The sequence below is a fragment of the Canis lupus genome, chromosome 12 (genome assembly GCF_003254725.2).
Source record: "Canis lupus dingo isolate Sandy chromosome 12, ASM325472v2, whole genome shotgun sequence".
NCBI classification, from domain to species: Eukaryota; Metazoa; Chordata; class Mammalia; order Carnivora; family Canidae; genus Canis; species Canis lupus.
In genome coordinates, this window is record NC_064254.1 from 70326651 (window position 1) to 70903366 (window position 576716).

General features: G+C 44.1%; 3 protein-coding genes and 3 long non-coding RNA genes across 14 annotated transcripts; 2 read left to right on the top strand and 4 right to left on the bottom strand.

The window, feature by feature from the left end:
* Positions 1 to 705: 705 nt before the first annotated feature.
* LOC112658552 (uncharacterized) lies at positions 706 to 12716 on the bottom strand. Of its 2 annotated transcripts, none has more exons than XR_007401399.1 (5): positions 11601 to 12716; positions 10621 to 10991; positions 9949 to 10337; positions 8473 to 9420; positions 706 to 5915 (listed from the first exon to the last, which is right to left on the bottom strand). It is a non-coding gene; the product is annotated as an uncharacterized LOC112658552 (long non-coding RNA). The 2 variants fall into 2 exon arrangements; XR_007401398.1 differs by having other exon boundaries at positions 10699 to 10991; positions 11601 to 12714.
* Positions 12717 to 15248: 2532 nt separating this feature from the next.
* HDAC2 (histone deacetylase 2) lies at positions 15249 to 43712 on the bottom strand. Of its 2 annotated transcripts, none has more exons than XM_025444512.3 (14): positions 43553 to 43712; positions 34069 to 34181; positions 32910 to 33027; positions 30868 to 30942; positions 30128 to 30266; positions 27387 to 27528; positions 23860 to 23952; positions 23668 to 23776; positions 20235 to 20375; positions 19903 to 20011; positions 18949 to 19079; positions 17732 to 17887; positions 16281 to 16338; positions 15249 to 15619 (listed from the first exon to the last, which is right to left on the bottom strand). In XM_025444512.3, the coding sequence occupies exons 1-14, from the start codon at positions 43602 to 43604 to the stop codon at positions 15589 to 15591; spliced, it is 1467 nt and encodes a 488-aa protein (XP_025300297.1). In that variant the 5' UTR covers positions 43605 to 43712; the 3' UTR covers positions 15249 to 15588. The 2 variants fall into 2 exon arrangements, with proteins under 2 accessions (XP_025300297.1, XP_025300296.1); XM_025444511.3 differs by lacking the exon at positions 43553 to 43712 and adding an exon at positions 42641 to 42761.
* On the bottom strand, positions 43706 to 46204 carry LOC125752249 (translation initiation factor IF-2-like). The gene is made up of 2 exons (XM_049092291.1): positions 46196 to 46204; positions 43706 to 44713 (listed from the first exon to the last, which is right to left on the bottom strand). The coding sequence occupies exons 1-2, from the start codon at positions 46202 to 46204 to the stop codon at positions 43706 to 43708; spliced, it is 1017 nt and encodes a 338-aa protein (XP_048948248.1).
* A 51101-nt stretch (positions 46205 to 97305) lies between these two features.
* On the bottom strand, positions 97306 to 351785 carry HS3ST5 (heparan sulfate-glucosamine 3-sulfotransferase 5). 7 transcript variants are annotated; one of them, XM_025444530.3, is made up of 7 exons: positions 351698 to 351779; positions 350203 to 350298; positions 349214 to 349264; positions 251462 to 251652; positions 199262 to 199370; positions 109698 to 109836; positions 97306 to 103411 (listed from the first exon to the last, which is right to left on the bottom strand). In XM_025444530.3, exons 6-7 carry the CDS (start codon positions 109802 to 109804, stop codon positions 102481 to 102483), a joined length of 1038 nt encoding a protein of 345 aa, XP_025300315.1. In that variant the 5' UTR covers positions 109805 to 109836; positions 199262 to 199370; positions 251462 to 251652; positions 349214 to 349264; positions 350203 to 350298; positions 351698 to 351779; the 3' UTR covers positions 97306 to 102480. The 7 variants fall into 7 exon arrangements, with proteins under 7 accessions (XP_025300315.1, XP_025300316.1, XP_025300320.1 ...); XM_025444531.3 differs by lacking the exon at positions 349214 to 349264 and having other exon boundaries at positions 350260 to 350298; positions 351698 to 351785; XM_025444535.3 differs by lacking the exon at positions 349214 to 349264 and having other exon boundaries at positions 199266 to 199370.
* Positions 214180 to 220088, top strand: LOC125752282 (uncharacterized). The gene is made up of 2 exons (XR_007401400.1): positions 214180 to 214307; positions 219888 to 220088. It is a non-coding gene; the product is annotated as an uncharacterized LOC125752282 (long non-coding RNA).
* LOC112658389 (uncharacterized) lies at positions 263611 to 274998 on the top strand. Its single transcript, XR_003135663.3, has 4 exons — positions 263611 to 263844; positions 270685 to 270745; positions 271521 to 271570; positions 274501 to 274998. It is a non-coding gene; the product is annotated as an uncharacterized LOC112658389 (long non-coding RNA).
* Positions 351786 to 576716: the final 224931 nt, after the last annotated feature.

Sequence of the window (576716 nt, forward strand, 5' to 3'; positions counted from 1 at the left end):
GAGGCCAAATACGTGATCATCTCCACACTTTGTTGGAGCCATCTAGGTAAAGTTGGCCCAAAAAATCTACAGTAAACTAGAGTAAGTAATAATCTCCACATGGAACGCCTGGGTGGCTCAGTGGTTGAGTATCTGTCTTTGGCTCAGGTCATGACCCCAGGGTCCTGGAATTGAGTCCCACATCAGGCTCCCTGCATGGAGCCTGCTTCTCCCTCTGCCTGGGTCTCTGCCTCTCTCTCTCTGTGTGTGTCTCTCATGAATAAGTAAGTAAAATCTTTTTCTGAAGAAAGTAACAATCTCCACATGTATTTTATTTTGTAACCCCAAGTCTCAAAGAATTTTAGAAAGAAACACTATTGAATGTTTATTTTTAATGGGAAAAAGAAAATAACCACAGGAAATGAGGGCAATCTAAATAATATCCAATAAAAAGTTAGTAGATTATGGTAATTGATAAAATGGTATACTACATAGTCATTAAAATTATATTTCTCTATATTAATAGCACACTATCCTTGAAGAACTTTTTATTTAAAAAAAACAAAAGCAGCTTAAAATATGTAAAATATAGTATCTTTTTGTGAAAATATGTATGGGTATATGTGAAAAAATATGTATGGGTAGGTGTGTGTTTGTAAATAGGAAAGTAATTAAAAGGTATTTAACATTGGTTTTCTACCATGGATGGGGAAACATTACAACTGATTCTTATTTTTACAGTTTATATATCACCACATTTTCTGTTTTTTATAACAATGAAGAAGCATTACTTTACACACAGAAAAAAAATACAGCCAATTTCAATGAATATGCAGCAACAATCTAAAACATTTTTTAATCACCCCAAATCTCATCACTAATAATTGTTTAAAAATTTTTTCATGCTACATGTAATGTTTTGTAGCAAAGCACACCAAAATTCAAAATTCACTGTCTTAAAATTCTGATTTTTATTATTATAGCTGATGAATCTGTTTGCCACTTGAGTTTGGTTGTTGTAATGCATCCCCCTAAAATCCATATGTGTAAGTCCTAACCCCTACTACCTCAGAATGTGACTGTATGTGGAGAGAGGCTCTTCAAGGAAGTAATTAAGTTAAAATTAGGTCATTATGGTAGGTCTAATCCAGGATGACTGGTGTCCTTACAAGAGAAAATTTGGACACAGACACACTTTGAGAGAGAATATTATGTGAACAGGAAGACGGCTAACCTGTAAGCCAAGAAGAGAAGCCTCAGAAGAAACCAAATCTGTCAACCTGCCTTGATCTCAGACTTCCAGCCTCCAGGACTATAAAAAAATAATTTTTTTTCTGTTGTGTAAGCCCTGTAGTCTGTGGTATTCTGTTGTGACAGGCCTGGCAAACTAATATAGCTGATGGGAGCTGGGCTGCAGCTCTAGGGTGGCTGGGAGCTCTGGTCTCGGCCAAGTCTGGCTAGGTTGCCTTGCAGGGAGGGCAACTCTCCTCCACTTGTCTAAATTCCTTTTTCTGGCAACCGGCTAGCCCCAGCCTTACCTCCTTCATGGATGCTGGAAACATGAGAGACAAAGTGGAATCATGCAAAATCCCTAAGGGCTTAATTCTGGATCTAGCACACCATCCCTTCTGCCCCATTCTGTTGACCAAGGCAACTCACGTGACTAAGCCAATGGTAGAGATCAAACAGCATAAACCATAGGAAGAAGCACTGCAGAGTGGCATGGCATCGAGTGTGGGTATGGCTGGAGGGAAGGCGGGTGGGGGGAATTGGGGCAACTAATGTAATCTATCATAGCTTTAGGTGTTCACCTAAATGTTTATATGGTCTTAAATTGCATACTATATCTCTATATTTCCAATTTTATTTCAGCTCCATTCCACATTTTTAAGTAGGATTAATAATTTTAAATTGATTGGATGTATAATATACCATATTAAACCCACTCTTTATTAATTGGGACTACACAGATACATACAAGTCCATTGTAGAGTAGGTTAGTGAGGAACTAGGATAAGGGAAAGCAAATTGAAAATTTGCTTCCCAACATCAGTCTAAGAAATTAACATGCAAGTCAACCTCTATCCAAGTTTAATTCAAATGGAAGGTTCATAACAACACAGTATAATGTTTTGTACGTAGTGAGCATTCAATATATATTTGCAGAGTAGAGTCTATGTAAATCTATTTTGAATGTGAGAACTGTTGCTAAAGCAACACATTAAAAAATGTGAGAAATCTCATTTGTTAAACAAAGGAAAACCAAAAAAAAAAAAAAACATACAAAATACTGATGACAGTAGTAACTGCAAAACATTACAATTTGGGATCCGCCATCAACTTTCTGGGTAGAAATTCGTGGAGGCATTTTATAGGCCTGCTAAAACTTTGTATTCACTTGGACGGAAGATTGACTATATCTTAGCCATCCTGACTGCAATCGTTTTTAACTACAATATTATTTTGCACTCCAGGCACGCTCCTACCTTTATTCAGAAGCAATACAAGAAATTGTCAGGGAATTTTGTTTTCCGAAGACTAATCAAAGCCTCACTTTTCTAAAAGGATCAAAGGACAACAGAACTTTATTGAAGTTTCCCTTCTAAGAGAGAGTAAATCCTGGTTCCAAGTTCATTTTCCAAATCAGGAAGCAGAAATTTTTTTTTTTAGGAAAATACTGAACTTGAGAAGTAGGAAAAAATGTTCTTCCCACTGGTTAATTAATTTTATATTTGGTTCTAAAACCGTTACCACCATATGTATTCCTGCCAAAAGAGTTGAGTTATGGGATGAGTCAAGCAGTCACTGACAAAGCTCTGAAACGGCAGAGCCAAAGAGCAGGCATGTATTTGTTACACGTGGTACATGGGCAGGCTCTCGGGGGGCTCACTGGGCATCCATGGTGCTCCCTGGTGCTCCCTGGTCTCCTCTTCCAGAACCCTCCAGAGCCCCGTGATGAATCACATTGTTTCAACGTGTCCACACTCAGTTTCGGGAAGGTTATTCCCAAGTCACTTTCAAACCGAACACATGCTGCATCTGCTTTCTGTTCGTGGACACTGAATGCCTGGCACTTTAATTGGGATATTTTTCTTTGGAATGAAATCATTTCAAATATTCGCTGAATCAAAACCATCGGTTTCCTCTTCCAGTTTCCATCCTGGATTGTTGGGAGGCTTCCCAGACCTGGAGTCCGGTGCAGCGAAGAGGGGGCCACCTCCCCTTGGTGTGGAGGGGGCAACATGGGGAAAGCAGGCCACAGAGCCCCTCTCTGTCCCTGCTCCTGGCCGGGCTCCACCTGCCTCGTACTCGAACACCGTGAAAGTTAGACCCGTCCCCCTTCTTCTGATCATTTATCATCTTTTTCCTCTTTGGAAGTTTTAACGGCAGCAGAAAAATTTTTCGCACAAGTGAAGGTCTGTGAAGTCACTGGAAACTCACAGTTCCTCCCCTGCCGGGTTCAGCCCGAAGCATTGGGGAGCCCCTGATCTTGGGGTGACAGGGAGCAGGGACACGACAGAGCTGGGTGGATGGAAGCAGAAGGTGCCTGGAGGGAAGGAAGACAAACTGTGCCGTTGTCCTTGGGGGGAACGACAAAGGTCACTGAAGTAGGCCTGAAATGCGCTCCCGGAAGAACCACTTCAAGGACTCGAATCAAAGCTCAGTCTCTTAGGAGCCCCTTGACCTAATGTCTCTATGCCTCAGTTTCTCTACTTGGAAGACAGAGGTGAAATTAGCATACACGGTTGTTCTAAAAGCTAAATTATAAAGCTCTTTAAATGCGTCGTGTTTAGTAGACACTCAATGTTAATATATAATTTTAAATGGACACACTTGAAAAATATGGTGAAGGGAGCAACAAATAAATGCTAGTGGACCGAACACAGCAAAGGAAAAAAGATGTACAAAGATGAGATGGTATCTAGACCATCTTTAAAAATAACTTTGATACAGTTATTTGAGAGAGACAGTGAGCGCGAGAGAGCAGGAGCCAGGGGAGGGGCAAGAAGCAGAACCCCCCTCCAGGGAGCCCGATGCGGGACTCGATCCGGGACCCCAGGATCATGACCTGTGCCCGAGGCAGACGCTCGGCCAACTGAGCCACCCAGGAGCCCTGATTTCTCTTTGACCACAGGACACTTTTGGTTTGTTTTCCCCACGAGGACCCTGAGAGGACACCAGTCAGAGAAGCGAGGACCGTGCCTCCCTGGAGCCACTGGCCCAGCCTCCCACTCCAGGTCTGCGCAGGAGCTCCTGAAATAAGGCTGCGGCATTTACTACGTAGGAATGCTCCCCCAACTGAGCGTGGAACCTTCGTCGGGTTTTATCCACTGCTAATACTCCATGGAACTAGGCCCTGGAGGACAGACTACGGGAGACGCGAGGTTAAATGTGGGTCCTGAGCTTTGTTACGGATTTTCAGCTTGTCTTAAAGGAAATTCAGATGGACTCCCGGGGTCCAGGGGGCTCTCGGCCTCTCCAAAGGGCAGGTCAGTGCTCGGCCCGTCCCTTCTTCCGCGGCAAGTCTTCCTCGGGCCCGCTCAACGAGAGGTTCTGGATTCTCTGTACACGTTCTTTAGGATTTCTTTAAGATTTTAGTTGAAAATAAAACACAGGGCATCTCAAAGTTTGCTTCTCTGTCAGGAATTTTTTTTTTTTTTTTTTAACCTCTAGCTTTTCCTCCATTAACTGAGAGCTAGAGAATGTTAACAATATTTCAGTGATAGAAAGTTAAATTAGTCACATTTTGGAGTCAGTGAGTTCCTGTGAGAAATTATTTTATCAAAGTAACATGTATCTTTGTTGTGGACACGTTCAAAAATAGAACTAAACACGCAGAAGAAATTTAAAAGCACATTAAACGCACTATACAGAGACAGTCACTTAATATTTTCACTTTGGTCCCTCTAAATCCGTACACGTGTATTTATCACTTGAACAAAAAGGTAGTGAGATTATGTGTTTGTTATGTAACTTGTTTTTCTGTCACCAATTAATATCTCTAAATATATGTCCCCGTTAAAATATAGACTTATATAATCATTTTCATGGAATACTTCATATTCCAGGGAATTAATAAACTATAATTCCTTACAGAAACTTACAAGAATGACCACTTAGGTTGTTATTATAAACAACACCAAAATGAACATCTTGGAACTAATTTTCTTATGTTTGCCAATAACTTTTTTTTATAATAAATTTATTTTTTTATTGGTGTTCAATTTGACCAATAACTTTTTTAAATCAGTCCTAAAACCACTTATAAAAGTGTACGGATTCACACATTCTTCATATTTACCAGCACCACTCTTGGAGAGCGTGACACAAGAAGAGTCTTCACACTTATGATCAAGGAAGGAAAAGGGATGAGCCTTCTCCTTCTCCTGAGCGGCGCTCTCCTTGGATATTTAAGGCTCCCCGGAGCCAGGGTCATTGGGAAGGATGATGCGGAAGGGCCGAAATGCTGTCATCAAGCTGTCATCAAAACCGTGCAGCTGGCTTCCAAGTACCTTCCCATCTTCATTCGCTAACTCTTGCTTCACTCCCACCTACAGTTTTAGTTGTTTATTTTCATACCTGCAAAACGTTGGGAGTTAAGATTATTTTGACCCATGACGAGATGTGCAAATTTCCCAATCACGACGTGTTTCATTTTTAAAAGTATGTTCTAGCAGCCAGGAATGTCTACACTGTTACACGACAGAAAAACTACCCGCACCTGGAAATCACAGATTAACCTCAATCGCCAAATTCTATTCTGATTTACAGACTAGAAAACAAGTATTCATAATAAGGAACAGAACAGCGGGGCGCCTGGGGGGCTCATCCCTTAGCATCTGCCTTCAGCTCGGGCCATGGTCGCAAGGTCCTCGGATCAAGCCCTGTGGGTTCCAGCCGGGAGTCTGCTGCAGCCTCTCCCCACCATGTTCTCCCTCAAATAAACAAATAATAAGTAAGTAAGTAAATAAATAAAATCTTTAAAAAGAAAGTAATGGAAACTATGCACCTCAAACACGCCGGGCACCCGTGGGCACTTTGTATGCATTGTCTTAGGCCTCCTGGCCGTGAACCTGTGGGGTCAGCACCCTTCCCTCCTCATCCCCTCTCCTCCTTCCGCACCCGAGGCAGCCGGAGGCTCAGTGACGCGCCTTGACTCGGCCCGTAGTGGCAGCGATAGGATCTCAGTTTTGGTCTTTCACTCCCTTCTTTTCTTCCTTTACCTTTTTTTTTTTTTTTTTTTTATGAAAAAATGGATGGAGACCCAGATTGGCTGGGGCGGCCGCCGGTGCCCACCGCCCAGGGGCTTCCCCGCAGAAGGCCAGGGGGGCAGAGGGCCGGGGGGAGGGGGCCGCAGGGCTGAGCCGCGACCTTTCTGCCCCTGGAGGTCACCGTGGGGCAGGCGCCCACCGGGCCGCGGGTCCTACAGGCCGCGACCCCTGCCTGGAAGGCCGGGCTGGCAGGTGGCGCGGGGGCCCCGGGAGCCTCTGCGACCGATCCGGGTGCGGGGCCCTCACGTGCGGGCCGGGGCACCAGGAGGAGGGGGAGGGGCCGAGTGGGCCGCGGAGGCCGTGGGGGGGGGCCGCAGGGGCCGCGGCCAGGGCCAGGGCGGGACGGCAGCCTCGGGGCGTGCGGGACCTGCTGAAGCTCGGCCGCGACCCAGCCACCCGCTCGCTCGGCCTCAGGCGCCCGCAGCCAGTCCGCGGGGGAGAGGAGCCCCCGACCCCTGGGACCCGGCCGCGGCCCTTCCTCACCCCCCGTGCCCAGCCCGTCCGCGGCCCTCCCGCCCCCACCCTGAGCCCAGCCCCTCGGTGGCCCTCCCGCACCCCGTGCCCAGCCCGTCCGGGGCCCTCCCAACCCACCCGGTGCCCAGCCCGTCCGCGGCCCTCCCACCCCGCCCCGTGCCCAGCCCGTCCGCGGCCCTCCCGCTCCCCCCGTGCCCAGCCCGTCTGTGGCCCTCCCGCCCCGACCCGGTGCCCAGCCAGTCCGCGGCCCTCCCGCCCCCACCCTGAGCCCAGCCCCTCGGCGGCCCTCCCACACCCCGTGCCCAGCCCGTGCAGGGCCCTCCCACCCCACCCCGTGCCCAGCCCGTCCGCGGCTCTCCCGCCCCCCCCCCGTGCCCAGCCCGTGCGCGGCCCTCCCGCCCCCACCCCGTGCCCAGCCCCTGCGCGGCCCTCCCGCCCCCACCCGGTGCCCAGCCCGTCCGCGGCCCTCCCGCCCCCACCCTGAGCCCAGCCCCTCGGCGGCCCTCCCGCACCCCGTGCCCAGCCCGTCCGGGGCCCTCCCACCCCCACCCGGTGCCCAGCCCGTCCGCGGCCCTCCCGCCCCCCGTGCCAAGCCCGTCTGCGGCCCTCCCGCCCCCACCCTGAGCCCAGCCCCTCGGCGGCCCTCCCGCACCCCGTGCCCAGCCCGTGCAGGGCCCTCCCACCCCACCCCGTGCCCAGCCCGTCCGCGGCCCTCCCGCCCCGCCCCGTGCCCAGCCCGTGCGCGGCCCTCCCGCCCCCACCCCGTGCCCAGCCCCTGCGCGGCCCTCCCGCCCCCCCACCCGTGCCCAGCCCGTCCGCGGCCCTCCCGCCCCCACCCGGTGCCCAGCCCGTCCGCGGCCCTCCCGCCCCCACCCTGATCCCAGCCCCTCGGCGGCCCTCCCGCACCCCGTGCCCAGCCCGTCCGGGGCCCTCCCACCCCCACCCGGTGCCCAGCCCGTCCGCGGCCCTCCCACCCCGCCCCGTGCCCAGCCCGTCCGCGGCCCTCCCGCCCCCCGTGCCAAGCCCGTCTGCGGCCCTCCCGCCCCCACCCCGAGCCCAGCCTGTCCACGGCCCTCCCCACCCCCCGTGCCCAGCCCGTCCGCGGCCCTCCCGCCCCCCACCCTGATCCCAGCCCGTCCGCGGCCCTCCCGCCCCCCCGTGCCAGCCCGTCCGCGGCCCTCCCGCCCCCACCCTGAGCCCAGCCCCTCGGCGGCCCTCCCGCACCCCGTGCCCAGCCCGTCCGGGGCCCTCCCACCCCCACCCGGTGCTCAGCCCGTCCGCGGCCCTCCCACCCCGCCCCGTGCCCAGCCCGTCCGCGGCCCTCCCGCACCCCGTGCCCAGCCCGTCTGCGGCCCTCCCGCCCCCACCCCGAGCCCAGCCTGTCCACGGCCCTCCCCACCCCCCGTGCCCAGCCCGTCCGCGGCCCTCCCGCCCCCACCCGGTGCCCAGCCCGTCCACGGCCCTCCCGCCCCCACCCGGTGCCCAGCCCGTCCGCGGCCCTCCCGCCCCCACCCTGAGCCCAGCCCCTCGGCGGCCCTCCCGCACCCCGTGCCCAGCCCGTCCGCAGCCCTCCCACCCCGCCCCGTGCCCAGCCCGTCCGCGGCCCTCCCGCCCCCACCCTGAGCCCAGCCCGTCCGCGGCCCTCCCGCCCCCCAACCCGTGCCCCGGCCGTGCCCCCCCAGGCCCCCAGCCCTCGGAGCTCCGCGGCTGCTCCCCGTGCCCCCAGCGTGTGGCCGCAGCTCCTCACCGGGCAGATCACCGCGGAGACCACACTGGCTCAGCTACAGGCCCACACCACCTGCTCTCTCACTATGTGCTCCTCCCCCGCCTTCTTTTCCTGAGTGGAGCCGCCGGCCCTTGGCACTCTGCGGGTGTGGGCAAGGTTGCTGTGTGATGCCCATCTCCTTCCTTATGTTGGAATAGCTTCGGCCCTGCTCCAACAGCGCGGTAAAGGCCGTACCCAGGAGGGGGCCTAACACAAGCAATTTTTTAGAGGCGATATTGACATAAAATGGACCGCTGAGAAGGGGGCAGCTGGGGGGGGGGCACCCACAGTATTGTGCAAACCCCCCCTCCATCTACTTTCAGAACACTTTCACCATCCCAGGAGGAAACTTTGTACCCATTAACCAATACCTACTATTTGACCTTTGCACCAGGCCCTGGCAACTGCCAATCTAAATTCCTGGTTAAGAACTTACCTATTCTGGGGTCCCTGGGGGGCTCAGCAGTTAAGCATCTGCTTTGGGCTCAGGATGTAACCCCGGGGTCCCAGGATCGGGTCCCACATCGGGATCCCTGCATGGAGCCTGCTTCTCCCTCTGCCTGTGTCTCTGCCTCTCTCTCTGGGTCTCTCATGAATAAATAAATAAAATTAAAAAAAAAAAAAGAATTTACCCCATTCTGGGGGCATGTGGGTGGTTCAGTCAGTTATACACCTGCCTGTGGCTTAGGTCAGGATCCCAGGGTCCTGGGGTTGGGCCTCCCTGCTCAGAGGGTAGTCTGCTTCTCCCTCTCTCTCTGCTCCAATCCCTACTCCTGAGCTCTCACTTCCTCTTTCAACTAAATACATAGTATCTTTAAAAAACAAACAAACAAAAACCCAAAGAATTTACCTCTGGCTTCTTTAACTTAGTGCAATGTTTCCATTACGTAAATAAAACCAGCAGTGGTAGTGGAGACGTTACTACCAATCCTACAGAAATAGAGGAAAATAAGAGAATAAGAATAATAATCCTATGACGGATTGTGTGCCAGCAACTTGATAACCTGGATGAAATGGAGAAACTCTTAGGAATACACAAATGACCAAAGCTGACTCAAAAAGAAATAGGAAAATCTCCATATACCTATAACAAGAAAAGACACTGAATCTTTAATAAAAAACCTCCCAACAAAGAAAAGCCCAGGACGAGATGGCTTCACTAATGAATTCTATCCGTCATTTAAAGGACTAACACCAATCCTCAAGCTCTTCCAAAAAAGTAGATGAGGAAGGAACACTCTTACCTTGTCTTGCACAGCCAGTCTTTCCTGTCGCCAAAGCCAGAGGAAGGTGCTACAGGAAAAAACCATGGACCCCAAGTAGTGTGTATATACACGCATTACTCAGCCACAAAGAGGAATGAAATGCTGATACCCGCTCCAGCGCAGATTCTAAAAATGAACCTCTGTGGTAAGTGGTCACATGTGAGGACAATAGTGACTTAAAGATAATTCCTACCGTGGTCCAGCAGCAGGAAATGCACTGCGCGTTGGTGCACAGCGGTGCGAGCTCCCCGCTGACCCAGACGTGTCCTGTGTCACAGCGCGACCCTAATGCCAGCTCTGAGTCACTGCTGCGGCTCTCCGCCCTGAGCATGTTAAGGCCCATGAGCACCGATCGGTTTGTGGCAGAGGAAGGGTGGAGAAGCGTGGTTATTTGCCAGCTGTTAGCTGACCCGCTTTACAGATTGGTAAACTGAGGCACGGCGCTCAAAGCAAAACGTGACCAAAAGCAAAACGATAGGATGTCAAGGCCGCGGCTAACTTCCTGTTTATGATTTTTAGCTGTGCCCCAGCCTGTTCAGTGTAGGGCCACACGGCTGGAGGTCACCCCGGAAATGTTGATTTCTGGAAAGACAAAGGTAACGAGTTGAATGATCCATGACACAAGCCAGAAGCTTCTGCTTTATCCAGAGAACCCAAAGTTTCCAGCCCAGAGGGATCAGAGTTTGGATCACAGCTGTCGGACTCACCCCTAAACACACACCAGTTGTCGCCGGGTGAGCTTCCCCCAAAACCTCCCCGGTCCCGCCGTCTAGTAGTAACAGAATGTAAGCGAGGAAGCGGCTCTCTCTGGTAATCTGTCCCACCAGGATCCCCCCATAATCCTGATCCCAGCCCTGGGAAGTACCGGGGGGCAGGGTTGCGGGCCTGGTTTGGTGACCGAGGCCGAGGGCAGGAAGCCACTGCCCCTGCACTTCACCCTCACCGTGCTGGGCTGCAACCCCGAGGACGAGATCTCAATTCTCCTTTTCCATGGTGGATAGTAAATGATCAAAGCCCCAGGAAAAGGGGGACGCTCTTCTTCTTCTCATATTCATTTCTCTTCTGCCTTTCATGAGAAAGCTCACAGTTCACCACCCGGTCCGCGCTCTCGTGTGGATAGAAAGCTCAGGCCCGCGGGAGTGCGGCCCCCTGAAGCGTGGTTCCCAGAGGCCTGGATCCAGTGCTGCGCCCCCAAAGCCTGTTCGCGTTGCTCTACTGCTTCAACAGGTCAAGCGTCTACAGGAAAAAATTAAAAAGCAGAAAAGGAAAACCGTGCAAGCAATGGAACACATGCCATCTGGTGGCGAGCTGGGGCAGCGCGGCGGCTCCTCCAGGACAGTGCTCCCTGGGAGGGGGGGAGCCACAGCAGGGGGAGCCCCGTTTCCCAGGGCCCGCTCGCCACTGTGCTTGGCAGGTCATCCTCAAGCAAACTGCGGGGCATCACGGTCCTGCTGCAGCTGCCGTCACCAGCCTCGTGGCTCAGACCCGCTCCCCGATTGCTCCCGGGCCCCGCAGAGCTGGCTCTGCCCCCCAATCACCCGAGCGCCGTCTGCGCCCCTTGGCCCACGCGGAGGGTGCATTTCTCTTCTCTCTCTGAGAAGCCATCTGACCCGACACGGGCCGCGGGCTCCAGGACCCCCGGACCCAGCAAGTCGTGTGCTCCCCGGCCGGAGCCCGCCGGGCTCCCTGGGCAGTGGGTCCCTGTGGGTAGGGCCTCGCAGTGTGGCCCGACCGGAGAGCCAGCATCACCTTCCTGTTAAGTCCGAGAGGAAGGGAGGCACGGGGGTAGGGGCTCACGCGGGATCGGGGCGAGAGAAAGGGTCTCAGGCCGTGCAGGTGTCCTACCTGTGGTGCTACACGCGCCCAGGGTTTTTGTTTAGACCTTGCCGACGCATGTTGTCTGTGTCACCGTGGAGGGTGGGGACCGCAGAGAACCGAGAGGCTTCAGCGAGACTCCGCTGCACGCGCTGGAGCCAGAAGGTGCGGGGAAGGGCCTTCGGCAGAAGAGCTTCCAGAACTCCCAGTGGCAGGACGCCGGGCCTTGGCGGCAGGACCAAGACTAGTCATCGCACGGCCGCCTGATGACACTGGGGCTTAGGTCCACACGCTCGCCTCTCGGGCCACCGTGGGCCTGGCACCCGTGGCCTGAGGGATGCGAAGAAAGGACAGGGCACACCGTCATTCCAGGCCCACTCTTCTGTTTTCCCCGAGGTGAGGCCTCAGTTTCAAAGTGCATTTTTTAAAAAACAAAATGCTGGGCAGCCCGGGTGGCCTAGGGGTTGAGGGCCACCTTCGGCCCAGGACGTGATCCCGGGGTCCTGGGATCGTGTCCCACGTCGGGCTCCCTGCATGGAGCCTGCTCCTCCCTCTGCTGTGTCCCTGCCTCTCTGTGTCTCTGTGTCTCATGAATAAATGCTAGTGACCGTTGAGTCTGGCAGGCGCCGCACACCTTCGTCCCCGGGAAGAAGCGAGGCTGAGACCATCCCTGTGGCCCGGCCACCAGCTGTGTGGACCCGCCAGTCATTCCAGAAGCTAAGTTGAGACCTGGAAAGGGAGGCCATAGGGTCGTGTAAAGTGTCTACCCCTTTGACGACAAACCATCCGCTGGTTTTTTAATGGACTTTTTGCACGACGTTCACCGGCCGGACGCTGGAAGCCCGTGAAAGCAGCCAGGGCGGCACCTCCTATAGTTCTAGGCATTGTTTGTAGGATCAGTTTGGTCGGCCCTGCTCTCTGCACACGAGGAAAGGTCGCCCCTTAGAGGTGCTCCCGGGAACCGACTCCACTTGCCCGCTGGCGTGCCCCGCGGCTCCTCCTCCGCAGGACATGCCCTTCTGACCCCTCCCAACCGTGCTGCACAGGGATTCCTGAAAGTCGTTTGCACAAGGCTGTGGAGCTTCTCAAAATGGAATTTTGGATCAGATTTTTATCTGTAATTTTAAGAAAAAAGATGTGAAAGTGCACGCGAGCAGGGTAGGAAGAGGCGGGGGAGAATCGTAAGCGGCCTCCCCGCAGAGCCCGGACCTCATCTCCCCCCCCCCCCGCCCCACCCGACACCAGGACCATGACCGGAGCCCAAACCCAGTCGGTCGCTTAAGCAACTGTGCCACCCAGGCCCCCAGATTCTTACTGGTCATTTTGACGGACGCTGTTACATTAAGTCACCATACGTTAGCGACTCACGCTCTACTACGGTATGAACCAACTTCCTCATCCTCTTGCCAACACTTGTTTTTCAAATTTAGGATAGGTGTAAAAAAATCAGGTCAAAAAGTTAAATCTTCGGGTTTTTTTTTTTTTTTTTCAAGATTTTATTTATTCACGAGAGACACAGAGAGGCAGAGACACGGGCAGAGAGAGAAGCAGGCTCCCTGCGAGAAGCCCGATGCGGGACTCGATCCCGGGACTCCAGGGTCACAGCCTGGGCTGAGGCCCCAGGGATCCCAAATCTTCATAGTTTTTATTTTGTATTTCCTAATTAGTTCAAGATGTTTGGATTTATAACCGTTTGTATTTTTCCCGCTGTTCGTATCCTCCCTGCGCCTCTTCGGTCTTTCTCTACTAGCTTTCGGTGCCACCTTCTGAACCGTGACCAAGTCCTAATTCTTTCTGCACGCGGCTGCCTCCTGCCGGTTGTCATTTCCCTCAACTTAGTCCTGTTGGCCTACCTTTTTTTAAATCAAAATACACCAATTGTTTCTTCTATAGTTGGGAGTCAGACCTTCTCCAATTACTTTTTTAAGTCTCTTGGATGGTTTCTAGTACGTATGGTCTCATTTTCCCTAATTTGAACTTGAATCTTCTGGTGGGAGGTGTAAACCTTTCCCCATTTGATTATCCACTATCCCAACAGTCCTTAGGGAATAAGCCTTCTCCCCTCCCCAGCCTATTTATCCATGATTAATTTCTAAATACATTGATCTTGACATCCTGTTACACTGCTCTTGTTACACACCAGACCCGTACCTTCTCTGTTTTTATTTCCAGAAAATGTTGTCATTGCTATTGTAAATGAGGCCTTTTTCTTCCAGCAGTTGTTTGTAGGTTGTACCAAGTCACAATTGGTTGTAACCAAGTCACAATTGGTTGTACCAATTCACAGGGTGAACTTGCTTGGTTTCCTAATTCTCTTGAAGCTTCAGTTTTACGTAACGCTTAAACTTGGATAGGAAAACGAGGTAAATACACCAAGGAGGTTCACTACAGTATTGAAACGCACGTTTGGTACGTCCTCACAATAGAGCAGTAATCCACAGCCGTTACAATGGACACTCGCTCAACAGGGTAAACCAAGTCACAGAAGCGAATGTATGGGATACTTTGTGCTTCACAAACTAAATGAAGAAATGAGTTAATACTTAGCGTCATAAAGTCTTGGATGTTGACAGATTTGCAGCAGTGGGTGAAATATCCACAAACTTCAGAGTAATGGTTACTTCCGTAAAGCGGGAAAGGGGAGTTAAATTAAATGGCCAAGCGTATAAACTCTTCAAACTGGTGTAATATATTTAAAGTAAAAAAAAAAAAAAAAAAAAACTTAGTAAATATGGCAAAAGCGAAGTCTGTTGAATCAGAGCAAGTACGTGGCTGCTCATTACCTACATCCAGGTGTTTCTGTGAACGTCTCAAGTACTTCTCAACATAGGGGCTTACAGAGAAATAGTTTTCACTTATCTTCCAGAATTTTATGATTTTTGTCTCAAAACAATTACTTCAGGATAGGCAAAAAAGTTTGACAAGTTAAAATGTTTTATTTTTTTCTATTGCACACCCTGGAATAAGTATAAATTACCCATTTGTCTGCTTTTTACCACTAGAATGTAAGCTCTGGGTGCATTTTCTCATTATCTTCAGTTGCATACCCAGGACAGACATGAAAGTGAACAGATAAACAAATTAAGTGTTTCTTTCTTTGGTTTGGAGACTTGTGTGCAATAGTGGAACCTGGATGCTCTACAAAATGCAGTAAAAGGACCAGGTTTTGTCTAAATAGGTTTTATTTTAGACTTAGTATGAATACAGGAAAATTCTGGTCAAGCACAGCCATACAATCCTTGTCTACTTGGTACACAGTGGGGGTGGGCAACAAAGTCACATATTGCTCAGTATGGAAGACAAGTTTCCTTCCCTTCTCTGAGTATGGTTTTAATTCAGAAATTTTCATTTCCAATTTTTGGGAATCTTTGGTTCAGCTCAAATATAATTCCTGTATTTCAATCACATAGCTTATATTGTTAATTTAGAGATAAACTATTAAAATAAGATGCCAATCTTCACTGGTAGTAACTAGCCAAACTATAAAAAGAAGATGCTAGAAGAGGAACTGCTATCACATTAAGAAAGAAGTACCGTAAAACAGCCTTTCCTGAACAGTTAAACGGATGTCCTTAAAGTCATGATCAGTTATCTTTCACTCCTCGTGTATTCTAATTGTACAAAGTCCTGTTATTAGCCCCCGAAAAAAGATTTGTTGTAATAAACAGACAAAGACAATCCAAGTACAATTTTTTAATAAAGATAATTACAAAAGATGGAAAAATCAGCTCAGAAAGGCCAATTACTTCTTTAATAGATCAGTTTTTGACATAATAACTCACATCAATTTTAAATACTATCACATAAAGCATGGTGGAGAAAAGAAATTTTGCTTCATAATTAGAAAACTCACAATAAAACTTGCCAAGAAAAACAAAAACAAAGCCATTTTGAAAATAAATACAGTCCATGCCAAAGTAGTATAAAATGAAGCCGGAAGTCTTCAAAAAGAAAAAATTTTTCTTCCCAATATTTTCTCACTCGTTTATGGTTTCTGAACTTGGTGAGACATTCAAATTCAAGGGTTGCTGAGCTGTTCTGATTTGGCTCTGTTAAGAGACAACATAAAACATTAAGGCCCCGTAGGGTCACGGCCCAAACACACAGTGTCCTGACTGTTCCCGGAGTACTGACTACCTTACATCTTCCCAGTGATTTTACAATCTAGTCCACGTTATCCTATAAAGGCTAACACAAAATCAGACGAGGTCAGGGATTTATATGCTTTCTGACGATAAAAACCTCAATTATGATTCTGCTAAATGTAACTGCATCAACTGTTTTATGCTAGCCCCGTGTTTCAATTTATCCACTACCCAAAACTAACAAAATTCGTATACACAAAGAAATAAGAGCACCATGAAAAGATCACATAAAGTTAATAGCAAAAGGTCCGAGATACATTACATACGAGAGTACAATCCGATTTATGTTCAGTTATACAGTATTAGGACTACCCTTTACCATCTTCTAAGGCAAGCTACGTGAGTAACAGACGAACAGACAACACAAACGGACGGTTAAGACGGCATATGTTACAGATTACCTTAGGTACCAATACGGACTAAAATTTAGAGCACTTCATACAACTGATGCTCTCAGTCAAGTTCAGTCCAGCACTTCTCAAAAGAATACGATACATCCACACCCAAAGTCAATGTATTTATTTTTACAGCACAGAAAAGTTACTCGATACGGAACATAATTTACCCTTTGGTATCTGTTTTTTCACCACTACTGTCCTTGGATTTATCTTCTTCCTTAACATCTAAAAACATAAATTGGGAAGAGAAATTGGGAAGAGATTGAAGCCTATTTTTAAATATAAGATATGTAACTTTAAAATAAAATATAAAAAGCTGCCATATACAATCTTACTATTCATGAACTCAGTAACCATCTATTTACACTTTGCTGAAAGACAGAGGTTCAAGGGGCCGATGTAACACAGGCCCTGCCCCCGTCAAGGTGCTTCCCCTCGACACCATCTCAGCGGGTACGGGTACGCTGTGGACAGGTCGGCCTACAGACCCGAGCGCAGCACCGAGCGACGGTGCTGGGAGAGGCTACCACAGAAAAGTGACATTTGGGAGGTGTCCTAAGAATGAAGAGCTTTTGGGTGGTAAAAGGGATGAAGTATCCAGAACAGAGAAAAACTTAAGAAGACTTTGAGGCAAGGCAGACTGAATAGGTTAGGAGGGAGAACTGAAAGACCACCGGGACTGAAGTATGTGAGAAGAGGGGAGAATCAGGTAAGATAAGCAGGCCAAGTCCCGAGAAACTCGACCATTGTCATAAAGAGCAGTGAGACAGCAACAGGAACACTGCGAACGCAGGTGTGTTAAGTGTTCGGAATACAGGTATTTAGGATACCACGGCGTTCCCTAGCCAGGAGCGGCTCAATCTAGCGTGCAGGCACGTAAAAACCCTGTAATGAGGCATTATAATGTATGTTAAATAAAATGACCAAAGTGTGTTTAAGTGCTCTGCGAACTCAGATAAAAGATAATATATTCTGGTAGTAAATTTACTGCCTAAACCATCGTTTTGTCAAAAGACAAGCTAACAGCATTTTTAAGTTAAGGTATCAAAGTATTATACCTCGCCTCCAACCTAGCTTCCAAATCCCTTCCGATTTTCCCTCAGTTTTTATATTCTCATCAAATAATTTGTTTTTTTTGTTTTGTTTTGTTTTTTTTTGTTCTCATCAAATAATTTCTGAGCAAAGTCCACTCTCTCAGCTTTTTCACAATGGTGAAATTGGTCTAAGGATGTTTTATTCCCATCAAATAAACTTTTAGATAGTTAAAGACTATCATAGAATTTCAGCTCTGCTCAGAATACAAATGGATCTATAGAACCCCTCTGTCTTCTTACCGGATCTCTATCATAGTGTGATGTTCATCATTTTGTGCCTCTGTCAGCAAGAGACGGTAAGAAGGTTTTCTATATTATAAAAGCAAACGTAACTAGTAACACGGACAGAGCTCTAAATAAAAGATTTAAAAGGTAAGCACCATTTACCTGTGACACAGGGGACAGAGGTCATCTACCCAGCAAAACCACCCCCTTTAATACTTGTGTAACTGGCTTCAGATTTCATAAAAAGTTGAAGTGAAGCTCATTTTTAAAACTTATATTTAACAAGAAATAAATCTGACCTGCTTTTTTGTCCTCTGTTTCCTTCTTGTCTTCTTCAATTCTAGCTTTCTTTGCTCCTTTCTTATGATCGGCCACATTTCTACGTCCTCCTTCACCTTCATCCTCAGAATCTGAGAATTCTTCATCACAAGCTATCCGTTTGTCTGATGCTCGAACTGATTATATAAGGATTTTAAGAAAAGTTGACAAAGACGGTCAGAGGTTTAATTGTTGTTAGCACACTCAGGTACAAATGCACCAACCAATTTCTACATCTAAAAGTACAGGGTAACAGATACTTAATATTTTTAAGATTAGAACTGAATGCATGGTTTGTTCAATACTGAAAATTTAGATCGGAGGCTAGGAAGAAATAATTCAAAGCAACATGAAAAACATTTGGGGATCTCACCAAGAAAAATTTGGAGGGGAAAACTATGTTTTACTACTAGGAGGTGGGGATAACGTCTTTTTCAAAGGACTAACCGTTCATTTTATTTATTTTTAAATATTTATTATTTATTTATTTATTTATTAATTATAGACATAGAGAGAGAGAGAGAGGCAGAGACACAGGAGGAGGGAGAAGCAGGCTCCATGCCGGGAGCCCGATGCGGGACTCGATCCCAGGACTCCAGGATCGCGCCCTGGAACAAAGGCGGGCGCTAAACCGCTGAGCCACCCAGGGATCCCTAACCATTCGTTTTACAGCTAAAATGAGACATAGACAATATTAAAAATATCATTACTACCAAGTATGTTAGAAGGCCTACACCACAATAGCATACCATTGTGCTAGAACTCTAGCAGGCAATATTAAGTGGAATGGGAGGCTAGAGACTCAAACGGAAGGTGCTTGATGTTAGTCAACTCATCCTACTTTGGATAAATGGTATTACTTTTCATTTCATTCCCAAATATACAGGATTTTTTTTTTTTTTTTTTGAGAAAGCATGTTTACATGTATGCACATGGATGGGGAGTGGGGGCCGGGGGGGTGGTGGTGGGAGGGAGAGAGGATCCCAAGCAGACTCCACAGCCAGTGTGGGGCTTGGTCTCACAACCCTGAGATCATGACCTGGGCCAAAATCAAGAGGTCAGATACTCAACCGATTGAGCCACCCAGGCACCCCCTTGATCACACAGAGTCACATGAACTAAAAACACTGACATTCAAATCAGGTTTTAAGACATAAGAAAGTTGAATGTAACAATACACATCAAGGCATTATCTTACTAGAAATTCTCTTGTCTGGATCTTCTCCATCTTCATCTCCACTGTCTTCATGAACAGCGTCTTCTGGGATTGCTTGCATCTGGACGCCAGGTGCATGAGGTAACATGCGTAAATTTTCAAATAAACGCTGTCTAAATTACACATGCAAATTTATTAGATAAAATTCATTTCTTTTCATGTTCCTCTTAAATGTAAGAGGAAATATTAAGCAAACATTTCATCTTTTACCTGACTTAAAACCTATGAGTTAAATAATAATATAAAAGCATGACATTCAGACTATCATTAACCCATTTAATCCTCAAAATTTACAACACAGATACTATTTCATCCCCCATTTCAAAAATGAGAAAATATAAGCCTAAAGGCAAATTAACCTGCCAAATGTCACAAAAATTAGTGTGTTGGCAGAGAAAAGACACAAACTTGGGTCTGTATAGCACAACAGATCTCTAAACACTTTGTTCATGGAGATAAAGTTCTACCAAAAAGTTTCTTTTTTTTTTTTTTAAAGATTTTATTTTTATTTATTCGTAAGAAACACACAGAGAGAGGCAGAGACACAGGCAGAGGGAGAAACAGGTTCTACGCAGGGAGTCCGACGTGGGACTCAATCCTAGGACCCCGGGATCGTGCCCTGAGCCAAAGACACACGCTCAACCCCTGAACCACCCAGGTGCTCCTACCAAAATGTTTCAAAAAGGAAAATTTCATTTTTTCGTAAGGCAAAAAAGTATACAATTTACAGTGCCTTTTGAAATTTAAAAATCCATTTTGGTAGAAAATGGAAATATTTTTGAGCTACGAAGCACATACGTTTTCATGATCTCAAAAAAATTAAAAGAAATCAGTCATCTTAACGTTTCAAAAATGCTTCTGAAAAAGACAAAGGAAACATCTGATATATAAAAATAAAGATGAAATATTTATCAAATTAACTCAATGGTCTCTTACTTTATCTTTTCCATATATTCTGGAGTGTTCTGGTTTGTCATATTTGAAGGACTAATATGCAGTTTGAAGTCCGGGCCAAAATACTCAAAGTAATCATTATATGGCAGTTCTATTAAAAACAATAAAATAAAGTAACATATTAAAAGCTCAGTTTTCCACACAAATCCACGCACAAAACCCAGATTCAAGCTGTGAAACATTCCCCAAGAAAACGTTTAAAAGTGAACACAAAGGGCATTTATTTAGTGACTGCTCTCCTGTTCACATGGCTCTAGAAGCTCATCATCCACCCACCCACATTTGTACGTATGGGTCTTAATAAGAATGCTTACCGTTGGGAATCTCACAATCAAGGGCAACCGCAGTCTCGTACGTCCAACATCGAGCAACATTACGAATTGTGTATCCACCTCCCCCAAGCATCAGTAATGGTAAATTGAAAGTTTTCACAACTTCTACACATTTAGCATGACCTGAGACAAAAAAGATTTGGCTAACAGCAAATCTAAATATTTTAGCAGTTTGAAAAATAAGTTTTAAAAAGATAATAAATGCAAACAGTTTTACATAAACCAAAATGGCTTTTCTAAGTATTTAAAGAATATGCAAAAATTTCAAGGAATTTTTAGTCTAAGATTTTTTAATCAAATACCTTTCATACAATGATATATACAACTCAGATACAATTGGCTATTTTAACAAGTGTCCCTGACAGAAAAGCAAATTATACCATTAAGATTAAAAATATGAACAGAACTTTATGCAGATATCCATGGATAATCTTAGCTAAGATTATAAAATTACTACCTATTACATGAGGAACACTTCAACAAATTTCTACGTGTAGAAACTTGAACAGAAAAGTAAACCGAATATAAAAACAAAATATTTTCTTTGCATAAATGTGATTATTTAATAATCAATTATAAGCTAGTTACCAGTATTATGGATATATCAAAAATTCAGGCATACAGATCAATCTTTAAAGAAAAAAACTCTTCGATTACAGAAAAAAATCATGCTTACTAAAGAGTATTTGGTATAATCAAGTACACAAAAAAAGCTATCTGAAACTCCATCATCCAAAGATAGTACATTTCCATTAAGTATTCTTTAACTGCTGCACTATGAAACTCATAACCCAATTTCTATTGCTGCTATTGAAAAAACACAGTCTTCTTAGATAAAAACCACTTCGGTATTTTTAAAGACAAAGTAAACAGAAAGTTACTTTATAGACCTCTGAGTAAAAAAAAGTTGGCTAAACAAAACCACTTTTCCTTCTTCTCAAAACCTGATAAAAAGGACTATAAAGCAATTTTTTTTAAAGGCTAAAACTAAAACCTATAAAAAATGAAGAATGGCAGAAACACAACAGTAACAACATAAATGAAGATAGGAAGGAGATGGACAAGAGGTAACGGACTTCAAAAGACCTGAGAAACCTAAATTGAAGCTGGCAGTAGAGAAAACTTAGAATCTAAGATCTAGGATTACAGGGATCCCTGGGTGGCGCAGCGGTTTGGCGCCTGCCTTTGGCCCAGGGCGCGATCCCGGAGATCCGGGATCGAATCCCACATCGGGCTCCCGGTGCATGGAGCCTGCTTCTCCCTCTGCCTGTGTCTCTGCCTCTCTCTCTCTCTCTCTCTGTGACTATCATAAATAAATAAAAAAATTAAAAAAAAAAAAGATCTAGGATTACAAATACCCTTATGCTTTGTACAACTGAAATTCTAACAATTGAAATGTAGATTATTGTAAAACACTACAGTATAGGATTTATGAATGCTATTACTTTTAAGCATGAAAGCATTAAAGCATTTTCAAAGAGCCAGGACATGAAAACGGACAGTTAGTACCCATTGTGTACATTAGGAAGATCATGTCCATTTTGAGACCAAGAGGTGGTTATCAACACATTAAGTTGAACGATAGAAAACTGCTATTTGACTGCCATTGATCTACCAAGAAAAGGGGGAATCAAGTTTGTACTGGTTCAACCTAAGAGAGGCAGAACAGATTATACCATAATTCTAATGCTAACTGGGTACAGAAGCAATCCTAACATTAAGTAAAAGAATTAAATATCTGGGTTTAGTTATGTAATTCCATTTAAGCCAAGAGTCATTTTTAAAAAGTTACAGCTGAGAATTCTTCACATCTTACGAGGTAATTAAGAATAGCCATTTGTTAACTCAAAGTTCAAAAGGAAAACAACTATAAAACCATATACAACATTCATCATTACTGACTCTCATATAACAAATTTTAAGAACTTATTAAATAAAATTCAGGATTTTTCCTCCTACCCTAGAAGTTCCCTCCATGATGGTGATCTTTCACTTTGGTCTGGACTCCTAGTACACGTTAATTCCAACACTTGATCAAATATAAATTTTGGGTGCTGCACTCCTAATCCCCCACACATCTTTTCTCAGAAAGCTACTTGAGAATGTGCTCTACCAAAATTAAGATGAAGACAGAGGAAAAAGTAATGCGGGAGGGAAGGCAGGCACACAGAAGGGAAGCAAAGAGCTCCTTGTTCTACCAAGCCTATAGGGAGGGGATACTCATCCAACAGTAACAGGTCAGAAGGCTATTCTTCAAGAAGGTCAACATAATGGAATACTTGATGCACCTGAACTTCTGAAGCTACTTAGTTTAATAATGAGTAAAGAGAAAGCTAAGTAATGAAAAAAATCAGGCAAGAAAGGTCATACAATAAAGAAAAATGTGTTAAGCTGAACATGCTTTAATGTTGATGACACTAAACACTAAATGCCACAACCACAATCAGATTTAAACTGTAAAAATTAAGATACTGGAAGAGTGTGTGCATGTGTTGGAGACAAAGTGGTGAAAAAGACCTGAATCCCTCCCTCTTCTTCCATGATGGGAAGTGAATAAACAAAGCTGAAATTGAAAGTAACAAAGTTTAGGGATCCCTGGGTGGCGCAGCGGTTTGGCGCCTGCCTTTGGCCCAGGGCGCGATCCTGGAGACCCGGGATCGAGTCCCACATCGGGCGCCCTGCATGGAGCCTGCTTCTCCCTCTGCCTGTGTCTCTGCCTCTCTCTCTCTGTGATTATCATGAATAAATAAATTAAAAAAAAAAAAAAAAAGAAAGTTTGGGGCACCTGGCTGGCTCAGCTGGATGAGCATGCAACTTTTAAAGATTTTATTTATTTTAGACAGAGATAGAGACGTCAGCAGCAGGAGGAGCAGGGGGAGACTAAGAGAGAGAATCTCAAGCAGAGTCCCTCACAAAGGGCTCAACCTCATGACCTGAGCTGAAATCAACGGTCAGACGTTCAACATCCTGAGCCACTCAGGAGCCTTGAGGAGCGTGAGACTCTTGATCTTGGGGTTTTGAGTTAAAGCTCCATGTTGGGTACAGAGATTGCTTAAAAATAAAATCTTAGAAAGAAAGAGAGGAAGGAGGGGAAGGAAGGAAGGAAGAAGAGAGTCTGCGTGTTATTTGGAAAAAGATTGACAATGGCTGCCTTGGTTGGGACTTCAAGCAGCTTTATAAAACTATTCATGTATGAATGTACCGACATAAAGACCACCTAATTTACTGAAACAAGACTATAGTTATGAAAATCAATTCCAAATGCATACATACATTCAACAACAACAACAACAAAACAAAACATAGGGTTCTGGGTTAATACAATAGGCAAAAAATTAAAATAACAACTTTTATGAGAAGTTCTTGGAAAGAAAAAAAAAATTTTCCTGGGACTATCACCCAGGAAATAGCTTACCTTTGACTGTCAGATTGAAGCAACCAAGCCTATCACCAGACAGTGAGTCTGCACCACACTGTAGCACCACAGCACTGGGTTGATACATCTCCATCACTTTTGAGATAATCTATGTACAAAATAACAAATGTTACCACCTTCTCTAAAAATCTTTTAAAATTCCATTTTCATTTTGAAAAGAATAATACTTACAGGCTTAAATATTTGCCCATAGGATTCATCATCTATACCATCTCTCATTGGAAAATTGACAGCATAGTATTTGCCTTTTCCTGCACCAATATCCTAAAATGCATGAATAAACAGCTCTTAGTGCGTTTCATAGTAAACATGTTTGCGTGTTAATATTTTTTTACAGGATTAAAAAACTAGGTAACAATATCAAATTCTGAATTCATCTGTTAGGTTAAGAAAGGAAATAATAGGGACCCCTGGGTGGCTCAACTGTTGAGCATCTGCCTTCGGCTCAGGGGTGATCCTGGGGTACCAGGATCAAGTCCCACACAGGCTCCCTGCAGAGAGCCTGCTTCTCCCTCTGCCTGTGTCTCTAAATAAATAAAAATAAAATAAAAATAAATAAATAAATTAAATAAAAAAATAAAAATAAAATAAATAAAAAAATCTTTAAAAAAGATTAAAAAAAGGAAATAATACAGAGTAAGTCTATATTTCAATATTAATGGATTGCTTTATTAAGCTGGAAAGAATCAATTCCAATTAATTTGTAATGGTTATTTTGGGGAAAAAGAAACTTAACAATTAAAGGCAGTATTCTATTTGACCAAGAAATTAATCATGAACAGAATATTTAAGACATTATGGAAAACAGATACCCTGAGCCAAAGAACTGTGCAGGACAATTGTCTCTATAATGCAGAATCCTCCTTTGAAGCTCACTTCATGGTATAAGTTTATTTATGATGAAAGAAAAGTTCCAACTGTCCTCAAGTTTTGACAAATGCAGACTGAAGCACCAAAATCTGCTCTATAATTGGGCTTGAAATAAAGTCTTATTTCTACTTGTTGAATAAATACCACTCTTGATATTAATATTCCCCAAAGTAAGAGAAACTGAGAGCTGGGTCCAGCAACATATACACACACACGCATTTACCCTAACACTGCATGTACTATGCATATACATTATGGACGTGCAGATGCGTGTAAATCTACCTATATGCGCTCACACACACACAGAATTCCTAGAAGAAATGGTACAATACAAAAACTGCTACAAAGTAAGTTCTTTTTCTAAAAAAACATATTTTATTTATTTATTTGAGATAGAGCAAGAGAGAATGTACTGGGTGGGGGAGGAGGAGTAGGAGAGAAAGAAAGAGAAGCAGGCTTCCCGCAGAGCAGGGAGCCCGACACGGGGCTTGACCCTAGGACCCCAGGATCATGACCTGAGCCTAAGGCAGAAGCTTAACCAACTAGGCCACTCAGGTGCCCCCAAACAGTTCTTTAACTGCAACACGAAAGGACTGGTGGTGGCTGATTCTTACATTCTTAAATTAAGTCTCAATATATGTGAATCTTTAGGATTACTAATGCTTTTTTACAAGTCTCCCCTTCTCTCTCATATAATGATTGAGTTTGATTCATTTTTAAAAAGCATAGTTTAGGGACGCCTGGGTGGCTCAGCGGCTGAGCCTCTGCCTTCAGCTCAGGACATGACCTCGGGGTCCTGGGATTGAGTCCCACGTCGGGCTCCCTGCATGGAGCCTGCTTCTCCCTCTGCCTGGGTCTCTGCCTCTCTCTGTGTCTCTCATGAATAAATAAATAAAATCTTAAAAAAAAAAAAGCATAGTTTATCCTTCAACATTAGAGTTATGATCCAAATTCCAATGAAGAAAAAGTAAGTGGAATTACATATCTCCCGCAACAATTTTTCTTGAAGAAACCTAAAATGTTTAACTAAATACAAACCATTTAGATGTTGATAAACTAAAGCACCGTGAATCCGTAAAATTCTGCACTTTAAAAAACTAAACTCCTGGGACATACTTTGACAGTAAGATTTCAGAATACAGAAAGTTGGTCAGCACTTCTCACTCTAACCAAAACCTGGCGCCTCAGCTGCTCCCTTGTTGCACCAAGCTTTCTCCCTTCCATTTCTTATTCCTCAACTGCTGCTTTACCATATCTTTTTCTTCTACTTAAAGACTCCCAATCTAATCGATACAAGCAATGTTAACAATGATCTAAGCTCAGAGTAGCTTTCTTTTCTAATTTAGAATGAACCGGAAGGTAGAAAAGGGAATGTTTATTAACATCCAGAGATACACACAAGTTTTATGAAATTCCAAATAGAACTCCATGCATAATAGTTTTGATTTCCTTATAAAATTTTAGGGACACCTTTATAATAACTAAAGAGAAAATATGCTGACATTTCCCATAGTAAGTACAAAATCTTTAGTGAATAAAAGAAATATTGAAAGTCATTCTATAATCTTTAAAAGATACCCGCTCTCCAATATGTTCCAACAACTTTAAACAATAAGAACACTGTCAGAAATTAAAACAGAGGCCATGTTTTGCCATTTTTGATTATACTTAAAAGACTTAGTTTAAGCTTAAAACTGCGAAGGTTTTTGCTGAATTTCTACCGGGTGCAACGGCTACAGACAAAGGAATTCTACTGGTTAGGGTAGTGAGTGGTTCTCAAAGTTTAGTGCGCAGAATCAGTTCCCGAGGCCTGACAGGATGTCCCCAGGAGATGCCGATTCCGCTTGCCTAAGGCTCATACTCTAAGAATCACTGGTATGTAAGTTAGGGCCAAGCGGAGAAACGCACTGACGGAGCTAGCAGGCATGGAACTGAATATACAAATTTGCAATTTTAGAAGCCACATAATTTAAACTTCAACAAATTAAACGACTGACCTTCTACTCATTTTAAGATTTCACCATCATGACTGTTACTGAAAGAGCACCATCTTGTGGTCAAATAAAGAAAGCACATATTTGAAAAATAAGGCTACTCTTCAAAATATTAGTTGCTAAAATAAGCTGTAATACATACCACAGATCTGAAAAATAACCTTAATTAGAAAACTCTGAACTAATATTGAATGCCACGATAAGAGAAATTTCCTATACAATCCAGGATGAATTTAAAAAGTCATTTAAATCTTTGAATAAATTTTCAACATGCAGGTAGGTTGGGTCAAGAAAAGCCAGTGAAGCAAAACTACCGGAGGAACTTTGTACAAACAAGATGTGACCAGTGGTTTTATACTCATAAAATAAAAGAGCACTAAATGGGGGGGGGGGGGGAAGATTAAAGTAAGACCTATTAAAGCAAGACTAATCATAAAAGGGGGGGGGGTAAATACAAGAACCTAAAATAAAATAGACTTAGTTCTATTTTCATCCACCAATCTTTACAATCAACAGCAATGCTGGCTACTGTGAAGTAGGTTTTGAAGATCCAAATAAACATCAAGAAAACTGCTTCTGTGCTTCAAGGATGTTCAAAAATAATTATTCGACCAAAGAAAATGGCTGAGCAAAAGTCCTCTCAGTTCTCACTAAATTTTTGCCTATAGTCAACAAAAGTGAATTCTAGCAAATGTTATATAGCATATAAAATGACTCAATTCTGCATATAAATTTTAAATGACTCTAGAACAGTATTAGTTTAGATATAGGATTATTATCTTCTTCAGTTCTAATATTTATATCATATTTATTCAGATAGAAATTCAGTCTTACCCTCAAGTCTCCTGTTCCAGGAAAGTACTCCCCATATTTATGGAATGATACAGTCATTACACGATCTGTTGTGTAAAAAGCTTCTTCAACACCATCACCATGATGGATATCAATATCAATATATAACACTCTCTGATGATACCTGAAAATAAAGCATCGGTTAAGTTTTTTTTAAAAGGTTTTAAATGAGAACCAGGTTCTTCTGAAATGGGTTCAGAAATATTTTCGAGCTCTTCCATTTCAGAATGTTGAATCCTTTCTCTTAATTTCCAGCCTAAGAGACCATTCAAACATCTAAAGTTACAAGACTGAGCCTCCGATCTTCAAATCCTCTCTTTAGCCCCAATCTAGGTAAGAAAAATGTACTTACTCTCTGTGAAATCTGTCCAGTTCTATATGTTCTAGAAACATACTACCAGTTCCTATAATATTAACAACTGAAGATTATACTGCACTTACAGGATGGATGATTACTTTAAAACGTCTAATAAATTTTCAGTATTATAAAACAGTGGTTGGCAATCTACAGTTCATAGCCCAAATCTGACCAATGGAGTCTTTTTGTAAACCTTGAGATTAAAACAGTTTTTACATTTTTAAATCACTGAAAAATAAAATTAGAAGAATATTTCGTATGTGACAATTTAGGGAAATTCAAATTCCAATGTCCATAAATAACGTGTTACTAAAACACAGCCATGCTTATTTGATTATAAATGATCTATGGCTTCTTTTGTGCTTGCAACTGCAAGTAGTAGTTGTGACAGAAACCATCTGGTACTCTCGTCCCTTCACGGTGCTGCCTGGAGCACTAAACACTGCAGCGGTGCAGTTACAACTCAAATACATTTTAAGGCCATGTAGATCACCATACCGTGACATCCCATTACCAATACATACCCATATCAAAACAAAAGGAAATGAATTCTGAATTTCATCCTTCTATGGCATAATAATGGAGTATTATTTTGTTATTGAATAAAATGGCAGAGCATTGCATGTTTATTATAGAAGGATACCACCACTATGCTAAAAGAAAATAAACAAACTGATATCAGACTAAGGACCCTGATAATATCCTCAACTCACAGGAAAGCACCATTCAGTAAAGAAAAAGAAAAAAGCACGGGCCACCTGAGTGGCTCAGTGGTTGGGTGTCTGCCTTGGGCTCACGGTGTCACCCCGGGGTCCCGGGATCGAGTCCCACACTGGGGTCCCCGCAGGGAGCCTGCTTCTCCCTCTCCCTATGTCTCTGCCCCTCTCATGAATAAATAAAATCTTTTTAAAGCAGAATGTCTCATTATAGATTTTCTTCACAAAAATAAGAGGTGTTAGCCAAGTAAATTTCTGAGTGGTTCATAAGTGGCTTATCAACAGCCAATTAAATCATGATAGATCACGTCAGTTAAAGAAATATGTCTAGAGGGATCCCTGGGTGGCGCAGCGGTTTGGCGCCTGCCTTTGGCTCAGGGCGCGATCCTGGAGACCCGGGATCGAATCCCACATCGGGCTCCCTGCATGGAGCCTGCTTTTCCCTCTGCCTGTGTCGCTGCCCCTCTCTCTCTCTCTCTCTCTGAGATTATCATGAATAAATAAATAAAATCTTAAAAAAAAAAAAGAAATATGTCTAGACAAATTAGGTTAAGCTTGTTTAAGGGTCTACGCAGTCAAGAACCACTGCTCAGAGACGGAGACACAGGAACCACACCAACAGTTGGTTGAATTAAAAACCAAGCAAATAGGGGATCCCTGGGTGGCTCAGCAGTTTAGCGCCTGCCTTGGGTACAGGGCGTGATCCTGGAGACCGGGGATCAAGACCCGCATCGGGCTCTCTGCATGGAGCCTGCTTCTCCCTCTGCCTGTGAATCTGTCTATCATGAATAAATAAATAAAACCTTAAAAAAAAAAAAAACAAGCAAATAATTTCAAGTGGTTTTCCTTGGCTCTCAAGGAGTTAACTGAAACATTTTAGCTGTTTATCTGAGGCGGTAATACCAAATTTTACACTAAGAAATTAGCCTCAAAAAAAAAAAAAAGAAATTAGCCTCAATAAACAATATGCATGGAATAACTACAGGCAAGAATATTTTTTGATACTGACAAAAAACTCCTTCACTACAATCTGAAGTGGAATCTATTAAGACATGTTACAACTGATAATGGTTAAAAAAAAAGAGAAACACCTTTGTAAATTTCCAAATTCTAATGTTCCTCTATAGATCTCTCCTTCAAACTGCAGTCGGGGATCACTGTAAATCTAACTCCTTTAGTAATTTAGAGATAATTATACCCATTAGTAAAGAACAAAGCCCCATTCCATGTGGAAGCTAGGCAATTAGCTAGATTCATCAATAAACAAATTTCCTTTAACACAAGTTTCAAATTTCTGCCTTCAAAAGTTAAAACTTAGAAAATGTTAGAGCATAAACTTCCAGAGTCATGTCATCTTTCATTAGGTGAAACTGTAACTCAAATCTAAAACACTGAACGACTCTTAGGTTTTTTTAAAAGGGTATATTTAATATGAGTTTTATAGACATGTATGTGCATTTCTCATGCTTATTAATTCAAGGAATGGGAAAATGCTCTGTATTTCTACATTGGTTTGTAACGAATCCATAGAAAACTCAGCACTGAACTATTTTTCACCCACCATTTCCTTGATATTTTTTAAGTCATAGATTTATATCATTTTAATTAAAACTTTTCCATAAGGAAAATATCAACATAAATTAACTTACTTTAGTAATTCAAGGATGGCAAGTACAATATCATTAACATAACAGAATCCTGATGCTTCTGATTTCTTAGCATGATGTAATCCTCCAGCCCAGTTAACAGCCATATCAGTTTGTTGTCGGTTTAACTTCACAGCACCAGCTAAAAAAAATACAGGGTAGACTTCAAAAGTGTTTAAAATAAAAAAATTAATATAACAAGACAAAAGCCCTATAGCAAAGAGTATGCCACGTATAAGTAAGAGTTTAAAATTACAAAAAGGATCATTGTCTAGGACACTAACAACAGTTTCTCCTTAGGTAAGTATTATCCTATAGCGGTGATCTGATTAAATAAGAGTATATATGGAAAGTGGTAGCCAGAAGAGAGGTAGAGGAGAGAAATCTCTAAGTGAAAATACAAAAGTAAGGAACCTAAAAAAAGTTCAAGTCATTACGATCATAAAACATGGGGTTTATTTTTAAAGAAAGAAATCATTACTTTATTTCGTTTTTAAAAAGTGAGCTCTGTGCCCAACATGAGACTTGAATTCACGACTCCCAAATTGAGGCATAAGCTCTACCACTGAGCCAGCCAGGTGCCCCAAAGATGGGGATTTCTAAAGACAACTGTACTAAAAACATACAGATCACTTTTTAGTATCAAAATCCATCATCACTAAAACGCTTTGCTTTAAACAGGTAAACCAGGAAGATTAATACCAAGTTTAAATCAATCTTTAGATCTGAATCAGGACACTTACCAACTGAGCCACCCGTTGAGAGCTGGCAAAACTCAAAGAGTCCATCAAACACTGGACAGTCTTCTCCAACATTAACTGTGAAAGACGGATTTCAGTTACAATCCATTCTACGAATTAATGAAGTTTTTTCTTACAAAAACTATTCCTTACAAATATTTTTATATGATGTAATCACGGATCACACATCACAGTATAAATCTAAAGTTTGCTATTTAAAAATATAATTAATCATTTTATCCAAGGTAATTTCAAGGGTTATATGTAAAACATCACCACCAAATCCTACCAGGATAATTTGTAGAAAATCTCAGCTCTATTATCAGAAGATCAATAGCCACCAAAATATAAAAGGTATTTGAATTATTTAAATTAAAACACGCACTTAAATATTAGGCATTTCTCCTAAAACATACAACAAATTAATCAAGGTTCTAAAAAACTTAAAAAACTTTAATTCCTTTATGATTTACTTTTTCTAAAACTCCTTAAATGCACAGAACATCCATAACTTTGAAATATATTTTAGTGAGTACTAAAAAGACAAAGCAGCTGGCTGCCTACCCAATCTTAAAGGATGGTAAGAATTAACTAGGTTCGGAGCAGCCAAGACATAGAAGGAAGGGGTAAAGCACAAGGAAACAACACGGGTACATGACACATTGCAATATATTTAGTTCCTCAGTACTGACAGGATTAAAGGGACATATTATTTATGTACATGACCCATTCGCAGCCTCTTCCCACCCCAATTATAACCTCTTCAAAAATAAGGGTAATTATTTTACATAGCTTTGTATACCTTTAGTTTATTAGCATGATAATGAACAGCTTTTAGTTTCTTACTATTTAAATATAATCATAATCTTAATATAATTCAGTATTATGTATTAAATCAATCCTGTTAATTCATTTGCCCTATCTACACAGGACTTTTAATCTAAGCCTGAACCTGTATCCAAAAAAAAGGTATAAAAAATATGTTCTACATGCATTATAGCATTTTATTGAGTAAATGAAATAATCTAAGGTAGAAATGGGTACAAAGTTCTATGAATGTATAACTTATCAAGCCACTACACCTAATTTAGTATCTGAAATTGTTCTTCTCAAAAAAAATCACTGAAGTGATTTTAAAATCATTGTTATTTAAACATTTTACAGCAAATATTGCTTTTTTTTAAAAGATTTTATTTATTTATTCATGAGAGAACAGAACTGCTGATGAGAATGAACTTCAGTATCATGCTTTAAAAAAAAAAACTGTTTCAATCATTTTAAGACATTTCTCATTCCACTTTCAAGCCAGGCAACCGCTAATAACAAAACACGTATCTATAAAAGAGAGTATCACGTAGAAGAAAATCAAAATCAAAATCACGTAGAAGAAGCTTCACTAACAAATGGAACAGATTATGTATTAACAATCCAGATTAACTAAAACACACAAAGAGAGGTAAGAGATCCGTACATACACCAAGCTAAGGCCAATCCAAGTAGACTTTTTTTTTTTTTAAAAAGGCAGGGAAGTAAGGTCTCCCCACCAATACCCATCATCCCCAAGGTAACATGGGACCAAAACAAAGACTAGAGGAACATCCAGACAGCTCTTGGGCCGTCTGGCAGATGGATATCTTAATTATCCTTATTCCCAAGAGCTCAGGCTTCGGGTAGATTTTGTTTTGGGTTTTACGATTTTCTTTCCTTCTTTCTGGGAGAGAAAGTGCTCAGGTCCGCGTGAGGGCGCACCCACAAGCAGGGGGAGAGAGGGACCTGACTGTGCTAGGTGCGGAGGCCGACGCAAGCCTCGAGCTCAGCATCAGTGAGTCAACTGAGCTACCCAGGCGCCTGGTTTTTTTTGTTGTTTTTTTTAAAGCAGTTTTAGTATTTTTAATTTTTACATTGACTTTTCAAACCAGTAATTAACTAAGGAAGTATCTTCCTCAGGCGGAACACCTACATGTGGATATTCTAATGATATGCTTCTAGAAAATACTCACTGATCCTTAGTAAGATTAACATAGACTTTTAACATAGAAACGTACATCTCTGCATCTGCTTACTATACTCAGACATGTTATCTGGTCTTATTGAACGTAGAAATTTGATGTACTCATCACTGTGGTATTTTGTCATTTCTTCAGCAGTGGCTTTGTGGGGCCTCTGTGAAGAAAAACAAATGTCAGAATGGTGGAGCCACAACTGGTTACATCAGAGTCATCAAACACCACGTACACAATTTCCCCTAACAATCCTCTCAGAAGAACTAGCTCTGCCAGAAAATAAATTCCAAAGTGAATCCAAATTTATACGTGTATTTCTTAGAAATGAGTAATCAATTCCAAAGCTAATTCCTACTCCTTTAAAGCCATTAGACAGGTCTGACCCCAATTATACATTCCTTTTATTGCAGTGGAAATGGGTCAATGCTTATAAAGTTGAATCTGTTCAGGAACTCTCACTTTCCATCATAAACCGTCTGCTCTGTATCAAGTGAGACTGAGACTCAAGCTCAATTTTAAGTCTTTGTTCACAATCTCTTCCTTTCCTTTGCCTATCCTAATTATCCTTATTCCCAAGAGCTCAATTTCATTTTTAACACACTTTTCCCAGGAGGCTTCCAGAAAGTATATAATCCAACCCCTCCTTTCCTGTAAATATTTGTTATCTGAAAAAAGTAACTCATATATACTCAATACTAGTAACTGTTTCAAGTCTTTCTTTTCTCCCCAAACAGGCAAGAACTGTGTCTTGCATTTGTTTACATATACTTCCACATTAGTGCAAAAGCACTTAAGGTAGGTGTATCCTAAATGTTAGCTGTACTGTACACATCCACTAATACACTGCTCCATATGTCAGTAAGTATTTGTAGAATTTCCTACATAATTCTTCTGTAATAGTCAACTCTTCAGCAGCACAGCCAAGTAAACCACTATTGCAACAAAGATATTTAGTTTGCTAAACTGAGTTGTTGGCCAAAATGTGAAAAGGTGGGATATGAGAAACTTTTGAAAAATGGTCGAGTAAGAGGGTTAAAAACCATTCCCACACTGTTTTCTCTGAAGATTAAAACAAAAAGAGTTTGTTTTCTTCCAGAGTTTGTTTTCATCTGCTAAACGCCATTTAAGGGGATTAATAATTTCAAAGTAGATTAAAAAAAAAAAAAAACAACACTGAATATTTACCAAAAGGTATACTTACGTATATTTCCATTTTTCTATATAAGCCATAATTTAGCAGCAAGTTATGGGTCATGCGGATTCTATGAGGTTTCATGGGATGACCCTGTCCATAATAGTAATTTCCAATATCACCTAAAATAGAAAAAAGACAACTGAATAGAGAATCTTTACAGTCTAAATTTATGTGTGTTCATCATCACAAGGCACTTACCACCTAATCAAGATTTAAAACTTGAAATGATCTCAGATCTTTCAATTTTCAAACTGTACTAGAAAGCCAAGATACTGGGTTACGTTAACTGTGGTAACTTCATTAATACACGTTTATTAGAGATTAAAAGCAAGCAAGCTTTTCAGATTTTCAGTTTGCCAAAATTTATTTAGGATTAGCCCTAATAAAATACTTATAACAGTAGTTTTAGTTACTTAAATTTGAAAATTAATTTTTTGTATTTATGGACAAATTCAGACGCCTAAAGCAAATTCTGAGTTTCATTGTTATTTAAACATTTTACAGCAAATATTGCTTTTTTTTTAAAAGATTTTATTTATTTATTCATGAGAGAGAGAGAGAGAGAGGCAGAGACACAGGCAGAGGGAGAAGCAGGCTCCACGCAGGAAGCCTGACGTGGGTCGCGATCCGGGGTCTCCAGGATCACACCCTGGGTTGAAGGCAGGCGCTAAACCGCTGAGCCACCTGGGCTGCCCGCAAATATTGCTTCTTGATATTTACTGGCATCCCAGAAATATTTTACAGTTGGCATTACGGGAGTTAAAATGTTCTACATATCCATATTACAGTCTATAAATTTTTGCTAAATAAAATTTAGGTCCTAAATAAAGTTTTGCTCTAATAAGACATACTTGTGACATTTTTTTTAAGATAGTAAGAATATTTTTGTCTCCTTCTTCATGATTAAAAGTCGTTAAGTGCCAGCCTATCTGTCACATCTTATGTACCAATGTATTAATACTCATGCATTAAGATTTAATTCAAAATGAACAGACATAACACCAAAACCACAAATTTTCATCTATTGAATTTCAATGAAATCAATACTTTTGGGTACAGATCCAGTGTTTTTATAATAAACAAAGGTTACCTTGGGGTTAAGGAAACCCCTAAAAACATACTATTTTTAAAATGTAACAAGCACCTTTTGCAACAGCTTGTATTAAATTAGAAGTCACTTTTAGTATTAATTCTAGTCTTTAAATAAGTAAGTCCGAAATTTTATTAGGACAGTCAAGTTGATTTTAATGGCTCAAAGTCAGTCATTTCAACACAAGTTTATATAAAAGCTAGAGCTAAAGAACGCTATTTCCTTACCTTCATGATAAAAAAAAAAAAAAATCTTTCAAAATCCTGCCTAAATACACACTTTTTTTGTTTAATAAAAACTGAGAACTCAGAAACTTGTGTTTCTCATCTCACTCTTCCATATATTTGATCATGGTTCAGGATGCACATTCCTGCTTTCTTACAGGCTTATTTTATAACTTACCTATTTCTAAATGCCACCATTGCTTGATTTTGTTGGTATACCACTAATTTACCTAATTCTTCACTTCCAACACCAACTGTTCTGAAAACAATATATACACAGCCATTTAAAGTGAAGTCACCTTTCTTAAAACAAGAGCCAACAGGACTAAGACAATATACATAAGTAGGTAAGCAGGGCTAAAGGGATGTGCAACATTCCTCGCACTTACCACAATTCAGAGTCTATGCATGAAACAAACTCCCTTTATAAGGGTCTGCTGTAAAGCTAGCTTGTCTCTACGTGGCTGGCACTACACAGAGGTCCTTGAAAGCAGCCTGGTCTCAAATTCTTAAGGTACAGAAAGTCCACTAGAATTACAAGTTACTGCAAGGAAGGTATTTCTAATCATCACTACCAGAAGAGATCAAGAGAGTAAGAATAAAAAAATTAGTCTTCAAAGAACTTCCAAATGCCTCTAAGATTTACTAATACAAAATGTCTCTAACACCTATCACATTTTAAGATCAAATATGCTAGTTATAGACATACTTAGAATCCAATGGAAAGTCACCAATAATCTAAAAACAGGAAGGATACCAATAACCTACAGAAGGGAGACTACCGTTACATTTCTCAGCAAGTCTGTTTAAAAAAAAAAAATGAAAAAAAAATAAAATAAAAAATAAAAAAAAATGATAGCAGTAATTAACATTTTTCTGAGTGCTCACTAGGAGGTACTACTCTAAGCACTTCACATATATGTTAATCTTCTCAATTAACCCCATGATGTAGGTATTATTACTATTATTCCTATAGTGAAGAAAGGTGAAATGCAGCTAAGTAAGGTAATATCGCCAAAGTAAGCTAGCTAGCAAGCCAGAGGAGCTAGATTCAAACACGTGCCGAGCAACGCAGACAATCTTTAGCAGCAGCTACTAGGAGAGCAATGGCACTACAGTCACTAACAAGAAATGGTAGGGGAAAGCCTGGCAAGAAAATGATATATTATGGAATACAAATATTTAAATAAAGGCTTAGAGTCTTTGTTAATTTACAGAAAATGAATATAAGAAACTACTTATCCAATTAATCAAAGTTAAAAAAAAAAAAAAACAATTGGCTTCTGGATTTTTGTAAGATTATATATAACTTTCAACAAGTTTCTCTGCTTACAATTTAGGGGCCCCAGTCCTTTCATAAGTATGTGCACTACCTAAATGACATATGTCTACAGGGGAGCTAAGCCAAAGATAAGTGCTATTTTGTTTATCAAAAATTCCTCCAAAATGTAAGGTTATAAAAAAAAAAAAAAAATCTCCCAATGCTCTCTGGCTTAATCCTATTATATCTCAAAATTCTCTACAAGATTGCTTTGTAGCCATCCAATTCTTATTAAACATAAAATGTCTTTTCTTAGTTTCAAGAACCTACAAATTCCATTCATGATTTAAGCGGTTAGGAACATAATGGGCATTTTAAATGTTATCTTGATTTTCAACCAAATACACAAAAATGCATTACCAATGAAGCAAACATCCAGAAAAACTAGCATAAGGTGGTTCCTTGAATGCAACAAACTTTGTCACTATGAAGAAATAACCATAAAGAATTAGTTATTTGTAAAATTTGAGAAAATTGCTTATTCTTCAAAAGAAGCTATCAGAATGAAATGGCTACTAAGGTCCACACTCTTATCCAAAGTACCTGGGGGACTAGGTGCATTTTAGGTTTTTTTTTTTTTTTCAGGTTTTATAAATGTAGCATGTTACATCTGCTATATATTATGTGATACCCTGCGGTCTGTCTGCACACCATTCTATAATCAAACATTAATATTTTTTGCAGCGGGGATCCCTGGGTGGCTCAGTGGTTGAATGCCTGCCTTTGGCCCAGGGCGTGATCCTGGAGTCCCAGGATTGAGTCCCGCATTGGGCTCCCTGCATGGAGCCTGCTTCTCCTCCTCCCTCTGCCTGTGTCTCTGCCTCTCTCTCTCTGTGTCTCTCACGAATAAATAAAAACTTAAAAAAAAAAAAACATAAAAAAATTTTTTGCAGCAAAATGTGTGAATATTCACAGTAAGGAGAATAAAGATCATAAATATTAATTCAGATAAGCTTGATTCCAAAGGAGTTGCAGATTTTTCTTCCCGTTTTCAGAACATTTTGAATTTTAAGATTGTAAAATATGCCTTTATTCTTTTTTTAAAAAATTTTTATTTATTTATGATAGTCACACACACACAGAGAGAGAGAGAGGGAGACAGAGACACAGGCAGAGGGAGAAGCAGGCTCCATGCACCGGGAGCCCGACGTGGGATTCGATCCCGGGTCTCCAGGATCGCGCCCTGGGCCAAAGGCAGGCACCAAACCACTGCGCCACCCAGGGATCCCGCCTTTATTCCTAAAGATAAGTGGACTACAAAAATTATCCAGAAAAAAAAAAAAAAGAAAAAAGAAAAAGCTACAGTATTATTTTCATCTTCCACACACTATTTGGTCCACTACTAGCTAAACACTCTCCCACAGGGTTCCATATACCACTCCCCTGGATTTTATTTCTACCCCTTAGCCTCTGTACACAACAACCTTTACACATCAGCGGTTTCCCACGTTCGTTCATTCACTTAACAGATCAAGAGACTACTGTGAGCCGCGCACTATTCTAGGTGCCTGGGTAAGTCAGTGAACAGGAGTGCTGCCCTAAAAATCCCCATCTCTCAGGAATAAGTCACCTAATTATTTAATCTGCAAACTGAGGGGTCATCCTTTATTCTTTAACAACACCAACCAGTTCCAGCTCCATTTCTAACCCAACAAGTTCTATTTGTTGTACTCCCCAAACCGCTCTTAAATGTGACCATTTCCGTCAGCCACAACCATTATATTTTATATGGACCAATATGCATTCAATTCTTGCTTTCAATCTTCTATTCATCACTCTTCACCATCCTTTCTCCACCTGAGTTCTATTTAAAAATCTTGCAGTGGTTTTTCCACTCCCTCAATCAAGTTCAAATATCTTCCTACAAAGTTTCTGTGGCCTGGCCCTTTACTACCTAGCCTGGCATCCCACTGTTCCCCCCCCCCCCCCCCCCCCCCCCCCCCCGTGTCTATCTTTTTGCTTAGTGGGCCAAATCCTAACCCCGTGACCTTTGCAGTTTGCAATATCTTACAGGAAAACTCTTTTAAGGCTGACCCATTCTCTTCCTTCAGGTCTTCCCTGACTGGAGTACCCTACAAAGGTCTCAAATCTTACTATCTAGCATAGAGATTTTTATTTCCTTCTTAGGACTTAAATAATCTTTTGTCTACCTGGCACACAGTAGGGGCTTTAAGCCCATTTGATATTTCTAAACCGAAAGTTGATTTCATAAACAAGTATAAACTGCTATTGAAACAGAGAAATGAGACTTCTTAACCAGTACAAAGATCCTTATACTGTAACTTTTAAATCTGAGCTCATCCATGTTTCAATGCTATTATCATTCCCTAAGAGATTACCAGTTCCAATTGTTTCCTTAAACATTTGTCAACAAAAACATTTACATGTTTTTGTTAGGAAAAAGAAGTAACTACTAATATCTCTTTTGGAGGGAGGTGGGTAGCAGCAGAAGAGTTTCACTCTTGTCACCAAAGGAAAGAAGAAAAATCTTTAGGTGTGAGGTACTGGCTTCTTAGGCCATTAAAACCAGTCAAGGGCAGCTGGGGTGGCTCGGCGGTTTAGCGCCGCCTTCAGCCCAGGGCCTGATCCTGGAGACCTGGGATCGAGTCCCGCGTCAGGCTCCCTGCATGGAGCCCGCTTCTCCCTCTGCCTGTGTCTCTGCCCCTCTGTGTCTCTCGTGAGTAAATAAATAAAAATCTTAAAAAAAAAAAAAAGAAAAAGCTGTTTTAGGTAAGTGTTACACTCTCCTATGTTTTACATAATGATGTGCAATTAAGACTATTGGTATTTAGGGGGGCACCTGGGTGACTCAGTCCACCGTCAACTCTTGATTTCGGCTCAGGTCATAATCTCAGGTTATGGTGGGATGGAGCCTCACATTGGGCTCTGCGGTCAGTGCAGAATCTGCTCCTTCCACCCTGCCCATTCTCTCTCAGATAAATCAATAAAATCTTTTTTAAAAAAATACTGGTATTTATGAATTACTGCTATAATTCATTTAGCATTCTGATTTGCTGATTACCTATTTTGGAAAAAATGATTACTTATTTTTATGGATAATATTTATCCTACAGCTAGGAACCCGTGCTATTTTATTAAAGGCTATCTACCAAAAGACTTTGGCACCACTGTTACAAATAAGTCTAAGAAAATCTATCCATTTTAGTTGGTTGCCAAATAAATTCTTATAATCTCCTAGAGTAAACTACAAGTATACTGGAAGGCATGTTCTTGGTAACTTTTATATTTCTATCTCTGTATAGTGCTGAGTGCTTTTCACGGAACCACTCGCCTCCAAACACTTTGATGCACCCTATCAAAGGAGGATGAAACAGCACAGAGCAGTGTCTAAACAATCATGTAAACCCTGTCTATGTATACAGCCCGACTATATGTTATAAAACAAGCACTCAGTGTGACTGGCTTGAAGCTTAGTTAGAAACAAAGTACACTTAACACTTCTACATAAAGTATTATAAATTAATCAATCAAGAGTTTGATGCTTAACGGACTGCTCCACCCAGGCGCCCCCTAGATAGAGTATTATACATGTGAGTATTGTAATAGGAGCCTACCACGGGTTGGTTTGCTAATCACATTTAAGTAGAGAAATCACATCATCTTAAAGTCAGCAGGGATCTCAGACACCAGGTACGTCATTTTACAGAGTATTGATAGTCGTGCGATACGTACAAGACGACCAAGATTTAAAATTAAGTTTTTGGAAACTCTGGAGGGATGGGTCAACCTCTACAGCAAGAGAAGTGACCTCTTACTTCTCCCCAAACGTTTAATGGATACGTGATCCATCAATGCCCAAAGGTCAGCTGGACCCAGCATGCCAGTTGTCTGAGGGGTATAATGCTGAACACTGTAAAACTCAGAGAAAAATGCAGATCTTTAGAAGTCCCTTTCCTTTGCTACAGTGTCCTCAAGAGTGTGCCTCATGGTCCCCCTAAGCCTAAAGGTAGGATCCCCATGGCTACAGAATCTACTACTGCATCTCTGTCTTCACCTTTCTTCCTTCTACTTGATCAGCAAGTTAAAACCAGCTGATTTAGGCTGGCAGATTTTTAGTTCCAATCCCATCTACACTGTATACCTTCAAGTCTCCCAATTCTTTGGTGCAGAAGCTGCTTTACTTGCATCTTTCCTCACACACACACACACACACACAAACACCACTACCTTTTTAGGCTGACAAACTAGGGTTTTTTGAGTAATGAAATGCAAGCTTTTGGGATTAATTGTTCAAAGCTTGATAGCTATACTGCAGCACACTAATCATCAACACAATGATACCCGACCCACTTGACAATTTTAACATTTTATTAGCCTCCCCCCAAACCAAAAAATATTCCAAATGAAAGCAACTAAAAATTCCATTCTGAAAATGAGGCATGAGCCTCAGACAAAAGGCAGATGACCTAATGAGAGATATCCAAACGTTCAGTTATACACGGTGTCGGCCGTGGGTGAAACAGCTGGATGGTCTACGGTAAAGTATTAGGCAACAATCACGACACCTGATATTTCCACTTTTCCGCTCTCCCTATCACGTCGGCATCCTGCCCTGGGCATCCCCCCATCCCTCAGCAAAGGCTCATCATAAAGGGGCCCAGAAACACAGCTGTTCCTACAACCGCTGCTGAGTGCACCTCCAGGTTCCACAGTGCCAGTCTGTGCCCAGCGGCTACAAGCGGCGTGTACTTCATGGGAGCCTATCCCTGTCGCTAGCAGCCAACAGCTGCGGGAAGGGCCCGAAGAGTTTCCCCAACTTTTTAAGCCTCCCTCCTTTACCCAACCCCTGACAAGCACAAGTCTCTAAACCTTAGGAACTACTAGCGTCATTTTAAAAATGAACCCATACCCATGGTTATTAACTTTCCAATTTCATCAGGGAATGCGGGGCTTGGGTTTTACCGCTGCCTCGAAATGTGAATGAATCCTTAAAGAATGATCTCTAAGAAACAGAATTCCTATTAACACTAAAAGGTATTCCTGTCCTTGCTCCTCCAGGGCGGCACGATGTCGACTTGGACTACACGTGTCTGCAGCGCTCTCAGAAGCGGTTTTTAAAACGCAGCTGTGAACTGTTGGGCACCGGCCGTCAACTACCAAACTATCTAGGTTTCTTATGTATCGTTTTTAAGTTTTTCCATAAGTGCCGCAGGTGGTCATTTTACATAATCGGGCGTCGAGATTCAGCCTTGCGGACCGACCTGACGCGACCCGGCCACTTTCAAGGTAGAATCGCACGTCTGGTGACCTGGGCCTGGAAGGTGCGCCCCCTCCCCGCGCAGGGGCCTCGGACGGACCGCGGGGCTCGCAGGTCGCCGGGCCGCGGCATCTCTGCTTCCACACGGCGGGGCAGCCGACTTCGCCGCGGGCCGCATGGCTGGAGCCCACCTGCTCACCTGTCACCTGCTCACCGGTCGGTCACCTGCTCACCTGCTCACCCGCTCACTGGCCACCTGCCCACCAGCTTACCTGCCCACTGGTCACCTGCCCACCAGCTCACGGTCACCTGCCCACCGGTTCATCTGCCCCTTGGTCACCTGCCCACCGGCTCACCTGTCTGCCTGCTGCTCACTGGTCACCTGCCCCCCCAGGCTCACCTGCCTACCTGCTCATCGGTCAGCTGCCCCCTGGCTCACCTTCCCACTGGCTCACCTGTCTGCCTGCTCGCCTGCTCACCGGTTCACTTGCCCATTGGTCACCTGCCCACCAGCTCACCTGTCCGCCTGCTCGCCTGACCATCGGTCACCTGCCCACCGGTTCACCTGCTCACTGGTCACCTGCCCACCGGTTCACTTGCCCATTGGTCACCTGCCCACTGGCTCACCTGTCAGCCTGCTCACCTGCCCATTGGTCACCTGCCCACCGGCTCACCTGTCCGCCGGCTCACCTGTCCACCATCTGCTCACCCGCGCCCCGGCTCACCTGTCCACCACCTGCTCACGGCTCACCTGCCCACCTGCTCACCCGGCCCTCCTCGAACTTTTCCCACCCGAAACTCCCAGCGCCCGGCAGCGGCTTTCGCAAGCCCGACGCCCGGGTGTTATTTCCTGACCGAACAAAGAGCAACAAAGAGGTGGGTGGTGACCGCGCCTGGGCGGGCCCGCGGGGGGCACCTGCGCCCCCGCCCCGCCCCGCCCCGCCCGCCGAGCCAGGGCGGCCTCACGCCTCCCAGTCGGAGCGAGGGGCGCCCGAAGGGGCCGGCGGCGGACAAAGGAGCGGGACGGGGCCGGGGCGCGGGAGCCGGGGAGCGGGGAGCGGGGGCCCGGGGCCGCCCTGCAGCCCGACCCGGGGCGGGGACCGGGGCGGGGGGCCCGGCCGACGCTGGGGGCGGAGCGCGGAGCCGAGCGCGGCGGCGGCCCCCGCCCGGGAGGGGAGGAGGGAGGGGCGGGGCCCTCGGGGCCGCGGGGCTTTGTGCGGAGCCCGGGCCGGGGGAGCTGCCCTGACCCGGGGGGAGGGGTCGGGCCGGAGCGGGGCCCACACGGCCGCGGCGGGCAGGGGGGAGGCCGGGGGGGGAGGCAGAGAGGACGCAGGGGGGAGGCCGGGGGGGGGGGGGAGGCGGGGAGGCCGGGCGGGCGGGAAGGAGGCGGCGGCAGGGGGAGGCAGGGGGGGCGCGCAGGGGGGAGGCCGGGCGGGCGGGAAGGGGGCGTCGGCAGGGGGAGGCCTGGCGGGCGGGCGGGCGGGCGGGCCGTCCCGGGGCGTCCCCGGCCCCGTCCCTCCGCTCCCCTCCCCTGCCCTCCGCGGTCCCCGGCCCCGTCCCTCCGCGGTCCCCGTCCCTCCCGGCCCCGTCCCTCCGCTCCCCTGCCCCGCCGCCCCCTCGCCCGCCCCGGCGCTCACCGTCGTAGTAGTAGCACACTTTCTTCTTGCCGCCTCCCTGACTGTACGCCATGGGCTCCCGCCGCCGCCTCGGGCTCGGGCTCGGGCTCGGGCTCGGGCTCGGGCCGCTCCGCCTGCTGCTGCTGCCGCCGGGCCGCCCGGTCGGCGGGGACACTAGCGCCGCGGCGGGCGGGGGCGGGGGCGGCTGCGGGCGGAGCTGGGCGCGGAGGCCGCGGGGCGGGAGCGGGCCGAGCGGGCCGAGCGGGCCGAGCGGGCCGGAGCGGAGCCGAGCGGGGGAGGCAGCGGCGCCGACGCGCGACACTGGGGAGGGGGAGGGGCGGGGGCGGCCAAACCACCTCCGGGGGCCGAGGGGCGGCGGGCGCGTCCACGGCGGCCTCGCGGGGGGGGGGCGGCCGGGCGGGGGCGGCCGGGCGGGGAGCGGCCCTCGGCCCGGACGCGGGGGGCCTGCGGTCGACCGGCGACGCGGCCGGGCAGCGGCGGAGGCAGCGGCGGAGGCAGACGCGGCAGGCCGGGCCGGTCGACGGAGGAGCGCGGCGCCGCGGGCCGCCCCCCCCCGCCCGCGCACGGTGGTTGCGCCCGGCCGGAGCCTGCGCAGTGGCGGCCGCCGGGCTGCAGCGGCCGCCGGGCCCCTCGGCGCCGGCCCACGCGCTCCCCTCCCCCACGGCGCGGAGCTCCCGCGCGGGCCGACCACGTGCCGCCGCCGCCGGGGGGGGGGGGGAGCCCCGCCTGCACCCCTCGGGCCCCCTCGGCCGCCCGGCCCGCCGCGCCTGCCCCTGCGCTCGTTCTCTCTTCCCTTTTCCTTTTTGCTAGTTGCTCCGGGGCCCCGACCCCATAGGGGGACCTAATAGGGCCAGTCGGCTGCAGGCCGTACTTCCTGGGTTTGAAGGGGTGTCGAGGGCACGCATGTGCACTGGGGCGCACGGCCCAGCCCTCAGCCTGTGCACTGGCAGCATTTGCACGGAGCCCGTCCCGTGCACGACACAGACCTGCCGAGACCCCAGCGAGCGCGGGGCGCAGGCGCGGTCGCCGCCCCCTCTGTGGGCCGGAGCGCGGATGGGGGGACCCGGGCCTGCCGGCTGCAGGACCCGGGTCCCGGTGCATTCCGTCTGGCTCCCGGACCTGCACGCCCTCGTGCAGCTGCTGCAGCTGCTGCAGCTGCTCCTGGCCGGGCGCCCGAAGGTTGGAGCAGGAACCCCAAAGACAGCGCTTGCAAAACTCATGGAAGTTGCAAATACTGATGCCCGATTAGCGAATCCACAAACATGCATCAAGCATGCACTTAGTCTAAGCCAACACCTTGCACGTGAGGCCTGGGGGCACTGACAATCTGCAAAGTAGCGCTCTCATCCCAACTGTATCTTTCACAGTCCCCCCCCCCAAGTACCCAAATACCCCCAAAACACACTCTTCCAGGTACCCATCCAAAAAAAAAAAAAAAAAAAAAGCCTTATTGGAGCAGGAGCTATTTAGAGCCACTACCAAAAATGTCTTCTTTATTTTGCTCTTTGGCTTCAGAATCCCCAAGGTGTTTATATTTAAAGCAGTAATTTTCCTGGATCTCACCCCAAAAGGTTTCTAGAAAACTCCAAAGTAATCCCTTCCCAAATACCCCAAATACACTTTTCCAGGTACTCATCCAAAAAAAAAAAAAAAGCCTTATTGGAGCAGAAGCCATTTAGAGCCACTACCAAAAATGTCTTCTTTATTTTGCTATTTGACTTCAGAATCCCCAAGGTGTTTATACTTAAAGCAGTAATTTTCCTGGATCTCACCCCAAAAAGTTTCTAGAAAACTCCAAAGTAATCCCTTCCCCACCCCTCCTGCCAAGTCTGTATTTTGAACAAGCGCTCCATGCAACCCACGCGGCTGGTAGGGGGGCAGCAGGGTGGGAAACATGGGCTCAAGGTTAATTACAAGATACTGACGTTCACAGTTTTATTCAAGTCCCAAAGCAGTTTGGTAGATTCTAAGTAGAAACCTCTATTCTCAGGACCAACAGAGTGAAGGCTGAAATGGGACTTTATGGTCCTCAAGAAAATCTCCCTGACTTCACCTACCTCCCGGGCTGGGGCCTGCCTCTCTGCCCTTCCCATCGTCTGTCCTGGGGCCTCCTAGCGCCCTGGCTCCATACCATGCGGAGGTTGCTCACGACTTCTCTGAACTTCTCTGAACTTCTCTGAACTTCTCATCAGAATAGAGTTTAACAAGACTAAGGACTATGTCTGTTTTGAATGTAATTACATCTCTATGCTCGCGACATGGGGCGAGTCGCTTAAACATTTTTTGGTCTAATTTGCCTTATCTGTAAAATGAGGCAGTATTACTTGAATAATTCCCCATGTGAATATTGAGTCCCTCGAATAAGAAAACATGGAATCATTTTTAAACATTAAAGAACTGTGTGAATATAAGGGATTATTACAGGGATCCCTGGGTGGCTCAGTGGTTTGGCGCCTGCCTTTGGCCCAGGGCGTGATCTTGGAGTCCCGGGATCGAGTCCCGCATCAGGCTCCCTGCATGGAGCCTGCTTCTCCCTCTGTCTGTGTCTCTCATGAATAAATAAATAAAATATTCTTTTAAAAAAAGGGATTATTACAATACAAGTAATAATAATGATCATTCTTTGCATGTACAGTAGCTCACCTCCGACATGTGGGAAGAGCCTGAGCATACGTTTTTATTGTTGAGGAACTTGTTATCTATCATTTAATAATTTCAAACTAATAGACGCAATTATTTTACCCTGAGAAACTGGCATTAGAGAAGGATATCTTACTGGTAATAGGAGCAGGCCAAGAGAAGTATGCGCCTAAACATCTATAATGAACTTTAGATGATCAGAACTAACATACAGTCAGTTATTGAAACTTTGACAAGCGCAAATTTCATTTACCATATTCAGACTCCTCTCTATCAAACGTTTTACCCTTAGGGAAAAAAGAGAGTTTTAGACAACATATAGGAGAAGGAAACAAGTTGAGAATATGGTTATTTCATAGGATGCATAATTGAGGATTGACTTTATCCTCAAACTATTTTTCTTTAGTTTCTTCTCTGTCTATATGAATTTATCTTTACAATCTTAATTTTTTTTTTTAATTCATGAGAGACACACACAGAGAGAGGCAGAGACACAGGCAGAGGGAGAAGCAGGCTCCATGCAGGGAGCCCGACGTGGAACTCAATCCCAGGTCTCCAGGATCAGGCCCTGGACTGAAGGCGGCGCTAAACCGCTGAGCCCCCCTCCCCCCCCAGGGCTGCCCTATCCTTACAATCTTGAAGATACCTAGTGCTTTGGGGTTATACACTGAAAGGATCTGTTGAGCGTAAATGGATTATTTAGACTATTCAGAACTGATTATTTAGAAACTAGAAACCGATTGCCTCAGCATGTGCTAAAAATGAATCCCTGATACCAACTGTAGCAGATTGTCTGATTTTCAGTTACTATAAAAGAATTGTTCATATAAGCTTATTTCTACTCTAAGGAAATATAGATTTTTTTGGTGTTAAAATTCTATGTAGCAATTCCATAAGGTAATACAGAAGGTAGAGAAGTATAGTAACTAACACTAGGGTGTTGTCACAAACTGAGCCAGCCTCAAGCTGCATTCTGATTTCCTATTTTTACCTAGTACTAGAAGCCATAACTCATTCATCTGAACAGTAGCACCAAACAAGGAAAGATTACAGTGCTGTTTGAGCTGTGCATTTGTGTAATTTAAAACGTTTAGGGATCCCTGGGTGGCGCAGCGGTTTGGCGCCTGCCTTTGGCCCAGGGTGCGATCCTGGAGATCCGGGATCGAATCCCACGTCGGGCTCCTGGTGCATGGAGCCTGCTTCTCCCTCTGCCTGTGTCTCTGCCTCTCTCTCTCTCTGTGTGACTATCATTAAAAAATAAAACTTTTAATTTTTATTAAAAACACTTTTTTAGAAAAAGATTTTATTTATTTATTTGAGAGAGAGAGAGTGAGCACATATGGGGGGACTAGGAGAAGACGGACTCCCCGCTGAGCAGGAGCACAATGCGTGGGGCTCGATCCCAGACCCTGAGATCATTATGTGAGCCAAAGGCAGAAGCTTAACTGATTGAGCCACCCAGGTGCCCTGGCTTTTTTGTTTTTTAATATTTATTTATTTGAGAGAGAGAGAGAGAGAGACTGTGTGTGTCCATGTGTGCATGCAGGAGAGACGGTGGTAGGGGAGAAGGATTCACAAGCAGCCTCTCCTGACCTGAGGCAAAACAAGAGTCAGACACTTAACCAACTGAGCCACCCAGGCGCCCCCATTTTTTTGTCTTTTTCTGAGATTTATTTATTTGAGACCACGCATGTGCGCATGTGCCTGCATGCATGGGTGTGGGGAGAGGGAGCCTCAAGCAGACTCTTCTGACCTGAGACTAACTCAAGAGTCAGACGTGTACCCACTGAACCACCCAGGTGCCCCAAAACACATTTTTGAATCATAGGTTATTTACTAAATTATTCAGTTACATTTAACCTTTCAAGTCACCCCTGTTAGCTTGTTCACTGATTAATACTTTGCTCCTGTGCCTTAAAACAAAGTATTGCTTTGACTCAGTCCATCTACTTACATAAATTTTCTAGTAAAATTCGACACCATTCCATGTCTGGGAACATCTACTTCACTTGTGTTTCCAAGGCACCCTAATATGTATCTTAATTCTTCATCTATCCTCTCTTAAAGTTTTCAACTTTCCTTCAAATGTGATAGTTACTCCTCTCAACTGAGCTCCAGAATGGTACAAATGGAGGGAGAGTGTGCATGTTGGGACCATCAAGTGAAAAACCAAATGATGAAGAGAGTGGAGCAGGAGGATAGGGAGCTGAGTCCTTGAAGACCTTGATTATATCTATACTAGACCTGGACTGTCCACCTCTGGTTACATGCAGGAGAAAACAAACAAACAAACAAATCAAAGCAAACATTTGGTTAAACCACTGTAGTCAGAATTTTGTTAAATGCAGTTGAGTGCAATCCTACCTCATGTGAAATATGAATTAGAGATTAGTGGCTTCTGGCAATTACCACTAAGAAATTAGAGATTTCTTTTGAGAGATAGCTCTCCGTGGGTTTCTGAATATCCTGAGAGTGGAGGTACTGAATGTGGTTTTCTCCCCCAAGCAATTTGTTCAAAGATGTTTGTATAGTGAACAGCTTTGGGAGATAGAGAAGATGACTTCCTCTGCAACAAAAGGAGCGCATGCTTACTACCCATTATGATTCAGGTTCTCTGAATTCAGGATTCATCTCCTATAATGCAATGCACTACAAGTGTAGGTGTCATTGGCCCCCTTCCTCATGACCTGTAGGAAATGGGGCTTGGCAGCACACACACAAAAAATAATAATACTTATACTCTGGTCACTGCTACTGCTGTGAATTATAAATTATCTTTGTCCTTAGCACAGGAGTCTTGTGTCTTATACGAGCATCTATGAAACTATAGTTGGCTAGCTTGTTAGCCTGCAAATAGGGTAAAATCTCAGACCCTTCACACTTCTTCATAGTTTTTGGTGATGAGGTTAGAATACTGAGAAATGTAACTTTCTAAAAAAAAAAAAAAAAAAAAAAGGAAAGACAAGAGCCTTGTCAGTCAACAGAAGTTGAGGCAAGTCCATGGGAATTGGTGGCAAACATTTGACCAGATTGTATAATCAGCTGGAAATTAAATGGCCCTACACTATATTGCCTGTTAATGAGCAATTGAGGGGTTGCAGGCTAAATACCAGGGACTAGGTTTTTTTGTTTTGTTTTGTTTTTTTTAAGACTTATTTCTATTAAAGGAGGAGGAGGGGCAGTGGGAGAGGGAGAGGGAGAGAGAATCCCAAGTAGACTCCGTGCAACTCGCAACCCATAGGTCATGACCTGAGACAAAACCAAGAGACGGAAAAACAAAACAAAACAAAAAACAAAAACCAAGAGTCGGGTGCTTAACCAACTGTGCCACCCAAGCGCCCCAACCAGGTAATAGGATTAAACACGGACGGCAGGACAGTATCCTGCTTGTGTAACTTTCCTCCTGGAGGGGTCCTTCTTCACCACGCTGGAGACCCTGTCAACCTGACCTGTGCTTTGACACTTAGGTTGGTCCCACTAGGGATCCTCAACAATGGTAATCAACACTTTCTTTCTGGGGATACCCTGTTCACTCCCAGGACCGTGCTGCTTGTATGGAAGCCCCGCATTAATTTTACTGCTTCCAGGATCGCAGTAACTGGCACCTTACCTGTAGTCCTAAGAGCTTTTCAAGCATTTAAGGACCCTCCAATGGATTGCATAGGCTTCAGATGACAGTGGAGATCTCTGAGACTGGGCCACCCTTAGTTACTTGGAGGAACTTCCTAGAGAGATAACGGACTCACGTACGTGCACTCTGTGGTTGGTTATCCTGATGATGTGAGCCAGTTAGAAAAGATGGTAGGACATTTTTCCCTGAGTTTAGCTAGAGTGATCACTGATGCCACCTCGGCCTTAGAGGGCAGTCGGGTCGGCCTCAACTCACTGGCCAGAGTTGTTATAGGTGATAGAATTGCCCTAGATGGCAGATTTTGAACCATCCTTAAAACATGAGCTGAACCGAGATTAATGCCTCAGACCAGATAGGAAGGTGAAATCAGAGCCATAAGGAGAACGCCGGTGGCTTTCAAAGGTAGACCCTGATGGTTTATGGGATTCCAGGAACCGGGGGGCACGATTGAGGTCAATACGACAGATGGGTCTCATCCTGCCACTTAGCTATTGGTGACAGGGCCTTAATTAAACGCTGTACGAGACAAATTGAATGAAGCCTCTGCCAGTCAGATTAATCAGGGCAGTCAACGGGGTTATACATCCATGTGAAAATTTCCGTTCTGTCAAGAACGTGTAGGGTGGATTGTTAGGAGAGCCTGGTCCCTGTGCATTCTTGCCGAGGGTGCTAGATCGCAAGGCTTCTCTGTCTCCTGAGACTGAGCAGTTTCCCTAACTAGTCACAGGCCCAGCGAGGAAGGCGACCACATCACGACTAATGGGGAACTACTAACTACTCACTCTCGGGGTGGGGGAGGCTGGCTGCTTGCTGCCAGCTAAGAAATCTGGGGCCTTGGTCCTGGGTTTCCTTTTTGCCGTGCAAGCCCCTCCGTGTGGACATTGTCATCTGGGTCCATTACGTATTCTTTCTGGGACTTAGGGGGCAAGAGCAACTGATCCAAATAGGTTGATGCTCATGCAGCCTGCTGTGCCGAGAGCAGTGGAGTACTTTGTCTGTGACCCAGGCATCGCCTGCTTTTAGCTAGAGCCCCCGAAACTGTAATAGGCTAACTTACTAGCTTGCAGGAGGGGATAAAATCTCAAAGGTTTGACAGTTCATGACCCTATAATGCCGAAGTATTGTCAGCAATGAGAAATTGCTTCTTATACTGTGAACCCACAGGTATACCCAGTTTAGGGTGAATTCTAGATTCTTCTTTCCGATCATGGGGGGAGAAATGCAAAACTTCCTAGAAAACTGCACATTAGGGCAGCCCCGGTGGCGCAGTGGTTTAGCGCCGTCTGCCGCCCAGGGCGTGACCCTGGGGTCCCAGGATCGAGTCCCACGTCGGGCTCCCTGCATGGAGCCTGCTTCTCCCTCTGCCTGTGTCTCTGCCTCTCTCTCTCTCACTCTCTCTGTCGCTCATGAATAAATATATAAAATCTTTAAAAAAAAAAAAGAAGAAAGAAGAAAACTGCACATTAGCTTTAGATGGATTTAATTGGGAAACTGCATCAGATCGATAGTTAGCAGAGGAAAATTGATGTGCTTTTATCCCATTTGTGTTAATGTGAATACCAAGAAGTTGAGGTATTAAACAAAAGCACTTAAATAGAATCACAAATTACTGAAGATTCAGTATCATTTTCATATGAACATGGACAGGGGATGCTGATAATCTAGAGCAGCATTATGCAGTAGCACTGAAGTTTAGATCATGCCAATTGAGTTTTTTGTCACTTTCTCTTGCTCTTTTGTTTTTCTTTTAAAGATTTTATTTATTTGAGAGAGACAGGGAGAGAGATGTCAAGAGAAGGGAGGAAGGGCAGAGGGAGAAATGGGATGTGGGGCTCTGTCCCAAGATCCTGGGATCATGACCTGAGGCAAAGGCAGACACTTAATGGACAGAACCACCCAGGTGCCCCTCTTGCTCTTTTCTAACCTTTTTATCTTTCTTCAGTTTTATTGAGATATAATGGGCCTATGACCTTTTCCATCCAAATGCATTGCCCCGCCCCAAGAGATCACCACACCTTCCTTAGGACAACAATGACCTCCCCCTGAGTGTGCACGATGGCGGAGGCTGCATTCATTAGTGCTGTCCTTTTGTCTACAATGAAGTCTTCTCATTTTCTAAAACATTAAACTGTCGCTGTAGGCTCTGGTCTTAGCTGTAGGCTCTGGTCTTAGTTGAGATAGTGGCAGATTTGCTTCACAGGATGTTCATAGTTGATGGCCCGGTATCATAATTTTGCCACCTTGCTTCACAGGGATAATTTGATACTAGTTTTATAGCTTATCTGTTGATATGTTGATATTTACATTTGTTGGTATTTTAGTATGTTAAAAAAATTCATCAGGCAAAATGTTAAAAACAGGATATTAAGGCTTGGGGTGTTTTTTTTTTTTTTCCTTCTTCTTCTTTGCCCTCCATCAGTTGCTTTATAATTTGCTTTTATTGCATTTCGTTTGTGATGGTAGGCTAATTAGCCAAACACATTCTCATTGCTTAAGCAACCGGTATTTATATATGGTTTGGCTCAAGAAAAGATCTTGCTTAAAAATAAGACAAATAATATCTAAATTCTTACGGCCTTTTCCTAGCCCTTCTTCCCTAACCCTCCGCCTTCATCCTCCACTATCCTATGTGCAATTTATATCTTAGCATCTGTATTTTTTCTTATCCATATTTATCTCTCTTAAAAATTATAAGATCCTTCAGGGCATATATATGTTAGTTTACTAGGGCTGCCATAACAAAATACCATGGACTAGGTGGTTTAAACAGTAGAAGTTTATTTTCTCATAGTTTTGGAGTCTGGAAGTCCAAAATTACGGTGTTGGCAGGTTTGGTTTCTTCTGGAGCCTCTCTCTTTGGCTTGCAGATGGCGGCCTTCTTGCTGTGTCCTCACATGGTCATCCCTTTGTTTTGCTCATGTCCTAACCTCTTCTTTTGTAAGGACACCAGTCATATCGAATTAGGACCAACCCTGACAGTCCCATTTTAACTCCATCACCTCTCTATTTTTTTTTTAATTTATTTATTCATGATAGTCACACGGAGAGAGAGAGAGAGAGGCAGAGACACAGGCAGAGGGAGAAGCAGGCTCCAAGCACCGGGAGCCCGATGTGGGATTCGATCCCGAGTCTCCAGGATCATGCCCTGGGCCAAAGGCAGGCGCCAAACCGCTGCGCCACCCAGGGATCCCTCCATCACCTCTCTAAGGGCTTAATTCCAAATACAGTCGCATTTAGAGTTTCTAGGGATTAAGGCCTCGACATAGGAATTTTAGGGAACACAAGTCCGCTTATAACAGGAGGGTAACTTGTCTCATAGGTCTTCGGATTTTGGATGACTGACGTAAATGTACACATCACTATGTTCTAAAATTAATCCAGGCTTTGTAGTGTGTTAGAACGGTCCCCCTTATGCTATATCCACTCTATAAAACATATCAAAACAATTTCCTTTGAAGCTTCCTAGACAAGAGTATTAGATTGGTCAGAGTTGTTGGCTGACCATTCTGTTTACAATAAGCAAAAAGAAATGTACTAGAAGGGTATAGATACTTCAGAAAGTTGATGGGAAAGCCAAAGGACAGGCTTGGAAGATTGGCAGGGATCAACCAGTCAGGCAGATGATGAAACATGGCTAACTATCTTCATGGGAGGGGTCTGGTTATGATGTTCTTCCTCGGTGGGCATTGGAAACTGTCATTGCTAGCATCACCAACCCCAGCTCAAGTCCCTGGAGCCAGCTGCCACTGTGGAGCCAGTGCCTCTTTGTGTGTTTACTTCAGTTCAAAAGTCATGAGCAGGAACGTCTAATAAATGGTTCAGCTGGAGCTGTCAGGAATCAATGGGAGCCAGGTGTGTGGCGTTTGTGATAGAAGATGGGAGCTTGGCGCCCACTAAATTGCACCAATGGCAGACAGCCCAAACCTGAGAAGAGGGTCAAGATGCTCGTGGCCCAAAAGTGTCCACCTCAGATGTTCACCTCTTGATAACAAATGACGTAAAATTAACTCTTGGTTTTCTCTGTCTTATACCGAAGGTCTCATCCTTCTCTCCATAAAATAACCTGGAAAACTTAAGTTTCCTTATATTCAATGAGAAAATGAGCCATTTGAATAGAAGGTAAAGAAAAACTACTGTTTATCTCAGATGTCAGATCTCACTTAGGTCATTGTGATGGTTAATTTTATGTGTCAGCGCTCAGGTATGTGGTCAAACAATATTTTGGACGTTTCTGAGTGATGGTTAGTTTTATGTGTCAACTTAACTGGGCCACGGGGTGCCGAGATATTTGGTTAAACGTTATTCTGGGTCTTTCTGTGAGGGTGTTTCTATGCGGGATTAACACTTGAATCGGTCGATTGGGTAAAGCAGATTGCCCTCCATAATGTGGGTGGGCCTCATCCAATTAGTTGAAGTTTCTAAATGGAAGTAAAGACTGACTTCCTCCTGACAAGAGGGATTTCTGCCAGCAGGTGGCCTTTGGACTCAAACTTCTCCCGGATCTCAAGCCTGATGGCCTTTAGACTTGAAATACAGCATCACCTCTTCCCTGAGTCTCCAGCCAGCTGACCCACCCTGGAGATTTGAGATGTGCCAGCCTCCATGATTGCAGGAGCTAATTTCTTAATGTAAATCTCTTTTTACAGATATGCACATCTTATTGATTTTGTTTCTCTGGAGAACCTGGACTAATAAAATCATAAAGATAGAATGAGTACTATGTCACTGAAGAATAAACTGTGTGTTACATGGCTGAAATCTGGCACACCATAGCTCTCTGATGTTGATGCTTTCTCTAAGCTATTAGGACACCATAGAAACTAAAGAAGAAAATAACTGAAAAGATAATAATTCAGTTTTTATATTTTGCTGAGTTTCCCTCTGCACTGTATTTCCAAGTACTTTAAAAGTACTTTTAATAGGCAATAAAGATTTTTGTTACTCCCAGTGGAAAATCATTCAGTATCTTTAAAATAAGGGTTTATCAGAATTTAGCTTAGCTCATTTTATTCTATGAATCACTTTTTTCCTTTTTTTTTTTTTAAGACTTATTTATTTATTCATGACAGACACAGAGGCAGAGACACAGGCAGAGGGAGAAGCAGGCTCCATGCAGGGAGCTCAATGTGGGACTCGACCCTGAATCACGACCTGAGCTGAAGGCAGATGCTCAACCACTGAGCCACCCGGGCATCCCAATCACTTTTTTTCCATGAAATTATTTCTTTATTACTCACTGCTTTCTGTTACATTATTTGCAAACACTCATTGGCTAGGTAGAATGGAAGCAGGGTTAATTATTCACCTTGCTTTTATTTCCTCATTTATTCTACTAAAATTTTAATATAATAGGAAATATCTAAAATTGTAGATTCCCAAAAGTTAATTTGCAAATTGAACTTTGGTATATTAAAGTTGTATATTAAATAATTTAAAAAGCAACCCTGATGGAATTTTCTGATTATAGAAGTACTTTGCCCTAGGAACTTAGTTGGTGCCCAACAAAAATTTTTTTTTAAAGATTTTATATATTTATTCATGAGAGACACAGAGAGAGAGAGAGAGAGAGAGGCAGAGACACAGGCAGAGGGAGAAGCAGGCTCCATGCAGGGAGCCCGAGGTGGGACTCATCCTGGACCCCGGCACCACACCCTGGGCCGAAAGCGGTGCTAAACCACAGAGCCACCCGGGGCTGCCCTACGCCCAACAAAATTCTAATGAATTTTTCTTTCCCTCTTTGTCCCTTCCTCCTTTCTTTCTGTTTCTATTTCTTTTTGAACTATCTATTCTTTCAAGGCTGTTTTGTTAACATCATAGTTATGATCTTAGAGTGGTTTCTATACTGTGAATTTTTGTGCATTTTATGAATTTTTGATCCCTAAAAATTTGGAATGTATTCTACTGGGAAAAAATGTTGAAGCCCTCTATGTAATACGGTTATTCTATCTTTCAAATAAATCAAAGATGCCTAATGACGACTTTTTAATTTTCTGATTAGTGTTCATGTTAGACAAAAGAACTAGGCTATTGATAGTAATCACAATATGAAGGCCCTGGGAAGTATGGCAGTCCTCTCTTGTCAGCACAATTACCATTTCTTATTGACCAAACCACTTAGTTCAAATTAACTAGGTAAGCTGGTGAGGCCTGACACCTACCTGTTACCACTATTGTAAAACCGACTGCTTGCAGGCTCCGTGCTAGTCTGAAATGGATTAGCACCTGCAACTAAAGTTGTTGCACAAAACTTTGAATTACATAGAATTTGAGCTTTGTTTTATATGTAGTTCTATAGAAGAATAAAATACAAATAGGCCAAAAAAAAAAAAAATCATCTATCATCCATCTCTTTCTAGCCTGAAATAACCCGGGGTGACATTTTGTTGCATATACTATCCTACTTTTTGAATGCACGTAAAGCTATGTAAGCAGGTAAGGATAATACATTATGAAACACAAATAATTTTATCAAATAAAAGGGTTAATATACTGTTTCATAATTATATACTGTTTTAAATGTACCTTCTCCCTCTCAAGAATACATTTGTATATAAGTAAATGCAAAACTACTTCAGGAATAAAGTAAGACTTTTTTGAAATTTAAATTCAATTGGGATGCCTGGGGGGGCTCAGCAGTTGATGCCTGCCTTCGGCCCAGGGTGTGACCCCAGAGTCCCAGGATGGAGTCCCACGTCCTGCTTCTCCCTCTGCCTGTGTCTCTGCCTCTCTCTCTCTGTGTCTCATGAATAAATAAATAAAATCTTTTAAAAAAATTTAAATTCAATTAATTAATATATTTAGTTCCAGAGGTAGAGTTCAGTGCTTCATCAGTCTTATATAACACCCAAGGGTCATTATTTCATGTGCCCTCCTTAATGTCCATCACCCAGTTACCCCCTCCCTCCACCCTTTCCCCTCCAGCGACCCTCACTTTGTTGCCTATGATTAAGAGTCTCTTAGGGTTTGTTTCTCTGATTTTCACTTGTTTTCTTTTTCTCTCCCTTCCTCTATGACCCTTTCTTTGTTTTGTTTCTTAAATTCCACATGAGTGGGATCATGTGATAATTTTCTTTCTCTGATTGACTTATTTCGCTTAGCATAAAGTAAGATTTGTTTAACCAAACCTCTATTAGATTTTTAAAAACCTTTGGCTCTTATAAGATGGTGTAGATCCTTGTGCATTCGTCCCATATTTACCTTAAAGAGCTTTTGATGTATGGTTATCTGTGTCTAGGCCCATTAGAATTATCTTGTAAAACTGCCTTTATCCAGCATGGGGGAAATTTTAGCTATGGTTTTTATATGGACCACATTTTTCCTTTTTTCTTCTGGTTCTTCAAGTGAGCTACACCTTGTAGCATCCTACTCTGCCCCCCATGTTGGGCCATGATCCTGGAAGGTTGTAAGTCGCATGGTTTCCCTCCTCCCCTCCCAGGCATCTGCTTGTGATCCAAACTGGACCAGACTGTTCCCCCAGACATTGCTGATGGAGCAGATTGAGAGACTTACTCTCTCCACTCTTGGCTGTCTTCCCTGGCATTAAGGAGAAGGCTGTTTGTACAAAGAGTGATTGGGAGGAAGAAAGAGGGAATTAGAAAAGTGAGAGATGATAGGAAGGAAGGAAAGGAGGCAGGCAAGGTGGAAGGGAGGAAGGAAGAAGGAAATATTTGAGCTTCTGTATCTAGCCATGCCTGAGAGTTAGAGCTACCTCTTGGATTCCCCAGTCGTATAAGCCAACAAATTCCGTTTTTTTTTTGTTTGTTTTGTTTTGTTTTTTTGCTTAGACTAGTTGATTTGGATCTCTGTCACTTATAACCAAAACCGTCTTGACAATACATGTAGCATCATAAAAAAATGAAAATTATAAAGATTTATCGGTCTTATCGATAAATTATCTTAATAGCTATCCACACATGCATTTCCTATCATGTGGCCCACTATTTTTTTTAATAATAAATTTATTTTTTGTTGGTGTTCAATTTGCCATCATACAGAATAACACCCAGTGCTCATCCCGTCAAGTGCTCCCCTTGGCCCACTATTGTAAAACACAGAACTTTTGCTCCCAAGCTTACATGACTTATCACCAGTCTCTATCTATTTTAAACACCCAACTTTGAAGGAATGCTGCCCTTTACAGGAATGTGATTTTTTTTTTCCAGAGACTAAAAATTTGGCTTAGAAAACGAAAAAAGTGTGTATGTTTTCACGTTTCAGAATGTTATTCTATAATATTCTTTTAAGTGCCTCTCGGTGCGATGAAAATATGATTTCAGTTATAAACATTCAGTTTACTCCTAACTTTTCAAGGACACAAAATCATGCGAAGGGACTATCACATCACTTTGTTTTGCAGTTGTGTTTCTCCCATTCATGAGAACTTCTCCGACTGTATTTTCATCACTTTCTCTTGGCGTTGGCTTCGGTTTTGACACAGTGGTTGCACAGGAGCATATGAGGCTGTGGACTGGCATCCCCTTAAGTCGGGATGCAGACACTGTGACATCCCTTTTCTTCCCACCTACTAGTTTGAAAGCTCACCGACCATATTTAATAGGAAGTGTGATGTCTCCTTACGGTCTTTTCTCCCAGATTGCTCAAGAATGGGGAGATGACTGAGTTCAAAGGTTAATCCCTGCAAGTAGGGATGGCACTGAAGTCTGCAATAGCCCTTTATCGCCACAGGGTGTCACAGGAGGAAGAGCTTGCGCTCACTGATCACTTTGCTCCGGGAGCCCCTTGCTGGTCCAAAGTCCTGTCCAGGATCCCTGACATCCTCTGTAGTCCCCCCGTCCCTGCCCATCCCCCAGCCCGTTGTTTCCCGAAGCGCAACCAGCCTGTAAGTGTTGTTGGATTCAGAGACGCTTCTAGACGCTTCTGTGCCCAAACCTAGCCCCAGCCCCTAAACACACGTACGTCCTTTACTTCTTTTGGGGGGATTTTCCCAAGAAGAGCCTTTTACTTTGACATGATTTTAAATTTTCAGAATAGTTGCAAGGATATAAGGAGAACCTTCTCTTTACCGTTTTTCCAGACTTGCCAATTATTCCCACATACATTTTTCTTTTTCTGAACCATTTAAAAGTAGGTTGGAAACTTTCCCGTCTGTATTTTCTAAGGACTAAGAATTCCCTTCTATAACTAAAGTAGAATTATCAAAATTAGCAGACATAATAGTTATGTAATGCTATTATCTAATCCGGGGTCTATGTTAACATTTCTACAGCTACCCCAGCAATATTTTTATAGTTACTCCCCCACCCCTCCCTGCCCCAGCTTAAGACGCGATCCAGGATCATATATAACATTTAGTTGAAATACCTGTTTAATTTCCTTTACTTTGAAACAGTTCTTCAGCCTTTTTTTTTTTTTTTTTTTTTTTTTTTGGTCTTTCTTCATCTTGCCATTTTTGAGTACAGGCCAGTTATTTTATAGAATGTCTTTCTCTTTGTGTTAATCTGATGTTTCTTGTTATCAAATTTGTTTTTCTTTTCTTTTCTTTTCTTTTCTTTTCTTTTTTCTTTTCTTTTCTTTCTTTTTTCTTTTCTTTCTTTTCTTTTCCAGAAATACCCCTGAGATGATGCTGTGTCTTTCTCAGTGTGTTATATCTGGAGACACATCATCTCTATTTTCCTCATTACTGGTCATGTTAACTGGTCTGTTAACTCGGCTAAGGTAACATCCACCAGGCTTCTCCACCGTAGAGTTTTTATTTTTCCCCTTGTAAGTAAGTTATCAGTGAGGAGATACTCTGAGATTCTCCGTGGGGCTGCTTGGTGTTTCTCGTAGGGCAGCGGCTGAGTTCTGGGAATGAACATACCCAGAGGACAAAGGAAAGAACACGACCTTTTGGTGATCTCGCCTCAGAAATCACATACCTTCACTCCTATGGCAGTTTCTTAGATGAGACAGCCACAAAGGTGCACCCCAACTCAAGGTGGGGGGCTCTGAAACTCACGACCACACAACGCGTGGGGTGTCAAGGTCACCTGTAAGAACAAATGGGATTGACTCCTTAATTTCTCTTTCTTCAAGGGATGCTTGGGTGGCTCAGCGGTTGAGCGCCTGCCTTCGACCCAGGGCCTGATCCTGGAGTCCCAGGATCGAGTTCCCATCGGGCTCCCTGCATGGAGCCTGCTTCTCCCTCTGCCTGTGTCTCTCATGAATAAATGAATAAAATCTTATAGAAAAAAAAAAAGAAAAAAAGAACGAGCTGCAAGTGTTGGCCTCTATTTTTGAGAGATGCCGCCTGGCGCTAGGCAGCAGTAGGGCGCCCACGGACTCGAGCCCTTTCGTCCCCCCTCCCACCGTGTGGTCAGCCTGTTTGATCGTAGGCCTCTGAGAAGCCTGTTCTCAACGCCCAGTGGATTTTTGGACACCCGGTCGTCTTGCTGCCCCCCAGCGCAGCCCTCCAGATGACAGGGGACATACTCCTATGAGCCACGTTGGGAGAGGAGAACACAGACAGAAGAGGACCCTCACTTGCCTTCTGTGCCTCAGCCACGTACGAAGAACGGTTGGTCTTAAAATCTCCTTGCTCTTCAGCCCTCCCTGGATGTCACTTTTAGGCTCCGGGGCTAGGATCTGCGCATGTCTTCCTGCGCCGAGGCCCTCTGACTTCCATACTGTGAGATTCCTAACGCAGTGGAGACTTTTGGAGGAAATTTGAAAAGTCTCATCCCATTCAAGGAGTCGTAGGTCAAAACCCGTCCGATAGTATACTTTGAACACACATCGTTTGTTGTACAGTGATTAATATCTCCGTTAGGTGTAGATGCTTGTAATATGCTTACAGCACAGATAGGTCTTAATTCACATGCTTATAATATGAATAGGTTTTAATGCACTGTTTGGGGGTAAAAGTGATTTCATTTCTTTTTTTTTAAAGATTTTATTTATTTATTCATGAGAAACATGCAGAGAGAGGCAGAGACACAGGCAGAGGGAGAAGCAGGCTCCATGCAGGGAGCTTGATGCGGGACTCGATCCTAGGACCCCGAGATCACGCCCTGAGCCGAGGGCAGACGCTCAGCCCCTGAGTCCTCCAGGCATCCCAATTTCGTTTCTTTTTAAGGGACTCCCATTCCCTGTATCCTCTGATGTCTTTAGAATCCTCATTGTGATAAATTTAAGAATACTGAGGGTCCTTTGTCCACAAGGGCCATAGTTACCCATGTGAGGTCTGTTAGATGAAGCCCTTTTGTTCCTGTTCCTGCCAATGGATCCTCAAGGTGCTGGGTAAGGAAGGCTCCAGCATCAGCCACACATTGTGCCCCAAATGAGCCTTTCCTCAGTTTACCCCCAAGTGTGCACATATGCTATTTCCCTCAACTCTATACAGATTTTTTTGCTCCATATAAACAACCGAGGATACTAATGACCTAGAAAAGCATTGCTGTTAATTGATAATATAACTCAGTATTAAATAACCCTAAAAGAGGGCCACCACCTAAATTTCCTTTTACTGAAAACTTTTTCTCCTCTATTTTTTTTTTTTTTTTTTTGAGGGAAGGTTCTGACCAACTCTACACTCAATAGATGTTCATTGTTCTCTATAATCCTTGAACTCCTGGGCTGTAGCATCAGTCACAGATTCCAGGTGACCTCAAACTAATCTCCAAGGACAGTGAATGGTTACTAGCTAGCTTTATCTTTGTGTGAACAATTCCCTTAAGTTTTCCAAAACAAATGGCAGCAAACCCAAATGTAGCGGTGTCTCCATCTCTAGGAAGTAAAACTGCCACTAACTGCACAAAAGACCATTCCCTTGCTGATAAGTAAACGTTTTAACAAGTTGTCCTTGAAGAAGCATCACGGGCCACAGGAGCAGAAATTGGAACTGGCCTTGGGATTGGCAGAGGATGGAGCTGCACGTGTCTTCAAGTGATGGAATTTGGAGGCCCCCGTGAAGCTCCCCAGAACCCGGCCCATCCCAGTCACCCTCCCCCAGGGGAAGATGCTGTGGGGATGCTAGATTCCCAGTGCTGCTCAGCAGTGGAGCAGAACCTAGTTCATGGGAAAGGGAAGCCCAGTGGTCGGCAGCCAGAGCTCTTCCGACCTTAAATGTTTCTAAGACTAAAAGTAAAGGCAAACAAAGGCAGGAGGGAGAGTTTGTAAGGATGAGCAAGCCGTTGCAGGGAGTCCCTCTCATGCCTTAGTGGGCTGCTTCCAGATAAATTCGACTGGCGGAGAAGAGGTAGGGGGTCCCCTTTGGTGGTTGCAGGGCTGGAGATGCATGTGCGCCACCGTGTGTCCTCTAGGGTCGCCTAAAATTAAGGGGCCAGGGTGAAGGCTACTTCAAAACTGCTTTGCTATTGTCCCAGCCACTCTTCGGTCGTCCGTGTAAACTCTGGGCAGCCCCCCTCCTGGCACACAGTCCCCTGCTCGGGCAGTACTGGAGCCGGGGCCCCCCACCTCTCCTGTCACTGGCGAGAGGCCTGACGTGGTGGTGGCGATAAGGCGGTTCTCAGGGCTTCCCCGGCTGCCTGTTCCCTGGATTCATCTTCCATATGTACCAATGCATTTGGAGGACGACGCCGGGCAGCGGCCTGAGAAGAGTCGGGAGGGCCCGGGCAGCTTGCGAAGCCGCCCCCACGGGCCTGCCTGGCTTCTCCCCGCCTGCCTTGGACACCTGCAAGGGGGAAGCGCAGTCGGTCCCGGGCCGTCCAGAGGGCAGCGACTCCTATGTCCTCACAGTTGTTGAGTTCCGTGAACTTCACTCTTTTTACAGCACGTATGGAATTCCCACGAGGGAGTGTCCGTGGGCTCCCCGGAGGAGCAACTACACCCAAGTCGCGCTGTGGCTTCCAGCAGGTTACGCGCCGGAGTCACCCAGGCCCACGGAAGTGCACTGACTCCACCGAGGAGAAACGAAAAGTCTAATGAGGTAAAGACGGAACAGTCTTCAGTGAGCGGGAAGCTTTGTCAGGGGAGGGCTACTGTGGATCCGAGAAGAACCTCCAAACCCACATGCAGGCACCTGCAGTGTCTGAGTTCTGCGGCCCGTGACACGGGCTACTTAGCCCTTTGCATTTGACGCGCGGTATTCACGAATCAGTGCTCGAAAACCCATGAAACAGGGTGAGACGCTGAGTCACCTACGATGCTTTGTGTTGGATTCATTGAAACCCTAACTCAAAAATGGTGCCTCCCTATACAGGGAATCTGGAACGGGGCACGCTTAAGGGTTGGCTGATGCAGCAGCTCAGGCATTTTGTGGGCGGCCGGGCTCCTTAGCTCGCTTTCTGCGCCCCCCGTCGAGTCAGCCCCATCCTAAGGCTGCCATCAGCTTGGGCTTCCTTCTTCTCAGCCGGGGGAGGCAGGAAGACAGCGGGGTATAAATCTTTCTCATCCGTTTTCTTGGCCAGACTTGATCACGGGCCCACCCTGAACTGGTAACCATAGCCATGGGAACGACACACACGTCTTGGTTTAGAGCCCAGAGCGTCTCACTTTGTGCTGAGAATGGGTCGGGTCGATCCCTTCGGGCCCTGGGGCTGCCATTTGTTCCTGTCCAGAAGCCACTGTCACATCTGGCCAGTCGTCTCCAGCCAGAGCCGACTATTCCCGTTATCCCACAGTGGCAAACACTCTCATTTTCCATATTTGTCATGTCATGAAAAAAATGAAACAATCGGATGAGTTTGTCTATTTCCACATTATATAAGATGGGCCTATATGGGGCCACCTCTCGCACACGTCCGTACGTTTAATATCTCTGATCTTTAGATTTTCATGGTTTAGGAATCGTTAATACTTAAAAGCACTCATCCGTGTCAGGCAACAACTGTATTAATTCATTTAATCTTCACAATGGGCCCATGGGGAGTTACTATTTTTATACCCATTTCAGAGATGAAGAAATTGAGAAGATAAAGTAATTTGTCCATGAAACACTAGTCGGCACAGGAGCTTGTGGTTGAACCCAGGGTAATTCCCAAATCCTTCGTCTGAAAGTTTGATTTGGGATTCTCTGGAAGAGACTGCGATCTATTCCAATGGGTATTCCGCTTTTGTCGATGATATATCTATCGGCTCATAATTAAAAAAAAAATAAAATTTTTGGTGTGACCCAGTGCTCACACGGTGAACAGAGCATCTTCATACTTGCTCTTACTAGGAGGCGAGCATTCTGCTATTTCTACTCCTTTCTATGTTCTTCCATTTTTTTCTTTTTTCTTTTTCTTAAGAGAGGGAAGGGGAGGCACAGAAGGAGAGGGAGAGAGGGGGAGAGAATCTCAAGCAGGCTCCGTATCCAGCATGGGGCCCAACTAGGGCTCGATCTCACACCCGGGAGGTCCTGCCATGAGCTGCAGAGTCAGGCGCTTAACCCATACGGTTAAGGAGGGCAGCGTGATTCAGATGCCCCTATGTTCTATGCTTGAAGAAGCTAGTTGTGACTCTCAAAGTTAATTCTAGTCCTAATAATAGGTCACGATCCGTGTTTAACGCTCTGGTAACAGAATGGGATTGATTAGAGCGATGCCTTGAAGATGCCCAGTAATCACTCCTGAGCCAGAGCTCCAGTTCCTTAGGAAAGATGGGGGGACACAGGCAGAAGGGCAAAGGGCTCGCTGCGGCTCGGTGCCAAGTGACCTCGAGGCTGCCCGGTAGTGGGGAGGCTCCCTCGTGGGTGCAGAGCTGGAGACTCGGAGTGGGGTCCGCAGCAGCCAGGAGAAAGCCGGTCAAAGCCACAGGGTGAGGTCACCGGGGACAACCTGCAAAGTGAGGAGACAGAGGCCCGGGGGTGGGGGGGCTGACGCTGTGGGACGGAGCCACCACATATGACAGGCGCCAACGACGTCCAGAGGCTCCGGGTTTAGGGTTCAATAGCAGGCGGGAGCTGCCGTGCTTCTCCTGACCTACATCTTCCACCCGAGTCGCTAACCCTTGCCGTTCACACCATGACCCGGCTCGCGGCCTAGCCCGACCCGTCTGCTAGCCGGGGCCCCCGGCGGCCAGCCCGCCCTCGCCCGCGCAGGCCGCCAAGCTGACGGACACGGACGCGGGCATTCGGGGCGGCCGCGGGCCACACTCCGTCAGCCCCTTCGGGAATCTCACCACTATTCTGTGAAAAGCCCGAATATTTTCCCTCATGTTCCAGATTGGGAAACTGAGGCTCACAGGGGCAGAGTCCCTTGCACGGGGAGTCGCGGGGCAGAGCTGACCGGGGCGGCCCCGGGGCCTGGGGCTTGCTGAGCTCAAGGCCCTGCGCACCGTGGCCAGCATCTCTGGGCCCTGCTGGCTGCCCGCTAGGCCCGCCGCGGACTCGAGTGGGGTTCGCTGCCGGAGCGGGGCAGTTACCTGCTGCAGTTGTTCTCGAAGTCCGTCCCATGCTGACACGACTGAAGCCAGGTTTCCTGTGCTCTGCTCCCGTGCCCACTGCCGTCTGTCCCCCACCCGACGTCCGCTCTCTCACCAGCCTGCCCATGATGTGTAGCGTTATCCTGGGCTAAAATCCTCAAGGGGTATGACCTTGGCTGTCTACACTGACCACAAAAGCGGTGGAGCGCCTGCCTTCGGCCCAGGGCGTGACCCCAGGGTCCCGGGATCGAGTCCTCCATCAGGCTCCCTGCAGGGAGCCTGCTTCTCCCTCTGCCTGTGTCTCTGCCTCTCTCTGTGTGTCTCTCATGAATAAATAAATAAAATCTTAAAAAAAGAAAAAAGGCACAAAGCCTGGGCAGTGCTAGGCCTTGGAAACGGGTCCTACAGTGTTGTTAGAACTGATTGGCGGAGGTGAAGTCCGACACTCCAGGCTGAGTTAACGGTAGGAGCAAAGACATAGAGGAAAAATTCATGGCATGTGTGTGCAACAGAAAGTGGGATGCGTGGGAGGAAGTCGAGGCTTAATTAAAAAAAAAAAAGTGAGGTCAGGTCATTACAGAATTGCATGCCACCAGCGTTTACTAGGTAGGCGATGCAGAGCTGGGCCCGCCGCCCCTCCTTGCTGAGAACCAACATCCGGGCGGTTGGAAGGTTGGCTCAGCCCTCGGGGACCCGGGGCCGGGTGAGCGAGGCTGAGGGGCAGAGCAGGCCGCGTGGTGGCCCCGGGGACGGTCCTCCCGCTGCAGGTCAGCTGCGAGGGCCTCGGGAAGTCGGCGAGCCCCCCTGCTTTCCCAGCTGGGGCTAGCTGCGTGCAAGGGGCGCCATACCCAAGCCCCACTAGGCTCAGCCTCCCTTACCACCTGCCCCCATCGGAGTTGCTAGCGGAGCCTGGGGGGTTTCGGAGGCTGAAGGGCCCGAGGCAGGCCCGTCCTAGGACATGGCGGGGAGGTCAGGGGCCGGGAGCCTGGAGCAGGCCTTTCTCTCCTGGCTGTGCCCGGGGACACCGGGGACACTGGGGACACCGACACCCCGTTCTTGGCCAGCATCCAGGGCAGGGCTCTGGCTGCCCACTTTGGGGCGCCGCCGGGTCACCCCAGCTTTAACAGCCAGCCACTCAGCCCCCGAGTGCACAGCCCCTGAGCAGGCCTGCGGAGGGACAGAGGCCCGCGAGGACACGGTCGCCCCCCAGGGCCACGCCGTCTAGCATGTGGATCCCGGATCCCGGCCCCGGGGGCTTAACTGTGACCCGGAACGTCTCTGAATTAAATAAAATTAAAAATCCAGGTCTGCGGTCGCACCAGCCTCGTGTCAAGGGCTCGACAGCCTCGCCGGGTGGGGGCGACTGTCCCCGGTGCACAGATGTGGCCTTTGCCATCGATGCACACATTTGTGTCCTTCCTCCCGCTCTCGCCTAGACTCCAGCCGTTTCTGCTCCCACCAGCAAAAGCCTTGGGCGCTCCAGCGACTGCAAACGGTGCTTTTTTCCCCCCTCAGGACATGAACAATTCAAAAGCAGGTGACCCTCTCCTCTTATAACCTGGGAAGCAGCTCAGTGGAGACGCCGGCACTAGTTCTGGGCCGCATTGCGTTTGCTCGCCTAGCCACGTCTCCTAAACCTCGTCACACCTAAATTCTTAATCTGTCTCGGCCCCAAAACGTCCACGGCAACTCATTGAATCGTGCGTCTCATCTTTGTTATGAAAAGCCCCCGGGGAAATGGCCTTCCGTTCAGTTAAGCGTCCTGCCCGGTCCCCCAACAGCCTCTGCTCTGCTGGTGGCTGGTTCCCGGCCCACGCCTGCCCGCTGTGCCCTCTCCAACCTTCGGGCGGTGCAGGTGGCCTGCTGCTGCCCCACGTAGGGTACAGATGTCACGGGGAGGCGGCTGTCCAGCCAGGGACTGTATCCCCCAGCCCTCCCTGCACCCCGGGTTTGGCACTGACCTTGTTATACCATCTGCTGGCGTCAGGGAAGGAATTTGAGGATGAAAAGGGAATCAGCACTGGGCAGTGTCTATGGCAACCGTAAGAAACGTGCGGGTGCACACCAAATTCTCTGACTTCCGGAGGGCAAACTCGAGTTCCCTCCCACACCCATCTCCCTCGTGAGTCTCACTACTTTTCTCTCCCCTGACCAGCTGCTCCAGCTATCCCGCTGCCACGGAGCCAGCCCAGGGGCCTGCAGCGTAAGACATCAGGGTGGAGAAGCCGGCCCGGTGTAGCAGGAATCTCCGATGTTTACAAATTATCCAAGGTGTAATGTTTGTGCTTAAGCTGCCCGGTTATGGGCTGATTTGCTGATGATCCACTTTAGAGCTTTGAAAAATAGGTACTTTCATATTTCTGTACTTGTGTTTCGGGAAAGCCCTAAAATTCAATAGTCCTCTTGCATATCTCAAAGACTAGTAACTGCTGGTTTTAGGTCAGCACATTTTTTTTGCAGACTGTCTAAAAAAACAAAAAACAAAACAAAACAAAAAAACAACCCTTACTTTTCTATAAAACTAAGTTTCTTTGCCACTTATTAGATTTGTAGCTGATTCTTTCAGAGCTGACTTTCACCTTGACCCGTAACAATAGAAGAATATGAATTTTTTGGAAGGCGGTAGCACTGCCTTTCCTGGACAGAGCCTAGCTCTTCCACCAAGAACAATCTAAGAAATATTGCAAATCTGATGCATATGATTAAAGTAACTCCCCTACAACCTTTTCTTTCTTTCTTTCTTTTGATTTATTTTTCTAGGTTTGAGTGCACCTGCCTCTGGCAGTTATTAAATCTGGTGCCACTCATATCCTCCATCTGATCACAAAAAAAGTGCATCGCAAGACGGTGTCCTTGTGCTCTGGTGAGACCCATCTTCAGACGGACACTCGGGTCCATGGCGAGGCAAGGGACGGGACGGGATGGATGCCAACTGGGGTGGGCCTTCCTGTGGCAGAAAGCACGTGGGGCACGGCAGTCACCACATATAGTGGGTCCCCTGGTGATTTCCGCAGGGTCCTGAGCAGCCATTTCAGACAGTGGCTATGGAGCAGGCTCGTCCCAGCTCAGGCTCAATTATAGCTCAGATTATTTTTATTTCTAAGCAACCAAGAGAAGCAGGACCTGGGTCTCTCTCTTCATGTGGATTTTATTTTTTCCAAAATGGAATAGCCACGAAGATAAGTAAGTGCTGTAACAGCAAGAGAGCATGGTTTCTTCCAAAATGAGGATCATATTCAGAGCATCCCACATCAAGACACCTGGGGTCTGGCAAAAGGTCAGAGTTCCAGAAAACGGAAGCGACCTAATTAAATAGCCCCTAAATAATTCAATTTCATGGGTAAGCGGTATAGTTTTTAAAGGGTTCCAAGGAAGCCAGATCCCTCTGTAGACATGCTGAGTCTTGTCGCTTGCCTGGTTGTCCCCATCGTCGTGTTCCGGATGGTCCTGGATGCTGCACCCCAGCCGGGGGTTCTTAACGTGTGGCTCCCGGCACAGCTGCATCACGGTCACTTGTGTGGATGATATAAAATTAGGATTCCCGGGCCCCACGAGTCTGAGGGTGTGGGACAGGGGATCTGAGTTTCCAAGCGGGGGACCTGATTCTTCTGCTCACTGACGCCTGCGATCACCTGCCCTCGGCGCTCCCTGGAAAGGCCCAGGTGCTCTTCAGAGCAGGGCACTGCAGCCCCCCCGCCGCCGAGGCCCCCCGCCGCCTGTGGCTTGTAACCGCTGGCTCCACAGTGGGGTCCTGCGGGGGCACCTGTGGGCCCCAGCTCCCCGGCCGTGGGGCCAAGCCACCGTCCTGCATTTACGTTTTGACAAGCGCACCCTCTTTTTCTCTGCAACCCCTGCAGATCTCACGTGAAAATGAAAAAATCACCGGCGCTGAACTTTACCAAAGCAGGTTGCAAGCAGCTTTTTTAGCCACTGATTCAGACGCCACAAAGGTCAGCGGCGGCGGCTGGGTGCTGGGCCAGTGGGGCTCCCCTGTCCTTTCACCCTTAAAGGGAAACACCATTGAGCTAACCTGATGACGTATCTGTCTTTATTTTTAAAAAAAGAAAAAAGAAAGCTCTATCTTGTTAACAGAACTGAACTACTCTTGAGCTTGGAGCCTCATTCTTCCAGCTTGTACACGAATCTGTTGAGAACTTCGTACTCAATGGTAAGGTCGACCGACTGGTTATCGTCGTGGCACAGTTTGCTTTGTGACGCATGTATACTTGAGAAACCTGATTTGATTTTAGCTCCCGAAAATAATTAATGAGGGCCCCTGGGTTCTGGATCTACATCCATGTCTAACGTGGTTCACTAAAAATAGACCACAGTCCAGGTGTTGGGATTTCTGGACCCGCTTCCACTGATTACCTGTATTTTGATATTTATGGGACTAGGCAATTCCCAGATATTTCAGCTCCACTCTTCCAGTCTTTGGAAGAAAAAAAGAAACTAACGACGACGATGATAGAATCTCCTCCCCTCCAGAGAATTAGCGGGGAGACGAGAGATGGAAGAAAGCAAATGGAAATGTTCGAATTAGGGAAGATGTAATGAAAAGCCAGGTGTGAATCGGAACAGCAGTTGGCGAGATAGGGGGGACGGTGGTGAAGAGGACACGTGTGTGGCTAGGGAGCACGTAAACCGAGCGGCACGCAGCCTTTCAAGAAAAGTTTTAAGCCCGTTTCCACAGTGGATAAGGCCAGAATGTTGGCACGTTACAGAAAGGGACGTGCCAAGACTCTGAATAAATTCTAATGGAAATAGCAATGGATCACCTTCTAGGATCATCTCAGAGGCCACGGCACTACAGGCAGCAGACTCCTCACAGCCCCTCTAGAGATGACACACACGTCCTTCAGCCAGACACAAAAACAAATCAGAACGAGATTCGTTTCTATACTCACAACCTAACACCCTTCGGGATCTGAATGCTATGCCCGCCTAGAGCAAAGAGCGAAACTGGAAAACTGTAGAGCGTGAAAGGACTCTGAGGAAAGAAGACCAAACAGGGTCCCCAGGAGGGCCGAGAAGCTCTGGTGTACGTATGGTGACGCCGTTTAAGCCCTCGTCTATGCTAACCACCATCTGTAAGTGGAGACCCCAGTCTGGTGGACGTGGTGATAGTTCTCACCAGCAGCACCTTGCTCTTCTTTTCTTTCTCTTCTCTTTCTTTTCTTTTTTCTTTTCTTTTTTTTTTTGCTAGACATGTCATGTCTTTCTTTTCTACTTATAGAGTGAAAAGGAAGCCTGCTAATGGAACGAGTCTTTCCCCCCTGGCTCTGACACTGTAGTCTGCATTGCCCAGCTTGCACCCTGCTCCTTGAGTCATCTCTCAGCGCATTCCGGAGACAGGAGACCCTGGATTAATCCGTAGAGACCCAACGTGGTGGCAGGCCGCCTCCTCTGGGACTTGCAGTTCCATCTCCCATAACCCACGGGGTGGTGCCAACAAGACACCTGGCCAGCACGTGGGAGACACCCTGCGGGCATGTCTGTCTCTTCGCCTTTGCATTGTGCTGTGCCTGTTGTTACTCATGGAAGGAGTGTGGTGGGATGAGGACACCACACTGGCTGGGGGTGCTGCCAGCAGGGAAAATGTTGGATCTTGAGCCTCGCTGCCCCATTTATATCACTGGACACCCTCTACTGTTATCTCAATTTTGCCACCTGGGGGTGGAGGGAGCAGTGTTTGCTACACGGGAGGTGGCTGTTGCAACCATTTGGATGTGACCTGGGGCCGCCAGGGACACATGCATGAGTGAATCCCGTGGAAGCAAGGACCGTGAATGGAGGCAGCGGCTCCGACGGGGTGTGCCTTAGAATAGGTGCTGGAGTGGCCGAGTCTTCCCGGTGGTGACACAGACCTGGGCGGTGCCGGTATCCAGTGACCGAGTGAGGGACACACGGGGCTTTGTCTTCGCAGCCTTTTTCTGTCGTGGCTCACTGCAGTGGCTTGAACGGCATGGATTCTTTTTTTCTGTTTTTTTTTTTTTTTTAAAGATTTTATTTAGAGAGAGAGATTTTTATTAGAGAGAGAGAGAGGCAGAGACACAGGCAGAGGGAGAAGCAGGCTCCATGCACCGGGAGCCTGATGTGGGATTCGATCCAGGGTCTCCAGGATCGCGCCCTGGGCCAAAGGCAGGCGCCAAACCGCTGCGCCACCCAGGGATCCCTTTTCTGTTCTTTTAAAGAGAATTTAGCAATTTGTGGAATTTCTTTAGTATCAAGCACTTCGGTAATAGCTCATCGACAAAGGGAAAGTTCCATTGTGAGTCGTTTCGTTTTTGTAGGAAAGCAGAACAGCATCGATTTGTTCTTTTGCTCTATTTTCAGGATACTCCCTCCCTAGAGATTCGTTTTTAGGTGTCACGCTTCCCCTCCCTCCCTCTCTCTGGGGTGTGAGGGAAGCTCTGCATATGCGCCCGAGAGACTTCTCGGAGGTGATAAATGCGAGCTTCAGTCTCCCATTCACAGGCAGCGGCTGAGAAGCCAAGAAGCGGGCGAGGGGGCGGAGCTGAAGGTGACAGATTGATGGAGATAAGGAGAAATGCACTTGGAAAGGAAGGGAGGAGCGAACCAGGCAAGAGTTGTAAGAACTGGGGAAGCAGGTCTAAATTGGATCTCGAGGTGGCGGGGTGACAGCCAAGTTTCCTATGGGGGAGTGAGTCGCTAGGCTGCCACGTTTGAGGCAGCCTGGAAATTCTGAAACATGAGAATCCAAAAAAGCCAGAGAAGGGGGATAATCTCCAAAGGGGCAGGAGGCGAGGCTGGGCCTCCTCTGGAGCCGTTTGCTGGGTTCCTGTTGTGATTTGATCAGAACCGTCGGTTTGTCTGCAGAGGATTAGTTGCATGTCAGCCCCGTGAGGGATACCTGGTCTCAGAGAGCTGACCGCCGGGCCCCGGCGTGAATCTGGGGTTTCCAAGGCCCCTCCTTGTCTTCCACAGGGTGCCTGTTTTCGGGCTCCATGGCTTACGTCAGCTCAGCCTCCACTGGCTCCTGGAAGTTGCTAGAAAGGGATGATGCAAGTGATCTACCCCCTTCAAATGTCACTGCCTCACAAAGACATCCTTCTCTTCACCCCAACCCACGTGGGCTTAAAGGAACACCAATCGGCAATCTCCACGGACACCTGGTACCCCTGGTCTCCAGGTTCACTGGCTCTCTGGGCTTCCATGGGCTCTGTCCTTGTGTCCCCCACGGGAGACACCCGCTGTTCCGGCACCTGCTGTCCCCTGGGCTGTGTCGCCCTCTGGGTAGTCAGAGGCTCCAAGCAGGGGAGCCGGCCCAACAGCTCAGCACTCCGCCTAGCTCCAAGGTTCCTAGTAGGACCCAAACGAAATATCCAAAGTGCCCTGGAAAGCAATACAAGCACAACCCAGATGCAGAACTGGTCTTAAAAAAATTTAAAAAAGCACCTCTTCTTGCTTTTGCATGTCTCTACGCCATGTGTGTATATTTAGCTGCACGAGCCCTTGAGTGCATCTCACCACGCAGATCTGCAGAGTTCCTGATGCCTCGTCTTTTGAATAGTTCTTTCTCTGCCACCCTGAAAGTGTCATAGTGTTCAGACCCCAATTAGTACGATTGTGCGTTTACACATGGTGGTCAGCTCTTCCCTGTAAACAGAAGTTAAGAGCAGCACGTATTGAACCGAACAGGAGCTGGAGAACGTGCTTCTGTAACGAGTACCTTGTATCATCAGCCTTAGCATCCTCGGAACAAATTGAATCCACTAATCCCCACAAGGCCAAAAGATGAACTATCTTATTTTTTAAGACAAAGATGAACTCAGTGTCAGGGTAGTGCAAGAATATTATTGCCATTTCTTTTATTATCATATATAATACCTTTCCGCTGAAAAGCCGAGAGACATTTTACAAAATCTGACAGTGATCCTCACAACATCCCTCCGGGCCGAGTAGGCTTCATTACAAACAATAAATAATAACCGCCCTTTATTTTGAAACGTCTCCCGCAGAAGTGATTACCAGCAGGATGGAGAGTCCTGATGCGTGGGTTCTGAAGGGCGTCTGTTTCCCGGGAGTTGGAGACGACAGCAGGTTCCCGCGGGTCTCTGTCAAAGTTGTTTTGATTCAAAAAGCTGGTTGCATCGGGACGACTCCAGTGCACCGGAAAAGTATCTGTCGTAATTACCAGGCATTTACTCTCAGGTCGAAAGAAGTTTAGACCATGGTTATATTACCTAAGGTAGATACGGGAGGTGACCCAGTTCACTGACTCCCGGGAGATCTGCCACCTGCTAAGAACCACCTACCGGCCTGTCTTCCAACTGAGTTCTCCTGGTTTAGGGTCTGGTTGTTGTTGTTGTTGTTGTTGACTAGTGTTGTCAGTCACACTGCCTGGCCTCCTTTCAGAGCTTCCTCAGGCAGGCACCTCATCGTAAGGCCCCCGTGGGGAACGGGCCCTGGGCACGTCATATTTGATACCAGGCGTCCTCCTCTCCCCGGCATCAGAGGCTGCACACCCTGCTGGACGCCTGGCCCAAAGGCAGTCAGCGACTGAGGCGCGAGCTGGGCACAGAAGCATAACCTGAGCCAAGTCAACGGTGTCTCCTGGGCACTGCAGGTGGGAGGTGCCAAGGGAATAAGGGGTCAGCGATGGGGCAAGAAGATGCCGGGGTCGGGTTGGGATGGGGCTAGGTCACGAGTGACTGTAAAACGATCCGTGAGCTGTGGCTGTGAGTGAGCAGACGCTTCAAGACGGAGAAAGACGCGGAGATTAGAGAGCAAAGAAGCCAGTTCCGAAGAGGAGACAACAGAGGCGAGTGGAGAAGAGGTGGTGCCCCATAGACTGTGGCGAAGATGCACCATGGCCAAAGACTCCAGAGAAATCTTGGGTTAAGACCCACCCTTCTGCTTGGGCTCCAAGGCTTGAGCTTGAACCCCACTCTGGCTCCTCTTTCTGTATCCCTGGGGCCATTTCTTTGTCCTTTATCCCACTTGTATGTCCCCAGTACCTGGACCAGAGAGTTCCTTAGGACGGTGGCCTTTCCAGTCTGAGATGGAGAATCAGATTTGTTGCTGCATCCACTTCCCCGGGCACGGATACAGCCACAGTCATTCACTTACAAAAAGAAAAAAACAAACCCTTCTTCGAGTATATTGTTCAACAATCTTTGAGGTCAGTGCTCGGTAGATAACTCCTCAACGGGCGCATTGCGAGCTGCCCAACAAGCTTAGTTGTACCTGATGTAAACGGTAGGAGGATGGGGGTGGAGTGTGCAATCCCAGTGCACGCTCTTCCCAAGCGCTTGTTTCTGTCCTACCCAGTTACGTTAGCGTCCGAACTCACACTCAGAACAAGTCTGTTATATGTTACTCTTCTCCTCAAACGCCCCTTCCAGGATCACTTATTTTCTTTGGCCGTCTAACATTCCAGAGCCATGGGACTATCTCTCTCATTGTCGTTCTCTGGCTTTGATCAATTTGTTTTTTAATTGCTGAATATAGCTGTCACTTTTGAGAAATAAAACTGGAAGGACTCCTATAAAGTGTTCACCATTTCATTCATGTTTATTCTCCTTCACAGTATTTTGTTAAACAATTAAATTACTGTTAGCAAATGGCAATTGCGGGGCATAAAATGCAAATGTCTATGATATCAAAGAAGTTTATCTTGCTGATAGATTTTAAGTGCTTATTGTCGATCGGTCCTTTTCTTCTAGAAACAAAAAGATAATAAGGGTGCCTATTACGTTCCACTTAGATTAATTAATGCGTTTATTCAAGAAATTCTGGTGGTGTCATGAGTTAATGATACGGAAAGATGGTGATTTGGGAGCATATGGTCAGTGTGAAAGATAGCTGCCCAGGCACAGAGCGGGCTAAGATTGAGTGGCCCAATGTCTGGGAACCATTACTTCTTGTCTCTTTAGAGAGGGAAGCCCTCTTGAGCCATGACTAGTTGAAATCCCTCACATTTCCTTGAGGAAAGGAATAGTTTGGGCATCCGTGAGCTCTCATGTTTTTCTCAGCAATAACCTGAGAAACTTATTCTTCCTTCATGTCTTCCTTGTTTTACCAGTGTCTATTTTTCAAAGATGTTTTAGTTCTTAATTTATTGAAAACTTTTATTAAATACATACTTAATGAGCCATTGGAGCTCCTGATGAGCACGAGAGAACAATCCTTAGCACACAGGCTTTAAAGAATTTCAGTTAGTTAAAAAAAAAAAAAAAAAGTAATATTTCAGCCATTTTGTACACATTTTTCTCCTGGGGTGTTTGAGATATTGAAAATTTCTGTCCCTACCTTCTGATATTTCTAGAGACTACCAGGGTGGGAACAACTGTCTCTGTGTTCTTTCAGATTTCTCAGGGCGGCCTTGGTATCAAATATGCAGGCCCACAGTCAGCTCCGGTGTGGGATGGCAGTAATGTGGTCATTACATCTTAGATCTTCGTGTCCTTTCTTGCTCGTGGAATCTTGACTTGATTGGTTCTTCTCCAGGGCACATTGTTCCAGCAGAGGCTGACCTCTCATCAACTCCAAGGAAGTTGGAAAAAAAATTAATCAAAGCCAGAGAACGATAATGAGCGGTAGTTCCATGGATCTTGAATGTTAGACAGCCAAAGAAAGGACGTAATCCTGGAAGGGGTGTTGGAGGGGAAGAGTAACATATAACAGACCTGTTCTGAGTGTGAGTTCGGACGCTAATGTAACTGGCTGGGACAGAAACAACTTCAATTTGTGTGAAATTTAAGAAACAGTGAAAAGGACTATAAGGGAATGAAGTGAAACTGAATGGGGAAAATCAGAGAGGAAGATAAACCATGGGAGTCTCTTAACTCTGGGGAAAAAAACTGAGGATTGCAGAGGGAAGGTAGGTGGAGGGATGGGTTACTGGGTGACAGGCATTAAGGAGGGCACATGGTATGATGAGCACTGGCTGTTACACACGACTAATGAATTACTGAAAACTACATCTGAAACTAATGATGTATATTATATGTTGCAAAATCGATTTAAAATTTTAAAAAATTCTAAAAATAAACTAGCTTAGGCCTCATCCCCCTTTGCTTTTTTTCTTTTTAAATATTTTAAAGTTCATTTACTTGTTTTTAGTAATCTCCGTAGTTAATGTGGGGCTTGAGGCCACCACCATGAGATCAAGAGTCACACACGCTTCTGACTGGGCCAGCCAGATGCCCCCGCCCCACTGTGCTTTTAAATGATTTGGCGTGGTTGCTTCCTGCCTCTATCAAGGAGAAATGAGGGGAAGCCTGCCAACTTAGACCAATCATGGTAAGTTTGCGACAGAGGTTGGCCTAGCAAGAGGCTAATAGGGAAACTTTATGGAATTCTTTCTTCGTTCTTAAAATAAAATGGAAAGAAGAGAAGATATTTTTCTTTCTCCTCGTCTTGCTTATGGGGGTGCTATATAATGATCTGATAGCTGGAGCTGCTGCAGTCATTTTGTGACCATAGGGGGACTGCTAACACATTGGCAACTGGCAGGCTGGACGGATGGAAGGAATCTTGGCCCTGATTGATCATTTATTAAGCAACTTTATTAACTCATTCTGGAACTTCTCTGCCTCTGGATTATTTTCTTTTTTTGGATGATGCATCTTAAGTTCCTTCTAGCTGCATTTTTCTAGATATTTCTGTTCCTTGAAGCTGAAAGTACGTGATGATAGTTTTCAAAATATTAGCAATAAACGTACTCATGGAATCTCAGAGTTGGGAGCAGCTTGAAAAATAATCTATCCAATTATACAAATTAAAAGTTTGAGGGGGCAACCTATAATTGCCATCAGATGCTGTGACAGTAGGCTTGCACTGACACCCCGAGATTATCACAATGACCTAAGAGGAGGTATATTATCTCTAAGAGGAGACCTGTTATGAACTGAATTGTACCACCCCACACCTTCTCCCGCATTTACACATTGAAGCTCTAACCCCAAATGTGATTAGATTTGGAGACAGGACTTCTAAAGAGGTAATTGCAGTTAAATAAGGTCATCACAATGGGGCCTGAACCCAATATGACTGGTGTCCTTACAAGAAAAGGAAGAGACACCATGGATGCCCATGCAGAGGAATGCCCAGTGAGGACGCACAAGAAGGTGGCCATCTACAAGCTTAAGAAAGAGGCCTCCTCAGACCCGCCATCATGTCGATGTTGGACTTCTAGACTCTAGAACTGTGAAAAAATTAATTTCTGTTGTTTAAGCCACTTGGTCTGCAGTGTATTATTATGAGAGCCCCAGCAAACTAATATAAGATCCAAACAAGATTGCTTTAAATAAAAGGCACCTTTATTATCCCATATGACATAGACAGTTCTAGACTTAGGACATTTCCAAGGCTGATTAATTAACAGCTCAGTAATGTGAACAAAGACCCAAACTCTTTCCATTTTCCAATTCTGTCATCTTCAGCACCCTGACTTTTAACCCCTAGGGTGTCCATGCCCAGATGCAAGAGAGCTGTATCAGCTCCCGTGCTGCTGCCACTCACAGCTGTTTAAGAAGCAGAAAAACCAGCTTCGCCTCATGCAAATCTATTTGGGTGAAGAAGCTTCTCCAGAGCTCCCCCCTCCCCATAGTCCTTTGGTTATGTCTTGTTAGTCAGAATTGTGTCATGGGCTTTTGCCTAAGTAACCCCTTCAAGGAGAATGGGGTCACTGTGATGGCTTTAGATCCATTGTGAATCTCTCCTGGGGGGCGGGAGGGGGCTCAGCCTCCCCCGAAGCATGTGGCTCCTTGGTGTCTGCTAGCTACGAATTATGGGATGGGAAGAGGGGACAAGTCTTGGACAACAACCAACAAGGTCCCTGTTGTGTGTGTGTTCCATTTCCCGTTTTGATCCCAAGTACTCGCCCGACACATCATGTGGTTTGTAAACTTGCCAGGGCAGGGAGGACCACAAGGGACACCCCCCAGGCTTCCCCAGCTCTCTTTGACCTTATTCCATGCTTACTAAGCAGTTTTCTCATGATTGATTAGGCTACCTAACTACCTGGATGTCTGGTAGGAAGTGTCCTGGGTAGCGGCTGATGTAATCCGTGGAGGAGAGGGGTGTATCACATGTTTTAAATTAATAGCTTCATGTTCTGACCTCACGTCACAGTCCTAGGTGTGTCACGACGGTAAATACTTTGTTCTTGTGTGCTGGGCACTCCAGGAGATGCGAGATATTCAGAAATGAAGAGGATGCTGCTCCGAGGGCCTCTCTCGGTTGGAAGCTCAGAGTCCCAGAGGTGGCTGTTGGGGTCACCTTTGAGGGAGCACATGCCAGACACGGGGTCAAGTGCTCTCCAGGTTGCATGGCTGTGCTCACTGTCACTTTCTGATTTCATTACCTAGGATTCCTCTTCTCACTCCTTCTGCTCCTGCCACTCTGGTCCACGAACTCTCGAAGTAACACTTTTGGGAGTAATTTCTAACCTGGAATACGTTTCCCCCAGGGATCCTTGTGGCTAATTCTCTTATCCCTTTTCAAAAATTGGCTCACAGGTTACCTTCACAGAGAGGCTATGGAAGCTTCCAGTGTCCCGACGCTTCCCATCGCCCTTTTCTGCCTAGCCTTTTGCCACAGCCGATGTGACCACAGGGCATGCTGTGTACTTCACACACGGCTTTTATTTATCGCCAGTCTCCCCCTACCAGAATATAAGGTCCTTGAGGGCAGGGATTTCTGTCTGTTTCCCTAATGTCTACAGTAGCACCTGACACATAGTGGGATCCCCAAAAAACACATTTATTAATAAATGAATCATCTCCAATACGTAGAATTGTTACTCATACGAATTGCTCTTGATTACAGAGCAAGGACACGGTGGAGCTAAGACTTGATTCCAAGGCTTTCCAATGGTAGAGCACACCTGAAATGCCCCATATCCTTTTGAGTCCATAAATCTGCAAAGACACATAGCAGACCCTGGGTCATGGTAACCCTTGGAGACCCGGCTTCCACGGAGACCTCATGGAGGTAGAAATCACACCAGCAAAGTGAAGAGGGAACATTTAATATGAAGAATCGTAAGCTTGCAAAAGGTAATCAACAACTAAAAGGTGTAAAAAGGGCCCCCGAGAGGTAGAGAGGCACTAAGTAGAGAAAACACTGCTTCCCCTAGGCTGAGAGAGAGCGTCCAAGAAGGCACTTCCAGGCACCAAGGAGCAGCTCCCCCGTCACCCCCCGGGCCGAGTGGCTCCCTGGCGCCCCCCAGTCTTGCAGGAGGTGGCTGAGGCCGGCCACTGGTCACCGCAGGTGCCAAGCGGGTTGATGGCCTAGTGGAAACCTCACACCAGGAGTGAAGTAAGGAAGATCTCTGCCTCCTGTTCTGGCCCTTGCGGAGCCCCTCTAGTACCCTCGGTTGGCAGAGCGGCCGTGGTCTAGCCCGCAGAGGAGAAGGGTTCACAGGGACCTGCTCCAGCATCACGACACAGCAAAGAAGGGCGCACCGGGAACCGTGAGGCGATCCACGAGTGACCGGCCCACCAGCCAAAGATCGCCCGAGAGGCGGTGGGGGGCAGCCCTGGCCCTCCCGTCATTCCTCTCCACGACGTGGGAAGTTCACGGTCTATGACCTGCCTTAGCCGCTCGTGTACATTTTCTTCCCATGTAAGTTGGAGAACGGATGCTGCGGTCCTTGTCGGTCCGCTCAGGATTTTCACGTCACCAGGTGGGGAGGCAGATGATTCGGCCGAGGAAAGCAAGATTTTGGTGAATACAGCCTACCCTTGTTTTCTTCCACAATTAATGTCTTGTCGGTCTCTTCGTGCACTTGAAGGAAGGACTGGAGAGCTCCCATTTCTGCTGCTCACACCGCCGCGCCCTCTGTGACCTCCTAGGCCCTGGGATTCGTGGGTGGGCCCAGCGTATCCCTGCATCTCCTGTCGGAAAATAGAGACTGTTTCCTTCTGTGTGTGGACATACAGAGACTTGTGCTTTCCTCCTGGAGAGGGCTAGAAAACCTGCCTGAAACTCCTCAGTATTCTTTTAAGAAATATCAGTTTATTAAAGCTTCTCGTTCCTCAGCTCTGCGGGTCTTTCGCCTGAAAATATCGTGCCACGCTTCCTCCACGACGGTGGTTTCCTCGTGCTCAGGGTAAGGGTTCAGGATGTCATTTCCACGTCTGCTCCTCGTAGGCAGGCCGTTCATGATCTTGCTGCCCGGGCATCATCGTAACCTTTTCGAAAGCAGCAGAGCTTGTTTCAGGGGAGAGGTGAAGTCCATTAAAGACAACAGCTTCTCGCAGAGTCGGAGCTGGACTACAGTTTGGCTCAGACGGTCTTCTCATTGGTTTGGGGTTTTGGTCCATTGAAGGAAAGCTCTGATTACATCTTACAGCAGGCCCCTAGGCAAAAAATGTGCTTTATCTGCACAATGACGGTGGTTCCCTTTCCTTTGACCATGTCCCTGAAAGACACTGTACGCTAGGGAGCAGATGCTTCCTCTGGGGCGCCCCATCCTCCCACCTGCATCAGAGCACTTTGTACATCACAGAACTGCGAGGGAGGACGCTCGGGTGCCCTGTCTGATGTTCACGTATCCACTTCAGTACCTTCAGCAACAGCCTTGGATTTTGCAAACCCCAGGGTGGTCTCTGTATTAAGCACTTACAGACTCCAGATCCCAAAGTGAGGTGACGCCCCCAGAAATCCCTGCCCCATGCAGGGAAGGCCAGGTCTTTTGACTTTTTTTTTTTTTTTTTTTTTGGTCTTTTGACTTTAAAAGCTAGTTGAGGGATCCCTGGGTGGTGCAGCGGTTTGGCGCCTGCCTTTGGCCCAGGGCGCGATCCTGGAGACCCGGGATCGAATCCCACGTTGGGCTCCCGGTGCATGGAGCCTGCTTCTCCCTCTGCCTATGTCTCTGCCTCTCTCTCTCTCTCTGTGACTATCATAAAAAAAAAAAAAAAAAGCTAGTTGAGGAATAAGAAGGGAAACCATAGCCCGCGAATGTCGCAGGGCCCATTAGAAGGAAAGTAGGCTTGCTAGTGTCTGTGATTTGTTATCTGAAATAGTCTTAGAATGAGCCCCCCTCAATAAATGAGGGGAGAGGAGGTAAATAACTTGGATTTTTAAAACCATATACCTGTGAGCCTGGGGTTTGAGAAGGGCACACTGAAATGTTCTTTGCATGCATCCATATCACTAAAAATAATTTAAAAAGATTTTTTAAAATTTATTTATGATAGTCACACACACAGAGAGAGAGAGAGGCAGAGACACAGGCAGAGGGAGAAGCAGGCTCCACGCACTGGGAGCCCGATGTGGGATTCGATCCCGGGTCTCCAGGATCGTGCCCTGGGCCAAAGGCAGGCACCAAACCGCTGCACCACCCAGGGATCCCACTAAAAATAATTATATTGAAAAGTCACGCCCAGCCTTGGGAAAACATCATCCAAAAGTAAAGCAGACTTCCTTTGCCCTTTCATCTTTTGGGAGAGGGATTTGTCTACTGGAAGACCAGTCCAAGAGGACGGACCACTCTTAAGATGCCACTCTGTCAGTGTTTGAAGATTTCAAGACAAACTGAGAGTTTCCTGGTCAAACAAAAGAGTCCACGTGCTTTGTGGGCAAAACCATTGTACAAGGCAAGTCTTTTCCTTGATGAAAATGTAAGTTCCTTACTAAACTCCGATCTCCTCGAGGGTGGGCGCCGTAAACCCGTTTGCGTTGGTGTCCCTGATGCCGGCTCGGTGCGATCTACAGCCAAGCGATCAGCCAAGGACAGGGAGGAGGAGAAGGGAAAAGAAAGAACATGAAAGGAGGGGAGTGGAGGCAGGGAGAGGGAAGGGGAGGAAATTTCAGGCAGGTGCAGAGACGGAATGCAGCAGAAGGGAAGCCCTTCAGACAGGGGCGACCATGGCCAAGGGGGATTGTTTGCCCTTTCTCCCTCCAGTGTGTTTCTTCCTTCTTTGGGGTGATTTTTCTTGTCCTCCCAACACATTTTAGGGGGCCCCATCTGCTTTTCATAGCTTCCAAGCATACATTTTTACTGTAGTGAAAGCAGCAACGGGGGGTACCAGGCGGGGTCTCCTGACTCGTCCCTGCCTGACTGCGCCACCTCGCTGTCACGACACGGCTGGAGGGGAAGGTGGGCATCTTCGTGTCATGTAATCTCTCAGAGAATGAGGTACATGAGAGCTGGATAAATGTCTGTAAAGAAATTAAAGCTTTTCGGATGAAAAAAAAAAGGAGTCAAGTAAAGGTGAAGTTTTCTTAGAGACGATGCCCTCGATGCTCTTGACTGACAACAGGGTCTTTTGTGGGGATGCAAGTGACTTTTGAACTACTAACATTTGCAGGATGCTCACTTAAAACATTCTTAAGGCCTCCATTAAAAACAAATGCATTTCTTTGACTTTTATGTTTTAAAAAAAGCCTCAGTTTTAAGACTGTAATTGAGGATTAATTACACTGCCCTTTTCCATAGATCTCAAAATACCGTGCAGTTTTCCACATTTAGAGAAAGAATCTCAGTATTTGATTTTTTTTTAAAGATTTTATTTATTTATTCATGAGAGACACAGAGAGAGAGGCAGGGACACAGGCAGAGGGAGAAGCAGGCTCCATGCAGGGATCCCAACGCGGGACTCGATCTCGGGAACCTGGGATCATGCCCTGGGCCTAAGGCAGATGCTCCACCGCGGAGCCACCCAGGCGTCCCTCAGTATTTGATTTGAGTGGGTTTTCCTAGACCTTCTCTGATACTTCTGGTACAACCATCAGTGTATGACATTTATCAGTCAGGACTACCTCTTAGGAGTGACACTTCCTCGTGTGGCTTCAGAGAATAATAGATTGATTATTTTTAGGTGCTGACTCTATACCACGGGGTTATGATTGTGAGTGAAATGAAAATAGCGCACATGTCGTGTTCTGAATGTACCTTCTTCACACCCACTGTCACTGTGGGTTTCCACTCATGGCGCGAGGCACTGTCAACCTCCAAAAGCCCAAGCTAAAACCCAGACTGGACCTGGGAGCCACCAGGGACCCCTCTTCCTTTGCAAATCCCACAGTCCTGCCAGTTATCAGTCTTGCAGATCCCGTCTCCTTGCACCTCCAGCCCCCTACCCCCCGCCGTCCCTGGGGCACTGGGAGTTCACGCTCTCAGCAACTTTGGCCTGCAGGCCTGCTGAGATCCTTTATGGCATCTCCCCATCGCGACACTGATGCATCTGTCTCCCCAGTGTATCATGGTTTATACTTGATGAAATGGAATCCAGGCACTATTTGTCTAACATTTTATACCTTATGAAGGTACGTTTTAGATATGGATGGACGGAACAATTTTTAAAAATTGAATTTATTAACGGCACAAAAGCAATTTTCTCACCAATTATAGGAACGCGTTTGCTTTTGTTCAACCTCTTCAAAAAAGTTTTGCGGGTGAACTTTTTTATTTAGTTTTATTTAACCTATGTGGAGAAAAGGAGACAAATCATTATATTTCCAGCTTGATGAATTTTTGCAAAGTGGACCTTGGCGTGTGACCCTGTAATTTAAATTAGACCCAGGAAATTGAACATTATCAGTCTCCAGAAGCTTCCCTGTCCCCTCCCCTAGGCCACATAGTGCCCTTCTCCTCTGCCAAGGACGTCCCCTCTGCCAAGGACGACCGCCTGCCTGACCTCGGCCACCACAGGCCGTTTCCTGGCTTTGCACTTTACGTGGTAGTCAAATAGCGCATCCTCCCTGCGTCCGGCCTCCTTTGCTCACTGCAAAGTTCCTGAGATCTGCTCACGTTGTGATGCTATGTGTTTTCATTCTCAGCGCTGAAACATCTGACTACTTTTGACGACATCATCCTATCAATAGGTCACATCTCAGAGCACGACATACAACCTAGGTAAGGCTTTCTTTATTGTTATAAAGTAATATTTCAAGTATTATGGACGCCTTGAAGCATTTTGGCCAGCGTCTCCTCCGATCTTTGCCTCCAAGGGGGTTGAGGGAGACTCTGGGCTAGGAGGAGAGGACTGAGCTGTGCCATTTCCTTGTGCTTGAATTGTTCGTATCATCTACAATCTGATGTCTCTGCAGGAATCTTTTAAAACCCGTGTGTTAAAAACAACAACAACAACAACAAAAAAAAACCCGTGTGTTAAAAAAATAAAATAAAAAATAAATAATAAATAATAAAATAAATAAATAAATAAATAAATAAATAAATAAATAAATAAAACCCGTGTGCTCATTTTGCCAGGGCTAGTTTAGCTGAAATTAGGTAACATAAGCCATAAATCCACTTGACTGCGCACACGGTGGGTACAAAGCGTCTGAGACGAGAAGCGCCCTGCCAGGAACCCTCTCCGCTTTGACTAGGGTAAGTAACACACGGGCCTCTGGCACATGGGAAAAGTGAAGGTCTTCACATTAATTCATGTATTAATTGCTAGTAAAACTTAATTTTTTAGATGACAAATATAATGAATACCTATCAACAAGTTCCGATACTCCCTTTCCTACCGTAGTGGGTCAGCTTGCCGCCCTCCCGAACATCCTCCCACTTTGGAAACCGCTGATGGAATAAATGGCTTCAGGAGCACCCGCCCAGCTCCGTGCTCACCTCCTACCTCACTGATCTACCCTCCAAATAGCTGCTACGTCATGTTTTTTGAATGCATATCTAAGTAAGGCATTTCCATGCTTGAGACCACACTCGCCGCCCCCCTCCCTTCATTAGCTCTGCAAATTGCCTCCAGCCTACACGGCCAAGCTGTTCATCCCGCCCTCCGGACTGAGCCGTCCCCTCTGCCCACCTTCTCCGGGCTGTCCCCTGGTCATGCTGAACTGCTTGTTGTTGTCCTATCATGAGCCACGCTGACGCGGGCCTGCGTAACTTTGGCTGGTTTGGCGTCCTTGCCCAGAAGGCATCTTGCCACTTGTATGCAGGACTAATGCTCTTCCATTTTTGCAACTTCTCCTAAGCATCGCCTTTTCCACGGACTTTCTCTTGTCCAGCAGTGGGATTTTTGCAGCCATCCTCTGCAACAGGGCTCTGCCCTCCACTCCTGCCCCAGCCTCTGGTGCCGGCACCTTCCCAAAAGGAACCCTCTCAGCAGACAGTGATGGTCTACAAATGACCAAATTCATCAGACTTGTATAAAAAAAAAAGTTACTGGTTCTCAAACTTCAGAGTGTAGCACAATCATCTGGAAGGATTTGAAAGCACAGATGGTTGGGCCTTACTCCTAGAGTTTCTAATTCAGTCGCTTGCGCTACACAGAAAACATATTCTAGAAACTTCCGTCATAGCTCCCTTACTGTAATGTTGGCAGTAGTGGAGCAACCTGGCTGAGGTGTGGGTGCAGTGGTGCTGTGGGAAGATTCTACACCGTATTTCAGACTAGATGCTAAATAAGGTTTCTCTGCAGCAGCGCTATTGATATTTGGAGCCAAGTAATTCTTTGTTGTGGGGGCTGTTCTCTGTCCCGTGCCTTCAGGATATCTAGCACCATCCTCGGCCTCTATCCACTCGCTGCCCTCGTCCCCTCTCCGACTTCTCCCCACAAGCCCCCACCCCAGGCTGTGACAACCCCAAATTCCTTCAGACATTGCCAACTGTCCAGGTGGGGGAAAAAATCACTCCTAGTTGAGAAACACTGTGCTAGATTCATCGCTTCTTAGCTGTGTGATTTTGGGCTAATTAGGAAATCTCTGTATTTTGGTGTTATCCGTCCAATGGGTATAATGACCCATCTTGAAAGGCCGCCACGTAGCTTATATAAGCTACTGTGCCTCGCTGACCCAGGCTCGGTTGGCTTTGCCCTGAAACTCAGTATTCTCCTGGCTTCTAAACCCTAGACAATTACGATGCTTCATTTTCCTTTTTCTCCTTTTCCTTGACGTCCGTTGCCTTCAGCCCGCTAATCCTCATGTTCTCTCCAAGGATCGTTTTTAATGATTCCCGTGGTTATTTTTGGGTAAGTGACTATAAAATCTAAATCTCTAGGCCCCATCTCTTTCAAGATCCAATTGTGTGTCAGCAATGGCCTGTTGGATATTTGGACTTTGATATTTTCTTGCTGATACCTCAAATTCAACATGTGTAAAATGATTCATTCTATTCCTTTTTTCTTTCTGATTTCCTACTTAAATGAAAGGCATCATTACTTTTTTTATTTTTAAGATTTATTTATTTATTTATTTACTTATTTGAGAGAGAGCACCTGTATGAGTAGGGGGGAGGGCAGCGGGAAAGGGACAAGCAGACTCCCCACTGAGCCTGGAGCCCACCTTGGGGCTCGATCCCAGAACCCTAAGATCATGACCTGAGCAGAAGTCAGACACTCAATTGACTTGAGCCACCCAGGTGCCCCAAGGTTTTGACTTGAAAAACAAAACTGCATATTAAAATCAATAAGTATTTTAATTAAATATCTGCAAAACCTGACATGCTATCAACTAATCTAATGCAAGTCAACTTTTAGACAAGTAGGTATAGATTATATTTAATGTGGGATTTGGGTTCACTTGGATATGTTTGATAGAAGATGGGTTTGGGTCGCCAAATTCAGTGCCTCGGCCCTAGGGACTTAGGAGAGTCTTGAACAGTCCTTCTGGAGAAGTTGGTGGTTCAGGTTGTAATGGGAAATGTTCTCATTTTAAATGTTGGCGACTGATTTAATTTGAATTTTTTAAAAAGTATATAGGCATTTGTGACGCTATGGGTAGACCTTGAAGGTGCCACGCTAAGGGAGAGAAATCCGAGAGGGGACGGTAAATACTGTATGACCTCACTTCTATGTAGAAGCTCAAAAAAGCTGAACTCATAAAAACAGAATAGAATGGCGATTGCCAAGGGCTAGGGGTCGGGGAATTGGGGAGATTTCGGTCAAAGGGTACAAACCTGCAACTAGAAGATGAGTAAGGTCCGGAGAGCTGACGCACAGTGTAGTGATGGTCGTCCACACTATCATAGACTTCAGCGTCGCTAAGAGCCTAGGTCATACGTGTTCTCACCACAAAAAAGGAGTGATAGTTATGTGACGTGCTAGAGATGTTAACTACCACTGCTACGGTGGTAATCACACCGCAGTAGGTAAAGGTGCCAAATCACTTTGGACCGTCTTAAACCTACACAATATTATGTGCCAATTATATCTCAATTAAAAAAAAATAGTACAGTACGTAAGCTAAATAGAACCTGCTGTGGGCCAGGCTGGGCCCTTGGGCTACCAGGGGATGAATTTGGTTTGATTGGCTTGGATTAGTGAAACCGTCTTAACTGATTTTTCGACCCTCATTCTTTTGGCCCATCTTGCTCACCGATCTCCCTTCGAACTTTCTAAGTCATCAATCCATTTATCTGCAGATTAAGCACAAATCGCTAGCCCTGACTTTCAAAAAAGCTACATCATTTTGCTCTTAATTATCTTTCCAACTTTATTTCTCATTGCACCTGCTACAGGAATTCTGCACTGTATTCAGATTGGACGAGCCAGGTGAGTTACAACCCTTAGGTTTTTGCTGACACATTTTCCTTACCCTCGATGTCTGGGTTGCTCTTCTCCATTTATTTAATTCTTCCAGGACTTTCTAACTTGCTTCATGTCTGCATTCTCTGTAAATTCTTCCCTGACCTTTCCAAACCAGTGTTACCTCATTCTGTGGCATTTGTTGTCCTTAGCAGTCCCGTGGTAGGTAGTTTACGCCACTTTGTTATTTTAATTCATGTTCCTGTGCCTTTTGGTTTTTGTCTCCTCAGTCAATGTTGGTGATGTGGATCAATCTGGAGTAGTCTATGCTGCTTCAAAGTCTAGAAAATTAAAAAGTTAACGCATCCATCAAAGAGCCCACTCTCATAAGGAGTAACTTATGTCCTTGAATAATATCATACGGTGACACCAAAATGGAGAGTCCGTACGTAAAAAAGGTCATGAATCCAGCTGCTTGAGACTATTCCTAAAACCAATGGGATTTTGGACCAAACTGGCCAGATGTTCTGCTCAGAATTAAAAAAAAAATTTTTTTTTAAAGTGAAAGTCGACAAAGAAATAGAAGGCATTTATTTTTGTTCACAAGCTTCTGTGTACGTACTTTTGGCTGCTTGTGCCTTCTCGAGAAGGCAGCACAGATGAAATATAGCCCCAACGTACCAAGCTTTGTGTTGGGTTGAATTTTCATTACTCAGTGACGGTTTTACTTAGTGTCCTATTGGCTATTACACCCTATAATAGGATGGTCCTTAGTCTCATGCTGTCCCTCACATTGTAATGGGCTTTAAGGCACGTTGTAATCTATTATTTATATTTAATAAAAAACGGATCCTCCATACATGACGGGGTCACATGTCAGGTACTGCCATCCAGACCTTCCAAGCATGGGAGGTTACAGAATCTTTTTATCTGGCATCTGAGGGTTGACGTTGAGCGCTGGCAGTGTCCCCACCAGCGGGCCGCTGACTTTGCCCTTCATGCCCTGAGCTCGGAGTGTGAAATGCTCTCACGCTCCTTGTGGCAATCCAATTATGATGTCGGCCTTCCCTTTTTGTCTTCCTCAGCTCTGCTATCTTCAAACGGCATCTCGTGTTACCTCCGCCAGTGAGGGTGGTGAGGGTGGCCGTATTTTCCTGCAACCAGGTTAGTTCCCCTCCACGAAGGGAGGCTTTGTCCGTCAGTATTCCCAATTGGTTTCTAAAAATAAAGCCTAATACTTTCTCTAGGACAGAAGTTAAACCAGCCAGACAATGATCGTCTGGACCTGGGGCATCCCTGGATCTTTAGGATTGTCACTTGATTTCAATTCCTCGAGAATCTCTCCTGAATCTTGACTGATAGGACTCCAGTTAATCACCTTGATGTTCCAATGTTGTGCTGTAAGTTTGGCCAATCAGGACTTTTTAAAACGAGTCAACGCGAATGTGGACCAGGCGACCAGTGAGTGTTGATGCTTCAGTCTTGTTCATTCTTTTGTTTTATGAGCAAATGAGCCTTGCGAGGAACACAAAGACGGTTTCGACTGCCTGCTCGCAGAAGCTGATGTACTTCTGATCCCCTAAAGAGCAGTTTGAAGTAAAATCAGGGACAAAACATTGAAAGTAGCTAGCTTGTTTATTTCTTTCGTTGTGAGTTAAACATTTTTTCCCCTTTTTCTTTCTCATCCTTGGCCTAATGGTCCATTTCCAAACTGGAGTTAAGTAGCTGTGTGCTCACTCTCATCTTCCACCCATCTGCTCTTTGTCTGCTTGGGGCAAGTTTTCTAAAAACAATTCCATTTTGTCAGTTTCCACCTCATTTAAATACATTCAAAAAGCTGTGAATTACTGCCCCGAACAGTCTTCCAAACTTTCAAATTAATCTGCCGTTTAAAAACCCTTTCTTCTTCATTTTAACTTTTGCAACTTTTCTTTATCCAAGGATCCTTGAAGTTGCTGAAAACAACTCCAGTAGAGTGCGGCGCTCTACCTCTGACACCTGCCTTCTTTTCGGTCTTGTCCATTTTTAAAAGAAATTTAATTTCTTGTTTCTTGCCTCAGCTGCAAGTTTTTCCAATGTTACTCTAACCAGTTTGCTTAAGGTGGTAATTTGTTCTAATATTCTATTTTTATGGCATATAAAAATAAAGTAAAAAAATATGAGCTTGGGGCAGCAAGTATCCTGATTAATGGAGAACTCTCACCGATTCTCTTTTACCAAAATGGATGCAATCTTCAGGCATATAAATATTTTTCATGCCAAAGATGTGTGAGGTGTGGGTCCAAAAACAGAGTACCCTTCTGATAAAAAGAAGAGCCTCTGCATAAACCATAGAATACACTGATGCAAACGGCATTGAGGGGTTCTCTGGTTGGCTCAGTCGGTGGACCTTGGGACTCGATCTCAGGGCCTTATGAGTTTTGGGCCCTACATTGGGTGCCTAGAGCTTACTTAAGAAAAAAAAAAGGCATCGAGGAAACTGTGTACTTAGAACTGCGCTAGGCACCGCGGAGGTACGATTTACGGCACATTAGCATGCTAGCTGGAGGATAAGACTCTGATGTGGACGCTTAGATGACAATATAAGACAATAGGTCAAGAGAAGTGACAAGGTACTATTATTGGCAAGAGCAGGTTGTGAGTGTCATTGGGTGAGAAGGGTCAGAGACGTCTCCACGGAAGAGCCAACACTAGAGCAGAGTTTTGTGTGATGGGAGGATCCAGACAAAGGGCAAGGAAGAGGGCATCTTGGATGGGGACGGTAGTGGGACCGAGGCTAGCGGGCAAGAAGCAGAAGATGTGGCGGGTCCTAATGAGCACCAGCGTCAATGAGGAATGGGCTCTCACTTTGGAGAGGCATTTGGGGCCAAATTATGGAGGGCCTCGATGGAGAACCTAAGGAGTCTGGAGCTTGTCTTTAGACCAGTAAAATGCTATTAGAGAAATTATTATTATTATTTTTTTTAGAAATTATTAATCTCCCTCTATTTCAGTCTACTATAAAGTTAGGAGAAGAATACTTCCTACTGCGGAGGATTATTGTGGGAAATAATTGAATTCATGATTTAAAATTATTTTGTTCCTAGGGGCTCCTATTGCAACTTCGCAGTGATGTTGCTTATTACAAAGGAAACACCGTCAGATTCTGTTTTCACGAGAAAAAATAACTCCGACTCCCCAAAATCACAACCGTAGCAAATGTTGTGAATCGGTTGAAAACAGTGGCCGAAATGTTATCGGACACTCCTCTTTAGGTTCACCGTGTAAGACGTCGACTTGATTAAAAAAGAATTCGTTCTGTGAGCTGGAATTAATTTAGGGAAGAGAAAGGAAAAGAGAGGAGAGCCTGAGGTGATTCCCACTGTTTCTGGAAAGACTTCTTGCCAGGAAACCGGGGCTGCCCTCCTCCTCTGGTGGACTGCCACACCGGCCAAGCTCGGCCTCACTCGCCCATCCTATCCAGCTTACCGGCACTCTCTGAGACCAAACTGACTCCGCGCCAGTGACCTTACACACACACCCGTGCTCACAAACCCAGTGAATTCAGTGGACCCCGGCGTCTGTGGAGCACCGTCGGCTCTCTTAAAGAATAAAACACTTTATTCATTTTTTAAAAAGATTATTTATTTGAGAGAGAGAGAGAGAGAGAACGAGCAGGGGGGAGGAATAGAGGGGCAGGGAGAAGCAGGCTCCCCGCTGAGCAGGGACCCCGACGCGGGGCTCGATCCCCGGACCCTGAGATCATGACCTGAGCTGAGGGCAGACGCCTAACTGACTGAGCCACCCGGGCGCCCCAAGAATAAGACGCTGTAAAATCAAATGTTTGCAACCGGAGTGACGGTGTCGTATAATAGAATACACGGATTTGGCGGGTGGAGGCCACATCACCATGGTTCGGCTGTGTGACCCCAAGAAAGTTTTTCGACCTTTCTAGAGATCCTCTTATTCATCAGTGAAATAGTAACTACTTCAGAAGATCACAGTGAGGATCGATGAAAGCGCGCATCTCAAATAACAATGTTGGCACCCGGCACACAGTAAGTGATAAGGAGCGGCGTGCGGCAGGTGGCCCCGACCAGCTCTCAGGAGCTGACTGATAAATCATTAGAAATTTCGAGAGCTGGTTGTTAAACACAGGCATTATTGACTTAAAACTAAATAAGCTCTATTAAAAACAACTGTATACTCCAAACATATCACTTCCTAGTCATTTTATTATATTTTGTTCTATCTCCACTCTGAGGCTACTCACATCTGTAGCTGTAGGATGGAAATGCCAGTTAACAGTGTCCCATCGCACATTTCTTCCCAACTCCGCGTTCAAGGACTACTTGGTGGTAACTTGAAGTCTTTTTTTTTTTTTTTTTTTAAGATTTTATTTATTCATGAGAGACACAGAGAGAGGCGGAGACATAGGCAGAGGGAGAAGCAGTCTTCCTGTGGGAAGCCTGATGCCGGACCCAATCCCAGGACTCCGGGATCACGACCTGGTCCAAAGGCAGATGCTCAACCACTGAGCCACCCAGGCGTCCCTACTCAAAGTCTTGGTACCACAGATACTGGCAAAAGCCACAGATCAGGGCTTCGCATCCCCTCCTCCACCCTTCTCCAGAGAGCTGGTTGTTAAACATTTCCCAACACACCACTGGTGACAAAATCCCATTAGTTTTCTTCCTTTTAAGGTACGTCAAGCGTCTGGCAGAGTGCATGCCTGGTGCACAGAATGTGCTGGTAAAGTAGAAGTCTTCGTGGGCTGTTTTTTTTTTTTTTTTTTTAAAGACTTATTTATTTATTAGAGAGCGAGCGAGAGCGAGAGAGCGCACGTGCATACACGGGCACGAGTGGGGCAGGTGCAGAGGGAGAGAAGCTTCAAGGAGACTCCACGGGTGCCGAGCCCAGCCCGGGACTCTGTCCCACCACCCATGAGCTCACAACCTGAGCCAGAGCCAAAGTCGGACTCGGAACCGAACGAGCTGCCGAGGCTCCCGAGTCCTCAGTGCTCTTGACCACGCTGATTAGATGGAGACGTGGAAGGAATCGGAGACTTCGTCTCATCAAGTCCCGAGGCCACCGGGCCGGGGCCCTTAGGAGCCCAGTGCGACCTCTGGGGCTCACCTGAGTCCCGCTGAGGCCTCGTGGGCTCTGTGCTGGGCTCCCGGTCGGGCTCACTCACCCCGGGCCTCCCTGTCCTCGGCGGACACGTGGCAGCACTGCCCGGGGGTCCGTCTCGGGTCCCTGAGCCCCTACAGTCGGGCCACCACCCTGTCCCTGCAGGGCCAGCCACCCCCCGGAGCAGAGCCTTGCGGCCTGCCGCCCAGCCCCCCGGCCGGGTCTCCGGATTCCCCTGGCACCTGCCTCACTGGCCCGGGGCCTGCCGTCACCCCCTCCCGGACTCACCTCCGGGGCCGCACATGCCGGGGCCCAGGCTCGAGCCCTTGTCCAGCTACTGATGCCCACGGTCCGCCTCCCGCCTCCGCCCGGGGCCTGTGGGCAAGCCCGCCTCTGGCTCGCGCATCCTGGCGGCCTTCTCTGTCTTTCCGTGGTTGGTGGAGGCGGCGAAGATCCTGGGGCAAAATCTGAAAAAGGTAAAACTACGAAGGGAAACTAGTTGTGTCGCCCATTAGCGCGGGCCGAGGGGCCTGTACAGGGAGAGACGTGGGTGCTGAGTCCTCGGAGAAGCGGCGGCCGGCACCGGGCCACCGACCATTCGAGGCCAAGCTGCGATGCCCTGGGACCCCCTCCAATGCGGAGGCCCCGCAGACTTTTCCACTGAGACCAGGCGCAGGTGTGTTTCTACCCGACTTCCCAAGGCCACAGGGTCCGTGTGTCCTGTAGACGAACAGGGGGCAGTACACCCAGGCCCGCGGATCCCATCTGGCGGCCGCCGGCTGTTTCGTAGGTGAAGTCTACCTGCACGGTCCCCAGTCCCGGCTCGTCCCCTTGTTGTCCCCTTGTTGTCTCGGGCTGCTTTGGGGACTGGGCGAGCAGCTGCCACCGAGGCGGCGTGGGCCACAAAGCCTACAGAACTCACTATCCACCCGTTGGGGAAAAAGTGCTGATGCCGGAGCCGGCACTGAGGAGGGGGTGAGCTCCTGAGGCCTTTCTGCAACGACTCTAAGCCTGATGGGTCAACGGGACAGGGACGGGTAAGGGCGACAGCTGCGGACCCGTGTCACTCGCTCACGCACGCGGGAGCCCGAGCCCAGGGCCCCTTCTGAGCCCCTGGAGCGGCCTGGAGCGACCTGGCCTGGCCTCCGTGGGGTCCCCGCGGCCTGGGGCCTCGGAGGCCGGCGCGTCCCTGGCGGGGATGCAGGTGCGCGACCCCGCGTCACCCCGAGGGCCTCCCCGGGCTCGGCTCACGGCCGCCGCCTGCCCCGGGGGGTGCCCCGCCCCGACCCGCCCCGCCGCCCTCCTGCCTGCGGAGCGCACGCTGGGGGCGGCCCCTGGGGCTCAGGCTCGGCTGGGCTCGGGGCTGGCTCAGCGCCTGCGCGGTGCGCCCGGGTCCCCCCGCCTGGTGCCCCCCGCGACCCTCCGCGGCCTCCGGGGAAACGCGGCAGGACGGGCTCCGCGGACCGGGAGGCGGGGCGGGGCTGGGCGGGGGGCGCCGGGCCCCCCCACCCCTTCCCCCAGCCTCTGACCGCGGGGCGGGGGCGCGACTGTGGCACCTGCCGAGGGGCCTTGGGAGACACCTGCGAGGGACCCGGCTGCGCCCGCCGGCATCGGGGCTGGGTGGGGCGGGGGGCGAGGCCAGGCAGCTTTCTCGGCGATGGTTAGGCTCCGCAAGAACACACGCGCACACACGTGCACACACATGCACCCCGCACCGCCCCACACGCGCACACATGCACACACGCACAGTGCACATGCATGCACCCATGCACACCACACATGCACACACGTGCACACGCATGCACCCCGCACCCTCCCACACGCACACACATGCACACACACGCACACACACGCGCGCACACATGCACACCCACACACGTGCACATGCATGCACCCATGCACACCACACATGCACACACGTGCACACACACGCGCGCACACATGCACACCCACACACGTGCACATGCATGCACCCATGCACACCACCCATGTACACACATGCACCCACACGTGCACACACATGCACCCCCGCACCCTCCCACACGCGCACACATGCACATACGCACGCACACATGCACACCCACACACGTGCACACACTCATACACATGCAGACCCACACATACACGCACACACATGCATACACACACGCACACCCACTCACTTCTGCACCCACACATGTACACACCCCCACACGCGCACCCATGCACATACACACATGCACACACAACGCACATACGCACACACATGCACACCAACGTGCACACATGCATGCACACACGTGCACACCCACATGCACAACCACACGTGTGCACACACATGCACACCCACACACATGCATGCACACATGCTCACACATGTACACACGCGCACACCCACACACGCACACAAGAATCAGAACCAGAAGCAACTTATTTTAACGGGCTTTCACATTCCCCCCTCCCGCCCCACCTAGAAAGAGCTTTTTGTTATTTCATGGTTTTCTGCTGAAAGATGTCACGGGTGGGAAACTCTCCAGCAGCTCCCCGGGTGTCAGAAACGTTCAAAGAGGAGGGCGAGCATGCTCTGAAAGCTGAATTAAAATCCTTCCCTCCTCCGAATGCCCTTCCCAGCCTCGGGTCTGGGCTTTTCAGTTGGGCTTTTGAAGTTCTGTTATCTTTCGAGCTTAATTCCTCTCGGAGTGTGACCACCTCACTAGAGAAATTACGTTTTTCAAAGGGAATATGGAAACCGGAGCATTTCCGCAGGACTGCGGGTTAGCCTTCCCGCACTTGCCCCGGTTAGCATCTGCTCCGTGCCGGGCGCGTTCCCGAGCTGGCCTGGGAGCCCACGCTCTTGCTTCCCAGACAGATGGACGAGGCCGGGCGATGCGGGTAGGCTAGAGGGCTCCGCTCCAGCCCACCGTCCCGTTGGAAGGGGTAGGTCCCGATGCATGGGGCTCTCGCTTCTCAGAGTCACGGGGCCTACCCCCGTTTTCTGAGGTTTGGGTGTACGAGAGGCATGAAGTATGTCAAATCATGATGTGTGCCGGAGTTTTTAGGGACCGGCCTCTCATCTCGTTTGGAGGCAATGGCCCTTGTCTGGCTTTGACCTCTTTGCCAGCGTGAGGCTGGGAGCCAGTGGCCCTTCTTGTTCCTCGTGATGCTCGTGAGGAGCCCTCCCCTGAACGCGTGTATCTAGGAGCACCCGTGTTTGGTGGTCCCTGAGTGGCCGTGGGCATCAGAAGCTACTTTTCAGCAAACAATGGTCCTTTGGTGTTCTCGACATTATTTAAATACATTTTTTCATTCACAACTTTTAAAAAAAATCATTTGTTATGGCGTAAAGCATGTCTCGGGCCTGCATGGGATGGGAGGCCTAGATGACGTAATCCTTGTCCTAAGTTGCTTATTGACCCCGGAGAAGCGTCCAGCAAAGTGGCTGTGGCACCGCGAGACGGCCGTACCTGACAGGTGCGCCGTGGTGCTGGCCTGTCCCTGCGGAGCTGACGCTCTGGAGGACTCCGGGGCGGGGGGCGGGGCGGTTGAGAGCACGTCACTCAGGCTGGGGCCCATGTAGGGCACGAGCCAACCAAAGAGACGGAAAAATAATTGATATTATGTGAATATTTTCTAAGTTATTTCTCCAAATGTTTCAGAGACAGTGTCAGAAGGACAACTTGAAAAGATTCAAGTGACTTATTTGGAAGATGATCCCCTAATGACCAATACTTTGGCCAATTTAATGGACTGTTCAAAATAAGGGTTTGTGGGGCTAATTCAGCTGGTTGGTCTGTGTGTGTAAACACCCAATGGGTGTCCGGTCCCTTTGCAGCCTTTCTCATGAGGGGGCTCGGGGCGACAAGCCGGGCACCAGGGCAATTATGCTTCTGACCACTCACCTCAAACCCTCTTGTTTTTCGTGATGTTGGAGTCTGGAGTCTTCAGCATAGAATTCCCAGAGACGTTGGAGGGTCCCAGAGGGGGTTATCAATTCCGTGATCTCAGAGCTGGAGGCGTGGGCCTGTGTACCTACTAATTTCCCACTAGTTTTGCATTAGCGCCTCAGACCCCACAGGTACGGGTAATAATGCCAGGTAAGCATGTTGTTCTTAAACTTATCTTTAAATTTAATTGTGCTTTCAGAGAAACGTGCTACAGTTCCAAGGTGGAAGCCTCAGGGTGGCGATCAAGCCGAAGTAATGCAGTAGTGCCACGGGGATGGGCCACTTACAGAACCGCCGAGAATCACACTCATGCACACACGCGCCCACGCACACGCACACAGTGGTGGCACGTGTACTACCTCCCGTGTGAGCGCCTCCCGTGCCCTTGAATCAGCAACACATACGTCTTTTTACCATTAAAACTCCTTATCCCAGATGTAGCGTCACTCCGATTAGGTAAATTGTATTCTTGTATCAAAGCCTGTTTGCTTCCAGGTCAGTTGATGCGCTTTTGAAATATTAATTTATTGAGTTTTTCTTTTCTTCACGTCTGTTCACTTTGGCTGGCTGGACTGACTGTGACCCCTTCGGAATGTCATTCTTAAAAGGCCGCTGTGCCGATGCGATAGGTGATCGCTAACCAAAGAATGGTTTTGATTAGCCCCGTAACGAACCGTGATCATTAGCTCCTTTCAACAGGTTTACAAGTACAAATATGCCCATACATATTACAGGTGTACTAAATGTGTGTACATTTTAATTTTAATGCTAATTCATACTTTTATACAGACCCGATACACGTTACTATTCAAGGTTAAGTACAAGAGGGTTGAAATGCAGCCAATAAAGCAAGATTAGAAAGAGATTAGAAACAAATTTTAATTAGAAAATCACCACCTCAAATCCTTGTAGGAAGTAGGCGGACGTAAATAATAAAGAGAACCATTTAGAGACTTCTTGACAAGCAGGCCCGGGCTGCAACTCGGGGGGGCTGCATTCTGGTCACACCTCCGACGCTGCCTTTTTCTAGTGACCTTTAGTAATTGTTTGTTGGATCTCCCAGAAGCTGGAAACATACTAGGTGATCAATAAATGCCTCTGAATTTCATTGATCCCAGGAGAAAGAATCTCAGGTCTTTGTTATCCTCACAGGACAGTTTCTCAGGCCATTTGGAGGAGGCCCTGGGACCTATTCGAAAAAGACCAAATCTCTTGGCTCCGATCTTTGGAGACTTCACTTCTTCTGGGTGGAGGCTAGATTCTATGGACGTGTAAAAATGACCGGAAACATCTCTTTTTAGTGTAAAAACCTTTAAAGATATTGAAAACTGTCACACAATCTCTACCTTGTCATAAGCTTATCTGCAAGTTACCATTAAACTGTGTTTTTGTGTTTTTATTTTTATTTTTTTTAATTTTTTATTTTACCCTTTGAACTTCGGTGGAAGTGTCCCAGGAGAAATGAGACTTGCCCTGGTTTCTGTCCCTGGGGCTGGTCTCCTCCAGGGCGACCCTGCCTGGCTTCGCCTCTAGGGATGTCAAGGGCCCAGCGGTCCTCAGGCCTTCTGCCCGCGGCCCGTGCAGGTGCGGTCACTGCCCAGGCCCGCCAGCCTGGGGGTGGAGGCCTGGACGGTGGCCCTCGGGGGCCTGCGGTTCCCTTCACCCCTGGTGGCTGTTTCCTGCGGCCGCTGTCCCAAGTGACCGCCAAGTTAGAGGCCCCAAATGACACAAAGTTCTTCCCACATGCCCGCAGGCCTAGAAATCCAGCGCAGGCCTCGCTGGGCTGCGGTGCAGGTGCCGGGGCCTCCCGGGGATGCATCCTGCCGTGGGGTCAGCTCGGCCGCCGTGGCCCCGACCCACCGGGAACCTCGGGGGTAGCGTGCTTCTAACCACGAGGGGCCATAGAAGGAACTGGGAAAGGCGCCCCTGGGAGTGCACGTGCGCGTGCCTGCCACGTGTGCAGGGAGGCTCCCTCCACCAGAGCCTTCCCAAATGCTCCTCCTTCGGCCTAAATTTCATCCTGGGCCTCTCTACAAGGGAAAGGTTTGCTATGAAAATTGATAAACAGATGCCAGGGGGCCTCAGGAACCTGCTTAGGAGAACAGACTGTTTTGAAAATTCTTGAGTAACACCAATTTGGGAAAAAAATTGGGCCAATTAAGAGGCTCTTATTTAGTAAAGTGGATGCAACGAGATATTTTCCAGTATATGGTCAGGATCGTTCTGCACGTTATCCATTTGGGAATACGTTGTGGTGAATTTGCTTGAAGGTAGTCTATATTTTCACCTGGTTAGCCCGAATTGCTAAGGTTTTGCTGTATTTAGCCTTTTTTAGGGGGAATGTTTTCGGCAGGTTTTTTTTTTTTTTTTTTTTTTTTTTTGCTTACGCTGGAGACCGTTCTCCTGAGTGGAGAACGGCTGCTGAGTGCGCCAAAAGAGTACAAAAGACTTCAGCAGGAAGACACTGCTCATATGATCATTTGAAATTTCTCCATTTCTGGAAAATTCTCAAATTAGGCTTATGAAGGCAATCCAATTTAGCTAACTGCTAATTGGAGAAAGCAAAAGCTTATTGGCAGGGCTGGCACTTGGACTTCCCTTGTCTTTGGCAGCCACCTTCCCTTGGCAGCAGCACAACGCCTCTCAGGGCTCCTCACACGGCCTTGTAGGCCCGGCAGGGCCCTTCAACCAGGTGGGGCCTCCAAACAGTGCCATCGGGAGGCTGTCAGCCCTAGTAGCAAGTAGTGACTGTTCCCACTGGTCCCTCAGCATGGGAGGTGCCAACTCCAAGATCAGATGTGACTCTGATGGCTCACATGCCTTTGCTCTATCATATGTGAGGAAGGACCCTCACGTCCTAGATGTTTCCTATAGGACAGTGTGAAGGGAGTAGGAAAAGTGAGCACCTTCATCAAATGAGGGCTTCTGTGGGGGTGATTTCAGGGGAGTAGGTGATGGACTTGGACTTGGAACTGGCATGTGTATCTATGGGTTTGTAGTCTGTCTGTCTGTCTCTCTCTCTCTGATCCCCTGGGACTCTGGTTCCTGTTCGAATACGTATAATTGGAATTTTTTGGCTTCCAAAATGGTGTCATTTCAGTTTGGGTCCCGCAGAAACATCACCCTTGCTTAAAGTTTTTTTTTTTCTCTTTGCAGTCAGGGCTGTTTCACAAAGCCGTATGGTGCCACCAAGCCTCCAGGAGGAATGCAGAGATTTCATGATGTAAAAAGGAATAACTTATTCAAGAGAGCCCTGGTGGAGCTAACGTAATGAGCTGAGGATTTCTCTAGAGATGTGCTGCCTCTTTGATGACAACAGGAAACATTTTTCTAAACAAGGAGGTTGAAAACCTCCAGTGGAAGCATGCTATTAAGTTATAGGGTTTTTACTTCTCTCTGGGCTGCTCAGTCAGCAGTGGCTGTGGCTGGTTTTATTTCGGTGAAATGAAACCTGCCCCCAACACGTCCTCCTAAGCCAGGCCTTCTGCTTTAGGTCCCTGTGGGGGAGGCCCTGGGGTCTAAAACAATCCTCAAACTTATTCAGGAAGCAGAACTATTGGCAATCAGTTGTTTTTTTTTTTTTTTTTTCTGAGTGTGGTGAAGAAATAAATGCTGGCTTATTGAGCTCAAAATAACCAACTGGAAAAGTCAGTATGAGTCAAATAGAGTCTCTGAATAAACTCTGATAATACACACTGTTGGTAGCAGCAGCAAAATTTAAGACACAGTCTGGAATATAAGCTCATCACTGATAAACTTCACTATTTTAAAAACATGTCTCGATTTGTCTCGGAAAAGACTGCCGTCTCTCAATTTTATTGGGGGGGGGTACTCAGGCTGAGGTTTTGAGACATCAGGGTCCCAACGTGGGGGGTAATTTTTACAGTCACTGGTGTAAAACTGTATGAGCTGCCACCGCTCTCGAAAGACTTACAATAGAATCCGTGACAGCGGGTGATCGTGCCCTGGAAGGTGGCGTATTCAGAGTCCAGGCTGAGGGCTAGTGGAGAGCAGAGGCCCGAGGAAGTCTAACGCGGCTCGGCTCCTTGGGTTCGATTTCACCCGTGGCTTAGAGGGCCTGGCGTTGAGACCCGCGACCCCTCCCCAGGTCCCGGCGGGGCGAGCTGCTGCGTCGCCTATTCCGTGCTGGGGGATCGGCAGAGATGGTCACTAAGGCTGCGGCCTGAGAAGCAATATATACCGACACCAGAGGGGAAAGGGCTATTTATTTAGCAAAGTTCACCATCAAATCACTGGACAGGAGAAACAACTCATGGAGAGAACCAACACTTAGCACAAGCAAGAGGGGGAATCCGCTGTACTCGGCTGGGACTTCTCTGGGCACCCTCAGTGTGACGCTGAGCAAAACTCCCTCAGACGTCTTCTAACTGGATCAGCAGCCACGACTGCGAAAAATCCATCTTTTTGTTGTTGTTGTTGACACCTCTCTCCGCGGCTTTCTGAATTATATTTAAGAGCGCGATACAGTGTATCTGATGTTAGCAAGCACCCAATTTAGCATTAATTTCTCTGGATGGAAACACGAGCCATATGTTTATGTCAGTAATAGCAGCACTATGCATTTGATCATTTCTGAGCAGACTGACTTATTTTTTTTTTTTTCCATCTCAAAGAGGGAGTTCTGAGAGTTTGTATTCATTTTTGTAGCATCAGCAGCTTTCAGTACAGAGGCCACACAAGTTCCCTAATCTGATTTTATTTAATTTCTCGACTGGTCTGACTCTGATTAGAGGTTCAAATAAAATCGTGATTCTTCTAGGCCTTGATTATGGGAAAATATTTCTCTCTCCTGGCACAGCAGCCATCGCAAGTAAGTTAATTGTTACGCAGTTGTCGCAGAGTAAGCTAGTGTTCTTTGAAGTGGCTCTATTACTAGATTTCCAGATGGTTGAGATTTTTTTTTTTTTTTTTGTAATATACTCAACCTCACTTCATAAAAACATTTTCACAAGGGTACAGAAATCCAACGGAGACGCGCATCTTTCCAGGCGCGCTCTTATGCGCATAAACAGCTTCGGTTTGGGGAGCCAGCAAGGGGGGGGGGGCGTGTAAAACAAAGTGAGTAAAAAAAAAAAAAAAGGTTGCACATAGAGTAATTTTAATCCATTCCGTTTTTAAATACCACAATAAATTTAATTTTCACAATAAATTAAATAGCCATATTCAGTTTACAAAATAGAATTACTTAGTGTGAAACCAGTATTTACAACAATATACACTATGTACATGACGTTTCTCTTTGTTGACACAGAACATGGACGTAAAAGGACCTCGACTTTCAGATGTGTGGCTGACATGCTACAAGTGACACCATGGTCTGTACGAGAAAACAATAGTGCAAAATCACCACAGGAACTTTGGGACAATGTCAGTTCTATGAGACGAGACAGTCTTTTAAATGATAAGAAAATAGCGTTTTCTGTTTTCGCGGCACCAGTTCAGTCTCTGGATTACAGAGCCGGCTTTCCCTTGGAAGAGAATGCGCGACTGAATCCTCTACTTCCCGAAGCTTCACAGCCATCCGTACCGTCTTCACGCATAATCTTTTGGCTTAACTCTATGAAAATAGCGGGCACAAATTCTGACTCCAAGGAAGACTAACTCTTTGAGAACAGCTGACGCCACTGTCCCCCCCAAGACCACCACCTTTTCTTTCTGTATATAGCTCCAAAGATGCAACTACTCAGACAGCAAATCATTTTTTCTTTTTTTTTTTTTTTGTGGATTTTCAATAGAAAAAGAATCCATCTTCTATTTGGTCGCCCACGGTGTATGTACAAGTGCACGTGGAAAAATGACTTGGATAGTTGTGTCTAAGAAAAGTGCATGTTATAAGCTAGAGGGAGACCTTGTGTGCCTCCACCAGCCACAACACACAGTGTTATGGGGCTTGTCCTGTTAGGGCCAGTTCAATGTCCTCCCAGTGATCTGGTAAAATTTTTGATTGAAAGGGTGAAAAAATTTGCGCAATTTGGTAATGACAGAGGGGTCCACCTCCGGATGAATGCGCCCCTTGCTGCCCGCCAGGCACTTATTAAAGATAATGTTAAATCGCAAGCAGTAAAACCCTCTGGTAGCATTGAAATATAAGTTGTATTGACTTATCCTCGGGGGAAGATTTAAGAACTTCTCCACGAGCTGAAGTTCTGGCAGAGGTTCCGTGATGAGGCGATCTCCGTCGACAATGTGGAACTGCTCAATGGGAAAGTATTTTAACCACCTTTCCAGATGTTTGGTGTAGATGCTGGTTCTTACCGCCTTGTACTTGGTGTTCACTTCACAGGTATTAGGGTCTATTGCCAGCTTCTCAAACTTGTAGTAAGTTTTGTTCTTCCTCTCCTTCCCCTCTAGCACCTGAGTGTAATCAGAAATAGCTCTTGTGGTTGGCTCCCTGACAATGATCAACAACTTGATGGATGAGTTCATTTTGTAAATCCTCTCCGGAACCTCCTCCGTGATAAAATACGCGGGGCTCTTTTCGATTGTGATTTGCTGTGGGTAGGAAAAGGGCATCTTTTTCCTGTACCACTCGATGCCCTTGGCATAATTCTCGTCATTGTCAAAAAAGTGGATTTCTTGAGAGGCTTTGACCACAGCGGGATGGAGGTTCAGCATCTCAAGCAGAGCCCTGGTGCCTCCTTTCCTCACCCCAATGATAATGGCCTTGGGCAGCTGCTGGACCAGGTCATGGAGGCGAACCTGGTCCTTGGAAGTATTGCCCTTCCGGAACTCGTGCAGCAGGCCACGCTTGAACTGCAGGGCGCGGAGAGGGAACTCGGCCTGACTTCGCGCTCCGAATCGGCCTTCGATGGGGCAAATGGGTTGTAGCCTGAAAGCAACAGAGAGAGGCCTTTAGAAGCTCGTGGCAGCTGACTTGTCATTTTTCTGCTTCCCTAGTTGGAGCAAGACTTTAAATGCATAAATAAAACCACTGGTTCCCAGCCTGCTGCCATCCGTAATGAACATATGTTTGGGAAATTTTATTTTAAGCAACCCTGTATTAAATGGAGCACACATAATTGATGGGATTATTTTTATTAGTGCTCCTTAAAAATTTTTATTCACCAAGCACTTAATTGACTACAGCGTGTACTTATGTTCGCAGCACAGGACAGACAAGTGACACCAGCCATACTAATAGCCTTTTAACAGCTCACCAGTTAACTTCATTTAGAAATCGTGAAAGGCAGAAGAAGATCATCTTGCGCTGCGAGGCCGAAGGCTGGCGGGGAGGCCATGTCTTCTGGGTTTCGTGTGGTACTGTTTTCTTGCAGCTTAGCAGCACTCCTGTGGGTCTCAGAAATCTCTGAGACCTACTCTGAATAGAGGTCCCAGTCTCCGCCTGTGCCTAGTTGGATCACTAACCTGCAAACATCCAATCTTGGCGCTTGCTGAGCTTTTCATTCTATGAGAATTTCTGCCGCTGGCCTTGGGGACAGCTAGGCAAATACTATATTTCCTCTGCCTCTCTCTCTCTCTCCTCTCTCTTTCTATCTAAAGGGGTCGAGATTATGTTTTTACTTCGCTGAATGTAGGAACAAAGCCAATGCCATCAGCAAGCGCTGTCTATCACCTCCCACTCTTGGGACCAGAAATCAACCAGACCTCGGCAGAGCCAGAAGCTTCGGGTCCTCAGCGCCAAGCCCGTGGAAATCAGGGACTCCGGCGTAGGAAGGAAGGAATGCAATGGACGGAGCCAGAAAGGAGGATCTGTACTGCAGCACTGCCCTAAGTAATGAACCACCACCAGCGCTTTTGTCAGAGAGAAAGGCGTGGTAATGATCATAATGACATCAGACTAGAGTTGCTGCTCGATTTGGCATGGCCAACGTCTATGGGTGGCAAATGCAGTTTCCTTTTGGGTAATAGTCTGGAACCTAACTGAAATTCATTATCACTTCCCTAAGTTTCTCTGAAAAGGCATTTTAGCCTTCTTGCTGAAGGGTGTAGCATCAGTCAAAATGGCTGTTAAGCCAATCCTCCAACTGAAGCTTCTAGCGATCCTAATTACTTGGAGTCTCCGAGGCAATGAGGCTGTCTCGTGCTTTTCCCAAGAGAACCTACTGTACCATTCTCATCTCCTGTAATGTATACAACTAAACGGAGAAGGGGAAAACTTTGTCACACCAAGACTGTTCTGCAGAACTAAGGGAGAAGAGTATGGCCTGTTTGAACATCTATCGTGGTGCTTGTGGAAAACGATATTCATATATTCTCGTTCATGGTGTTTGTTTCTTGTTATTTCATAGACAACTCATGCTCATTGTGGAAACCATGAAAATATGGAATAGTGTAAAAATAATGAGGTTTACATTTAATATTTTAGAAAAACTTGAATTTTGTTTTTATAAATTTGTTAACAAGATTAATACTGCTAGAGTTCTAAATGGAAAGCTACATCCAAACTCGTTCTGTGAGGCCAGCATCACCTTAATTCCAAAACCAGACAAAGATCCCACCAAAAAGGAGAATTATAGACCAATATCCCTGATGAACACAGATGCAAAAATCCTCAACAAGATACTAGCCAATAGGATCCAACACTTCATTAAGAGGATTATTCACCATGACCAAGTGGGATTTATCCTCGGGATGCAAGGCTGGTTCAACACTCGTAAAGCAATCAGTGTGATAGATCATATCAACAAGAGGAAAAACAAGAACCATATGATCCTCTCAACAGATGCAGAGAAAGCATTTGGCAAAATACAGCATCCATTCCTGATCAAAACTCTTCAGAGTGTAGGGATAGAGGGAACATTCCTCAGCATCTTAAAAGCCATCTATGAAAAGCCCACAGCAAATATCATTCTCAATGGGGAAGCACTGGGAGCCTTTCCCCGAAGATCAGGAACACAACAGGAATGTCCACTCTCACCACTGCCACTCAACATAGTACTGGAAGTCCTAGCCTCAGCAATCAGGCAACAAAAAGACATTAAAGGCATTCGAATTGGCAAAGAAGTCAAACTCTCCCTCTTCACAGATGACATGGTACTGTACACAGAAAGACTCCACCCCAAGATTGCTAGAACTCATACAGCAATTCGGCCGTGTGGCAGGGTACAAAATCAATGCCCAGAAATCTGTGGCATTTCTATATGCTAACAATAGAACTGAAGAAAGAAAAAATTTTTAAAAAGATTTTATTTATTTATTTATGAGAGATACAGAGAGAGAGAGAGAGAGAAATGCAGAGATGCAGGAGGAGGGAGAAGCAGGCTCCATGCAGGGAGCCCAATGCGGGACTCGATCCCTGGTCTCCAGGATCACGCCCTGGGCCGAAGGCAGGCACTAAACTGCTGAGCCACCCAGGGATCCCCTTAAGAAAGAGAAATTAAGGAGTCAATCCCATTTACAATTGCACTCAAAAGCATAAGATACTTAGGAATAAACCTAACCAAAGAGGTAAAGGGTCTATACCCTAAAAACTACAGAACACTTCTGAAAGAAATTGAGGAAGACACAGAGAGATGGAAAAATATTCCATGCTCATGGATTGGAAGAATTAATATTGTGAAAATGACTATGCTACCCAGGGCAATTTACACATTTAATGCAATCCCTATCACAATACCATGGACTTTCTTCAGAGAGTTGGAATGAATCATCTTAAGATTTGTGTGGAATCAGAAAAGACCCCGAATAGCCAGGGGAATTTTAAAAAAAGAAAACCACAGCTGGGGGCATCACAATGCCAGATTCCAGGCTGTACTACAAAGCTGTGGTCATCAAGACAGTGTGGTACTGGCATCAAAACAGACACACAGATCAATGGAACAGAATAGAGAATCCAGAAGTGGACCCTCAACTCTCTGGTTAACTAATATTTGACAAAGCAGGAAAGACTATCCACTGATAAAAGGACAGTCTCTTCAATAAATGGTGCTGGGAAAATTGGACAGCCACGTGCAGAAGAATGAAACTGGACCGCTCTCTTGCACCATACACAAACATAAACTCAAAATGGATGAAAGATCTAAATGTGAGGCAAGAATCCATCAAAATCCTAGAGGAGAACACAGGCAACACCCTTTTTGAACTTGGCCACAGCAACTCCTTGCAAGATACATCCATGAAGGCAAAGGAAACAAAAGCAAAAAATGAACTATTGGGACTTCATCAAGATAAAAAGCTTCTGCACAGCAAAGGAAACAGTCAACAAAACTACAAGACAACCTACAGAATGGGAGAGGATATTTGCAAATGACCCATCAGATAAAGAGCTAGCTTCCAAGATCTGTAAAGAACCTATTAAACTCAATAGCAAAGAAACAAACAATCCAATCATGAAATGGGCAAAAGGCATGAACAGAAATCTCACGGAGGAAGACACAGACATGCTCAACAAGCACATGAGGAAATGCTCCGCGTCACGGGCCATCAGGGAAATACAAATCAAAACCACAATGAGATCCCACCTCACACCAGTGAGAATGGGGAAAATTAACAAGGCAGGAAACCACAAATGTTGGAGAGGATGCGGAGAAAGGGGGACCCTCCTGCACTGTTGGTGGGAATGTGACCTGGTGCAGCCACTCTGGGAAACTGTGTGGAGGTTCCTCAAAGAGTTAGAAATAGACCTGCCCTACGACCCAGCAATTGCACTGCTGGGGATTTACCCCAAAGATACAGATGCAGTGAAACGCTGGGACACCTGCACTCCGATGTTTCTAGCAGCAATGTCCACAATAGCCCAACTGTGGGAGGAGCCTCGGTGTCCATCGACAGATGAATGGATAAAGAAGCTGTGGTTTATGTATACACTGGAATATTCCTCAGCCATTAGAAACGACAAATACCCACCATTTGCTTTGACGTGGATGGAACTGGAAGGTATTATGCTGAGTGAAGTAAGTCAATCGGAGGACAAACATATATGGTCTCATTCATTTGGGGAATATAAAAAATAGTGAAAGGTAATAAAGGGGAAAGGAGAGAAAATGAGTGGGAAATATCAGAGAGGGAGACAGACCATGAGAGACTCCTAACTCTAAGAAACGAACAAGGGGTAGTGGAAGGGGAGGAGGGCGGGGAGTGGGGGTGACTGGGTGATGGGCACTGAGGGGGGCACTTGGTGGGATGAGCGCTGGGTGTTATGCTATATGTTGGCAAATTGAACTCCAATAAAAAATATATATACAAAAAAAAAAAAGAAGCTACAGAAGTAGCAACACATACATTAGTCAAAGATATTTTCAATTGTGACATTGATTGGAATATCACAAATCCATCTTTTAGCTCTTTTTGGGTTCTGGTCGAGAACTAAGCCCTGATTCCCTACAGCATCCACTGAATGGAATGGAGAGACTTCTCTCCTGTGCATCTAGATGCGAGTGCCATCCTTGGGAGAACTGAGGAAGTAGTCAGCCAAATCCTTTTCTGTAAGGACTTGATTCTCTTGCACAGTTCTGGCCGAGAAAGGCTGAAACAGACCGTCTCGGGGCCGTTCCTTCTTTTCCTTGCTTCCACTTTCTACTTTCCACCGTGGGAGCGCATACCCTATGGAACAATTGCCTTTTTGACTTCCTAACTCATGAGAGGAGAAAATATATTATTTCCATTTCCTGAAGAGTAAATTCTGGGCATGGGCCTCAGACATGGGAAAAAAAACATGGAATCTTAGGACTGGAAGGGACAGTAGAAGGAACTGGGCTCAGTCTCCCACCCAGAGAGCAGGGTCCTCAGTGACTAAAGGATAGGCCTGAGTGTGTGTCAACGTCAGACATAATTTTGTTCATCAAACTCTCAAATGAGAGGTTTTAGGAAAGAAAGCCCAAAAGCTATCCCATTAGAGACTGGACACCGAAAAAATGAAAAGGATCCTCGACTGAATGGCTACTGTGTTAAGGATCATTGGATCAATCGCTCAGTTAAAAGCAAACGACTGGAAGCTAATGAAAGGTATTGGGAAGAACTTGACACAAAAGTTCCATTAGGGACACAGGACAGTGGTGCCCACCTCAAAGCTTTTCACGAATAACTAAGTACCACTCTAGGGAAACTACCTGAAGTCAGTGATAAGCTCTGGATTAGGCCATTTCCCAGAGTTAGCAACCAGTGAGCGCGAAGTTGACTTCAGAATTTCGGATTGAAAAGCATCCGAGGGGTTCCCTTGACCGGTCAAAACGGACACTGGCTGAAGGAAAATGAAAACCGCTGCCATAGGATTTGTTAAATAACCCAGTGAAAAGATCTCTATATTAGAACACTGAACGGAAGATACTTTCATTTTAAGCGTGGCTGCGTTTTCACGGAGAATGGGAACGGAATTCATAGAGAACACACTTCAGTCTTTCCCACGTGAGGATTCATTTTAAAGGGCAAAGAAGGGGGCTTCCCATTGCAGAGATGAACTTCACTGTCTTTTCCAACCACCCCAAATGTGGGACGGTCCAGAGATACGCAAGGTGCAGCCAGCTGGTGTTTGCCGGGCCTGCCCCAAGCTGGTACCTCGCCACCGTGCGCCTATTGAGAGCCCGGGGTGGCTCCGTAAATTCCCCCTCCCTGGATTTTCGGTTGTTTTCTGGGCAATTCCTCTGAGCGACGGCCTCCTCAGCTTGGTGCTACTCTCAGCTCCTGGAAACCAGACCTGATTAACACGGTTAAAACTCCCCCGGCCTGCAGCCTTCCTTCCAGGGCACTGGGTTCCCAACTTGAGGAGCTCCTTCACAGGCTCACACGGAATCCTCACTCTCACGGCAGCACGTTAATTGCTCACTCATAAATTCCAACAATGAAGGGAAATAAATACAACATCACTACTTTGCCCCGGCTAGGAGGCAACAGCCAGGCGCACGCAGACCACACGGAGCTCCAGTAAATGACATTTGTACCGTAGATGGCTTTGTCCCTTCTCTGAAAACAAACGTCAACGCACACAGAATACCAATGGATCCCGACGAACGCCTTGGTTTGAGCAACCAGGATCTCTTTCTCTTAAAGGCTCAATAAATCAAAATCAATACGGCAGAAAACCATGTTTCTTGGCAATTTTGAGAGAGGAAAATAAATGGGTAGGTCTAAGATGATGTCCTAAGGAAGTTTAAATCGAGAGACCCCTGAAGTCACACGGGCTTGGGTGTAATTACCTACCTCCGTGTTTAAGTACCTACCTATCCAAGCTCCCAACTCTGGCGACTAGATACAGGAGACTCCCAACGGCAAGGCTTCCCAGCACCAGGAGCTTCTGTCTCAGCCACGCCTGCTGTTTGAATAGCATGGCCCTCCATCAACCTTCAGGACTCCTGCGGCCTGAGAGACAGGGATAGGAGGCACCCATCAGCAGTCATGTCTCAGAGGCTCCGGGACTAGTCACAGAGCCACGGACGGGGGGTACGGGTGATCAAGTGATGCTTCGTGAGGAAGAGACCCCATGTGGACCTCGACAATGTGGAGGGTGTGACAGGTATTTGCCAAAGCTTGCCTTCCTCTCCCTGACCCATGTTATAACATCAAAGACTAAACCAGGGGAAGCTCCCAACTAGATGGAACCTGTTGGACAATTGTCAAAGTGAATTAAGATGCACACATACATGTATATAAAGAGAGAGAGAGAGAGAACACGCACACATATTTGTTATTATTAGTCATTCAAAGGACACTGATAAAATGAGCAACTGGGTAACCTGAGGTGTGCCAGTGGGGCAGGCAGTAAGCTGAAGGTCCTGCTCCGGAACAACACGACAAACGTAGAAATTCCGGTTCAGCGAGTGATCCTCTGGGGCACTGCAGTGACATATGTTACTTGCATGTTTTTTGGTTTTGTTTAGTTCTAATTGCGAAGGGAGGAAAGATCAAAGGCTGGTTCTTTACCTTCCGAGGTTATCAGCGGTAACTATCAGGCCCTCAGATGTTGGAGGCCAGTGGCTCAAGGTGACCCGATGCTGCCCTTCACCTCCTCTGCCCGGTGCCGTAACTGGACGGTGGGACTCTGGAGACATGCTGGGACAGGCTCCCCTGCTGTGGGGACCCCCCCTTGGCTCTCGATGGATTTAAACAGATTTGCCGATACGGGTCTCACTCTCCTGTCATGACGGAAGCTTACCTGGAAGCTCTGGACTCTTATTCATGAAATAAGGCTGGCGGAGGAATGTAAGGCTCTATTAGTGCCGTTATTAAATTTTTGGGAAAAAAAAATGCAAGCTCCGATTCAGCCTTCCTTATTAAAAATAAATCCAATCGCCCTTTCAAGATAAGATTGTTTGTTTCTTATTGAGACTCAAAGTAGTAACCCAAGAAGAGGGACTGCAGCAGTGGGTCATGGGTAGAAGTTATTTTCTTGCAATGGTATTTCCATGTTTGCTAGGTGGCAAGGGGTACACTAGGGTGGACTGATGGGTCTATTCATTCATTCATCGAGATTAGGAGCCCCAAGAACATTCCCAGCTATTCTACTGGGTTTATGGAGGATTCCAGATAACACCCTGAGTGAGTTTTAGCTCTTGAACAAGTAATAATGCGAGACGAAATCGCAAAACGACCAGAGGATGCAACCTAATTCATGTTAATGTAGAAATAAATATCGAGGAAAGAAAATAAAAAAATAAAAAAATAAAAAAAAAAAGAAAGAAAGAAACGTCAGAGATGTGGGCTTCTTAGATTGCGGGGGCCTCTCCCTCCCCATCTGTAAAATGGGGACGATCTCTGACGTCCCCACTCCGGCCCCCACGCCGAGAACGGGGTGAGCTTTGTACCAGTAACGTCGCGGCACAAAGGTGCATTGCTGGGGGCCTGGCGTGGCTGAGGCTCCTCTGCGCCTCGGGCGGCTGAGTTCGCGGGAACCCAGAGCGAGGCAGAGGGCGCCGAGCCTACGAGAGCCCCGACGGGCAGCCGCCCCGGGAGCGGCCAGCGGTGGCGCCTTGCCTGGCCCCCGGTGGCCCTCCTGCTTCCCACCGGCCGCGGGCTCTGCCCACCGCCCCAGCTGCGGAGCCCGCTGCCGAGGGGGGCACGGCCGCCTCCCCGGGGAAGGCCACCCGGCTGCCCGCCCCGGCCGTCTCCCTCCACCTCCGGGGGCCGGGTCTCCAGTGGCCAAAGTCTCCAAGTGCTGGGTCTCTGGGGGTCAGGGTCTCCGAGGTGCCAGGTCTGTTGGGGTCAGGGTCTCCAGGGGCCAGGTCTCCCGAGTCCCGGGTCTCCAGGGATCAGGGTCTCTGGGGGTCACAGTCTCTGAGGTGCAGGGTCTCTGGAGGTCATGGTCTCCGGGGGATCTCCTGGGTGCTAGGTCTTTGAGGGGCCAGGTCTCCGGGGATCAAGGTTTCTGGGGTCAGGATCTCCGAGGTGCTGTGTCTCCAAGGGGCCGGGTCTCTGGGCACTGCATCTCTGGGGGGGTCAGGGTTTCCGGGGGCCAGGTCTGCGGGGGTCAAGGTCTCCCAAGTGCCGGGTCTCCAAGGGTCATGGTCTCCGGAGGTCACGGTCTCCAGGGGTCAAGGTCTCCCGGGTGCCGGGTCTTTGAGGGGCCGGGTCTCCGGGGATCAAGGTCTCCAGGGGCTGGTTCTTAGGGTCAGGGTCTCCAAGGTGCTGGGTCTCCGGGGGGCCAGGTTAGAGGCAGCGCCTGCCCCGCTATGGCAGCAGTGTAGCTCCGGGCCACGGCTGAGCGTGCTCCTGGCTCACAGGTCCCAGGAAGCCAGCCGAGGGGAGAGCCCCGATCCTGTGTGCCTTGCTGGACGGGCCGGGTCCCCTACGGTGAGCGCGCACCCACCGCCCTCAGAGATCCCAGGCCAACGAGCCAGAATTAACCTTGCACCATTGCTGTTGTGGTGGTTTTGTTCTCACAGTGGAATCAATGACATACACACCTTAATCACAGTCATTGTCTATTTTTTTTTTTTAAGTGAAAATCCCAGATTTTCTTTTCTTTTCTTTCTTTCTTTCTTTCTTTCTTTCTTTCTTTCTTTCTTTCTTTCTTTCTTTCTTTCTTCTTTCTTTCTGTATCTATTTATTCATGAGAGACACAGAGAGAGGCAGAGACCCAGGCAGAGGGAGAAGCAGGTTCCCTGCGGGGAGCCCGATGCGGACTCGATCCCGGGACTCTAGGATCACACGCCACGCTGAAGGCAGACGCCCAACCGCTGAGCCACCCGGGCGGCCCCATTGTCTACTTTTTATGTTTCTCTTGAGTCACCAATTTTGTCAAACTCCTCCTTAATTTCTTCCTGCCTCAACACTTCCTGTTGAGGCACTTCCTACCCCCCTCATCTCTTACCATCTGGGGACGTGCTCCTATGGCCTGTGTGTCCTGAGTTTCCTTCCTCTGTCCCCAGTTGATTTTCATCTATTCGCTGGATCAAGTCCAATCTCTTCCGGGCGCCTGGGTGGCTCAGCAGTTGAGCATCTGCCTTCGTTCAGCTCAGGGCCTGGTCCCAGGGGGTCCCCGCGGGGAGCCTGCTTCTCCCTCTGCCTGTGTCTCTGCCTCTCTCTCTCCCTGTGTCTCTCATGAATAAATAAATACAATCTTAAAAAAAAAAAAAGTCCAATCTCTTCTTGAAAGCACAGGCCCTTCGGTCCGAGGGCCCAGCCCAGACAGCCAGCCTCCCTCCTTCCTTTTTGAAACTCCCCAACTCCAGCCTGTGTCCCCCCAGGTCAGCCTCATTCCTGCTTTTTAGACCTGTCCACTCTCGTCTCTCTGCTTCCGTCAGCGTCCTCACTGGCCAGCACGGCTCTCGCACTTTTCCTTCTTCAGGATTCCCAGGTCCTGTTAGTGTCTCCCTGGAGAGGGCGATCGTGGCTGATGGGCAGTTTGGGCGGGAAATCCCAGTGCACTGCCATTCGGGGGTGGGAGGGGCTCCACCCTGGGGAGACGCTTGCACGCAGGGGGAAATGACCGGAGCTGGGAAGGCTGTGGAGGGATGGGCCCAAGACCCAGGGGAATGTCACAACCAAGTTTTCGAGCCTTCAACGGCGACGCACAGATGCACACGTCATCTGGGAAATGGTGGATCACGACACCTTACTGCACACGAGGCCGAGGCTCTGTCTACAGCCACTGAGGATCTCTCCTGGTCAAAAGCTCCACTGCCCCCCCCCCCCATGGCCCTTTATGGCCAGTCCGGTTGTCACCATGAGGGTTTTGCCCTGTGGGACGAACGGCTGCAGCCAGTCCAGCTCATGTCTGAGATACCTTGAATCGCCCACTGGGGCTTCTCCAAATGCCTGCCTGCCCTGCCTCCCCTCCGGACGGCAGGCCCGCTGCACCTCCAAAGCACCCCCGTGTCTACTAGGAGGCCGAGGAGAACTAGAGCTTTTATTCGAGGGCTCAGCTACTGTGAACGGAGCATCCGTGGTGAAGTGCAGAGAGCCCTGGGTTAGGAGTCCGAGACCCTGATTAACATCCTGGTTTACTTTTAGAATGGAAGCTCGCTGAATTTTGGCATCCTCATCTGCACAGTGAGGCTCACAATGCTTATCTCACGGCGTTCTTATGACGTGAGCCTTGGGTAAGACGATGCGAGATAAAACTGTGAATATATGGGCACTTTGCAAAAATGGGGCATGACAGAGCTCGGGAGGCTGATATGTTTGTTCTCACAATGCACTTTAAGGAGGGAGAGAGTGAAATAAATGCAGTTCTCATTAATAATATAATTAGACTGCAAAAAATGTAAGCCCCCCCTCTTTTTTTTATACATAAATAACTTTTAATGGAAACGACTGTTACCTACGAGAACGCTAACGCTGGAATTCCCTCTTCAAAGCAAGACGGCAAAGGGCGGCAAAGCAAAGAAACACCAAAGACAAGGACGAGAAGTCAACGCTTACTTTGTTAGGCTGAAATCTCTTGGGATTTGTCAGAAATGAGGAAGCCAGGCCAGTGATTGCTAATAAGTGTCTCTAGGGTGCAGGAAGCGAAATCTCATCCTGTTCTGAGGTTAGTCTCTGACAGGACATCCTAAGAGGCAGGGTCCTCGCAGCCCCCCAGGATGGCCTGCCCAGGGGACACCAAAGGCGCTCGGCTGCTGTAACCCTGAAGGTGCCCCTCAGTCTCTATCATCCGAGGACCCTGCCAGGCGGGGTCTTAGGAGCGGGGGAGTCATTGCTCTTGCTCGGAGCGTATCCGCCGGAGAGAAGCCTCACCATCCGAGGTTCACTGAACATGGTATTAAACTGGGGAGAAGGTCAACTGCTCCTCCAACCCCCAAGTTCCTTCCCCTTAGCTCTACCGGCTTTAATGGCTATTTTAAAAATTTTTCATCACATCAATCATACTGGTAATAGGCAATTTATATAAAGTTAAGTTTTTTTTTTTTTTTGAAGCTTATTATTTCTTTTTACGCCTTATCAAAAAAAGGTTAGAGACCAAACCGTGACACTTGAGCCCCCCTTCATTTCCGGTTTTTAAGCTCTCAGCGTTTTGCATCTGGTGTGCCAAGAACAGCACAATTACAGTTTCTCCAGATTCCTAAAGCTTTAATAGGCCCGGTATCTTAGCCCAACAGAGCAGAGTATCTAAATAACAGAGTCCGCGGCCAGAAACAACACATCGTGCAGACATCTGGCTGTTTCTTGAGAGCGGCACCAAGCAAAGAGAGAAGTGATTCCCAAGCTGAAGCAAAGAAATAAGGGAACTCAAAAATAATCATAATAAAGCCATGTCTAAGTGCTGCTCCAAAGCCTGTAGACATGGTTACCGCAAGCCCCTGGTAGCAGTAAAGACAGTAACAGAGACAAGAGCAGCAGAGTTCATTAGAGACGGCAGGACTTGCAGAGCAGAATTATTCCAAGGAAATCATTAAGGGTCTGCTGCGTGATAGCTCATTTAGCGGCAGCCTTATGGAGTGGACAGGAACCACATTTATTGAGCAATCCGCTCTCTGTTCCTTTCTTTCACATTTATTATCTCATGTTGTTATGCAAGGGAGCTGTGAAGTGTTCTCTTTGATTTCCTCTGATGGGAATCAAAGAGCAGAGAGATGAGCAGGTTATTTACCCGAGGGCGTGGGCGTGTAGCTGATAACTGCGGAAGGAGAATTTAAATTCAGACTTATCTGACCCCAAAGAACGTGGCCCCTTGATTGCAATGCCACTCGTAGAGCTCCCCTGGGACACCCTTAACTAATACTTGTTTGTTGATTGATGAGAGCGGACGCAACCGGTTAACGCCACCCAAATTACCTGCCATTGAACCTTGTGGTAGAAGATGGGAAGGTGAGAAAAAGTAAAAGAGGAACAGAGATTCCATGGAGGGGCAAGCGACAGGGGCATTTTGGATGATTTGAACCTGATAAAATCAAGGGAAAATATTAATAAGTGATGACGATGATGACGAAAATGAAAGGTGCTGTTCTTACGGAAAAATTATGTTTTTAGTATGTTACAAAGTGGTTTTCATACCGTTTCTCTTACTTTTGCTTCTTCCGTTGTTTTGGTTGCTATGTTACAACATTTTTTTAATTCACATATAGTCCTTTCAGGTTTTTTTTTTTTTTCTTGCATTGATGGAGAGGTCATTTGTGACATATCAACCAATCCTTGGTTGATTGCTTATTCCTTTTAGCTTATTTATTTATTTATTTATTTCCTGTATAGTTAACATCTAGTGTTACATTAGTTGAAGCGTATAACATAGTGATTCAACAATTCCACATATTTCTCGGTGCTCATCAGGATACGTGTACTCTTAATCCCCGTCACCTATTTCATGCATTTTTCCCCCCTCCTCCACCTCTCCTCTGGTAACCACCAGTCTGTTCTCTCTATTTAAGAATCTATTTTTTTGGATGTCTCTTCGTCTCTTTGTTTTCTTAAGTTCTATGTATGAGTGAAATCATCTGGTATTTGTCTTTCTCTGAATGATGGTTTTCACTTAGCATTATACTTATGAGGTCCATTCACATTATTGCAAATGACAAGATTTCATTCATTTTATGATTAAATAATATTCCACTGTGTATATACACACACACACACACACACGTACACCCACCCCACTTCTTCTTTATTCACTCATCTATGGATAGACACTTGGGTTGCTTCCAACTACATCCTAGCTATTGTAAATCATGCTGCAATAAACATAGGGGTGCATATAACTTTTCAAATTACTGATTTCATTTTCTTTGGGTAAATACTCTGTAGGGGAATTACTGGATCACATGGTAATTCTATTTTTTTATTTTTTTTTTGAGGAACCTCCATAAAGATTTTGCACGGTGAAGGAAACCATCAATGAAACAAAAATACAACCCATTAAATGGGAGAAGATATTTGCACATGATATATCCAATAAGGGGTTAATGCCCCAAATATATAAAGAACTTACAGAAGTCAACGCCCAATAATCCAATTAAAAAATGGGCAGAATGCATGAACAGACATTTTTCCAAAGATGACATCTGGATGGCCAGCAGACACATGAAAAGTTGCTCAACATCACTCATCATCAGGGAAATGCAAGTCAAAAGCACCATGAAATATCATCTCACACCTGTCAGGATGACTAAAATCAAAGCCACAAGAAACAATAGGTGTTGGCGGGGATTTGAAGAAGAAGGAATCCTAATGCACTATTGGTGGGAACGCAACCTGATGCAGTCGCTGCGGAAAATGGTATGGAGGTTCCTTTCCTTATCATTTCTAATTAAGACCAACCAGAGTCTTTGGAACCCCATCTGTCCTCCCCATAATTCCAGAACTGACTTACTTTTTGATAAGTTTTATAGTCGACTATCAAAATAACATTGCTTTTTACTGCTGTTTGATTCAGACTCTTCTGTGCTCATCTCTGTAAGACCTTGATTAAGTCTGTTGGTGACCTCTCGTGATCACCCCATCCCTTTCCCACCTTTCTCAGCTCTTCCCCTCTCTATCTCAGTGAGCAGCACCCCCTCTGCCCACGGGGTTGCCCACACTGAAAACCCTGGGGTTCCTTCTGGGCTCCAATCAGCCAGTGAAATTCTACCTCCAAGATACTACAAGAATCAACCTACTTCTCTGCATGGTCATTTGTGAGTGCCTTGCTTCAAGCCATGTTCTCTTTTCCTTAGAGTATTATGGGCTCCTCACTGGTCTCCTCACCATTACTTTTTTTTCCTGCCTCAAATTATTCTCCATAGTGATGCAAGAGTGGTCTTTCTTTTTTTTAAAAGATTTTATTTATTTTTATTTATTTATGAGAGAGAGAGAGAGAGAGAGAGAGAGAGAGAGAGAAGCAGAGGGAGAAGCAGACTCCATGCAAGGAGCCCGATGTGGGATCCAATCCCGGGAGCCTGATGTGGAATCCAATCCCGGGACCCCAGAATCATACCCTGGCCCAAAGGCTGGCGCTAAACCACTGAGCCACCCAGGGATCCCCTTTCTTTTAAGATTGTATTTATTTATTCATGAGAGACACAGAGAGAGAGGCAGAGACACAGGCAGAGGGAGAGGCAGGCTCCCTGGGGGGAGCCCGATGTGGGACTCGATCCTGGGACCCCAGAATCATGACCTGAGCCGAAGGCAGACGCTCAATCATGAAGCCACCCAGGCGTCCTGCTAGAGTGGTCTTTCCAAACAGAAATTTGATCATGTTGCCTTCAGACTTAATGCACTTTAGTGTGTCCCTATCATCCACATGGTTTCAAAAGACCCCAAGCTCCTTTTCACTGCAGCTCCACACAACCCCCAACGCCTGTATCTACAAACTTCAGCACACAAAACAACTTACATTTCCTTACTTATCCTGTCTCGTATTTTACTTTTCTTTTCTCAGTTCCTTTAAAGAAATAAGAATTGGAAAAGTGCTCTCTACATAACATCAGTAGCGTCCTGTGAGGGCCCATCCATTGGAGTGCTCGAGCTGGGTCGTACTTGGCAAGCCAGTTGTTAATGCCATGGTTAAGAATTACCTTATAGAAATTCACGATTAAATAAATTAAAACAAAGGCAATAAATATTTAAAACCTCATTATTTCCTAATTATCTTACTACATCTTCCTATTTATCTATGCCTTGGGATGAAGTCTATTGTGTCTGTACAGAGAGGATACTACTGTGCATCTCTAAGTCCACATTCAGTGAATTCATGGTGGAATTGGACGTCAAAACTGGAGGGAGAAGGGATTTAATTACTAGGAATCATCGCTGTCCCCACGAGCTGGTTGTTAAGGATTTCCCAGCACTCTGCTGGTCATGCTCCAATCATTTCTCCCGTGTACATTCATCAAGTTGTTCCTGAGTGCCCACCATGTGTGCAGCATGTAACCAGGCGCAGTTGGGGACAGAGTGAGCCCCCCTCTCAGGTTCCCCTTCTCTTTTAGCCTCCTCCACTGCCCCTGCCTTCTGTAGGGGTCTGTTTTCATTTCTGAGGCCCCTGTAGCTCTTTTCTGTTCTCATTTTCCTAGGTATTTCTCCCCAGCTTCCGGTGCCTCCTTTCAGTTCCTCCCCGCACCAAGCCCCTGCCTATGTTCTCTAAATACCAGGGCTTAAAAAGAAAGAATGCAGTGCTATTATCCATCGTAACGTTGATGGTGAAAGAACAGTACAGCAAAAGGTATTAAAAAAATCTTATAAAGGTTGAGCAAATCCATAAAATAATCTACAATTAGTTTGTATGCAAAATAATACCAAAAGCTGTCCATTCTTGGCAGGCTAACATTTTCTTAAATTGCAGTATTAGTCACATGCTTTAAAAATTTCCTCTTTTTATTACCAGGGGCACCGCTTTCCTTTGCCACTCGGATCTTTCTTTCAAGGGCAGAGGGGCTCCACCAAATTCTGACACTAAGATAACCCCCTATGTCCCTGGTCCTCCACGGATGTTTACTGGCCTACCACGCGCTAGCCACTGCAGACACCACGGAGAATATGAAGAACCAAAGACACACGCATCATGTCTGTTGCCGTCTTCTAGTATTCAAGGCCAGGTTCTTAATAAAAGTGTAAGAAAACTGCATCTTCTCTTACGCAAGAGCCCAGATCCGCTTGGAGGGCAGAGAACAAAGACTTCCCACAAGCTCAGGGTCTGCTGGACCTCCCAGACTCGTCTCTTGGCCCTAAGATCCACTTTCCCCATGGAAGGTCCCTGCCTGCTATCCAAGTAGCTACAGGCAAACCAACTCTCTAAAAGGTACTATTCTTCCTCTAACAAGACTCTTTTCAAAGCCCTTTGCCGAGTGAAGACTTCGCTGAGCATGTTTAGACCAGACTTTGCCAAGTTAAGTGCTTGTGACCAAACAGGACTAGCATCGTGGGTATGTGACCCGCGCGTTTGTATGGGGCTCTGTACTCAGAAGGATCCCATGCTTGGTTTAATGCTTTCTTGTCACGGTCTTCAAATTCTCTGTAATTTCTGAACAAGAGGCCCCACATTTTCATTCTGCACTGGGCTGTACAAATCATGTGCACAGTCCTGCAGTGAGACCTTCCGCCTTCCGGGAAGGCCTTCCACTTGTATGTTGGCTGTAACTCTTCATAGTCAGCGGCACCTCCTCCTCTTTCCAGACGCTTGGCCTCAAGAGGTGGACATTGTCTTAAGACCCGTCACACAAGAACACAGCCTTTCACGTCTTCTTAGAGAGCTGGGAATTCCGCTCCCCTTCATTCCTTCCACTTCTGTGGCCTTCCCTGAGGCTCATATCTTCCCTGGATCCCCAATACTAAAAATGGCATCAGCCTTCAGGACGCAGTTTTACCGTCCTACAGCCAACGACATCTACAGGAGAGCAAGTGCCACACAAGGATGATGTTGACACACACAAGCACACACAACAGCATGGGGGTTTCATTACAATAATTTAGTGGGCAGAAATCCTGTGGGAGGAAGAAGTGTCATCATCCCTGTCACACAGATGGGAAAACAGACCTAAGGACTATAGGCATCTGCTCCTTCCGTGGCCTGAAAACTATCTCCCCACCCCCTCCACTCTTCAAGGCAAAAAACCGAGGGAGTTTAAGTTACTCACCTGCTATGTGACTGTGGGTAAGTCTCTTAACCTCCCAGATTTTTTTTTTTTTTTAACCCAAGAAAGAAAGGGTGTTGAAGGGATGTGTTCAGCAGGGCCTTCTGGGGCTAATGTTCTCTTACTCTAAGGGATGCCCCCAGATGAGCACCACATGAGCTTTCCTACAATGACAGATTCGTGGATAAGGAAGTAAGGACAACTGCAGCGGGGGGGAAATTAGTGCCTGAGGTAAATCTCAATTTTTCTTGTTATCCCCCAGGGTTGAACAGTTTGACCCCTTTCAAGACGGCTCCATCCCATTATACTGCTTATTCCTGTGAAAAACAATCCTCTCATTCTCAGACATGAAATTTCTTTGAAAAGATACCGACACTTAAGGAAGATTCTACTGATTAGCTTTCAATTTGCCCAGCTGCCAGAGAACCCGCAGGAATCACATTTTGAAAAAAAAATTAGCCAAGGGCAGCAGAGGAAAATGGTCATAAAGAACTCGCTTTTCTTCTATTACAATGATCAAATAAGAGAACTGTAATGAGAAAGCAACCAATGAAGAGGGGCGCAGGAACAAGGGCACGGAAAGCAGTGTTCTGCGTGTGTCAAGTCGAATGTGGAGCCAGGGTGTAGACTGAGGGAAATGGACACCATTTGTTAGCAGATTAAGCAGAAAATGCATCAGTCAGGATGCTCATAATTGCTCTATCAAACAGCTACGGAAGCTATTTAGCTCTTTGTTTCTTCAGTTAACCATGAAGGGTCAATGTTAGAAATGAAAAGGAAAAAAGCTGATGAATTATACAGAACTGTGGAGTTGATTACTGCGCTGAGCTTTAGTGCTTATCCTCCTGGGAAATCCTGCAGGAGCGGCGCTGAGCAAATTCCACATTTTCAAATGGGTTCTCCGCTGCCTCCCTCCACTCAGCTTTTGGTATCACGCACACATAACTGATCCCGCACAGCTACCACGACTGTGTTAGCTTGGCCGGTCCTCTGGGCCTCCCCCTGCAGGAAGACACTCCCTTCGCATTCGTACCCTCGGAACTTAGAAGAAGCCGGTCCTTTCTGCTTCTGTTCAGGGGTCTCATTGAGTAGATCGACGTCCTAAGGAAAGAGACGGGAACCGAACTGTGTTTCGGCACAGAGTTCCGATTACTCTTACTCTCCAGGACCTCGTGGCTAGATGTAGCTAACGTTTACGGAAGAAGGGTGCCGTTCCCAGGGGGAACCTCGAGCTTCTCTTCACTCCATTGAGCAGTTGTCGGGGTTCCGTAAATCGTCCTGCTGGTGAGTTTAGAAGGAGAGTCTTTCCTTCTCTGATCCTCTGTGTATCTAGGAAAGTGCGAGCTGGAGAGGAAACAAGAATCCAGGTATTTAAGTTCACCTGTCGCGGCCCAGGGAGGTCATTCCAGTAATTCAGGCGCAGGCTGTACAAAAGGTCAAGTTACCTGGATAAGCTCTTCCCTCCACCCTTGCACAGCGAACGTCAACTTTATTGTGAAATGCTGCTTGTCACACGCGGTAAAATCAAGTGTGATAGTCACTACCAGACAGAAAGTCAATTTTCACGTCTTATTTCCTCTCTCACAAATGTTTTGTTTTTGGTGAGGATCAAAGAAACGGCGTCTTTTAACACCATATATAAGTGAAAAGCATGGTGGTATTTTTATCACTGATTTTTTTTTATTTGATTGCAGTTCTCATTATCCTTTCTCCGCAGTGACTTTCTCCTTTTAATCTTAGTAAGACTAAGCTATATATTTCTCTTACAATGACTGAAAATGATGCCGATTTAACATTAACCATTTTAAGTGAAGAATCAAACCATTAGTAGACTATACATAAATATGAACGCACATGTTTAAGTTACCAAGTTGGATTGAGAAAATTCAATCTGTTTAATGTAAAATTTATGGGAATTTGAATGGGTACTCCTGAATCCTTTACAGACAGACTTCTTATTTTCCACTTAATCATCACAAAAGCACAATTCAGAATACCAATATCTATTTGTGTGGCATTTTTATAGCTTTTCAAGTTCTAGTTCAAACATTATTTTACTGGATTTTCACAACAAACACACGAGGGTCACAATACCTACATTATTCTCCATTTACTGTTAGATAAGAAAGCCAATGCCTGGCGTAGGGATGGTACTCATGTCCACCTGGCTGATGATGGGCAGAGTTCAAAATAAAATACAGCTGTAGTGACTTTATATTTGTGCTGGGAAAACTCATCCTCTTTCCATGAAGATGTGGCATTAGTTTTACTATAAGGATCTAATGTTCACTCATTAGTGCACATCTAATCCTTGGATGCTCTGTGTTTTGAAAGACTGATAAAATACTTTTTGTTAAGGTATGAGACTTGGAAAAGAGGAAAGAGATATTATGTAATTTCGACTGAATAATATGCTTTCTGTGTCTTTCTGGCTGGATCATCCGTTCCTCTTGGAAAAATATTCCAGTAGGATAAGGATTGTGACAGATTCACCAGGAAGAGCAAAAGAGGAAATAAACCAGTTAATCGAATAATTCCCAAGTATAATGATCATTATGCCAATTGTGAATTTAGAACATGAACTCCAATCACCTTCTCCCAACTCATATGTATACTTTTGGTCGGGATTTCCATTCCAGCTTGATTCCTCAACCCCTTGTAATTTACACAGTATTTTTGTTATTACTGTTTTGCACAATTATTTTTGGTTTAGATTTATCCATATTTAGTATTGTCATCAGACACTATTCTTTTTGTCATCAGCTTTATTTTTTTTAAATGCATTATTTTCGTTATCAGCTTTATTGACGTATAATTCACATACCATGAAATCCACCCATTTAAAAGTATAAATTCAGTGGATTTTAGTATACTTAGAGTTGCATGGTTACACTACAATCAATTTTAGAACATTTCCCCCACCCTGAAAGGAAACACTACTCTTGAGTAGCCCCCTTCCCCACCTCTCCCCCTAGTCCTAGGCAACCACTGATCCACTTTTTTAAAAAAAGACTATATTTATTTATTTACGAGACACACACACACACACAAACACACACACACACACACACACAGAGGCAGAGACACAGGCAGAGGGAGAAGCAGGCTCCACACCGGGAGCCTCGATGTGGGACTCGATCCTGGGACTCCAGGATTATGCCCTGGGCCGAAGGCAGGCACTAAACCACTGAGCCACCCAGGGACCCCCTCACTTTTTACCTTAGACTGACCATCTTGCATTTCATTTTCCTTTTGCCAGAGGTACGATTTCTTCCCATTCAGCAGACAAAAGTTGGGGCATATATATCATACCGAATGCAGAAATATTTTCCTCCATTTTTTCTTTCCAAAGGGAAAAACAGGTAGTCCTCCTTTCTTTCGTTTATCTGTTTATTCCATTAGGATGATCTCATTCCTGAAGGATTTGTTAGCTGTTGAACTAGTAGTGAGCTGAAACTTATTTTAAAATAATAGAGTGCTAAAATGGGCTCTTCCAAAATCAGCCTTTTTTGAACAACGGGTTTTAAGATGCTTAGTGTTCCTTAAGGCCTTTCAGGCTAGTAATTACCTCCAGAACATAAAGAAAATAGGGGCCGGTGAAGCAGGCAGCACGAGGAAGCAAACAACTTTACTGGGACCGGGGAATGCGCTGAGATGTCATGATAAAGCTCTCGTTCATCGAGTGGTGTTAAAGGGAAACAAAATTGGACACTTGCTAATGGTGGTAAAGACAGATTTTTTCCAGTACTACTACTGCACCAGGGGAGAGATTTCAGTATAGAGCTGAGCTCACCTCTGGGGGACAAAGATGACTGAGAGTTTTAAATAAAAAAGGGAGAATGAGGGAGTGGGCAGGGAACGGAGGGAGGCTCTAGTAGGGTTGGGAAAGTAAAAAAATTAGAGTGGGAGGAGGGGGTTGGTCACTGTGATTAAACCATCTGGGTTTGTTAATTGGTCCTCAACTGGAGGAAAAACAATCTTTTTATATCTTCAGAACAGGAAGCAGTTTTTATAAATTGGAGCAAGGCACCCAACAAATTAGGCCCTTACTCTCCCCCAGGACTCGGAGGCGTGAGAGCTCCCTCCCTGGAGAGGTTTGCATTCATGGGCCTATGTCAGGTTTTGGCTGGAATAAACAGTAAATTCCTTTGACAGCACTGAGAACAGGCAGGCATTTTAAGGAGGGCTGGGTGATCCCCGGGATATGTCCTTATGTGGCCTGAAGCCATGCTTGTCTGTGCGAGTGTGTGTGTGTGTGTGTGTGTGTGTGTGTGTGTGTGTGTGGCGGGGTGGTGGGGTGACGGGGGAGGGTGGACAAAATTGTGCTGAGTGTCTGCAATGCTTATCGACTAAGGTTGAGGCCTCACTGAGAAGAGGGTCCAAAGGAACCTGACTGGAGTTGTCACGGGAGAGAGTCCTCGGCAGCGCCTTCCATGTGGGAGGTCACAGGTCCTGCATGAGCTCTTGTTTGAAAACTGTTTTTTTTTTTTTTTTCCTTGACCAGCAAATCAAAAGGTCTCAATTTGTCTCAGAGAATCATGATGAGCAATAGTGACAGATATTACTTATTGGCCACTTAGTGTAGCCACTTACACTAAGTCAATATGTGAAGTATGAAGTACTTAGCATACATGAGTACTTAGCACTCCTTTTCATGGCTCTGGGAGGTTGGTCACTGTCATAACCATTTAAAGAAACTTGCCCAAGTGGCAGAGTCAAGGATCTTATTATTTCTAAGGCTGGGCTCTTAACAGTTATGTTGAGTTTGAGCCTGACTTACCATCTTAGCTTGAATTCTCCCCCTACTAACTGGACACTTTTATTATTGTTATTGTTTAATACAATAAACATTTGGATCATTACCTTTTATTTGAGACAGAATTTGCCTTTAGGAAAAGCAATTTAGGTGAAAATTCACTGACCCCGTGTTGAAATATAAACGTCTTTTCTCACATTCATTTTTATAAGGAAGCCTGGGTATAGACTTCAAGGAAGTGGTTATTTTCTCGAAGCACATTCTATTAAATATATTATACCAACTGTCTTGCAGTTTCCACTGGTGCCCATTCAAAGTTGATAATCAAGCTGTTGGTTCTTTCAAAGAAATGCCTCTTTTCACTCCACTTTTAAGATCTTCTCCTTCACTTTGGTGACCTGTGGTTTTTTTCTAGGTCCTCGTGTAGAAGAAACCTTTTATTTACCCTATTTGGGATTCACTAGGTTTTCTGGTTCTCAGGATTCATATGTTTTAGTAAATTTGGAAAAAATAGGAATCATCAGCTTATTGAGTTTTCTTTTTTCTGTTACTTCTACTGCCTTCTAAAACTGATGAAATTTATGTTAAAACTTCTCATTCTATTCTCTATAACCCTTAACCTATGTTTTCTATTTTCTACTTGTCTTGACCTAATCTTAGTTCATTTCTTTTTTTTTTAAAGATTTTTTAAAAAGATTTTATTTATTTATTTATCAGAGAGAGAGAGAGAGAGAGAGAGAGAGAAAGGCAGAGACACAGGCAGAGGGAGAAGCAGGCTCCATGCAGGGAGCACGTTGTGGGACCCGATCCCAGGACTCCAGGATCACACCCTGGGCCGAAGGCAGGCGGTGAACCGCTGAGCCGCCCAGGGATCCCTTTTTAAGATTTTTTATTTGTTAATCTAGAGAGGGGGAAGGGGCAGAGGTAGCGAGAGAATCTCAAGTAGACTCCCCCCATGAGCACGGAGCCTGATGCAGGGCTCCATGTCACAACCCTAAGATCATGACCTGAGCCAAAATCAAGAATCGCTTAGCTGATTTAACCACCCAGGGGCCCCTCTAGTTCATTTCTTAAGATTTATCTTCCGGTTCACTATCTTTACTATATCTAATCTTTTGGATAGTACATTCATTGCATTTTAAATTTCAATGATTATATATTATTTTCTAGAATCTAATATTGTTCAAATAGGGTTGGTCATTTTTTATGGTCTCAAGGTCCCTGGTCATATTTCCAAGCTTTTGGTAAATTTCATTAAATATAGCTATTTTATACTCAGTGTCAAAAATCTCATTATCTGAGACCTTTGGGCTTGTTGTTTTACTCACAATGTCTTATTTCCTTGTTTGTTCTGTAATTCTCTCTGGGTTGTTCATTTTTCAAGGAGCTTTATTTTTTGGTATTCTTTGAAGCCTGGGTTGAGGTTGAATTTTCCAAAGGAGTTACAAATTTGCTGCTGTCAATTGCCTGGGGGTGCGGTCCTCTGGGATCAAGGTTGAGGTTTGTTTTTTTTTGTTTTTTTTTTTTTTTTTTTTTTTGACCATACATGTAGGATGAATTAGAACTCCACCCTCAAGAGAGAACAAATTTGTGATTATGAATCTTCAGGGAATTTTGTCCTTTTATTCTGTGTCTACATTGATTTCTTTATAGAATTAGGTTTTATTTCTAATTCATTCTTAACAATGACAGTATAATCCTCTAGAATACTATTTTTATGAGTGTCTCTGTTTAGATTCTTTGCACTGACCAGGTCCTGTGCTTTTTTTCTCACAGCTGAGCTGGTAAAATCATCAAAGTGGACGCTAAAGGATTTTAGAATTTGGCAGAAATTCTCAGAGTAATCCTCATTTTGGAACTTACTTGCCAATCATGTTTCCTGATTTTATCTCATGTTGGGCCTCTGTTGATTCCTTACTTTCAAGCAGCCTTATAGATATATATTTATAGAGATTGACATACAGTTTAGTCATTTCACCATACATTTTAGTTATTTCAGTAGCAAGTGTGACACAGACTATCTGACCACTCTGCCAGAAATGAAGGTGTCTTTTATTTTATTCCGTTTCCCAAAAACTCACACAAATTTCTTGCTCACCTACTTAATCACTTAGCCGGGAGAAGATCTCTCCCTTTATAGACATTCAAAGGAATGTTATCTCTTTGTTTCATCTTGTAAAGTGGCCAACAATTTATTTCAATTTACAAAGAAAAGAAAATGAATCCATTTGATATGTGGTCTGACAACATGGCAAAGGGCACTGTAGGCAGGGAAGGATTTCTCATGTCTCCCACGACCTTTGCCCCTGATGTTATTGCTCTGATCCTATTACAGAGCAAAGGGATTCTGTGGATTGTAATTAAGGTTGCTAATCAGTTGATCTCAAGGTAAGGAAATCATCTAGGTGAGCCTAATCTAATCAGAGGAACTCTTGAAAAGCAGGAAGTTCTCTTCAGCTGGCAGCTCAGCGTCAAGCAAGACAAGAATTCATTATGCTGTTTCGAGCTCCGAGGTGCAAGGACCTGGAGAGCAGCCTCCGATCTGGAGCAACCTCTGGCCAGTAGCCAGGAAGGACAGGTGACCTCATTCCTACAACCACAAGGATCTGGATGCTGCCAACTGCGACAATGAACTTGCACACAGATTCCTCCCTGCAGTCTCCAGATAAGAGCCTGGTCAAGCTGATGGCTTGATTTCAGCCTAGGAGACTCTCCACAGACACTCCAGTTGAACCCACTGGCACTTCTTCTTCTTCTTCTTCTTTTTTTTTAAGATTTATTTACTTTTAATTTAGAGAGAGAAGAGTGTGTGCCAAGTGTGGAGGGGAGAGGCAGAGAGAGAGGGAGAGAGAGAATCCCCAGGTAGACTCCTGCTGATGGTGGAGCCCAACATGGGAATTGATCCCACAACCCTGAGGTCATGACCCGAGTCAAAATCAAGTCAGATGCCCAACTGACTGAGCTACCCAGGCCCCCCTACAACCTGCACATCTGACCTCTGGGACTGTGAGCTAATAAATGGCTGCTGGTTTATGTCACTGTGTTTGTAGTCACTTGTTATGACTAGTAGAGGCATATTTCTCCATCATCTGTAGCTTTGAGGGGCAAAAAAAAGTAGTGGTGATTTTTCCCTGGAGCTCTCTCCTCACAGCGTACTGAGCACCAAATAGCAAAAGCTCAGCTTCAAGAGATCTATAGGAAGTGCCCTAACAACGCTAGCTCTTGTGCTCAAACTTTGAACGGAGACGGTAATGCAATTGTGTTCGCTATTGGCAAGAAAAGGTCAATTTAGTGAAATGTCGAACAGTTTTCAGTGAAAAGGCAGATCCTTACATCTGACACCAAGTCAGTACCCTGAGTTGCAACGTGCAAGCTACTGTCTTCATATTACTCCCTTAGACACTGAGCCCTCTGTGTCTTTTTCTCAAGCAAAATCCACGTTCCCCAACACCCCTGTGGGCTCTGAAGTGGCTTCCCTCCCAGACGATGCTCCAGGTCTCTGCAGCACACAGTGGAACATTGTGCATTTAACCAAATGTTGACCTTCCCTGCCCTCAACTTCCCTTTCACCTTTCCTGCTTCATTTCTTACGCTGTGCCCACACAGGCCCTGACTTGGACGAGTATTCATTGTTTCCAAGACCTGCCAGATACCTTCCTAATTTTCCTCATCGCTCTTCCTTCCCTCTTCTGTTTCTACTTGCAGAAACTGTATTTATCTTTCCATATTCAGCTCAGATGTCACTTCCCCCAAGAATCTCTTCTAGATTCTTCCAAGCAGATTTATATATTCCCTCTTTTGTGTTCCCAAAGCTTTTGCTCTTTGTTGTGCAAATGTCCACTTTTCCTATGTTATTGCTAAATTACTAATTTTAGGAACTGTCCATATATATATATACACCTCCAAAGCTGGTACAGTTCATTAACAGATGTCTGAGCCACACCATAAATCTGAGGCTGGGTCTAGTGAGGTAAGCAAGATAATCAGGTGATGCAAAAAAAACATATCTGTTTTTCTTTGTATGAATTGGCTTGTTGCTCATTACTGTATTCTTCAGTTGGATTGTGTAGACTTGACATTTCTCTCAAACTCGTGTAATCTGCGAGTTGACCACCGCAGTCCATCTCCAACACTTCAAACCCAGATAACGTTAACAGGATCATCTCCCCATCTTGTGTCTACTTCTACATACTAAAACTTTATTCAGCTGCCAAAAAATTGCTTGAACTGAACCACTCTCCATCTCAAAACCCAGCAGTGTCTCCCTGTAGCCTGAAGCTGCACTGCACAGTGTGGCAGTTACTAGTCAATGGCCATAAAGACAACATGAGATGTGATGAAAGTATTAAATGCCCATGGGTTTCAAAGGCATAGTATGAACAGAATACAAACTATCACATTAATAATGTTTTGCATTGTTTATGTGTTAAGATATTTTGCTTGCCCTGGGTGAAAGGAAACGTATTGCTAAAACTAATTTCCCCTGTTCATTTTATCTTTGTTAATGAGGCCACTAAAGTTTAAAGATTATATAGATGGCTTGCGATATACCCTTTTAGTCAGTGCTAGCCAAGGGCATAAAGTTCAGCACCTGAGCTTGGCACTGGGATTCACATGTAGCCTCAATTTCCTCTAAGAACCTCATCTCTTATGTCTCACACATGAAACGTCCATCAAGACCAGTGTTTTTTCAGAAACCCTGTCCTTATTTTCTTCTGCTCATACTATTTCCTTCTTATCTTTCCTTTTGATTATAAAAATACTATTTGTCCTTCCAGGCTCATGTTAGCTCCACTGCCTATAAGAAACCTTCTCCCGGGGTCCCCTGGGTGGCTCAGCCGGTTAAGCATCTGCCCTCGGCTCAGGTCATGATCCCGGGGTCCTAGGGATCAAGCCCTGCATTTGGCTCCCTGCTTAGCAAGGAGTCTGCTTCTCCTTCTCCTTCTGCTGCTCCTCCTCCTTTGCTTACTCTCTCTCTCTGTTAAATGTATGTATAAACATGTGTATGTGTTATGCTATAAATATACATACTTATAAATATTTCCTAATTTAATGGAAAGGGAAAGGATCACCATGAAGACTCTGAGTCTTGGGAGAAGAATAAAGAACAAAATCCACAGGGAGGAAAACAAAGACTCAGAACATCAGCACTGGAAGAGACTGTAGAGAGCACTACGTCCGTTTCCGTCGTCTCACAGATGAAGGAGCGCCAGCTGGAGAAGTGGAGTGATGGGGCTGGATGAAAGCCACGTGCGAGGTAGACCGCTGGGTCTCCTGTGCTTGGTGCGGGACCTGACCCTTGGAAGTCAATGAACAGTAGGCCAGCGAATGAATGAATAATGCAAGGTAAGCACACTTGGTGAAGTGCAACTAGACTATCCACTGCCTGGTTCAGCGTAGCGAGATTTCCCCTCTAGCACACAGAGGGGAGAAGGCAAGTTGGGAAGCAATGGCGAGGTATGTTCAAAACATTCGTCTTAGTCAACCATTAGATGAATCGTTTAACGGTTTGTCTGACAAGAGCATCTAAGCATATGTGGATTTATAAGAGTAAATGCTATCTGTCCTTCCATTCACTTCCAAGTGGGTGGTGCTTATCTTGCTCCTCCTCATCTGTGCAGAAGAAAGTTTGTGCACTTGGTACCCACGCATCTTGGAATTGCTTTCAGCAATTTCCACAAGAGCAATGATGGATTTTCATTGATTTCCCTGATTCTTTCTTGTCCTGGTCCCTATTGTGCATTTGTTTGTTGCCTGGTGTTTCATGGAGCACTCCTCTCACATATATCCTAAAATTCTCAAAGCGAACTCACTAGGTATTGTTAGTACCATCACTTTGACATGCGGAGCTAAGAGAAGTTAACTTAAGCCAGTCAAACATCATACAGCTAAGATGTGATGAGGCTATATGTGTCTTCTGTATTGTTTCCCAATATTCTCAATGCACCCCCTACTATTTTCCGAGTTACTTATGAATGAGAACACCTATGGCTGGGGCAGGAGGTTATTGTTTGAGGCATGAACAGAGGGAAGAAATTGGTCAACCTCATGACCTTAGCTTGCTTCACCAGTTAATTTCTTATTCTTCATAATTGTTTGTTTATTTACTTATTCAGGCGGGGGGTGGAGGGGAGAGAATCTTCAGCGGGTTCCATGCCCAGCACAGAGCTTGACGCAGGGGCCCGTCTCACAACCCTGAGATCATGACCTGAGCTGAAACCAAGAGTTGGACTCTTAGCCAACTGAGCCACCCAGGTGCCCCCAGAATATTCTCTTTAAAACACAACTTTCAGGGTTTAGTATGCGTGCAGAGAAAATAACCTTTCTCTTAATAACTTCATCTAACATAACAATAACCAGAATAACTGCTAAATTGGCTCCCTGACACTTTATATTGGGGGTCCGCTTGCTCTATTTCTGAAACTCCAGTGATGGGGAGAGAGTTGGTGACATTTTTTTGGGAGCCTGTACTTGTGGAATTCCCCCTTCTGCTAAAGATTAGGAGACTTGTGAAAGCTTGAAGCTTTTGAAATGTGAGGCTTAGGCTTTAATGATTTTTCTTTTTTCAAAAAAAGAAGGTGAAATGAATGTAAGCTATGCTTTTAAAGAGAATAGATAAGTAGGACAAAAGTAATCAATAGATCTTAGTTGAGGTTGTTTTTACACAGGAGATCTGTGCGTCTTGCACATTTTCAATCTGTGTAAGGCAATTTGCTTGTTGTTGTTTAGATGTGATTGACACAATCTGACAATCTGGCTTATTAGTCTAGTTTGTAAGTAATTGTATGTAAAATGCCAACGACATTTTTCCCACCTAGATCTCAGCCAGGAGACTTATTCTAAAGCAGTAGACCAATGACCCAAGGGTTCTCCCTCCTTTCTGCCCTCCTTCTCTCCTCCCTTTTCTTCCTTTCCAGGCTCATCATGAACTTACTCACGAAAAACAGTTTAGAATATCACATATTATGGGAATGTTTGGTACCCATGCATCTTACCAAGGGTAGGCTATGTTCTACCATTTTGTTTGGGGAGCGGGAGTAAACGTCTCCTATCCCCTTGGGGGTGCAGCCCTGCTCCTCCCACCCCCCCCTTCCCTTTTGGGTCTGATGGACAGACTGAAAAAAGTGCCAACGAAATACAGTGACACAGCTCCAAAACACGCGGGCTTGTGCTATGAAACCCTCGGTGTCTCTTAATAGGAAGAAACTAGCCAACGTACAAGAAGTAAATGACAAGTCATCTTGCTAACTGGCCTGGACATGATGAACATCGCTGCAGCTGAAAGTCAGCAGTAAACCTGGAGTTCTGTTGAGTCATAATCTGCTATTTCCCTAATGCCCACATGTCTGGCTATTTCAAGAGTGTTTGTGGCAAATTTTTGTTAAAAATGCTAATACTGAGTTATTTAGGGGAAACAAGTCACAGATACTTTCCGTGTGGGAGAAAGTAAGCATTGCTTTCATTTCAGGGCGCCTAATTGTAACACCACTTTCTATTTTAGTCCTTATTTATTTTCCAATCCTTCAGGGATTGGGTAGTATTTAACAATGAAATAAGCAGTGCTCCAATGTCTAATTAAGATTTTCTTGTCGGATTAATAAGTCATGTCTCATTAGCCCCCCTGTACTAGAGGTGCTAATCTTCACCTTGGCATTCTAATCTTGAAATAAGTTTGTGGATCAAGTATTGAGGTATTGAAGGCAGTTGAACAAACAGTTTGATTAAAGCCACCAAGTCTTCAGATGCCAGTCTCGTAGTATTGATTCAAAGGCATCTCTTTATATAAACGCGTCGATATGTCTTTTCAAACGTACTAAGCAATGGTCTAGATTGACCACTGGGGGAGGCCCCCATCTTGGCCCTCCCCAGCAAAGAAAGTAAAAAAACGTCTTTGCATATTCCAGAACGGCCTCTGTTTCTATGATGGATTTTTCTTTTCTCCCCCCCCCCCTCCCCGCACGCTGGGGCAAAAGCAAAGAAGCCAGAGCGCGGCATCCCTAGAGAGCTCTTGTCAGTGTTCTGGTGGATCTGTGCAGGTTATGCCATGCGTGTCCTCGTTCCGAGAGGAGTGGGCTCACTGACACGGCAACCCGGCAGACGGCAAAACAATTTACTTGCTAACTCTTACTCGGTTAAAAACATCCTACAGTTTTCTCTTCATTTTTTTAGAACTATAGTGACTGTACAGGCAAAGAAGTAGGTAGTGAAGAAGAAATCAAAAGCCAAGTGTCGTCTCTTTGATCCTCAATCGCATCTTTGTAAAATTAGAGAGTCGGGCTAGACCATCTCATAGGTCCTTCCGTTTTTAAGATATAATCCATGCCCTGGTGATATACTCCATGCCTCCTTCCAGGAAACCAAGCCTTTATTTTTGTTAGCGAATCACACATAGTACATCACACATAGTGGGTGCTCAATAAATAGTTGTTGAAAGAATGCATGAAGTGGGCCTTGAAATGCTCTGTAATAGCAACTGCTGTCTGAGTCTTTCTAACGAGCTTAGCAGTGGGAAGCCTCTCCGCAAGGAATTCATAATATCATTGGGGAAATTAGCTTAAATAATTGAAACTTAGCGAACCCACAGAGCATTCTGTGACAAATGGCACAATGCGTAAGGCTGACTGAATGCATCGCGAGAGAAGGTTCTGGATCACTTGAAGAAGGTCCTGCGGATCTCAGAGACGATTTTGTAGCCATTTCGGTTTTGGCAGATGGCAAATAAAAATAAATGATAAAAATCAATATGTATACACTTGTGAGATGTCAGATATTTCATACGTATGTACATTTAATATATAATGTATATATTTAATCCTTCTAAAAACCCTAAGATTGGTATGTTCATCCACATTTTGCTGATAAATGAACTAACGCTTGAGTAAGCTCAATAACTAGCCCAAGGTCGCACAGCTAACAAATGACAGAAGAAGAATTTGAACTGGGGATGCCCGGGTGGCTCAGCGGTTTAGTGCCTGCCTTCGGCCCAGGGCGTGATCCTGGAGACCAGGGATTGAGTCCCACATCAGGCTCCCTGCAGGGAGCCTGCTTCTCCCTCTGCCTGTGTCTCTGCCCCCACCCCTGTGTCTCTCATGAATAAATAAATAAATAAAACCTTCAAAAAAAAAAAAGAAGAAGAATTTGAACCCAGGACTGATAGAAAGACCATGATCCTCCATGTGCACCCAGCTGCCTGGGCGGGAAGTACACGGGGTCATGGAGATCCTGGGTCACTGCATTTCTTACCAAGCGGTTGCCTGCCTTATCAAGCAGATGACTATGCATCTGCCTACCCTCTTTGCTTACCCCATCCCTCCAGAGCCCGAAAAAATCCTTGCACACGACCTCTTTTGTCCTCTGGGATTTTGTTTTCTTGGATATTTCTTGTCTGCCCGGGGACCCACGACTTGCTTCCAATCACAAGAATATGGTGATGATGATGGGTTATCACCCTTGTGGTCTTGTTACTTGACATGAGACTGTCTTGCTCTCAGACTTGCTCTAAGCGACTGTCGCTGGCTTTGGAGGAGGAACCATGAACCCTCAGCTGCAAGAAACCGGATGCCGGCAACAATCACGTGGGCAGGAAAGCTCACACGTCTCTAAGTGAGCCTCCAGAGGAGAACCACGCTCTGCTGGCACCTTGATCGAAGCCCGTAGGACCGGAGCGCCCAGCTAAGCCATGCTCAGGCTCCTTACCCAAAGGAAGGATGGGATAATAAATGTGTGTTGTTTTGAGCTGCCAAGTAGGAGGCACACCCTACAAGATGGGTACAGGTCCTTTTGCTCCTTCTCTCTTATTGGCTCTGCAAACCAGTGAGGAGTGCTCCCATCTTCCCAGTCCCCTGCTGGAGGCCGAGGACTCCTGGCCTTCTCTCCATCGTTTATGCCCAACATCTAACATCTGACCGTTAGGCACAATCCGTGATCCAACTCTTCCTCGGGTCTTCTCCGGGCTTCACACCTTCCAAAGTAGTGCATTCTAGACTGTGTGTGTCTTGGGGCTGGAGGCGATGAGACGGTCACTTGAGCTCACTCTCCGAGAGAGAACCGAGGCAGTGGTATTGCCAAGAGCAAGGGGTGAACAACCAAAGATAAAACCGACGGGTTGTCGCGCTGAGCAGGGAGGTGCCAGGGCCTTTGCTCAGATCCCAGTTAATGCCACTGTTGCCTGGGGCATCAGAAGCCCAGAAGTGACCTCGCTTCATTGCAGAGGCGCGTTCACAACTCATTCTACCAACTTTCATCATTTCCGGCCTGGACCAAATATTCACTCTTAGATCTTACTGCTCCTTAAATTTATCCTCCTCTATCCTCCTAGACTCCGTTCCTAAAACAAACCTGATTATCTCACAACATTCTCCTCTGTGTTCAGGATAAATTCCAACCCCGTAGTGCAGCCCCTAACCCTCCCATAGTCTGGCCGGGCCTGCTGCATCTCTGGATACGCCTCCTGTGACCCCACCACCTCTCCCTCAGGGTTTCGATGACATTGGCCATTTATAGCGTAGTTCCCAGTGCAGAGGCATGCTGTTGTCACCTCCAGATCCCCGCGGCAGTTGTCCTCACTCTGAGGAATGCTCTCCACAAAGTTCTGAGACTGACTTCACCCCACCGTCTAAGATTCTGTGGAAACAGTATGACCTCCAGGAGGCCTTCAGTTGCCTGTCGAGGAGGATCGGGCTGGAAGAGAGGCCTTGGGGGGTGTGGTTAGAAAGGCGTCAGAACTATTGCAAAGTATTCATTTGCTCCAAGGGGACATCACTCTCCAGCTCATCATTCAGTCTTCATGATGATACTAATGTTAGAAAGCTCTAAGGATGCTGTCCGGCTGGCCCGGTGACCATGCAGTCTAGGTGTCATTGTGTGTCCCTCTGTCTTCAGCTAGACGGAAGTATAACGAAGATCCGCCTCGGAACCACGATGACATTAAAACACGCATCTATTCGGGGGGATGTATGTTTTTATCATGTGATATAGGAATTTTATTTCCCATGAAAATGTTTTTTCATGTGGAATCTCTAACTGGCTTCTGAGATGACTGGAAAGGTCACACAAGACGAGAAAAAAAATGAGAAGGGGTTTTAGCAGTTGTGCATTTGAGTAACAGGAGATGAGAATTATTATGATTGCATTTTTGATGCCAGGGGTGTGCGCAACGTATGTGGGACGTGAAACGAAGTCCACTGGGGTTTAAAAACTGGGGGTGGGGGTCGGGGGGTGGGAAGTCAGCAAAACATGTTTAGGTACCAGCACTGGTCTAAGTAGTTAGTGAAGAAAAAAAACTAACTTTATTCTTTAGTTTGTAAATTTACCAGGAACACAGGTGCCACTAGGGGGCCCCCTAATATCCTAAAATTGTTGGGAGGCCCGACTAACGCAGCAGGGGCAATAGAATAATGAATAAAAATGCTCTGTAATTTAAAGGATATTCCTCACTAACATTAGCATTTGCATGTTTGCATAAAGCCTGAAAGTGGAACTTTATTATTTTAAGGTTTGCTAGCGTTAAAAATGTATTTATGGTAAATAATTTAGCGATGCAAATGTAAATGTGCACCTGATAGGGAAAGGCATGATGTGCTTGGCTGAACTCAATTTCTTTGGTGTAATAAAAGGGAGAAAAATAGAACTTCATCTAGCTACCTGATTACTTTTCATCCTGAGGATTACATAATAAAAAGATTAAAATTTTTACCACCTGAATTAGCCTACCAATTAATAGATCACTATTCATTGATTTAAAATAAATATCTCTCTATGCAGATGCATAGGGAACTGGATATTAGATTGTTGAACTCTATTTAACAGGATACGCAGAACAGAAATTTTAAATTACAAATACTGATATATTACCAATAAGAGGAATCTATGAAAGGCTTGATCTTACGTAGATGTATTTAAGATAAAAGTTCACCTTTCTTATTAGGATATATTTGATTTATTGTTCTAGGGCATGTAAAATGCAAAAATCATTTAAGAACTTTTTTCCCAGTCATATTAAATCATATTTATGACACAAAGTGTTACTACTAGAAAAGGAAATACTGGATATTTAACATCCTATGATATATCGTGATTCATGCTTGTTTCCACAGATTGTCAGATGCGTTCAAATCATGAGCACTGCGTTATGTATTTCTTGTTCGTTCCCATTCTTGTCAAATATTGCGGCATGAATATCTGAAAATTCCACGCAGAACTGTATTTGGAGTATATTTTGTGCCTCGGAAAATATGGACTCTTTGCCCTACAGCCACACCACCCTGAAAGTGCCCCACCTCGCCTGGAAAATACGTACCCTTCAAATCCAAGTAATCAGAAATATTTTGGGGGTGGTAGTTGTGGGGGATGCGAAAGGGAAGGGGAGCGTCCTTAGCTTTCCTTCCTTAACTATTTTCTTTGTATCAGAGTTTACTCCATATTCTCATTCTTTTCTGTTTCCCCTCTCGGATCCTTATTTCCCCACTCAAAATTCAAATACAGATTTTAAAAACTAACCGTATCCTTAGAGGGGTGGAAAAAAAGAGCAGTGACAAAATTTTGTGGGCTGGAAAATAATTCATGCTTATTTTTAGGTTTAATGTTTACTTTGAATGTTTTAGTAGGCTCTTCACTCAGAAACAAATCTGAATTAGCATGTGTTCGTACGTAATTCCCACCCTTTCCATTTTTTTTTTCTATTTCTTTTCTACAAACAAAAACAAATGCGTGACTTATGTATAGACATTTACTCATCTGCCCCTTTTGGCAGTACTTGAAAAAAAGCAGACAGTCTGTGAACGGAAACATTCATGATAAAGTTACGATCTTTTGCTTGATCTGGAAGTTTCTGACTGTGAGAGTCTTTTTGCTAATTTTTTTTTTCTTTGAAACTTAAAACTTGATCAACCAAGTGGAAACCTCCAGTTTGGTAACCAAAGTCAAAATCAGAAGATCTAATAGTTTGTTAAATGCAACACTTCCAGACAATCTTATTTGAACATACTGGGTGGTCATTAATTCTGGAAACAGGCAAACCTATAATAAACGATTTACTGATATTATACAGATAGCAAATTAATATTATCTTATGTTTCCAGACTTCATAGCCACTCTCAAATCATTTTACCTCATTGTCTCAAGTATATATATATTTGAAAATAATATTTATATGCCTGAGCAAGAGAGGAAGGCCACTTGGAATTACTTGGTGAAGGTTTGTATTAAGCAGCTGTATAAACCACAAGGAAGGAGACACATTTTTCATTCTGAATAACATTTTTTGAGTGGATTTGAGCTTATCCTAGAATGAATGTGCAAAGCTTGGGTATGTATACAGCTTTTTTATTTCAATGTGCAAAGTGGCTAGGTAATTCAACATCGCAGGGGTGGCTAGCTCAGCTTGCATTTAAACACACACACATATTTAAATAAATATCTGCATACATGCACCTGTGTGTCCGTAGATGTATGGATGTGTGTATATTTGCAGAGTTTCTTCCTCGAGTGGCTATGAAGTGATGCATTGCTGGCAGCACCATGACCAATAATGCATGTGTCTGTCTTTACTGAGCTTCCTGTGCTGGCAGAGACACTTAATAAACATATATCCTAAGTTAAATGACAGTACAAGTCAGGACTAGGGATGGCAGGAGGCGAAACAATCAAGAGCTGGCCTTGAACCATCGCGGGCTAAGGTCCCGGGTCTGCACTGCTTTTCCCAGCTGCAGGGGGTGCTGCTCTTGCAGCCTCTTCGGGGGAAACTCTGGAGGATCAGTCACGAGCCTCAGTTGGTTAAGCTACAGGTCCAGCAGGCCACCTGTTTCAAGAGCTGCAGATTAATTCCAACTGTTTTAAGACAGTGGCCTAAACAGAAAAGCCCCATCTACTCAGATCGCCCGTTACCTGCACGGTAATGAACTGTCTTCTGCAAATTTTCCCTACACATTCCTGAATTTTAATGCAGGACAATCGGGTATATAGAATGATCTCATCATCGTGATCCTCCTTCCTTAAGGTCTACTTCAGATTATTGTTTTTCCTGTCGTCTCAAAGGCAAAGTATATAGAGCATAAAATCTAGGATATTTCAAAGGTCAGTGAGTAATCAACAGAAGTTAATCAATTTGCAATGTGGAGTTTTTATCACAGGTCTGTGCCTAAGGCCAGTGAATCAAACTAAGTGGCTTTAGCTCTTTAAGCTTCCTTGGAGGGAATGGCCTTTCCCTTATCAGTTTATTAGGGTTTTCTCTAATCTCAATAGTTGATTCCAAATAATCCACATATATTGGCCGACGATGACCCCTCTCCCCTTCCATACTAATTTTCCATTTTAATTGCCCAATATTAGAGTCCATGCCTTCCCCCAGCTGGATCATGACGTGCAGCCTTAGCGAGGCAGCTGAAACCCCCACAGATCTGACCCAAAGCGGCATGATTATTAGGACTCTTGGCCTTTTCTTATATTGTTCATCAATATTTACAAGCACCGTGGCCTATGGATAAAGCACGGCTCGGGAAGTTATTCCAACGGGCTGAGGGGTGGGGGGAGTGGGCAGTGGGAGGTGGCTAGTTAAGGCTCCAACTTCATGGTTCGTACCCTAACACAGTTCACTTCCTACCCTATTTTATGGTTAACTTCACATAGAATTAAAAAATAAATAAACCTATCCTCCTGAAATGATTTCTTTTGGGACACCCGGGGTAAGAATCCCTCGCTTCAGCACACGTGTGTGTTACGGGCCAACTGGTAGGTAGGTGTGCATGGATCCCCACACCTTCCCACTCACACATCCCTCTTAAACTTTATATTCTTTCTTATTTTAGCCCTGGGTATAGGGACTCTAGGCCTTTTTTTTTTTTTTTTTCCCCAAGCAGAGATTGCAGACGATAGACTAGCATCCTACCCTACCTCAGTTAAAGAGGAAAATTTGATGTCTGGACATGTGTAGTCTTGTGGAAAGGAACCTTATTTCACTCATAGACAAGAGCAGTAGTATGGCTAGCAGTATTTCCCCAGAGATCGTCTGATTTAAAAAAAAATCGATATCAACTCTTGACACATTTTCATTTACATCAGTGCATGGCTTTCAGTTGGGGCACAAATCAATAGGCAGCTTTTAACACTGCCCAACTATTTCTTCCTACTGGGCTGCAGGCAGGCCATTTGCTGTTAACATACCACGTTTCTCGGGGAGGAAGTTTAACTGGTTTTCCCGGGACTAAATCACAACAGCCTAAACTGTAGCATTAATCACATGACATCTTCTTCGTCACCACTTACCGCCAATTGACTTTTTACTTAGTGGAAGTGTTTGAAGGAGGCGACAGTTGTTCTAAGGGGGTCAAGAGTCAATGGGAAGAAGAAATATTCGCTTCCAACACATAGATGGCACACGGCTCCTGGGGCTGCCACCCGCCACACGGTCCTTCCCAAAGCTGTAGGTAGGGCCTCGGACGCAAGGTGGGAGTAGGATTTGTTTAAGATTAAAATGCTCCCGAAGAGTCTTAGCATTTGGGTTGAAAGACAATTAACCTGTGCCTTTCTATAGACTAGAAGTCAGGCCCGGGGTCACGAGCAATTGGCAAAGTGTTTTTCTCTGACTTTTGAAAGTGAATTCTCTCTCTCTCTCTCTCTCTTTTTGAGCCAGCATGAAAATTCAGTTGGGTTTGATGCCATGTGAGATTGGCAGTCTCCGCAGTTTGGCAGTCTCGATTAAATGTGATATCTACTTCATTACTGCAGCGACTCGGATTTCTAAATAATGAATCAAATTCTTACATTATTCAGAAGCCACGAAGAAAGAGGTTATTAAGCCGAATACGCAGAGACTCACAAGGGCTTACGGTATATTTATCCAGGGCAATTCCAAAGCACGAAAACGACGTGTTCAAGAAAACATATGAAAAGGTAACCTCCGCGATCACACTGCACTATTTTTATGTTATCCCCAAATAACAATGGTATCCTTTTAGAGCAGCGCTCCCCTGAGACCCTGGTCTCCTCACGCACTCCCTGAAAAAGGAGTATGTCGCAAAACCAGTTTGAGGATCGATACACCCCATCTTAGTGGTTTATAGGGCCTGGTGGTATATCCAAGGCTCCAAAAAGACCTTCGGCAAAAGAGACTCTATTTCCCGTAGCATCTCCTCCACCGCCTAACCATCCTGGTATGTGGTATGGAACTCCTGGCTCAGAAACGGTCGCACGTGACCCCTCTACCCGGGGACGTCGGGCATTTCCCTTGGAGCTGGTTCTGGAACCTCTACACTGGTGCTGAACTGGGAGCAGATCTGTAGACGTGCAGGACCTGCCACGTTTGTCTCTTCACCCTGACCCTCCAGAGCATGACGACAACTGGTGTTCCCAGCACTTTGGACATGGCAGGGAAACGGGCCCTGTGCGTCTTCGGTGCCTAGGAAACACCTTGCAGTGAAGGGCGAGGGTGCAGACCTGGGGAATTTGCAAGGTGGTAATAAATCTTGAAGATAGGGGGATTTGCAAGGGGGTAATAAATCTTGGCTCGGTGGTGGAGCGTCTGCCTTCGGCTCAGGGTGTGACCCCAGGGTCCCGGGATCGAGTCCCACATCGGGCTCCCTGCAGGGAGCCTGCCTCTCCCTCTGCCTGTGTCTCTGCCTCTCTCTCTGTGTCGCTCATGGATAAATAAATACAATCTTTAAAAACAACAACAAAACCCCCCGAAGAAACAAAAAACCCCTTGATGATAATAATTATACCCCAGGAAGGAGGTGGGAAGCACTCCGGCCCGAATGGATTTACATGGTCTTGGTTTCCCCTTTCACAACACTCAGTGCATTGAATGCTTGAGCCAAACAGTCACACAGTATAACCCTACTTCAAATTCTATCATTACGATTACATTGTAAGGCCAGCAGGTGGAACTACAGCTAGGACTGTGTGAAGAAATGCAAAATCTGGCTTTCCAAGCGTGCATTTCAGAAAAGCCCAGCCTTCTGGACTGCAGGGTGTGACTCTGTGCCCTTCCTCGGGCGGACAGAAGTAGCTCGACCAAGACAGAATTTTAAAGACCCAAGTAAGTTTTCTTGGGACTCTATGCTTCTGATGACTTAGTTATCATAAATACATCTCAAAATAAAATTCCGACTCACTATACGTTAAAAACCAATACCCCACACTTTTTAGGAGGAGAGTGATTATATTTGAAAAAGCATCAAAAAACAATTGCCAGGACCCTTGATAGCTTCCATGTTGTACTTTGTTCGAACAGTTTTAACTTCTTGCCTGAATTTTGAAGCCTTCTTCTCTAGCAATGTTAATGAAAGCATACTATAGAGAACTTAATATGTTTTAATAAGTTTGCATTTCTTTTAATATGTATTACAACTATATAAGGAGCACACCAACCTCTGAAAACTAATGAATGTTACCTATAGGGTGAGACTTCCGTAAGCACAAAAAAAAAAAAAAAATTAAAAAGTGACCTGTTTTATGGGAAACATATATGTAAATAATAGTATAGGTGGTAGGAGGATTAAAAAAGCTCATGAAAATGGGTTGCAAATGGTGTTTGCGTCTGAGAACTGCGATCGCACAGCCCTAGCTGGCTTCGGAGAGCAGTTAGCAAGTCCTTACTGCTTGACTGACTGTATTCTTAGCATCTTACCCAGTGTCCTCATTTCCAAAGCACTCCTACACCGTGTATCCCCTTTGATATTTAAAACAATCCTGAGGGATCCCTGGGTGGCGCAGCGGTTTGGTGCCTGCCTTTGGCCCGGGGCGCGATCCTGGAGACCCGGGATCGAATCCCACGTTGGGCTCCCAGCATGGAGCCTGCTTCTCCCTCTGCCTGTGTCTCTGCCTCTCTGTCTCTCTCTGTGTGACTATCATGAATAAATAAATAAAATATTAAAAAAAAAATAAAAAAAATAAAAATAAAACAATCCTGAGATCCAAAGGAGAGAAGCATTTGACTCGCATCTTAAAACTGCTTAAACCACAGAGATTTGTATGAATTCTAAGAACCCCGTGACAAGCTAGCGACAAGGCTGGGATCGTACTCACTTCCTCTGGTACCGGGTCTGGGTGGTGTATTCGTAGAAAGTGCCAACAGCTGAGGACCTGCGTGCATTCAGGTTTCCAGACACGTGGGCTCCCCTGCCCCTTCCCGCTGTTGACTAGGGGCAGCTTGGATTTACAGCCTGGGAGCTTCGCATCCGCACTCATCACCTCCTCGGAGCATCAGCAACCGTGTCCATCAGTGGGGCCGGGTCTGTCGGTCCAGGTCCCCTGCTGCCATTTTACGTTGCGTTTTCTCCAACTTGTTCAGTTTGGGGTTTTTCCAGGACTGGTCCTAGTTCCCTAGACTCCCCTGAACCACGCAGGACCCTGCACTTCACCTGCTCTCGAAAGCCACGCTCGGCACCACTTGAACGGGGCGGACTCTGTCCTGACACGGCTTGATGCTGTTCAGCTCTCGATGAGACCTCAGCTAGGCAGGCCGTGGTCTTGAAAAGTTGGTGCAGCTTCGCCCACAGCTGGACCTGGCTTCTTTACCCTTCCTTAGAAAGTTTTGCAGGATGAGGATGTGGGACCAAATGCGAAGGGAACAGGAGAACGCTTCTGGCCCAAGTTCCCCAAGGATGTACCCGAGCCACAACACGGGACATTTCTGTGGCTTTGAATATCCTCCTCCTCGATTCAGGCTTCATGAAAACCTCAGTTTTTGGTTCCCTTTATCCATTCACTTAAAACTCAAGATTTTGCAGCCAGTGCTGGTGCTCTGCGACACCTCTCACGCCCCACCCCCTCAGTTCCTTCAGAGCACTTTCAAAGCTCCGAAAACCTCCCGGAAAAAGCCTAGAAAGTTTATGTTTTGGACCTGGTGATTTTTTTTTTTTAATTTTTTATGGGCTCCCAGTGAAGGGTGAACCACTCTCACAGCTGTTAACAGTGACTACGTAATACTGAGGTGATTTTAAGGTTAAGGGGATAACTGTGAACGAGAAGTTTTGCTTTGTCGAGGGAAAGACGTGTTAGGTCAAAGAAGGCTGCAACCCAACAGCTATGGATAGCTTTAGGAGAGTTGAAAAAGCCACACAATCCCTCAACAGTCTTCCTAAATCTTAAGCCAAAGACATTTTAGGACAATTTTAACTAAAGCATGTGTTAGCCGGTGTGCTGCTTCAGGAGGCCGCGTGGCGGGGGCTGTCGCTTGGTACTGCGAGCTAGGACTCCGGCGTCCACGAGGGGCTGGCCAGCGGCCCACCTGTCCCGTCCTACACACGGGGCAGCCTAGTTTACTATCCTACCGGATGGAAGTTTCTGTTTGTGGCGTCTTTGCTACTGTGATATACTACTGATCACACCTTTCATTCACCACCAGTTTCCCCTGGGCGAGAAATACCATTGTCAGCTTCCAAGTAATTTTCCAGAGTTAAATTTGGTGAAGAGTGTGGACTCCTTAGTCTCCTGACCACTACGGTCTCCACTTGTCCTTCGGATGGAACGCAGATGGACGCTGCTAGAACTAGCCGGTCGGGTTTTACATTCCCAACAGCTCAGGCGGTTTCCATGTCAACTAATGTTTCCGTGTGATCGCGCACACGTCTCCTCCCGCATTTGGACACATCTCATGTTACACAACTCGAGTATTTTGAGAAGACAGTCTACTCTGTCTTACGAAACTACCTGGGTGAGATCAAATTAACAGTGCACACGAGAGACGGATGCGCGCAATGGGTTGGGCCCGTGTTCCTGTATAAATGGACTTGACTCCTCGTGGCATGAGCAAGATTCACATTGATTAACCAGTAAGCTGTAAGGTTGTTTTCGATCTGAACTGAACGAATCAATTTTATTTAACGCTCTAAGTTTTCTTGACTTTGGGGTGTTTAGGGTAAGTAGATATTATATTGCCTGTGGGAAAACACTACACTTGTAATTAAGCTAGGGAGGTAATTTCATGAAAAGGAGAAAATAGGGCAAAGTTTTAAAGATAATGGGATTTCCAGAAAGGCAAAAATTCTCCTTACTTGAATGAAATAAATCACACTATCATCCCTCATATGACTAATCTTGCAGTAGCCATCTCCCTGTTAGAACAGACCTACCGAATGAAATGCTAAAATACCATCATTTAGGAGAGGGATAACAAATTAAGAAATACTATTAACAGAAGAACCCTGTGTGGAGTTGGCATTTCCCAGAAGTTCCTTGAATCGAATAAACAAAGACTTGCAAAAAAGACACTCATCCTTTTCCGTTCGTAGTATGTTCTATTTGTATTTCTCCATGAACAACAGCACAGTCAAAGCTATATGTACAGGGGCCATAGATCCATATTCTAAACACATTACCTAGAACTACCTCTTTTATCCAGTATAAAAAATATTGTCCTGATATGAGACAACTACGGCTAAAATGACTGCCCAGGAGCGGCGCCCAAATAGTAAGGGAGATTGCTTAGGATGAAATTGAAAGTCTCCCCTTGACAAAACTTCCTTGCTACTTTAGAGTTGAAGCTTATACCTGAATAAGGTTGAGGCTGATGCAAGAATTCACTTGTTCCTGATAATTATGATATGCCAGGTGCGTTGTGAAAGTTGGAAATGAAGATAAGGTTCTGAGAAAATATACAATCATCTATTCTTAGAAAATAATGCAGAAAAGCTACTTGAACATTACTTCTGTTGTGGAAAACTTACAAGATACCAATTTTATAAGGTTTGTTATGTATTTTTACCAAATCTTAGTTTCTGTTACTGGTGCTAAAATTAGAAGACGAGCAGATGGCATATTAAAAATAATTCCATTAACTACATCTCAGAAATTGCGCAAAAAGACTCGTGTTAGAAATCATATTGAGAAGTAATTGGCAGCAAACATAAATTATAGTCTTCCCCAATGCCCAAATTACTGACTAAAATTGAGTAAGGAATTAAAAAGAAAACACCATATTTTTCTGGCTGTTTTCTTTTTTTCCTTCTTGTGAGTTTCAATTTCTGCCTTTTTGGGAAGAAAAATAGCAAAATATTAAAAAAAAATCATGACCAAGTGGGGTTTATCCTAAGAATGCAAGACTGTTAACATGTGAAAATCAAATAATGTGATTCACCATAGTAAGAGACTAAAAAAGAAAAACCATATGTTTGCCTCAATAGATACTATAAGAGCATGTGACAAAATCCAATGTCCATTCCTGATGAAAGCTCCCAGTAAATGAGGAACTGAAGGAACTTTCTCAAACTGATAAAGCTCATCTATGAAAAAACATCATATTTAATGATGAAAGATTTAATGCTTTCCCCCTAAAATCAAGAACAGGACAAGGATGTTTCCCTTCACCTTTCCTGCTCATCATTGTTTGGGAAGTTCTAGCGATGATAATAAAGCAAGAAAAAGAAAAGATAGACTGAAAAGGCAAAGGTAAAATTGTCACTATTTGTAGACTACATGATGATGGAGATGATGTAATCTATACAAATGCTATCAGAATAAGTGAATTTACTAAGGCTTACGAATATAAATTCAATATACAAAAATCCATTCTATTTCTATAGACTAGCAGTGATCGTTGTGAATTCAATGCCACTGCAATACCATGCACATACGGGGTATTTGGGAAATAAATGTGATAAAAGATACACAAACCTGTAGACCAAAAATCATAAAATGTTGCTGAGGGAGATTAAAGAAGACCCCGTAGTAAATGGGGTCATGGGTCTTGCTCATGGGTTGGAAAACCCAATATTACCAAGCTGCCAATTCTGAAATTGATTTATAAATTCAACATAATCCCAATCAAAACCTCAGTATGCTTTTTTTTTGGTGGGGGGGAAGGGGTAGAAATTTCCAAGAGGATTCTAAAATTCATATAGAAATTCACTGGCTTGCAATGATCCAAGCAAATTTGACAAATTAGAACAAAGCTAGAGGACTAGCACCACCTGATTTCAAAACTTATTATAAAGCTGTATTAATAAACTATGTATAATTCTATATATAGTGTGGCGCTGGGATACAGATGGGCATACAGATCAATGGAAGAGAGCAAGCCCACAAGTACACTCACATGTATATGGACGACTGCTTTTTGATGAAGGTACAAGGCAATTTAGTGGAGAAATGATCATCTTCTCAATAAGCCGTGCGGGGACAACTGGGTATCCATATGCAAAGAACTGGGATCCATATCTTGCACCATATATACATACCAACTCAGAACAGATCAGAGACCTCATGTGTGACCTAAAATCATAAAATTCGTAGACAAAAACACAGGAGGAAATCTTCGGGTTCCATCTATATGAAATTCGAGAAAATGAATCTATAGTGACAAAGAGCACATCAGTGTTTTCCTGGGTGAGAGGAGTAGCAGAAAGGGGATAGTTAGGAGGTTATATAAATACACAGGTGTAGCTATAGAGGAAGGTGGGTGGATGACAGACAGATGGACAGAGAAATGACCGATGATCAATCGACAGATACATAGGTAGATGGTCCAGGTCCAACCAGGAGACAGAAGTAAGACGGCACGTCAAACAGAGAAAAGTCTAATACTCAGAGTTAAGTCCACCAGGAGACTGGAGTAGCCGGGGGTGCCTGGTAAGAGGCGAAGCCCCGGGGCCGCCCCCCTCCTGCCAAGGTTGAGGTAGAGACCTTCCCCGAGAGGGTGCAGAGAGGGTGCGGCGGTGGCTCCCGGGCTCACTAAGCAGGCGGCTGTGTGCAGCCCTGTGCAACGGGACCCGGATCCATCCTCTGGGGTGCAGGGGCTTCCCGGAGGCCCTCAACCAGGAAGGAGCCCACGGGAGCATGGGGCGAAGCTTCTGCCCCCCGGGCCGCTGGCTGCTCGCTCTGCAGACGTGGCCCAATCCAGTAGCAAACCCCTTCCCTCCTGCGGTAGCTCCCCAGCACCCCCCACGGACAAAGCTAAACGAGGTGCCAGCTGCCAAACTGGCCCCGGTCCATTTTCACGGAGCAGACAAAAAAAAGATGCATTTGGAGCGGTGAGGCAATAAATCAATAATAGCACAAAGGGATTACAAAGAATCACGAGGAAATCTTTTTTTTTTTTCTTTGCACGGGGTGTGTGTGTGTGTGTGTGATAGGTTTGTTACCTTGATTGGGGTGACGGTTCCACAGGTACAGACGTATGTCAGAACTAATCAAATTGCACGTTACGCCATGAGCAATTTACTGTATGTCGATTATGGATCAATAAAGCTAATATGCAGCGTTGTTCTACTGCTCCCCCAGTAGAAGTGACCTTCGCATTTATTAGAAGCTTAAGTGGAAGGTGTCTGTGTGCATTTATTCTTTTTTTACACAAGGAAGACAAAGCTGCTGACGGTGAAGGGCCCCCTGCTTCATGAGGAGGGGAATCCTCCAGAGGCCCTACCTGTAGATCCATCTGACTTGAGTCCGGGGGATTGAGAAAATTCACCCCACTTGCCTGTCCGGGGGGCCAGGGATGAAACAAATCTCCTTTGCATGAATTCAGGGCTGGCCTCACCTGAGACTTGGTTCCCACAGGCACCTACCGGCTGCCCCCCATCCCTCCCCGCTCAGGTCTTGCTTCCTGGTGTGGCCGGATACCCCTGGATCCTGGAGGCCCCTCTCTCCTGGGGGACGGCGTCCACGGCTGCTGCTCATTCAAAGATTTAGACCACACACTGAGGTACAGCTGTGCTTGCTGCCTTTGCAGACTGGGAAAGTACTGCGTGCCTTCCCCTCACTCCCTGTGTCCCAAAAGTCAGGCAACAATCCTGCATTAATTTAATTTAATTTAATTTAGTGACCGCTATATGCGCGTGCTGTGTTAACGATGAGGGCTAAAACAAGGAACAATCCGGACATAGTCTTTGCCCCGATGGAGTGTACGTAGAGTGGGAATCGTAGAAAGGAGAAGCAGAAACTCTCTCGACATGCCATGCCATTCCTCAAGCTAGGATTATTGTGAGCCTCTCAAGGGCAGGGACTCAGAAGCGGTGCATTATAGAGACCGTGCTTCCATATACACCACCTACCTGCAGAACACTCACCTTTTTGGACGACCTTTTGCTACATGAGCGCTTACTGAGGAGTTGGGCTGTTTTTCCCCTTAGTCTACTCTACATTAATCTGTCTAAAGGCATTAAAATTGTTTATGAAATATAGGACTGTGACCCTGACACTGCACCCACTGCCGTCCCTACATGACCCATAAGCGAGCGGCTGGGGTGGGTTAGGGCACCATGGGGAGTTGAGGCATGCTTCAGTTACTCCCTAAATCGAAAAAAAACATAAAACATGCTTTTGCGCATGACGCTGTGCCCACGGCCAGGCTGGTTCTGCAGGGACGTGGTCTGATTCGTCCTTACAGACGGGACGTTGTTAAATGTTAAAACTGGTCAACAGAGACCGTTCGACTTGAGAACAGGGTTACTAAGCCCAGGCCCAAAGCAAGTCTGAGAGGAGCGGTGTGCGGGTCTTAGGGTCAAAGAGGTCTCTGTGGAACAGCTGCGCTTTGCCAGACGTTCGGAAAATGAAGAAGGTGAAAGAAGGGGGGGTGGAGTGAGAGTGTGGGCAAATGTGCGACGTGGGATGAGACACGTGAGGCTATTAGAAGTGTCACGGAAATAATCAGATGAGTTTTTTGACACTGCAGCTTGTATTTGCACACTCCATAATGTAGTGGCATTTATTATTTTAGTGACATATTTAGCAAGACGTGGTGTCTACTTAAAACAGCAATTGGTTTCTGAATTCTCTTCAAAAGGCACAAGGTAAATCCTTATTATCTAATAATATTGTTGTGGTCGTCACATTTCACTACGTGTTGACCCCAGAACACATAACGTGCCGTTCCATTTATTCTCCAATTTCGTTCGGTAGCTTTTTCATCCAATTCAGATTCACCTCCAAATTATAGAGCGCGTGCAGACCTGGCCTCCCGGATCGGTAAGCTGTCATTTTCTTTTCTTTTCTTTTTTTTTTTTTTTTTTAATGTTTTTTATTTTACTTTTTATTTTTTTATTTTTTTTAAGCTGTCATTTTCTACTGGCCTTGGAAGAATGTATATACGGAGACCGGGAAGAAATTAATGATATTTTAATAAAGTGACACGGAAACCAGGCTCTTTGCCGGTGATTTTGTACTGGTTTCAACAGAGCAGAACTCACTGTGTGCCCTCCGGGCAGAGCACACGAGAGGGGTCTCTCCGTGAAGACGGCAATGACGAGGCCCATGAAACAGGTTTAAGTTAAAAATAGAAACATCCTTAGCAATTTAGATGCAGGAGCCCCCCTGGTCCCACGGAGGGCATCCCAAATAACCCTGCTGCACTTGAGGGGAAGCAGGCCCCCGTGATTTTCCAAGCCATGGACTAGCCCCTAAAAAGAATGACTACCCTCCTCACACAGAATGAGGGGCCTTCTGCATTGCTGTTCTGGTCCCCGCTGCCCTGAGTGACAAGCCCCTCTCTTCCTACCCCCACCCACCTGAGGCTGGACGAGAGGCTTCCCCTTGGCAGGCCCAGGGGCAGGGATGGAACGTGAAACTGGGTTTTCTAAATGGATACATGGCGCTTAATCTTTTGAGCAATAAGCACCCTGAAACCTTCCTGGCTCCTTGGGTCAACACCATGTATCTGACCTACCTGGGGGGACACCACTCGTGAGGAGTGTGTTTGGGTCCTTCACTTTCATAACTCATCAACTTTGCCATTTCCAATAAGCCCAAGTCTCTGAAACCCCATTTTAAATCTGCTGCTCTCTGGCCATCGCCTCTTGTCCTTCCAGCTTAATGATTCCAGTTCTCGCCTCCAGAAATTTCCTGATCTCATGGAGATCCATCACTAGTCTGTCACCTTGTAACCATCCATTGGAAACTATGGCTCTCTGCCTACAGATGGGATTCACTGGTTCGGCCCTATAACCATTCCTCACTCTCCTTCCTTCTCTTCATCATCCTTCATCTGGCCAAACTCCAACCAAGGTGCATGCTGTGGACTGATCTGTGCCCCCTCCTAATCCGTATGTTGAAATCCTAGCCTCCATTGCAACTGTATTTAGATGTGGGGCCTATATGGGGTAACTAAGGTTAAATGAGGGCATGAGGGTGGGGCCCTGATCCCATACCATTGGTGTTCTTATAAGCAGAGACACCAGAGAGCCCCACTCTCAACCTCCCCATGTGAAGACATAGCAAGAAGGCAGTTGTCTACCGGCCGGGCTGGCATCCCCATCTCAGACTTCCGGCTTCCAGAACTGTGAGAAAACAAATTTCTATTGTTTAAGACACCTTGTTTATGGTATTTTGTTATGGCAGCCGCAGCCGACAGACAGCGTGAGGCAGACACACAGACATCCGCAGCCTGCTCCCTGACAGCGTGCATACATCAGGACACACGGCAAAGGGGGCTCACAGTCGCAGATGTCCTGATGTTGTCAAGGGGAGGGCCTTGAGGCGGAAAGCCTATCTTGCATTACCCGGCGGGCCCAAGGTAGTCACACTGGAGGCACAAGGGGGAGACGCAGAGGGCCGGCCGCATGGGAAGGACGCAGCCACGCATCGCTGCTTCCAGGACTCAAGGGAGCAGTAAGACAAGAAATGTGCTCAGGAAGCTGGAAAAGGCAAAGACATGGGTTTTTCCTGAGGGTCCCCAGAAGACATGCAGCCCTACTGACATTTCAAATTTAGCCCAGTGAGACTCAGCTTTTGAACTCTGACCTCTGGCAATAATAGTAACTTTGTGTTGCTCAAAGGCACTGGTTTGTGGTTGGTTACGTGTGAGTTCGTGGTATGTTATAGCAGCAACAGCAAACTAATACCCGGGTGAAAACCAACAACCATCCACTTACTCAGTCCATGCCGGCGCCCAGAGCTGATCACTAGGAACACCACGCAGCCAGGCCTACCCGCCCCACTGCAGAAATGACCATGGGGCCCCGGGCGGCTCCGTCATTAAGCATTTGACTCTTGATTTCAGCCCCAGTCATGCCCTCTGGGTCAGCCCCAGGCCGGGCTCCAAGCTCAGCACAGGGTCTGCTTGAGATTCTCTCCCTCTCTCTCTGCCCCTCCCCACACTCGCATATTCTCTCTCTGAAATAAATAAATAAACCTTGAAAAAAAAGTATGACTAGATGTCAAAAGCGACCTCTTTACATTTTGAGACAATCTGATCATATGCTTCTGTAAGTTCACTTTCTCCCCAAGATGATCATTTCCTACCTTTTCTTTCTTCACCTCTCTAACTCTATCTTTCCTCACAGAAAAACAAAAAACAAAAAACAACAACAACAAAAAAACGATAGATAGTTAGGAAACAGCATCTTTCCACCATTTCCCTAATCTGCTTCCACTGCTACAGGTGCATTTTGTCTTCCACACGCTGAATGGATAAACTGTCCATGAGCCCCATCGGAAAACCAATCTCCTCCGCTGAGGCCTGGATCCCAACCCTCCTGACTTCTCAGGGGCCCCCTTAGTGGCAGTGACACTCACTAGCCCAGGCAAAACTTGTAGAAGTCTTAATTGCACAATGCCCATCACCGACCACACCTAGACGTGTAAGTAGTATCTGTGTGCCCCTCGCTCAATGACTTCTCACATCCCTACTGCGAGGGTCTAGTCTAGTTCCCCTCTACCTCTCACCTGGACGGATGCAATGACCTCCCTGTCTTCACCTCCCAAGGCACGATAGCCTTCATGATTTTTCTAAAGTAAAGACTAAATTGAATGATTTCCCCACTTAGAATCCTCAAAAGTCTCTCCACTGCACCCAATAAAATATCCAGACGCTACCCTGGGCTACAGAAATCTATGTAATTGGACACCTGTTGACTTTCCCATCTCTCCTTTTATAATTCTTCTCTTCATTTGCTCCTGTCATGCTGACCTTCTGTCTTCCTTCTTTTGCCCTCAACGAAAACAAGCTTGTTCCTACTTCAGGGCTCTTGCATTTGTTGTTCCTTCTGCTTAGAATCATCCTCGTTGGGCAGCCCAGGTGGCTCAGCGGTTTAGTGCCTGCCTTCAGCCCAGGGAGTGATCCTGGAGACCCAGGATCAAGTCCCACGTCGGGCTCCCTGCATGGAGCCTGCTTCTCCCTCTGCCTGTGTCTCTGCCTCTCTTTCTCTCTCTGTCTCTAATGAATAAATAAAATCTTAAAAAAAAAAAAAAAGAATCATCCTCCTCCACCTCACTGGAGGGCTGCCTTCTCCTCGTTGATGTCTTGATTCAAATGTTATCCCTTTTAAGAAGGCTTTACTGACCCTGGCCAAACAAACCGGAAGTTGTTCTATTACATCATGCCTAAGAAAACTCTTCATGGCATACATCGGTACCCAAACTCCCATTCATCCATTTACTCTTTTGTTCATTTATTCAATTTTTTTAATTATTCTTTTATTCTGTGTGCCCCCATCAGAATGCATGCATGGCATATAGTCTTTCAATGAAATTTTTATGACTCTTATGTTCTAAATTTTACTCCAGAGTTAACTTGGTTGAAGCAAAATTTGGGCAGGCCAAAGTCTTTTTTACATGACTGTTTTCTTAGAAGTGGTATGGACATAGCCTTCCCACCAGGCCTGGTGGCCAAAGTTGGCATCATTAGATGTCAGGCTGGGTGGCTGCAGCACCCTCTGTTGGCTTGTTTCTATGTTGATTCTATGACGAACTATTGACAGTGATAAGTATCTCAAAGGAACAGCTTATACCTCACTGAGAACACCTGTATTTTAATTTTGTCCTGCCGTTGCAGTGATGAGTGCTGGCTGTCTCTGCATTCATTGCTCGTGCACTGACTTGGCTTCTCAGATTATAATAGAATGATCTTGACGGTGGAATCAATTTATAGTTCTTTAAATCACTGAAGCAAGTATGTACTAGGTTCTCTGTGAATAGTTAGATTCATTGGTGGATTTTCAATGGAATCAGGAAATCTGTTTGCCTTATTGGGGCTTTCCTTTCCTCCACACCTCACAGCACATCCACATCCTACCTTATTCACTATACTGTTGTTTTTGAGTGTCAGCCACGAGCCTTGGCATAAGCATTCCCACTTGTGATTTACAGAAAATAATGTTACTGAAGTTTATTGGATGGTAATGATATAAACTCTTTTTTAAAAAAAGAGCACTTAAAAAAAGATTAAAAAAATTAAAAAAAAAAGATTTTATTTATTTATTCATGAGAGATACACAGAGAGAGGCAGAGACACAGGAAGGCAGAGGAAGAGGCAGGGTCCCTGTAGGGAGCCTGATGCAGGACTTGATCCCGGGGTCCTGGAATCATGCCCTGAACTGAAGGCAGAAGCTCAACTACTGACCACCTGGGTTTTCCATGATATAAGCTCTTAAGAGCTTTTCAACAAAGGCTTAGTGGTTGAAGATCCAACGATAAAGTGATCTCCCACAGAATGGGATGCAAAGGCAGGAATGCGTAAGACTTCATTATGTCGTTTGGTATCACATAAAGTCCTACATTCTCCCATTTAGAAAACTTTAAATGCCTTAAAATCTGACCACGTGCAGATTATAGGTCATTTTGTTATTATACATGTGCTTTTCTGATTGGTGCAATATTCATGCTTTGATTTCTCTTTTTCTTGACTAAATTAACCGTAGAATAATATAGAAGACAAGTGATAAATACTATCAAGGAAATGGCAAAAAGCTTTTAAAGGAAAAGCTGAAAAAAAATAAAGGAAAAGTTGAAGTTAAAAATAGAACAGATAGCTGTTTTTTTTTTTTTTTTAAATTCCACTGATCAGCTGTTTTGTCGTAACTCAGGCTCAGCCATATAGGAAAATATAGCTTTTCTGTGTTCAAATGAACATACAAACAACAAGAAAAACAGAGAGAGAGAAAGAGAAAGAGACTCAGAAATTTGGAAAACAAACTAGTGGCTGCTAGTGGAGGGGGGCGTTGATGAGGGGACCGGAGAAATAGGTGCAGGGGATTAAGAGGTACAAACTTTCAGTTACAACATAAATAAATGATCCGAAGAGAAGTACAGCATAGGGAATACAGTCAATAATATTGTAATAACTTTGTATGATGACAGATGGGGACTAGCCTCACCTGGTGAGCACTCATGATGTATATAACTGTTGAATCACTATATTGTAACCTAAAACTAACACAGGATATGTCACCTCTACTTCAATTAAAAATAAAAGGTTGTGTGGAGCCAGGGGCCATTCATTCATTCAGCAAGTCATCCTCGCTATTCCCCTTGTAAGCTTAACAAACGCAAGGACATTGTCTGCCTGGTTCGGTGCTGTTTCTCAGGATAGCCGAACTGCCTGTCCCACAGTCGAATGCATAAATGCTCTATATGAAATCGCAACTAGGACCCCCCGACAAACTATGAAGTTCAACCATCTATGTGAGGATGCATTTTCATTTTTATGCCTTCCCAAATATTTCCCTCTCCTATTAAAAATATATGAAAACGACACAGGAGTATTAGAATGATTAAAGAGTGTATTTATTTCCTTGAGTATAATATATTTAAAATCTCGATTTTCTAAGTACTTTGGAAAAGTCTCTTGCTGACACATTCAGGATGGGGAACAATGATGTTTATTGGAAGTTGGGGATGAGGCGTGTGCAGTGTGTAGAACGTGAACCTGGCCATCCTAGAACTGCTTGGCTGAATCACACTATTGTCTCAAAAAGCTTAACTACATCTTTATTAGCTGGGTCCAGTTCTGCTGTTAAGAAAGGAGTAACGTCATACATCCGTCCTATCATTATAGCAGGGAGACGACGGTAGCCCCTCATGGAAGGGGTAACCCACCGACTCTAAAACCTTATTCTTTCCCCGACACCACAATCCCTCTACAAATGCAAAAAGCACAGTGTAACTAGCTGGGATCTTTCTCCACGTTATTGCAAAAGTCCAAAGAGACGTGAAATCGAATCAGAAGTTGAACGATTTGAAGGAAGTTGTCACTCCGTTTATTTTTTGTTTGAAATTCTGTTTAGCACGGAAGCTGGCTTCTGTGATTGAAGGTGGTAAATGATAGATAGGGTTCAACAGAGCTCCACGGTGAAGGGTAAGTATTTTAGTGTGCCCATGACCTGATCCAAAGGCTATTTCTAGCAGTTTGTCATCTAGTACAGAGAAGGTGAGGGAGGTCATGTTGATATATGATCTTTTATGCTCTGAACATATCATTGCAGTCGACCTGGCCCTACAATTCTCATTAACATTGAACAGTTATTTTTGATACTAAAGAATAAAATAAAACAACGGCTTTGTTTTATCCTCAAACTCTAATATAAAGAAAAGCCAAAGCTTAAAGTTTAAATTATTTAGTTAGAGAAATCTAGAGCATTTTTATTTTTACCCATCGAAGTAAAGATAGCTTTGGCATTCCAGAAGAAAATCAAATAAGATCACATAGATGGGATTGCTGGTGGGAAGTGTCTGAATGTTAACATCATCATGATAAATATTTAGTTCTACCAGAGAATGAGATTACCTTAAAAATGTTCTAGCATCTTAGCACACATTCCAAAAGGAACAGAGTTCTCTAAAGAAAGGAAATGCCAAAGACATGGGAAGGCACTGTAGGATGAGAGAAAGAACTGTCAGCCATGGCATTAGAAAAGCTGAGTTCTAGCCTCTGACTTGCTCCAGCTCGAGGTCGATGACATTCAGCAAAGACTATATCTCTTTTCACCCAGTCGTTTCTTGCTTGGGTTTCATGAACCACCTCCTCGAATGTTTCTGGGTCAGCCAGCAGACCTGCTACCAGGTCCCTAAATCCATCTGCCCCACAGATCTTTCTAATTTTGTCAGATTCAGCAGTGACTCCAACAGCATTAAGAATAAAGTTAAAAAGTCTTAGCAGGCTACACCAGGCCTTTCAAGGTCCAACCTGTGCATACCTCTTTGGCCCATCTCCCTCCACTTCCCATGTCCTTCCCCATCCTCCTACCATGCAGAGCCACAGGCGCTGCTGCTCTTTCAATCAGAACTCCATTTCCCCTACCGTTGATCCTAGTAACTCTCACTTCATGAGATTAAGTAATGGCTTCATTCACCTTAACGGTTGACTTTTCCAAGAAAAAGTCTTGACTTCTCCTTCTGGGTTTGGGGCCATCCTTTGTTATATTAGCGCTTACTATATTATATGAATCCCTGTACTTCTCTGTTCTCCCCCTCCCTTCACCTGTTAGACTAAAACTTGTTGGCAAATGGTATTAAATAAGTGCATAATAAATGAATGAAAATCAACTCTCCTTATCGCTATTATTTTCTGGGAGTTGGGGAATGGAGTTGAATCACTGGTTGATACCACCATTACGAAATCAAGTCATCATTTTCACTGGGAATTAAAAATATCTCTCCCTCCCCAATTCTGGCTGAATGTTCCAGCAGAGAATAACTAGTGAAGTAACTACATTGATTTGATCTCAATAGAATAGTAAAATTAGTCCTGAAGAAAGGGTTAGTTCCTTTTACTTCCTAAGCAAAAGAATCTTAAATTTGGCTCCAGATGATCAGCTCCTTTCTGTTTCTTTAATCAATTCCCTCCTTGCCTACTGCTTGACGTCGGTAGGTTCCAGCTGATCATGGTTTAAAGCTGAGTGTCACCTGTCTCTGCCAGAAAACACAGAGGCAGGCTAGAATGATGGAGCAAAAGATCACTCCGTGTAGAATCAGAAAAATCTGGGAGTTTGTCATTTCTTAGTGTGGCAGCTCTGGCCACATACTGAATGCTTTAGACCTCTGTCTCCTCTTCTGTAAATTAGGCTGATGCCCACCTTACCGAGCAACAGCAAGGCTCACATACGATTTTACAGGCTGTGAATGCACTTTGCAAAGAGTTAGATGCTAAATAAATATGTCATTACTCTAACGCTAAGACCAAAGCATCAGTATTATTTATAAACCAGCTCTCCAATCCAACTTTTTCCTAGAGTTACTATACCAGGAAAAAATTGAATTTTATCTCTTTTGCCAAGTGGTTAGGATAGAAACCAGGAAAATGCCTCAAAAAAGGAGGAAGATCACATCAGCCCGTCAAGCAGCCCAAATATGATCAACAACACAGATAAATGACTCTGCCTAATTGGGAATTCAGGGACAGACGCCTCTGCCCTATAGAAACACCCCTGGCTTCAGACATTTCTCTCTCTGGCCAGACATTCTCCTCGAGAAGGGGAACTGTTGGGCATCCAGAGGACATCAAACGTCTACAGTGTCTCAGATTCTGAAAAATGCCTTTGCTATCAATTCTACGCATTGTGCCTCACAAGGACCTAGAGAAATATGTTAGTATTATCCTTGGACCAGAAAAGGAAGACAGCTAGTGTCTAAGTGACTTGCCTCATGTCGGAGAAGGAAATCGAGCTCATGCTCACATTCACAGGACCTTCTCCTGGTGGCAAGGGGGATTCCTTTGTTCCTCTGGTTATGGGTTTTCTGGATATGACCAGATTTACCAGTCTCTAAGCAGGTAATTTTAAGGTTCTGTTGAGGGCTTGATGGGACAAGTATACAATTCTCGCTGGCTCAGCCGTTCCCATATGTCACCAGAGGGAGTCACAATTTTCAGTGTCAAAATGATGTCCAGAAAGAGACTGATCTATAGTCGGGCAGGAAATACAGTGATGAAACAGGACTGCAACCGTGTTTTGTCTTAAGAGTTTGATGTCTAGTAAACTCGTGATTCTCGAAGTTTTGATGCCTTAAGGATGATAATTTTATTTATTTATTTATTTATTTATTTATTTATTTATTTATTTATTTAAAAGATTTTATTTATTTATTCATGAGAGACACAGAGAGAGAGAGAGGCAGGGAGCCTGATGTGGGACTCGATCCCAGAACTCCGGGATCATGCCCTGGGTGGAAGACAGACGCTCAACCGCTGAGCCACCCAGGCGTCCCTTAATTGTATTTAGAACAGTATTTATGCAATAAAACAATTACACGGCGTTATTACCATTGTCTACCATTATCTTGACTACCGGTTTCCATTTCTCTGTTCCAGGAAAGTTTCCACTCTAGTTAATAAGTGAACTCGAGATTTTAAAATGTGGAAGTAAATATGAGCTCCGGGGGGTGGGACAAGACTCAAAATCAGAATGAATTGGTAGAAAGTTCTACGTCTCAGGCATCGATCTCTTCACCTGCGATTTCTGGTTTTTCTTTTAGACAAGATGGTAGGAGGGCAATGCCTCATCTGCTTTTAAGACAGGCACGGTGTAGGGCTTTTTCAGGCCATTGACCTACGAGCAGAAATGACACGTGGCCTGTACAGGCGAAAGCTTTCAGAGCCTGTGTGCCCCACAGGAAGTGTCCTTCTGCCGTCGTGCCTAGTGTTGGACTATGTTCCAGATAGTAGCTGGTCTGTTTGCCTGGTACTAAACGGAGGCCAAATGGAACTGAAGAGCACCCAACCCATGGTGAGTTGCAAGGGGGAAAAAAATTAACCATTTATGTTTGTGAATTGTTTGTAATGAAAAGGCAAGATAGACGGTGATAACTGAAAAGTCCGCCTTATTCCAAAGGAACCGATACCCTATAGGGAATAAGCGATTAACAAAGCACCTGAAAAGGTTTATAATGAGGGGTACCCGCAGACCTAAAGGGAAAAGTAGAATGCAACGTGTCTGATGGAAGATAAATGAAGCAGTAGAGGAGTGAGGTCATTGGGATGCTTCAGCCAAACGTCTTCCTAACACAGATGGCGAAGCTGGCGTGATGGTCAGACCACCACGACTCCACCCATTTGATGCATGTTGTTCTGGTAAAATGGCAGGATCCGATAGATTCTGGACTCACCCGGAAAATAAAGTGATCTTTCAAGAGCAGCACTTGTGGGATCTTCCAAAGCGGAGGAGGCAGCCGGGAGAACTGTAAATTGGAATTAAGCTGGCTCAATAAGGAGCCACTTCGTGTTAGGGAAGTAGTGAAAAACACGGGAGATTACATAGCAACCCGAATAGGGAGCACTGGACAGAAAAAAAAAAAGTACTCTAGCTTGTAGAGAAGTGAATCCAAAAGATGTAGAAAAAGATACTTAGGAAACTGAAACCATCACATGTAAAAGGGATCGGAAATCCGGCAAGAGCTAGCATGTTACATTATGATAAAGTCACAAATGATCCTAGTGAGGAACCCTCAGTCGTTGAAAAATACTATATTGCTCCATTAATTTAGTCAGCAAATGTTTGCTGAAGGACTACTAGGAGTTAGAAATTGTGCTAAAATGTTGAGGGTCCAGAGGATGTGGTTCCTGCCCGCAAGGAGCGTGCAGTGTAGTCAAATAAGCAGATAAGAAACCCACAAGCCCCCAGCTAGCATTTACTAAATACTTAGTATTTGTTAGTGATTATGACACGGTCTTTATATAATTCCCGCCCCCCCTCAGGTTTACAAGCTTGCTGTGTAGGGGTTATTTGCTGAAGCTCAGAGAGACGAAATAATTCGGCCTTAGTATATTCATACCGAAATCGACGAAACTGGGACTTGAAATCCATTTTCTGTGATTTCAACATCTTGTTCTTTCAAACATACCCTGATGCCTTTCATATCTAAGATGATGTGATTTTTAAAAAAGATTTTATTTATTTCAGAGCGAGAGAGAGAGGGCGCAGGGGGAGGGGCAGATGGAGAGGGAGAGAATCTCAAGCAGACTCATGCCGAGCGCAGAGCCCGATGTGGCGCTGGATCTCAACACCCTGGAATCAGGATCTGAGCCCAAACCAAGAGTCGATGCTTAACCCACTGAGCCGTCCAGGTGCCCCCAAATTATGTGATTTTTTTTTAAAGTGTTTTTGAAATGTTAGTGTGCTGTGTGTGCGTGTGCGCATGCCTGCTGTAATGGACAGTGGAATTATTGAAGGGAAGAAAGAACAGAACAACTGCCTTTCAAAATGTGATTATATTTTGGTTTTTTTTTTTTTTCAGTTCAACTGGAAGATGGTTTTAGAAACTCCTAGGACATTAATGATTTATAAGCCGTATTCTGAGAATCTTTTTACTCAGTCACATGCAAAATGCTACGTTGCCTTTCAGCAAAGCATCTAGAAATCATACTTAATACAGAAAAAAGGCTATTCTTAGGTAAAGTAATAAAATCTTGTCTAAAGAAGACAAGCAACGATCACACTGGTTTTACAGATTTATAGCTGGAGGTTGTAATTTCTGTCTAGGAGTGATCAGTTCTTTTTCTTTGGAACTTGAATTCTAGGAATTAAAAGAGGGAAGTCTTAATACACTTTTTTTTTTTTTAGAAGTCTCAGTAATGTACACCTATAATTGGAGGGAAATTTGCCATCAGAGACTACAACTCACCGTTTAGCACACGCCAAACAGCTAAATTGATTTTAGCATTCTGTAAGAAAAATTGCACCTCTGGTGCTGAATTGCTTCCCTATGAGCACTGAGCCAAATATTAATGTATATTTGAAAGGAAACAAAAAGCATTCAAACTCTAATGGACCTCAGGCTTATAAATTGGAATTCAGTCACCTTAAATTAAGTTGGATTTCTTGAAGCAAAACTACTCTTATTATTTTTGTATTACGGCCCCGGCCAACAGTTTACATGCCCCACGACAATGTCCCACGGTCTTCGGATGTAACAGACGTGGAGACATCTATGCCGGAGGCTTCCGTGCTAGTGCTTCCTCCAGAGAACACGCGCGCGGCAGGGTGTGGGCCCATTTCTCAGGACTCGTAAAGACACACGACAGTCCACCTAGATGCCTTTCCGTAAGCCGGGGCATCAGGCACAGATTTCCTGCTTGCTATGTTTTTACAAATGTTTGCTGCTTTTCTAAGAATTTAAAAAGTAGATCCTGTTCACTGTCTATCAATTAAGAATTCTAGATGGACAAGCAAAACACGGAGTCCAGTTCCTGAACAAAAACCACTAGTAATACCTTAGCTTGTATCTTCTTAAATCTTCCTAAATTCTTTGCTTTGTAGATGAATTATATTTTCTTTTTTTAAACAAATTACATTTTCTTTTTTTTCTTTTTTTAAACAATACTAGTTTTTTAAACTTATTTTTTCATTTAATGACATGATAAAAAATTATTTAATGACATGATAAAAAATTATTTATAGATCATTCTACATAGTTACATAGTATTAGTGTATAATTATCCCATATATATATATATTTAAATCAAACCACTGGATTTGAATACTAAGGTTGTCTCCAATATTGGGTTATTATAATACCATTCCTTAAAGATATTTGCCAGGACACCTGGGGGGCTCAGCAGTTGAGCATCTGCCTTCAGCCCAGGGTGTGACCCCGGGGTCCTGGGATCGAGTCCCACATCAGGCTCCCTGCATGGCGCCAGCTTCTCCCTCTGCCTGTGTCTCAGCCCCTCTCATGAATAAATAAAATCTTAAATCTTAAAAAAAAAAAAAAAGATATTTGCCACAGTCTTTGGGAAAAAAAATGGAATGTTTTTAAAAAGTTGTTATTGTTTTAAATAATTGATATCAGTACATTTGTTTATGTTTAGCATATGTTAAAAAATAATATTTTGGAGGTGGGAATACAGTTACGGGTTACGAGTAAGAAGCAAGTGCTAGATCTTAGTCTGAGAGCTTATCCTACCATCTAACGCCCTGCAAGTCCTGTCCCAGGCCCAGCCTGAGAGCTGGATGCCAGGGCCTGCTGACTCCTCTGTCCTTATCTCCCTCTTAATGAGATGAGGGTTCCTCCCTGGTCCAGCGTAGACACCAGCCCCGTCCCCGGGGAGGAGCCTGGTTTGGGTAATGCCGACACAAAGGTCCAGCCGGGGTCTGCTGCCCTCTGCTTAGCCACCTTGCTACTGACCACGTCACATCCAAGACGTATGACGAGCTCCTGGGAGTCATGCCTTCACTGCCAGGATCCCTCAGGAATCACATAGGTGGGGTCCATGCCATCCCCTGATGCTGACCTTTGGGGTTATGCCTAAGCCTTTCCCCGTGTCACATCAACACTCTTTCCTTCACCTACCACACAACTGAGTGAGCCCCTCCCGTCTGGAAGATTGGGCCTGGGGATGCGGCTGTGAATAACACAATCGCCACCTTCACGGAGTGGGTCCGTGTTTCAGAGGTTCTGGGGAATTATGAGAAGAGAGGGAGAGAGCGAGAGACAGAGACAGGGAGAGGCCGAGAGCAAGCACATTTATCACATCCAGTTGGAAAATCTCTGGAATTCACCTTCATCTTGAGCAGGGAGGTGGATTATGTTTGGTTTGGAATGATTGCGGCTTCGGCTATTTCTGGTTATCTTTAGCCCTGTGTGCTTTAGGTCTACAGTTTTCCCTTTAAACTCGTGATAATCCTTGTTAACCTAAGCTTGGATGAAAAGAAATCGGCTAGGACATCGAAACTACACGTTAGCTAACAGATGCTACCACTATGTCACCGTCCATACAGCCAATGAGGCCTCTACCCCCTATACATCCCTCACCTTTCGAGGAGTGTGTGTTGAACGGGAACGTGCGGGGCACAGAAACAAAGAAATGGGGGTGACTCATGGGTCGTATTATCATCATTCACACAAGACTGTAGCATGTGGTCCATCAAACTCCCAATCTGCAGGTAGCTATTTTTAGAAATGGGATCATTAAGCAGGTGAAAGCAACTTTTTTTCCTATTTCAGTGTCAAGTGTCTCCAGCATTTCTTTTTAACACTGTCTAGACTCACCACTGTAAGTCGAAAGAGATCTAAGAAATATTCTCGCCTAAGACCTCCACCGTGGAAATGAGGAAAAGTCAACCAAGGTTAAATGGCTCGAGCTTCTCTCATTTCAGAGATGGAACATCCAAAGACAATTAAAAGTGTATCTGAAAAAAAAAAAAAGTGGACAGAGCAAGGTCTATACCCAAGGGGAAAATTCTTCAAAAAGTGCCAAAGAAATGAAAATAAAGATTAGTTAATAGTTGTCCAATCAAATCAAATCCAAATTCCTTAGCTTGACAGTCAAGGTCCATTTCCGGTTTCCAACTAACCGAGGTCTCCTGTCCAGCCAACTCAGGTTTTGAACACAATCAACACGTTACCACGAGCACACGGATGCCTTACGCCTCGCAGCAGGCTCATCCGCGGCCTGACCTTCTTCGCACCTGGCCCCGACCTCCAGCCCCCGTGCTCCCCGGACAAACGGGTCCTTCTTAGGCCACGGGTCCTTGGCTCGCATGTACTCCGTAGGGACACATTCACTTGCAAGTACAAAATGTCACTTTAGAAATGTGATGACTCTTTGCATACGTTGACATTTGATGTCTCCAAATGCTTCATCCCCTCCTCCCCAATTTTTTTTTTTTTTTTTTATAACTTGCTAGAATGCACCGGGGAGAAGAGAACGTGTTGCTGCGGTCGGTCTGGATTTCTTTTTCGAGCATCACACGAGGATACCAGCTGCCTCCCTTCTGCTCTTTCCACGGTCACCGTCACATCCACTCCCTGAGGTGGAGGTCGGAGCTGGCCTTCACAGCTCCCCCCCAGCCAGAGGAAGCTCCCACAGATAGCATCCTCCTCCGGCTTCCAGTCACCTGGCTTTCTGAACTCCCCAGCTTTGCTTTGTCTGATCGCTGTCCCTGCTTTTTTGTCTCGTCCTCCCCATGACAGGGTTGTCCACTGTGGACCTAAAACCTCAGATACCCGTCCTTCCTGGGGCTACCCAGGCGTCTCAGGGCTGCCATCCCTTTCCATCCCAGCTCTAAGCTGAACAGGACGGGGCCGCCTGCCTCCGGCCTGCAGGAAACCAGGAACCTGGGAATGCAGGTCACACCGAAGAGACACGTTGGGCCCGGCTGTTTCCCCGGGGGTGGAGTCAACGATTTCCTACTGTCCTTATTCTAGAAGCGCTTCAACTAACCAAAGCCCACTCCCTGGGCCCACTCACATCTGAGGCTGGAAGACTGGGTTAGGTTTTATTTTTATCTTTGCTTTTATTGTCCTGTATCAGACAGATATTTTGATTTAGGTAAATGGGCTTTGGAAAGGTTTTTGGCTTATACTTTCCTACTCCTACGGCTCAGTTGGCTGCCCAAGATCAGCCTTAAAAAAAAAAAAAGAAAAAAATCGAACGGTACCGGATGATGAGAACTCAACCCTGAGAATGGCCAAAAAAAGAACAACACAAAGGATTGAAGTTTCTCATCCTTCCTTCTTGGTACATTTGAAACCGTGTAATTGAGATGCGTCTCCTCTTTCAAAGACACAGACAAAGGAACCACATTATTAACAATCAACTCCCGATGTTCAGATTTACACTGTTTGGGATCATTTAGTGTATTTTTCTCCAGCAACATGCTTGATGGTGGTAAGGAAAATGTACGAGACCAGCAAGTAAGATGCGAGATTTCCGAGCGCGCTCCGTGGGGCGATGCTAGCCGTGTGGTGTTAGACCTGTGCCAGGGGTGGCTGCTTCTGCTAGAAATTTCTTCAGAGAGGCAGCCAAGACGCAGGTTTATTTCTCTCAGATTGGCATTGAAATCAGTCTGGGGAAAGTAAATAGGACGGGATTGATTTTCCCCTGGAAGATACGATATTCTACTGAAATATGGAAGATGGAATACGGTCAATGATTTTTTTTTTCTTTCTTAAAAAACAAAACACTACTGAAGTTGAAATATCTTTAGAAGCAATTAGTACTTTAGCTTTTCTAGCATCATCTATGAAGAGCAATCTAACACGTCCTTCTCAACTGGGAATAGTGCACCCCACTTGGAAACCACGGTTTTCGGCAGAAATTCCCTTACCCGGTGCCTACGAGGTTGGAGAGGGGCCTTCTAGGGGTCACTGGAAGTGTCTGAATGTTCTGAGAAAGTGAGCTCTAACATTTAGGGCAACATACAAAAATAGCTTTATTTTTTATTTTTATTTTTTTTTTAAATTTTATTTATTCACTCATGAGAGAGAGAGAGGCAGAGACACAGGCAGAGGGAGAAGCAGGCTCCATGCAGGGAGCCCAATGCGAGACCTGATTCCAGGACCCCGGGGTCACAGCCTGGGCCGGAGGCAGGTGCTCCACCGGTGAGCCTCCCTTCGGGCATCCAGGAGCTTCCAGGGACCCGGGATGCAAGACCACGGAGACGCGCCCTGCGGCAGGCGGGACTCGAACGTCCAGCCTCCAGCCCAGGGAGGCCCACAAACGAGCCTTCTCACTGCTCTAGCAGGAACCGTCGCTCCGTCTGCGTGAAGCGTGGCCGTGGGCACACCGATCACTACGGCCGTGAATGAAACTCCGTCGAGGGCCGTCCCCACCGACGCTACCGAAGGCTCACGTCCTGACATCTGAGGTTAAGGCCGCGATAAAACTAAAGCTGCGTGTAAAGAGTGGGGTTTTCGAGACGGACGCGACAGCCAGACAGCTCTGCACCCCCGAGAGCGGCCCAGGGCGCGCGGTCTATGCTCCCGATCGCGGGGCAGCCGGGGGGCACCGGGGCACGGTGGGCACGGGAGCGGCCGGCCCCACCTGAGGCTCTGTGCTCGCCACCTGCTGTCCCCTGCCCGCGGGCGGCTACTCACATTGAAAATATTGGCCGTGGAATCAAAGGAGACCTGCAGTTCCCAGCTGACCTGGGGACCCTACACGGGCTCGGGGGGCGGGGGCGAGCCAGCTCTCCTAGCAGACGACCCTCCCATCGGCCTGAGACGGTGTCCCGGGCCGCCCGGCATGAGCCTTCCGCAGGGAGAGAGAAACACCACGTTTAGTTATAAAAAGCATTTTACAATGAAGGAACAGCTCGACAGCACGACCGGATTTTCCAAAAGCCCTTCTAGAATCACCTCTGCGATGGCGAGCCTCTAGAAAGATCTGCCCCGGCTCGCGGGTGTGTCACAGGAAACACTGGGCGGCCGTCATCAGAGGACGGTCAAGGTTGCACGTGCAGTTCTGGAAATGGGGTGGAGGCCACTCGAATGCTCCGACTGCCGTACAAGCTGATGCAAACACCCACTACGGAGACGATCCAAAGGGAAAGCACGGGCAGCCCCGGTGGCTCAGGGTGGAGGTGGCCGCCTTGGGCCCAGGCCGTGACCCCGGGGTCCTGGGATCGAGTCCTGCGTCGGGCTCCCTGCATGGAGCCTGCTTCTCCCTCTGCCTGGGTCTCTCTCTCTCTCTCTCTCTGGGTCTCTCATGAATAAATAAATAAAATCTTTTTTTTTTTTTTAAAGGAAAAGCAGGAGGAGGTCAGTGAGATTCAAGTAGACCAGATTTGAAGAGACACCGTCTTAAATAGGGACCAAAGTAGAAAATACACGTTGTTCTTAAAATGTCGCAGAAAGTAAAGTCTGAGAAAACCAGCGACGTTCCCTATACAGTAGGGGAGGGAGTGACAAACTGTAAAGCGTCTTTTCCTGCTTTTGGCAGTAACTTTTCAAGTATAAAAATACATTAAGATACGAGCTCGTAAGAAATACAGCTTAGAAGAATTTTGTTGAGTGGAGAGAAAACGTTCTTAAAGTTCTTAGGGGACAACATAATTTTTATGTGACGATTGGAAACCGGGGGGTTGGATAATTTAACATTAAAAAAAATTTTTTTTGAATCTTTCAGGAAGCTGACGTTTGAAAGACTTTAACATCCTTGTTTAAAGTTTGCTCGGAAAAAAAAAAAAACTAAATAAAGTCTGCTCGGAAGCCTAAGAAGTCAGGAAGCTACCAAATACCTCCGTCCAATTCAGTTTCTTTTCATGTATAAAAATCCATAAATTTCACTTCTGCAAAATCGCTCTGCCATTTTTTTCCCCTCTACGTTGCTCTTTCTGACTAATCGAATTTATTACCGGCGCTCACCGTCCGCTCTGGCCTCAGTCCCGTGAATATTCGATATTCCAGTATGTGCCCTTTCTCCGACGCCAAGGGAGTGAGCGGCGGGGCTTCCACTGGGAAATTGCCTCCTCTACCATTTGGTGTGTTTTTCCCCCCCTTCGGCTTAATATTTCTGTATTTTATCTTGTAAGTACGTTGGGTCTTTATCTTACTTGTGCCCTGTCTTTTAAATTTTCTTCTGCTTACTAACGAGTCCCTTCTCAGAAGCCTCGAGCCACCCCGTCCCAAGGCAGAGGCTCTGGGACGCGAGTCCGCCAACCGATGCCACGGGGCAGTGACAAGAAGGACCCAACGGGTCCCACACGCGCGCACGGGACGGTACAGACCTCGGATCCGTAACAAAGCCCCCGCGTGATTTTATGAATTCCCAGCAACACTGTGCAGACGCGCCCTTCATTTCCCCGCTCGCTCCGCCAAGGGGTTAAAACCCATTAGCAGCTGTGATTTTTGTTTTCAGACCCGTCACGCGTCAGTGTTGGACGCCAGTCTGTCCGCGGCGCTTGCGGTGCAGCCGGCCCGGCCGGCCTTGCTGGGCATGCGGAGAGGTCACCCTCTGGCTGTCCGGGCAGCGGGCCGGCCACTTAGGAGGAGAGCGCCCCGGAACCCCGCCCGGCGCCGGGCATCTCCTAAGAAGGTGCTCGTGCTCGCAGCAGGGCCCGGCCCGGCGGCCCACCCAGAGCTCGGGCGCGGGCGCAGGAGAAGAGGCGCCCCGGGAAGGGGGTACAGGCTCCGACGGCGTGACATACGGTGCGCACCACGCGGGCCGGGGCTGGGGTGGCTGGATCCCGACCACGGGCTACGCGCCGGACTTTGGGCTCCTGGCCCCTTCGCCACCTGGGCCCCGGACCACCTGAGCTGTGACCTTGTTCTGGGGCGTGTTCAGGCCAAGGAGTCGGTGCATGAAATGCCATTTTCCCTGCTCTGTCCTCCTCGATCTTGCCTCTGTTTTACTTTGCGTCAACTTAGCTTCCAGCCGACCCTCCAACGTCGTCTCTCTCCCCCAGGCCCTCTCGTTTGATTTTTTTTGGGGGGAGGGGGGTGTGGTGGGGAGATGTCAGAAAAATTAAGTCAGGGGAGAAACCTGAGAACCTGCGTGCCCACACCTCCCTCGGGCTGCGGCCTGCTCACGCGGGGCCTCTGCACGTGCGCCCTCCCGTACTCCTCACTCCGCCCTCGCTCTTCCCCTGCCCGGATCCATCTCCCCCTGATGCCTCCTCCAGGGCTTCACTCAAATGCCACCTTCTCCATCAAGACTTCCCCGGGGACCTCGTTGGTCACCGAAGCCAACACCGGACCCTCCGTCTCTGGTTGTCTTTCTCCACGTCGGTCAGGATTGTTCCGGCATTCCGTACGTTGGCACCTCGACCTGGAGGGCAGAGATACTTGTCTTCGCTTCACCTCCAGCATCTGGACCAGAGAGCGACACGTAGCCAGTGTCTGGTGACCGCTGGCCGGATGGATGGCGGGTTCCTGCCTTGCGCGACGTCGGCCGGAGCAGCTGTCCCGAGTCTACACCCCGAGGAGCAAGCGCGGTTTCCGTATCCCCCTCGTGCCCCTTGCCACGTCTATACACAAAAGTTCGCCTCTGTCTGTGTGTTGAATGGAACTGGGCATTTGCTTGAAACCCTTCGGGGCCCAGTTTGTTTGGCTGTTGGCTCTGGGGACACGCTGTCCTTGTCATACGGTTCGGGCACTGACTCGCTCGCTCACGAAAATACAATTCAGGGAATTTATGGCAATTTGAAAGCCTTGTGTAGTTCAAGAGGAGGTCACTGTAGAAAATTCCTCATTCCATTTGCATAATCCGAGCACTTAAAAATCATTCTGGACATTTTCATGGGGTAAGACACGGGGATAGGTTTCCTATTGAGCTCCACATGCTTGTGGCCTCATTTTAGTTCTTTTAATGATAATAGTCAGGAAAATGGTATTTATGGAGTACCAGAAGTCCTGGTCTTTTTCTTTTTTCTTTCTTTCTTTCTTTCCTTTTTTTTTTTTTTTTTTCTAAGAATTACTTTTGGAGAGAATATCATTCTTCAATATTTTGCCTCCTCGATCTTACTCATTCGGAGAACATAATCTGTTCTGCTGAGGAACTGTTACCAGAGTATTTTTTTTCCTCCTAAATGGATATGTGGATATGACAATATGATGCATCACAGCAATCTGATTTCAGTGATTTTCTGGATAATGGCTGTTTCCAAAGTAGCAAGCGGAGAATGATCTCTTCTTCCAGTAGGTTATCTGGAAAAGGTATTTTTCTCTCTTAATGAGAACAATTCCCATTTCTCCCTTTCTCCTCACAGATCCTATCTGTAATTTCTTTCTTTTTTTTTTTTTCCATTTGTAATTTCAAAGTAGGAAAGTAGCGGCACGCTGGCTGTAACTCTTGGATATGAGAAAATTATCCCTGCATACGACGCAGCCACTTATTTTTATTAAAGTGACCAGAGAAATGCGCACCAATGGATGCCTCGGAGAGAAGACCGTCTGCCGTCCTGGATTAAAAATGTTGAGTGTCTCACTGTAGAGTGCCAGCTACTAGGTTTAGGACTTTGAATTGCTCCACAAATACCTGCTAACCTGACATACCCAGCAAATACCAGGTTGGCCATACCAGAGAGCGAAACACAAAATGGTGGCAAAAAAGAACATGTTTTCCAGGTGACCATTCAAATATCGCCAGGTTCGGTCTCTCCTGTCGTCTGAGTGGATGCTCTAAGGAGAAGTGAGAGGGGGGAGCTCCTCTGTCCCCGGCGCTAATGACGCAGGCATTGTTGGCCGGTCACTCTGCTCCTCCACTTGACTTCCTTTTCTTTGTCGGCCTTTTATATTCGATTCTTTTATCCTCATGACATCTCTCCCACTTTTCTCATTTTCCACTGTGCAGGACTCCCTTTGGCACCCAACACGACATCCTATTGGCGGCGCTGGCTAAGAACAGTTGAATCTTTGAGGGAAAAGACATTTTTTAGATTTCCTGAAAACTCCCAAATAATAAGCACGCAGCTCAGATGCACTTAGCTCCCACTGGTTACATTTCTTCTCTGGGCTAGATCCTGTGACAGGTGCTCCACGCACTTTATCCCTCATCTTGAAAGTACTGCCAGCATCTTATACGTGAGGAAATGGAGGCTCAGCGAGCTGGGGACCTTGCCTAAGGTCACACCGACAGTAAGCGGCAAACATCCTCATTTGATCCCAACTCACTAAATGCCCAAATGTACAGTCGTTCATTTGACCAGCACCCGCTGAGCATCTCTTATACTCCAGGGCAGGCTCTATGTACGGGGACAGGGCAGTCACTGGCTTCATGAAATGAAGGGCACATTGCCTTCAGCTACTGAATTAAACCTAAAAATTCTTTTCACAAATTCACTTTTCAGGTTTCCTTTATTCTCCAAAAGGGGGGACTCGTACAGTTATCTGTGCAGTTAGAAGTAGAAGGTATTTGGGTTAATAGGATCTTCTCTGTCATTGCTGCTAGACCAACTGCTGCTTAAAATGACAGAATGTGGGACGCCTGGGGGGCTCAGCGGTGGGGTGTCTGCCTTCGGTTCAGGGCGTGATCCTGGGGTCTGGGATTGGGTCCCATATCGGGCTCCTTGCAGGAAGCCTACTTCTCCCTCTGCCTATGTCTCTGTCCCTCTCTCTCTCTCTGTGTTTCTCATGAATAAATAAATCTTTAAAAAAAATGACAATGTTGGAGAGGGCCAAAGGTCTCGACTTTGGGAGAGGTTGGATAAAAGCAGAAGACAGGGTTAGGAGAAACTGGGTTGGACTAAACAAGGGGCCATTTAGGAATATCCTCTATTTTATTTTATTTTATTTTATTTTATTTTTATTTTTATTTTATTATTTTAATTTAATTTAATTATTTTATTTTATTTTATTTTATTTTATTTTATTTTACTTATTTTATTATTTATTTGACAGAGAGAGCACAGGCAGGCAGAGTGGCAGGCAAAGGGAGAGGGAGAAGCAGGGAGCCTGATGTGGGGCTCGATCCCAGGACCCGGGGATCGTGACGTGAGCTAAAGGCAGATGCTCAGCCGATGGAGCCCCCCCGGCTCCCCCAGCGATGTTCTAAATACACTTAAACTTCTTTCCTAGCACTCGCCCCACCCTCCCACCTGCCCCATGCTTATGAGGTTGAATGGCCGAAAACACCACAATTCAGAGTCCATCTGTGACCCATTTATGTGGCTCTTCTGGTAAATTCCAGAGTGGGCATTTAGAGGAGACCCTCCTGCAGGCTCCACTCTCCAAAGGCAGAGCCGGGCTGTGCAGACCAGCAAACACGGCGGCGGGGAGAGGACCCCCCAGGGGCAGCACCATCTAGCCCGGCGCAACAGTTTTGCCCTCCGCCTGGATCTCCTCCCCACTTTCCTCTCAGGAGCACACCTTTTGTCTTTGCTGCGGTGCCTGCAACTTTTAGCCTCCCCTTAGCCCTGAGCTGTGGTGTTGAACAACCAGGCCATTTGGAATGAAGTAACGCAACTGCTTATGGCGGCCGCTCTTGGGCGCGTGTGGGTGAGGAGGTTGAAGGAGGCAGGAAAAGCAGCCGGGAAGGTGTGCGAAGAACTCAGGCTATAAAACTCTTCCCAATGGCTTGAAGCACAGACGGGGAAAGAATGGGCGAGGCAGGCTTCTGTAGGCCACGTCCCCTCCCGGGTGGTGGCTCAGCATGAGTAATCCCACCTTTCCAATTTTTTTTTAAGATTTTATTTATTTAGTCTGAGTCAGAGCGAGAGCGATAGAGAGAGAGAGAGAGAGAGAGAGAGAGAGGGAGATTGAGAGCATGCAAGCGGGGAGAGGGGCAGAAGGAGAGAAAAATCTCAAGCAGGCCCCCAACTCAATCAATGGAGCCACTCAGGTTCCCCTCATTTATCTTTAATTCTGATTTATATGGGTAAATACAGAAGATGCCCAATCAATTAACGATGAATTTAATTGCTGAATGCAGGATGAAGGATACCAGATTCCTGTCCACCTAAAGATTCCTATACTATTACTTATTTAAGACCCCTTGGAATTTATTTATTTCATTTATCTGTCTGTCTGTCTATCTATCCATCCCCTTGGCTTCTCAACACCGTGCTAAGCTTTCCCTTGCAGAACTTGGATCTGTGGCAAAATCTGCATCCGCCTCTTTTACCTTTAGGTGTCTTTCTGACTTTTTAGGACTTTATTTATGTGTCATCTTCAACCTGTGAGGCAGCATGCGGCATTAACAAGAACACTGCTGGGAGTCAAGAGGCCAACTGGGTTTTGATCACACTGGCAATAGGGACAGGATTAGAATCCACATTTGATTCTAAAGTCTACCTATGTCCAAATAGTTCATTCATTCATTCATTCATTCATTCATTGACATCTACTGAATGCCAGGTATCAGATATGTGAGCACGGAAAATCATTTTGCCTTTCTGGACCTTAGTTTCTCTTTTTTGGAAAACGTGGGGTATACACAACCACGGGGTTTTCCAAGTGATGCACACCAAGTACTGTTCATGCTAGAGATGACGGTAGGTAACGCACAGACATAGCGTCAAGCAATCCCGAACTACCTCGAGAGGAGATCGATCTCCTTCCAAAGCCTTTTTTCTCATCCTCCTATTTATTCAAGGAGAGAAGTCTCAGTGTGATGCCACAGGGTCTTTAATATCCCCCAAACCATTTCTAATATGCGCCAGACGAAAGACCGTGCTATCAATTCCAGAGTTCGGGCAATATTCGGCTACAATTCAATAACGTGACTTTGGTTTGCCTGTATATTAATGACTAACTTCAATTTGTGGAAAGTGATACTGGTTTTCCATTTATAACCGTGATGTCAAAATTCCCTTTATAAAAACTACATTTAAGGTAAAAAACAAAAAAACAAAAAAACGTTTATTTAAGCAGTAGTTTCAATGATGATAAAAGTGGTGGGGTGAGCTGGCTGACGTCATGACGGTGGTGGGCGACCGACCGACCGGCTGAAACCGAGACGCACTGGGTGTTGAGCTGAATGAGAAAACATCTGAGAACATCCTACGACTCCTCTGTAAGCCCCACGTGGATGTGGAAAGCAGCGCGGCCTCGCGTGGCTGTGGGCCGCACACAGGGCGCTGGGGTCACGAGCACACGTGCTCCCAGGGCGTGCGGAAGAGCAACTCGGACCTGGAGGGCGCCGAGGAGCCCCGCGAGGGCTGCTCGGGGACCGGGCCACCAGGAAGAAGCGCCCCCCTGTGAGACAGGCCAAGTTTGCTACTTCCCTCCCAAGTGGGAAGCGCACAGGGCCGCGTGAGGGCGCAGCGTCTCTAGGCTGGGAGCTCTTTGCATTTCCTCCCCGAACCGATTGCAAGTTACTCAGCGTCTACGTTTCAATTTCCTCATTTGTAAGATGGGGGCGATGCCCACAAGGTTGTTCTAAGGATCAAGTAAGACAGAGTGAGCAACGATGCCTGCAACAGATCCAGCAATAAATGGCAGCTGTTATTTTTATTCATTTGGGAACCAAAATGGCATTTGGAAAATACATGAAGTATATGATTTTAACATTAGAAGGACAGGGAACTGGGTGTCAGGCTTTACTACCTCTTTAAAGTCTTAGTTATTACTTTTTAAGATTTTACTTATTTATTCATGAGAGATACTGAGAGAGGCAGAGACACAGGCAGAGGGAGAAGCAGGCTCCATGCACCGGGAGCCCGACGTAGGACTCGATCCCAGGACCCTAGGGTCACGCCCTGAACCCCAGGCAGATGCTCAACCGCTGAGCCCCCAGCTCCCCCTTTACTACCTCCTTAAAATGTACTCGTCTCCTCTACCACTGGAAGTCCAGGTCTCCTGCTGCCTCCTCAAACGCAGAGAATCTCCATTTACCCACGAACCAAGGACAGAAACCTGGGATCACTCCCAACGGATTCCTTTTTCTCCCTTTTCACTCTAGGATTGAAATGTAATCATAGCACTGCCACGGATGGCTAAAAACGGCCTGTGTATTAACCGAAAAATTTTTTATCACGTAAATATAGATACTAAACTTGTTCTGCGGCGTATCAGTAAATCAGTGACGAAGAAGTTATTTTTCAGATCTCAAAATTCCATGTAATATTTATAGCCTCTGAATATATTTAAAGCTAAGCATACCCGGGGATGAGAAGAAGTTCCATAAGGGGAGAAATAAATATGCTAAATGTGTGCAGTATATCTGTCCTACGAGGCCCAAGCATGCTTTACGCAGTGCTGAGAGTTTGTGAGCGAGGGCTAAGCTGCATCTCCCTGGTTGTCCTTTTTAACTATAAAGGAAAGTGATAAATTATAAATGTGCACCAGCCACCCAAGGATGACAGTTTTAATTTTCATTTTAATACCATGTACGATACCAAACGCGTGATGCTCAGCTGGGCTGTACCAAGGAAGCCGAGGGTATTTGGCAGGTGAGGCTGGGAAGGTGAGCTTGACCTTCCCGCCCAGGAGCTCCTGCCCGGCAGCCACCTGCTGCAGCCTGAAGGCCCGCCCCGCCCTCGGCCTCCTCCCTGGGGCTCCACCTGCTGTGATCGTTCCCCTGTGACTTCCAAGGTGGGCTTGTACGCTAAGGGCTACCAGAATATTCTATTGGCCTTCAGATGCTTACATTACCTGAATAAAACGAACACTTCCCTGCTTCATTTTTTTTTAATCCCACATTTTTAACCTTCATTATCTACAGCCAGTCATCTGGAATGTTCATGAGACACTTCTTGGCTTCCATGTCGTCTCTCTTTTCTCTCTCACAACGTAACGCCCTCCCCTTCGATGTTTGGAGACTTGCCCTGCCTTTCTGTCGTCCGCATTCTTATTTATTAAGCTTTTCTCTTTGAGCATCGCTGCCTGGTTAATGCCAAGGGTGACGGACCTCCCACCTCTGTATGGAATCCTCCGAAGAGGAGGAGAGGAAAGTGCCACTTACAGACACTGTTAGGAATTAAGAAAAAAAAAAAAAAACACCAAAAAAAAAGTTCTAGTTCAGAGAAGGTGTCAAGTTTGGGACTGGCAACCAACGAAAGGAACTGGTCCAAAGGAGTAACAGCGGAAAGGAATGCCATCGACCTTCTTTTAGAGTCCACTCCAGGTGGAAACACCGCACGCGGTCACGGGGCACGGGGGGCTGGCAGGAGGGAGGGCCCGTAAGCCCAAGCAGGTGTGGATGATGCAGACCTTGGCAGGCGAGGAGAATTTCAATGCGGCCAGTTTGGAAGACATTTGTCCGGGTGAATAATTGTATCACCGCGAAGTCTGATAAATTTTTTTGCCCTTGCACGTGCAATCGCATCACAGTAAATGCCATTACGGAAAAGTCTCCTGTATAACAAAACTACTTCAAAGTCTCCGAAGAGGGGCTAAAATAACCACATTTAACCACATTTAAGTGATCCGAGGCTGATGAACTGTATGCAAAGAATCATCCCACGTCAAGGCTTCCCTAGGTGTCTGTTCACAGGGGCAAGGAAGGGGGGAGAGAGGAGGGCTGCGCAGAATGGCATCATTTCCCTTGAACTGTTTTTAGGTAAAAGTCATCCTCCCACCTCACCCATCATTTCCTGCCTCATTATCACAGCTTTGTCTCCTACATATATTCGCAAAGAAAAGCGGCCAGGCTTCTGCGGTAGGAGAGATGCAGGTGGTGGACGGGGCCACAGCAAGGAGCATGGGGATGTAACCAGCGCTGGCTACGTGGGTAAGGGTCCCGAGGTCACCTTCTCCCTGCAGTGATTCTAAGGTGGCTGTTACCCAGTACACCTGTCCCCTCGCCATTCCCTCCAGCAAGGAGCATGATTTCCGTAGCTGCTGAAAAGTGGCGACAAAGTCCAAACGAGGTATGTGGTCTTGGGCAAGTCGGGTAATGGGCCAACGCCTTAGTTTCCTCACCCTCGGTGGTGGCATAATATCAGGACCCACTTCTGAAGACTGTTGGGAAGATTAAACGAGTTACTGTCCATACAGCGCACAGAAAGGTAGGCAGCGTGCACGGAGCGGTGCATAAATCCCTGACGCGTAAGAGCGGTCATCGTCGCTGGACACATGCGTTGTGCTCAGGGGGAGGTCACTGTGCACAGTTATCGGCTCGCCCCTCTTCTAGACCTGTGCTTCCCTAGGAGCTGTTCCCATGTCCGAGGCAGGAGAGGAGGGGCCTCGGTGTACAGCGTCGTCGCCGCTCCAGCGTCAGGGTTTGGCAGGAATGCAGATGCACTCGGGGTGTCCCCAGGGGCAGTGTGTTCACGACCCTCCGGTCTGCAGCCTGAGCTGACCGGCGCACAACTGCTCCTGACAGGATGGATGATCTGAGAGTCGGGAAGACTGTCTCCCTGTATTTTGAGGCCGAAGGACGTCCGTTCGGTTTTGGACTACACAAAGACATGCATGCGGGGCTCCCCAACCCCGGCAGCGGACACCCGCAGACCTCTCACCGCTTTTGGGTGACCTAAGACCACTACATTTAATGAAATGATTACATTATTAACGTGATTTCCCACCACTCATGGGTCAAAGACTGGAATTTCACACACAAAATCAAAGGCCCATGAAGGTCTTCTTTCTTACATCACAAAGAAAGAAATCTGTTCCAGCCTTGGGACTGTCTTTGATAAAAGGAGATTTGTACAAGGACTATGCATTAAAACATTAAAACTCTCTGAAAGGTCCTACGGTCTGACCATCAGGACCATTTAACGGCGGCCCAACTCCCTGACCAAGATCGCCCGCACGCCCACACATCTATGGTACCCGGGTGGAGAAATGGAAACCGAATGTGGCAGGCCCAGAAAATCCATGGACTGTCTTACACGTGTTCCAGCCCCGGTAGATGGAAAATGCAAAGCCTGGGGCATCTGGTAGACCTGGACACTGGTCCTCGGCCGGGCTCTCGCCAGCTGTGGGATCTGACCCACGCGTTGGTTTCCTCACCTGGAAAATGTTGAGTTGACGTAGACTTCAAAGTGGTGTCAAAAGAATCCAAAGAATTCAAAGGAATCAAATGGGCAACTTTTAAATAGCTCCTACGACACAGTGGTCCAGCCAACCTGAGTCTCTCCGGCTCCCCGCTCTGTGGTTAGCGAGGCCCTGAAGAGTGCCAACCTTCAGCAGGTAAAGTCTCACCTGTGCCCATACAGTCTGTGTCCTTCTAGACCTACAGTTTGGCTTTGAACTTCTAGGCTGTTCCGGATAGTGCATTCCAGTCCTGGCTCACACAAAGTTCAAAGACTGTCTCACTAAAACAAAACAATACAAAACAAAACAAAAAAAAGAACAACCCAAAGCAACAACAAAATAATAGGACACAACACAACAAAACACTTCATATTGACCCTTCACCATCTTTATAGGAATAGAGTTTCTTTATAATGGGAGGTTCTTTCTCAAAGGGCTTAGTGTGCTTCTAGCTCCATCTCCGGTGTGATGTGTGGTGGTCCCAGCTGTAGGCCTGGCCTACATGGACCCTGGTTTAAGGCAAGGCTGAAACGAAATGACACTTTTAGGCTCAGAAAGGCAGATTCCATAGTAGGAAAGATGAGGGTGCTCACACGGAGCCCCGGAGCCTGCTTGATTTGGAGGAGGGAAACCAGAGAGAGGCGCCAAGGTGGTTTCTATGGACGGGAAATGACAGCTGCCCAAGCAGTGGAGGTTGGGTGGGAGGGGCCAAGTATGTGCAGCAGGTAGGGTCAAGGACACCAAGGCAAGCGATGACAGCAGATGCAGAAGTGAGAGGTCTGGGAAATGGCAAGTGTGAGTGAGGGAGGGCTCGTCTGGGTGTGGCATGGGAGGGCCCTGGCTTTCCTCAGCAGGAGCAGGATTTCTGCCTCCTGGGCTGACCATCCCTGCAGCTTTGTACTCACCATAGCTGAATTTAGAGACTTTGTAGGAAGTGACATTGACTAAGTTGTGACCATCCCGTCTCATCCCCTCTAAGCCACTGGACAACTGAAGGGAAGGTACATCTTCCTAAGGTCACACTGAAGTGAACTGTTATTAGACACTGGCTAACAAAATGGGTCCAAAGCCTCATCGTTTTCAATAGAAGGACTGTCCGACTTGGCAACGAGACTGCCTACGGTTATTTCCATTAGAAAGGACAAAAATAACCTAATCTAGCTGCTTCTGCAAGTAACTCTTCTCTTTAAACCAGAGTTCTAGAAGAAGCATTCCCCGAGAGTAGAGCTTTATCCTGATGACCAGCTACAAAGATAGCGAAGTGCGATATCCGAGACAGCAAACTGTGAGCGTTGTGAGAATAACTGCTTTTAAAAAAAAAAACAAAAAAACAAAACAAAAAGTAACTAACTTTGTCCCTCTCTTATGGCAGAGACTGGGCCTAACTTGACTAATATTTGAGAGAAAGCAGAAATCTGGCCTATGAAAGACTGTGATCATTTGATCCCTACACTGGACCCCAAAGAAGGTATCCCGTCTCAGCTCGGATGTGGCTAAGGACAATCATGGATAAGAAAGGACCTCACGGGGCGGCCCTGATGGTTCAGAGGTTTAGTGACACCTTTGGCCCAGGGCCTGATCCTGGAGTCTTGGGATCAAGTCCCACATCGGGCTCCCTGCATGGAGCCTGCTCCTCCTTCTGCCTGTGTCTCTGCCTCTCTCTCTCTCTCTCTTTCTAATAAATAAATAAAATCTTAAAAAAAAAAAAAAGAAAAAAGAAAGGACCTCGCAGAGGGAAATGTCTGAGGCCATGGAGGTTGATGATCAAGTTGACCCTACGGGGTCTACCCAAGGGGACACGTCTAGGAGGGCAGGTGGCCTCTGATGTTCCTGCCTTGGCACTTCAGCCCTGGCATGGACCAGGGATGGCTTATTTCATTTCTGAATGGGAGATGTCACTGTAGTTGTCTCATTCCCACATCAACACTATACAGAGATGGTCACTGGGTAGAGCCAGACAACTCGACTGTTTATAGGTCACCAGAAAATGGCAAATGTCTCTGATCCTAATGGAAAAACTTGTGTAAAATGCCTCTGCTGGATGCAAGAGACTGGGTGGGACTTTGACAGCACGTGGAGACTCGGCTACCCAGGGACATGAAGTCGGGTGAGGACTCCACAGACTACGTCTTCCAGCCTTCCCTGTGGCTAGAAGTGGCCATATGGCTGGTATCTCACTAACAGAATGTGAATGGAAGCGACAGGTGCCTCTTCCAAATCACTTACTTAAGAGAAAGTTGCCTGCACCTCACTTCCGATCCTCCACGGGTGGGAGCGACGTCAGCTTCAATTATGAAGATGAAGGTGGTTGGAAACGACACAAAGGAACCTGGGGCTTAGAATAACCTATTGGAACAGAGTCACCCTACCAGCCTGGACTGGTGACGCCAAACTGTGAGGAAGGTGAGAAATAAGCCCCGTAGTGGATGTAAGCTTCTGTCGTTTGGGGTCTCCTTGTCACGGCAAATATATCCTCCTTTGTCCCAGCGCATGACATCACAATTCCAGAATGATTTTATAGAAGAACAAATACAAGCACTGCCTCTAGGGGCACCTGGGGGGCTCAGCAGTTGAGCATCTGCCTTCGGCTCAAGGCGAAACCCCGGGGTCCCGGGATCGAGTTCCACATGGAGCCTGCTTCTCCCTCTGCCTGTGTCTCTGCCTCTCTCTGTGTCTCTCATGAATAAATAAGTAAAATCTTAAAAAAAAAAAGCATCGCCTCTAAAGGAATTTGAATTTGAAATTTTAATTCCAGGTACCACAAAATAATTTTTTTTTTTTTTGCAGACATTATTATAAATTCTTAGGTCAGCAGGAGTTTAGTATCTGGGGTATGTCACCAACCTGAAATCACATGTAAGGAAGTCCCAGTTTCATCAAGTATTCAAAGGTAGCCCCAAACGAGCTACATACAGCCTGCTTCTAGATCCTGGTACTTCTGCACCCTCTAGTCTCAAACAGAGACGTTTCTCCTTTGCCGGCTAGAGGAGCGTGTCGGCTCAAAGAGAAAGGAGACTCCTCGTGCCAGGAGGATGCTCTGGCCCTGCAGGCCTAGGGTTACCTCTGGAGACTAGACTTTATATTCTACAGGGAGCAGGGAACAGCTAATTACGGTTTTCGTGGCTGCCATCAATTACCCTTGTTGAAAACTAGCCTCTTGCTCATTATTATTAGCTAAATAGAAGGAATTTAACAATAGTTCCAACACCACGAGCTGCTTTGGACGTCCAAGCACACCGCAGGATTCACGTGCATCTGGGTGTCACACAGCCCACGTCCACACAACCACGGCCATAAAAACACCAGTCAGTTCCATTAGGCTCCAGGTGCCCACAGTGTTATTGCCTGACTGTTGTTCTGTGTTTGCCTTCCTAAGGTTTTCTAAGACAGGCAATCTCTTTTTTTTTTTTTTTAATTCTGTACCACAACCCCCTTTCTCTCTCTCTCTCTTTTTTTTAAGATTTTATTTATTTATTCATGAGACACAGAGAGAAAGAGAGAGAGAGAGAGAAAGAGAGAGAGAGAGACAGACCCAGGCAGAGGGAGAAGGAGGCTCCATGCAGGGAGCCCGACGTGGGACTCGATCCCGGGACCCCGGGGTCACGACCTGGGCCAAAGGCAGGCGCTAAACCGCTGAGCCACCCAGGGATCCCCCCTAAGACAGGCAATCTCACAAGCAAATATAGGGAGACCGAGGAGCTCTTCAGACTGAGAACATCAAACTAAGTATTTACTTCATATATGCGAAATTATACAAGGACCCTTTTATAGAAGAGAGAACGTGGGAAAAGCTGTAACTGGACCTATAGAGAGGACTGGAGTAAAAGCCCATTCCAGGTCCATTCAGGGAAGGTTTTATAAAGAATATGGGGGTTTACAGGCATGTAGGTTCACTAGGAGAAGGTAAGGGGCTTCCATGCTGTAGTGTATAGTGCAATAAATAATAATAAAAAAGACCCACAGGAGAAGGTGACACCTGAGTGTAGGAGACGTATTCAGACTTAGATCAATACCCCGGAAGAGGGGTGCTCAGGTGGCTCAGGTCACCACTCAAGGTGGGGAGATGGAGCCCAGAGTAGAGCTCCCTGCTCAGCTCAGCAGAGACTCTGCTTTCCCCTCCCTCCCTCTGTATCTCCCCTTGCTCACGCTCTCTCTTTCTCTCTCAAATAAATAAATCTTTAAAAGAAAAAAAAAAAAAAACGCTGGAAGAAAGCATTGTTATTTGTGATCGTATTTATTTATTCATGGAGGAAAAGAAAACCCCAAAAGGGACACTCGAGGTGTCTTATGTGAATTACAGTGGAAAACTTCTATTTGGGATATTTTCAAAGATCAAAGTATTTTGCTTGTTGTTGACAGCGGAGATTCTAGTGTAACCGGGGAGATAAACATCCTTAATACCTTTTCATCTTGCATCTGTTACTGCTTTTTCATTTTTTATTTTATTTTTATTTTTGTTACTGCTTTTTTAAAGCAGGAAACACATATTCTGGTGCCCCTATAAATTTTAGACGACCATTTTCCGAGTCATTCAAATGAAGGCTGATTGAGAGAGCATGAGGCACCTAAAAATGTTGGTGATGAAGTACAGGCCTTAGGCATTCACCATGTCCAGTCAGGAGTTCTGGTATTGTTTATTTTGGGTGCTAGGATTTGACCCACAGAACAGCTATCTGAAACCACGTAATAAAAACCTTTTCCGAAATGGGGTTCCGCCGTATTGGTTTTAGGATCAGATGTCAGTGTTCTTTGATCTTTGTTGCTCAGATGTTCTCATTATGTGGGACAGAATTCAGCAGGTGTTTGGCGGTTTATCCAGTAAAGGGGAAGGTGAGCTGGGATTAAATTGTTATGACATCGCTTTGTTTTAGCCCTGCTGAGTCTCACTGAATTCGGAATAATGGTGTTGCTGCAATAGCAATTTTGCTAAGTACAATAGGACACGGGAAAGCTTGGCTCGCAAACTAATGGGCTGCAGCCACCATCTGTGGGATTGAAACGGAATGCCTCTAAAAGAAATACTCATGAACGTAACTGGCCATCTTGTTGATTAGCTTTCTGGTGGACGGGATTCCAGTCGCCCACGTGAACCAGCACAACCCCTCTCTGGAAGCCAATAAGGAGACGAATAACCATTTGCTCCTGAATAAGCATTTGCCCAATAGATCCCAATATATCCAAAGCCCCTCTGCAAGAAGACACTTATAATCAAATTACGTAAAATGTAGGAAATCATATCAACACTTTGCGAACTGTAAATTAAAAGAGAAAAACATAAGTTCTCGCGCCAGCGTTTATAAGGTCATTCTTTTCCCATTCAACGCGTTCCGCTCTATTTCTATGTCCTATACTCTGTGGCCGGGTTAACTGTTAAGCTAGCAAGCTCGAGTTTACGTTCCTTAATTCACCCAAAGGAAAATTTGGGCCTCGGTTGTCAACGTCAGCACACAAGATTCTACTTTTAAAGAAAAAAATAAAATAAAATCCGTCTTTGCGAGAGCCCAGGTGCGTCTCCCTGAGTGTGCACGCACGCCTGGCACACATGGCTCGGAGCCTTCATGAACTGGGAGTAAAACACCTGCACTATCAATGTGTTTACTTTCAACTCCAGAGCTTTACGTTTTTGAGGACACCGGTCTTCACTGAAATCCAGTGAGGGTCGACATTTTAGACGATGAAAAATAATTCTGAACCTCCATGAGCTACGGGAGGGCCGGTGGTCGGGAAGAAGGAAGCGCTCGCAACTCAGCAGCAGCTTCCACATGGACCTCCCTCATCTCTCTTCTCCCTCTTCTCTCTTCTCATCTTGCAGCCCAAGGAAATCCAGGGGATTTTTCTGAGACTGTCAGGTGAGAGGGGCGAGCGCTGGCTCCCTCCCCTGCCGCTCCCCACTGCCTTCAGGTGCCCCCCCCCACCATGCGGGTGGAATAATCGCCCCTTGACCAGGGAGCCCCCATCTCGGCCAGGAGGGAGGTAGGAGCTCAGCACCCCGGGCCCCTCTGCGGCCACGCACTCTGGCCTGCGCTTTCGACTGTGATGCCGAAATGTCCGCCTTCCCTTGAGTGGGTCACAGTTTTGTTCACTGAATCTCCTGGGAACCTGCCTTATAATTCCCACGCTCCCGGGTTCGCCCCATGTTAGTTCTCATCTCCCCCGACCCTTCTGGTTCCGCCGCACCAGGAGTAGAAGTCCTGCCTCTGAGCCCCCCGCCAATGGTCGAGGTCCCCTGCGCTGGCTGCAATATTTGCGGTGGCTCTATTCAAGTCGTCCCCCTCGACACACCTTGCTGCCCGACGTCCACGGTGGTGGGAACGTGGTGACTGTCGTCACTCAGGTACTGGACTTGGCTCCTAGTCTAGACTTTCTCAGCGAACTTACGGCCGCTCTGCGCCTTCCTGACGGTGTTCTTTGGTGGTGGGGGAGCGCCAGGCCCCGGCCCGGGTCGGCCCTGCTTCAGGAGAGCTAAATGAATAATGTTCAACGATCCCCATGAATTGACGATAGGTTGGAATCCTTATGTATGCAATTGGAATTCCGCTGCACTTCCTAATTTTCCAAATGCTGTCTGTCTCCATGTTTTCATTGACGTGCGCATCCTTCCCATCCACCGGTTGAAACCTCTGTCCTCTCTCGATGGCAGCAATTATCCGATGATCATCTTCACGTTCATGTTCTCAGCGGGGCCGATTCCCATCCCATCGTATTGATGGAGACACCAAGCTTCTGTCCTGGACCACGTGTGCCGTCTTCTCTCACTCTAGGTAACTCTCCTGTGCTCAGACAGGACAGGTGCAGCAGTAAAGCTACGAGGCCAGTAGAAAACATAAGTAACTTTCACCCCTGTTTCTTCTATTTCAAGTTTCTGGGACCCACTTCTCCCTTCCTTTCTTCTTCTATCAGATCAAGAATGCAACTGGAGCCAGCCGTCGTCACTTCATTCATAGCTGCCTCGTCACACTCCCCACACTCCCGCTAGTCCTGCAGGCCCGGCAAGATCAGATCCGTTTTGCAAATGAGGGAGCTCAGACCTAGAAAGGTCAACATGATTTTGCCTTCAGCTCTTTGCTGTTCAGGTGCCTTCAAGTGGGCAACAGTGAGGAGTGAGGACTCACCTCAGGGGCCAAGGGCACACAGGGTCGGTCAATGTGGAGCAGAGAGGATCCCAGGGCATTTTAATTTCTGGGTCAGGCAACTGGGCTGAAGAAAAGGCCAATCTCGCTGCTGGAGGCTGAGACCTTGGCCATCAGTCTACTAATGAGGCAGGGCAGGTGAGGGGCAGGGATGGAAAGATGCGCACGTGAAGGGCTGGGATGGCTCATCTCTTGGCTGGCTCTGACCTTTTGCAGAGGACTAGAGAACTCTGTGACCACTAATTGCTTCCTGCCCCGAGGGAGGAGAAGGGAGTGGCAGCCTGCTTAATTTCTGATCCGCTCCTTTTGGATTTGGGACAAATAATCCAACCGGAACTATTCAAAACCAAAAAGAAATACAAAAGAGGGGCTAATGTGTAAAATTCGGATTGCAAGTATCAAAGCAGTATTACTTGTAAATGTGGCTTCTTTACTGTATTCGAATCCGACTGCAGTGGCTTAGGGACCCTACCAAATAGCCCTGTCCCGTTACCCTGCCCATTGATTTAGGAACATGCCATTCTCCCTTCCCCGGGCCTGCTCTACTCCGGCGGCACTGGGGAAAGGCAGGGGTGGGGACACACACACACTTAGCGAGTTTGCGTGGCTGGGTCTCCTCTTCCTAGGATGCACCTCACCCTTAGGTGGCCAGGCTTTGCTCCCTGTGGCCTCCATCAAACATGACCTTCCCTGAAAAAGCCTCCCGTGACCATGTGCATCAGAACACACCTTTTCCTGCCCTCCCCTGAGCCCCCCTCCCCTCATCACTGCCTCCCCAGTCCCCCAGCACCCCCCTAGAATGACAGCTCCAGGAGGGCAGGCCCTCTGTTTTGGTCACTGCCATTGGCCCAGCAGCTGGGGGAGCCCCTAGAGAGCAGGGGGTGCTCAAGAAGTTATTTGTTGCATGAATTTATGCTAATTACTTCATGGAATAATCTCACTCACGCTTAACCCTTAATGTATTTGGCTCGATCTCTGATGCCTCATTTTATCATACTACATTTTAATAATGCTTTAGCTTGCGGCTTCATAACGTATCTCCTTTGTCATCTTCTTTTCGATTTTAAGTGACTACAGTGATATAAATAGAATATAAATAAGTGGGATATAAACATGTAAAGAATAAAGAATAAAAAAAAGGATAGGATAGCAAAGTGAGGGCAGCCCGGTTGGCTCAGCGGTTTAGCATCTGCCTTCCGCCCAGGGCCTGATCCTGGAGACCCCGGATCGAGGTCTGCATTGGGCTCCCTGCATGGAGCCTGCTTCTCCCTCTGCCTGTGTTTCTGCCTCTCTCTCTCTCTCTGTGTCTCTCACTAATAAAAAAAAAAAAAAGAAAAAGAAAAAAGAAAAAAAAAGGATAGCAAAGTGAAGCTTGCAGAGTTAGAAGACAAAATAATTCGTCTTCCGTTAACCAAGCCAGTGGACTCTATTCAGCAAAATAAAAAGAAAAAACACACAAAAAGCAAAACAACAACAACAGAAACACCCCACAACTCCCCCCTCCCAAAAAAAAAGCCCCTAGACCCCTCTGTAGTTCCATTAGGCCACTGCGGGAAAACGTGGGTTTGAATTCAGCTCCTATTACTTACTGGTTGTCTACTTGGGCAAATGGCTTGATGTTGCGGGTTCCGGCTTCCATCGGGGAAACGGAGGCTATTCTGGTGTTACCTCATGGTAACTAGAGGATGGTCACCGGGAAGCCAGAGGAGGGGTGAAGGGCGCCTGCCACCCTCCGGCCACCACACCCTGCTGTCGGCTCCCCTGGACAGGGGAGCACTTGTGCCAACAGAGCTACGGTGAGGAGACGCCATGTCCAAGGAAGGGCTGAGGGTATCACATCATCACGTAAGTGACCTTCCGTCTTCCTAAGAGGAAGGAAGCTACCCCACACACGATCCTCCCCAACGCTCTTTTAAACACGAACCTCACGTACCCAGCTGGGCTTGGGCCTTGGTGTGAAACGAGCGGGTCAACACAGCCCACGTGTATAGACCAAACGGGAGGCACCACCCAGGATCCCTACCACCCCCCGACCACTTTGCCATGCTTTACCCCCCGGTGCACCAGCAGGACCTGCCTATGTAGATGGATGAGCTGGTCTGGCCGGACAACACTGTAAATAACAGCCACCAGGAAAAAAATCCTGAGCAAAATTAATTCTCCACAGCAGAACCGAGCAGGGAAAACAGAACTGTACTTTTCCTGCTTGTGATTTATCACATGTCCCCTCTTAACTCACAACAATGAATCACTGACTTTTCCTCCAGGACTTCATCCTCTCCCTGAGTCTGAGTCTGCACAGATGCACATGCAAGGATGGGACCTGTTTTTCCACTTGGAATTCTCTACGCTGCGCTTTCACATCCTATTCTCCCCAACACTAAGGAGAAGTGTTCAAAGGGGACTTATCCCACGAGACAGTTCCTCCTCACCCCATTCATTCCTGTTTCTTCCAAATCTACAGCTGAGCTTCATTAAGACGCAAATTTCTAACAATGCGATTAGGGCGTAAAATTCATACTCTTCTACAGGACATTTCTATATTCAAAGGTAGATGTCTAACCAGTGATGCCCACTCGTTGAGAAAAAAAATTAAACATGATCAAAAGTGGTCTGTGTTTTGTAGCTGTTGTGCTTTGTAATTCTGGTATTTACGTTTTAAGGCCCATGTTTCACAGGCCTTAGTGCAGCCGCCTTACTCCTAGAGTCGCGTAACATGCTCTCTAGTAATGCGTTCTCTGGAATTCCATCAACTCTTAGCCATGCTTCTATTTATTATTTCACCCTAACTTGCTCAAAGCCAGCCTCTTCTTAGCCCAGTTTCTGCGGATCTCCTTGTTGCTAAATCTGGTGGTTACACTTCTCGGTCCCCAGCTTACGTCACAGCCTTGGCAAGATCTGGCACTACTGACCACACGCTCCTTCTTCTGAAAACGTTTTATCCTCTTGGTCATCACGAGACCCGCCAGTCTTCACATCTTCCCACCACCTCCGTGGCTCTTCTTTCTCAGCGTCTCTTGAAGTCTCTCTTCCATCTGTATCTTACCTAATGGCTCTTCCTCAGGCCCTGTTCCTGGCCACTCTCTCCTCCCTGTGAACCCTGCTGACGCAGCCTGCCCTACGTCCATGGCTGCTGTAAGCACCCGTGTTAGTCACGTCGTCATTTAAGATCTCTCTCCGCAACTCAGCACCACGCAGTCAACACCTCCTGCCCTTGGCACTTAGATAAGAGCACTTCCATCTTCATGTGCCCCGTGGTGCACATCCACCTTCCACCTCCGCCCTCTCTTCCTTCTGCATCCTTTCCTTCGGTAACTTCCGTGACTCTTCATCCCGTTGTCCAAGCTACGTTTGTGGGGATGATACTAGATTTCCAAGCATGATTCTTAGTATCTACTTTCTTGTCCCTGTTCCTACTGTGGAGCCCTCAGACCATGGTCACCCTCTTCCCTGTTCACTCCCTTGACCTCCTAACTGGCCTCCTGCCTCCTGTCCTGTCCCCATCTAATCCCTTCTTCACTGTGCACCAACAATGCTGTGTCTATTATACAAATCTGATCTTGATACTCACACTGAAAGTCTGACACTCAATATAAAATCATTGGATAGTTTCTCATTAGCCTCAGGACTTTGGTCCCAAATCCAAAGATCAGTTTATATGGCCTCAAAGGACTGGTCCCTCCCTGCCTTTTTGGCCTTCTCTCTTTCTTCCTGACACTTTTTCTCTTCTTTTCCCCACACGTAGCCTTCTAAGCTTCAGTCTTTCTGAAAATCTTCCAGTCCTCTAACACTATTTCTACGCCTGGTAGGCCCTTGTCCCGGTACAATTCTTACTCCTCCCTCGCCTCCCTGGTTCGCTCCTATGCATCCGTCAGCTGTCACTGGAGTGTCACTTCCTCCAGGAAGTCTTCATGGGGCCACGTGCTCTGCTATGCCATCTCCTGTCTGAACCTCCCACTCCTGCCTCATCCTACCGCTTTAACCACCCGAGGCCTTGCAAGCCATGTCAGCTCTGTGTGCCCCGGGGTGGTGTCTGACCTGTTTGTGGTGGATCACCTGTGTCTTGTGTAGTACATCACACATAACAGGTGCTCAAAAATATTTGTGGAAACACTGATAACAGAAAGGATAAAATCTAGTTGTCAAGTTCTCATTGACGTTGTGGCATGTCTGTCTACTTTCTGAAAACATGAGCAACAGAACCTTTACTATCTTTAGGCAGAAGTTGGAAGAATGCTCATCTTAAAAAGAAAAAAAACCAACAGCAAAACCCAATAGTTATGGAGTATCGTGTGTGGGTACTGTGCAAGGTGCTTCGCACACCCCGTCATCTTGTTGCCACCATGATCTATGAGGTGGGAGCCATTATTTTCTCCACATTACAGATGAAGAAAATAAGGCAAAAGGAGATCAACAATTTGGCCAAAGTCAGTTGGCAGAGTCAAGATTATATGAAAGCCCCAAGGCTCCCCACCAAAAAAAAACCCCAAAAAACAAACAAAAAAACCCAACGCATCCAACAAAATGGATAAATGTGTTCAACAAAATGTATGGAATACTTGTTTTGTGTAAAGTACCATGAGGGATGCATCCACACAATCCCTGCGCCACTTAACTCCAGTGAAAATAACCAGAAACGTTCAAGAGTGGTACTGTTTTGCATTTGGCCAGTTATTACCATCAGCCTGGCAAGAAATATGCTATATTACAAAAAGAATGTGATTTGGCACACCAGAAAACTTTCCAGCTTTTCTGCACCAGATACTGTAATTTCATTATTTAGCATAAAATGTGAATGCTCAGGTTCATTAACAGTCAAATCCAGATGCAAATGCAAATCACGAAATATAATGGAAAACCAAATAGCAGATTCTCATTATCTGCCTTTTGTTAAAATCTATGTCAGCGCTCTCCTCTGTAAACAAGTACCGAATTACAGTATTTTAGGCCTGATAGAAACCTAGAAATTATTTACTTCAATTCTCCCCCAAGTATTCTTAAGCTTCAGGTCCAAAGGAAAATAAGTAGTAAGCGTAAGAGATAGCCAGGACTCAGGCGGACTGGTCGGCAGTATCTACAAAAGCTGAACCTGTACCTATCCTGAGGCCCAGCATTACGACTCCAAGAAATATACTCAATAGAAATGCTTTTATTTTTTTCAGCAAATTATATAGATGATCATGCTAACAGCATATTGTTTTTTGCAATAACTCCATACTGGAATCAGCCTCGTGAACATCAGTAGTAGACCAGGCAACCCTGTCCTGAAGAAAACAAAGTACAGCCACATACAACCACGTGGCTAAATCTCAAAATCACGATGCTGAGCAGAGGAAGTCATAATTTTGTCATGGTTTTGCTCATACAAATTTACTCAAAAAACCGTCCAGCCTAATCCACGATGTCAAAAATAAGAAGAACGGTTCCAGGTTCAGGGGCACTGGGGAGTGATCAACTCGAAGCGGACGGAGGGGTGTGGGCTGACATGCTGGTGATTCCTGCCTCTCCCTCTGAGTGCTGATGACACAGGTACGTTCGCTTTGCGACAATCCACTGAGCTGCCTACTTAGCAGGTGCATCTTTTTCCGTATGTATATTTCAGTAGAAATCACACCCTTTTCCCCCCAAAAGGAGACACTTTGGCACTTCCTGTTATCCGTCTCCTCCGTTATCAAGAAAAATCTCAGACACAATGGGAAACACTTGTCAGTGTTGCAAATCTTAATTCTGCTAAAACTAACATTTGCTTCAGTCCTGTCAACAAAAATAAATATTTCAATATTGAACACGTTTGCTAAAGAAACAAATGTGTTTGATGAGAAGACAAAAAAAAAAAAAAACAGTATTTCCTTTGGCAAGCATTTGTTGGATTGGAGGTAGCAAATGTAAAACTTCCAACTTCTTATTGAATTTGCTTACAACGCTCAGTTTACTCAAGACTCAGGATTTTTGAGGAGTTGTATTTTTAAAAAAACAAACCGTAGGGATAAAAATAATTGTAATGGAAATAAAAAAGACTGGATTTCTAAACTGTTGCTCTGGCTTGGTCCCAGCTACGCGCAGTTGTGTAATGTCTGGCACATAACAAGCGTTCAAAAAATATTTGCTATATGAATAAAAGTCTAGTACACTGGACACTCGTTAGACTACTTCTCATCAATCTTTGTCACACAGAGGTACAATGAGTGTTTTTAAAATACCTGGTAAAAGGAAATTACCTATACCTCGTTACTATTTTAGTAGACATATGATAGAGAATGATGGCCGAAAAAAATAAATCTCCATCATAGTGCTAATTACTATTATCTACAAAATACCTGTAAATGATAGAGCATTGCTAAATGATTTATGAGGCAATGAATCATTTAAAATAAAGACGTTTTATTAAAGAAAAACTCAAAAGTCGTTAAGACCTTAGGAAAATGAACAAAAAGATCTCCTCCCACCAACTGCGTTTAGGGAAAAAAATTGAGAGTAGTCTCACTCTCCCTGGAAGTAATCATATATTAAAGTGGTGTCAAGAAAACCTTAGAAATTATTAGCTTTCAGAAAAAAAAAAAAACACTTACAATTTATATTTTCTACTTTTAAGTAGTATATTCTTACTACGACTCTAAAATCTGTCCAAACTCCCATTAACATTTTCAAAGAAAGTTCTCCAGTTCTTACCAAACAGAAATAAATAATATCTGACAACAGCATTAGGGAGCATAAACATAAAATTACCTGTTATTAAAAACTGAGCACATTTTTCTCAAAGAAATATATTGCTCAGCTGTAAAATAGTATGTTTGCCATTCACACTAATGTTTCAACATTATGGTTCAATCTTCTAAAAAGCTGACGTGGAAAATAATGGTGTAATAAACTAATTCATCATAATGTGCAAAAGAAACCGCTGGAATAAATTGTAATAACCTTTCAAAAACTAGCAGCTTTTAAAAGTATTAATTTCTACTCCAGATAATTGGAAAGGACACCTGGGTGGGTAGGCAATATTTTTTATGGGATTGCTCTGTCAGGAGCTCAGATTGTCTCTGGACTCAGCAATGATCATTTAGCACTAAATGACAGTGAATCTTGCAAATAGGTCTTCCTAGATGGTGTTTGCCATAAATTACCAAAGTCGACTCCCCTCAAGGTCAGCCAGATGAGAGGGCAGGTATCAAGCGGCCTTCGTGGGGACCCGGAGTGGTCCTCGGGTTTCTCATAAATGGACAATAGTTGTGTTGGCTGCCATAAAATCAACTTAATGGACTGACAACATAAATTACCATCAAACTTTGACAACCGCCGTCCCTAGAAAACAGCGGAAGAATGCTTTTATATCAAAGCCGAAGAAAATGGATAACAAAATGCTCTGCTCTGTACAAGATCGTAAATATTTTTAACAATTCTAAGTGGGGAATGAATTAATATTAGAAGCTACAGGATGTTTTACTTGAGGCATTAAAAACAGCATCCAAGTCATATTAAAACGACACCTGCTGTTTGCCTGCACCGGGTCTTTCACTAAACCTAGGTAACTAGAAAGATTATCGATGTCTTTCTAGTTTTATTCATCTCTGTAGTCCACTGGACGCACCGGGAAGATAGATTCTTGAGCCCCCACACCGTTTTGGATGAATCATCAATTCACTTTGCCTACGGCTCAGTTTTTCCTTTTGTAAACGTAAAACCATGACTATACGAGGACATTTCCAAGAGCTACTAGGATTAACCCTAGTAGGAAGGCCCCAAGTCAACCCTAAACTACTAGAGAATCCTATTAATATATTTGTGAAAATAATGTACTCTGGACAATCATTTAACGACTTCTGAAAGTCAATTTGGTAAAAAAGAAAAAAATACAATGGCTGAACTAAGAAAATTAGAATTTTGGGGGTAAATTAAATATCATCGTCTAGCTGGGTTTTGATTACTCGTCTAATTATGCTCCCATCCTGTAACTGCAGTCATCATGGTTAGTAGTGGTGGTGGTGGTAGTGCAACATGAAGCCACAATTACCCTCCCAGGCATTTTTATGATAGTATTTTTTTTTTATCTCTTGGAATTCCGGACTTCACTGCGGATTTTGCCAGAAGAAAGGCTACAGTGAACCAAAACAAGATGTTGCTGGCATGCAGTAGTGTCTCCGGCCATCAGTGCTATGTGTCATGTCCGTGAGCTCCATATATTTTGTAAACTTAACTTCCCAAACCGGATACAAAGGCAGCATGTCTTGTGTCTTTCTCTCCCACATCCGGTCATCACCCTCTCTCCTTTCTTTCTCTGCACCATGTCCTGCATTTATTCTTTCCCTCTCTCTCATCGTCACCTCCGTCTAGAACCTCGTCACCTTAGAACCGAATTACTGCAGGGGTTTTTCTGCTCCTCTTCTCCTTCCACCAGTCCATCCGGCCCACTCCTGCCAAATCAATCTTTTTTAAAGCACCATGTTAGTCATGTCATTCTTCTACTAAAAAATTTTCAGAGAGTCCCCATCACCTGGAGACCAAAGGCCAGAGTCTTTAGCTAAAAATCAAAGCCTTTGGCTATCCGGCCTCACCTCCTTTCCTAACCTCCTCTCTTCCAGTCCCTCTGCACAAACCTGCAGGATAATAAATGCACCTGCTGCTTGGCCACGTTCACCACAGCGCCTGCCTGGAGGGCACCATCCATCCTGCCTGCCTAGCTAGTTGCCTTCCTTCTGTGACGCCTTTTTCACGACTTCAACCCATAGTCAGCACCTCCAGCCATGAGCCTGGAGCACTCATTTTTAAAATTATTATTAAAATGATTAATTTCACTCTTGCAACATGGGTTAACTTCAGTTTTCATTGCTTAGCGGTTTCCATGTCTTTTCCCCTTAATTAATTTGTAAAGTTCTTTAAGGGTAGGGGTGTTTGTGTTCTTATTATCTGCCTATCTCCCTAGCGTGAAGGTCTGAAAATAGTCAGCAATCAGTAGACACTTGTTTAACGGATGAGCGCAAAACGCCTCTCTCGACTTCTTGCAAGATTAGCACGAAAGCTGCTCCGGTGTGTTTGCAGCTCGTGGTGTTCCAGAACAGCCATTTCTGTATGCGAGGCAGCTTTCCTGAACCTAATAAATCTGTTTTAATTTTTAAGTTCGTACTGAAATTCTAGATCACGAAATACAAGCTGAGCACACGAGGCTTATAAGGCTAAAATATGACTTTGATGTAAACTCGGGCGCCACAGGATAAACACAAAACAGTGCATATGCGTTGAATTAATGCTGATTTTCTGAAAGTCCCTTACCAGCAGTAATCTCTAAATAAAACTAAAGTCATTCTTCGAATCAATTCCGAGAAACAAAGAGAAGTATGCAGCAGGGCAGAGTCTTTATCTTATAGATCAGAAATCTATGTCAGCTGGTAACGTTCTGCAGAAAGAATATATGGATTTGGGAACTCCTCGAGACCTGGGCTGGCAACTCCGTTCTGCTGCTGGGGTCAGTGACTCAACGCCTCTGAACTCTAAAATTCTCGCAAGGCAAATGAAAATATTAATACCCAATTCGCTTGAAAACCCTGAGACGAACGAACCCCCTACGAACTCTCGATGAGGTCAGTGAAGCCAAGGGCGCCGTGTGGCACCTGCCCCAGGCCTGGCACCTGGATAAATGACAGCTACCATTATCATTGTTGTTTGGAGAGTTTTTCTTTTTTTTACTCCTTACGTCCTCTCTGTTTATGGAGGAAAATGGCTTCCCTAATAGTTAAAGAGCATGAGGACAGGAGCCTAAGACACCCGGGTTTACACCGGGGCACTAGGTTACGCGTCTACTAATCTATTGCTAACAGATCTGAGCCCCCGCTGTCTAAGTGGATCTACGAAGAAAACAAGACCTCGCAGAGCCATTCTGAAGACCAAAGCGATCTATTTCACAAAGTGTCTAGCCCGGAACAAGCTCTCTGTAACGGCAGACACGGACTCTTACGAGTCTTCTCTCCGATGCGCTCCTGCTCTGTATTAGAAAATCCACATTCGTGAATTTTTTTTTTTTAAGTAGAAGTAGGAAAATTTTCCTCCGTATACGTCACTACTTCGCAGAAAAACATAATTTCATATTAAAGATATCATATATTAATGTCTCATGAATACATTATATATAAATCTCTTAAATAATATTTGTATAATGACTTATAGTTTACAGAACACCCGAATATTTTGAGACTATGCTCTAAAAACGTTCCCCAAAGTAGCCGCTCCTTGCCGTGATTACTCCCATCACTGTTCTGACAACGCGCTCTATCATCAAGATGTTTAATAATGAACAACGATGATAAACTTCAAATATTAAGGCGGTTACTTAAAATGTTCAATGTGCTAATAATGAAGGTTAATAAATGTGTTACTGTCACAGGCCTATATTTTTAGAAATACTTGGCAGCTGACACGGGTTAGATGAGCCTGAACGATCGGTCGCAGATGCTCCATCTCAGCCGTGGAGGCTTCCCCCAGGCAGGCTTCAGCGAAGACACTTCCAGAAATGCTCTTGTAATTTCTCTGACTCCTTGAAATATTTATATATTAAATATTGACCCTTTCATATTTAAAGGGTCAGTTCGGTGGCCTGTTGTCACTGAGGTTAAAATACAATAAAAAAAAAATCTGGTAGGTGGTTTCTGGAACTTACCATGTAAAGAGATGAAAAGAATGCGGGTGACTTTCTTAATCGAAATACATGGATTCGATCAGATGCTGAGATGAAGGGTTTATTCTCTAAGCTCACTAGGACTGCAGTTAAATGCCAAGGACCGGAAAGCACCTCCTGCAGACTGAGTTGTGTTACTGGCACAGAAACTTCACTGATGCTTAAGACTCATCAACAACATTTCCTACGTGCACAAGGTCAGAAGCAGACATCAGGGGGATCCCTGGGTGGCGCAGCGGTTTGGCGCCTGCCTTTGGCCCAGGGCGCGATCCTGGAGTCCCAGGATCGAGTCCCACATCGGGCTCCTGGCATGGAGCCTCCTTCTCCCTCCTCCTGTGTCTCTGAGCCTCTCTGTCTCTCTCTATGTCTATCATAAATAAATAAATAAATACTAAAAAAAGCAGACATCAGCCACAACCTGAAGTGCCATTAATTGCTCTGACAAACTTTTGGATAGATCGTTCCAAGAAGCAGCAGCAGCCCGGCCCCCACTGAGGTGCCCAGGGTGTGTTTCCGGGACACCCGGACCCTGAGGCCCGAGGGTGTAAGGGCAGCATCACTCTTCACCCTCCAGTGAGGAGCCTCGACAGTCGTGCCTGGGACAAGGTACACGGCTCCGGGTGCCACACTCCTCACTGCTGCCGTGTTATCCTCCATCCCGTCCGTCCTTGGTTTCGTGACCAGGGCCCATTACACCCACAGGATGTGACCTCTTACAGGGGTGACCGCCTCTTAGTAACTGGTGACTGTACAGCCCTGGATAGGCGCGAGCTCTAGAGCGCTCTTGTCTAGATCTGCTTCCAAAGTCCCTCCACGGGCACGGCCTCGGCTTGTTTTGGAGCCTTCTTCTTTCACTGCCTCTACCTTCCTTCTGTTACCTGCTAGGGATATCAGACCGTTTGGGGGGGTCTCGAGACTGTTCCAGTGTTTATTTTTTTACCAGACCCATTAACCATCACCGATGTTTACAGCGTCAGTGATAATTTCAAAGCAGTTTTACCTGCAACGTATTTTGGTCTTCGTGACAAGGGGACATGAGACGAGGAAGAGGCATGCAAAGGTTATAGGACGCGCCCGAGTCACCTGAAGCTGGTGTCCAAACAGACTCTGAATTGGGGCTCACTTCACCCCCGTTCCTATTTCATCATTTGTTGGTCTTTGGATCAGGCTGGTGTTGGGAATTCTTTTCTCACCAGCTATGTGATTTTTGAATATATTGGTGTTAAACCCTGAATTTTTGACTTCCTTGTTGGTAAACGGAGGATCCCAATGCCTACCTCGTAGGGTTACCTTGATGACGAAATGAAACGGTACACAGAAAGTAAAAAACCTAGAATTAAGGAAGCGTTTAAAAATGTTGGTCCTCCCAGTCCCCTCCTGGGGAGTCTCCATGTAAAGGAACTTGCCCTAGGTCTGCGGAGCTTACCTGAAGTTACTCTGATTCCGTGGTGGGCCGGGGGACTGAGCATATTACTGTATCACCGGGGCCCCAACATTTCATTAAACCCCGCAAGCGTTTATCAGTCCTCTACTAGACCTCAGCACGGTGCTAAGTTCTACAGATGCGCACATGAAGCAGCGGCAGCCAAGGAATTTTGGCAGCAACAAGAACCAGTCTTGATTTCCTAGAAAATAAAGATATTCCAAGAGGGGCCCGTCTGCCAAGTTTAACCTGGGCCTTTTGAAAATTCTCCCAAATAATTCCAAATGGAAAAAAAGGACTTAAGAGCTTGTAGGTGCTACAGTTTGCTCTTGCATGGCATGGCACGCTCTGCCAAACCCCAAAGTCTTATTTTCCTAGGCAGCGGTTGCTGCATCCAGACCATATCATGACGTGGGGTGAGGGAAGGAACATGGAAGAGCCAGTCTCAGAGGGGCCCAGGGGCGAAAGGATCATAAATGCGTGCGGAGTTTCGGCTTGGTTTCCAGGACTTGAGTCACCAAGGTTATAAGATACCTTGGGGGCAACACTACCCATTTGGTATTTTCTCTATCCTCCTTCAGTGCCTGGGAACAGAAATATTTGTTGGGTTGAGTTTTAGCCTCTGCGTCAAACCTCACAGACAGACAGACAGACGCGGTGATTATGATCCCACTGCATCTGGATGAGCCCTTCATAAGAAGGGTCTTTATAGTCACCTAGAGCATCTTGAAAAGACTTTTCAAGCTCAAATCTACTGAAATCTCAGCATGCTTTGGTTTAAACTATACACCTCACCGTCAGCCACGGGAACTAGTGTGTGAGGCAAGTGCAGCAGGAGACAGCCCGGGGTTTGGGGTCGGACACGTTGGCTGCCGTCCTGCCTCTTCTTGTGATTTCAGGCAATAACCCAACCTCTTAGGGCCACAGACCTCCTGTTTTTAGAATGGGTATGATAGGATCTATCTCATAGCATTACCAGAAAACCTGCCTGAGATGGACCGTTACATAAATACACAGTAATACATAGGTCATAATTTTTGAGCGTTCAGTAAGTATTAGGCTATTCCAAGCACTTTTCACTTAACTGATTTAAGCTTTACCATAATTCAAGGGGATGGATGTATTATTATTCCCATTTTAGAGATAAGGAAATTAAGGCACAGAAAGTATTTTTAAAGACCTTGCCATGGGGGTGCCTGCGGGGGCTCAGCGGTTGACCACCTGCCTTTGGCCCCCGGGATCGAGTCCCACATCGGGGTCCCCGCAGGGGAGCCTGCGTCTCCCTCTGCCTGTGTCTCTGCCTCTCTCTCTGGGTCTCTCATGAATAAATAAAATCTTTTAAAAAAATGAATAAATAAATAAAATCTTTAAAAACACACACTTTGCCACAGTCGTTTACTAGCTGCTGAGCAGGAACTCAAACTCAGAGTCTGTTAGTCTCGCTCCAGATCTGCGTTCCCGACCGTCTTGCTTTGGGGCCTTGCTCTGTCATCGCAGCTCACTACATGCCCACTGCTGCACACCCTGGATTGCAGTATATAAAAAAAAAATGCAACAGATCCCACCTTTCCAGAAATAAAAGAGTTACACCGAGGACACAGGGCACGTGCATATGGAGACACAAAGTGCTACTCCATAAAGTCGTTAAATGTCAGAGGCGGGTGTAACCACAAGTTCTACAGCAGGTTGGGAGGAAGGACATATTTGGGATGGAGAATCGGCACGATTTTGTAATGTAGGTGGAACTGGACTTAGGCCTTGGAGGAAAAACAGAACTAAAACCAGCTAGGAGGATTCGGGGAAGTTATTTCAGATCGTCGGCACAGCAAGGACGAAGCTTTCTGCGTCCAGGAGAGAAGGCTCGGAGGCAGTGGGGAAGGTTTCTACAGGGGAACACTGAAACTGGGGAACGGGAGGCCGTTTAAAGCCGTCTGTGCAGCGTCTGAGAAGCCCGGAGAGGAGCGAGGGCCTCCTGTGGGACGGCCACCGGGGGTTCCTGTGGGTCTGTGCCATGCCAGCCACGGGCGCTTGCAGGAGGCTGACGAGGTGGCAGGGCAAGGACGCACGGGGTGGGGGCACCGCGGGGTGGGGATCGGAGCGCACGCGGGAGGGCACACGTACCTACATTCAGACACGTCTCGGCGGCCCGCGAGGATTATCTGGTTGGTGGATATTCCATGGCCCACTCACCACCGCCTGTCCCCGTGGCTTCTTCTCTGCTTCTTAGCACCTGGCGGTGGAGATGGAGACAGAGTGGTTTCCCAGTTAGTCTTTTGTTTCATTTTGATTATTATTTTGCTGCTCCTAAGTAGCTATGGTTAAAGATGTGTTACGAGAAGAAGCAGAAGTATTTCAGATGCTCAGAACATTTCTTTCTCTGTCCTTCCTTCCTTCCTTCCTTCCTTCCTTCCTTCCTTCCTTCCTTCCTTCCTTCCATCCATCCGTCTCTTTCTTTCTTATATGGTACTCCCAGGGCTTTTATTACACAATTTGCCGATGAGCAGCAGAGCTCACATGTGAGCCTAACCCTGGCATATGTCATCATTCATCCCCTTTGATCAGAGACGGGGGCTACGCACATGCACTTTCAGGTAATGCTTCCTGCAGCAGAACCTCGTGCTGACCGTGCTGCTGCTGGAGTTTTTAGGTGAGAGGGGTTCGATGTACTCTCTGCACACTGCGTATCTCCAGTCTGCCCTTACGGCCGTATGGCGATTATCCACATCGATCACGTTTACCTTTGCTACCACTTTGATATATTAAGTGCTTGCTGCTTCTTCCTAAGTTGAAGACAGAACACCAGGAGACCTGAGTGATTCTCTAGCTGCGGGGTACACCTGTGGCTCTAACGCTAAAGCACCATATTAGAGAGAGAGAAGGAAAGAAAGAAGAAGGAAAAAAAGAAAGAAGGAAGGAAAGAAAGAAAGAAAAAAGAGAGAAGGAAAGAAAGAAGAAAATGAAAAAAAATTAAAAAAAGAATAAAATAGGTTTGCAATATCCAAGTCTTTTTCTTTTATTTTTTTAAAGATTTTATTTATTCATGAGAGACACAGAAAGAGAGAGAGGCAAAGACACAGGCAGAGGGAGAAGCGGGCTCCCCGCGGGGACCCCGATGTGGGACTCGATCCCGGGACCCCGGGGGTCACACCCTGAGCCGAAAGCGGAGCTAAACCACTGAGCCACCCGCACTGCCCCAAGTCTTTTTCTTTAAAGTAAGATTTCATCGTTTTTTTTTTTTTCCAGGCTATTATTAAGCACATATAATGACATCTAAATAGATTATAGGAGCCAGGTCCCAACACATCATTATCACTAGTATATATTTGCTGATAGCAGACGTAAAGATTATCCTGGTCCAAAATGGCCAGGATATTCGTCTTTTACGCAGGTCCCTCATATGCAAATGCACTTAGAGTGTCACACATACAGAGATGCTTTTTTTAAAAAAAAATTATATATTTATTTGAGAGAGAGAGAGAGAGAAAGAGAGAGAGAGAGAGGAGCGAGCATGCAGGGAGAGGGGCAGAGAGAAGGAGAGGGAATCCGAAGAAGACTCCCTGCAGAGCGCAGAGCCCACAAAGGGGCTTGATCCCAGGACCCTGAGACCATGACCTGGGCCGAGATCAAGAGTCCGACGCTTAACCGCCTACGCCACCCGTGCGCACGGCCCCACTTTCTTCCAAGAGAAAGAAAAGACCTTAAAATTGTATATGCTGGGCGGCCTGGGTGGCTCGGCGGCTTAGCGCTGCCTTCAGCCCAGGGAGTGACCCCGGGGTCCCGGGATCGAGTCCCGCGTCGAGCTCCCTGCATGGAGCCTGCTTCTCCCTCTGTCTGGGTCTCTGCCTCTCTCTCTCTCTCTCTCTCTCTCTCTCTCGGTCTCTCATGAATAAATAAATAAAATATTTTTTTAAAAAGTTGTATACACTTGGCTAACAGCCAGCTGCCGACCCTCCCGTCTCCTCCAACACCCTTTCACACGTCGCTTCCAGTTCTTCCACCTGCTCCTCGTGCATTGCCCCCTCACTATCCCAACACTGCCCAGACGGTTCCAGAGAAGCCGGAGAGGCAGCAGGAATAAGCCCACACACTCGGTTCCAGGAGGCACGCGTGAATGATGCTGTGCCCCCGTCGGCCTGCACGCTGGACCCACCGCGCGGGAGAACCCCCGCACGCTCCCCACGCCCACGGACCTCCGCGTGAGACAACGCGACAAAAGCCACCACCTCTCTGCTTCTCAATTTGTTTGAGAAGCGAGAATTATTTGTAAAGTTCCCAAATAAACAGAAATCATTGCAATTATGAATAATTAAAATGCTGAACTCAAGAGGGCACTCAACATTCGTCACGCCGCGGAACCCATCCCCTAAGGGTAGTACCTTCAATTAGTTCGGGGCTATGACAAGAAAAATGTGACAATTGGTAATTGCAGGTATTTAGCACAAGGAACAAAACAAGCTAACTTGCTTTTAGGTCACCCTCTCTCAGCCAGCAGAGGCACTGCTCTCGTCTGGATTTTTAAGGTCTATACTAACCCCAGGAAACAGAAACGCAAGAGAGAGCAGGATGGCAAGAAAAACACGCCGCCCCCACGGGGCGAAGGCGAGGCTCGTGGGCTTTATTCAGCATCTGGGAAAGGTTCAAGTAGAAGGTGTCACGCACAATAAGTAGCTTTAAAAGATAATCTTTTGAAGGATATTTTGTAAGATTTATCAATCTTTTTACTCAACCTACAAATATTGACTAAGCACTTGCCGGGTTATGGTTCACGCTAAGTGATAGTTCCATCGCACTATAAAAACCAGCCAATGGTTATTTTTTTTTTTTTTTGACTCTATACAAATTACCAGAGAGAAGTTTGAACAGAGCGATATATTCTTATCTTCTTACAAATATAAAGTTTGGTGTATAGATAGCTGCTACCTAGAAAATGAAGCTATTATTATTATTATTATTATTAATGCATTATTCCGCATTACTCTTGAAGTTGTACTAAATTATTTTAATTAAAAAAATGTCACAAACTATTCAGCTCTTTTCCTCAGCGCCTCATCCATAAAAAGTAGATTTTTTTTCTTACAAAAGATACCCATTTTTTTTGGTAGTGACAAGTGTTATTCCCGTTATCAGAATTTTTCTGAGATGTTTTTCTGAGATATAGACCCCAAATAGTAAGTCAAGTTGGAAGTGGTTCAGAAAATAGTAACTGCAGTTTTGTGTCTAAGAGGCTATAGCAAAGCAGACTTTTTTGCTCCAATTCAATTTCCAATTGACAACAATGACCTAAGGAAGAGTTATCTTTTACTAGCTGCCACTTTGGAAAGATACATTTTGCCTTTCATTTAAGTAGAGGAAAGAATTCATTAGAAATGTGATGCAAGTCCTCTCAGAATGATAAATCTCAAGTTACTGATTCCACTTTTAATGATTAGTTGCCTGAGTCTTGTATTTAATTAAAATGGTTATTTTAAATGCTTATATTTAATTTACACATAATTAGCTAAACCTCAATGTTACTGCTTCATCCATTTTGAAATTAATTAATTTATAAAATAGCTCAAAAAGCGCTGTAAAATTTTAATATTAAGATAAATCAGGGGCAGTCCCGGTGGCTCAGCGGTTTAGTGCCTGCCTTCGGCCCAGGGCGTGATCCTAGAGTCCCGGGATCGAGTCCCGTGTCGGGCTCCCTGCATGGAGCCTGCTTCTCCCTCGGCCTGTGTCGCTGTGTCTCTCTCATGAATAAATAAATAAAATATTAAAAAAAAAAGATAAATCAGGATTCCTTTGTATCTTGTGTTGGTTTCAGTTGTAACTCCTAATGAGCCAGTTGTAGTAGGTGTGACTCTAGGCTATCTCGATGGGCTAATAGGTAGTAGAATCCAATATTGATGCGTCATTGATGTTTCCTTTGTACATACGATGCATGCTTCAACCTCTTAGGTAACAACAGTCTATACAGTCAAGGATCTGATTGCTCTGACTATAAAGGGAACTAAATTTTATAGACTGATTTTTGTTTTTTGGTTTATTATTTTTTTAAATTTTGGTTTTCATACATTTAGGGGCAACCACTGCTTTTAGCACATGACTCATAAATGTGTAACAATCGGGATCCCTGGATGGCGCAGTGGTTTGGCGCCTGCTTTTGGCCCAGGGCGCGATCCTGGAGACCCGGGATCGAATCCCACATCGGTCTCCCTGCATGGAGCCTGCTTCTCCCTCTGCCTGTGTCTCTGCCTCTCTCTCTCTCTCTCATAAATAAATAAATAAAATAAATATTAAATAAATAAATAAAAATTAAAAAATGTGTAACAATCGGTATAAAAAAAAAAACCTTTGAGTCAGTCTGATAATGGAACCAGGACATGTTCTGACTTCACCTTCTATTTAAACGCACAACATGGTTTATACACCTAGGAACCAAGAGAGAACGGGTGGTAACGTACGGCAGTTTTTCCAGGCTTACAGATTCTGAGGAAATCCGAATCACCGACAATAACCATCGCAGTGGCTTTCCCGGGGCCAGTGAGGAGCTCCATCTATGAATATCCCACTCCTCGGTGTGTCTGGTGGAAAAACTGCCAGGCTGTGCAAATCTCTTAATGATATTGCTACCATGTATTAGCTGCTAAATACGTGTTGGCACTGACCTTAATGCCTCATGAGCTGGCGTTATAAGGTCCATTTAATAGGTGGACAAAGTGAGGCCTGGGGAGTCCAAGGCACTTGCCAAGGGCCCCGTAGCTAGTAGCGGAGAAGGCAGGATGCACAACCTCGCGGCACAGCTCTGCGCCTCGCTGCCCCAGCTCCCAACCCAGAGCCCTCCAGGAGGCGTTTCCAGTCGTGAGATGCTTATAAGCACCACCACCACCAGCACCAAACACCTCTCCCTTGCAATAACAGTGTGAGCTAATTAAAAGACGAAGGCAACACACTTGGCTCAGCTGTTAGGAATTAAAATCTACTGCTCCCAATATTAGACTCTCTCATATCGATATACACAGAATTTTCTAGTATTTTATTAAAACCTGGACCCTTCCAGTGGTGGAATCTGTTCCTGCCGTTCTCTGATTAGAAGCTCAAACCTTTTGCATCCCCTCCCACCCTCGAGGAACTCTAATTCTGAGCAGGCTCAGCTTTACGCGTGAAATGAAGCTCCGCAGAGTGTTTCTCCTCTTTTCACACCAGGACAATTACGCGGCGTTCCAGGATGCCTTTAAGCTGTACCGTATCTCCATTACCTCAACTGCCATCTGTTTTCTATTTCTTTCAACCCTCCTCCCTGGTACCCTAAACAATGAATGATATTCCCACTCAAGAGCCAGACTTAGTGCATTCCCTGCCAAGGATGTGGGTTAACATATATAGATATCCCTCCTGTTTAGGTAAGATGATACGAGGCTGTGATCAAAGCCAATTATCTATTGATTTTTCAGTTTAGCTTCCCAACTTTCAACCCTTATCTTCATTGTGGAAATCCTCAAAAGATCCGAAGCATCGGATCCATCACAAATTAATCATAACGGGGAAGTACTATTTGAGGAATGAGTAGGGGTAGACACACAGGCGCATCTGCTTTGTTCATCTTGCTAAGGCCTCTAAATGCCATCTGTTCTCCATTCTTTCCTGGCTCCCATCTTTCCCTAGGTTAAAAGATTTTAAAATGACCGTGGGGGTGGGGGTGGGGGGGAGAAAAAAAAACTCAACTTGAAAACTAGTTTGAGATTTTAATTCTGTATTTCATCTGCCAAATAGTGAAGTACAGTCAGCCTCAGCAAGTGTTCCTAATAGATAAGGGAGCTGTTGCTTCCCATATAATTACGTGGAGTCTGACGGTAGAGCCAACCGTATCATCTTCGTACTATCAGAAGTGCTAGGAAGTCTGAAAGAAATCCATTTTGAGGAGGGTCTGAGCTACTTTTATTTTACTTCAAGTAAGGGTTATCATGGAGTAGAACTGATAATTCTTTGGGGGAACGATTTTTGGAATATATTTATAAAAAAAGTATGAAAGGGTAAATGAAACTGGTGGTTGTGACTGGCAGTAAGTCCAGGCATTTTGTGTTCTTTTGTGTTTGCTTTGGAATGTTAAACAGGTCGGGTTCTTTGTAAAAGAAAACATTTTATTCAGAACATTTTCCCATGAAAGCCCTCTTTGACAAAGTGTCATTTTTTGATCTATTAGTACATGTCTGCCCACATTTTATATTCAAAAAAGGCATGCAATGTTTCAACAACTTCTGACAAGCGTGGGGGAACTGAACCTGCACAGAATCCGCTCTAAGTGCAATGCTGTGTAGCCCGTTACATCTTCTGTTTCCTACTTCCTCATGGCAGACCACAGCGCTTTTAATTCTATCCATTTCTGGTTAGAAAAAAAAAAAAAGAAAAAAGAAAAAAAAACACAAAGAAATCAAATAAGGTGAGTAATTAGAATAGGAAACGTAAGTCGTCAGTAAAATGCGTTTTAAGCATAAAATTCTATAATGTGAAAAAAAAATTCTACAATGTGTTGAGAAAAGGAGCTAAAGAAACAGTGGTCAGTGAATTACGAATACGCCACGGGAGCTAAGTCAAGGAATTTTCTAGAAGACTAGCCAAGGACTCTCGAGACATTCAGCTCCCTCTTCGTTACACCTGGAGCTCTCCTACGAGGTCGTGCGCTTCAACATCAAGCCCTCCTCTCTCTGCCCTGGCCTCTTCCGTCTCTCCTCGGCCCGAAGGCCTTCCCCCCAGCCCCCCGATGTGCAGGCTCCCGCTCCAGGGGTCACTGTCCGCAGGAAGGCTTCTCTGGCAGTTGTCTCCCTGGGAACCTTTTCCCGGGACCTGGGGAACCGTGTCCTCTGTACTGCAAGGCCCGGCCGCCCGGGGATGTCACGGCCTCCCTGCTCGCCCACGACGTCCACAGGCTGGAAGCCCCACGAAGGCTAAGGCCACGTCTGTCCTGGCTGCTGCTGCACCTCCGCCGCCTGGCCCTGCTTGGAATAGTCCAGATGCTCTCAAACACTCTGTTAAATGGCTTGAGGAGTCGCCTAAGTGACAGGCTCCTATCTGATCAATGTCCACTTTCTCCGTTCGGGCGACAACACATGTCGTTACACACGACGACTCTGAAGACCGAGTCGGCAGGTGTCCCCGCTCGTGTTCCCGTTTGATTAGGTCATCGAGCGGGGCCAACAGGCCTCGTGTTTCGGTGCAAGGGCTTCCTTACCCCCGGCTGGACGCAGAGAGTCGGGGGCAGGAGGCGCCCCCACTGAGTGTTGAGGTCGGGGGGACGGGGGCACCTGGCCGGGGTGGAGATCCAGACACGAACGGCAGCCAGAGGGTGAACCCCAAGGGGCAGAGGGGTTTACGGAGAGGGATGCGGGGCATCTGCAAGGACAGAGGGCCTTGCTTGACATCGCGGGTCACCGGGAGGTGGGGACTTCGGGAGGGGCTGCTGTGACCGACAAGGACAGCAGGGCAAGCCGGGGCCTTCGAGTGAGTCGGGGGGAGGGAAGGGGAGACGGGGGCCTCTTATGAATATTGTTAGTAGATAATCAAGAGCTGTAATAATCAATATTCTCTTGAAAGGACCTTTAATCTAATGAAGCAGCTGCGGATAACTAAATTATGATTATGACAAATTCAGGGAATTGGTTCAGGGTTCCCTGCATCCAAAATTCAAATAAGCAATCAAAGTGAAATCGCATTAGCTGACCTCCTCCAGCCCCCTCTGCAGTAGGGGAGGCCTCCTCAAGAACACGGCGGCAGAGAGCAGCGCGACGCCAGGGCCACCGTGTGTCCCGACGGCCTGTGGCGGGGGGCGAGGGTGGCTGGCGCTGGGTGCGGTGGGGGCGTGAGGCGAGGGCCCGGGCCAAGGCACCGGCCCTTGCAGAGAGATGCGTGGGACTCTTACTTTCAGAATTGCCACAGCAGGGCTTTTATTTATTTATTTATATAATAAATTTATTTTTTATTGGTGTTAAATTTGCCAACATACAGAATAACACCCAGTGCTCATCCCGTCAAGTGCCCCCCTCAGTGCAGCAGGGCTTTTCTTAAGTCAGGATTAAAAACACGACGGAATGAATAAATAAATAAATAAATAAATAAATAAATAAATAAATAAAATAAAATAAAATAAAATAAAAACATGACGAGCTAACGGAATGTGATCTCCCACAGCAAAAGACACTAAAAGACACAGCAAAAGACAATAAAAAAACAGTTTTTATTCCCACATAAGGTACTTAACACAGGGGCCACAGGTTTACAGAGTAGCGCGGGCACCGATGGGCCATCGTGTATATAAAAGAGAGTCTTTCTCGGTATTTTGTAGCTGTCAAGCCTTCAGTATTTGTGTCTTTAGGAATTCTTCATTTGCAGTATATTGTAAGAGTTCTCCAGGAGCAAATGTGGAGATGCTCTTGCTGCTCCCTTCAGGGCCCCCCGGGGCCGGCGGTGCAGGGGAGCAGCAAACAATATCGAGGACAATAACCGTGATGAGCGACTTAAGAGCGCGGGCTACGGGGCCCCCGTCAAAGAAGCGCGTCCGTGATGCTGACCTGCGTCTTCACCCCAAGGCTGTTGCCCCCCGTCCCTCCTCTCCTTCCACAAATGGGTCCGCGGCAAGGAAGTGCCACTTGCAGCAAGGCGGAGACTCAGAGCCCTCATTTGTGTCCTTAATCAGAACTACGAGAACGTTTCTGAAGGAGCCGCGGTGCCTTTCATTCGCTCAGAGCCTGATGCCCACGAGCCGCCTAGGCCCTGCCGTCGGGCCGGCCGCGAGGCCTTTCCCAAAGGCCCACCCGGGGCAGACAGTAGAACGTCCACTGCCCCCCACCCCCAGACAGGAAAACGAGGGGAGGTATAATTGTTGAATATGCACAGGCTTTTCTAAGAGCACAGACAGAGGCTCTGGGTCGTGAGTCTACTTTCACGTCTACGCTCTGGCTCAGCCGCGCTAGGGGTCTGTGTGCAGCAGCGTCGGGAAGCCTGCTCTCAAGCCTCTCGCTCTGCACCTTGCTGCCCAAGCCCCTGCCCAGTTTCGCCCCAGAGAAACACCTGTGCACACCTGCGTTTCCCTCTCAACCGAGGAGGCCCTCACCAGGGCTCATACCCCGTCCCCCCCGCTCATGCTCAGAGCTTGTGCACAAATCGACTGTCCTTTGAGTGTGAGGCCTCACACCTCTTAACACCCAGATCTAAAGAAACAGGTATGGGGACGTCCGGGGGGCTCAGCGGTTGAGAGTCTCCCTTTGGCTCAGGCCATGACCCTGGGGTCCTGGGATCGAGTCCCGCGTCGGGCTCCCTGCATGGAGCCTGCTTCTCCCTCTGCCTGTGTCTCTGCCTCTCCCTCGTGTCTCTCATGAATAAATAAATAAAATCTTAAAAAAACAATAAGAAAGAAAAAAAACAGGTATGTATCAAAATAGCACCTACATTTATTACCTAAAAAAAAAAAAGATGACACTTGAAATAGCCAAGTCTTTCGACACGGGGCTACCATCTGATAGGAAATAATATGGCATGAAGGGCAGTGGAAAAACATACCCTTTCACTCTTTTAGATTCAGCGTATTTCAGACTTAGACCTATGGGAACATGATGAGGGTGTATTATAATCACTCGAATGTTCCTAAAGGTCTGACATATTTAAAGAGGGTGTGTAATATCCAGGTGGGGCTCGAGTGAACGTAATCGTCCCGCCGCTGTTCTGCAGAACGGTGGCATGGCTAAGGACAGCAGTACCCACCCCTCAAAGGCAATAAAGAACACACTTAAATGTGCCCTATTTCTAACTATGGTGACACATTGCTCTTCGTCAGCACTTTACTGGTTTCACGAGAATAAAAACAAATACTGGGGTCTTTACTCCGAAATCCATTTCCAGAACTTACCTTACTAACAAAGGACTTAGCCCTGTGAGAGGTGTTCTAGTTATAAAAGAGGAATTTCCTTCACTACGAGTTTGCTGTTTGAAAGGCTGTCTCCATTTGGCACCATTAATTTATACGCGTGCATGAAAAGCCACAAACCCTAAAATCATATACCTTCCCGTGAGCCACGTGATGCACCGAAAGGAGGAGACTTCACTGAAACGACAGGACTTTTCTGTCGCGGGCAACGCTGGTACCGTACGCATCCACATGGGAAGAGGAAAAGAAATCCCACACTGGGTTTAAACATGAAAAGAAAAGAATTTGGGGCTATGTCCAGTTCGTTTTCCGCATCGTTTCTGGTGGTCACTTATTTACCACAATAGCGCGTTCACGGAAGTCTCTCAAATACACTTATTCTTACTTTTTTTCCCTTTCTTTTGTGGAGGCATAAGACGACGGGCAGCTGATGTCAGCGCTTCCCTCAGCTGTTTTGATCTTGGACCGTATGTACCTGAACTCAGGCTGCCTCCAGCAATAAAGGAAAACAAGGCACATCTCCGAAGCAGCAAACCAACAACCGGTTTTACTACACGGTGACTGCAGAGAAGTGTCTCGGAGAGTGGGTTTTCAGCTATCTGAAATGGCTTATTAATCACAACCAAGTTCGTTGTCCAATGGGCCCTGTGTAAGGATGACAAGAGGATGAAAAACACAACAGATAACATGCTGTATGGCCACCCAAGAAAACAAAAGCTGCTCTGCAATTACGTCTGTAGCCAAGGGCCACCCGCTTTAGCTCGCCTTGTGAATCAAGACGGAAAGATGAAGGTAAAAAGGGGATCACACGTACGTCCAACACCAAGGAGGTTCCCCGGACTGTCTTACGCAGACTTGCCACACACGGGAAGAAAGGGAGCTGGCAACCCAGAGGGGCCCCTTTCAGAAAGTGTCTCCGTGGAGCTTTAAATTTCCCCAATTTTCTTTACATTTAAGAATCTGTTTCCCTTCTTGCCAGGCTGACACTTGTCAGAAACAAGATTCAGGAAAGCAAAGCAGACATCACGGGACGATGGACAGATCGAGGTATACGTCTTTCCAGGACAAGAATGCGGTCGTTATCTGAAGGCCGTCTCTGGGGGGGAGCAATGAAGGAGGAGACAAGCTCTTAGAGGGTAAGGGTGGGGGGAGTTTTTTACAAGCCACGTCAAGTAAGAGTCCTTCGCGCGTTTTTGAAGAAGAAATGAGCAATATTTATCACACATGTGACGAGCTCTCTTTTTGAGCACACGTTTTTGTCTCTTTTTTTTATGTATATCCGGCCATTCCCAGGAACTGTGTGAGCTGCCCAGAACAAGGCCATTGTGTATGTGGGACAGGGCTGGGGACTCGGGAGCCTGCCGACTTCAGGATCTTGCCATTAGGCCCATTCGCTCTCTAGAACATAAGCCCCACAAGGGTAGGTTTTGGTTTTGTTGGTTTTTTGCTCCCTGCTCTATGTCTGGCACCGCTAACCTTGCCTGGAGGATAGCATAGATGCAGCAAGTATCTGGAGTAGGAACAAATGGATGTGGACCAGGTCGGACCCCAAATCCCCCAGCCTTGGCTACCATATGTCGTTCCCGACTCATAGACAGGTCAGCTGGTAAAATACTACTCCTTTAAGCCTCACAACAGCCATGTGATAAAAGCATCATTATCTCCGTTGTAGGGTCAGTGGGGAAGTACTAGAATTACAATGAGGTAGTTTAGTGACTTGCCTGAAGTCCTGCAACTTGTGGAAGGTAAAAGTGAACCTGGTTAGGTCCCAAGCCGGAGCTCTGACTCGCTGCACCAAATCCTGGTTATGGGTGCTCCTCAGGTCGATGACTCGGCCCGTGCAGGGTCTCAGTCTTGGCTTTACCCTGATCCCTGGTCTTAGCTAAACTCTGCTCCAACTCTGGTCTCGGGATCCTGCCCTGTGCCTGATGATGGCTTTGCTTCAACATTCCAATCTCGCCAGGACCCCTGAGTGGTGGTGTCTCAGCTCAGGCTGCCACAACAAGATTCATACACCTAGTGGCTTAAACAGTTGGTTGTCTCACAGTCCTGGGTGTGGGAGCCTGAGATCCTGGCGCCAGCACTGTCAGGGTCCAGTGAGACCTCTCTTCCTGGCTCGCAGACGGCTACCTTCCTACTGGGTGCACATATGGTCTTTCTTGGGTGTGTGCACATGCAGAGAGAGAGAGAGGGAGAGAGAGGGAGAGAGAGATCTTTTTTTTTCTTGTGAGGCCACCAATCCTACTGGATCTGGACGCAGATCCTTATGACCTCATTTAACCTTAATCACCGCCTAAATGTTCTATCTGCAAATACCATCGCACTGGGGGCCAGGGTTTCCAACTGTGAATTTGTGAGGGACACAATCCAGTCCACAGCGAGTGTCCTGAGCTAAACTATCTGGTACACTAACAACCAATTACACTCCATTTCCCTGCTTTTAATCAGATGACTCACTGTCATATTCACAGGAATGACTCTTTTGTCACCTTTTCTGTTCTTGCCAATGTCTGCCTCAGTAATCTAGAGATCACATAGGCCTATTTCAGTCACATTCCGTATTGGATTTGAAGAACTATTCAAATTCAAGGCATGCAATCTTTCCAACAATAGTCCTTCAGGGGCTCCTTGATCTTTCCAGGGTCTTCCAGAGCAAGCATTACAGAGGAAAACACAGACATGGGGTCATACACCTGAGTGCTGACCCTCCTTTCTAGCTGATTGACAGAGAAGATATGGGAAGATTCACAAAAATACCTATTTTTAAATCATTGTTTGTCTAAATCTACCAAATCATAGACACTTCCTGCTTGCCAAAGGAAAGTTTCATAGCTACCGTGTGGCCTAACATCGTTTCTAATGGCCATCATCTCAATGAGCTCTTTTCCTACATGTCACTGAGAATTTGTTCTGAGCAGACAATGATCACAGGGTCAGTACAACCCTAACTTACAGCTCTAAATGTTCCTTGGGCTTATCCTGAGTATTTCTTGGAATCAGATCTCAGAATCAGAGATCATATTCTGACCTAATTATTACAAAGCTTCCTTACTACGGGGGGGAAATGAAACCTTCAAAGCAGCCTCTCTTTGGTAACAAGAGCCTTGTTCTTGGAACTTGTAGTAAGCTTCTATGGGGTGGCAGTGAATCCTGTAGAAGAGTACAAGTACGTGGTATAGGGGCCCCACCGAGAGTCCAAAAATGCTGTTGTACATTTGACTACTGTCGACATGACTAAAACGTGAGTCCTGGTGCAGCTGTGTGAACTAAAAAGAGCTCTCGTTTTGGTACGAGTGGGTCTCCCGACTCTGAGCAATGTCCTTTAGGGAATTCAGGGATCTGAATGTGTGTGTGATAAGGACACTCACTGTCTGGAATTACAAGGTTCCTCTGGAGGGAAGGTACTTCTTTATACCTTTCATTAGTATAAGATACAATAGCGTGTCCTCTACATGTGATTAAAACCACTAAAATATAAGTATCCACAGTAAATGCAAAGCCGTTATCTAAGCCAGGATGAGAATATGTGCCAGTTACATATGTTGCAGTATTTATAGGAGTTTCTTGGAAATATTGTAACAAGTCATCATTAGATTTTTCACATAATTACTGATGAATATAAAATTTAAATTATTTATTTCCTAAAGAAGAGACCCATCATCCCGAAGCTGCTATTGGATACTAAATTTAGACAATAATGCAAAATTCAAAAGGAAAAAGTCATTATTTTTTGCAACATTTTCTTTCATCACTGAACAAAGAAAATGAAGTTTTCTGTAGTTGGGCAACACTATGATAATTAGTTTAATTTGTTTAATTTAATTTCAGCTTCTCTAACAGGCCAAGCTATATATTTTTCTATAAACTGTAGAGAAGAGTTCTAGATAAGGAACTTGGAGATGTGAGTTCTTACTTTGGCTCTGGCATTAAATAGCTTTGAGACTCGGGGCAGACTGCTAGACCTTCTGGACCCTGAGATTTCTGGGCTGCAAAAGGAGGGAATAAGGTGAGAAGAGGTGAGCTCTGACGTCCTAACAGCTTCCCCTGGCCTGTGGCTCCAGGTGGTTATCCCTGTTTCTAGGGGCACTAAAGTCAATGTCCGTGAAGAGAGGAAATAGTGAAGGTTATTCCAGGTGAATATTATCCTTCCCATGGTCCCAGCGGCTAACCTGCCATCATTAAACAGAATGCTCCAGGTGGCATCTCGCAGTTAGTGACTCTAGCCCAACAGATGCCACGTTGGAAGGTTCCTTACTCTTCTCCGGAGTTCATCACTCATAACGATCTTTCACCCACTACTGGGGTTGGCACAGACTTCAGAATGGCCACCTTCCCATTCTTTCAGGGTTTATACAAGATTGAACAGGAAATCTGGGTCACGGCATTTAGCATAATTGGTAGTGATAGTTACATACCTGTGTAATTGTGTCCTAGCCCTCTTTCGGGTGTAAATCCCAAGACAACTAAGACTAGGCTGTTCTTGGTTTGTTTTTAAATTTGTTTTTTTTTTTTTATTTTTTATTTTTTCAAGTTAACAAATGAATGTTATCTTAAACAGACAGCCGTATGGGGCTCATTAGGGAACACGGCCGTGCCCTGCCCACACCAATGCCATTTTCACCTCCTCTAAAACAACTACTTTCAACTGTTCCAGCTGAATACTTTGGCATTTTGGGGCTATTTTTGTAAACACCATGCTTATATTACTTTCTCTTGGATGTTTAGTTGTAAACACTGACTGATGAGCTCCCTGTTGGAAGAGAAGGCTTTGGTTCTCCTTCCCACTTCCCCACTATGCTGACACTGTCTCTGAGCCCATTCTCCCAACACAGACCAACAGTGATTGTCGTGAGCATTATCTCGAATTATCATTATGGATTATTACGGATTCTCTGCCGAGTCATGGAGCATACGATTTTCGTGCTCCCCTTTACACAAATCCTGACACTAAGTTAATAATTACCTGTAGTGTGTTTTCAATAGTTTATCACTCTTTCAATCCTAACTCTTTTCTAATTGTGCAACTATCTCTATACATTTATTAGGTATTCCATCAGTTTTCCTCTTTTGGAGAATTCTTCTGGAATCTTCTGGCTGGTTCCATTCTAAACAACCTGCTGAACAGATGTCATTCTGGAATTTCCAAAGTTCTCTTTTGGATTATTACTTGTGTTTCCTGATTCTGTAAATCCTTTGTATCCTGCTTTCTTTGTTTCTCTCTTTGGTGAAGTATATCTTCCAAAGGCTCCTTGAGAAAATGGTATGTGTAAGGTAAGAGTTTTCTGAATCCTGTATATATTTTGAATCCTGTATATTTAAAAGTAGGATATTGTAAGGTATGTCTATCCTCACAAATCATCATTGGGGCCACTTGATATTTCTAAGCTTCTAAATTAGAAATGATTCTCCCTCTAATTTTTGAAGGCACCTGGTCTCTTCCAGCTACTCAGTATTGCTGTTGAGAGGACTGATACTCTTCAGATACTTTATCTTATCTATGAAGTCTGTATTTTCGCTTTGGAATCTCTTAGGATTGTTCTTTGTCCCCAGTGGTATAAAATGTCCAATGAATGTTTTTTGTTTTGTTTTGTTTTGTTTTATTTTGTTTTGTTTTTTAATTCATTGTGCAGGGCACTCCATGACCCTATCAGTGGGGAAACTCAAGTTAATTCTCAGAATATTCCTTTGATGATTTTTTTACCTTCATTTAAATTTTTTTTCTCATAAAGAGGAATTTTTATTATTCAGAAGTAGAATCCTTAGACTAATTAAAAAAAAACCTCTCATATTGTCCATCTCTTTAATCTTTTTGCTATATTTGCTGGGAAAATGCAATGTCGTCTTCCAATCTTTTATTTTAGTTTTTCATATCTGCTATGATAATTTTAACTTCCAGGCATATTTTTGTGGTTGTTCTCTGAAAGTACCTGTTTTAGGAGCGCATTCTTCTCATTAAAATGAAGCAAAAGTCTTATCTCTTCATGTAGTCTCTCTTTCCTGCAGGGTATTACTGTCTGTTTTTCATATGTCAAATGAGATGCCCTCCATAAGACAAGTGTTGATCCACTGCTGTCTACTCACAATTATGAGCAAAGAGCTTGTGAGCATACAGAAACTGGTAATTAGGCTCCTTACTCTAGGGTGACCCTGCTAGGTTGCTTCCTTAAGGAATCTTTGTATCCTTTGTTCTTTTATTTCTGGACTGACCAAACTCCCCAAAGATTCTTCAAATAGCCTTCCTGGGGAAACCTGATTGCCAGGGTTCTGAGTCTGGTGAGAAAGAAGGCTGTGGATCTCAACGTTCCATGCGTGAACACTCACATTTTTAATCCCATTATTTTCAGTGTGGTACCGCTTTCTCTCTTCCCCCAGATGTTCCCAAGTTCACTGACCCTCTGTTTTGCCCTAATCATGGAATAAAACAGTGGGGTCCCAACTGTATGGATGAATGAGGGGATCCGGAGGGGGTCCAGTGTTGCTCTTAGCCTATCTTCCTGTGATTAAGCTCATGTTCACTTCCCAATTCCAGATACACACAGAGGCCATTTCCTGAGCCTTGGGGAGTGCTTCAGTGGGAACTGCATTGCTTCTGGACTTTGCCCACTGCTGGTTTTAGGATTCAGCAGTTTCTCCGTCTACATCTACTTTCCAGCTTAAACCATGTGTTGCTCTTGTCTCCTAACACATGCTTTTGTCCTTACACACGTGTGCTTTTCGAATAATTCTTTTTCAGCTGTTTCATTAGGATCTGGAAGGTAGTTAACACACCATAACTACCATCGTCACCTGTGGCACCTCATCGGGGAGGGCAGTGCTTGGCACTTAGAAAGTCTCTTATAAATATCTGCCGACAAAGAATAAATAAATAAATAAATAAATAAATAAATAAATAATAAATATCTGCCGACTAAGTGAAGGAATCATCACCACGTGTAATTCTTCTCATCCTCTTCATAGAAATGAGGCTCTACCAATTGAACAAATTCTCTGTATTTGTCCCATGCAGATGTCTCCAAACTACTCTGAGATATTAAATACTCATTGCTGTTCTAACATAAAACCATTTATGGAGCTCTTTGCTCTCCCAGAACATTGATCACTACGGTGAGGATATTTTTTGGGGGGAGCTAATGCACTATGTAGACCAGAACTGAATACCAGTCTCCAACAATGACAAAGAACTCCGGGGCTGATATTGCCATCTGTCCTGGTTCCCACTTAACATGTATATTAGTTGTTTGAATAGATTCTTGGATGGTGAAGGTCACTTTATTGCTGCCCTTTGAGTATGGGGTCATCATGAATAACCTCAAACTGCAGCTGTGGCCAAAGAGAAAATGACTTCAACTGTTGACAAATGCTCTTGGTACAGACCTAATGGCGGTCTAATCACATTAAATATAGAAAATATGAGACAAAGGAAAACATGGACTTACAAAAGAATCCCACCGCCTACTTCCTGACGTGTTTTCTTCCCCTGAAAAGAAGTACTTCGAATGTATATTCCATGTGCTTGGGTGTTCTCTCTTCGGCTCCCCCTCCTTATGTTATTTTCAGTTACAAAGTAATAGTTATGTTAAAGTGAAAATATCCTTAAAATCGATCATTATTGTCCTTCAGTCCTGCCTTGTTGGTTATGAACACACGTTATACATATGAAAATAGGCTCCTTGTTTTTGTTCGGGCCACCCTTAAACAGGCGGCCTCGAACTGCATTTATTCATGCTGAAATAAATGTCACGTTAGGGACAGAGAAAGAACGTGAGAATCCCATGCGATGAGAATCAGTCTTGAGGCAGGGAACTGCTAGGCCGTGAAAATAAAACAATAGATGCTGGCTCAGGCCAGAGCCTTTATCTCCACTTTCATGCCAGCGCTAGGTAGCGCGTGGAGAATCCTCAGCATGGAGCCCTGCTCCATCAAACACCCACTCGCTCCCTGATCTACAGCATCAAAGTCTGGGGCTTCCCAATTACTCTGGGATGTGTGTGCAGGAGGCTGTTTTCGGAGGAAAGGTGTGGCCCTGCCCCTGGGGTCCCCTGGCCCACCTCCACTCTCAGGCTCCAGTGACCACCTTTGAGGCAATCTCTCCGAATAGATTCCTTCATTCCTGTGAGCAAAATGTCACTGTTTCCATTTGGTTATCATAAAAGCACATGCATCTTCACAACAGCCACTTAAATTTAAGCTTCCTCCAGAGGTCGAAACCTTGAATTCCATTGGCAAGTTCTTCCCCAAAGCAAAAAATGGCATATAGGTCTCAATACCTTTTAGAAACAGTTAACCGTTCCTGGAGAGAAAAAATATTTTTCTGGTACTAATTCAAAATTGAAGTTTGTCAGCTAGTCCTTGTGTAGGAAGTAAAATAGTGAATGTCAAATAACATCATGGATATTAGTTTGCACAAGGATTTTATTTTATTTTATTTTTATAATAAATTTATTTTTTATTGGTGTTCAATTTACCAACATACAGAATAAGACCCAGTGCCCATCGCATCAAGTGCCCCCCTCAGTGCCCGTCACCTATTCCCCCCCACCCCCCGCCCTCCTCCCCTTCCACCACCCCTAGTTCGTTTCCCAGAGTTAGGAGTCTTTATGTTCTGTCTCCCTTTCTGATATTTCCCACACATTTCTTCTCCCTTCCCTTATATTCCCTTTCACTATTATTTATATTCCCCAAATGAATGAGAACATACAATGTTTGTCCTTCTCCGATTGACTTACTTCACTCAGCATCATACCCTCCAGTTCCATCCACGTCGAAGCAAATGGTGGGTATTTGTCGTTTCTAATGGCTGAGGAATATTCCATTGTATACATAAACCACATCTTCTTTATCCATTCATCTTTCGATGGACACCGAGGCTCCTTCCACAGTGTGGCTACTGTGGACATTGCTGCTAGAAACATTAGGGTGCAGGTGTCCCAGCGTTTCATTGCATCTGAATCTTTGGGGTAAATCCCCAACAGTGCAGTTGCTGGGTCGTAGGGCAGATCTATTTTTACCTCTTTGAGGAACCTCCACACAGTTATCCAGAGTGGCTGCCCCAGGTCACATTCCCACCAACAGTGCAGGAGGGTTCCCTTTTCTCTGCATCCTCTCCAACATTTGTGGTTTCCTGCCTTGTTAATTTTCCCCATTCTCACTGGTGTGAGGTGGGATCTCCTTGTGGTTTTGATTTGTATTTCCCTGATGGCCCGTGACGCGGAGCATTTTCTCATGTGCATGTTGGCCATGTCTATGTCTTCCTCTGTGAGATTTCTCTTCATGTCTTCTGCCCACTTCATGGTTGGGTTGTTTGTTTCTTTGCTGTTGAGTTTCAGAAGTTCTTTATAGATCTTGGAAACTAGCCCTTTATCTGATGGGTCATTTGCAAATATCTTCTCCCATTCTGTAGGTTGTCTTTTAGTTTTGTTTACTGTATCCTTTGCTGTGCAAAAGCTTCTTATCCTGATGAAGTCCCAATAGTTCATTTTTGCTTTTGTTTCTCTTGCTTTCATGGATGTATCTTGCAAGGAGTTGCTGTGGCCAAGTTCAGAAAGGGTGTTGCCTGTGTTCTCCTCTAGGATTTTGATGGAATCTTGTCTCAGATCTTTCATACATTTTGAGTTTATCTTTGTGTATGGTGAAAGAGAGTGGTCTAGTTTCATTCTTCTGCATGTGGATGTCCAATTTTCTGCACAAGGATTTTAAAGCTTAAATGTTTTTCACAGGGTTCTTTCGCACGACCTTTAGTAAGTCCAGGGAAGAGTCTTGTAACAATTTTTGAAGGAACTTTTGTTGAGATCTATTGCATCCACATAGACTTCTCAATGGCTCAATGATAATGCCTGCAAATACTTCTAAGGTACTTGTCGTGGGCCAGACCCTGTTCTAAGCATTTACATGCATGAACCTATTTAATCCTCCTAGTATCCATTGGAGCTAGACAGCTATTCTCCTCCCGTTCTACAGATGAGGGGATTACCTCACAGGCGAACATCTCGCCCAATATCACCCTGTTAAGTGGCAAGAACACAAGGCCAAAACCTGTCTACCTAAGGTATATTCCACTGTTGGGGGCCTATGCCTTTTAAAATATATATAGAACTTCTTTCTGCTAGGATTTTTTTTTTTTTTTGAAGAAGTTGAATAGTGATAAATTCAAAATTAAGCTCCAAGGGCCAGGGCCTATGATTTTGGAATTCTAAAGCGTCAATTAAAATAACAATACCCAGAAGCAAGGGTGACATTCCATTTCTGAAAATTTAGAAGACTTGCCTATGGTCTCAGAGGGAGGCCACAGGTTATTATTCTGCTAGAAACCTCAGAGTTCTATTTTTGGGTAAAATTGGACCTAGGATTACATAGCTTTTACCCTGGCGTTACAAAGCAAAGAGAAATAGATCACTCTGACGTCATTAAACTGTGTACGTGATCACAGCTTCTCTTCAACAAGTCATATCACGCGGGGCGCCTGGGTGGCTTGGTCAGTTCAGCATTCAACTCTGAATTTCCGCTTAGGTCATGATCTCATGGGGTCATGGGATCAAGCCCCCCGTGGGGGCTCTACATTGCACACAGAGTCTGTTTGTCCCTCTCCCTGTTTTCTCTCTTTCAGACTCTCCAATCAATCAGTCAATCAATCAATCAATCAAATCTTTTAAAAAAAAGTTATGTCCTGAGCCTCTACAGCACGGAATAGGATTTGATGATTTTTAAATGCATATCCGTAGTTCCTATAGAAGTTTATTGCATGCTAAGTTGTTTTTTCTTCCTTTTTTCTTTTTTAAAAAAATTTAACCTGATAGCATGGATGTATTTGCTTTTTTTTTTTTTCTTTATTCCTTTCTTTTTTTCCCCTTCCAGATTCTGTCTGCTAACATCACGCAGTATTAATGGAAGCAGGACTAAGTGGGTAATGCCCTGCTGCCCATTCATGAAGCACACTGAATCAACAAGCTCCTGTTAATCACTAATGTGTGGGACAGTAGAGATCAAAGCTACCCACCTCCTGATTTAATCAGCTTCGTGGGAGGCGCAGACATATAAACAAATGATGCCCGTTCAGTATGGTGCAGGCTAAAAAAAGAAATACAGACAGATGAGAAGGGGGAAGGGAGGGTACGTGGGTGCGTGTGTGTATCACAGGAGCGTCGATACAGAAGGAAAATGGACTCTCCTTGTTAAAGTCAGGGAAGTCCTCAGAGATGACGTGAGATCTAAATCATATCTTAAAGGTGAAATAGCAAGTCACGAGATGGTCCTGGTGAGCAAGGGTGCCATCGATAAAGGAAAAACTTGGAACCCACAGAGTTTGGTGTGTTGGGGGCCTGCAGTGGCCGGGGAATAACTATACAAGGTGGTGTCACATGGAGCTAAGAAGCAAACTCTGGCATCATTCCGCTGGCCATGAACCGTGGAGCTGACCTTGGGCAAGTTTCTTAGTAACTTCTCTGTGCCCTCACTTCCTTACCTAGATAACAGGGAAAGTAACAATACCTAAACTGTAGGGTTTGGGAGGGTCAAACGGGCTGGTGCTACAAAGCCCTTCATACAGTGTCTGGCACACAATAAACGATAAGTGTTAGCTATTATTATTATGACCCCAAAGAGACAACTAATCGCCTATTAAGGTGAAATCTCCTCCATATACGTCTTCACGTAAACAATAAGCAATATTAGATTATGGTTATCGGTTCCCTCGGACAGGTCCTCTCTTCTACAAATTAGAAAGCTACTCCTGGGAGGCAGCTTCCGACCTCAGGAATTCTGGATGATGCCTGGACGGCTAGGTCACAGCTCACCCAGGCATTCAGATCTCCTAAATTCTGAAGTCAGATGATTGAATGGGCACAAAAAAATAAGTGCAAGAAACTCATACTGTCCCTAGATACCTTATGTATACACTTTAGAAAGAGAAATGGATTAGTTGAGACATAGAAGGCTTGCCTTCTTTGAGGAGATGGAGCATATTGGGAAGAAAAAGTTCTCGTCTGAGGCCTGTAACTCAGACTAACCCTGTAAATTTTAATTGGATTTGACTTTGACATCTTACCCTCCTATTGAGTAAATCTGGGCATTGGAATGGGAGAAAGACCTGACAAAATTCATTTTCTAAAAGCTGGCTCCAAAAAAAATAAATAAATAAAAAAAATAAAAGCTGGCTCCTTCTACCCGAATAATATTAAATGATCACGATCACTTCAGTAGACCTCAACTCTCACTTCCACAGGCATCACTGGGAGACACAAAAGAAGTTAGGACACACAACACTTACGTTTAGATTCCGTATTTCATTGCTTTCCATGTGAAAGTTTTAAATCATTTTAAATTTAGAGACCTGCTAAGGAACGGCTGCGTGGATGACATTAACGGGCTCAAACGGATGCGCTCCCCAAGAGCCCAAACCTAGCAGAACAAAGTGCCATATTAGGAGAACTCCTCTAGTTTTCCTAGATCAGGCCAATTTGTCCTCAGGATCTCTTAGGTTTAGCTTGTGAGGTGGGGTGAAGGCAGAATGAACAAAAGAGTATAAATACCTTCCCCTCAATCTGTCCTTCTCCCGAGGGGGGTTTTGTGAGCAAATAAACCTTTATTGCATACTTTAAGCAGCTTCTTTTAGCATATTCTTTTTTTGATTTACTTTTTATTCTAAAATGGTAAATAGAAAATGAACTGCCTGCATCGCAGTGACAAGGCTGAAAAATCAGGGAGTGGCCTTTCGAATACTACATCTGGCCTACATCTCCAATACTAGCATCTTTCCTAGCACGTTTAGCCAGGGGGAGACACCACAAAACGACCCCAAGACCCATGGAACTGAGGATCAGTCCATAAGGTGGCAGTCACTAGGTACAGATTTTAGTATGGGTGGTGACAATACACTACTATGTGACTTTTTTTTTTTTTTTTGAGGTTTCCTATTTGTTTAATGGTGTTTTGAAAGATTTTTATTTGTTGTTGTTAAAGGAGATTTGGTATCAATAGAAAGGAGAGAGTAAAGTCCTGGCAAATTTGCAAATGAAAAAGAAGCATTTAGCAAGAAGTAAGAGAGGACTACCTGAGGAACAGGCTTTTTTGAAGGGCAAAGACATGAAGGTTTATGATTCTTTTTTTTTTGGTGGTTGTGTGCCTTGAAAAGACAAGATAATTTTAGCTACAGGAAACAGCAGGGAAGCCCCAGGGCTCCAACCTGCTGGCCAAGAACCAGCCATTTTTGGATGAAATCAGTTGGGACTTCTCTATTCTACGGAACAATCAGAATTAATGGAGAAAGGTAGGAGGTAAGTTTAAGGGGGCAATTAGCACCTCCTCCCTCCACACACACACACACACACACACAAACACACACACACACCAGCAGGGCTAATATGCCAAGTGATCGGTCAGGTTGTATGAGGAAAGCCATCCAGGACAGCTCTGAAAGTGCACAAAATTCAATGCACAATTAAATAAATTAAAGAAATGACTGAATTTACTTGGAAGCATTCTGTATTTATTGTGGACTTTACTCTGCTTTTCAAGTCATGTGGATTTAGAAAGTAATTTAGTAGAAATTAGAGATTAATGAAAAGAGCTACTCCTTAGTACAAGTTCTCATTTTAAAGAAAATAAATGCATTAATGAGGTAATTATGGGTTGTATGCCTAATTCTCAAGGTGCTCTATGCTGAGGACACCCAAACCCCTATCTCTGACAAATACACCTACGCCTCCTGTCTCTGCAAGAGTTACCCAGAGGCTTAGTGCCCTTAAGCACTGAATTGGCCAATAAAGGGTTGCTTTTAGAATATCAAATATCTCAGGGACTTAAAACATCACATGTGATTTCAAATAGATGCTTAAGTGCTTCCAAGATAGAAAGCAACTGTCCAGAAGTAGAATTGAGGGAATAGTGGTGGGGTAAAAAACAGTAAAATAATAAAATATTAATGCCATTATTACCAGAGTGATAAAATAAGAATCCAGAATATTTATAGTTTAGCCAAACACATAAATAGGAACATAAAAATAGCACAGCCTGAACCAAAATAGGGGAAACGAGTAACATAACACATGTCAAACTAAACACAGAAAAAAGCAATAAATTAAAAATTCACGTGAAAAATGGCTTAAGTTTGGCAACTATAGCCCTGAAGGATGGGATAAGGTATCAGGACAAAATTAATGCACCCACTCTTTCTGGAATTGGTCAGGTTTGTATTAAGTCAGCATGGCATTTTCCAGCATGTTAATTTGAGGAATATTGGTCATATGAGACACTCTATTAAGGAAAAAAGTTCTGGGAGCACTTGGGTGGCTCAGTAAGTTAAGCATCTGCATTGGCCTCAGGTCATGACCTTAGGGTCCTGGGATGGAGCCCCACATCGGGCTCCCCGCTCAGCAAGGAGTCTGCTTCTCCCTCTGCCTCTGTCCTCCCCCTACTCGTGCTCTCTCTCTTTCTCAAATACATGAATGAATGAATGAATGAATGAATGAATGAATACATAAATAAATAAAATATTTAAAAATGCATAAATAAATAAAACCAACATATCGTTAAAAAAAAAGTTCTAAGGTCAAATAGATTTCATCATAGAGAAACTGACATTGTGAAATCTTGCAAAACACAAATCTTGTGTTTCTCCCTTGGAATTTCATAATGCACACAAGCAAACTGAAAGCCCTGAGAAGTCCTACAGTAAAGAACTGTTTATTTTCATTTTATACCCTACAGCTCACCTTTATAAGGACCAATAAAAATAAAAACCAGGAGGTTTCATTCTCTTTGCTGACAATTAGCAGACAGACTTTGCTCCCATCCTTTGTTTTTAAAGAGTATTTACTTTAGAAAACTTATAATTGTACTTTCTTCTTATTTTATTTTTTAAAAGATGTATTTATTTGAGAGAGAGAGAGAGAGAACAAGCACAGGGGAGGGCCAGAGGGTGAAGGAGGGAGAGAATCTCAAGCAGACTCCTCACTGAGTGTGGGGCCTGACGTGGGGCTCGACCTCACAGCCCTGAGATGATGACCTGAGCTGAAATCACGAGTCAGACATTGAACTGACTCAGCCACCCAGGGGCCCCACTTCCTTCTGTCTTTAAAACGTACAAATCGTCTTGAAAATTAGATGGGCCTTTTATCAGCATTACGACCCAGGAAGATGGAAGCCACCTTTTTGAAAAGCAAATCTGAAAAACAAAAACAAAAACAAAAACCCAGCACTCCACCCTCCAGTTTCTGTGGGAGGATAGAACCTAATTTCAGTGGGCGACTTGCCCCAGTTTTGCAAATTTGCAAAGCTACCTGCTGTCATAAGATGTGAGGTGTATTTTTCCCATGGATAAAGCCAGTAAGCTAACACGGATGCTAAAGTTAGGGGGAACTATGTGTGAAACACAGTGCTGTTAAGTCCTCTGACTTGAGGACTAGTTATCATTTATCTTGAAAACATGTATTTAATGGGTTGCATCTGCTCGCCTACAAAGGGGGTACGATCCTCTCTGTCCTTACAATCTCTCAGTGGATCGCCCAGATGCACGTCACATTTTGGTTCAATGCTTAGTTAGTAACAAACGTGTTTTCCTTTTCTACTACATCTGCCGACAGGATTTTGGGGTTGGTTGATTTTGTTTTAATTAATTTTCCTCAACATCATACATATCTGAGCTATCATCCCCGACTCCCATCCCATGCTCCCCCTCGACACACCCCGCAACACACACACTTTATATAAACACCAGTTGAAACTGGACACATTTTGGGAAACATCGGTTGATAATATTCCATTTATGGTTTTCTCAAATGACTCAAAATATCTCAAGATCTCAATCACTTTGAGGATGAGGATTAAGAAGGGCGCCTGGGCGGCTCAGTTGGTTGAGCATCTGGTACTTGGTTTTGGCTCAGGTGGTGATCTTGGGGGCTGTGAGACTGAGCCCCACTCGGGCTCTGTGCTCAGTGGGGAGTCTGTGTCTCTCCCTCTGCCCCTCCCCCAGCTCATGAGTTTGAGCATGCTCTCTCTCTCTCTCACATAAATAAATACATCTTTTAAAAAAATAATAAGAATTAAGAAAATTTGTCTGAAAAAGTGACAAAGAACTTAAGTTTGTTCAGGTATCTATCCCAAGCAGCCTTTCTCAACTGGGCTTCCTCATCTGAACGACAAATACAAAACAAAGATTTCTCAGTTCTTTCGAGGATACCACATAGCTAGTACTTTTCTAAATACACAGGACAGAATTTAATTTATTTACATACGAGTGATCTTTAAGGCAAAAAGGCTTACTTCTCTTATGAAACTCTAGTTGACAAAGGCTGGCTCATCTCCACCTCCTCTAAGAGCAGAGCAATTTATTTATTTATTTATTTGATTTTTAAAAGATTTTATTTATTTATTCATGAGAGGCACACAGAGAGAGGCAGAGACACAAGCAGAGGGAGAAGCAGGCTCCATGTAGGGAGCCTAATGGGGGACTCGATCCCAGGACCCCAGGGTCACGCCCTGGGCCAAAGGCAGATGCTCAACCACTGAGCCATGCAGGTGCCCCCAGGGCAGAGCAATTTATACGCTGATGACTCTTCTTCCAAACTTTAGGTCCATCAAAGCAATTCCTGATTTGACATTTCTACTTAGATGTCTAAGAAACCTCTCAACTCATAGGTCTAGTGTGGAACTTTAGTTTTCATCCTAATCCTGTTCCTCAAAATAGCTGCTCTGTCTCAGTCGATGGTAATATCATTCTTCTAGTTGTCAGGTCAAAAAAAACCTTGGAGTCTTCCTCGGCTCTTCTCGTCCACTTATGCTAAGGGAATCTTCTAAATATGTCTAGAGCCGGCCGCTCCTACTGTCTGTAGTGCAACTCTTAGGAGTGAGAAACAACCATCTCATGTCTGGTTATTCCAATAGCCTCTTACTGGTCTGTTTGCACCACTGGCCTCCCTGCCCTCCAGTTATTCTCAGCATGGCAGCCAGACGGGTCCTTTTAACATGCTCTCTCTCTGAACTCATCCAGGCACTGTGCTCCTTACTATTCAGACATGCTAAGTACGTCCCACCTGAAAGTCTCTGCAACGACTTCTCCCTCTGCTTGGGAGAGGCATATTCTCTGGCATGGCCACATTCCTCACCTTCAAGTCTTTACCCAAAAGTCACCTTCTCAATGAGTCTGCCTTGGCCACGTTACTTGCAACCCACTCCCCGACTCATGGAGCTCCTCATCCCTGTTATCCTGCTGTTTCTCACCCCATCCTCCATCACCATCGTACTTATTTCGTTCTAATATACTCGGCAATTTACTTAACCCTTTATGTTTATTGATGTTTTCTGACTCTCCTCTCCTAGTTCTAATATTTAAGTACCACGAAGGTGGGGATCTTTGCATCCCAAGTGCCTGCAGAGTTCCTGGCACATAGGAGGCAGTCAGTGAATATTTGAACAAATTAAAAAATTAGAGTCTGAAGCCAGGAGTAGGTGAGATTAAGATTGGATACACAGGAAAAAAGAAATCTCAATAGGCTGGTCGTCAGGTTCAATTATAGGTTAATGAGCAAAATCACAGAATCATCTCCAAGGAAATCGTACGTCCACAGTACATTTCTAAACAGTCTAGCGCAATGAGGAGAAGCTGGCCTGGAGGCAGGGTAACGAGGTGGACTTGGGTGGATTCAGACAGCTTTAGTATTTTATAAATCATTCTAGGTGGGGGGGGGGGGAGAGAAGGAAGAAACTTGAGGGTTACGCTTTTCTTTCAAAATCGATCTGAGAGTAATCTACTGACTAGGAGCTTATTAACTCTTCTTAAATGAAAACTGGGGTCATAAATCCCTACTGACAAAGTGGCGTTGCAAATAATTTAAATTTGACATTACCTTCTAGGCTCACGGGTGATAACTTCAATTTCTTAACCAAAAACTGAAGGAAGATTTGAGTTATGAAGTTGATGTATACTCCATCCTCACATTTTACAATCAAAACCGATGGCTGGTTGATTAGTTGGAAAAAAATGGCTAAGGTGGGAATATGACAACACTTTATACATTTCACTTTAACTTAAAATATATAAATCATCTTTTGAAGGAGAATGAAGGCTTTTGAATGTGGGTCTCGTGACTCATGTTCCTTATTTTCCTCCTTGCAGATTTCATCTACAAATTCATTTCGTTTCTTTAAAGTAAAACCTTAAAGACACTTGTTAGTAATTTTGAGTGGAGACGTCTTCTGATTAATCTTTTAAATTTAGTTCTTCTACCGTATCTCATAGTTACACAATCAACTTTCTAAAAGTATATTCTGTAAGTATATTCTGGAGTGATTTCTTGGGTAATGCTATACTCTCGGAATTGTTACACGTTACTTTTAATTTCTTTTAGATTTTAATTTTTTCTTCATTCTTTTAGAGTTGTCTTATTCTTGTTCACTTCGACAGAATTTTCTGCAACTTAACTTTAGCGAGTCTTTCCAAAGAGGTCAGCTTAGTTTTCATAGAAATGACTTTTTATTCCAGGATCGATTTATTTATTTATTTATTTATTTATTTATTTATTTATTTACTTCTTTACTTCTTTACTTATTTATTTATTTGAGACAGAGGGAGTGTGCGCAAGTGGGGGAAGGAGCAGAGGGAGAGGGACAAGCAGACTCCGCACTGAGTGTGGAGCCCGCAAAGGGGGTCCATCTCATGACCCTGGCATCATGACGTGAGCAGAAATAAAGAGTCAGACGCTGAACTGACTGAGCCACCCAGGCGCCCCGCACGTTTGAGTTTCACATTTAGATTACTCAACACTGAATTAAAATACATAACTACGCAGAATGCTATTAGCACAAAAAGTTTGGGTGCAAACACGACCAGTTATTGGTATGTGCTTGGCACAAGTGGCAGAAACAAAAATGCAGAGTGGTCTAGAGACTACTACACTGGCCGCAGGCCGCTCATGCCCGAGCCACACTGGGCATTTCGTCGAGGACACGGTGAGCGCTGGTGTTTGGTTTTTGCAAACATTAATCAGTTCTCCAATTGTCTGACATCAACCAGGTGCTCTACGATTCAATTCCATTTTGGCATTAAGTACCCAGAGGTAGCACAGACCTCCCCAAGCTCAGGGCTCAGTCCCACAGGACTGCCCTCACCTCAGATGCTAGCCTCTAGTCCTGGGTCCCCAGGCTGCCCACATTTCTGCCTGACTTGGTTTCACACTCAAGGGTTCCCCCCATCCCAGGTTCAATATTCACTACAATGACTCACAGAGCTCAGGAAGACTTTTGATTACGGATTTCTGATACAAAGCACACGACTTAGGAAGAGCCAGATGGAAGACGTGCACATGGCAAGATAAGGGAGGGTGACGAGGGGCTGCAGATCTTCCATGCCCTCTCCAGCTGTGCTGCCCTCCAGCTCCATCGCTGTGTTCACCAACCCAGAAGCTCCCTTAGCGTTATTGTTTCAGTTTTTAATTGAGATTTCATACCCGGGGATCACTAATGAAATCACTGGTTACCAACTCAGCCTCCAACCCCTCTCCCTGCCTCTTCCCTTGGGGGGCGTGGGGCTGAAAATTCTAGCTACTGAATCACGTGGTTGGTTCTTCGAGTCCCCTGTTCCCCCATGAGTCATTATTAGCAGACCATGACATACTCTTTCACCCAGAAAACTCCCAACAGTTTTAAGAGCTTTGCTCCAGAATGGTGGGGAGGAGGAACAAAGACTAAATATATTTTTTAGTGTATTACAAATGGTTTCGGTACTGCAGCGAGCATATGCATTTATCTGCTTTCCCTTTGGACTGTGCATTCTTTGAGGGCAATTGTTTCTGTTTTCCCCACCCCCCATCCACTACACAAAGTGGATACTGAAAAATTTTTAATAAAGGAGCAACTGTTTGAAGCAAGCGAACTGCACTTCAGTAGTCTACAATACGGCTCAGTAATACTCACAGGACAGAACTAGACATTTCAATAGAAATGAAACCATCATATGAATTATAATATTTCATATAACGAAATTCTTACTAATGAGTTATCGGGATGCAGAGACCCCGATACTGAGCCCCAAATCGGCCACCTACTCACTACCTATGATTGGGCAAGCCGTATAATCACGCTAAGTCTGAATGTTCTCAACTCTGCCACACAGGAAAAACAAAACCCTCTCTAAAAACACGGCAATATTTTAAGGGTTAAATAAGAGAATGTGCCAAAGCGCTTGTAACTTTAAGACACTGGCCAAATAAAAGCAATTAAGGTGTTATTAAACATACAACATTAATAAACATGTAAGACTGACTTCTGAACGGCACGAGAATATTAATGAAAAGGTACAGAATAAAACATTAGCTATAAAATTTATGTAATCCCGAAAGAGGCTGAAAATTTTGGAGTTGCATACATGGTTCCATCTGACCTCCCAACTCATAAAGTTTGAGGAGGCTGCGGTGTCGGAGCAGAAGGGACATCGTGAAGTGTATTAAAAATGATCTCGTCTTCAGTGCACTTTGGGCCTGATGCTCTAATCAATGGGAAATTTTCTCGCATAAAGGCTGGAGGATACAGTATATCACATTCAACTCTTTCCAATAAGGTTATTTATTGCTATTCAATTCACATTTCCCTCAGGTTTTGGCAAGATTATAGAATTTATCCTCCTACAGAGTAGCCAACCAAGTAAATCACATTGCATACTTCCGTCCTCGCACATTTTTCTTACCCAGCATTGGTGGCTTATTTTGTGTGTGTGTGTGTGTGTGTGTCCCTCAGAGGATCTTAAAATTCAGCTGTACAAGCTTCCCTTTTATAATTCTGCAATTTAGTATTATGGCTTCTTTCCTAATATTTTCTTAATAAAAAGCGTCGGAGGGGGGAGAAAAAAGAAACCCACTCGGGTAGTTTTCAACAAAACGAGAGACAAGGTGATAAATATTATGGATGAAACACTTTCCCCTTGTAGACAAAAGGTACCAGTTGATATTAAAACAAGAATAATATTATCTCTGCTACAGGGTCTCAAAACACTTCATTAGAAAGACACCACACAAAGGGCGGCACTGGAGCGGCCTCGCGGGAGTCCTCAAGGGCGGCGGTGGGGAGGGAACCCACTCCCCCTGCTTCGTGCCAACCATTCGGAGTAGGAAGTCCAGGCCCGAGGTCCGCCCAGGTCAGGCAGTACTTGAACCCAGTGGCTCCTTTGTTTTCTTTTTTTTTTTTTTTAATATTTTTTTAAATTTTTATTTATTTATGATAGTCACAGAGAGAGAGAGAGGCAGAGACACAGGCAGAGGGAGAAGCAGGCTCCATGCACCGGGAGCCTGATGTGGGATTCGATCCCGAGTCTTCAGGATCGCGCCCTGGGTCAAAGGCAGGCTCCAAACCGCTGCGCCACCCAGGGATCCCTGTTTTCTTTTTTTAAACCAGCTTTGGTAGGCAGCCCCTGCGGTAGGGAAAGTAGACCCCATCATTCACCCAAGTCACCTGTTCCCACTTCCCAGTGGGCGGAAAGGAAACCTCTCGGTGGTAACACCCTGGACCACCCACGCTGCGCTGCACGGTAGTCGCTACCCCCGCTGTGCTGTTCTCTGTCGAGTACCCGAGTTCCACCAGCGATGGCACAGGACTGCGCTGCGGCTTCCCGGTCCACTCCGCGGAGCCCCGCTGTGCTAGACGGTACCACGAAACTCCCGAGGGGAGCCGGGGCAGATACCTACGTTCCCGACAGGCCGCAGGAATGACCCGTCTTTGTACCACAACGTACGGATGGTCCCTGAAGTCAGGGGCCAAACATACCATCCGTAAGGAGGGGTCGGTCGCTCAACACCTCAGAGTTAGCCAAACAGCTCATGACGGACAGAAGAGGGAATGGTTGACTCTGCGCAGCAAGGAGTCGCAGCACCTGAAAACCCGACCAACTCGAGCCTACGTTGTCGAGGCCGTGATGAGAACACGTTCTTTCCGGAGACTGGGGCAACCTCAGTGCTGTAGATGCATTTGCAGGAAGCTTCTGAGTGCTGCCCACGGGTCAGGCTCTTGGTCAATTGATAAATTCCGATAATCACCAACTTTAGGTTAGTATTGCCAAGTTGTTGTTTTTTTTTTTTTCTCTAAAATATATTTATTTATTTATTTATTTGGCAGAGAGAGAGAGAGTGCACAGAGAGAGGGAGCGGCAGGGAGAGGGAGAAGCAGGTTCCTCACTGAGCAAGGAGCCCAACGTGGGGTTTCGGTCCCAGGCCCCCGGGATCATGACCTGAGCCAAAGGCAGATGCCAAGTTTTAAAAAATATTAATAGCTATTAGTCATTAACCCTAAACGTGCTTTTCGACAAGGGCATTGCTCACATTTAGGGCTGAAGATCTCCTCATTGCGGGTGCTGGTTACTTTCCCAGGCGATTATTACCTCTGGCTCCTCAAGGTTAACTACCAATGGCATCGTTCAATCTCTGCGACGGTGGAGAAGGCCCAGGCCAGATGCTTCTGGGTGGGGGGGGGATGGCAGTGAGAATCCTACTGCTGTTGGAACCGGAGCGAGTGTCAGTACAGGGGCTGGCCCGCGACCCCCCGAGAGCCCATCCCCGTTCCCCGGTGACGTGGAATCTGATCAGTCCACACTCCCACACAAGCCATAGAGACGCTTCTTAGCTTTGCTTTGGAGGAAATAACCAGTTGGGCGTCCTTGATTTCTTCAGTGGCCCCGGGTTAAGTTTCTTTCTTTTTTTTTTTTTTTTATTCTCCCCACTTCTCCACTCTTTAGCTTTTTTAATTTTGAGGAGGGGACAGTAATGCCTGTTTTCACTACTTCATAAGGGTTTACGCAAAGTGCTCGTGAACCGTAACTCATGATGGGAAAAGACACCACTCACTTCATCAGTATTTAAGGATCGGAGGTGGGCTTGGGTTGTACGTTCGATTCTCATACACGGTGGTTATAGACCTATCCTACGCTCAATAAATCTTCTGGGCAATGAATACAATGGGTCCAGCTAAGGGCAAACGGGGAGGAAAGGGCCGACCCCACACGAGGGCCAGCAATTAGCCCAGTTGCAGTACCGTGGAATTGTGGGCAGGGGGTCACGCGGGCCATACAGACTTTCAGAGTCACTTCCTTAGTGCCAAATGGAAATATGAACAATATCCTTTCCTTCATCCTGTGCTTTCCGTGAAGCCATACATTCTCCGCAGTCGATTCAATTCAATTAAGCCAGGTTTGTTTTTATTTTTTTAAATATATGCTAAATTTGGGCACTGTTTTGCTTCGAGAATTATTAATTACGTATTTTAAATCTTTACCAAATATGCATTCCTAGTTCCCTTTTAAATTACGGAGAAAAAAAACAAAACAAAACCCTGTCTATCTTCTGTTTCACAACTTTCTTTTTAAAAACATGTTCCCGGTATACGATTCTCGAGCATTTTTCTCTTCTGACCCAAATTTTCTCCTCTTTTGTTTCGTCTTCCCACATTTCCTCCCCCTGTACATCCCGGCTTTTCTACTGAGTATTGTCTTTCTTTTCACCAACTCACTAAGTGGTCCTAGAATAAACAATTTTGGGATTCAAATTCTGAGTACTTCATTGTAATAAAAAAGAAAGCTGCTTAAGCTGAAGAGGGAAAGTACTTGTCCCTGTTCCAATTTTTATTTTGAAATCCTTTATGCTAGGAACTGGCGTGCAAGTTTGCATTAAAGTTGGTTAGAAATACCCACTGAAGAACGTGGGTAACTGCCTGGGCATCGGGAGGGGAAAAGGGAAAGAAAGGGAGGAAGGCGGAGAAGGAAGGGGTGAAGAGCAAGTGGGGACGGGGTGAGTGACTGTGTTGGGGAGCAGGGGCAGGAGGCTCAAGGGTTTCCTCCTGGCCAGGTAATTCTCAAGGAATAGCATAAAGAGAATTTTTGGCTTTTCTTTAAAGTCCACGGGACCCGTCATTCTCATGGAGTTTTGACATCGTGCCCAGGTCGTTTGTGGTCCCTAATTTTTCCGTCAAAGACCTTGGTGGTCAAATCGATGCATCATCGGTGGCAAGATGGCAAGACGGTATTGTGAAAAGACCCGATGGACTAGAATGGAAAGGTTGTAAGCCGCTGAGATAAAATATCCACTGCGGGTGGTGACTGCAGACGCTGGTCCCGCGTGGCGGGAGTGATTCCGTGGCTCCGCTCCCGTGCGCCCCCCTAGGCAGGCCCCACGTCTCACGGCAGCGCCTGAAGGCCAAGGCCTGGTGTGGTCTTGGACCTTCCGTTAAATGAACCGCCACAAAATGCATAAAAAAAAAGAATCTGTGATACTTCGGCTTATGTTAGCCGCCGCCGCAGCTGCTGAGAACCCGACGGCCGATGTCCCCGCGCCCGGGCCCGAGCGGCGACACCAGCGGGGGGACGGCACGCGCGCCCATCACACCCACGTGTGGCGCGGCTCCAGGAGGCCGGGGGACCCCCGCCGTGCTCCCAAGACGGCCCCTACCCCGCGAGGCCCGGGCCCCCCCGACGTCACTCAGGTCGTGGGCCGGGGTAGAGGAGTCGTGGCCCAGGCCCAGGCCACTGGCGTGGCGGGGAGCCAGCTTGGGCATCTGCAAGGCCGCGCCTCTCGACTGCCACCGTTGCACACCTGGCACTTGAATCGGGGCCAGATCTACCGCCGCGTCTCCCGCCCTCCTCTCCCCTTCTGTCCTTGCCTCTAGCCCGCGGTCCCGGGTGGCTGCAGCCTTCAGGACCCCCTCCCCGCCCCCGTCTCCCTCCCTCCCACCTGAACGTCCCCAGCGCCTCCGGGGTGCTCCTCGGCCTCCCACGGCGCCCACCACACACGCCCCTGTCCGGCTAGAGGTCACCGTGCAGAGCCCTGTGCTCCCTCGGCCACGGCTGCGGGTGAGCGCGACCTACGGTGGGGGCGGCTGCCATCCTCTTTGCTCCGGGAATATTCTTATCATAAACGGGATCTAAGGTCATATGAGTTTTGGGGGCAATGACATCATCTCTCAAAGTCATACTGTTAACGATGAAACGGACGCTACAAAAGAAACGTGTGTTTCTTCCAAGTTCCTCCCAACGCACGTCTGTCTGTCTTTTGCCTGGAAGATGGGACGTTGCATTTATTCCCATTTCATTTCATTTCCCCAGATTTGGCCCAGCGTCGTAGCCGATACCGACCTTTCTGAGCCCTGATTCTAGCTCCCACCGTATGAGTTACTCCTCAGTTTCTCACGTCCTCTGCGAATTTGCTTTCCCGGATGCCACGGGTCCCGAAGGCCCATTCCAGAAGTGCTTTCACCGGAGTAGAATTAAAGATAAATCTTACAGACGTTTCATGTGGTCCCTAAGTAAGTTTCCTCTCTGTTAACTTCAGAAAGTTTTTTTACGAGTCTTATGAATATATTTATTTCTTTTTTTTAAAGATTTAATTTATTTATTCATGAGAGAGAGAGAGAGGCAGAGACACAGGCAGGGGGAGAAGCAGGCTCCATGCAGGGAGCCCGATGGGGTTGATCCCGGGACCCCAGCATCACACCCCAGGGCCAAAGGCGGCGCAACAGCTGAGCCCCCGGGGCTGCCTCTATTTCTTAATATCATGTCACATTCCATGAAGATGAAGATTTCACTCACCAGGACGAGTGGTTAACTTTTTGTATGTCGGGGAGGAAATCCAGCTTTCATTTCTGGATCGCACAGAAGGACCAAGAAGTCATTTCCATTTAGGAGTCTGCGGTGCTACAGGAAATACTTGGGGCAACGGACGAAGCTCGGAGAATCAGATAGGATCCCAAACAGGCCCGCAGTGCTCGGAGGCCTTGGAATTGTTGCCAGATCAGGGGATTGCTAAGGTCTAAAACATAACGAGGGGCAGCCCGGGTGGCTCAGCGGTTTAGTGCTGCGTGACCCCAGGGTCCTGGGATCGAGTCCCGCGTCAGGCTTCCTGCAGGGAGCCTGCTTCTCCCTCTGCCTGTGTCTCTGCCTCTCTCTCCGTGTCTCTATGAATAAATAAAATCTTAAAAAAAAAAAAAAACATAATGAAGGGGAGAAAAAAATTCCTTCCCATGACCCATGCATCCCGGGCTCTGTCCCCGGCATCGCTGCGCCGCCTTAAGGGGGGATGTTAGGAAGACCCGAGGCCACAGCGGGGCGATGTGACATGGGAACGGGCAGCCAGACTCCGGCCTCCTGCGGATCCCAGCTCACACTGGTCGGGAGGCCCGGGTTGCAAACGGGTACGTGGTTGGCTTGCCTGGGGCTCGGCACGAGTTAGCTGCACCCCCGGCTGGTGGGAGGCGCCCCTCCGGGAGCCACAGAGCTGCTTCCACCGAGAGCAGGACCGGCCTGCGGCCAGGCCGTCGTCACGGGCCAAACTGCAGCTGGGTCTTCCCTGGGGGGAGCCGCCGGCACTGGGTTAGGACACGCGGGGCCGGGGGGGCGGGTACGCGGGCAGGTTGCTGTCCTGGTGCCCTTTCCCCACTGACCGACCAGAGCAGCAAGCTCCCCGCTGACCTGTCCCCACCTCGCGCGCAGGAGGTCCCGGTGGGAAAACCAAAAGCGGCAGCGGCGGTTTAGGAGTTCCTATCAACAGGCCCCTAAAATGCGTTCACACCTAATTCCGAGAAGTATTCAACATTTCGGTGGGCGACTGGTTGGCTTCGACGCGTTTACGCTCGCAATTCCATCGGAGACCTCTCACCCGGCTTTATTGCCTGAACGTTCAGGCCGCGGCGCTCACTCCTAGTCTGTGGCCTCGCGTCTCTAACTCCGGCCGCCTGCAGGCTCAGGCCTCCCCGGGAGCTCCTCCCCCGCCCGTGACACCCCCGCTGGGATACACCTCTGTGTGCCTGTCCCCACGTGTCCCGGGGGCAGATGCCCCTGCAGCTGGAAGGACCCGGAGTCGCCCGGGGCCCGAGCTGAGCCTCGCACCGGGGGACCCTGCGGCGCAGGACGGGCGGCCCAAACCTCCAGCTCGGCCTGCAGACCTCTCAGTCTTACCCTGATGACTGCCCCATGGGTCTCCACCTCCCCGCCCACCACCCCCCCAGCAGCCTCCCTTCACCCGTGGTGAACTCGGGCCACTCGTTACTTGCTGGTCTCCGTCCACGTTCCACGCACCTGCCTGGGACTAAATCCGGAGCCTTCCTCACGGGCCACGACGCTCTGCATTTCACTTAAGGCGGTGTGGTGCGTCCTTTTTGTGTTTTTTCTCTTTCCCAGAAGAGTCCTCTCTTTTCCTGTCTTCATGCCTTGACCCACCCCGTTTTCTTTCCCTGGGAAATGTCCTTATCTTACGCTTGGGTGTCCAGGTGCCCCGCTTCATGAACTTTTATCTTACCAACTGGAAGTGATTTGTTTTCCTCCTCAGAACCTCTGGATGGATTCACTGCACCTGCCCTGTAGGATGTATCAGTTCTTAAACTCCTAAGTGTAAATGAATTCGGGATTACAGAAAAGCTGCCACTTCCCATTGTGCGACTTCCCATTATATCCTTTAATCAGATTCCCCGAATGTGACTCTCCCGCATTAACCATGCAGGCGAAACGGAGGACCTGACACTGCTGCAATAGGTGATGATCAAACCCTCGGGTTTCCTTGGATGTCACCGGTTTTTCCAGGGACGTACATTTTTCTGGCCCAGCAGCCGACTGAGGACCCCACATTGCACCGACTTGCCAGGCCTCCCTCGCTTCCTCCAAACTGTGACCCTTCTTCAGCCTGGTCTGACCCTTCGTGACCCGGACAACTTTTCACCGTCCAATGTCATCACACTCGTACACGGGGGTCTCCTCACTCTGCCTCGAGCTTCCCTGAAAAAGGACGTGTCACTGAGACCTGTGTTTGTCCCCAGGAGCACATGGTAAGAGCTCAATAATCACGACCCAAGTACATGTCGGAAACGACCGGAAAGGACAGTGACCATCTACAGGACTAGATGGCTGTGGCTCTGGGAACTGCAAGTCACGACAGACGCTGGAGGACCAGACTGCAAGATCTTAAGACGCAGAACTCTCTTTGCAGAGCCCGTACCTGGGCCCGTTTTCTGCAGAGATCGCTGGCACTAATCGCGGCACAAGGGCACCTGGCGGCCGGCAGGAGGGGCAGCTGCGGCCTCGGTCTCCGCGTCCAGCACAACAGTTGTCGCATCTCACTGAACACAGAGACCTCACTGTCCCGTGCACCGCGCACACATCACGGGGCTCAAGAACTGCTCCTACCTCTCGGAACACCTGCCTCTCTGTCCCGTAGCTTTCTGTGAAGAGACGCAGGACGGAGGAACTGCAGTCCTCGTGCCTGGGACCCTGAGCCTCAGCCGGCTCCTTCGCTGGCTGTCCCTGCAGGTGCGGACGGTATGTACCGAAGCCCCAACCAGTGACGCCAGAACTCGCCTCCTTTTTTTTTTTTTTTTTTTTAATTTTTATTTATTTATGATAGTCACAGAGAGAGAGAGAGGCAGAGACACAGGCAGAGGGAGAAGCAGGCTCCATGCACTGGGAGCCTGACGTGGGATTCGATCCCGGGTCTCCAGGATTGCGCCCTGGGCAAAGGCAGGCGCTAAACCGCTGAGCCACCCAGGGATCCCTCGCCTCCTCTTTACTGTCTCCGGTTGCCCGGGTTCCCCGATACCGTAACCCACCGGGCTCCACCGAGACCACTCGTCCCTGAAACCAGGACAAAGCTCAGCCGACTGGGCCGTGCCTGTTGTCCACTGTCCTACCCCCTGGCTGTCGTCCTTGGTCACGGCAGCGGCTCCTCCTGAGTCGAGAATCGAGCCCGCTCCCTGGGCCTCAGACGCGCTGAGATATTCCACTGTGTTGCTAACCGCGACGATGGTCCCATCTGCCTGACCCCCTACCTCCTCGCTCTTGCTGTAGAGACTGGACAGGGGCGTCCCCCGCTGCACCTGTGAGCTCCGGCCTGCCAAGGAGTCGTCCCCGCTCCCCGGCTCCTGGGCCACAGGAGCTCTGCCTTGTTTGAAGGGAGTCAAGTAGGACAAGTAGCTTCAGTTCGCCTCTCCCCTGCATTCGCTTCAGATCTTTCACGAAGGTTCAGAAATAACATGTGACGGGGCAAGAGGAGCTGAGCCTCTGTCTGTTGGGTTTTGACTGCAGCACCGTCCCATCGGCGAGGGGGAAACAGGCCTTGCAGGGTCCCACGGAGGGGTCTGGACATTGGGCTTAATAGAGTGTGAAGAACTCATTAATAAATCACCTTCTGCTAGGTCAGCAAATAAAGCTGGGTGCCCTGGCGGGACCCCGGGGTCGGTGACCCGGGCGTGCCCTGCACGGTCACAGCTGTGCAGCTGGGCTTGTGTCCCACAGGTGCGCACCTCCAGGGCCACCGACGGGGAGGCCCTCCCCCGACACCTGCCATCCCTGCTGGGCTAGATCGGCTTATCGGCGCAGCTCCGGGTGGGACAGCCTCTCCGGTCCCCACCTGCCCACGGACACCGAACTGGCAGCGCGCCCCACGGTGCACGAAGGCAGGTCCGTCCCGCAGGCCCTTCTGGATGGATGCCGCGGTGCGACCCAGAGAATCTTCAGCAGAATCCAGAAACAGAGGAAAGAAACAGCCTCCATTAAAAAGAAAGAGAAAAGAAAGAAAAAGGGAAGAAAAGAACGTGCAGCGTGCACAAGGCACTCATTCCGGGGTTCCGGGGTTCCAGGGTCTGAGAATGGGAAGCCTGCCCCTTTCCAGCTGGAGGGAGATGGTGAGGCCCAGGGGTCCTCGAGCAGCGCCACTGGTGGGCAGGGGCCGGGGGCGGGGGCAGGTGCAGGGCTGGGGGGTGGGGCGTGGGGTTGGGGTGGGGGAAGGCGGGTGCAGGACAGGGGAGTGGGGGCGGAGGCAGGTGCAGGGGTTGGGCAAGGGGCCGCATGGTCCTTCCCTGCAGCCCATGGCAGCCTCCACTTCCCAAAGCACTCCCCAGGGTCGCCGGGTGGTGGTGGCACTTGTGCTGTCCAGCTGCTGCCATGTGCAGGGACAATGCCTGCTGGCCGCCCCCTGCCTGCACACCTGCACCGCCCCCTGCTGCACACCTGCTCCGCCCCCTGCCGCACACCTGCTCCGCCACAACACTCGCACAGGTGGTTGGAGGCACCACATGGACGAGGCACCTTGGTGGGCGGGTTCCTTTGGACTCAGAGACCTGCGCAGCGCCCAGCCCCGTGGTGTGGCCATGATGACGGTCACCACGTCGCCACTGAGGCCCAGCTCCAGAGGCGCAGACGCCTGCGGAAGGACGCGTCTCCCAGTCCCCAGGCGCTGGCCCACACGAGCAGGGCACGCACCCAGCCGCACAGTGACACAAAGGCTCGCATTTACGGTTTCCTCACTCCCGGGCTCATGGGGCCGAGGAAGACCAAGGGGCGGTCAGGGCGCCAGCCGCCGCGTGACCAGGTCTCATCCCTGTGACACGGAAGCCGCGGGCAGGAGCCTGGCCTGGCCCTGCCCTTCTCTCCAGGCCTCCTCTCCTACAGCCGAGGCCCCGCGTGCTCAGCGGCGTCTGGCAACCAGGAGACCGACACCGGCAGGTGGCGGTGTCCTAGGCCCACCAGGGAGTGGCTGAACCCGGATCCCAGGGACAGGGCCTGGCTGCAGGTCGCATCCCCAGTCGCCGCTCTATACAGGCTATTCCACGAGCCCCGATGCTACGGGCCCCCTCCCCTCCTCGCCCCCCGTGAAAATGAGATGTTTCTCAGCGCCAAGGTGCACGACAAAGTAAGAAAGAACTTTCATCTTGTTACCTGAATACGTAAGCAGTTCCAGGCTCAGTGACAAATGTCCTTGACATTTACTTAAGTATATACGGGTTTGAATAATTTTCTTTGGACAAAATAAACAATACTCAGAACCTAAGCGTTGAGAATGTTGATGCTTCTGGAAAGGAGGGAAGGCCGGGTGAGAGGGTGCGGGGCCTCCCGGGCAAGCCCGAGCTTCCGAAAGGATGATGGCATCTCCTGATGGGCTGGAATTTGCACAGACAGTTCTGGAGAAACGGGAGGCGTGAGGCCCTGATGAGGCCGAGAGCAAGGTGGTAGTATTTGCCCCCTGCTGAGGATGAACCACCCCACTCTCCTCTGTTGCCTCCAAATTACTGGGGAATGTACATGAATACAACTTTGGGTGCGAGCTTTTGCACCAAACTATTATGAACTATTCACATACGAAATACAGAAAGGGAATTTTTCTTCATGGCCACGTCCATCCGTACAGAATTCCTATTTATTACTGACTCTGTGTAATCGGATTTCCTTCTCATGCCTCTGTGCTCTACTTCCCCGGATAGACTGAAAGCTCTTTGCGGGAGGAAACTGCATTTGGTGTTTCTTTGTGACCCTTTTGAAAGCAATTCTAGTTTCCACGGTAATCGATTTATTATGCAAGTCTGAACTCTAGACAAAAGTGTGTAAATGCAAACGCTCATTCACAATAAATGTGGTGCCTCGAGGCGCCATTTCCAGCTTATAAGTATCTGGATATTATATTACATGATACTGTCTGTCAAACCCTACTTTCAATCACATTACTTTATTTTTTACCAATTTACATAATGTGTGAGAAGACAATGAAAAGCAAAGGTATATTCAATTTTGTTCAGCTCGAGAGGCAAACTAAGACCCTCTGATCACCTAGGTTTACATAGAAGAGTAGTCTGGCCCACTAATTCCCTTGGTTATCAGAGAACAATTCATCTATGAAGTGATTAAAAAATGGGGAAAAAAAATGTTCCTTTGGGAAAAGAATATGCAAAAAATGTGGTGCCTTCTAAATCACATACATATTCATGGAAGAGGGGGAGAGGAGAAAAAAAAAAGGGATAGAAATTTCCGAGGACATCACTAAGGGCTTCAGACAAAATGAATTCAATCAATCACAAATAAGCATAAATCAGTTATTTTCACAGTTTCCTCCCTCATTGGTAATCTGAAAAATATTAGCTTTGTATTTTCCTAAATATCCTTTCCTGTTATTGTTGAAAATAATAAACAATTAGTCTAAAATGCCTAATGTTTGAATGCTGATAATTAGCCACCGCATTAACAAGAACCAGATGTAGTTTTAAATTGTAATTTTCCATTAGGTTTACTTATTATAAAAGACTTTAACCGAAGGGTGTTGTAGATACCGGAGCACATAGAAGATACAGTTTTTAGCCTCCTGGTCCTACGAGATTCACAAGTGTCCAGTAACAAGTAAAAACTGGGAACCTGTACTGTGAACTTCATTCACTATCAGACAAAAACCATCAGAACCTTGGTAAGTTCACAAAGTACTCATTACGCCGGCCGGACCGTGGGTATTTACAGCTGTTTTCCATAATCATCATCATCAATCATTTAGAGCCGTGTACCTACTGCTGCACATACTTTATAATTTACTTTACATTTAAATTATATCGGTGGAATAAATGAGATGCCTAGAAGTACGTACGAAAACTCTATCCTGTGCCGTGAGAAACCTCAATTTTGTCACTATTTAAAGCCACGGTTCTATCTTTCATTTCAAGCAAATTTAGAATCCATTTGTGAGGACCAAACGCAGAACGTTGTAAGATGCATCATAATGCTTAAACTAGAATCTGTCTTAGAAAATTAATTGATACTGCTTTAATTGTTTACAAAAAATTTTTTTTTCTTTTTTTTTGGCATATGAAACTCCCTGGGCTTGGCAGACAGAATTTTTTTTTTTATGCTTTTGGTTGTGTTTTGAATATATTTCCTCTCTGCTCTATTAAATCTACTGAAGTTATTTTCCAATGGGTTGCATAATTTTCCCTTCTGAGGGTTCAGAGAGTTCTCACATGACTCTGTATCATTTCCTAGGGACGCCAAGGGACGCAGGGCCCAGATGCTACTTATGCTGTTTTCTAAACTCAGCATTTTACTATTTTTAACTTTCTCCTTCCACGATTCATGGGAATATAATGCAGTCGTATTTCATTTGTGCTCTATAGGCTGACGAATATAGGTAAGTAAGTTCAGGGCTTCGTGAATAATTTCATTTATTTTTCAAAGAAAAAAAAACCTCTCAAACGATTATTCTCGATTTCTTTTCTTTCTTTCTTTTTTCTTTTTTTTTTTTTTGTCATTTCTGGTGGGGCTACAGTGGTCATCAAGTGAGGCAGGCCATTCCGGGAGCTCAGACACACTCACTGGGGAAGATGACTTTGCGGAATTCAAAGGTAGGGTCGGTCAATGTTTCTCATTTTAAAGCTAACATTATTTTCGTAAGAAGCACTGGAAAAATCTCGGGTAGAGTGATGTACCCGGAAACACACTCGACTGGGATTTTAAAGAATGGATTCCTGTCCCAGTCCTACCACTAACTGGCTTCCTGGATCTGCACACACCGTCTAACCTGCACAAATTAAGTACCCTCTCTGGGACTCCGTTTTCACACCTGCAAAATATAAGCAGTTGGAACACCATTTCTGGGATGACTTCCAGCTCAAACAGGCTGTGATGCTAGAGCACTGGTACTTAGCACCGGTAGTACTTGAGGATCCAAGGGAAAATGACTCTTTTTTTTAAAAAAAAAAAAGAAAGAAAATAATTCTTAAAGTGACATCACAGTATGAATACATTAAAACTGACTATGGGTTCCTTCTTTTTTAAATACGTACTCAAATTTAGGGTTCCATCCTCGTTTTTCTGAGAATCAGGTCAGAGTCCCACCTCAAGTGGCCATAACTAGGCACCTTCAAAATCCAGATTCGTTCTAAAAGCTAATATATTCTCACGTGATGTTTGGATCTTTCTGAAGTCATGTGGGATTGCTTAACATCACGGACAAGGACTGTGGTCACAGCTGATGCCGTCACTTAAAATTACTCCATAAATGATAAACTCTAAGGACAGAAGATAAAAAGTCCAAATTCAACGCCATTATTTATTCTTCACTGTTTGAGCCCTTGGGAAATCCCACCGCGTTCCCTGGGGAGCGTCTGTTAATGAAGATCCCCTAGAACGAAAGCGCGCAAAGCACTCGAAGGCTCAGACGTAGGCAGCCCGCGAGCTGGGCGGCTTTGGTTCGGGTAACCCCCCAGGTAGAGATCCCACGTGAGAAGGTCGGCGACGAAGCCGGGCACGGACACTGGAACATCTGGGAAAGTCCTTTAGCAATGATGCTCCCTTCCACGCCCAACCACATACTCTGGTTGTGAGTCGGCCGGACACAGAAAGCCGCGTGTGGGAAGAGCAGCGCGGCCGGGAGCCCACGGGCCTGCATCCTGCCCTGTCCCTGCCCCCTGCCCCCCTACCCTCCTGCCCCCTGCCCGTCTTGCTTACTGGCTTCTCTCCTTTGGGGTCTCTACTGTTATAGAACTCGCTCGTTAGGATTCGGGTTTCTCATCTGCATGTTCGCCCCTTCATTTTTTTTTTTAAATTTTATTTATTTATTCATGATAGTCACACAGAGAGAGACAGAGAGGCAGAGACACAGGCAGAGGGAGAAGCAGGCTCCATGCTGGGAGCCCGACGTGGGATTCGATCCCGGGTCTCCAAGATCGTGCCCCGGGCCAAAGGCAGGCGCCAAACCGCTGCGCCACCCAGGGATCCCTGTTCCCCCCCTTCAAATGCCACGCTTTGCTCACTCATGCATCTCAAGTCCTAGCGCAGCCTGGCACGGAGACTCACTGACCCAACACTTGCTGAGTGAAGGAAGAAATGACGTTCGTGTTGGGTTATAACATGCGCAGCTATGGCTCTTGAGTCTCAGCTGGACTCTTAGGACTACGTATAAAAAAACCCAAATAACATTTCAAGCCAGTATAGTTTATGAAGTTCATACTGGGCCTGGCTAGACGTTTACGTCCCTTGTCATAAAAATCAATCATCAAACTTGGCAGTGCTGACCAGGCGCGATGGAAACGTAGTTGTCACGGCCTGGTGCGCGTAGACCTTGCGGAAGAAGAGCAATGCGTAGACAGGCAGAGTGAATTACCTGAGCGCGAGCACGGAGATAGAAGAGTCTGTGGTTGTAAAATACTGGCTCTGACACTCATCTCATCTATTTGATTTTAGCCGACTTGATGAAACTGCCATCTAGAATTTTCTTATTCAAAGGATGAAACCAATAACCTCGGTAATGGGCGGTTTCCGTAGTTCAACTTGCATTTATTACAGACGTAGGTATTCTAATATCAGCAGGCAAAAGAGGAGCTTTGAGCAATCTTTACTTTCTCAAACAAATGTAAGGAAGTTTTGGCTTCACATGGTTGAGGCCCAGTAGGAGAGAAAGAAATTAGGCCGGAGAAAATTTATGTAAATTAGAAAAAACTCTGCTATCTAGGAATAAAACGCTATTCTGAAATATGATCGTTTCATTTACATTTCTTTCTGCTGAGGTAATAGATCACAAAGGCCGATGTATTATTTTATTTTTGAATATTTTTCCCTTTTTATTTTAATACGAGTGTCACCTGCTAGCATATATGACGTTTCTTCACAATTTTAGGTCAGAAGAAAATAAGCTTTTCTCCCTCATGATTTTTCATGCTCTACAAAGTTTGCCATCACGAACCACTTTGCATTTATTATAAATAGGTATTACATTAGAAAAGCTACTCAACTGTATTCCATTTCACTTGTGAGGCCAAGCGGCTTTGCATGAAAACCCAGTGGAGTTGCTGGGACTATGTTTGGAGGAGGTGTTAACCTGGAAGTGAAGTTACTTCTGAACTCAGGAGTCGGCAAAATAAGAGCAGGAAACCCGCTGCGAGGAGGATGGGGAACTGTTATAATCTGCATTCCTAAATCGAATGAAAATTTTTGCTCAGTGGAAACCTCCTGACCGCAAAAACTCTGAAATTATATCCTGCTGTTAAGAATACCTGTTGGGGTGGGGGAAGGCTGACCGGGCCACTTTTCTTTAAGTCGAGTAAGTTTAATGTACACACTTTCCAGTCTTAGTGGAAGCTATGGTTGGTTGGTTTCCCAAAGACAAGCAACTGGGAAATCTTTTTTGCTGATAATGAAAAAAAAAATTATTGCCATTAGTTAAGTACTTAATTTTTGATTAATAGGTGGTTTTGTCTTTGATACAGAAATATTTTCTCTTGAAAGTAAATTTTAGCATAAGTATTTGGCTTTATGACAGAAAAGGTGACTTTTTGGACTTAGTCCAGTGCCTAAAATGTGGATGATTTGTGGGATATTTTTTAGGAGTTAGGTTTATTTGCTGAACAAACTCCTTTAGTAACCCTTAAAACTATTATTTATTTATGATTGTATACCTCATTATTGGGCATTCATTACAAAGTTCCTCTTTCATCTTAGTCAATGCTTTTTGGCCCTAAATTTCACCTTTGCTCTTTTTTTATTTTAATTTTTTTTAAGATTTTATTTTCAAGTAATCTCTACAACCAACATGGGGCTTCAACCCACAACCCCAAGATGAACAGTCACATGCTCCACCAACTGACGTGGCCAGGGGCGCCCCTAAATTTCACCTTTTCTGATATTAAGATTCTAACTCCTAATTTCTTTAAGTTGTATTTGCCCACCCTTTCATTTTCAAATTTTTAAATAATTTTGTGTTGGACCTATCCTTGTATGCAAGTTTAGAACTTGGTTCTGCACTGTAATCTAATTTAAAATAATTTCTCTTAAAGAAAAAAATGTATTTTCATTAATTAATAAGAAAGGGATATTTTTTTCACAATATTTTTTCTGTTAAAGGTTTTAAAAATCATTATATGGTCAGTTTGCCTTAATATTTATATATAGCTTCTTAAGCATATTCAACAGGATGTATATTTTCTTCTAATTTATAACTAATTTGTAAGTTCACGTAATAACATACATATGAAGTTCGTAACTTCATGTAATAACCTTGATCTTTTATATCTTTGGAATATTTATGATTCCCTATGATGAGTATAGAAAAAAGCAATTCTTTCTTCTTTCTCTTCCCCATTCTTTGTGACCCAACGTTGGACAACAGCATGACTTTCTTAATGTCTTTTTTTTTTTTTCCTACTCTTAAATACTTCTATAACTTGATTTGTTAGGTTTAAAGGATATCCACTGATCCTAGATATTGAGAATAAAGCTATAAGCCAATTTAGTATATGCACCAACTTATTCCTGTTGTGTCCTCCTGATTTTTATTGGTTGCTTTAGTTCTATAAAATGTTACACTCGTCTGCTCTGTCACCCTCACCTGCATATATATTTCAGGTTTAGTTTTAGGGTTAAATAGGTTCAAAGCTCGCGAGCAGTTCTTCCGCAGTCATTGCCGTATTCACCTCTTGGTTTGGTGGACTCCGTGCTCCAATGGTGGCCCCCAGGAGGGCTCACTAATAACAGCATTTCCCGAGTTCCTCTATGCTCAGAATATTTGGTTCTTGCTTTTATACTCTGAAAGCCAGATGGACGGTCTGCCTTTGGGACCATTGGGACCCACTTTCTTTCCTAAGGTGACCGTGAATTCATGACCTCCCAAGGCATCTTACTGCACTGTTAGAGATCTCAAGTTCCTAGGTGGCCTTTGTTTCTTCTTGTAGCTTTTTCCAAAATTGGTCTCCTTGAAAACTTCCAATGGAGCTGCCTATAGACCCTTCCACATAAACCCCCAATCTAGGCTAAAAGTACTAAGTCAAGGAAGGAGGATTCTTAAGGCCAAAATCAAAATGTCTCCAAAAAGTCTTTGAGTAGACTTAATGATTTGCTACTCAGTAACAGATTGCATCTCCCTTCTCCATATTGCCATTTTATTTTTTTTTAAAGATTTATTTATTTGTGATAGACATAGAGAGACAGAGAGAGAGAGAGAGAGAGAGAGAGAGAGGCAGAGACACAGGAGGAGAGAGGAGCAGGCTCCATGCCGGGAGCCCGACGCGGGACTCGATCCCGGGACTCCAGGATCCCACCCTGGGCCAAAGGCAGGCGCTAAACCGCTGAGCCACCCAGGGATCCCCCATATTGCCATTTTAAAGCAAGTTAAGAGTAATCATGTCAGAGCTGGAGGGGCCACTGGGATCATCTGCTGCAAAGGCCTTACTTTAGCATGAAGAAACTGAAGCCCAAGGAAAGCTACGGAGAGCTCACCAAGCGCACGCCATCACCAGGAAGCTGAGTCTGACCTCGAACCCCAGAGATCCCCTGGCAAAGGTTCGTTTCATTTCACTGAGTCCTTCAAATGTACGATGATCAATTTTTGCGTGTGGTGAGAACATTGAACATCTGCTCTCTTATGTGAGCTGATGGGTATGTTAGCCAACCTTATTTTGGTAATCATTTTGCAATATATATGTATATCAAATCATCACGCTGTATACCTTAAATTTACATTATGTTATATGTCAATTACATCTCAATAAAAAAATACCAATGAAAAAATACAATGATCAAAAGTGTTTCATGGCACTTAAAGGACTCAATGTATGCCCCACGACGTAAGAAAATCTACCTAATGGCTGCTTGAAAATTATGATTTCATTTCTCATTCCAACTATGTACAGAGCATAGCTGTATTAGAGAATCTTCAGAGGGTTTGCTGTTCATTTACATAAATTGTCACTTTCATTTTCTGTTTCTTGAAACTGAGAAACTTCAGATAAATGTAGATTTTGTCTTCCTACCCTAAACTCTCTAAACCATCATTTTGAAATCAAATTACACAGCTTATGCTTAAAACATAAGGGCCAGATTCTATCTTCAAATACACCACCCACTCTCAAACAGCAGAATTTGGCCCCAAAAACCCATTAACAAATATTGTCATTAAACTAAAGAGCTAATTACTTTGGATTCAGACAGAATGAACAAAATCATAGGCCAACCGCAGCTGGTAGTAATAATGGTGAGACTAACCGTATGTTACACTGGAGATTTAAAGAACAAAGATGTATTAACACTAATGTAACCAAACATATAAAATTATCCTCCAAATGGAGCAAACGATTATAGTTAGAAAATTCTTGAAAGCACGTTGGAATTATCTGATACAAGAAGTAAAGGATATTTCTAAGGAAGTAATTGTCATAATTTGAAATTATCAGTATTTAATGGAGAGGAAACTTGAAAATTTTTCGTGTATTGCAATATCTACTAACAAAGAGTCATATCTAAAAATCATTTTGATCTAACTGGAAATACTGTTCTTATATCTAAATCAGTTTAATACTATAAGATGCGGGCAGCCCGGGTGGCTCAATAGTTTAGCGCCGCCTTCAGCCCAGGGCGTGACCCCGGGGTCCCGGGATCGAGTCCCATGTTGGGCTCCCTGCATGGAGCCTGCTTCTCCCTCTGCCTGTGTCTCTGCTTCTCGTTCTGCATCTCTCTGTGTTTCTCATGGATAAATAAATAAAATCCTTAGAAAAAAATACTACAAGATGCAAGAGTTTTACTTTAAGATTATTTTAAACAAACATTATCAGGACTACCCTATAGTTCTATAAAAGTAAGTTTCCCAGAAAACTGAGTGTTTTCCCAGCCCTTAAAGAATATTTTCAAATTACATTAATAATACATATTTTAGAAAAAGTTTTACATACCCCGAGAAGCAATAATAACCATAATTTATCAGTGGAACATGACCATTAATTGTATTTTGATGCATATCATTTCAACTTTCTTCCTACTCACCTGTTGTCTTTTTAATAAAAATAGGACCACATCCTAATATGCTCTGTAACTTGTTTTCTTTTCTTTCCTTTTTTTTTTTTTTTAAGATTTCATTTATTTATTCATGAGAGATACACAGAGAGAGGCAGAGACACAGGCAGAGGGAGAAGCAGGCTCCATGTAGGGAGCCCGACGTGGGACTCAATCCCGGGACTCCAGGATCATGCCCTGGGCGGAAGGCAGGCGCTCAACCACTAAGCCACCCGGGGATCCCACTTGTTGTTTTCATGTTCAGTGTATAATGGGCATTTCACTCACATTAATAATTATACTTTTACTACATAAATTTTAGTGACTTTCCACCTTCTTAAATTAAGAATAATAAACACATTTTCATCTCTTTGGGTATCTCACAAATATCATTATTATACAGTTTCATAAGAACACTCCCACTCTCCAGAGACTCTTACACAGTTAAATCTCCTTTCTCCTGTACAAAATGATCCCAGATGGCTCTACTGTTCTAAAGCTGTATCTGACCTTTAGCTCTTTTTTCTCCTTCAAGATCAGATTTCCATATAAAGCTGACCAAACCTGAAGTAGACCTAAATTGGTCTGTTTTCATTTTTAGATTAATGACATGAAAGGTTATTTACTGATAACTAAAATAAGTAATGGTTTTAATTTCAATTACATTCATAAGTGCTCAGGTATTCTCTTCACTTCCTCAACTTTCATCTTGGATGAAAATTTCCTCCTACACTGCCTCACCCAAGAAATCATTATTGAAAAACATCTGCTTAGTTTCTCTTTTCAAAAAGTCACACCTCGCCAGACTGATGTTGACTGCTCTTTGTATTAGCCTTTTATACAGCAAGTTTGGGAGAGAAAAAAATGCCATTATATATGAAGGGACCAGACTAGGAGATCTTAATGGTTCATCTTCTGCTCTAAAACTTCATTCTTCTGTGCTTTAATAAAGTTTATGTAATTTATTCTTTTGTTGTGTATTTTGCTTCCTGAGTGTGGAGGCTATCTCACTCAGGTTCCCTGAAACCACACGGTAAGTTTTCTTTAGGGAGTCACAACTTAAGACAAATATGCCAGTGATAATGAACGTGACCCACTTGAGGACACTATTTCATTTTCTCTCCACCTGCTCCTCTGCAGAGGAAATAGGAAAAGAAAAATAAGAAAAAGCAGAGGAGTAGTTTCTATGTTTCTCTGAAATAAAAATATTACAGAAGATTTGCACCAAAAGCTATATTAAGTCTTCCTTGAGAATGTCTTTGAACCATAAACTTGTATAGTATCTATTTGAGGATTTTATCATTTGGGTACTACAAATTTTAGGATTTTATCATCAGCTGTGGCAGTGAGAGCATGGCCTATTGAGAATAATACTGACAACAAATGCATGTGAAAATTCATTATTATAGTTAATCTAATTCTGTAAATCTTTAGATTACTTGGAAAAAGTGCTATCTTCTTTCATGCATATCTATATTCGTTTTCTCTGTGTAATACGAATAACTAATATGTGTAGCTAATTGCCGCCATGGGGATATACTCTTTTTTCCTTTTGATTAAGGGTTTATTTTTGCCATTTGATATTTTATTGACAAGAAACTCCTTAGAATATGAACATGCGCACACAAAGGCTGACTGAGAAAAAACATCTATAAGCCTGAAATTCAAAGGCTTTTAATTAAGAACTTCGCTCTTCACTATGAAATAGTATCATGTTGTACCTTTAAAGAACCATCACAATTTCAGTGTGAATATGCCTCTACTAATCACTTTCATCCCTGGAGCAAAAAAAAAGCAAACTTTTCATAAACTTAAAATTGCACATAATAAAGATGAAATTGCTAAATGAGATAAAGAAATAAAGGGATATTCAATAAATGTACGTGCAACCTGTTATAAAGATATCACATGATTTAGAAGTTTTTATCTGCAAAGGACAATGAGTAGCTAATGATGTGTTAAGCAGATCTGTTCTTTTGAAAACCTAACCCTGAGTTTTCCAAATGAAGAGAAAAAAAAAAAAAAACCAAAAACCTTCAAAAATGAAGAAATGCTTAGCCGACCCTGGGAATAACTCATTATTTCTATCTTCTTAGATAGTTCTTAGAATTCATCCAATAAGCATAAACATCTGAATAAATTAAAACATTACAGAGAAAAGAGAACCAGCTAAAGACAGCGATGAGTGCATATTCACTCTGAAAGCAAGACAGGGACCCCTGGATTTAGTCCATCATACTGAACTTGAAAAAGGAGTATCGAAGAGAACTAACAATTCAACTTGGGGAGGGGGTCAAAAAAGGAGCACTAATTTAGCACCTCGCTGCTAAACGTGCCTCCTTATTTATTCTTGTAGCTGAAGGAAACAAACAACAGAAAATCCCATTTAATATAAAGTTTGAAAATCAGAAGTGTATTGTTTTGAATGCCAGCTTCAGCGTTTCTCAAAGGCCCAAGACCCACCTCCATCAGGAGCAGCTAGGGGTGAGGAAATAAAAACGCAGATTGCTGGGTCACATCCGAGATGCAGGGATTCTAACCCTCTGTGAAATGTGCCCAGGAATTAAGAGAATTTTACAGACCCTTTCCTCCTCCATGTGAGTCTCACACACGTTATAATTTGAGAACCGCTGTGATGGTCACGATTTTCGTGTGTGTGCGTGAAACTGAGCCTCAGTTATCAAGAGTACCACTGCACCTTGCTTGTACTTACACCGACGTGACGTACAACAACTTTTCAAGTTTGCATTTTATTTTTCCCTTTTGGCTGTAGAACTGTACATAGACGGCTGTGTCCCTCATATTCAGCAACTGCTTCTACCTTGGCACATATTGCTAAATATATTAAATACTCACTTTAGATGTAAGCTAGGGTACACAGCAATGTGCGTTACCTCCCAAACTCACTTACCTTCAAATCCTCAGGCTTCTTCAGAAAGTTCTGAGCCTCTATGATGGAAGTTTTCAAGACGAATATATGCAGTGGCTTCTCTAATATCCACGTATCTCAAGTCTGGCCAAGGAGACTCCTGAAGCGGACATCAGAAACACCATCGAGAAGGGAAGACACCGCTGCTGGAGCCTCTGGGTACCTGATTATCTCTGAACAGAACAGAAAAACAAGTAGTCGGTCACCTGAAATTCACAGAGAATCTGCTACGGAGAAGGTTATTTTCAGTAAACTGGCAGTGTTACTAAATTTAAACTTGGCCTGGGTTTGCTGCTCTCTGATTTAGCACAGTTGTCATTTAAAATTTCATGTCATTGTGAAGGCAGGATTGCATGATGCTGCTGCCTGCAGAGGATTCTGGTTGAATTCATATGGCTTTAATTGACTATTTCTTCTAAACATTGCATCAAGTGGTATTACTAATTTTATTTTTGATATGCAGATGCCAGATTTTGGTGCTGAATTTCTTTCTAAGTCAAGGTTGATTAGCTCTCTTGGAAATACATCCCTCCACGAGCCTCTATCACACCCCATAAAAGACAAAATGTGATACTTTTACAAAATCCCAGTGGAATCATCTGGAACGTTTGCTATATTTTCTTTCACTTGGGTAATGCTTGCCAGGATAATTAGACATAAACAAAAATAATATCCTTTCTCATCAATATGTGTTGCCTCCTCGGGGAAACCAAAATCCTAGCACTTTGCTGAATGAGTTAAGCAGACATTGCTAGTGGCTAATGGAAAAAAGAGACTGAAACATCTATTTTTAAAACTGGTAATTGACAAATGCAAATATTCTCCTCAAGGGTAGAAAAAGCAACATATACAGATTAATACAACATCAAATACAAAGTGACAAGAGCGTAATATAGACGTCAGCACAGAGTGACTGGAAAACAATAGTTTTTCATGGAAGACTTTAAGGACTGAGCACCCAAAACCCACTCCCAACTCTCTCCCTCTTGCTAAGCCTCACAAATGCAGAACAGAAAATCAAACCAAATAAACCAAATTTACTTTCCCAGTCCCCCTGCTGCTAAGAATGCTTGCATGATTCCATTCTGGCCCATGCCGGGCAAAAAATGAAGGCAAACATGTGCTTCATTGAGGAGACGATTCCTGTCCCCCTTCTCTATTCCACACAACTGCTTGCCCTGCACCAGGATGTGGTATTTGCAAGGAGAGAGTCATCTTGTCACCGTAATGTAAAGCACAATGATGTTCTGGAGAAACACAAAGATACAGGTCGTCTGTTAAAGAGCAGCTGACTCAACACTACTTGGCTGCTGCTGCTGCTGGAATTCTGCTTGTCTGAACTACCGGGTTTTCTGCTGCTTGCTAACAGAGTCATTGCAGGTTGACAGAGCATTGAAAACAACATTTGTTAAAAAGTAAGTGCCATTGCTATGACCGTAGTGCTAGCTGCCTTTCTACGTTATTAGCTGCAAGTTCTCACTCTGTGGAGTCCGGCCGGGACAGCCGTCATGATGACAGAGGTGGGGACTTGCCTCCCTTTTCACTTGAGGAAAGCTGTACACGTGGGGAATATTGGATCACAGGGTAACGGTAATTCATTAGAATAAGATGAAATGGAAACTCTCCTCTAGAGCCAGGTTTGGAAGAAGAGGGCCCAGTATCATGGTTAAAAAAAAAGAATCCCGTCTTGGCTTCAGGGCCAAAGCTATCACATCAGCTGAACTCTCGGTGGAAGAGTCTGAAATTCGATTTGTAAAATTCATTCTCACTATCTTGTGATGTCCTGTGGATTCTTTGTTTGAAATACTGTTCCATCAATCACTTCATTACTATCTTCTCTTCATCAGCATTTCTTCTTCTTTTTTTTTTTTAAGATTGTATTTATTTATTCATGAGAGACACAGGGAGGGGCAGAGACACAGGCAGAGGGAGAAGCAGGCTCCATGCAGGGAGCTCGACGTGGGACTCGATCCCGGGACCCTGGGGTCACGCCCTGAGCCCAAGGCAGACGCTCAACCCCTGAGCCACCCAGGTGCCCTTCATCAACATTTCTTAATCATAGTCTGAGCTTTCACTATCTCTTTCCTAAACTATTGCTATAGGCCCTTTAACAGATTCTTTTTCTTTTTCTTTTTTTTTTTTTTTCTTTTTCTTTTTTTCTTTTTCTTTTTCTTTTTTTCTTAAACATTCCGCTATGTCCTACGAGTGCTTTAAGATTTAGCTTCTTAAAACATTCCTTAGATCCCTTTTCTGTTCAAAATACAAGAGCTCCTTTTTGGTCAACGGGATTAAGCCCAAGGTCCTTAACATTTAGAACTACTGGCAAGCACCCTGGGATCATGGGAGAACTTGCTGAACTTAAGTCAACACCAAGGAAAGAGGTGAGAAATAGAAAAAGAGGAGCTGGGCCTGATAGGTTGTTGTGTCATCTCTGGGCAGAGTTTTGCTTGTAGGTGGACTACCCTGAACGTATCAGTTGTGTGTGCATTTATAAACTTATTATTATTTATTTATTTATTTATTTATTTATTTATTTATTTATGATAGTCACAGAGAGAGAGAAAGAGGCAGAGACACAGGCAGAGGGAGAAGCAGGCTCCATGCACCGGGAGCCCGATGTGGGATTCGATCCCGGGTCTCCAGGATCGCGCCCTGGGCCAAAGGCAGGCACCAAACTGCTGTGCCACCCAGGGATCCATTATTATTATTATTATTATTATTATTATTATTATTATTCCAATCTGGTTGGTATCCTCTGTTACCTGCAACCAAAAAGACCTTTCCAATGCATTTACGTGTTTGTGTGTCTGCCGTTTCATTCATTTCTACTTCTCTCTTCTTTAAAAAGATCAAGCCCTCTTCCTCCATGATACATTCCCAGATTCTTCTAATTCATAGTGAGAGAATCCTAATTTAAAATTTAAACCACTTTACTAAAAAAACAAAAAACAAAAAAACTTTACTTTTCATTGTATATACTAATAATATACATTATTGTAGAACAATTATATAATAATGTAATAATAAGCTATCATTTCATCATGACTTCCAAATTTTTAGTTTAACAATTTCTTATCTCCAGGCTTTTATTTCTAACTGAATATATCCCGTCTCCACTTGGATGTCTTAAAGGCTCTACAACCTGAATCTGTCCATAACCAAACTCATAAAAACCTTCCTCTTAAGTACAGTTTTCCTCTAGCTTCCTTTTTTTTTTTTTTTTTTAAACAGCACCATCAACATTAGTTGGAGAAGACAAAAAAACAAGATCGTCGGCATTTTAAAAAGGAATCAGACTAGATTTGATCTTTTCTCCTTCGGCCCCAGTATCTGATCATCAAGCCCTTTTGATCTTATTTCCTAAATAATTGTAAAGCCTCTCTACTTTGTCTACCTTCTTTCTATATCCTCTCTGTAATCCCTCTCCTGCTCCAGTACCATCACCACCACCTTGTCTGTTGCCCGGAATGCTGCTTATTAGATGTTTTTCTGTCTCCTATCCCACATTTTGTTTCCCTCCAATATTTTCTCTTCGTGGCATTTTGAATGACCCTTTAAAAACACACAGTGGATCACATCAATCCCTTCTTTAAAAACCTTCAATGGCTTCCCACTGTTTTTAGGGAAAAGAACAAGGCCTCATATCACGCAACCCTGCCTGACGCTCCAACCTCATCTCCCCAGGGGGCAGTGACCATTTCTGTTTTTAAATAGACTCATGTTGGGGATCCCCGGGTGGCTCAGTGGTTTAGCATCTGCCTTCGGCCCAGGGCGTGATCCTGGAGTCCCAGGATCCCAGGATCCCAGGATCCCAGGATCCCAGGATCGAGTCCCACATCGGGCTCCCCGCAGGTATCCTGCTTCTCCCTCTGCTTGTGTCTCTGCCTCTCTCTCTCTCTCTGGGTCTCTCATGAATAAATAAATAAAATCTTAAAAAAAAAATAGCCTCATGTTTTAAAAACCCAACATTCAGCAGAGTGTTTAGCACCTAGTAGGCACCCAATAAATATTTGTTGAATGAACAGCTGCCTCACAATATCTCTTGAACCGTGAGCCACGCTATGTTATTTTTTCTTATATATTTTATTTTCTGTGTTACTTATAAGTACATTGACAATAAAGAAGTGTCATATTTCTCTGTAACCTATAGCAGAATGCTATGTGAGTAAGAGGGGTTCAGCAGGTATTCAATTATTTTGCTGTTGATATTTCTACTCTGATTTCCTTTTTAAAAGGTTGAAGTTCATTCTCTCACACAATGGATAGTTATCAACTGTCTAGAAGGTTAAAAATGAATAAGGGGAAATTTATTAAGTGCAAACAATGGAAGTAAAAAAAAATAGAAAACTTGTTTCTGGTCACAATTCTAAGGCATTTTCACAGATTAATTAAAAAGGAGCTGATCTTCTGCATCTCATGGAAAAGCGTCACGTCAGCCCTGAGTTATGTGGACAAACACTCAAACATCATGTTTGTAATTTTCACTGTCATTTTTTCCGGATATTTTATATTTTTCTTTAGAAATCTTTACCTTTGAAAAACGTAAGCAAAACTCCAATATTTTAAAATAACTAACAGCTGAAGTCTTTTTGGGTAGAGACTGATTTTGGAAAATAGTTACCCCAAGTATACATTAATTGTTAGTTATTGGATATTTACCCGAAAGGACAAAAATTATTTCTGAGATTCAAAGGTAGGTATGAAATTTTAGCCTACGCCATAAACTGATATTATCTAAAATAAGAGAAATATGTCTGAGGGGAGCCTGCAGCGAGAACACACATGAGCAACCCGAAAGCAACAAACAGGAGGACACAGGGGTCCATGCTCGTCAAAGGCTTCGGACTATTAGCTGTGGCCAGATAATGTTGTCCAGGTTGGGGAATGATAAACAGAATTAGGATTGAGATCTAGAAGGAGGAAAGGCCAAGAAATGCAGAAGTAGACAATGCAAATGCTCTGCCTGAAAAAACTCTCGAGTAGGCTTAACCTTCTGTTTCTGAAAAATTAGTTGAAGTTTGCCCAAGGGATATTTATACACGAGATAATTGCCTTTGGGTTTCTATAGGCCTGTTGTTCAGTTATAAATATCTTCTAGTTTTCTCAGGGTATTGAATCTGTTACGGAGTTTGTAAAAATTAAGAAAAAAAAAAACGGCAAGAAATTTTTTAAAAAAGGAAAGTTTGTTCAAGAAACGCATTTTGAGAATGACTACAAATAGTTGTCCTAAAAATAAGGGAGCAGGGTATTGTACAATTTTTCCCTACGGTATTAAAAGATATTTTAGGAAACCAGTGATTCATGATTTAATAGTTAACTGCTCTTCAAGCAAAATAAGAAATTGTACCAGGATATACACATGATTTCTTTCTTTCTTTCTTTTTTTTTTTTCTTTCTTTCATATTCTTTTTTCCCCCTAAGTTCCAAGGGACAGGCTGAGGTGGCACTGTTCATTTTGCTCTTTAATAAATAAAAGATAAGCTTAACTACATGATGGAGGGACAGATTCTTAAGCTCTTCCTCTTCACACAGGCCTCTTTGCTGGATGAGGGAAAATGATTTTCAACTGCAAAGGAGTTCACTTGCGAAACATTTCCATTTTATTTGTTAATTTCTTTATTGACTGACGAGATTAGATTTGTCCTTTTGCATGAAAATGGATACATGTTCTAAGATTAGAGTACGAGCCTTTTGTATTTCTTTAAAAATCAGTTCTTCTGTTCAGAGTACGAGACTGCCAACGGATGTCATTGTCTCTCTATAGTGCTGTCATATAATTTTAAAAAACGCATGGAATAAAGATGTTTATTAGAGTGCTGCTAAAAAAAAAAAAAAAAACAACCAAACCGCGCCTGCCCGTTTATGTGTACTTTGTGTAGGCTTTCCTCTCCATCTTGCATAAAAATCCAAGAAGTTTTATTGGCCTACCTCTAGCTCGAAGATTGGAACACCCTAGAACAGCAATGAAAATTAAACAAGTAAAAGCCTCGAACAAGACGTCCGTGGTTACCCCGAGATGCTCCAACTTCTGTGCTGTTCTCAGGAAGAGGGACTCAAGACTTTGGGGACTCCCTCCCAATCCTCCATCAAGGAGATCTGGAAATAACATCATCATAAGGAGGCAGGAGTGGGATGTGATTAGAGAAGCTAAAATTATATTACACTGGGGAGAGGATGGCTGGATGACCGTAGTTAAAATGTTTTCTTTTTGAGAAGATCCGTCTCCCGTAAAACAACTGGCACACAGCGTCCCAGAATTCCGCGGAACACGGTCGGGGCCCCACTAGCTTTGAGAGTAAAGGAGAGAAAGCAGGAGCCAGAGGTTGCCAGGGCTGACCCGGAGGTCACGTTCCGATCTCCCTGTAGCCGCAGACGTCATTTACTTAGAAGAGTCCTCAGATCGCCTGGGGCCCGAGAGGCACATCCCTCGCGACCGCCCACGTCTAGCGGCCGGGCCCCCGCGACGGCCTCGGGGGAGGACGCCCCTATGCTGGACAGAGTAGCGGAGGGGCCGCAGCGGTGCATCGGCCTCCTGGCTCAGGTAGCTCAGGCCCTTGGAAGTCTGGCCAGAAGGAAGGCATCCCCCCGAGTCTGGCTCCCAGGCTGGTCCTGCAGGACCTCAGCTCCGGAGGAGTGTGGGGACGGCCACAAGCGCATCAGGGCCCCGCGACACGCTGCCATCTGTCCTGCTCTTCCTAACACACTGGTCTTTACTCTGTGGTTCTGCAAGGGCATTTTTTTTCCACGTCCTCTAAAAAAAAGGGATCATTAAAAAAAAAAAAAACAAACCTGCTATTCTTGAGTTCCTCGCACTACAGTGACGGTTGCTACAAATCCTACACGATTCACAAAAGATCCTTAGAGACGCGCATGTTCAGTCCGATACCGGAGACCGACAAGAGGTTGAGACTAGTGTGGACGCACCTGCTCTGCTCATCATGTGTGGGGCACCTTTGTACTTACAAGTGCTTCCTCAGTCCAGTGTTTATTCTTCACTCCCTCCTACTTTAAGCTGTAATTGTTGATTTATCTGCGCTCATTAATAAGAGTTGAGGGCACGGACTATGCCGTCAACATTCTTCGGCCCCCGTAGACTGTCTGGCTTACGGCAGATGCTGGATGCATGATGATGATCGCTGCACATGAGATTTTGCATGAGTGCAAAAGAGAAAAATGTCTCCAGCCTTTATCTACTATCATTTTCATTTATTTCTGGAACTGGCAAGACAGGAGATTTGCATTACCTCTGAGCAGAGGCACGATGCAGTCAGATATGCTTTACCATCTCTCCGCAAGATAAAATAGATGCCACGCAACAATTGGTGCTGCGATTTTATGCTGAATTGAAATATTTTAGACTTTGATGGGCTCAACAGATATATCCATACAGAAAAGATAGATGTCAAAGAACAGGAAAATGTTTGACTATCTCTCTCTTAACACTGCTAACTGTGAGCCATGTTACCAGGGCTGTTTTCTTGGGGTGTTCCTTAGGAAGTGAATTACGTCTACTTTATATGATGAATTTAAAAATGGGTCTACCTGCGCTGAAACGATTTGAGATGTCTTCCGGCCTGTGAAAAATGAAAGTTATAAATGTGTTCTGAAAATTCCTCACAACAATCAAAGACTGGCTTATTTTGGGTGGAAGGCAAGGTCGGTGACATTGAGAAATGTAGGAAATTCATGTGTTGATTTATGCTACTGCACAGCACGGTGGGTTTTTTTTTTTTTTTTTTCTCAAGTGTAGTTGATGAAAAAGAAAAAAAAAACTAAGAAGCATGATTCCTCCCGTTAATGTTCTCAAGGGAAAGTTCAAACAAGTCCAAACTAAACAAGATATTAGTGCTGGATTGTTACGGAAATTGCTCTGAAATGGGGCTAGGTCATGTGGCTTCTAATTCAGGCTCTGATGGCCTGAGATACATAGTTCCTACCCAAAGGGTTCTTTTCTTTTTAAGATTTTATGTATTTATTTATTCCTGAGAGACACAAAGAGAGGCAGAGACACAGGCAGAGGGAGAAGCAGGCTCCATACAGGGAGCCCGATGCGGGACTCGATCCCGGGTCTCCGGGGTCACGCTCTGAGCCCCATGGAGACGCTCAACCGCTGAGCCACCCGGGCGTCCCTACCCAAAGGTTTTTATTTTGTCTATCCACATGGAAAGAAATCTGACCAAACGAGGGGTTGCTCTAGGTTTTCAACTAACACCCTGCATGCAAATCAGATAAAATACTAATTAACAAGGAGGGTAGTTATAGGAAAGAGAAGTAGAGACACAAAACACAAGTGCTGTCAGAAAATAAACTTTCTAATACTGTACCTGCTTATCACAGAATCCACATACATATAGGATTATACATAGACTTTTAGAATCCCAAGCTTTTTATAATTCTTCTACTTTGAGCATATCTTAGCAACTACGAAAGGATAATCATGACAGAGGAAACAAAGTTCACTGCTACAGAAACACTAAGGATCGGTCTCATTACAGGAGACAAATCTATTCCAAGGAAGAGGATGCTTGATGATGGTTTACTGGATGAGTCAAACTCCCCCATGTCCTAAATGGAGACCTTCTGGAAAACGCTAACGGCTCGCCGCTGCTAAAAGATCGAGAACGTCTCCGACCCTAGTCTTAGAACGGGCACCGGGTCTCATCAGGGAGAGGGGCCTACGGGGGAAGTAATAGGGCAGCTGGATCACAGCTCCAGCTCCGCTCGTCTGCGCTTCTCAGGCCACAGGCACGAAGCTGGAGTTAGGGTCTGAAACCAGGAGAGGAGAACCACGGCTGGTTTGCCCCCTACACCCGGCCCTGGCCTCTACTTCGGCAGCTGGTGGGACTCCTCCGTGTCTTTGAGAAATGACAGCGGGGACAGACTACTGACGGTCGTACCTGAGAGGCTGTCCTATTCTTAGAGCCTCCTTTCTGGGTGTAGGGGTTTAATATGCAGAAAAAAAAAAAGTAAAACCATAGTCACTAAAACTGACTTAGGTAGACAGCAGGCACTTGTCCACCCAATAGTTCGGGGGCGCCTTTGCCAAAGCCCCGAGGATATAAAGATTCTCAGATGATCTGCAAGTGCACAACCTTGTTCATTGGCTTCTTTGAATGGTTTCCAGTCAATTCTCAAGCTTTTACACACAGACAGGCATCTTCCTTACTCCCCATGCCACCAGCAACTCTTTCCTTTTAATAAATTTATTTTTTATGGGTGTTCAATTTGCCAACATATAGAATATCACCCAGTGCTCATCCCGTCAAGTGCCCCCCTCAGTGCCCGTCACCCAGTCACCCCCACCCCCCGCCCACCTCCCGTTCCACCCCCCCCTAGTTCGTTTCCCAGAGTTAGGAGTCTCTCATGTGCTGTCTCCCTCTCTGATATTTCCCACTCATTTTTTTTTTTTAACTCTTTACTAAAGTGACGTTGGGAGCTGCCCAGTGGAACTTCCTCCATTCCCTGTGCTTGAATTAGTGGCTTCCTAGTCTTTCACTCTAATCAAAGCCCTGCACGCTTCCCGACCTGGGGGAGGACAAGCTTTCCACCTCATGGTGTACAACTCCTTACGGCTGCCTTTTTTTTTTTTTTCATTCATTAACCCCCAGATTCATAAATCACTAATTTGTCATCAAAGTTTGCTAAGCTTGGCTCTTTTCAATTTATTTTTAATTCCCATCTGAGAATGTCTCAATGAGAGGAAAGGACCCAAAATATTTCAATGTTAAAAGCAAAGAATGTCAGGTGTGGGGGTGATTGGGAAGAGGATATATCTGGTAGACGTTCACTGGTGGTGGAAAATAGTTCTTGGAATTATTGAAATCATCCTTTGTCACTAAACATAAGACAATGTTGTTGTTCTGATTTAAATGCTTCCTGAAAAATGGGAGTAGACTCACAAATATATTTTTGTAATTTAAAGTGTAAAAAAAAAAAAAAAAAAGCCCACCATGTAATCTGGACTCCCTTCTCTATGTAATTATAGTCATTTTCTAAAGTGTCTGGTATGAAAACACAGACCATACTGTAGTTTTCAGTAATATCTTATGAAAAGAGCATCTCAGAGCTTAAAATCCAGTGCGCTGTTCTCCATGCGGCGTCACTCCAAACTACCTACGACGTTGGCTCTTTGGATGCAAGTAGGGGTCATGTCACGACGGAAGCCAAAGGTGGCCTGGACCGCCCTAGAGCATCGCTCCAGCACCGTCCCCGGACCTGCCGTGTTGCCAGAGTAACAGAGGAGAGTGAGGGCATCTGCCCGACTGGTTTTGATATCAGTGGATTAGACAATCAAAGCCATGCATCACCACCGAAGAGACATGTACTAAGCAGAGGTGGATTAAAAAACAGAAAAGACATCACGAGGTGCCTCACGGCCTTTAAGAGAGACCTCTCTCAGTTCTTTAAGCTATGCCTAAATATTTAAAGCAACACCAGATTGTTTTAGACGACAAGGAAAATATCTGATCTCCCTATTCTTGCCAGGCCCTGTATCTCTAACCTCCAAAGACAATAACTGCTTTCTAAAAATCACCCATTTTGAGAAATCTTGCTTGGACAGTTTAGTGTGGAAAAGTCAAAATGTTCTTTTAGGCAGTTATATGCTTAATCGGGTCAAGAACAGATAAACATTGTTAATGTTTCCCTTTTTTTTTCCTTCTCATTTTCTCCATGCTTTGCCTCTGTTATTTCTTGTACTACCTCTGAAGCAATATTTTCCTTCTTATCTACTTTTATTATACATTCTCTCTACAATCATCCAGGGTTTCTTTTTTTTTTATTAATTTTTTTAAAGCAGATATCCACCAAGAAAGATAACTTTTCCATTCAACTTTTCTATCATGAAGGATTCTCAGGTCTTATCAGGTAAAGTCATAATGTGGAAATTTATCCACCTAGTAATAAGATCTCAGGTAATATCCCTTCACTATATTGATTTTGCAAAATGCCACAATTTTTTTTTTCTTTTTTTTTGGCCAGACTTCAAAGTGCAGTGATGGCTCTGCATAGGCGATTTTGAGAAGGCGTGTTAAGATGTCTCCGACTAAACGAGGCTAGGGAGATCATATGGGCATGTGAAATAGAGAACTGCTGCAATAAGGAAAGAATTGCCACATCGTGGCATGACCACATCCAAGGGGTATACACATAGTCATTTTCCCAAAAAAGTCAGTTAAAAATGTGTACTTCTCAGTAAGACATAAAATGACTAAATAATCTAGATTAATTCTCCTTTCTAGATTGTAACATCCATCAGCACCAAGGTCAACATATAGTCTGTAGCTTTATTATCACTTACAGCTTTAGTACTTGAAATGTGACTAGTCCAAAGTGGGATGTGCTTCAAGTAAAAAGTACCCACTGGATTTTAAAGATTCAGTAGAAAAAGAAAAGAATATAAAATATCTTAAGAACTTCAACATTGATTACATGCCAAAATAATAATATTGGATAATATTGGATAATACTATCATATCCATATTTGGATAATATTGGATATATTTGAAACACATTATTGAATATATGTTTGCCTGTTTATTCTTACCTTTTTATTTTTATTTTTTTAAGATTTTTGTTTATTTATTCATGAGCGACACAGAGAGAGAGGCAGAGACACAAGTAGAGGGAGAAGCAGGCTCCATGCAGGGAGCCCGATGTGGGACTCGATCCTGGGACCCTGGGGTCACGTCCTGAGCCAAAGGTAGACGCTCAACCGCTGAGCCACCCGGGTGTCCCATATTCTCACCTTTTTTTAAAGGTGGCTACTAGAAAATTGGTTCACAATGTATTTCTACTATGCAGTACTTGTCTAAAGAACTGCGCATTATGTGTTAAATGAACAATGGGCAAATGCATATTTGAATGAACGAAAGGGGCCTCCATCTAGAGCTAACACTACTTCACTTCTGATAGAATGACATTCAAGAAAAATAGGTCAACAACCGCGGTAGACTTTACCGAGGTCACCAACTCCCCACCTCTTCCAGCATCTATGTGCCCTGCCACGTGTCTTTGTAATCTCTCCTGATAAGGACACAGAATGTCTTCTACTCCTTTTCTACTCCTCCTCTCCTGTGGGTTTGGTCATGTGTCTTGTTTTGATCAATGAAACATTAGAGACCCAAGGCTTGAACAATGCTGGCACTATTGACTCTGCTCTCCGGTGCTTCTGCTAGTGTCGTGGGACCTTGCCCAGGGAGAAAGACGGGAGACGTGCAGAACAGAACCAAGCTGCCCCAGTAGAGCCCAGGCCAATCCCCGGCTGATTCCCAGCCCCATGAGCAAGCAGCAGAGATCATCACAGCTACCAGCGCAGCACGGCCTACGTCCGCCAACTCCAGATGACCCAGAGAACCGTGTGCTAGGTACGTGCTTATTTTTGTACGCTGCCAAGATGTTGTGGTTCTTACCCAGCCTCTTCTGAGATACCCCCTGCTACAGAAGGGCAACCTTCCTAACCGAGCTTTCATTTTTTAATGTGACAAATCACACTGGAAACCTTAAGGCACACATGAAAACCTGCCCCTCTCCAACCTCTCAGATAAAATATATTTGGCCATGATGGCAAGTATGAGAACTAGAGAAGATTTCTACAAGGAGCTGGATAAGTTCATCCCAGAGGTATAACTCACTGGGCATCAGGGAGAGTTTTAGGGCAAGCATCAGCAAGAATGCTAGAACTTAAATGGAATTAGCACAACATGATTCTTATTTTTCCAAGCAAATGGTGGATTTGTTTAAAAGGCCCCTCCTATGGTTGTTCCTAGGTCTTTTGCTATTGGGGAAAAGCTGTTAATACATGAATACTCCCAGATTATTATTATTTTTTTTATCTCACTGCTTGTTGAAGATGGTACAGGCTGTCCACGCAAATCACCCCATACCCTCCCCTCAACATGCTCCCGAGAAGGTCCCACTAGGGCCTGGTGGGTTCTTTGGGCTTCTGTGATGCTCAGTAAGAATGTTGACAATGACAGAGAACTGGAATTATGGCTAGAAAAGTAGAAAGGTAAGATTAGGAGAATTGTGTCTTCTTTTAAAAGACAAAATGCAGAAGATCTGGGACGGTAGAGGGTTTGTGAAGAAGTTTTAAAAGAGAGGACTCAGAGACAGTGAGGTCCTAAGGGACCATGGTTGGAAAAGGAAGGAGGAGGGCACCTGGGTGACTCAGTGGTTGAGCATCTGCCTTTGGTTCAGGTCATGACCCCGGGGTCCCGGGATCAAGTCCCACATGGGGCTCCCTGCATGGAGCCTGCTTCTCCCTCTGCCTGTGTCTCTGCCTCTCTCTCTCTCTGTCTCTCTCTGTCTCTCTCTCTCTCTCTCCGGGTCTCTCATGAATAAATAAATAAAATCTTAAAAAAGAAAAAGAAAAACCCAAAGAGAACAAAAACACAAAAATCACCAACAACCCTGAATTAAAAAGTAAACTCCGATCTTCTACTACAACCCGCGTTCACATACTGGGGTCGCGGGACAGGAACCGTCCCGGCACATAGGATTCAACGACAATCCCTTTTCTGATTTCCGTTTCCCTCTAATCAGAGTTCCCAACTAGAAGCCACGCTCATCCACGTGTTCTATTCCTTTTCCGTCATCTCCATCCCGGAACTGGCGATCCACTCAGCTGCGGGTTATTGTTTCTCATCCTGGCAAACCCCGCCCCGAGGTCTCAGCTCTGCTGTGGCTTGTCCCGTGGCCAAACGGGCTTCTCCCGCGGTCGAGACTTGGACACGCGAGGCCCGAGGCGGGTGCGCTCACCGGTCGTGGCCTGGGCTCGAACCGGGACGACCGGGCACTCAGGCCAGGACGCTGCACCCAGGGGCCACTACCGAGTAGGCCGTTTTCCACTGGTTCCTTAGTGACCGAAACAAAACTACGGATCTTCATGAGAAATGAGAGACAGGTAAACCGAGGAGGGACACATTTTTAAAAAGTAGACAATGAACTTGAGGTCTACGCGGAGCCTGAGGAAAGAGTGACAGACGAGTATGACCTTGAAGAAAGCACGAAAGCTTCTACCGACGGTTGGTAACACACAGACCTGGGGATTTCAAAACATCGGAGCAGATTTTGTCGAGAAACTCCCATGTTTAAAAGTTTGATAGTCGGAAATAAACTTAAGAAACTCCTTGGGGTAAGCACCTTGTTTTCCAGTCATTATTCAGTTTTTTCTAGTGCCCTTGAACATTGTTTCCTCCCATATTTGCAATTCTCTCCTTTAATATCTGCATTTTTTTCAGTTTCATATGCTGGACTGCTTAGCCCGTGAAAACAAAGCCGAGTTAGAAACTTTAATTTTATTTGTTTTCGAAGTCCATGAAAAATCACGTTACTAACTGAATTTAAAAGCCTAGCCTTGGGGCACCTGGACGGTTCGGCTGGAGGAGAGTGCAGCCCATCCGGGGTCATGTGTTGTGAGCACCGCGTCGGCATAGAGTTTACTTAAATAAAAAATAACCCCAAAGACTAAAAGCCTAAGCTTGTTTTATTCACAACCGTATAAGAAGTAGTCACAACGGGTTTCATCAATCACACCTTTGTAGAGATGCTGACCGTTTGGGGGGAAGCAGATGTCCAGTGAAGAGCTGAAGATGAAAGAACTACTAATCTTTGATTGGAACACCAATGCAATATTGGTACAAAATATGAAATATTGCTGTAAAAGCTGCATCTCTGCATAAGAAAGCAAGCGCTAATGTTCGTTATAGAAAGTTCTGTTCAGGGATCCCTGGGTGGCGCAGCGGTTTGGCGCCTGCCTTTGGCCCAGGGTGCGATCCTGGAGACCCGGGATCGAATCCCACGTCGGGCTCCCGGTGCATGGAGCCTGCTTCTCCCTCTGCCTGTGTCTCTGCCTCTCTCTCTCTCTCTGTGTGTGACTATCATAAATAAATAAAATTAAAAAATAAAAATTAAAATAAAAAAAAAAAAAAGAAAGTTCTGTTCACTTTTCAAGATTCACCCAGCAAGGGCAGCCTGGGTGGCTCAGCGATTTAGCGCCGCCTTCAGCCCAGGGTGTGACCCCGGGGTCCTGGGATCGAGTCCCCCGTCGGGCTCCCTGCACGGAGCCTGCTTCTTCCTCTGCCTGTGTCTCTGCCTCTCTGTGTGTCTCTCATGAATAAATAAATAAAATCTTTAAAAAAAAAAAAAAAAGATTCACCCAGCAAATAATCCAGGTATTTACGAGACAGCCTGAAAAGACTGTATGGTCACTAGACTGCTGTGCACCACTTCATCTGGCTGATGGTTCATGCACTCATCAAATATTTATTGAACACCTGCTATGGGGCCAGGAAGGCTGTAGAGATTCTACTAAGGAAAACCAGACAAAGGCTGTTTTTTCATGAAGCTAACATCTAATGATTCAGACAATTTAAAAATGTGTCGGGGCATGTGGCCGGCTCAGCAAGAGCACGTGACTCTTGATTTTGGGGCTGTGGGTTCGAGCCCCATGTTGGGTGTAGAGATCACCTAAATAAGCTTAAACTTAAAAAAAAAAAAAAAAGCTTTAAAAAGAGGCAAGTTTGTAGGAAAATAAAAACTGAAATAACTGAAAAACAATGACAATCCTTACTTTCCACGGTTCCAACGTGCACAAATTCCAATTACTATGGTACCGTGTGCAAAGCAAGGATCGCCTGCCTGTCGCATATCATCAGCTGTTTCCATCCCAAAAGCAGAATTTTTAAGCCTAAGGTAATGTTTATTTGATCTTACATCTACTCTGACTTGTTTTTCAACGTTTTTTTGTGTGTGTCTATGCTACGTGGGCCCATCTGTGATACTTTTGGTGGATAGCAAAGGATAGCAAGAGGGCCGCCCAGCTTCTCAGAGTCTTGTCAAGACTGGCCCATTTAATCAGTGAGATACAGGAGATAATCTCCTTGTGATTTACTCTTTACAAATGTATTACATACCAAAGAAAGTCAACTTTCACAAATTCACTGCCTGTGTCTATGCTTTTTTTTTTTTAAATACTCTTTTAGCCCATACATGCTAATCAATAATTAACCGTTGAGGCCCAAGGGAAGCTCTTACACGTTTTCCTTCTAGAAACCATCTATTACTTGTACTTTCATCGTCTCAACAAATGCCTTTATTCAATCAGGCATTCACAGTTACAAGAAATAATTGTTTGGAGTGGCGATTGAGGTATAAAGCAGAAACAGAAGTCCTTGTCACTCCTTAAATACAATCTTGTTACTCCACCCCTTAGAGCTCCGTTCTGGTGGGGGGGGCGGGGGCACCGTGAAGTCGATGAATGCTCCCTTCAGGACTAAGGTATGCATTCCCCCAACTTGTAAGAGTGCTGACACAGGCAGCTCAGGGCGGCGGCGCTCCTCTCCTGGCATTGCCCTTGGCTGAAGGCAACTGCCCTCCCCAAGGCAGGCCTCTTCCTCAAGAGTTGGTTTATATCCAGTGACTGGTTAACATCAGACACAAAGGCCAAGACCCATTCCTCAATTTAGGACAACTCTGAGATCCAGCCAGGTGAAGAGCTCTCGTGATAACCGGGGCCTGTGTTGGGACCCTCTGTCCAATTCGGTTTCCTTCAATTGCTGTTGTTCTCAAACACATCCCCAAATCCCACGTACACCAATATCCCACGGAGCATGTTCTAGGAAACGCGAAGGAGGACATCGCACCGTATAAAAAAAAAAGATAACTAACATAAAAATGAACCAATACGAACCTGAAGTATTTGTATATCCCCACCAATCTGAGTGATTCTTATTCAATTTACAAGTGAGGAAATAATATTATGTAATAGTACCTTCCACAAAAACTTATGAGAGAAACATTAATCATTGTTTAAGACTGAAATTCAGGAAATACTTTGAATTCTCTAAATGCTTCTCAGAGAATAGATTTTAGGGATTTTTTTTTTTTAAGATTTTAGTTATTTATTTGAGATAGAGCGAGAGAGAGCGAGCATGAGCTGGGGGAGGGGGAAGCAGAGGAAGAGGGAGAAGCAGACTCCCGCCGAGCGGAGAGCCCAACTTGGGGCTGGATCCCAGGACCCTGGGATCATGCATCTGAGCTGAAGACAGATGCTTAATCTGGTTGGCCCTAAAATTTTTTTTTAAAGATCCATTTACTTATTTATTTGAGAGAGAGAGAGAGAGTGCAAGTGGGAGGGAGAGGCAGAGGGAAGAAGAGAGAGAATCTCAAGCAGACTCCCTGTTGAGCGTGAAGCCTGGCACAGGCCTCAGTCCTACAACCCCGAGGTCATGACTTGGGCTGATACCAAGAGTCCGACGTGCAAGGGACTAAGCCACCCTGCTGCCCCGGATATAAAATGTTTTATAATTCAAGTACATCATAATGATGAAACGGGAAGGAACTAAACGGAATACAAATAAATACGACGTTAAGATGCGAGTCCTTCTGAAGCTAACAACGAATGTGCTATACTTTCATATTTTACGTTTCATTGACTAGACGACGAAGGAGATAAAGATTTAGCAGAGAAAGAGGATTCACCAAGTACACGTGACCATCACAAACCTACTGTCAGCTTTGGCATGAAGCGAGGGACATGTTGTCTTCTCTCGGGTTAAAGTTTGGCTTGTTGTTGCTTTAAGCGTTAATTTCAAACTTACACGGTATAATTTCATTCCGGGTAAATACGTGGATTATTGGAGGGAACAGCCACAGAAAACTTGCTTAGTATCTGCATTAGTGGAACTCGGTGGCAGATGCTCTCATCCGTTGAGAATTTCACTTGCTTACTCGTGACCTTAAAGGTGAGTATTTAGAAGCGTTGGGGAGGCAGAAGTCTTTCTCAAGTGTTTTGAGTGAGTAAATGGAGCAGGGAATGGAAAGAATGTCTATGAAATGACTACTATCAGCAAAACATCAGAAGCACGAGCCAAGAGCCTACGAAATGGAATTTTTGGCATTAAGACCCAAGTTCCAAGAAATGCCTTCATGACATCCCGACTCCATTCTGTTAGCACTGGAAGAGGACTACGACAGTGGGGGTACGTTCTTGAACCGGAGGAAAAGTAACGCACCAGAAGCATAAAACGTGGATGACGTTGCCACTGCTGTAGCATCAACGCGGGAGAGTGGTTCGGAAACCGCATCTCAGTTCGAAAGCGAAGCACTTTCTTCAAACGAAATCTTCTGTGTGAGCCCAAGATGCACAACAGGGAGAAGGAGGACTAGCTCTGCTTGAAGTCGCAGGGAGTGGCTGGGGATGTTAGCCGTGCGGACCCCCTCACACCCTGAGATACGACCGAAGCCCTCCCAGGACCCCACGGAGCAGACTGTGAAAACCAACGGGGGTATGAGGAAACTCTCAACCACGAGCACCGGAGGGAACAGGTTATTCAAAGTTTTTGTTGCTTCCCAGCATCGTTTTCCCAATTCCCCTTCCTAACAGTACCTCGAAATGCTGAGTACGTATTCTGGATGGATTCGACACCCTTCTTGACTCTGGAAAGTGGCTCGTGTTTGGCTTACGCCAGTCACCATATCCCATCTCCAGGCCACACTAGTTGGTTCAGTGGGGAGTACGCGGTGCAGCTCGGGTAATCAGAGCTGTGAGCATCAGGTCCCAGTGGCTGGTCTTTATTTTTTGGTTGTTTTGGTTTTGAATCCTAACAGCGAAGTGGACTCTCTTTTGTGCTAGATTTGTACCCGAAAGCACATAGGCCCAGAAGCTGCCGAACTGTTATATTGTGACAATAATGGAAAAGGCTCCCCAAATGGAGCCAACCATGGAGGAAATGGCACTGAGAACTAGAGACAGCCATTCCGGGGAATTCATCTGAGCTACTGGTCAAGAGTTGCCTGAAACCAGTCTGACTTCTCAGTTCCATGAAAATAAATTTCCTTTTTTTTTTTAAGATTTTATTTGTAAGTAACCTCTACAGCCAACGTGGGGCTCGAACCTACAACCCTGAGATTGATCAAGAGTCACATGCTCCACCGACTGCACCAGCCAGATGCCCTTCTTTTTTTTTTTTTTTCCTTTTTTAAGATTTTATTTATTTATTCATGAGAGACACACACACAGAGAGAGTCAGAGACACAGGCAGAGGGAGAAGCAGGCTCCCTGCAGGGAGCCCGACGCGGGACTCAATCCTGGGACCCCAAGGTCCTGGCCTGGGCTGAAGGCAGACTGCTCAACCGCTGAGCCCCCCAGGTGCCCTTCCTTTATCCTTTAAACTATCTTCTGACTGGGTTTTCTGTTATAACAGGAAAATACTGTAACTGGTGTCCTATTCGTACCCCAGCACCTACAAGAGGACCTAACACATAGTGAGTAGCTTGGCAAATATTTGTTGACTGAATGAGTTAAGAGTTAGAACATGGGTTCTAATCCCAGTTTTGCTCCTGACAATTCATTTAACTACTCCAGGTCGTATGTCCTTTACTGGTAAAACCAAAGGGTTGCTCAGATTGTGCTGGAAAGTCCATCTCTGCTCCAACGCTCTGAGGCTCTCTGTGCCTTTGTGCTGATAATTTCTCATATATTTGCTCCTCAGCCAACTTGCAGAGGTTTGAGAATTAATGCATTGATTCAATTATGTGCAAGTTTAGCCCTGAGGATTTTTCATTAGCTGTGGGTTAAGGTGGTCCTGGTCCTCCCTCCGCCGACGGCCTCAGTGTGAAATTATGGTGACCCACAGCGGGGAAGCTGTATGTTGGAGACTAGGAATGGAGGATCCATGGGAGTCAAAGCTGGGTTATTATTATTATTTGCTTAAGAGTTTCCTGAACATCTGTGGAAGGGGATGAGTGTAAGTTCTAGATGATTGCCAAGAGAAAACCGTATTATTTGAGGGTAATTGCAGGGATACGTGGAATTCTTAATCAGAATTTTAGAATAGTGTGAGTCTGTGAGCAGAATGTATTAGAAATGGAAAGGAGTGCTTTTTGGGGGGGAAAAAGAAAATGTGATCCACCTATAAAGCCTCACCAACGTAAGGTTGGCCCTGTCTGAGGCACGTCAAAGCACCATCATGTTTGGACCTTTGGCAGATAAGATGGGAGCAAAATCTCAGTCCTTTCTTTATAAGCCTCCATCTTTCAGGTCGTTCTCCGTTACGTCCCCATCTGGAGCAGATTCAACAGAAATAGGAGGTAAGTGAGCCACATACACAGTTTTATATTTTCTAACAGCCACATTAAAAGCAAGTAGAGAGACATGGGTGGAGTTAATTTTAGTAATCTATTTTATTTAACCCCATATACCCCAAATATTGTCATTCTGGCACGGGCTCAATGCAAAAAGTTACTAATGAGATATATTATTATTATTATTATTATTATTATTATTATTAATATTCCAGTGCTCCGTCTTAGGAATCTGAAACTACAGGACATTCGATTCAGAGTTGAGGGTATTTCAAGCGCTCGGTAGCCTCCTAGGCGTGTAGGGATCGACAGAGATCAAGAGGACAGTTGCCTCCTCCTGAGTTTTGGGTGGTGTTCTTTGTGCTGGGTGGACTTTGGGGTATGAAGCAGGTGCACGCTGCAGCTGAAATCTGAGGAGCCGGCCTGTCTTTTCTCCTGGGCAGGAGGGGGCTCATGCTCCCTTGTCCGGGCCGGGGGCTGGGCCCATTAGCTTGGACGGCGCACCCCGTGCAGCTGGAAGCTACTGGACGAGTCTGTGCAGGGTAGCGGCGGGGCCCCCCTCGTGCTTTAGGTCCTAGGCCAACTCCCTGGCTTCGGGACTTTCCCCGGGGGGCCAGCTCGTGGTTTAGACGCCCCCCTTCCCGCCCGCAGTCCCTCTTCCCTGTCGCCTTAGCAGACGGCAGCCCCTGCCCTGGGCCGCAGGGGAGCAACGGGCAAGGAGACACAGAGATGCTCGCACTTGCCTTGGGCCTCTTCACAGGCGGTGACATGGGTCACAGGGAAGCAAGCAGGGGACTGAGCAGGACAGAAGCAAGAGGGAAGAAGGTGAGCAGAGTGAGGAGACAGTGTCTGACTACGGGCCTCCTTCCCCGGGCTCCCTGGGGACAGGCCACACCCGGACCCGATGTGGGCTTCGGGAGGACGGGTGGTCAGGACAGGCAGGCTCCAGAAGATTTCCCTGGCCCAGGAGTCTGGGCGAGGAGCAGCGCCACCACCGTGGGGGGAGCCCTCGAGGCCACGTCCCCGCCTGTCCGCCCCCCCAGATGCTGGAGCTCCACGAAGACGGGAGCGTCCCACGACTTCCTACCACGCTGGCGGGCTCCCCAGGCGGCAGGAGAGTTCTCGGGTGGGCCGTGCCGAGCTGCCGAGCTCGGCCTGCACAGCTGTGTCCGTGGACCGGGACCCGCCACAGCCGGGGCGCCAGCTGAGGTCACGGCCCGTGACAAAGCTATCCCCGCATGAGCGACACCTGGCCTAGCCGCCCGTCCAGAGGGAGGAGTGCACGGGGTCGGCTTCGGCGTGGGGGGCACGATGGGCAGTGGGGGCTGCGCAGAGCCAGGTCAGGGCCTACCACAGGTTCCTGACCCAGGGAAACAGACATTTTTGGGGAAAAAAAAAATATACCAAATGCTAGGTACTATCTAAGCTCTTGACAAATAGCTCCCTTACTTCACATATAGCCCTATGATGTAGGAACTGTTCTTAGCACCCCTCTTCACATATGACGACCCCGAGTCATAAAGAGGCTAAAAGTCACTCGGAAAGGGCAGCGGCAGGATTTGAACCCAGGCAATTAGGGTTTACCGGGCGGCTCACACACCTGTGTCAGGTCACAGGCTGCACAAGACTCAGGAACTGATGGAAGGAATATCCTGGTTGGGGGAACCTGTACGTTTGCTGTCAAGGTCCTGGACACTAAGTAACTTGTGTCCACGCTCTGCCCTGGTCTTTAATCCCCGTATTTGCATACGTCTTACCTGTGAACCTCTTTTTAATAAGTTATCATGAACTTGAAATCCAAACACAATGTGCTTGAGTCTGTCTTCCAAAAAATTGAACAGCTGAGCCATTAAATGCAGAGGCTCCCAACTGCCTTTCCTTATTCACAGATGAAAGACGGTGACTGGGATGAGTGCCTTCACCCGCACGTACCCTCCCCCTGGAGAGCTGATCTGACCCCGGGGGAAGGGCATGAGGAGTCCTCTCCAGATTCAGACCTTTAAGGCCCAAGATTCCCTGCTGAAATCCTGGGTCCCAACCAATTTTTAGAAAAAATTTGAATTCAGATAAAAAAAAAAAAATAGATCTAAAGGACCAATGGCCCACTATCTTGGGCAGCAGGGTTAGCACCATGGGATGAACACCAGCAGGGCAGTCCAATGCCATACAAAGATTCTGAGGCATTAGGGGGACATCTAGGGACAGGGAACCCTTTCCCGGTGCCCCTACAACTATAATTGCAGCCCTGTTTGCCCGATCTCCCTGTCCTGGCTCCCAATCCTTGCTGGAAGGCAATTTCCCCCCGATTTAAAAGCCGCTGGCTGGCCTGACCTCTCGCTATATTCCTTGAACTGCCTGGGGTCCCTACCTTTGATCTTCCTCACTCTGATCTGTTCTGCCCACACTGATGTCTATTTGGTAAGGCTCTTTGATTCCAGCTGAACTGTTATCTGAAATCATAGAGACAATAGAACTAATAAAGACATGAGGTCTGAAGTGGAGACGACGTGGGAAGCTCAGATTTACAGGGAGGCTCTGGGCAAGAGACTTTATGCCTTCGTGGCTCAGATTCTCCCTGGGAGGTAGTAAAGGTAGGTTCTGCGGTGTAACGTGCGCCTGGGCCTCATCACAGTGTCTGAGCAGTTAGGCTGACGTTAACGGTTAATGTGATTGTTGTGAGCGTTCTCTGCCGTGAGCCTCCATCCTCCCAGGTCTCTCCTCAGTACCCTTCACAGATCAACCACTACATGTGCCGGACTAACCAGCAATCAGTTCTGGGTTACCTGAGTCCTTTCCCACAGCCAATCAAAACGTGCGTCCTTAATCCTTTCGGGCAGCATTTTTGGGGAAGATGTTTCTGTATCTGTAATGATAACATGCTTGCTTTTTCATCAATCTCTACGGCTCTACAGTAAATGTAATGACTTTTTTTGCAGTTCTTTTTAATACTCGGCATCATTGGAATGCTGGCTTCTTATGACTGCATCGTGTGTCCGCCCGCAGACTGTACCTACCCACGGCAAATGGTATCTCTTGGTGTTCTGTGCGCCCATAAATCATCCTGTTTTGCACAATGTAAGAATTCAATGAGAACCTGTCGACCGACCAGTCCTTTCACATAAAGGAGAAGACAAAGCTCCTCGTTCCCTATCCCAGGGTGCCTCACCTTGCCCAGCCCCTACAGAAAAGCGTTTCTGCCTCCACATTCCTTCACTGAACCCGCAGCTAGAGAGAACCTCAGTCTAGGCATGACGTTAAAATGAGAAAACACTTTTGTCCCCATAGAACTTACTGTTTCCTGTATACTCTCTCCTCGTACATTTTTCTGCCAGAAATTTCTTTCTCTAGGAAATGAATACTGCTTTCAATAAAATTCCATTAAGTGGATATCATGTACTTCTGATTCCTATAAGAAAATAAAGTCTTAAAATGTCTCTGTTTGCATCATCCTGTTTTGCAGATTATTTCTAAGAATATGAAGCCACGGATCATCTAGGGAATCTTTCCATGAGATGCGATCTATGAATCAAACTACAAAACTCCTTTCTAGGACTCAATAATTCTGTCTCTGGTCTCTGGAGCACTCTATTATCATGTCTTCTAAAACTATCTTATAACACAAACTTTATTTTTTTTTTTTTAAGATTTACTTATTCATGAGAGATACAGAGAGAGGCAGAGACACAGGCAGAGGGAGAAGCAGGCTCCCTACAGGGAGCCTGACATGGGACTCGATCCCAAGACCCCGGGGTCATGCCCTGGGCTGAAGGCAGCTGAAGGCAGACGCTCAACCACGGAGCCCATCAGATGCCCCTAACACATACTTTTGATTAAGTTGTGCCAACACATTTCCTCTCACTATTAAAGTGAAATTGAAAGGTATTTTTTTTTAATTTTTTATTTATTTATGATAGTCACAGAGAGAGAGAGAGAGAGGCAGAGACACAGACAGAGGGAGAAGCAGGCTCCATGCTCCGGGAGCCCGAAGTGGGATTCGATCCCGGGTCTCCAGGATCGCGCCCTGGGCCAAAGCCAGGCGCCAAACCGCTGCGCCACCCAGGGATCCCTGAAAGGTATTTTAACATTGCAAATACATTTAATTTTTTCATAACATGTACATATACCCATCTTAAAAATGACTGAAATAGCCCAACAGCAGCTACTTAACAATGAGGATGAAAGTCAAAGGAATATTTTTTTTTTAATTTTTATTTATTAATGATAGTCACAGAGAGAGAGAGAGAGAGAGAGGCAGAGACATAGGCAGAGGGAGAAGCAGGCTCCATGCACCGGGAGCCCGACGTGGGATTCGATCCCGGGTCTCCAGGATCGTGCCCTGGGCCAAAGGCAGGCGCTAAACCGCTGCGCCACCCAGGGATCCCTAGTCAAAGGAATATTAAAACTCCATGACTTGGAATGCACAGGAGATTGTGAATTATTATATTTTCAGGTTGACAGTGATTCAGGAATCTCTTTTTGTTGGGTAAGTTTTGGAGAAATGCTATCCAAAATACCTTTCTCCCCTGAAAATATGCTAAATGAATCTTCTTTTGATAACTAATGATTTTGCTATGCTTATGAATATAAGCAAGATATTACTCATAGCATTCTTAAAAATGTAGACAGCATAGGAAATCAAATTAACGTATGATGGTATCAGGTTGCTGTTGTTTCCAGTAAATGCCTAATGTTTCTTTTAATTATCACCAGTGGAGGTCGGGAAATAAGGAGTGAAAAAATGGATATCTCTGTTGGACTGTAGGTGACTGAGATTTTTACAAAATATTCAAACAATGTATAAATCTTTTTCCAGTAGATAAGCATTTAATAATTATCTAAATTAGAATCTTTTTTCAAGACCCTGGGCCTATTAGACATAGTTTTTTTGTAAAATACTTCAAGATCTTTATTAACCACTTTAATTCAGGCAATTATAACCTCCATGTTAAGATTCAAAAACAGATTAAAAAAATACTTGGAAAGAAAAAGATTTTCAGTACGGTTTGAACTCTTATTTTATGTACTCTCTTTTCTCATTAAATCTAGTTTAAAAAAAAAAATTCTTAGCTAGTTAAACAGTGAATTATCCAATACTCCAGATAAGAAAAAAGCTATTTGAACTTCTAACATATCTCCTCATCTTCAAAGCTTTGGAATTTGTTATTTTCAGGTAGCTTTCCGCCAACCTTGTTTTAGATGGAATCTCATTTCTCTTAAAGTTTCCACCACTGGTTTCTAACAGAAAAAGAAAAGCTTAAAAAAAAAACTTACTGATAAAAAAACAAACAAAACAAACCAAAAAACAAAAAAACTTACTGATAACCAAAGTCTCAAAATGAAGTTGTGTGAAGTCGTGTTTGTGGTTTTTTTTTTTTTTTTTTTCCATAGAAGTATTTATGGGCCACAATACTGAAAACACCCTGATGGCATCAAGAGAGACTATAGGAGTGTGGGGGCACAGAACCACTGGTCTCCTTGCAAAACTGGGCAAAGGAGAACAGGGATTATCTTCTTCTTCTTCTTCCCACTCCAAAGTCATCAAGTGTCAAAAGTAATTAATCAAGTGAAAAAAGCCAGATGAGAAAGACAAATACTGGGCACTGTCAATCCCACATGGAATCTCAAACAACAACAACGAAATCAAACTCATAGAAACAGAGTAGAAGAGTGGTTGCAGGGTGGGGAAAATATGGAGAGGAGGGTAAAAGGGTACAAACTTTCTTCTAGACGATAAATAAGGCCTGAGGATCTAATATAAAATGTGATGACTACAGTTGGTAACACCGCACTGCATAATTGAAATTTGCTATGAGTAGAATTAAATATCTGTAACTACACTTATCTATAATCTATAAAGTGATGGATGTATTAATTAAGTAGATGAGGGAATTCTTTCACAGTGTATACATATAGCAAATCACAATGATACACATTTTAAATATCTCATGATTTTATGTGTTAATTATACCTCAATAAAGGTGAAATTTTAAAAACCAATAATTAAGAACTGAAGAGTAACACCCATATTCATTTGCAGAGAGATAGGTTTTTATAATTAAGGAGGTAAAAACTAATAATGTGGTTATAGTTAGTAATTTCTATAGTGCAGAAAAAAATCTGAAATACCAAAAGAAAAATATGAAGAGTTTTCTTAATAATGCAACCCAAAAAGACTATCAACCCTGTGTTGGGTCTCTTTCCAGATTCTTCTAGAGATGTCTAAATAAAAATTTTTTGGAAAGAATCATAATATCAATATTATTTTCAAAACTGCTTTTTTACTTAATATAGTATTGTTCTTGTTCTAAAAATAAAAAGAGCCAGATTATCATATGCAGTCAATCTCCTATATAGAAAATACATGATTTATTTAACTCATTGTTTATTGATTGGGGTTTATGACTGCTTCCAGACCTTTGCTCTTATAAACTCTGTGATGAAGAACACTGTCTGTACATCATGCATTTGTGGAATTATTTCAGGATGCATTTCTAGAAGTGGTAATATTCTATCAAAGGACATATATAATCTGCATTTTGATGCATATTTATAAACAGCATTTCTAAACATACCATATTATGCCTCACTCATGTTATACAAAAATGTCCATTTCATCAACATTACTCATAATAACTATTACAACTCACTTTCATTTGCCCTTTGGAGTTTAGTTTTAACTTGATTTTTACTACTAGTGAGGTCGAACATATTTTCATGTGTTTACTGGCCATTTTAACCTTTTTCTGTCTCTCAATTTCCTAATGTGGTATTTTTCTCTTCCTTCTTTTTACTGCTTTACTACTCTAAGAGTCTTTCATGGTTTTCATTCCATTTAGTGGGTGTGTTATCAGATGTTCAGTGACAAGTGTGGGCTGGTGATGTAAATCTGAAAGTGGCAGCCCATGAGAGGTATTTAAAGTCCAGGAACAGATGTGAGCACCTATGAGGAGAGTTTAGAAAACAAGGAGAGATGGGTCCAGGACAGAATCTGGGGAAAATTTTTCGTTGGAAAGTTGGGCAAAGGAAGAAAGGCCAGCAAAATCAACAAGGCTAGAATTGTTAATAAGGCAGAAAGAATGTCAAAAGAATGCAGAGTCACAATAAGGGAAAAGAATGTATCAAAATGGAGGAAGTGGTTGATGACATGTAATTCTGCTGAGAGGCCTAAAAAATGTCTGTAGGGTTTGGCTGTCTGAAGGTCACTGGCGACCCAGTGAAAGTAGTTCTTTCCGGTAGAAGGCTGGGGTGGTAATGTTGCCAAAGCCAACCTGGAGCGGGTTAATGAGTGAACTGGATTGCAAATGGCAGATGTAGCGTGCATGAACACTCTTTTCAAGTGGTAAGGCTGTGGGAGTGGAACAGAAAGACTGGGCAGTTGCTGGAGGGAGAGTCTGGGTCGAGTTTGGAGGTATCAGCTCACTTTGTTGGAGATGATCCAGTAGAGGAAAATCTGAACTGAAGGAGAATGATGAGAAAGACTAAGGAGGTAATTTTTTAAGAAAGTAAACGGCAATGGGTTCTAGCAAAAGGATCGACTCTTTTAAATACCTCTGGCCAAAGTCACCAACGTCTTTCAGACCAGTTCTCATCAAACTAGATACAGTTAACACTACTGACCATTTATTCCCTCTGCTCCTCAACTTTAGTGACACCTGTCTCTCCTGGTTCTTATCTATCCTTTCCGAGTATATCTTCTAACCTCTTTTGGGGGCATCTCTTCCTGTCCACCTATCCTTTGTGCATTTCAGAATCCCACCTCTGGTTCATATTTCTTCTCATTTTACCTCCTCTCCCTAAGTGATCACTTTTAGCCTTCCAGGCAAACTGTCAATGGCACGTGCATCGCAATGTAATTCTAAGCTTGGCAAATGGATTTTATATCCAATCATCTGATGGAGACCTTCAACTATATGTCCCACATGTACTTACGACTCAAGGATCCCACTCTGAACTCATCACACTCCCTTCACGTTAAGATTTGCCTCCTATCTCCTATTCTCTAAGCTAATGACATTGTCAACTACCAGCTGCCCTATCCACATATCTCGGTCATGTTCTGTCCCTTCCCCTCCTACCCTCCTCATATATAAGACTTAACTATGTTTGATTATTGATTTGAAAGAATCGTGACAGAGGAAAGGGGTGAAGATTAAGGAGAATTGAAGAAGTAAGGCTGTCCGTGTAGAGAGGTAGATGGTGAGGAAAAACGTGTTTGGGATGTGACGGGTGGGGGTGACTGAAGGTTCACTATTGTCAAGGAAACTGGAGAGCTGTGTAGGAAAATATAATAGGACTGACAATGTAGATATGACGTTGGGACCAATGAATAAAGTGACTACTCACTGATACTATTCTGACAACTGTAACAAAATAAAAAAAAATGAGTATTCTCATCTGGCAGTTTCTAGAGTTCACTGGAAACTTACTGGGGATGGATTACAGGTGAAACCAATTACAGTCCTTGGACTCCTGTGCCCTGTTGCATAGGTTGTTGGTCTCCAAGACAGAAAGCAAGCTCAGAGGTGGCATCAGTGCTATCTACTGGAAAGGCAAGTAGTTTAATTTCTCAGGTATCAGTAAGTTTACTTGCCTGAAATATCCCTTCTCTCATGTTTGTTGATGCCCTACATCTGCCTAAAGGAAAAATGCTTGAATTCAGAGATAAGGTTCACAAATTAGAAAGTACTTAGCAAGAATCTGAACCTGAAAAAATTCAAAAGTTATGTTTTGAAAATAAATGGAGTCCCATTTCCTAACTTTTAACTTGTTAAATTAAGTTCAGTGGAGAAGCATTAGTTAACCATATACAAGTCAGTTCATGAGAGAAGCAAGAAAAAACAATCACTGATTTTCATTTTCATTTTACAATGCAATGTGTGGGTTTCCTTTCCAAAAATTCTCAGAAGTACATCAAATTATGAGGAATAGAGAACAACATTAATACTTATCATGCAGGCTTGAGAACAATAATTTTGCCAATATTCATGTCACTGTTTTCTGCCTCACAGACATGTCACCAGGAACCTTTTGATAGGTGACAAGTACTAGATTTTTTTCAAATAAAATGTTTGCTCCAATCTTTCTGATCAAAAGGACACACAAGACATCTCTATTTGAAATTATGAAAGTATTTGGCCAAGATAAGATTCGTGTTCATACTGAGCACTCAAATATTAGGTCACAGTTCAAATAACCTGGGGAAAATCCAGTTTCGATTGCAAGAAACATGTCTAGTTGCCAACTAGATGTCCTGTTTAGTACCATTGTTCTCATTTCTACAGAGAACAGTGCCTCCCCCATTTTCATCGTCTTGCCTCTACACAAAAATGCCAGCCTGGGTCCAAAGCATAGTCATTATATTCTTGACACAAACTCTCAAAAATTAGCAACTGTGATATAGAATGAAAAAAATTAAATAACTGAAGATTTACTGGTGGATAATTTAATCATTATAAGAATGGCAGTGATAAGAATGAGTCGGTATGATGAAGTCACTTTTGCAATAATGATCCAACTATCTACCTCAGTAAAAAGACAGTGGCACTTATTTTTAAAGGAGATAAACTTACATGTAAGCAAGAAGCTTTGTTAGAAAGATTAAAAACTTCATATATGTGGGAATGCATATATGAGCCTGGGGGTGCTCAGTGTTGAGCATCAGCCTTCAGCTCAGGCCGTGATCCTGGGGTCCTGGGACCGAGTCCCGCATCGGGCTCCCTGCATGGAGCCTGCTTCTCCCTCTGCCTGTGTCTCTTCCTCTCTCTCTTTCTCTGTGTCTCTTATGAATAGATAAATAAAATCTTTAAAAATTAAAAATAAAAAAAAACCCACTTCATTTGGGGCTGTCTACATTTTTCCATGACAATCAGCACCAAAGAACAAAAGGCTAACATAGAGCTGGAAATAAGATATATTTAGCACCCACTCTTTCCCACCATTAGGCAGACCATTGAGAACCGAGTGTCCGGAACACACCGTGTTCAGGGTGGGGCCCTAGGCCTTGGGGTGGGGGGAGAGTGAAGCGGACACCAAGTTCCACAGGACAGAGCGGAGATTCAGATCTACGGAAGACAAGGGAGAGGCCCTCTTCCCAGAAACAGGGCAGCAGATATAATTCGAGCTTCCGGAGCAGGAGTATTTACTTATTTGTATATTGTTATTAGGTGAGGATGTGATCAAAGGAATCAGTTGCTGAATCTAGGGAACAAACAGGACTGGCCGAGCTGCCATTAGACCTGGGAATTCCCAAGGACCTGGGGGGCAGGGTGGTGGGAAACAGAAGCCCAGCAGAGCAAGTAATTTCTCTCCTGGTCAGTGTCCCAGTGTCCGTGTCAGTGGATTCCTTCATGAGTTCCAGGTCACTAGTTCCAGAAAGTGTGGCTTCCTTGGCCATCTCTCCCGAAAAGATGTGTAGTACCCCTCTCCCTTTCTCCAGTTCTCATGATACGAGTGCTATAGACACATTTATTTAACGAAGAGGGAAAAAATATCTACTTCTAAAACTTCATCATCTCCCCTTGTGTACAGATACATGGCATTAAGTTTGTATGCAGGTCCTGGGCTTTCCACCAGACAACCCATCATGAATGTGCTCACAGAGAAGAGCGTAAGTGGGAAGCCCGTTCAGATCTGCCCCAGCTTCTCTGTGCCCCTGCCGCTCTTCCTCAATACTCAGGGGAAGAGAAAATAAATTGGAGAGATGGCAACAGTATATATCCCCTAACATTTTTATAAACAGCACTTCAAAACTTTACCAAAAGAAATTCATTCTAGGGGTGCCGGGCTGGCTCATTTGGTTAGCATCTGAGTCTTGATTTCAGCTCAGGCCATGACCACAGGGTTGGGAGACTAAGCCCCACGTCAGGTTCCACACTGGGTGTGGAGTCTGCTTAAGATTCTCTCTTTCCCTCTCCCCCAGTGTCTCTCCCTCTCTTCTATCTCCCTCTAAAAAACAAACAACAACAACAAAAAAAACATTCTAACCCAACGACAAGAGGAAACAGGTCTGAAACAACACGAGCTTTGCTTGTTCTGACCAATTACTTCCTTTTCCCAAAGTATAACTGAGGGATGCTCACAGGTATTTGCTTGTCAAGTGACAATTCAGAAATGGTGGATTGGGCCACTTCATGAAATTATGGTTGACCCTTGAACAACATAGGTTTGAGCTATGCAGGTCCACTTACATGTAAATTGTTTTCAATAAATAAAGTACGGTACTGTAAATGTATTTTCCTTATGATTTTCTTAATATTTTCTTTTCTCCAGCTGACTTTATTGTAAGAACACAGTATATAATACATATGATATATGGAATATACGGTTAACCAACCGTTGATGTTTTTATCATAGGCTTCTGGTCATCAGTAGGCTATTAGTAGTTAAGTTTTGGGGGAGTCAGAGTTATGGGTGGATTTTTGACTGTCTAGGGGTTGACACCCTTAATTCCTGCCTTGTTCAATGGTCAACTGTAGTCATTTCTTTGGGTAACAAGTACTGAAGGCAGGAATTAAAAAGCTATCGGCGTGGTAACAATTATTTTCTTCTCCATGGTTAACACTCTAGCTCAAATAAGTTGAGGGAATAAGGCACTGAGGGTGGAAACTCAGGCTGGATGGGTTTTGATGAGGAACAGTGATGAGGCTGGTGCTCATGGCGGTTCCTGGTCTGGATGAAGCCCCACATAAGACAAAAACTGACCCAAGAAGGCCACTGAATATGCCAAAGAGAAGGTATGGGGCTCTGAATATGCCCTTCAGGCCTCATTCCAGTATCTCAAGTTGCAGAATTTATGGTCTAAGGGTTAAGAATTTTATGGCTATTAGATCACTATCTTCCAACACTTAACATTATATGATTCTAAAATTTCATTAGTTGCTTTCTAACACTTCAACTATATAAACTAGTCACACTTCAGAAAGCAAAGAGCAAAAAGCTCTGTTGAACACTTACGTATCAAGCATGGTGTCAGGCAATGCTGTTATCATCTTATATAACTCAAATCCTGTGAAGAAGGAGTTATCTTCCTATTTTATAGGTGAAAAGAGACTCACTGTAATTAACCATCTTACCCAGCATCTATGCAACAAAGCTTGGAGGTCTAATTCCAAAGTTCCTGCTCTATCTATCACATCATGATATTGCTCTAAAAAACCCATTATTTATGTACCACCCATCAAAACAGGGACATATCAAAGGAAACAGACATGGCTGGCTCTAGAGAGGTCCATGAGCTTCTGATTAAAGCAAAATTTGAGTGGTTATGTGATTTCTCGGAAGGGACAGTTTAGAATTTTCACTGAATTCCCAAAGGTCAAGCCATAAAATTAGAAAAACCATTGCACTCAATGTATTTAGAAAGTAACAGCCATATTCAGCTTCAGTTCCACCATATGGCATCTTGAGCTTATTCCCAACATACTCAATTTTCTCCAGTGATTGAAACAAGGCTGGAAACCTTAGAAAGAAGAAGATTAAATAATAATGAAATATATGAGAATCCATTTGGCTATGTGTGGTGTTTGGCAGCTCTCCATATAATTTCTGGTTATCAGTACACCCTGGGGGCTACTGGAGGTTCATTAATATAACTTTAGACTGGGAGATCCTTCGAGATCATAGAGTCCGATTCCCTCCATTTACAGATGACAGAACCAAGACTCAAAGGGCTAGAGTGACTCATACATTGTCACATAACGTTTCACTGGCTTGATAATGAACTTAATATTTCCCTGACAATCAGTCACTTTGGGCCATCATCTGTACTTCCTTGGTCAGTCAAGGGAAGGAGAAACCATGGGCTCATGCTCAAATTGCCCCTTCCAGTTCTCATATTGATCTAGCATAACCAAATACTATTTAGTTTTTGAGTTCTAATCAGATTTGCTGTGGTGGCACCACAGCCGTCTGGCACCAGTGTGGTCTGCAGACAATGTCAGGAAAAGTTGACATGGGGCTGAAGATTCTTGTATTTGGAATTAATAAACCAAAGAAAAAAAAAAGATCCCACCAACCCAGAAGATGCACTTCTCAAATGCAACTTAATGATGCAGACCGTGGCAATTTTGCTAATATAAGCCCACTTATAATGATAAAAATTAGTAATTTAATTAGTCTGTTACAAATGAAAACATTTTCTCTACACCATTATTTGAAAGCATTATGATTCTATTGATTACTTTCTCAGTGAAAATGTAAGAAGAAACTTTTTTAAGTCTATTTAAAAATCTTTAGACTTTGAGTTAAGAAGAAACTGCTAAAATAAATTGTATTTCTCGACTGCATTACAAAATTTCACTTTGGTTCAATATGATGCATGCTCTTGGTCATCTAACATGATCCCTGCAAGTACTGAAATAAATCAGATATTTGAAATAAACACACGCAGAAAAATTCACTTAAATTAACAAATAGGCAAGAGACCACATGCACAACAGAGATGAGGTCCCAGGAAGTTCTACACACACACACACACACAGCGTGAGCTCGAGCAAATCACCTAGCCTCTGCTCTCAGATTTTAAATCTGATTCTATCATGACATTTTTATCCCTAAATATGAAGGTAAGAAGCATATGTTCATTATAGGAAAGAAAGAGTTAACCACGTAAATGACATTTAAACTAGATTAACAAGAATGAGTTGTTAAGAATTAACAATGATCACAAAGAAAGTGGGGATTTAGAAAAATTAAGTATATTTCAGTTGAGATGTTGCATTTGAGGAAGAAGTTCCCACTAGCCTTATTAAAACAATTTATTGCAAAGTCTTAGAATCAGAAAGGAATCTTCAAAGTCGTCCCTCAGGTACAATCCACAATGGAAATTTCCTCACCAGTGCCTATCCTTTCCTGGACCCCTTCTCCTATAGTTTTTGGAGCTCTTGAAACAAAACAGGTGAGACGAGGTACATAGACAGTAAATCAGTAGCTAGACTAGCAAAGAGCGATAGAGAAGTCAAATAGCTCATAATATAATTTCCCTGGATGAACAGATAATCTAAATTATAAATATAATTAATGCAGGTCTTTGGGAGGCTTAACTTTAACATGCATATATTTTATATTTAAAAAACCAATTATAACTTCAAATTGAAGCAAAAATCTAATTAGCATATTGCTGACTCATTATCCCTCTTCCTAGGCTTGTATTCTAATTTTCTTTTTCAGTTTCGCTACATTTTGCCCCTTCATTGCAGATAACATCCTCCTACAGAACAGGAGGCAATGCACACATTCAATAGGAGGTCCCAGTGAGTCTTCTTTCTGCCTTAAAATGAACATTTATCTTAAGAGACATCTTTTGTCATTTCTCTCCTTTTCTCCTGCTCCGGAAAAAGAATTTGCTACCCAACTTCCTAACATGAATCCTACACTTTCTACTCTCCATCTGATTCCCACCTGCCCACAGGAAGACCTTACTCTGTTAAGTCCTCTCTTTCTCACATTTCTCACCCTTCCTGGCGGCCTTAAATGTGTCCTCGACATATTAAACAAGCAGGAAAATGTCAGAATGTTAGATCATGGATGATCCTGGTGAGCCACTGAACAAATCCTATTTGAAATGCATACTAATGCTACATTTCTTTGAATATATTTTAATAATTTTAACATATGTATCAAGTTCTCTCTTTTTTTTTAAGATTTACTTATTTATTTGAGAAGGAGAGCACATGCGGGGGAGAGGCAGGGGGAGAGGCAGAGGGAGAGGTGGAGAGAGAATTCTCAAGCACACTCCCCTCTAGCGTGGAGCCTGAGTCCATGACCTAAGCTGAGATCAAAAGCAGGCCACTGAAGTGACTCGGCCACCCAGGTACCCCTTCCATAGGTTCTTTAAAGTCTTTGACTGCTAAAGTCTAATTCTGGGTCAGCAGGAGTTAGTTTCTATTGACTCTCACCTCTCTCTCTTGTTTTTTTTTTTTTTTTTTTTTTTTTTTTTAAACCATAGGCCACATTTTCCTGTCTCCTTACACACACAGTAATTTTGCTCGAATACCAGATGTGGTACAAGATCAACGACAGAGATTCTGGAGCCTGTCTTCTCCCTGTGAGGAGTGCTGATCTCATTCTATCCAGCAGGCAGTTAAATAATCAGCTGATCACCTCGGTCCTGGGTAGGCTTGGTCTACACATTTTTAGGGCGGATCCGTGGAACGCTCAAGGTGTTCCTCTATGCCCTGTAAGTGGGCAAGACTTAACTTTGAAGCATCTTCCTTTTGAATCTTACCATGTCTGCTTTTAAGCTCTGAAGGGTAGGGTGTGATCTTAACTCCAAAGGGGAAGGCCTTTCTAGTCCAGCTTCAGAAGTCGAGGATGATAACAGGATGTGAAGAAGCCACTAACATGGCTGGAATGGAAAACCAGCGTCTGCCCAGTGCTGTTCCATTCTCAGCCCCTCAGAAGTCATGCACTGCTTAGCCTCGGGGTGGGGGGGGTGTAGGGGGCTCATCCTGAGCCCAGGTCTCAGCCACGGATCCCTGTAGGATGTCCACAGGAACTCTGGGACTCCCTCTGCGCACATGCATAGGAAAGTGCAATTACTGACGTGACATCTGATGGACGAGCTGAATACAGTAAAGGGGCTAGCACGTAGGTATGGGGGAGGGTGAGCACTCCAGGTCCAGGAAACAGCAAGTGCAAGAGCCTTACAATGTCCATTCTTGCACGGTGGTGTGAACCAAGAGTTGGTTCTGAGGTACTGAGGTACTGAGACTCATGGGGAGTGGAGGAGGGGTGAAAGCAGCCTCGTAGGCCTCGGCAAGGATTTGACAGCTACTCTGAGCGAAATGGCCAGGCCCTTGGAGGGTTTTGAGCAGAGGAGCCACAGGGTCAAACTTAAGTTTTAAAGGGCGGCCGAGCTGAGAATTAATTGTAGCAGAATAAAGACGAAGGGCTGATGTTGGAATAATGCAGGTGAGACAATATTGTGGCAAGAACGAGGACAATAATGGCAGAGAAGCTGAGAAGTGGTTAGATGTATTTTGAAGATGGAACCCACAGGTAATCCTAATGGATTAGATTCGGAGTAGGAGAGAAAGAAGCTTGTGTCCTGAGCAACTGGAAGGATGACATCACCGTCTGCTGAAATGGGAAAAAGGGGCTGAAAGAGAATTAGCAGGAACATCAAGATCGGTTTGGGATCTTTAAATTTGCCGCGCATATTAGAATCTAAGTGATACACTCTGTTGTCTCGGAGTCTGGAGCCCCAGGGCCGGGGCTGGGTGGGAATTATGCGCCTAGTGATGGTATTTAAAGCCCTAAGACCGCAATACATCATCCTGGGAGGGAGAAGAGAAAGCTGCTGAGGCCCGAAGTCTGAGCTCTTCTTGTTAGGCAGTTGGGGACACGAGGGGGAATGAGGCGGAGAAACGGGAGGCAGCGGGAAAGACGGAAACCTAGGAAAGCAGGGTCCCTGAAAGCCAAGTGCAAACAAAAAGGCTCCAGAGAAAAGGGGATGAAGTGTGCCAAAGGCCAGAAGGTGCAACCGGAGGAAGAATGAGAGCCGACCGCCATGTGTGCCACACGGAGTCACTGGTGACCCTGGGGAGCAGTTTCAGGGAGGCGACGGGGTGGCCGCTGGGCTGGAGAGGGTCCCAGGGAGGAGGGGAGGCCCGGAGACGGAGGGCGACAGCTGTATGGAGAAGCCCTGCCCTCGAGGGGAGCAGAAGGACTAGGTGGCCGTCGGGGGGAAGGGGGGGCCGAGACCCGACGGATTCAACACGAAGGGGTGACAGCACGTTTACCTGGGGTGGGAATGAGGTAGTCGAGGCTGCTGGGACGGTGCAGGGTGAGGTGGGAGCTGGCAGGGGCGCAGGGGACGGGATCGGGGGACCAGTGAGTGTCAGGATCCCCGGGATTCGCTCAGAGGAGCGGCCGGCACGTGGCCGTGGCCGTGGGCTCCGGGCGTCCCCTGATGGCTACTGTTGTGAATGCAACGGGGAGCATGGAGAGCGGCTGGGCAGTTGTACGGGGACACGCGGGGGCTTCGGACGCCACGGTGACGGGTGGGTGCGGGGCGCGGTGACCTGAGGCCGCTGATGGCCCAGCAGGTGCCGGCGCAGCCAGCACGGCGGGGGGTCTGCCCAGAGATCCGGGGCACAGGCCCCACGGGAGGGTCGGGTTTGCTCATGGAGGGGTCTGAGCTGGAAGCGGGGGGCTGGAAGCATTTCACGCAGGACGAGATGAGTGCGCGGGCGAGAGGGCGGCAAAGCTGTGACCAGGCCACGCGCGGGGGAGGTGGCATCAGCAAGTGGCAGCGCTCCGAGCGGTGCTGGAGCTGAGGCGGGCAGCCAGGTGATGACAGGGCGCAGCCCCCGGTGCTGGGACGGCGGGGACCCTGGAGCCTGGGCACACGGCCCTCCTGGGTGGCGCCAGGCCCGGCCCGCGGGCGCCACGACTCTCCCCGCTCCCTGTGCCTCGTTCCACGGCCCTGGATCTGTGCGGAGCCCCTCGGTGGGGTGCAGCCCCCGGGGCCCCACGTCCCTGCCCACGGGCTGCCGCGGGAGAGGAGCAGCCACAGCCACAGCTTGCGTGGGCCCGGCTGCCTGGCCTTCCAGCTGCTTCCACGAGTCCGGTGCCGGGGCCTGTAGCACGGCCAGAACCAGGGGTGGCACTGACCCGTGGGCGACAGCACGGGGTGGCCACAGCCGGGCATGAGGGACACGCCAGCTGGGCTTCCCCAAGGATGGTAGGTGCCAGCGAATGTTCCCCGCAAAAGGCCAGAGAGTAAATATTCTCCTCTCGTGGCTGCCTGGGCCCCATAGCGACCAGTCACCTCTGCCTGTGTGGCCACAGCCACCACGGGAACGACACCCACGGCTGTGCTCCAATAAGCCCCTATCGCACACCCGGACACCTGCATTCCACTTGGTTTTCACGTGTCCCAATACGTTCGTTTTCTTCTGATTTATTTCCCCAACCATTTAAAAGTAGAAGCGAAAAAAAATTAAAAAAAAAAAAAAAGTATAAGTGGTCGTCGAAGACCTGGGCCCAGGCCTTGGACCGCAAGGCCGCAGTTGGCAGACTTCTGGGAGAGAGCAGAGTCTTGGCGGGCTTGGGGCAGACGTCGGTTTTCGACATTGGTGGGAGCTCAGCTTGGACATCTTTCCTGTGTTCGTGGCCCCTGCTTTGGGGTCACGGGGTATAATCTCGTCACTGTCTAAAAAATATTTTCCAAGCATCGTCTATTTTTTTTTATTTTATTTATTTATTTATTTATTTATTTATTTATTTATTTATTTAGCATCGTCTATTGACTGGCCAAATTTCACAGGGCTAGGAAAGCAGATGACCAAAAATAGAAAAAAATGGAGGAATTCATCCCCCCCCCCCAAAAAAAAAATGGAAAGAAAAGGTAGCAAACAGAGAAGGCAAGCTGGCGACCTGGAGACCCTCCGTCACGGTTACTTTAGTACTTTTACAAAACCAAAAAATAGAGATATCGAGTGACTCTCTGAAAACTACACATCTCTAAAGCGAAAGAGCCGGGATCAGAACCGTAGACCCCGTGGGTCCTCATCTCCTTGGCCATCCTGTGCCACAGTGTGATGCAAATCATGCCAACAGTTACTGCCGCCCCCCCCCCCAGAATGCTCTGTGTGTATTTATTAGTTGAACGAATCGACTAATATTTAAGTAGTGACAGGGCCACAGAGTAAGGGTTCGGTAGCGTCATAACCAACAGGTAACTCATGCGTTTATGCCAAACAAGGGTACTCTTCGGACGAGCCATTGAAGAGCAAAAAGCACTCTTTCTGCACTCGCACAAATTCCCTTTGGGTAAAGGAGCCCATGATCCGCCACAGCTAAATCTCCAAAAGCTATGAGAGTAGAGGGAGAAGGAAAAAAAAAAAAAATCTCTGAGATTGGGGAAAGTTTCCAGGTGAAACACATCACAAGACCTCAGCACCGCTTTTTCAAGTTTCTTCCATGTAGCCCAAATTCCATAACACATGGGGCAATTCCGACAGCGAAGACTGGGGTCTAATGGGCACAAAGAGGCCTATTTTCTAAGCACATGCATTTGTCCCCTCCTTCTGACCTGATCCACTTAGCTCACTTTTGAGGAAGTACTTGCTCTTTCTCTACTTTACATTAAGGAAGTAATGAAATGGACTGATGTTCAGTTTGGGTTAGTTTAGATATTGTTGGAAGACATTACGATCCTTTGACTGCATTAGGACAAATCTCCGGTAAAGGCGCTACCCTATAAAGGGAAGAAGGATCCATTTGGCAAAGAATGAACATCAGGGAGACCTATTTGGGCTTTCCCTTTTCCCCAGATTGATTTTCCTTCATAGCGAAGGAAAGTGTACAGTCAGAATGTTTTCGATGTTTTATTTTGCTTTAAAACCAAGGAGAAAGGTCCAAAGGAATCCACAGGATTCACAGTTTTTCCAATTTGAAGTTGCAAATAATTGCCGAATTCCTTCCATCCCTAATAAGGATGATGCATTATTAATTTTTAATTCTTAATTAAATCCTTTTTAAGATTCTGCAACCCAGGTGGCTCTCCTTGGTTACACTATCAATAGCATATCGACTGTCAATAGTAAATAACGTAATAAGCAGAATTGGGGAAAAGGGCAGAACTGAATCACACTGCTTTTGCTTCTTTCCAATAGGAAATACCCAGCTGCTTACACGAGCAGTTACACAAGCAGTAACAGTAATTATAACAATAATAAAACCCTCTTTGTATAAATGCACATCTCAGGGTTTGTTTGTTTGTTTTTTAATCCCTCTTTTCTTCTTGGTTTTGCAATTTTATCATTTCTATCTGCTGAATAAATGGATACATTCCCGGGTTATGATGTCAGCTGCCCAGAATGTCCAACAGGCAAAGGCAAGAGGGAACAGTCCTTGATAAAGGAATTCATTCTCAACTGTTCCATGCTTGAGTACGTATGTGGAGAAATTCCACGGACTTCAGGAAAAGACAAACGCAGATTTTATTCAGGGATGTTCTGAAAGGGTTATTAGTTCCAGGAGTTTCTTTCTATGTCCCTTCTCGAGGCCAAAGCGCTCTCATTCAAGGCTGCCTTGTCCAGGCAACGGTCTTAATTACGGAAGAGCAAATGATGACTTTTTAACATTTTACTCTCCTGTTTTAAAATATATTTTGAGGGATCCCTGGGTGGCGCAGCGGTTTGGCGCCTGCCTTTGGCCCAGGGCGCGATCCTGGAGACCCGGGATCGAATCCCACGTCGGGCTCCCGGTGCATGGAGCCTGCTTCTCCCTCTGCCTGTGTCTCTGCCCCTCTCTCTCTCTCTCTCTCTCTCTCTGTGACTATCATAAATAAATAAAAATTTAAAAAAATAAAATCTTTAAAAAAAAATAAATAAAATAAAATATATTTTGAAATCCCCCCAAACATGAGGTCACCCTGGTTATCGGTGATGAGAGGGCACCGTGGGTCTCCCCTCTTGCTCTGGGTGAGGGCCACGGGGATGGGCTTCGGGGCAGGCAGGTTAGCAGGAGAAACCCAAGACCATCAAACAGGCCACCCGTGACTGACAGCTGCGCCCGACTCTGGGGTTAAGTCAGGAGGGAGGAGCCCCAGAGGGGCCAGGGGCGGGCTTACACGCGCTCCTCAATTATTCTTATGAGATGTATACGGCTCCGAACGGGCACACCGCGCGGTAATAAAAAATACACGGAAATCAATAGCGATCCTTGCTGTTCGCTTCTACTTGAATGTAGGCAATTTAAGGCATTATTCTTTTTCTTGTCATTATTACTAATTTCTCTGCCCGAGGGTTGCATTTTCTGCATGGTTTTTGCTTTACAAATTCAACAGCCTTTCGAGGTCTGAGCCAAAACGAACGAAAATTTTCTCCCTGTATACAGTGAAACAAACGAAACCGAAAACGGAGGCGAATCGAGCAATTTGGGAGGAACGTGAGGTCTTTCTACAGTCATCAAAAAACAAAAAAAAAACAGGTATTTCAGTATTCTTTAGAAAGCGGGAAAGCGGGACACCATAGACTCTTAGCACAAACGGCCAACATTTTAATTGTTCATCAGCCGCATCCAGACTCCCGAATACCAGGCTCCGCTCGGAGGCCAGGGCTGTGGGCGGGAAGGGGAGGGAAGGGAAGGGAAGGGAAGAGGAGGGGAGGGGAGGGGAGGGGAGGGAAGGGAAGGGAAGGGAGGGGGCCTGAAGCAGGGGCCACACCAGGAGGGGCGGGCGCGGGCCGGGCCCAGCGCCTCTGGCTCCCACGCACCAGGCCTCGAAGCACACGCTCTTCTCCGAGCCGACGGGCCACGCGGGCGCTCTCAGGGCCTCCTTTAGAAAACCAGACGGAAATGTGTTCTCCACGTCGGAGGAGCGCGCGGCTCCCGAGGCCAGTCTGCCGGGGTCGGGGCAGCCTCGGGGCCTCATAAAGACGAGGCCCGCTTCCCCCCTCGGCCCACTATCCCCTCCGCCCGCTTCCCCTCCTCGGCGGCTTAGCCCCTTGGCTCCCATCCCCTCCTCAGCTCGGTGCTGCAGCCAACACTCCTGCACGGACGGACGGCGGCGCGCGGTGGGGCCACCAGGGTGCAGGGCCCGGGCCCCTTCGCCTCGCGTGCTCCGGGGCGGCCGGGGGAGAGGTGGGCGGCAGCAGCACAGGCGGGCGGGAGGGCGAGGGCCCGAGACGGAGCAGGGCGGCCAGCGGGCGCAGGAAGCCCACGGGCCCCGAGGACGGGGGCGCTGCCACCCCCACCCAGCCGGGCGCACGGAGCCGCAGCGGTCCTGACGCCGGGCTCCCAACGCAGGGCGCAGTGTGAGCGCCCGCGGGGACCCCGGTGGCTCAGCGGCCGGGGTAGGTGCACAGGCCGCCGGCGCCGCTGCTCAAGGTACCGGCCCAGTCGCATCCGTTCGGCCAAATTCTCGTCAGGATCGGACTGTGAGCCGAGAACAGGAGCTCAGGTAGCATTTCACTGGGAAATTCGGGCCAAGAGATGTGTCCTAAGACATGGGGACCGCTTCTGCAGGTGACACACCAGATCGCGGCCGGCGATGGGCCCTGCCCATGCAGCTCGGTGTGGCACCTGACTTGTTTTTTCAAGATCTGATTTATTTCTTCATTAGACACAGAGAGAGAGAGAGAGAGAGGCAGAGACCCAGGCAGAGGGAGAAGCAGGCTCCATGCAGGGAGCCCGACGGGGGACTCGATCCCAGGACCCCGGGGTCACGGTCTGGGCCAAAGGCAGACATTCCACCGCTGAGCCCCCCACTTAAGTTTTGATTTTATCTCATCTTTTCTCAGTAGTAAAACTTGGACAGGTACTAACAAGGGTAACAGGGCCCCTTCATTAGAATATGGATGATGCTTCCCAAAGCACACACAGTCCGCGGGTGTGGGGCCCCATTCTTGGAAGGATAGTCCTGTGCAAGGCAGTTTGGTCCCAAAAGTCTTAAAAAGTCATCCTGCAAGTAAGGAAGAGTGTTCTGGAAGGCCACAGAAGCTTTCTGGCCAGCTTATCCATTGCTGGGCATAAACAAACTTCTTTTCTCCCCGGAGCGGTGGGCCCCGACTCCTTGCTTCTCATTTCTATCCTCCAATCCCTGCGGCCTGCAGGAGGGGGGCGCGGGAACCAGACGCCCAGGGACAGGTCAGCGGGGACGGAGGACCCAGGAGGCGGCGCGGCTCCCCTCTTCCTCCCACCTTCCTCAGCCGAGACCCGAGACCCGAGACCCGCTGTGAGGTCCCCGAGGGAGCGCCACAATCCGGCTCGTCTCAGGCTGGCAAGGCCTCCAGGGCTGCAGGGAGTGGTTTACTTGGGAAGGCCCTTGGCCGCCGCCGCCGCCGCCCCCCAGGAACCAGGCCGACCGTGAGCCTCGACCCGAAGCCAAGGGGACAGGACGGGGAGGCACAGGGAGCAAGTGCCCTAGAGGGGACACGGGCGCCTCGCACCGCGCCGGGCCAGAGCAGACCCGGAGCAGAGCAAGAAACAACAAAAAGCCCACCAGCCCGTCAGGTGCTGACGGAGCCTGGCACCCGGATCCACTGAAATCAAGCGGGATTCTCCGATGTTTCACACGCGTGAGTTGAGGGAGAGGTTGACATTTGTCCTGGAAAGGATCGTACGTCACAGAAGTGATGTTCTGAAGAGCACATCCTCAGCGGGCGCGCGGCGCGTAGGCACGCGTGTCTACGAAATATCCCGAGACCCCTAAGCGCCTCATGTGAAGACATTAAGTGAAGAAGGACGCACGCTCTCCAGAATGAACTGCATATTGATGTAAAAAAAAAAAATTTTTTTTCCCCGTCTTCTTGTTTATTTTGAACGATGGCTTTTAAAAAAAATGTACTATGTGGCCACGGGCATGTCTGCGCTCACTGTTCCTTTTTCAAGCAGTCTCCAGAGTTGAATCCTGCATTCTTGCCATATGCCAAGGGTTAGGCCATTAATATGTAAAAGAAGCTGGTATCCAGAGAATTGACTTTATAATTGGAGAACACCAAAATAAACCCAACACTTCTGAACAATGCGGCGCCACAGCATCCCCGTTCTCTTAGGCTATTAGGCCATGTCCAATTTTCTCGGTCTGTCGGAAGATCCAGCTGCCTCCATGTGCCAGGGAAGCTTTAATTATGGTGACTTTTCCTCCCCCTGGAAAGCCTCTTCCTGTGGTTTGAAAGTTTGAATTATTCAAGCCCATGTTAATACACTGTCGCGAAGGCTCCGCTTGGCCCACGGAGGCGCGCTGGAACTGTTCTCTTTTCACAGATTTGATTTCTTTCCCCACCCACCCTCCTCTCCTCCCTCCTCGTCCTTTCCTTTCTCATTCCCTTTGCTCCCATTGTTAAAGGCAAGAACCGGGGAGCCCCAAGCACTGATCATTCAACTCATGGAACTGCTTACAGCCTATCTCTTAGGGACTACTCGTGTCAAGTCCCAAGAAAAGGAATCTCTCAACTAAAAAGTTCCACAAGGATCAAGCTCCATTCCTTAACCCTGTTTTAGAAAAAGTCGTACAATTTATGTAATCTGTTGGCCAGCATTCCAGAGCCTTTAAATATACATCTCTTTAGGGGGTCCCTGGGTGGCTCAGCGGCTGACCGTCTCCCGTTGGCTCAGGGCGTGACCCCGGGGTCCCGGGATCGAGTCCCACATCGAGCCTGCTTCTCCCTCTGCCTGTGTCTCTGCCTCTCTCTCTGTGTCTCTCATGAATAAATACATAAAAATCTTGAAAAAAAGATCCTTTAAAAAAATATGTATACATCTCGTCAAAAGAAGTTGTTAATTTGGTTTCACTCCTAACACAGAACCAGCCGGAGAACTCTAGATCGTTCCTGTGGAAGCTACAAAGAGTTAATATATGCGAATGCTGTTTGGAACCTAAATTCTAGATTCCAGTCCTTGATCAACGTTTTTAGGTTTTGCTTATGAAAATAGCAACCCTAGCCTTCTTCTATTCTAAGTTTTAGTCCAGATCTGAGTTGTCACCGTGGCTTCTCTGTAACCAAAGTCAGCATCGAGATGCTCTGTGGCATCCCTGGATGAAGGGCTGCCATGAGTTCCAGGCTCTGTTCATTATTCACCACCTGCCAGGCCTCTCAGAGGCTTAATTTTCTCTTCTATGCGGGGATCCCCAGGTGGCTCAGCGGCTAAGCATCTCCCTTCGGCCCAGGGCGTGATCCCGGGGACCCGGATCAAGTCCCACGTCGGGGTCCCCACAGGGAGCCTGCTTCTCCCTCTGCCTGGGTCTCTGCCTCTCTCTCTGGGTCTCTCAGGAATAAATAAATAAAATATTTAAAAATAATTTTCTCACCTATGAAAACGGAGTAGCAATATAAACACTATTGAGAACCTGGAAAATTCCAACAGGATTGTATTCAGCAAAGTGTTTTTTTTTTTTTTCAAAACTCAGAAGTAGTATATAAACTAAGATGTCTTCGCTATGATTTTTTTCATGTAATGAGAGAAACACCATCTTTGGTTTATACTCCAAGTCATTCAGTTAAATAAATAACGTTTTAGAACCCTTTCTTCCGTGTCTGTGTGCTCACAGAAAGAAGTTGCAGGGTTTACGGTGCAGTGGGATTCTCTCCCTTTTATGCACATTAAGTCTGTTTTTAGGGGGGAAAGGGAAAAAAAAGGCAGCGAAGAAAAAATATGCTACACAAGTTTTCTAGTTAATGAGCCAGAGAGCTTGTGAAAGTTGCTGCTGATACTAAGAAAAATGCTCTTAGAAACTGGGATGAAAAAAAAAATGATCTCTCTTCAAAAAGAACCCCCAATTTTTAAATTTTTTTAATGCCCCCTCCCAATTTTTTTTTAGCAGTGGGTGAAATATTTAGACAGAAAACACAGACATAAAGAACTTAATAGTGCATGTGTCTCTGGGATTGGAAAAGCTGGAACCCAACCCATTGCACCAGTTGGAGTGGATCTCCCCGTGCACCGCAGACCCTTGGATGCGAACTGCTGTCGGCCTCTGAGCCACCAGGAATCTGGTCTTAAACATTCAATGTCAAGAAAAACAAAACAGAACTCTAACCCCACCTTTAAAGGTGACAACAAAATGACTCTGTGCTCGTGCAGTATCCCCTCGAAACTGCTTGGTCCGCCCTATACAGGGAATTTAAGACTCATTAAAGAAGTTTAAAGTTTCACACCGAATCTATATGGACTCTATTTCTCACCTTGACAGCGGGGTCTTCGTTGACGAGTCCGTTCAGCATGTTCGTGCTGGAGGCTTTGTACTATGCTGGCCCGTTCCTTGACAAAGGCAGTTTTTCGGGTGCTAATTGCAGAGTTGTTGCAAGTCAAATATTTTTAATGCTTTCTTAAGTGTGTCCTTTTTTTACGGTGAGAAACCAGTCGTGAAATCATTCACTACCGAAGAACGGTGCCAAATGTTGAGCAGCTATGTCTGGACCGAGAGACATCTAGTCTCAGGCACAACTGAGAACCAGAAAATTCTGTGATCACTTTCACCTGTGTGTCTATCTCCTCAACAGCAACCCAAGGCGAATTTTGAATTTCCAACTCCTGAAAGTCTGGGCCAATGACTCTTGGAGCAAGAGAAAAGAAGAGCTGAGAAGTCCTTTACTATGAATGTCGCAAAACCTTAGGACATTTTCCATAATAAGTGGTGGGAAGCAAAAATTATGTATTAAGAGTTTATAGCTAGACTAAACTTATTTTGTAGAAGTAAAAAAGTAAATCTTAAGATGTTTTTCTCTGATATACACACGTGTGTACACAGATGCACATGAACAGCCGATTTAAGGGAAAAATTACTACGTTTTATCAAGTTAAATTAGGTCAGAAGAGAGAGAGAAAAAATATCCATAAGACTAAAATTCAGGTTGGTGTGCAGCTCCAGTTCATCTCTATATACATTTACAGGACCCATTCTCTAAAGTGCTAGACTGTTCTATCTGCATATCATTCTCATACATATACCAGTTTAATGACATAAAAGACACTGGCTAGTAAATATCTGAATGGTTATTAGCCAAGTATGTCGTACTGTATTGATTAATTTGTATAATAAATAAAAATAGAGGATAACAGGCATGTTAAGTTCTACTGGGAAGAAGCTTGTTTCCTCTCCCAATTAAAAGTCTCAGATAAATTGCTAATTTCCATTCTTCCTTTTTTTAGACTAACCTGGAATTTCAAACAGTGACTTACTAAATTCTTTTCCTCAAGCGTAGTTTTGCTTTTCGCATTTTGTTATTCACTCTCAATTAGAAAAAATAAATTTAGAAAGAAACTTAGAAAGTTATAACAAATGACAAAAAAGTCTGTCTTAATATTTATTATAAATAACGTGTTGAGAAGAAAAACTACCTACATTTTTGCCTGCTACCCTTACTTCTGTGGAGCTGTTAAGATCTTAGTAACATTCCAATTTTAATGCATTAAGAAAAAGATAAAAATGAAATAACAACTAGACTAGAACAGTTGTGTCTGTTTAGAAGATGTTAAAGAGGACTGGAGTCATGCTTAAAGATTTCTAACATAAATTACTGTGTTAGCCCTTTTTTATTCTCATTTAAACAATATATGTAGGCTTTATTCGTGTGCATTTTAGACAATTTAGAGAATACAATAAAAATGAAGAACAAGAATTGCTTTTAAGCCCAATTATCCAGAGATAAAGCACTGTTAATATCAAGCATTAATAATAATATAATTATAGCTAAACTGATCACCTACTCTCTGTATCAGTCTCACACACACACATACACAATATATATTTGAAGCAAAATATATAATTTAGAACGGACTATATGTATAAAATCATCATCTCCATTTTGCAGATGAGGAAATTAAGGTGCAGAGATGATTTAGCAACTTCGTCAGAGGCAGAGTTCACATGTTTAATAAGTAGAGAAACTGGGATTTGAAGTTGGGCCCTCCCCAAGACTGTGATCACAGCCACAACTCTGTTACACGGGGCTTTTCTCTGGGTGTATAAAAAGGGACTGGAATTCATACATACTGTTTTATAATCTGTTTTTCGTCCATGTAACATACTCTGAACCTCTTCTCAGATCATGAAGCAATCACCTACCAGGGCACTTGGAAAAGCAGCGTACTGACAAGTGAGAGACCCTGTAGTATAGCTGTTGCTGGCCCAGACAAGAAATGCTGTTTTCTGACATGTATTCAAATCAAGCAAACATCACCCTCTTTAGGCAAACAGAAATTATCATAGCAAAACTGACCAATGATCTGCTCAGTCCAATATCCTATTTCTGAAAATGCCCAACGCTGGCTATTTTGGCAGGAGACATAAAATCCCCCATAAAGTACCTAATTGTGTGATTCGCCACAGTGAGATGAAAATTTCCCCTTCGTCCAGTTTCTCATCTTCTCCCACCTAAATGCTTTAGAGGGAATAGTCCTTGAAATTTTATCCTACTGAAACCAGTCATGTGTGAAGATGTTATTTTAACACATACATACACGCTCACGTATGCACTATAAATACAAAGTCATGAGTTATTCCTGGGTAGCTTAAAAAATCCAGAAATTATTGTACCTACTTCTATAAATACATAATATACCAAGCACATATACATAATTAATCCATTACATTTATAAGAAAATATCTGCCAGGTAATATATAGTGCCAGTGAAAACAACAGGTAAATAGCATTCAATAAAATAATCCTTTCCTCCATTAACAATGTATTGTAAAAACATTTTTTTTTTCTTTAAGGGAGGGAGAGGGGGAAGGCAGAGGGAGAGAAAAAATCTTAAGCAGGCTCCCCACCCTGGTGTGGAGCCCAATATGGAGCTTGATCTCACAAGCCTGAGGTTATGACCTGAGTGGAAATCAAGAGTTGGCACTAAACCCACGCGCCCTTAAAAACACATTCCTCAAGCAAGGTAACCAAAGGGCAATTCTTGAGTGGCAACATTCATCGGGTGTATTTCTTCACAGTGCAAATCAGAAAACCAACGCAATCGTATATTTTAGTTTGTTGTATATATACTCAAAGTCCCATCACCCACTCATACTATAGTGTACTTAGAATTTAATGGGGTTCTAAAAATCTCACCAAGTATAGTGGCAGGGTAGCCAGGACGGCAGGGATACTTAAGGGCTTAACAAAACAAACAAAAAACTCTTCTTTGAAATCTTGTCTTTCTCTAATAAGAGCCTGGTATCATCTACTTCCTGCCTCTTGGAACACCTGCTCTTAGAGCCCTGGGCGGCCATGTGGAGATAGGCAGATAGACAGACAGAAGGATATTCAGATATAGACACACAGACATATGACCCAAGGTCCAAGAGCTTTGAGAGTCTGAGTGAATGATTATCGTTGGCTGGACAGACTGCTAAAGATTTCATGCAGAAGAAGGCCCCTACACTGTATTTCCAGCCCCATGCATCTCTAGAATTTTTTGCTTGTCTCCTGTTGCCATCCCCCAAAACAACCAGGATATTAGATGTAGTCTGTGCCCAAGGATTTCAATAAAAGTAATTTTGTCCAATAGTGATGGGGATCATCGCCCTATCACCCTGGGGCTTTTCCCTGACCTAATCAGCTACTAATTAATCATCCTGACTTACCGTAATAGCACAGATCCGTACTTCCCTGAGAACACAGACCATACTTCATGAACTTTATATTTCAGATGCCTAGCACGATTCCTGGGGCAGAGAAGATGTTCAGTACATCTTCAAGGAACAGGGCCTGACATGCATCAGGTCCTTGTTAAATGCTAGTTGGTGGAACATCTGGATGGATGAATGAATATTTTTAGCCATTGACCAAGTTTCTCTATTTAATGCCCTCTTCTATGTTTCAGTCTGGAATACACACATTTTAAAGTCTATTTCATGGGAGGTATCATAATAAAACACTGTGGTTTTTACACTGAAAATATATTCCTGGTATAAAGACAATTCGGTCACCATTTAAAGAAATAACACACGTTGAATACCCATCAGTACTATTTATAAATTGTTCCTTGAGTAGGAAAAAAAAAATGCTGCAACTGCTTCCAAATCAGCAAAGTAGACAGCCAGTAAGTCCAAGAGACATGTAAATATTATACGTATGTAAGAACAACTAACTCTGGGCATTTATCTTAAAAACTGAAGACATAAAGTTCAAAGTTACCCAATCAATTATCTTCCTCTTACTGTTTTAACTTTTTTTTTTTTTTAAGACTTTATTTTTAAGTGCACCCAGTGTGGGCCTCAAACTCACAACCCCTGAGATCAAGTGTCACGTGCTCTCCCAACTGAGCCAGTCAAGCGCCCCTCCCTCTTGCTATTTCCAAGGGGCTCCAGGTAAGCACTGATGGAGTTAATTTACCACGATTCTCCCCTGCCCGTGACATCTTATTTCCCCTCAGGTAAGCGAAAGAGAAGCTACTCCAGGAGGCTGGTTTCCTTATAAATCTGCAGATGATGAAACCTTGAGTCAATCATAACCTTGTTTCAGTTTGTCAGCTGAGGACATTAATACCTGTCATGTATCTCACTCTCAGGAAGACCCTGGAGAGCAATACTTTCCAACGCTCGCCCTGCAAACATGTTCTACAAGTGCGAGTTTTACACTTTGCATCATCACTTAAGTGATGGACAGATCGAAATCTAAAGGAGTAAACAAGGTCTGCTTCCGATTTTCCAAACTTTCTTTCTATGAACTTTGAAATCAAAGCTACACACCTGGGGATCCCTGGGTGGCGCAGTGGTTTGGCGCCTGCCTTTGGCCCAGGGCACGATCCTGGAGACCTGGGATCGAATCCCACATCAGGCTCCCGGTGCATGGAGCCTGCTTCTCCCTCTGCCTGTGTCTCTGCCTCTCTCTCTCTCTCTCTCTCTGTGACTATCATAAATAAATAAAATAAAATAAAATAAAATAAAATAAAATAAAATAAAATAAAATAAAATAAAATAAAATAAAATAAAAAAAAAAAAAAAACAAAGCTACACACCTTACGCTCAAGGTTACCTCTCTCGACCACGGCGGTCAATTAAGCACGAGACGTCCAGTGGGAGATCGGCAGCCAGCCCTGGGTATCAACCAGTGAGCACTGTATGTGCAATAAAACATACACTAGTCTGCCTGATAAAGAACAAAAGGAGTTCGTTTCCTTTATGACAATGATATACAAGCTCTGAGGAGCCTAAAACACTAACGACATCAACCGATAGAAGAATTCTCTGTCCTTCGGAGTCAGTGAAATGCAGCACAGTGACAGGTGGCATCTTTCTCTAAGTTTCCTACTTGTGTCCTATTTGAAAATGGTCAGAGAGAGAGAGATTTATATGACATACAAGGGTGAGGGGGTTTTATTTTCTAATTTCAACTACAATCACATCTTTAGAATCTAATTAACGTGTCAATGCAATCTTTTAAAAGACACATAAAACACCGTAGGATCAGCTTTCAAAAAGTGTGCCCTGTGCCAAATGCACTGGCTCCTGCCTTCAGCAGTGCAGGCTGAAGAAGTCCAACGGGTCAATCCTTTGTTCTTTTCTAGAATCCCAGAATAACCAGGAGTCAATTATGTTTAAGGGGAGCATTCAGAGTGCTTTACAGAGAGCATGGTTTAAAAAAAACAAATAAACTAGAAGCCCCATTCTGGAATTTCTTCTATAAATTATGTCCCTTCTGATCAAGATCAGACAGAACTGGACTCCTGACAGAGGAGATCACACAGAAAGAGGTAACGCCAAAAGGGATTTTATTTTCTTCAAGGTTGTTCAATTCCACAGTCTCCTGTTCCTCACCAGCCTTGTCCTAAGAGAATTCACACTACCATGAATAATTTTTTTCAAAGTCATTTGAATACCAGATGGTATATCAAAGTCGATGCTAAATTTTTCTTTTGAAACATAGGCTCATCGGGAACGCATTTTTTTTATTTCTAAAGCTACAACTTCACAATTACTAGGTGCCATTTGTATTGGTACTGTCACATCCGCCTAAGAAAGTTAAGAAAAAAAAAAGAGATAGTATTTTTTTTTACAAGAGTTGTGTGACTCATTTTTTTTCCTTTTTATTTTTTTATTTTTTATTTCTTTTTATTTATTTATGATAGTCACAGAGAGAAAGGCAGAGACATAGGCAGAGGGAGAAGCAGGCTCCATGCACCGGGAGCCCGATGTGGGATTCGATCCCGGGTCTCCAGGATCGCGCCCTGGGCCAAAGGCAGGCGCCAAACCGCTGCGCCACCCAGGGATCCCTTTTTTTTCCTTTTTAAAGAGAAACCATTAACCTCCATGGGGGACGCTGTCAATTATTAAAAAAGAAAAAAAATCTCCTCACTGTTGCTCCTCATTGCCGGATCAAGTAGCAAGTGTGAAACTGGGTCTGGGGACCTAACAGGGCCCAGTGATGGGAGGTCAGCCCTACGCAGCCTCCTTTAGGCACGATTCTTTCTGTCCTCTGTCAAATGGGTTCTTCTCAGTCCGCTGTCCAAGGCAAGGCTGACCGACGCCTTGCTCCCCTGGAGATGAACCAAGTCTCTACGTAGCTGGGTTCAGTCCCACCGGCCCTACCCTAAGCACTCCCGTGTAACTACTGAGTTGAGGGGGGTGGGGAGGCACATGCTTTCAGAGACCTCTTCCTTGGGGCAGGCAGCGGGCTGATTAAAACAGGTACACAGTTGTGTACACTTCACAGGAGGGAGCCATCCAGTCTCTTAGGATGGTTTTTGTTTTGTATTTATTCTGCTACTACTGAGGCAGCTCATCTAAGGACTTAAAGGGTAATTGCACTAAGCATTTAGGGAGCTGCAAGCTATTAGCGGATGTAATGGAAAGAACAGGAAAGAAAGTCAAGTCAATCATTCATTTGACAGATATTTATGAGACCCGGTGTTGGGCCCCGATTCTCCATGTGATGAGGCGCTGGATTTATAGATAAAGGCAGTGCCGTGGGTGAGGTGGGTACTGACTTCTGCAAGGCATTTAGTGAGCCCTTTGTAATGTCCTTGTGGACAGAATGAAGAAAGGTGGGCCGCCTAATAGGGAGATTGATAGGAATGTCTGATAAATGTGCGGTGTCACGAGGAAGGAGAGCTGTAATGTCAGCCCTGGGGCCTCAGAGTTCAGTTCTTTCTTATCCACCATTTGTTATCAGCGCTTTTAATGAAGATACAAAGAGCCTCTTGATCAGCTTAGTGTAAAGCTCTTGGGCCCTGGGTTTGAAACTGGGCTTTGACACAAATCTGGAATTTAAATTCTGCAAGCTTCTGTTTTCTCGCCTGCAAAAAGAGCAGATTTCTCAGAATCGCCTGGAGGATGGAAGCAGATGCACGCGAGCACTGAGTAGGTACCTAATACCCCAAGGTGCGTTCTACAAAACAAACCTGCACAGGACACAGAAAGAAAGACCAGCTATGTGGTTTACAGCAAGATCGGGATTTAAAATAATCCTGACATATGGGAATAAGGGAGGAATAAACAACCTTTAAAAGGAATAATGAGTTTCATGAAGGCCAGTCCATTTTTATCTTGCTTATCGGTATATTCCAAGCATCTATTACAGACTTTGGGAGATTTCAAGAAAAAAAAAAAAAAAGGTTGACTGAGTGACTGAATGAATAAGGCCTAAATTGAAGCGCAAAGGTCATTTTATCAAGTGTTGGGAGTCGGACACTAGAGAAGACACACTCCTCTCTCACGCTGCCCATGGTCTGGTGTGGCCTGGCGAGGAGAGAGACCAGTCCAAGGAGAATCACAGTGCGCTAAGTGCCGAGTGTCCTGGGACCCTGGGAGCACTCGAGAGAGGCCCTTAACTTGAGCCCTGGAAAGAATAAGCCACGAGGCAGGTGGGATGGGATCTCTGAGCTGTGTAAGAGGTGGTCGAAGGAAAAGAGAGTAGCCAAGGAAGGAAGGGGGTTCCAGGCAGAAGAAGTCGCCTGTGGTCCAGAGGGGAGAAAGAGCTTCCAGTGTTGAGGTCACAGAAGTGAATTCTCGGGGACAATCCCTGAAAGTGATTTCAGGTTACGCTGCACAAGTAACAAGTCAGGAAGAGCTTCAAACGCTAAACTGAGGACTGTGAGAAGTACCCACCAGACTAAGCAGCGTCTCTGAAGTCTCCTACTCCGGATAGGGATTGGTTTTTGTTTCAGAAAGCTCGCTCTTGTCCCAGTGAAGACGTGATTGGACGTAAAGACCCACGAGGAGACCGGTGTGGAACAACAGGCAAGACACGAAGAGGTCCCGAGCGAAAGCAGCTCATGGGGCAACTGAATTATAAGTTAGGAGCGAGATCTAAATTGGGGACATACTTTTGTGAATCCTCAGAATATGGGATGGGACACACGCAACGTACAGAACCACTTGCTAAGTACGCGTACGACATGAGCAAATGCTGAATGCCACCTTGGAAAGCAACTCCAACCTTTAAAAAGGTGAACCCATGAAGGAGTTGAGGGGAAGGAGTCAGAAGCGGGAGGAAACGGAGGAGGGAGTTTGAGGACCTCAAAAGCGGGAAGACCTTCCCTCCCAACAGGGCTGGATGTTGCAGAGACTTAAATACACTCAGGATCTGGTGCCCGGAAGATCATCAGTAACTCCACAAGGGCACGTTTCAGAAGAATTTAGGCCAAAGGAGAAGCCGGACTATGGCACTTGCTGGAGTAAACTACAAGTGAAGGAGCAAGAACAATGACGGCAAACATCTCTCCCATGAAGCTTGACACAAAATCAGGGAGAGATTTTAAGCTATGGAAAGAGTTGGATGAGGATCTTCATCCAGAAAGGGGACCAGGCTGTCACTGGATCCCAATCATACGTCACGGAGAGAGAACTGAAGGAGAGGCAGCTGCAGGAAATGTGGAATTTTTGCCCCTGTTCGGGAGGCAGCATTAGGAGAAGGAGGGCTGACGCAGGGACGTGGACATTGGCTCAACGTAGGAAAACTGCAGAATTAGAATCAGTCAACAACACGGTGCTCATGCTCGACCAGGTTACAAACTTCTTGCCTTTGAAGCATTCAGGCAGAGCCTGGCTACGTTTGGCCGGGATGCGCAGTAAGCACGCTAGCCATCGATGGAAAGTTGGACTGGATGGTTTTATTTATTTATTTATTTATTTATTTATTTATTTATTTATTTATGATAGACAGAGAGAGAGAGAGAGAAGCAGAGACACAGGCAGAGGGAGAAGCAGGCTCCATGCAGGGAGCCTGACGTGGGACTCGATCCCGGGATTCCAGGATCAGGCCCTGGGCCGAAGGCAGGCGCTGAACCGCTGAGCCACCCAGGGATCCCCATGGACTGGATGGTTTTAGATGTCTCTTTGAACCCCTAAAATTAATGTGGCTAAGTCTGAAGTTATAAAACTTTTCTCCCACATCTAATCTATTTAAAGACATGACTTCTGATATAGAAAGAGCTTTCTTCATGACTCTGAAGTAGTTTTAAGATCATGCAATATGAAGTCACTGATTATGTTCCAATCATACTGGCTGCAATACACGTATTTCAAAAGCCTTTCGGAAATTCTTGTGAAGATCAAATGTCTAATTCTTCTATTTATCTTTCTTTTTTTTTTTTCTCTCTCTCTTAATTCTGAACTAATACCTGAAGGTGAGCATGTCTGTGTATTCAAGGATTACAGTTTCCTTACTGGATGGAGAAGCTTAATCTCACAGATAATTATTTACATACTAATGGCGGACACATAATTATCTCACAAATAATCATATACATGCTAATTAATAAGGCACTAGGAACCTTTTCGAAACCCAAGTGCCTGGAAACAGAGCTAAATTACAGCCAAGCACAAGATTTTATCCTGGAAGTGTGTACTCACGCTCATCTCTCTATTCCTCTTTCTTGTTTTCACACACATGCACACACACCCTTCACAAAATTAGGAAATAAGAGGACCCTGGGTGGCTCAGGGGTGTGGCGCCTGCCTTTGGCCTGGGACTCGATCCTGGAGTCCTGGGATCGAGTCCCACATCGGGCTCCCTGCATGGAGCCTGCTTCTCCCTCTACCTCTACCTTGTCTCTGTCTCTCTGTCTTTCATGAATAAATAAATAAATAAATAAATATTTTTTAAAAATTAGGAAATAAGGTAAAATGTATTAAGAGAAGATGAATGGAAAATGAATATGAATCATAACTACCTTTTCTAATGCCCCTTCATCAAATCAGGTATCAAAAAAATTTCATCCATAAGGTGGTAAGTTCCTAAGTGAGCAGCCATCTAACACAAGCAGTGTCAGGCACAGAATAAATCCTCAAAAACTTACGTTCCCTTCTCCAATAAGAAATTACATGCTTGATTTAGGACAAGGGGAATTTGGCCAAACATGGAGGAGAACTGTGTTGACTACTGCAATGTTTAACTCTGCGACATTTGCAGACACGTCGGATAAGTAAAACTTCTCTTAAAGTACAAACAATGAGTTCAAGGCTTTCTATGGGAAGCTGACATGTCTAGCTCCTGCTGCTTCAAACATCAAACTGTCATAGAATAAGGTCATTTTTAGCCGGGGACCGCGAATATCCCAACACCTGAGATAACCACGTTGAGAATAACAGTAGAAGAGCATGAAAAATAAATATACAGAAGGGAAGCAACGACTCAGAACTCATGTATAAGCAATTATTTCCTTAACATTCTTAAGGACGGTGCTCCTTAGCGCTCTATAAACTAGGTCTGCTGTGACGGAAGCTAAAAAGATTGCTCAGGGACCGCCAGACCATATCCGAGTGGCTCCTTCACAGCTTGTACAATCTTCAGGCCTCCACCAAGTGGCAAATAAGATAGTCGTAAGTGGAAGGGAGTTCAATTATTTGAACAGTCCCATGTGTATGTCCCACGGGTTTCTATTAGATTTGAAAGTCGCTTCTATTGTGAATCTACGCTCCAAGGAGCTAACCATGCAGAATGTTCTAAAATAAACAGTCATAGTAGGCCAAACGGTCACATATTTCTCAGTGTAAAGGCTGCTGCTCTGCTCAGTATGGAAAAAAAGTACTCACAAAATCTAGATTTCTTATCTATTTTTCCAGAGCGAAACTAAAAGTGGTTCATCTCGCCATTCGTAAGCTACTGTACGACATTCATGTTTTTACCCAGCAGAAGCCTGTTGCGTTCCGCTCAATTGTCAGTAACTGGGGGTACACGTCAAGTAGACTTCACTCGGCTAAGCAGCGATATCTGTAGAACGATACCTCCGTTAATCAGAGATCCCGCCGCAGATTCATGGAGGATTATCTGAAGTTTTTGTATTTGCTTTTGTTCTGACGAAAAGGTGACCTTATTCAGATTACATCAAGTTACTGTTATTAAAATCATTTTAAAAATAAGATATTTAATACGTCCATATGTTCCCGTGTACACAAACTTAGACATATTACTGTTAAGCTCAGAATTAAAACGTGATCCTACATCTCTGTACCCAGCACAGAGATGCGAGTATAATCCACGGGAAAAACACCGAACTAGATACAGCCACACGAATAAGAAAGAACTTCTAAAATTCATATATCTATTCTTTTTTTTTTTTAAGATTTATTTATTTATTTATTTATTTATTCACGACAGACACACAGAGAGAGGCAGAGACACAGGCAGAGGGAGAAGCAGGCTCCATGCAGGGAGCCCGATGTGGGACTCGATCCCGGGACTCCAGGATCACACCCTGGGTCGAAGGCGGCGCTAAACCGCTGGGCCACCGGGGTTGCCCTTATATATCTATTCTTAAAGGTAATTTCTTGTCCCCCAGAAACATTATCATCCCGATGGTAATCCCCTCTCATGGTGCTATAAAACTATCTGGAGAGAAGACAAATACATATCATCCCTTCTGTTGAAGTCAAGGATGGAGCAAAGAGCAAGGATGTGGGAACTCTGGAATCCCTAAGAGCCACCAGTTGGAAAGAGCCAAAATGAAAGATGTTCCCGAAAACAACCCAATGTGAATAAAAGTTCCTTGTGACAAGGAAATGTACACTGAGGGGTAAAATTGCATATTTCTTCTAAACATCATGGAATCCAAAGTTCAGAATGGAGAGGGCTCACTCAGAGGATCTGAGGGCCGGGGCGGCCACCTCAAAGGCCTCAGGAGCTGCTGGGGTGACAGGAGCCCGAGGGTGGGGCTGTGGCTGGTGGGAGCACCTGCTTCTCTGGGACAAACAGAAGGGAAGTAAAGATAAGGCACTGCTCGGGCTGGAGCTGGCAACCCCCGACTTCCTCTGGATCCAGGCCACATCAGCCACCGTGGATGGGCTGAGGCCTGGAGAGGCTGCGGGCTCCCTGAGGCCCACCCGCCCCGAGGGGCAGAGCTGGACACTGACCCAGCCCTGCAGTCCACCAGCCGGTCCCCGGGGGACCCTGCACACCAGGCCAGGTGCCCCTGAAGCCACGGGATCCACCCTGGACAGGGATGGCTCCCGGGCTCCAAGCACTCTGGGAGAGAGGGTCCAACAGGCGGCAAAGCGAGCCCTTAACAAACGGGGGTCTGTGCCGCAAAGAGGCGGTTGAGGGGGAGGTGGGGACCCACTGGAGGGCCACCCCCTCTAGAGCCTCCCCAGGCAGCTATGTGCATGGCATGGCCAAGAGGACAAGGAACCAGACCAAAGCTGCAGAGGAAGGAGTGGGAGTAGGGCTCACGGGGAGAAGCGCCCCTCGAGTGGTTCTCTCCACGCAGGATTAGAGCATTCTGTTTCAGACATCCTAGGAATACGCTAGGAATTGATCCATTTTTAATGAAGACCTTTCTCTTGTAGCTGGTCCTCTAGAAACCTACAGAATCCTTCCTGCAAGCAAAGCACCACATCGGATGCTAGGAATGCAGAGCAAGCCAGGCTGGTCCCTCCTCCAAGGCCTGGCTGTCTAGCTGGGACACAGGCATCACCCCAGGATCTGTACTGGAAAATAGCGTGTTAATCCCAAGAAGTAGTGACAGTGCAATGGAAACTACCAGAATGAATAATAAAGATAATAAAAAGGGATCTAGGGATGCCTGGGTGGCTCAGCGGCTGAGTGTGTCTGCCTTTGGCTCAGGGCGTCACCCCGGGGTCCTGGGATCGAGTCCTGCATCAGGCTCCTCTGCAGGGAGCCTGCTTCTCCCTCTGCCTGTGTCTCTGCCTTTCTCTGTCTCTCTTGAATAAATAAAATCTTTAAAAAAAAAAAAGGTTTTCCTCTTATGTGATGATGGTACTCCCCCTCCCTCCCCGGCTGTGATTTCCATATATAAAATAGTATATTTGTAGCAACTAAAAGTAGTTGAAAAATCTCCGATTGTCATATACAAAGTATTAGCATATTTTCAACATTTGGAAGTAATCGAGAAAACTTTAATTAATGGGTTATTTTAATAGTCAGAATTCAAACAAACTAAACAACAAAGATCAACGGAGGTAACTTCCTTACTATTAGACGATATGATTTATTTTTATCAGACAAAAAAACTCCTTAGAAAAACACAGAAAATACAAGAATGATCATCAGGCTTTCTGTTTCAGTTACGCATAGCCAGTGCTGTTCATATTTCTGGCTTATATTTTATTTTGTCTGAAATAGTTCAAAAGCAGTACAAAAGGCTCATCAGAATTCGTTTTGGTCAATTTTTCACAGATACACCAATTCCATAACATCATCACTGCCCCTTAAAACTAACGGGCACGAATTATGTGTCAGACACTGTTCAAATTGGTTAACCCGTCTCTCATTTAGTCTCATTTAACTACAAGGTGGCTGCTACCATCATTGCCACTTTATGGATGAGAATTCAAACATCATGCTATAACCTGCCTGAACTCCCACAGCTAGTAAGTGAGAGAGCCAGGATCCACCCCAGAAGTGTGACCCCAGAGGACAGTCTTGTCCTCTACAAGATAACAGTATCCAACAACCTGACGCGGGGGGGATAATGCGGAATTTTCTGGTGATAATGCCTTTCGTGGGCATTCAAGGTATTATTAGTTAAAATCTCTCAAGTATGATGAGCAAACATACTCTACCTACTTAAATTTCTTAATGGGGAAAGAAGGAAACACATGTTTAGTGCTTTTATCTGCTCTTTCCCAAGTTCAGTGCTGGGGACACTAGGAAGTAACTGATCACTAAGAAAATGCACTTCCTGAATATCGTTCCCTCTCCCATGGCCTGACATCAGAAAACTGGTCCTTACGTGCTGGTAAAGATAGCCAACCATGCAGCAAAACACAAAATAGTGCAAGTCTAAAAACCTAAGGACTAAAATATAAAGTGACTTAATATACAAAAATAACCAGTACCTTTAGGCAGTCGTTTCTGAGATACGACACCAAAAACGCAAGTGACAAAAGAAAAGATAAACTGGACTTCATCAAAACTTAAAATATATATATATATATAGTGTCTCAAAGAACATCAAGAAAGTAAAAAGACAACTCACAGAAGAAAAATATTTGCAAACCATCTATCTGAAAAGGAACTTGATCAAGAATATATGAAGAGTGGGCAGCCCGGGTGGCTCAGCGGTTTAGCGCCGACTTCTGCCCAGGGCGCAATCCTGGAGTCCCAGGATCGAGTCCCACGTCGGGCTCCCTGCATGGAGCCTGCTTCTCCCTCTGCCTGGGTCTCTGCCTCTCTCTCTCTCTCTCTCTGTGACTATCATAAATAAATAAAAATTAAAAAAAAAAACAAAAACAATGCACCTCAAAGCCACGAGACCCCACCTGATCTCCAGTAGGATGGCGATGGCTACAGCCAAAGAGAGACGGCAGCAAGCGAGGACGTAGAGGGCGGTACCGGTGGGCTTATACCCTGGAAGATGATTTAGCAAGTCCCCAGTACATTCCACACAGAGTTACTACACGCCTGACAATTCCACTCATAGGCACACACCAAAGACACGTTAAGACAAACGTCGGTCCACGCACCACCTGCACACGGCTACTCGTCGGAATAGTCAGAACGTGGAGACCACCCCAGAACCAACAAACTAGTGAACAGAGAGGCGAAACGGCGCATTTATCACAATGGGATAGGATTCAGCAGTAAAAACGAATGAGACGTGGATGCGAACTACAAGGCGGGTGAACTCGGAAGCATCACGCCGAGGGAAAGCAGCCGGGCGCGGACGAGCGCGCGTCCCACGCTCCCACTTCTGTCAAACGCCCAGGAGACACCAAGCTGCAGACACAGAAATCAGCTGAGCAGCTGCCTAGGGCCGGTGGGCTCGGGAGAGGAGGACGCATCGGCCGTCGTGGGTACAGAGCCCCGTGGATACACCAAAGGCCACGTAGCTGCACACTTCAAATGCACGGATGTTATGATGGAGGAATTGTATCTCAGCAAAGCCGTTTTTAAAAAAATAATGAGCGGGCCTCTTCAAAAGTTGATTCTACCAAAAAAAATAAAAATAAAAAAATATATATATACACCTCTGTGTCAGTAAGTTCATTTTTAGCATGGTGGACATAAATACAAACCATCTTGACGTCCCTGTCGTTTTTCTATGAAAAGCAAACTGATTTCTAAAGATCACGCACAGGACACAGCATCCTCTGGGAAGTTAAAGTGTAGTCCTGGGTAGAAGATGTCCTTGCCCTTTTGGTCACAGAGCAACTGTCAAAAATTTACAGTCCTAACCCCCCGGCGTCAGTGCTGAACAAGGCATGCATCATACTTCGAGACCCAGTGCCAGTAGCCAGTGAGGCCTAGAGTCAGCATTGGTGGCCGAGGTACCAGAGCACATTTACGGCATCTATATCCCAATTAAGCCATGACTTTCTCCCTATTCCATCAGCACCATGGATCCTCATCCCACCCTCTTTCCCAAATATGGCAGATCTTTGGTTTCCTATGAAAACTTTACTTCGGCCTTTAATAAAATCTACTTTCAGGATACGTGCAGATATTTCTCCACCTGGAGCTGGATCCCTGACCTTACCTCAATTTTGGGGACACTGACATGCTCCTTAGCTCTTATTATCCCTCCCCCTACACCTTGGCTGGGCCCTTAGCTACTTCACAAGTTTCTTTTGAGAAAAGGACCGGTCTCCCAGGACCATGACACAGCCCTGCTATGCACCACTCTCTGCTCATCATTTGTGCCTGCCAAGCTCAGGAGAATGGAAGGGCAACCAAGGGCTTAAAAGAGGTTTTTTAAGGGGAAAAAAATAGCCTTTTGGATAACTGACCGTTGATTCCCAATGTTAAAACCACGGCATGCATTCATCAGATCTCTGTTGGCTTTGAACATCATTGATGACTCACTACGTTTGCTCTCCAAGCTGCAAATCATACTGTCTGCTGTTCTTCTCTCCAAGATTTGCAAATATTTGAAGCCACTCAGGAAGGTGCTGAATTATTCTTGCCAAATGGCAGCCCACGAACCTTAGGTGTGAAGGAGGTAGGCATTAATTTTACGTGTGATGACCCTGGATACCCCTACACATGTTTGTTGGGATCAACGAGTCATGACAGAGATAGAAAAATCACTTATTTCAATCAATAAAGCAGAATCAAAAACCTTCAAAAAGCAGAATCAAGGTAACAATCTGGAGTTGCTGAAAGTCACGGAAAATTATTTCACGATCAGTGGAACACAGCAGCACATGTGAAATACTGAGGGAAGATCATGCTTAAGTTTATTAATGATAAAATTTACCCAGTTTTTATTTCCTTTCTGTGACTACATCCACGCATACAAACAAAATTAATCAGTCGTAAGGTACTTAAAACCAATGGCAATAATTCAGATGTACAGATATGAGGTTAAAAGAAGTGAAGGCACCTAGGAAGCTACGTAGAACAATGAAAATTCCTTATAAAAATTTCAGGGAGCAGAGATGTGGGGAATATCCATCTCGAAAGAAACACAAGCATTCCATTTTCTGGGTAAGCTTCAACTATCAACACCTGCCCGGAATTACTGAACAAAAGTTAGTTTCTACTCTTCTCGCTCATCTTTTTCATTCCTATAGGATCCTTCGGTGGCATCTGTGATCCTACAATCCTTCATCTCCTGGTGTCATCATTTATGGCTTCATCATTCACAGTTTAAATACATTATGCCAATCCCTTCTTAACTAAGAGTGAAAATGCTGCAGGGAGAATATGGATTAACAACTTTAACGTTACTACGCAGGCTTGCCTGGGTTTAAAATGCTCTTAGCTTACTCTATATAACTTAAATTTGTGTAGTTTATTCCTCATTAATTCTCAAGACCAGTTTGGTTCCTGGAAACTGTGTGCTCTGAATCACTCAAAACATTTTAATTTGTTAAAACCAAGATTGACTCAATATGGCTTTTCTAAAAATGTCACTTTCTAAAAAAAAAAAAAAAAAAAAAGTCACTTTCTTAAATCTGTGAAAACAACTCATGCGTGGGCCTTCTGTGCTGGGGGTTACTAGGTATCACCAGTTCTGGCCCCAACAGCTTTCAGCTCTAGCTTTTGTAACATTTTTAATAGAGATGGGTTATAAAGCCTTTACTAAAAGTATTTCAAGATACTCAAAAGATTTTTTTTTTTAGTGATTCCAACAAAAATGACTAATGCTTATAGTCCCAGATACTTGTCCTCCCCACTCAGAACAAACGAAACCCATCACATTCTATCCTCACTGATTTTCTACTGATTTAAACAAGAATTCTTAACCTGGGTTTCTTGTGGACTTCAGGAGATCTAAAAACCTTCAAAATCAGATGCAAAAGTTTGCATATTGTGATTACATATTTCGGGGGCAGGGGGATCACAGCTTTCACCTGATTTTTTAAAAGCTTCTTTTTCTTTTCTTTCTTTTTGTAAGACTTCAATATATTACGAACCGCCGGTTTGAAAGAGCACAAGAAGGCATTCTATAGAGAGAAAAAAAGTACTCGATGAAAATAATTTTTCTTGCAGGAGGCTTCCCCACCTTTGTCCTTATCAGGGCACATTATATCTCACCTGAAAAAAAAATTCTAAGGAGTTTGGAACAGCATAGCTGCTGCAAATGTGGATGTACTTAGGTTTGGTTCTACTGTACCACCGACTGCTGAAGGTTATTCATGAAATACAAGTAAGGTTGCATGCAATTATTTCTAAACTACCTACCAAAGTCATCTAGCAGCTTTTCCTTGAGCCTGTACTCGTCTCTTAAGAAGGAGGATATGGTTCTCCATATTGAGGCTTTTGCAAGACAGAGAGAAAATAATAAATATTCTTGTAAAGAATAGATGTCATCGAGGGAGAGCGTGTAACACCGCAGGCGTGGACGCTGCACTCGCAGTGTGATTTCACGTGACCCCAGAGAAGAGAAGAAATAAATCATTCAGATCGTAGTCATTGCTTCCATATGCATAGTCATTCCCCTGTAACGGATACAAATGTCTCTGGGAGGACTACAATACGTAAGAAGCATTTCTGACTGACCTACACGCAACTAGCAATTACTCAGAGGTCAGTGAGAAGAAAGCAGCACATCAACTCCTGCTATTTATAGAAGTAGCTAGAAAGAGGGAAAAAAATTAACGAGTCCTAACCATATGGTATCATATACTAAGACCTCATGATGTTTTCTTAAACGTCTACTTTAATGTAAACATAATTTTCTTAAGCACACTCGGCATAGACAAACGTATGGCTGCAGAAAACAAAAAAAAAGTCCTCCCATTTTGTTGAAGGAGCTATTGCAGAGATAAAGAACAAAAACTGGGGCTTCCCGCAAAGCTTTGTGGTGTATATATTAAGTGCTGCGATTCTAGAATTTTTGCATTTATTTTTCATGTAAATTCTTAATGCCTCTACACTATACATTTATATAAAATAAAAGCTCCCTCTAGTGGCTAAAGAATGACTCTTTTTGGTCCATTTTAGATTTGAAGAGCTTGCCCCATACCGACCTTGCGGTTTATGTTAACAATTCTCAAACTTTATGGTCTCAGAACCTTTTGTTCATGTATATTGTATCTATCACTATTTACCATATTAGAAGTCAAAGGTGAGATTTAAGAGAATTTCAATTCACTTAAAAATAACGATAGACCCATTAAATATTAATGTAAATATCTCTAAGAAGAGATGTACTGTTTTACATGTTTACAAGTCTCTTTAACGTCTGGCTTACAACAGCTGGATTCTCATAAATCCTTCTGCGTTAGATCTGTTGCAATAGGTCATGTTGCTTGAGATAGAGGCATATATATATATATATACACATCGCACATAAATATTTAATATATATATATTAAATGATTCCTTCTCAATCCAACTACATTACCTATAAGGCTCCACATAGAGGTATAGAGTAATTGAGATACAGAGCGATTTAATAGCATTCTCAGATAACTGTGGGTATTTTCCTTTAATACTACACCAAAACTTGACAAGTAATAGTTTCCTAAGGTTAGTTGTATTGTGGAATCTGAAACCGTATCAACGAACTTTTATACTCTATCACCAAGCATATATTTTATTATACACCGGCCTCTTGGAAAATAGTGCACTGACTCCTGTGTATGTTCCAGTTCTACCCATTTCATCAGAACACTCTTTACCGTTTGGGAAGCGGTCACGCTAATAGCAGCACATACAAGTTTTCTGGTATTTTTATTGGAAGCTTGAGGTTGTGTTTTTGTTTTTGTTTTTCTTTCCCATTGGCCATAAGTATTGTCAGTTGTTTTCTTTGCAGTGGTAGGCTAATCTAATCTTGCTGGGTTTTGTGAAAACGGCTATGAGTTACCCAAATACGAATGACGGTGCTTTGTCTGCCATTCTTTCAAGTAAACTTGATGTTCCATGGAAAACGTGGCTGGTTGAGCAAATCAAACAATACACAGGAGGTTTTCCTCAGGACAACCTTTGTCCTTTGATGTGCAGCAGAAGTGCTCTCTGCAGACTTCCCACTTCACCATGCAAGCTATTAAAAAGGCCATACTCAAGGGCTGAGATTTAATATAACTAATAATTTTTACAGCTTCATCAAGGACATTCTTTTTTAAGATTTTATTTATTTATTCATGAGAGACACAGAGAGAGAGAGAGAGAGAGGCAGAAACACAGGCAGAGGGAGAAGCAGGCTCCCTGCGGGGAGCCCGATGCAGGACTCGATCCCGGGACCCCAGGGTCACGCCCTGGGCCGAGAGCAGAGCAGACGCTCAACCATTGAGCCACCCAGGCGTCCCTATCAAGGACATTCTTAAGGAAAGCTGCCCCCATCCCCTCTTCTCCTCTCAATCTGAGTGCGTGGCAGTGGAGAACACACCCAGTTTGGGTGGTGCTGCCTTCACGCGTGCTCAAGCTTCAGAAGTATTACTCACCTCTGATGGTTGCACCATCGACACAAATGTAATACAGTGAAAAGGACAAGGAACGCCTCAATATTATCATGGAAAGTTCTGACCCCAGAGACCCCCTGACAGTGACCTGAAGACCCCAGGAGTCCGCCCACCACAGCTTGACAACCGGGGTTTATCTAACACATTGGAGTCTGACGTCGGGATTGAGGGATCGCTGGTCGGCTTCCTGACTCGGCAGAGATAAACACTGGAGCTTAGGACGTCAAGGTGACTCAGTCAAGGCCACACGGTTCCCGTGCAATTCCCACTGCATTTTGTCTCTAAGAAGGTACTTTAAGTTGTGAGATTCTTAGTCTACACGCATTCCTTACACAGTTACGACTCTTGAACGATATTCAACGCACTCCCTCCACTTTCTTTACCGGTGAACTTTTTATTTTAGCTTTTTTTTTTTTTTCTTTTGGCTCATTCAAGGACTGTTTAAGGCAAAACTTCTGTCATGAATAGTATATGGATTTTCCAGGGGCAGAGTTCTATCATGAAATCACAGTGTATAGTTTTGACCTAGAATAAATCTCAGGGCTACGTTTGTATTATAACATCACTGGTGTTTTAATGCCTTGACACGATGCTTATAATAATTTTTCAAGAAAGTGTTCTGTTTCTATGTTCTAGCTATGAAGTGTTATCCATCAAGATGATTAGAGACGAAAAAACATTCTCAACGTTTCACAGGTTAGGGAAAAAAGGAGATATGTATGGAGTGCTCTCTTAGACACAGGTACAGTTGCCATATAAACAGCCCTATTTGAGAGATGCTATTTGAGCACCCACGTTAAACTCGTGGAAGAGTATGAAGTGCTTTATAAACCAGGAATCCAATGAGTTTAATACACGGAAGTGAGAAATGTAGGAAATCCTACCTATTCCTGACTTAGCTAAGAATCTCAATCACCAAGAGGAGCTCCAAGTGCTAAGTACCTAGCCCCTACTGAAGGAACAGACATGAGAACCTAAGACTGCTTCTTTGGGCCTATTTCCATTTCAATATATCCTTATTCCTCTTGAAACTCAGTTCTGAGCACCACAGTACTTACTGGTGGCAGCAGCATCTGGTGGAGGCTCACGAGGGAAATTCATGAAACTGCATTAACGAGGACGGCGTGAGCATCCTATTATAGTCCCGTCAAGCAAGGCCTCCCACATCATCAGTAGAGAACATGTGGATGGGACCTCCTCTACTGTTGAGACGGAACGTCCACAGCCTTTTGTTGTCAAACTGCAGTTTCTGGACTTTGTGGGCACAGAGAGGAAACCCCAAACTTTGATTCCTAAACTTCCTAAACGTGAGATCACCCAGAGGGTGTGCTAGTACATCCTCTGGGTCGTTACTCATTATACCAGTGGAATAATATAAAAAACATTTCTCTCTCCCTTGCAAGAACAACACAGAATGCCACATTTGACATATGTCTACCACAAATACCCTTACATTCTTTTTCACATAATAATCTCTTGAAAATTACATAGGGATTTCTAAGAACTATCATAAAACTTCCTATAAATGTCTAAGAATTTTACTGTATTAAAATGTAATATAGAAACTAGGATAAAGATTGGTTTCATTGATGTTGGTCTAAAATAAGTTTTTGGAGAACAGTGATTAAAATAATTTTGATATTGAAGTCTGTGGAAAGTAATTCATAACATGCAATTTCTACTTTGACTTATTTCAATGTAAAGGTAAGGGTGGAAATAATTTGCATTTAAATTTAAAAAGCAGATGAACTGGCATTTACTAGTGGGATGTGATTTGCTTTCTTTTAATAGATAATAAAATATTGATAGCAACATATCTAAGAAAATTTGGAATGCTACTATTTTAATTAATAGCAATGCGAGATGAATTCTAACTTATTTTCAAAGATACTCTTATTTACCAATTTCATACTGGTTTTGATTGAAATGTTTGAGAGTTCTGGCTCTGTCATATTACTCTAATTTATAACGTAGTTATTACTTCACATGCAATATTAAGACTGATGTCAAAAATTTAATGTGTTGAGTCATATAATGAACTTAGAAATGATTGCTTTAGAAAGTGGATACATTAATTCGCAAAGAAAATTTTTATACATTGACATTGCTCACAGAGAGGAAACAATTAACAAAATATTCTTTATTCCAAGAACAATGTAGAAAAAAATGATAATACATGCCTATTACGAATTTTAGGTTGAAAATTTATGTAATAATAAATATAGGAATATCTTAAGAGTACACTGAATTTTTTAAAAATTCTCTTTAAAGCACAGGTCTCTTACTATTCTTGCCCTTGTCAACTCACTTGCATAGCAGGAAATAATCCAGTTTAACACTCACTGAACATTTAAGTGTAAGCACAGGAGATTATAGCTCTTTCACTGTTGACTGGAGCTGTAACTGTGCAGTGCCTCAGAGCTCTCGCTGCCCTGGAACAGGGGCCCAGGCGGAGGCAAGAGGAGTGAGCAAAATGGTTGGTGAGGGGACTCTGACAGCCCCCCACATACAACGAAACCCTTGCCTGTACAGGGATATTCCTGCTCCCCAAGAGCTGGGCCACCGCTGACCTTAATAACCAGGTGTTCTCTGAGTCAGGCAGGTGTGAAACCCGGAAAGGGCCACCTTCCCTTCAGAGTGGGAAATCAGGTCAACAGGCAAGAAGGAGGCAGAAATGAGAGCTGATCCCAAGAAGGTTCTCTAAAGTACAGTTAATGTCACTCACCTAGAATGTGGTCAACACTGCAGAAGACAGAGCCCCACATCCAAAGATTCAGATTTAGAAAAGGTAAGGCCAAGGAAGAGGCTCTTTACAAGAAACCTAGGGGACGCTGCTTAGAAGAGGATTTCGTTGACCAACTAAAGAAACTCTTTCACAGAATACATACAAGGACCAGGGGACACGAGAACCCTACAAGGGCCGTATGCAGAAAATAACCTAAACTTGTAATAAAGTACAAACAGAATGATCGAAGACATAGATTTAAGCAGTAGTAGGTGAAAACCTCTTATGATTTGGGTAAGTTGTCAATACAGCACATCGATAATACCGTTCCCAATATATCCACTCGATGTAATGAATTAAATAGTAACCTCGGGTTAAAAATACTGAAATAGCCTTTTGTGTGAAACATTTTCATTTTTTATGCAAGGGCTAAAACACTGAAAACTACAGTCCTGCATTTGTCTTTGGACCAAGATCGTTTCACATTTTGAGCAGAGAATTAAGTCTGCACTAAATATTGCCTGCCAGGGCTCTTTTCCAATTTCTATTTCATAACTATAAAGTGTATCTAAAGAAAATGATCTTCTCTATACTTATTTATCCTTTTGAACAGGCCTTTCATCAAGGTCTTAAGGGTAATGTGCAGAGAACAAGACCTATGAGTCCATGGAAGACAGCAGTGAACTTGTTTCCTCTCAATATCACAGCAGAAAGGAAATCGTGAACCCACAATGGAATGGCGGGGAAAAATACTACAGTCATAGTCTCTACAGAAGACTTAGATTTAAATCCAAGCTAACATTCTTAAATCTAAAATATCTTTCTAGTTTTAAATTCCCAGGCAGGTGTCAAGCTCCTCCAGGGTGCTCAATACAACATCTATTATATAATAATTCCTCAATAAGTGAAGAAAAAATCTGCCTTCACTGTGTAGTAATGGTCAGGGAGATGTAGTTGTATTAAAAAAAGTTTGGAACCCTAGATATTTTTCCCTCCAAGGAGCTAAGAAATCAAATAGGCCTAAAGTTACCTACAGACTCTAGAGAAAGGAACTCCTACTAAAACTGCATTTTAAGCTGTCAAATTCAGTTGTATTATAAAAGGCAGAAACTCTAAAAATGCTTTTTTGTAGAAGAGACCATTTTGTTTACTCACCAAAGGCCATTTTGTTTACTCCTCCTAGGCACACAGAAAAAAAATTTTTTTCAGCCTACTTCCATCTAAATAGGGTCTCGTACACAATAAAGAGTTGTTAAATATATGTTCATTTAGTGATATTATGTTTCCCACAATTTTCAATGAGAAGAATGTTTGATGAATGTTTCATCTATTCCACATACATAAATTCACCTAAGGCGTCAAAATCCCCATGAAATATAAGTACAGTTTGGCAACTTTCAGGTTTTAGTTCCAGTTATCAATGTTCCAGTAGGTTGAATATGCTGATTATCACTGAAGTCATCAAGATTAAATGTTCAGGTTCAAGAATAAATACATTCAATAAACAAAGAAACACAACAACCACTTCTATTGAAATAAATACTATATTATAAAACAATCAGACAAGAATATAAAATTATACACCAGGCTGTTAATTATAGCAGTGTTTATAATAATAAAAATCAAAAAGAAAACAAAAAAAATTATATGGAAGTAATTAACTAAGATACAGAACTTTCAAATAAAAAAATTTACATAATTCTAATATTCACTTACTGAGACATACAGGGATCTGAAATGTCTTAAGGAAAACAATGATATCTAGACTATATTTCCATTTTGATCTTTATGGTTCCATAATTGGAAGAACACGCACTAGTGTGTTAAGATACATTACTTCTGATGGGAAGAACTATCATTTATTTGAATTACTCTTTATATTTTTTTATGATTTCTCATTTTTTATAAATAAATTTATGCTTCTGTTAGAATATTTTAAAAAACCAAGTACTTAAAAAATAGCTACCACTTGAAAAAAACCTTGAGGAAAACATTTTTTCTATGGTCATAACTGAATCAATGAATAATTTACTAGGTAGTTCATCATTTGAGTCCTCTTACTTTCAATTCAGCATTCTGATTTGAAAATTTGTAGTATTTTTATTTTACAACTTGAGTAATGTCCTCCATTAACATGTTATTTGCTACTTTCATATTCACCTTTCCAAAAAGGTAGAGTTCCACATAGAGCATTTTTGTCTTTTCCTTCCTTTAGCTGAATTTAAGCCAAACTAGTATCTAGACTAGTACTAAATTCCTCAGAAATAGTTGAGTTTCTTGTTAATAGGGTTTTAAAAAAATTTATTTATTTTTAGTCAGCCCCCCAACATGGGGCTTGAACTCAAAACCCCGAGATCAAGTCACACAGTCCTTCAACTGAGCCAGCCAGGAGCCCCTCTTGTTAAATATATTTACAAACTAACATTACCTAACGGAACCTCTGGTAAAAATGTAAGAATAATGGAGAAGAGTCTTAAACTTTTAACAGAAAGTTAATGCAAACTATTTGAAAGTTAAAAACAGATACTTGTCTCACGTTTCAACAAATGTGCTGAAACAACCAGACAGAGCCAAGTAGGGAGGAAAGGAAATGAACCTTGATCTGTACCTCACACCACACGCAAAATAAGTTTAGGATTTAGGTCTAAATTAAAAATATAAGATATTCATCAATATAAAAGCTAAAATTATGAAATTTCTGCAGTAAAAGAACAAGATCCTTGAGACAAAGATTTCTTAGACTACACAAAATACATATAAAATTCAAAAAATGAAATTGATAAATTGGAATTTGTCAAAATTAGAACTTCTGGTCTTCAAAAAGATATCATTAAGAAAATAAGAAGGCAAGCCGCAGACTGGAAGAAAATATTTCTAACATGTGTAATGATAAATGACCTATATCCAGAAGAGAAAAGGAAAAAGAAAGGAAAAAGAAAAAAGAAAAAAAATCTCAATGATAAATAATAAGGAGAAAATCAATTCACATAAAAATGGCCAAAAGAATTCAATTCATCAAGTAAGATATACTTGTAGCCAATAAACACAAGATGCTCAACATAAGTCATCAAGGGAATGAAATTTAAAACCACAGTGAGAGACCACTTTACAGTCATTAGCAGGGCAAACATTAAAAAAAAAAAAGACAAAAAGCTGGCAATATTAACTCTTAATGAAGATGTGATAGAAAAACTGAAACTCTCTTACGTTTCTGATAGGAGTGCAATTACGCTGGAAAACAGTTTGGCAGTCTTATAAATTTAACCATACACTGACCACGGGATCTAGCAATTCCATTTCTAGGTCTTATTCATCCATGATAAATAAAAACATGTCCACAAGCAGACTTGCACAAAAAATGTTTATAACATCTTTACTCATAATAACCCTAAGCTGATAACAACCCATACGTCTAACAACCGATGAATGGGAAAACATAATTGTGGTATATCCATACAAGAGACTACTCAGCAATAAAAAGAAATGAGCTGATACACACAGCAACCTGGATGAACTTTTATTAATTACGTAGAGAAATATGGGTTTCATTTATATGAAGTTCTAGAACAGGCAACGCTAATCAATAGTGGTAAAAATCAGATTAATAGCTTGCTGGGGAAAAGGTGATAGGGATTTCCTGCAAACGTGCATGGGGGAACTTGCTAGGGGTATGGAAAAAAATGCTCAATATCTTCACTGTGGTGGTGGTTAAATGAATCCATGGATTTGTCGGAACTCACCAAATGTACACTTAAAATGCATGCATTTTATTGTATGTAAATTGTGTACCAATCAAGAAATTTAAAATAGATGCTTGGCTATGAAGATTAGAAATAAGGGAATTCCTTAGATGAGTGGTTTATAAGCTGTAGCTTGCATCAGAATTACCTGGAAGGCAATTGTTGGATCCTACCCCAAGTTTCTGACTCAGTAGGTCAGGGGTGATGCCCTAGGAATTTGCATTTCTAACAAGTTCTCAGGGGATGCTGACATCGCTCCTCTAGGGCACAGTTGGAAAACTATTGCCATAGAGACCGACAAAATGATCCCCAAATGGAGTCAATTAGATAGGTCAATTTCAGCAAGCTGGCCTGGCTGCAGTTAGATACAGGGCAGTGTTAGCAGCTTAAGGCCATACGTATGTGTCTCCATTTAATGGGAATAAAATCTAGTATTTTGAGTAATTTCCTGAAAAAAATAAAGTGAGCTTTTTATTTGCTTTCATGGGTCCCAGGAGTCCCGGGAAATTTATAGAGAGGGTTGGCAAGTGCTCTGAAATTCAACACAAATTTTCTGTGTGCGTGTTTTTTTTTTTTTCCTCCCCTAGAGAGAAGATGAAGTTTTTATCAAATTTTCAAGTGAATATGATCAAAAAAGATTAAGATACACTGAAGTAACTCTGCGAGTATCCTTTCCATTTTTAATTTTCATATACATGAGTTTTCTTCAAAGATAAACAGTAAGTGAACATGAAAGCTTACAATTTCATTTTTTTTTTTTATTTGTGCTGAGCACTCAGAAGTTTCAGATTGAAGGCTTGGCATAGATATTATGTAGGTCACTAACAGTGGAGAGGAATGAATGTATTCACCACGGAAAAGTAATGAGCAAAGAAAGAGCTTCTGAGAGTTGCAAGACATTCTAGAAGTGGAATTTTTTTTTCAAGTTTAAAATTAAGATATTCTTAATTTTGTGTTATTATACTTTCACCTTTCCCCACTTTTTGGCTTCAACGTAAATTAAAACAACAAATAATGGGGTAAAATTAATAACTATACTATGTGGCTCAGACGATCTATGAACAATACCTCTTCTGTGATTTAAGAACATTTTCACTTGTGTATATAGATTTTCATGCGCAAACATGGATAGGATTATTTCCTACCTATTTTGCATTCTGTTTAAGCGTTGATAGGACCGTCACACATAATATCGTAACACAGCACGATTCTCTATTCGTTGTCCACTACAACTCCCTTTATTCCCCGCAAATATAAAAGAGAAGGGCTTCTGCTTTTATCTGGTCTCTATCCTAGACACACATTTAGAGGAGGTTGATTTAGTTTCTCGACAAGCTCAGAAACCTTGTTACATTCAATTATTTCCATAAAATAGAAAAACATTGCAAATAATCATAGAGCTTAACCATCCACAGACTTGGTAGACCTATTTAGCATTCATATTCCATAGTAAACATGTCAAACAGCTTCTACAAGTGTGGGGTCCACTGACCCATATTCTGTGACTCCAAAGTGCAGAGAAAACAACGTGGCTGTAAAAATATTATGACCACTACTAATTCGTTCACGCTGTTTTACGAAAAGGTCTGACTTTTCTTTTTCCGCCTGCTTTCCAACAGGTTAGACTTACATACATCTATGGTCTAGATAAGGTATAGACGCTAAGCTCTGCAGGAGACAAAAAGCAAACTTCCTGTCACTTGAACTTTTTCTCCCCCATTTTTGAATCTCTGCATAAAATCACCTTGCGGAATGCTACTATTTTCTCCCTTTTCTTGTCTGAGCTGTTGCTAACAGCTTTTAATTTGGGAGTCTATCTCTGAGCTCTCTGCGCCTCGCTGGTTTCAGCTCAATTGTTTCTCTAGCCAGCAGAGCATTTCATTTCTCCTGAAGGTCACTGCAGGCTGCCAAGGCTCTGAGAACACACCATCTCTTCATTCACGCTGCAATCTAAGCCTGCAGTGCCGTCAAGAGAAATGGAAGCAGGCAGGTGACTTTTTTCTTATCAACAATTACGGAGTTCATTGTTCTATCAAGTGAATTAGGCCATCAGGGCGCAAGGACCTTCCATAACTCCACCTGTTTTCTTTTTCAAGGCAACAGAAATCCTTTTTTTTTTTTTTTTTTTTTTGTATTTTAGTAGTTTGCCTGTGTACAGGTAATTATTTGTGTAAATTATACCATAACGGCATCTGCTTTTGGAAGTAACTCTTCCAACCATATCGCTACCAGTTGCAATAAACCAACGATGCAGGAAGCAGCCCCGATCTAAGGACACTCATAAAACGAACACCGCACCGGCCATCTGTTGGAGGAGGGATGGCATTAAATGTAATGTGGGCCTGGAACACATCCAGTATTGTTTACTCTGTCACATATCAGATGAGCACCGAAATCAAATTGATGATTTTTTTTAATTCCAAGGGGACAAGCAGTGTAGAGCAGAAGAGGGAGATGGTTCCAGATATATCCAAGAGTATTCAAGTGACAACTCGATTCATAAAGAAAAATAAAATAAAATAAAAGCAGATGATCTCGGAGCAAGAGCAACCCACATTATACATGCCAAATTTATTATTTATATTATTTGGCTAAGACATTCACCATAAATATTACCTATGTGTTCTCTAGTTAATGCTGCTGGAAAAAATACAGCTCTCCTGGATGAACAAGGTCACCGAATCATCAGCACAAATTATTTTTAAGCTTTTACAATAATTTTTTTAAAAAACACTTTAGATAGAATTAAAATGTCTTAGATTATTTTATTATTTTATTTTATTTTTTAAACAGCATGTTTTTTTTAAGATTTTATTTATTTATTCATGAGAGACACAGAGAGAGAGAGAGAGAGAGAGACACAGGCAGAGGGAGAAGCAGGCTCCATGCAGGGTCTCTAGGATCATGCCCCTGGGCTGAAGGCGGCGCCAAACCGCCGAGCCACCCGGGCTGCCCCAAAAATGTCTTAGATTATTTTAAATGCTAATATTTTAGATGAGTTTGTAAGAAAAAGATGATAGCGTAACCCACTGGGTTGCTGGAGTTTTTGTTTGTTTAGTTCTAACGGCAACGAAATGACGGCGCCGCAAGCAGTTCCGCGGCTAGTCCGAAGCCTCAAAGGAGATGTTCGCGTAAGTTATTCCAGTGCGTTTTCATGGCAAACTCACCGGAGTCTGATTCAAGGATCTGATTCAACAACACCGTGGACTTTGCAGTTCTTAGTGAGGGGACTTTGCGCGAGGGATTCGATTTCCCTGATTCGTGGAAATCGTGGAAACGACGTGGAAACGACGAATGAGGAATTTGAGTCCGACACCTCTGTAAAAGCTAAGGCCTTAGAAGCACCTAAAGGCTTCGATTTCATTTTGGCGACATATACAGGTCGACGGTGGCCTGGGTCATGGTCTCACGTGGAGGGCGGCCCCTCTCCAGGCACCTCTTCAGCCCAGACCACTCGCGAGTCCTCGCTGACCTGCCTGCAGGAAGGGGAAGCACCTAGTGCCAGTTGCTCACCTCCCTGCAGAACGAAGCGGGTAACAGAAACGCAAAGGGATCTAGGAGCGGCTTAAACCACGAGGAGAAAACACGCTTCCTTCAGGCCTCGGGCCAGGACCTATGGATATGCCGTTGGGAGAGCACACAGTGCTGCTGCTGACTATGTTCATTTAACAGATACTCCCAGAGCACCACAGGGGCGGCCGATGCATCCCCGCCCCACCCCCCGAGACCGAGAGGGACGGGCCTGTCCATGTGGAGCCGGGTTTATCTGGAGATTGACACCAACCCAAGTCAACCAAACATCCACGAGTTGCCCAAAGGCTACGCGGGAACCACAGAGTAATAACAGGGGCTGCGGGAGGGCCGGAAGGTGGGGAAATTAGAATTAAAAATTAGAATTCCGTGTTGGAAGAGGTAAGTTTTTCTCCACTATCATCAGCTCTTACGCATACGACTGGAGAGAGCTAAACCCACTGCCGGGAGAGCAGATGCCACCCAAGCTCCCCTACCCTGACCTGCCAAGGCTCATTAATTTCCACCGTTTAACACCTCACTATTCCCGGCTCCCCAGCCTGCAGAGCCTACTACGTTCTGTCCACTTCATCATCTGTCCCGATGATGTCCCTTCATCGCTGGCCCAAACTAGGAGGTGACCGACCAGGAAATAAACGCGAGGCCTACCCTAGCCAAAGGCATCGTGCGAATTTTCTTGGCGAAGACTCTTAGCAGCGCGTTAACTCAACTTCAGTCTCTTCCTCGTTGATTTCGAAACTCATGTGCTTTACTTTTGTAATCTGCGCATCACTGCATTGTCCAGATTTTTTAGTTTTTTTTTCCCCTCGCTCACTCATTCTCAGGAATCTAATCTCAGACTCTTTAAGCAGATTAAAGATAAATAAATAACTGCCGGACAATAAATAACTGTCCTGGGCCAAATTCTGAGAGTGAATTATAGGTCGCTGAATCTGCCCACCGAGTCTGCACATCATTATTTCCTGTTTCTCTACCCAAACCCATTCTCTTGAATGGTCCTTCCTCGAGCTCTGCCTAACTAAATCCTACCGATCTGCCTCGTGGAGGATGCACCGTAAGCTCAGAGCATCCAGCATCTTAGTTACAAATCAGAGCTCTGGCGTCAGCCGACCCGGGTTCAAATGCCCACTTGACCTCTTATTACCTGTGGGATGTTGGGCACGTAAATGAACCACTTGGGGAAACAGAAGCACTTACCTCATCAAGTTGTTATGAGGATTTAAGTAATATGTAAATCACTCAGCATCATGCTTGCACCCAGCAAGTGCTCAGTATCTGTTGGCTATTATGACCCCATAAGCTTTTTTCTAAGAATGACTAAAATAGCACTTTTATCAGCTCCTATCAACCCAAGGAGCAACAAGATTTAGGCATTTCCTGTTATCTGGACAGCCTTTTTGTTTTGCTTTGCTTGCAAACTTGAATGCAAACCACCACCACCTTCAAATCAGTGACCATCCAAAGTATGTATCTCGAATTTTGTTTATGCATCTAATTTTGTTTACGCAGCTTCTGCTAAATGTGATAAATGTGTATTTGCATGTCTCCTAAGATGTTATGTATTCCAAATTGTTCTTTAAGATTTTATTTATTCATGAGAGACACAGGGAGAGAGGCAGAGACACAGGCAGAGGAAGAAGCAGGCTCCATGCGGGGAGCCCGATGTGGGACTCGATCCTGGGCCGAAGGCAGACGCTCCACCGCTGAACCACCCAGGCGTCCCTATATATTCCAAGCTCTTACAGAAAGTGAGCACTGAATCTGCTTAATTTTCTCAAAATTTACACTTTTCTTTTGGATTACTTAATTTGCATGCACCATTATGCAACACTTGTGACTTCGATCACCTCCTCTCCTTTGGGAGTTCAAAGATATTAATTGCTGGGAGTGACCTCATAGCCAAATAATGCGTAAGAGAATGATTTTTTTTTTTAAGAGAATGATTTCTTAATATTCAAGTTCTCCGTAAATTTGACTCATGTATAGTACAGGCTCTGGTTACCAGCTGTCACGACTATTTTCTAAGTCAATCCACGGTTATGGCCATGATGATGTTTTGTGAAGGCCACTTCAAAAGCCTTAAACAACAATGTCATTTGCTCATTTTTTTATTCTATCTTTTCTCTTTATCAGTACTCCGAATATAAATATCATGTGGGAAATCCTCATGTCACTCTTCAGAGGGTATACATCCTCCTTTTATAGTTAAAAACTATGTTGGAAATCATTACATATTTTTATTTAAATTCCTATCTCACTCTTTCTTTCGGTTTTATAGTATTCTATAGCTTAATTTATTTGATCAGTTCCCACTGATGGAAATTTACGTTTTTCCAGTTTTTTGCTACTACAAACAATATTGCAATAGACATACTTCAGTTCCTTCGCACACATGCATGTAATTACCGGATTCTAATTTTTTGTCAACGGCTGCACCATTATCCCAATCAGGCTGAGAATCTTCTTGTCTCTGACCCTTCACAATAATAGACGGCATATCAGATCCTATCATTTCTTTATTGCATCCCATCTCTTCTTAGAGAAGAAGAAATAGTGGTGGTAACGACAACAATAATAGTAAGAATAATAATGATAATAACAGATAACTAACAGAACTTGTTCTTAACTACACAAAAGACATTCCCTAGAAAATCTCATAAATTGCTGGTGATGGGAAGGTACTTTGTAGGCAGCTGCATTGTTCTTGGGGTTTGATATGCATTACCTTTAACTCACCCAGGTAGATAGGTTTATTATGCCCATTCTTCAGGTGAGGAAATGGAGGTTCGGGTCAAATCAGCAATGCGACCAAAGTTACAAAGTACCGAGGCCAGGCTGTGTACCCAGATTCCCTTAATTCCTAAACCTATCCTGTGCCCTCAAATCCATGTCTCTGTAGGGTATCAGCTTATACGGAAGTTCATCACCCCCCTGAATCCTCTGGATCCCCTCGGTGTGCACCCCTGTCTCACTAATTCAGGCAGATTCGGAAACAGCCCCCTGCAGGGTCTCCTTGCCTTGCGTTACTTCCCTCAAAGCCCTGCTGCTGGCTCCTGGATATCTCCCCACCCCACCCCGTACTAACCGGGTCTTACTCCTTCAGGCACTTCTCAGGCCTTCCCAGCGTGTGGGCTCCCTGGCCTCCCCGACACCCCCCACCCCGGCTGTGGCCACAACCTCAGGGCGCAGGGGCTTAGGCACCTGCCAGTGAAGCAGGGAGGTGCAGAGGGGGCACCGATCCGCGAGGGCTCCCGCTCCCCTGTCCTCACGGGGAGCACAGTGCCTGGGTCTCCCTCTGCCTTGTGTCCAGGGGGAAGGGGTCCCATGAGATTTCATTTGGAAAAAAAAAATCCCCCAACATTCCAATAGTGAAAAACAAAATAAAAAAACCACGAATGTCATGGAAATAGCAGCTCCGTTAGGATAGGAAGGTTCTTTGCTCGCGCGCTGACTGCACATGCTCGGTGCCCAGGATGGTGCCCAGAAAGGACTCGATAAGCCTTTGCTGAAGGGACGCACGGATGTATGCATTTAATTCCTGTTGGCCCCCCGGGGTCCTAGTGGAAACTTTGGGCAAGTCACCCCACCGCTGTAAGCCTCCTTTTCGCCCTCCTGTGACCCCCGTCCCCTCCCACCCAGCAGCACTGGGGAGACTGAAAATGTGAAGTCCCCAACAGAGGACCCGCAACAGCCTGACCTGTGCACCTGACGCACTCTCCAGGCCAAAATCCATTTGCTCTTTCATAAACAGACCTGGAATTTCCTTTCTTTTCCCTGAAAGCTTTTCTTCATCAAAGCCACTAAAGGCTTTCTGCCAGAGCCTTTCTCAATTAACCCAGCATCTGACTCTTTACTGGACTGTCTGGCATTTATTTATTTCCCCGTGGTGATGGGAGGCTAGTCCGGTGCCTGTGGGTCACGGAGTGATTCAGTAAGTTTGTGACTCCACCGAACAGTCTTCCACATTCGTTATTGAGATCAGACTTCACAACAAATGAAAAAGGCACTTTTTCCTTGCAGTCACTTTTGAATTTACTCTTCTATCATTTAGATGAAAATAACATAACTTTCTTCCCTTCGACAAAGCTTGACAGTCCGCAGGCCACCCCCTGGTAGCGAGTTCAACCCTTATTAATAATAGAACTGTTAGCCGTTTCAAAATTTCCCATAGAATTGCCAAAATTCTAACTGTTAGCCGTTCCAAAATTTCCCAGAGTTGCCAGCCATTTCAAAATTTCTATCACCGGAGTCAGAGAAGGAACGCTCTCTATCCCTGCAAGTGCATTTCCTGTGCAACCAAAAAAATAAATGTGGTTTTAAAGTGACAGCATAAGGCGTCTTTGGGAATGCGTACAGGTTTTCCATTTGTCTTATCCTAACCCTCAGAATGAAGGAGTCTATGGTAGTCAACTGGTTTCAAAGCAACTCAACCTTAATTTTAAGACCATCCTAAAAGTATGGTCTGCACAACCTTCCCTAATCAAGTTTGAAAGAGACAGATGGGCCTGCTTTCTCCCTGCACGGTGTTTATAGTTACAATCTACATTTGCTCATGTAACACATTAAAAAAAAAAAAAAATCAGTCGCAGAACTGACATCAGAGAAAATGATTCCAAATTCTAAATATATATTCTAAATTCAAAAGACAACACTGAAGCCTATAAATTCCCTGTTGATAATGACTCAAATCCATTTTAGCAGAAGTAATAGATGTGAAGAAACCTATTTGTGAAAGGACAGGAATCCTGGAGGTCATTTCTGTAGAAGCTGCTAAGAGAGCCCTTGAGAAGATTTCCTTGCAGGCATTTCCCTTTTCTACACCTTCTCAATCTCTATGAAGGTTCTTTCTTTTCTTTCTTTTCTTTCTTTCTTTTCTTTCTTTCTTTCTTTCTTTCTTTCTTTCTTTCTTTCTTTTCTTTCTTTCTTTCTCTTTCTTTCTTTCTTTCTTCTTTTTCTTTCTTTCTCTTTCTTCCCCTTTCTTCCCCTCCCCTCCCTTCCTTTCTCCTTCCTTCCTTCCTTCCTTCCTTCCTTCCTTCCTTCCTTCCTTCCTTCCTTCCTCCCTTCCTTCCTTCCCTTCTTCCCTTCCCTTCCCTTCCCTTCCCTTCCCTTCCCTTCCCTTCCTTCCTTTTCTTTTTTTTGACTTAGTCACTAACAAGACTAGATACACAGTAGTTGTGAGAAGTGGGAAGCATCCGTATCTAATGCCCTGGACGGTCTTAGGCTTCCCAGGTCTTTGCTGCTCCTCCCTGGGGAAGGGCTGTATTTCTCTGCCTCATTCGCGTCAGAGCTGGCCAGAGGAACTGGTTGGGATAATAACATGAATACGAGAGACCTGTGTCCCTTCTGGGGGGCGGGGGGATTAAAGCCAGCACGTCCTCCACTGTGATCTCTCCTCCCTGCACTAAAAGAGGAACAAGGGTCCCTGTGGATGGTGCTCTGACAGCCTGGGTCCCAGAGCACAGCCCCTCGGAGGGAGCCCTCCAGCCATGGAAATGTGGCGGTGGGAGGAGTGAATGTCCGAGGCGTGAGATCAGTGACATCAGGTCATTCGTCACCTCAGCACACCCTAGCCTATTCCTGACTAACATGTGCGGATAAGAAGTCAGACACCAGGATGAAGAAAGGGAGCTTGTTTACCTAGAAGGTGCAAGAGAAAAACAACAACAACAACAACAACAAAACCAAAACCATAAAGCAGGACTGTCGGTGGGATTAGAGAAAAGTAACTTATTTAATGATATGTAACCGTAAAGAGATTACAGACCTTTATTTGGACGACTACTAAGTGTGCAAAGGGGGGATACAGGGAAAACATTCAATGGCTCATAAGTACCAGCAGGACGGGGATACTTAAATTTCATCTTCAGAAATCAAAGCACTTTTTTCTTTCTTTTTTTTTTTTGTTTTTTTGTTTTGTTTTGTTTTTTGTTGTTGTTTTGTTTTGTTTTGTTTTGTTTTCAAAGCACTTTTTTCATTGTGACCTGTCGTGGGTAATATGACAGGTGGCAGGGGTTTCACGAGTTTATGGAATCAGACACGCAGGAGTTTAATTCCTACCTCTGCCTCTTCCTAGCTGCTCAACCTTGAGCGATTTAACTTCAAGTCCAATTCCTATTCTATGGAAGTGGAGCGTGGAAGACTCTGTTGGGTTTTTGTGAAGGTAGCAGAGAAGGCGTGTTGGAGCGCCTGACCCAGGACACGGCACACAGGGGCTGCTCACCTGAGGACAAATCCTATTGCTTATATTTACTTTACACAAGGAATAGGAAGCTAAAGGACACAAAATCATCCAGAGTCTAAAGCTAGGGGCAGCCCTAGGGTGAGTTAAGGAACTAGTATCAGACTTTGGACCTTAACTTGCAACAGAGGGTAATTTCAAAGGTGCCCAGAACAAGGCAATTTTAGCCAGGCCCAAAGAGATCCAGACGGCCGTTCTGAAGGGATGCTGAGTGGGGAGTAAGTTCAACAAAGACCATCCAGAGCCGATTCCAGCAGGTGCACCAGTGGGCACGGACTTCTTCCTTTCCTTCTTAGCTCCTGAGAGTGTGAGATTTGCAAAGAGGCAGGACAAGGAGTTTGTAGGATGTAAACCCCACCTAACAGAAGAGATACTGTGCATCGCTATCGTCGTTGCTGCGCGTAAAATGCACCTTCTTGAAGTGCCTACACGCCCTGGCTCCCTGTAGACGATAGCTGGCAGGTAGCACTGACACCCAGTTTAATTCTTAGGTGAGAAAAAATAAAAAATCGAGAAGCTTCTAAGATTCTCCATCAGGTGAAGGGAGCTACCCTTGCATTCCCGCGAATGTCTTTTCCTGAAAACTTTCATTTCTAACTTGGCCCTGGAGGGGCAAGTAGTTCTTAACATGGGTTGGTTTCTGGTTTCAGCTCATCACTTTTATTCATCATTTACACATGGCTTTTGACATTCAATCACAGTACAACAGAACAAAATCCTTGGACCTCAAACATTTTGATGCAACATTAGTTTGATGGCTCCGACTCCAAGTTTTAAAAAATGAACACCCTTCCCCCCCAAATTATTTAATCATTATGTAGGCTAAGATTGATTCTCCTGCGCTTCTTGCAGATATTGCCCACATCAAAATAAATTCCCTCAGAAGAAGAGCTAGGGTATTGCGTGGCAGACTGTATCGCTGTGCGTTTTGGGCATCACTTGTCCCTTACTGACGTTGCTTTATGTCCTCTGCCTTCTCCAGGAAAAGTCTATGCCAGTTCTTGAGACAACTGGATGCACAGTCTGTCAATAGTCTCTTGGGATGGAAACATTCCGAAAAGAAGACTCTGGCCTGCATATTCAAGAGCATGCAGATGGCCCAGGAATAGATCTGTGCACTTGAGCAAACCCCCATGGTAGCCTTCCTTCACTCATACCCGTCTATGGGATCACCACTCCTATGCTTCCTAGGGATTCCAACTGCAGATAACGCGTCTTACCCAACGTCAGGGGCACGATTGAGCACAGGCCAACTTTAGTCATATGGCCAGTCAGTGAAGCGCTGTCAAACTAGGAAATGACTGTTACACATTTAGAAAATGTCTACGCTGGGGTTCCAGGCCAACAATCTGGAGAAAGGAACATTTAAACAAAGACTTAAAAAACCCTTTGGGTTGCCTTGCAGCAGGAAATGAACCTTGAATGAAGGCATCAGCCCAATCCCCTACTTTCTCAATGAACAGTTTGCTACATTTAGCACCTGTAGATGATTTGTGAATCCGCCGCGGCAGATACGGCTTGGAGCAGAAAGGATTCTAGCAGGTCAACTCGATGGGGTTGGTCGTACCCAGGCACAACTGGTCAACGGCTAAAACAAGAACCTATTTAGGAACCACAAAGAGGGCAGCCCGGGTGGCTCGGTGGTTTAGCACCTGCCTTGGGCCTACGGCGTGATCCTGGAGACCCGGGATCGAGTCCCATGTTGGGCTCCCTGCATGGAGCCTGCTTCTCCCCCTGCTTGGGTCTCTGCCTCTCTCTCTCTCTCTCTGTGTCTCTGATGAATAAATAAAATCTTAAAAAAAAAAAAAAAAAAAAAAAAGGAACCACAAAGTTACCTAGGCTCCATAACAAAGGCTGATTCCCATTTAAAAATGTGAAGTCTAGACCAACTTTGATAGGAATGTGGGGCGCTGGTTCCACAGCAGGGTGGGACAGAGACGTGACGAGAGCGTTATTTCCTTGTGAAGGTGGGTTGGGTTTGGAGGACAGTTTCCTCAGGAGTCAGCAGACAAGGACGAGGGCTTCTGGGCATGGCTGTTGTGTGGGTGAAACACACGCAGAGATTTCTGCCTCTCTCTCTGTGTCTCTCATGAATAAATAAAAATCTTAAAAAAAAAAAAAAAGAAAAGAAAAAAGCGGGTCTCGAGAAGCCGTGCTGCATCCCGAGATTCAAACCGCTGGCTTACTAGTTTGGCCATCAAAGTGATACTTCTCTGACTCGATGTGAGACGTGTTTCAAGATAAAAAGAAAAATAAATGAAAAGAAAAAGAAAACCCCGCTCAGCTTTAAGCAAGTATCGAAGGCCCCTATCGGCTTCGCTCAAGTGATTTTTCATTGAGAGCTTCTAGACTGAATTCAAGGTTTACCTACTGCGGGAAGTGCTTTCTTGGTCCTTTCCGGCACAGCCTCCTCTTTGTTCCTCGGCGCATCTTCTTTAATATGTCCTAAAACCAGGATTTCATTCGACAAGTCCTTACTGAGCACGTACTAGGTGCAGCCAACACTCTGGCAGCCTGAGGGTGTGTCGGCGAACAAAAAAGATCTTGTTCTCAGTGGAGTTTACATTCTAGTTGGTAGGAGGGAAGAGGTGACAATGAAATCGTCTTTATTTAATCGTAATGTAATCATCGGCTTTTTCGCCGGACTCCGAGAAGCCCGAGGACTGTTTGCTCATCTCTCCGGCCCACGGGAGGCCCTCGGCGAGTATCTGCCTGACGACTAGACACGGAATTCTGAATAATGACAATATTAAAAGTCAAAGATGTTCTTAAAAGAGAATATTGGAGCCTTTACTCCTCAGTGCTAATTTATGAGCTAGCACCGTAATTAAGAGCAGATGGGGGCGGGGGGGGTAGAGTTTCCAAATCTATAGATCTAATTTTGGAAAGTTCTATCGTCGAAACATCCAGTCGTCAAACATACCCAGTTTCAATGATGACAATACTTCTTTTCAGTCAGTGTCCTTGAATCCTATGAACTGTTTTCAGTGAATAATCTTCTATTCTTGGTTGGCTTCTAAAGCACAAAATAAAAATAAAACCTCTATTCTTAATAGGATTTAAATGCCAATATATTACAAGATTCGGCAGGGCTTTAAATTTAGGATGTTAGCGAAGTTTTGCAGTTTAATAATCAAAATAACTCTTAATGGTCTGAACTAAACGCTCAGTTACATCGTTATATTTAGCATCCATACAAATGCTGTTTCTCAGAATCTACTTTTTTGCAAAAGCTCCTTGGAACGAGAGATGTGCTCCTGAATTTTTTTTTTTTTTTTCTTTTAAGTACCTTTGTTAGTTAGAACACGTAGTGGAAGCGGAGATGGTGCAGTGCCCGGTCTGGGGCTGTGAACACAGCCTGTGGGCACATGTCCTTGTGCGTATTGATAAGTATCAAACTAGGGGGCCGGCCCCGTCCTCTGGGCGATCCCCACTGTTTACCTGCTGCACACTGGCTGGGGCAGCCCCTTCGTTCTTTTTTTTTTTTTTTTTAAGAATTTATTTATTTATTCATTACAGACACGCAGAGGGAGAAGCAGGCTCCCTGCAGGGATCCCGATATGGGATGCGATCCCAGGACCCCAGGGTCACGACCTGGGCCAGAGGCAGATGCTCAACCCCTGAGCCACCCGGGTGCCCCTTCGGCCCTTACGTCCACTAGAGGGTGAGTGGGGGCAGAGGAGGGAAAAAAAAAAAAAAAAAGGTTACGTTTGGAAACTCTGCTGACCAGTTTGAGGATGGAAATTTTTTTTTCTGGAGAATCAATTTAGGATTCCTTGATTCGTATTCAGCTTGCCTCTCATTGCCATGGATACATAAGTTTTTAGGAATACAGCCCTTATAACGGCAAGTTACAAGACGGCAGTGCATTATACGGAGTCTATTTTTTACGATGTAAAAAATAAATACCTTCGAGACAACTTAAAGCAGCGCCGTGGAGACACACCAGGCCGTCGCACAAAGACGCCTCCCGGACGTGCGACATCACTCTTCTTGCGGGACCCGGGGCCTCCCGTAAGTGCTTCAGACCTGGGCTCCGCCAGCGGGAGAAGGTACGTTAAGTTCCCGGCCTGGTTCTGCTGATAAAGCCACAAACCGCTGATGCGTCTACGCGGCCCGAGTCATAGATTCAAGTAACGGAAACAGCAGGTGCCACCGAAGTCCAAGCGCGTCCATTGGTGCTGCTGCTCTCCAAGGTCCCTTTTTTTTTTTTTTTTTTTTTAAGGATTTTATTTATTCCTGAGAGGCACAGAGAGAGGCAGGTGGAGAGGGAGGCTCCATGCGGGGGGACCCCTGGGGACCGATCCCGGGGCCCCGGGGTCACGGCCTAGGCCTGGGCCGCGCTCTGCCGCCGAGCCCCGGGCACCCTGGGGTCCTCCGGGAGGCCGCTGAGGTCCGGGAGGGGCCCCCGCCCGACCCTGCCGCCTGCCGCCCTCCGGGATGTCCGGGCCTCGTCATTTGAAATCCTTCGGAAGACTGACGGCGACAGCAAGACAGGCACCGGCTGCGGAGTGGCCCAGGGCGTAAAGGGACGGGCCGAGACGGTCCGGGCACCTCCTCCCCCGCCCCCCGACCCACGGACTGGGGGCCAGTGGACCTCTCTTCTCCCCTGCACAACTTACTGTTGTCCCTCCACCACTCTCACAGTCGCCGTCTTCCCTCCCCCTGCGATGCACACACTCCCACGTCGCACACGCTCAACGGCAGCCCCACGCCGCGGGCTGTGGTGGGACCTGCAACCACAGAAAACAGGTCCCGTCGTCCCGAGCCAGCAAAGGCACCTCTTCCACCGCCCGTGCCAGCGCCAAACGTGCAGTAAGGCTTTACTGTCGTGAGCAGGAACCCGCGCTAATTGGACGCAGCCGTCAGTATCGCTGCTCGTCAGAGGGCTCTGTTGCGGGGGCTCTACTTCAAGCCATGAAGGATGGGCCCGACGCCGACACCGGGGGCTGGGCAAGGTGACCCCCCCCCGACTGCCCAGGTCGGGGCCTCGCTCTTTTCTGACTCTTTATGATGAACGAGGGACCTGCCGCCGAGTAACGAAGTCTGCAAGTCAGGGGTCCTTCTCGCCCCCCAAGTCTAAGCGTCAGCCGTCGGTGAAGCCAAGCCCGGCGACGTCGCCGCCCTGACCCGTCACGCAGAGCTCGGGAGCAAGGCTCCTCCTCGTTCTCGCACGCGGACCAGTCGGAGGGTCACTGTGACAGCTGGCGGCGGCGGGCGGGCGGCCGGGGGTGGGTGACGCTGCCCTCTAGACCTTTCCCAGACGCCCCAGCAGGTCTCGCCCGGGAACAGGCTCGACTTGGGCTCGGGGCTCCGAAATTTGCAGACGGGAGAGAAATGCACGGCTTTTGCTCGTCGCACGAATGTATCACCTCTGATTCCGAACGGGGCCCTGTGTGTCCCCGACGCCAGGGTCGTCGCGACAAGGCCGTAGCAGCCCGACCCCCGGGCCAGGGGCAGAGCTCCAGCCTCCACCTCCCCTTTTAGTTCCCTTGACATTTCAAAGGAATGTGGGGCGGAGGGAGGGGAGGCCGGGGCCTCAAGGAGCCAAGAGATGCGGGTGGCAGGCCCGACGGGGAAGGCGCGCAGGGAGGCCGAGAGCCTGGTCGGCAGAGGCTGCCCCCCCCCCCCGCCCCGGGCTCCCACGCGCCCCCCGGCCTCCTTCTCCCCCTCGGTTTTCTCCCCAACATCCGTGGTCCACGGGTCACCGGGTAATTAATCCCCTCCTTACAGGGCCCCACAAATCTGGCAGCGAGCCTTCTGCATACGGCACAGTATTCACATACAACTGATAGTTCGGTTGTTCCTCCCAGACCGAAAGGAAGAGAATTTTTTAGAAAAATCCTTCCCGATGGAAAATAATGGAAAGAGGGAGAACTAGTAGAATGTATGTTTGAAATACAGTAGGGAAAGGGCACGGACTTGTACCCTCTCCCCTGGGACCCACCCCAAGGGATGCAAGGCCCAGCGGAGAGGCCGTAAGTTCTCCCTTCCCGGTGGCGTGAGCTCTTACGTCCTTTGTTGAGAATCCTGGGATTACTCCACGTATCTCTAAAACACCAAAATGTTAAAGATTTGAAGCCATCAGCATCTCTATAGAAGAAAGCACACACCGAATAGCTACTCAGCTCCTCTGAAGTAGGGTTCTTGTGTTGTTTTTCCCATTTGTCTTTTTTTTTTTTTTAATTTATATTCAATTTGCCACCCAGAGTGCCACCCAGTGCTCGTCCCGTCAGGTGCCGTGCTCGGTGCCCATCACCCAGTCGCCTGCTGCCCTCGCTGGGTTCACAGAGTCAGGTGCTCTGTCTGCCCCGAAGCCGGGTTTACTCAAAGGGAAGAACTGGGAAGGCAGCGGGGGCTGTAGGGCGGCCGCTGACTTTGTGGGCGCCTGCGGGACCCCGTGATGATTCGGCAGGGGCCGGTCTGTCCTCTGCAAGCCTGGGCTCAGGGCATGATCCCGGGGTCCCAGGATATGCTGGGTGCTCGGGAAGCCGTGGCTGGACCTGCGAGCGGGCACTGGAACCACTGGCTCCCCTCCTAGCGGCGGGGAGGGGGGTGGCAGGGTCGAGCCACCGAGGGCCATCGGGGGCTGGAGTGCACACAGCACGGCTTGGGGGTGGTCGCCTCCCGGGTGGTGTGGCAGGGACGGGCCCTGGGCCTTGTCTTGGCACCTGCACCTGCACCCCGGGCTCCCCGGGCGCACACCCAGACACCTGGTCTCCTCATCGGGCTCCCTCCCACCAGCCGGGGGACCCAAGACCCACCGGACTATGTCTGCAGGAAGAAAACCCAGGCCACCTCCTCACGCCCACTGGGTACAAGAGGCCCAAGACACAGGCTAGCACGTGCGCCCCGGGGCCTCGGGGGAGCCAAGGGGGTGCGGCTGGGGCTCCCGGGGCCGCGGGCCCAGCGGCTCCCCCCGGGCGGCCAGGGTTGGGCGACCAGCCACCTGGAGCGCACACGTCTCCTGTTCGGCTTCCTGACATTTCACCTTCGAACGTGTCCGGAGCATGTCGTGCATGCGGGGGACCAGCTGCCGATGGACCCTGATGGTCACTGCACGGGGACTGGGTCACGGAGAGCCTCCGGCTCACACAGGAATCCAAGCGCGCCGTCCGTCAAGGCAACAGGACTGCGCGGGTCCAGACACGGGGTCCGCGTGCACCCTGGCGATGTGGACGCGCTGATGGGAACGGCAGGCAGTACACCCAGCGGAACACCACTTACGGGGATGTACACGTGCTCTGCCCTTTCTTACAAAGACTGTATGTGTTCATTCAGGGGAGACTCAGAGAGGCAGAGACCCAGGCAGAGGGAGAAGCAGGGTCCCTGCGGGGAGCCCGACGCACGACTCGATCCCGGGACCCCGGGGTCACGCCCTGGGCCCAAGGCAGACGCTCAACCGCTGAGCCCTCCACCCACGGTGCCTCTATAATATACACCCTTAACTAAGGTAGCTTTTAACACAGAATATACTTAAATTCTGACAACAGTATAAAAATTTCAAAGTGAACTTCTAACTGACGGCAAACGGGACTAACTTGGTTCTTTCATACTGCACCTGGTCCTGTCGCAGCTTTAAGGCATCGGCGGGACTGCAGCGTCTGTACAACCAGGGAACAGGAGGAACCCATCCTTTCGTGTATTTCGGGGGAAGCAAACAACGTAGTATTTAATATCGTTTTCATTTTTCATTTTAGAAATGATACCTTACTAAAGGAAGTCCGCCAAAACACGGTTTAGATGCCATATTACATGTATCGGTCTTCTTAGAGAGTAGTCGGTTATATTTTGTATGTTACGCTTTCAAGATAATTTTGTATTTGTATTTTTGAAGGGAATTTCTTATCTCATTTGTATGTTTGGTTACTCACCAGGGAATAGCCTCACACATCCAAAAAGGTTTCCTATAGGGGCGCCTGCGAGGCTCAGCAGTGGAGCGTCAGCCTTGGGCTCAGGGCATGACCCCGGGGTCCTGGAATCGAGTCCCGCGTCGGGGCCCTGCAGGGAGCCTGCTTCTCCCTCTGCCTGTGTCTCTGCCTCTCTCTCTCTCTGTGTCTCAATAAATAATAAATGAATAAATTGAAATGAATAAATAAATAAAATATTTAAATAAATAAATAAAATATTTAAATAAATGTAAATATAGATATAAATAAGTAAAAATAAGTATAAACAAAATATTTTTTCAAAAACTTCAAGAAAATAGAAAGGCTTCCTACTGAACATCCTTAGGGGCACCTGGGTGGCTCAGTCGATTAAGTACCCAACTCTTGATTTTGGCTCAGGTCATGACCTCAGTTATGAGATCAAGTCTGGTGACTGCTTGAGATTCTCTCTCTCTCCCCTCTTTGTTCCCAGTCTAAAAACAAATTATAGGGGCAGCCCCAGTGGCTCAGCGGTTTGGTGCCGCCTTCAGCCCAGGGCCTGGTGCTGGAGACCCAGGATCGAGTCCCAGGTCGGGCTCCCTGCATGGAGCCTGCTTCTCCCTCTGCCTGGGTCTCTGCCTCTCTCTCTGTCTCCCATGAATAAATAAATAAAATCTTTAAAAAATAAATAAAATAAAATAAAATAAAATAAAATAAAATAAAATAAAATAAAATAAATAAAATAAAAAATAAAATAAAAACAAATTATGTGTGTGTGTGTGTATAGGTTTGTTGATTGATACCGATTTCTATTCCTGTTTCTCTAGAACTAGATAAGACGTTACTGTGCCTATCATACATTGTCAGCTAACCCTTTGGTCTTACAGCATTTTCCATTTTGCTCATGGTCAAAGAATTTAATTTCATGTTTGTCACAAATCTTAGAAGAGAAATTTCCATCTCTCATTCAGTAAATACTCATAGCTGGTTAAACATGAAGTGTCTTGCTTTACAAGGAGAAACTGTTAAGGAATCACAGGATTATTAGATATACTTAAAAGAATTTAATAGGAGAAAAACTAAAAAAAAAAAAAAAAAAAAAAAATGAGCTCATGGCCTGTTAAGGAACTTTCGGAAGCTTCCTTAGTCTTATAGGTAGGAAATAAAGATTAAAACTGCGTAATTCTCTATAGACCGTTACAGGAGAAACGGAGACCTAAATGGGCCCTTCAAAGGAAGCAGTCCTGCTGGACGGATGCCACTTACGGACGCTGAGAAAGCTGGAGGGGGACGGGCTGGGGGCGGGGAGCGGGTTTTCCCTCACCTCAGGCCGAAGGGGGCTTCTCCCTCCGGCTGCGTCCCCACTGTACCCCCATCATCTAGCGCACGGACACCCCCCCCCCAGCTGGATCTGCTCTGGCCCTGCACCTTCCTTGAGAGCAGGGACTGAGCCACTGGCCTCTTGGGCACCCACCCCACTGCCGGCGACTCAGGCCTTGCTCAAGACGTGTGTTCCGACATCTCGACATCAGTGGACAAGTCAGCGAGTAAGAAGAAGGCGGGAAGAAGTAAGGCGGAGGGAAACATACAATGATTATTTCTCCAAAAAAAAAAGATGTATTTAGTGCTTCTGCTGCTGCAGACCCTATGCCAGGCCCCGGAGGTGCAGCTGGCGGCTGGGGCGGGAGCAGGGTGCGTGCACGCGTGCCGGGAGGCCACGGACAAACCAGGCAGCCCCTGAGGACCAGGATCCAGAGTCCATACTATGGTGGGAGGCGCGGGAAGCCAGCCCCTGGTTTGGGTGGGGGTCGGCAGCTGCCCGAAGGAGACGGGGAGCAAGCAGAAGCGGTGAGGGGGGGCTGGGCCAGGCGGGCGCGTGGGACGTGCAAAGGCCCGGCGTGCGAACGCGCACCCTCGCCACCCCTGGCCTCGCATCTCCGAATTGCAGAAACACCGGACGGAAAAAACAGAGCTTTGAATGTTTTTTTTTTTTTTTAAAGATTTTATTTATTTATTCATGAGAGACCCAGAGAAAGAGAGAGAGAGAGGCAGAGACCCAGGCAGAGGGAGAAGCAGGCTCCATGCAGGGAGCCCGACGTGGGACTCGATCCCGGGACCCCAGGGTCACGCCCTGGGCTGAAGGCGCCCTAAACCGCTGAGCCACCCAGGGATTCCCGTGCTTTGAATGTTGAACAGGTTTGAACTTTATCCTGAAGTTCTGTAGGACGTCGGGCAATAGTCGAGGCTAAGACGAGGACTTTGTGCTGTGCTAGAGCCGGCCACCAGGACAACTAGCGAGAACGGTCTTCTCTCTAGAGCCAGACCCCAGGGCTCAGTGGGCACCGCGCACGTGGTGCAGACGGGGCAGGAGCAACACAGCCGCGCTGGACTACAAGGGAAATGGAAACAAGGAGCCCCGCTGGCTACCGACCCACCTGCTGGCCCATCCATCCCTCGTGCACCCGTCTCTGGCTCTCTCCCGCGTCCCCACTGCCTGGATCCCTCAGCTCTGTTCGCCAGGCTCTGAAATGCCCACGGGAGGAAGCCCTGCATCTGCCCCATCACACCATGTGCCAGACACCGTGGAAGTGAAGGGAACAAGGACACGGCCCAGCAAGCCCTGCCCTTCGGATGGGGCGTCCGCCGGGGGCTCAGTGAGTGCTCTCTGGGCCTCTGCTGGCTCTAAAGAGAAAGGAACGTGCACACGTGTAGGAACCCTGCAGCTCCAACGCCTTGAGCCTCTCCACTTCTCCACACTGTATCCCTGGGAAGAAAAGCCCTTTTCCAATGCCCCAGATCCTGTACTATTTCATTCAGCTCAGAAAAAGTAAGGCAATTAGGAAGTTCAGCCCACAGGCAGCTGGCTCACCAGATGAAGACATTCCACTAGCACCGAGTATCAGTTCCCTACCACTGCATACAAAGCACGGATGCAACTATTTAGCAGGATCTTGGCAGACCTATTTAAGTCTATTTAAAAATAGATCCAACAGTTTACTAAAAATTAGTATGGTCTCATTCTTTGCTTTAGTGGCTGTTGCATATACATTGGAAAATAGTGCGATATGACAAAGCCAACAAATTACACTTTATTAAAAATAAATCCCTCTTTTATTGCAGGAAGGACACAGTGGAGTAGGGAGGCATGAGTTTCAAGGCCCAGAAATCCAGGGATGGTGCTCTGGGGCTCAATGCCACTGAGAGGGCTGCTGGTGTGGGCACAGGGGAGCTCGCGGCCAGACGGCGTGGGTTTGGATCATGGCCCCACTCCCCCAGCTACGGGCCTTCTCTGGGCCTCAGTCTCCTCATCTGTGAGATGGAAATACTAGTAACACTGAAATGCATTAGGACCTGTAGGATGCTTGGTACAGAGTAAATATTAATTAAATGTTATTATCATTTATTTTTTCCAAAGAAAAGGGGGTAAATAAGTACACTCATTACAACAAACTAAACATGAAGTTTAGTTCCTAAAGTCTCTAAATCTGCAAAGTGAGGAGAGCCAGATACCTACCAAAACTAAAATAAGCTACAAAAAAACAAGAGGGGCACCCGGCTGGCTCAGTTGGGTCAGCAACCAATTCTTGGTTTGGCTCGGGTCATGACCTCAGAGTCATGTGTCGGGGCTTCCGCTCAGCGCTCAGCAGGGAGTCTGCTTGAGGGTCTCTCTCTCTCTCCCGCTCCTTCTGTGCCCCCCTCCCTGGCCCCCGCACACACACCCTCTCCCTCTCTCAGATGAATCAATCTTTAAAAACTAAAAATAGGGCAGCCCAGGTGGCTCAGCGGTTTAGCGCCACCATCAGCCTGGGGTGTGATCCTGGAGACCCGGGATCGAGTCCCACGTTGGGCTCCCTGCATGGAGCCTGCTTCTCCCTCTGCCTGGGTCTCTGCCTCTCTTTCTCTGTGTGTCTCTCATGAATAAATAATCTTTAAAAAAATAGATAAAAATTAAAACTTAAAATTAAAAAAAAAATCTAAGAATATTTTTAACTCTTTGAGGAACCTCCACACAGTTTTCCAGAGTGGCTGCACCAGTTCACATTCCCAGGCGGGGGAGTGGGGGTGGCTGGGTGGCAGGGCACTGAGGTGGGCACTTGACGGGATGAGCACTGGGTGTTATTCTATATATTGGCAAATTGAACACCAATAAAAAATAAATATATAATAAAAAAATAATATAATTTAAAAAATAAATAAAATAAAAAATCTAAGAATAAAATTAATCTTTTCAATTATCTTATGCAAGCTTAACGACCAGAGTTAGAAAACAGCGTTTTTACCCCTAAACCACAAACTCTATATGGTATAAAAATATTAAAAAAGGAAATAGACATAAAAGAGTAAGAAATTTCTGTGTGTCCTAATACTTCAACTCCTATTGGTTATAAAAATAAATATAAATATCTCAATGCTTGGGCAGCCCTGATGGCCCAGCGGTTTGGTGCCGCCTTCAGCCTGGGGTATGATCCTGGAGACCCGGGATCGAGTCCCACGTCGGGCTCCCTGCATGGAGCCTGCTTCTCCCTCTGCCTGTGTCCCTGCCTCTCTCTCTGTGTCTGTCATGAATAAATAAATAAAATCTTTAAAATATATATATATCTCAATGCTTTACAATGCCTTGTGTTCTTTCCCATTAACTAGAACTTATAACTACGTCTTCCAAAGAACCATAAGAAAATGCATAGCCCGGCCCAGCAAGAGGAAATAGCAGAGTGGCTGTCCCCAAAGCCTCCGTGTAATTTCGGTGCTTGGCACAGGCCTTTATCTGGAACCAGTCTGAACACGAATTTCTTCTCTTTCTACCTTTCCCTCAACAGTAAGAGAATCCGTAGAACCTACGTCTTATGGTAACGAACACCCGGCGCAACACCCACACGTACGCACACGTATACACAGACCAGCCCGGGGTCCTGGGCCCATTATGCTTGACCGTCGGTGACGACGCTAACAGCGGTATCGATTACGAGTTCCTGAGCCTTGACCGCGCACCACCCTCCCTGCTACTCCTTTCACGTACCGCATCATATGGAAATCCGGAATTGGCATTTCCACAACCACGTAAGAGAATATTACTAAGATACAGAAAGGGTAAGTGATTTACCCAAGATCCCACAGCTCATAAAACCTGAAGCGGGGCCTCTAGTTCAGGCGGCTCTGGCTCCGGTACTTGTACCATAAAAAAACACCTTATTTATGTTGCGGCACATGCAGAAATTGTGATTTTTTTTTCTTCCATTGACTTGAGCTAGTTAGCCACAGGCAGAGAGATTATGGTGACATGTTAACATGTTCATACATAGTTCTCCAAACCATACATTTAGTAAGATTGTTGATATTTACGATAGGACAGTCCTGCGAGCTCATTAGCAGTGTAAAGATTCTTTTGCTTAATGTTCATTACGTCTTATATGCTTCTTTTTTTTTTTTTTTTTTTAAATTAAAGGTACAATTACGGCAGTTTCCCTTTGGTCGACCTCTAGATTTAAACACGTTAATGAGTTTGTTATTTCACCCTCCTTATGCCCTCCTCTTCCTATCTCAGGCCATTCAGTCTCATAAGGATTATTATTCCGCGGGGTTTCGCAGACAGTAATGTCCTGAGATCATGAGGAAGGAAAAGGTCTATTCGATATTAAATCACAGTCTTGCAACTATGCAATATAAAGACTTTTTTTTTTTTAACCTCTGGACTATCATCTTGTAGCATATTCTGTATCAATTCACATAGTAAACATTAATTGGATGCCAACGGTATGCCCTGTGCATCAGAACAGATTAAGGCTCATTTCACCCTTTCATAAAAAACTCCCGCTCCTTTGGCGAGTACCAGCAAGTGACACATAACATCGACCTCTACACGAGAAGTTCCCATTATAAGGATATTATGGGAAACATAAAACATTCAGTACCAGAGCCTCTGAGCTATTAAAACTACTTAAATACAGCATCCGTCCTTAAGTTACCTAATTTAAAAGTAGCTGAACCTAAGGAAATCATCAAGCCCATTAAAACCTACGTGAAGTCCCAGCCCCGCTCTTGCTCTAGCTCAGGCTACGTCGGTGCTTCAGGACAACGGCCTTCCTGAGGACTGCCTTACGAATTGGCTCAAAGTTGAAAACTGTGGCACATCTCGGTTGCCAGGATGTACCTGTCATATGACCTAACTTGCTCCGCACTCGGCCCCTGTTCAAGTGCACTTGCCCCGGCATCCGTCCTCGAGCAGCGGCACCGCGCGGTGGACGGCCTGGCCTTGACCGCGGCCTCCGCCGCCCGGGAGCTGCCGAGCCCGAGCCCCTTCTGCGGCCCCCTGCACCTCACTTGGCTCGTCTTCTCAAGGCCAGTAAGGACGTGCCCCCTCTGTGAAACGGGGCGGAGCGGGGTGCCTGGGTGCCTAGCGGGATTCAGTGAGTTAATGCTGGGAGAATTCTTTGGACGGCGGCAGGCACATATTAAACATTACGATGAGAGCTTCTGGATTAAGTTGTTCAAGAAAAGAAAAGGGGTGAATATGCTCCAATTTTTAACATCAAAGCATGTGAGCATTTGTCAATACCATTCTCAAAAGGATGCTGACTCCACGAACTACGCATGCCACAAAGGAGACCCTCTTCCTGTTATGTAGAGTTATCGGGCAAAGCACAGAAATATGCGGAAACATAAATGAATAAAGATAAGCTCCATGTGTATGCATATGAGTATATATGCGTGTATGGACCTAAAAGCATAGGTGTACCCATGTAAAACCTCCCCACCTCCCATTCATAATCTAGGTCAAGTGGGCTAACGGCAAGCCAACTCTTCAATCACCTCTTAAACTGACATAGTTGCCTTTCATAAAACTTTAAAAAAATATATGGAAAACAATCCATTGTACCAAACGTGAATTAAGACATGATAATGGAGCTTGCACAGGAGATCTATAAAGTTGCATTTATCCTACCTATACCTTCTGTGGACCTCCAGATACCATCATTTGCTTCCACTTTTGTGAGGTGTTAGCTGCTCTGAAATATTTTTGACTTAGATCAGTGATTTTTTTTTAAACGCAGTTATAAATGTCTTGCTTTAACTGTACTTCTGCTATAAAGGTTAGGGAAACATCATGACTCTCAGAAACTAGCACTGATCCTAGAGGGACCAAAATGTATCAACAATGAGAGTAGATTCCGGGGAGGGGGAAAAAAAATTACACTTGTGCTGGTTTTAAAGAATTCATCTTAAATTTGCAGAAAAAGTAAAATGTAGGTTTTTTTCTATATAGTAGCAATTTAGGTCATGTGGAGAGTTTAACCAGTTATTTCAGTTCTGAAGTTTCCCTCCTACCGAAAGCGGATAAACCCTGAAAGAAGATGAATCTGTGGTTTGAATAGTTAGTCCCTTAACTCAACTTGGTCTCTTCTTTCAAACTATTTATCTTTTCTGAAAGAAAAAAAAAAAAAAACTATAAGTCCATTACCAAACAATAACTCCTCACCTAACTGCACTAACCGCGAAATATGAAGGTACTTGAATAAAGTATCACAAAGAAATCCCAAAAAAGCCACGCCTATAAAAACCAATCAAATATATAAGCATTCCCATAATTCCAATGGCACAAACCTAGCGGTACTGCTCACACTCTATTCCCAGAGTTGTTAGCATCATTTTTAGCAAGAATTCCCTCCCGTGCCAGCTCCCTTTACTAGGAAGTTATCTTGAGAGTTATTTCACTCATGAATGAACGTCCCTAAAATAAAAGACCATCCTGCCAGACATGTCAAGAGAGCTAAAGAAAATTCTCAACTAGAATTTCCGTAAGAGGGTCTCCTTTTCTTAAATAATCTTAAGCGACCTTTTTTTTCTAAATAAAAATAACTAACCTGCTCTTTGACATAGGATCGCATTTGTCAGAGTCGTTACAGCTTCTGAGACTGTAAAGAGAAAGAAAGGAGCAAAATATATGCTGTGTTCTATGAATCCGAGGGCACTTTCTCAATGCAACAGGAACATTTGCATTTACTCATAAATGAATACTAATGACGTAGCGGGTCTGGCACGGCTCCACAGAAATCACACGCGGAAAGCTAGAGCAGGGCATGGATGCTGCTATTTCTCCAAAGTATCCAGACAAAGAGCAAGACGAGTAAAGTCAGCATCAATTCTCTGAGGTTGAGTCACGGCTCTGGGAGGTGGTGCGTTAAGAATAGTGATCGATTTTAGGGTGAAAGCAGCGAAGTTGGCCGGTTAACGTGTCTCGGAGGATTTTTGAGTCAACCGCTCTTTGTTGACCACCTACTTTGGGCAAGACGCTGCTTCCCCCAAGTAAGCCCCTGATCTTGCAGTTCTTTTTACACAGTGTAGGAGGAAGCATCCTGCTTCTACCGAAAATCCTTCCTTGTTATTTAAAATAACATCCAGCTTAGCTTTGCATATGCGTGTGTGCTCAGGCGCTCAACAAATACTTTTTGAATGAGTGAAAATTCAGTGAGTAAGAAGGTTATTCATTCAAAAACATCTGTGTACGCCAGCGAAAAAGGAAGGACAATGATGAAAGCATAATCAAAACACTGGAAGGAGCACCTCCTCACAAAGATGCCGAAAAGGGAGCAACTTCCAGTATGAACATCGAAGCATCAGGTCTGGCTTCACCTAGAAACCACCATCCTAGCGCCTCTGTGCAACTGCGTTAAATACTAGGCTCACCATTTCCCCCGTAAGTTGATGTAGCACCTATCTGAAAACAAGGGTTAAGGAGCATTTTTTTTTTTTTTCATTTCTCCTTTTAAGAGCTCCGTTCGGAGAAATCGCTAAGGGCAACTTTAAAAAAAAAAAAATCTGCTACATCATTGATATCAATAAAATATCATACCTTAAAATACCTTTTACAAACAGTCCTGATATCCAAATGCGTGATCTCCTTCCTTACCTCCACTTCAACTTTTTCTTGGAACAGAAACCGAACACCCTGGAGATAAATGGAAACGGCCACATTTGTCTAAAAAGCCCTGAAATATGTCAAAACTACTGAGCAAAAGCTTTCAGAAGCGCCGCGCCGGTAGCACTTCCAGCAAACCTGCCTGGAAAGGGGCGTCTTTGGAGCTAGATCGACCCCCCACTGCCGCCACCCCGGCCTGGCCCTGTTTGCTATTTATCAGACCAAGTTTACATAAATCAGGGAAGAGTTACAGTGCAATTAAATGCATCCACCAAGTAATATGATACAAAGCACTTTGCAAATATTAAACCTCCCCTGAAGGGATCAACGTTTTCCAAGAAGAAGGTGGTTCTGCGATGGACGGAGGGGGAGGCGGGGGCAGGCCCGGGGCCGCCGCTGTCCCGCGCGGGCGCCCTCCGGCCTCGGGAGCCAAGCCGGGAGCGCAGCCAGCGAGGCGCGGGGGCTTGCTCGCGGGTACCTGAGCCCAGGTAGGGGCGTCCGGGCCGAGTCGGCGCTCGCTCGGGGCAGCGGCGCGGCGACCCCCGCGACCTCCTGGCCTCTGCGCCCGCGACCGCATCCGTGTCGGGGTGTGCGCGCGTGTGGCGGGGGCTGGGGCCGCCAGGGAGGGATGGGGCCCGGGGGAGGGATGGGGTCCCGAGGGATGGGATGGGGTCCGGGGAAGGGATGGGGTCCCGAGGGAGGGATGGGATGGGGTCCCGAGGGAGGGATGGGGTCCGGGGAAGGGATGGGGCCGCCAGGGAGGGATGGGATGGGGTCCGGAGGGAGGGATGGAGTCGCCAGGGAGGGATGGAGTCCCGAGGGATGGGATGCGGCCGCCAGGGATGGGGTGGGGCCCCAAGGGATGGGGCCGCCAGGTAGGAGGGATGGGGGTCCTGTGGGATGGGATGGGGCCCCGAGGGATGGGGTCGCCAGGGAGGGATGGGGACCCCAAGGATGGGATGGGGCCGCCAGGGAGGGATGGGGTCCCGAGGGAGGGATGGGGACCCCAGGGATGGGATGGGGCCGCCAGGGAGGAATGAGGTCGCCAGGGATGGGGCCCCGAGGGATGGGGCGCCCCCGGCCCGCAAGTTCACGGGGCCGCAGTCCTCCTGCGGCCGCGGCCCCCAGCCCCCAGACTCCGGACCCCGGACCCCGGACCCCGACCCCCGGACCCCGACCCCCAGCCCCCGGCCCGGGCAGCCGGGGCGCGACCCCCCAACTCTGCGGAGCGCGGCCACCGCGAGGTGCCGGCCTCCCCGAAGCCCCGGCGCAGCGCCCCGACGACCGCCGTCCTCCGCGCCCCGCAGCACTCGAACCCCGCGCCCGGGGGCCGCCTCGGGGGAGCCGGCGCGGTGCGGCGCGGCGCGGAGGAGGGCGCCCCCGAGCCCCGGGCCCCGCTCCCGGCGTGCAGGGCCGCGCGGCCGCTCACCTGGGTCCCCGGCGCGGCTCCCGCAGTCCCGGCGGCACTTGGTCCCGTAGTTTCGGAAGCCGGGGCGCGGGCGCGGGCGCGGGCGGGCGGGGCGGGGCGGGGCGGGGCGGAGCGGGGGGCGGGGGGCGCGGGGGGGCGCGGGGGGGCTCAGGGCGCGCGGCGCGCGGGGGCGGGGGCGGGGGCGGGCGGCGGGGGCTGCAGGGGCTGCAGGGGCTGCAGGGCGCGCTCCCGCGGCGCAGGCTCGCCCAGGCCCGGGGCCGCCGTGCGGGGGGCGGCGCGCATCCTCCCGGGCCCGCGGCGCCGAGGGCCTCCGGGCAGCAGCGCTCCGGGCCGCGGGGTCCCCCTCCCGGCGGCGGTCCCGGCCCGAGCTCGGCTGCGGGCGCGCGCGTCTGGGCGAACCCGGCCCCGCCGGCTGCGGACTGGCTGCGGCCCCCCCGCCCCTCCCTCCTCCGCGCCCCGCCCCGCCCCGGCTCCTCCCCCGCCGGGCGCGCCCCGCTCCCAGAGGCGGGCCGCAGCCGCAGCGCGGGGCGGGGAGGTGCGGGGGCGGCGCGGGGGTCCCCCCCGGAGGGCGCAGGCCGGGACCCCGCGGGAGCCCCGGGGGCGGGGGGCGGGGGGCGGGGGGAGGCGGGGGCGGGGCGCACAGGTGCGGGGGGCGGGGCGGGGCGGGGAGCGGGGGGGGGGGGGGGGCGGCCTGCTGTGCGCGTCCCGAGGCGCAGGGGGCGATCACCGCCCGGCTGCCAGCCCGCCCGCCCGCCCGCGCCGACGCCCCGCCCGCGCGCAGCCCAACCCGCAGCCCCGCCGCGGCCGCCGAGGCCCGGGAGGCGCAGGTGCAGCTCCCGCCCCCCCGCCCGGGACCCCGCGGCCCCGCGGCTGCCCAGCGGCTCCCACGCCCGCCCAGGCGGGAGGCCCCGGAAAACTAACGCGCCCCCCCCCCCCCCGATTGATGAACTTTCCTCTCTCCGGAGTTTCCTTGGAAATAATAATAATGATGATAATAATAATAATAAATAATGACGATGATGATGATGAGCAACGCCCCCCCCCAGCCCCGGCCCCAGCCCCATTTGGCTGCTGGGGCTTCAGCCCTCTTGCTAACTCAGGTGCAGGTGCAGGTGCAGCACACGGACAAGTCTGGGCCGCGCATCCCACGGCCCCGCCCCCGCCGGCCTGTCTGCATCCCAGGGACAGTCACAGCGGCCCGGGCGGGTCCCCCTGGGGCCGCAGAGGAGGCTCCGCGTAACGAGATGGGTGACAAGGGCAGAGATGCTCCCTCCGGCGTCCGTGTCTTTGTATCACGCGGACTCCAGCCGGTCAATGCAGGCGATCCGAGGAGGAAAGGTCGGACGCCATGGGCATGGGCATGGGCATGGGCATGGGCATGGGCGCGGGCGAGGCGCCCTATTTGCAGCTTCGCCTTCAACAGCCGGCCCGGCCCCTTCCCACAGGCCTGCTCTTAGCATCACTTTGGAAGCTCCTGCGCTCGGATCCCAAACTGCACTTCATGTAGACTGTCAGGGCCCAGCCTGAAGGACAAAGCCGCCGAGTTCTAGAAAGGGATGACTCACGTGTCAGGAAAAACTTATTTACCAACTACTCGGACAAACTGATAAGCTCAGCAGCCACGGCACAACGTATGTTGTGTGATATTATTTGAGCAGGAGGGAGAATGGCTGTTTGCCAGGTATGTGATCCGTTAACCTCTTCAGCTCATTGTTGGCAACAATAGCCTAGGATCGCATTCTTAAGTTTGAAAGACCAGGGGTTGGTTTTTCTCCCCCCTCTCAAAATCACAATGCCACATGATAGTCTAAAAGAAACCTCAAACAATAAAAGTAATAAGAAAGGAAGCAACACAATTGGCTTTTTTCTCGAACGAATGTTGCTGTTCTGTTTTTCTCCAGGGGGAAAATGCTGATAAGCAATAAAGTCCACAAAGGCCTGACAACAGATTTTTGAAGGACGCCTCCCTTCATCTGTGAGTCCTCCCAATTAGTGGACTTTATTTAAAAATGTTAATATTATCTCCCTAAGGGTGTTTGTTCTTTCTTTGTCTTTTGGTGCCAGGAAGATTACAGAGAAGGACCAGGGGGTGAGTGAGAGGAGTCTGGCTTCTCATAATCTGCCTTGCTCCGGGTTTATGTCCGGCAGGAGAGGAGCACTCAGCAGCCGGTGCTTCTCAGCAAGCCCGGCCTCTCCTCGGAGGGTCCTTGGCTCCGTAGCTGATGCGGGGCATGATAGTCAAGTGAGTTGGCCTAGTGTGTGCAAGACCCCACCTCGGGCTGGGAGCGGCTACAGACCCAGAAACTGAGAAGGCAAAGAGCCCTTGGAGAGGGTTTCCGCCTTGCCTACGGTCGGAGGATTCCATCGGGGTGTTTACACCTTATTTGTGTGCGGCTCTTCAACTCCCACGGGTATCCCAGCCTTCCCGCTTGCCGGGTGGAGGGCGGCGGTGGGCCGGGCGGGGGGAGTCTAACATACTCACTAGTAACATTTTGGTACTGTGTTGGATTAAAACTAAACACCAGGCAAAGTAGCACATCCAAAACAATCTTTTCGAAACCCAGTTTTGAAAACAGTCATAGATTCTGGTTTGGTTTTGTACCGAAGCCAAAGAAAGCACAGTTAATGAAAATATTTAGTTAGAGTGATCATTTGGTGGAGATTTTTTTTTTTTTCTGAGCATCACCACACTCTCTTGTCTCATAGAGACTCAATGTTAAATAGTGTTTGGCTTATAGTTTATTTAATTTTTTTTTAATTTTATTTATTTATTCATAATACAGAAAGAGAGAGAGAGAGGCAGAGACACAGGCAGACGGAGAAGCAGGCTCCATGCCGGGAGCCCGACGCAGGACTCGATCCCGGGACTCCAGGATCACACCCGGGGCCAAAAGCAGGCGCTGAAGCGCTGAGCGACCCAGGGATCCCCGGCTTATAGTTTAAATGGAGGCCGATCCTTTCAGTTATAGCATGGAAGTATTTGTCATTGTAGGAAAGAGGGGATAGCCATCTTTTTTTTTTTTCCCTTTTAACTAGCCAGGCGCTGACATCTAGATAAAAAGTTGGATGAGCAAATAGTCGTTCAAAGAACCCCTCTCTGTACCCACAACCAGAAATGAAAAGATGAATAAGAAGCTCAACCTCAGAGGGCAAGCTCAGTAATTACTAGGGTTATAGATCCATCCTGTTGGCCTGCGGTCCTTCCCTTATATGGAAATGAGTCCCTGAACCTACATCTCCGCACTCTATCTATCACCCTATTTGAGTAAGTCTTGTATGAAAGTTGTGATTTTTGCATTGTGGTTGGAGTCCTGAAGGTGTAAGGCCACACACACGTGATTGTAAGGGAAGCGTTTCTTATGGAAGAAGTAGTCCACAGGACAGGTGTCACAGGCTATAAAGATGGTAAAGCGGATTTAACCTCCTCTAGGTTTAGACCAGTGCTGACCAACAGAAGTGTGATGCAAGGCAGCATGCGAGCCGTACATGCAATTTCAAATATACGGTAGTTAAACAAGTAAAAAGACACAGGTAAAATTAATTTCAATTATATATCTTATTTAAGCTTAAATATCTAAAATATTACAATTTTAACATAAGAGAAATATTAAAAAGTGTTAATGAAATATTTTCCCCTTTTTTCTGCATTTTAATAGAATGGCTCCCAGGCCCTAATCCCTGAAACCTGCGAATATGTGACATTAACATAGCAAAAGGGACTTTGCAAAGGTAATTAAGTTTACAGATTTTAAAATAGGGAGATTATCCAGGCTTGCTGCAGTGGATCCAATCACAGGAGTTCTGAAAAGCAAGAAAAGATGTGAAAAAGAAGTCAAAGATTGTAAAGCACGAGAAAGATTCAACATGCTGTGGCTGGTTTAAGGATGAAGGGGCTAACGGGACAACGGATGAGGGTGGCCTTCGGGAGATGGAAGGGGCTCCTTTCTGCCAGCCGGGAAGGGAACGAGACCCCCACCCCCCTCGCCCCCACCAACAACTGTAAGGGACAACCTGAATGAATTTGGCCGACAAGCGGAATGATCCTGGAAGCAGATTCACCTCCAGAGAAGAATACAGGCCTACGGAGGCTTTGCTCTGGGCCTCGTGAGGCTCTAAGCAGAGGGTTCGCCTAAGCCACAGCACACCACAACTGCTGGGCTACAGAAATGTGAGCTAACAAAGGAGTGTTTAATGCCACTTGGTTTACGGTGATTTTTTAAAGCAGCAATGGAAAACTCATACATGTATTGAACCTCGAAATCTAGTACGTATTTTACACTTACAGCCCATCTCAGTTTGGTTCAGGTATTCAGGAGCCCAGGAGGGTGAATGGCTACCATATTGGACGGTACAAGTTTAGACCAAGAGAAATCAAGATATCTTGGAAGTGCTAGGTCTGTAGACTAAAGATAATGTCGCCCTGTGGAGGAAGAAGAGGAGCAAGGAAGGGAGAAGTGTGCAGGTTCTCTCCCGAGTCCCTGTCCGTGTCCTATGGGAATGAGGTATTCTTGCTCTTGCAGAAAAGAGGTTAACTTTCACAAGTCATATTGTCAAAATTCATTAAATTTACTTTATTAACTGGACTATTCATAAAGTCTTTTTTTTTTTTTTGAATATTCCATCTTTGTCTCAGTTCCATTTTGGAGCAATTAAGAGGAGTTGTTGCTTTCATGTGAGTCTATGCTTAAGGTAGAGCATTAGTCATTTAACTCTAGTAGTGTGGGGTGGGGAATGGCAGGCAAGCGTAACTGTGAAAGATCTCCAGGAGAAGAATTTGTGGATTGATTTAGATTCCTAGGAAGGTTGTTCCTCCTTAACGGGAACTTGTTTTCTGATACCAGCCTTCTGAGGCCTCCATTTTGTGTTTATCGAGAAGGAACGCATTTTTCCAATTCTAATTGCATCCCATGTTTAGTTTTCTAACATCATCTTTTGCCATCTTCACTAATAAGTAAGAATTTAAATCTTACCCCTATAGAAAACCTAGAGCAGAAACTAACCAATGTAATCTGGGACCATTCTAGGAAAGTGTTGCCCAGGAAATATAGACCTGGACTGGTTTAAAGAAAAAAAAAAGAAGAAGAAAGAAAAAAGAAGAAAGAAGAAGAAGAAGAATGGAACCTAGACCAGGAGGGAGAAGAGGAAGGGCTTTCCAGGCTGCGAGGAGCCATGGGGACAGCACTGCAAAGACAGGAAAGTGATGGTCGATGGGCCGGTGAAAAGGTCCTTTGACTACGGCGCAAAGCTTTTGTAAGGCAAGGTGGAGTTGGCGTCAGAGATGGAAACGTGAACGAGCTCTAGAGCTGCCCTCTTCAACATGGTAGCCAGTCGCCACGTGTGGCTTGGGAGCACTTGAAATGTGACTGGACTGATGGGAGACAGGCTGCCTGTGTGAAATACACATTGGATTTCAAAAATTTAGTGGGAAGAAAGAGGGCCTTGTAAAACAGTTAACTGAAAGTCTTATATTAATTATTGAAGTGATAATATTTGAGATACATTGGGTCATATATTCTTAATTTTTTTTCCCTTTTAAAAGCTTTTTAAATATGGCTACTAGGAGATATGAAATTGTAGAGGTGGCTTTAAAAGGGTTCTGCACCCTGGGACACCACCCTGGGATGCCTGGGTGGCTCAGCAGTGGAGCGTCTGCCTTTGGCCCAGGTCATGACTCTGGAAACCCAGGATCGAGTCCCACATCAGGCTCCCTGCATGGAGCCTGCTTCTCCCTCTGCCTGTGTCTCTGCCTCTCTCTCATGCTGTGTCTCTCATGAATAAGTAAATAAAAATCTTTAAAAAACAAGGGTTCTGCACCCAATTCTAATGTGTGTATGTTGTGGGGGGGGCTCCCCACACCAACAGACCATCTTCAGACACCAGCTGGGGGTCCTACAATTGAACTCAGCTCTGACACTACTCAAAGGTAGCATCAGATTCCACTAGTTAGGGCTCAGTCCCACAAGATTGGCTTGCTCCCCATCCCCTTTAGATGCCGATCGCAAGCCCACGTTGTTACCTGGGCTTGACTGGCTGTAAGCCGGAAGTTCCCACTATCCTTTTCTTGGGTTTCATTCATTTGTTAGGGTGTCTCACAGAACCCGGGAAACCCATTTACTCACTAGAATACCGGTTGCAAAGGATATTGGAAGATACAAATCAATAGGTAGATGAAGAAATATGTAGGTCAAAGACTTGAACAAAGGAGCTCCTATTCCTGTAGAATTTGGGGTCTGGCAGGGTGGTAGTTTCTGGTTCTGCAAATTGAAAGCTCTCTGAATCCCCTCCCATTGGGTTTTTATGATGGCTTAATTACATAAATTAGGCATTTATTACACAGGTGTGACTGATTAAATCTTGGCCAATGATGACCAATTCTGCCTCCACCCCTCTCGTCTCCCTGGAAATCATCGAATGGGACTGAGGTTCTCCTCCAACCCACCTCCATTTGTAGGTATTTTCCAAAGTCATCTCATTAGTACAAGCCCAGTTGTGGTGGAAAGAAATTTATTATGAATAACAAGACACCCATTTCACCTTTATGACTCTGAAGGGATTTCAGGAACAGAGGACAAGAGATCAAATATTTTAACAAAAGATGTGCCTGTTGCTCCTATTTGTTCAGGAAATTCCAAGGGTGGTGGGAGCTGTCAGCTAGGAAGTGTGGACAAAGACCAAATATGGGTACGGGTAAGAAAAATGTATTTTGGTCATTTGAATGACCAAATATATATTTCTTATAAATCTCAGTATCTCAGGCTTATGTTTCTATTGACTTTTACTGCTCTAGATCAAGTGCTTCTCGTACTCTAATACATATAGGAATCCTCTGGGAAGCTTGTTAAGCTGCACATTCTGAAGCTCCCCGGTGAACTGCTGCTCCTGGTTTTTGAACCACCCTTTCGATATCAGAATCATGAACACAACCTTGCTTGTCATGTAGAATCATTTAGGAACTTTTGAGAATCACAACGCCCAGACTGCTGCACCCCAAATCGATTAGGTAAGATTCCCTGAAGTTGTGACTGGAGTATATGTGTTTGTTATAACTTTCTAGGTGATTTAAAAATACCACAAATTTGAGAGGCTTCTGGGTGGCTCAGTGGGTTAAGCATCCAACTTTTGGTTTCAACCCAGGTCGTGATCTCAGCGTCCTGAGACCGAGCCCAGCCTGGGGCTCTGCACTCAGCAGGGAGTCTGCTTGTCCCTCTCCCTCCTCCTACCTCATTCTCTCTCTCTCTTTCTCAAATAAATAAATACACAAATTCCTTAAAAATAAAGAATTGCAAATTTGAGAACCATTGATTTAGAAGCTCTTGAACAGAGATGAACGAATTTAAAGTTTATTTTCTAGAAAATACGAAAGTTTGCATATCAGGCGCAATTAATTTGTCATTAGTAACTATTCATGCATTCCCAAGTGAGTTATTACTTTATGTAAGTCATGGTGACTTCTATCCGGCCTTCTAGAAGCTTAGAAACTAGTTTTAGGAATAAGGTACCCACTTAATTAAGAGCAAAGCAACATAGCATAGGTTCAGCAACTGCTATAGATATTAAGGGTCATAAGACTCTAGAAAAGGAAGAGTTAAATAATAATTAAATCTTCCTGGAAAGGCTGATATATAAGAAAGACCTGAAGCAGAGGAACCTGAAGCAGTGGTTGTCAAACTTTAAAATGCATCAGGTCATCTGGGGTGACCAGGCCAGTGTTGTAAAGGGACTCTGCTAAAACCACCACTGCCACCCTATGAGTGAACTGTAACCATTCATATTTCTCTGTTCTTTTCTTCTCCCATATTTTTCTGTGCTGATAACTCAAGGTTCTGAGTCCCCAGTGGGAGGCTGACTGGCTGAGCCCAGACCCCGTGCTCAGGCCGAGGCTGCCGGGAGACATTGGCAATGCACAGCGTCTCACCAAACTGCACAAAAAGGAACGTTTTCCAAAAGTAGGAATGAAGCCGCAAGGCCATTCAGCCTGCCCCCAAACTCCTACCGCAACCCTTGCCAAAACCAAACCAAACCCAAAGGAGGAAACAACCAACAAAAAAAACAAAATATCTAGCACAGGCAGTATGACTCCCCAAATCGTTGTGCATGAGGGGAGACTTGATGGTGGACACAAAGCAAATTCAACTCTTAGGTCGTTAAGCTCAAGACCATGAAGCTTGAGACGAGGATGCTCTGCTCAAGTAGAGGTGACCACTGAATTTGTGTGGGGATTGAGGTAAAGGTTGTCGTCTCCTTAGGAACAAATGGATCGGGAGGCTGAATGTGGAGGGGGGAACTACGGATAGAGACTCACTCTTAGGACCTCCATACTTCTCGGACAAACAGAGCAGCGCGAAAGAGATGTTGTAGCAGCCATTAGCAGGTATTGACCCTACAGCCAGTTCAGATTAGAAGAGTCAAAAAGAGATTTCTACTGTGTACTTCTCAGAGCCTTTGATATGATAACGTGCATTGCGAGGCTCTAAATGTGCTGCCCTTGCAAGTATTTTTTTGACGATGGCACTTTCTTGAAGCATTAGTGATTTATTGGAGGCGTTTTGGGAAACGATGGGCTAGAATATTCTGGAAGCAGAAAAAGAAAGAGACTTAGACAAATATCCAGCGGGAGAAACAATAGTCTCAGGGTCCAGACAATTCAGATTTTTATTACTCCACTGTAATAGGAGATGGGTTTAATAGTATGAGGACAAATAGTATTGAATTCTATTTTATCCCAATGTCCCCCAAATGCGTAGTGCTCGGTACATGGAGTCACAGATATTTAACTGGATCAATAATAGGGACAAAAGTCCTTTAATCTATCAATATGAGGTCACAAGCAATGTCCAAAAGCACAGCTTCAGAGCAATTGGGAGGCGGCCCCAGGAAACACCCACCTGCGAAGGTTTTCTCAAGCGACTCCTCAAGAATCTCTAGCAGATACTCAATTGTCTACCCCATCCTCTGTTTTTCTCTTTTTTTCCTTGATAATACAGCAACGGTGACCATATAATTTATCATCCAAACTAGGACACTTGAGAGAGAGGAAGGGGGAGCTATTAATAATTATGCCAGGGCAACACACGCAAAGTAGACTTTCTGGTTAACTAGGACACATGGTCATCCTAAAAATAACTCCTGATTTCTAGCTGAATACTTGATTGTTAGGGGTAAAGACTGCGTTGTCCAGCCTCTTTTGTATTTGCAGGTGACCTCGTGACCAAAGTGGTACCAGAAGACAGTGGTAAGTCTCCCCCTAAGGTTTTACCGGGGTGCCCGTATCTTGACCAATTTGGTTTCTCGTCCATCAGGGTAAATTATAGAAAATGTCTTTAGAAAGCTGCACATGGAAAGTATCCTTACTGAGCTCCTTCCCCTTCCTGTGGCTGGAAGGTGGTTATTCTGGTTAGAGCTTTAGCAGCCGTCTTGAGCCACGAGGCAGCAGACTTCTCGTATCCTAACATAAAGATAAAAGGAAGCCAAGTCTCTGATGAATATGGAGTGGCCCTAATCACCCTGTCTACCTCTGGTCTATTGTGTCAGGAATCAATACACACTTATCTTGAGTAATCCCATGTTATTTTGGAGTTTTCTGTTACTTGCGGTTGAACCTAATCCCAATAGGGAAAACCTTATACAAGTGCTGCCTAAAAACAATGTCATGTGAGCCACAGCTGTAAACCATATACATGATTTCAAATTTTCTACTAGTCATTTTAAAAAGGTGAAAAGAAACAGGTGAAAATAATTTTAATGATATCTCTTATTTAAATTGACATATCCAAAATACTATCTTTTCAATACGTAACCAATACAAAAAAAAAAAAGAAGAAATAATGTGATAGTTGACATGCTTTTGTTTCCTGCCAAATCCTCAAACTCCCATGTGTATTTTATACGGTCAGCACATCTCATTTTAGATTAACCACATTTTCAGTGCTCAATAGCCACATGTGGCTAGTGGCTACCATATTGGACAATGTTATACCATGAATAACCTCCTCTTGACAATATATTCTCTTTTTTTAAAAAGGTTTATTATTTATTTGTTTTCTTTTAGAGAGAGAGGGTGAGGAGGGGCAGAGGGAAAGGGAGAAAGGGAATCCCAAGAAGACTCCTGCTGAGTTTGGAGCCTGACACAGGGCTCAATCCCAGGACCCTGAAATCATGACCTGAACCAAAATCAAGAGTCAGATGCTTAACTGACCGAGCCACCAGGCAACCCTCACCAATATATTTTTTTTTATCTTCCCTCTCCTCTTGCTTCTCTTCAACAGGTAAACATAGGTAAATAAAACTTTGTATCTGACATAACAACCACCCCAACAAAATAGCAGCAATAAAACCTGTCTTATTCCTAGTACCCAGAACCTATTTTTCTATTATTTTCTCTTTCCTTCACAAGGCTGTTTAAATTTTCAGTATTGGGTAACTCTGGTCTTAGATTAATGACATGATCATGTCCATTAGGATACCACTTGGTGAACTGGATCTCTGAGTCATGACAAACCATCAGCAATCATATTTTTAGGATGAACCTCTAGCAAATTGAGCTATCAGGAGTTATTAATATTAGGACCAAAACACACTACGTTTTGCCACAAGGAATTTGGCAAATGATTTAAATAAATCACTTCTAGTGATTCTAGTGATTACTAGTGATTCTAGTGATTATTTACTTCTAGTAAAATTGAGGTTACTCCTCTAACAAGACATCCCCCCCCCCTTTGAGGCATACGTTGAAGAGTGGGGGAGAAAGGGAATTGTTAGAGCTGGCCACTTGGGAGCTGGGCCTAAACTGGGTCCCCTTGGGAGGGGTCATGAACGCATACACTGACCCTTCATGTGTGGAACAATGAAAAAGTGACTTCCAGGAGGTTGGCTTTATATGGTGCAGCATAACCTCAGCTATCCAGAGTCTAGCATTTGAGCACCAGGAGTAGTCTCGGATACAAAAGGGTAAAAAGAACATGTATCTTGCAAAAAGAAATAACTGTGAGTTTTGTGCATTCCGAATGTAGTTAAGAAGAGCCCAGCAAATGAAGGTTACAGCAGGTGAGCTGTGAATGATTGATTCTCCAACAAGAGGGAAGATATCTTCTGGCCTGATAATGATGTATATAAAAGGTCAGTCATTTTAAGTAGAAGCCAAGAAGCTCAGATGACACGGCAGGGATCCAAGAAGATAAGAAATAAGAAAGGCAAAGAGAAAGGGAAAGCAAGCAAAGGAGATTGTACGTGGAGCAGTAGTGGTAACCAAGACAGGAATGGTAGCCTGGGGGCCAAGACACGTCATCAGCTCCTGGGGACAGTGGAAAAGAATGATGCAAGGGTGATGTTCAGAGTTAATATCGGTAGTCCAGTGGGTGTTGGGGCTCCATGTATATTTAAATCTTCACACGCTGAATATTCCTGGAAAACCATCTCTTATGCTGATGGTAATCATTTGGTTCTCTGCTTGTTTACTTACTTGTGGTTGTCTAATCTATACAAGAGATTTGCACATTTTTAGCCTTACGTGCTCTCAATGACTTAGATAAGGCCAGTGGATGCTGTGGGCGGTAGTGTCCAACCGAAGATCTTTTTAAAATTATTATTATTATTATTATTTTCCAACTGAAGATCTTAAGCCAAGAGCAGGGGCCAAGAAAAGTAAACCAAAGGGAGAGAGAAAGAAAAAGGCCCTTGTAAATATTTCAGTCACCCAGAAGTCATTTGTCTAGCCTCCTTAACCATGTATACTCTAGCTGAGAACGAAGGCGTTAGCACCGGCACATCTGAGAATGTAGATGGACGATGCCAAGACCACACAGTAACCTTCACGCAATTGACTCATTGAAAGCTCCCCAGGCCCGGGAAGAGTGGCACCGCTTTCCCTTCCCTTCACTATGCCAGACATCGCTACTCCCTGTGGGTCCTCCTTTCCTGCAGAGCCTGGATATTGCCTCAACCCAGCTCTCCAGGCTGCTACTACTGTTCTGTTGGGGTCAAGCGTGCAGCTTTAATACCATTTGTCATCATTTCCTTATGTTGTTATGGAGAATGTTTTATTCTTGTTTCTAAACAAGTCTAACGAGTATGGGGAGTGTTTTCTAGGCCAACTGCAGACCAGAACAGCGTGGGAGAGGGTATGTAATAAACCATAGGCAAAGAGGTGACAAGTGACTTTGAGGGAGAGGCAGAAAAATTGTAGAAGCCTATGAACTTTATCTCAAACCAAAAAGCAGGTGGCCCATTCGACATCAGAGTGACTATGTGGTGTGGCAGCAGAAGGAGAGGCTTTGGCATGAAACAGGTTCAGATTCAGGTTACAGGTCTCCTGCGGGTAGCTGTGCAATCTTGGGCCGGTGTTGGACTGATCTGAACCTCACCGTCCTTTTTTCTAAAATGGGGATATTCATACTACATTCTTTATCCCATTATTAGGAAGATGAAATGTATGTAAAGCAACAGGTGTGTGGGAAGGTCCCCTTTCCTTCCTTCCCTCCTAGAAATGATTCCCTGGTGATCACTACATTTTATAAATCCAGATCGTGCTTATTAAACTCATACTACATCATAAATTGAATAATCCATACCGTGTAGAACTACGACATATGGTCTTAAGAAAGCCAGTCCATGCCATCAAGGGACTAAGGATTATTTGGGGAGAGAGACTACACAGATGAGTTAAGCGGTAGAGATAGGTACGCCAACAGATGCAGGGACAAGTCATTGAGACGGTACCAGGGGCAGCATGAGGTGGGTGACACCCGGTCTACCAGGGGGGGAGGCATCATATATTGAGAGCGACCAGAGTCCTGAACCATCAAGGAAACAGAAACTACCTTTAATTAACTATGTTTAAAGAGGCAGGATATGAATAATCCTACTCTAAAAATGTTTCATTTAAAATGATTAGAGCTAAAAAATAAATTTCCATGGTTTAGTTCGATGGAAAACTCATTAATTTCTAGTGGAACACCATATTTATCGGTGTGTCAAATAAACGAGGCATTCATTGCTGATGTAGTGGATGAGAAAAGCAAAAAAAAAAAAAAAAAAAAAGGGCGGGAGGAACTGGAGAGGGGACAGGGAAAGAGCCAGAAGGGTTGTGCGGCCTGGACTGCCACGGCCGCAAGAGCATCAGGCCTCACGAGTGGACGCCTCCTGGGGTCGCGCTCCATCTCCATGGCTGCACCAGGTGGGGAGGCAGGTGGCGTTCTCTCCCCCCGGACGGTGAAGGTGAGCATGCGACAAGCTATTGCTCATTCAAAGTCACAAACTCAGGAGGTCGCGTGGCTGGAAAGCAGAACCCATGTTCTCTGCTGGAGCACACGAAGGGTGAGGAAAGGAAAGCTACCCCCGTCCAAATGCATAGTTCCCCAAACGATTGCATTTAATGATATAAAAACCTTAAAACCAGAAAGCAAACATCCAGGAAGTGACAGGGGCACAAAAACAGTCTACGTACGATGTCAATCCTGAGCTCGACCTTGTTACCCCCCTTTGCCTCTTCTTTCTCTCTTCTTTCCTTCCTCTCCTCTTTCCTCCTCCACCAGGTAAGGAATACAAGAAGGGAACAGAAGAGAGTAAAGGAAAAGAGAAAACAGGAAGTGATGAGAAGCCAGAGGAAGACAACAGGAGAGAAATGTGCAGGGGAATTTGGAGTCGTGAACATGTATTATGTCCCTGGGAGATTTAAACTTGGGAAATGAGAACAGATTGAAATTTTTTTTTTGAAAATTTCTACTAAAAATCAAAACAAAACAAAACAAAGAAACAGACCCTGAGGTCAGAGAAGTGGTCAGTGTGTCGAGGGGGTTGGATGACGGCTTTGCTTCCAGTAAACGAGTAGGATGTTTGGACAGAACAGAGTGAGCTGTTGGCTTCGGCTCCACGCTCTATGGCTCATGGGCGGCCACAGGCCAGGCACATCCTCCCACCATGGTCTGAAAACATCACCGCCTCTACCTGCTGCGGCCAGGGCCGGGCAGAGACGGGATGCCGACCGCTTGGCACTTCTGGGGACACGGCTCACCTGGAGAGCCAAGTGATGGAGATGATGCGCGAGGTCCCAGCCTCAGGGCTAGGCCCTCCCGCCCCCTCGAGGATGCCAGTCTCCCCCCAGTGGGGCACATGCAGGGGTCTAAAGTTAGACGCCACGCCTCCCGCAAAGTACTGAAGTAGGGGTTGCCCATAGGAAGTTCTCAGTAAATCCTAGCTTTGACGACCGACTGACTTCCCTCCTCTCAAAAGTGAACACTATTTGTCCTGGGTCAAATTATTGTGAGTTCTCTGTCCTGTAATTATTTTTTTTAAAAAAAGCAAAGTAGGCATCAATCAAAACCAGCTCTTCATCATTTCCTATTGTTCAGCATGGAGATTTTCCTCCTAAAAATGAGTGACAAAAATCTAGTGGTGTTTGAAATAGCTATAATTAAAAAATCTTATGTGGTTATGGGCACTTGCTGGCTTCTTGCATCAATTTGGGAAGAATTGCTCCATGAATCAAGAACTGTAAATTTGTATCGTTTACATTTTTATTTCTCTAAACAGTCTCCACAAAATTAAAAAGGGCATAATTTTGAAAGTTGGTGTTTATTAGTATTTTTATACGTAGCCCCATAAATGTGAACAGTTTAAAACCTCATTCACTGGGAATAATAGTGAGAAGTCTGCCGGAGAAAATGTTTGAGAAGGGATGGAGTTTTCATAATCTCAAGGAAAGTTAATATTTTAAGCTAAGATATAAATGGGTATTAACAAGTAATAAAGCTAAGTTCGTAAAAACTCTGCTTTATGAAAGGCCCTGATTGTTTTATACTGCATCGTAAGTATAAAATACGTTGATAACAGATTTAATCACTAGCATCAGAAATAAATGACTCCTGGGGCGCCTGGCTGGCTTAGTTGGTAGAGCCTGCAACTCTTGATCGTGGGGTTGTAAGTTTGAGCCCCATGTTGGGTGTAGAGATGCTTAAAGTAAAATCTTCATGGAAAAAACAATGACTTTTAAAAAAACCTGAATTTCTCCAGCTTATAAATAAGACCCTAAAGAATTCTAAGAAGAAAAAGTAGTATTTCTTGACATTAATTACATGGAACTTGGTTGGTTAATGACACAATTATCTTTTCTTCCATCATAGCTTTCAAACCCCAAGGGTTTGGGGTTGTTTATCTTCAGGCTTTGTGGACAGAATGCTCTCCAGGGGATGCCTGGAGCATGACGCTGTTAACTCTTTCCACTGATGCCGGAGGTCCCAGAAGTGTCTGGCCTGGGAGGAGCTGGCTTTCTAGCGTGACTTAGGGTCCTGGAGTCAGATTTGACTTCAAGCCTTGTTTCCCCTCGCAGGCGGTGGTGACAGCGAGGATGTGACTCCAGGGCCCCCCTCCCGGGAACCGAGCGTGGTTCTGGGATTCATCTCATAGGGTCACCGAAAAGCTCACACTTCAGGCAGTGCCTGTAAACGGGGAGCTCTCTGTGTGCCCCATGTCACGATAGCCAAGTGGGTGCTAAAGGAAGTTTGCTAAGCCTCATGGCCACAAGTCCACTGAGTCCTAACATAGCCCTGATGTAGGTTCAACTGTACCTACACTTGGCCGCACCATTTGGTAGTTGTGTACGTCTCATCCCAGGAGAGGATGATTCCTAAAAAATTGTTCTTCGTATAAATGCGCTGGAAAACGCTTTTGAAAAATCCCTTAGGATAAAACATAAAGTTCAGTTACTGTATGATGAGCCTGTCAGTTCAGAGGTAGCTTCTCTGGTTCCGGGGTAAGTGTTGAATGACTTTCATGGGTCTATTCAGGCTTGTGACTTCGGTTCAAGGTTGTCGTTCAAGGTTTATGGCAGCTGGAATATCACCAGGAGAGCTCTTGAATTTGCTTCTCTCAACCTGCCCTTTGCCAGCTTTCACCCACTTACCCCAGCCCTCAGCCTTGGTTGCCCCTTGGCTCCTCTCTTTGGCCTCCTCTCCTGTATCTACTACATCATAAGAACTGGAGACACCGCTTCTACAACTTTCTTCTTCTTGACTCCATCTGTTGCTCTGGCTCTTGGTGGTTGCGACCGTCCTCCACGGGACATCCACCGACCCTCTTGCCTAAACCCCAGTGGTAGCCTCCTCAAAGCTCTGTCTGCTTTCACTCCTTTTGCTGGAAACTTCATCCACCACTAAAAGCTCAGGCTGATCCTGGGGAAACAATATTGAACCATGATATTATTTTTATTTAAAACCTGTTCTCCTTTGAGGACCCAGATTGGTCCTGGGGAACCATACATCTAACTATGGAATTACTGTGACTTAAAAACTTCTGGTGACTTCTCATCACTCTTAGAATAAAATCCAAACTCCTGACTCTGAAATACAAAGCTCTTTGTATTTCATCTTTTTGACCTTGTGTCCCACCCCCTCACCATCGCCCACTGTGCCTCACCTGCACCAGCTTTCCTCCTGTTTCTTGAACATGCCAGGATTTCATCTCAGAACCTATGTGCTAGCTGCGACCTTTGCCAAGAACGCCCTGACCCCTAACCTTTTCATGGCTGGCTCCTTCTTGAGCTTCATGTTTTAGCCTAGGAGTCACTTTGGGGGAGATGCTCTCTTCTCCCACTTTATTGAAAGGGTCTGTCTAGATCTTGCATCTCACATCGCCTTTTTAATGCCTTCCACGGTATTTATGACAATCTGGTGTTTTCTTTTTCATTGATTTACTGTTTATTTGTTTATTATCAGCCTTGCTCCCACTAGAAGATGAGTTACAACAGAGCATGGATGTTTCTCGGGCTCTCTTAAATCTCTGTGGGTATCCTTTCTGCTTGGCAGAGAATAAGTGCTCAACAGACATAAGTTGAATGAACATATGGATGAATTTTCAGGTTGTCCAAGGGGAGAAGCTCCCTAAATCCTGACCAGGGCCACTTCTCAATCTCAATTCTTAATTTTCACCCAGGGTAATTCCATGTCGTGGCCCAGAAGAGCGTAATGACTTGACTTCCTCATCAGAAAAGTGGTAGAGCTGACTATTTCTTCCAGGACTGTATTACACAACTATGATTTCTATTCTACCATCCGTTTTATCTTCTTTTTCTCAATTTCTTTTTCTTGCCTCATATTAACATCTTTGACAAAATCACTTAATCTGGGCAAGTATTATTACTGCCTTATTTTCTAAGGGAGAAAATTGAGGCTCAAAAGGCCATCCACCTCATAAGTGAGAGACTAGAGATTTGAACCTGGGTCTATGTAATTCCAAACACCATAGATTGGGACATCCAGGTGGCTCAGCCATTGAGCATCTGCCTTTGGCTCAGGATGTGATCCCGGGATCCGGAATCGAGTCCCGCATTGGGCTCCCCGCATGGAGCCTGCTTCTCCCTCTGTCTGGGTCTCTGCCTCTCTCTGTGTCTCTCATGTATAAATAAATAAAATCTTTAAACAAACAAACAAAAAACAAAGACCATAGATTTTTCCTTGGCCTGGGGATAGCATCCCGTTAATTACTGTGCTCTCAAACTTCTCACAATAGCCATTAGTGAGTTCACCAAATGGTTCCCAATCTTGGTTGCCCTTATAGAATCATTTTTAAGAAGCTCTTCAGATTTTAGTTTTGAGTTACATAAGCTACATCTCTCAGGGAATGTTAAATAGGTGTTATCACCAAGAAGGCCTTCGAAACATCAGCTGAGATGAACTTTTCTGATGAGGTTAATGAGCCAGTGAGCCTCAGGTACTGGGACATGGAAACATAAGGATCAGAAGCCCTCTAGCTCCTAGTCAGGGGAGAGGGACAGTATGTCCTATTTATTAGGAAAAGAGCCACAAAGCATTCAAGGAGGCCTGACCTTGGGTGTGGAGGACAACCCAAAAGAAGTAGAAGTGCATTTTTCAGTGGTTTGAGGTCCTCCAGAAAACCCAGCTAGATTTTTGAGCTATTCCAACAGGCTCTAAGTTTGTTGAAGTCTTGGCATAAATCATACAACATGTTTTTGAGCCATTGAAAAAAAAGTCTACACAAAGTGAAAGGGGCATTTTATAGGCATGTAAGGCAATTTAGGCCATCAGAAATGGCTTTCTAAGCATCTCCATACTACTCCCAAAACACTGAGAAGTCTGTTTTATAACATAATCATGTTATAATAAAAAGAAGCAGTGCATCTTGAGCGCTTTTCTTGCTGGAGAACACACAGTTTTATCAGACCCACATATCCTAACAATGCTGCTCCGCCACGCTTCTTGTTAGCATCGAGTCCTATCTAATAGAAGAGATAAATGGCCTCCTGAGGCTTAGAAACCGTGGGAAGTCACATCTGGTAGCTAGCACCTGGCTGACCTATTCATGGAAAAGGTCAGTTTAGTGCAAAAGGGCATTTTAAAAAAATCAGCTGGAGAGAATTGAGCAGCTGTCAGGAGAGGGAGAGAAGGGTTTCATCCGTTCATACCATTCCATTCTTAGAGCCCATTGCTTTAACCATAGCTGCGAGGACCATGGCTCTGCATTTGGTACCATTATTGCAGGCTAATCTCATCTTCTTTTGTTGCTAGTGCAAAATTAGAAATGCAAGTATTCCTGTATTTCCCATATTGATTCAATATCCCCATGAAGACACAGAGCGTTTTATTTAATTACCACTTGAAGTAGTATTTTAGGATTGGGTTCTATCGCCTTTATAAATATGCCTTTTTATATTTCAAATTACTTTGATTTGTTAAGTTGAGCTTTTTTTTTAACATTTGGTCATAGTTTGTCATCAAAAATATCTTTTTGCTGTTCCCAAAGTTGAGTCGAGAGACAGTTCCAAGGAAACCTACTTGGAGGAGAAGCCTGTTGGGGTCAGGTTATAAGGGACCCCATTTTGATCTCAGCACTAGTATGAAGCTCCCATAGTGTCCACAAATAGCTCTCCTGAAATGAAGGAAGTAGGGAGTCATCTTTTATAATGTGTGGAAGTTTCAAAATACCTGTTCTGGATAAAGGACTTTTTTTTTTTTTTACTAGCTTGGAAGACTCTCTTTTTGCTAGATTCAGAAGGTCACTGCTCAAAGTTGGTTTCTATGCTCTACTATCCAATGCAAAGTTATATTTGCTGAATCTAGGGTTGACCATCACAGCTCTTCTCTCCAGGTCATCAATATCAGATGTTGATAACATCTGAAAAGCTATTTTTAATTATTTGAAAAACACCTCCTTTTTAAAAAAATCACTACTTTATATTTTAACTGTCCTCTTTCTCGATTCAATTTTAAGTGGCCTAACAAGAAAGGCGGCATCTCCCCAGATACTTCAGAGATTAGTCCTCCAGTGTTGATGGATTCAAAATCCTTTGTCACCAATGAGTCAATTTTCAAGGTTACTTAATAAATGCTGAGCTTTCATATCACCTCATCCCGAGGAGACAAGTTCACACTGAAATGATCTTCCTTTCATTGAAAGCAAAATAGCGATATGCCTGGAATAGTCTCCCCTTAGAAAAGAGAAAAGTCAGGAAATTTGGAGACTATTATATGTAATTATTTTATGTTTATCTAAGATGTTTTTTAAAAGTCTTCAAATATATACTTTAGATCTTTAATGAAAGTTTTATGTAGAGTTTAAATATTTAGTTTAACATGTTTAAGCTTCAATGATTCATGTCAAAGCAAAATTACACATTAGCCACATGCCAAGCAAGTCTGACATGGAGATGAATCAGATCCGGGCCACTGGGGCTCCAGCCTGCAAAGCGCTGCTACGAATTCCAGCATCCTGCGTGCCATTTCTTTGCCAAGCACCCTCTTTCAGCCTTTAGACCTTGAGGCTTAACGGGGGTTGTAGTAGAAATATGGAGAATACTCCACTTCTGTTAATTTATCATGGCTGAATTGGCACAATGAATGGTGACAAACAGGCCTTTTTCATCCACACAACAGTTACCATTATATTTTCAATGGTTTCTGCTTGAGTGTCAAGAACAGCAAGTTTAATTACACAAAAGCTGGTGGAGGCATGTGCTATGAATTTAATGCCAGGAAGCAGAGAGAAGCTGCTGGGCATCAACTTTGACCCTGCATAGGAAGATAGAAGCTATATAAATATACACACGGAACAAGATATTGGAGATTACAAAAGTCATAAGAAAACGTACTTCTTCAGGTCAGTGTTCTATTTATCTAGAAAATTGATGAACTGAAAGCGAAAAGAGCTGCTAAATATTATTCCCTGATTTCTTACTGTCTCAAGAGCTGACTGTATCAATGAAATTCTAACTACATGTGAAATGTGAATTTTGCAACATGTCTACAGCCTAACTTCAAGGACTGCTAAGGCTTTGATCACGCCATTTAATAGACTGTCATTAGTTACAAGAGAAGAGCTCATTACTGCATTGTCGGTTGGGTAGTAAAATTCTTATGTATAGAATCAACTTGATAAAGTGTGGCCCCAAAATGTAATTATTATTACTAGACAACCATTTAGAGTTACTTGATATCTATTATATATCAATAAATCTAAATGGAGGTGGATCACAAGCACACGTTCCTTCACAGCCCACACTTAATATGTTTTTCTTATCTTACTTGATTATGACATAATTCTCCGTGTAGTTTCACCTCTAGGACATAAAGAAAATAATATTGATAATATAAAATGGCCATCTTGCCAAGTGTTTCAACATTGAGAAAATGCAATTTGTTGTGTCTAAATATTAATGGCATGCCTTATTTCAAGTATATATTGATTTTTTCATGTATAACTATGAAATGAAGTCTTTTATAAGGATAACTAGAGTAACATATGTATGTTCACTGATGCCTTATCTCAATATTTATAAGGATGCAAGAATTTAATGACTTTAGGGTGCATCAAACAGATCTAAATGATGATAAAACAATTAGCTATCACAAATATTGCTTAATGATCAAGTGGATACATGTGCAAAACTGCACATTAAACAATCATGCCAAGAAATCGCAAATCCTGATATTTTGCTATTCATTCGTCTTTTACAGTTGCTCAGAGTGCTTTTTTTTTTTTTTTTAAATTGGAGCAGAAGGGAAGGCAGGTACACTCACATCTCTCCCAGAAGTTTGTTTGTTTTGTTTTAAGAGGGAGAAAGAGGGGGTGGTGTAGGGTCAGAAGGAAAGGGAGGAATGGAAAATCTTAAGCAGGCTCCACACTGGGTGGAGATCCCACGACCCTGAGATCATGACCTGAGCTGAAATCAAGGATTGGACGCTTAACTGACTGAGCCACCCAGGCGCCCCTGTCCCAGAGGTTTGGATGATCCTTTGTGGGTTTTTGTTTTTTGTTTTTTTGGAGTGGAAAACCACATGGAATAGATGTCTTTCCCTTCGAGAGCTCTACTGTGATAACATTAAAGATCAAGAGCTAAACTGCATTCTTGTTCTGTGCTGATTGAAATACTATCTTTAGGTTCTAGATAAATAATATAAATCATTCTTCAGGTGTATTTTGGATTAGCTATTATAGCCACATTCACCTATTATATCATTCATTATTGTAACTACATTTAAAATATAAAGATGAGCTTATCTAATACTCGCTAGCAGGCGCTGTGTAGAAGCTGGGAATATAAAGAGGCACACATGGGGCTGGATTTTCTGGTGCATATAAAACAGACCCCATGCCCACAGGGAGTTTACAATATTACTGGGGAGACAAGAAAACAATTGGAAATACAATCACACATATGCAACATGGTACATTGTTCAGGAACGACTATAAGGTAGGTGAGCATGAAAAGTAGGGGTTGGTGTGTGCCCCAACATCGAGGGAGACAGGGTAACGAGGAGGATGGTCCTAAAGAGGAGACTCCTCACTCGAGCTTCAATACATGTCTGAAGGCTACAACTTAGAAAATGCTGTGGCTTGTGGCATCATAACATGAACAAAGCATCAATGGGAAGCTGAGAGTTTGGATCTATTGCAAATCAATGTTGTGATGAACCCCTCTTTAAATGTCACTTTCACGGAGATCCTACTAGAGAGAACCGCCCCCCGCCCCAAACACATCCTTCTTCGCCTTTTTCCCACTGGTGCATCTACACTTCCTTCCACAAATAGCTTAAACGATTTGGGAAAGTCAATTTCAAAAAGAAAAAAAAAAAAAAAAAGAAAAAATTCAGAGACATCTTGATTTTGGAAGGAAAGAGTATCACTATCGTACATATGGAGGATCTATGTATCTATACAGGATGTATCTATATATATCTTAGAGGATCGTTATATGGTGAATTGGGAATAAAATAAAATTTAGGGAATTCTGATTATATCAGAGATCTTTGTTATTTTGTGTATGTGTATGTGAAGAGTCATTCAAGGGGTGGTTAGACGCCCCCCCACCACACACACACAAAATATTCTGGAAAGGGAGGGTAATGATTAGTGATCACTAAAGAAGCGGCTCACTGGCTGAGGAAAATACAAATTTTTAAAATTAGAATGGAAGGCTGCAACTCTGTGTTTTCTCTCATAGCATTATAATTACGGCAGTAACATTTAGATATTTTTATGTTAAGCTCTTCTATTCCCCTTAAGATTTTTCTCAACTTCTCTATGATTCAATTTAAAAAAAATTTTTTTTACTTACAATTAAATGGACTCTTTATTTTTTTTATGGAAGTGTACACTCTTGGCCCCAAGATGGAAAGTTATTTGCTTTAATATTCATGATTCAGCAGGGTATTTTATGGCAAGCAGGAGCGGCCGCTTAAGTGCATATCTTCTGTACATAGAGAGGTCAGAAATAATTTGCTTCATGATATAGAAATTAAAATCAATACTCTTACTTCCTTAAGAAAACAAACATAACATAATGTAAATGAGAAATGAGTAAATTATTAATAGACGGGCTTATCTAAAATATGATACAAGCGATGCAAGGTCACCCCAGAGAACTGAGTTCTAGGAAGCAGTGTAAGTCACAGGGAGCACCGGGAGCCCGAGGGGCCGTCACAGCCCGGACTCCCAGAGTTGCTGGCGTTTGAGGGTTTGGCCGTGTCACACACAAGCCCTGCGAGGGGTCCCGGGGGGCCGGTGAGGACATGGGGAGCGGGGAGGCCTCTGTGCACCAGGAAGGCGTGCACGTGTTACTGGGTTCCTCCTGGACCCACCTGCGATGGTGCTGGGGGGCCCACTGGGTGCTGCTGTCCCACCTGGTCAGCTTCCCTCTGCTCGCCTGCAAGGCGTCTGCGCTGGGCCTCTGCTCAGGACTCCCACAAACCCTGTGCACCCCCAGGTCCCCTCCTTTCTCTCTCTGCTGGGTAGTCTCCAGCTCCTGGGAGACCCGATGGGTCCAAGCCGCGGGGTCAGTGGGAGAGGACACGTTCTCCCACCCTGCTGGAGGACAGAGTTTCTGGGCCACCACCTTTCTGGGTTGTACCTTGGTGTATGATTTCTACACGGGGCCTGGTTCTTTACCTCTTATTTCCTAAGCCAAAAATAAGTATTTCCATGCATCTCGGAAAATATTTCCCCAAAGCAGACACAGCTGCTTGAGAGCCTGACCGCCCGCCCCCCCCAAAACCCCAGAAGATGGACAGATATAAAACTTACCATAGACAAGTCAGAGGCAGATTTGATTCTGGCTTCCTTACCTTCGTGCATGTTATTTTTATCTGCAAGATCCTTTCTTCTCCTGTCAAGTCGTTGGCTTTCATAGCCGTTCATTCGTTTGCTGAGACAAACAAAATTTGAACTTTGACTTTGGTGTCAGAGTTGGGGGTAGGAATGTACACAAAAGGTTTCCTGACCTTCCAGCATGTATAGTTTACCAAGAGGGAGTCACGCAAATGAATAAGTCACAACAAAATCGTGTGTAAGGAACACGAGTCTAGAGCACCGTGGAGGCTTCGGGGAGGTCATGATGATCGCTAACCTGTGGGAGGCGACGCTGGGTGCGTGGTTTTGTCAGGGGAGGGATAGCTGCATTGCCTCCTTTTCTGCCTTTTTTCTTTCTTTCTTTCTCTCTCTCTCTCTCTTTTTTTTTTTTTGGTGATCCTTTAATGCTGATTTTTTTTTTTTTTTTTTTTTTTTTTTTTTTTTGTGGACAAATAGGCAATTCTTAAGATGGAAGTAAATAGGTCCTCGGATAATTGTACGGTCCCTGGGGCCTCCATTTGCTTCCACTGTCTACAGAGCCTCTGCCGGTGGACCAGTGGCGATAAAGCCACTTGGCGGAGAGAAGTCGGGAGCCGTGTGGGCTGGGCTGTGCCACCGAGGTGGGGGCACAGGCTTTTGCATCTCCATGCCCCCCTTCCGTGGAGGAGCCACGGAAGATGGTTGTGGACTTTTATACACACCCACATACATATTCACTTTCCTAATGAAAACTTCATAGGCCATGAGGTCATTCTAGTACCTTTCCAGCAGACCTTTCGGGAAGGGTTTCCTCGCTCTTGGCCCACCGCAAACCACACAGTCTCTAGCAGAGACCTCGGAGCCTACTTACAGGCTAGAGTCCAAGTTCGGAACAGAGGGCCGCTGGAATCTAGGGCGTCGGGAAAAGAGATTGAAGCCCCACAGAAAGGAAAGCCTTGTTCAGAGGCCTCGTTGGGCCCAGAAAGTGGGGGAGCATTTATCATAATGATTGATTCAGCCGCGAGGGAACAGGCATTGGAATGACATTATTTTCATCAGGCCTGTCCCTGGGAGTTCCAGGGGCCACCCAGTCTTATGTAAGGGGCAGCCATTCTCTCCCCGCCCTTTTGCTCTTTTCCTAACCCCTCGCAGACAGGGAGTAGGGGGAGCGGGCTGGGAGGAGGACCCACTTACTCTCGCCTCAAAGATTGCTCTCCCCCAGCTCATATGAACTCCTGACTTCCTGAGGGCCCGCTTCTTCCGTTTGCTCCTAACCATCACCACTGTCTCCTCCTTCCTCGTCAGGCCAATAATCTCCTTATTTCACTTCTTAATGCTCCGTCTGTCCCAGTTCTGGATCTTTTTTGGGGCCTACCACTTTTATGGAAGAAACTGCTCTCTCCTTCCTCAAGCCTCAAATCATTTCAACTTTCAATGACTTTCTCAACTGGGAGGGGAAGGGGAAGGGGAACGATGTGTTTGCTACTGACTGATCGTCCTAACTTGGGATATTGTCTTACTTCCTGGGTTTCTGTTTCCTTGTTTACCAATGGCAAAGGAAACCCTAAATAACACATGATGTGCAAGACATATCCTAAATAACACATGATGTGCAAGAGGATATCCTCTTATTGTCATTATTATTTTTATTATTAATATTTCTGATAGCGAGAGCTTGCACGAGAGAGAGGGGCAGAGACGGAATCCCAAGCAGGTCCCACGCTCAGCATGGAGCCCGAGGCGGGGTTCAGTCTCCACCCTGCGACTATGACCTGAGCCAAAATGCAGAGTCAGACACTTAGTGCCTAACCCAGCCAGACGCCCTCATCTTATTACCCTTGTTGAGATGAGCAGAACCAGATTCTATGTCATGTGAGAGGCACGAAGGTCATGAAGGAGCCAGCCTTCTCGTGTCTATATGTGTTTATACACACACATATATTTAATAATATGGATTTATCTTGCACATGCATATCGATGTGCCTGTTTTTTAAAAATATCAATAACACGCTTTCAAAATATCTGTTATTATTGTTCTATCGCCTTAGATTATTCTATCTCTTATAAACAATAGAGCAGTGGGATAAACGTCAGAAGGCCTACATTCTGTGTTCCTCTGTACCACACAGATTTGTGATTTTGGACATGTCACATGGACTCACTGAGCCTGAGCTTCATATCCAAAAAGAAGAAATTGGGGGGGAGGGTTGGGGTGACTGGGTGATGGGCACTGAGGGGGGCACTTGGTGGGATGAGCACTGAGTGTTACGCTATATGTTGGCAAATTGAACTCCAATAAAAAAAGAAATTAAAAAAAAGAAATTGGGGTAAATAATCCCAATCAGATCTATAATTATGTAGTATTTGCATTGATGAAGATGCTGTGGTGTAACAAACTAAATCCCAAACCTTGCAGCTTAAACCAAAAAAAAAAAAAAAAAAAAAAAAAAAGTCACATGAAAAGCCTGCCTGCAAGTTGAGAGATACCTAATGATGACTGTCCTCCAAGTGGTTTCCCAGCAAACCAAAGTGCTTGAATCTCATCTCTCTGCTGTCTTTACACAAACACCCCACTTTCGCTGGGGCAGGGGCCCAATCTCCAGCCCCATTGCCCCTGCCTCTCACAGTTCCTCGTCCAGAGCGAGAGCCATGGCCTTGTCTAACGGCAGGCTAGCCAGCTGGACATGTAGTTATTATCACGTCCTTGAAAGAGACGTAGAAAATGGAACTTGGTGGACACATAGCATGACCTCTGCCACGGTGCTAGCCCGGGATAGAGCGGGGAGTGCCTGTGGTGGAAGGAACAGTGTCTCCAGTCTCGTCTTAGACATCATGGCACTTACACTATGTTTGTCACTCAGTGTGCTCTGAAAGAGCAGGAGTGACATTTGACATTGAGGGGTGGTTCGTAGGGCTCTCTTGGTCTTTTAACACATCAAAAGGTTCCAAATTTCCAACGTCCCATCGCTCAAGTTTCATGTTGAGAAATTTGCACTCCTTGTACGGAGGGCTTTGCTGGTGGGACTAGGATTGGATGGGACTTACATGACACGTGTGCGAACCATGGAGGGCTCTTGGAGTATCCTTTGGGATGAGAAATATAAATGAAAAGTTGAGGGACAGCCCAAGGAGATTAGTCTTTTTTTAATAAGGACTTTCATGTTGATTTAGAAGGGTTGACTTTTTCTGTTTGGTTTGGTTTGGTTTGATTTTGTTTCTGATTTGCTTGGTTCTTTCTCTCTTGGAGAAGAGAGAGAAGGAAATTATTACGAACAATCAGACACGAGCGCCTAGTAGTCCATTCAGACAGAGCTTGGAGGTGGTAGTAGATAGGCAACAACCAGCTTTTTCACTTGCTCTTCGCCCAAGCGAGGAGAGTTTTGCCTTGGTTGAACAGTTTCCACAAAGGCGCTTGGGTGGTTTATGCTGTAGAGTCGATGATGACAGATAACACTCTCAGGTCAAGGCCTTTGGGATGGCAACGTGCACGGAAGGATTTTTCCGGGGAGATTTGCTGCTGCCCACTAATTGTGGTCATATATTTTATGGCCTTGGGAATATCACGGCTACCAGCACGAGTCCCAGTGCTGCCAGAGGCGGTGTTTGTGTCGGATTCAGCAAAAGCTGTAGCTGTATGGACGTCCCCGGTGCTTCTGAAGCTACTATTGATAAAATCACTAATGACGTTCATTTGCACCATCACGTGGTTTTTTTTTTTTTTTTTTTGCCTTATCTTGCGTAATCTGTTCACAGTTGCTACTGTTGATGATCTCTACTTTCTAAAAGTCTCTATAATTCTTAGGTCCTGCTTTTTTTATATTTATCATTTTATCCGGCTACTACTTTTCCTCAGCATCATCAGTAAATACTTTTTCTGCCAACTCCTTAAATATTGACATCATCTGGAATTTTGTCGTTGGTCTTTCTGGCTTCTCATTCAAGGTGTGTTTCTTAAGGGATCTTAGGTTCACTAGTGGTATTTAGCCACTACCCAAACCGTCAAAATAATTTCTGGATCAATCCAACCACTCAGAGGCTGCGTTCACTAGAGAAAATAAGAGAAAGAAGCAGTTGGTGCTAATCCACATTGATGTCTCCAGACTGATCCAGGCCCTCAGCACTGCCTGGCCGTCTATCTATTTTCTGTAGACACTGCCCTCGCTTAACCTCCACCAGAGCAATTTTAGGTCTTCTATACCTGTTGACAGATGACCTCATACCTTACTTCACAGTTTTGGAATAGGAACCATTGGCCAAGATGAGTATCAGGAAGAGGCTGGCCAATGGTGTTGAATGTTGCAGAGAGGCCAAGGAAGATAGGATATCAACTGTGGATTTAGAAAAAAAGTCATCATTGGCTATTTTATTAAGATTTTCAACAGAGAAGTTAAACAATCACATGGCAGTAGGTTATCAAAACTGATGGGGATCACAGAAGGGGTCATGATGTTCCCCCATACATTTTAACTGAAGTGTTACCATGAAGGGGAAGAAAGACAGAGAAATAGTTGGAGGGTCGTGTGGAGTTGAGAGAGGGTATTTAAGAGATTAGAGAAAAATCAGCGTGTTTTAATCCTAGTGGGAAAGGGAGCAGTGAAGACAAGAGTTTGAAAACAATTCCTTTTTCCTAGACATCTTCTCCTGTTTGTTTTTTTTTTTAAGATTTTATTTATTTATCCACAAGAGACACACTCAGAGAGAGAGAGAGAGAGAGAGAGAGAGAGGCAGAGACACAGGCAGAGGGAGAAGCAGGCTCCATGCAGGGAGCCCGACGTGGGACTCGATCCCAGGACTCCAGGATCACGCCCTGGGCCAAAGGCAGTGTTAAACCGCTGAGCCATCCGGGCTGCCCTCTCCTGGTTTTCCTCCTGCTTGTCTGTCTGTGTATTCTTGGTCAGAGGGATATGCCCACATTACCAGGTTAGGTGCCTGGTGGCACAGTAGAGCTGTTCAGTGAATTGCAGTAGCCAGTGTTTCTCAGACTATGGCGAAGGATTCGTTTTAAAAATGTTTCTCATTTAATGCTCCGCATCACTGGCCATCAGGGAAATACAGATCAAAACCACAATGAGATCCCACCTCACACCAGTGAGAATGGGGAAAATTAACAAGGCGGGAAACCACAAATGTTGGAGAGGATGTGGAGAAAAGGGAACCGTCCTGCACTGTTGGTGGGAATGTGAACTGGTGCAGCCACTCTGGGAAACTGTGTGGAGGTTCCTCAAAGAGGTAAAAATAGACCTGCCCTACGACCCAGCAATTGCACTGCTGGGGATTTACCCCAAAGATGCAGATGCAGTGAAATGCCAGGACCCCTGCACCCCGATGTTTCTAGCAGCAATGTCCACAGTAGCCACACTGTGGAAGGAGCCTCGGTGTCCATCGACAAATGATGGATAGAGAAGCTGTGGTCTATGTGTACAGTGGAATATTCCTCATTAGAAACGACAAATACCCACCATTTGCTTCGACGTGGATGGACCTGGAGGGTATGATGCTGAGTGAGGTAAGTTCATCGGAAAAGGACAGACCTTATATGGTCTCATTCATTTGGGGAATATAAGAAATAGTGAAAGGGAATAAAGGGGAAAGGAGAAAAACTGAGTGGGAAATATCAGAAAGGGAGACAGACCATGAGAGACTCCTAACTCTGGGAAACGAACAAGGGGTAGTGGAAGGGGAGGTGGGCAGGGGGTGGGGGTGACTGGGTGATGGGCACTGAGGGGGGCACTTGGTGGGATGAGCACTGGGTGTTATGCTATATGTTGGCAAATTGAACTCCAATTAACAAAAAAAGAAAAAGAAAAATGTTTCTCATTCATTGTAAACTTTTTGTAAAATACAATAAAAACGAACGACTAGAAGCATGCAGTTAGATATTGCAGCATTGTCAAATTGCGGTGCAAGTTTCCAGATGCTTACTTTCAGTTTCTCTCCTTGCTTCATGGACCAGTTCAAATAATCCCCAGACCATCACTGATCCACAGCGCATGCTTTCAGTAGCACTGACCTCGAGAACATATATCCCTACAGGGATTAGCAATGTGGAGGATGGCGATAAATTTCATTTTGGACATGGCAGGTGGGCCGAGCACAAGATAGATGCTTTAGAGAAAAGTTAAAGAACCCATAAAAGAACATGCTGTCCATCAATTGTGGAACAGAAAACTAAAATGTGGTGTATCTGCATCATGGTAAACTATTTGGGCATGAAGAATGAGAGCAATAGAGCTAAGTGTCTACGGTCCCTACATTGAAAGAGCCCTAAGACAAGGTTAAAAAGGCACACTATGACTTCAAATTATATTTTTGTAATTATAACTACATGTGATATATTTGGAAGATGCACTGAAAAACTCTAGAGGGACACATCTGTGAACGGTAGTTATTTTTAGGGAGGAAGGTAGGGCTAGTAGGGAGTACAACAGGTTAGGTCCCATGGTACTTTTTAAAGCTAACTTCTGTATTGGTTTTTTTAAATAGATTTTTAAACAGTATCTGTGTATTTTTTAGACAATTAAAATGATAATTACAGAGTTTTCTTATATGTGGAAATATGAAAGTGATGAGGAGCTTATTACGCTTGTTTAGGTTTGTAGCAATCATGTACTTAAAGGAGGCAATTTTAACATACCTGTACGGCCTCGAGGACGTCATCTGCCTGAAAATCAATGTGCTTATCTGTGAAATGGGGCTCGTACCCCTTCCCTCCTGGGACCGCTGTGAAGATTGACGGATATATGGAAAGGCCCTTGCAGAACAGATGCTCCATAAACGTGAGTTCCCTTTCCCTTCCCTGACGAAAAGTGGGCATTTAAGAAAACTCCGTGTTTTAAAATTTCTACTTTATGTAAATCCTTGGGATTAAATGAAATAGACATCCCAGATACACTTGTAATTTTTTTTTTTCTCTCCAAACCCTGGCACGTTCTTCCAGAGTACTCATACCATGTCCTCAACTAGGCCAATATTTTTTTTTTAATTTTTTATTTATTTATGATAGTCACACAGAGAGAGAGAGAGAGGCAGAGACACAGGCAGAGGGAGAAGCAGGCTCCATGCACCGGGAGCCCGACATGGGATTCGATCCTGGGTCTCCAGGATCGCGCCCTGGGCCAGAGGCAGGCGCCAAACCGCTGCGCCACCCAGGGATCCCTAGGCCAATATTTTTTAGCCCATCCCTTCAACTGTGGAGTGCAAAATACACTGAAATATTTCCTTCTTGACCCGTTGTATTGAGAAAAGAAAGAACTTGACAGAAACAGGGCGTTCTTAAAGTTCTTTTTGAATGATAATGGGAGAAATATACGGTGTGTGGAGAGGTGGGGAGCATCCCACATCATGTATCATATGCGGAACGTACAACAGAGAATTCAATACTGTGCTTCTAAAACCTCAATAGTGCTTACCGTAAGTGATATTTTTGTGGCCTCCTCTTTGCCCAGATATTTGTCATTCTGGAGTTGATTTAGAAAGAGATTCATGGAAAGTCATAATTATTTAAAGAAGGGAACAGGCAAAGTGTTCTTTTGCCATGTCTATAAATCTTTCCTTATGCTCTGCGGAGAACTCTGCTCCGGCTGTCTGATTTAACCACGTAACTGGAGTATATCATAATGTCGGGGTTGTCAGACCCTCAGAACTCTCCATAATGTGAGATCACAAGCAGAGACAATTTCATCGTAACATTTCTGACTACAAAGTATAAATACCACTCAGTTGGCACATTGACATCACATCAGGGATTTTTTTTTTCTCTTTCTTTCCTCCCTTATACTTTAAGTTTGTCGAGGTATTTAAATCTGTAAAGTTAGACAAAGCTAGGCTAAGACAACTAAAATTCATAATAGAATGGCAATGTCAGAATAAAAAAAAATATTTTCAGAGGAAACATAAAAGAGAGAATTTAAAAAAGATTACAAAGATATTGAAAAAAATGGTGCATATATTGTCAGTTATGCTTTTGTTGGTTTTCTCCAGAGGACAAAAACATTTCTCAGAACAATTTAAAAATAGTAGACATAAAAAAAAAAAAATCACCCAAACACAAGATTTAAAAATCTCATTGTGAGCCTTGAGAGAATATTTCTTTCTCGTGATGAAGTTACCAACTGGGAGTCTTTCACAAATCCTTGGGTGTGTTCATCTGCCTTGCTGTGTGCCGCGATGGTTCCCTTAGCAGCCATTGTTTTTAAAATGGAAAAAAAATGTGAGCGCTTGCATAAAAACTCAGATGTGAAAAATAAGTTTACAGATTTTTTTCTGTGGGATTTTGCATTTCTCATACATTTGTTTTTGTTTTTGTTTTTTTTTTTTTTTTTGCTATGCAAAAACTACAGACTCAACCATTTGAAAAAAAAAAAGAATCATAGAAAGGGAGCTAGAGATACATTATTTTCCTTCTAGAAACACCTTACTCAATTCACATTTGTGCTTCCAGGTCAACCTTAACCTCTGGGTTAGTAATCTACAAACAACCTCCTCATTTTCCTCTTCAGAATCATGATTGCCTGATTGTCGCTAAGGAGGGAGATTGTCAGGAGGTATGGACAGGACTATGTGTGCTGTGCTCAGAAAGGAGATTCTAGTCTCCTGTCCTGCTACGCTGGGAACCCCCTCTCCTCTCTGGAAACCCAACACGCTTCCTAAACTGCACGGTCCAGTCCCCCTTGCCCAGGGCGTGTTGGAAGCCTCAGCTTCATGTCTGAAGTATATGCATGGACAGTTCACTTGGTTATCTGGATGCCAAAGCAAACCCCACTTTATTTGTATTGTTGCTTTTGTATTTTTAAACCTAATTTTTATTTTTAAATATTTTATTTTTAAGGACTCTCTGCACCTAACGTGGGACTCAAATCTACAACCCCGAGATCAAGAGCCACGTGCTCTGCCAACTGAGCTAGCCAGGTGCCCTTGTTTTTTCACTTTCATTTTTAAGTTTTAATCCCAGGATAGTTCGTAGACAGTGTTACATCAGCTTCAGGTGCTCAGTGATTCAACAATTCTGTGCATTATTGGTTCTCATCGTGGCGAGTACACTCTTAATCCCCTCTACCTATTTCACCCATTCCCCCACTCACCTCCCCTCTAGTAAAGGTCTGGTCTTTGGCTTGTTTCTTTTCTCTTCAATTGTTTGTTTTATTTCTTAAATTCCACATATGAGTAAAATCATATGGTATTTGTCTTTCTCTGACTGATTTATTTCACTCAGCATTATACATTCCAGATCCATCCTTGTTGCTGCAAATGGCAAGATCTCATTCTCTTTTATGGCTGAGTGATACACAATGGAATATCCATCTATGGATGGACACTTGGGCAGCTTCCGTAGTTTGGTTATTGCAAATCATGCCCCAATAAACATAGGGGCACGTGTTATCTTTTCCAATTAGTGTTTTTGTATTCCTTGGATAATTACTGGATCACAGGGTAGCTCTATTTTTAATTTTTTGAGAACCTGCACACTGTTTTCCACAGTGGCTGCACCAGCCTGCATTCCCAGCAACAGTGCACGAGGGTTCCTCTTCCTCCACAGCCTCACCAACTCTTGTATTTTTTTTTTTTTTATTTTAGCTATTCTGATAGATGTGAGGTGATATCTCATGTGGTTTTGGTTTGCATTTCCCTGATGATGAGAGATATTGAGCATCTTTTCATGCGTCTGCTGGCCATCCAGACGTCTTCTTTGGTTATAAACATCTGTTCATGTCTTCTGCCCATTTTTAAATTGGATTATTTGGGGGTTTTTGGTGTTGAGTTGTACAAGTTCTTTATATATTTTGGATACTAACCCTTCATCTGATATATCATTTGCATTTATCTTCTCCCATTCAGTAGGTTGTCTTTTAGTTTTGTTGATTATTTTCTTTGCTGGGCAGAGGCTTTTTATTTTGATGTAGTCCCAATAGTTTATTTTCCCTTTTGTTTTACTTGCCTCAGGAGATATATCTAGAAAAACGTTGCTATGGCTGATGTCAGAAAAATTACGACCTGGGCTCTCTTCTAGGATTTTTATGGTCTCAGGTCTCATCTTTAGGTCTTTCATCCATTTTTGAGTTTCTTTTTGAGTGGGGTGTAAGAAAGGATCCAGTTTCATTCATTTGCCTGTAGCTGTCCAATTTTCCCAACACCATTTGTTGAAGAGACTTTTTCTCATTGTCGATTCTTGCCTTGTCTGTTGAAGATTAATTGGCCATATAATTGTGGGCTTATTTCTGGGTTCTCTCTTCAGGTCCGTTGATCTATGTGTCTATTTCTGTGCCAGTTCATACTATGTTGATTATTGCAGCTCTGAGTACATCCTGATATGTAGGCTTGTGATACTTCCTGTTTTATTTATTTATTTATTTATTTATTTATTTATTTATTTATTTAAAAGATTTTATTTATTTATTCATGAGAGACACAGAGAGGCAGAGACACAGGCAGAGGGAGAAGCAGGCTCCATGCAGGGAGCCCGACGTGGGACTTGATCCCAGGTCTTCAGGATCACGCCCTGGGCTGAAGGCGGCGCTAAACCACTGAGCCCCCCGGGCTGCCCCTATTCTTCTTTTTAAAGATTGTTTTGGCTCTTCAGGGTCTTTTGAGGGTCCATACAGACTTTAAGATTATTTGTTCTAATTCTGTGGAAAATGCTGTTGGTATTTTGATAGGGATCGCATTATATTTGTAGATTGTTTTAGGTAATAATATTACCTAAATATTAGCAATATTCGTTCTCCTAATCCATGAACATGTGGTGTCTTTCAATTTATTTGTGTCATCTTCAATTTCTTTCATCAGTGTTTTATAGTTTTCAGAGTATAGATCTTTCACATCCTTAGTTAAATTTATTTCTAGGTATTTTATAATTTTTGACACAATTGTAAATGAGATTGTTTTCTTAATTTATCTTTCTGCTGAGCAAATTTCATTTTAAGTGCTCAGAAAGAAGTAAGTTTTAACGAACATAGGATAACCCCTTTGTTTGGTAAATGAAAACATCTCTTATGCGAAAATCAGACTTTAATATATATTTTGATTATTTGACTTTTTACCTTGTTTACTTAAATCGGAGACCACTATAGGCCACTTTTGAAATGATGATGTTGGTGTACTCTGCTCTGCTTATTCATTTGCTTTCTGTTTTGCTGTACCTGAAAGGTACTATTTAGGTGAGGGTCAAGTCCGGTCAGAGTCAGGAGGGCATGGCCTACAGATCTCTCTCCATTAGACTGACTTGAATCTCATCCTGAGAGCTCTTCTTCTCTCCCTTTATCCACTTTTTCCCCGGGCAATCTCACCTTGGCCTGTGGCTTTGATTACCACCTCCAGGCCTTACATGTTCTATTTTTATCCTCAGCCCCGAGCTCTCCTGGGCGCTCCAGGCCAGGGTGTTCAGTTGCCTATTTGGTTGTCTCCATGTGGGTATCTTCAAGTCATTTTAAATTCTACCCATCCCAAACTGAATTTATGATCCTTGTCACCTTCCCATCCCAAACAAAGCAGATCTTTTTTTTTTTTTTTTTTTTTTTTTAGCATTGCTGTTTCAAAGGTAAGCAAGCCGGAAATCTGGGTCATCCTTGAAGGCATGCTTTTTTTCTATCTGCCACGTCCAGTCGGTGCATCACCAGATCCTACTGATATTACTTTCTGAATATCTCTCCAACCAAGAACTTCTCTCTGTTTCCTTGCTGCCACCCTAGTTCAAGCTGCCATCATCTTCACCAGGGCACTGTAAAAGCCTCTAAAAATCTTCTGCTTTATTAGTTTCAAATCTGGCTGCATTATGCTGTGCACTATGCCACTGCTGGAATGATTTTTAAAACTTTTTTATAAAATGTAACTTCCCATGCCAGTCCCCTGTTGACACAAGGACTCAGCTTCTCATCAACTTTAGAATCAGAACCAAAGTTTTTCAAAAGGCCTTTTCAGCTCTGCTGGTCTTCCCTCCATCCCTCTCCCCAGCATCGTCTATCACTCACTACCCATCTTTCCTCAGGGATTTTCAATCTCATCCCTTCTTTAGCAACACCTTCTCCCCACCACCAACATATGCATCATCCTCTTAATTCCCATTCCTTGTTCAGGTCTCACCAAAGTCCTTACTTCCTCAAGGATGTCCTGCACCATCCTTTTGAGGTCAAACTCCCTCTTACCAACTGTCAGAGCACCACTGCACTTCTCTCTCCTAGGAAGGGTTTGCATTTACATGACTGTTGTATAGACATCTTCCACGCTGGATGATAAGCTCCATATGAGCTGGCACTGTGTCTGTTTTTACTCAATATTGTATCCCCAACACTCAGTACAGTGATGGTACTTAGCCTGGCTTCAGGGGTGATTGAGAGTTCTGCTTGTTTTTGCTAAAGTCCAAAGTAACATGTCTTAACTGGTGATGCTGGTTTTCTGCTTCTGCTACCTTAGCATCCTTGAGTCCTCTTTGCTTATTTTGCATTTGTATACGTCTATGAATTGTCCTGCTGAATAAGAGGTATTCTTTACATGGATAGGAAATGCATTATTATTATTATTTTATTATTATTAATTAATTTATGATTTAGACTTTGTCTTTTGCACCCAGATCCATTTTTTTAGAACAACACTAATGAATAGGTTACAGTCATCTTTGTTCGCTTCATGTGTTCATTTTGTATCTGGTTCTCAAGGCTGTACTTTGTCATCAGCCATCTGCTTCTTAAGACAGGTCCCCATGTTCTCTAAGGATCTCAACTCCATCTGTTAAAACTTTCAAAGTATTTTGTTCATGGTCAACCCAACCAAATGAGTCTCACTCATGTCCCTGGCCTAATTCTGATGATTACAGCTTCCTGATAAACTTTGACTCTCAGGTTTCACTATTTATCCAAATCTACTGACCTTCCTCCAAGTCTCAAGGATGCCCTCTCCCTGTCTTTGGTTTGCAACCCATAAGGAGGGTATTTATCTTGCCTCCACAGTTTTAGGAATAAAGGACAAGAGAGAGTTTGAAGTGAGTGTCTCTAAAAATACTGAATCCAGTGAAATCATACATTTTATTTTCTTTGGTCATTTGTTGTTAGCCTTTCAACATTTTTGACTACTTTGTGTTTCAATGACAACAACTGAGAAAGGGGCAAAATGACAGTCTTGAATATCTATACATTGTAGCTTAAAATTAAAATGCTGTTATTCTAAGCGAGAAGTCCTTTTTGGTATTTTTAAATCCTTTGGAATTTTGTGCTCACTATGTGTAGATTGCATAAGCATAAAGAGGTTGCTCCATTTGTGATGCAATAGGTCAGATGCTTCATGGAAGCCTTTTTTGGTGGTTACTTAAAAACAAGATTTTTAAGGGGGTGCATCTTCTTCATTAGTGCAAAGAAATGTCTCTATAAAGAAAAAAATGAAATTACAGCTATTGTTTTAACAATTAGAGTCTTCTGAGAAAATAGTTTATAATTTGCTTCTAGTGCTTTCATCAGGTAGTTGGAAGGACGTACTAGGTGCTGTGCAATATCCCAGTGCCTTAAGAGCATAAGGATTTATAAGTGACGGTCCTTGTATTCAATAGCATGTTCTAAGCAGAGCATAGAAATAGGGTGAGTGCTCAGTAGAGTAATAAAAGGTTAATTACATACGCAAAAATTTTTGAGTTAAAAATACTAAAATTATCTACTCTAAATTATTCATTTTAAAAAGGAAGAAAAGTAGCCATAAAGAAGTCAAGGGGCTTGCTCAAACTTCTTCAGAATTAGCTTTGGAACTCTCTTCTTGCTTCTTTTCATTTGCTGCATCTTATATACGATAGTGGAAAGTTTATGTTCCCTTGTCTATTACTATCGGAGATATCTTTCCAAGAGTCCTGTTTTTTAACACCAGAGTATTGCCTTGAATGGAAAATTGGCATTGATGAAGGAAATTAAAAAAAAAAAAAAAAAAGACAAAAAAGGCTGGAAACCAGCTCTACTCAGAGTATTCTCTGTGGAGGGCGTCATCATCACCTGGAAGAAGCTTGTTAGGAATGCAGACTCTCAGGCTCCACTCAGACCTCTTGAATTATCATCTTCATTTTAACATTTACACATTTTAATTTTTGAAAACCATGTCTCAGAATCCTTGATCTAGAGCAGTGCTTCTCAAACCTTAACATGCATCAGAATCACCCGGAGGACTTGTTAAAGCAAGATTGCTTTGCGAAAGCACAGATTGCTGGGCTTCAGACTCGAGAGCTTTTACTCAGCTAGTCTGTGAGGCCAGAGAATTTGCAAGCTCCCAGGTGATGCTCATGCTGCTGACCTGGAACTACACCCGGACAACCACTGGTCACAACAGTGATTCTCAGCTCTACTCAGAAGCCAAATTCCCTTGGGTAGCTTTCAAAATATACCAAGGCCAAGGCCTCATTCTCTGATAATTGGTTTTTGTGTGAGGCCCTATTATTCCTCATGCTTCTAATGTGAGTTGGGATCAGGAGCCACACTCTCTAGAAGATAATAGCCTTTGTATTTTCTACGATTAGCATGAGATCGCCTTCCTAGCCACCCCAAAAGAGTGCCTCTGTTCACATGGACCTTTGCATGCATCTAAGCCACAGTTGTGCAGTGGCCAAGAATCCATCAGAACTGAGTTCCGAGCTAGATGAGCTACTTCCTGGCTCTGTGGCCTTGGGCAGGTTAGCTTATCTCTGAGCTTTAGTACAATATCTGTAGATGGAAATAGCAATTTTAAGCACTGTGGCCTAGTGCGGGCAATGTTAAATAAAATGTCAAACCACCCGATCATGCTAAGAACTCAATAGTTGGTAGTTTGTAACTGTGGGTAATTCACTGATTTGTTTTTCTATATGAGATGAGTATAATATTACTTAAGTCACACCATTAATTTTCCCAAACCTAAAAGATTTTTGAACAGATTCCTACATTAAAGCCATACTGAGTGGGTGAAATCCGGTGTCAGGCATAAGTCCTACAGAGACTCACACAGGAAGTTTTGCTTCTCATATACAGTGTACTGCTTTCACCATCATTATCTGGAGTCTGTTTAACATGCACAATGTCTATTCAGCACCCAAGGCACTCATGCTTTTAGTGAATGATTTATTTTATGGTGATATAGATGGTTTACTATTGATAACTCCTAAGGATTATAAGTCTCTCTCACTACTTATGTGGTCAAGGTCAATGGTAGATACATCAACCAACCAACCAACCCTTTCCCTGCTTAGTTAAGGCACACATTAAATGCTTTGTATGGAAAATGCTATAATTTCTCTAGTACTGAATATTCAGGTGTGCAGCAAATGCTTTAATAAAATGCTTTGACAGCCCATTTGAGGTCAGACAATAAGAGTTCATCGCTCTTGTTCCTATGCCAATCTAAGCATATGTTCCTAGAGTATGAGAGCTTGGGGGACACTAGTTCAGCACCCACATGCCCAAATGAAGAACCAGGGTGACTTGACAGTGAGTCACTTAGCTTTTCTCAGAAACAGATGAGAAGCCATGTTTTCCTTCATGTGCATTTTTTTATGTATTCCTTTTGTTATATCATCATGTTGACACATTCCCGAGTTGACCAAGCTCCTGGCATGTTTATAAGAAGCTATTTTTCAATATGGTGACGAGGTGTTTTGGTAATTAAGGGGTAATTTCTTTAGATGTGAGAGGACCAATAATGATTACAAGGGACATACTTCAAATTACAGTTCTTTTTTCTTTTTAAGATTTATTTATTTATTTATTTATTTATTTATTTATTTATTTATTTGATATGGAGAAAGAGAGAGAAAGAGGGAAAAGAGAGCATGAGCAGCGTCAGCAACACAGGCCAGGGGCAGAGGGAGAAGCGGACTCCCTGATGAGCAGGGAGCCTGATGCGGGGCTCTATCCCAGGACCCTGGGGTCACGACCTAAGCCGAAGGCAGATGCTTAATGGACTGAGCCCCCCCAGGCGCCCCTACGGTTCTTATTTCTGTAGCTACTTTGGGTACCTATAATTCTCATGTGTGTGTATGTGTGTCCACGTGCCTCGGTATGTGTTTCTCCGAGGCTGTTTATATGTTTGTATATGTAAGAATGTCTGGGTGTGCGTATCTGTGAATGTGTGTGTGACTGGGTACGTGTGTTTCTAAGTATGTGTGTACATGTGACATGACGTGTATGCGAATGTCTGAGCACATGTGAGCGTGAGTGTACAGGTGTGTATGTGCAAACAGGAGAAGGAAGCATCCTTATCCATACGCCCTCTGGTTTGGCCTGTGCTCCTCAGCAAAGAGCCGCAGCCTCACCGACTGTTCATCCCACTGTCTGGGCTAATCGTCTGTCACATTTATGACTGCAGAGTGCTCAAACTGAGAAATTTCCCCCTTTACCTAGAGTATTTTTGGTATCAAAGACTCTTTAGTCACTTGTAGACTTAGCATTCTTTAAAAATAAAACCTTTATTTCTTTTCTGAGTGCTGCAGTGTAGTCTCTTTTGGTGCTAAACGAAAAATTGGGTTTGGAAGAAAGATGCACCAAAAAGAGAAATGTTATGATACTCGCAGGATGACTTACGAAAGCTGTTTTGAATTGCATTAGATACTATTTTATTCTGCTCCAAGTGTGAAAATTTAGAAGCTCATGTTTACTCATTTAGGAATAAAAATCACAGAAGCTATGTGTTGGAAGAACCTCAGAGCTCCCCTCTATCCCCCTGGATCTCGGTTCCTCTCTTTTCTAAAATGAAAGGATTGAGGTTCCTTTTCAAATGTCGTCCCTCTTATTTGCTATCCCCAATCACAGTGTAAGATTTATGGCCTTTTTTTTTTTTCATTTTGAATAGCCTGGACAGTCAGACCTGCTTGACAGGGAATGTGTTTCTTGTTCTGCATCTTAAAATACTAATGTGCTATTCAACTTTGTTGAACCATGAGCATGAACTCATTGTTATAATTTAGAAAGGTGAATTAACAGCATGCATTTAGTTAACAGAAAGGCATTTAGTTACCTAGGTCCTAAAATATTGCTTCTTTAAAGTAGAGCCATAGGGGCACCAGGTGGCTCAGTCAGTTAAGTGTCTGCCTTCGGCTCAGATCATGATCCCGGAGTCCTGTGATCGAGCCCCACGTTGGGCTCCTTGCTCGGTGGGGAGTCTGTTTCTCTTTCTCTCTCACTCAACTCACTCTCTCTCCCTAAATAAATAAATAAGATCTTACCCCAAAAATAGAGTCATACAACTGACATAGGGAAAAGGTCATTTTTATAGATAGAAGAATTGTTCTTTTATAAAAGATGTCAACCTGTAACTTAAGGAAGTTTGCTCAAAATTCCATGTCTGAGGCATCAGTAACAAACTTATTGACACCATCAAGTAAAATATGCACGTCAAAATACTTCAAGTGAACCAAATGAACACATGTCTAAGTTGATAATTTGAGTCAGTTATTCACGTTTTCATTTAATACAAAATTTATTCCCATGTCCCCACCCAAAGCTTAGCCAAGGGGAAAAATCCACCATCTTTCTTTTCTTTAAAGCTCATCTTATATTTTAGAGCACCTGAGTGACTCAGTCAGTTGAGTATTCGACTCTTGGTTTCAGCTCAGGTCATGATCCTAGAGTCGTGGGATCAAGCCCCACCCTGGGGCTCCACACTCAGCAGCACAGAGTCTGCTTGTTCCGCTTCCCTCGCTCCTCCCCTCAACTGGTGTGCTCTCTCCCTCTCTCTCTCTTTCAAATAAAAGAATACAATCTTAAAAAAAAAAAAGCACCTTATTTTATAGTGATACTACTGATCTATTTTAATTATAGTTGATGTGTATTCATTATTCAGTTATGTCCACATCAGTAACAAGAGGTGGACCGATGATGACTCAGTCCCCACTAGTCCACAAATAGGTGACATTTGTGTTGTATTTATATTCTCAAGGAATATGCTATTTCCGTCTGAAAGGAAAAGCATATGGAAGAAGTGGAGAGAGACAGAGTGCTGGATTGACAGCCAAAAGATAATAAAATAAGTACAAATAGAAAACAGGTGGGAAAATAAACCAAACCATGTCCCTGAAACATCCTTCCTAGACTCACTCGCACTGCTTCTAGCTTCTGAGGGTAGTAGTCTCTGCCTCCAGTGATCATAGTTGTCATAGAAATTGACAAGCCATTAAAAAACATGAAAAGCATTTTTAGCTTGTGGGGCATCCAAGAACAGGTGGTGGGCTGGATTAATCTTTCATTAAGGAAGGAGAATTTCAAAATTCTGTCCTATATCAGTTATACAATTGATGCTTTATAAAAATTAAGTAGGATGAAATAGACTTCTTAAAAATTTAAGCTTCAGATTTTTCCCCTCCTCTCAACACCATTGCTATTTTCCGTTAAAGGCACTATCTTTAAATTCTCCATGGGAAATTTCCATTGTTTTAACTCAGAGTCAATGAGATACAAAGGAAACGATGAACGCAGAGCTAATAATAATAGCAGCAGTGTAAACAACACTAATAAGGATGGTACAGCACGATCAAAGAATTGGATTCAGTGTCAATAATTAAAATTTTGATCCTCCGATAGGAGAGTTCTTCAATGTTATATTAAAAATCGATGTAATTTAAAAATCATTTTAATAATCATTGAACATTGAATGTTCTAAAACTGCATGGAAACCTTATCCAGAGATTGAGTTCTCTGCTACTGGAGACAGAATGATGTATTTGCACCCAAAAATTCTTATGCACCACATCAGCTGGGGCATAGAAGTACATTCTCTTCAGGGTTGGAACATATGGGAAGCAAAGACAATCTTGGCCCATATTTTTCTGTGTTTTTATCTTAGAAGGAACAAAACTTAACAATATTTTTCTCCATTGGCATTTATGGAATTATGTAGTTTGTCTTAATTAAGGAAATGGAAAGGAACTCGATATTTTTGTGTGAATCCATGTAGGTGGTAAAATATATAAACAAGACAGGAAAAGATGATACACAAGAAAAACACAGCCTTTTCAAGCAAATTGGAAGCAATAGAACATCATATGTCATAATTTTTTTGGTGGAGAGTGATGTGTCAAGTTACTTAGATTTTTTAAAAGTCAGCCATCAACTCATTAACCGATGTTTGCACGCAGATGTTGGCTTGAGCCCTGGAACTGCTTGGTGTGTTCAGGGAAGTGGAGGCTGATACCAGCTCTTCCCAAAGAAAGTGGCTCTAACATAAAAAAATGGTTTCTTTCCTCAAGGCTTACTTGTCACATTATGTTTTGTGAGATGATGAAACAGGACGTTAACTGTGTAATGAGACATGGATGCTCTAACGTCAAGGAGAACACACTTGTTCCTGGTTTCAGACATGGGTCGCCCTTCTGAAGCGATGGCAGGATTTCTTTAGTGCAAATCAGCCGCTAGTTAGAATAATGTAGAAATTAAACAAGTTTGAAAACTCTTCGACCTCCAGCCCCACCCCGATCTCCCTAATGATACTTCGTTATTTTAAGCGGAGATGAGAGACTTTTGGTAATACTGAGCGACTCTGTACTTGGTGCTTTTTTGCCATCGGTAGTGTCCAGGGCCTCTTGTTGACGTGAGCACCCAAATTTTAAATGCTTTTAGATTCTGTATGTGCTTTTGACACTGGTGCTTACAGATGAGTTTCTAGACCTTCATTAAAGTCATTGTAGTTTATTTCTCAAAAGGGACTATTAAAAAGATATGTACAGAGCAAAGTGATGGCATATTTTTAAAATTTATTTTGGTGGCAATGACAATTGACAGTTGTGTTGACAATTATGTGTTTTATTTCAAGGTGAGAAAAATTAACAAGAAAAAGTAACTGTTAATGGAAAAGTAAAAGAATGTCAGAAATGTACGGGGATGGATCACTGGTTGAAATCATATTACGTTTTTTATAGGATTTGTACTTACTCTGGGCTGCTGAATCATTCTTATGTGTACACTCCTTGATTTTTTAAGACTATTCCTACACTCTCCACAATTGGATCATCCACATCATCTAATCTAAAAGAAAAAAAAAAAATCCAGGCTGGCTGAAACCTAAATGGTTCTAGAAAGATAATCACTTATTTTATGCCTTTAAAAGTCTTGTCCAGAAAGGGAATCTCACAGGCTTGTTTGGGTCACGTTCTCGTTTTCCTGAAACACGCGCTGCCCCTGGGAAGCTGTCCCCCACGTGCTGCACTTTGCTCGGGATGGTTTCCGGATCAATAATCATAGAGGGAGAGAGAAAGGGAGAAAGAGAGAGACAGGGGAGGGGAGGAGAGGGGTGGGAGGGAAAGGGAAGCGGGCTGGGAGGAGAAGGGAAGAGAAGGGCGGGAGAGAGGGGAGGAGGGAGGAGCAGCGGGCAGGTAGCAGGTTGGGCCGAGATGGGGGGCCTGATGGTGTCTCGGTGAGAGTTGCCCTCCTCGGGCAGGGCTGCTGGGCCTGTAGCCCTGTGTACACCACACCCTACGCCACACGATCGCTCCTGCCCTAGATGGTATCCTGTAGACGTGCCTGACGCTCTGCTAGACTTTATTTGAATTCTAGGCACTGTGGTCACATGCTATGTACCATTACATGTGTGGCACTGGTCCTACCTGCTGTGTAGTGACTGCTTGATTCCATATACGACCCTATACCCGAGACAGTAGTACTGTACATAGTGGCCTGTGCAGCCGGCACGTGCGAACAGGCCACGGTCACGTGTGGTCTGTGCTGCTGGTTCTCCTTGGTGGGTCACAGCAGCCGGCGGACCCGTGTTCCAGCAGAGGCCTTGCGGCTGGAAGGCCGCCGTTAGTCCAGGGCATCGACGCCTGCCAAAGGGGCGTCGAGGGGTGACCAGAAGGTGAGGACAAGCTCTTTTAGCAGGTGGGGTGTAAACCCTGGGGTTATGAGGGCTAGGCCACTGCTCACCGTGGCCCCCACTACAACTGTGAAGTGAGGAAGGTTGTTCTTAAAGCTCTAGCCTAACTGACTCCCACCGAGATGGTTTATAGGTTCAAACAGGGGCGGGGGGGGGTGGGGAGTACCGAGGGCTGCTCCTCGGCGTGTCCGCTGCATATTTCAATCATGATGCAGAACGCGTGACTAACATCCCTGGAAGCCGAGCCACCCCAGTGCACTCTTCTCTAAGCTTTGAAAGCATTTCTCTTGTGTTTCCTTGAATACATTGGTCCAATCTGGAACAAACGTATTGATTTTGTGCAGCATTGTGGCAGATATTATACCAAGAGGACACGCTACAAAACAATGCGTGGAAGACACTGGTCTGATTTTAACTATCCGGAGGAAGCTGGCTACTCAGCAGCACGGTATTTTTTCATTTCATGGTGGACCGTGGGCAAAAAAAGAGAAAAAAAAGTGTTAAGTGCATTTGGGGAGCATAAACTAGGATCCCAGGTTATATACTTAATTTGGAAAGACAGCCACTAGGCATTTAGGGAAGACTAGGAAACTTAATTTATAAAGAAGACCATTTGGCAATGTAAGAAGCCACGAGATGCACAGGTGCGTCCCTTCTCCACGGCCCCACGCATGCTCAGGGACCTCCATCAAGCGGCCAAGGGCCAAGGGCCACTTGGTAGGAGTCACGTGAAGCAAGAGTGTTTTGTTGACACCTCCATTCATGAGACTGTTGACAAATCAGGGCTTCGACCCCAGATTGCCTCCCCTAACCACAGAGCAAATCACGTCACGAGGATTTCCAGTCAGTTCTGTGATGGAGACTTGGCTTCCTTTTGTGTGTATGTGTGTGACTAATTGCTAGGCCCACATGGATATATATGAGTATGAATTAAATAAAGTCTTAAGGATAGTTAATTCTGATAATTTGGGAAAAATATTTCAAAGATTTTAAATATTTATTTGAGCAAGAGAGAGAGCTGGGGGAGGAGCAGAGGGAGGAAGAGAGAGGGGGAAAGAATCTCAAGCAGACTCTGCAGTGAGTGTGGAGCCCACCCTGGAGCTCATCCCAGGGCCCTGAGCTCATGACCAGGAGTTGGATGCCGGAGGACCAGGCATTGGATGCTTAGGACCAGGAGTTGGATGCCTGAGGACCAGAGGTTGGATGCCTAAGGACCAGGAGTTGGATGCATAATGACCAGGAGTTGGATGCCTGAGGACCAGGCGTTGGATGCCTGAGGACCAGGAGTTGGATGTGTAATGACCAGGAGTTGGATGCCTGAGGACCAGGCGTTGGATGCGTAATGACCAGGCGTTGGATGCCTGAGGACCAGGTGTTGGATGCGTAATGACCAGGCGTTGGATGCCTGAGGACCAGGCGTTGGATGCCCGAGGACCAGGTGTTGGATGCCTGAGGACCAAGAGTTGGATGCGTAATGACCAGGCGTTGGATGCCTGAGGACCAGGCGTTGGATGCGTAATGACCAGGCGTTGGATGCCTGAGGACCAGGCGTTGGATGCCTGAGGACCAGGCGTTGGATGCCCGAGGACCAGGTGTTGGATGCCTGAGGACCAAGAGTTGGATGCGTAATGACCAGGCGTTGGATGCCTGAGGACCAGGAGTTGGATGCCGGAGGACCAGGCATTGGATGCTTAGGACCAGGAGTTGGATGCCTGAGGACCAGAGGTTGGATGCCTAAGGACCAGGAGTTGGATGCATAATGACCAGGAGTTGGATGCCTGAGGACCAGGTGTTGGATGTGTAATGACCAGGCGTTGGATGCCTGAGGACCAGGCGTTGGATGCCTGAGGACCAGGTGTTGGATGCCTAACCAACTGAGCCACCCAGGTGTCCCACGGGAAAAATTATTTTCAGATTTCAGGACGCTTTAGATATACCGGGATACAGATGACCTTCAAAGTCTGTTAATATAAGAAAAATTAAACTTTTCACTTTTGAGGAACCCGGAAAAGTTTTTCCCGGATTCCTACTTTCACTTAAAGACCCGGCCTGTGTGTCGCAAGGTCGTGGCGCCAAGCAGGGCTCAGAAGGCCAATGCTGCAGGGGACCCTCCAGGGGCAGAGACGCCTGAACCCGATGCTGAGCGCGGGCTCCTCAAGTCACGGGGCGTCGTACCACAAGGAGATAAAGAGGCTCCAACTCACACCCTCACAAGCGACGCCTTCCGGAAGCCCGGGCGGCGAGTCATAGCTGAAAGCCACCGCAGTGGCACAGGTGTCTGCTCAAGGGACTCGCTCGGCGACTTACTTTATTTTTTCAAGTGTGAGATAAGAAAATGAGGCTTCGGTGAGGACGTGTAGAGGTCGTGCTTTCCGCGCTTCTGCTTCTGGAATAGTCTGATAGTATTTGGGCGAGACCTTCTCTCATTCTCTAGGCAGAAATAAAACTCCTAAACTTTTATGGAAAGGTTGCCCTCTAAATAATACTTCCAGCCAAGACTGCAAGTTCCATAAATCTCGTGCCCAAGCGTGAGTTGCTCCTTTCCCAGCTGCTGGAGTTACCGATGCCTACCGGGCGGGGGGGGAGGGCAGGCACTTTTAATCTAGCATTTTCTGCATCTTTGTCTTTCGTCATTTTATTTATTTTCAATACAGAAAGAAATACCCAAGTGGAAGAAATGTAATCACACCCTTTCAAGCTCTTTTGTACCAAAATGGCTAATAAACAATAGGATTTCTGTGATCATAAATTAATACTAAAGCTATTCATCGGTTCTGCCTCTGGACTCAAATACTACAGAACAGAGAATCTCCCCTCCTCTCTTTAGATGGGATAAAAAAGTGAAATTTCTCTTTCTGCTTCACTGTCCAGTCTTTGATGAGCTTCAGGTCTTGGAATCTGAGAAGTTGGAATGGATCATTAGGTTTTTCAGTTGACGTGGACGGAAGAAAGAACCTGATTGTACATTTTTTTGCAAGATTTTAAATAAATAACATCCGCTGTCTTAGCCATCGATGATTTAATTTTTTAACACGTGCCTCCAACCTTTAATTTTCTGCAAAGCAGCCATATCAATTATTAATTCATCTATATTTCCTCAAAGCGAGTCAGACTTAAGAGCCTTCATAAATATTTAAGGACGCTGCTACAAAATAAACAAAAACTTTCGCTTAACTTTTAATTGCAAGTTTGAGAACCAATGATTGCAAAAGCAACAGAAAAGCAAGACAAACATGACAAAGAATCCAGAGAGGGAAAAAAAAATGAAAAAAAAAACGTCAGCACTAAAAGAACAAGGAGCCATAACCCCTCACCGTCTTGGTTTTACAATGTGAATCTCACTTACGGCACATTTAACTAACGGGAGAAATGATGTGGCCGAATTTAACTCAGGCCTGAAATTAAGGGATAGCCCTTAATTTCTGATCGCTCCCTTCTCTCCCTTTCTCGCTCTCTCCCGCACACCCTGCCCCGCGTGCTGTACTCTGCACTCTTCAGCACCAACACTAAGTTACTGAAAGAAAAAATACACGATATTTCCAAACAGCTGGCCTGTAGTTAAATAATAACAGCTCTAGCCTTCCTTTCTCATGATCCTTAGTGAAGCTTTCGAGATAGATGTGGTTAGGGGTCGGGTGGTGTGACCTTATCGGAAAATAGAGTTTTTCCAGGTCCAAGATGTTAAGATGAGGTCACGGAGAGTTAGGGCGGCCTCTAATGCAATAGGAGGACCCCGGTTTCCTTATAGGACGAGGAGAAGCATCACAGGGAGACATAGAGGGAGAAGTACGGTGACAACAGAGGCAGACATCAGAGAGATGCACCTAGAAGCCCAGGAATGTCAGGGATTGTGGGACGACGGAAGCTAAGGAGGGCAGGGAACAGATTCTTCCCCAGAGCCTTCGGGGAAATCGTGGCTCTGCTGACATCTTGACTTTGGGCTTCCAGCCCCCAGGATGGTGAGAAAATGAATGTTTATCATTTTACACCACCCAGTTTGCGGCACTTGGTTATTACAGCGGCCCTAGGGAGCTATGCTAGATACTAGAAGCACATCGATTTCTTTTTCTTTTTTTTTTTTTGAATTATGAATTAAAACATATGTCCCGAGCATCTAGAATGTATGTACGGTTTAGCAAGTAATCATAAAGCAAGCATTCATTTGACCGCTCTCTAGGGCACTAAACAAGGCCCTGCTGCGTTCCAGAAGGGCTCGGGGTACCCCGTCCTCTCCGTAGCCCGGGAGAGCTGCCCCCTGACGTCCTCGATTCCATCACCTCTGGGATCATATTGTAAAAAATATGCTTTAATGTTTATGTTGATAAATATCCTTTGAAGAAGGATATATTTAGATTGAACCAACCTGTATAAAAATGGGTTTTAAACTCTACTTAGGCAAATTCACAAGCTACTGACTGATAAGTAGAAATCCAACCATTACTCGGCAAAATCCCATTTATTATTTTTTATTTATTTATTTATTTATTTATTTTTATTTTTTAATGATAGTCACACACACACAGAGAGAGAGGCAGAGACACAGGCAGAGGGAGAAGCAGGCTCCCTGCAGGGAGCCCGACGTGGGATTCGATCCCGGGTCTCCAGGATCACGCCCTGGGCCAAAGGCAGGCGCCAAACCGCTGCGCCACCCAGGGATCCAAAATCCCATTTTAAATAGCCGTCCTCATTACCAATTCATTCACTGCACACTTCTTACTGGAGACCTACTGACTGAGCTTCATTTTTCAAGAATTTTCTAGAATAGAGATTAGAGCTAATGTCAATGATCCTACTTTAAAAAAATACATAAAGTAAAATGTAATTCTTTTATAGTATGAGTTTTAAAGTTCCGCTTAGGTAACTCCGCAAGCTTCTAACTGACAAATAGGGATTTAAACCATTACTCTGCAAAATCATATTTTATTTTATTTTATATTTTATTTTATTTTATTTATTTTATTTTATTTTATTTATTTTATTTTATTATTTTATTTTATTTTTTAGTTTTTTTTTTTTTCAAAATCATATTTTAAGTAGCCACACTTATTATCCATTCATTCACTGCACACTTCTTACTGGAGACCTACTGAGCGAGCTTCGTTTTTCAAGAATTTTCTAGAATAGAGTTTAAACGTGGTGTCAGTGGTCCTACTTTAACAGAATGCATAAAGCAAAATGTAATTCATTTTATGGTCATACTTCACCGTTGCACGCACATGGAGAGTTTGTGGGATGTAGTAATATTCTTTGGGACACAGAACATTTCATCCATGCAGTGGGGTTTACCGATTTATAGATTAACTAGACTACGAAAACCCAAGCGCCCAGTTGTAGAGAGGCTACACATCTCAGCCTTTAGGAAACCACTAGGTTCGTCTAGACGTGTCCAGTTACTGAACTTGCCCCGTCTGTGCGTACAAAGCCCTTTTGGTATCTCCGTGTATGTTTATCGCTGATACAAGGTAGATGAGTCTTTGGCTCGGGTTTATGGACTGCTCACTGCCCCATGCGAGCAGGACCCGGTGCGACCCGCGAGGACGTAGAGGGAGTCGGCCCACTTTCCTTCGTGCAGCACTAAAACGTTTGTCCGTAGAATCTGTCAAATGTCTTGAGCGCATTGGAACGCAAGTGTTCTCTGCTTTCTGAGAAGCTCACTGTTCCCAGAAGAAAATAACGGATTAGCGAATGATTATAACGCGATGCATCCTGTTTAAGGTGCATTTTGTAAAAGGCGAAAGATTTATACGATCTGAAGAGAAACCAGAGTATAGGGATCCCTGGGTGGCACAGCGGTTTGGCGCCTGCCTTTGGCCCAGGGCGCGATCCTGGAGACCCGGGATCGAATCCCACGTCGGGCTCCTGGTGCATGGAGCCTGCTTCTCCCTCTGCCTATGTCTCTGCCTCTCTCTCTCTCTCTCTCTGTGTGACTATCATAAATAAATAAAATAAAAAAAAAATAAAGTGCATTTTGCCATCCCCGCAAGAAGCTGGTGACCGCCACCTGGAGAGGAAGCGCTCGGTTCACACAGGGAACGGAGTATGAAAAGCCTCCCTTGCGTCTCGAAGAGTAGGAACTGGTTGGTAGGGAATTGGGGATCCGAGAAGGGTAAGAGTGTGTGGCACGTAGTGAATTTTTTTAATGCCAGCAAACACACTGAACATATTTATTATTACCTTTGCACTAGTTCTTTTTTTTTTTAAAGGTTTTATTTATTTATTCGAGAGAAAGAGTGTGAGCGGGGAGGAGCAGCGGGAGAGGGGGAGAGTCTGAAGCAGACTCACCACTGAGCGTAGAGCCTGCCCCACCGGTGGCTCGATCGCAGGCCCCGAGATCATGACCTGAGCTGAAGCCAGATGCTGGCCTGATGCGTGTATAATTCCTACAGTTTCGTCGCCAAGGGCTGAGAAGGGGGGAGGACGAGCTGAGCTGAAGCCTCACGCCGCTAGAAGCAGAGCTGCAGGTGGCAGGTGGGGATGCAGATGGCCTTGTCAGAGAGGCCTTACGGGGAAGCAAGTGCGGGCACCGCTACGGGGGGTGGTGCAGGAGTGCGTGTCCAGGGCGTCTCCTGCCCAGAGAGCAGAGTTCGAGAAGGAGCAGAGAGCAGAGGGGCTCGGCTCTGTGGATACGCAGGCGGCGGGGAGGGGGCGGACAGGGCCCACAGAGAAGCCAGGGACTCCGGCCAGCGGCCTCCCCAAATGCAAGAGGAAGGGACTTTGTTTCATTTTCCTTTGCTCCTAAAAGTTTTGACAAAGGAAAACACTATTGCACACAGATAAAATGGCCAGTGTCTGAATTGATTGCCAGACTCTCTACAATTTTCCTTCATTATTTTAAAAATATTACCTGTAATTCTATATAATACTATATATCTTGTTTTCACCTCTTTATCTAATCAAGCTTATCAGAGGTTTGTCCGCTACACCGATCTTATCAAGGACTTAAATAACTTTACCTTTTTAAAAGTTTTTGTTTAAATTCCAGTTAGCTAACACACATTGTGGTATTAGTTTCAAGTGTGCCCGCGTCTGTCTGTCGCGGCCCGGAGATGAGGGCCCACACCCTGCTGCGAGGGACCGTTGTCACCTCGTGGTTCAATTAAAGACGGTAACCAGACTTTTAAACCATGAGATTTTAAAAATATTCCGGAAACTTATGCTTTATTTACTTTGGGCTCCTTTCTGCCCCACGTGCTTACTCAGGAGACAAATTTTCCATCTACGTAAGAAGAGCCCTTGCACGTCTTCGGGGGCTCCTAGCGTGTCCCCGGGCGAGCTCGTTGAGCACCCAGGCTCGCAGGGTGTGCAGAGTGAAATTATAAGGTCGTGACACGAATCCACAGTTTCTCATTGATGCAACCGGCAAATGTGCTCCGCTGTGTCAGCGATTCATAGAGCATCTCTCGTCACAAGATATTTAAAGTATTATTATTATTATTTTGCCTGAAACATCCAAATAAGAGCTTTTAGACCCTCTTTGAATGTGAGTCAAGAAACTGACCTCACGGTTCCCTCCTCTCCCGCTTCCTTCTCTCCCTCCCTCCCTCACTTCCTTTTATTTTGGCCTCCGCCCCCCTCTTCGTTCTGCTGAGGAGCCTGCACCTGGTGGAGGAGCGAGCAAGTGACCCGATGGCCCGATGGCAAAGTCGTCGGCTGACCTTGTCCTGCACAGCTGTCCAGGCGGCCGCACAGTCAGCCCCCAGCCCTTCGTCTGTGCTCATTTAGGTTCCGAACCACAAAACCACTGGGGCTTCCTCTCCTCTCCTCTCCTTTTCCTTCCGCTCCCCTCCCCTCCCCTCTCCTCCCCTCCCAGCTCCTCCCCTTCCCTCCCCTCTCCTCTCATCTTCTCTTCTCCTCTCCTTTTCCCTCCCTTCTCCTTTTCCCTCTCCTCCCCTCCCCTCCCCTCTCATCCCCTCCTCTCCTCCCCTCTCCTCTCCTTTTCTCTTTCCTCTCCTGTCTTCTTCTTTTTTTTTTTTACAAGTTTTGCCATCTTTTTCCACAACCCAATCTTGATACATGTTGAAGATTAAAATTAACCTTAAAGTTAACCTTAATTAACTAACCTGTGATTCCTTAAAAATTTTTTTTTAAAACTATGTATTTATTTATTTACTTTTAGAGGAGGAGAGGGTGGGTGTGCGTGCGAGTGGGGGAAAGGGCAGAAGGTGAGGGAGAGGGAGCGAACCCCAAGCGGACACCCTGCTGAGTGTGGAGCCCATTGTGGGCTCCGTCTCACGACCCTGAGGTCAAGACCTGAGCAGAAATCAAGACTTGGATGTTTACCTGACGGAGCCACCCAGGCGCCCTTAATCTTCAAAAGAAAATTTTTAAAGATTTTATTTATTTATTTGACAGAGAGAGAGGGAGGGAGGGAGAGCAGGTGGGCACAAGCAGGGGGGGGGGGCAGAGGGAGCGGGAGAAGTGGGCTCCTCACTGAGCGGGGGGCTCGGAGGGGGCTCATCCCAGGGTCCGGAGATCATGACCTGAGCCGAAATCAACAGTCGGCCCCTTCACTGACTGAGCCACTCAGGTGCCCCTGATCTTCAGGTTTTTAAATAAAAATACAGAGTCCTTTTCTGGCTGGAAGCAAACCAAGTAACTGAGTTTGAAAATGGCAAGAAAAAAGATGTTTCTTTCTTTCTTTCCCCCCCTTTCCTTCTCCTTTCTCCGCCTCCTCACTCCTTTCTTCCCCATTCCTTGTCTTTTCCTTCTTTTATTTTTCCCCCTCCAAAGAAAATACTTATGTGAATGAAGCAAACTACATTCCATTTTGATAATTTGGCATTTTGTGTTTTTTAATTTCATCTTTTCCCCATGAAAATTTTAGAGTGAATTTGGCTTGCAAATAAAGATGAAATTGTCCCACTTTCTGGTGATATAGGGAAGGTCAGCAAAATAAGCACATCTGTGAAATTTCAGCTGCTTTTAATATACTGTGGTTGCAGCGAGAGACAGCTGCTAAAACCTGTGGTTACCTTAGTACCTAATACAATTCAAGGCAAACAGGACAGCAGATCTTTGTATGTATATAGTAGATAAAAGTACGTAAAATGTATGTTAAACCTCATTTTCAAAATATAAGTACAGAAAACACTTGTGAAATTTAATGTAATTACATGGTAGTTTCTAGAATTTTGCAATTTCTTCATATATGGTGATTATATTGTGGGAAGTCGGTAATTCGATGAATGATTGCCAAGTTCTCTTATTTAATGACACCACAATAATGCCAACAATTCCTTTTTTTGTCGCTGTGCAATTTTTTTTCATTACTTAAAATGGTTATGTCCTACCAAACAATGAAAAAGCCCAGACTAAGAATATATTTCATGAGAATGAAAAGATAAACTTTTTTTTATTCTCTATACCCTTCCTTTATATCTTGTGAAATAGTGAAATAGAGCTGAAGCTGAAAAAAACCCGAACTTTTGGAAATTCATATTATTTCAGATCATCCCAGAATTTCAATAGCTCCCCAGGAAATTACTTCTCACCCTAGAAAGTGTCCTTTGTATGAGATGATAGTCATAAGCCTTCATGCTCCCGATGGTTGTTTGGACCCGCTCTCCCTTCTGTCGTATGGGGATTGCGCATAAAGGAAGGGAAAAGGAACACGGCAACATCACCAGTCCTAGAACTTTGGTATTTAGGGACGTCTACTAAATAAGTGCTTTAGTCCTTAAACAGTTTCTGATTTACTCACCCACATTATTTGTCTCTTTTTTATTGCCATAATACCTACCCCTCGTAATATTTAGTTATTGAAAAGCTATAGATGACTGAAATAAAGGTACGAATCTCAGAAATAGAAAATATCTCTTGGGGAGGATATGGGGTAACAAGATACACAAAATACTATATGGATATTTTTAATGCTTTTGTTATAACCTATTGCTTTACCGTAATTCTGTTTACTTTTTTTTTTTGCTGTGACTTTATATGAAAAAAATAAAAAGTGTGTTTTATGTTTTCCCATTTAATTGCCCCTTTAGGGTTTGCTACAAAAGGAGTCATCTTAGAGGAGCAAAACTTCAGACTTGTTCTAATTTCTTTTTATTTCCCCTCCGTGTAAATCCAAGTCACAACCCAACAAATAGTACAAAATGATTTTTTTAAAGGATTTTATTTATTTATTCATGAGAGACACAGAGAGAGAGACAGAGATATAGGCAGGGGGAGAAGCAGGCTCGATCCCAGCACCTCAGGATTGAGTAGGACCCCAAAAGCAGACGCTTAGCCACTGAGCCACCCAGGTGTCCCCCCAAATAATTTTTTTCCTGAACTTCATTATGGCACAGTCACTAAATCCTATATGTAATGCCTCATCATTATTTGTCCAATATGTTTTGTCAATCAAAGGTTTCACAGGTTCTATTTCCCCGATTGAAATCGCTTGCAGAGCTCTGATTCAGGTCATTCTTGGGAGAATAGTGATCAGGCCCAGGGATCAAGCTCACCTGCAAGGCCCAGGGATCGAGCGCACCTGCAAGGCCCAGGGATCGAGCGCACCTGCAAGGCCCAGGTATGAAGCGCACCTGCAAGGCCAGGGATCAAGTGCACCTGCAAGGGCAGGGATGAAGCACACCTGCAAGGGCAGGGATCAAGCGCACCTGCAAGGCCCCCCGGGGCAGCAGGCATGGCAGCCTTGAGTGTCTGTGCAGCCCCGCGTCTCAGCGCACTGTCCACGATGCGCTCTTCAAGCAATAGCAATGCTCGGGTGGGAAGAATCCAGAAGTGGATGTAAGAAGCGACCTTCGTCCTGTTGAGCGCGGGCAGCTCGGGTCACAGAAAGCGCGATTCACTGTCCCCCCACCCAGTGCGTGCTGCGGGGCTGACCCCCGAGGCGGGCGGCAGGTGCAGGGCGTGCACGGGGACCGCTACCTTCCCCGCGGGCAGGTGCTCGGCGCTGCGGCCTGGGGTGGGGCTGGGGCAGGGCTAGGCACCCCGAGGTGCGGAGGCACCTGCCAGGGGCGGGCGGCTGCCCTTGGCTTCCCGTGTGGGCATCGTCCCCTTCCAAGCTGGCTGAGACCCCCAGGATCCAGGCCTACCCCTGAGACGGCGGCTGGGGCGAAGCGGCAGGGCAGGGCCCGCGGACAGAGAGCCTGGGGCACGGGGCTGCGGCTGGGGCTGGGCTGGGGCTGGGCTGGGCCAGGGCGCTCGGCGCTGCGGCACCCACCCGGCCCGCCGCACCCACCTGTCCCCGCGACACCCACCTGTCCCCGTGACACCCACCTGACCCCACCGCACCCACCTGTCCCTATAGCACCCACCTGCCCCCGCAGCACCCACCTGTCCCCGCCACACCCACCTGTCCCCACAGCACCCATCTGTCCCCACAGCACCCACCAGTCCCTGCAGCACCCACCGGTCCCCACAGCACCCACCCACCCCTGCCAGCACCCACCTGTCCCAGAGGCACCCACCTGTCCCCATGGCACCCACCTGTCCCCACCACATCCACCTGTCCCCGTGGTCCCCCTGCGGCACCCACCCACCCCCGCCAGCACCCACCTGTCCCCACCAGCACCCACCTGTCCCCGCAGCCCTTTCCTCCCTCCCAGCCTCACTTCATCCACGTGATCACCAACAGGGGAGGTCGTCCCTTCTTTTTTTTTTTTTTGAGGTCGTCCCTTCTACACCCTGAGCAGCATCAGGAGTGCCCAGAGGTCGAGTTATCTGGGGGAAAACTTCAGAGGACATTTCTTTTTTTATTTTTAATTTTTTTTCCAAGACAAGGACATGGGGCCGGGGGGAGGGGGGGCAGAGTGCATGGCAAGGTGGCTGCAACAGGCCAGGAGGCTGTGGAACCGGGCCCAGGGCATGGGACTCAGCCCTCCTGCAAATCATCTAGTGTTATAGTGTCTCGATTTTTCCACCTTTATTATGGGTCCATCACACGCACTCCCAGAATCCGGCCAGAAAATTTCACCCACGTCCAGCTGCCAATGAATCTTCGGGGCTGCCTGCCTGCCCTGACGCTGGAAGGCTCCGGCCTCCTGCCCGCCCTCACCTCCCGCTGCCCCGCAGCCTCGCCCTCCGGGAGGGAAGATCCTGGGCCGCAGCAGCTCTCTCCCCGAGCCAGCTTTGGGGCAGGCTGGTCCTAACCACCGTTACTAGTCTCCATGCTTCACTATTAAAAATATATATATATATATTTGGGGGTCTTAGTTTATTTTGAATTGGCAGAAGCATTCGCAAGAGCCTTGTCCTTTAAAGCCCTGTTTTCCTCACAACTCTGGAGCTTTCCAGTCCTTCGTCTTCTTTACGGGAAAAGCTGTTTTTAACTCAGGAAGAATCGAGGAAAAAAAATTGTCCTTCTACGAGTCAGAGACAAGCCATAGGAAGAGTTGTTGCTTTAGGGGAAATCAGAAAAAAATAATATGAAACCACGTTTCATCCACTAATTGTATTTCAATAGTGATTGTTATTCCTTTTGACACGAAAGGCCGTTTCACTGAACATTCCCTTAGTTCCTACCTTTCCATGAAAGGTGGAACCTTTAACCTTTCTCATGCTCTGGCCATCCTGCTCGTTTAGGGCCCGCTCACAGAAGACAGGAGAGGGAGGTTTTAAAAGATGGAGATACTTGCGGGTGGCCTGGCTGTGAGAAGGGAGGCGCTTACCAAGGCAACCTTGGCCTTCTGATCACCCGTTACCTGCCGCCTCCATGCAACTTGCAGCCCCGTTACCGCCCACCGTGTCGAGTCCACTACAAAGAGCGCTATCCCAGCCTCAAGGGTGGCTGTAGGACACGAGCTTTGAGCTAATGTCGCACAGGAGATCCGCTATTTCTCACTGCGCTTCCCCAGTTGGCATCTTGCAGGAGCTTGTTTACTACTCCACGGCAGAGTGGATTGCTTTCTTTCTTTCTTTTTTATCTTTTTAAAGATTTCATTTATTTATTTGAGAGAGAGAGATAGAGGGGGAGGGAGGGAGGGAGCACAAGCAGGGGGAGTGGCATGTGGAGGGAGAGGGAGAAGCAGGGGGCCGGATGCGGGGCCCCATCCCAGGGCCCTGGGACCGTGACCTGAGCTGAAGGCAGATGCTTAACCTACGGAGCCCCCAGGATCGGTTTATCATTAAAAAAAATTGGCCTGACATAGAGCCTGCTTTCTGCTTTATGTCATCAAATAATTGAAAATTCCACACTTACAGGTGGGATATCTGAAGAATGGAATCAATAGATACAGGAATAGAAATTAAAATGGATTTTGGCTTAGGTCATAACATGGCGAGGTAACTTTCCTTCCAACATTTTGCAACTGGATGATGCAGTTATTTTAAGTATGTTGAAGAGAAGGGAAAAATGTGTATCTGGGCTTTTATGCTGGTTTTTGTTCTGGAAAAATTGAAAATAGCTGATTTACCTTCTTTCTTTCTCTATCTCTATCTCTATTTTTTTTTTTTTTTTTTTTGTAAAAGAAACACTGAAGGCCTTCGTAGTTGAAGTCTGGGTGACCTTTCACAGGAATCACGCAGGCGGCTATGCAGGGTTCTTTTAATGGCCGTACAGTGGTACAATCAGTTTTACTTGAAGAGGAGCCCTCTGGGCGGCAGGGTAACTAGCTTAATAGCTTTTCAAGAGGCCACATCTGAAACAAGTCCTTAAAAATGCACTTTAGGAATTTAAGTATTAAATGGGCAGGTGAGGGGAAGTCCCGTGGCTGCAGGGAGGTGGACTAGGAGACCTGGCAAATGCAGGTGGCTACGGCCAGCCAGGCCCCCACCTGCGCAGGCCTTGTCCAGCTTGCCAGCTGGCTTGGCTTTGCGACAGCGAGCAGTGTTTTTCTCAACACTCCCAGGTCCCAGACACTCTGCTCCAAGAGAGCGGCCTTAGAGATACATCTGCTTCGTCTTACATTCTAATTTCTCTCACCTTTTGCCCACTTAACGTGGTTAACATACCCTTGCACATCACGATTAGCCTGTGAAGGACTCCCACCCCCCGGGGCTTGGAGATTTGTTCAGTCCAGTCCAGCCATTATTTCCATCCGTGGAAGCCGGGAGGAGGGCATCGGAATGGAGCACGCGAACTGTGGCTCTAGTTTAAAGTTACCCCCAGTCTTGGTGTGAGATGGGGATTTGCACCCGTGAATTGGAGGGGCTGTTGAGCATCGTGCTGGAGGGCCCTTTCCTTAAGTCAAAGTCACCTGGCTTACGATGCCATCTCTACCTCTGCTTTACGGATCCCCTTGACTTCTTCAAGCTTTGGCATCCTTGACTGGAATTTAGGAATCCACATGATATTTACCTCATTGTGTTGTGGTGATTAAATTAAATATTCCAAGAAAGGTTAGCACAGAGCCTAGCACATAGTAAGTTCTCAGTATATGATGGTTATTTTTTTTTGCAAAGATATTTCCCATTTCTTAAGTATCGTATTAGGCAATGACTCTATTGAACTTAATTATCTTTTTTTTTAATGTCAAGGAAAGCATGGCTTCCATTAATTGGGATGAACTTATATTTACTAAAAAATGGAACAAAAACGTCTGATTTCTGGCTCGGCGGATGGGGGAAAGATGAAGTTGCACGAACTAGGAAAGGTTCTGGAACAGGTTCAGAAGTTGCCTAGTCTTGGTCCGGAACACTCTAAAGGAAAGAGGCCCCAAATAGAGCTCAGCATTGGAGGAGCGTTCTTGGTAAGGTGTGATGGCAGGAAAGGAAGAAAATTTTGAATCCTGGAGATAGATGTCAGACAGCCATGAGATTTATCAGAAGTACTATTTTTTTTCCCTCCAGAACACAGGGCAGGTATAACAGTTGACCACTATTTGGCAAACAGATAGCAGGTGTTATTAAACACAGACCAAGTTCTACTATTGATTCTGTACCCTGCTTTGTGCCACGTGCGACCTATACAAGGGCAAGTTATGGTCTCTGCCCACAAGGAGAGTAGAGCGTGTAACTTCAATAGTTATAGATTAATATGGTTCAAAGTAAATTGATAAGTTTGTTGGCTGGAGGAAAAGAGGTATTGGGAAAATGATTCTATTATAACAGTAAGAACAGCCAGTGAGGATTGCCAAAACTATTTTTTAGATGTTGATTAGTTGGGTTTGGATTACTAGGTCTCAAAGCACCTTATGGAGGTACAGTGACTCGAACAGTTTGGTAGGACTGTGGGGACAAAGATCAATGGGTCAGAAGAGATGGCAGACAGGGTCGTCAGGAACTCATGACTTTGATGTCTAAAGAGGCCAGTGTTGTGATATTGTGTCCGTGAGTAAGAGATTCTAAAGCAACTCTCTGGATATAATTGTTTTTTAAAAAAATAGGCCTTATTCTCCTCACTTGAAAACAGGAACATGCAAAAAAAAGGAACTACGTATTAAGAAATCTCACTCTGATGTCAACCAGTTATTATTCTTTTTTTTTTTTTTTTTTTGAGGCCAAAGGATGTTAGGTATTTTTTATTTTATTTTATTTTTTATTTTTATTTATTTTATTTTATTTTTTTAATAATTTATTTTTTATTGATGTTCAATTTGCCAACATACAGAATAACACCCAGTGCTCATCCCGTCAAGTGCCCCCCTCAGTGCTCACCACGCAGTCACCCCCGCCCTCCTCCCCTTCCACCACCCCTAGTTCGTTTCCCAGAGTTAGGAGTCTCTCATGCTCTGTCTCCCTTTCTGCTATTTCCTACCCATTTCTTCTCCCTTCCCCTCTATTCCCTTTCACTATTATTTATATTCCCCAAATGAATGAGAAATTCCCCTTTAAGAAGAAGTCCGATGGAACAATCCACAAAAACAGGGACTGAATAGGTATCATGATGACACTAAACTCATATCTTTCAATAGTAACTCTGAATGTGAACGGGCTTAATGACCAGTGAATATTCTTAAGAAAAATATTTTTTTGTTTTTGTTTATTTTTTTTTATTTATTTGTGATAGTCACAGAGAGAGAGAGAATGAGGCAGAGACACAGGCAGAGGGAGATGCAGGCTCCATGCACCGGGAGCCCGATGTGGGATTCGATCCTGGGTCTCCAGGATCCCGCCCTGGGCCAAAGGCAGGCGCCAAACCGCTGCGCCACCCAGGGATCCCTCTCAAGAAAAATTTAAGAGAAAGCTTTTGAATACATAGGATGGTTGCAACTTTTTCTTTAAATGAACTTTTTGTCCCAGCAAAATAACCCATGGAGCCCTCTATCTGAACTGTCATTCATCAATCTAAAGAAGTTCCCCATAAATTTAATTAGGAAATTGGCTTTGCTTTCGAAAGAAGGCATTATTATGTCCCTTACAACATTTTTCTCTTTGTCAGACATTTACCTTGTTTAGGAGAGATAATTCACACACACGCCAATACAGGATAGAATAAATACCTATTTGGGGACAAAGATGATGTTGCATTTGGCAGTGTCTTACACGCATGTATCACAGGGCTTGGGGAGGAGAAAACAGTCTTCTCCTAGGACTCTCTTTTGAGAGATGCAGAGACGATCTAGAAATGGACTGCAGTTCCTCAGTGAGTGCCCTTGTCTGAAATGCTGAGTGGTTCCCATAGCACTAGAACCAGCCTGGTGTAGTCTATTATCGTTTCCTGCCTTGAATTGATTGAGTAAATAATTAAACACCTGTTGAGCTGCACAGCATTTTCTATGACCCATGTCTGGGGTGGGGCTGGGGGAATGAGAATGCACAGAACCTTTCCTCAAGGAGCCGAGGGGCATTTGATGCATAAAGAATGTCCACTAGCCTTCTACCTACTGCAAAACAGGAGAAAATAAAGTTATAAAGTCTTTTTTGTTTGTTTGTTTTTGTTTTTGTCTTTCACTAGTGGGATATATAGCTTAAAAAGGCCCAGATAAGTTTAAAAAGTCCCAGTATGGGGATGCCTGTGTGGTTCAGTGGTTGAGTGTCTGCCTTTGGCTCAGGTCATGATCACGGAGCCCAGGGATCGAGTCCCACACAGGCTCCCTGCATGGAGCCTGCTTCTCCCTCTGCCTGTGACTCTGCCTCTCTCTCTCTGTGTGTGTGTCTCTCATGAATAAATAAATAAAATCTTAAAAAAAAAAAAGTCCCAGTATGAATCTTCCTGAGGCCAAGGCTTAACTCTTATCTGCTCTCAGGTTCCTAGATTCTATTAAACGACCTTTTCTTTGCCTATTGGATTTCACACAAGAGACCCTTTTAAATGGAAAGTTTGGGCTCTTAGGAGTTTGCTCTTTCTGGAAAACAATGAGAGCCACAGACTTAGTTCAAACCATTTATTTCCTCCTCTACAGACTAATACCACTGAAAAGAGCTGTGTTTACCCCTACTTGTTGGCAGGTATAGCAGTGAACATACACACTATCTTCTTTCCTTCTTTTTTTTTTTTTTTTCTTAAAGATTTGCTTATTTGAGAGAGAGGGAGAGAGGGAGAGTGTGAGTGAGCGCGAGTCGGGGAGGGGCAGAGGGCGAGAGCATCCTCAAGCAGACAAGCAGACTCCCCGCTGAACGCAGAGCCCCCCATGTGGGGCTCCAGTCCAGGACCCTGAGATCATGACCTGAGCCAAAATCACGACTCCGCTTCTTCACTGACTGAGCCATCCAGGTGCCCCAACATAGACCATTTTAATCTAACCATTTTTAACTCACCGTTAAAAAATAGGTACGGTAAGTAATTGGTTGACTTATGGCCAACACTATAGACACTCCTGGCACATTGTAAAGCCAACACTATATAGAGAACAAGTTTACGGATGACCTCAGCGGGATTATGCAGCATGAAATCATGCTTTGAGGGCCGGTGGAGCTAGAGAGAGACGCTAGGAGGCTTAGCACATGGGGATACTTGCTTCAGGATACGGATGCTTCTTGGCTCAGAGTTCGGTCATTAACTTAACATCCTACCCTGGTCTTTGGACAGCTTTGTTTAAAATTGCTCATCTCAAAAAAAAAAAAAAATTGCTCATTGTTTGACCTCATGATTCCTTATACAGAAATCACAAGGGGTGATTTATAAGGGTCTATTGGCCAATATCCTACCTTCTCCTTGAGAGTGTTAAAAAGATCCAACTTTTCAACTCCTTAAAGCTAGACACATGGAATTCTGAAAGTAGAAGATGGTAAGAGCTCCTCAAGCACCGAGCACCATTGCTCCTGCGAAAACCAGCCCGGAAAGCCCCTGCCTCGCGGTCGCGAGCCTTCACCTCCCCGTCGTCAGCGGGAGGCCCGGCCCTGGAGCCAACCTGTCTCTGCTCCCAGTTTCGTGCTCAGCCCCCAGGGCGAGGCCGGGACCCTTCCCCGATGCCGCACCTGGAATCCGGGCCCCAAGCCCAGGGCCTGCAGTTCTGCGAGCCGGTTCTGCCGTGATCCGCGCAGGTGCTGGACTCGCCCCGGCCGGAGAGTCAGCAGGAGGATGGGGCCGAGTGCAGGAGGGGAGGGCGCAGCAGCCGGGGGCGGCCAGGGAGGGTGAGCAAAGGGCACCCCGCCTAACCCTGCTCCTCTGGGCACGAGCGAGACACTTCCCCCTGGCTGAGCGCTTGGGTTTGGTCCATCGACGACACCCTGGTGGCCGCCGAGGGAGATGGAGCTTCCTAGTGACCAGGGTGCCCGGCTGGTGCCTTGGCGCCAGGAGGCCCCGCTTTGCAGCCTTTCCCCTTTGTGACACCCGGTTGCTCCGCAACTGTCAGGAGAACTTGGGAGGCAGGAGGTCCCCGTTGTCAGGTTTACCTCTTGGCTCTGGGGGGGCTGCGGGGACATTTCCAGCGACTTTCGTTCCCCAGGACGAGCGGAGTCTCAGGCGCTGCTTCCCATCCCCCCGGATGCGGGTCTGATGGTGGCCCCGGGCTCGGACCCGAAGGCAAGGCGCTCAGCGTCCCAAGTGCCTGCACCCGAAGAGCAGGGGCCTGCTGATGAGGGCCACTCCCCTCGCGTCCCCGGCAGGTCCCCGGGTCCCTGGCGGTCACAGAGGCAACAGGGAAGCCCGGAGGAGGCAGATGAGCGCATCCCCACGTGAGCGCGTTTCAAAGCAAGCCTTTAAATCTTGACTTTGGCCCGGCCGCGTCCAGGTGCACCTTCTGCCGGTGCCGGCGCGGGTGGGCGGCGGGCCATGTCCTGGCCGGGCCCGGGGCGCCTGTGGCCACTGCTCCCCGGCGTCCCTTTGCTGGAGCATCGTGTCCTGAGCTCCTTCAGGCTGTCCCCGTGGGACACTGCCTTATAGGGTCGGCCCAAGCCTGGGACCAGCCGGTCGTGTGGAGTCTCCGTCCCTGGCGTCGCCGAGGGCTTTCCCTTGTGGGGACGAGGCCCAGTTGGCCCGCCCGTCGCCGACCGAGGGACTCGGGCGTCCGGGGGCCCTGGTGGACCGGTGGGTTGCTCAGCGGCGGCCCCACACCGGCCGCGGCCACACCTGCCGCCCAGGTGTCTGCAAACGCAGCGGCTCCGGGGCGCACCGGCCACCGCGCTGGCCTCCCGCGCTCCTCCTGCGGCCCAGCAACGCTGCTCGTGTCTCCCGTCTGTGGTTGTCACCCGCAAAGCTCTCGGGGCGAAGCATCTGCCCAACATCTCTGCCCATTTCCAGTTGGGTCACTCACTTTGCGGAATTGGGGGGCCCGCCGGGCGCTGGGCGCTGCTCTCTGGCACCCAGGTAACCTGCACACGGCCTGGCAGTCTGCGGCCTGGCTTGGCCTCCTTTCCGCAGTGACCTCAGGTCCCGCACCTGTATCGCCTTTCTGCTCCACCCTGCACCTGAACGCACATCGCAAGGCAGCACCCCGAGCCCCACGGGTCAGGGACACACACCGACACTGGCCATGGGAGGAGGACTGGGAGGGCGGCGGCTTCAGCTGGCGAAGGTCGTTTTGATACAGCGACTGGCGTTCTGTAAGAGTCCAAGAAAGTTCTAAGAGCACCTTTTCCATTCCTGAAACGTGTTCTCGGGAGGCCAACACACTAATCTCGAAATTGCTGTCACTTACTGAGACTATTTTATAATGCAAAATTAATGTTTGTCAGCATCCTTTTAGGTTGCTCTAGAGACTAAACGTAGGAGAAAAGGGCATTTTGTCAGGTCTTCACAGGCAAGGCTAAGTGGGGGAATTGAAGCAATTACCTGAATAATTCAATAAAACTTCCTCTTTTATTTAATTATTCAAATAAATCCTTAGTTTTCTTTCTTTGCGCTGGCCATGGAGGCTTCTTTGTCATCTAATTTACTTATGAAAAATGACGTGCTTTTTTTTATGACTAGCAGAGGCTTCGAGCTTTTCAAGGTTTAAGGTTAGCAGACCTTCCCAACGATTAGTGGGGATTCCAGAACTCGGCTCTGCAGAGCAGTTTTGAAGATGACCGCAAAAGCATGACGTCATCCCATGTTCTCACACATTTGATTCTATCCCCTCAAGAAGCTGCTACTTGCTCCGGATCTCCCGCTGCCAACATCTGCAACCAGCGACTGGCAAAACAATCACCCTAACAGCTGCAAGAAACACAGTTTACAACAAAATGTCAAATGTGTTTTGGAATGATGAATTAAAAAGCATCGTTTTCATTTCGGTCTTCACCTAAACTTTCTCTCAATGAATGAATCATTCTGTCGAACAGTTTCCCAAAGAGATCAGATGCTATGAGCATCCACCACATTTATTTTCTGTGAAGAGATAATGGGAATACAAGGGACATTCAACTGTAAACACAAGATTGAATTACAAAACCTGGTATCTAGATGACCTCCCTGGTTCTATCTAATACCCAGGCCCTGGGAGTAAAGTCAAAGAAAGGTTTTATCAGGTCTATACCAGAAAATTATCATCCTCACCCCTTGGGGTCTTCAATTCTATTTAGCCAAGTTACAAATTCTCCTCTGTATTCTCTCCTACCGCTTAAATTGCTCAAAATGCATTTTATACATTTAGTTCAGAATGTATTTGTCAAGGCAGCAATCTTTCCAAAAATATTTCTGAAAGCAGAGTCATCGGATCAGGTTGGTTAAAACAGATAAATCATTTTTCCCACAGAATTTCAGATGAGACGAAATTGCAATTTTTTTCTGTTAGTTGATTTGAAGTATGCAAAGTAATGGGAAAAGTCTCTGAGAGTCTTATAGTAGGTGATTTATTAATTCAGGAATTCTGTCTTAAAAATGAGACAGTGAAATGGGACTATAAATTTTATTTAATTCATTAGTTTTCTAAATTCATCTAGCTCCCATTTTCCACAGCAGCAAATTGTCATAATGGAAAGGATAATCTAATTTTTTGCGTCTCTTTTTACAATAATTACACTTTATTTAGGAGTTCTCAGAATACCTTTTCTCTAACGGTATTTGAAGTCGAAGCAGACTGAGATATATGGAATCAAATAGGGAAGACAGCAGGGAATATGAGATCATGAACTGCTCAAAGATGAATCTAAAACTCCCTCCCCCAATAAACACAAATATACAAATGCACACTTGGCTGAGGTATCAAGTGGTCTCCTGAGCTTTCTTAACTTCATGGGAAATAAAACTTAACAAGCAAGGTTTACTGGTTTGATATTTGTAAACTATAAAATAAATATGACAATGGACTTTTATATGTACCTATATATATATGTTCTAAAGTTAAAAGCTGACCCATGGTAAATCACTACATTTTGCATAGAATTGTCTTAAAACATTGAACCAGATATGTCATTCATTATCAATGACTAAGAGCAAGTTGAGTTCATAAAGACCATCTTATTTTCTTCCCTAATATATCTTCATCGGTATGACATTAAGCATTTTTGGTTTCTTAAAGCTTCTGTTCAGTTTCTGACTAAATCTTAAAGTGTCATTAGAAAGAAATAAAATAATTAAACGTTTAAATATAGTATCTGAAGTAAGCATCACCTTTAATAAGGAAGTATTATTTTTTTTAAAGATTTTATTTATTCACGAGAGATGCAGATAGAGAGGCAGAGACACAAGCAGAGGGAGAAGCAGGTGATCTTGATCCCAGGACCCCAGGATCATGACCTGGGCCGAAGGCAGACGCTCAACTGCTGAGCCACGCAGGCATCCCAGGAAGTGTTATTCTTCTGTATATACTCCACCCAGCACAAATGCATGGTAAGATGAAGATCTTATTAAACATTTGCTCCAAATAGAATGAATAGAAAAGGCCTTACGTTTAGCATACCCCAGTTTAGCTTTGCCTGCAATTATTTAATAAAATTACTATAAGCATATAAAGAAAAAAGATTAAAAAGTAAAAATAATACTTAAAGTTTAGACCTATTATGGTAGTGGGAGCAGTTGACTACAAAGAGGATGCACTGGGGAGATTTTAGCACGAAGGAAATGTTCTATATGGTCCTGGGATTACGTTTACACAAATCAAGTTGTGAAAATCCAAAGACTTGAACACAATGAAGAGTTAAGCTTAATATATAAAAAAATTTTAAAAAACTAAAAAAAGTATGCAAACTAAAAAAGAAACTACTTGTAAACAGCATAGTCTACTTGGCAACTTTCTTTCTTACGAAGGCATGGACTAACAATTCTGAAATTACTTTAATAAGAGCACTGGGGTTGCACAAAGAAAATAGATGTTGGGTGGTGGGGGACAAGTTTCTCATTGTTAGTGAGTAGAATTACAGATAAACAAGAAAGGAAGTCTAGAATAAACCCTGTACTGCTTGATTAGAGTTCGAGACATCAGGAGAAGCTCATGTTCAGCTCACTATAGCTACTCCTGGATAAATATAGAAACAATTAAACAATTAAATATAGAAACAATTAAACAATTAACAATTTAATTAATTAAACAATTAAATATAGAAACAATTAACAATACACGGGTTAGTATAAGTATATATATTACATAGCAGTGTCCTCTGAGAGGGCCTGGCAGCAATGACACCCCAGTAGCAACAAGCACAACGCACACCCAGATTTTGGTTTCTAAATATCGTTCTCCGATAAAAACAACAAGCTCCTTGGAGAAATAACTGTTTCTAGGCCAGGGCAGGGAAAATGGAAGAGGGGTCTGTTACCTTTAAGTACCAGGAAGTAAGGAAGTGCTCAAAAGTAAGAGGTTGGGGGTATGTCAAAGAGACACAGGAATCAACTTGAAAGAGCTCCCGATGGCTAGAGCTGGAGCTGGAGCAATTTGATCAATAAAACGATGCAGTATAGATTGTAATCCAGAATATATACATGACCCTGACAAAAATAAATAATTGAATAAAGAAATAAATGGGGAAAAGAGACAGATATTTCTTACAGAAGAATTCAAATAATAGATGGAGAAACTGCTCACTATAGGAGGGGGAATTTAATTCCTTCTACTCCCCAGAATGTGCTAGATTTTGTGGATAACTTCCAAAGATTAGAGTCAGAAATGGGAGGAGCGGTCGATTTACAGTGGGGAACCTGGCAAATGTCACCTTAACCAAGTGATGGTCAACTCATCAGTGATGTGATGTGGATAGTTTGTACTTCCTGCTATGATATATACCTCCAGTACATTCTTTAAAAAAAATCTGTAATTCCAGTGTGATGTTCAGTTTAATGTTTCAACTTGGCTCAGCTATAGTACAGTTATTCGATCAACACTAATCTAGGTGTTGCTGGGAGGGTGTTTTATGAACGTGATCAGCCTCTACAATCAGTTGACTTTAAGCAAAGGAGATTATTCTCAATAATTGAGGTGGGCCAGATCCAATCATTCAATTAAATGGCTTTAAGAAAAGAAGTGAGGTTTCCCCAAGGAAGAAGACTTTCTGGAACACAGTATCAGCTCCTGCGGGAGAGCTTCCAGCCTCCCCTTCCTGATGGCGTGCATGCCAGATTTTGGACTTGGTGAATTGGCCACCATGATCACTCAGCCAATTCTTTGATTTACACATCTATCTATCCACCTGGAGATCCATCCATCCTAGTTCTGTTTCTCTAGTGGATGCAAATCCAGACTCAGGGGACATTCTACAGGATACCTGGCCAGTCCTACTTGGGACTTTCAGAATCATAAAAAAACAAGAGAGGGCAGAAACTGTGAAAACCCAGAGGAGACTAAGGAAACATGACTTTTGAACACCATGTGGTATGCAGGATTGGATTCTGGAACAGAAACAGGGCATTAATGGAAAAACTGGTGAAATCCAAAGAAAGTTTGCAGTTTAGTAAGGTTTGCTTCATATTCTGTGATAAAGTAAGATGACAAAAATTGATGAACTGGGTGAGGGATAAATGGGAACCCTCTTATCACAGGGATAAAGTGCCAGTTATTTGGAAAAGATTGACAATAATTACTAGGTAAATGAAAATGGGTTGTTGGAAAATCTTCCTAGGGTTTAGGTCATTTCGAGCCTTGGTTTCATATCACAAAGGTTATCACCTAATAAAATGAACTATGATATTATACTTCTCCCTTCTCCTATGGGTGTTCTATACCCATAAACCCAACGTGTGAACCAACATAAGCCCAGACCTTCCTCATGGAAAAGTAAGTGGGAAGAAAATGGAAGAGAGGATTGGCTTGATACAGAATTTTCCGGAAGATATGATCCTTAGCATTCATTAGTGAAAGACAGGAGGTGAGAATGATATAAGATGCTTCTTGATAGCAATGCAGTCAAGAATATATTGTCATATATTACATTACTTCTGAGCACCTGTGTATTTAATCCAAGTCTGACAAAACCTGTGATTTGGCTAAGGAATTAAACACGTTAATATCTACCCTCAGGCCATAGATTTGCTCACTTGAGAAACTATTTATGAGAAACAATTTCAGGGAACCATGGATATAGAAATATAAAAAGTAGATAAGGTCTTTCCCTCACAGAACTAATATTGCAGTTAAGAAGGGTAGAAAATAAGCCAATGGAAAAAATAAATAAGAAGAAAAATAATTTATTGATGAGATCTATACAGAAGATAAAAACAAGATGATGTAAACATCATTTGTAATTGGGAAGCTTTTTTAGAAAGACCTCAGTGAGACAACATTTAAGACTGAATATGAAAAGAAAAAAATTTGCCATGAAAGGTTCTGTGGGTGGGGATGAAAAAGAGAGAAAAGAGGGGCACCTGGGTGGCTTAGCGGTTGAGCCTCTGCCTTCCGCTCAGGGCATGTTCCCCGGGTTCCGGGATCAAGTCCCACATCGGGCTCCCTGCTTCTCCCTCTGCCTGTGTCTCTCATGAATAAATAAATAAAATCTTTTTTTTTTTTTTTTTTTAAAGAAAAACAGAGAAAAGGTCTTGCAAACATAAAAATTGCCTTAAGGTGTGCCCAGGACTTCATGGACAAGAGCATATATGAGTGGAGAGGCTTGAGCATGTAGGATTTTGGCTACCTCCTGGAGGTAGGATCAACAGAAGTTGCTACTAGGCTAGAAATGAAAATGAAGGAAAGAGAGAAATTAGGACTGTTCTGAATTAATGGCCTCAATGAAGGATTCGATAGTGTGACGTGATACTAAGATATAGAGGACCAGGGGAAGGTAAGTGAGAAAAAATATCAATAGTTTTACTTTGCTTATGTTAGATTTGCTTTGCCTATTAGCCAGAGAGAGCGAGAGAAAGAGAGAGAGAGAGAGACTGGATAGACATTTAGAAAAATGTGTCTAGAAGCCCAAAGAGAATGTATGTGCATCAGCATTCAAACGTAGACCCAGGGACCACCAGCACATGAATATTTAAAGAAATGGAAAAATAGAATGAGGTCAAGACAGGGCCTTGAAACATACCAATATTTAAAAATTGAAAGTCAAACAAAAAAGCAACAACAACAAAAAAAGGGCAGCAAAGCATACAGTGAACGAATAGCCAGTGAGGCAGGTAAAAATCAGTGTAAGGAAGAGTTTCAAAGGAGGAGATGTTCAACTGAGTTGAGCTGAGATCTGAAAGAATGATTTTAGCACCATACCAGGGGTTAAAAAAGGACTTCGGGCAATTTCATCACCTTCTTTTTTTCTTTTGATAACCACTAAATACAGAGGAACGTGCCTTACTCATGGACAAGCAGGGTGAAAGAGAGAGAAAGAAAGGGAGAAACAACAGCAAGACCAGGAATGAATTCCTCATTCCTGGGGCAGGGCAACAATCTAGAACGTGTGACAAATGCTGCCAGAAAAAGGAAAAGATTAATAAGCATCCCAGGAATGAAATACTGTGCAGATTATCTACTACAGAATCCAAAATAAAGTTCAGAAAACTATCTAGAGCCCGCAGGGAAGTGCCAGGGCCGTGTCCACTATGAAGTAGGGGCGTGTTCCATTAGGAAAAGATCATCCTGAAATGAATAAACATGAACATGGAGACTTAAAAATGGAAGTTTCAAACAAGAAAAATGAGAAGATTTTACATTTTCATGTACACTGAGAGCACTAGAGCGCAGACCTGATGCTGCAGAACGTTGGTGTTGATGTGGACTAAAAAAAATTCGTCTGGTCTTCCAGAATGCTGCGGAAAACGACAAGGAGTCAAGATGGTGAAGGTCGTCAGGAAGGGAGTAGATGTGGAAGCTAGAACTGGAAAGACCCCATACGAATAATCATTAATGCTGAAGAAGAGCTGTGAACAGATGCGGGAAGACCCCCCCCCCCCCCCATCAGTAATCCTTTCCTGAGCTGAAGAAAGACAAGTCTATGCAGTGAAAACTGAAACCTTCTGTGTGTACCCACACTGCTCTTGTTGCTTTTATTTATTTAAAAAGATTGTATTTATTTATTTGAGTTAGTGAGAGAGAACTGGGGCGTTAGGGCAGAGGGAGAGGGGGAAGCAGGTTCCCCACCGAGCAGGGAGCCCGAAACCGGGCTGGACCCCAGGACCCTGGGATCACGCCTGAGCCAAGGCAGATGCTTAACCCACCAAGCCCCCAGGCGCCCCTGCTACTGTCCGCATTCACGCGGCTTTATTATTCCCAGAAACTCTTGTTCAGGGGCATAAAAGTGACATTAACCTTTTTGTTTACTCTGGAAAAGTCTAGGAAGACCCATCAGCTCCTTGATAGGAAGCTTTGAAGGAAAGTTTACCTCCCAAGACACTGTTTTGCCCCTTGAATTTATTAGACAGCTTGGGGAATCTTGAACAGCCATAGTCAATAATAAGAAGAAATACTACTAATATTTCAGGTGTGATAATGGTATTGTTGTCCTATTTTTTCTCCCCCAGGACAAAATTCTCTCCTTGCTGCGCCTGCCAACCCGATACTATTATATCATGATGCTTACCCTGTCCTAAGCAAATCTCCTCCTTTTCCCCAGGAGCTACCTTCAGCCAGACTTCAAAGTCTCATAAAGCATCCTAACTTTGCCTTCTTCCCTCCAGTGATGCTAGGAACAGGAGGTAGTGTGCTCCCTCAGCAAGGTAAGCAACAGACTCAACTTTGCCTTATTAACAGGTTGATTTGGTGATATTAGGGAGCCAACATTCGACAGGGGATTGAAAACCCTCACTGTCTTCCAGGAGAAAAAGTCAATGAAAATATATCCCCACCTGGTCATAAAATAAAAAAAAAATATATTGAACTGCATAGATTAACATACCTTGTAAGAACCTAAGCAGACAAATGTAATTCACCATCAAAGAAAGAAAATCCAGTTTGGTCTTAGATGTCTAATGCAAAATGAATGGCAAAAATCAATACCGAGGGATAAAAAAATCCTGTGACCCAAGAATAGTTTATAGAATCAACCTGTCATTCAGGTAACAGAAAGATAATTTCAGGTTTTGCTAGGGCTACAAAAATATGTTATCTGTCCACATTCTCGAAAAGCCATTTAGAGACCTGGTCCAACAGAGTGAGAGAGGAGGCACAAAAGCGTTTAAAAAGATTTGCACAAACAGCAGTTAGAGAAAAGATGAAAAATATTTTGTTAGAGAAATAATTCAAATTTCAAAAATTAATCTGGAAAATAGAAATACATCGTGAGACATTCACAATGCGACGGAGGCTTCACGTAACAACAAAAATAACAACGGGCTGTGTCAAAAACACTAGATTAAGTCAACAAAGGCTGGAAATTGTAAACTCCATAGTGAAGGAGTAAAAATGTGAAAAACTAAATAGCTCATATAGATGAGACCTAAAAAAAAAAAGATTTCTCACACGGAACTGGAGTGTCAATAAGTGTAGGTTATAAAATTTTTGTCAAAGGAAACAATTAGGGGCACTTGGGTGGCTCAGCGGTTGAGTGTCTGCCTTTGGCTCAGGGCGTGACCCTGGGGTCCTGGGATCGAGTCTCACTCCCCGCAGGGAGCCTGCTCTTCCCTCTGCCTGTGTCTCTGCCTCTCTCTCTCTCCCTGTATCTCTCATGAATAAATAAATAAAATCTTTAAAAATTAAAAAAAAATAATTAGAATCAAAAGCAAGAAAAATACTTCCCCAAATTATTATGAGTAGAGCCCAAAGTGGGGTGAATGGAGGTGAACGGGGTTGCACACGGGCCTGTTAAATGGCAAGCAGAGGCCCTCTCATGAAGGGTCGCGGGAGCCGTATTCACCTGCTTGGACCCCGGGATGCAGTCGTGGTTTAAGGGAGCTTGGAGCACTAGCAAGAGGCAGTGGGACTGGTCAGAGAAGCCCTGAAGCTGTGCACGTGAGGAAGGACTAGGACACCAGCCATGGTGACAGAGGGGAGCGCAGGGTCTTGCACGACGTTAGAAGATCGACGTGGTACGTTTACGAAGTAATCGGATGGAGGGTTGAGGTAGACGGAGGGCTCAGGGATGTCATCAGTGGGTGACGTGGCTGCTCACCGACCTGGGGGTCAGGAGGGAACGCAAGCTGAAGTCCGGGCTGGCGATTCCGGGGTGAGGGGTCCCCGCACACACATTCACTCGTTCTGCGGGTATGAAGGGCGCACGTCAGTTTGCTGGACACCCTGCTGGGCTCAGGGAGCTCCAAGACGGGCACGACACACACGGTCTGTGACCTCACAGAAACAGCAGCTTAGCTCAGTGCTTAGGGGAATCTGAATGTGGGGCCTGCTTTGCTCAGGGTTGTCTGGAGTGCGAGATACTGAATGGGGCCCCGGTTTACGTTGCCCGAATCAGGTTTTCCGGTTGATTCTTATGCCCGCTAACATTTGAACTCTCCTGGGTTAAAATAACTGAAACCATTTCACCGTCGATCGAGGTCACCCAAGGGAAGTGAACAGAGTGAAAGGGGACGAGGGTCTCACACAACATCGGCATTTATCGGAAGACCATAAAGGAGACTGAGCGTCCGCGGCCAGAAATCGAAGAGGAGAACCAGGGTGTGTGCTGTGCTGGAAGGTTGGGGGCCTAAGAAGGGAGGCTTTCGTGTAGGAAAGCTTGGTACTATCGAGAATGCTACCAGTGAGACCTGGAGCCTGCACGTGGGATTCAGGGACTGGAGGGAGAGCAAGTTTAGCAATTTCAGGCTGGTCGGGAGGAAGTAAATACGCCAGGAGCCAGCAACGAGTCCCTGAAATCTGTGAGAAAGACAGAGAAAGACAGAGAAAGACAGACAGAGAGGGATCAGTAGCCAGGACTTGGGGGAGATTTTTTTTTTTAAAGAGCATTGAGTCTTACACGCTGAGAGGAAAAAGAAACAGAAGATAAAGGAGAAGAGAGAGTTTTTAAGAGAGAGGCTCGTGGGATAAGAACCAGACCACAGGCGCTGATACGGGCCCAATAAGATTGGAGAAGATCTGCTGAAACAGGCGGGAGGAAGGGAGGCCTGAATGCGGAGGCCGCGCTCTGTGTAGGGCAGTGGGCGCCAGGCCGCAGGGGCCTCTCTGATCATGTCCTGCAGGTGCACCTGCTACGGCGCCCGGCTCGCAGCCAGTGCTCGGTCGACTCACGGGACGGATGATGAAGGCAGGGGAGGGGGTCGGCAGCTCATCTTCAACTTCTCTGTGAAATGCTAGTTCAGGTTTGCTCCAAGTAAGCGGGGAGGAGGTGGGGTCAGAGACTGACGGGCGTGGAGAAGCACCAGGAAGACCCCGGGGTGGGGGTGGGGGTGGGGGTGGGGGCGACAGAGAGAGCAGCAGGCCCGGGCGGGCGACTGCAGGGACCACGGTGCACCTCGCCTGTGCTCCCCCCCGGGACCCGCGGGGAGATGAGGGAGGCGGTAACTGCGCTTGCCCGCTCCTCCCGAGGGCGACCTCACCGTGCAGCTCGGTCTTTGCTGCCTTCTGTTGCCTCAGGAACTGCCCTGTCACACTCGAGATGTGACTCAACCGTAGGAGCACATTGTACCCGGAGCCACGTGTCACCCCAGGGTGAGAGCCGGCTTATTCCCTGGGACCCGCTCCCGGTGGAGGCTCGGCGGCACAGCTGCAGGGCCAGCTGCACGTGGCTCTGGTGCATCCCCCCCGGGCACCACTGGCGCCCTCACGCCGCGCCCCCACCCCACCCAGGGGGCCCTTGGCCAGAACGCCAGGAGTCTTCCCGGCCCGTCCTTTGCCCTCAGTTGCCTTCCTACGGAGCAAACGCTCCGTTAGCAAGACCGCGGGGTTTCTGGTGGGGAGGCCGGCCCGCGGACCCCACTGCATGTTGTTTCTGCTGTGGATCCAGAGACACGCATCAGACCCGCAAGGCCCACCTGCAGCTCGTGGATGCCTCCGTGCAAACGAGACAAGGGAGGCCTCGTGTGCAGGTCACCAGGGGACGCCCGGCCGTCGGGCGATGCGGCACCAGGGCATCAGCCGAGCAGGTGGCGGCCGCGTGCTGAGCAAGAGGGAGGCGTGTGGCTCGGAGGAAGAGCACCTGCACTCAGCTGCGGGCCGCGGGGTCGGGGTGCGGGGACCCGGACCCCACTCACCACGCCGGCCCGGCCTCTGCACAGTGGAGGCCTTCCTGGCCCCTGGGCTGAATTGTGCAGTTTCTCGTGTCCGCATCGCAAAGTCCATAAAGGCCCCCTGGGGGGCAGGGCTGGCCCGCTCTGCACCCTCTGCTCTATCTCAGGGGACAGACGGCAGCCGGCGGCTTCGCAGTGTGACGGCCGCGCCTGCCCCCGGCTGCGGCCTGTGTAAGGTGCCACCCTCAGTGTTTCTGTTGATCCACGCGAGAGGAACGGGAAAAGCCACAATATCGCACAACTGAAAAAGCCCATTGTTCTGAGCAATAAAACTGCCAGAGGAGGTAAATTGTGCGTCAGCGCGTGGATTTATTTAAAGAAGATAAAAGACTTTGTTTCCTCCAACTCTCTGATAGAGACGCTAAATCAAACCCCAAATCTGAGTAGCAGATATTAGGTGTCAGGTGCACGGGCCACGCATTCATCTCCCCCCTTCCTGGACACGGCTCGGCTCAGACCGGGGGGGCAAGGCCTCAGCTGACTCACGAGACCAAGGGCGAGCCCCGGGGCCTCCCCAAGACGGCTGTGCAGGGCTGGGGGGCCCAGGCGCCTGGGGAACGGGAAAGGGGCCAGGGCAGTGGACAGGGTAAACTCTCATAGGGTTTTCTTCTCGCCCATCCCTTGTTTTTTCCCTCCGGATGCAGACCCGAAGCCCTCGGGACATTCGGAAAACTTTGTGAAAAAGGCCTCTGCTTCTCCTCAACTCTGCTCTTTCGGGACTTGTCTCCGCAGAGATTCAACAAATATCACCAACCTTTTCAGTTCTGATGTTTTCATTGATTCCAGGTTAATTAAGCGAAACCCTTTAAGGCGCAGATTGATGGGTTTCTTTGGGGACGGTCCCGAAATCCAAATGTTTATGATTCCCCAACTGCATGAATTTCATGCTTCTGTTGTGGCCCTCTCTAGACGGGGAGAAACAATTTAGGCCAAAATCACGCGTTTTTCCTGCAGTGCAATATCAATTCAATTTCAATCATCTGAAAAATTACTCAATTAAAGCCTATTTTCTGAACGCAAGTGATTGCCCATCCTGGAATAGCTCTTCTTCTCTGCGGCCTTTTCTGCAGGGGAGCTGATAAGGAGCTGGCACACGTGTGTGCACAAACCTACACCCTAAAGTAAAGCTCCTGGTGCGAATGCCTCCGGGCTCACAAACTTCGCGTTGATGTTAGATAACCCTCGGATGCTTGAGACTCGGTTTTTTGTTTTTTTTTTTTTCTTTTTTTAATTACAGCATTCATGCAGTCGTCCTATATTTGTTTAGGTCACATGCTAAATTTCAAACATGCGAAATGAATTTTCTACAAAATGCACTTTCAAAGCCAGAGTTAGGAGAGGGGTTAGTGCATTTCTGTCTCTAAGACAAGCTTGATAAGCGCCTGCTGTGTTACGCAGCGGCCCTGAGATGGGTCGGATGCAGTCGCCGTCCCAACGAGCTCCCAGTCTAGTGGGGAGGACCCAGAAGAGGACGCACATCATTACAACATGAAGCAGGTGACAGGAGTCATTTGGGAGTACAAGGTGAAAAAGGGTTCAAAGGAAGGAAGGTTTACCTTCCTTTTGGAACTACAAAAATTTTATCGGAAACTTCCAAAATTTGGGCAACCCTTGGCTCAGCAGCTTAGCGCCTGCCTTCAGCCCAGGGTGTGATCCTGGAGACCCTGGATGGAGTCCCACGTCGGGTTCCCTGCATGGAGCCTGCTTCTCCCTTGGCTTCTCTATCTCTCTGTGTCTCTCATGAATAAATAAATAAAAATTTTTAAAAAAGTAAAAAAAAAGAAACTTCCAAAATTTAAGATTGTCTTGAAAGATGAGTAAGATCTCGACTGGCAAAGCTATTCCACACATAAGAAATGAGGCCAACGAACTAGGGGTGGTGGAAGGGAGGGGTGGGGGTGACTGGGTGATGGGCACTGAGGGGGGCACTTGATGGGATGAGCGCTGGGTGTTATTCTATATCTTGGCAAATTGAACACCAATAAAAAATAAATTTATAAAAAAAAAAGAAATGAGGCCAACAAAGGCATAGAGAGGAAAGGACTTCATGGCAAGTGGTTTATTTTGGCTGGAGAATGTGCATCTAAAAGAACATTAGGAATGAAGATCAGAACGCACTTGAACTTGGGAGCAGTGTAGACTAAACTGGAGTGAAGGAAAAGCAATGAGTTGAAGGAGGAGTGGATAGATTGGGTGTAGCTGGTTCATCCGGTAAACTGGAGAGAGGGAAAGAGGAACTTCGTCTTGGCGATAATAGCTAGAAAAGCAAAGAACGGATGAATGTGAAGAACTTCCTAGAAAACTGCCTGTTAAGAACGGGCAACACATCAGATGGGGTGGAAAGAACCGAGGGTGACTTGTGACAGGACCTGGGGCCAAGGGATGTTGCCAAACAGCAGAGATAGGAAAGTCAAGACCAGGCATTGGCTATGAGATTAAAAAAAAAAAATTCCTTTGCATTTAGAGATTTTGTGCTGGAAGAGCTGGTGGGAGTCCGGGAGCAGAGGAGTCTTTGCATCAGTCCCATCCCTGTGTCAGAGCTGCCTTGTTGCGGCCACGGGGGCGAGGTCGTGCGTTCATGTGCACGTTCAGACGGGCACACCCAGGCCGTTACGACAGACACAGAAAGGCCCGGGAAAAAGTGAGGAAGAGGGAACCCCAGGTCGTGACAATGCCAAGTAACTCGGAGACCCTGGGGAGCAGGAGGGCAATTTTTGGTCCCTAAGGGATCCCATCAAAGGGAATTTTTAGTACAGAGCTGGGAGTTGGGGTCTAGAAGGAAAAGTCCCGAGTGAGGGAAAAATGATGAAAGAGGGAGACGGAGATCTCCTTGGGGCCCACAGCTTCTCTTGGACTCCCGCTGTGGTGTGTCGTGAAGGTGACGGGAACCGTATTCGGGTGGCCCCAACCGCCCCACTCGGGCCAGGATTGTCTTGCTTTAGCGCTGGGAGCCTGCATCTCAGGAGCCGCCTCAGTTTGGGTGACCTGGGACCGTTGGTCACTCTGCTACTCCCAGGGTGACATCTGGCCTTAGTAGCAGCTTATAGCGTCTGCTGAGTGAATGGAAAAAACCAAAAAACCCAAAAAAACGTGTACATGGCAGCTCAACACCTCGGGACCTTGGTTCCTTAATTTTGTAAGATGAAGTCAGTCATCTCCGTAAGTTGCCAGCGGATGGGATTGTTCTGACAACTGAAGGAAATAACGTACCTGAAAACACGTGGAAGAAAGCCCACAAAAAATATTTAAAAATATTAAAAAAAAAAAAAAAAAAAAAAAAAGGATGCCTCGGTGGCTCAGCGGTTAAGTGTCTGCCTTTGGATCAGGGCGTGATCCTGGAGAGCTCGGATCAAGTCCCGCATTGGGCTCCCTGCATGGAGCCCGCTTCTCCCTCTGCCTGGGTCTCTGCCTCTCTCTGTGTGTCTCTTATGAATAAATAAATAAAATATTAAAAAGAAAGAAAGCCCACAAAAGCACCATGTCCATATACACAAATGTAGGATCATTTCTACCAATTCTTGCACATTCTTGATTTATGCACAGAGCGCATAGGGCCGTTTGTTGAAATGCTCTCGACTGTGTGCCACGCCCCGGCCCCCACTTTTTTCGTCAAGTAACCTCTCGTTGCCAGTGACCTGGCATTGGCGCTCAGATAAGTAATTAATTTTGTTTATATGGCACCCAATACCCATGAGCCTCTAGGCATCTAGCCAAATCCTTTTTTAAATATAGTCATTAAATGGAGGAAAAGAGCCAAGCAAATTCTTAGACCAGCAAGTGTAAAAAAGAGCAACTGGCAAATGGGAGGTGGCGGGAGGAGAACTAAAAACAAATCTCAATTTGGGGAATTTCATCCATGCTCTGCGGACAAACACTTCACCCCAAACTTAATGGGAAGTTGATTATATGAATCATCCACTGTTCTCCTAACCTCAGGGTAAGAGTCTCAGAAGCATGTTTTTTTTTTTTTTTTTTTTTTTAACAGAACTTTCCAACTTGGTGATTCTTCAAAACACAGTGAAGGCGTTTTTTCACTTATCGTCAACTTCTCCTGCGAGAGCTGGAGAGACCTTGGCGGTCATGTCATCTCACCTTCTTACGTAACATGTGCTTCTTGGAGGAGGGGACGTGGGTAGTGTTTGATTAACACACGGAAAAGCAGAAGAAGGTTTTATGAGCGCAGCTTGGCCCGGCGAAGGCAACGCTCTCCCGTGAGTGAGGAGCTCCTGGCAACTTCCTGCTGGGCCTCGTCCAGGGCATAGACAAGGACGCAGCAGGGCCGGCGACCTGTCCGTCTGTCCACCCGCATTCCGCTTCTTTCGTGCCAACGGGACGGAGCCACATTCCCACGGCCTTGGGTGTCTCAACCTGGTCTTATCCCCCCAAGGGCTGCTCTGCAAGGATGACCTTTGTTTTATTACCTGCTTTACTTTCCTTGTCTTTTCCTCCCATTGCTCCTTTTTCCTTTTCTCTTTTAGCAGCTGTACGTATTTCTAGAAATGGTAGATGCGGCACGGCTCTGAGGAATATTATTCAGGCCCTTAAGTGTTTTCTCTAAGGAATTCAGCGCACTTGCAACTTCTCTGGCGCCGTCCCGCTCCCGCTGCCCGTGAGGATTTCCCTGGGAGGCAGACGCCCTCTGTTCGGAGCGGACCCTGCACCTCAAGTTCCAGTCGCGCAGCAACCAAAGAATTTCTGAGACGAAACCGTCTCCACAAATAAGTCATTGGATGCTTTGCAGAGTGATTATTCGTTTTAATAATTCGAAATTCTCTAATGCCACTGTGCTATGCTCACAAGTTTTAGTGACTTATATGTGCAAGTTTTGACCCAGAAAAGTAAACCCTGAGATGTTCCTTCTCTGTAAACCCTGTTAGGTCGTGTCTGACTCCTTAATTGTACTGATCAAATCATCGCTCTCCTATCTCAAGGTGTGATATTATGAGCAAGCACACTTTGTTTGCTACGGTGTTTCATGTGTGTATACCTGGTCACTTGAGAAGTTTGTAGGAAGCTGTGACGTAAAGATACCCCTTCACTTTCCCTAGTAAATTCTTTTTTTTAAGATTTTTTATTTATATGAGAGAGAGAGAGAGAGAGCATGAGCAGGGGGGAGGAATAGAGGGAGAGGGAGAGGGAGAAGCAGACGTCCCATTCAGCAGGGAGCCCTAGCAGGGGCTCGATCCCAGGACCCCGGGATCATGACCTGAGCTGAAGGCTGACCCTTAACTGACTGAGCCACCCAGGTGCCCTTCCAATAAATTCTTAAATCCTTAATTTATACAGTCTGTTGCTAAAAATAGTTGAAAATGTTATTAGTTTCACTCAAAAAAGATGGAGAACCTGAGGGTAACTCTATGGGGTTGTGTGTGTCCAACTCTGAATGTTGACGCCCTGGCGTCTTGGGCTAAGAGTGAAGCTTCGGGGGTTCTCTTCCCGCCTGCCCTGTCCCTAAGAAGCGCTGACATGGCTTCATAAGACCTAAGTTCACCTCTGATTCTTTTTTTAAAAAATATTTTATTTATTTATTCATGATAGAAATAGAGAGAGAGAGAGAGGCAGAGACCCAGGCAGAGGGAGAAGCAGGCTCCATGCAGGGAGCCCCACATGGGACTCGATCCCAGGTCTCCAGGATCACGCCCTGGGCCAAAAGCAGGCGCTAAACCTCTGAGCCACCCAGGGATCCCCTCACCTCTGATTCTAACTCTTATTAGCAATTTGACATTAGGTGGGTGATTAACCCTAATAAGCCCGAGCTTTCTTATCTATAAAATAGAAAAATACGTTTTACAGATAAAGCAGGTACACATTGTAAATAAATGATAAAGCAATATATAAATACCATACACTATTCTCGAGCTTTTCTTTTTAGAATTTCCCATAGTGTTTTTCTAGATACCCACTAAATTTTTTTTTAAAATAAATGATGACATGAAATTTCTAGGCCAAATATAATTTCAGGACAAATATAATTATTGTAATTAGTCACTTTTGGGGAGCTGGAAATATTTCCATTAAGATTTATTTCCTAGACGAGTACTAGAAATTCAGTTATTTGGAAACCATTTTTTACCCGTGCTTAAGTTTCTGGGCTAAAACATTTCGAATAAATCTCACAAGCTAGGCACACGACTGCCTTATAATATTGGCTACAGATTTCTAAAACAAGATTGTATTTCATTCTCAAAACGAGTTTTACAGTTTAGCAACATTTTTTTTTCTCTATTTTATAAGGAAAACTTTGGTCACAATCCAGCTGTGTTGTTCAGATGCTATTCTCTCAGCCAAAATTTGGTCCATAGGATTTAAATATTTTCCTTGTCTAGGTAAATGAGACCAAATAAACACACCGCTATTTATAATTTTTTTCCCGTAAAACTTACACTTACTCTGCTGTTTTTTGTTTCTTTGACAAAATACGGACTGTGCGGGCGCTGTCTGGATACATTTGAGGAGAGTTCTATTTTTAAGCTTCTAAGAAAAATTACTTCCGTTCTTTGGGAATCATCTTAAGGGATTTATCACAGCAATTTTATTATGTAGCGTTAAAACACTGAGATGATTTCACACTTGATAAAATATAGGACCAAAATAGATGGAGACATCTCCCTCAAGAGAAAAACATTCCCTCAAAATCTCTGACTTTTTGCTATTTTCTTCTTTCTCTAACCTCCCTCCCCCCACCCAGGAAGGTATTAATTTTTCACAAATAAATGAACTATATATATAAGTGAGTTCTCCCTGTTTTAATCCTAGTCTCTGGGCCAAAACTCCTTTAAAATTTAAATTGCCCGAGGATCTTTGGCTTCTACTTCATATCAAAGACTTTTTTTCTAAACCAATATCAATAATCATGCTGAGTGCACCGCATCGCGCTCAGCTCATCGCCTACGGAAAAAGAGTAATTAGTTCAAATTGTCTGACTTTGACTTCTGACGACAGGTAATGAACGGCACCGGGCCAGACCAAGGTGCACATGATGGATGACATTCTTGGATTTGGTCACAATCTTCTGCTCTTCTTCTCTTTTTCCTTCATCTCCTTCTTCTTTGACACTTTATTCTTTCTTTCTTTCTTTCTTTCTTTCTTTCTTTCTTTCTTTCTTTCCTCTTTCCTTCCTCTTTTTTTTTTTTGTAATCACTATTGAATGTCGTGGCAGATGGCATGTCTCTCAGTGAAATTAAAGGCATATGGCAAGCCGCCCCGAATAGTGCCACGCCATCTAAATTGCAGTATTTATATTTCAAAAAATAAGAGTGTAGCCTGTGATACCAAGCTCTGAATATAATTGCAAGGAGTACCTAATTCCCCAACACTACGCATTTTGAACTATCTAAGAGATGACCTAGAAATCCTCTCTTGGTAGTGAGCAGAGAGTGGTGTTTAGGACTGTAGCAATGACTCTGAGATGGATCAGACAATTCTCAGAAAATAAAAAAAAAGGCCAGAAAGCAACTTTTATTTTTAAAGTCATCTTAGTCAGCTTAATAACTTGAGAGAGAACACGAACTTTTCAAAACGGAGGTGCCTATGGAACAACGCACTCACATAAGGTGCAGAGCATGTTGCCATTTTCTTTCTTTTCCTGTTTGTTCGTTAAATTCTATGTAAGAAAAATAAATAAATTTTATATAAGGATCAGAAACCGGGAATCGAAAAAAAAAATTCCTTAAGTTATTTGTTCGCTCACTTCATGAATTCTGTATAAGTGATTCATTGCAGAGGATCGGTGGTTAAATGACACTAGAACGACAACAGTCCAAATTCTAAGGACAGAATTTCGACTCTCTTTTTCTTTCCTTATTAACGTGACTGACCGTGTCTTCCCGGAAGACTAGAATCATAGTCAACGCTGACTCGCACGGCCGGGCCTCCCTGGAGCCCACATTTTTGCAGGCAGAGGATCAGCACCACGCAACAGGGACAGCAGCTGCGACGGCAACCCCGCAAGGGTCACGGGCGGGACTCCCAGGGGCGCCAGCGGGGTGCCCAGTGAGGACAAACAGCCCCAAAGCTCAGAGATGCTCCATCTTTGTAGGTATCTTGACACCTAACATCCAGGCAGGGGCTACGCCCGCATTCGGTGTCAATATTTGCTATTTTATTAAGTAAAAGAGTGTTGCAATTTTCTTTTCCTCTGCAGATACACGTTTTCCCCCATTTCTTTTAATGGAAGTGTTTGCTAACTAGTCGTACTGTTCTCGGAGAACGAACCTCAGAACTCGAGCTGTTACGTCCCGACCAGTTCCCATAAGACAGGCGGATAATCGTCTCTTTGCCTCTTCCTTCACATTTGCCGAACCCACCAGAAGCTACTGTTATAAACGTTATCCCTTCTTTTCCCTCTGAGAGCTCTCCTCTTCTGTGAAGTGCTGTGCATTTATTTCCTGTAAGATTTATTATGTTAATCTTCATGCATCACAACCGTGATGCTGAAACTCAGAAAAGGTGAGGTGGTGGAAATGATATGTGAAGTATCCCCTCCCCGGCACCGCAGTGTCGTGACCCACACCTGCCCCCTGTGCTGTCTGTTGCACCATTGAGGTGTGCCAAGGGGCTTGCTAAGGGGTTTGCACAAAACGCCTTTATTTAGGACGGAACGCTTCTTTACGCTGAGATTTCTTGATTTCTTGGAAAGACCCAGGAGTCCTCTCACACAGCGCGGTGTCTCTGATGTCCGGTTGGTCTTCCCTGCCTGTCTTTTGGCAGGTAAAGCATTAGAGTCTTTCTTTTTATCAACTCGATTACTCACACTGACATTCCGTCTTGTTGGGATAAACCCCGATGTGGACGGTTGGAGCGTGTGTTTGCACGTTTTAATTAAATTTAAAAAATGGCTACTTGGAAACTATTAGTATTCCTACAGCTTCGTGGTTAAAGACACGTACGGTGATGCGAGTTGTCCGGGGAAGATCGGGGGTCCCCCGTGTACGAGCTTGGAGACGGAGGCAAGCTGCTTGAACCTCTGGCGCCTCGGTTTCATCACTTGCAGAACGAGACCAATAACAACACCTTCGTCGCAGGGTCAGTAGAAATGTTAAAAGGACTCACGCATGAGAGCGCTTAGTCGGTGCCGAACACACAGTGAACTCCAAGTAAAAGGCAGCTGTCCACTTTTTCGATGCCACACACAAAGTGGAAACGGGTGATTCAAAGCGTTTGGGCCGCGGTTGTGTCCCACAGGTTCGGCTGCCCTCGGTTTCACTCTGTCCTTGGGGGGAATCACTGGGCCTTTGTCAACCTTGCTCTTCTCCTCCGTGCGGTGGAGGTGACGAGAGCTACTTGAGGGGTTCGTGGATATAAGCAGCAGAGTATGTGTGAAACTGCCCGTCTCAGGTCAGGCACGTTCCCCGTTAATGTGTTAGTAGTTGTGGGAACTTTGGTTGACTAAGCTCAGTTCTCCCCGACGCACAGGGAACTGACTTGGAGAGTGAGACGTCTGTGAAAACATCCTTTCTGTATTTCTGTTGAAAGCAAACTTACGGGGGACAGGGTTGGAAAACTGCAGAAATATGGAGCAACGGATTATGCTAATGTTGCACCTCTTTATCAATCTGTCCTGGCTGAGCGAGAGGAAGCTCTGGCCAAATTCCTCAGCTCGAAATTCAGACGGGTGCCAAGGGAGCCATCATCCCTGATGTGGGCTAAGAGTGGTTAATGTTGATTCACATATGGTTTTCTTTTTACTAAATGAGATTACTCCGCTGAAACTGCTGCGCTCTCAAGGTCAATGAGAACTTTGATCCTTCTGCAGGTGCGCCTGTTCCTAGGGAGGCCGGATTCAGATGGTTTAAAGCAGTTGAATTTCAAGGCTTGATTTGGAAGAGGAGAATGAAGCCAACTAAATGAATAAAATGCTCGCTCGTGATCTTAAAATAATTGCAGAGATTTAAAAGCATCAAAATCCGTTTTTTTTTATTAACGTCACTTATGAAACTTTAGTCTGAAAATAAAACAAAGATAATTATAGGGAGTCCATTATACGGGTTAGCAGACGTTGTTATGCATTCGATAGCATCGAGGCCCTTTTTCCAACCCGTACCTTGACGTTTGACTTCAGTACAGGACTTCGGTAAGTACTTTAATTCCAGTACTTCAGTAAGTAAGTACTTAGTGATGGGAAGACTATGTGTCTTGTGCAGTTTCCTTGAGGGGGCTCTGTCTCTATCCTATGTTTTGTTCATGTAAAAGTTCTGCCTTCAGGACCAGACATGGCTTTAAAAGTCTTCTTAGTAGTTTAAGTAAGACGATTTGGTTGCACTGAGCCAAAATGGGCAAGTCATAGACTTTTTACCATAGGTGTACATCATTAGTTGAAAGCTTTAATAATTTTACAATAAAAACTTTACGTTGCTTTTGCTACCCCTCCTTTCTCCTCCCCCCAAAAAACAAGACAAGGAAAACACACACACAGACACGTGCATGCACAATAATGGAAGAAAGTCCTTTTCTCTCTTTCCATTTTTTTAAATCTTTTCTCCATTTTTTTTTTTCCAAAACAGTGAATCTCAACTGTTTCCTTTTCTAATTAAGTCATGATGGTGCCAGGAGAGGGATAATTCCAAAGCACTATGAACGTCTATCTACTGACTGCAAAACAAAACTGCTTCTTATAACTCATTTTACCTGCTAAGAACATTAATGAAATAGGGGTGCCTGGCTGGCTCAGTTGGTAGAGTGTGCGACTCTTGATCTCAGGGTCATACTCTTTTTTTTTTTTTAATATGTTATTTTATTTATTCATGAGAGACACAGAGAGAGGCAGAGACACAGGCAGAGGGAGAAGCAGGCTCCATGCAGGGAGCCTGATGGGGGACTTGATCCTGGGACTCCAGGATTATGCCCTGAGCTGAAGGCAGGTGCTAAACCACTGAGACACCCAGGGATACCCTCAGGGTCGTACTTTTGATCTGAGTGGTGAGAGTTGAAAGCCCACACTGGGCATACAGACTACTTCAAAAGTGAACAAATAAAAATAAAATTAAAAGGAATATTTATGAAGTAGTGCAAGACAAGGATATTAAGATATATTTGTAAGATACTTTAGTTTTTCAAGACTTTCACATTGATTTGTTGATTCTGGGTTACGTATTATGATGCTAAGTGTCGCCAATCTAGGTCTATAGTGACTGGATTTTGAGTGGCTTTCCTCAAAGTGTGGCCTAATGACCATTTGCATCAACATCATCAAGGCCTCTTGTTGAAAATGTGAGTTTGGGTCCCCACGTAGGAAAGTGGAAAGTGGAAAGTGATTCTCTGGAGGCTCAGCCCCAGAACCATGCTTGCTTAATAGAACCCCAGATATTTCTCCTGCAGACTAAGGTTTGAGAAACAATGGGTTAGTATCTGTATCTTCACCCTCTTGATTTCCTAAACAATGACAGAAGGCTAGTTGTGGGTCAGAGTGGAGACTTTCCAGCACAGTGGATCTCATCACTGGCTACATATTAGAATAACCTAGAAAGTCTTCTAAGAGTGTCAATTGCCTGGACCTGGCCTCGAAGAGGTCAAGAACAGCCCTTGTTCTTGATATTTGAAACACAACATTTGGTAATTAAACACATAGTGTCTTCTACTATCCTCTTTCTAAGCCGTGGTTAAGTTTTTAAGCTTCACCGTGACTAGAAGTTCCACAAGAGTCATACTTTTTAGCAATTATATCTCCCCAGATAATGGTGTCTGCACATAGGAGTAGGTCAAATAATACTTGCGTTATAGAGATTGGGCTGGAAAGAAGGAAATAATGGGATGAGTACAGGATTTAAGTACAGCAATTTCTTAAAAATAGTCATGTTCTCCAGGGGTTTGAACAATATCCAGTGAAAAAAAAGAGAAGCCGACCTCTGGAGGGGGCCTGCAAGCTGAGAGGATATGATGAGAACCCCGTGGGTCAGTGAGGGTTTGTCTGTCCCCCAGGAGTCTGTGGAGGAGAGTTGTGATCGTTACTGCCAAGGCCGGCACGGGAGCATTGGTTGCCCTGAGAGGGCAGGCGCCCTGTGCAGGCCCGGCCCCTGAGCTAATTCCAGGACTGGTGGTGAGGACTGGAATTTACAACTGCCAGTGGACACAAATAAGCCACTGTCTTATTTGCTTAAACATCCTTCATATAGCCATCTACTTTTTACAAAGCTGGGGTTTTTCATTTAACAAACCACTGGTATTCTAACTAGCAATAGCCAATTGTAAGGAGTTTAAGTGAATTTTTGTGTGTTTGTGGTGTTTAATATATATATATTTATATTTATATTTAAAGATTTTATTTATTTATTTGAGAGAGAGAGGGAGAGACTGCATGTGGGGGGATGTGCAGAGGGAGAGGAACAAGCAGACTTTGTGCTGAGAATGGAGTCAGCTCGATCTTGGGACCCTGAGATCATGACCTGAGCAGAAATCAAGTCAAGCGCTTGATCAACTGAGCCATCCAGGTGCCCCTGTGTTGTTTGAATTATAGAAGGTCTTTGTTTTGAGTTTCTCCAAATATTGCTCTGCTTTTTATTTCTCGTTGCTTGGTCTGTAAGTGGAAGCTGTTAGAGTTCCTAAAGACAATCTCTCGATTCAGTTGTCCCTGGGTGCTCTTCGTCTTTGAGGGACGTGGCTCTTAGAATTGTAGGTTCTGCGGAGAAGTATTAGCTATACCAGGAGATTTTAGCTAGAATAAGAGCTGAGATCCCTGAGTACGAATACATTTAAAATAAGAATGGTTGGTGTTGTTGATTACAATGTGAGCTAGGGGCTGAGTGGTAAACTAAAACAAAACAAAACAAAACAACCAACTTGAAGAATGTGAGCGAAAGATTAAATATCTGTACTTAGGTTCAGTCTGAGGATGAATTACTTACTAATTTTTTGGCTACGGGATGATTTTTTGATGGTGGCATTTATAAGACTGTCCTGGTACCAGTTGTGAATTGTAGGGGATATGATTCAAGTATTAAGTAGTGAAAGAAGATAGATTTTCCTTTTCCAGAGTTATTTAAATTGGGTGAAAGAAAAGGCATGACTTAGGGACACATATAGAGCCAAATAACAATATTACATGTATATAATGGAGTTAGACTGGGGGAAGAGGAGCTGCAAAATGCCTCCAGGAATTCCTAATGAGAATTAACAGAGAAAGGAAGAAAAGTACTTCAGTCTTAACATCTGTATATCAACATAGATAAATAGAGTATGAGATGTTAAGGAGTAAATAGTGAACTTGAGTTTTTGATAGAAGTGGGTAAATTCATTCTGTAAAAATTACTGAGGCCAGTTGAATTGTAATTCATGATTAGAATAAGCAGAGAAAAAGGATTCTTTCTCAAAAGAAACTAAAACTGCAAGGGGAAGAATGCCATTTTCCAGGACACGACTGTAATTATGACGGGTTTGTTTTCTTGCTTTGCTCTCAGTTTAAAAACAAGTATCACTTGGAAATTTCCCTCTGTGGGAAGCGAGGAGAAGTCCTCAGGAATAGGTACTCCTCGTTAGGTAATTCCCTGCTGGCCCTTGCAAACCCAGGGTTTCACTGTGATCCTTATGAGACAAGTCACCCTAAGCCTCCTCTGATCACTTGCTGTGTTCAAGGGGGTAATCACACTGTCTGCATAATTTTACATAGACTCTAAATGAAGAACATGTGGTCAGTCTGGAGTTTGCAACTTCTGGGTTAATTTACTTGACGTTTTATGAAAGCTCCAAAACAAAGGAGGTTGCATTTCCATTTAATTCACGTAAAACCTTTCCTGCCCTCTCTCTCCTAGGGTCCCAGGTTCCGATATTTCTTACGGCTTCGCCCTCTTGGTATAAATGTCACATAGCGACCTCTTCTCCGCATTAGGGATGAAAGCCCTGGCCTACCTCCGTTGTCAGAAGAAAGAGGGAAACTACAGCCAAGTCACCCATTTGCACAGAAAGGCGTGAGCTGAGACTTAACTTATACTTTTCCAATAGAAAGGAGTGATCCCTCCGTCAGGGAACTGGTATTTTAATGACACGTCATCTGTATTCGTCACAGATGAAAATCAAATGGAAGTCTGGCTCCTTTCCTTCCCCTAGTTTCTCTCCTTTAATCTCCACTCCAAGCACTACTTGCGTCTGAAATAAACATCATCTTGAAAGGAGTGCTTTTTTCTTCTCCCCTCTCCCCTCCCCTTTTTCTTTTTAAAGCAAGAGTTGGCATCTGGATGCTTCAAGCTGCCAGGTGTAGCCCATGTAGAACCACAGCTGTTCTCTCCGATAACTGGAGGAATAAAGAGCAAGAAGGAGCTAGACATTTGGAGTCAGCAAGAGACAATGCACTGTCATTATTTTAATTACACGGGGCTACTGATTTGTACTGTAATTGCAATTTAATATTTTTCTAAAAGTTCATGATATTCATGGAAAAATACCCGAATATGTCATTTTTCAATAGCCCTAAAGGTTACCAATAAGAGCAATACCTAGGCACAGAAGCCGGGAGACAGAGAACAGTGACGGTTGCCACGGTTTTTAAAGCTCTATCTCAAAGTCAATCTAACCGGGAGATTAATGAAACAGAAGTAAAAACTGAATGCTTTCCCTAGTTAATCTGCCTTGATATATTTATTTTTTCATAATCACTTTCTAGCAAAAGAGGTTTTTGTCTGAATTTTTTCCCTATGTGTTACTTTTAAATTGGTGGGTTTTTTCAAAATATAATTTTACTAGCAAGTTACCATTGCTGGGGGGGTCTGCAGCCGTATTTACTTACAAACCGATGATGGTAGACAAATGCGTTAGGTCATAGTTAAAAAATCAAAGCCAAAGAAAGCCCTTTTGAAAAATAACATATGTCCAGTTTATCTGGCTCGGTCACGAGCTACACCTAGATTTCACTAAGCCTCAACATATTACTACAGTTAATCTAGGCTAAGATATCATTAGCATAACAACATGCGCAAACAGATGGCCGGTGAGCAGACTGTCTTCAGGCAATACCGTGTTAATCAATATGATGACCAGTATGGATTTAGCAGAAGAGTCTTAGATTCAGAGTTCACGCGATGGCCAGACATCTGACGGGGGGGACACACTCGTCATAATGTGAAGACGTTATCTCCGTTTCGTTAGACTGCATCGACGTCAAGTACACTGTTGACGATGTAAATATTTAATCATTCAACCATTTCTGAGAGCCTCCTACGTGCAGGCACCACTCCCAAGAAGCTTTCACCCACTGGAGTGACAGGCACAGACTATGTCCCTTGCAGCAGGTGAGAGTGTCGTCAAGAAAAGGAAAGGAAAGCGGAGGAAGAGCAGTGAGGAGGGCAGCGGGTCGGAAGCCCCCGTGGGGAAAGCTCGCAGGGAAAGTCAGATCCTCGAAGCAAAGATCTGAATAGACGAAGGGGGTAGGACGTGCAGTTATCTTGGGCAAGGGTACCCCCAACTAACTGAAATAACACGTAGAAATGTCTTCTTGGTAAATTACTACAAATATTTGTTTATTCAAAAGATAGGTATTGAGCATGTTCTACGTCCTAGAGCCCAGGCCCCGTAGAAGGGTTACGGGGGGAGACACGGCACCCGTCCTCGGGACAGTCCTGGAAAAAACATAAAAAGGGTAATTATGGCAGCCCGGGTGGCTCAGCGGTTTAGCACCGCCTTCGACCCAGGGCCTGATCCTGGAGGCCTGGGATCAAGTCCCGCGTCGGGCTCCCCGTGTGGAGCCTGCTTCTCCCTCTGCCTGTGTCTCTGCCTCTCTCTCTCTCTTTCTGTCTCTCATGAATAAATAAATAAAGTAAAAAAAAAAGGGTAATTATAACAAAGATGCTCGTTACCAATCTTGGGTCTATGTGTGGGGCATTTAGGTGCAATGTCTACGTTTTATCTTGGTCGCGTTATCAACAACCATAGGACGCCCATCTCTAAGTGGCCTTCAGGGAAGACACAGTAGTTGACACGGTGATATAGTCAGAGGTTTGGGTCCAGTGGCTCTCCTAGTGTGGCAACCCGGGCTTGTCCTGCCGCGCTGGTCCCAGTCCGACTCTAGCTACACAGAGTGGGCGTTTGTCGGCTTTGGCCGCGGCAAGTCCGAGGCCTGGCACCCACGGCGCCCTCCCTGGATTCAGGGTGTGTTGCCCCCGCGCTCTCTTCTCATCTCTCAGGTCTTCTTTTCTCAATCGTGGCCTCACTCACCAGGAAGCTGGGTTTGTATCATGACAAAGAAGCCAGTGGTGCTCTAACTACACCTGGCTCATTTTTTTTTTTAAGATTTTATTTATTTATTATTAAGAGACGGGGGGGTGGGGGGGGCAGAGACACAGGCAGAGGGAGAAGCAGGCTCCCTGCATGGAGCCTGACATGGGACTCGATCCTGGGTCTCCAGGATCAGGCCCTGGGCTGAAGGCAGGCGCTAAACCGCTGAGCCACCCGGGCTGCCCTACACCTGGCTCCTAATGCTCTCTGGCCTGCAGCAGTGGGGGCCTTTTCCCTGCTCCCTATATCCTTGTTCCACAAGGCTCACGTGCACTCAGAGACCGACGACCCTATTCCCCGTGACTGACCCTCGGGTGACATCCCCCCACCTTCCACTGGCTAGGTTAGGTCAGGAGGTCGCAGCCCAGGTGAGCAACAGCTCCCCTAGAGTCCCACCCAGTGTGGAAGTGGGACCCTTAGCAGAAGTGAAGGCACAGCGTCCTGCACCTGCAAAAACAAGACTTGTAGGGCAGGAGGGCAGTTCTGGGACTGAGGTCAAGCCAGGTCGCCTGCGCCTCCCTTGTCTACACAAGCACCAACAGTGTCCAGGTGGGTGAGACAACGTGTGTGACACGGTTAGAGCCCTTAGTAAGGGCCTCTCATTACTGCTGATCATAAATGCTACACGATTGGTAGCAAATCTGAGCTCATGGAGGCCAGAGTTTCGGGAAGGACGGAGAGGACTTTCCCTCCTGAAAGCAAAGCGAGTGAGGGCCAGCCCGAGTCCGAGTCCAAGTCCGGGCTGGGCGCTCTGGGTTCTGCTGAGGATCCGCTGCGCTCGGCGACAGAGAGCCGCGTGTCGCCAGGTGTGCCTGTGAGCGGAATTGCTGCCCCCAAGGCCGCAGAGCTGCCTTCCCCGCCGCTGCTCAGACGCACCGGGGTCCTTACCTTTCGGGTCGTGAGCACCACGGGGGGGCTCCCGGGGGGGGGCCCAGGGCCTCAGCCGATGGCTTGTGGGCGCAGGAGCCGGCATCCCGCGGCCGAGGCCTCAGCGGGTGGCCGCGCAGGTGAGGTGCGGTCACCTGGGTCCCCCGCGGCCGCTCAGTGCCCAAGCGCTTCTGGCAGGTGCCCGGGGGGCAGGGGGCGTCCAGCTGGGACGGCGGCTTGGGTCCCCGACAGAGAGGAGCTGCCAGGCAGCATTTCCGCGGCCTGCTCCTGGGGGGCGGGGGGGATGGGGGCTGGAGAACGGGCTCCCTGGGACGGGGCCGAGCAGGGGGGCCGCGCACCCCGGCCTGGCCTCCGCAGGTTTCTTCTCCGGGGTGTGTCCGTCCCTAACTGTCTCCAGCCCATCTGCTCGGGATGCAGCTGTTCACAGAATTCTTCTTGACGCCTGCACCGGTCGGGGAGGGTGGTGAACGGGCCCGGCTGCCCGTGCAGTGGGGTGCGGCGGGGCGGGGCGTGGAGGGGCGGGGGGCGCGTCGGGCCTGGGGGTCAGGCGGTCTGCGGGCTGCGCCTGCGTGTGTTGGCTGATCTGTGCGAGCGCGAGCGGAGGGGCTCGGACTTCCACGTGCCTCGCGTTAAGCACCTGAGCTCCCAGGGCCGACGCTCACCCGGAGGCTTCGGGCCGACGGGAATCCTCGCAGGTGTCCGAGCTCCGGCTCTCCTTGAGCGCGCGCGGGCGTGGGCGTGGGCGTGTGCGAACGTGGACCTGTGAGTGCGTGCGCGGGGCGTGTGTGCACGTGGGGCGCGTGGATGGACGCGCTGTTTCTCCCGCGGGGTGGGCGGTGCGGCTGATGTGTCCAGCGTCGCGGGCGCAGGTGCGAGCGGCCCTGCGGGAGCAGCCCCGGCACCGACTCGCTTCCCCCGCGCCGCCGTCCTCGCCCCAGACGCTCGCACTTGCTCCTTTCCTGCAGCCCCTTGCCCCACCCTTGCACCTTCCAGCACCTGCGCCCTTGCCTGGGTCACTCGCACGTGCTCCCTGTCCTGCGGCGCCTTGCCCCCCTGCCCCCCTTGTCCCCCTTGCCCCCCCCCCCAGCACCTGCACCCTCGCCTGGGTCGTTCGCACATGCTCCCTTTGCTGTGGCCCCTTGGCCCCCCTTACCCCCCCAGCACCTGCACCCTCACCCGGTCACTAGCACATGCTCCTTTTCTATGGCCCCCTGCCCCCCTTGCCCCTCTTGCCCCACCCCCAGCACCTGCACCCTCGCCTGGGTCGTTCGCACTTGCTCCCTTTGCTGTGGCCCCTTGGCCCCCCTTACCCCCCCAGCACCTGCATCCTCACCCGGTCACTAGCACATGCTCCTTTTCTATGGCCCCCTGCCCCCCTTGCCCCTCTTGCCCCACCCCCAGCACCTGCACCCTCGCCTGGGTCGTTCGCACTTGCTCCCTTTGCTGTGGCCCCTTGGCCCCCCTTACCCCCCCAGCACCTGCACCCTCACCCGGTCACTAGCACATGCTCCTTTTCTATGGCCCCCTGCCCCCCTTGCCCCTCTTGCCCCACCCCCAGCACCTGCACCCTCGCCTGGGTCGTTCGCACTTGCTCCCTTTGCTGTGGCCCCTTGGCCCCCCTTACCCCCCCAGCACCTGCACCCTCACCTGGTCACCAGCACATGCTCCTTTTCTATGGCCCCCTGCCCCCCTTGCCCCTCTTGCCCCACCCCCAGCACCTGCACCCTCGCCCGGTCACTCACACGTGCTCCTTTCCTGCGGCCCCGTCCCCCCTTGCCCCCCTTGACCCCCCTTGCCCCCCAGCACCTGCACCCTCGCCGGGGTCGCTCGCACATGCTCCCTTTTCTGCGGCCCCCTGCCCCCCCTTGCCCCCTTACCCCCCTTGCCCCCCCAGCACCCTTGCCCTCGCCCGGGTCACTCGCACGTGCTCCCCTTCCTGCGGCCCCTTGCCCCCCCTTGCACCCCCCTGCACCCCCTTGCCTCCCCCTGCACCCTTGCCCTCGCCGGAGTCGCTCCCACGTGCTCCTTTCCTGCCCCCCCCCCCCCAGCCTGGGCCGGGGCGGCTGCGCAGGTGGTGGCATCGCCGGCAACAGGCGAGGCCATGTGGGGCGCAGGGCTGCGCCCCCGACGGGTGTGGCCCCTGGAGCACAGGGACCAGGACGGGGCGGCTGGGGGGCAGGCGCTGCAGGGCCTCGCTCTCTTCTCCTGTTCCCCCTCCACCTTGGCCTTTCCACAGGTGGAGCCGGTTCTGGAATAGTTTTCTGTTATCTATATTTTTAGAGTGATTTTCGACCAGTTTCCAGAGGGATATGCCTCCTGGCGGGATATGCCCCTAATTCTTCTGCACTAGAATCCTCGGATGGATTTCTGGCTTCTTGCCTCTTTTGGGAGTGACGGCCGCTGCGTCCACCTAAGACGGCTGGGCTCCTTGTAGGTGACTTGCACCACGATACAGATGAATTGACTAAAAAAAAAAAAAAAAGACATGCAGTTATTTATTTGTTCATTTGAGAGAGCGAGAGAGAGGGAGCAGGAGCTGGGGGTCGGGGTGCAGGGCAGGGAAGGGGTGAGCAGAGCTCCCCGAGGCCCCCGAGGTCACCGCCAGACCTGAGGGTGGACCTCAGCCCCCTCAGCCGCAGGTGCCCAGACCCTTGTTTGGAAAGAACCCATATGAAACATTTTCTTAGAGAAAAAACCCTGACTTTTAAGTGGCTACTATTCCATTTTCCTACCAGGACAGTAAAACTGCAAGTGCCGACATTTCTGGTTTGGTGTTTGTCATCAGCGATTCTGAAAGACCTTCTTCTTTGAAAAAAAAAAAAAAATGTTATGGTCTCATTTAATATTAGAATCAGTTTGATATCCAAGAAATATACTTGGGGTTATTTGGGCCAGTGTGTTGGTCGGAATAAAAAATTTCAAATTCTAAGTAGTAAGAACTTTTATGAAAAGAAATTCTGAAGAAATTCTAAAGCTCAGGCAAGGAGGAATTTCACATGTATCTCTCCTGAATTGTATAGGACTTCTGTAATCTCAAGTTACAAATCAATAATAATATTTGTAGAGATTATGGTAATTTTTTATTGGGTTGTCAGGAAATTTTCTCCTGCTTTGGTATACGTGTTAACAATGTAATTATTATTTTTATCACAAACATTAGCAGATCTCTATTAATTATTTGTAATAGTCATTTATATATAATATCCATACAATAAACAGAGCTTTCAATTTAAAGAAGACCCTGCATTGTTGATTTTGGAGATCTAAAAAAATATTCATATTAATCTCACTTTTTTATCTTAGTTTTAGTTTTGGTGTGGTATTCAATCCTAGTAATATTGGTGAGGAATTTAAATTAAGAAAAAAAAAAAAAAAACTTATAGAAGCCCAGGAACGTGGACATGAAAGAGGCTGACATGCTCAACAGGGTTCCTTTACTTAACCTATGCCATTTTACCAACAAAATCAGGAAACATGATAAAGAAATACAATTTTGTTTTTTTATTTAAGACAGCTTTTCTTTCTGGTTTCTGGCAACAGAGTGAAAGACCAGTTTAAAAATATTATGATCTCATTTGAAAAAAACCAAAACCAAAAAGCCTGGTTTTTTTTGTGTCTAGAGACAAAGAGCCATTAACAATGGTTGTCTTTGTGAAACAAGTTTATGGAGATTTTCACTTAATATTTCAGTCATTAAAATCTTTCTGAGACCATGTAAGGCCTCTGTAGTTCAAAATTCTCATAAATCAATAATAAAAATATTAACTTTTATTATTTATATGAATTCCTTCTAGTACTTTTTTACATTTGAACAATGATTCTATGATCACCGACATTAAGAAGATTAAATATCTATAACTAACCACGACTTATGGAATCATTTCTAGTCCCAGCTTTTAAGTTTTATGGGTGGCAAAGAAACTGAAATTCATTATGAAAGCATAAAAACTTTACTTTATAAACTTCAAGCCTAACTATTTTGACAAGAATGACTCTAGGTTCTATGACAAATGACCTAAAAGTTGCATATTTCAGAAATTACTTACAAATAGAATGGCCACATCATTTATCTTCTAAAACAGAACACTTTTGAGAGTGAAAGAGACTCTCTTACTAATGACTCGAGGCAACAGGCTTTGTTTGGGACGGTGCCAGGTAAAACAAGGATGTGTTGCATCAGTCGCTTTACTAATCAACTAAAAATAAAATATTAATAAAATCGATATAGGAAACCTTATTAAGCAATCTCTGTGAGAAGTATTCTTAGTAAAGAAGTGTTCCGGTGTGAAATCCAAGGCACATTTTAGGTTTCGTGTTCATGCTGGAAGCTGATACGTGAGCAATGTGGTGTTAGGCGAGTCCGGATAGTCGGCAGAGCTCAGAAGAACGTGAGTGGGTCCATGGAGGTTATCTCCAGAGGGTTCATAACCCAGGTGCCCCAAAGGCCGATTTTGAGGCTATTTATATGACATCACCACGGACCTGATGATGACTGTAAAAGGGAGGCTCCAAGGTGGTCCTGGGGGGGGGGGTCCTTCCATGAAGGTAGTGTTCACTTACACGTGATCCGTCTATGCCACGATGTCTCTCCCCCCTAAATCGCTGATGAAGTTCATCTGTGTAGAAATCACTCATAATCCATTAAGAGAGAGTGAGCGGGATGAAGGCAGCGATTGGGGTAAGGGCGAAGTTTAACTAAATCCGAGATAACTTTTAAAGAAAAAGATAATATATTGCATTTGAAAAGGCATCGCTTGCTCATTATTCCTTGCTGTTAAGTAGTCCTATTTATCATGTATTAAAAGAGACAAGGCGATTTCCCACCGAATGTGGTGAAAATCAAAAGGCTATAAAAAGAAAATAATTTAGTGTCAAGGCACCCTATGGGGTTTGCTTATACGTTTGTATATCTGTCTACAATATCATTTCTTCAACAATAGCCCCCTGCATCAGATACGTGGGAGCCTTTCCACACTTAAAGTACATATTTTTAAGATGGCAAATGCCGTTTTCTATCCGGCCAACTGCTGGGATCTGATTGGTCATTACCCTATTTCGGGGGAAGCTTCAAGAGCTAATCAGGGGCCTTATCAGCTATGACTTTTATTGCTGCTGCACAGAGAACTTAGCAATAAAGGAAACTGTAAATTCAGGATTTATTCTTTGTAGGGGTGTGCCTCATGCTTGGAAGATTAATGAAGAATTCCTGGTCCATTGTTTATTAAAGATATTGCCGTTCTATAGCATTTTAATTGTAAATCCACTCTTTGACATCCTAACTAATGGTTCCTGCTAAATTAATAAAAGCAACATATTAAGTTTAAATCCCAGATAAGGTAAAGATTGCTGTTTTAATATCCCATCCATATCCTTTATCTTTCTACAGGGGCTTTCAGGCCAGTAGTTTTAATAACATGCATGAATGAAGATGCTCTTTTTTAACTCAAATGGTGGCGAAGAGTTTTTCCTTTATATTAGCAGGCAATCAATTCCAATAGCTTTTTAATGCTTTCTTAAAGAATCAATTTTAAAGCAGACGCTCTTCAGGGGACCCTCTTAAACTTCTTCACAGCCGGTCTCCTAATTTTCTATTACAATGCAATCTAAAGCAGCTACAAAAATAATGCAGATAATGTTTGCTGGGTAATGATTTCCAATTTCCCCATTCCATGTACCCTGTTATTAGGAGGATCATCTTGGTTGTGTAAATTAATTTTCAATTCACTTCGGGGGGACATTACAATGATTTATTCAGCACCGGTGTTGAAGAAAGAGTTGGGAGGATTTTAGCAATCTGAGAAACAAAATCAATTTGTTCTGATTATCACCATGTTAAAGGGGGGAAAAAAGGGGAGAGGAACAAAAGAGCACTAGAATGTGTGAGTTGGCTGTGGCAAGGGCACCGGAACCGTGATTCGGGGTTGGGTTGTCACTTCGTGCCACCTGAACTCAGCAAAGGAGCGGTGTTTGGTGACCCACCTCCACTTGAGGATTAAGTAGTGAAACAGCCAAGGACGTTCCTTCCAGGGGTGTTTCGGTTCGATCCCTTCAAGACAAGAGAGCCACTTCCTTGCCTTTGCTCGGAAGAGACAAGTAATATGCAGCCTCATGATCAAGGGGCGTTGGTTTTCCCAAATGCAGTGTAACTGCCAGTTCGTTTGCTACAAAACTTAACACAGGAAAGATCAAAGCCTTGTCTCATAACTATAAGACGTCCTACTTTTTTCCGTGCCATCATTTGTCTCATATAAATTTTTCCAGGACTGTGTATGAACGATGGTCCTTATACTATTGCAAAAGGGGCATCATTTATAAAGGTTTTAGAAACATTTCACATCAGTGAACTTGAAGGGGTGTCGGTCGCTGGAGTCAAGGTCGGGGGAGGCCAGGCGGGCCTGCAAATGGGCCCCCACTCACTTACCAGAGCGCTTACCTTCATCTGCCGCGCGCCCAGGAGTCTGTATTCTGGGCCGTGCACCCGCCGGACAGCTCGGGATAAGCTGGAAGATAAAAGCAAACGTCGTGAATGTGACACCACAGCCTGCAACTCGACCTATGAATAAGTGCTTCATGGTATTACAAGGATGTAGAATGTTTTTTTTTTTAAGATTTATTTATTTATTTATTTATTTATTTATTTATTTATGAGAGAGAGAGAGAGAGAGAGAGAGAGAGAGGCAGAGACCCAGGCAGAGGGAGAAGCAGTCTCCATGCAGGGAGCCCGACGTGGGACTCGATCCCGGGACCCCGGGGTCAGGCCCTGGGCCAAAGGCAGGTGCTAAACTGCTGAGCCACCCAGGGATCCCCAAAGGATGTAGAATATTTTAAATAGTTTAAGTCTGATGATTTAAAGAAATCAGGTCAGGAGGCCGGGGGAGGTGCCCCCCAGAAGTGATGGTCCCGGCTGCTGGCATCTGACCTAAGCAGGGGATGAGGGAAGGGGACACTATTTGAGGATAAGAAACGGTATCAGTGTCACATCCTGAAAAAACACTGTGGCCGCATCGTGGGGACACCCTGGAGGGGAGGCGGGAAGATGCAGGACTTCAGAGGGGATGATGTCGCCGCAGCCCAGACAGAGACAGGCTGATGACCGGGGTTGTGCTACCCCCTGTGGGCAGCCGGGGGGGGGGGGGGACAGTCCCTCTTTGATCATCAGGTAGCGGCTGCGGAGAGCACGGATCGGTGGGGCGGGCTGAGCTGGATCCCTGGAGGTGGCACCTTCTTGAAGGTCCTGGGGACAAGCGGGAGTGGCCCTGGAATCCCCCCCGAGCAGGGAGCGTCGCGGGAGCCCAGGGCTTCTCCGAATGCATGAGTCCCAGGGACCACGAAGCAGGGCGGGGGCAAAGCAAGGCGCTGAAGTATGGGGGGTAGCGAGGGACGCGGGACAGCTGCTGGGGGGCACGGAGGCACCTCAACGCCCGGTTAGGACCAAGCTCTCGACCGGTGCTTGTGGTTTCTGCTTCCTTCCATGAGCTGAGCGCAGGCAAGTCCTGGGTGCAGGATACTCAGTGTGGCCTGAGCAGACCCCTCAGGGGGCACCGCCCACGGCGCCCCAGGGCAGGCGACCACCTGAGGGCTAGCCAGTGGCCTCCGAACCTCTGCACACTGTTCCCACGTCCAAGAGCCGGGCAGGGGCCCGGCCACAGGAATCTGGCCCGAATCTCCTCTCCCTCGTTGCCGAATGTACCTAGAACCATTGGTGCTGCTTCGGGTCTTGGGTCAACGCTGGGGTCCGTGACCCCAAAGGGGCCCAGCACGGGCACCTGTTCCCCACAGAGGGGTAGCTCGGTGCACCACCCCCGTTAGTCTTTCTCAAAGTCATAAAGCAAGGATAGGGGTGGGTTAGGGTATGGACGAGGCTGAAGCACGAGCTCCATGGAATTACGTGGACACTCCAGATGCCCTCCTCACTGATCACCGTTACTTATTTAGGACGTGTGCTCTCTTGACAAGGCAAACAGAAATGAAGACTGAACGTGGGTGCGTGTATGCACGTGCCTGTCTACTAAGCTGGGCTGTTCGGAAAGAAAGGAGGAAGGCACTTTTAATCTTTTAACGTTTTATAAATGTTAAATGCTGTTGTGGCAGGTAGAGCTACGGTATATTTGAAAACTGCATTTAGGAGAGTTTGCGGTATAGGTTTTTTAAATGCCAGCAAATTTCCCCCATGCATTCCAAATCCATGATCAGTCTTGTCAAGAGAGGAGAACCTACCCTGGTTCAAAGGCCGTGCAAACTACCTTTATTAATTTCCCGATTCTTTTTAAGTTTTAAGAATAAACTGACAGCTCGAGTTAGAGGTAATCATATCTACATATTCTGCGTGTGGGGGTGACGTTACCTCCGTTTACTTAATCTTTCAAAACTGTGTAAAAGTGAAATCTGTCTGCTGGTTCATTAATGCATCATGAGAAAATGGATAAGTGAATTGTCACCAAATTAACAGGAGAGGTTTCCGCGTGACCCGCTGTGAAAACATAAGCCGCGCAGCTTTTACAGAATTCACTTACGGGAGCTCTGAAGACCACCTCAAGGGGACAGATAATGAAGGGGGGGCGGATTTTTTTCAGCAAATATAAAAGATATGTGACTGACTTTAAAAAATAGGCTGTGACATACTTGAAATGATTTTTTGAGGGGATCTGGGGACACTTCAGGTAAAGAGAAATTCAACTTCCAGAGTTTGAAAACAGAAGTAAATCAGGTCTGTTTGCTACTCATTGGGAATGAACCGTCCTGTATTTGAAGACACACTGGATGGTGAAAACAACCGGTGATTTGACAAATAACAGGACGGATGCCTGGAATTCCAGGAAATGGTTTGCATTCAAACTGCTTCTCACTGGGGCAACTATGTCTCACTCAAGGGTGAGTTGTGGGATTGCAGCAAGGATTTTTTAAAAAATATTTATTTATTTATTTATTTAATTGATTAATTAATTAATTAATTTATTTTTATGTATTTATTTTTGTTACTAGATCATGGTTGGTGTGTTTTCTAAGGAAACCAATAGGAAACATTAAAAAAAACCTTTATAAATGAATTATCCAATAACCAGATATAATAACTGAAATAAACAATTTTTGAAAAAGTCTGTGAAGAACTTAACAATAAGAGAGGAGAGAGGGAAGGTGGAAATCAGGCAGTGTAGGGTGGAAGAGCCAGTCCTCTCCCTCCTTCTCTTCCTTTTTCTCCTAAGTTCCTCTTTATATTCTACTATCTTCCGAATTGAATACGTAAGTGGGACGTTGAGGACAGAATGTGGAATAAAGGTCTAAGAAGAGTAGTGAAGGGATAGGTGTTACGAGTTAGGCTTTGGCACGCGTTAGTTATTCTGAACACATGCTGAATTTGCTTCCGAGCCTCAGCAAAAACAACGTCAAATAGGCTGAGGCCTGGCTTCACGTGGTCTCAGAAAGCTCAACTTTTCCCTGCACTGCAGACCGGAAGATTATGTGATGTCAAATAATAAATCAAACAATAACAATTAAAACATGATACAGCGCGATGATGTGCCAGGCAATGTTGTACGCTGTATAAAATTTATATGTAACACTCACAATGATCCTATGATGTAGGGAATATGATTACACCCATTTTAAAGATGAAAAAAAGCTGAGGCACAGAGAGATTAGGCAATTTGTCCAAAGTCACCCAGATAAATGGGCCTTCAGGGTCAATGTTCTTAACTAGTAGGCTATAGTGCCTGTATGTACACCTGAACTGCGTGTGTGTGTGTGTGTGTACTGATCTAGCCATACACGGATTTGTTAAAAAACAGAATTTGGGATACCTGGGTCGCCCAGTGGCTGAGGATCTGCCTTCGATCCTGGAGTCCTGGGATCAAGTTCCTCATCAGACTCCCCTCTGGGAGCCTGTGTCTCTGCCTCTCTCTCTGCATCTCTCATGAATAAGTAAATAAAACATTTAAAACAAACAAAAACAAAATTCAACTGAGTAAATTTGCAGATCTAATTGGTTTCATTAAATGATGCGTGAATTGGGCAGCAGCCTATCTAACAGGTAGAGGGGTGGGTGCTTTGAGCAGTTGTACAAAAATGGAAGGTTTTTATGGGAAGGAAAGTGGGGCAAGAAAGTCATTAGCAAAAAGAAAGAATGGTTTCAAGTAAGGTCCCCTCCTCTTAGGGGGTCTTCGTAGGTGGATTGCCTTATCTTCCTTTGGTGGATGGAAAGAGACTATGTGCCAGATACCTCATGGGTGCTGACCAGAAAACCCAGTTAGATTGGCTTGAAATTCCGCTCCTGGAGAGGTCAAAACTGCAATGAAGTCCTGGTTTGCTGTCCTGAGGGCAAGTGACTCACCTCGGGCCCGCGGTTATCTGGTTAACAGTGTACAGATGTACATGTCCACACGTATGGGGAATATTGAGCAAATCAATAATTTTGGATTACTTGGCGTCTACTCAGCGCTGTGCCTCATCTTTCGAAGGTCACTTCAGCGCTGCAGGGAAGCCAGGAATTGTTCCATGGTGCTTCAGCTTAGCGTTTGCCAATGAGGGGTGCTGGGTGAGATTGGAAGGTGGGATTGGATCAGCCAGTGTCCTGTCGAGGCAGATGCGGCCAGATGCACGAGCAGACGTGAGATGTCGTGGAGCCTCCTCAACAGGCCGTTGACAAACACCTGCTTTCCTACCAACTACCTATAGTTGATGGAAGCTTTCCAGAGATTTTGATAAATGTGGAAGCTTCTGTGAGCGATTTAAAGCCACCTACCTCTGACCTTCTTCTGACTTAGGTATTGGTGGAGGCTTCTCTGACTACGCCCCTGCCCCTAGCTCTTCCAACCTTTTTTTTTTTTTTCAACCTTTTTAAAGCCTTGAATCCGTATGTTAAATATGTCACATCAAGAAAGCGAAGAATGGCTGTTTTGTTCCCAACGAGGGTCTTACCGTAATAAAATAATGAGGTAGTTTTCTACAGTGGTTAAAACCATTGGCTGTTGAGTGAGACATATTTAATTTAGTGTTTCAATTCTACTACAAACATTTTAAAATATAACAACATTTTAAACATTTTAAAATATATCTGAATCTTAATTTAGTCATTTGTGTAAAATATGGGTAAAAATCGTACCTTTGTTAATAGAACCCTAATAATAGTACCCCTTTTAGGACATTCTGGACATTAAAATGAAACATGTAAAGCACTTAGCATAGTACTAGATGTTATCGGTTATGGTTGTGATTTACTACAGTTTGCTTAGAAACATCGTTCAAATTTCTTCTATCATCTTTTCTATAAATCTGGGAATTTAACATTACGTTTTAACTCTCCAAGTTAAGCGGGAGCTAAGATATACTGTAATGCAATCTGGTTTCCTTCAGAGTATTTTTGTAGTGAATACATACACTTTTTCCTAAAATAAGAAAATAATATAGGCTCGTTGTTAAAAAGTTGAAAATACAGAGACATATGAAGTCTAGAAGGAGTTTCCACCACCTTTGAATAACTGTTATCGTTCTATATTTTTTATATGCACGTATATGTTTATATACATTTAAACAACAACAAAATCCAGATCAAATTACATTCGCCTTTCCACATTTTATTTTTTTTTACTTAATGTATCTTTACAGATCTATATACAGAGAGAGCTACCTTAATCTTTCCAGTGGATTTATGGTATTTTGTTGTATTGCTAGGTCACACTTAAATTAATTAACCTTGTATCTATGAGTATGAATTTCCCATTTATCTTCACTATAAAAATGTTTCAGTCAGCATCCATGTAAGTTTGTGTAAAGTCTAGTAATTTGTTTAGAGTGAACACTTGAACGTGCAGTTTTTAGGTCAAAGCAAACGGGCATTTTCAATTTTATTTCACATTGTTATGTGCCCAAGAGAAAGTTTGAATAAGTCTTTACTTCCAGCAAAAGAACATTTTTTGTTCTTGTTTCTGTGCTTGTTTCTGTAAACTCTTGATAAGCTTCTGGGTAGCTGGTGATAAAGGTACAGTGTTTACAATATCCAGGATTCAGGGATAATTAAAATGTCCCTTATCCCATTTGTATCAAGCGTTCATTGTCTTAAGTGAGTCTTTGGCAAATGCTGGAAGGAAGTCGGTTCTTAGGGAAATTCTCTGATGAGTGCTCTAAAGGCCAGGATTCTTGTTGAATCAAGAGAAACCATATGCTTCAGATACCAGCTGCACAGAGCACAAATCTGACATGCCACCGTGAGCCTGTGAGAGTCTGATTTGAGCTCAGCTGCAGGATTTTTCAAATCAAATAGAGGTGGGTTGTGGGAATGCTGAGAAAATAACTCATTAAAATTTTTTTTTTTTTTTTGTCTTAATAGAACTTGAGCACTATTGGGATGTTTGGGTCCTGGGCCAGACACAGAAGTGAAGAGGTGATTTTGGTCTAATAATCAACCTCTGTTGCAGAAACAAAAGTAAACAATTCAAACACCTCAACAAAAAGGTGAGATTTTGAGCGAAAGTAAGATCTCCTTGCTTATCTAAATGGGTCAAAAAGCTTTTAAGTAGTTAAATGAGTAGAGCTCTTGGGTGGTGGTATTTCATTTCAGCGTAAACTGTTGCAAAAACCATGTCCTTATTGATTGATGCCAACAGGAGGAAGGAAAACAGGCAGTAGCTTTTTAGGGCCATTTTGTGACAGAAAAATGGGAACACTGACCCAGGGAAAGGCAACAATTTCCTTCTTGCTTTGACTGAAGAGAAAGCTCCCACTTCATCAAGACCTGCATCTGATAATTTGATGTAAATTAAAAGAGTAACAAGGGCTCACAGCTGCTTTAGGCCATTTGAAATTGAAAATTAATTTGTAAAAGAAAAAAAAAAGAAAAAAATAATCCCTTCTCCTGCAGTTTTGACAATAATATTATCTGCAGCCTACTCTGTGATTCCTGCTTCATAAATTGTCTGTCTAGGAAATCAGAGGCAGATAGATTGAAGGTTTTCTTATCAGTTTAACATAGTCAGACTTGATTTTTATTGTTTCTTATCTATATACGTCTTAACTGATTCTCCATATATTCAATTAGGACAAAAATGGAACCAAAATCTAAGAAAAGAACTTTGGAATTGGAAGGATTTTGGACCAGATACTCCCAGTAGGCTGATATTAATTTGACTTTCCTACTTCTCCACTAAAATTAGTTTGAAGACTGTGGGTGTCAGGAAAGGACTATGAGAATAGGCTTTGTGAGAAGAATCTTGTCAGTTTTAATTTAGGGTGTTTCGCAAACATATAACTTACATGCTAGCGATACATATTTGAAGAAGCTATTCCTTTGTAGAAAAGAAAGAACAATGAAAATTGATTTGCACAGACTCCTGAATAAAAGCTTTTTTAAAAAAATTGTTTCTTCATTTTTTTATCACCAAAACTTTAGCGTATGTTTTCCACCAGACGCTTAAGATATTAAATAAAAATACGCGTTCATTTTGATTGAATTTTTTTTGAATGAGAGATCTGGCAACACAAAAAATTCATTTATTATTAAAGATAGCAATAATAATAATAATAATACCACCTTAACTTCCTTTAGTCCTTCACTATTTTATAGACTTTTACACAATCAACTATTCACCACTGGCAAAAACTTAGTATACAGTTTAGGCAGAGAGAATTGTTTCCATTCTACAAAAGATGCCTCCGAAGCTCTGGGAAGGTCACTGACTTCATCTCCCTGAGCTTCCCGAGGGTGGTGGCAGCCTTTTCTCCTCCCCAACCCCCAGTGCTCCTCCATTCAGGGCATGACACAAACTCAAAACTATTGTCATGTAAGTGATTTGCCTGAGATCACACGACTAACAAATAATTTCTTTGGACTCACACGTAGTATTCCTTATATCTAAAAAGCCTAGCAGAAAGAAAGCCATGTTCATTGCAACATTTCTTGCAAAATTAAGCTCTTTTTGTCTGATGTCTAGCTGAATTAAGGGTGTAAGGCTTTTCCGCCAGGGCAGTCCTCTTGAGATTCCTACGAATTAAAGTCAGTCAATTGAAGAATGTTTTTCACGGAGATTCCACTTAGTGGATGTGGTGGGACATGCTCAGAACGCTTCAGGAGTCTCTTTGTCTGACCCCCTTCTGCATGCATGGGTGTAGCATGTCACCAAATGCTCCTCCCTGCCAAAGCATAAGGGCTCTGCCTCTTAGGTTCAACATAGGACAACTTTCATGGGCCATCGTAGCTCCAGAGCTCACCTCTTTCGATTGTATCACAGCTCAACTTCTCCCTCTGTCCAACCTGCTTTCCTTGTCCCTAATAACTATTGCTCTTGGGAGACCTTTCCAATAATTTTCTGCACACAAATCTCAGAATCTGTCTCCTGGGAAGATGACTTAAGAGACTCCACACCTGAAATTAGGTAGGAATGGGTGGAGGACTGGGTCCAGCTGACCACTTTCTTCATGCTCTGTTGATCAAACCGATAGGCCAGCCCAGATCTAAAAGGAAGAGAAAGAAAATGGGAGAAGTATGGAAGACTTTGAATTTATCTGTTACATGCACCAGCTGAAATATGCTTTAGCTTGGCAGGGAGAAATGTTTTTTTTTTCCTCTCCTTCTCCAGGGGGGTGCAAAGTTAACATCCTGTGAATGTTAGTCAGCCTGATGAATTTTTCAGTGTCAATAGAAGGAAATTAAGACGTTCACATGGGCAATGGCAGGGGTCGTGGGTGTGATGTGTGCAAGAAAGGCAGACCAATTACTCCTCTTCCATATAAACTATTAGAGGAATATCCACCATAAGTCTAATAATTTCAATCCATATTTGTATGTGTTGATGTGTATGATAGCATAACAAAGCAGAAGCTCAGTTGGTTAGAAGTTAGAAGCCTGGGATCTGAAATCAGACAGACTTAGGGATTTCAGATCCCTCTTTGCTGCTGAATTAATGTGTGACCACCCTTGACTGAACCTTGGAGTCTTATTTTTCCCATCTGCACAGTGGGAATGATGATGCCTACTTTATGGATTTTGAAGGTCAAGAAAAATGAAATGAGATAATATCTATAAGATACTTGCATTGGGTTTGGTGTATAATAAATACTCAAAAAATTGTGACTTGCAAAAAGAAAAAAGCAGGAGTCAAAATATTGATATGAAGCCAAACAAAATGATAAAAAAATAATTAGGGGAGAAACAGCAATGATAAAAACTATGAGTAATATTGAAAGACTCTACATATTTCACTTATTCATTTGTAAAATGAAGAAAGATAGACTTGAACAGCTCAATAATAATGAACTTTGTGCTTTTCCCAATGCCTGGCAGATGACAGACACTCAACATATGCTGCAGAATTTAAATTATCATGAAGATGTGAAGTGGGAAAGAAGCTGCATTCGAAGGGGACCCGTAAAGGACAAATGAGAGGGTGGACAATTAGGCAATGTCTTTCTTTCCCACCGGAGCCAGAGTCAGCTGACTTGTATTTTAGTATTTTTGATTCCAACACTATTCAGATGCAGGTTTTAGGGGAAAACTTACCATCTATATATTTTTAAAAGACCTTATTTATTTGAGAGAGAGAGAGAGAAAGAGAGAGTGAGCATGAGTAGTGGTGGGGAGGGGAGGGCAGAGGGAGAGGGAGAAGCAGGCTCCCCCCTGAGCAGGGAGCCCGATGTGAGGCTCTACCCCAGGACCTCCGGATCATGACCTGAGCTGAAGGCAGATGCTTAACTGACTGAGCCACCCAGGTGCCCCTCTATTCGCATTTTAACATTTTTTAGTGGAACTTCTCTTGGTTATTTCTCATTCTTACTGCTGATAAGCTACAGATCCCACTGGTGGTAAAAATCTAGTCACTTGTTGCTGTGACTATGTTTCACAATTTTTATTTATTTTTCTATCTTCTTGACAGGGCACGGCTAAAGAAGAAGAGAAGAGGAAAACCTAGGTCAAAGAAAATACGTGTACCAGCACATCTCAACCATTAGATATTGAAAATTTTACATTCCCGTTCTAAGACAACAAGGAATTATTGCTCCCATATCAACTGGGCTGAAACAGAAGCAGGTCTGGTTTCCTTCCCCTGTGGTTAGCACAGTGTGTCTGGACAAACAGGCAATTAAGTTCTTAAAATATGAATTCAAATGAGGCCGAGAGTGGGTGTGTTTTCATATTGTCCTATAAGCAGAGACGTGTAATTCACTGCGGTGGCTTCACTTATTCTGACTCTTCCTGATAAACATGAGCATTATATTCAATGTAAATACAAATTCTCAGCAAGTTCACGAAAAGGATTGTTTGTAAAATAAAAGACTTATTTTCTTATATCTCAGTATTGATATGGTAGAAAACAGAGTCGTTCATCGAAAAGGTCAGAACAGCTTGATCGTACGTCAGTTGTACCCCTTAGGCGTCAACGTGATCTCAGGAAAGTCACCTTGTGCATTTGCCCTGCAGGTAGCTCATCTCTAACAATAAGACTGAGGCTAATTCTTGATCATTTGGACTGTGAGGCTCAAAGGAAGTTATGAACAGGGAAAAAAAGGTGTTAAAAGGCTACAGAGAGCTCCTTTGCCTTAGGACTTTAACATTAAATCCCAAAAAGGTTTTATAATATAATAGCATCTATTTGCATACTCATAGCCACACATATTTTGGATATAAGTTAAAAAAAAAAATCAACCAGGGCGTCTGTATGCTGTCTGCAAGATAACCTATTTGTTGGAAATTATATGGATATTTTTTATAAAATACAACACATGTAAACAAATATATAGTTCTAATTTCATTTAGTTTCATATATGTTAGGTACACCTATAATACTATATGCAAAATCAAATTAATTAGTAAAATACAACTTTTAAATTATGTTTGAGGTTGTTTTCTCAACCACTTACCTACTTTTCTATGTAATTTCTTAGAAGTCGACTTTCTGTAGCTTCCTCTCCCCTTTGCTTTCTTACCCCATCCTTTTTATGTATTGATATGGTCAATATTGCTTATGAAAACTCACTGGTTCACTGACCTTGCTATCTGGGTCTACTCCCGGAAACATACTGTTTCGTACTGGTATTTTAATAAATGCAAAGTGGTGATGTTGGTAGAGGATTGAGGGAGTCCATATTTCAAGTTCCATATAAGACGTTGGGGGAAGTAGTTAACAAATGTCAAGAATTCTAAGTATGAAATGTTCAGAGTTTTCCAAGAGGAAAAAAAAAATGGAATAAAATCTCGTCCTCATTCATCCAAATAGTTCTTTTGATCAGAGCAATTTTGAGTATATTCTTTTAACTTCCTTGCTCCACTTCACTTACTGACTTTGTATCTCCACACAGTTAACAAGTTGGCTGATATTTCTGGCCATCTTCACAATCAATTATGCATTGATCAACTGATTGGCCATGTAGCGATTTGATCTGGTAGTTAAGGTGGCTGCAAATACTGGAGTGACTCTGGTGCAATTGTCAATTCAGCGTGTATAGACGTGCTGTGGGGAAAGAGCTTTGGGAATACGTGTAAAATGCCTCACGTTCACAAACGGTCGTTTGAACGGTAAGCCTGTGTCCAAAGCGAAGTTTCAGTTAAATAATTCTTGTTTTCACAGATTGCACGTTAAAAATAGAATTCCATGTGGCACATAATTTAAGGTGTTGACATGTCAAGAAAAGGTTTGCTTGGCAGTCTTCTGTCCAAAACAGGTGGCCGTACCTGCTAGAGTAACAGTGAGCATTCCGGTGACTCTTGCTGCCCTTCAATGCTGAAGAGGGTATTGATCCTTGCGTTATGTTGTTCTTATCCTGTGTTGGTTTTGCTGGAATGATCAAAATATTTAGGTTCTGTTCAATATCATTATTAATATTTTTCTCTTTTCTGACTTAGCTCTGTTTAAAATTAAGAGAACTTAAATATCACGAAATGGGAACTATGAAGCCTTAGTTCTGCAAACAGAGACTGTGTTGTCTATATGTCTCCAATATTTACTATCTGGCCCTGAAGAAAAAGTCTGCTGATCCCCTCCAGAGCTACTGTCTGCCTCGAGTGAGAGCTCAAGGCTCTTTTCTGCGCACACCAGTCATCCCTCCGTTCCATCCGAGGTCTGCCTGCTCCAGATTCAGGGACAACAGGAATTCCTCGGGGACACCATGGCGCCAGGCTTCCGGAGGGCAGAGCTGTGGTGGGATGAGCAAAGGAGTTAAAATCTCTGGTATTTGAAAATGCTTTCAAGTTTTTGGGACTTGGGCTTCTCTCCTTTTAGGTCTGTGTCTTACGAGGATCCAAAGTCTTCTCTCCTTTGTTTTTTTTTTTTTTTTAATTTTTAATTTTTTTTGTCTTCTCTCCTTTGAAAAAAATGTTTCCTTGTCTAACCTCCTCAGAAAGCCCCCTAGTACTCAGGATGGAGTCTGCGGTCCAGGAATACTTGAGGGGATGTGCTAGCTTGCTATTCTAGGCCTTGAACTCATCTTCCTAGGCTACCTCCTACTACTAATGTGGAAAGATGTTCGACTTAGGTTGTGTGTTTAGGGAAAAAGAGCAAAGGGAAATATGTGACACGTGTTCATAGAGGCCGGAGATTCACCAGGAGCGACTCATGTGGGTTCCATTCTTGCTCACCGGAGTTTGGGATTCTATTCCAAGTCTTGAGGTCAAACTCCAGTAATAAAATGCGTGTACTTGCTGTCTTTTCCAATGATCATTTCTATCTGCTGTAGGGAAAAGCCAGTAGCCTTTCTGTTAAAGATTCAAGATTCTCAGCCAAATAATCCCCCTCTGTACTAAACTAATGATGTTATTAGTTTTGTCATTGTTGGTGCAGTTCCTACCCTCAAGTGATTCCTAGCCTGGCGATAAAAACATCAATGCAAGCAGCTAACCGTAATGAAATGAAGGTAACGTTTCTCAGTGGTGTGATGGAGGTGGCTCTTCCCTGCTCCAGGATTAAATAGCCAGGAATCTTGACAGCTGGTTGATAAACCTTTGGCAGCTTGAATTTCGCCATGGTGAAAATATCAACACCATGGAAATTGGCAAATCAAGACTTTTTTTTTTCCCCTCTCAGAGAGCCAATTTACCAAAACAACACTGCATCGGAGCTGGAAAAAGGAGGGGAGTCATTAGAAACAGAGGGGAGAGACATTATGATTAAGGTACAATTTATAAAAACATCAGTAATCTTTGATGTTGGAAAAGATTTATTCTCTTCAATGCATAACTCTTAACTCAGTTTGATTTATTAAAATACGAAAATCACATATTTTCTTATTCTTTTATATACTTAATTTGCCACAGATCAGGCAAGCAAGGTTTTCTCACCACAATTAGGTGATTCATCCAGACCTGGCATTTTCCGAAGGGTATTTTCTTGTCTTCATGAGCCTGGATTGCTCTTCTTTTAGGTCCAGGCACTGCCATTCTTTGGCTCTAGAACCAAAGGCAGATCGATTTGCACAGATCTTAGGATGCTTCTGTCTAATGGTGATTAGTCTGGAAAGGATGGACTTAATTTCTTTCTTGAAGGGGAAGGCAGCTCAGCCAGACAAAGAAGGGTAAATCAAGGGCTGTCGCTAGGCCCAATTTGTACTCATCAATGCTCTGCATGTGAGGATCTATCCTACAATGTGGAGCGGGATTTTTCAACTGCTATGCCATAGACATTTTGGAGCTGATAATTCACTGCTCTCGGGGGCTATCTTACGCGATGTCGCATGGTTAGCAGTCTCCCTGGTGGCTAGCTAGTAGGTACAAGTAGCATGTGACAACCAAAAATGTCTCCAGACATTGCTAAACGTTCCTTGGAGAGCAAAACTGCCCTCCCTTCTTCCCATTGAGAATGACTACTATAGAGTCTAAGAACACGCTTCTAAATCTATATTAAATGCTACGTATTTTATGAAGCTTTCTTCAAAACGGAGTGATGTTCTTTTGTTTGAATTTGTTTGTACAATTGCCTTTTTTTTCTATCTTTATGGGCATTCAGTAGAGTGTTAAATGGAATTGCACGAGGAATTACATCTTTTTATTCGCTGATTAATCTGGCTAATATGCATAATATATGTCAGGGTCTCTGCTGGGTCCTAGAACAACAACATGAGCAAGACACGCTCTCAGCCAGTTCTTAACTTTCAGGACTTCTAAGATTGAGACAAAAGATCATATTTATCTTCTTGATATGTCTTGTTCTTTTGGCTTTTTTAATAAATATTTCTTGTTTTCTTCCTACATTTTGCCTAAATGTAGGAATTATCAGTGCTTTTAAAATGCTAATGTCATTTGCAAATGTTCAAAGGAGGGAGTAAAGCATGTGGTGTTTCTTCATTTTATTTAATCCTAGAGCTCCATTTTCTCCAAAGAGTCTCATGAGATTACTAGTCGAAGTCATGGGTTTTGCAAAATACTCATCTACACATTTCTCTGTTACTGAAGGATAGATAACAATCATGTTTTTCAAGATAATGTCTTCAGCTCTGATGTTTTACAGAGCTCTAAACCCAAATATTCAGTTCCTCTGAATATCTCCAGATATCTATGGCCTCCAAAATAGAGAGTAAAATGTCTCTTTTTTCTCTGTATCTTTCACACTATACTCTCATAAGCTTAGTTTAGTGTAGGTTGGTCATTTGGTATAATTCTATCTCCCATGGTAGACTGTGAGAACCTTTATGCAGGGCTGATGCCTCTTCTTCACTTTTTCCAGAATTGGAAACAGAATGCGTACTCAGGAGATGTTTCCTTTAAAATTGCATTTAAAAGGCAAAAACCCTGGAAAAAAAGTAATACTGTTGGCATCTCTTAGAAAATGTTTTTTTGTTTGTTTGTTTGTTTTGCTTTTTTCTCTACATATTTACATTGAGGTTCAAGGGTAGATTTGGTAGCTCTAGGCACCTAAGGTGAGATGCTGGAGACAAATAATAGCAAGTGAAAAAGGGATAGAGAAGTAGGATACTTGAATTTGCAAAGACAAACTCGAACGATTTAAGAATACTGGACAGTGCTGGCATTATCTTTGAAAAAGTTTTTAAGTGTCTTTTGTTTTTATTTTTGCTTTTTTTGCCAGTCTTGAGGATTTTGCAGGTTGGCTTAGGTCCAGTGTGATGATTAAACATTTGTTTCTTAAAAAGGGAATTGATTCTTTTGTTCTGTGTTGCTCAATTCAAGATTAAATCATGAGGGGATTTGGAAGGATATACCGAAGTTTCATCTGGTTCTGTGAAAACAATATGTTACTACATTATTATTCCTTTGTAATAGCTCAAGAAAGTAATAGTTCTTTTTTTCCTTTTCTTTTTCTTTTTTAATTAAAACTCCACGTAGTGCTTTTGATTAAATCCAAATCAGAGCAAACGTTATGACTAGGTTTTGGGGAGCCCATCAAATCACCCTGGCACAATTCTTTGCTGGGTCCGGAAATGTCTTTTCTCCCTCTTTCCTTTAGAGATGGGAGTGTTATGGGTACATTTATCTTTGCGTTCAGGTGCAGCGAGACAGAGATGAGGAAGAGAATCTGCCAAGTACTAGGAAACAATATTAAACGAGCACCTTGAGGAAATTGCAAAGTAGTTTCTACTTTATCAGGATTTCTAATTCCAGGTATCTTTCTTTGGAACTTTTGTATTACTTTGATATCACTCATAAAATGTTCCATTTCTGAAACTGCTAGATCCACAGAAATCAGTAGCCCTTTTTTGGGCAACGTATAGAAAGAAGACCACAGAATACAATAAGTTGATTGTAAAAATAAATGGGTTGATTTTCTTTTCTCAGCTATCAATACAGACTTGTTCTTTGTCAAGAAGAAGCAAATGTTAGCTTTCTGCCCTCCTAAGTCCTTGTGAAAACAAAACGAAACAAAACAAAAAAGCTCCGAGGATGAAACTTCATAGTGTTGATACAATCACTTTACATGTGTCTATGATTACCATCATTCCAAGCTCAGATACTACAATCAATAAAATAGGTTAACTTCTTTTTGTTTTATTGTTTTAGACACCCAAGGTCACTTTGCAGTATGAGACATAATTGGACCAAACTGGACCTATATGCACAATGTAATGAAGTGGTTTATAATGAAGTTACCTAATAATGCTAAATGTACATTGAAACATCATTCAGTGTTTGTATTTATTCGGTATTTAAAGTAGATGGGATAAAGAGAATGATTTATTTATTTATTTTTCTCCCATTGCTTTCCTTCCCTCTTCTTGCCAAGGGTGATGACTTAAGAAGGCAAATGGAAGACTACAAAGAAAGCAGTGATAATGTGGTAGCTTCACTTCAGTATTCACCATCTGTACTTTGAGGGTGAAGCCAAGAGCACAGGACACTACTTTGCTTAAGTCATATACGTGGTATATATGGTCTACATCGCCCATGTTATTAATTAATTAATTAATTAATGATTTATTTACTTTTTTAGGGAGAGCAGAGGGAGGGGCAGAGGGAGATGGGGAGAATTTCCAGCAGACTCCTTGCTGAGCATAGAGCCTGAGGCAGGGCTCGATCTCATGACGCTGAGATCATGACCTGAGATGAAACCAACAGTTGGACACTCAACCGATGGAGCCTCCCAAGTGCCCTTCGTACGTGTTATTTAAACTACACAAGTCAGCTTATTCAATAGTTCTTTTCCCCAAAAATAGATTTTAGACACTTGGCAATGTTTTAGGAACGTTAAAAGATAAAATTTATGAGTTAATATATGTAAAGCTCTTAGAAGAGAACAAAGTGCACAGTAAGTAAGCTCTCTGCATTTGTTATTATTGTATATAGAATATTTGCTGTCAACTTAAGAATAGTAGTTTATATTAAATTAATATTAAGCATGTATTATGTATAACACACACACACTATAAGCTTCACAGATTCAGTGAATGCAATGGTAAAGGAAGGCACTAAAAAGAAAATGAAGAATATAAAGCAGAATGGTAAGTGCCGAGAGTTCAGTGAATGGAGAGGTCCTTGTGGCTCCAGGCAAGAAACAGGTTTATTGATTATATGGAGGAAGATTGGAAGAGGTGTGAACATTTCAGGAAGGAAAGGAAAAAAGAAACAGGAATAGGCCTGCATGAAATATTTACAGTCTGGCTGTCCTGGATGCCAGGCTAAGAAGATGAGATTAGAAAGAAATGCCAGAACCATAGGTCTGGACTTGGCTCCATTCAGTCATTGGAGCTTCCTGAGCTGTGATAAGCCAGGTTGATATTTGTGTTTCAGGAGGCTAATGTGGCAGTTATGTATAGAGAGGAATGTTGTGGGAGAGCCATGGGAGGCTAATAAAAGGACTAACTGGTAAATAGGAAAACAGGTAGCATTGGACATGGGGAAAAAAAGTTGAATGCAATGGACATTGCTGAAGAAGAATCATTATGCTTTATTGTTTTTATACAATGTGATTTGAACACTCTGCATGTTGGAGTAAATCCTTTTGTTTATAAAGACATTTTGTCAGAATTCTTAGGGATTATGGTCAATTTTTCATAAACACTAACTGTTTCTATGACTAAAATAACTAAATAACAGTAAATGAAAGACATAACCATTTTAAAGCATTTATGATTTAGTGACTAGCTTGAAAGCTGGTGCTAGAACTTGGGGTGTTGATTAGGCTGACTGTAATTCATTTATAGGCTTTGTAGTTTACTTATGTGAATTTGGGCAAGTTATGTAATTCTCTGAACCATTTGTTTCTTATCTCTAAAATGCTAAATAATAAAACTGTCTTCTTTTTTTAAAAATTTTTTTATAAATTTATTTTATATCGGTGTTCAATCTGCCAACATATAGCATAACACCCAGTGCTCATCCCGTCAAGTGCCCCCCTCAGTGCCCGTCACCCATTCACCCCCACCCCCCGCCCACCTCCCCTTCCACCACCCCTAGTTCGTTTCCCAGAGTTAGGAGTCTCTCATGTTCTGTCTCCCTTTCTGATATTTCCCACTCATTTTTTTCTCCTTTCCCCTTTATTCCTTTTCACTATTTTTTATATTCCCCAAATGAATTAGACCATAAAATGTTTGCCCTTCTCCGATTGACTTATTTCACTCAGCATCATACCCTCCAGTTCCATCCACGTGGAAGGAAATGGTAGGTATTTGTCGTTTCTAATGGCTGAGGAATATTCCAGTGTATACATATTAAAACTGTCTTCCTTAGTTGGATGAAATAATACATTTAAAATGCAAAACATACCTGAGCACGTAACGATTATACAGTACATGTTAAGTACAAGTAATGTCAGGAAGCTGAAACGTAAAAAAGGAAAAAGTCTACTTCTCATTGTAAGGTCTATCCCAGTGTACACTGTACACTTCTTTTTTTTAGTGTCAGGGACTTTACCATCCTTGTTTTCCTACTACCTCACTGATATCTCCCTTAACCTTGTTTACCTGTTTCGTTTATTCTCTTTGATCTCTTTCTGTTAGTATGATCCAGAGATCAGGTCTTGGGTTTCTCTGTATGTCATACTTTCCCTTGGTAAACTTATCTGATCCTGTGACGTTAAATATCATCTATGTGCTGATCCCTTCCATGGTAGTTTTAAAGAGCTGTTCTCAAATTCTTTGATATTCCTCCCTCCAAATGACTGAGCTTACTTCCACTTCCGGTATGGAGTGTGGACCAGACATGGTGATTCTCTTCTAATGGGTGGAATATGACTAAGTAATGGAATGTCACCTTTGAGATCAGGGTTTCCATTTAGGGTTCTCTCACGTGGTCTGTGTGGAGCATCCTGAGAACCCTATGGAGAGGCCCATATAATGAGGAACTAAAGCCTCCTGCCAACAGCCACACAGGTGAACTTGGAAGCAAATCTTCTGGACTCAATCAAGTCTTGAGACACTTTGGCCCTGGCTACAACTTGATTACAACCTTATGAGAAATCCATTCAGCTCATCCATATCTGAATTTGGGACATTTTGAAACTGTGTGAGATAAATATATATATATATATATATTTTTCCTTTTAGACACTTAAGACACTAAGTTTGGGGATAATTTATTACACAGCAATAGGTAACTGATAAAACTCCTGAATTTATGTCTCCAATCAGACATCTCTCATGAACTCCAGATTTATAATCCAACTGCTTACTTTCTATCTGTACCCGGATGTTTAATGGACATCTTTAAAACTAAACGTATATTCTTTGTTCTCCTCCTCCAGAGGCCCCAGCATAACTTTCCCAAGCTAGTTGCTAGAAATTGCTAAGTTACTAAATCTTCAAGAAATCTTTGACTTCTATGTTCTATGCTTTCCCCCAGTCTATGAGAAAATTCTTTGGGTTCTATGGAAAAACTATTCTGATTCGCCGCCTCACCACCTACTGCCACCATTCTGCTACAAGCCAACCTTGTTTTTTCCCTGAAATATTGCAATAAACTCCTAGTTGTCTTTTAGCTTCTATCCTTGTCTCCCTGCCCCACCATATATTCTCAACACAGAAGACAGAGTTATCCTTTAAAAAGGTATCCTTATTCTTTGAAAATTGGGGAGAAATTTCCAGTTCTATTAATGGTAGAGTTGCTTGTAACAGACTAATTTTTCTGGAGACAGCAATTTTGAACACTGGACACAGTATGTGTTAAATAGCTATCTGAAGGTACTAGAGAAGTACACAAAGTAGGCAGACACTGAGAGGGATTTGACATTTAAAAGAAGGTCACAGTCATGTTTACAAGGCTTTTTTTTTTCCTCCCTAAGGACAATATCTAATTAATACGTGGTACAGTTGAATGAAACTAAGCAGAAGTCAGTTTTACTGACTTGTAATTTCAGAGAACAGAGTTAGGAGATATCAGAGTAACTAGAAGCTAGGAGGAGAAAGCCTGCAGAAGGGGCCACTCATGCAAGACCCCTTCAAACCTGTGGATGATTCCCTAAAATTCATATACAGAGCGCATATACTAAAAAGCCCAGAAGAAATCAACTTGATGTCTGAAAACACTGAGCATAGCTTATAGCTGGTGACCTATACTGGGAAGACAGAGTTTGGAGTTTCTTGCCAAGTAAAAAGTAAACCATTTTAGGCTTTCTATTGGAACCTATGAGATTCCTCATAATAGGTGCAAATACTGTGTTCCTGATTTGCCCAAATACTAGCACAAGTGCTTGTGTGCTCTCTCTTGATCTCTCTATCTATCCAAATATTGACACAACAAAGTATAAAATCAAGGCTTTAAAAATTCAGTGTGATCAGCCAATAATTTCACTGGTTGTTAGGGGGGAAAAATCATCCCTTCTCATAAGAAGATAACCGATAACCGAGTCTCTATGCACAATACCAAGTGTACGATAAAAACCTATTACATATGGCAAAATGTGAGGTACTCTCAAAAATGAAAGCAATCATCAATAGACCATGAAAATTAGTACACAATTAATAGTCAAGGACACTAAAGAATCTATCACAAGGACTTAATTTAAAAGATGGTCGTAAAGAGAGTGAACAGATGGGAAGTATCAGTAGAGAAATGGAAACTATAAAAAACCAAATAGAAATTCTTGAAATGAAAATTTTAGCATCTAAAAAAAAGTTCTATGGATGGATTTAGCAGCCGATTGGAATTAGCAGTTAAAAAGCTGTGGTAGGCAGAAGAATGTCCCCCTAAAATGTCTACATCCTAAGCCCTGGGATCTGTGAATATGTCACTATGATATTGTGATTTATAAAAATATATATATGTAATCTTTATCCCAGTTTCTGGAAGAGCTCCAAAAAACCTTGGAATTTCCCAAGTCATCAGAGTGATAAAGGTAAGATGAGTGTCTTTTGTTATTCATAAGAAGTCCCTTTCAGCTACACCACAGTTTGTCTCAGTAAAGTGACTTTTAACTCACCACCTCCCAACCTAAAGATGAGGGCTGTTGCCAGGGAAACAAATTTGGATTACAAGGTTGGAATTTCCAGTTCTACCCTTTGACCTCTGGGAAGGAGAGAAGAGCTAGAAATTGAGTCAATTACCAGTGGCCACTATTTAATCCATTATGCCTAAGTAATGGAGCCTCCATTTGGAGCCTCCATAAAAACCCTAAAGGACAGAGTTTAGAGGGTTTCCTGGTCAGTGATCACATGAAGTGCTGGGAAAGCTGTGGCCTGGAGAGGGCATGGAAGTTCCCCATCCCTTCCCACATACCTTGCCCCATGCATCTCTTCTATCTGGTTGTTCCCGAGTTGTATCTTTTTATAATAAACCTGCAATCCTGTTAAAAACAAAAAACAAAACAAAAAAACCCCCAAACATTTACTGAGTTCTGTGAGTCACTCTAGCAAAGCAATCAAACCCAGGAAGGGGGTCATGGAAACCTCTAATCTGTAGCCCTGGTAATCGGAAGTAGAGGTAACAACCTGGACTTGCTATTGGCATCCACGGTAGGGGCAGTCTTCTAGGACTGAACCTTCAACCTGGTAGGATCCGATGCTGTCTCTAGATAGGTAATGTCAGGATTGTGTTACATTGTAGGACACCCACCTGGTACCACAGAATTTCTTGGTGTGTGGAAACCACCCTGTACCCCCACACGCATTTGGTGACCAGGCGTGCCGGAGGTATTCAGTGTCAATACAAAGGAGTCACAGAGGAGGAAGCAGACTTTTCCTTTATAGTCACTTTACATGGCAAAAAGAATTTTTCACGTGAAATTAAGTTTACGAACTTCAGAATAGGGAGATTACTCTGGATTATCCAGCTAGGCCCAGTGTAATCACATGGTCCTTTAAAAGTGGAAGTTGATCAGAAATTTGAGACAATGGAAGAAGATAGAAAGATATGCAGTATGAGAGACGCATGACTCAATGCGGTTGGCTTTGAAGAAAGAGGAATCCCATGCCAAGGCAAGCCAGTTACTTCTACAATCTGGGAATGATCCTTGGCTGACAGGCAGCAAAGAAATAGGGATCTCAGTTTCACAAAAACAGAGAACTGAATTCTGTGAACAGCCCTCATGGGTTTACCTACAGCTTCCAGAAGGGAACACAGCTTTGCTGACACCTTGATTTTAAAATAATGAAAACTACGTCAGATTCCTGACTTACCTAATTACAAGATAATACGTGTATGTGGATCTGAGTCTCTACCTTCATGGTAATTTATTATGACACCAGTTCAAAACTAATACAAAAGGGTCAATAAACTTCAAAGTAGATAACTGTAAAGAGAAAGCAGGGAAAAGAAAATTATTTTTAAAAAATATTGGCCAAAAATTTCCCAGATTTGATGAACAGAGATCACAAAAGCTCAGATCAATTTCAGCGATATAAATATAAAACGAACCACACCTAGGCTCATCATAGCAAAACTACTGAAAACCAAACATAATGACAAAATATTGAAAGCAGTCAGAGGAAAAAAAAAAAAGAAATTACACATAGGGAAACAATTATACAAATATTGGCCGAATTGTCATCACAAACAGTAGAGGCCAGGAAATGATGGATGGACTTTACATTCTCAACAAAAGGTACTGGAACAGCTAGATAAATACATGGGAATAAGGAAACTTGACTATGCACAAAAATAAATCCAAGATAAACTAGAGCCTTAAATGTAAAAGCTAAAACTGATATGAGAGAGCTTGGTGTTCGTGTCCCTGAGTCTAAGAATGAATCCTGCAAATGAAGGAGAGAGAGTAAAGGGATAGGAGTTCGTGAAGTGAGGATACAGAGAGCTCTCAAGGGTGAGAGGGGTCCCCACAGGGTTGCCCCTGAGGCCTTGTAGGGTTGGTCTTTTATGGAGAACTGCCTGGGAAGCCTGTGGCCTCCAGATTCTTGTGCCATCTTGGTTTGAGCGAGGACTGGTGAGAACATCTTTAATGGCTACTTCTTCTTTGGGGTCAGGTTATTCGCTGGTCACAGGTGCTTGTCATAACAAGGCTCCCTCCCTGCCCACACCTCGGGCAAGTGGTCTGGCCTGTCCCCTTATCTCTGGTTTCCTTATATCTCAGGATTTTGGGATCTCTGTGAGCCTGATCCCATAGCCGCCCCCCCGCACCGCCCCCCATCTATCTCTCCCTACCTAGCTCACCTGTCGCTAACTCAAAACTGTCACCTCTTAGAAGAAAATACAGAATAGTTTTGTGACCCAAGAGCATAGGCAAAGATTTCTTAGAATAAAAATGCAGCAAACGTGAAAGAAAATAATCATAAATTAGACCATCAAGATTTATGACTTTTGTTCATTAAAACATACCAATAAGAGGGAGAAAAGCCAAACGAGAGACTAGGAGAATGTACATACCCCACAAAGGAATTTTACGTACCCAACACAATACACATGCCCAACAAAGGAATTTTACCCAGAATATTTAAAGTACTCCTTCAAATCCGCACTAAGGAGTCAAGTACTCCATGAAGTGAGTAAAGGAATTGAATCGATCACAAATGAAGATATATAATGGTCACAAAGTATCTGAGAAGGTGCTGACCTCACAAATCATCAGGGAAATGCAAATGAAAATCACAATAATAGACCATTATACAATAACCAGAAAAAAAAAAAAAAAAGTCAGTCTCTATTCTCGGCAAGGTTGGAGCTCCTACACTGCTGGTTGCACCAGAATGTGCTACCACTACCTTGGAAAACCCATTGTTAGTTTCTTGTAAAGTCAAACATGTAACAGTCAGTAGTTCTACTCCTAGGTATTAACCTAAGAGGCGTGAGGACACGTCCAGGAAGTAACTTGTACAAGCATGTTTCCAGCAGCTCTAGTTCTCATTCCCAAAAACCAGAAATAGCTCAAACGCCCATCAAAAGAATCACAAATAGCAAATTACTGTATTTGCACAATGAAATATCACTCAGGAGCAAAAAAGAATCAACGACCCATATAGACAACAACATAGGCTGATTTCAAAAGCATTACGCTAAGTGAAAGAAACTAGACACAAAAACCCACCTGGAGTTTGATTCTGTTTCTATGACGTTCAAGGACAGGTAAAATAATCCATGTTGAAATAAGTCTGTGTATGAAAGAATCCACAGTTGCTTCTGGAGGAGGAGATTGAAAGTCCATAAAAGAACTTTCTGGAGTGATGGGATTGTGCTCTATCATGAAAGGACTTGAGTATTTACATGTACGTGTAACTGAATTGTACACTTCAATGTGCATTCAATTGTGTGGCTTTTGCTTCAATTGTGTGGCTCAACAACACAACAAAACAAAAAGAAACTAAAAGCCGACATCAATCCTCTGTTCAAGATGCTGTGATGTCTTCCCATCCCGCTCTGACAAAAGTCGTACAAAATACAAGGGACTAGGAAGCCCTGGTCTTGCCTCATTTCCTCCTGATTTCCTTCCCGTACTGGATTCCAGCCATGCTTCCCTCCTGCTGGTTTCCGAATATGATGCCTTTGAGGACTTTGCTTTACCTGCTTCTCCCCCCCCCCCCCCCCCCCGAATGCTTCTCCTACCAGAATCTGCATCACCAATTCCCCTTCTTTTAGGTATTTTAAGTATGTGTTCTTATCTTTTCTGAGGACTATCCTGATCCTACTACTCCATGCTTCAACCTGTTTCTGTCCATGCATGATCCCCTTAGTATTCTCTAGGATATGCCCTTCATTCATAGCACTCATCACCTTCTAATGTAACACGTGCTTTACTTATTAATTACAATCCCTGTTAGTCTCTCTTTGCCTGCTTATAATGTAAACTCCACAATGGTTGTAATCTCTGTTGTTATTTTGAAGATTTATTAATTTATTTGAGAGAGAGAGAGAGAGAGAGAGAGAGAGAACCAGGTGGGGAGGGGCAGGGGAAGAGGAAGAGTCGTAAGCAGATTCCACACTGAAGGCGAAGCCCCGTGTAGGGCGATCTCAGGACTCTGAGATCTTAACCTGAGCTGAAACCAAGAGTCAGAAGCTTAACCTATTGTGCTGCTTAGATGCTCCAGAAATCTTTGTTTTGTTTTCTTAATTCATTAATACACCCCAGTTTCTTAAAAGTGTTTGACACATAACTGGGGCTTCATGAACACTTCATATCTGATGAATATGTGAATAGGAGGAAAAATAAAAATAGTAGGAAACCTTCACTGTCCCACATTTAATAACTTTTTTTTTTTTTTTTTTTTTTTTTTTTTTTTTTTAGCTCCATCTCTCTTACTATCTGTATATAATTGAGAACAGAGGAAAACCTTTTTCTTTTCAGGATTTTAGGTTATTTTACAGGCATTCTGGCAGCTTGAAGCCTATGAAGGTTTTTTTTTTTTTTTAACATACTTAGTCTTCATGTATTGGTTCTGTTACAGCATTCTATATAAAAATCTCTTGTTAAATTTGTCCATTTACCTTTCACAATTTTATTCTTCTTGTCAAAACACCAATATTCAATACAGTAAGATAAAGTGTTTTATGCCTAAATATATTTTAACCTAAACAATTTTTTTTCTTATTTCTTGTTGAAACACAGGTACTAGATAACTAAATATCGAGATCAAAGGGAATGAAAGGAAAGTTTTATTATGAAAGGTATAAAACAAGTTATTATATAAGATTTTCCAAGTTTTCCTTGGAACATTATGCATGAAAATAAGACATAACTCAATTCCATATTATCTACAGGAACTTAATAACATAGTTTTATAAGTTTGCTAGATATAGGCTCAGCATCTGCCTTCTGCTCCGGTCATGATCTCAGGGTCCTGGGATGGAGCCCCACATTGAGGTTCCTGCTCAGCGAGGAGTCTGCTTGCTACTCTCCCTCTGCTCCTCACCCCCGCTCGTGCTCCCTCTCTCTCACTCTGTTCTCTCTCTCTAGTAAATAAAAATAAAGTCTTAAAAAAAAAAGATAGCTAAAAAAACATTATCTTGGCCTTCTCTCTCGTGTACTAACTGAAATCAGCAACAACAAAACAACAGCATAAAATATCTTTTCCAAAAAAAAAAAGAAAAAGTAAGAGAAACTTTTTCATTTAATTATATGTGCATATGCCTCTCATATTATTTGGAAGAAGAAAAGGAAGAAACAACAATTCCGTAATATTAACTTTATCATTTTGGAAGCAAGAGTGTCGTACGAACATACATAAAGGTTCCTTGCATGTATCTTTCCTGACAGAAAACTAAAATTAGGAAATTTGAGCATATGGCATCTGGTGCTTAATGAATTTTAATTTTAGACTCTTTAGTCAACATGGTGGTCAATATCAGTAACTTTCCGGGATAGATTCTCATGAGGCATCGTGGGATGCAGGTCATTCTTTCCTTCTGCAAATTACCCCACTAGCTTTTATGTTTTTGGGGTCCTTCCTTCCTCCTTCCCTCCTCTCCTTTCCCTTATCAGGAATTATATTACAGTACTGAGAGAGTCAGAAATACCATGATTCCGACACATGAGGAGCTCTCAGGCCAGTGTGCAAAACACACATGTAAAAATATAGTTGTACAATAAACGATGTTTGGAAAGTACCTGTATATGTGCACATATTCACACCGAAGTGGGAATGAGTAACTCTAAAGCTGGTAGGAATTTGTTGAGCAACTAAAAAGGAATTCTGCTTGACATCATACAATTTACAGGACAGCCCTGTGCCCCCATGACAATGAATTCTTCTGTCTAAAATGTCAATAGTGACAAAGCTGAGAAAACCTTAGACTCATGCAATCAAATTTGCTGGAATAATCTCATTATCTTTCTTTCGGATAGGTATTTTGTTATTCTAGTGAGTGTTAGTATTTTTATCTTTGGATATTTTGCAGTGTCTACTCTGTGATCAGGAGAGAGCTAGTTAGGGGTATCACTAAGACCTGGATAGTTTCCATTTACAAACCCTTTTACAATGTACCTCACAATGTGAGAGTGAAATGCATTTTACCAATAAGAAGTTGGTAGCTAAGAAAATTGCTCTGGGTTACACATCCAGGGACCTTAAGTCTTTTGATTTAAAATCTCATTTTCTTTGCATTATTGTCTATGAGATTCCAGGTGTTAACAAATTCAGTCGTAAGAAAAAAGAGGAGGATAGAATGTCCTCGGTTTTCATTTGGAAATCATTAATCTTTTATCAATTAACTGTAATATCTGTATCATCGACTGAAAATGTTGATATCAACACTGAGATTATTGGCAAATTGTGATCACGGACTGCAGAAACGGATTATAGTAGGATTTTGATCACTGTAATGTGATTATATAATCTTGTATTTTTAGAAATGTACCTGATGTATTTCAAGGGTAAAGGGCATGATAGTTGTGACCTACTTTATTTATTTTTTTTATTATTTTTTTTTTGTGACCTACTTTAAAATAGCTTAGATGGGCAGAGTAAATGCGGCAAAATGTTAACAACACCTGAAAACTAGTTCATAAAGGACTATTTTTGCAAAGTTTCTGTCCAGATTTTCAAGTTATTTCATAATAATAAAGTTTTTTTTTTAAAGAAAAAAAAAACATTAAGGGTTTACCAAATGCCGAGAAGGCATTCTGAGTGATATTTGGGATATAAAAATGAATGGGATGCAAAGACGGATAATTTCAGGAGTCTCTAACCCCCTGTGAGGATAGGAAGTTAAACAGGAATTACAAAATGCTCTCACAAGTGCCGTAAGTCCAGTAGCTCTAGTCTGTCTTTTCCTATGTAAGGCTGGTCCTATCCCTTTCATTACCTGCCCTCTGAAAGGACAGCCAAGGATTTTCCACTTTAGCGTGTTGCCCTTGGGCTAAGCCTTGCCCTTTATTCCTGGTCAAAGTTTTTCCTATGTAATGGGCCATCAAAATAATTATGCTTTCAGCTCATTGCCTGTGACCTACATTTGCTGCAGAAGAAGAATCTCAGAATAGTCAATATACCTGTGGATAGATTAAAATGGTAACTATGGGGTTTAGTTTTCTAGAAGGTCAGCACCAGCTAGCTAGCCTAACGCTCAAAGAACTATTCTCTTCCCCCAGACAAGTCCAGCATCTCAGTCCAGTGTTTTCAATGGGGGCAGGAAAAAGGAATGGCTCCGTGAAGGAGCTTATCAGAATAACTGTGCGAAGGAGAGAAAAAAATGTGGTCCCTCTACCTCTGTACCCCTAGGAATCACCGTGCGGAGGAGAGATGTTGCTGAGAGCAGTGTGTAGTGATGTGAAAGACGAAAGGCAAAATACAGTTTGGCACTCACTTATCTAGTCCTAAGTGCTCATTTTATAGGTAAGAACCCAGTTACCAAGAAAGGTAAAATGCCTTGACCAAGGTCATGCAACTATTAGGTTGAACGATAGGAAACCGACATTTTATGTTAATATAGAAAAAGTCAAATCATGGTAATTTCACAGAGTTCAAAATACCAGGGGTACGATGGTGAAAGCCTGGTCTTCAGACGCCTACAGAACGGTCTCTCTAGCGCGCCGTGCTTTCGGCTTCATATACAACACAAAGTACTTTATGGAAGATTCTCGGATGGAGGGCCTTCTGTTTAATTAAAGCATTTTCTTGATAGCCAAGGCCATCACCTGTGGGCACACTCACTGGGCAGGGCACAACTTCAGGAGCTCTGTTCACATAGTCTACAATGCAAGTGGCACAATTATTATAAAAAAAAAAAATAGGTTACATCCATACTCTTTTAGGCTTGTTTCTTTTCCTAGCATTTGACACCGATATCTGCTAATTATTTCTATCCCCATTTCTTTAGACTGATTGACCCTCTAAATCACCTCAACTTCCTTCCCTTTGGATATTTCTCTCTCTCTCTCTTTTTATGGATTCTGGTGGACTACTCATTGCCTTCGATTGGTAGCTTATTTCCCTCATAGCTGTCCCTCCTGTCCTTATCCTTAATAAGGATCATCTCATCTTCCTTCATTCTCTCTTCCTGTGAACTATGTCATCTGAACGGTTTCTTGTTCAACCTAAACTTAAATTTACCAATTTATGTTTGTAAGATAGCTCATCTCGCAAGTGCAGAAACAGAAACAGAAAACAAATAAGATTGGGTTCTCTTTTTTCCCCTGAAATGTTTCTGAATACTTAGATCGTTGGCCAGGGTTTCAATTATATTTGAAAAGCCTATTTCATTTTTTGAAAAATAAGGGCGTTGGCTGGACTAATACGTGCCAAGATAGTCTTCTAGAAGAGGTGAGGGGAGAGGAAAACTAGGACAACAGACGGCGTGGGCCAGAAGAGTCAGAGAGAGGAATTGGAAAATGCATTTAGGAAAGTATTGGACAAGTTAATTATGTGAAGGAAAGATCAGCAAGCATGTAGGGACTTCAATTAATCCTACCAACCGTTTTCTTCTATAGCTATGATGCTAACATTAGCCTTAGCCGAGAGGTATCTGTGCCTCTGTTATTAAAAAAAAAAAAAAAAAAAAAAAAAAAAAACCAACTACCACCACCACAACAAAACCCTACCAATTCTTATACACATTCTTATATGTAACTTTTTTTTTGGTGTTCAAATGTCATTTAAAAAAACAAAAAAAAAGTAATATTGAGTAAAACTTTGATCTTCTATCTTTTTTATTTCTGTATTTCACTCTTTTTAAAGTTAAACTACTAGAATTTTTTTCCAGCAAAAGTAGGACCAATTTGATGTTTTATTGATTTAGAAATAGCCTGCTTTCTCAGATTTTACGTGATGCTTTGATGGCATGACTGCTGAGTTCTATACTTCAGCACGGAGCCTTGGTAATACTCTTGGGGATGGAAGGTCTGCTGCTCTTTTGTTGTTGCTGTTTATTTATCAATTTTTTTCCTCACTAGGAAGTCAATATAAATAGATATATTCATTTTATTTCAGGTTAGCTACTACAGGCTGGAAATAGTACTGTAAGATATAGTTTGTTTATTTCCTTTTTTCCTTCCTTTCATCAAGATCCAGCATAGATACAAACATTTGGAAAGAATAAACATTGGGGAAAATAATCATGACTTTTTTTTTTTTAATATAAAAGTCTGTAAAAATTCCCTTGTGCATTGCTGTAGAACTTTATGGTACCTTTTGTATAAGCTCATGGATTTATTAGAACATACTAATTGGATGTTTAGTTTTTTGTAAGAATTTTATCTACATTCAATTTACTTATGAAAAACATATTTTCTTAACATATCTACTTTAACAGCAGGATTCAAAATGACATAGGAAAAGAATAAGGGTGCTGACAAGGCCTTTGCCTACAAAGAGAATTTGGTTGGCCTGCTGTTCAACAAGATACAGATTAAGATGGCCAGACATTCTGGGTTGTCCATTCCAATTTTAATTGAATTCACTCTAAAAAACAGTTGTTTTTTTTAAATTGAAGTATAGTTGACAGACAATGTTACATTAGCTACAAATAGTTTTTTAATGGTTTAAAAATGATTAGACATTGAACTGGACTCAGCAGGAGATAAATGGATGGGATATACTTCTTCCCATAAGTAGTTTAGTTTGATTGGGTTTGGAGGTGGCAATAAAACTTGTACATACGTAACTTTTATAGGAGGCAAAAGTAAATGGGTTTTGTTAAAGAGCTATCAGTTCAGTGCTATAATGTGAGGAGCCCAAATAGGAGAGGATGGTGTTCTTTTGGAACCAAGAGGGTTATTAAGTCTTCATGGAAGGAGCTATCTTTGAAATGAACATCAGAAGAAATGAAGTTTATAAAAAGAGAGAAAGAGAGAAAGAAAGACATATTAGGAGGAGGGAAACGTGTGAACCAAATGCAATTCTAATTTTGCCAGTGATTGAGAGTCTATGAAGGTTTTTGACAGAAGTTGGAGTAGCTTTTCAGGCAGAAATGTAACAAGGGCTTACTACAAATCCCTTTTTAATCTGGACCCAACCTACTTATTTACTATGACATTTTTTCCCCCCATGCACTAAGACAATAAATAGAATCTTGGGAAATTCTAAAACCTAAAGCACGGACACAGAATTATATGTAGAAAAAAATGGCTGCAAAGAAACAAAACTATGAGAAAAACACTTAGGGAGTAAGCAAAAAGAAAATAATGTAAGGAGCACCTCTCAACTCCGTTTTTGAGCCTAGCATAATCCTGATACCAAAACTTGAGAGGTACAATGAGAAAGAGCATTACATGCCAATGTTCCTTATGGACACGGACTGAAAAATTCTGAGTTGAGATGTATAACTGGAACCTAGTTGATTATGGAAGGAAAAATAACCCAGTGAGATTTATGCCAAGAATGCCAGGATGGTTTAAAGTTGAAAAATTGAGTAGTGTAATTCGTCACATTAATAGACTACAAGTAAAACCCATATGAGTCTCAATAGATGCAAAGAAACACTTGATAAAATTCCACATCCATTTATAATAAAAAACTCTCGGCAAGCTAGAAGTCCGAGGAAACCGTCCTAACCCAACAAAGGATACCTACAATTTAGAAGCTTTCGCTGGAGACTCTCATGAAAAGATGTGGTGGCTGATGTCTGTGAAAAGGATTGATGAAATGGGGGATTCACTGTAAACTGTTTTTTACAAGGCGTGCTATGGTGGGAAGAGGAGAAAAAGGGTTATAGTTCCAGGATGTTAGGAAGGTTTTTTTTAAACAAATTTTATTTATTTCTGTTATTTTGAAAATGGGAAAAAAATGGACCAACTTCTTACTTCCTAATACTTCCTAATTAGACCATGCAGTTTTACTCGTTGTGTTTTACCCTTTGGATGTATTTGGGTACTGAGAGGAAAGAGGTGCACACAAAATATTTAACCGGAGAGAGCTAAGGAGGGACTGTTTACAAAGGGATGGGAGTGGATAGGGAAACCAACTGAAGCTGTTGAGGTACATAAGGACTTGTGGTACTGGAGAGTCATTACCAGAAGCCGGTGCGGGGTACAGCCATGAGAATGAGGGGCCCTGATGAGACCACTACTCTGAACTCGCTCTCTTCCCACCTCCATTGTCCTGCAGGTGTCTACCATCGTCAGGCCTCCGCAGAAGCCAGAGGACGAGGGAGCAGCCTGAGTAATGCCATCTGTAGGGCCCATCCTTCCAGGTCACGAAGAGATGGGTGGGAGGGAGGTCTAGAGAGCAAAGACAGCTGGTCTTTCTTCTATTTGCATGCTTGCATCTGTGACAAAGAATATTTATTCAAGCAAATATGTGATGACAGATACAGTAGCGTCTATAATTTACCACATTTATTTGTAAGATCTTTTGAGGTAGACAGTGTAACTAGGCTTAGCAGGTTGAGCAACCTGTCCAAACGTACGGAGCTGGTGGTTGGCAATTTTGCTGATTCCGTACTGCCTCCATCGCTCCAGACGCCCACGGTGCTTTGTGTACAGATCGGATAGGGCCCTTCAACACCGTATTTGTTAAAACCGAAGCACGAAAAACATACACAGCAAATGATGATCTCAGGATGTCAACAGGAAAGCACCTCATCATGGTGCCTTTCATCACTAGTATCGCCTGAGAGTTACTCTGACACAAGGGGGTTGGTTTGGGTTCTGTCTTGGTGTCTGTCCCCATGACAAGTAGAATGACAGCAAAGCCTATATTAGGCAGATCTGTTTCTGTTGCAAATGATAGAAATCCTCCTTAAAGTAGTTCAGGCAACAAAAGATAATGCATCAGTCCATATAGCTGGGAAGTCCAAAGTGAACCTGGCTTCAAATACAGCAAAGTAAGAGTTCAAGGGTTCATACAGCGTTTTCAGGGCTTCTCTCCTCCTCTCTCTCCTTTTATTGTTTTAGCTTTTCCTTATCTATTGACTCAGTTTCCCCCTTCTCGCAAGTCCCCACCACTGCCATAAACAGTCTTCGGTTTCCAGGGCAATGTCTCAGCACCTACAGTTGTATGAGAACGACTTTCCAATATCCACTTACCGACTTAAGAAGGCACCTGCTTTGCCTTGCTTATTTGTTAAGTGCTTACCCCAGCATCAATTACTGTGATGGAAAATCTGTCACAATAATTGGTCATTCGTGGGTCACACGTTCGCCACGAAGAATGGACGAGAGAGTAACTGTGGGACGTTACAAAAATAATGAGATTTAATGGGAAATGTGCTGGGTAGTCCTCAAAAACAGCTACCACAATCTTAACCCACTCTCCTGACCAAATCTTTTCAAATTAAATGCATTCTTCCTTCAGAGCATTGTTTGTTTGCTTTGGTTTGTGTTCTAGCTCCTACGTCAACCTTCTCAGGTAATAATTAGCATGAGTCTAATCATTACCATGATTAGAACTATGGTATTTTCATTCTTATGAAAAATCCTTCTTACCGTGGTTAACTTGGCACAATGACTCTATAGTGCGGTTTACCTATGTTGTCACCCTAATGAGCATCAGAACGGATTCATATTGATGGGTTAGATTAATCTTCACCTTTTATCACAAGACTCTCAGCCATTGACATGTACCTGACAATGCAGATTATTTTTCTTCTCTGTTGTGTCCACATTTGCTTAAACCTTTTGAGTCTATAACAATCCGATGAAAGCTGAAGACCTGTTTCCTAGAAAAATGTGCATATAAATATAGCATGGATTTTTGTGTGTGTGTGTGTGGAGAGCAACTTAAGATGTGGGGCAGAGCAATGCAAAGGTCCACCCAGATGGTTGGTGCCTTAGCTAAGGAGCATGCAAATCTGTAGTCTTTATTCTGCAGGCCTTCAGAGTGTGTTAGCAGGGGTGAGACATATCAGATTTACATTTTAATTGTATTACTTTGTTTATCGAGAAGAAATGAATTTGAGGTTATGGGAAAGGGAAGTGCAAGAGAGATCAGTGAAGAAGCTGGTATAAATAGATAGGAGGTCAAACAGGCAGGACTTTATAATTTACAGCAATTGGGTCTAGGGTAAAAGAACTCCAGGATGGATCTCTAGTTCCCAGATGGAACGTGGTGGCATTAACCGACAACAGAAACATCAGAGGGGGAGCAACGTTGGCAGATTATGATGAGCCCTATCACAAATCCCTAGATTTAAGGCATACAAATTAAGGTGCGACAGTTGGATATGCAGGATATATGTTCATGATGCTCCGCGGGAATCCTCAGGTAGAACAATACCTCTCAAACTTTAGCATGCATTAGGGTCACTTAGGAGGCTTGTGGAACAGGTGGCTGGGCCCCACCTCCAGAGTTTTTGACTCCGTGGGTCTGGAGAGATGTTAGAGAATATGCATTTCTAACAGTTTCCCAGCTAATGCATGTGCTGTTGGCCTGGAGACCACAGTGGGAAGCACCCATGTAGAAGATGCCTATCGTTTGGAGTTACCGCCCAACTTTTCCTCCTCTTGCGAAGGCATCCTTTCAGCCCTCGTCCCCCGCAAACTTCCTTTGGGAAATTGCCCCTCTCTTATGCCAACCATTGTATTCTTGGTTTTCCGCTACTGTCCATTCAGGTGTGGTTGCACAGGGAGAGATCTAGGTAGAAAACCAATTTCATAGAAACAGAGACTAGAGTGGTAGTTGCCAGGGGTGAGGGGAGGGAGGACAGGGAGAAATGAGATTGCTGATGAAAGGGAAAAACTTCCAGTTATAGGATGTGTACGTTCTGAGGATCTAACGTACAGCATGGTGACTGTAGTTAACAATACGGTACTGTACACTTGAAAGTGGCCGAGAATAGATCATAAATGTTCTTAGCACACACGCACGTTACCTATGTGAGGTGATGATGTGTTATCTTCCTCTTGGCAATCATTCCACTCATCTATCTCAAATTATCATGTTGTATGTTTTAAATACACACATTTATACTTATCAATTATTTCTCAGTAAAGATGGAAAAAAATCACAAAATGGGACCAGCGCACAGAAAGAAGAAAGAAAAAAATGAATAAAAGGAAGGAAAAAGGGGAAAAAAGAGAAGAGAAAACAGAAACAAGAAAAAGAGTAGTAAGAGAATCTTTGATCCCTGTCTCTCCCTAAAGTTGGGTGCAACAGTTGTTTTCTCAATTACTTGAGCAAAAAATTCCCTTCCTCTCTTAAGCCAGATAGAATGTGATCATGTCACTTTCTATGAAAAAAAAAATCCTAATACACCTTTCTTTTATTTTTTTTTAAGACTTTTTTGAGATTCCAATTCTGATGTGTTATATTTGGGTTAGGAAAAAAATTGATAAATGTTCATTCCCTAAAAAAAAAAAAAAAATCCAATATTTACATATTCCCCAACCAGATAGAATCAGCATAATACAAATTTTATTTTTATACTTTAATTTGTGTTCTTGTCACTATGGCTTTAATGGAGCCCATGGCTGGGTTGTAAGGCATTTTGCCGATTTGGTTATCTTGGCATAAACACCAACCTAGTTGGAAACACAGATGTTGGTAGAATTAAGCATGGCATGTGTCGGCTCCACAGTGTTTAATAGCTGCTGCCCTGATGGTGATGGTGGTGTTGCTGACTCACAGGGACGCACTGACAGTCGATCTTATATTATTTTGTAAGCAGCACTGATTAGCATGTACAGTTGTTCTTCCTATATTTTCTTGTGATACAATGACAGTAATAGGAAGGCGATCACCTGAGGCACATTAATTAATAGTTGAGACAAATATTTTAACCTATTTGTCCTCTACATTCCTTCAACTGGAAAGATGATAGGTTTCCATTAATAAAATTTAGCATGCTGCTACGCTGCCTGTAATGTGAATGACCTTTCTCCTGGGAGCCAGAAAAACAGTGAGACACGCAAAACCTCCCGATAGTACCAGACCTGGTTTGTGTTTTTCCTTGAATTCCCCCTTGTTTTTCCTTGAATTCTCATTGACAGTGACCTGAAAGAGTTTTCCTTACTCATACTACTGATGATGTAAGACTGTTAATGCAGTTATAATCAGTTTTTTTTTTTAAGATTTTTTATTTATTTATTTGAGAGAGAGAGAGAGAGAGTGCAGGAGCTCGAGTGAGAGCATGAACAGTGGGGAGAGAGGGAGAGATGGAGAGGGAGGAGCACACGCCCCGCTGAGCGAGGAGCCCATGGCCCTGGGATCACGACCTGAGCTGAAGGCAGACGCCGAGCTGACTGAGCCACCCCGGCGCCCCAAGTATCACCACTGCTAATCCCTCCTTGCTGTGTCCTCTCCTCGAGATCTTGGTGACAGTTGAAGAAGAAAGACGAAAGCTAAATATTTATCCTGTTCAGATAGCACACTTGTAATCCTAAGAAAAAACTGGAAGATTGCCTTTTGAGGAAGCCTGCTATGCCAATACAAGAAGCACCTTAACAAGCTACCATTACTGAATGGAGATAATAAGTGATAATTTACTTATTTCCGAGATATTATTTCATAGTAGCTTTGGAGGAAGGGATATTTCATGTCCACAGTAAAAAAAAAAAAAAAAAGAAAGAAAATGAGATGAAAATCAAGAGTCGGGAACAAACCCTGCAGCTGTTATTCTCCAGTTACTTTATGAAATGACAGCTGCGTGAAGCTCCTCTACCAGGCCCGGTTAATTTGTGCCCCTGGTTTCTCTTTAGGAGCCAGGACAGAGAATGCACATTTCCATGATGGAGCACGAACAGGAACCTTACTTCATCTGTTAGTAGAGTAGAACTTGAACAGAGTTTTTTTTTTTTGGAAATATAAGACACAGTTTCCCACTGGGCTAACCTCATTTTCTAGGAGGCCACCGTTGCCCTCACCATATGTCCCACCGCATTATTACAAAGATGTCCAACTGCTGAGGTTATTTCTGTTTCTAGTAAATAGACGCTCGCCGTGGCCCTAAAATCATCTCTGTGCAAGTGAAATTTCCCCATGAAGGAATGATCAGTGCTAATGTACGATAGTTTGGATGATCCAAGTTCAATGAGAAGAAATTATATGTGTAAGGGAGAAGGATGGGTGGGGGGCCAGGGGTAGGGGACCAGAGAGGAAGGTTGGATGCAGAAGGTAAATGCTAGGCTAGGGGGTCTGGAATTAGCTTTGATTCTGTGCAGAAGCCCTCGGGTCGTTGGCCTGGACGACTGGTATCACTGCAAGGTCACACCAGGCCATATGTGAAGGTTTCTGTGAGAACTTCCCCGCCTGCACCATTACCAGGCCTCCCACCCGGCGGGAGAGCGGGGACTGCCTCCCCTTTAGCCAAAGGTTGACTGCATTTCAGGTGGCTCGTCCCCGTCCAAGAGCCCCAGCCATCCCGCTGCCAGCCTCCCTCCGGTAGATGCAGAGCTACTCCCACCGGCCGGCTCTCTCCTGCAGCTGGCTCCCACGCCTTTCCTCGGAGCGCGGCGCACCCACGGCACACGGGTTGGGAAGCCTGTGCCCATTGTGCAGGGCTCCTGGTGACCAGCGGGGGTCCTCGTCGGGAGGCACTGTTTCCACTCCACGCTCTGATCATGACTTGGTGTGTGACCTCGAGGAAGTTATTTATCATCCCTCGGTGTCTGCGACAGGAGGATAGCGCACGGGCCTCCCACGTTATCTCAAGGAGCCCAGAGTTAACAGCTGGGAAGCACGCACGCCTGCAGAACACACTCCTGTCTCAATGCACGTCTGAAATATTCCTACAGGCTGCAAGCTGATGGGAGCTGCCATCCAGGCACACGGATTAGCAGGAAAGGCAGTTTCCAGGCTAGGCTGTGCCGCCACCAGCCCCGCAGCCTTGGGCCCCCGGGCCCGACCGCGTCATCAGGGCACTCATCAGCCCGCAGCAGAGCAGGAAAACAGGGCGACATAGGGACAGATGCGCCCCTGTGGGATCAGTGGTCCTGGGGGGTGCGGGCAGCGTGTTGCTCCCTGACTCTATTCACTACTCTTGACCTTCGGCCCTGCTCTTGTCCACTTTGTTCTCGGCCTGGTGCCTCTTATGGGCCCAGACTGGCGGTTGTGGCAAAGTGAGTGAGATGCTCCCTTTTCCCGTCCAAAGAGGGAGAGACGTTCTTAGCCCACCATGAAATACAAGCCCTTCCTTAGGAATCATTTTGGGGTACCCGATTACCCTTAGGCCAGGATCACGGTCAGGAAAGAAGGATGGACGACTTCGAATCCTCCTGTGGGAGAGATGGAGACGGGAACCTGAACAGAATCGGGGTCCCCCTCCTTAGGAGGAAGGAGGGAATGGATGGAATGGACAGCGCGGGGCAGTCCTGTGCGTCTGTCACAATGTGTTTTCAATATGAAACATGAAAATATAGTGAAATACTGGTACCAGCTGCTGCACCAACCGCCAATTCCTCTTTCTTCTCTTCTCAAGTTTCTTATTCATCAACACTTATCAAATTAAATTGAGGCTTTATCTGGCACCAATGATGGATTTGTTCAGAAATGAAGGTGGGGGGGGAAGCTGGAGGGAGAGATTTGAGATGAGTCAGAACAAATTAGGAGATTATTATAATAGTTCAGATAAGAAGTAATAAACCCCGAACCATGGAGATGCCAATTAAACTGGAAGACAGTGATGAATGTGAAAATATCATAGAGCTGGAGTTTACGGGATCGGTGACTGGCTGGGGGGAGGAGATGGTGGGAGGGGAAGTAACCTGGAGACTTTGAATCTGGTTGCCAGGGAGAATGCCAATATCTTTTTAAAGATGTATTTAGTTGAGAAACAGAGAGAGAGAGAGAGAGACCACACAGGGGGAAGTGGTAGAGGGAAAAGGAGAGAGAGAGAGAGAATCTCAAGCAGACTCCCTGCTGAGTGTAGTGTGGAACCTGACACCGGGCTTGATCTCAAGACCCTGAGATCATGACCTGAGATGAAACCAGGAGTTGGATGCTCCACCCTCTGAGCCACCCAGGGGCCCCGAGGATGCACAATCTTTCATGCCGTGTGAGGAAGACCCGGTTTGGGGAATGGGATGACTTTGGTCCATGGTGTGTTTTGAGTTCAAAAGTTTACAGAATGTGCAACCAGATAATTAATGTGTTTTATTTTTTAAAAAGATTTATTTATTTATTTATTTATTTATTTATTTATTTATTTATTTATTTATTTATGATAGACATAGAGAGAGAGAGAAAGAGACACAGGAGGAGGGAGAAGCAGGCTCCATGCAGGGAGCCCGATATGGGACTTGATCCCGGGACTCCAGGATCGCACCCTGGGCCAAAGGCAGGCGCTAAACCGCTGAGCCACCCAGGGATCCCCCAGTGTGTTTTATTAATTTAGCGTCGGGGACACTGGGTCATCCGGATAAGTGTGCTGGATTCGGTGACATTTCAGGAGTACTGTGCATGTCTAATCAGAGGGGGTGAAGGGAAGAAATTAAGAAATGGCTACATCCGTAGATAGGAGGAGAAAGAGTGATCAAAAATACACAGATACAGCACAAAAATAGAGGCTGAGAGATAAATTATTTCAAACAAAGGGGTATTCGACTGTGCTGAATGGCACAGATGTTTCAAGGAGTTAAAAATAGAGCAAAGACACAGGACTCCGTGACTAGGAGGCCAATGTTACCTTTGAGGAAGCAAATTCAGTAACATCAGCAGCAAAACTCGAAACTCGAGAGATGTGGAGCGTCGGGGCAAGACCGCAGGGGTACGACTGTTCCAAAAATGTGGCCATAAAGGGAGAGACGTGGTAGGAGAGGACGCTGCGGGGTGGAGGGCCCTGCTGTCAAGGTCAGGAGAACTGCGGAGATTTGTTGCAGAAGAAAGAGAATCAGGTAAGAGACGAGAGTGAGGGTGCCGGAAAGAGAGAGAGGCCATGGTAGGACATGTCGCCCTATTCCAGAGCTTCCTCTGGGACACACGCTGGGACAATTCCATTTTTCAGGGGAGGAGCCTGAGGTTGTGGGGTGTGAACCAGCAGGTGCAGGATGACCCAGGCCGGGGGCAGAGCCACCGCAGCCTGCTCCCTGCTGGGCCCGGGGCTCCGGGGGTCCGGGTGCAGACAGGCCACGGTGGGGAAGGGGGGCACTGGGGCGCTGGGGGTCAGGCCATGACCCCAGGTCGGGGTCGGGTCCCCCAGGGAGCCTGCTTCTCCCTCTGCCTGGGTCTCTGATGAATGAATAAAATATTAAAAAAAAAAAAAAAAAAAAGAAGGAGAAGAGGAGGAGGGACACTTATTTTTCAAATCCAGAACAAAGGGAGAAAGAGAACACGGCGGTGGGTAAGGATTCGGGGAGGGGAGGCCCCGGGAGAGGGAAGTCCACGGGCCCCGGGCGCTGCGGGACTGCGGGGCCTTCACCAGCTCCAAGGGCCTTGCCGTGGGTTCGGGGTCTGGGCGTCGCCTCCCGGGGTCACCTGGGGTCTCTCCTCGGGCAGCTCCGCTTCTTCTACTTCCTCGGAGGCAGGGGGCACCTGTAGGAGATGCACAAGATGCGGCCTCATGGTCATCCGGCGACGGCAGGCCTGCGGGTCCCAGCGGGGTGCAGTGACCTGGGCGGTGCCCCCGGCGCGGGTGCAGCCCCGGAGCTGGGGAGGGGGTGGGGGAGGGGGTGACCCGCAGGATGGGGCGGGAGGGGGAGGGGTGACCCCGCAGGACCGGGTTGGAGGGGGAGGGGTGACCCGCAGGACGGGGCGGGATCCCGGTTCGGAGGCGGCGGCGGGGACCCCCCAGGGCCCAGCACTCGGGCATCGGCAGCAGGTGGAAGCGTCCTGAGGTGCTGGATCTCACCTGTGGTGTTAGGCTGCTCGATGCCTCACTTTCTTTTTTTTTCTTTTTCTTCTTTTTCTTTTCTTTTTTTCTTTTTCTTTCCTTTTCTTTTTCTTCTTTTTCTTTTTCTTTATCTTTCTTTTCCTTTTTCTTTTTCTCTTTCTCTTTCTCTTCTCTTTCTCTTTCTCTTTTTCTTTTTCTTTTTTCCTTTTTCTTTTTCTTCTCTTTTCTTCTTTTTTCTTTTCTTTCTTTTTTCTTTTCTTTCTTTTTTCTTTTCTTTCTTTTTTCTTCTTCTTTTCTTCTTTTCTTTTCTTTCTTCTTTTTTGATTGTATTTATTTATTCATGAGCCAAAGAGAAAGAGTGAGAGACAGAGGGAGAAGCAGGCTCCCTGGGGAACCCTGATGTGGGTTTTGATCCCAGGACACTGTCCCAGGAACCCGGGGTCATGAGCTGAGCCAAAGGCAGGTGCACAACCGCTGGGCCACCCAGGTGCCCCAGTACATTTATTTTAATTCAAATATCCTGTGCTATTTTGAAATTCAACAATAGTATGATAACCTGGTAGCAAAAGTGTTTTTTTTTTTTTTTAAGATTTTTTTGAATTTATTCATGAGACACAGAGGGAGGCAGAGACACAGGCAGAGGGAGAAGCAGGCTCCCTGTAGGGGGCCCGATGTGGGACTCCATCCCAGGACCCCGGGGGTCACGCCCTGGGGTGAAGGAGACACTAAACCGCTGAGCCACTGGGGCTGCCTGGGAAAATGTTTCTAATACATTGTTATTATTTGCCCTACAAAATCATAGACGAAGTAGAAAACCTTCAGGGACCTGGGTGCACCAGCATATTTTTAACCCTAAAATGAGAATTTGATAAAAGTCTCCAATAGTGGCTTTCCTTAAAGATTAGTTGTAATCAGGACAAAGGGAGACTGTGTTCAAGGGAAACCTGTATTTCGGGCCCGTTGACTTATGTCTTGTTTCACGTGGATCATTATTTTAGTTCTCAAGAAGATGTACCCTCTGGAGGCCAAAGTTGGGGGTCCCCCACCCCCAGCAGGTCCTGCCAACAAAGAGACCTGCCCTGCAGGTGGGGCTCAGCCCCAGGGGTCCGGGCGCCGGTGGGTCAGGGCCCAGGGCCGCAGGGTGACCTGTCTCTGCGGGCGGCCGGGGGCCAAGGCTGGAGGGAGAGCCGCACAGGAGGCAAGTGTACAGGCTTGGGGGCTCCGGCGCTGCTGGAGGGCAGGTCCGCCACCGGGTCCCGCACCCCACCTGTGTCCTCGCAGCTGGGATGCTGGCCCAGAGAAGCCCTGGGTTGTGTTTTCCACATCATTACTTTAAAAAGGAGTTTTTATTGGAATGAAACAACTAGATTTTCCACATGATGAATCCAATGTGGTACACAGACCCCAGGGGTTTGGAGGGAGGGGGGCGCTCCTGGAAGCCCCACCTCGGGGGGAACAACCTCTGGGCCTATTTTCCTCAGGTGTAAAATGAGGCTAATCATACTTTTTCTACCCTGCAGCATTCCTTGAATGACCAAATAAAGGGATAAAGGTGAAAGTATTTTGGAAAACTATAAAGGGTCACAAATATTACTTATTATTTTTGGAGTTATAATCTTAAAGCTAGGAAGCTCCAAATCGCCTCAACAATGTAATGAGAGCGGGGGCCCGGGGTTGCTCAGTGGGTCAAGCGTCTGCCTTGGCTCAGGCCCCGATGCCTTGTGATGCAAGGAAAAGCACAGATGCCATAGAGAACTTGTCAGGAATGGGTTATCCAATCAAGTGACTGAACGATGCTTCCATTCCTTTCCCTTTTTTAGTGGTTAGTTAACAAGAACTCCTTTCCTTTGCTGTTGAGTTTAATATGTTCTTTCTAGATCTTGGACACCAGCCCTTTATCTGAGAGGTCATTTGCAAATATCTTCTCCCATTCTGTAGGTTGTACTTTGAGTTTTGTTGACTGTTTCCTTTGCTGTGCAGAAGCTTTTTATCTTGATGAAGTCCCAATAATTCATTTTTGCTTTTGTTTCCCTTGCCTTCATGGCTGTATCTTGCAAGAAGTTGCTGCGGCCGAGTTCAAAAAGGGTGTTGCCTGTGTTCTCCTCTAGGATTTTGATGGAATCTTGTGTCACACTTAGATCTTTCGTCCATTTTGAGTTTATCTTTGTGTCTGGTGTAAGAGAATGGGCTAGTTTCATTCTCTTGCACGTGGCTGTCCAGTGTTCCCAGCACCATTTATGGAAGAGACTTTTTTCCAGTGGGTGGTCTTTCCTGCTTTGTCAAATATTAGTTGACCATAGAGTCGAGGGCCCATTTCTGGATTCTCTATTCTGTTCCATTGATCTGTGTGTCTGTTTTTGTGCAGGACCACACTGTCTGGATGATCACAGTGAAACACCAGAACACCTGCACCCCAATGTCCATAGTAGCCACTCTGTGGAAGGAGCCTCGGTGTCTATCGACAGATGAATGGATAAAGAAGCTGTGGTCTATGTATACAATGGAATATTCCTCAGCCATTAGAAATGACAAATACCCACCATTTGCTTTGATGTGGATGGAACTGGAGGGTATGATGCTGAGTGAAGTAAGTCAATCAGAAAAGGACAGACATCATATGGTCTCATTCATTTGGGGAATATAAAAATTAGTGAAAGGGAATAAAAGGGAAAGGAGAGAAAATGAGTGAAAATATCAGTGAGGGTGAGAGAACATGAGAGACTCCTAACTCTGGGAAACGAACAAGGGGTAGTAGAAAGGGAGGTGGGCAGGGGGATGGGGTGACTGGGTGATGGGCACTGAGGGGGGCCCTTGACGGGATGAGTACTAAGTGATATGTTATATGTTGGCAACTTGAACTTATAAAAAAAAAATAAAAAATAAATAAAATTTAAAAAACAAAACAAAACAATAACTCCTTTCCAGCAAAACCTTTCCTGCCCACCTCCATCTTTTCCTGTTACTTGTGATGCCCTCACAATAGGGTTTCAGGGAATCCTAACCCACTCTCTTTAGGGTGTGAGCGGAGCTCCTCCTGGATTGTAGAAGTTGTATCTGATGAGTTTTTTACCAGGACATCAACTCCAACAGATACGGGGCTTGGATTTTACTCGTTGCTGTATCCTTAGAAACCCGAGCAATGCTTGGCCTGAAGTAAGTGCTCAACAAATGCTGTTTGATACATGGTCTTTTTAGCAGGCTATGGGGAAAAGATAGATAAAAAAAAGTTGAAACTCTTAACTAAAATTAAGATTTTTTTTTCTATTTTAAGAATTAAGTGCGCTTCTCTACGGGGTTTAAAATAAATATGAAGGATCCCTGGGTGGCTCAGTGGTTTAGCACCTGCCTTTAGCCCAGGGCGTGATCCTGGAGTCCCGGGATCTAGTCCCGCGTCGGGCTCCCGGCATGGAGCCTGCTTCTCCCTCTGCCTGTGTCTCTGCCTCTCTCTCTCTCTCTCTCTGTGTCTATCATGAATAAATAAATAAAATCTTTTAAAAAATAAAATAAATATGTTGCATTTTGGTGGAATTGTGGACTCTGGCATTTTTGTGCAAAGGAAATAACATTTAAATTTATTGGGAATAAAAGTGGATGGGAAAAAATGTGATTTTGCTGAAAGAAGAATGATCATTATATACTCTCCCTGTCATTACAAGTGAGAACATGGATTATACCAAGAGCTTGTGATTAGCAATGTGAAGTACAACAATAAATAGAAAATCATCTTGATAAGGGAAATAGAAATTACATTTTAGGTTTTTTATAGAGAGGTGTCCCTAGGGGGGAAAAATGTGCTTTAGCTCTAAACTCCCATAGATAATGTCTTTCACTTTTAACTTTCTTTTGTATTTATACAAAAATGTGAGCTTTGAGATAATTAAAAAAAAAAAAAGTCATGCTTATTCTTTTTCAGAGAAATGACTACGTGTCTTATTGGGGGTTTGGAAGGTTTGTTTTCCAGATCTACCACCATGTGCCGCATCATTGGTGGTGGGGCTGTTGGGGCAGCTTTGATTTTATTTGAGTGTGAGGCCTGATACACCCTTTTATCAAGTGCTGGCAATTCAGTCAAATAGCACCTGCTACAGCTCCAAGAGAAACTGCTAAACTGAAATTAATGCTTATGTTTCTCTTCCAAGCAACTAATTTCATTAACAAAATTAGATTTCTTGGAGGGGTAATTGACACAATCTGGTAATTCAGAGACCTGTCATTAAAAATTAAGCATATAGGGAAACAACATGAACTCAACTTCCGCTACCAATCCGCTGACGGCAACGCGTCCAACGCAAAAATCTCACAAAGAAATGTCAGTAGCAGAATAAAGAATAAAGATCAAAGGTGAATCTTCCCCACTGAGTCTTTCTGGACTTAGCAGAGTAAGAATGCTGCCGACTACTTTTCTCTCATTGCCAAAATCTGGTTCTGTTTGGAGAATGTGTAGACCTTTTACAGAAAAATAAGTTTTTTTAGTAATCTCTGGTGTGGCAGAAATACATTTAATTTTACCTTGCTTAATAATAAATGAAAACCTTTTCCAAATTCCTCAAAGCTCTGGTAACTCTCAAATTCCAGGAGCTGGTATGAGGTGGGTTTTTGTTTTTTCTTACCTCTAAAATTTTTCTTATAATGAGAATTGTCTTTCTCATGTGAAGTTCCGTGCTGGAAGAGTCAAGGAAAACCTTAATGGGTTCATCGGGAGAGGAGTTAGTGGCTTGTTATTCTGTGCCTACACTCTTGTTCTTCCTTCACTTTTTTTAAGGGTTTATTTATTTATTTGACAGAGAGAGAAAGAGAGAGCGAGAGAGCGCACAAGCAGGCCAAGGGGCAGAGGGAGAGGGAGAAGCAGAGAGCCTGATGTGGGGCTCGATCCCAGGACCCCAGGATCATGACCTGAGCTAAAGGCAGACTCAAGCAGATGCCTAACTGACTGAGCCACCCGGGCGCCCCCTTCCTCCCATTCTGAGGCCTCTTCTCTACATAACATACCTCGTGTCTACCTGCCACAAGATGACTGATTCTCAGAAGTATTGTTCCGCCATCCCAACATCCCTGATTTATCCCTTTCCAGTGTCTTTTTGCATTTGTTTGAAATCTCATACTTGGGACCTCACTTCCTACTGTGTTTAATGTTTGTTAATTATATTACTATATATCGTATATCTTCAGATTATTTTCCAAAAATGATAGCTCCTTTTGTGGCACTAAATGTGTATATTTGTTCGCCTCTCTCTCTACCAATATACGGTTTGTCAGAAAAACACTCAGAAACTTTTAAAAAAGAAACAAAAGAGTTGGCCTACAAGGAAGGCTAGTTCTCCAAATAACACCATGCCTAATATTTTTCTTTTTTAAAAAAATACCTTGCAAAATTAGGAAGGTTTCTGAATTCATTTGTCTGTTCAAAGTAAAAAAGCGACAACTTTGTGAAAGGATTATTATATTCACAAAGGTTAAGACTCGGCTTCAACATCTGCGTAGAAAAGATGAGGCCAAAATTGTTTTTGTCGGGGCACTCAGGTTTATCTGAAATGTTCAAATTATTATTACTTGAGGGATCAAACCAGTTAAAATTCCTACTATTTTTTCCCCCTAAAGAGTTCTTTTTTTGACTGGAATACGTGAAGTATTTACTCATTTTGGAAGCAGGGCAAAGTATTAGTTTCTCTCTACAGTGACTCTTCACAGTTAAGTGCTTATTTTTCTAGTATCCTTAACATCTTGTTTCATGTGGCCAGTGGATTGCAAAGATTTGACTTCTTTTTAGTATGACTAAAAAAAAAAAAAAATCCTTAATAGTAAGCCTCAAAGTTTTATCTGGAGGTATTTAAAAAACTTGAGGTTGTAATTTACTTTTATGTCACTGAAGACTTTCATTGTTGTTATCAATCCTACAGAGGCTGAAAAGGAAGAACCGTCCTGTCATTCTCTACCAGGTTTCTCCTGCAGAACCTGTAACTGTGAAGATGTTATCTTTTTCTGAGACCCCATTTTTAAAATATTGGTGATCCTGGCCTGCCAGATGTGACATTTTTTACTACTTCTAAGTCTGGGACCTTATGAGCCACGGGGTGGGTATCAGTAATTTCTCCTGGGAGGATGCTGCAGGGAGCATCTCCACATGTGAAGGAGGGCCCTTCCTTCTAAATAGTGGGCTTATCTGGCCCAGGTAAGCAAGATTTTTGGCTTGGTCAAAGTTACAAATTTGATTTATTCAATTTTATTCTGGTAGGAAAAAGAAGACACTTCTTTCAATTTATGTAAATAATTACATGGTCACAAAGCAATCTAGTAAAATTACCACTCCTATGTTTCAACCACTGTTACTGTTTCAATGACAAGGTCAACCACTCTATGTCATATTAGCCTAGTATCTATATTGTTGTTGTTGTTGTTGTTTGTTTGTTTTTTTTTTTTTAGATTTTCTTCTTTTGAATTCTGAGGGTTTTGTTGGAAGAAGGTGCCAGTGATGGAATGTTTTCTTCAAATTTGTATAAATAAAATGTTACCTTGGGGGTGAGACTGAAACTAAGAGGAAAAAATGGAATTTTAAAAATGTGCATTAAAAATACAATATTACTCCAGTTAAATCAGTTAATTTAGTCCATTGAGTCATAGGTAATTGATTCTTGTGTAGTTTTCCTTGGGTGAAGCAGTCCATTCCCACTGATTCGTGTGCTTCTAGACCAAAATAATCTAGGAGATCCTGATCAGTTTTCTTATTCAGTTTATTGTTTTATTTTAATGTTTTAATATTTTAAAAGATTTATTTATTTATTCATGAGAGACAGAGAGAGAGGCAGAGACACGGGCAGAGGGAGAAGCAGGCTCCTCGAAGGGAGTCTGAATCAGTTTTAAAAGGCCCTTCCATGGTGATAATTTGGGAAGGCTGAACAAAGGTCACGTCTATCTGTTACAGTCTTTTGCTGAGGTTTTTTCTGGTGTTTCTTCCGGGACACTTGATTTTTTATTTCTGTAGCAGAACCTTTAGATTAACGTAAGCAAAGAGAAGAAAGCTTTTTGTGGATAAGGCTAAATGCCTGTGGTTATTTTATTACAATAGCTAAAAATATTAGAATGGAAGGGAATGGTCTATTCTGTTGAAGTATAATATATAATCAATTTATAAAGTTTTAATAAATTATCATCTTGATAGGGTGAGGCTATTATTAAATCTTTAGAGTCTTTAATTTGTACCATTAAGTACATTATGAATGTCACCAATATTAATAGGCTATACTATAATAATATAATAATAGGTTGTAATACAATAGGCTATAATACATCTATAGTACTCTAAGTAGGTATTTAAATCTAAAGGAAACAAGACTTCTAGTTTCTGGTTCCACATGTAAGGAGCTTGGAAGTTGACACACCATCCTAACAAGTAAAAAGCTGAATAAACTGGAAAATCAATAATTATTCTTAGATCTGTAAGAGAAGTAGGGACACAGGGCAAACTGCTACCCCAAAAATTGGAAAGATAGGCAAATACATGAAATCACAACTTATGGAAGCAGAAACCTGTGAGTAGAAATGCCTGTGGGATCCAGTGCCGTGATGGGAGAGACTGGTTGGTAATTGATGAATTGTTGGAGGCTCAGAGATAATAAGTCTGTGACTTAAAAACAGTGAGGGCCTCACTCATAGGGGGTCCCTTCCACTTTTGTGAGTTTTACCTCCAAGAGCTAGACCGGGTTCGCAGGAAATTCCCTTGTGCTTCTGCAGGGTGAAGGAAGAAATTCAGGAGAGCATTCTATTCTTCTTAACAAGGTCTGCCCTCAGGAAAAACTACTTAACCAGAGTTTAGCCTGCTGGGGTTTTAATTAGAGCCAAACTGACCTCAGGGGAGGGAAATACCCAGCTCTAGCTGGCTCTAGTCATCCTGTCCCGGAGGAAGAGGAGAGGTGGAAATAAGTACAAATGCAAATCAGAGTCTGGAAGGCATAGGCTTACTAAGAGACTGATCCTAGGACTGAACACTTCCTCTCCCCTTACGCCCTATTATCTCATTAGGAAAACAGTTCCTTTTACAGTGCATCATGTCAGGCTATCGAGAAAAATTAAAATATATAGTATAAGGCAAAAAAACCCTCACAGTTGGAAGAGAGAGCAGTAAGAACTAGACGTGGCAGGGATGTTGGGATGATCAGACCAGGAATTTAGAACAACTTTAATTAATATGCTAAGGGCCGTAATGGGTGATATAAACAGCACGGAGAATAGGCGATGTAAACAGAGAGATGGAAGTCTGCAGAAAGAATCAAAAGGAAATGCAAGAGATCAAAGCACTGTAATGGAAATGAAGAGTGCCTTTGATGACCTTATTAGTAAACAAGCCATGGCTGAGGAGAGAATCTCCAAGCTTGAGGAAATCTCAGTGGAAATCACCAAAACGGAAAAGTGAACAAAGGCTGAAATAGAATACTCAAGAACTGTGGAACAACTACGAAAGGTATAACACATGTGTAATGGGAATGCTGAAAGGGAGAGAAAAAGAGAAAGAAAGAGAAGAAATATTGGAAACAATAAAGACTGAGAATTTCCCCCAGTGAATCTCAGGCACCAACCACAGATCTAGGAAGCTCTGGAACATCAAACAGAAAAAATGCCAAAAAATTACACATTCACATATCATATTTAGACTATAGAAAACCAGAGTTAAAGGAAAAAATCATAAAAGAAGCCAGAGGGAAAATACATCTAAGCTACCAAGGAACAAAGATAAGAATTACATCTAATTTACCCTCAGAAACCATACAAGCAAGAAGAAAGTGGAGTGAAATATTTAATGCAGTAAAAGAAAAAAACCCCACTGCCCTAGAATTCTGTATCCTGACAAATTATCCTTCAAAACTGAAGGAGCAGAGGAGCCTGGGTGGCTCAGTGGTTGAGCATCTGCCTTCGGGATGACCTTGGGGTGACCCTGGGGTCCTGGGATCAAATCCCGCGTGGGGCTCCCTGCATGGAGCCTGCTTCTCCCTCTGCCTGTGTCTCTGCCTCTCTCTTTCTGTGTCTCAGGAATAAATAAATAAATAAATAAATATCTTAAAAAAAGTGAAAGAGCAATCAAGACTTCCTCAAACAAAAATTGAGGGAATTCGTTTCCGATGGACTTGCCTTGCCAGAGATTTTAGAAGAAGTTCTGTAGGGAGAAGGAAAATAAAATAGGTCAGAAACTGAGATCTATGTAAAGTGGAGAAAAGCATCAAAGAAGGAATTAGTGAAAGTAAAATAAATACTTTTATTTTTCTTATTCTTAGTTGATCTGACAACAGTTTGTTCAAAATAAGACCAATGATGTATTTAATTATGAATACATAATTCATAATTCACCATAATTCACCATTATGAATTATGTGTCTAAATATAGATATATAATATGTACATATGATATATGTATTATGTAATTATATTGATACATACATATACTATATATAAATAAATATATATTGAAATTTATATACTTAATATATTTTTATTTAATTAATTTATATATTATCAAGTTAATATATATATTAAATAATATACACACTATATATAGCCTATGTATGCTGTATATAAATGGAATGAATGCCAGCAAAATAGGTAAGGTTAAACTAATAATATTATATTAAAAGTTAATTTATTGGCATAACTGTCAGGTTTTGAGCATGAAAATGCTTATGTTTATTTTTAAGTGAGGAAAAAACACAAAAACTTACATATGACTGTCCTTTACCTATATAAAATTCACTTAAGAAGCTGACTTTTTTCATTTAGAAAGCAAAAATAAACAGGACAGCTCTCCTAACAGTACTGAGCTGATTGAACATCTGGAGCATGTCAAACATAGCTAATTATTTTTAATATGTCTCCTTTTAAAAATGAAGGGATAAATCTCTATGTTACTTTCTGGTCATTTAGGAAGCTCAAATACAATATACATCTCAAAAAAAAGTCTTAATAGTTTTATTATTCTGAAATTGGAACCTGAATTTGCAAAAGACAAAGTCAAGAAGAGTCGTCAGAAGAGGTAAGGAAAGAACATATATCACAGTATCTAACAACAGAAGTTAACAGGCAATGCGTTAACGCTGCAGTGAATAGCAATTATTAGCACGAACAACATTTTCAAAAAATAAGGCACTTCCATTGGAATGATTTAAGAGGATGCTGAAAAACACAATTATTGTGAGAGAGAAAGGGACATTTTTTGAACAGAGTATGACTTGGACCTTCTACAAATAAAGCACAGATTTTACTTTCACTTTTTTAGATGTTATCTATACAACCATATTCAATAAAGGATTCACGAGTCTTCTTTTCCTTATAAATGAGCTCATCACATTTATCCAACTTCATCAACAATCTCAACACATTTTATCATTTCCTTCCTCGTTATTTCTAAGTACTATACATCGAAGCAGATGAGGTTCACTTCTCAGACCTACATTTATGGTACAAGCCATCGGATTTGTATTTTATTATCTTTTACGTTTTAGTATATTGTTATTTTAAGAATAAATCATTCTCTTTTTATCCCATAACAAACCAATATATATTCATTATCTTGTGTACATATTTCCTTACCATTGCATATTTTTGCATTTCTTAAAAATGAATGTGAACTCTAACATAACAGATTCATTTGCCTTTTTAACCTGTTACCTGGTGGCTACTTCATAATGTAGTAAATAAGAACACAGGTATTTTAAAACTGAGCTGTCCATATACATAAAGACTATTAACTGAATCACATTAAAGTTAGTTTAAGATCTTAAAATTAACTAAAGATTTGGAAATTACAATTTAGGCTAACATACATATGAAACCCTTATGATTTGTAACATCATAAATGCTGCTCTCTTTTGATTAAGACAATACTTTTTAGTAATTAATTGGGTTAAACCCAAAGTTTTGCAATTTTCTAAGTGATCTTAGTTTATCTGATACATCAAACCAAGAGAGGAAGTTTAGGAAATTCAAAATAGACTATACATAAGAAAATGCATCCAAGATTTGCATAAACTAGAACATTGTGCTAATGGTATTTTTACATGCTGGTAAATCATGAGGAACATATGGAACTATTTTTAGACTAAAAGTATGAAATAAGTTTAATTAGTCCAGAGTTATCTTGAGGAAAACTATGAAGTTTTTTTTTCTTATACAGTGATATATCCGGTATTAAAACTTTGTAGTTGTTTAAAAGTGATGTTTTTCTTCTCATAAACTTGTAACTAAGGGTATTCATTAAATTCATAGGTCAGAGGTTTTGATTTTGAGTTTTTGAATTTTTAAAAAGTTTATTTATTTAAGTAATCACCACACCTAGGGTGGGGCTTGACCTCATGCCCCCGGGATCAAGAATCCACAGGCTATTCTGACTGTGCCAGCCAGGCGCCCCAGGTCAAAGCTTTTTAAAAAGAATACAAAATTATATTTTGAGATAATTTTATATTCATATGCTATTATAAGAAATAATTCAGAAAGATCCTGTGTACTGTCCACCCAGTGTCCCCCAATGGTAATATCCTGCAAAACTATAATCCATCAATTTTCCTTGGATTTGCCCAATTATATGCGTGTGTATATTTAGTTCCATGCAATGTTATCACATTTGAGTTTGTGTATCCACCACCGACCAGAAACAAAGTAATTGCATTGCTATAGAAATTCCTAGTGGATGTCCTTTCCCTCCTCCAACCCCTGAACTTAACTTTTAATGCCTGGTAACCTCTTCCTCCTATAACCATTACCGTTCCCGACACCTTATAACTACTTTCCTGCTCTCCGTTTATATAAACTTTTCATCTCAAGAGTGTCATATAAATGAAATAGTATGTAATCTTTGGTATCGACTCTTTTCACTCAACGTAATCTAGAGATTCATCCAAGTTGTAATGTGTATCAGTAGTCCATTTCTCTTTATTAGTGAGTAGTATCCCATGGTATGGACATACCAAATTATCATTTCTCTGGGATGAATGCCTGAGGATCTATTGCTGGGTAGTATGGTCATGGCGTGTCAGTTTTTACAAAAAACTGCCAAACTATCTTCCCTGTACTTTACAATCTGATGTATATTGTGGGAGTGATGTCGTTTCTCAGCATCCTCACCAGCATTTGGTGTTGTCACTATTTTCGACATTCTGATGCATGTAAGGTGATATATTGTATTGGGGCTTTAATTAGCATTTGTCTAATGATGCTGAACACTTTTTCATGTCCTTATTTGCCATCTTATACCCTCTTTGGTGAAATATTTGTTTATATTTTTTGCCCATTTTATGATTGGGCTTTTTTCCCCTGTGAATTTGACAATCCTGGATACTAGCTACTAGTCTTTGTTTATGTGTTTTGTAATTATTTTCTCCTAGTCTAGAGCTTGTCTTTTAATCCCTTTAACAGTGTCTTTTTCAGAGGAAAAATTTTAAATTTTGATAAATTCAAATTGACCCATTTTTTTTTTTCTTTCATGGACCATATTTTGATGTCAACACTAAGAACTCCTCACCTAGTCCTAAATACTGAGAATTCTCTCTAACCATTCTTCTAAAAGTTTAATGTTTTAAAATGATCCATTTGGAGTTAGTTTTTGTATGAGTTCTGAGGCCTGTGACAAAGTTGAGTGTCTATGGAGGTCAAAGCTTTTTGTTTGTTTGCTTTTCTTCTTTTCTGGTGAACTATAATAAGAAAAACATGTTAAAGAGCCAACACATTGAAAGCATAAATCTCTTCCTGGAAATACTGTAACTTTTACACTCTTGTCTTTCAAATGAAACCTGCTGAAGTCATCACCTTCCTGTATCTATCTACCTGCAGTCCTGGAATCAGGTTCTGTGTGGTCATGAAGCAGTTCCTCTTTCAAGTCACCTACTTTGGCTTTGAATGTTGAGGAGCAACTAATGGCACCTGTGTGTTGCTGATTTTCTCTAGACTAACTTCTCTCTGAGAAGATATGTGTACACAGTCATTCAAGGAGATTCCTTTATGACTCTTTTCTCCTTATTCTACTAGCGTAAAAATTAATCATTGGAGGCTTTTCCTATGATTCTCCATAATTGCTCTCGTTTTCTTTCTTTTGTAATTTTAAGTTCCTCTTATTTGTACATTGAGCTCTCTGATGCTGTTATCAACAATAATGATTACCTATCAAATGATTGCACCAAACACATTATATATATTTTTCCTTGATCCTCATAATTATTTACATAAGATACATTTTCTTTTAATCATTTTACAGGTGAGAACATTGAAGCTCAGGAAGTCTTATAGGCAGGGAAAAAAAAATGAAAGTATTGGAGTAAGAAAACTTCCTGAGCTTCATCATTTAGCATAATGTCTTCTAGGTTCATCCATGTTGTTGCAAAAGATGGGAGCCCCTTTTAAAAGATGGAATGATATCCCATTGAATATATGCACTCCAATTTTTTTTAATTTATTCATTTGTAGATGTATATTTAGGTTGTTTCTATATATTGACTATGGTGAATAATGCTGCACTGAGCATATGTAAATATCTCTTCAAGATATTGACTTTATCTCCATCAGGAATATACCCAAAAGAAGGATTGCCGAATCATATGGTATTTCTATTATTATTTTTTTAAGAACTGCCATGCTGTTTTCCATAATGGCTATACCAATTTACATTCTCATTAATAGTGTACAAAGGTTCCCTTTTTTCCACACCCTAGCCAGATTTATTGTTTAAATTTTTTCTCTGTAATAGCCATCCTAACAGGTGTGAAGGGATACCTTGTTGTAGTGTTGATTTGCAGTTAAGAAACGATTACTGATATAGAGCATCTTTTCATGTATTAGTGGTCATTTGTATGTCTTTTTTGGAAAAATACCTATTCAAATTCTTTGCCCATTTTTCAATCAAGTTGTTGTTTTTCTTTTGTTTTGCTTTCGAATTAGATGAGTTCCTTATATATTTTTTATATAAACCCCTTATCAGATATGTTGTTTGTAAATATTCTTTCCCACTCCATAGAATGCCTTTTTATTTTGTTTGCTGTACAGAAGTTTTTTAGTTTGATATAGTCTCACTTAATTGTTTAATTTAATTGTTTAATTTTACTTTTGTTGTTTGAGCTTTTGGTATCATATTCTAAAAGTTATTGTCAAGACCAGCGTCAAAGAACTGTTCCTCTGTGTCTATGAGAGTTTTATGTTTTTAGGTCTTACATCTCTTTAATTCATGTTGAGTTGATATTATATATGGTACAACATCCGGGCCCAATGTGGTTGATTATGACTGGGCCCAGCTGGTGCTATCACTCACGATTCTACAAGCAACCTCACCTTGGCTTGGATCTTTCTCATCATGGCAGCTTGGTTCCCCACATGAAGGTCCTGAGAGAGTATCCTAGGGTGCGGGTTCTAAAAGACTAAATCAGAGGCTGGTTTAGACTTTATATGACCTAGCTGTGGAAGCCACAGAGTGTCACCTTCCTCTGTAGTTTTTATAGCAGCCACAGGCCTACCAAATTCCAAGGGAGGGAAATTAACTCCACAGCTTGATAAGGAGGAGAGAGTCATACTGTAGAAGATGGGATATTTGGGGGAGTGCAAACTGCATAGTTATTGTTGTACCTGCTGGTAGGCGGGGGAGGGTTTTGAGTAAACACATTGTCTTGAAGGCTTCCAAGTACATTTCTTCAGAAAAAAAATCTAAGGAAATATTAATAGTTAGAAATATTGAGAGGTAGCTGGTAGCTTATACTCATACATCTTGGTGGTGATTATAATATTGCAACTTGGTACTTACACATTATTAATTAATAGGTTTTCTTTGTGAGCTCTTGACAACAGCACCAAATACCATTTACTGCCACTTTTTCCAATGATAAATTGGGTTGCTACAAATTTTCATTAAGGTTATTATTAATATCTACTATTACTGCAAGCTTCTAAGTACTTCATTTATAACATCACTGGTGGTTCTTTACTTACATTTTATCAGAGTAGCTGGCTAGAAAGATAGAACATTCGATATGCAATAGAGATAAATGATGGCAGAAAAATGGATTCTGAATGTTGCTTGAAAAACCACAATTCCCTTCACTGAGTGGAGACTCTAGAACTGGCCACACTTCATCATCGACTGATCATTTTTTATGCTTTTTTTCTTTTTTTTTTCCCCCTATCTGGCCCACTGAATAGAAAACAAGACTGCTACCCCTTTGGAAATCTCTGTTAAAACCATTTCCTTTTCTAGGAGGAATGGGATATAAATATACACATACATCCATATAATTTTTTGGTTTGTCTCTTTCTTTTTGCTCCTCTACTCATTACCAAAATAACACCGTATTTTCTTAAGTCTGTCATTTTTCTCCTGATAAGCTTTGTTGACAGGTTATTTTTGTATCATTACTAATCATGGAGAAATGTACTTAGCGTAATCAACAATCCATTGCTTAACATGATTATGTGTGTGCAAAGAAACAGTTCCTGTATTCAAGGTAGTTTCCGATTTAGCCATGAAGGCAAATCACGCACAAGTAGTCTATCAGAGGAGAGGCAGGAGAATGACACGTTTAATGATTAACTTATCAACAATCCTTTTCTTTTTATATTATTGTGGGTCTTCTATGTGAGAGTAATTATGAGTGGTAGAAGTAAAGGAATGGAATTATAGTAAATTTCAAATATGAAAAGAGATGAGTTGTCACCATTGCTACATACATTACTATACTTTAAAAGAATGTTTCTAGAAAATTTGGGAAACGTAGAAAAGAAAGGAAACTATGCCCGTGTTCTCTGATTTCAGGAGAAACTCTACTTAATCTTGCAGTGCATCTTCTTGTAGACCTCCATGTATACACGGGTGTGTTTTAGATGCAAGAACGCGGAAGTCCTAGTGAAGTGGTGCTTATGGTGGATGGTCCCCCAGGCCCTTATCGCGCCTCCTTCCATTGTGCTTCCTGATACTGCAGAGGCTAGAAAGCTTAAGGAGTGTATTTTCTAGATGCTCTTGGAGAGAACACTCTGGATGTAAATGAGCTTCGGCAATTAGATCCCCCTTGTGAGTTGTGTGGGGTTGGGCTAGGCAGCAGCCTTCTGCCTTTGCTCCCGCTCCGGCCAGGCAAGCACAGCCAGAGGGATGGTGTCTGCAGCAGTTGCAACCCAGCCTGAAGTCACTGGCTTCGCAGCTGTGTTGAGGCAGTTGGGTGACAGTGGCCCCGTCCAGATCCTTGGATGTCAGTGGTTCCAAAGACTGCTTGAATCCTTAACTTCCCAATTGCAATGCCGACTCCAAGCCCATAGACAGGCAAGGCTGGCTATTTTATTAGAGTAATTCATTTGTTTGTAATCAACCCTAAAATCTCCCTGCCTGCACACATTTCACTTCTTCCTTTTATAGTAGTTCAACGCCAGCGTTCCTGTTGGCTGACACTTGTCCTTCCATTTTGCGGCTTTGACTTCCCCCAGGCTTCATATCTTGTGTGTCCAACTAGCAGGAAAAGCTAGAGATTATGGAAAAAGCACTCATACCTCTTAAAATCCCTAGCCCACAAATGACACACATCACTCCTGTTCAGTCCTACTGGCCAGGGTGGCTTTTCTTACATTCAGGGAATGTAGTCACTGGGCAGTTGTTTCCTGAATATTAAAGAGAGGGGCACGGAGGCTTTTCCTGGGTGTCATTCCTAGAATACCAGATAGTGGAGCCCATACCTGCATGTCTTGCAATGATTTTTAAAGGCTCTATCTCCTCCTATGAAAGTTCTTTGTACTTAAAGTAGTACAAATGGTTTCCTTCTACAACAGATGTATATGTTCTATCATTAGTTTTGTGCCTTTTTTAATCTTTATATTTCATCACAATTTCTAACACCATTAAAATTTTCCTTTTAAGAGTTTCTCAAATGTTGCCTCCATGACTTTTACTGTTTTATATTGCAGAGAATTATAAATCTAAGTTAATTTTCCCTTTTATTATGAACATATTTTCTGCCTAGATTTAACTGTGTTATGGTAATTCAAAATTTTGACAGAATGTGTCTAGATATAATTTTCCCTGGAACGCATCAACCCTTTTTCTTCTGTAGTTTCTGGGCTTTTTTTCACATCAGGGAAGTTTAAGCCAGCTCGAAATATATTGATTGTTGTTTTTTAAAGGACATAAATTCCTTTTGTGTGAACACCTGTGATTTTGATGTTGAATTTCTATCATATTCATATTTTTTTATTTAAAAAATCCTGTAGAACAATGTTGCTGTTTAAGCTAGGCATGCGTAATTTCAATAAAAATAGAATCTCAGTGTTATATAATAATATTAACGAAATGACCTCCAAAATCTGCTCCCCAAACAGGAGGTTTTCCTGGAAAGAACAGCCAACAAAGAACAGCTTTGTTGGAAACATTTTCAATACCCATGGCAGGGACTGCGTAAACCAACAATGGAGCATCCTTACAACGGGACATGATAGAACTCTTAAAGACAAACAAATTTTTAAAAGGCGAATGAACAAAAGCATAACAACTGAGAAAACTCATTATACATTCATGTGAATGAACTTTAGGGTTTCTTTTTATGGAAAAACTCATGGGAATCATGTTCTGCCTTTTTGTAGAAAGGGTACGAAGGAAGAAAACAAATTTACATTAGTGAGCACGTACAATACCTTTTGAAGCTTATATGAATAATTGATGACTTTTGGTTGCCCCTGAGGGTGTGGGGATAATTGGGTGGTTAAGGACAAGATTTGGAGGCAGATTTTTGCATCGCAAACTCTCTTGTGCCCCGTGAACATTGAACTATGTGTGAGTATAACTGCTCCCCGCCCCCCAAAATGAGTAAACAAATCCTGTGATACCCCAGGGATTACATCATTCACGTTGAGCAGCCTTGATCTGCAATCTCTTCAGTAAAACTCCCTCTTGGTAGGAGAAACATCCTAGATGGATACGGAGCATCCACACCGTGTCTGATGTGCTAGCAAGAACTAAGACAGTTGTATTTTCAAATACCCCAAAGTCCAGAAGGAGAGATGCCACGTAAACAAATCGTCGTAATACATGTGGTAAATGCTGATGGACCTACCTGACCTGTCTGCCAACCGAACTCGTCTGTCCTAATTATTTGTCTAGATGTCAGGAAAGTAGCGGGCAGAGACTTCTCCAGCTTCTGACAGCTCCTGTCTCTTCCTTGGCTTTTTCTTTCCTCCCCACGGAGGCTTGCTGAGTCAGCAGAGGCCAATCTCCAGAGAATTAATGTAGCTTTGTGGTTGGGAGCCAAGCTGGGTTGCTTGATTTTGATGACTGGTTTCAGGAATCACAAATACATGGATTTGAGTAGGTTATGTAAGCTCTCCATCTCCATTTTTTCCCCCCATTTGTTCAGCAGTATAATAAAGACGCTTACTTTATAGAGTTGGCATGGAGATCAAATGAAACAATCATACAAAGTTCAGAGCAAAGTGACTAGAACACAGTCAATGCCTAATGGATGCTAGTTATTGCGATCATCCTTGTTGTCTTCAAGTTTGGTCCCATCCTGATCCTGGGCTGTTCCTGTGATGATCCTAACTGGGGAATTAAAACGACAATAACTTCAGTTTCCATCCATCCCCATCAGCACGCTTTGCATCCAGGGCCAGTAGAAAATACCATACTCGATGGCACAGTGAGTTAAAGAGAGGGGAGTACCAGGGGAAAATAAAGCTGTGTTGATGGAAAAAGCTTATTTCGAGGCCAATCGTGCATACGGTGTGATGGGATTGGAGACCTTCTCCGTGAAGAGTTTGCTGGAGCTGTGGTCAGATGATGCAGAAGCAGCATCAAGCAGTGATTAAGAAGGGCTAAAAAAAAAAAAAAAAAAAAAAAAAGAAGGGCTCAGCCTCTGGAGGCGGGCAGAACCTGGTTCAAATCTCAGGTCTGCCCTTTTCTGCCTGCTGTGCTTCGGGGTAAGTTGATTAATGGATTCAAGCCCTGGTTCCCTCCTTGGTAAGATGAAGGCAAACAGAAGAATTTATATCATGGGATTGACTTGAAATGTAACAGAACTTTTCTTTCTTTTTTTTTTTTAAGATTGTATTTATTTATTCATGAGAGACACAAGCAGAAGGAGAAGCAGGCTCCCTGCGGGGAGCCCGATGTGGGACTTGATCCTGGGGCCCCGGGGTCATGCCTGGGGCTGAAGGCAGATGCTCCAGCCCTGAGCCGCCCAGAGGCCTGACGTTTAGAGAGGCTGATGACGACGTGCTGCCAGCAGGGTATGTCCACTGCTCGGCGGGCTCGGGAGCCACATTGACTAATGGGCAGAGTCCATTGAGGAGACATCCAGGAGAGGGGGAGGCCAGGGGAGCAGAGGGGTCCAGGTGCCTCGCCAGAACCGACCTATTGGAATTGTGGCCCAGGATTCTGGGTCCAGGAAAATCCTAAATTGAATAGAGGGCAAAAGGCTGTATGAGCAGGAGAAAGAGCAGGTAATCTTAATTTTAGTTGGTTTTCACCCCAGCAGCTTCCCTAGTTTACACATTCAAAGTGAAAGCAGACGTGTGCCATCCACCATTCAAGCCTTTCAAGAGTTGCAAGCAGACCTGCACCCTTGAGCTTCTTCTGATGACGGGATTACCCTGCTGTGGTGATCTCAGTGTGCGGCACTCAGGATTTCTAGTGGCCTTTCTCATTTGTTATTCCACAGCACAAATACATTTTTCCCCCACAAATATTACTTTGTGAAAGTGAAATCCTTGTGGTACAAATGAAGAAAGAAATGAGGGGCGCAACTTTCTTGGGATAACGTTGAGTCCACAGGGGGAAAACTGCCGAATAAACCACAGAGTCTCACAAACTCTGGAGGTAATTGTGTGTGAGAAACACAGGGAATATAGAGATCCAGGCAAATCCAGGTTAGGGGACTAGGTAGGGGGAGAAGAGGGGAAGAGAACTTCCTGGACAGGTGAGTCTTGAGATGAATGAAAGAAAGAATTGCATGGTGGGGGAGGTGGGGGGCGGGGAGAGGCTTTGCAAAGTGTGAGACCTGGTGTTTGAGGAAGCTGCCAGGGTCTGAGCAGGTTCAGCAGAAAATACAACAGAAAACCAGTGAGGGGGCACCTGGGTGGCTCAGCGGTTGAGTCTACCTTTGACTCAGGTCATGATCCCAGGGTCCTGGGATCGAGTCCCACATCGGGCTCCTTGCGTGGAGCCTGCTTCTCCCTCTGCCTGCGTCTCTGCCTCTCTCTCTCTGGGTCTCTCATGAATAAATAAATAAAATCTTTTAAAAAGAAAGAAATAAAGAAAGCCAGTGAGGACCAACCTAAGGCATCATCAGGGGTCAGATGGCATAGATCCCAATCCCTTATGGAAGGGGTCGCTGTGTCCATCCCAGGGGATTGGATTCACGGACCAGGGAATCTAGTCTAGTAGGACAGGAAGTGTTATGATCCGCTTTGGGATTTAGAAAGCCACACTGATAGATCTGACCCGAGCAAAGGTAACTTAATTTCATAGCGATTGCCTCACTCATTGGCCGCATATGGAAAGGATGACCTTTCTATCCAGCGGGAGCATAACGGGAAGTCTAGATCCCGTGGACAGGCGTCCTCTGCTCTTGCTTCCTCACTGAGCAAGAAGTACGTAAGGGAACCAAGAGGAAGAGACTAGTGATGAGATTGAAGCCATCTGGAAAACAAGAAACATCATTCTTGGGGGCTTACCGAGGGGAAACAGGCCTGCAAGAAAAAGTAGGCCTGGGGGGCGGGTAGGGGGGTAACGGAGAGCTTTGGAGAAAATGACACGTTTCAACAGAAGTACCAAAACTAGAGTAAAAACCTAAAGCAAGAAGCCAAGAGCGGTTTACTGAAAGATGGATGTGGTGCAAGAAGTGACGAGACGATCCTGACACGAGAAACGGGTCCCTCGTGGAGGCCAAAGACAAGCACAAAGGCTCGATGGCCATTTGTATGGAACCTGAGCTTTCCGTCTGCCCTTTCCTGTAGACCACAGGTGTGAAGCGATCTAGTTGCAACAGGCGTGTCTGTTCCTGTCAGTATCATTTTCCTACAAAACAAAAATGTTTCCTTCAATATGTTGAATGGGCTGCAAAATATTGAGCTCTTTCTCGAGAATTCCTACGTACTTTGCTGGGCGGCGACATGGAGTAAGGGGTATGATCCTAAGAGGGTTTAGATGTGACGAGCAGTCAGACCTTTAAATCTCATCTTCAAAGTGTAGACATTTCATCGGAAACATAAAAGAGAACGATATACAACGGGACTGTTGGTGTTTTCTGGTTTGACCCACTCAAGGATTCTCCGGGCTTTCCAGCAGCACCCGGATAGCACGACATCTAAGCATCGCAGACGTGAGTTGGGGGGACAGGGGCGGGGGTGCATTTGTCGTGCAGCCTGGAGAAGCCTAGAAAGGCCCCACGTTCTCTGTCCTATGCAGGTTGTCAGTGCTTGGAATTTTATCCCGAGGACACATTGTTGTTTTGAGCTAGAATTTTCCAGTCTCTGCTGACCTGAAATTCAAATATCCCCTAACGTGGTTAAGGCCTTTGTGAACTCCAGGGTTATTCGACTATGATGGAGGCACAGGATTATGGGACTAAAGATAAGTCTCCAGTTCCAAATTCACCTGCTGAGGTCCAGACAGTTGAGGTAACGTGTCCCCGATCACAGCTACAGACGTGAAACTGGCTCAGTTTATGTGCGATCCTGGTTGGGTATTTTTACTTGGTGATGGTGGATTGTTTTCCTCTGAGAAGCAAGGGCCGACAGCCTGAGAGGCCTGGCTTCATGTGGGGAGGGAAGGGACAGAGAGGGTGAAGGTGGAAGGCCGGAGTAAAAGGTGGATTTCACCTCCTCCTTGGTTGGTTGGTTGCCTGGGAACGTGCCGAGGAAAAAGGTAGGTTGGTCTTATGTGTGTGCAGGTTTTGAACTATTTCTTCCCAAATAGGAAGTCTTTACAATTTTTTAACTTGGGATATTATCCATTTTTTGGGGGGGAGCAGCTAACTCGTTTGGGATGTTCCCTTGCCTTTTTACGAACGTATCGTGCAGCAAGCTTTCTCGGCTAAAGATAGGCCTCGGCCCTGAAATTCAAGTGTTTTCCCACCATTTCTTCTTCTCCAGCTGTGTCCTCTGATTAGAGAGTTAGCATTTGGAACTCTTACTCTCCGAATGACTCATATATATTCCACTGACCGGGAAGCCTGCAGCTCTCCCCTCACCCCTTTAAAGTGCCATTTCAGTGCTTAGAAAACATTTCATCCATCCGTGGTGTCAATACCTGTCATGCTGTGAGAGCTGGCTGTCCGGGCTACGTGCACAAATAATGAGCATGCGGAGCCGTCCTGAATTCTACTCAAGAACTGCATAATATAAGCTAATCATTATATAAAAAAGTGCATTGAGTGGCTCTATAATAAATTCTGAGAGATCTATAAAATAAAACGCACACCACGTCAGCTTGTTAATAGGCCTTGTCGGGGTTAGGAAAAACAGATTTTCTTTTAATCCTTTCTCATTCTCTCCCCTTCACCCCCCCCCCACCTTATTCTCTCCTAAATAAGACTTTCAGTGCTTAATGTAAAAAAATGTAAACAGTAGATAAAAAAAAATGTAAAACTAGAGTAGAAGTCGTCCAGAAGAATTCCCATCCGAAGATGTAATTGCTGGAACTTTGATATATTTATTTACCTGTAGGTATTCATGGAGGCTGTGTACACACACACACACACACACACACTTGTAAAGTGGGCCCATGACAAACATTGTGTTCTGTCACTTGCATTTTCTTACACTAAGATGCCACGGGAGTCTTTCTGTTTCAAAAAAAAAGAAAAGCCACATCATCATTGTGGATGGATGTCTGCCCCATGACAGACTAGGTGCTTATTGCACCTGAATTGTGTTTCACCCATTTTATTTACCAACTGTGAGGCACCCTCGTCTGCAGGACACACCATTGCAGCACCCCCGCCCCCCGCCCTTCTTCCCTGTGCCACGCACCAGCTGGCTCTTTCATACGCTCACTGTGATACCCGAGTATCTATTTTAATATATATTTAATTTTTTTCTACATAGTTATAAGCTCTCTGGAGCATGGAATCAGGCCTTCCATTTCTTTACCGTCTCTCCCTTCACGTGTAACAAAGGCCATTGATATAATAGGAGCTCTTCAAATATTAATACTTACAAATTGATTTTTATTTCAGTTTCACTTGTGGCCTCTGGGCAATTTCCCATGTTCTAGGCGTTTGCTGATTTATTTTATTCCATCCGAATGTATCTAATCTTTGATGTATCCCCTTCTAAATATATGAAGCCAAATACAAGACTGTTAATACTGTTAGACTTTTATGAACTAACAAGGAAAACAGAAAACAGAGGCCTTCCAGTGTTCCAGGAACTGTAGTCACGTCGATTGATTCGTATTCACATGTGTGAACTCATTTGTTCCTCACAACAGCCCAACAACAGGCCTAGTTAGTAGCCTCATTTTACAAATGGGAAAACTGAAGCATAGAAAAATGGAAAAAAAAAAAAAAAAAGCCCTAATGAATCGTGGCAGAATTTCCAGCCCTGGGACTTTGGCTGCAAATCTACGCCCTTCTCTGTGCTCATTGCTTCCCAATGAGTGGGTGACCCCTCTGGGCTGAGTGAACTCTTCTGGTTCGATGTGTTTGCACAGTTACACCCGAGGAGACAGGGTGTGAGGGTGGGATCTTCAAACATCTGTGGTGGGAGGAGGGAGATGCTCTCAACTTCTCCTGGGCCCGTGGGACAGGCACTTGCTCCTTTTCCTGCAGTAGGGGTTCCCACAGCACATCGTACAACCTTATACGAGCAAATGGTACTAATACTTTAAAAGTCCAAAGAGACCTCAAAACTATAATACCCCATATTAGTGGCTCCAAATATATATATAGCTGTGATTTTATGCCACATTCTTCCCTGAAAGCCCTACAAAGCTGTCTCTTTGCAAGGTAGGTTCAATCGCAGCCTGCAGAACCCGACATTTCAGAAGGGTCTTCCCTTTTTTTGGTGTTTACCACCAGCGAACATATACCGGGCATAATCCCGGACAGGTCTCATCTCTTACAACCCCCTTTCTCCTTGAAGGTGAGCTGTTTTATGAGCGATCTCCAGGGCTTCCTAAATAAGATGTTTGAGGATAATCAGAAATTAAATCATCTGAAATGAAGGGGTCAGGTGGAAAGTTTTAAGAGCAGGGAGGAGAGCAACAAGTCAGTGGTGGAGCCCTCCCAGTGTCTTGGGGCACAGGAAGGTGGTGCTGCTCGGCACAAAGCCCCAGGATTTTTGCCAAACCTGTGTTGCTCCTGAACGTAAAGTATTCACCCGAGATACACATTTTATTTTTATTTTATTTTTTAAAGATTTTTATTTATTTATTTGAGAGAGACAGAGAGTGGGAAAGAGCACAAGCCATGGGGAGGGGTCAAGGTAGAGGGAGACGCAGGTTCCCATGGAGCAGGGAGACCCACTTGGGGCTCGATCCCAGGACACTGGGGTCAGGACCCCAGCCTCAGGCAAACACTCAATTGACTTAAGCCACCCAGGTGCCCCAAGGTGTATATTTTAGGTGCAAAGAGTATCAAGGTGATTTTTTAAAAGATTTTATTTATTTATTTATTTATTTATTTATTTATTTATTTATTTATGAGAGACAGAGAGAAAGAGAGACAGAGAGGCAGAGACACAGGCAGAGGGGGAAGCAGGGAGCCCGATGCGGGACTCGACCCCGGGTCTCCAGGATCACGCCCTGGGCCAAAGGCGGCACCAAACCACTGAGCCACCCGGGCTGCCCAAGGTGATGTTAACAATGATCTAAAATGAAGTGTTCTATGTGTCTGTGGGATCGGTCAGGGAATTTCTGAGGTGGCTCTTGAGGTCCTTTGTAGCTGTGGGTTCTCATAGATACCGTATATGCTAAGGGGGTAATATTGCCTCTTGGACTACAACCAGCTCAGTGCTTCCCAGTGTGGGTTTGCAGGGGACGTTTGGCCAGATCTTGAGGCCTGTTTCATGCCACAGCTAGGAGCGGGCCTGGGGAACCGTGGGCCACAGCCTCCAGTGTGTGGAGGCCAGAGGTGCCTCTGCGTAGGCATGCTAACAGCCTCCCTGAGGAGGAATGACCCGGCCCCCAACGTCAGTAGGGCCGCACTTGAGAAAATGCCTGGGTAAGGCCTAGGCTGAGGAAAAGGCAATGATATGCGAGTCCGTACTCGGGTTCCTACGCAGTCTCATCTCGTGTGGTCAGGAACCTGGTACTGACGGCCGAATGAGCCTGGGGCACGTATTCCTACATAGCTTTTTAAACCAGCAAGATAATTTAGGATTCATGAGCCCTGCTACCTTCATAAACATCTCCCCCGACACTTTCTTTTAAACTATAGATTGGTTTATGAACCGCGTGTGCTTAGAACACGTGAAGAGATGACTCTCGGGGAGAATCTGGCCTCCTGAAGTGGCCCACACGGCCCTGCATGTCTGGGCCCTGCTCCCTCTCCTGTTCTCGGCCTCCGTGTCTGCTCTTCCCCTGCCACACACTAGCCCTTAGTTCCTCAAATGTGTGAGGCTCACTCTTGCTTCAGGTCTCTTCCAACACCCCTCCCCACTTCCCTCTGCTTAGAACATCCTGCCCCAACCACAGAGCGTCTCTCCGGGCCTCCTTGTCCCTTGCTCAGGGGTTGGCATCTCTGTGAATGTCCACAGGGGCACTCGCCAATCCGTGTGTTGTTATAACGCTCACCGCATATCTCGCCATATATGTTTGCGTGCTTACATGTTCATGTCTGGTGTCCCGATGGCTCCATAATCCACCATGAGGCGAAGTCGATGCTGTCCTTTTTTAAACTTTTTTTTTTAACGTACCAGAAAGGATTGATTGCATAATTTATTTACACGTATTTCCTGGGGTGACAAGTATAAGGCATATCCTTCTGTTACTGTGGTAAGAACAGATAACATGAGTTCTATCCTCTTGACTAATTTTACGTTGCACAGTATGGTACCGTCTACTGTAAGCACACAGCCACCCTCTAGAACTTGTTCTGACGATGCTTCGGCACCACATATCTCCAGTGTCTCCGCCTGGATGTCTTTCCAGAGTCGGTCCTCAATAAGTAATTTTTTTAAAATTTTTATTTATTTATGATAGTCACAGAGAGAGAAAGAGAGGCAGAGACACAGGCAGAGAGAAGCAGGCTCCATGCACCGGGAGCCCGACGTGGGAATCGATCCTGGGTCTCCAGGATCGCGCCCTAGGCCAAAGGCAGGCGCCAAACTGCTGCGCCACCCAGGGATCCCCTCAATAAGTAATTTTTGCACTTGATCTTAGCCAAAAGGCTGAGAAGTGATCCCAATAAATATATTTTTGGAGAAAAAAGAGATTGGCTTGGAGTCACGGAGGAAGATGATGCTTTTGCCCCTTCACCCCCTTCAGTTGTGGCCACACTATACCATCTCTCTAGGACAGGAACTTTCTCTGTTGGGTACAGGCCTCCATCCTTCCTGTGAAGCACAGATGGACAATTGCCCAAAAGCAGAGATCCTTTGTTCAGTGTTGTGTGTTGTGACACGGAGTTGATGCTTCCCTGCTGCATGTGTATGATTCCACCTAGCTCATCCTCTCTCTGGACTAATGGAGAATGAAGAGGGCAGGACGATTTCCACCCCCAAAACTTAGGGTCAGAAAAACCAGAGCATCTCTGCTTGAAGTCTGCGTTGGGTTGAAGACAAACAGTCCTAAGTGTTCTCTCCATGTCAGTCGGTCTGTTATGAAAGACCCTTGTGAGTAGCAGTGCCCGAGCCCGGTTAGGGGTTTGACTGACAAGGATTTGAAAAGAGCTCAGGACCTCAAGAAGTCGTCTACCATGTGCACGTCGATTTTAAGGCGAGGAGAGCTTTACTGGCCTACTCTGGTGAGCATCATGGTGCTCCGACGGCCAGGGCTCTGGTCCGCCTTGCTGCTTAGCCTCAGCACACCATCGCTCTGGGCCAAAGAACGGGGGCTGACCTGGTACACTTAGTTCTTTTGAATAAAACGATAAAGATGTTTTCTTTTTTTTAAATTTCTCTGAATGTCTGACCTACATTTTACCTTTCTGTTATCATGTAAAAGAACGTGGTATTCTACTTGTGGTTTATTGTGAGGGGAGATTATGTCCCTGCGTGTAGGCATATATGATCTTCAGCTTTTATTGGGTCAAGGTAGCTTGCATATAATGAAATATAGTCACAAAGGAAATCTTTTTATATATTTTGGTTCAGATACAGCATTTAATTTTACAAAATGAATAAACTAAACACAGAGGTCAAACCATCTTTTGTAGCATTATAATAATTCTATCTAGTTGAAGTTAGAGATGAGGTGACGCTAATGCTTTTCGTGTCTCGATCCAAGAAGTTAGTTTGAAATCGGCCTTTCTTTGAAAGGAAAAGGTAAATGCTAATTTGAGGTTATGTTCAAATATGAATTCCTGCTAAAGTGCTTCTGCTTTATTTTGGCCCAGATCTTCACCATATAATGTCTTGAAATCAGGTCACGTGTTTTACATATTGATTATCACCTAGCGAATCACACAATGGCTGATTCAAAAATGACATTTCCCTTATTGATGGCAAGAACATTTTCTTGGTTCTCTATTACCCATGGAAATAAATACAGGCTATCCTCCCGGCACTCATACGAATGATTTATCCTCAGCATCACCGCCATCAACACTTTGAACAGTGTTATTGTCATCACTACTGCCTGCATCATCATCGCCATGAAGTTTCTTTCTTCCTCCTCTTCTTCCTCCTCCTCCAATTCACAAAAGTCAGGTCAACAAAATTTGCCAAAGAAATACCTGTGTATCCGCCTTAAGAAACAGTTAACAATAGATAATGTTACCCTGTAAATGGATGCGTTCTGGGAAAAGTTTTCATAAAGCGTGTTCCCTGAAATAGGCCGAGCGTAGAGTCTCCGTATCACTTTTCTGTTGCTGCATCACAAGCACCACAGATGTGCTGCCTTCAACCCACACAAATGCATTTCTCCCAGGTTCTGTGGGTTCTGTGTCCAGGCGTGGCTTGACTTCATCTTCTGCTCTGCGTCTCCCAGGACCGCGGGCAAGGTGTTGGTAGGGCTGTGATGTCATTTCAGACTCAGGGTCCCTCTCCGAGCTTATTCAGGCCATGAGCAGGATCCTACTTTGCAACGGTAGAAGGGAGGCCTCTTTTCTTCTTCTTCTCCTCGCTGGCTGCTGGCTGGGGACGACTCTCTGCTCCTAGAGGTCACCCACTGCCCCTCACCACCCAGCCCTCCCTGTGACAGCGTTTTGCAAGTTCAACCTCTCTCATGCTCAAATCTCTCTCTACAAGGAGAGCACAGTCCCTTGGAAGGACTCACCTGAGCAGGTCAGGCCTACCTAGGATAATCTATTTTTTGATTAACTCGGAGTTAATGGCATAGTAACTTAACCGCAGTGGGGAAACCCCATCGTATACCTAGACCTTGCCTTTTCGTGGGGTGAAGGGTATCCAGGGTACCAGTGTTTTAGGGGCCATGTTCAACTCTGTCTACCGCCTTCCCTAACCTGCCCAGTCCTTTCTTCTGCACCGTCCTACAGACCCGTGCCACCTAATAGTACCACAAGGATCCTCCTGTGGCTACTTACATTGAAATGAATTCAGGTCACATAAAACTGAAAACTCAGTCTCTTAGTCACACTTGCCACATTTTACACGCTCAACAGTCACATTCCATCATCACACAAAGTTTGATTTGGTGTTAAGGTGTCAATAATTGGTACTGATGATCACTCCTATATGACACAGTTAATAAGGCTTTGGTCTTAACTCAGGGGATTGACTAAAATTGGACATTTTTAGGTGTGGTATGGGCAGGCCACAGGAGACACATTTTAAAGGAGTATATTAATTTTTGTTATGTCATATCACTGAGATGGTATTTTCTGATCTACTCACAGTCTCGACCTCAGGGACAGCGTCTTACTATTGCCTCTCCCTTGTGTTGTGGCAAATCGCAGTCATAGGACGTTGCCATCAGCACAAGAAGTCCTACTGGGGCGTGCGGCCTAGAAGCCCACAAGAAAGATAAACAGTCTTACATGCAGCGAGACGGTGTTGTCCAACGGAATATTCTTGATCATGGAAATGTTTTATATCTGCGCTGTCCAGTCAGTACAGTGGTTCCTAGTGACACGGGGCCACTGAGCACTTAAAAAGTGACTAACTAGTGAAGAACTTAATTCTTCATTTTGATTTTTATTATGAGTTCCTAAAATAAATAGTTTCACAGTCTAAATAGGTACATGTGGCTAGTGGTGACCGGATGGGACAGAGCAGCTTTGGAAAACCACACATTTTCAATTACCAGAGTCTCCAAGTGAGGTTGGTACTATTTTGCCATTTGCTCATTTATGAAGTCTTAGGGGCTCTTTGGGGCACGGGGTGGGGGGGGGGGTTGGTGGGGGTGGGGGAGCAATATCTGGCTAGATTAGGAAGAAGGCATGTGATGCTCTCAGCTTTTCATTATGTTTCAGGCCATTTTGAAAGTCCCAGAAAAGAGGTTGAAATGTGAAGTCTTCCAGTTTTAAGTCTTATTTTAGATTCAACTTAGCTTTTCATCTGCAGCAATTTGTCTGCCTTGAGAACTTTACAGGTTTATTCAGCTGGAAGAAATTTTCTCACCATGTTTCTCCTCACATTCACTTGCCTCTTGCTTTGTTACGTTTAATTATTTCTCCCCTTAAGGCAGATGGGAGGGAAAACATCAAGTAAACATGTTCCATTTCAGAACTTGTTCTTCCCCAAAAGGTATAATTTGTGACTTAATAAACATAACCACATTGTGATTTAATTAACAAGTCATAGCAACAAACAAAATAGTAAATCTATGATTTATTTTAATATTATGAAAATGGCAGATCTCTCTTAGATGAGAATTTAAAGTGAAGGAAAGCCAAATTTAGCTCACTGTATCACCCCTTGATGTGCTGACGTGCCATCGCAAGAGCACACACTGCCTATCTCCATGGAATAGGTGGAGCACCTATTTTTAGGGATGACGATTTCCAGAAGGTGAATGTGTTGAGGTATCATTTCCAGATGCTCAGCTTCTCAGGAACTGGACCAAATGACGAAACTCATAAGGAGAACTTTCTCTGCATTAACAATACCGTGCAATATCCACGTCGAAAATCCAGTGAGGCAAGTGCAGTTTAGAGTTCAACCTTACAGTAACTTGAGTGTGGCATTGTACTATATAGAGCTTGAGAAAGAAAATCCTTGAAGTACTTCTGTGGTAGGACTAAGAGGAGAGTGACTACATCACTTTTTCTTTTTTTTTAATGGATCAGGACGTCACGCAGTCAAATGAAATGTCACAGTTGTGGGTTTCTAAGAAAAGGAGACATTGCAGACTTTGGCCTCCACAGAAATCAGAGAGGTTGGAGAAGACCATGCCGGGTACTGGCAATGGTCTGGTGACAAGTTCCAGCTCGTTACCAAGTAGAGCTACACAGAGAATAAACTCAGGGAACAGAACTCTGAACATTTCTGTCTTTCCCTCATACCCAAGGAATATTTCAATGCACTATAGCTTCTGTGCCTTGGTGCCTTATTATCATTAATTTTTTTCCCCTTGAGCTACAGAGTGATAAATAGGACTGGCAGGTGGTCATGCACAGCAGGATAATGATACTCTGAAATATCCCCTAAATAGTCTTCCTGGGTAATTCGTTTCATATTTTCTTCCTTGCAACCTCAACACCACTCACTTTAGGTTGTGAAGTTGAGACTCATCGCCACAGAAAATAAGAAGGGGAGGGTTGATACAGCTGAAAACAAACACCTTGACTAAGTCAATGGAGGAATTTATTTAATCTCCCAGCAGACACAATAGTCTGAAAGCAAGATGCATTGGATTTGCGAGAAGCAGGAACTTGAGAGAAAAGTAGTTTGGGAGTTGAGTTACCTCAATAGCTTCAGAGCTATGTGGAACCACAGGTGGGAAGCCATAGGGTATCATGGAAAGCCGGGATGTATTTGTTGTTGTTCCTTTGTTTGTTTATCTAGGGAGGATGGTATTAAAACACATCATGTTCATAGGTGAGGAGTTTATAGAGAATTGGGAGAGGAAAACAATAAACGGGGATGTTAGCATAGCTCTGCCCACCCCCCTTACTTCCTGGGTCAGAGCTCCTGTAGGAGAAGAGAATAGAGACCTGAGAGTTTGAGGAATGTGAAAGAGGGTCCTGCACAAAGGTAGGGCTATAGTTGATTAGTTTATTCGTTCAACTATGCATGTTTTAGGCGCTACACGGTTTGTTTGTTTGTTTTTGGTAGGCTCCACATCCAGTGTGGAGCCCGACTCAGAGCTCAAGGTAGATCCCAACATGGGGCTTGAACTCACAACCGTGAGATCAAGACCTGAGCCAAGATCAAGAGTTGGATGCTCAACCAGTTGAGCCACCCAGGTGCCCTAGGCATCACGCACTCTGGATTGGATTAGGCTCAAGGGAGCGTGAGAGGGAAGAATTAGAAACAGTGAACCTAAAGAACTTTGGAAGGATTTTCTTAAAGGTGAAGGAAGATATGGACCAATTTCTGAAGGAAGTAGAGTCAGGAGACAGAGTTTTGTTTTATTTTTAAATATTTTTAAAATTTGTTTTTAAAGTGAAAAGAGCATTGGCGTGTTTTATTCAGATAGGATTGGGCAGAAGCAAGGGGGAAGTTGCTAAAGCAGGAGAGTGGGAACAGTCATCACAATAATGTTCTTGAATGAGTGACAGGGATGGGAATGAGAGGTTGGCGTTGCTGGAAATAGCGGGGACACTAGGATTTCGGGCACGTGTAATAGGATCAAAGATGCAAGCAAGCAGAATATAACATGATTTGAAGATTATAATTCTATAGACACAACGCATTAGATATTTAGGAAACTGAATTCAGGTTGGAAAAGATTCCAGTTATGAAAGCAAAGATGACCAGCAAATCTCCTGACTTGAAAGGCAGCAGAGAAGTCATGGCTTTCATCTCGGTGTGATTCTCTCTCCAACTCCCTGAGGAGATTTGGTAACATATGGAGATGTTTTTTTTTTTTTTTTTTGTCAGACCTGGAGGAAGAATTGCTATTGGCATCTAGTGGGGGGAGGTGAGGAACCCTGCTCGCCCGCCAGCGATACAAAAGATATGCCTCACCACCAAGAGTCATCCAGCCCAAAGTGTAAATAGTGCCAAGGTTGAGAAACTCTATCAGGATCCAGTCTCTCTGATCACTTCCAAGATGTGCTGGAGTTATTAATGGTACAGTTAAATTTGTTTGTTTGTGTCCTCAAATAGTGTACATGGTTTGGAAGCTCTGGGAGTTCTCTTTCATATAATCACTAACAGCCAAACAGTGGAAAAAGGAAGGGAAAAAACAAAAACAAAAAACAAAAAACAAAAAAAACACAACCTAGCACCAAGCCAGAGGATGGAATTTTTTTTTACCATTGGAAGCTATCTGGCCATGTGACACCGCAGGAAATTGTTCCATCTAAAAAAAAAAAGCACGTAAACTTTGGCTTAACTATGTGGCCGAGTCAACCACCCACAATGCAGTTTGTGTTGAGTGACTCATGCAGGCTCTGGCCGGCCACCTTAATCTAACTAAACAAGCTCTATGAGGAACAAATGTCCACAGGTATTCTGGGTCAGAATGCCAACATGGGAACATCATCATGGGGGTTATTGGGGGAAAATAAGCTTCTTACAACACTGTATTTTGAAGTTCCATTTCGATGCTTACTATGTATCTTTGTAGCTCAAATGAGAGCCACGAAAATGAAGTTTCATAAACTTTAAAATTATACGGTCATGTAAACACATTATTATTTAATAATGAACAAAATAGGCCTCAGACAAAAAAAGGATTTGAAAATTTGCCCATTCCAGTTGTAAATGTCACATTATCTGGCACATGTTTCGAGAGGATTAGAAGTAGACTCTTCATTACCATAAGCAGAGTGAAGGGAATGGCAATAATCAAGAGGTTTGAAAGACCAGAACATTTTAACATCCACTACCTTGAGGACAGATGTGAAACATCATCGTCTGGTGCTTAGGCAAGATTTGATAGAACATTTTCTAAAAGTAATCTAAGTACTAGGGCCTATGTGAATGCTCCTATCTTCTTTGACAACTTGTCTTATTTTTCAAATTCACTGAATTACAGTACCTGCAAGAAGGAATAAGCAAGGCCAACAGACTCTTACAGCCTAATATTAGCTTTACCTAGTTACACATAACCACGCGGATAATCTGAATGAAAAAAAAATCAACTGGCTCAAAAAACTATCAGTCTGAAATAAAGCATATGAATATGTGTATTGTAATCTATCTCCAAATCTTTTTAAAAGAAGGCAAGGCATAAACAGTGCATACATATAAAAATAGTGGTATATACCTTAATAGTGAACAATGAGTTTTATTTCTCTCTCATTCATTCCTTTATTTTTGAATTCTCTTGAAAGAGTTTTCTTTATTACACCACCTTGGGCTATAAATTGATCTTTAATGCATTTGTCTGTATTTGTCGACTGCCCACTGCGTGCAGAACGCTGACCTGCTCTGCGGATTCAGTGGTAAGCAGTGTGCTCAGTTGCTCGAAGGGGCTTACATCTAGTGGGGTAGAGAGAGAGAGAAGTAAGCAGGTAGCAGCAACATAATGTGGCGAGTTCCGTGGTAAGTTCCACGGCAAAGGTAACTATGAGCATGCAGCGTGAGGTCAAAGACGCAACACTTACCAAGAATTGAAAGATTTGAGAGGACAAGTTAGCGAATTATAAGCTGCACTCTGAAGGATGAGCAACAGCTGTCCAGGCAAATGGTGCAGGAGAGAGGAGAACGTTTTAAGCAGAGAGAGCAGGACATTCAGATGTTCAGAGGGGAGATGAAGCAGAGGGGAGAAACCATGGCAGAAATGTCAATGGTTCCACATGACATTAGTCTAGAAAATGGGAGAAACCAACGGGATTGTGCTATGGCCTGAATGTTTGCATCCCCCCAAAGTCCATATATTGAAATGTTGCCCCCGAAAGGTGATGGTATTAGGAGGTGGGGCCTTTAGGAGGTGATTAGGTGCTGAGGGTGGAGCCCTCACAAAAGGGCTTAGTGAGTTTATAAAAGAGATATTATAAAATTTCAAGTTCTTTCCAGTATGTGAGGACACGGTGAGAAGGAGGTGAAAGCAACGACCTGGGAAGAGGACCCTCCTCCTACCACGCTGGCTCCCTGACTGGGGAATGTTAACCTCCGGAACTGTGAGAGAGAAGTTTCTGCTGTTTCTAAGCTACCCGGGCTGAGATGTTTTGTTATAGCAGCCCTAACAGACTAACGGATTGCTGAAAACAGGTAATCAGGGTCAGATCATCAAGAGCACTATATCCTGAGGCCATTGGACAATGGAGCACCTTGGTCAAGTGTCTAACATGAAGAATCTATGGCTAGAATATGGGGAGCGTAGCAGAGAAGGATGGACTTGGAGACAACGAGCCCAGTTAAGAGGCTGCGCTATAAACCCTATGGCCTGGATAAAAGTAATGGAATCTTGACGAGGAGGGTAGGGATATCTTGGAAATAACGGGATGGTAGAGTGGACATGATTTTGTGATTGTTTACATATAAGACGTGAGGGGAAAGAAAGGCCTTCAGTGTGATCTCTAACATTTTGGTTTAGGAAATTGAGTCAGTGGGGATGCCACTGACTGGGGGAGACCATCCAAGGGTTTGTAGGGAGGATAATGTCCATCAGCTATTGTGCTTAAAGGCATCCGTTGAGTGCAGTGGGCGTACAGACGCGGGATGATGTTTTATCTTCTGCACCTGCCCTACTCCCCGTCTTTAGGAATCTAAATGCTACCATTAGTAGCCTATATTGATGAAGGCAACTAGTAGGATTGGCAAACAAATCTCTGGCCTTAGTTCAGAGGTGTCAGTTCAACGATTCTATTATTGTTTTCGCAAGTCAACTGGCTCACTAATAAATACATCCTAACTAATGACATAAATATTTGCGGCCACTAGATAGAGGATGGGCATGGTAATATCTAGCACTCAAGCTCAGAAAAAAACAGAATATTATAAAACTAGTCTAAGTGCTATCAGGAGATGATATGACTGGGAAATGTATAGAATTGTTGGATCGTTCATTATATTATGCGCCTGGAACAGATAAAATGCTTTATGTTAATTATGTTTCAATAGAAAATACAATAAAAAGGAAATGGTATACCAAGAAAAAATAATATGCATTTAAATTATGTCTTTCACAATTCAATAACAATGCTAATAAATACACTCATGGGTAAGAATACTCACTGGCACATACACACTGAACCCAAAATATTTTATTTTATTGCAGAAAATGAGGAATAACTGATAAGAATCAGGTAAATTCTATTTTCAGACAGGTTTTCTTATTGCTTTTCTTGATATAGTTAAAAATGTTTATAAGTTGTTTCTGAATAAATTGGTTGTTGCTAGTTTATTTTTTATTTTTATTTTTTGTTGTTTTTGCTAGAGTATTACATATTAATGAGCTATGTGTGACATGCTTTGTCCCTAACACTATAATGTTTACTTTAATGATGGTAAAAATTGGGCAGCCTGGGTGCTCAGGTGTTTAGCGCTGCCTTTAGCCAAGGGCGTGATCCTGGAGGCCCGGGATCAAGTCCCACGTCAGGCTCCCTGCATGGAGCCTGCTTCTCCTTCTGCCTGTGTCTCTGTCTCTCTCTCTCTCTCTCTCTCTCTGTGTCTCTCATGAATAAATAAATAAAATCTTTAAAAAAAATGATGGTAAAAATTATATGTTGTTGTTTCATGGAATCCAAGACCATAACGGAATTGGGATAAGTAATGTCTTTTATCAAAATATAATTAATACTTTTTTAAAAAAGAAAGAAAAATAAAGAATATAGAAGCTGTTTCCTGGTTCTCAATGTAAATTTGGATTTTTCTCAGATTCTATCTTGTTGCTCTGAAAGCCAAACTACAGTTGTCTTCTATAATAGGGTGAATCATAAAATCGCATTGAAGGTGGTTTTAATATTCCCTCATGACCCTGTATAATGAAAATTACAGAACTACTATTCTTTAAGTATACTGACATTTTTCAAACATTCTCCTTTTTAAATGTTATAGCTCAGAGAGGGGAATGGGCCACTTTTAGAATAACATGCTGTGTGCATACGTCTGCCTTTTTAATTTCAACTCAAAGAAAATGCAAAAAATCTTCAAACACAGCAAAAATTGTGAATTAATAGGACCTGCAATTAAATCTTTCTGTGGCATAAATTGTGCCTATGCCTTAACAAAACAAGATGTCAGCACTGTGAAGGTCAAAGTTGCTTGGCATCAAATAGATCAAATGCTGAATTGTTTATAAACATGTTAGAAAAGTGCACTGCTGTAAAAATATTCTTATAATCTGCAGAACTTGACACTGGAAATAACATTTGCTATTTAATTAAATGTTGAGAAGGCATTTATGGATAGATACCAATATACAGCAGTTTTCTTGGATTGCGTCTAGAGCGACCTTTCTTCTCCTTTGCAATAACTCTTTACCACTGGAAATACTTGACAAAGAAGGATGTTCGCCCGTAGACACGTTTCCTACAATTTCATCTTGGCTTTGAACTTTGTGATCTAAGTGTGAGGATTTTTTTCATCTAAGTGAGACTTGTGTTTCACAAGATTTCATGATTATTTTTTTCATTTGAATGCTTTCTGTCCTTTCCTCACCCCAAATATGGTTCGGGTTATAGGTAAAAGTTTTCACTCTCGGAAAGAATGGGAAGTCAGATGTGGACCTAAAACTGAAGTATCACATGAGGTTCCTCTGCCAAAAATACCTCAGTATCTTGCCCGCTTTGTGGATAAATATTTACTCATCGGCTCTCCTCCCTGTCACCAAGCCTTTCCAGCTCTGTTAAACTAGTCGCTTTACCTAAAATGACTTACTCTGTGTCTCTTAGGTACAGGTTGTACCGTCTCTGTTTTGTGTTTGTTTTATTTTGTCTATGTTATTTTATCCAAAAGAAATACCTCTGTGGTCTTCTCTGTGTTTGTGGGTCCCAATGGAAAGGCATTTACAGCAAGATACTTCTCTCTCCTGCCCTCCATTTAGGACTAGTTTTTTTTTTTTTTTTTTCCTTCCTGCCACAGAATTCAGAGACATACGCAGAATGGCTACTCTGGCTACTCGAGGGAAACCACTGCTTGTTTTTATAAAGGGGTGTCCCCAGGGTCCTGTGAAGAAACCATAGTCCTGGTCAACTGAATCAGACCCAAAGGACCTACTGAGATGCCTCTTGCTTTTCTGGTCTTGGATCTTTTCCCGCGATTCCCTTGATTCCCAATAATTTGGTGCTCTAGATTTTACAGTTCTAAGAAGACACACACATTCATCTATCCCCTACCAGAAATGTCACCCTCCCCATCTTGGTTCAACAATAGCTGATAAGGAGATTTAGTATCCCCTTCCCATCCATCATGAGGTGGACAAGGAGAAGATTGAGTTTATCTTGGAGCAGTTAGTTTTTAAATTCTGAAGAGCGTTTGGAGGATGGGGGCGCTGAGGGCTGAGAGGGGACACTGAGGGAAAGAGAGGCTCCCATTCAGCCTTCAAGCTACTCTTCTTTTATGGGTTTTATAATTTTTTCCCATAGAATATTTCATTTAAACAGATGACAATGGATTAAAGAAATATAATTTGTTCTAGAGGTTAAAGTGAATCACTAACTCACTCTGTTTATCCAAACTCCACTTTCTCTCCGTGAAGCAGAAAGCATAGCTTTCCATGACATTTGTCCTGACCTCTCCACCCAAGATATAGCTCCCTTGAGATCCTATTGCAGTTTTTGCCTGGGCTCTGGAGTCTGACGTTCTCAACTCTGTGCCTTGTTTTCTTCCATTATTGTCCTGCCATATGAAAATAGTAATATCATCTATCTTAAGGATCTGTGGTAAGGAATGAATTAATTAAATTACCAGTATGTAGTGTGCAAATTGCCCTGTTAACTACTACTATTAGCATTGGCTACTTAATTCTGTTCTGTCTTATGATAGACATGTGTTGCTAACCTGAATTGCTTTTTCCTTTTACTGTGAAATATTATATACATTCAGATCATTGATGTATGTACTATAGAATACAGAGACACATACACTGAGGAAATAGAACGTTCCTACTGTCACTATGTACTTTTTTCTGAGTGCACGCTTCCTATTTTCCGCCAGAAATTTTATAACATGTATATCGCGAAAAAATTATAGGTTTTTTAGTTTAATATTTTTTAACATTTATAAATGGTTGTCATTTATTTTTCAGAAGTAAGTGGCTTTTATTCCTCAGCATTTTCTTTGTAAAGGTCATATGCATTGTTACAAGGAGCAATAGTTAATTCATTTTTGCTGCTGTAGAAGGTTGCATGTGATGGATATTTTACAATTTATCTGATTTTCCTTTGAGAGACTCTTTGGTTTTCTTCAGTTCTTTGTTACATTAACAATACTGCCATGAACACTCTCATACATGTTTCCTAATATTAAATAGTACTTTAAATATTTTATTATCTAACCTTCCTTTGCCCTTCTTCCTATCTTACCTACGTTGAGAATGTCTCTTAAGAGGCCTGTCTTCATGGCAGCGGATGTAGTTTCTTGACCACAATAGATACTCCATCTATGATGGTGAATTTTATGTGTCAACTTGCCTGGGCTGAGGGATGCCTAGAGAGCTGGTAGAACATTATTTCTGAATGTGCCTGTGAGGGTGTCTCTAGAAGAGCTTAACACTGATTCAGTTCAGTAGACTGAGTAAAGAAGATCTACCTTCATCCGATCCGTTGAGGGTCTGAATAAAACAGAAAGACAGAGAAAAGGTAAACTCTCTCTCCTTTTAGGCTGAGATGTCCATTTCTCCCTGTATTTGGACATTGAAGCGCCTGATTCTCTGGGCATTGGATGCCAGGCCCTCTCCCTGTTCTCAGCCCTGTAGACTCGATTGAATGACACCCCCAGCTTTCCTGGTTCTCTACCATGCAGACAGCAGGTCATGGGACTCTTTGGCCTCCTTAACCACTTGAGCCTGTTCTCATATTAAGTCTCCTCTCACATTTAACCTATTGGTTCTGTTTCTCTGGAGAATCCTAAGACATCACAAAAACCTGTATATTTGATGTAATCAAGATAGATGTAGCCATTGGCCAACATATCAATTAATTTGATTGGTCTTTTTCCTTTTTCTGTGCTTTACCATTCATCTCTTTCATATATTGTCTCCTCATTTGGCCATTTATTCTGTGAATGGCAGCTCCTCAGAATATGAATGGTCCATGCGCTCACGTATAAAGTCATGTTCACAGTTAATGCACTCTTTCAGTATTACACACTGTCATACACAGGAAGAGCTACTTAACCTGTCTCAGTTCATTTCTTCCCCTATAAAATGAGTATAATAATATCTGCTTCCTAAGTTTGTTGTAGGGATTGGACATAGCACATTTAGAACAGCTAGTACAGCAAGAGCGCAAGATGTGCATTATTATTGTTATTATTATTATTCCCTAACTGATTTATGTAGTTAACTCTAATCTCTGCAGCCAGATGGTACGTCCCTAGAGCACGAAGAACATTCTTATAATTATGCCCATCCACAGTGCTTGACATAATTCATGTGTGTTGAGTTGAACAGAATAGTCAGAGGTTATTAAGTAACCATTGATTGGCTGAATCCCTGTTGAGCAACTCTTCTTCCTCCTTTCTCTCACTTAACTGTTGAGGGTGATTTACGGTCCTATAAGATTGCCAGTTAGGACTGGAATAGACGGGGGAGTCACCGGTCATAACAAAATGAAGGAGAAATAATAATAGGAAACGGTTCCTGAGGCCAAGATTATGTGTGGACAAATTAGGAGGTCAGCTCTGTAGTCATGGCTTGACATATGTTAAATCTTAATTTCAAAAATATCATCATCTCTCACCTCCTGCCACATTGTCAAAAAATCTCCACTTTCAGTCATTCTTTTGAGTGAAGGCTTCTAATAAAAGTCATGTTAACGCTATTACTCAGAAATACTTCCCTATAACATGATAATGTTTCAAAAGGGAGCATGTAGAATGGTCAGTGGAACTCTTCAAGGCACCAAACGAACTTTACTAATTTCAAAATTTTTCTTAGCAACACCTTATTATAACATGAATTATTTAGTATGTATTTCCCATGTGCCTACCTGTTTACTTACATCATTTATAGTGTTCACAAACCTCTTCGGTTCTTATTTATGTCTTATTACAGATGAGGAAATTGAGACCTAGGTAAAGTTATTTATTCAATTCATTCAATCACAGCTCTCCATGCCTAGAAATTGGAATTAGAGTTCTGGAATCCTAAACTCTATGGTACTATTAGGTCTCTCATCTCCTATCGTGGCCTGTGTTCTGCGTGGACCACAGTAAATGGTGGGATAATTAGAGAAGTTCTAATAATTTAATAATCTAATAATAATTAGAGAAGTAAATGGTGGGATAATTAGAGAAGTTCTTAACTTTGTCCACAACACTGGAACCCTGTTACCTGCATGTAGCTGGCTTCTAGTCACATCACGGCACAGCCTCATGTTAGACCTCCTTCCAGGAATAAGTGAGCTTTCTCAAGTTTTTTTTGGGGGGTATGTGTGCTTCTCCTGGGCAACTCCACACTGCGGCTTGCTTCTAGCCAGTAACCCAACTCCTGACCATTGCTTGCAGAGCTCCCTGACATCCTGCAGCCCCTGACTTCCCTGTGCACAGTTTCATCCCACATGTGATCACTTTCTTTACTCCTTTATTCTTCCAAAACACCAATATTATAAGATAATAATCAAATGTGCAGCTAACAATTTTATCTTCATCTTGGCCTAGGTTTGAGTTGTCTACCCTAAAGCCGTGGCCAATGGTTTCTTCACCTCAAGAATGGATGTTCACATGGTTTGCTCTCACATTTCTTTCAGGTCTTTCATTACTTGTTTGGTGAGATTTTTCCTGACCATCCTATTTCAAATTGCAAGCTTACATCCCATCCTTAGCTCCAATTTCTAAACCTTCTATTTCACTTTTGGCTCATAGAAACTGTTTTATTTGACTTCTATAAATTTTACTTATTTTATTTTTGTCTCTATTTTATTTTGTCTTTATTTTTCATCTCTCTGTTCCCTCAATATAGTTAAGCTTCAAGAATAAGGGACTTTTGTTAGCTTTGTTAGCTACCGTATCTTCTGTCTTAAACGATGTTGAATGTAGAGTGGACACTCAACAAATGGTTGCTTAAAAATTAATAGTTCTGTTGGATTACTTGAATATCAGTTGTGGTATTGACTTTGATAGCTGAAACTGCAGAGGGAGAGGCCTGAGTTTCTGCAGGTCATTTCCTTAGGGAGAAGACTTTCTCAACAGGCAAATATTCTTACTAGATTTACTTATTTAAAAAAAACTTAAGAGACACATGAGATTATTTAGGATATTTTATTTCTCTTTCTTTCTCAATTCAAATCCATAAAACTTATTATAGGTAGTCTCATTCTGTACACTAGTGTCCTACTTTGGACATTTTGAACTGTGTAGATAGAAACCATTTTCCCCTTCAGTTTAATCTGGAATACTTGGCAGAGATATTCCAGAGCCAGTTTGCTTTCATGGTGGGAATGGTAATAGTGATAAAAGATATAAGAAAAATGGAAGGAGCTGAAGGACTTTTATTCTGGTGCCTATCTTCAATTATCTGAGATTATTACCTATTTCATTCTTCAAAAATTGCTGATAAATGGGTAGCAGTTTTATTTGTTCAATACTTAGGGTCATTCATTTAGTGGCTGATTTGGTGTGAATCCTCAGATATGAAAAAAAAAAAAGTCTTGGCAAGGCTAGTAAAGACATCATTTGTGAAATTTTCAAGTTCACATCTAACTATGGACTTCTCATTATTGAGTTGTTCAAACAAATAATAGGAAAGACTCTGAGATATTCATAAATACCCAATGGATGGGTTTCATAGGTGAAATTATAGACACCAAGATCTTAAAGCTGACTTTTTCTAGGCTTACAAATCATGGTCTGGTATTTAAAGCCTCATGAATTCTCTCTCTCTCTTTTTTCTTCTTTGTCTAGTGCTGGTGATATTTTCTTAGAGTATGAAATAGTATTTATAGAAACTTCCCTAAGGTTATACTATAAATCTACTCTTTCAGTTCCTCTAAATTTTGTATTTGGATTGAACCAGGCCAATAGAGAACTGCACACTTGATCTGCATTATTTCAGTTCCTTGTAGAATTGCCTGTACAGAATTACATTTTAGATTTATGCCATCAGCTTGCATTGAGGGACAGTATAAGAAACAGCTATAGGAAAGACACTATTGAACATATTGTAAAAATTTCAAGTGCTCATTCAATATATTGTTATGAGAACTCTGGGAAAAAATTCTCTCAACGTCCCATAACAGGACAAACTGGGTTTCTTTTGAGTGAATGGTTTGCATTTGTCTTACAAATACAGTTAATTGAATATGATGATTATAGTAGGTTTTCTCTCTGCTTTGGACTCTAAGGAACTGTAATCAGCCAGGATTTGAACAGAAAAACAGAAGCCACTCTATGTGTTCCAAGTATGAAAGAACGGATTTGGACAGTTAGAGGTTTTACACAATTGCTAAAAAACTTGCAGGATGTGAAGATTGTCACTACTGAAGATTTCAAGCGAAGCAGCAAAGTAAGTGATCCTCAAAAACTCAGTAGGAAGTTGTCAGACCCCCATGGCCTCCCCTGCTTCCATAGACAAGGGCCTCTTTTTTCCTTTACCTTGTGAACCCATGAGGCTCCTCCTTGGCAGATGCTGACCTGGACAAGATGGAAAAGAGATTTTGAGAGATATATTTTCAACTTCTAGAGGAGCTGATGGTGAGATTGAACTGATAATAAATAATTAAGCAAAAGAAAAAAATCATGACACATTTTGCTCACTTCTTACAACAGGACAAGATCTAACAGTGTAGAGTTTGTGTTCTAATTTTATACTCGGATTTAATAGGCTTTTCCACACTATTTTTTTAAACCGAATTTCCTTATTTATTTGTTTATTTTCATTTTGTTGTACTGTAATTATCTATTTCCATAAGCCACCTGAACTCTTTTGGAAAAGTGATATATAAATAAATAATTTGTTAGAAAGGTAAGTAAAGAAGAATGAGTTTGTGAGAAATGTCTGAAAACAACCTAATACACATTTAACATGACTAGAGAGGTAATGTGGGTGGTAAAAGTAACCCAAGTGACCGCCATACCACTCCCCCAAACAAGACCCATTATCTTGGAGATTCCTTTTTGTTGTTATGTTGATTTTTTTCCTGTTACTAACAGAATCTCAAAATATGTTATTAAAAATAATAGACAATAAAACAAACACTTACTCAGCACAAGGGAAAAATGAAGTCTTTCCTACAAGCAAAATTTCAATGCATCTAGGCTTACTTCCTCAAAGGTCTTGATTTTAGAATTTTAATAATTTTTGTAAATTTTTAGAAATAAACATAAAAGTTTTGTAAATAAAGATATGCATTTCTGTTTTCTTAAGCAGTCACTAGCAAAAATAATTCAAGCTTTTCATGCAGATTTAGGGTAATTTTTATGGAAAGATAATTTCATCGTAACATTACAGCGATGTGTGAGGATCTACTGGGATATAGAAGACTTGGATTCTTTAAAATGAGCTTAATTATTCTATTTGTTCTGTGAAATTTGTTTCTTTTGCACGGTTATCCTTATCCCATGTCTTATTTTACCCAGTTGCCAAGAAGAGATCTGAGATTGGTTCTACCTTTCCGGTAGAATAAGTATAATGATCTGAGTATAATAGTTAATATCTTTTCATGCTTGAGAGCTTCCTTTTTCTCATTTTTTCCTTTTAAGTTTAAGGCTATATATCAACTCCTGAGGTTTCTAGAAGCTTGACCTCTGAATGAGTGGGCATTATTGCATGTATTTGATCTCTTTAATAAGATTACAGAGTAATGAAATTTAGAGACTAAAAGAGACTGTGAAAGGTCACTTGGTCCACCACTTTCCCAACGAGGCCACTTCCATTTAGAACCGTATCTAAACCACTGCAGGCAAAGGGCAGCCTCTACTATTTTATGGCCTTTCAAAGACAGAAGTGCTATGATCTCTAGCGGCAAGCCATTCTTATGTTTTATAATTCCCGATTTCAGAACATTCTTCCTTGCATTTAACTTAAATTTCTCACGCAGAAGTTTAAGCCTGTGAACTCAGTCCCTGAAGAGATTTGAAAATAAAACTGGGCTTTTGAAAGGGCTTAAGAAAATTGGGTTCTATTGTTCCTCTCTTTCACGTTCTCTAGGGAAATAGTTGGCATAATGATGTGAGTGAGAGACTGAGGGGGAGAGAGAGAGATTGAGAGTCTATACATTTCTTTTAAATGACCAGCACTCCTATGACAGTCATTCCTGAATGCTACTAGTTGCTGAGGGGCTGGGCTGAACTCCATTCTCACCAGGTCTCTCTTGATACTAATTCACATTCGCCAGCAGCCCGCTGTTCAGGATAAGGAGTGTAGTCTGTAATTATGAGGCAGGAGAAATGTGAGATGATATAGCAGAGAAACGAGATGGGGACTGGAAAGAAGACCCATCATTACTCTCGGCGTTTAAGAGCTGTAAGACGTTGGATAAGTTGATTTCCACTGTGAAATGGAGACTAATAATAATATATTGTTTCTATCATCCCACGAAGAGGGAGTTTTTGAGGACTCAACGTGGAAATGGGTGTATAAATTCTCTGAAAATTAGAAGTCACATATAAATATATAATAATTTATCATGCCCCAGATATTTAACTCTATGGTCTTAAGCAAGTCTTCTAACGTACTTGAGCCACAATTTTCTCCTATAAAATTGGACAATATAATTGACCTTGTGGGGTATTGGTGATGATCAGAGGTAATGAATGCAAAGTGTCTACCATGCTGTTGCCCAAACAGCAGGTATTCAGTAAATACTATTATTGTCATAGAGATATTGATGCAAAAAAAACGCTTTTACTTTTCTTGCTCTCATATCTCCCATGCATTTGATTATGCAGTCATGCCAATTGTACCTTCTTAATATTTTGGAATGTACTCCTCCCTTTTGTCGCCATGGTTACTGCATGATCTGTGCCATTATCCTAACTCTCACACTGTATTTCAGTACTATTTAACTGCCCCATTTGCTTCCAGTATTTTCCCCTTCAATCCAACTTCTATGACTGGATTATAACCAGTCATTTTTTTAAAGAGCCATCTGAACATTTTACTATTTTTCAAATGTTACCATGATTCATCCTGCCATCGAATGAAGCCAAGGATATTCACAACCAGTTTTACAAAATGAGTTTTTAAAAATTTTAAGTCAGGTTATTAACAGGTAGGATCCTTCACAGTCTAGTTTATTATCTGGGTATCATCTTCAACCACCTTCTCTCAGTCATGCGTCCTATTCTACACAGACCTTGTGGCAATTAATTAAACAGAATGATTGGGTCTTAGCGTGTGTTGCTTTCTCTGCGTGAAACACTTCTGTCCCCCCATCTCCCTTGCGAGTCTACAACCGCCCTTTGGAGAATGTGGTGATTCCAGCCTCCATGGCCCTAGACACAAGGGAGGATCTCTACATGATCTTTAAGGGATTAAATCACAGGTATATGGATTTTTCCAAGGGTAACTGTGAATCTTTAAAGGTTGGGAACCATTGTTTTGCACTCAGCGTAAATATCCTCTCCTTTAGAAGGCCTTCACTTTTTAGTGATACCCTTGGGGATTGAATATCAAATGGCGTGTGATGTTGTCTTTAATATTTTGAAGCAGGTACTTATCACTATTGCTTTCAGCGGGCAACCAATACGTCAAAATGGGATTTTGAGCAGATAAGCTCCCGTGTGAAGTGCCTTCAGAGGAAGATCTATTGCTGAAGCTCTGCCTTGCTTGACGAATGCCTGGAAATACGTGATCAAAGTTCATTTATCTAATATTAAGGCGTGATTCCTTTTAATACACAGATCCATAAATTTTAGTGTAAAATGTGCCACTTGGGTTATTATCAATCATCAGGCTTTAAAATAAATGGGTTGTAGATGTTCTCCTGACAAAAAGAAAGGGCAGGAGGGAGGGCTTCTTGGCCCCAAAGATTATAAAGAAAGTAAAAGGGCTACTGCAAGAGAAAAACAGGGAGGCTAAGAAAGCCAAAGTCAAAGTTTACCTCTGTCTCTATTTTGTTAAGTGACATTATAAGGCAGTATTCACGTCACTGGGTATAAGTGCCCCTGGGGCAACAAACATTTCCCAAGGGGTGCAAGGACACCATGAGTTTCCAAGGAATTAATGTCTAGTTATTCAAATTCCATATACTCTTTTCTAAAACCGACTGCCTGTCAAATAAGCCTGAGGTCACCCTGAGTGTCCTCTCCCATCTCTCATAACCCCCTCTCTCCCCCTCTACAAGGGAAAGGAAAATCTCTCAACTGTCCAGAATCACACTATGGTGCATTGCTCTGCCATATAAAAACCTGTGGGCATCGTATAAAGGTATCATGGGAAAACTTGCTGAAAATGGTAAGAAAGTGAATAATTATAATTTCTTAGGAACAAACTCATTTGCAAGTGAATCTGATTCCAATTTTTCGCTTTCAACAGTCAAAGAAAGTCCAAACTGAATTGTTGGCTGTGATGGTTTTTGTCAGGCAGTTCAGAAGTAGTTCATAAACTGAGAGACATTATTATGACAAAACTCCTTTCTTTCCCATTTAACTGTTTATGTAACCAAATGCTTACATGTCTAAAAATGAAAAATAAGAATCAAATTATGCTAAATCCTCTCATTTTTATCAGTAAGGAATATTCACCCATTGTAACACGTATTGAAAGCTCCATACCTTCGGGCCACCTGGGTGACTCAGTCGGTCAAGTGACTGACTTTTGATTTTGGCTCAGGTCATGATCTCAGGGTGGTGAGTTCAAGCCTCGCCCCCTCCGCCTCCCCTCCCACCCCCCAACTTTGTGCTGGGCATGGAGTCTGCTTAAGATTCTCTCTCTTCTCCTCTGCCGGCCTCCCTCTAAAAAATGAAAATTAATAAATTTTTTAAAAAAAGAAAAGAAAGCTCCATATATCTCATTAAGAAATTCCTTTTATTTATTTATTTATCTTTATTATTTTTAAAAAATATTTTATTTATTTTTTAATGACAGAGAGAGAGACAGAGGCAGAGACACAGCCAGAGGAAGAAGCAGGCTCCCTGCGGGGAGCCCGATATGGGACTCGATCCCTGGCCCTGGGATCATGCCCTGAGCCAAAGGCATATGCTCAACCGCTGAGCCACCCAGGTATCCCAAGAAATTTTGTTTTAAATAAAAGTCGACTTTTATGTTCAATTTATCATCTATCAGGTATCTATTTATATTGTGCTGACCAATAGTGTATTAACAATAATTACAGTACTGAGAAAAATTTTTCTTTTTATCATTTGGAGTTTTTTAGTCTCTGAAAATAAAATCACACAAAATATTTATTGTATTTATAAATTTATATTAGTATGTTTACATATGTAATAGTAATATATAATAAATAAAATTTTATGTATGTGTAAATGCAATATATATTTGCAAGAAAGCATGATAATGGATATAAACATTTAGGCAACATAGTATGTTACACTAGAAAAAAATTCTATGGGAGAACTGAAATCATCATGCAAGTTTAAGGAAAGAAATGTTAAAATTGTAACCATTAAGGAGACATTTTCAGTAAAATTTTCAATTGATAATGGTATCAAATTGCTATTATGAACCTCTAAAAGTGTGATACCATATTTTAAATTTCAATACTTGCCATATGCTAGAGATTATATCCTTTGCAATTATTTGGGCTCGAGCAAATCTTTTTCACTCAGTTTAAAAAGTCATGTAGATTTCAAAATTCTTTCAGGGGATATGCGAGCATAAAAATTTGAAGGTCACCCCTCCAGGGTGCACAGAAGTCAAAATTTTCTCTCTCATCCCAGAATCATCTATTATGAAAGATTGTGTTTTTAGTTTTTTTTTTTTTTTAAGATTTTATTTATTTATTACTGAGAGACACAGAGAGAGAGGCAGAGACCCAGGCAGAGGGAGAAGCAGGCTCCATGCAGGGAGCCCGATGCGGGACTTGATCCTGGGACCCTGGAGTCACACCCTGGGCTGAGGGCAGATGCTCAAATCCTGGGCCACCCCAGGTGTCCCTAGAGTTTCTTTTCTTAAATTCTCATTCTCCCCCAAATGGAGCAAATCCACATGACAGTGTGCTGACCCCTCAAAGAGATTCCAGAGGACTTGGGCAAGACCTTGGGTACTGAGAGTAAGGGCGCCAAGTCAAAAAAAGGAGAGGAAAGGAGGGAGCCCAGGGGCGTGCCAGAGGCAGACATGCCTGGCCACGCGTTTCCTGGCTCTGGCTTGGCTCCTCAGCGGGTCCCCCGGGTGTGGTAACAAGGGCTCCTGCTGTTTTCAGTCCACGAGGGGGGAGCCTACCCCAGGGGAGGGGCTGGTCCCTGGATAGACCAGGCCTTACCAGTGCCACCTCAGGAGAGTCATCTCCAAGGAAGAAAATGAGGTAATAACCAGGCAAACATAATTCAATGAGGGAAAAACAAGTCAATTTTTATCTCATTTACTTTCAGGGATGAATTGTTTTCTCCTAGTTTATTTTCCCTGTTTATTAAATCACGTTCAGCTCTTCAACATCACGGGCTTCACTTCCTTTAGGCTTGTTTCCCCAAGTCCAATGTTACTTTGCTTTACAATAATTTGTATTTCTAGGTACCAACTTAGGGCAACGATTTTGAGCAAGTGAGAGGGCAACGCTCTAGGCAAATTCCTCACTGATTTGTCACTGTATCCGAATTTCTTAATTTCTTTCTTTCTTTCTTTCCTTTCTTTCTTTCTTTCCTTTCTTTCTTTCTTCTTTCTCTTTCTTTCTTTCTTCTTTCTTTTTTCTTTCTTTCTTAATTTCTCTTTCTTTCTTTCTTTCTTTCTTTCTTTCTTTCTTTTCTTTCTTTCTTTCTTCTTTCTTTCTTAATTTCTTTCTTTCTTCTTTCTTTCTTCTTTCTTTCTTTTCTTTTCTTTCTTTCTTTCTTTCTTTCTTTCTTTCTTTCTTTCTTCTTTCTTTTTCTTTCTTCTTTCTTCTTCTTTCTTTTTTTCTTTCTTCCTCTCTCTTTCTCTTTTTTAGAGAGAGAGAGTAGGGGAGGGACAGAGGGAGAGAGAGAGGGAGTCCTAAGCAGACTCCACACTCAGTGCAGAGCCCGAGGCAGGGCTCCATCCCATGACCCTGAGACCTCCATCCCATGACTCCATCCCATGACTCCATCCCAAGAGTCGGATGCTTAACTGACTGCATCACCCAGGGGCTCTTTGTGCCTGAATTTCTAACACATTTGTAAAAGTTAACACAATCGGTAGATACTTTCTGTGGTGCTGGGGAGGGAATCCTGAGCCTCACCCTAGTGCTAACAATCCAGAATCATGGCAGGCACATCCACCAGAAAGTGGCCGAGCGTGTTCTGTTAAGTATGATTCTAACACTGCTTTTAGTGACAAAATGATACACGTGGAATTTTGAGACTTGGGTTCCTGGACCAGACGGTATTGTTACCAAATATGGTATTCTTACCAAAAGAAATTTGGGTCCTAACATCTCTGGTCCTCAGTTTTCACATTTAGAGAATAAAAGTGGGGCCTGATGGATTCTTGTTTTTCTTTTCCTGCCGAAACTCGACGACATGACTCTCTAACCTTATGATGCATGTTCATAGGGAACCACTGTCTCCACATCCCATCTATTCATTCTATTCCTGGGAACACTGAGCGTACTCCTCTGAATTTTAAATATTAATGCATTTCTAATATTTCTTGTGTTGGAGATCACAGGGACGTACAAGGAGAGGGACATATTTGGATTTAATTTTGGGTCCTCCATTACTTTCCCATGCCAGATGCTGTATAAGTTTTGATTAGATTAACCTGAAATTGTCTCCTTTTATACTTATTATAATACTAATGCCAAGATGTATTTTGTTGGTGGATGTTGAGTGATCTTGTTGCTACATAATGTTTTCTTTCATTTTTTCCCCCGTATCCATATTGATCTAATTTAATGTTCTGCCTTTTTAGTTCAAAATCAAATTGTTCTGTTTCTTTTATTTCTACTTAACCTCTCTAAACTATATCAAAGGATCTACATCCTGCTTTATTCTCTACTGATTCGATCATCTTCAGGTCTTGGGCTATCTTTCTCCTGCTAATCAACTTCACTATGGGCCTCTATTTAAAAATATTGGTGGTTCAGAGGGAATAGGGAAGAGAATTATTAAAACTCATGTTCAACTAATTTACACTAGTATCTATACACACTTTGTAAACGTACTAGGAAAACTATAGGTTTTTTTAAAAGTGGGAACAACACATGCATTTGATGTTTGCCTATTTCCCCTGTTTGCCAATTTCCAGGCAATAGATGCATAAGGCTACAAAAGAATATATTCTCCTCTCTGATCCTCAAGCAAGAGTGAAATATAATGCCATGATATTTTAAACGTGGTGGAGAACATTAATATAAGTTGAAAATCTAATAAAAAAATCTGTTTTCAAACAGAGTATGGATTTTTCAATAGAATTAAGAGGAAATATAATAATAAAAAGCTGCAAAGTAATAGCAGTGTAATAAATCCCCATCTTTTACTCTCTGCAAGCTTTTTTTTTTTTTTCTTAAAGTAGTATAGAACCTACTGTCAATTTTATAAGCCCAACTGAAAGCTGAAGTTAGTCTTAGACAAGTGAGGCCACCTCACTGACCTTAATTTTATTTCTTTAAAAACACAATTAAAAGTATTTTTCTTCGATGGGGTCGGCCTACCCTTGGCTGTTCCAGGGCACGTCAGAACCCGTCTTCTCAGTCATAACCATGAACGTGTGGTCTTGCCTGCTCTTTCCTGGGATATGGTCACGATGGACTGGTGAACTCGAGGGTATTGGATGATCATTTTTGGAGGACATCCTGACAAGGCCTGCGTGAGGCTCACAGGAAGACACAGAGCAACACGAAAGCGACAGAAATCAGGTCAAAGCCCAGCCCTCTCTCCTGTGTGGTCTCATCAATAAATGGGATACTGCAGTGCCTGTCCCATGGAGCCAGGCCCGGCACATTTGTTGCTCCTGAATGTTTTAATTTTGCAGGAGGGTCTTTCTCCTCTAGGGACGTGCCTGACTCTCTGAAAAACAAACAACAAACAGCAAAAACAAACTAGTGGCACACAAGGTAGGAGAAGCAGGGTATCACCACGGATGTGGGGGGCGTGCAAGACCAGGAAAAGGCACCCGGATTTAAGATGACAAGAAATAAGGGAAGAGTGCACATTTTTGCACATAAGAAACACTGCTTTTGGAGGCAGTTTCCCACGTCAACGGTGGGCCACAAACCTCCTCCCATTGAGCACATTGTGCAAGAGGACTTTCTTCTCTTCTATAAAATGGGGTAACACCGTCCCCCTCAGATGGTGTAGGAGACTCAAAGTCTAGAGGGGGCTGTAGACCCGTGAAGTCCCCCAGGTGATACACGAGAAATGCGAGCAAGAGGCTGCAGCTAGACAGGAGAGCTCGGCCCCAGGCGCAGCCATGCCACGGGCGGCCATTTACATCCTAGGATTTGTGTTTCAGAAATTAAGAAATACACAGCTGTGGACTTCTGGGGGCGGATGAGGCAGGGAGCATGTTAAAGGCACGTTTGAAGCACGTGGGGCATGAGGTGAGTCATTTAAACGTTTGCTCTCCTCAGTCTTGAGGACGCAGGGAGATCTCACATTCAGCAGTAGGAACACGTTCCCTGCAAACGAGCTCCCTCTCTTTTGCTTCCAGAAGGACACGCTGGAAAAGCAAGCGAAGGGGATGTCGCTGCATAGGTTCCTTGAATCAGCTTTAATTTGTAAAGAGTATAATTCGCGAACCTCCATACTCTTAATGATTTTTAGGGCAAACAGTGTGTAATACTTGTTTGCCAAGACACCGAAGTGGGGGGTTGCCGGTTGGCCTGGAGTCCAGATGGTTTGCCTTTTCTTCTTTGTGGATGTGGGATGTCTGTTGTGAGGGAAGAAGGTACCTTAGACCCATGACCCAGGGGCCTACGCCCAGTCCTTCTGGCCACCTTCTCGGGATTGACCCCACAGATATTTCTCGTCTTCCTTCTTCTGTTTCTCCTCCACCCGGCCCTGAAGGCTTCTGCCTCACTTCCTGCCTCTTAACTTCTGCCCTTTGCCCGTATTTCTTGTGTATTATTAACAAACTTGGGAATGGGAATGGGAATGGGAATGGGAGTGGGAATGGGAGTGGGAATGGGAACAGGAACAGGAACGGGAACGGGAATGGGAACGGGAATGGGGGTGGGAATGGGAATGGGAATGGGAGTGGGAATGGGAACGGGAACAGGAACGGGAACGGGAATGGGAATGGGAATGGGAGTGGGAGTGGGAATGGGAATGGGAGTGGGAATGGGAATGGGAGTGGGAATGGGAGTGGGAATGAGAACGAGAACAGGAACGGGAACGGGAATGGGAACGAGAATGGGAGTGGGAATGGGAATGGGAATGGGAACAGGAACGGGAACGGGAATGGGAACGAGAATGGGAGTGGGAATGGGAATGGGAATGGGAATGGGAGTGGGAAATGGGAGTGGGAATGGGAATGGGAATGGGAATGGGAGTGGGAATGGGAACGGGAACAGGAACGGGAATGGGAATGGGAACGAGAATGGGAGTGGGAATGGGAATGGGAATGGGAGTGGGAATGGGAGTGGGAATGGGAGTGGGAATGGGATCGGGAACAGGAACGGGAACGGGAATGGGAACGAGAATGGGAGTGGGAATGGGAACGGGAACAGGAACGGGAACGGGAATGGGAACGAGAATGGGAGTGGGAATGGGAGTGGGAATGGGAATGGGAACGGGAACAGGAACGGGAATGGGAATGGTGCCGAGAGGCATTCTCGTACTACTTGGGATGTGAATGAGTATCTGTAATTAAACAGGATAAATAAAAGCAGACCAGGTCTTCCTCAACTGCCAGATGAAGGTCAGTGAACATGATTCATGATAAATTCTTGGTTGTTGCAGGCATTGGCCACCCCAAAACAGACTTTCAGCTCCTGAGTCAGGTATGATGACTGGGGCAAGACACCTCCTGCTTCTGCTGGCTGGCCGCCACTCCGCCTGACGGGGGTCCCCCAAACCGAGAAGAGGTCGTGGAGGAATGTTTGAGGAAAATTTGGGGATCAAACGAATCACCGGAGGTAATAAAAGGAGTGCTGGAAACAACGGATCATCAGACATCCAGGAAAATGAGTCTCTGAGGTAACAGACTCAGCAGGAAAGGTAGGAAAGAGCGATGAAGGGTCGGGTCTGTTTTAACTACTTGATTGTCGAGTGGCCCTCGGAGTCCACATGCCGTGGGGAAAACACAAATCTCCTGTCTCTCGGCCTCAGGGAAAAAGATTATTAGACTTACTTCAAAAAAGGGGGAAAAAAAAAAAAGGTAGGAGGGACGGGCTCTCAGACGGGATAAATATAGACCGTACAAACACCAGAAAATATCTCCCCAGCAGAGAAGCCTTAAATAGCATTTTGCTCCCACTGGCACCACCCAAATTCCTCACTGCACCTAGTAACTCACTGAAGAGAGAATTAAAAAAAAAAAAAACAACACTTTTTATTTTATTACTCTGCATGTGTATGTTGCCTTTGAAATAGTTATTCTAAGCTTTATTCTTAACGACTTGCATTATCATTTGCAGCTAAACCCGTGCATGCGTGCGTGTCTTATTTGTAGGAAAATACTCAGAATAGTGTTTCTTTATTTTTTTTTAATTTTTACAATTTAAATTGAATTAATTATCATATGATGTATTATTGGTTTCAGAAGTAGAGGTCAGTGATTCATCAGTCTTATATAACCACACCCAGGGCTCATGATATCACGTGCCCCCTTAATGTCCATCACCCAGTTACCCTGTCCACTGCCCACCCCTCCAGCAACCCTCACTTTGTTTCCTATAAATAGAGCCTCTTTAACCCATGGGTGATTTTCACAACAGAGATCAGATGTTAATGTGAACTCACATGTTCACCCTCCCCTAAAATTCACACATCAACAAGCAGTTCTGGGTTTGGGATCAGAAATTAACCCAGAAAGTCAGGGTCCTTAGAAAATACAATTGGCATGTCTTTGATTAATGGTCTTCATTCTATCTAACATGCAGTTTCCAATTTGAATAAGAAAGAAATAGAAGTTCATTGACACAAACGTTAAGCAGCAATAATAAATAAAACTACCAGGAGGAAAAAGAATGAAGGAGTTGTGTGACTCTGTTGAACACCTCCTAGTTCCTACGTTGTACCATCTTTTTTTATTGCGATAAAACATGCAACACACAAAATTTACCATCTTAACCGTTTTAAATGAACACGTCAGTGGCACTGAGTGCATCCACAGTGCTGTGCAACCACCCCCCCGTCCATCTCCAGGGCATCGTTCATCTTCCCAAAATGCAACCCCAGACCTGCTCTCCCCTCTCCTGAGCCCCTGGGCAGCCACCATTCCACTTTCTCTCTCTACCAATTTAAAATTATGTTTTATTCTTCTTGACTGGGTTTCTTTCCAGTATTAGTCTGTGGCTGACTGGTTCCACTCACTCATGGTCACGTAGTCACTAAAGGACAGAGCCAGAGTGCAAAGTTAAGCGAGCCTGACTCTATCACACTGATCACCTGGGACATATAATCTACCCACAAAATCTTATCTTACAGTATGAGAGATGTGCACCAAAACTCTAGTAAGAGTGGTCATATCCATTGAGGGCTTACTCTGTGCCGGGCCCTGTGCTAATGGCCTGACTCGCATCATTGCTCATCCTCACAGCAACCCTGTGTTTACAGGTAAGCAGACTGAGTTCAGAGAGTTTAGTTTACTAGGCAATATTATCCAGCTGCGAGTGGCTGAACTGGGGTTCAACCTGCAGTCTTCATGTACCTAGGCCAGAGTTACCTGTACGGCATACACTTAAACTTCACTTTCACAAAATGCGTATATCAAAACCTACTGGGAAGACAGCCCACCTTTGCTTGGTAAAGATGTTCTAAAAGGTGTGTGTTTTTAAAGATTTTATTTAATTATTCATGAGAGACACAGATAGAGGCAGAGACACAGGCAGAGGGAGAAGCAGGTTCCATGCAGGGAGCCCTATGTGGGACTCGATCCCAGGACCCTGGGGTCATGCCCTGGGCTGAAGGCGGATGCTCAACTGCTGAGCCCCCAGGTGTCCCTAAAAGTGTTTGATGGAAGAAGTAGCATGTGAACAGATCTTTGGAGGATGGGAAGGATCTCAGGGAGATGGTGATGATGGGAAGGGGATTCCAGTCAAAGGGAAATGGTGAGTCTCTAATCTAGAACCAGGTCCCACATGGCTTTTCAAAGCTAGGGCGCCTTAGGGATGATGCTGTATCTCCATATACTGTGTACAAGCCACAGTCTCTGCGTTGGCAGGCAGCTATGCCTTCAGCATCTTTTCGTGCATGGGGAATTCCATCCCAGCCCCTGGTTTTAAGAAACTAGATCTGATTTGTAGGGATTAATTTCAGTTTCTGCTTCACAAAAGAAGCCAAACACCATGCCTATTCTTTCTTTCTTTTTTTTTTTTTTTTAAGGTTTTATTTATTTATTCACAAGAGACACAGAGAGAGGGAGAGACACAGGCAGAGGGAGAAGCTGGTTCCCTGCAGGGAGCCCGATGTGGGACTCGATCCCGAGGCCCCAGGATCATGCCCTGGGCCAAAGGCGGCACCAAACCGCTGAGCCACCCAGGGATCCCCACACCATGCCTATCATAACTCAAAACACAGCAGGCAGTGGCCTCAGCTTCTCTCACTACTTCCCATGTGTGTTTTTGTTTTCCCTCATTTTGTTTTGTGTTTGGTTCCCGATGGTATCTGTCTTTTCCCCCCTGTTTTTATTTATCTCTCAAAGCTCTGTGTCTGGAACATCAGGAATGCTTCAGAGTGTGATCCTTCATGACTAGAAGCCCTTGTGTAAGGTTTTGAGATATCATAACCTCAGCCAGGTTGAGGTCAGGATGGAATGGAGTGAAGGAAAATGGCCTAATATCTATTGCCATGTCCTGCAGCCAGGGACTATGGAAACTCGGGGTCATCTAGGGAGACACCAGGAACAAAAGGAATTCAGGACCCACAGCCAGGTCAGAGCAGTAGGGGTCTTAGCTTTGAACCATATTCAGCATCAAGCTGAAGGCCTTATGTGGTTTAAACAATCAATTTAAACCCCAAATGACAATGAGTTGGGGGTAAAAGAGGAAGTTCTGGGATCTCACCTGAGTGACTTGTAACCTCACTTCAGGGAACATTTTCAACACAGTCGGAAGGTGAAGAACCAGGTAGGGTAAGAAAAACAACATCATACTTTGGGGGAAGGAGTGAGTGTGAGATTTCATCTTCTCAGAACAGATACTCAAGCGAGCCTGGGTGGCTCAGTCAGTTAAGTGTCTGTCTACGGTTCAGGTCATGATCCCAAGGTCCTGGGTTCAAGGCCTGCATCAGGCTCCCTGCTCAGCCAGAAGCCTGCTTCTCCATCTCCCATTCCCCCTGCTTGTGCTCTCTCTCCCTCTGTGTCAAATAAATAAATAAAACCTTAAAAAAATAGGTATGCCATATTCATCCTTCCTTCTCATGCCAGTCAAGAAACCAAATTTGGTGGGCCCGTCGGGGGAGATTCCAGCACCCCTAGCTGAGAAGTACTGGGAAATACAAGGGCTGATACCAGGGCCTTCTAACTCTGGCATTTTAAGTCTACATGAAAAGTCTATTTAATTGTATTTGTCTCTTTTCCTCATAGCTACTGTCACAGGGTGGTTGGCTACCATGTACTTGAAGGGCTTACTACAACCAGATGGAGATAGGTATAGACAAGACACCATGTAATAAGGTATGCTGCTTACTATCAGTACTCGGGAATAGTGTCTACAAACATTAAGGTGGATTTTCTTGTCTACATATTCAAATGGCTTTTTGCTGCTCAGGACCTTCAAAAAACAATAAAGGAGGATTAACTGAGAATAACAACTGTTAATATCAAATAAACTATAGAGATGTTAATAGATAGGTGGAGTATAAATTCCTATTTAACAAAATAAAAATAATGTTCACCTAAGACTTCAGTGTGATTCTCATGGTCAATGAAAATTAATAGGAACTTGGGGATAAATCTAACCCTTGAGAGGAATGGCTAATAAATATTCACCATAGGTGGGTCATTTTTTTTTTTTTTTTTAGGTGGGTGGGTCATTTTTTAAGTAGCTAAATTTCTATCTGTTTATCAAAAAATATTTATTGAAGGTCTATTATGTGAAAGGTGTTATTCTTAGTCCATGTTCCACATGCTAATAAAGCTGATACAAGCCATCCTGGAGCTGACCATCATCTGTGTCCTTTCCTGGTTAGGTGTTATCCCTTGGTAGTGGCATGGTAAGTCACACCAAACCACTGTAGCCTGTTCACTTGCATCTGAGGTGACAACAGATCCTCAGAGAATTCATCTGAGAATGAATGAATCTCACTATTGCTCAGAGATTATCTAGTAAAGTCCAGTGACTTTTTAAAAGCTTTTTTAAAAAATAGCTTTCCCACTTTTGTAACGAATGCTTCCTTTACAAAAATGTACACTATAAAATGTTGCCACCACTCAAATATGCTGGGAAATATGGAAACCATTCTTTGGATTCGGGTCGGATTAGAATAATAAGATTAGAATAATTTTTAGACTGGAAGCTACTTGGGAGAGCCTCCTATTTCTTACCTCAATTAATTACTTGGAATTCCAATACTCAGTAGCTTCTTCTTATATCACACTCTCTAATGTGGGTCAGGATCCACAACTCAAATGCTTATGGGATTAGATAAATAATAAACATAAATGGAATAAACTGTGTGCAAGGCAATGAGTGATGAGGTTGTGGTCCTCTAGAAAGGGCCCTTGTAATTGTTCCATCCTATTGGAAGAGGATGACCATCACTCAGATGCCACTGGATATTCCCATATTGGAAATCTGGAAATCTGGTCTTTTATTGCTAGACCAGGTCTTCTAATTTATAAGCAAAAAAAGATTCTGGAATGTTACATAAAATTACCAATACAGTAAAATATTTAAAAATCCCCTGGCCAGAAGGAAATTTTCATGTTCCTAAGTTTCTATTTGTTACTTCTCCTATATCCTAAAGCTTAATAAAATAATTCACATTTTACCTTACTGAGTTCAGCTATTTTAAGGTGTAATGTCTAGTTATGGCTGTATTATACAATGTGGAATATTTTTTCATTTTATAGTTATAGGCAAAACCAGCTTTATAATCAAGTCTAAAAATAAAAAGATGATTATACTTTAGTAATTTCTAGCTATGTCTCACACATGCAAAAGGAAGAACTAATATTATAAAGCCATTTTCTTTCCATCAATCATTACACAATTTCTAGGAGAATCACCTTTCAAGATTTTAACAAGTTTACCAGAGTTCTTTAACCAAATTAGGAAATGTTCTTGGTGAAATGTTCCTGAAAACTCCTTATAAGGTAAGCAATCAAATCATTAGTAAAAGAACTTAATGCATGAAAAGTAAGAGAACTCAGAAGGGTTGAATCAAGTTCTCTGTACCAGAAATTATTCAAAGCTATAATTAATCTCTACTTTCTCTGCTATCTCCAGTCTTTATTTTTAAAAATGTTGAAAAGATTTTTATTTATTTAGAATGAGAAAGAGAGAAAGAGAAAGAAAGGGGTAGAAGCAGAGGGAGAGAGGGAATCTCCAGCAGACTTTTCGGTAAGCATGGAGCCCAACATGAGGCTCAATCTCATGACCTTGAGATCAGAAGATCATGGCCTGAGCCAAAATCATGAGTTGGGTACTTAACCAACAGAGCTACCCAGGCACCCCTGCTATCTCTGGTCGTTAAATTCACTGCTGATTTCATGTGATCTTGAGCAATGCTGGGACATAATTAGGTCCCTAATTATATTTCTTAAATGAATCAAGAAATCATTTCATTTCATGAAATGAAAGAGGAAATCTTAGAGTCAGCAAATAATGATAATGTTCATAAAGTAAACTCCATTGAAGAAGATAGAAAAGACAGTCACAAGCATCCTTAGAAGGAGGACTGCTTGTGCTCTTGGGACAAATGTGGAAAGATGTGCCAGCACTAGGCAGGTTCATCCTGGCTGGGAGGCTGTCATAGAAGTAAGCTCCAAAGTACATAATCGGGAACAGTGGGGCAACATTGAGAAAAGGATAAATGTTTTTGGAATTTAGGAGAAAGATTGGATTATAACTGTCTATCATATCCGGGACAAAGGTACCATGATTGGAATTGTGGTAAATAGAACATCAACTGATAAGATGTTAGGGCTGGGTGTGTAACAAGTGTTGGATGGTAAGATTATGGTAAGATTTTCCAAGTCATTGCCATCCCCCCCCCCCCCCCCCAGTGATCGTATTTACCATTTACATGATGGTTGCTGTGGATTTCACAGTACAACAGAACTCAACATTTTCACTAATTAATCAGATTAAGCTCATATACTGGTCAAGGAAAATATCTCTTAGCTAAAAGTATTTGCTTTGTGAAAGAGAGGCCATTGAAGGCCATGGACTCCAATCATAGTTTCAGATCAGTCAGTTGAATTACTCCATGACTTGATGGATTAAATGGGGACTTTGTAATGAGCTGCGGGGGAGAAACTATTACAGGTACTAACTTACCATCTCAGTATCAATGGTGGAGTGAAAAATGAACCCTGTGCTCCCAGCTGGTTTCCTTGTGAGCAGAATAACAAGTTAATCATGATTACGACTCCAAGGTAGAATGAGAGATAGCATTAGATATAAATAAATAAAGGGGTCTGCTCTGTTTTACTAATTATTGGAAATGGTTCCTATAATCATCCTCTTCCAATCTGGTCTCTCCTAGCTAGGTTCTATTTTTATGACTAGATAGCTATCTAAAACTTAGGGAGTCTTACTACTTCACTGTATTGTGTATCATATTTAGTTCTCACAGCAACCCTGCAAGGCCTACATTTTAATCAATGTTTATGAACTGAATTCTTGAGTAAATAAAATAATTAGTTTGATTATTTTATTGAATACTAATTAGGTTATTGAAATGGTTATGACATTTCAGGATTGAGAAATATTGATTTTTTTTAATAAATCACATGTTGAACTTTTATATATTTATGTGTAAAACATATGTAAAGTTTCAATATATGTTAAAAGTACAACCTGGCACATGAAATAATAGAATGCGCAATTAAGATATAGTGTATGGGTTAAAATAGACTAGGAATTAACCTCTTAAAAAATTGTCAGGAAAAGTTTTATAAGTTTAATACCTAAATATAGGGGTTGCTATCCAGTGGTATCTACTTTTAGTAATTTTTCTTTTCAAAGATGAAAAAGAAGAAAATTCAAATATGAACGCTTCATGTAGTTTAAATTCTGAACTTTATATAAAATGCATTAGAGTATTACGATTTTTAAAAATGTGCACACATGATCTGTTACATGGTCCAATTATGGTAATTAGGTGATTGTATGACCAGGACGTTTCATTTCTGCATTTTGAGGTAATTAAATGATTAAATGGCACGAAGGAGAATCATTTTGTCTGTGAGAACACTGCAGGCCTGTAAGATATTTTCTTCAAATTTCAAAGCTGAGAAACTTGATCCCTAAATCTTTGGTTGCTTTAACCACCGAAACCTCTTCACCATGGATCGTTTAAAACATGAAATTATGATAGGGTATGATGATAATTCCCTCAAAGTGCCAGTAGTCTTCGGGCTCACCTCAGCAATCATTCAAGACAAGGGAGAAAAGAAAGTTCAATCTTGAGTGCATTCATTGCTTGGCTTTCATACTACATGCCCAATCTAATTGTGTACTAGTTACCCTATTACAGGACAATGTGAATGGCATGTGTAAAATATGACTGCAATTAAATGATTTTCCACAGTCATGTGTGTGCTTTGGTGTCTGTCAATGTATAAAATTGAGTTCACGCTGAAATAAAGGGGCTTTGAGTCGCTTTATACAAGTCCAGGAATTATCACAAGAAAAATAATTCCAATATGAAAAGAAACATGGAAGTATCTTAACCTATCTTTTCCAGTTGAAGAACCATGCGTTAATTTTTCTTTATGCCCTCAGATACCAGATTTTGTGTGATCTGAAAATAGTCATCAATCCCATTTGTATTTAAAAATTAAATAAAACAAATTAGTTGAAAAGTGAAACACAAAAAAATATTTTCAGCAATTTAAACTCTTGTCAGTGAAGGCAAGCATGAAGCAAACAGTAAAGTCTTATTTATAAAAATGTCTTTGACTTTCATTTTTCCGGCATAATAATGCGGTGTTTTGAATGTATAAAGGGTACTTTGAATCTAAAACAGAAATGACTAGCTCTAAAACTAAAATAGCAGTAACAGCGCTTTAATAATTGAGAAAGAGATTAAGAAGGCCTTTGTAAATTTATCCTTAATCATAAACTGTGTGAAAATTATATAATTTGAAAGTCAATTTATTTTTGGCAGGTCTTTTTTTTATGTGTATGTTGCAGATTAAAACCATCTAATTTGCATATAAAAATCTAGGTAGCGTGTCTTGTGGAAATAGAAGTACTTAGAATGCTGAATTAGCCCCTTTGCTACGTATAGAGAAACTGCTATAATAGATTCTGAGTTAAACTATATGTCTAGGCTAAGGTCCTGAATGGGCTAATGTCCATTAACAATCAACAAATTAGTGAATTGCCTTTATTGAAATTTCTTTTCTCAACCTAATGGTTTGTTTAACTGATGGCTGATGTGACCATTAGGGGCTATTAGCATGTTAAGAGGGTATTAAATAAAGCCAACAGTTGGCCTTCGAAACAAAAGGATAAACACAGCACAATTTATTATTTTGCTGGGCTAAGCAAACACGGTTTAGATGCATTACTGCCTTCTAACAATGCCAGTAGTCATCTGTTGAATAACTATTCTATTGGGCGAAGAACAAAAGAATCAGCGAATCTATGATCTACTGAACTTCTAATTGTTGGTACGTTTTAGCTGATTTGTGGACTTTGGCCAAGCTATATATATGTAGACTCATCTAAAATTTCATACGGTGTTGGATTTTTTTTTTTCTATCAAATATCATTATATTGGATAAGGAAAATGCAGATTGTAACCAGATGTGGGTGAAATTGTCTTCAACCAAAGCTAGTTTCAAATATATGAGAATTCTAGATGGGGAATAGAAAAGTTATTCTTCTGTAATCGACCTTTAAAATCATTTGTGTTTTCTTTACATGGAAACCAGATGTTTACTTTTGTGACCGTGTATTTACTTTCATATTGGAGACTGATTTAATACGTAGAAGGGCAAAATGTCATAGGCAGATCCTATATAAGAGGTAATCAATCCCCTATAGTATTTCAAAAGGTCCTTCTGGGTAATTTTTTTCCCTTGGATGTTCAGACGCCTATATGGACTTCTAAAAAAAAGAAGGCCCACAAAATATTTCTGTGGTAGATACCTATAGTCAGAAGCTTAGCTTATATTAAAGTTTAAGTCATGTAGAATGTAATTAATAGATTTTAGTTAAACTGGGATGAGAATGCAGAATAAACATGAATCTTATCCCTAGGATGACCTTACTTTTTGTGAGACGTTTTTGGTATAGCACGTATAAAATAACAAAAAACCTGGGGGCGGGGGGAAGTGGCGTGATATATTTTACCAAGTGTTCTACAAGTATCTACTAAAAATTAGCTAAAAGTGACTGAATGGAAAATAATTTCTCTAAGATTCAAATAAAAATTCAGATTGCATTATATCTTATCAATTAAAAAGATTGTTTTGTGATGAGGTGATTTCTGAAATAAATACTTTCAATCCTCTGCAGCCTGTGATTGCCTTTGTAGAGGGTCACACGGGACCGGCAAGCCTAAAATTGGAGCAAAAGAAAGTTGTAGCTCTGAAACTGAGGGTGTTCTGTGGCCGTGGGAGGCATGTTTGGGGAGAAAGATCGGATCTCTTGTGAAGGGCCCACGTGCCTGAATAAGAATTTGGCATTAAGGAAGGCGCGTGATATGATGAGCACTGGGCGTTTTGCTATATGTTGGAAAATTGAATTTAAGTTCAAAAAAAAAAAAAAGAATTTTGGGAGTGACGAATGGTTTTGAGCAGAGAATTTATGTTTATGAAACATCTCCAGAAGCAAGTCCAGATGATTATAAAAAGGCTGTTTTAGAAATAGGAAGCTTTTACAGTGAGTCAAGCAAGAAATAATGAAAGGCCCCACCTATAAGCAGTAGTAGAGAAGATCCAGAAGGAATAGATTCAACTGTTTGATAATTTTGATAAGGAGCTTTGATATTGCCCCTCCCCTTTCCTTCCATACCTTCAGAGATTTCCTTTTTTTTTTTTTTTTTTTTTTTTGCCCCTTTTCAATCGCGTTTTGTTAAAATAAATGTCACCGGAAGTCTGACCAGATGTGTGGTATTTGGGGGGTGTGCAGTTGTATGAGGAGGGGGGAAGGTACACTCTCCAATGGGAGGGACAGACTTGGTGGGAAAAGTCTCCTGCTTATACACAAGAGTCTGACAGCTGACCTTTATCTACGCGTTTAATAAAGACGTGCTGGGGAACAGGCCTGACGCCCCTGAGGAATTGGATACATCAGTGCGTCCCCCTCCCTTTCCCCTGCGGGATGACACAAGCATCGCTCGCAAGAAGCCTCTGGAACACCCCAAGTAGCCTCCACCCTTCCTTCTACCTTCTGTGTTGTGGGGACGCTTGCCACATAGCCCAGGACCAGAAATTCAAGCAAAAAAAAAAAAAAAAAAAAGAAATTCAAGCAAGATGATGAGCTTTGCATCTGCGCCACACCCAGTCCCCGTTGCACCAAAGGGCTCCTTACAGCTATCGATCGGGTCTTTCTATTACAACGTTAGAGAAAAAAACACATGCTTTCTTCTGTACTTTTTGTCAATCCCCCATTTTCATTTGGGTGCTCGCTTATGAGATGTTTGCTCTGTACTACGCAGGCTCACACGGTTCATAAAGTCGCCCCCTCTTCTACTTTGAAGTAACGCACGGTTGCCCCTAGAATATCCTGCTGTAATGTAAGGAGAAGGGGAATTTCTCATTTTCCGTCTTGGCTTCCTCTCTGTTTCTCCACTCACCTCACCCTAAATCATTTGTTTTCCATGCTGGCAGTTTTCTGGAAAGCGGGCTGCCCAGGAGACTCCTGCGTCAGAGCCTCCTCCAGGTCCTTATGGGAAGCTGTCTCCTCTCTTAGGGGGGCCCAGGAGCAGGGTGGTGTCAGCCGCCTGACCCAGTACAAAGTGAAGCCTTCCAGGGCTTTCCTCCGATGAGCTGGGTGGGGACCTGCCCACAGGAGCGGTAGAGTAGTCCCCCTACCTCTGCAAATCCAGGGGTCTTCCTAAGTCCTTTCTCCATACTCAAGCCTCTGGGAGTTTCAGTCCCAAGATATAAGAAATTCCAGAATGCAAACGCATCTAATTAGCAGTGGGCTGGTCATATGTCCACGTGACACTGGGTCTGACCCCGAAGAATCAGCACTGGAGCCAAAGGACCTCCGGTTAGAACTTTACAGCTCTCCACACATCGTAGGGAAGGCACAAATGGGGTACAGTTGATTAAATGCATATAAGAGTCGGTGGGTTTGAACCAAGACCACATTTATTTGCAATCAAATTACCCTTTCTTTCTTTCTTTTTCCTGTTTATTAGAGTTTTAACATTCTTAGATACAACCTGATGGTATCACGGCAAAAGAACAGAATTTTATGAGAAAATACCCTCAGAAATGGGAAAAATATTTAGAAGCAATGGATAAAAGGAACAGTGGCAAGCAAACACCTTAGCCCACAGACTAACGTACCAGGTAAATTCTACCTGGATCAGAGGCACCTTGGCCCCGGGCAAGGGCGGGCTCTGCTCCGGGCCCTGTACGTCACAGACACAGAAATTGATTGAATGTAAGGCGCACAGACCATCTGTCAGTCGGGACCTTGGCACTTGGGACCTGTAACCCTAAACATCTGTTCTTGTGACTCATACCATTTAGGCCCCAAGGAAATGGATATTTCTCCTACGTCTCCTGCCCCTTGACCTTGAAATGAAAGGTGACTGCGTGCCAGTGCCACGGAGCTCTGCGGACATCAGACACAATGTCCTGGACCGTGCAGAGCATTTGAGGGGACAGATCTCCAGGGGGAGGCCCCCTGAGCCTTCAGGAGCGGCGCCCACCTATGTGACTGGCCGCCGTCGAGCAGCAGACTGCCCAGGCCACCTGCCGCTCTAACCTCTAGCATCCCCGGTGCGGGCTAACATGCGGATGGGATTCCCTTCACATACAGGACTCTTTTGTTCCATATTTTGAAATCCATTTACACCGATGCTGTCGCTGTGCCACCTGAGGGGCTCCCCCTGGATCTGAAACTGGCCTCCCCAAAGGCGGAGAGCAGGGAGGCTGCGGGAGATGCAGACCATCCGGGCTGAAGGCCGGCAGGTCTATTGCAGCGAGGGGCCTGCGAATGCCCGGGGGGGCCCCACGAGACGAGGGGATCTGGCACTCACCAGCCATTCCTCCACGTTGACCTAGTGGTCTGGAGTGAGTGGAGTCGTGCATACCACCCCACCCGGATGGTCTCAACCTCGCACCACTGTTTCAAGGCCACGTCTGTGGGGCGGCTTCTGGGAGCAGGGGGGCAAGTGCCCATTGCAGGGACAGGAGAAGTGTGAGGAGCTGCCGGTTGCCGGGTTTATCTCACTGGTAATGGGCAGGCCATGATCTCCCCCAGCAGATGCATCCGGTTAGAACTCGTTCGTTGCTCTGCAGTATTTTCTTGCACGAAAATATCAAAATATATTTATCCTGTTTATTGCAGATGGACATTTGTGGGGTCTCCAGTTTGGAGACATTATTGAATAGTGCTGCTGTGCATACTCTTGTTCGTGTCTGTTAGTAAATCTGTCACCCTCACCATATGGTGCCTGTGGGGCCCAGCCGTTACCCTCGCTGCTTCACGCTCGGACACTTGGAATCACAGCAGTGTGAACGGGCCTCCACCACGCTGGCTGCTGCCAAAGGTGAGCATAGATGGACCTTCGGCTCCAGCACCCCCGCTCTGCGGGCCCAGTCATGGCCTGCTAGGGGCTTGGTCTGCAGGCTCCTGAGGAAGAAAAGCTATTTTTTGACTACTTGCCCTGATAGGGATCCTCACTTTGATTGCCATCATTAAAATGAGCACCCAGGCCCAAGGCAAAAAAAAAAAAAAATCTGGGTGTGTACCAAGGAGTGGACTTGCCGGGTAATAAGGCATGCAGAGGTTTAGTTTCAGTTTTCTTCAGTGGTTCAGGGGGTGTATTAATTTATTACTGACCCTCCTGCCCCACCGCTGTCCACACACACACACACACACACACACACACACACAGACACACACACACACACACACAGACGCTGAGCACTGTATAGGAGCTACTGTTATCCTTCATCCTTATTAACTCCTGCTATTTTCATTTTTAAAAAAGATTTTATTTATTTATCCATGAGAGACACAGAGAGGCAGAGTCGCAGGCAGGGGGAGAAGCAGGCTCCTTCCGGGGAGCCAGATGCGGGAATCAATCCCAGGACCTAGGATCATGACCTGAGCCAAAGGCAGACGCTCAACCAACGAGCCCACCCCCCCCGCCCCCCCGCGAGGCGTCCCTCAGCTATTTTCTTTTTAATCATTCTTGTAGGGATATAGTAGTATCATATTGTGGTTTTAATTTAATCTTCTGTAAAGAAAAATCCTAGATAATCCACACACACACACACACAAAAAAACCCTCCCTGGAACTAATAAATGAGTTTGTAAGGTTGCAGGATGGAAGATTAATAAACAAAAACCCATTTCTATAGATATTAGAAACGAATAATCCAGAAAGTTCAAAACTACCATTCATAATAGCACCAAGAGATACAAAATACTTAGAAATAAGTTAGACAAAAGATGTAAAGGACATATATATTTTAAAATCAACTTCCTAATTTTCACTCACACACACACACACACACACACACACACACACACACACATTAATTCCCAATGGAATTTAAACCTAGATTGGCTTTAGTCTGTAGATCAAGTTAAGGGGAACTGACATTACAATATGGGCTTTTCTTTCTGTGAAAATGGTATAATTCTTCACCTATTTCAGTATTCTTTAATTTTTCTCAGTTATATTTTCTATCTCTCATCGTAGGGTTTCTATAGACATTTAATTAGGTTTATTCCATGATATTTGATTTTTAAAACAGATTTAATGAAGAATAATTGATATATAAGAAACAGCACAGTTCCTATACAGGGCAGTGAACATTTGAGATGATCAGTCTTTTTATACATTAATATAATTGGTACATAAGCGTCATTTTGATTTTTATTTTCATTTTTTATGAATAATGGTGTTACTGACTTATTTGCCATTGGATATCTTCTTGGGAAATACTCGGTCAAATGTTTTGCCCATCAGTCAATTTCTATAAAACTAGTCTTTTTGGATTTTACCTGGGGTACACTTGAATCTATAGATCTATTTAAATCTATAGATCAGGGCCCCCGGGTGGCTCAGTTGGTTAAGCATCTGCCTTCAACTCAGGTCATGATCTCAGGTCCTGGGATCGAGCCCCACATCGGGGTCCCCGCTCAGCAGGGAGCCTGCTTCTCCCTCTGCGCCTTCTCCCTGCTTGGGGTCTCTTTCCTCTCTCATACTGTCTCTCAAATAAATAAGTAAAATCTTAAAAAAATAAATATATAGATCAATTCTTAATTATATTCTTGCAACCCAAAAACATGGTATATATTCCTATCTTATTTCTCTCAACAATATGTTGTTAAAGTCCTCTATATCTGTACTGATTTTTATGTTAGTTTTCTAACAGTTATTGATTACAGAATATTGAAGTCCCTGACTATAATTTTGGAATTATCTATTTTTTTCTTGCAGTTCCATCAGTTTTTGTTTTATGGATGCTAAGCTCTGTTAATAGATATATAAGCATTTAAGAATTATTATGGAATCCTGCTGAATTTACTCTTATTCTTATTAATTGACTCTATCCCTGTTCACATTCGTTGCTCTAAAATCTACTTTGATACTAATATAGCCACTCCAGTTTTATTTTGATTATTGTTATTAAAATATATCTTGTTTCATCCTTTTACTTTTAACCTATTTGCATTTTTAAGTTGAACGTGTTTCATTTAGAAAGCATATATAGTTGGATCTTACTTTTTAAGATCTTACTCCTAGCAATTTGTGACTTGAAAAAAGTGTATCTAAATCTTTTATATTTAATGCAATTGTTGAGATGACTGAGTCTAAATCTGTCAGCTTTCTACTTGTTGTGTTGTTGTGTCATCTGTTTTTTGTTCCCTTTTTTCCCCTTCTTTTAAATTGAGTCTCTTTTATGGTTGTATTTGATCTTTTGGATTATTAGCATAACCACTTACTTTGCTATTTAGTCGTTTTTGAGTTTATTGTTACATTTCTTCCTTATCATAGCTACCTTCAAATGATATAACATGTTGGATATATTCACATAATTCAATATATTCACATATTGTGAAGTTCTTGTGAATATTACACTTTCATTTCTTCCTTCCTGGCTTTAGTGCTATTGCTATATATATTTGACTTCTGAATTGTCATAATATTCACTCTAGATAGTTATTATTATTTGGCTACACAATCAATTATATTTTAAAGGTATTTAAATGACAGGAAAAGATTTGTATATTTACTCATATAATTACCACTTCTGTACTTCATTTCTTTATGTGGATTCTTATTTTCATTTGGTGTCATTTATCAGCTTCTAGAAAGTCTTCCTCTACCATTTCCTGTGGTATGGTTCTACAAATAATGAATTCTTTCATCTTTATACATAGGAAGAAAACCTTCTTTTTCTTCTTTTTTTTTTTTTTTTTTTTGCTTTTACTTTTGAAAGCAATGTTCAATAAACATAGGATTTAGGCCATTTCCTCTCTTTTAGTTATTCAAAAATGTTGCTTTGGTGTCTTCAAACAGTTATTTTTCCCATAAGAAATCTCTGCCATTCTTATTTTTATTCTTCCCTAGGTAATATATCTTTTTCTCTGGCTGCTTTTAAGATTTTATCACTACCTTGTAGCAATTTGATTGTAACATGGCTTCCTGTAGTTCTCTTTATATTTGTGTGTGTGTGTGTATGTGTGTGTGTGTGTGTGTTTAGATATATAGGTTTATAGGTTTTCATCAGATTGGAAAATATTTCAATCATTTTTTGTTCAAATATTTTTCTGTCCTTCCTCTAAAACATCTAGTCTCTCATTTATTTTGGAAATTCTAATTCTACGTATATTTGACACCCCGAATTTGTCAGCTTTGCCTGCATCAAACCAGCAAGTGCTCCAGAGAAAAATGGCTGCAGAACTGTCAGCTCCACTCTAGGATTCCTACTTTCCCAGAATTTTAGCCTCTCTAGTCCTTTTTGCTTCCACAGCTCTCTGATGACTTTAAACAGAAGTCATTTTTATTTTGTCTGACTGTTTCTATTTTCTTTACTGAATTTGGTCAGACACAAACTATACCATCTGTATTAGTCAACATTCTCCAGGGACACACAGACACACACACGCACATATGTTTAGTAGATACTACATATATGTGTGTGTCTGTATATATTATACAAATATGGAGAGAGGGAGAGAGAGGAAGAAAGAGGAAGAGGTTTGTTATGAGGATTGACTTACGTGATTATGGAGGCTGAGAAATCTCACAATCTGCCGTTTGCAAGCTAGAGACCTAAGAAAGCTGGTGGCGTAATCCAGTCTAAATCCAAAAGCAGAGGAGCCAATAATGTAAATCCTAGTCCCAGTCGTAGGACAGGAAAAGAACTGTATTCCAGTTCAATCAGGGAAGCGGGAGGAGAATGATTCCTCCCTTCCTTCGATTTTTGTCCTATTTAGACCTCAGTGAATTGGATGATGTCCACTGCATTGGGGAGGTCAATCTAGCTTACGGAGTCCATCAAATGCTAATCTCATCTGAAAACACTCTCACAGACACACCCAGAAATAATGTTTAATTTAGTCATCCATGGCCTGGGCAAGTTGACACATAAAATTAACCATTACAGCATCCTACTTAGAAACATAACTGAATGAGCCTGATATTTGTAATAGCTAAATACGAAAGGTGAAGAACATTTATCATTATAAAAATTCACATTGAATTTATACTTGTAGATAGACAATTCTCTTAAAGCATTAACTAGATCTGTACAATTTACATTAGTGTTTACACTACAGTAGAAATCGCGTTAATACTTTTAAAGACAAGAAAAATCATGATCTTAGAAATTGTGACTTTTGTGAAAAAGTTGAAACATTTTGTAATGTTCTACACATAAGGACAATTTATCGTGTGTCTCCATCGTGATGTTCGAACGTGACATGAAAAATTTATTTATGAATATAACTATTGCTTTAAGAATTTTATTGACAATTTCAGTTATTACTGTCTCAGCATAGTTTCTTCAAGTTGAAATTAATAAAAATATCTCTAATAATTAAAATGGCCAAAAATTGTTTAATTTGGCGTTTAAGGCCTATAAAATCATAACTTCATGTGTATACTTTTGAATTTTTAATATTTTAATTTGAAGATATAATATTTAAAGGTAGGAAAATAGAGCATATTTTACTCAGAAGTTGTAGTTCAATTTATAATTTATGTATATTTAATAATATGGTATGTGAACATCCATTTGTACTCTTGCTCCAGGTTGTGCAAATTAAGTCAGGCCCAGCTATTAGGTTTGTGTTAAAGACATTTTGGAATTTCATCTTCTTTTTTTTTTGATGCATAGACTTACAGGATAATTTCCTACAATTAAAACAAAACGAAATGAAATAAAGCCCTTCTTGTTTTTACCAATGTTACTTCCTTTTATCTTCTTTTTTCAGTTGGGGTTCAATCTTAGAAGCAAAATCACTATGAATATTATGAAATAAGATACTTATTGTATAATATAAGGCTCATACCATAGTCAGAGAAGCTAGGAAGTAAAGGTTTAAAGAAGATCAGAGAAAAGTCCCTAATTAATATGGTGTTGATGAGTGATCAGGAACTTGAAGAAAGAGAGGCAGTTTTGGGTGCTGGAATAGAATCAGAAGAGGAATCTATGTAGGTTGTTGGCTCTTTATGGCTAAATTCACAATGAAGAAACTTGTTGGCTTGGATTGCTGATATCCCATAGGGCCAATTGTCAGGAAGGAGAGATGCACATGGAGGATTAAATCAGAACATACTGAAATCTGCCAAGCAAATTTAACCAATGTCAGCCCTTAGAGCACAATGCCTACTTCATTTCTGCCTCCTGGATCACGCACACATTTTCCTTGTGGCTGACCTTAACTCAAATTATTCAGGCAAGGTAATTCGGGGCTATTTAGTTCCAAGTTAACTAAGATGATATAGTAAAAACCTACCATCTTGTCTGTGACCTTGTGTGGTAGGTTCAAAAATTAGAGAAGGGACTATCAGGTGAAGCTAGAATGTGATTTTCCTACGAATACTATGTAAAGGGATTTTTTTAGGACTTTGGCCTTCTGACTCTCAGAGGAGTATGGTCAGCATCTAGCCTGCTGACGTACCCATTTCTTACTGTACTCTGTGTTTTCCCTTCACATTTAGGCCCACATTTGTATAAAGAAGGATGCTTGTCTAGCAGAACCATCTGAGCTGTCATAGAAATTATACAACAAAGGACGCTGAGGAATTGGATCAGCCAACTTCAGTGAAGGATAACCATTTCCCAAGAAAGTGACGGTGGCCACCACTGGCATCATTAACGACATCAAGATTTTCCTGAGCATGGTAAGATGGTAAGATGATAATTTATAACTTAATGCTGTGTTCTGTTCTTCTTAAGGATCTCTGAATTTGCTGAAAATTTTAGGAAAATGCTATGTAAGGGTTTAATATTTTATGTAGTAGAAATGTCAGTTTTTTATGCCTCGGGTTCTTTTTACGCCTAGAAACTTCTCTACTGCAGTGCTTGCTTGGCTGTGTCATCTGCCAAAGTATAGTTGGGTTGTTTCCTGTTATGTTCTGTGACAAGGCAATACTAAGCAGAAATCAATTTTTATAAACAGTTTTGCTCAATTATCTTCCTGCATAAGCACAAAAACTCTCTTATGAGAACTCATGGGGTTTCCAGAGTAGAATGGCTCCAACTGGCAAGGAAATCACAATAATGGGAGATATGTATGCAGGGTGAAGCACACTCGGGGGTCCTGGGCACTCCAAAGGATGAAAACGGTGGGGTATGCTAGATTCTTGGAAATAGTCCCGTGCAGAATAATCTTGATATTTTATGGACAAAGCACCGTGCAGTAAGAAAATATAGACAATGCCCCAAGTATGTATGCAAAACTTAGTTTTCTTAAATTGCAACAGGAATAGAATTTCTAATGCGTTTGTTGCTGTGTTTCACTATGTCTCCTTTTTGTTTTGGAAGCTGCATTTTTCTTGTAATATGTTTTTTAACATGCTACATTTGCGAAGCACTTTCTTTTAAAAATTATATTTACTTCTCCCGATAACGCTGTAAGGTCAGTGTTGATATTCTCATTTTACGGAAGGAGAAATAGTGACACACAGGATGACGAGTTGTCCAAGGTCAGAGTGAGAATGGAAAAAGGCAGAACTGCCACCAGTGCTGTGCTATGACACAGACTTCTTATTCTCAGTGTAACACAGATGAGCCATGTACTGTATAGTTGCAGTATTTTTTCCAAAATGTCCCAAAGCCTTTTATGTTGTAAGTTCAACTTACATCCAAGTCTCTCTCATCTGATTAGACTTTCACTTTTTGGTGGCTCATGATTTTCTCTTTCTTTTCCTTTTTGTGCAAGCACTCAAAGTATAGCCTATACTCCCAGTCCCTATTCGCTTTCACTTGTCTCTAAATTCTCGGCAACCTGGTTTCTGTAGCTACCATATCTCATAAGAGCAACAAGTACCCCCTAATTATGAAATGAAATGTAATTTGGGGGGTTCTTATATTTTTATTGAATTGGCTGTTTTATTATAAAATGCCACTCTTTATCTTTAGTGATTCCTCCTGCCTTGCCTTTAAAAATCTCATGTGACTTATATTCATAAAATAGCTTTCCTCTTCCAATCTTTTACTCTTGAACTTCTGTGTTTCTGATATTTTAGATGTCATCTTTTGTATGCAACATATATCTGGGATTTTAAAAAATTCCACTGAAGTTATTTTTGTTTTTAATTGGAGTCTTTAGTCCATTTATATTTAATGTACTTTGGCTTATATCCACCATTTTGTTTGATTTTTGTTTATTTTTATTTTATTTGTTATTTGTCCTTTTATTCCTCTGTTATTTTTTTTTCTTTTTGACTAATCACAATATTTAATATGCTATTTTTCTCCAGTAATTTTGAAATTCATTTTAAGTATACCTATTTATACATTTTGAATTAAAAAATAATTCCCTACTTCTTTACTTTTTTTTTTTTTTTTTTTTTACTTCTTTAGTTTTTTATTCCTTTTCCCTCTCTTCTGAAATTCTGTGCTACCATCTAGGGTAGTTTCCTCTGCCTAAAATATCCCTTTAATATTTGGTGGAAGGCAGCTTTTGTCAGAAAATCTCTTATTTTGTCTTTATTTTTAAAGGATATTTCCTTCGGGCAGAGAATTCTGTTAGCAGGTCCCTCTTCCCCCCTATACTTTAAAGATGTCCTTTTCTTGTCTTATGGTTTGACCAATTCTGTTGAGAAATCAGTTATATTTTTGTACTCTTCTTCTTTTAAAAGTAATGCATCTTTTTTTCCCCCACTGCTATTAAAAGTTTTTTTTGTCTTTATTCCAGCATTTTAATTATGCTTTACTAGTCTGTATTTTCTTTTTTCTTTTTTTTCTTTTTTCTTATTTATTTATTTATTTATTTATTTTTTTAGTCTGTATTTTCTATTTAAGTTTTTTTCCTGGGGTTTGTAGAACTTTTTTGAAACTGTGGATTGAAGATTTTTTTTCCAGTTTTGGAAAAATCTCACCAATTATCTGATTAAATATTCCTTCTGTCCTATTCTCCTTCCTCTACTTGTTGAATCTTAATTATATGCATGTTTGGTCTTTTAATTATGTCACAGTTGTGTCATTTATTCTGTTCTATTTTATTTTTTTCTCTCTGCTTCAGTTTACATCTTTTTCTGCTGATCTGTCTCTGAGTCCACTGATCCTGTCCTCTATTATGTCCAACCTGCTCTCAGTTTCTAATAATGAGTTCTGATTTCAGACTTTCTATTCTCCAGTACTAGAATCCACATTTGATTTGTTATATAGATTCTAATTCTTCATTGACATTTTAATCTTATTCATCTTGTTCAGCTTTTGATATTCTTTTACATATATAAAGTATTGCCATTTTTTAAAAATCATTTGCAGATCTGCTTCTACTGTATGATTTCTTACTTTTTCAGCTACATTTTTCACTGCTTCGTGCTTCTATTAATTTTTTATTATATTCCAGCACAGTTTAAAAGATGATGTCCTCCAGCAGTAAAAGCAGTAAGGCACTTTTCCCTCTGCCCCATTTTTTCAGGCGGATAGAGAGAGGGGGTGCTAACATTAATCAAGTCGGGTATTGAGTGAAATCAGAGCGAGGTGGTGTTTTGAGACAGACTCAGTCTATCTCTTGGTTTGACCTTGTTCGTGGCGCACGGTCCTCCTAAGGCCATGGAGGACATGTGAGATCTCCGTCCCCTGCACTCTGATAGACTGCAGAAGATTTGCTTCTGTCCTGCGAAGGCAAGATCACTCGTCTAATAATGATAGGCAGCGACCTAATAATCTTATCCAGAAGAAGAAATACTTCTCTTTTCTCTGATTGTATCATATTAAGTGACATTATCATTTTTTTGTTTTGTTTTCTTTACCGTATCTTGTGCATTAACATTTTTTCTTGGCACTCAATATAGTGAATTATAATTTTGGTTATTTATGTTTCTGTTCCCTCAAAACACTCTCAGGAGTCAGGACCTTCTTGTAGTGTACACATTCTTAAGCGGCTTAGCATTTATACCTGGAATAAGGGAAATAAATACTTCTCATACACCCAATTTGAAAACAATATGCTAATCGCTGTTAGATGTAACCTTGGTTATCTTTTTATTTTTAGAAATGTTCTCCGTGTACTCATTCATCCTATTATTATTTCAATCTGCTCTAGAGGATCTTCTATAAGGCAGAAACAGGGATAACAGTGGGCAAATTAATTGACCCGTTTCCTCTGCTGTGTTAACCTGAGTACCAGACATGCAGCATATTGAATCTGATGCGAAGTTGTACCGAATTCAGAGCGTTAGGAAGAGTGGAGGCAGTGGCTTTGGAGGCGCAAGTATTTAATCAAGTCTGAGGAGAAACTGCTAACAGAACTCAGTGATTCCGGGAACCCAATCCGCACCTACCATGTGCAGCTAAAATTGATATGGACAGTTGGAAATTCTTCTGAAGTCTGACAAAAGATTCAGAAATTCACTTGATTAGCTGTTAAGTTAGGAAATACAAATGTGACTACCAAGGGCAAGACCATTTGAGGGAGGCAGGGATTCCACGTCCTGGATGATTATGGCCTCAGGAAGGCCAGATAGAAAAACAAGAGCAAGTTCTGTCCACACACGTGGCTTTTTCTGGGGGTGACACCTTCATGTTATTATTTTCCCTTATTACCCCTCCTTCCTTCCCTTAGACATCTTGTTTCATTTACACAATTATTTTGCTTTCCAGATAATACAGTTCTGGTTCCGCATTAGCTGCCTTTGTCACACCATTGCAAATTCCTTGCTCAAAGGCAGAAACCCTACCAGTTACCCCTCTCCTCTAAGCAGAAAGGTTTTGGCCTATGGGACATAATTTGAGAAGCACTCCAGGATCCTGTATCCCATCGCCTCTACCTCTTCTCTAGATTGGTCCATCCCTTCCAGTTAAGTCACCATCTTCAGGAGGACCAGGGTGAGGTAAAGATGCCAGTTCGGATTTCCCCGGGGCTCCTGTGTGCCAGGCCCGGTACTAAGACCTCCGCATGTGTCAACTCGTTGAGAGGTAGATCCTACTATTACTTACATTATATATATACGCCGAAAAAAAGCAAATACAAAGAAATAGTAAAATTTGTCCAAAGCCACACAGTTAGGATTTTGAAGCCAGGAAGTCCGAGGCTGCGGGCTTCACTCTTACCCAGCTCTTCTTGCCAACTTTGAGTAGATTGAAGTCGCTTCCAAGGGAAGGAGAGCAAACCAGCTAGCGTTTGCCCTTGAAGGGCAGCCCAAGTAGAAGGCAAATCACAGGTAGGACTCAGGGGTGGTGGAGAGGTTCTGTCCAGAGAGGCCAGAGGGCACCTCAGAGTGAGTCTGGGTGCAGTGGGGGGCAGAGGTGGACAACCAGTCTTGTGGGTAATTCCCTGGAAGCTCTGAGAAGGAGACCGCGGCCTGAACATCAGCTGGAAGAAGTGGTGGTCACCTGGCTGTGCCTTACACCCCCGTGGGCGTGCTGGAATGCATTTCCCGGGCAGATTGCCCGTCCGGAGCATCTGGAGGCCCCGGCCATTCGTACTAAGCGCAGCAGACCACACGGCTCGCCTTGGGACCGGGCTGGGGGGGAATGCCCTGGCAGTGTGGCGGTCGGGGATTTGTGTAGCTTCAAGGTTTTCACGACTTTAAACTGTTGCACACCTTCAGGTAGCACGTAGGGAGTCTACAGGAGTAGGTTTGTGTCTATAATAAGTTTTTCTGCCTCGGTCACATGCATTCAAAAGCTTATGCTTTGGAAAATATTGAAAAATGCTTGCCCAGCCTCATTAGACACATACCCCAAATACGTTTTTCTGCACATTTATGTCAAGGCAATATACAAAACAATAGCAAGAGTGACATAACTTTGGATATGAATGGGTTTCAAAGTATACTTTCATATGTGTATTTTTATTTTTATTTATTTTTAAAGATTGTATTTATTGATTCATGAGAGACACAGAGAGGGGCAGAGACACAGGCAGAGGGAGAAGCAGGGAGCCCGATGTGGGACTCGATCCCGGGTCTCCAGGATCACTTCCTGAGCCAAAGACAGAGCCCAACCGCTGAGCTCCCCCGGGCATCCCCTATGTATGTATTTTTAAAAGAATTTCTCTTTTCTTGAAAAAAATATCAACAATATTTATGTACAGTTTAGAATAGAAGAGCCAGGCCTTTCTGAGGCCCTCTTAGGCTGCTCTGGGTAACGTTCTTCGGCAAGCATTTCCGGTTATGAATTGAGTCTTGAGATGAAGAGGAATCCGATGCATCTCTGTTTCCAGGCACGCTCCCTGTTTGGCGGAGGGGAGTCCCTGGCCTGGTCATCAGAGGTGCTCGCATGTGCAGGCAGATGAGTAAAGTGGTCACTGGAAGAGAACAGGGACCCCAGTCAGGGGTGATGGAAAAGATGCTGCAGACTCTCTCAGGAGGTGCGTGTAGCAGGCAAGCCCTGCCTGAGTGTACCGAGGCCTCATTTGAGGAAAAAGCAACCGATTGAGCTCAGATGCCTGAAGAGAAAATGTGCACATACAGATTAAAAATTAAAAAAAAATAATAAAAAAAATAAAGATTAAAAATTTACAGCGAAAAAAAAAATTACAGCGCACCTTGAATAGTCATTTTGGGGCTAATCTTTGGGAAGCATCAATGCCAGATGATAGCACCTTGCTGCCCTGTGAACTGAATGAATAACTGTCGGAGAAAGGGAATTAGGATGCTTTCTCTAAAAATACACTAAACTCATTTTATCATTAGATCTTATAAGTTACATCATTTTATAGATCTTTTTCCATAGGCCTAAGGCGAAATGTAATAAAAATTAAAAGTAATTAGCACTAAAGTTCCGCTATCATCTAATAATAAACGTTTCTTTATTTTAAGATAAAGATGAACATTTTTTTATCAAGTAAGGCGTGACTTTTCAAGTTGCAAGCATGCTCTCGGCGACTTCTGAGAATAATCTTTAAAAAAGTTACATGGGTTGCCTTGGCGAACCCCACATTCAGGATGGTGAATACAGGGCTGCGTCTCACAGGACTAGAGGCTGGAGCAGCATGTGGGGTGCAGAGACGGGGGCGCTTAGGCGGGCGTGGAGCCTGCTAGTGCGCTCCCATCCTGGGGGACCATCCCTGGTTTACGCACGCGATGTGTCCTACCCTTTTTTCTGGGGTAGTCGGTTGCCTAACAGGACATATTTTCTCATAGAAATACTGCTGCGAGTGGGGGTAGCATCCTGGGCAAAATATAGAAGCTGTTTAGCCAAGGTGTGACCAAGCAAGGCCAACGTGGCAGTTTTGCAATGCAATGCAAATGCAAAAAATTGACATTTTTGCGGGGCAGGGATCCTGGGGAAGGACCTGGCCTGCTTCTCAGTGCAGTCTGCCACTGCTTGGCTGTGTGAGCTTGGGAAAGGACCTCAAGTCTCTAGGCCTCGGTTTCCTCCTAGGCAAAATGGAGAATAATAATAGTACTAGCTCATTAGGCTCTTGTGAAGAGTAAATAAAACACTAGCTACAGATAAATGAGTTTAGCCAGTGATGACAAATATAAAGAGCCCAATAATGATATTTATTATTATTATATGAAAGCATTCCTGTTGATTCATGAGTGACTTATGACTTCCTGGTGGTATCACTGTTTAAAATAGAGACACTTACTCACTTCAATTTCCTCTGAGGAACTTTCTGGTCTAAAACCTCATTAGAATGTATGAAGGTTCAGGCAGTTTTTGTGAAAATGGTTTGAGCACAGAGTCACTGTGAAAAACAACGAGCAATGCTGCAGAGTCAACAGCCCAAAGCTGTGTCTTCTTTTTTATTTTATACAATGAAGTCTCTTGCTAGCTGGTTTCTGATTCTATTATCATAAGCAAGGCTCTGAGGTCAACATGGTTGGCTTATCTTTTATTCTATGTGCTACCTGAGAATCTAATGTGACCTCCTATGAGTTGAAGAATTTGTTTTAAATTCTCTTTACCTGATGAATTTGTAAATTGCTGTGGCTTTCCTCCTATCGATAATATGGGAACGTGTCTTATAACGGGATAAAAGCTCTCAAGCCTTTTAGATCTGTGAGTTCTTCACAGAACATGTTGATAATTCCATTCCTTTTTTTGGTTATAAGCAATTAATTATTTTATTTTTGCATCCAACATCTCTGAGAGGTAAATTTAATGTTCTGGAGAAAGATAAGTTATATTTGTTTCAAAACTAATGTTCATTGATTGATTCATCCATTTGCTTGGTACCTATCATGACAAACATGTACCGAGGATACAAATCTAGAGAACACCTGCTGTCCACCCACAGGATTGGCAGTTTGGTACGTGTAGAGGGTGCTGTCAGCGTTCTGACGTAGTCTCCACCCACTGAAGGCAAGTCGACAGAAAATGGCCAATTTAGATAAGTGATTATGGATTTTAGCTTTTAGCTTTTTTTTTCAAAAGCTTTTTATTTTAAAAATTCCAATATAATTAATGTACAGAGTCCTATGAGTTTCCAGTGTACCATATAGTGACTCAAGAATTCTATACTTTTGAGTAATACATTGAGCACATATGTGCTCATCACATAAGTGTGCTTTTAATCCCCTTCCCCTATTTCACTCATCCCCCCTAGTTACCTCCCCTCTGGTAACCACCAGTTTGTTCTCTATATTTAAGGGTCTGCTTTTTGTATGTCTTTTCTTTCCTTTGGCTGAGTAATATTCCATTATATGCATCGACCCCATTTTCTTTATCCATTCATCATCTATGGATGGGCACTTGGGCAACTTCCACCGTTTGGCTATTGTATATAATGATGCAATAAAGTTAGAGGTGCATATATCTTTTGGAATTAAGTGTTTTCATATTCTCTTTTTTTGTTTTTTGTTTTTATTGAAGTTCGATTTGCCAACATATGGTATAACACCCAGTGCTCATCCTGTGCCTGGATGTCCTCCTCCAGGTGCACTCCTCTGTGCCTGCTTTCGTATTCTTTGGGTAAATACCCAATGTCAGAATTGCTGGATCATATTGTAATTCTATTTTTAATTTTTTGAGGAACCCCCACACTGTTTTCCACAGAGGCTGTACCAGTTTGTATTCCCACCAACAGTGCACGAGGGCTCCTTTTTGTCCACACCCTTGCCCCCACTTGTTTCTTGTTTTTGATTTTAGCCATTCTGACAGATGTGAGGTAATGTCTCATTGTGGTTTCGATTTGCCTTTCTCTGATGGGTAGTGATGTTGGGCATATTTTCATGTGTCTGTTGTCTCTCTATGTCTTCTTTGGAGACATATTTGTGTCTTCTGTGCATTTTTTAATTGGATTATTTGCTTCTTGTGTTTGTGTGTGTTTAGCTTTTAGCTTTTAATGCCTCTAATACTCTGACTGGGAGCAGGTAAGCCTCTTCCCCTCGCAGGCTATAGGAACCCAGCCATCAACCAGTAATATGGCTCATTTAGTGGGTAAATCTCCTTAGTTTCCTTACCCATTGGCTGGGACAACTTTAAGAAGCATTTTCCACTATCTCATAGAGTACCCATTAGATCTGAACAGCAGGACTTCCAGCACTAGCAGACCTGATAGCACACTTCATTGCCATTATCCCTTACTTTTCTCACTTCTACACGTAGCTACAAGTGTTTCCTGGGACCACTCCCAAACAAAGTGTTTAAATACTTCTATTTTTCCTGGAGGAATTCAAACTAAAGCTGTATCATACAAAATGCTAGTAACTTAACATTACTTTATTTTCTTTAATCTTTGAAACAACACAATGAAATGAATAGTTCTTCATTTTGAAGATTAAAAAAAAATGAGAAACTAAGTCTCAGTTGTCAAGAAGACAACTTGAGGGTAACTCAATAGATTGTGACAGATCTGGGTTTTTATTCTAGGTGTATTTGGCTCTAACGCTATCTTCTCGGTATCATTACAAACATGATAAGTAGCAGTGATAACAATAGAAAATCTAGAGAATAATAGCTATAAGTTAAAATCCATAGCCATTAATTTGAATTGGCCATTTTCCATCTGCTTTCAAAGATAATTTGTTTTGCCTATGTTTTTTATCTTAGAGAAATTCTCTTAATTGACACTAATTCAAAGTTTAATTGGGTTTCCTTTCCAAGTCACTTGTGAGACTCTACTCTCCCATAAACAGGCAGACAGTAACATTCCTGGCATTTTAGGACTTTTCTAATAAAAATGGCCACATTTTGCCCTCCCGTGGTCCTTGAACTTTTTTTTAATATACACTAACATAATCTCTATATACTATTTTTTATGTCATCAAAAAACCCTTTAAGAGGTTCACTGAGCCTGGTTGCTTTTTAACTCTGTCTCCTTGCTGAGGTGAACCTTTCTGCTTCTTTTCTTTCATTTTTTTTCCTCATTGTCTACTGCAGTGATTCTCAAACTGTTCCATGGAGGAAAAAAAAAATTGTGATGGCAAGAGTCTTTCTTTAGTAACCTATCTTGAATTATATATGTAAAAATATTTAAATAGTTGCTTTTAAATGATATGCCACAGCAATGAATTCCAGGAAGTCACAAATGTGATCACATTATGCATTGCCATTAATAAAAAGGCATTATTTATCAACTTTCCTTTAAGTTGTACATGTCTATTGGATTAAACTGGCATAAATTACTTATGCATCATGCATTATCCCATAAATTAACCATATATTTATGATATTATTTTGTTTTTTTTGTTGATAATTTCTTACTGCAATTAATCTCTGATGAGGATTTTGTTCTATGTCATGAATTGTTATTGATGTTTCATCAATACTTAAAAAAATCTCTCCACCAAATAAATATGGGAAATATGAATCAATAGGACCAATATCCAAGTTCTGAGCATAGCTCCTACGCATTTCTCATGGTCCACCTATCTCAGCCCCATCACCCTTCTGATAGGACTTTCTCGAATATACTGTTTCCCGATTATTGTTCTCTGTGCACTTGCTGGTGATGTTTCCTCTGTCTGGAATGCTTCCCCCTTTCTTCTCCACTTAATGAAATCCTTTACAACAGAATCCAGATTTTAATCACTTCTGAGAGCCTCCTTCCCTGCACAGGGGTTACTGTTCTCTCTTTATTCTCTTTGTACGTCTACATACCTGTGTCATAGACCCACCACAGTGTCAATGTATTCTTCATTAAAATATCCATCTCGTTTACTAGGCTAGGTTTTCCTAACTCCAGGCCATCTTTATATCCACGCTAGTGGATAGCGAAGAAGGAAGACATTCAACAATTACTTGAGAATGACTAACTATAGATATGACTTTCATTTTTCCTCTCTCCTTTTTTTCCTTCCTTCTATCACTATCAGACTCATTCATGTATTTTTATATATCATTTATTCACTGACTACTTACTCCATGTAAGCCACCTTGTAACCACTATAGAGAATATAAAAGTGAAGAAGAGATACATGATTTTTGAGCTCAGTGAATGTATAGCTTAGCATTAACTATTACTGGCCACTGTAACTTGGGCCCTGGCAGGGATATGTGCTATATAATATATAATATTATCTATTTATCCATCTGTCATCATCAACATCTAATTATCTATACCAAAAGATTCAACTGTTGTCTTAGCTATGGCCTAGTTACATTGATTTCTAAGAGTTTGTAACACATAATGGCTTTAGGTTATTGTAATTATGAGTAGTGATTAGATATGACAGTATTGTGAATATTTCTTATTTGGCCAAGAGTACAGAGAAATGGATTGATTATTATGAAAAATCTTAAATAGCAATAGTTGTATTTGCTCAATCTTAGACATTTCAAGAATTTTATTTTTAAAATCTATTTTGTATAAAAGTTAAATCTGGACAACTTGTTTATTCAAATATCTCAAAAATTTAGATTTGGGGACCTTCCAGCCTGTAATTTTCTTAGCAATAGCATGTCTCCAAAATGGATTCTCTATAAGGCCTTGAATGTGTTCTACAAGTAAAAAGTGGGGGCACCTTCATCAAATGGTTTAGACATGGTAGATATGCTCCAACACACCTCCTGTTTGAAATGTATATTCATATTAACATATTAAAGAACTCTTAGATATTCATCAATAAAGAAACAAGTTTATTTCATTTTTCCACCAATTCTTTTGTCTTTTATTTTTTTAAAGGTAATGCAGTTTATTTTATTTTTTTTAAGATTTTATTTATTTATTCATGAGAGACACAGAGAGAGGCACAGACACAGGCAGAGGGAGAAGGAGGCTCCTTGCGGGGAGCCCGACGTGGGACTTGATCCCAGGACTCCAGGATCACGCCCTGGGCAGAAGGCAGGCGCTAAACTGCTGAGCCACCCAGGGATCCTTTCTTTTGTCTTTTAAAACTTTGTCTAGGTAGGAGCGTTTAGGTGGCTCAGTTGACTGAGTGTCTGCTTCTTGGTTTCAGCTTAGGTTGTGACCTCAAGGTCATAAGATCAAGCCTCTGGTTGGGCTCACACTCAGTGAGGCATCTGCTTGAGGTTCTTTCCCTCTCCCTCTGCCCCTCCTCTGCTCTCTCTCTCAAATAAATGAATAAATAGTCTTTAAAACTTTGTCTATGTAACATCTAGAGACATTGAAATTCATATTCTGAAGTGCATAGTGAGATTGGCTAGTGCACTGGTTAACATTGGGTGCTACCTTCAGATAAAATGTGATGTAATAGTCCATTCTGTTAACCATTGCAAATAATACCCTGACAGGTGGAGAAAGCAGGAAGTGAAAGTGTCTGTTTCAGCCAAACACCTTTTGACCTGGTCAAAAGGACCAAGGGAGAAGGAGAGAAAGGAACACCGTTTCAAGATTTAATATAGGGTCAACTGGAATCAGAAAACATGTAGGACAGGGCTCACCACATAGAATTAGTGACCATAAATTAGAAAATGTCATTAAGCAAGATTCAGAGAAAAAGTCTTCTCTTCCAAATAATGGGCCCTGCTTTCAAGGACAAAGCCAGCCTGGAGCCTGGGCTGTAAACATCTGCCTCAAGAATTAGAACCCAAGAGGGGTAACTGCTTTACTTTCTGAACAATGAGGTCTATAGTATTTTCAATTTGAAACTACTCTTACTTTTTCAAATAATGGGGTTCTTCTCTCCTCCCTGTTGATAATTTCAGCTCCTTTCCACCTTCACTAGTTACTAAAAATGTCAGAGAGAATTAGGCTGCAGATACTGTTTCAATAATATTGCTGTCATCTCATTACGATATACTCCAGGTAGAAACTTTTCAAATTCAAAGTTTTTGGTTTTTATGAAGATAATTAACAGGATACAGTTTAAGAGAGTCAATATTCTTTAAAATGTTTTCTCTTTCAATTGTATAAAATCATAAACTATTAGCCTTGGAAAAGAAATCTCTTTTTCAATTAAAACTGTATTTTTTGTGTCTCTGTGGTTGCACATACGAGGGGCTTCTTAAATAGTTATTAAGGTAAATAACTTATGTAATGCAAGAGGGATCACATCCATAGGCATCTTCATTTATATAATGAAGAAAATGAATTTTAGTATTTTTGATAGATTCACTTAAGTTTTCTCTGTTTTAATTTTATTTGATTGAAAAATGATTTATTTATATATGTATTTGTTTCCTTTTGACATGTGTGCATGAAGCTGCAGAGAGCCAAGATAAAGACACTATTTGCCACCCACCTTGTAGATGATGTAAGCATTTGTTAAGTAATGGTGACTCTTCTGTGGTTCCCTCCTGTACTCGAGGCAATCCATCCTGCTTCCTGTAGAGAAACCACTGTGTGAATAGCAAAAATGCTTTTTGATGGTGATGATGAAACCAAAGATGGACTGTTTCTTTAGAGGATAGATTCTCTAATGTTCTTTTATTGATGGAGTGTTGGAAGAACAGAAAATTATGATCTTCTGTCTCAGCTAGCCTGGAGTTCTTCCCCAAATCAATTTCTTATTCAAACACAAAATGTACTTCTTATGACCCCCTCCTCTCTCCTCAACTTCTTGCTCAGGGCAAGGCCAATAAGCTTTTGAAGTGTTTGAGTTTAGCTGGTGTTTAATCTTCCTTTAAAAAACATCAGTTGTATCTGGAAATCTGATTCAGTTTAAACTGCTGAGTTGTAGTATGCTGGAACCTAAGATTTATAAATGCGTAGTAAAGATGTAATGCAGTAATCAAAGTAATAAAATAGCATTATGAAGAGAGGTTGGTGTGCATACTTGGAACCTATTTTTCAAGTATTAAATACTGACTCTTAAGTTATTTCAAAATCAAACATGCTTTAAAATAGGAAAGAGTTAAAGGTCACACTATGAAATCTCTGTGTAGTCTTTTTATATGTCTCACTATTCAGAAGTTTATATAAAAACCCAAAAGTGGTTCCAAAAAATCAGTTAAAATTATGAATACAGAATGTTGTTTTTATATTATGTTACAATTCCCTTTACATTATTTTGCCCTTGAGCTAAAATTTATTTTGAATATTACCTATCTTAATTTTTGTAAGAATTTCTTAAAAGATATGTGAAGTGATTATTTTTCTGAAGATCTAGTTCCAGATGGTGTAGAAAGACCTTGAGATAAGTGAACTAGATGCTCTTGTTAACATATCTATAAAATACTCATTCTTTTATGCCACTTCGGAAAAGCAATATCTCAGATGATAAAAATAATAGCATCTAAAAAATTTCTTCCACTTCATGATACCTATTTTATTCAAAATTATCTTAATCATAGACATAGTCTGAAGCTATAAAAAACTATTAAAAGTTGTCACAAATTGATGTTTTGTGGTTGAAGATGGCCCATCTTGTGCTCCCAAAATATGGAGTTTTTAAACTATAGAAGGATACTCCACTTTCTGAGACCCATTCTTATTGTTTACAGTGAACACTGGGTCTACCCTTTGGGCTTGTCACCAGGCAGAGACTCAAGTAAAATAATGCTCCAAGACCATTTGTTCTTAATGAAAACAATTTGTTATGAGCTGAGGGGAAAGTGTCCTTTGTCCTTCTGCCAAAACAGCCTTGCTCTGCATTTGTTGAGTTTGTTCAGATTAATGGGGCTACTACAAGATGTTTTAAGACAAAAGGCATTAGTGGAAAGATACAAAGCATTTTTCTAAAACAATGCCAAATAC

Coding starts and splice junctions, on each gene's coding strand:
- HDAC2 (XM_025444512.3), bottom strand. CDS start 43,604: ATGGCGTACAGTCAGGGAGGCGGCAAGAAGAAAGTGTGCTACTACTAC. Junction 19,080..19,902: donor GAATATATGGAAAAGATAAA/GTAAGAGACCAT, acceptor TGTGTAATTTAG/ACAGCGTTTATTTGAAAATT. Junction 16,339..17,731: donor AACAGAGGACAAAAAAGCAG/GTCAGATTTATT, acceptor TTATGTTTTTAG/ATGTTAAGGAAGAAGATAAA.
- HS3ST5 (XM_025444531.3), bottom strand. CDS start 109,804: ATGCTATTCAAACAGCAGGCGTGGCTGAGACAGAAGCTCCTGGTGCTG. Junction 103,412..109,697: donor AGAGTTGGGAGCTTGGATAG/GTAGGTACTTAA, acceptor TGTTGCTTTCAG/GCTACAACCCATTTGCCCCA.